The sequence below is a fragment of the Spermophilus citellus genome, assembly GCF_964194105.1.
Source record: "Spermophilus citellus genome assembly, chromosome: 2".
In the NCBI taxonomy this organism is placed as follows: Eukaryota; Metazoa; Chordata; class Mammalia; order Rodentia; family Sciuridae; genus Spermophilus; species Spermophilus citellus.
In genome coordinates, this window is record NC_138183.1 from 249,292,950 (window position 1) to 249,805,429 (window position 512,480).

At 55.8% G+C, this 512,480-nt stretch overlaps 24 protein-coding genes and 3 long non-coding RNA genes across 61 annotated transcripts; 21 read left to right on the forward strand and 6 right to left on the reverse strand.

Moving 5' to 3' along the window:
* The first annotated feature begins 6,186 nt into the window (after window positions 1-6,186).
* On the forward strand, window positions 6,187-9,073 carry COX8A (cytochrome c oxidase subunit 8A). The gene is made up of 2 exons (XM_081263301.1): window positions 6,187-6,382; window positions 8,755-9,073. Exons 1-2 carry the CDS (start codon window positions 6,269-6,271, stop codon window positions 8,848-8,850), a joined length of 210 nt encoding a protein of 69 aa, XP_081119427.1. The 5' UTR covers window positions 6,187-6,268; the 3' UTR covers window positions 8,851-9,073.
* Window positions 9,074-17,200: 8,127 nt separating this feature from the next.
* On the forward strand, window positions 17,201-26,077 carry OTUB1 (OTU deubiquitinase, ubiquitin aldehyde binding 1). The gene is made up of 7 exons (XM_081280801.1): window positions 17,201-17,483; window positions 19,333-19,394; window positions 19,645-19,743; window positions 24,205-24,323; window positions 24,544-24,628; window positions 24,740-24,934; window positions 25,059-26,077. Exons 1-7 carry the CDS (start codon window positions 17,426-17,428, stop codon window positions 25,254-25,256), a joined length of 816 nt encoding a protein of 271 aa, XP_081136927.1. The 5' UTR covers window positions 17,201-17,425; the 3' UTR covers window positions 25,257-26,077.
* A 145-nt stretch (window positions 26,078-26,222) lies between these two features.
* On the reverse strand, window positions 26,223-163,356 carry MACROD1 (mono-ADP ribosylhydrolase 1). 2 transcript variants are annotated; one of them, XM_081280800.1, is made up of 11 exons: window positions 162,956-163,354; window positions 153,541-153,642; window positions 152,815-152,931; window positions 39,115-39,144; window positions 28,078-28,194; window positions 27,434-27,555; window positions 27,298-27,328; window positions 27,079-27,152; window positions 26,686-26,767; window positions 26,545-26,580; window positions 26,223-26,392 (listed from the first exon to the last, which is right to left on the reverse strand). In XM_081280800.1, exons 1-10 carry the CDS (start codon window positions 163,248-163,250, stop codon window positions 26,576-26,578), a joined length of 975 nt encoding a protein of 324 aa, XP_081136926.1. In that variant the 5' UTR covers window positions 163,251-163,354; the 3' UTR covers window positions 26,223-26,392; window positions 26,545-26,575. The 2 variants fall into 2 exon arrangements, with proteins under 2 accessions (XP_081136926.1, XP_081136925.1); XM_081280799.1 differs by lacking the exon at window positions 26,545-26,580 and having other exon boundaries at window positions 162,956-163,356.
* LOC308642161 lies at window positions 31,699-39,108 on the reverse strand. The gene is made up of 2 exons (XR_014020489.1): window positions 31,966-39,108; window positions 31,699-31,927 (listed from the first exon to the last, which is right to left on the reverse strand). It is a non-coding gene; the product is annotated as an uncharacterized lncRNA (long non-coding RNA).
* On the forward strand, window positions 55,934-130,616 carry FLRT1 (fibronectin leucine rich transmembrane protein 1). 3 transcript variants are annotated; one of them, XM_081280796.1, is made up of 3 exons: window positions 55,934-56,872; window positions 112,703-113,655; window positions 123,466-130,616. In XM_081280796.1, exon 3 carries the CDS (start codon window positions 123,515-123,517, stop codon window positions 125,537-125,539), a length of 2,025 nt encoding a protein of 674 aa, XP_081136922.1. In that variant the 5' UTR covers window positions 55,934-56,872; window positions 112,703-113,655; window positions 123,466-123,514; the 3' UTR covers window positions 125,540-130,616. The 3 variants fall into 3 exon arrangements, with proteins under 3 accessions (XP_081136922.1, XP_081136924.1, XP_081136923.1); XM_081280798.1 differs by lacking the exon at window positions 112,703-113,655; XM_081280797.1 differs by lacking the exon at window positions 55,934-56,872 and having other exon boundaries at window positions 111,205-113,655.
* Window positions 163,357-176,843: 13,487 nt separating the features above from the next.
* Window positions 176,844-191,461, forward strand: STIP1 (stress induced phosphoprotein 1). The gene is made up of 14 exons (XM_081274394.1): window positions 176,844-176,994; window positions 181,865-182,074; window positions 182,708-182,849; window positions 183,223-183,364; window positions 184,245-184,413; window positions 185,807-185,933; window positions 186,023-186,125; window positions 186,532-186,652; window positions 187,872-187,968; window positions 188,085-188,209; window positions 190,050-190,086; window positions 190,238-190,341; window positions 190,523-190,695; window positions 191,006-191,461. The coding sequence occupies exons 1-14, from the start codon at window positions 176,986-176,988 to the stop codon at window positions 191,076-191,078; spliced, it is 1,632 nt and encodes a 543-aa protein (XP_081130520.1). The 5' UTR covers window positions 176,844-176,985; the 3' UTR covers window positions 191,079-191,461.
* A 1,749-nt stretch (window positions 191,462-193,210) lies between these two features.
* Window positions 193,211-206,967, forward strand: FERMT3 (FERM domain containing kindlin 3). Its single transcript, XM_081278677.1, has 15 exons — window positions 193,211-193,426; window positions 193,862-194,035; window positions 197,028-197,261; window positions 197,445-197,564; window positions 197,652-197,820; window positions 197,955-198,057; window positions 203,843-203,950; window positions 204,093-204,227; window positions 204,310-204,359; window positions 204,431-204,555; window positions 204,738-204,844; window positions 204,982-205,215; window positions 205,543-205,667; window positions 206,260-206,401; window positions 206,524-206,967. The coding sequence occupies exons 2-15, from the start codon at window positions 193,876-193,878 to the stop codon at window positions 206,701-206,703; spliced, it is 1,992 nt and encodes a 663-aa protein (XP_081134803.1). The 5' UTR covers window positions 193,211-193,426; window positions 193,862-193,875; the 3' UTR covers window positions 206,704-206,967.
* A 14-nt stretch (window positions 206,968-206,981) lies between these two features.
* TRPT1 (tRNA phosphotransferase 1) lies at window positions 206,982-209,194 on the reverse strand. The gene is made up of 8 exons (XM_081278691.1): window positions 209,056-209,194; window positions 208,809-208,892; window positions 208,525-208,606; window positions 207,962-208,131; window positions 207,697-207,871; window positions 207,457-207,513; window positions 207,264-207,374; window positions 206,982-207,138 (listed from the first exon to the last, which is right to left on the reverse strand). The coding sequence occupies exons 2-8, from the start codon at window positions 208,881-208,883 to the stop codon at window positions 207,098-207,100; spliced, it is 711 nt and encodes a 236-aa protein (XP_081134817.1). The 5' UTR covers window positions 208,884-208,892; window positions 209,056-209,194; the 3' UTR covers window positions 206,982-207,097.
* Window positions 209,195-209,272: 78 nt separating this feature from the next.
* NUDT22 (nudix hydrolase 22) lies at window positions 209,273-211,986 on the forward strand. 3 transcript variants are annotated; one of them, XM_081278679.1, is made up of 6 exons: window positions 209,273-209,331; window positions 209,696-210,191; window positions 210,654-210,752; window positions 211,205-211,302; window positions 211,440-211,533; window positions 211,813-211,986. In XM_081278679.1, the coding sequence occupies exons 2-6, from the start codon at window positions 209,712-209,714 to the stop codon at window positions 211,912-211,914; spliced, it is 873 nt and encodes a 290-aa protein (XP_081134805.1). In that variant the 5' UTR covers window positions 209,273-209,331; window positions 209,696-209,711; the 3' UTR covers window positions 211,915-211,986. The 3 variants fall into 3 exon arrangements, with proteins under 3 accessions (XP_081134805.1, XP_081134806.1, XP_081134807.1); XM_081278680.1 differs by having other exon boundaries at window positions 209,300-209,348; XM_081278681.1 differs by lacking the exon at window positions 209,273-209,331 and adding an exon at window positions 209,356-209,559.
* An 18-nt stretch (window positions 211,987-212,004) lies between these two features.
* DNAJC4 (DnaJ heat shock protein family (Hsp40) member C4) lies at window positions 212,005-215,651 on the forward strand. Of its 9 annotated transcripts, none has more exons than XM_081278682.1 (7): window positions 212,448-212,499; window positions 212,783-212,884; window positions 213,609-213,702; window positions 214,139-214,323; window positions 214,410-214,574; window positions 215,149-215,354; window positions 215,430-215,651. In XM_081278682.1, the coding sequence occupies exons 2-7, from the start codon at window positions 212,799-212,801 to the stop codon at window positions 215,552-215,554; spliced, it is 861 nt and encodes a 286-aa protein (XP_081134808.1). In that variant the 5' UTR covers window positions 212,448-212,499; window positions 212,783-212,798; the 3' UTR covers window positions 215,555-215,651. The 9 variants fall into 9 exon arrangements, with proteins under 9 accessions (XP_081134815.1, XP_081134808.1, XP_081134809.1 ...); XM_081278683.1 differs by having other exon boundaries at window positions 212,450-212,499; window positions 215,446-215,651; XM_081278688.1 differs by having other exon boundaries at window positions 212,454-212,499; window positions 215,268-215,354.
* Window positions 215,652-215,799: 148 nt separating this feature from the next.
* On the forward strand, window positions 215,800-219,322 carry VEGFB (vascular endothelial growth factor B). 4 transcript variants are annotated; one of them, XM_081278692.1, is made up of 7 exons: window positions 215,800-216,249; window positions 216,806-216,848; window positions 217,153-217,349; window positions 217,539-217,651; window positions 217,797-217,832; window positions 218,072-218,307; window positions 218,915-219,322. In XM_081278692.1, exons 1-6 carry the CDS (start codon window positions 216,190-216,192, stop codon window positions 218,283-218,285), a joined length of 663 nt encoding a protein of 220 aa, XP_081134818.1. In that variant the 5' UTR covers window positions 215,800-216,189; the 3' UTR covers window positions 218,286-218,307; window positions 218,915-219,322. The 4 variants fall into 4 exon arrangements, with proteins under 4 accessions (XP_081134818.1, XP_081134820.1, XP_081134819.1 ...); XM_081278694.1 differs by having other exon boundaries at window positions 218,173-218,307; XM_081278693.1 differs by having other exon boundaries at window positions 217,539-217,612.
* A 1,912-nt stretch (window positions 219,323-221,234) lies between these two features.
* FKBP2 (FKBP prolyl isomerase 2) lies at window positions 221,235-224,155 on the forward strand. Of its 5 annotated transcripts, XM_081264476.1 has the most exons (7): window positions 221,306-221,382; window positions 222,443-222,461; window positions 222,628-222,796; window positions 223,311-223,423; window positions 223,543-223,589; window positions 223,901-223,936; window positions 224,014-224,155. In XM_081264476.1, the coding sequence occupies exons 3-7, from the start codon at window positions 222,632-222,634 to the stop codon at window positions 224,073-224,075; spliced, it is 423 nt and encodes a 140-aa protein (XP_081120602.1). In that variant the 5' UTR covers window positions 221,306-221,382; window positions 222,443-222,461; window positions 222,628-222,631; the 3' UTR covers window positions 224,076-224,155. The 5 variants fall into 5 exon arrangements, with proteins under 5 accessions (XP_081120600.1, XP_081120602.1, XP_081120603.1 ...); XM_081264474.1 differs by lacking the exon at window positions 222,443-222,461 and having other exon boundaries at window positions 221,235-221,382; XM_081264477.1 differs by lacking the exons at window positions 221,306-221,382; window positions 222,443-222,461 and adding an exon at window positions 221,786-221,995.
* Window positions 224,156-224,653: 498 nt separating this feature from the next.
* PPP1R14B (protein phosphatase 1 regulatory inhibitor subunit 14B) lies at window positions 224,654-226,995 on the reverse strand. Of its 2 annotated transcripts, XM_081264462.1 has the most exons (4): window positions 226,527-226,995; window positions 225,328-225,411; window positions 225,018-225,050; window positions 224,654-224,927 (listed from the first exon to the last, which is right to left on the reverse strand). In XM_081264462.1, exons 1-4 carry the CDS (start codon window positions 226,782-226,784, stop codon window positions 224,859-224,861), a joined length of 444 nt encoding a protein of 147 aa, XP_081120588.1. In that variant the 5' UTR covers window positions 226,785-226,995; the 3' UTR covers window positions 224,654-224,858. The 2 variants fall into 2 exon arrangements, with proteins under 2 accessions (XP_081120588.1, XP_081120589.1); XM_081264463.1 differs by lacking the exon at window positions 224,654-224,927 and having other exon boundaries at window positions 225,017-225,147.
* Window positions 226,996-227,204: 209 nt separating this feature from the next.
* LOC308632424 lies at window positions 227,205-228,385 on the forward strand. Its single transcript, XR_014018528.1, has 2 exons — window positions 227,205-227,887; window positions 228,070-228,385. It is a non-coding gene; the product is annotated as an uncharacterized lncRNA (long non-coding RNA).
* A 3,330-nt stretch (window positions 228,386-231,715) lies between these two features.
* PLCB3 (phospholipase C beta 3) lies at window positions 231,716-248,327 on the forward strand. 4 transcript variants are annotated; one of them, XR_014020425.1, is made up of 32 exons: window positions 231,717-231,989; window positions 234,505-234,582; window positions 234,853-234,921; window positions 235,004-235,144; window positions 235,342-235,421; window positions 235,502-235,555; window positions 235,645-235,720; window positions 235,822-235,922; window positions 236,484-236,650; window positions 236,740-236,886; window positions 237,950-238,190; window positions 238,391-238,475; window positions 238,554-238,740; window positions 239,445-239,650; window positions 240,619-240,715; window positions 240,796-240,880; window positions 241,156-241,280; window positions 241,545-241,699; window positions 241,785-241,946; window positions 242,590-242,689; window positions 242,775-242,879; window positions 243,007-243,098; window positions 244,136-244,289; window positions 244,377-244,412; window positions 244,507-244,675; window positions 245,029-245,179; window positions 245,269-245,345; window positions 245,452-245,541; window positions 245,628-245,685; window positions 246,171-246,257; window positions 246,331-246,592; window positions 247,450-248,327. XR_014020425.1 is itself a non-coding variant. In XM_081279634.1 (32 exons), exons 1-31 carry the CDS (start codon window positions 231,891-231,893, stop codon window positions 246,532-246,534), a joined length of 3,678 nt encoding a protein of 1,225 aa, XP_081135760.1. In that variant the 5' UTR covers window positions 231,717-231,890; the 3' UTR covers window positions 246,535-246,550; window positions 247,450-248,327. The 4 variants fall into 4 exon arrangements, 3 of the variants coding, with proteins under 3 accessions (XP_081135761.1, XP_081135760.1, XP_081135759.1); XM_081279634.1 differs by having other exon boundaries at window positions 246,331-246,550; XM_081279635.1 differs by lacking the exon at window positions 247,450-248,327 and having other exon boundaries at window positions 231,716-231,989; window positions 244,507-244,701; window positions 245,013-245,179; window positions 246,331-246,910.
* Window positions 248,328-248,797: 470 nt separating this feature from the next.
* Window positions 248,798-257,728, reverse strand: BAD (BCL2 associated agonist of cell death; the record flags this gene model as incomplete). Of its 5 annotated transcripts, none has more annotated exons than XM_081279640.1 (5): window positions 248,798-249,239; window positions 249,907-250,097; window positions 253,411-253,473; window positions 256,941-257,144; window positions 257,533-257,728. In XM_081279640.1, 5 exons carry the CDS (start codon window positions 257,726-257,728, stop codon window positions 249,114-249,116), a joined length of 780 nt encoding a protein of 259 aa, XP_081135766.1. In that variant the 3' UTR covers window positions 248,798-249,113. The 5 variants fall into 5 exon arrangements, with proteins under 5 accessions (XP_081135766.1, XP_081135765.1, XP_081135768.1 ...); XM_081279639.1 differs by having other exon boundaries at window positions 253,387-253,473; XM_081279642.1 differs by lacking the exon at window positions 257,533-257,728 and adding an exon at window positions 257,431-257,510 and having other exon boundaries at window positions 253,387-253,473.
* Window positions 257,729-258,029: 301 nt separating this feature from the next.
* On the forward strand, window positions 258,030-262,004 carry GPR137 (G protein-coupled receptor 137). 3 transcript variants are annotated; one of them, XM_081279636.1, is made up of 8 exons: window positions 258,030-258,166; window positions 259,230-259,601; window positions 259,680-259,729; window positions 260,438-260,663; window positions 260,784-260,933; window positions 261,047-261,175; window positions 261,310-261,428; window positions 261,712-262,004. In XM_081279636.1, the coding sequence occupies exons 2-8, from the start codon at window positions 259,245-259,247 to the stop codon at window positions 261,869-261,871; spliced, it is 1,191 nt and encodes a 396-aa protein (XP_081135762.1). In that variant the 5' UTR covers window positions 258,030-258,166; window positions 259,230-259,244; the 3' UTR covers window positions 261,872-262,004. The 3 variants fall into 3 exon arrangements, with proteins under 3 accessions (XP_081135762.1, XP_081135763.1, XP_081135764.1); XM_081279638.1 differs by lacking the exon at window positions 258,030-258,166 and having other exon boundaries at window positions 259,152-259,601; XM_081279637.1 differs by lacking the exons at window positions 259,230-259,601; window positions 260,438-260,663 and having other exon boundaries at window positions 258,035-258,166.
* A 3,626-nt stretch (window positions 262,005-265,630) lies between these two features.
* Window positions 265,631-271,635, forward strand: KCNK4 (potassium two pore domain channel subfamily K member 4). The gene is made up of 6 exons (XM_081262923.1): window positions 265,631-265,834; window positions 268,661-268,784; window positions 268,912-269,072; window positions 269,245-269,431; window positions 270,031-270,170; window positions 271,102-271,635. The coding sequence occupies exons 1-6, from the start codon at window positions 265,646-265,648 to the stop codon at window positions 271,480-271,482; spliced, it is 1,182 nt and encodes a 393-aa protein (XP_081119049.1). The 5' UTR covers window positions 265,631-265,645; the 3' UTR covers window positions 271,483-271,635.
* Window positions 271,636-272,325: 690 nt separating this feature from the next.
* On the forward strand, window positions 272,326-275,964 carry CATSPERZ (catsper channel auxiliary subunit zeta; the record flags this gene model as incomplete). The annotated part of the gene is made up of 4 exons (XM_081280491.1): window positions 272,326-272,722; window positions 274,417-274,496; window positions 274,691-274,757; window positions 275,390-275,964. The coding sequence occupies 4 exons, from the start codon at window positions 272,326-272,328 to the stop codon at window positions 275,497-275,499; spliced, it is 654 nt and encodes a 217-aa protein (XP_081136617.1). The 3' UTR covers window positions 275,500-275,964.
* Window positions 275,965-276,341: 377 nt separating this feature from the next.
* ESRRA (estrogen related receptor alpha) lies at window positions 276,342-284,480 on the forward strand. The gene is made up of 7 exons (XM_081278678.1): window positions 276,342-276,547; window positions 277,935-278,271; window positions 281,720-281,836; window positions 281,979-282,107; window positions 282,485-282,652; window positions 282,748-283,017; window positions 283,448-284,480. Exons 2-7 carry the CDS (start codon window positions 277,947-277,949, stop codon window positions 283,705-283,707), a joined length of 1,269 nt encoding a protein of 422 aa, XP_081134804.1. The 5' UTR covers window positions 276,342-276,547; window positions 277,935-277,946; the 3' UTR covers window positions 283,708-284,480.
* On the reverse strand, window positions 283,713-285,424 carry TRMT112 (tRNA methyltransferase activator subunit 11-2). The gene is made up of 4 exons (XM_081278697.1): window positions 285,198-285,424; window positions 285,009-285,110; window positions 284,790-284,879; window positions 283,713-284,710 (listed from the first exon to the last, which is right to left on the reverse strand). Exons 1-4 carry the CDS (start codon window positions 285,273-285,275, stop codon window positions 284,603-284,605), a joined length of 378 nt encoding a protein of 125 aa, XP_081134823.1. The 5' UTR covers window positions 285,276-285,424; the 3' UTR covers window positions 283,713-284,602.
* A 381-nt stretch (window positions 285,425-285,805) lies between these two features.
* PRDX5 (peroxiredoxin 5) lies at window positions 285,806-288,793 on the forward strand. Its single transcript, XM_081278696.1, has 6 exons — window positions 285,806-286,133; window positions 287,428-287,562; window positions 288,017-288,148; window positions 288,228-288,266; window positions 288,392-288,453; window positions 288,562-288,793. Exons 1-6 carry the CDS (start codon window positions 285,960-285,962, stop codon window positions 288,665-288,667), a joined length of 648 nt encoding a protein of 215 aa, XP_081134822.1. The 5' UTR covers window positions 285,806-285,959; the 3' UTR covers window positions 288,668-288,793.
* A 13,647-nt stretch (window positions 288,794-302,440) lies between these two features.
* Window positions 302,441-315,964, forward strand: CCDC88B (coiled-coil domain containing 88B). 2 transcript variants are annotated; one of them, XM_081281094.1, is made up of 27 exons: window positions 302,441-302,538; window positions 302,814-302,968; window positions 303,141-303,252; window positions 303,335-303,404; window positions 303,482-303,540; window positions 303,628-303,711; window positions 303,803-303,946; window positions 304,142-304,287; window positions 304,441-304,522; window positions 304,645-304,803; window positions 305,343-305,489; window positions 305,661-305,769; window positions 305,935-306,071; window positions 306,148-307,302; window positions 310,318-310,445; window positions 310,534-310,651; window positions 310,961-311,056; window positions 311,128-311,268; window positions 311,741-311,997; window positions 312,332-312,475; window positions 312,615-312,801; window positions 312,914-313,059; window positions 313,252-313,350; window positions 313,539-313,705; window positions 314,201-314,407; window positions 314,536-314,604; window positions 315,764-315,964. In XM_081281094.1, exons 1-27 carry the CDS (start codon window positions 302,479-302,481, stop codon window positions 315,817-315,819), a joined length of 4,434 nt encoding a protein of 1,477 aa, XP_081137220.1. In that variant the 5' UTR covers window positions 302,441-302,478; the 3' UTR covers window positions 315,820-315,964. The 2 variants fall into 2 exon arrangements, with proteins under 2 accessions (XP_081137220.1, XP_081137221.1); XM_081281095.1 differs by lacking the exons at window positions 313,539-313,705; window positions 314,536-314,604; window positions 315,764-315,964 and having other exon boundaries at window positions 314,201-314,392.
* A 1,927-nt stretch (window positions 315,965-317,891) lies between these two features.
* Window positions 317,892-328,423, forward strand: RPS6KA4 (ribosomal protein S6 kinase A4). 2 transcript variants are annotated; one of them, XM_081279066.1, is made up of 17 exons: window positions 317,892-318,026; window positions 318,114-318,185; window positions 318,871-319,089; window positions 319,180-319,295; window positions 319,864-319,971; window positions 320,197-320,277; window positions 320,371-320,474; window positions 320,587-320,737; window positions 323,258-323,422; window positions 324,949-325,077; window positions 325,285-325,418; window positions 325,519-325,612; window positions 326,065-326,238; window positions 326,315-326,509; window positions 326,850-327,009; window positions 327,201-327,364; window positions 327,574-328,423. In XM_081279066.1, exons 1-17 carry the CDS (start codon window positions 317,972-317,974, stop codon window positions 327,766-327,768), a joined length of 2,316 nt encoding a protein of 771 aa, XP_081135192.1. In that variant the 5' UTR covers window positions 317,892-317,971; the 3' UTR covers window positions 327,769-328,423. The 2 variants fall into 2 exon arrangements, with proteins under 2 accessions (XP_081135192.1, XP_081135193.1); XM_081279067.1 differs by having other exon boundaries at window positions 317,912-318,026; window positions 318,114-318,139.
* A 47,428-nt stretch (window positions 328,424-375,851) lies between these two features.
* LOC308642649 lies at window positions 375,852-392,894 on the forward strand. 2 transcript variants are annotated; one of them, XR_014020598.1, is made up of 4 exons: window positions 375,852-376,397; window positions 384,602-384,790; window positions 392,083-392,230; window positions 392,578-392,894. It is a non-coding gene; the product is annotated as an uncharacterized lncRNA (long non-coding RNA). The 2 variants fall into 2 exon arrangements; XR_014020599.1 differs by lacking the exon at window positions 384,602-384,790.
* Window positions 392,895-467,409: 74,515 nt separating this feature from the next.
* On the forward strand, window positions 467,410-479,075 carry SLC22A11 (solute carrier family 22 member 11; the record flags this gene model as incomplete). Its single annotated transcript, XM_081269357.1, has 9 exons — window positions 467,410-467,802; window positions 468,688-468,791; window positions 471,271-471,425; window positions 471,504-471,672; window positions 473,098-473,221; window positions 475,002-475,117; window positions 476,883-477,097; window positions 478,160-478,268; window positions 478,868-479,075. The coding sequence occupies 9 exons, from the start codon at window positions 467,410-467,412 to the stop codon at window positions 479,073-479,075; spliced, it is 1,593 nt and encodes a 530-aa protein (XP_081125483.1).
* A 24,114-nt stretch (window positions 479,076-503,189) lies between these two features.
* Window positions 503,190-508,559, forward strand: SLC22A12 (solute carrier family 22 member 12; the record flags this gene model as incomplete). Of its 2 annotated transcripts, XM_081282230.1 has the most annotated exons (10): window positions 503,190-503,832; window positions 504,405-504,508; window positions 504,870-505,024; window positions 505,099-505,267; window positions 506,472-506,595; window positions 506,725-506,840; window positions 507,017-507,279; window positions 507,555-507,663; window positions 507,883-508,086; window positions 508,496-508,559. In XM_081282230.1, the coding sequence occupies exons 1-10, from the start codon at window positions 503,431-503,433 to the stop codon at window positions 508,557-508,559; spliced, it is 1,710 nt and encodes a 569-aa protein (XP_081138356.1). In that variant the 5' UTR covers window positions 503,190-503,430. The 2 variants fall into 2 exon arrangements, with proteins under 2 accessions (XP_081138356.1, XP_081138357.1); XM_081282231.1 differs by lacking the exon at window positions 508,496-508,559 and having other exon boundaries at window positions 507,065-507,279; window positions 507,883-508,090.
* Between the last annotated feature and the right edge of the window lie 3,921 nt (window positions 508,560-512,480).

The following is a 512,480-nucleotide window of genomic DNA, read 5'->3' on the forward strand; positions in this document are numbered from 1 at the left end:
CCCAGAGGATGGTTCCTGCTGGTGTCTGTCTTTGAGGTCCAAAGAAAGGTATTGTGACCCTTGGGAAGGGAGAGTGATTTGCTGGTCTAATGATATAACTTGACAAAATTCTGCCCCTGGCCACATAGTTTCTTTGTTACTTTAAGGAAGTCTCAATCCCAAGCAGAAGTTTCCTTCCTTCCTCCCTCCCTCCCTCCTTTTTTTTTTTTTTTTTTTTGAGTCAGGGTCTCACCTAAGTTGCCCAGTCTCACTAAATTGCCAAGGCTGGCCTTGAACTTGTGATGCTCATGCCTCAGCCTCCAAGTTGCAGGGATTGCAGACAGACACATGCCACTTTGCCCAGCTCAGTTTTCTTTAAGTGTCCATCCTCTGTTGCACAGTAGAGCCAAAGCTGGAAAGGCGTGGCCAAGGGCCTCCTCCTGCCCACCTCCCAGCACATTCTGTCCTAGCTGCGGCCTCAGCCTTAACTGCTCCAGCTTCTTCACTCAAGTAGTCCTAGCTGAACTGCCACACTGTTGGCAGGCAGAGAGAGCAAGGGCGCAAATTGTTAGTGGAACCTGTGTTGGCTTGAAAGGGACTAGATTTCCCCAGGTGGTTTCTGCTGCTAGGCCTTTTTTTTTTTTTGGTACTGGGGATTGAACCCATGTGCACTTAACCCCTGAGCCACATCCCCAGCCCCCCACTTGCTTTTTTGTTTCTTTTTACCTAATTGTTAATGGACCTTTATTTAATTAATTATTTATATGTGGTGCTGAGACTCGAACTCAGTACCTCACACATGCTTCAGTTCAAACTTAGGGGTGATTTTCGTTAGGTTCCTCTCTTCCCTAATATAGCAGTGGCAGGGATGCTGCCTGCTGCCTAGGATGAGGGTCTGGGGCAGGATGGTGTGCAGAGGAGGTCTTTGCAAGGGGAAGAAGTTGGCCCTGCTCAGTTGTCAGCTCCACCCTTGTGCTCCTGTGGAGCTCTTTGGAATGCCTTCCCTGCATTTTTGTTTTATGTGCACAACCACCTTGTGTCATAGGTGGTGCTGTTACTCAAAGATAAGTGAAAAGTGACTTTTCTGTAGTTCCAAAAGGAAGTGACAGAGCCATGATTTGAACCTAGGGTAGGAATGTTATCCCCATCTGAAGAAACCTGAAGCCAGGAGCAGCAACTTGACTCCAAAGCCCCTTCCCTCCCCACTGCCTTCCCACAGGGGCCATCCCAGGAGGCCCTTTATCTATGGTGCTGGTGGCCAGGCCTGAGATCTGGCAGTGCCAGGGTGGGTGGTGATACCCTGGACAGGATGTTGGTTTCTGTGAAGTCCATCTGTTTCTGGATTATGTCTCTGCTGGAGTGGACAAGGGGGAACCTGTAAACCTGTATTGGTACTTTGGGAGTTTCTGCTGTGTAGTTTTGTCTTTTTTCTTCTTTCTTTTTTTTTTTTTTTTTTTTGTACCAGGGATTGAACTCGGAGGCACATAACTACTGAGTCACTTCCCCAGCCTGTTATTTTGAGACAAGTCTTGCTAAGCTGCTTAGGACCCTGCTAAGTTACTGAGGCTGCCTTTGAACATGTGATCCTCCTGCCTCAGCCTCCCAAGTCACTGGTAATACAGGCGTGTGCCACTGTGCCTGGCTGCTGTGGAGTGTTGCATAAAAAGGAATATTTGCTATGAACCAATCATCAGGGAAGACAGCTGCTCCTGCTGGGGCTGAGGTCACACCACAGGGCAGAGCTTAGTGTAGGCCAAACCAAAGTTGGAGGGATGGGCTTACAAAGACCTGGAGCTGGCTGCAGGGGCCCTGAGCAGTTGTGTCCATTTCTCCATCTTGGACTGTTGCTCCAGGATCTGCATCTTTGTGGTTCTGCTCTGGCACAAGAGGACACTTGCAAAGTGGGCATGAGGGGTGACCTAGACACTGGGCCCCTATCTGGCTTCTCCCATCCTGCATCCCTTACCAGTGGTAACAAAGAAGTAGCAGCACTTCAGATCTTCATGAGATAGTGAGGTGTCCAGATGCTGGACTGAGGCAGTGCATAGCCCTTGTGGTGGGGCACCCTGTGAGTGGTGCTGTCCCCAAGCTGAGCATATGCCTGGTGCGTGGTTTCCACAGGGCCTTCAAACCTGGAAGTCAGGAGAGCACTTCCGGAATGATTCTGTGACCTCTACATTGGATTTGAGGGGTGGGAAAGGTGGGGTATGTGGATAGAGGGGCCTAGGGTCCCGAACTGGAGTGCTAAAGTACAAATCTTGAGGTCCCTCAGAGTCTGGCAGTGAGATTGGGTCTCAGGGAATAGTGAAAAGGAATGGAGGATCTGAGGAGAGGTTAGGGGTCCAGAGGCAGAGAGCACTGAGGATTGGACTTGGGAGTCCAGGCTGAGGGCTCGAAGCAGCAGAGTCTGGATGTACCATCACAGCAGGATAGGTGTATAGCTGGGGGCCAGAGCCATTGTCAAAGGTGAGTCTGGTGACATTGTACTCATCACAGGTGGCTTCTGGTTGTGGACTTAAAAGAGTGGAAGGAGTTAAGTACCTCTGGCTCCTGCAGATCCCCCAGTCCCAGGTGGCTGCCCCATAGTCTCCTGTGACTGCCAGACCCCTGGGGTGCCAGCACAGACATCTGAAGGGGGAGCAGCACCCACCTGCTCCTGTGTAGATACCCTCTTATTCCAACCCCAACAGCTGCACCTGGGCACACTGCTGGACACCTGGCGCCTGGTGACAGCTGTGCCCCGGGAAAGAACAAATACCCCTCCAAGACCTTGCATTTCTCTGCCTGCTCCAGTTTCTCAAAGCAGCCTTGTTCTTCCAGTGAGGCCAACCCCCCTTCCACTTTGTCCTGCTGAACCTAGCAGCCCCCCAGGATGGAAAGGGACATTCTCAAGGTCACCCAGAAAATCAATGTTAGACCTGAACCACCTCCATCTGGCTCCTCTTTCTCACCTTTGGGCACTGGGCACATCTGAGACTATACTGAGGTCTTCTGCTGCCACCCTACCCAGTGAGTCTGTTGTTCCCCCACAGGCACGTGGAGAGGCCTCAGCTGCCTTCAGTAAGAGCCTGAGGTTGAGCTCCCAGAGACTAGCCAGCTCTGTTTCTGCCCACCTCACCCTGCAGCCCTGTCTCTGGCTCATCCCAGGAAGCAGTGCCTGGCACCACTCACATGCTGGGGAGAGTCTAAGCTGGCCCAGTGGTCAGGTTCTTACCAGCTCCAGGCAAGATGCTCTGGAAGGTGGCAGGGGAGGAAAGCATAGACTTAAGCTGTGGGCCTTATAGGACTGGCTGTGGCCTTTCCTCTATCCTTACAGACTTTGTATTTGGATATGGTCCTGGAAGCTATTGGATTTTTCATGAACAGAGGGTGAGGAATGGGGTAAGGGGCATCTAGTGTTCCTCCAGCCTGTGTTTAGCCTGCAGGCTGGAAGCCAGCTGAGATGGGGCACCTGGTGTCTTCTCAGTTCATGTAGTGGCCATCAGGGACTGGGAAGCCAGAGTGTGAAGCTGATGTGAGGGCTAGGGACCAGCTTCCCTGCCCATCCCCAAGTTTAGGATTTGTTCCCAGTGTACCCTTCAAGTGCCCTTGGATCAGAGATGGGATCCTGAAACCTTTAGGTCTCACCCTTGGCAGAGAGAGACTCCTGGCAGTCTGTGTGTCGGGGGCAGTTCCAGGGTGTGGGTGGCATTCCTGTTCTTGCAGGTAGCACAGCAACTGCCCTGTATATTAGAAGGAATCTGCCTTGTGGAAGCCTGTCTCACCCTGTTGAGCCAACCTCCTTCATTGGACCATCGTGGACCACACCATCTATGTTTTATTACTGAGGCTGGCTTTGAACTTGCAATCCTCCTGCCTCAGCCTCCCAAGTTGCTGGATTTATAGGTGGCACCACTGCCCTGGATTTGTTGCTGTCTTGTCAAAGGACTGTCCTGTCCATGGTTTGAGTGAAGGTGGAATGCTGGGTGACAGGGAGGGAGCAGAAACATTGGTATTAGTTCAATAGACAGATCTAGGTGCAATCCCTGTCCTGGTACTAGTAGCTTCTCTTGCCTCCTTTCTGATGGGGGCTTTAAAAGTAGCCTTATCACAGGGACCAAAGGAAAACCCTGGGACAGAAAAGACATTCCTCTTTTTCAAAAAATACAGTTCTCCAAGGAACCCTTCCTAAAGTGTTTCTAGGCCCCTTGTCTAGCTGTGCTCTCATCTGGGAGTCATTCCTGTGTTTCACAGTGCCAGGCAAGCCTAGGAAGCAGTAGGAGAGTCCTTGCCCCTTCCTTTCCTCAGTGGGGCTCTTGCTTCTAGGGGTGGGAGAGGGGACTTTAGAAGCATCTGTCTAGGGGGCTTCTCCCCAGGGCCCCAGGCAAGGTAAGTGCAGGGGTAGGTAGCTGAGGGTGGGCCTGCTGGACATTAAAAATATTTTAAAGATGGGATAGATTAGGTAGGGGAAGGATGAAGAGGGGCCCAGCTTGGAGTCTGGGAACACATCCCTTTAGAGATAATTTAGGCACCGTTTACCTTCCAGGGCACTTCAGGTCCATTGTCTGGGGTTGAGGGACTGAGGTTTCTTTCAGAACTGTTTTCCAGTCTCTAGCCAGCTCATCCCCACCCCTTTCAGCAGCCTTTAATGCTATTGACATTGATGTCAAAATTGGAACTTTTGGAAACTTGCTCTTTGCAGCAGCTTGTGGGGTGGTTAAAATAATGGGTTTTGGAGCAGACAGCCCTGCCCTAGAATTCTGGCTCAGCAGTCTTGTAGCCACATCATCTTTTGTAGGTCACCCATCTCTCCAGGACTGTTTCCTTGTTTGTAAAAAAAAAAATTGAAACAGCTTCTTTGTGACACTGTTGTGAAGTTGGAATGAGAGTAGTTAAAGTCTGGCTCCACGTCCCCTTTCCTGCTTTGCTTCTACCTATTTGAATACCTGAGGTTCAGGAACACTGTCCAAATGTCTGATCTGTGCCAGCTCAGTAGGAGACAGGTGGGGGACTTCAGCTATGGGCCCTATAGGACTGGCTTGGATCAGAGATGGGATCCTGAAACCTTTCGGCCTCACCCTTGGCAGAGAGAGACTCCTGGCAGTCTGTGTGTCGGGGCAGCTCCAGGGTGTGGGTGGCCTTCCCATTCTTGCAGGCAGCACAGCAACTGCCCAGTATATTAGAAGGAATCTGCCTTGTGGAAGCCTGTGTTGAGATGGAGACCCATCCTGTGGCCAGTGCTATCACGACTGCTGCTGGGTGCAGAGAAGGGTCAGGCCTGGGATGGCCTGTGGCAGGACCACCTCAAAAATCACTTCCTAAAATATCATATTTTCACCACAGTGCTTACATATTTTCTCTTTAAGTGATTGTTTATTGTCTGTCTCTCTGTCGTCCAGAATGTCAGTTCTGCCATGAGACCTTGTCCACCTTGTTCACTACTGGTACCTAGAACACTTCCTGGCACACTTGGGCCTAATGAAAATTTGTTGAATGAAGTAAGTTTATCATTAAGAGAAGGCCAGAGAATAGGAGTTTTAAAATGTTCTAGGTAGAGCATAAAATGCAAAGAGGCAAAAGGCTTGGAGTGGTGGAGGGGAAACCCCCAAACAAGGAACACTGGGGGATGAGGTTGGAGAGTGACATCCAGGAATTAGGACTTGTTTAGAAAGCAATGGGGAGCCACTGAAAGTGTAGAGGTTCTTCAATATAAGTTTGGAAAACAAGGAAAGGAGGAAGGAACTAAGAGTAAAAGGAAGGAAATGAGGGAAAGAGGAAGGGGGATAGAGATGAATAGAGAAAAGATGGGAGGGAAGGAGGAATGGAAATTGGGCGCCAGTGCATGGAGACTGAAACTGAGTGGGTAAATGAATAAGTGAATTCAGTTACGAAGCTCGAGTTAGCAGTTCAGGCCAAAATTATGAAGGCATGGCGGACAGGAGAAGAGAGTGGAGAGATTTAGAAGTATGAATGGAGGGAGGAGTCAAGAATGTAGCATAGACTTCTCGCTTAAGTGATTGGGTAGCCCAAGATGTCACAGGGATAGCCCTCTCGGAGTGGGGGAATAACCAAAAGAACGCCCCTCTGCTTCGCCCGTCGGTGGTAGAGCGTCATCGATTGGCTATTTCGAGGAACGCGCCAAAAACTGCCAGTGACTGTAGGGCGGTGTATCCTCGCGTCACTTCCGAGATACTTCCGGGTCACCGTTTCCAGACCTTTTCAGTTCCGGAACTTCCTGCTGGCGCAGCCATTTTGACTTCCTGACCTTGGACTCCTGCTGCAGGTTGTCTGTAGTCTCATCCGTGTGGTCATGTCTGTCCTGACGCCGCTGCTGCTGAGGGGCCTGACAGGCCCGGCCCGGCGGCTTCTCGTGCCGCGCGCTCAGGTCCATTCCAAGCCGCCGCGGGAGCAGCTCGGGACCATGGTGAGGAGAGGGCTGGGAAGGGCGCAGGAGGCGCCGCGGGCCCCGCTGTGGGTTCGGGGCCTGCCGGTTCCGGCGCGCGGGACCCCGGGCGGCCCTGAGAGTGTCCTGCACCTCGCAGCCCGCAGCGTAGCAAGAAGCTGCTGTGCTGGTTGGGCCTGTCTAAAGGGCGCAAACGCGGGGACACCGCCCGGGTGCTCATCAGCATGGAGTCTTTCCCAAAGCCCTAGGATCTTGGGTCCGACCCTGTCAGTCCCAGCCCTGTCGCTCACTCGTTGTGCAGCTTCGAGCAAACTTCCTTAGCCCTCTCAGCCTGTTACTATGCATTCGTTCGGGAGGACTGTCAGCGGTATGGCTGCTACCGCCATTAAATGTTAGTTGCTGGGGAGGGAGGCAAGCAGGTCTTTGGGTTTCCAGAAATGTAGGATCGTTTTTTTTTTTTTTTTTAAAGAGAGAGTGAGAGAGGAGAGAGAGAGAATTTTTTTTTTAATATTTATTTTTTTAGTTCTCGGTGGACACAACGTCTTTGTTTGTATGTGGTGCTGAGGCTCGAACCCGGGCCGCACGCATGCCAGGCGAGTGCGCTACCGCTTGAGCCACATCCCCAGCCCCTAGGATCGTTTAACTCTTGATGACAGCTTCCACCTGTTTGGAGCTTTTGTACATCTGCTATAGTAGCAGAACTTGGACCTGGATTTAAGTCTTCAGAACCCAGGTTTGTGGACCTTGGGTTAGGAAAAGCAGAGAGCACTGCACCTCAGAAAATAATCATAATCAAGGCATGCGTTTAGCCCTAGCTACCGGAGAGGCTGAAGCAGGAGGGTTGATTAATTGGGCAATGTAGTGAAACCCTGCTCAAAAAGGGAAAAAAAATTTGACTGGGGGTATAACTCAGTGGTAGAGGATGTATTTTGCATGGTGAGGCCCTTGGGTTGATTTCTAGCACCTCAGAAACAAAAACAGTGATAGTCACTGGGACTGTCATTTGTTGAGTGTCTGCTGTGTGTTAGGCACCCTAAAACTCCTGTACTGGTTTCATTCATGCTTTCTAGTGACCCTGAAAAGAATAAATGATTGTCTCCATTTCTTGATTGAGGTACCAGAAACATAGGAGCAGGATGTTGAATTGTCAGAAGTCACACTTTAAGTGGCAAGGAGGGGATTTGAATTCAAGACTGACTCCAAATTATTCTGATCTTAACTGCTATGGAAAAGATGGTAGTAGCTGTATCTGGTATAGTAGCATATTACAGTATGCCTGTAATCCCAGCTACTCTGGAGGCTGGGTCAGGAGGATCACCCATTTCAAGTTTGAGGCCAGCCTCTACAATTTAGCAAGATCCTGTCTAAAAAATTAAAAAGACTGGGGATGTAGCTCAGTGCATGGTAGTTGCCTACTTGCCTAGCATGTACACACCCCAGGGTTTGATCCTTAGCATTGAAGACAAAAAAATAAGTCACTTATCCTTAATCTCAGAGACCCTGACAGGTCTTTGGGTTTCCAGAAATGTAGTATCCTACAGTCCTAGAGAGGTGGATGGGAAGAGTTTTTTTTTTTTTTCCCCCTTGTTCACAATACTGGGGGTTTAACCCATGGGCTCCCTACCACTGAGATACATCACCAGGGCCCCCCCCCCTTTTTTTTTTTTTTAAGACATGGCCTCCAACTTGTGACCCTCCTGCTCAGCTTCCCTAGTAGCTGGGATCACAGATGTGCGTCACCATCCCAGGTTAAGGGAGGGTTTTTGGCGGGGGGAGGCTATTGGGGATTGAACTCAGGGACACTCAACCCCTGAGCCACATCTCCAGCCCTATTTTGTATTTTATTTAGAGACAGGGTCTCACTGAGTTGCTTAGCACCTTGCTTTTACCAGAGCCAGCACTGAACTCTCGATCCTCTTGCCTCAGCCTCCCAAGCCGCTGGAAGGGAGGAGTTTTAAGACACGGAAGGTGCAGTTGTAGAATTAACCAAGTTCCCAGGTCCAGCAAACCAGCTTGAAAACAGGTTTAAATCCTCATGTTTGTCCCCCTCTGACTTATCATTGGGTGATAGATACTCCCTGGGTTCTAACACAGGCTGCTGCTCTTTCCAGTCCTTTGTCCCCATAGCTGTAATAGACTCCTTACATGAAGGCTTAGAGTAGCTTGGGTCTATGACGTCCTCTTTCCTGAGGCATGGGTTCCCTCCCTTCCTGATTAACCCAGAGCCCTACTGTGCTAAGCACCTGCTCTACCATGTGGGAAGGTTGGATCTCCTACCTGCCTCTGAGTCTTGGCTCCCTGAGGAGGCTGGCCACTGTCAGCACTGCTGGGACTTCAGAGTGCCTGGGGGGATCTTTACCCTTGGGGTCCTTCTTTTCTTGTGCTCTGTGTAGGATATCACCATTGGGCTCACCTCCTGCTTCCTGTGTTTCCTCCTGCCGGCCGGCTGGGTCCTGTCACACCTGGAAAGCTACAAGAAGCGGGAGTGAAGGGGTCTGTTCTCTCCCTCGCCCTGTGACCTGACCAACCCTGCCAGCCCATCCTGACCATGTCTGCATTCCTGGCTGGCTTCTCCTGGATCATGTCGTTCAATTCCAGTCACCTCTTCTGTAATCATGATTTCTCAGTATTTCCATGGTGACATCTGGGACCACTATATTGGCCCTGCCTGGTGGGGTTCCCCTTGTAACAATAAAATCTATTTAAACCTTGCTTCAGAAACTCATAGTGCCTTCTGCTTGGGCTCCTGCCTCCACTCTTGAGCTGAAGATGGTGCTGGGTGGGCACGGAGAGCAATGCCTGGCTGGCCACAGGTTCGGCACAGCTGACTGCCCCATGGTAACTTGTGTGTGCTTTGACCTAACTCCTTGTGTGCTTCTGCATTTATTTATGTATTTATCTATCTAATTACCTATCTATTTGCTTATTAATTAGATAATTACTGGGTATTAGACCCAGGAGTGCTTCACCACTATGCTACATCCCACCCTTATTTTTATTTTTAAGATAGTTTCTCTTTAAGTTGCCCAGCTGCCTCAGCTGCCCACAAAACAGGGGTTACAGGCTGGCACCACCACTGGAGTGATCCCTGCATTTAAGTTCTGCCTTTATTTTATATTTATATGGTGCTGAGGATCGAACCCAGTGCCTCATGCATTCCAGGTGAGCACTCTACCTCTGAGCCACAATCCCAGCCCGAATGGTCCTTCTTGCTCATCCCCTCCACCTCCCTTCGCTGTGTTAAACCCAGTGGCTGCCTGTGTGTGTCTGTCCCTTTGGGCTGCTTTGCAGCTGGAAACTTTAGGGGACCGACCTTCCCTGTTCTCTTTCAGTAGTCCATTTATTTTTTTGCAGGTGGTAGGTGTACTGGAGATTGAACTCATGGACACTCCACCACTGAGCCACATCCCTGGCCCTATTTTGTACTTTATTTAGAGACGGTCTCACTGAGTTGCTTAGCACCTTGCTTTTGCTCTGGTTGGCTTTGAACTCATCATCCTCCTGCCTCAGCCTCCCGAGCTGCTGGGATTACAAGTGTGTGCCACCATGCCCCACTTAGTGGTTCATTTCTTAAGTTCTTATTGCCCTTTCTTGGTGGAGGGTGAGGCGTTTGGCAGGTTTTGTTTTGTTGTTTTGTTTTTGCAGTGCTGGGGATGGAACCCAGGGCCTCACCCATGCAGGCATGCTCTCCACTGAGCTACATCCCCAGCCCTTGTGTTTTTTTATGTCAACTCAGGGCCCTTTTCCTTTTAACACTCTAAATGCTTATTGACTGGCCTTCCTTGTTGACTCTGCTGATTTTTGTTTCTCTATCCCTGACTTGCAGAATTTGCTGCTCCTCAGTGATTCTTTCCTGTGGTGTCTGGGGGTTCCTTAGCAGGGATGGTGCTTGTGAAATGTTGCATACTGCACTGGATTTTTATTTTTTTAGTTGATAGACCTTTATTTTATTTATACATGGTGTTGAGAATCAAACCCAGTGCCTCACATATACCAGGCAAGGGTGCTACTGCTCAGCCCCAGCCCCGGAATTTTTTTTGGCAGGTGGGTACTAGGATTAAACTCAGGGACACTCGACCACTGAACTACATCCCCACCCCTATTTTGCATTCTATTTAAAAACAGGGTCTCACTGAGTTGCTTAGCACCTCTTGCTGAGGCTGGCTTTGAACCCACAACCCTCCTGCTTCAGCTTCTTGAGCTGCTGGGATTAAGTTTGCTACCACACCCAGCTGCTTTGGAATCTTGACTGCCAGTGTCCGGAAGGAACAGGACCTCTGCCAGGCATGGAGGACCACATGGCTTTACATCTCCTTTGCAGCTTCTCTGCAGGGGTAATTTAGTTGATTTCTGAACAAATGCAGGTTTAGTATTTATTCCCTGTGGAGCGGGGGCTGCCAGGACTCCTGGCACTGGAAGTGAGAGCTGATGATCCCTTTGCTCTAGGCCCTGTGTGTCAGAAATTCTCATCTTCCCAGTGCCACTTCTGCAGGGCTCTTGTTTTCTGGTTTATGTCAACGAAACTGCAGGTGAGCCTGCTCTACCACCCTTTTCTGTCCCTGTCCTTTCCATGTGGTGTCCAGGAGTGGCTGTGGGACACAGGGCATAGGTACTATAACAAGTTCAGCTCTGGCCTGTTTCTGCTTCCCTGAGGGTAGGAAGGTGCTCCCTGCCTCCTGGATATCTATTTCCTTCCACACAAACAGGCCTGAGGCCGAAGGGCAGGGCTTGGAGAGCCATGGAGTAGTCAGTTACCCAGGAATGCTGGGTCAGGGGCTAGGGGGGCCAGGTTGGGATATTGGCCAGGGGAGGGGGAACCCTCAGCTTGGATCTAAAGGGCTGCCTTGAGCCAGGCTGGAGTGCTGAGCTAGGGGTTCCTACCTGCCACCTACAGGTCTCTTAATGTCACTGTCCCTGGGTAGAGTGGCCTTTTAGCTGTTTCCTTCCACACACCATGCGTCACATTGGAAGTCTTTCCTATTCACATTAGCTCCTGGTAGGGTGGGAGCTGAGTGCCCACTGGCAGCTCCCTGACTTCCTAGGGGAGGTGCCCAGCCCCCAGTGTAGGGGAGCTGAAGGGCCATTCTGACCAAGCCTCCACTTCTCTGAGGAGAGGACTGCATGCTGCCTGGCTTTAGGTTGGCCCAGGGTTGCTTTCCTCCAGCTGTGGCCAGATTATGCATTGGTCTCAGAGCCACAGGACACCACACACCAAGGAAGGGGCAAAAGAAGAGAGCCATCCTGAGTTTCTATGGTAACGCCACTACACTGCTAACGATCTGACTTAGGTGTCTCCTGCTTTTGTGTCCCTGGAACTCAAAAGGAGTAAGAACCAGATGCTGTGGTACATACCTGTAATCCCAGTGATTTGTGAGACTGAGCCAAGAGGATCCCACGTTTGAGGCCAGCCTCGGCAACTTGATAAGACCCTGCCTCAAACAATAAAGACCTGGGGGTACAGCTCAGTGGTAGGTCATCCCTGGGTTCAATCACTAGTACCCAAAAAGGAAAGAGGAGGAAGGTGGGTTATAGTTCCCTTGGTGGAACTATAACAGGGAGGACTCCATCCTAGGGGAACTCCTCCCACCCAAACTTCTTTTTTAAATTTTATTTTATTTTTGTAGTTGTAGATGGACAGCATGCCTTTTTTTTTTTTTTTTTTTTTTTTTTTAAAGAGAGAGTGAGAGAGGAGGGAGAGAGAGAGAGAGAGAGAGAGAGAGAGAATTTTTAATATTTATTTTTTAGTTCTCGGCGGACACAACATCTTTGTTGGTATGTGGTGCTGAGGATCGAACCCGGGCCGCACGCATGCCAGGCGAGCGCGCTACCGCTTGAGCCACATCCCCAGCCCCTTTATTTATTTTAAAGTGATGCTGAGGATCGAACCCAGTGCCTCACAGTGCTAGGCCAGTGCTCTGCCCTGGAGCCCCAGGCCTCCAAAGTTCTGTGTCTTGAGTCGCTGCTCACTGTGGGAAGCCAGTGGCTGTAGACAGGCCCTTCAGGCCCTGGTCTGGAAGGCCCATGGTGAGCCTGTGTTCTCCCCTGGGCCAGCTCTACCAGCATATGTGGACCTGGGGGTGAGTGATGATAGGTTTGAGGACAAGATGGAGGATTTAGAGGTCAGGTGACCTACTGTGCTTTAACCCTGTCCTCATTGGTCTTCTGTGGCCACCAGGCTGGAAATCTAGTCACTTTTCATTGATTTCTTATCCCCAACCAAAACAGGGGCCCCAGAGGAATACCTTATGAGGAAAGCAAGGCTTCATACTCTGAGTGGCATTTTGTGTCCCTGTCTGGATGTTTGCCTGGTGTGCACACTGTGGGAGGGAGACTGTGGTCACCATATAGTTGTCATGTCTGCAATCAGGGGCTGGGAGGTGGGAGACTCAGGTGTGAGGCCTGGCACAGCCATTTACAGATAGATGACCTTGGACCTGTCATCTAGTCTCTCTGACCTTTAGTTTTCAGGACTGCAAAGTGAAGATGTGGCAGACAGAATAATGTCCCAGCTCTACTTCCTGGAATTGGTGAATAGGTTATCTTACATGACAAATGTGATTTTGCTGCCAGCCTTAGTGGCCCACTCTTGTGATCCCAGGGACTCAGGAAGCTGAGGCAGGAGGATTGCAAGTTTGAGACTGGCTTTAGTAATTAAGTGAAGGCCTTAGCAACTTGGTGAGACCCTGTCTCAAAATAAAAAATAAAAGGGGCTGGGGATGTAGTTCAGTAGTAAAGCACCTTCAGGTTCACTCCCCAGTACCAAAAAAGGAAAAAAAAAAAGTGATTTTGGAGATGTGATTAAGGTTAAGGACCTTGATGGAGATTAACCTTGGATCATCTGAATAGGCTCAAGGTGATCACCAGTCCTGACCTGCAAAAGATCCTGCCTGACCTTACTGGTTGGAGAATGAAGGAAGTGGCCTCTAAGAACTGGGAACAGCCCTCAGTTTACAGCCAGCAAGAATATGGGGACCTCAGCCCCACAGCTCCGAGGAACTGAATTCTGCCAACCTGCAGGTGTAAGTAGTAGATTCTTCTTTAGAGGTTCTAGACAGAACAGCTTCCCTGCCTCTCGATTTGAGTTTGGTGAAATTTAGACTTCTGATTACCAGAACTATAAGATAATAAACTTGTGTCATTGTAAGCCACTGAGTTTGTGGTGATTTCTTACGGCAGCAATGAGGAAAGTGATAAATCTGCCCTCTGAAGGATCTGGGCTGATTACCTTCAGGGATAGAAAATGGACTGAATGCTATGCATTCACAGGAAGACCCAAGAAGGAATGTGGGGGTTTGAGTTGGGATTGGGAAGCTCTCCCTGTCACCTCTGCCCCTTGGCTTGCTTTCTGCCTCAGGTGACCTGCATTCCACTCAGCTGCTGCACCTCAAATACGAACCCTGCTCAGCCCCATCATCTTGGCCACTGCAGTGGTGACAGTCTCCCTAGACCATGATTTTAGGACCAGCTGTCTGTGGGCCACTGTAGGTCCATCAGTGGCCATTCTCGGTCCTCTGGGGACCTGACTTCCAAGTCCCCTGGGGAAAGACTGCCCGTTCTTTGTCTTTGGTCAAGGTTCTTGGTTGTCTGTGGCTTCCTGTGAGGACTGTGGCTATCAAGGATGCACATGGCATCCCTACCTTGGTCTACTCAGCATGGCCCCTGTCCTGTAAGGTGGAAGGGGGTTGGGTGTCTCTGAGTGAGCTGTTCTGTACACTTTCTCTGTAGCTGAGGTTTCATATTTCTTGGGTCCCAATGTGGAGCCTCCTCTCCCTGCATCTGACAGAATCCTGCAGACATGGATGTGGGGCTCATGGACTAATTCCAACCAGCAGCCTGAACGGCCATGGCCTTGTGCTGCCTATTTGGTTATAGGCCTTTGGCAGTCAGGGCCCATGGCACATGACCATTTGTGGTGGCATATTGGGAGGCAAACATCTGGGTCTTTTGCCAGGGACTCCTGGTATATCTGCAGGTGGGTTTAAGATGCTTCAGGATAAAGGGTCAAAATCCCAAAGTGGTGAAATTAACGGGGCAGATGGAATAGGGATAAGGGATCAGTTATTAACCACCAAATCAATGGGCATTGAAAAACCAGGTGTTGGAGCTGAGGATATGGCTTAGTGGTAGAGCGCTCGCCTAGCATGCATGAGGCACTTGATTCAATCCTCAGTACTACATAAAAATAAAGATGTGTCCATTTAAAAAACTAAAAAACAAGTATTAAAAAGAAAGAAAGAAAAAGCCAGGTGCTGCCAGGTGTGGTGGCTCACAACTGTAATCCCAGCAGCTCAGGAGGCTGAGGCAGGAAGATCAAAGCCAGCCTCAGCAATTTAGCAAGGCACTAAGCAACTCAGTGAGACCCTGTCTCTAAATTAAATACAAAAAAGGCTGGAGATGTGGCTCAGTGGTTGAGTGCCCCTGAGTTCAATCCCTGGTACCAAAAAAAAAAAAAAGCTAGGTGCTGTGGCTGGGCCTGTGAGCACAGCTAGTTGGGAGGCTGAGGCAGGAAGATTGAAAGTTTGAGGCCAGTCTGGGTAACACAGTGAGACCCTGCCAAGAAAGGAATAAAACAAAACAGAACAAATAACAGCTGGATAAAAATTGACCTGGAGGGGCTGAGGTTATGGCTCAGTGGTAGAGCGCTTGCCTAGCATGTGTGAGGCACTGGATTTGATTCTCAGCACCACATATAAATTAATAAATAAACAAAGGTCTATCAACATTTTTTTTTTTAAATTGACTTCCTGGAGCTGGATTAAGAGTCAAAGCTTCCCTTTGGCCATGTCCTTCCCATTCTATCTGACAAAATGGGGAGGGTTGAACACTAGAAGGAAGAGAGCACCCACAATTTGCAGCCACTGTGCACCCTGAGGGTGCAGGTCTATTCTTGTAAGCCCATGGCATTTATCTGGTATTGGCAGCTGGGGCTTAACCAGCACTGAACCATACAGGGAGAGCAGATGTTCCCTGTCCTGATTGTTAGGCCTCCTTTCACCCCCACCATGGGCTGCCTAGTCCAGGAAAGGGAGGCTGGTTTCAAGATTTTTACAAAGCTCGCCTGCTGTGGTGGTGTATACCTATAATTCCAGCTACTTTGGAGGATTCCAAGGTCAAGGCCAGCTTAGCGAGACTCTGTGTCAGAATAAAAATTTAAAACGGGCTGGGTATGTAGCTCAGTGATAGAGCACTTGCCTATGCAAGACCCTTGGTTCAATCTCCAGTAACACCCACAAATTGAATAGAAATCAGGTCTTTGTCATAGGCTGTCTTTGCCCATCACTTACTAATACACATTCTGTCCTACTCGCAGATCTCATTAACAGTTATGAATTTCATTGTTAAGTGGGGGGAAGGAATGAACAGTTTGATAGTTACAGGGTCCAAATATGGTGGACCTTTTGTTTTCTCAAGTTTGGAAGCAACCCAAAGACCCAATGACTCAATAAATGGTCATTTGTAATGGTGCTGGGCTACAGATTTGGTATTTGTAGTTATTGCTGTGAAAAAGCCAATGTTGGACTGTGTAGGAAACCCAGGCAGCAGCTGCACCTGCTCCAGTGCTGGCAGTAACTAATGATAACATTCGGACCTATTCCATGCCTGTCCTTTCATGAACCAAGGGATCTGATGTGGCTCAGGCATAGCTTTCTTGAGAGCTAAAGGACCACTGACATAAAAAGGGCCCTCCACAGTGAAGATGGGAACCAGAGCCCCAGACCAACCTCTTTTTTAAAAAAAATATTTATTTGGTTTTCAGTGGACCTTTATTTATTTATTTTTGTTTATATGCAGTGTTGAGACTCAAACCCAGTGCCTCACGCATGCTAGGCAAGCGCTTTACCACTGAGCCACAACTCCAGCCCCCACAGACTAATCTCTTAACTAATCTCTTAACAACATCATTGGAATCCATGACTTTGCCATTTAAATTCTAATTTAATAGTAATTTTTAAAAAATTTTTAAATAGTTCACAGGCAATTTTAAGAAAATGTGCAAAAGGATCCTGTGTACTGTTTACCTGGTTCTCCCCCACTGGTAGATAACATTAGAAAACTATGATAAAGCACACCCCAGGACATTGACTTTGACACAAAGTATGACACAGGTTCCTTTCCCTTTTGCAGACACATGCATTCCTCCATACCCCCTTGCAACCATTGTTTTCCTTTTCTATTAGGTCCTTGGTTTGTTTTATTTATAATTATTTTGCATTGCTAGGAAAGTGCTCCACCATTAAGCCACATCCCCAGTCTAACTTCTTGCTTTCACTTATTTTTTGAGATACTGGGAATTGAACCCAGGGGGCCCTCTACTACCGAACTGTATTCCCAGCCCTTTTTAAATTTTGAGACAGGACCTGGTTAAGTTGCTGAGGCTGGCCTCAAACTTGTGATCCTCCTGCTTCAGCATCCCAAATAATTGGAATTACAGACGCTGGAATAACTTTTTGCCTTTAAAATGACCCTGCTTTCTCCCGACCAGGATACGGAGATCAAAGTTAGGTTCCAGGCTTTTGCCTTGACACCAAAGGAGATGTTCTCTCTGTCGGAAGCAGGTCACCATGGCCGACTAAAGTACAGGCTCCGTGGGGAGGGGCAAGGTGCCACGAGGCCGGGGCCAAGGGGCGTCAAGGTGTTGGCACCACTTCCTGTCTCCTCGTGGGATGCTCCGCACTGCAGCTACAATCGCAGAAGCCCACAGCAGGAATGTTGCTTTCGGTGATTTTAATTTCATTGTCCTACTTATCTCAACTCAATCCGAGTTTCGAACTCCAGAAACAGAAAACAGAGTTGGCTCCAGAAAGCTCTTATCACCCCTGGGACCTTTAGGAAGCTGGGAATTTGGAACCAAGCAAGTGTGCAGGGTGGAGGCGCGGGCCGGGCGGACCCGACTCCCACAGGGACCTCGGCCCGCACGCCAGAAGCCGCTAGAGCCCTGGACGCCATCGGTTGACAACCGCAGCGAGGAGCTCGTTGCTAGGGGCGTTGCCGAGGAGGGGCCCACTTCCGGGGGGAGGACAACTGGTAACCCGGAAGCGGTCGGCAGTGCGGCGCTGTTTAAAGATGGCGGCGGAGGAACCTCAGCAGCAGAAGCAGGAGCCGCTGGGCAGCGACTCCGAAGGTACACACCGAGGGAGGGATGTCCATCACGGGCTAGCCGGGGGCGAGGCCCTGCCGACTGTTCCCAAGGAGGTCGAGGAAGCAAGGCGGCCGGGGGCGAAGCGCGCGGATGGCCCCTTCCTCCGCCTCCGCTGCCTCCCCTCCCCCTCACAATGGAAGGAGCCGACGCCGCGACCCCCGGCCGGGCGGGGCCTACCGAGGCCCGCGGCTCTTTTCCCTCGCGCACGCCTGGGGCGGGGCCTGCGCCGTCCCGCCCTCCGCCCAGCCCCTCGGCTCCCGGCACCGACTCCCGGGCCCGAGCCTCTGGGCCCCGAGCCTCTATGCCCGGGTCTTCGCAGTCGGCTCGAGGCCTAGGTCGGGGCCGAGTCTTCTGTCCTCTCTAGAGCAGCCCGCGTCTGGAGGCGCGTAGTGACGCGGGGCTGCAGACCACGAAGGACCCGGCTGGCCGTGCAGGCTGGCGCGGGGCTGCGAGTGTCTGCCCCTGGGGCTTCGGGCAGCTTTCTCCCTAGAGCCCCCTCTTCTGGCCTTTCGGACTTCTTCTGCCTGCGTAGGCATTGTTTTCTTAGACCCTGAAGGATTTAGAACTTTCCAAAAACAGCCACACCCTCTCCTTTTCTACCTAGAAGTTGGGCCCTTGTGGCCGAGTAGGTCACAAGGGTGTGTGGGGGACAGCTCTGCTCTGGGGCATGGGCCTGGCCCAGCTAAGAACCTGGGATGAGCTGGTCCAAAAGGATTGACCTTAAATGTCATTCAGCGCATACTCAAACCCCACCTGCACACTTGAGGAACTGAGAACTGGCAAACCCAGGCCCCCAGAAGGGCTTTGTTCAGGATCACCTATAGTCACATATATGTATAGATCACATAAGGCAGAGTCAAAACTAGAATTTGGGTCTCCTGGCCCCTTCCCAATGGCTACTTTGAGTGGGGTCCCCATAGTAGACCTGTTCAACCCTTGGATGACTCCACAGTACTCTTAGGTACCACCTGCTATGGTGAATACCATAATATTATATTTGGAGGAAGTTGGTAGTGTTAGCCCTATTTCACGGGTGAGTAAAGGGCTCAGTAGTGAACTGGTAGAGGAGAAATGTTGTGAACAGCTTAGACTAGAATCATAAATATGGATTTGACCACAGCTTTTTACTATTGGGCAGATTATTCACCTTTGCACAATTGTTTTGTTATTTGTAAAATGGGCACCCTTAAGGATACCTAGGCTAGCAGGAAGAGGAAGAGTGTGATAGGTAAAGAGCAGGCTCACAGAAAGCTCCCATCTAGCGCAGGACTCCACCTCATCTTACTTTCCCCAAGAGGCCTCTCCACGCACTCCCGGTCTGCTGGGAAGTGATGTTAGAAAGCAGGGAGGAAGCTGGTATCATCAGGAAGAGTGAATCTTGTGGGGAATGATTACTTTTCTCCCTTATTTTTATTCTAATTCTTTAGCAGTGCTGGGGATTGGATCCAGGACCTCACACATGCTAGGCAAATGCAAGCTCTATGCTCCCATCTTTTTTTTTTTTTGAGATAGGGTCTCATTATTTTGGCCAGGCTGGTCTCAAATTCCTGGGTTCAAGTGATCCTCCTGCTTCAGCCTCACCAGTAGCTGGAACCAAAGGTGTGTCCTATCATGCCTGGCTATCCTCTCAATTTAAAGACAAGGAAATGAAAGCCCAGAAGGGGAAGGACATTGCCAAGATTACACAGTGGGGTGGAGCAGGGCGTAAGACACTTGCTTCCAGATTTTAAACCTGCTTCTCTGCTCCTGGGCTGTGCTTGTTCCTGGCCCAGCAACCTGCAGCGGAGATGCCACGACCTATAGTAATCCTTTTTTTTTTCCCCTTTTCTAGGCGTTAACTGTCTGGCCTATGATGAAGCCATCATGGCGCAACAGGACCGAATTCAGCAAGAGGTGAGGGGCTAACGAGGGTGGGAGGGAGTGGCTGGTGACCCCATCATGTGGATGAATAGACTAGGCCTGAGGTCTGTTATCTATCTGTACTTCAGAATCCCATTCCTTTCTAGGCTATGCTGGATGCTTTTATGGGGGTTACTGTACCACTGGGTTATCAGCCTAGCTCCCCTTTTGTAGGTGTTCTGGTTGTTAGGCGTGGGTCACTGCATCTCCATGCCACAGCATGATGGGTTCCTGCCTTCTGCAGATTGCTGTGCAGAACCCTCTGGTGTCGGAGCGGCTGGAGCTCTCCGTCCTGTACAAGGAGTATGCTGAGGATGACAACATCTACCAACAGAAGATCAAGGTGGGAGCCTGGCTGGAGGGGGCAGGAGGGTGCCTGCTTCAGTCATGCTCCTTGCTCAGCCTGGTCTCTGAGAGGATAGGTTATTGAGGAACACCTGTCAGTGCTAGTGTGTGCATGCTCTGGACTCAAAAAGATATCTCTTCAAGTCCACACTGCCACTTGGCAGCTATCTCCTTGGCAGGTCCTCCATATCTTTGTACATGACTATCTTCATTTGTAAAATAGGGACAGTGAGGGCTGGCAAAGTGCTTCCTTTGCACGCACAAAGCTGTGGGTTCCATCCCCAGTTCCAAAAAAGAAAAGGAAAAAAAAATAGTGTGATAGTGAAAGCATCTACTTGTAGGGTGGTTTTGAGGTAGAGGGAGGTGTTGCTCTGTGGGGCCAAGTACAGGCTGGGCAGGAGCCAGCCATCTTCATGCCTACTGAGGGGCTGACCAGGCTGGTGCTGAGCAGGGCAGGAGGGCTGCATAGGGATGTGCCCCACTGCCCACCTCCTGGACATTTGTGGAGAGTGGGCAGTGGTAGAGAAGCAGGGCCCCAGGCTTCTACACAGGGCCCTGCAGCATCATTCAAAATAGGCAAGCTGCTTTACCACCCACCTTGGTTGAAGTGTGAGAGTGGGTGTGTAAACAGCATTTAGTAGGCTCAGCACAGAGTTAGTAAATGTTACTCTTCTCACGCTCCCCAAAGATCAGAGATGCTTAGACCCTTCCACCTGGAGAAGGCGCCTGCCAGAGGCCAGGCAGGTATGATTGAAGCTGGTGAACATTGAAGGCACCACGGTTCACAAGCTGCCAGACTGTGACAGGGAGTATTCGGACTGTCACTCCACTGTTGCCAGAGAAGCCAGAAATAATGAAATCTCCTGACTTCTAACAGTTGGCAGCTAATTCAGACTTTAAATGTGTGGGGCTGGGGTATTGCTCAGTGCTGGAGTATTTGCCTAGGGTGTGTATATATGTGAGGCCTTAGGTTATGTCCCTAGCACCAAAAAAAGTAGGTCAAATAACCTACCTGAGGGCCAGATCCATCTGTGTGTGGTCTGAGATCTGCTTAAACATTTTGCTCAGGGTGTCGTAGCTTCCCCAAGAGGCCCGTGGGGAGATGCAGGCATTGCCTTAGGAGGCCAGTACACCTGGGTTCTTCTTGTGACCTCTGCACTCCATCTGTGTGGCCTTGGGCAATGCACTAAACTTGGAGCTTCAATTATTTGCTTATCTCTGGCTGGAGGGAGATTCTGATCAGATGGTGGTCAAGTCGGTGCTACTGTTCAGTGAGGCTGGGAAGCAGTAGGCTCCTCCTCTCCTATGTCGTGGGTGAGTGGAGTGCTGTCCCCATTTCCTGGCCTACCTGCCATATTAGGCCACTATGGTAAGGACAGGATGGTCCTTGGATTCTTCGCACTGAGTCATTCAGCAAATGTTTTGAATGTCCAGAGCCAGCTATCCACAGGAATGCACCTTAACGTCCCATTCTGATACCCCATTCTGTGTGCTATGGCCAAGACCACCTTTTCTCCCTGGGCAGAGAGAGAGGGTGGTAACAGAAGTGCTCATGTGGACCTGGGTGCAGACTTGGTTCCTCTGCAGAATGGGCCTGTGGGAGGAGTCTAGGATGATGATCATGAGCACTCAGCAGAGGGCTTGGCACTGTGTGTGCGTGCAGGCAGGGGGTGCTTCAAGGAGGCTTTTGCAGTAAAACCTGCAGCAGGCCAGAGTGACTTAGACCCAGGTGGTCCGGGTAAGCAGTGACAGTGGTTGACTAGAGATGCAGTGAGGGAAGAACCTGAAGGATCTGCTGTAGGTGGAGATAGGTGAGGGAGAAGTGAGCAGAGCCACAAGGTTGAAGTGATTGAAGTCGGGGGGCCTAGGTGAGGAGCAGGTTGGTGTGAGGTTGAGACAGACTTGTTGGTTGATGCCAGTTAGACAATTCAGAGAGGTGTTGGGGAGCTGGGCACAGTGGCTCATGCCTGTAATCCCAATGACTTGGGAAGCTGAGGCAGGAGAATTGCAAGTTGGAGGCCAGCCTTGGCAACTTAGTGAGACCCTGTTCCAAAAATAAATAAATGAATGAATGAATGAGACAAAAAGGGCTGGGGACTGGGGTTGTGGCTCAGTGGTAGAGTGCATACCTAGCATGCATGAGGCACTGGGTTCAATCCTCAACACCATATAAAAATAAAAAGCACCCTGGTTCAATCCCCAGTACCAAAAAAAAAAAAGGCGGGGGGGAAGCCAGGGGCAGAAGTGGAGCTGGTGGGTAAAGATTGACATTTGGGACTGCTTGGATTGTCAGTACTGATGTCACCCAGCAAATGTAAAGAGTTGAAAGGTGGAAGCCATCCCAGGGCATCACCAGGCATTCCTGTGGCCCTTTTCTGGCAGGTGCCATGTGTGTCTTGAGGAAGGGCACTACAGGTTTGTTGGAAGCCCTGCCCTTCAGAGTGCAGAGGGATGAGGGGCGGCCTGCAGGGAGGAGAGGGTACAGCGTCCCCCAGCCAGGTAGGGGAAGTGCCCATGTGGAGGGCATGGTGTGGGAGTAGTGCTGGGAGAGGCCAGTCTGGAGAGGGCCAGATTTGATCCTCCAAAATAGGAGGGCTTTTGTGACATTGGCTGGAGCAAAGTCCTCTCACAGAAAGGTGAGCTGACTGAGCAGGAACAATGCTATGAGTAGTTTTGCTTCAGAGGAGCCAAGACAAGAGTGATGGCTGGAGAGCACTCTGAAGTCAAAAGAGATTTTGCTTTCTTTCTTTCTTTCTTTTTTTTTTTAAACAGCGATTGAACCCAGAGGTGCTCAACCATTGAGCCACATCCCCTGCCTGTTTTTATTTTTACTTTCGAGTCAGGGTCTTGCTAAATTGCTTAGAGCCTGGCTGTATTGCTGAGGCTGGTCATGAACTTGTGATCCTCCTGTCTGGGATTACAGACATACATTTTAGTTTTGTTTTTGGTACCAAGGATAGAACCTGGGGGCGGTTTAACCCCTGAGTCACATCTCCAGCCCATTTTATATTTTATTTAGAGATAGGGTCTTGCTAAGTTGCTTAGAGCCTCACTAAGTTGCTGAGGCTGGCTTTGAACTTGTGATCCTCCTGCCTTAGCCTCTTGAGCTGTTGGGATTATAGGAGTGTGCCCCTGTTCTCAGCTTGAGACTTTTCTTTTTTAAAGCAAGACATATCTAGATGTTTTCTGCTGATGGGTCTAAACTTGTTGGGAGAGATGATTTGATGCAGGAGGAGAGAGGACTTCCTGGAACAATGTCCTTGAGCACTAGAGAGGGAACAGGCTTGTGTGGAGTGGAGGGGCAGTTCAGGTAGCAGTTAGGACTGAGGGACAGATGGGAGAGATCAGGAGAGAAGGCAGTGGGTACACTGTGGTGGCTGAGGAGGTTCTCAGTTTAAAAGTGACTGAGGTGGGAGGAGAGAGTACTAAAGCAGGGGAGCAAGGCCTGTTGGTTAGGAAGCACTGGTAGCCACTGTGGTGGGGAAGTATAAGAGAAGTCTCTCTCCCTTTGGGGAGGAAAGTGGAAAAGTTGAATGGAAGCCAGTTGCCAAGGCTTGGGAGGCTGAGACAGGAGAATCGAGAGTTAAAAGCCAGCCTCAGCAATTTAGTGAGGCCCTAAGCAACTCAGCAAGACCCTGTCTCTAAATAAAATTCAAAAAAGGGCTGGGATGTGGCTCAGTGGTTGAGTGCCCCTGGATTCAATTCCCGTTGCCAAAAAAAAAAAGGCTGACTGGAGATGGTACCTGTGAGTAGGCAGGTAGAAGCTAGAAATAGACAAGGAAGGTTGTTTAAACCCCAGAGGACTGTGGAAAGGCTTAGGTGGGAAAACTGTTCTCAATTAGGCTGAGCTGGACTGTGCCTTGGGCCTTGGACACCTGGCTGGGGCGTGGTACTTGCCACTGCACCCCTGCCCTGATCTGCTTACCCTGAAGGTCTCTTGGATGAAAGACTGGAAAAAGTTGCATTATCAAAGACAGATTCACTCTCCTGCATGTTAATGTTTTAATTTTATCATCTGTGTGTGCCCGCATGTTGCTAGGGATGGAACCCAGGGCCTTGCATCTGCCAGGCAAGAGCTCTACCTCTGAGCTACACACAGTCCCTCTCCTTTTTTTATTTTTTTCCTTTCCTGGTGCTGGGGATCAAACCCAGGGTATCACAAATGCTAGGTAAGCACTGACCTTGTGCATTTTTATAAACAAACAATGCTGTAGCCCAGCTGTGTGGCCTGGCCAGTGGCTGGCAGCAGTTTTGGCCACCCAGGCAGCTAGTTTGTACATAAGAGCACAGGGCAGTCACTGGGCAGTGATTCCCTTCATCCATTCTGCAGTCTGGAGTGGCTTCTTGGAGCTTAGTTGCCACCTGCTGTGTTGTGACCTTTGTTGGGGCCATTTCTTGGGCTAGCCCTAGTCTGGGCAAATGTTGAGGGGTCAGGTGGGGGGGGGCTGCCTCTCTGCAGGACCTGCACAAAAAGTACTCATATATCCGGAAGACCAGGCCTGATGGCAACTGCTTCTATCGAGCTTTTGGATTCTCCCACTTGGAGGCACTGCTGGATGACAGCAAGGAATTGCAGCGGTGAGGAGGGTGGCGCGTGGGCACCAGAGGGCAAGGCTTGTGGGCACCTTCTTCCCTCCTGAGGGATAGGAGGATGGTTCCGCCTTAGACCAGGTGGTTGGCTGGACTCCTGCTGGGGGCTTCCCTTTGAGCTGGGGTGAGGGTGGCCTGTCTGAGCCTGGACAGTGCGGCCTGGGCCCCTGCTTTGCTGGCTGAGGAGCTCTTCCGCTCCTACCCACAGGTTCAAGGCTGTGTCTGCCAAGAGCAAAGAGGACTTGGTGTCACAGGGCTTCACTGAGTTCACAATTGAGGATTTCCACAATACGGTGAGCTCTGCACCTGTCTCAAGCTGAGCCAAGATGGAGGGTGGTTGGCCTGGTTGGGTGGGGTTGACCCCCTCCTCCCTCACCTTGCCCTTTTTCCCTCCATGGGGGCAGTTCATGGACCTGATCGAGCAGGTGGAGAAGCAGACCTCAGTAGCTGACCTCCTGGCCTCCTTCAACGACCAGAGCACCTCGGACTACCTTGTGGTCTACTTACGGCTGCTCACCTCAGGCTACCTGCAGCGGGAGAGCAAGTTCTTTGAGCACTTCATCGAGGGTGGGCGGACTGTCAAGGAGTTCTGTCAGCAGGTGCCAAGCCCCCTCCCACTGGGGACCATCCCTTGTCTGTTGCCCCAGGGGGTGGGAGTGCACTAGGGCCCTCGGGTCCTGGGGAAGGGTGCTGGGAAGGGCCTGACCAGTACCTGTGCTGCAGGAGGTGGAGCCCATGTGCAAGGAGAGTGACCACATCCACATCATCGCGCTGGCGCAGGCCCTTAGCGTGTCCATCCAGGTGGAGTACATGGACCGTGGTGAGGGTGGCACCACCAACCCGCACGTCTTCCCTGAGGGCTCTGAGCCCAAGGTCTACCTTCTCTACCGGCCTGGACACTACGATATCCTCTACAAATAGGGCTGGCTGGCCTGCCGCTGCCCTGCCTGCCTCCCCCTCTGCCAGGCGCTAGACATGTACAGAGGTTTTTTTTTGTGGTTGTAAATGGTCATATTTCACTCCCTCCCTTTTCCTGTCACACAACCTTCCACGTTTTATTAAAGGGGATGCTGGTGGTAAGCTGCGTGTGTGCGTGTCCCTGCTGCTGCCTGCCCACTGGCTGCTGTGTGTCTGGCTGCCCCGCTTCCCTCAGGTGGGTCCCCCAGTTTTCTACCTGTCCAACCCCAAGCTTTCTCACCAGGAGCAGTTTTGAGGGGGCTAGGCCTCCTGGGGGACCCTCCTGGTTGCTTGGAATTGTGTGCTCTCTTAGGCCTCCCCCTTCCCCCTTCCGCTTCCACACTTCCAGTTGTGGATGTTTCTCTGGGAGTTGCCTAGGTCTCTGGCTTCTTCCACCTTGCTGTCCTGGCCAGGGCCCCAGACCCCAGTCCTGTGCCCTCCACCAGGGATCTGCATGACTGGAGAGTCCTGGGCAGAGAGGGCTCACAGGATGGGACTGGCCCAGGCCAGGTGGCGGAGGGGGCACCAGCCTGCTGCGGGAGGAGTGGCCTTCAGTCCTCAGGTCTAGGCAGGGCTTGCCAGTTCCCCACTCTTCCCCGCCTCTAGGCCCCCTGCCTGCGCCTGCTTTGCACCCTCTTTGCACCCTCTTTGCTTGGGCCAGTGTCTGCATTGCCTGCCTTTTGCCTTTGCTTCTCTTCTTCACCCACCCCAGCACATGTGGGGTCTCAGCCCCAGGCTGTGAGCTCCTTGGGGGCAGGCCCTCAATAAATGTGAAGTGCTGCTGCTGCCTTCGCTGTCAGCCCGTGCCTCCACCACCCGCCTGGCTCACCAAGAGCTCTTGCCAGTCCCTATAAGCCAAAGCGCCTGACTGGGGCTCCATTTTGGGTTGGCTTCCCATGCTCCAGCCCCAGAACAGTCAGAGCTCAGACATTGGGAGCTGAAATAGTCATTTTATTAAGAGGCTCCTTAGGGGCAGGGAGGGGGAAGCGGGGTGGGGTGTGGAGCTGAAGGAAAGAACAGCTTGGCCTTGCCCAGGCCCAGACCGCAGGCTTCAGCTACCTCTCAGAGCTGGGAGCGAGGTCCTGCAGGCCTGGACAGGTCTAAAGGCAGAGGGGAGAGGTCAAGAAGCTGAGGCCTTCAATCGCCCTGGTTTCCCCTCCTCCCTACCTGGGGGTGAGCCCAGTAGAGGCTGAGCAGGTGTTAGTGATAGGTTAGTGTGTAGGGCAGCCTTAAGGGGCCAGGCCCTGCTTACCAGTCCTGCTCAGGCTGGGCTGCGGGGAGCCTCAGGCTGGAAGGCAGAGGACAGTGAGAGCCCAGCCCAGAGCCGAGAGGGGAGGGGCAGGGCTGGCCGTGGGGTGGGCGCCTTTGGTTTGGGGCAGCGCGGGGCACGTACCCACGGGGAAGTAGTGGGGCAGCAGCTGCCGGTAGATGTTCTCGTCCTTCTCAAGGAATACGCAGATGATCAGCCGATCCACCTGCGTCAAAGGGGTTGTTCAGCCTGTCTTATTGCTCGGCCCCCTATAGGTTTTTACCTGCCTTGCTCTGGGGGTGTCCCCTCCTCTGGTTCTGACTATGGAGCTCACACTAAGCCTTCTATAGAAAGGGCTTGGGGTTGTGCTCCCGCCACTCCCTTCTCGCTGCTACCCACGAAGAAACAGGCCTCAAAGAGGGCTGGCACGACCCGGTTGGCCCTACGCTCAGCACCCTTGCTCCAATGTGGGGCTGGTGAGCCGGGCGGTGTTGTGGGCAGCGCCCGCCATCTCACTCCACGGGGCCCAAGCCCCACCTTGTCTTTGTGCTGCTCCAGCCACTCGCGCAGTGCCGCCAGTACTACTTCGGCCGCCGCCTCATTGGGGTAGCCTGGGGGCGGGGCGGAGCGGGGCGGGGCAGGTGAGTCCAGGTTCTGGCCCGCCCCGCCCCCTGTGTCTAGGCCCGCCCACTCCCCGCCGCGCCCTGCGTGTGGGAGTCCACTTCCCACTCCCCTCTTCTTCCAGACCCCACTCACCAAACACGCCGGTGGAAATGCAAGGGAACGCCTGGGACGGGGGAGAGGGGATGGGGACATCATCACTCTGCACCCCACTTCCTGCCAGCCTCCTCCCGCGCGGGCCGCCCCCGTTCCGCCGCTTGGCGACCCTCACCACCGAGCGGAGCCGGTGCTCCAGCAGCAGATCGAGGCTACTCAGGTAGCAGCTGCGGAGCTCCTCAGCCTGGTTGGCGCTGGGCTCCCCGTGGGCAATGGGCCCCACCGTGTGGATGACGTCTGCAGGGGGCAACAGGGTCAGCCGGGCCGGGGTCTCCGCTCCGACCAGAGCTCGCGCATTCCCCCTGCCGGCCTGGGTTGCAGGGGGGCAGGAAACAGCCTTCTCCCCCCAAATTCTGAGACTCCCAGAGGACCCCACCCTGTGGGCACTTGGGTAGGGTCCGAGTCCACACGTGCGCGCTGACCTGCACGCCTATAGCTCAGTGGCCACAGGAAGCGTGTCGCGTTACGCTCATGTCTGTGTGGATGCCCACTGAGACCTGGGCGCCGAGTGGGGGAAGATGCCTCCCCCTCCCTTCAGGCCCCTGCTGTCTCCCAGCTCTTGCTGCCTGGGATGTTGGAGAAAGGGTCAGGCCCTGGCACTTGAGGTTAAGAAGTGCCCGGGATGTTGGAGAAAGGGTCAGGCCCTGGCACTTGAGGTTAAGAAGTGCCCCCTGCGGCTGGGAGACCGCACCCCCTCATGCTCACTTCCACACAGGTGCCCTGGCTGCGCCCCAAGGATGTGGCCTGTCAGGGACTCACACTTGGCGGGCAGTCGATAGCCACTGGTGATCTTGGCCTTGCCGGTATCGCAGTGCTGCAGGGTCCGGCACTCGTCGGTGAGCAGGGGTCCGGCGGCCCGGTGAATGCAACCGTCCACTGCGGGGGAGGAGGGAGTGAGCTGTGCAGCTCCCCGCGTCCCTGAGGCGGTCAGGCGTGGCTGACCCCTTTTACAGAGAAGGCTGAGGTCCGTCGCTGAATACTCCCTAGCCCAAGAATCCCTTCCCTCGGCTTTGCTAAGACTTCAGACACCGCGCCTTTCCCCGACAGCCTCTGTCCGCTCGCTTCGTCCCGCCGGGAGGTGTTAGTTTCACATCTGGGGAGACCCTGGTGTCCAGTGTGGTTGCAGCTGGGCTCAGCGGGAAGCGGCGCGGGGCGACCGGCAGGGGGCGCGCCCCGCCCACCCTGCTCTTCCGGCCGCGCCAGAGGGGCTTGGGCAGGCCGGGCCCCTCACAGCAGAGCCCCCGCTACCCCGAAGCTCGCACTTTCATGTCTGCCCTGCGCGGATCACCAACCTCCAACCAGTCGCCGCCACCGACAGGCCTAAACGTCGGGTCCTGCCTCAAAGTCCATCGCCCCAGGCGACGCCCCTCGGGGCTGTATCAAACTCTAGGGCCCACTTTACAAATGAAGAAACAGAGGCCATCTAATTACAAGTGGCAGGTCCTACCAGGGGCCTGAGCTTGGGTCCTTCTGCACCGCGCGGGGGTAAACCGGGTGGCGGCTTCCAAGCCACGTGCAGGTGTCTTAGAGCTTGCAACCCTCCTGCTGCCTAAAGAACCAGCAGCCATCAGCTTAATTGGGGCTTAATTGGGACCAGGCCAGGGATTGTTTATTCGAAGGTGGCTCCAGGGCCTTTGGAGCCACCCTGGGGACCCCAGCCCAGATAAACAACTCCGGAGCAGCCAGAGGCGGGGAGGAGTCCTCCAGCAGCCTACCCTGGTGAATTCCAGGCTGGCACCTCATGGCTGCCAGACTGTCGAGTCCCTTCCTTCTATATGGAAACCTTCTATCTGGAAATTATTAGGGCCAGTGAAACACCTTCAGGAAAAGAGAAGAATGTAACACATCTTTGCCGTCTGATTGCACCCCAGGCCTGGATCCGAAGCTCCTCCAACACCAGGCGCCTTATGCTCCCAGTGCCTGGCATCAAGAAATGACCATAATTTCCCCCATTTTACAGACACACAAACCAAGGCTACTTCCTCCTGTCTCCATCCCTCAAAGTCTTGGCACAGTTCCAGGGACACCAGCTGGACTAGACCCCTCTTTTTTCTGCTGTTTCTCTTGTGCCCTGTGGGGTCCAATTAAACCTAATTTTACAACCTCTCACAGAGCTGGCACCAGGTGATTTCCCAGAGGTGGGTGTGGGTGGGACAGGGGTTGAAGAACACTGGGAGTGGCTCAGGACTGGTCTTTCCAGCCCCTCCTCTCCTTTGGGGGAATAAAGACAGCAGCAGCCTCAGGCAGGAGGCAGTGAAACCCACCCAGGCCCTGGGAGCAGGTGCTGCAGAGCAGGGGCAGAGCAAGTCTGCTCTGGGTGAGAGCACATCATGGGCCACAGCAGGGGCCTGGGGGCTGGGCAGCCCGAGAGTTTAAATCCCCCCTCTGTGAGCCACAGCTGTGTGACCCAGGGCACATCACTCAGCCTGTCTGGGTCCAATAGCAGTACCCACTTCATGGAGGGTGTTGGAAGAATAGTTAATTCTTTTTTTTTTTTTTTCCCTACAGATTTTAGGATCAAATCCAGGGCCTTGTGCATGCTAGGCAAGCACTCTTCTGCTGAGCTACATCCAGAGCCCCAAGTGAGCTGATTCTTATAACATGCTTCAGCCAGGACTTGGCATAAGCAGAAGTGAGGTTGGCTGGCTCTTATTATGACAGTATGACAAATGTGGCATGTTCAGGGAATGTGTGTACACCAGAGGTAGGTGTGCACAGGTGACCCTGGAGTGTCGGGTCTTGACCAGCTCCAGTGGTCTCAGCCTCCTGGCACCCAGCTGCTAGTCTCCGGGGGCTAACTGCCCTGCAGGTGACCTTGGCTGGCTGTGGGAGCTGTGCGGAAGTGGAGCTCGGTGAGATCTGTGTCTCAGGGACTTAATGTTTCCTGCAGAAGTGGACAGGCCTGCAGCCAGGCCCTTGGGACTGACCTGGGGGCACAAGGCAGGAGGGAGAGGGTTGGAGGTGGTACTAGCAGAGGCTTTGGGCTGCAGTCCCTCCAGCAACTTCTAGAACGGAGCCAGGCACCCACAGGAGGGGTTCCCCTAAAGCAAAGATGGGAGACATACCACCTCTGCTCCACACCCCCAAGCAGGACAGAGCCCCGACTGAGCCACCTCTCCTGCCCAGCCCCTCCCTGTTCACCCAGCAGCCTTCCTGTTCTCCCACCCAAGTGCAGAGGGGAACCCAGCCCTCTTGTCTTTGGCCACAGGCCCCAAGGGCCCACTCCCCTCTACACTACCAGCAGCCCTAGGTTCTGGCCCCCAGGCCTCACCCTGGCTTTTACCTTGGTATTGGCTGAGACTTTCTGGGATCCTGTACAAGGGAGGTGTCCTTCCTTCCCGCCAGGCCAGCCCCTGAGCAACTGGGAAAGCCCTGGCCCCTGGGGCTGTCTGGTGGGAGGTGAGGTGTCCCTGATTCACTGGCCAACCAACCCTTCTGCTCTCAAGACCCCTGCCACCAAAAACCCCTCAAAACTTTCAGCTCAACCTTTCCTGGGGAGATTGTTGAGCCCACTTGGGGGGTGAGGACTTTCTTCAAGTATCTGTCCACCAGGTTTAGCTTTCCTCCAGTGGTGGCACCAACAGATGCCCCTGAGGCCTACTCTGCCCCTCCTGTTGGCCCCTCCTGCTGCCTCCACCCCTCTGCCCCCACCAGAGAGCCCCGGGCCTTCCACACACTAGGCAAGAGCCCTACCACTAAGCCACGCCCCATCCCCTATTTTATTTATTTTGACACAACCTCTCCCTAAGTTGCCCAGGCTGGCCTCCAGCTTGTGATTCTCCTGCCTCAGCCTCCGGAGTAGCTGGGCATATAGGCCCTGCCCTGGCTTCAGCTGGCTCCGTCCAGCCCCTCGCGGCCCAGGCCAGGCGCTGGCTGGTTTGAGCCTCCAGCTCCTTGGAAGGCACTGCCATCTTTTCTGATTTTGGTAGAAGACACTGAGGGCCAGAGAGAGACCTGGCACTGTCACAGCCAGAGGTTGGGTGGCTGTAATTTGGTATCCTACTTCCTCTAGGACCACTAGATGTCTGTCCCTCTTACCACTGGGCCCCCTGCCCTGGCTGGCTGGCCTGGCCTTGCCCCACTTCATTCTAGACCTTCGAGGTGGCCCTGCCCTCCTCTGCAGCCCCCGCCCAATCAAGGGACTTCTTTGGGGACCCTCACCTTTCTCCACTGCCCGACTTCCCCTGCATGGTTGCCCACCACCTCCATCCTACGGGCTCTCGGCCTCCAGGGCCCCCACTTGGCTCCCCATCCTTCCCCGCCAGGGGGGGGAGGGGCAGGGCGGGGCAGGCAGGCTCCAGAGGGGTCACTGCCAAGGCGCTGAGGATGAGTTGGCGGCTATTTAGGGTGCTGTAATATTCATGAAGGGAAGATTAGATATTTAAATTTATTCAGCAATAAATGTGTCTCAGTGGGGGAGCATTCCTCATGCTAAACAAACAAGCAAGTAGGGGCTAATTAATTATTTACAGGAACACAGGAGCCTGTGGCCTGGGGAATGGGGGGGACAGCCATACCCTGCCAACGGGCAGGACACCCTGGCCAGCCTCCACCGGCCATTCCGCCTTCACCACCCTGTGGATCTGGCCCCGGGTACCCCTTCAGGAGTCTTCTTCCCAGAAATCCTGCCACAAGATTGTCAATGACTTTAGGCAAGAACCTGGGCCTTGAGAGTCACGGGAAGCAGTGACATTCTGGGAGGTGGCTGAGGGACAAAGACTGAAGGCCAGAGGGGTGTAGCAACTTGCCCAGGGTCTCACAGTAAGAGGCAGAGCAAAAGCGAAGAGTAACCTCCATTTTACAGAAGTAGAGACAAAGGCTCAGAGGGGCAAAGCCACCTTCTCAGAGTCACATAGCAAAGCAGGGGTCCTAAGGCCTTTCCTGGGCTCTTGTGGGCCCACAGAACAGGAAAGACAGCAGAGAGGACAGGTCTTCAAGGTCAACAGGTCATGGCCTGCCTCCCCAGGGCCCAAGTCTCCCAGACTCTGCAATGAGCTCACTGGGGCCCAGTGGGGGCCCTGCTTCCAGTGACAGAGCAGCCCCAGCCCCGAGGGACTCATGGGCGGGGAGCCTCCCAGCGCTAGTCCCTCTCTGCTCTTCCACCTTCCCACTGGCCACGCCTCAGTTCCTAGTCTCCATAGCAAGGCCCTCCTCCCTGGCGGGGCACCCAGGAGGAGAGGCCTACAGTGCCTAGTACTTGGTCACAGAGGGTGAGACCGAGCCTCAGTCGCAGGCCTTAGGCAAGCATCTGCTGGCCCTCCAAGCCCTCAGGGCCTCCGAGACTCAGGAGCAGGCTGCACTGCGGGTGGAGAGATCCCTGGGAAAGCCCTGCGCAAGGCTCCTGGCTGGGCCTCTGCAGCCTGGGCCTGGCAGGAGGGGCTGCCGAGGTAGCGGCCTGGGCAGAGCCCAGGGAGGGGCACCTCCCAGCCCAGGAAGGCACGGAGGTCTGGGGCTGGGGGCCGCCTGGGGACCTGGGGCAGCACACACTGTGGCCCACCCACAGCTCCCGCAGCAGGTCTGAGCCTCCCTCTTGGACGAAGGAAACAGGGAACACCAGGCTGGAAGGGGCCAGGCCCCGCAGGGCAGATGGGAAATGGCCTCCCCAGGAGGGTACCCGAGGATCTGGGGCAGATGTCTGGGCTGTGACCTCTGTTCACTTCCTCGGGAGCAGGGACTGAGAGGATGCACTTGTCAGACCATCCTCTGGTCGCTCAGTCAGTCAACAAACCTGCACCGGCCCCAGCTCTGTGCTGGCAGGGGCTCGGTCCAGGGTGGGAGCAGGGCCCACTTCGCCAGGCCCCGCCCTCAAGGTGCCACCAGGGTGGGCGCCCCAGGGAAAAGATGGATGGACGACAGTTCCATGATGTGATCTGAAATTCATTACGGGGTGAGATCAGCTCCTTAAATGGGGATTTGAAAACATTAGGGCTTCATTATGTACACAACGACCGTGCTTCATTCATCATGCAAAAATCACTCCCGTTATTAAAAGTCCCCGTGGCAGCTGCATGCAGGGGCTGGGTGGCATCTCGCCTGCTGGGGACAGGGCACAAGCCCCATGGGCCTGCCTGGCCTACACTGTGGCCGTGGAGCAAGGGCCAGAGTCCCTGCTAGGGGAACGGTCCCCATCCCTTACCCAGGTGGGGGAGGGAGCACAGCTCCAGACACCCGGCGCCTCAGCTTCCTCATCTGCCAAACGGAGGTGCCAATAGCGTGTGCCCCTCAGCTCTGGGCGGAGGGCACAAGAGTGTGCGGAGAGGCCCGGCCGGGGCCTATGGTCCGTGCAGTGAGCGCTTAGGACGCGCAGTCACCCTTAGCACCGTCGTCAGCATGGGCTGCAGTCAGGCAGGTGCAGGAGGCTGCAGGCTGTCCCTGGGGAAGGGCACGTCAGCCCCCTGCTCAACAAAGCATGCCAGGCCTCCCCTGTGCCTGTGGCCACCCTGTGCAGGCCCAGTTCCAGGGAGGGGATGTCCAGCTGTGACGTCACCAGTACTGGGACGGGGGCAGGCACAGGAGGAAGCAAGGGGCAGAAAGGGGTGGAGAGAGGCTTTCAGCAGAGGCCTGAAACTGGGACTGAGGGACACAGGGAGGAGAGGTGGAGGCCCTTGGACCAGGGGCCCGAAGGAGAGGGCCCGGTCTGCACGTGAGAATTCTGGTAAAAACTCTAATGCAGTGGCCTTTTTTTTTTTTTTTTTTGGTACAAGGCATTGAACCCAGGGGTGCTTACACTGAGCCAGGTCCCCAGCCCTTTATTTATCTATTTATTTAATTTTGAGGCAAGGTCTTGCTAAGTGGCTTAGGACCTTACTGAGTTGCTGAGGCTGGCTTTGAACTCATGATCCTCCTGCCTCAACCTCTCAAGCCACTGAGATTACAAGCATGAGCCACAGCCGGCACAGTGGGCCCTTGTGGGGGAGGAGGGGGAGTTGCGAGGGCCTCTGGGCCTTCCCCTCTGTGCTGAACACAGCCACCCCTACCCTTCCCGGACAGTCGCAGCCTGCACTCCCACCAACCCGGCCAGGGGCTGGACTGGCTGGTGGAACCCTGGGCCACCTGCTTCTTCTGAGCCCAGCACAGCCAGGGAGGGTGCTGTGCACAGCCTGGTCTTGAGAGCACTAAGGTGGCCCACAGGGCCACACAGGCCGCATCATCTATCTCACTGAGCCAGGCTGCAGCTCATCAGCGCGGCCCAAGCTGAACCTCTTCCTGGAGGCCACAGGAAGCGATCGCAGCTCAGCAGCAGGGCAGGCAAGATAGTGCCAGCAGGGGTGGCGGGCTGTGTGACAGGCAGCCCTTGCTTGGGGTCTGAATGCTTAGACACCTCACTAATCCTGTCCATGAACAGAGAATGGGGGGGGATATGATAGGGAGAAAGAGGAGGAGCAAGAGAGGAGGAGAAACAGTTTGAGAGACAAATGGGAGCAACCAAGGCGAGGAAAGGCAGCAGAGAATACCTGAGGCGGACAGAGAAGAGCAATACAGAATGAGTGAAGCCATGCGGGGCACACGCCTGCATCCCAGTGGCTCAGGAGGCTGAGGCAGGAGGACCAGAAGTTTGAGACCAGCCTCAGCAACTTAGTGAGACCCTGTCCCAAAATAAAAAATTAGGGGACTGGGGTTGTGGCTCAATGGCAGAGTGCTCGCCTAGCATGCATGAGGCACTGGGTTTAATCCTCAGCACCACGTAAAAATAAATAAAGGTATTATGTTCATCTATAACTAAAAAAAAAAGGACTAAAGGCCTGGGGGTATAGCTCAGTGTGACAGAGAGAGAGGGAGAGGGAGCCAGAGAGGGCAGAGGGAAACCGTGCAGCCGTCCCCAGGTTGTGGGTATGAGGAGGGCAGAGGAGGGGGAGGGCTGGGCGGAGGGGGAGTGGGCAGGGCACCTGGGCACAGCCTGGCCAGAGGCAAATCTGTGCTGAGTACTGCCTGCCCTGTGCATGCCCGTAGGTGGCCCCACGGCAGGAGTCAGGTCGCTCCTGAACAACCGCACAGACAAACATCTCAACATCAAGGCCCTAGAACACCAGCCACAACAGGCACAGGTGACCATACCCCAGTGTCAAGGACAATGCCAGCAGGCCCCATTAAGTAGAGCTGAGGCTTGGCCAGACAGGCTACCCCAACACAGAGCAGGTGACAGCTGGACAAGATGGACAGCAGAGGGGTTCTCAGGCAGCAGCATGTGCAAAGGCCCAGTGCCAGCTGAAGGCTATGAGGGAGGCCCAGCCACCAGGCTTCTCCCAGGCGTGAGGACCCTGGGGCCAGGTTCACAGGACACACAGGGATGTGTGATGAGGGCCTAGGAGCCGGTGAGCACAGCCATTAGGCAGGGGCGTGGCAGGCTGGCTCTTGAAGGTGGGCGGGGTGGAGTCCCAGGCAGGGAATGTGGGTGTGGGGTACTGGTTCCGCCCAGCCTGCCTTGCCCTCCTGCCTGACCCTGCCCCACCCCCTGGAGTTGGCCTTTGGGGAGCTGGCCAGGCCCAAGCAGAGATGGCGACAGGCAGGCAGAGGAAGGTGGCCCTGAATTAATCTGTCACTAAAGCTTGGCCGTGGCAGGCGCAGTCATGATTTAGATGAATAATTGAAACGCTCCGATACATTTATTATCCCTTTAGTGCAAAAGTGGCAGAGAAAGACGAGGGGTAATTGAAAAAGAGCGCACAAATCTCCCCGAGAAAGCGGCTCCTTATCGCCAAGTAAACATTTCAGTCCTAATAAACAGGAGAGGCGCGCGTCAGGCCTGTCGATCCCACCCCGATCCAGGACCCGCCTCCCTCTCACAGTTCAACAGGAGAGAGTTTCAAAGTCTTTTATGGAGCCAATAAAAGGCTTTCCAGGAGGGAGGTGGGAGAGGGGTGGGCCTGAGGCCAGCAGCTCTGGGGGAGGCCGGGCTGCTCCTGCTGCAGGTGCCCCTCCTGCGGCTGGCCATCCTGCCACCCTTGCCGAGCTCCTATCGGCCCCTCAGAACCCAAGTCTAATGCCCCAGCTGCTGGGAAACCTCCTGTCACACCTGGTCTCTCGGAGGGCGGAGTCCCATGGCCTCCTCTCCCCCCACCCAGGCAGGGATGGGGAGTGGGGCGCTTCCCCCAGACTCACCGGGTGGGCCACGCCACCTAGCCCCGGCAGCCCTGGGGGCTCTCACCGAGTCAGGGAGGGCTGCAGCCCCTCCTTCAGCCGGAGCCACTGCAGGCTCGCAGCTCAGACGTCCGGCCACTGCACCCAAGCCCTCAGCGCAGGGCCTGGGCCCCCTTAGGAGCCCCAGCTGCCCGGCACCTGCTCAGCGAGGCAGCCACGGATGGCCAGCTGTCCCTCCCTTGGCAGGCAGGTGGCCCTGGAGGGCAGGTGCAGAGCAGGGCGGCTTTAGGGGCTCCATCTCCTGGAACCCTGACCTTGGGGAGGGGACACCCCTCAGGAGGAGCTTCATGCCCATGGGAATTCCAGGGTCTTTAGGCAGTTAGGTGGGGACGTGGCGGCCAAGGGTTGAGGCTGGGGACAGGGGTGGCAGCAGCCATGAGGCAGATCCGGGGGCAGGGGATGTCACAGGGACCTGTGCCTGGCTCCATTTTAGCCTGCAGCTGGGTAGGCCCCCACCCACTGAGGCCTTGTCCCCAGCACAGTCCCCTCCCCACCACCCCACCTTGTTCCCTTGTTCCCATCACATTAGCAGAGTGACAGCCCCAGCGAGCAGAACACTTGGCGGCTCCATAAATCTCTGCAGCGTTAAAAGGCTGGACTCAGGTCCCACTTCCTCGGGGCGCCCCATCCGTCAGGCAGTGGGTCGGCTCCAGCCTCCTCTCACCCCCAAGGCTGCAGGGGGAGCCAGAGCGGCTCCCGTGATGCCCCAGGCTGCCAGCGCAGGTGGCCCACGACTTCCCAGCGTGAGGTCACCACCCCTTGCTCTTCCTAAACCCACAGGTTCTCGCCCACCACCCTGGGTGCTGTCCCCGCTGTCCCTGCGGTTTATCCGCCATTCGATACACACGCTCTAGGCACCTACTATAGGGCCAGACCCAGCTCTGGTGATTCAGTCTTTCCTTCTGGGGACGGGTGACAAGGAGCCTCTGAACCGTGGCGTGTTGGAAGGAGCTACATGCTCCGGGAGAACCACACCAGAGCAGGGCGAGGGGCGGGGCAGCCGGGAAGCTGCAAAGTCAGCTGGGGGTCAGGTGGGCCGCACTGGGAGGGCGGGCATTGGCCACTTGGACCTCTGCAGGAAGAGCCTTGGGGCAGAAGGCCGGTGGGCGTGGCTGGAGCCCAGTGGGAGGGAGGGACTTGGGGGGACAGTCTGGAAGGTGATGGGGACCTTGCGGCACAAGGACCTAGGCCTTGGCTCTGATGGAGGTTCAGAGAGGAAGAGGAGCCGAGTTCAAACTGAGACGCCCCCCGGTGTTCTGACCCCACCTTCCCAAGTGGAGTGGCTGAACCCAGCTCCTTGCTGGCCTCTGAGGCTCCTGCGCCAGCCCTGGCCTCCCTGTCTCCGGGCCAGGCTCCAAGGACCCTGCTCCACGTCCTCCTTCCCGGTCTGCGCTGTTCCCTCTGCCTGGGACACCCCTCCGTCCTCTCTTCCTGGGGTGCGTTCCTACCTGCCTCTCGCTCAGTACCAGTGGCACCTCCTACAGAAGCCTTTCTGGTGCCCCAGCTGGGACAGGTGTCCCTGCCCAGCTCCTACGGCCCGTGCCTCCCCGAGACCGCCCTGGGTGGTGGGGGGCTCTGTCTCTGCCCTGTGAGCTCAGAGGGCAGGGACGGCCCATTGAGGTCCAGCAGTGACTGTCCTGGCACCCAGCTTGGGGCCTGCACACAGTGGGAACTCGGTCACCAGGCAGTGACTGAGGGGACACAGGAGAGGGTGCTGTGGGTGCAGCTCGGCAGGCGCCAATCAGCCACAGCCCCCAAGTCCTCCCAAAACAGGCTGAGAGGGGCCTCTGAGTGTGCGCCACATCCCCTCCCGGTAGCTGTGACCTCCACAGGGACAGCTAGAGGAGAAGTGGGGAGGGAGGGGACAGTCTCCAGCCACAGCAGCCCCCCCTCCTGGCTGGCCCCCCAGCTCTCAAGCTGTTCTTATTTATTCCTGACCTCCGCTGCCCCTTTTATTTTCCCCCTTTTAAAACCTGGCCTGGGCCCCGCCACCACTGCCGTAAACACAGCCCCCGGGATTTATCCGGCGTCGCATTAACCCCTGGCCCCCGGCTCACCAATCATCCTGCTGCCCGCTCAGACAGCGGCCGCAGGGCCAGCAGGGCCCACGCCGCTGAGGGGCTGTGGGGCCTGGTGGGCAGCTGATGGGAGGAAGCCACGGAGGCCACGGAGGCCCCCTTACCCCGTGCACCCACTGGCCTTGGCCCACATCCCTGGCCACCAGGCCCCCTGACCTCTGACCTCCTGCTGGCCACAGTCCCTGCTCCCTGATGGACATCAGTAACAGCGAGTGACCAGTGCCCTAGGGCCTCAGCTGTGGGCGGAGTGCCCCCGACTTCATGAGACCTTGTCCTGGCTGCAGAGCCACCTGGGTCACCAGCACAGGGCAGAGATGGTCACGTCGTCCTCATAGGTGGGGACCCGGGCCAGTGGGCACAGGGCTTCCTGAGGCCACATGGCAGAGGGGTGCAGCACTGGTCCGCCCTCATCACAGAGCAGGGGCCCGGGCTGGGAGACTGGGCTGTCCAGGGAGCCCAGTTGTGGTGGAACCGGGCCTCCAGCTTGCCTCGGTGACAGCAACCGGCCTGGCCGAGAAGCAGGGGCAAGGAGATGTCACCAGGCCACCCGTCCCCAGCCGAGAGAGGAAGGTCCACTCACCACCTCCACCTCCAAGCAGGGAGCTGTTGGCTGCAAGAGAGAGAGAGAGAGAGAGAGAGAGAGAGAGAGAGAGAGAGAGAGAAGGTCAGTGTAGAGCGGCTTGGGGACAGGGGGCTGTGGGGACAGGGAGGGGGTGGCCCATCAGAAGCCTGTGCCCTCAGGCTCTAGGCACAGGGCCTCCCAGCCCAAGGAGGGACCGATGATGGTGGACAGCAGAGGGGCCAGCAGTCCTCCCCCATGGAGGCTCCTAGTGGACCTGAGGTTAGTAGGGTGACAGCGATGGGGACACAGGTCCTGGCTCACCCTGAGCAGCTGCACATGGGTGCAAGTGACAAGTGCCCAGGGTCTTGCCAGGCACCATCCGTTCACCCCCAGTGTCTCCCGAGGCCCTTTGGAGGCTGGCCTGACGCAGGGTGGGGAGGACAGGGAAGCCCTGCTCCTGACCAGAGGGGCCACCAAGGGACACAGACTGGAAGCCACCAGGAGCAGCTGTGCCACTGCACGTGTGGTGGGTGCTGCCTAGGAGCCACCAGGACCGGCTAGGACCAGGGAGGGAGGAGCACCCATGTCCGCCTCGCCAGGTGGGATCAGGCGGGACCGCCCCCTCCTGGGGTTGGGGTGAATGTCGAGGGACGCGGAGCCCCCTGCCTGGATGAGAGCAGACCACCAGGCAGAGCAGGTCTGAAGGCCTCCACCTTCCAGAGCAGCCCGGTCCACCCGCCTCTGCTGGGCTGGCTGTCTCCTCCTGCCTCCACCAGGAGGCTGGCAGCCCCTCCTCCGGAGTGGCAGGGCTGGGCTGGTCAGCGCCCCCAGCCCGGCCTGGCCTCCCCCTCCTGGCCCCATAGAGTGCCTCTGTGCTAAGCAGGGGACGTGGTGCCAGGGAGCAGGTCCAGTGAGCAGGCCCCAGGTGGGGAGGCCAGCTGGGCCTCAGCCCCGGTATCAGGAGGCCTGGCTCCGGGTGGGGCCTGGTCCGTCCCCACCTCACCGCCAGGCCTGGGGGCACCCTTGTGTGAGGCTCCCCCGGCTCTGGCCCCAGGGCCGCGTGCGGAAGCGTGGACGCTGCTAAGTGGTGTCGGTGGCTCCGAGTGGCTGGTCTCCCAGACCTGACAGCTTTTCGCTTGGGGAATAATTAATTCCACAGCCTGAAACCCAGGGCTGCAAGACGCCACCTTACTGCGAGATTAATACAAGCAGCTAATTAAGATGGAGAGGCGAGGACGGCCCTGCGCTCCCACAACAGGAGCGGGCCGCGGGAAGGCAGGGGCCAGTCAGGCCAGAGTGGCCGCGGGGGCTGTGGGCAGGCCGTGGGAGGCTGGCTCCCGGGGCGCTGGAGTGGCCTGTGCCCCAGGAATGCACATCTCGGCCCCCCCCCTGCCGGGGAGAGCGTCTTTCCAGGTGCAGACTGAGTGTCTGGCACAGGTGACCCCATTTCCCATCACGGCTCGGCCACGGGCAGGGGCTGCTGTTCCCAATTTACAGAGAAGAAGACCAAGGCCCGGATCGGTCCCAGTGGCAGCAGCGGGGTCGGCGCTGGGTCTGACTGACTCTAAGCAGGCAGACCCCAAGGGGGACTGCCAGGGCGGACTGTCTCCACCCCTGCCAGGCCTAGGGCCTGCCTCTGCCAAGTCCTGTCCAACAAGCGGTGGGCCCTGCCACATGCAGCCTTGACCCTGCTCCTGCCCTAGCAGATCTGACCGCAGGGATGGGGGCGGGGCCGCTGGGCAGCTCTGCCCAGGAGCCAGCGCGGGAGGACAGTGCGGTTGGGGGCCCAGGTCCTGCTCTGGGCTCCCCCGGCCCTGGGGGCTGTGCCGGTGGCTGGCAGAAGCTGCCCTCCGTGGCCTCGCTCACCTCCCCCATCACCTCTCGCTCTTAATTAACACCGGCTGCAAACTAGCTGGCTCCTGCTCAAAGGGGACGCTGAGCCAGAGGGGTTGGCAGCCAGCCCTGAAGGGACAGGAGGGGGGTGCTGACCTGCTGTTCTGCAGGCCCCTGTCAGGGGATGGCCAGGCACCCCAGCCCCGCCTGGGTGGGCTCGGCCTATGGCAGCCAGCCGGTGACCTGCTGAGGCCGCCAGCCAGGGGCGGAGCAGGGAGAGGGCCTCTCCAGGGGAGGCCTCCACCAGGCGGTCGAGGCCAGGCCAGGTGGCCTTATTGGCCACGGGTGGGAAGGGGTAGGGAGGCCCAGCACTGGGGTCCCCGTGGCCATGGGCATCCTGGGGGCCAGTCTGTTGTGTCCATCCTGCCAACCTCAGATGGCCCCTGGGTGAGGGTTCTGGTGTCCTTGCCTGGTTCCCTGAGGCTCCGTTCTCCTCTCCCCAGGGACCTTCATGACCAGCCACCCGAGCCCCAGAAGGCTGTCCCCAGTCCCCAGGGGACCAGGCTGTCCAAGGGAAAAGGCCTGGAGGCTTCAGGAGGACAACTGAGAAGGGCACAGTGCCGACCCTCAGGAGGTGGTCCCTGGGTGTGGCTGCCACCCTGAAGCAGGGCAGCTCCAGGCTCTGCAGCTCCCGGACGCGGGCCTCTGGCTGCCCTTCCCGCCTCACCTGCCCCTGGGCCCCCTCTGCCCCCCCGGCTTTCCTCAGTTTGGAGGCTTTAATCACAGATGGACCTCCACCCTTTTTTCAAATGGGGAAACTGAGGCTCCGGGGTGACAGGGAAGGGGAGGAGGTGGGCTCCGCCCAGGAGGGCTGCCTGTCATGGCCCATTTTCTTAACCCTGCACACTTCCCATCTGAAAGGAGGCAGGGGACATGTGACCAGCCAGTCCACTCCAGGGCTCAGACCTGACCCCAGCAAACGGGTCTCTGTGTGTGTGTGGATCAAACCACGGCCTCATGCATGCTGGGAAAGGGCTCTACCACTGAGTTTTGCCCCTAACCCCCTTTTGATTTTTATCTTGAGATAGTCTCTTACTCGGTCGCAGAGGCTGGCCTCGAACTTGTGATCCTCCTCCCTTACAGGTGTGCACGGTCACACCCAGCAGTCACTTGAATTTTAAGATCCAAAACTGAAGAGTCAACTTGCAGAAATAGGTATTTGGTTTATAGTGTTCAAATCAGTGTTTTGATCAGAAATTCATATTCAGTAATAAGAATAAACAAAAATTAATTTGTGGGGTTTTTGTTTTGTTTGGTACTGGGGATCAAACCCAGTGACACTTAACCACTGAGTCACATTTTCTAGCCCTTTTTATTTTTTATTTTGAGACAGTCTTGCTAAGTTGCTGAACTTGCCATCTTCCTGCCTCAGCCTCCCTCCCACGAGGCTGGGATTACAGGCATGTGTCCCTGTGACAGGGCCACATTAGTTTTTAGCTCCTGCAGCACTAGCGGTTGGCTCTGCCCAGAACGCTCCAGTTCTGATCTGCAAGATATGTAACAACTGGCATATTCTAGAAGCAGAGTCCTTTGAAAATTATTTAGCAAGATGAACAGCCTACTCTCCAAATAAAGAAAGACTGAGCGTTGGGCATGCACCTGTGTTCCCAGCTACTTGGGAGGCTGAGGCAGGAGGATCACTTGAACCTAGGTGTTCCAAGGCCAATCTAGGCAACATAGTGAGACCCTATCTTCAAATATGAGCCCATGTGGTGGCACATGCCTGTAATCCCTGCAGCTCTGGAGGCTGAGGCAGGAGGATCACAAGTTCAAAGACAGACTCAGCAATGGCGGAGGTGCTGAGCAATGCAGTGATATCCTGTCTCTAAATGACAATGCAAAATAGGGCTGGGGATGAGGGTCCGTGGTCAAGCACCCCTGGGTTCAATCTTTGGTACAAAAAAAAAAAAATTCCAGGTAATTGGCTAATAACGACCAGGTGCTGAGAAAGAAAAACACCCATTTTGAGCCTTAAGGCGACCCCGGGGCAACCTGTTTCATATGTATTTTCATTAAAGACTGAAAAGGAATAAGCCCTCAGTCCTCAATTTTGTCCAGGAGCATAAATTTCTGAAGAGAAGCACTGCGTCTCGATCATCACAAACAACATGTTCAAATTTCTAACCGCCATTGGTATTTTTTCTGGCTGATAACTTGAAAATGCAATTCTCTGAGATCTCGGAAGTTACAAATACTGGACAGCAAATGCAAGCTGTCCCCAACACGGGGCACCCAGGGGGATAGATCCAGAATCCTGGGGGCTGCGGCTTGGGCTCGGTGGTAGAGCACTTGCCTGGCATGTGTGAGTACTGGGTTCGATTCTCAGCACCGAATATAAATAAATAAACAACTAAAAACAAAAAAGTCTAGAATCCTGATTAAGGACCAGACAGAAATGACCACTACCACCGCTCAACAGAGCTAAGGAACCCCTGGCCATGGCTACGGTCACTAGTGCACACTTGAGATTAGGCTGAAAGGACTAACCGGTCACCCTCTTCATGCCAGTTATACCTCTAATGAGTCCATGTGCTGAATGGCGACCACTCTGGTGCTGTGGACAGGTGGCCCCTCCTCAGCAGGTGGCTCCACGGCCCCCTCTTTCTTTCAGCCGGGGGTCTTTGGCCTCCGGGAGGGATGCAGTGGGCCTGGTGAGGCTGACTCGGGGCCCTGGGGAGGCTCAGGGCTTGCTCAGGTCCCCACCTGGCACCCCACCTTGAGGCTCTGGAGGTGCCCCACCATCCCCACAGGGTCGAGGTGGTCCCCTGCGTTGGATGTGACCCTGCCACACCTCCCTGGGCTCCATTAGCTGGCCCCGAGCCCAGTGCTGCCCCTGTGACGTTGACGTTCCTTGGATGCCAGTCATGGCTGCCACACATCCTCTCGGGCCCCTCCCGCCACCACCTGCTGCTCCTGCAGTGCCCTCCGCCAGCCCCCCTGCCCCTCTGCCCGCGCCATACCTTCCCAGGCCCAGGCCCAGGCCCCCGCTGCCCCCGGCCCAGGTGGCTGTCCCCAGCTCTGGTGGCTGTCCCCAGCTCTGGTGGCTGTCCCGGGGGTGGGCAGGGTGAAGTCTCCCCAGTTTGTGCCCCAGCTCCCGGCCTAGTTAGGACCTGGCAGGTGGCCACTGCCCAGTGCGGGGGAGACAGTTAGACCCAAATGCTTGGCCACTGTCACTAAAGGTCAGAGGAGGCCCGGGAACAAAGGCGACACAGGCCCCTACTTCACTCTCTACACGAAGCACTTTAATTGAGTGCCAGCTGTGTGCAGGGCTGGGCACAGACACGGGCAGCATAGCCCCTGGGCCTCGCAGCCTCAAGCCTGGCAGGAGGGAGGGGAAGGGACAGAGAGAGGTCTGAGACCCTGAGGCCTGGACTCGGGAGGCAGGGACAGGGGCCAGAGGAGCCTTGCTTTTAACAGAGAAAAAAAAAAAGTTTCTAGGTCAAAGAAAATATTTTAAAACACAAGATAAATATATTTGTTTTATACCAACAAAGGCACAAATTATCAGGGCTTTTTTTTGGATGGGGATAGCAGGAATTGAACTCAGGGGCACTCGGCCACTGAGCCACATCCCCAGCCCTATTTGGTATTTTATTTAATGACAGGGGCTCCCTGAGTTGCTTAGGGCCTCACATTGCTGAGGCTGGCTTTGAACTCTCGATCCTCCTGCCTCAGCCTCCGGAGTCGCTGAGATGACAGGCGTGTGCCACCGTGCCTGGTTTAAAGTGTTGTTTATTAACGGCTCTTTTTTATTTTCATTTTTTGGTGCTGGGGAGGGAACCCAGGGCCTTGTGCATGCGAGGCAGGCACTCTACCAGCTGAGCTATGTCCCCAGCCCCTTTAACAGCTCTTTAAGGGAGGAAGGGCCACGGAGGCACATGCTGGGCCTGGGCCCGTGAGTTCACCTGATGCCCACCCTGTCTGGGGGACACCCAGGGTGCTCAGCCACCGAGGGCAACCTGCTCCCCAGGAAAATCCCGACCACTCCGACTTCACCCCAGCTGCCCAGTTAAAACCGTCCTGGGCCTGGGGTGTGCGGGGCCCTGGGTTCCCCCCCAGCCCCACAATCAATCAATCAATAAATAAATCAATCAATAGGTTGATATTTAAAACAACAACAAAAGTCCTTGAGACCCTCAGTGGGAAGGGGTTTCCTGTTTTCTCTCAGGACAGTGGCCGCCAGCCTGCCCGGGCCTGTGGGTACCTCTGTCCCCTCCCCCGTCTGCCTGGCCTCCCTGACAGGGACTAAGTCCTCCAGGTGGTGGGGGGAGTGGGGGTGCCCGAGGGAAGGCCGTGGTGCAGTGACCCGAGGAAAGCGCTGAGCAGGTTCCCGGGCTGGGAGCGGCTGGGCGCCCAGCGGTGACCTTGCAGCAGGCCAGCCCCTCTGTGTGTCCCTGGAGGCTCCTTCCTCCTGGCCCTGCCTGTGGTTCCACACACCTCCCTGGCTGCCGGGACAGCTAGACAGGCGCTGGGGCTGCTGCCCTCGGTCCCCAGCCCCTGGCCTGGCCGCTTCCTCCCGTGCCCCTGGGAGCTCGGAGCTCAGCTCCTACCATTTGACAATGTGCACCCTGCCCCTGTGTGTTGGGGCACTGGGACACAGACGGCAAGGGCCTCCTGGTCTAGGAGGGGGACAAAGACAGCAAAATCAGTACAGCTGAAGCCAGTGTCACTAAGGCGAAGGCTGTGAAGGAGATGAGAGGAGGGGGCAGTGGGGCCAGTCCAGAGGGGTGAACAGGAGCCAGCCCGGAGGAGCATGCGCCAGGCTGACATGGCCGTGCAGAGGTCCTGAGGCAGGGCCCCCTGTGGCTGAGGCAGAGTGAGGGGAGAGGAGGGCTGCGGGGACAGGGGTGGCCCATGCCAGGGAGCCTTGGTGAGAGAGGGAAGGTGCTGGGGGGCCCCACTGCCCCTGACCCGCCCTGAGCCTGGCTCCCTTGAGTCCCGGACAGTCCTCCTGACAGCCAGGGAGGCGGCTATCCATCCCCTGCCTCCCGCAGCCCAGGTGGGACTGTGGTCCCCGAATCCCGTGGTTCCTGAGTCCCGTCCGTTTCACACAGGCTTCAGAGGAGGAGCAGTCCGCGGTGGAATCAACCGTGAGACGTGCTGAATTCTGAAGGTAAAACAAGAGACTTCGGAGGCCTCCCAGCTGTGAGGGCAGCTGCCGTGTTTGACAAGCCGAGTCCCCCAGGCTGAGGTCACTGTCCCTAACGGTGAGTGTGCTCACTCTCCTGGCTTGGGAGGGGACAGGGAGTGGAGGCCTCAGGGTACTCAGTGTGTCCCCAGTGAGCTTCATCATGGAGCCCCGAGGATCCTTTCGACACACCCCCACCTCATTCCCAGGGGCAGAAACTGAGGTCCATAGAGATGAAATGACCGTGGGCCTCCGGAGCAGCCAGTGCACCACGGCCTTGGCCCAGTGGCTCCACCTCCTAGGACCTTGGTGTCCTCTTCTGGGAATGGGGAGGTGGTTTAACTGAGGCCTTTCTGAGCCCCAGATGATAAAATTAAAATTGCCGTAAAACCGTCACAGCGGGGAGGGCCTGTCTCAGTGAGTTTTCTGTTGCTGTAACAAAGTACCCGAGCCAGGTGCGGTGACGCCCGCCTGTGGTCCTAGCAGCTCAGGAGGCTGAGGCTGGAGGATCACAAGTTCAAAGCCAGCCTCAGCAACTTACTGAGACCCTGTCTCTAAATAAAAAATAAAAAGAGCCGGGGATGTGACTCAGGGGTTAAGAGCCCCTGGGTTCAATCCCTGGTACAAAAAACAAAACCCAACAAGATGCCTGAGTCTAGGGAATTCATGAAGAATAGAGGTCCACTGGCTGTCAGTTCTGGAGGCTGGGAGGTCCAGGGCCAAGGCATGGGTACCGCGAGGAACCTTCATCTCCTCCCAAAGGCCTGCCTTGGAATACTACCCCCATGGGAATTAGTTTCCAGCACGTGAACTTTGGGGGGGCACACTGAAGTCACTGGGCCTGGCTGTGGCGGTGGCCAGGAAGCCCGAGGCGCAGGCAGGAGGAGACTGGGGGCGTGGGTGTGGTCACCAGCCTTTGGGGAGCCACGGGCGTGCAGGGCCATTTCACAGCCAGGGCTGGCCTGAGGCCACCCAGGCAGGGGACGCGGTGGGATCTGGACTCTGTGGGTCTGAGTCGGAGCTGGACTTCATCGGCCCTGGCTGGTTGCCCCCCAGAGCTCGGCCCCTGCCTCTCCTCTGAGGGCAGCTGGGGTCGCCGCCGGGCATCCCTTCCTGGACTCTGCTCTCCTTCCAGTGACCTCATTCCAGACCCTTCCCTTCCCTTGCACCTCCGTCACCCTCCCTCAGCTCTGGCCATCCTGAGGGCTCCCGCCACACAGCTGTCCCTGCAGAAGCTGCCCAGCCAGTCATTTAGCTCCAAGGAGGTGACTTGGCTGTGGTCTCCTGAGACAGGGACTCTCTGTCCCCTTCCTGCCTGGGTTCCTTGGGCTCTGCCCCTGAGGGCCCCCTGGAGACCCATCTCCTGGCTGGGACGCCCCGCGGGACCCCAAGCCCCCAGAGACCCAGAGATCCCCTGGACACGGCTCTCCGCCCGGCTCTGGGCACCTTCCACACACTGGCGTTTGGTTACACAAGAAATTCAGATTCATTGCCCCAAATTGGATAATACACATAAACAAACAGCGAGAGGAAAGTGAGTCACCCTGTCGCTCAGCAGGCAGCGCCCGCAGGCCTGTCACACTTCGTCCCGTAGGAACTCTTAACTTTCAACCAAACCAGAAACTGGCTACTGGGGCTTTGACCCAGCACGTCCCCTGTCCCCTGTGCCTGGCATTGGGCCAGAGGTGTGGGATGGACCAGGAGCCCGAGGAGGGGGTCCTGTTATTTTGGCCACTTGGTAGATAGGAGAGGTTCAGAGGTTCAGCATCCCTCCCACCAGTGGCTTGCTCACGGTCACCCAGCTGCCAAAGCTGAGGAGCTGGGCTGGGGTTAGGCACTGGCCTCCCAAGAGTCCAGAGCTCGGTGGGCCAGGTGCTGTGGGACCCCCGCTGCTGCTGGGCCTCCCCTCCCCCAGGAGCCAGGGCAGGCGCTCAGCATCCCGCCATTAGCATATCCATGAGCATCCCTGAAACCCAATTACCCAGAGGGCTTGGGCCCCAGCCAGCCGTCCTGCCATCTCTGCAGGAAGAGGGGCTGGGGCCCTGGCAGACTGCTGGGGAGAGTGCAGGTAGGGAACAAGGGGGCTGGGGAGGGCCTGCTGGTGGCTGTGGACCCCACCCCTGCCCAGCATTGGGCGGGCAGCCTCCTCTGCCCAGCTGCAGCGGGGTGGGTCCTACTTCCCCAAGGAGGCACCCTGGGTTCTGCTGCTCCCTCCAGCGTCCCCTCCCACCTGGCAGCCCCTCGGCGCCCCCCCAACTCCTGGGACCCTTTTCCACTTATTTCTTACATAGAAAAGTGCGTGTACGCACAGATGTGAGCGCTATGGTCTGCAGGTCCCCCCAGTTCATGTGCTGGAAGCTTAACCCCACATTTCACGGGTGGGTGGTGTGTGGAGGTGACCCTTTGGGAGCTGAGGAAGGCTCGGTGAGGTCATGAGGGTGCCCCCCCATGACACTGGTGGCCTTCTGCAAAGTGGGACCTGAGCTGGCCTGGTGCTCACGTGGTGTCCTGCGCCAGGCTGTGCTGCAGGAAGAAGGCCCTGACCAGACGCCCATGCCGCCGTCCTGGGCTTCAGAACCAGAACCGTGAAACCTTTATTCTTTGTCAGTCACCCCGGCTCAGGCATTCACTTAGAGCAAGGAAACGGCCAGCCTGAAGGCAAGCGGCAGGCAGCTGACCGCTCCTGCAGAGGCCCCACCCCTGATTTAGGCGAGTGCTTTCTTTAGAGGGCACTCACTACATGTGCCCTGTGACAACAGGTTACCTAGGTTGGTGTGTCCCTGAAAGGTACAGGCCCACGCCGCTCACCCACGCTGGAATGTCCCAGGGTGAGGCAGCCCCACACCCGGCCGTCCTTTCTCTCCCGATCCACGGGCAGGTGTGCCCAGCTTTGCCTCCCTCGGGCAACGGCGGTGTCATCTGTGCACGTCTGTGTGCACATGTGCCGGCGGCATTTCTCTGGGAGCAGGTTGCAGGGTTGTGGTATATGCACATCTTTACTAGTTATTGCCAAATTGCTCTCCAAAGTGGTTTGTTCAGATGATCGTTTTAAAATATAAATTAGATCATGTCACTTCCCTGATCAAAACTCTCAAATAGCTTCCTATTATACTTAGAACAAAATCCATATTCCCCTCCATGAATACCCGGCTGCATTCCAAGGTCTGCTCTCCCCTCCCCCACAACTTTCTGGCCTCCTTTCTTTTTGTTCAAATGGCCCTGGCTTTCTCATGCCCCAGGGCCTTTGTACATACTGTTTCCTCTGTCTCACACACTCTTCTTTTAGCTCTTTCCAAACTGGCTGCTTCTTATCTTTCAGGTCCCAGTGAAAATGTTATCTCCTCTAAGGAGCCTCCCCGGACCACCCAGTTGAAGGATCTGCCTATTTCTGCATCACTTCCTTTGGAGTCCACAGCACGGTTCTATAAAGACCTTTTACTCTTTGCTTGCTGGTTTATCATTAATTGGCCTGGTGGCCTATGGCAGGAGGGCCTCATCTGCCTCACTTCCTCCTGGATTCCAAAGGTCAGCATGGGCCTGGCACCCAAGGGCTATTCTTAGGACCACTTATTGGCTCAATAGACCTTGCTTCAGCCACCATGTCTGGAGCGGTGGATGACAATGTGCCTGGTGTGTGTGGGGGTGGGCTACGGGAGAGGGGACACAGCAGAGGGGAGTGCGCTGAGTTGAAGGTAGGGTCAGGCCCACGGCCCCTCCTGGAACCTTCCCCACAGCCATGGGGAATCATGGAAGGTGCTGGAGCCCGGAGCAGCGGGGTTGGGCTTGCATTTTAGACTCTTCAGAAGTGAGGGGGCAGTGAATTGCAGGAGGTGGTGGCTATGTACACAAAACACTGCCCCCGGCTCGGGTGGGAGGTGGACACCAGGAGGATCCTCCCTGGACCCCAGCAAGGCCCCCTCAACTGAACCCCCCCACCTTGTACAGCTGGGAACGCAGGCCCTAGGAGGAGAGCAACCCGAAGCAAGATGCTGAGGATCCTCAAGTGGGAGTCCTCCCTGCCCTAGAGGACTCAGGACAGCCATCTGACCCCTCCAGGGTCTTGTCCTATGGGGACAAGAGGGCAGCCCAGCGGGGTCCCTGCTCTGCCCACCGCAGGGACCCCCTGGCTCGGGTATCCCCTCCTCTCTGCCCTCCTGCCCTCCCAGCTTGGGCTCCACACGGGGGAAGGAGAGGGAGGAGGAGGCTGGCCGTGGCCGCCATTGGTATGCGAGGCCCAGCCTCGGCCCTCAGCGGCCCAACCTTCCTGCTCGGCTCTTTAAGAATCCCTCCTCGGAGCTGCCGCGTGGTGGTTGCCGGGCAACCACATCCCGCCCCGCCCCCACGGCTGGCGCTGGCTCCCCTTCCCTCCCCCTCCCCAGCTCCTCCCTCCCCGCCGGCCTCAGCGGCGCCCGGGCCTGGGCACCTGGGCCTGCAGGTGAGGGGCTGGGGGTGAGCCCGCCCAACCTAGCCCCGGAGCAGGCTCAGCACCCCCGGATCTGGAGAGGGGGACCCGGGCTTAGCACATCCTTGCTCATCACCCTGGAGCCCCCCAGGGGCAGGTGGAGACTGGGGGAGGGTTCCAGAAGATGATGTCTCTTTCTTCCCCAGAACTCTGGGAGGGGACCTGGGCTCAGAAGCCCAGTCCTGATTCCCATCCCCTCCCGGGGCTGGGTCTTGGGTGGTTTCTGCTGCCCTGCAGAGGTGGGGGGCCAGGGAGGCTGGGGGAGGCCCAGGAGGTGCCTGAGTCCCGGGCAGGTGAGGGGAGAGGGCTCTCTCTCTGCAGCCCCAGGCCGGGCTGGCTGAGCTGGGCCCTGGGACCCTGGCATGGCCTAGAGAGCCCCAGGGTCGTGGGGGAGACTGAGGCAGTAGCCATCTTGGACAGGGACAGGGACAGGATGGAGAGGGAGGAGATGAGGACCCTAGAGGCTCTGGGTCCCTGAAGAACCCCCCAGCCCCTAGCCTCACCCTCCGCTTCCCTCTGGCCATCATGGGGAGCTCCGGATCTTGGGCTGACCTCCCCCCCCCCCCCCCCCCGTCCTTCAGTTGCCCCACAGCCCGCCTGGCACTCCCTCTCCCTGGCCCTTGCTGTCCAGCTCCCATGCTGTCCCTCTCGTGGCTGGCCTTCGAGGCAGGATCCACATTTCATCCTGTGGAGGGTGTGTGAACGGGTGCCCCTGGCCAGTCAAGAAAGCCCAGGTCTCCACAGAAGCAAGTCCTCTGCTGGGGATAATGGCTGGGCATCTGGAAGGCGTGGGGACAGGCGTGGGGACAGGGGAGGTGGTATCACTGGTGGGAAGAAGAGGAGGCTCACAGGGGGAAGGAGGGGCCCATGAGAAAGGCTCGGGACCCACAGCCTCAGTCCTGCCGCCTGGAACCTCCTTCAGGTGGCAAGGTCCTGCCAGTCTGTCCCTCTCTGGAGTTCTCTCCCCACCACCCAGGGCACCTGTTGGTCTAGGTCTCTACCCCCACAAGCCGAGACCCCACCCTGCCCTCTCCCCAGGAGCTGTAAAGGGGTCTGGCCTCCCTCTGAGACCCTGGAACCATTATTCTAGGGTGGTTCCCAATTTTAGGAGTCATGGCTGGCCTTGGGACAGCTCTGTCACTGTGACTCGCCTCAGTGTTATAGTCATTCACTCAGTAATGCTGGGCTGTGCTTTCCCCACGTACAGGGCTCTGTGGCAGGTGCTGGGGACACAGAGGGACCAAAACAGATCCTGGCTGTGACTTCCCAGTGCTGGAGGTCAGGTGTAAGAGACGGGTGCTAACCAGACACACATCCAGGGTACAGACCCCCGCCCCCACCCCCACCCCCGCCATCCTAAGTCACGTGCTGTGGCATCCAGTGGCTGAAAAATGGAGTCCCACGAGTCATGGGAAGTCACAAATGAACTGAGAGCCACCACCGAGAAGCAGGGAGCAGAGAGAACAAGCTGAGGGCGTGGTGTGGGTGTTTGTCCTCCCAAATCCATGTTGGAATTTCATCCCCAAAGTCATATGTTGATGGCTTGGAGGGGGGTTTTGGGCAGGTAATTAGGGTCAGATGAGGTCATGAGGGTGGGACCCCCATGATGGCATTAGTGCCTCCTGCCTGTCTTCCTATGGTGTGCAGTCCTAGCCAGGTGGCACACATCTGGAATCCCAGGGACTTAGGAGGCTGAGGCAGGAGGATTGCAAGTTCAAAGCCAGCCTAGGCAACTTAGGGAGACCTTCAGTAACTTAGACTCTGTCTTAAAATAAAAAATAAATAATAAATAAAAAGGACTGGGATGTAGCTCAGTGGTAGAGCACTTGCCTAGCATGGGGGAGGCTCTGGATTCAGTCCCCAGTTTCTCTCTCTGTCTCAGTCTGTCCATCTCCCCCGGCCCCATGAAGAAGGCTCCTCAAAGATGGCCCCTACTGGATGCAGTCCCTCAACCTTGGGTCTCCAGAACCAAAAGCTGAATAAACTTCTAGTCTTTATAAATTATCTAGTCTGTGGCATTCAGTTATAGTAAAGAAAATGGACAAAGACAGAGACACAATCAGAAAGGTGGGATAAAGGAAGGTTCTTGGAAGACAGGATGACTGAGCTTTGGTCTAAGGGTGAACAGGAGTCGGTTAGGGGTGGAAAACCATGGAGAAGTGGGACCTGGTGTTGGGAGCAGGAGGGGCTCAGAGATATGACCTAGATTGTGGGGTGCTCCTACTCTGGCCTGCAGCTTCCCCAGGCCAGCGGCCAGTCTGATCCTCCCTTGGGAGCGGCCAGTCTGATCCACCCTGCTCCCAGTGCCTTCTTTGGGGGGTAGGTGACCTCATCACACTGGCCTTATTTCTTCTGTGCCTATTCCTTTGAGCACACGGTCTGAGAGCTTCCTCCTGGACTGGAGGCCTGGGTCCCTGACTGTCCCTGAAACTGCTCTGGGCCCAGCCTGCCACTCCTTAGAGGAGAACCAGTGTTCTCAGGGAGGAGCCCTGGCCCCTGCTATGTCCATAGGGCAGCTTAGTGCAGGGTGGTAGTGGTGGGGGCCGTGGAGTTGGAAGCTGGGTCCCAGAAGCACCTGGAAGTTTCCGCTGAGGGCCGAGGTGCACAGAGAGCCCCCATGGGGCCCGTGCTCCTGGATTCATGTAAACATCCCCGGTCTCACCTCGCAGCCAAGGACTGGTGAATCCAAGACTGAGACCCCCAAAACAGGAACAGGAAGTCTCTTCAGAGGCCCTCTGGCTCTAGGTGGGGCTGGGAGTCCTCCCCCTTCCCCAGGAAATGGCGCCATGGTGGGTGAGCATTGCTGTCTGTCTTGGTGTGGACCCTGACCTCTGCCCCAGGATGGCCTCGTGCCTGGGTGCCTGGATGCCCAGAACAGAGCCTGCCGGGAAGGGTCCCTGGTGAGGGTCCCTGCTGACCGTCCAATGCAGAAGTCCTGTCCCTCTGTTGAGTCTGGTCACCTGCTTTTCCCGGCCCAGAACAGGCTCAAGCAAGACCTAGAACAGCACAGCCGCGGTGGTCAGCGGTCTAAGAGTGGCGAGTCGGTTGCCACAGCGCTTCACAGTGCACGGAGCTTTCCTTGGGACCTCACCTGGGTCTTAGGACCTAGCCTGTCACTCCAGGCCTTGGAGTTCTGGGATGGCCACATTAGTGTAAGAAACAGGTGCAGGGAGGCTGGGGGAGTGCCCCGGGCAGCAGCTGGGAGCAGGGAAGGACAGCAGAGCCCAGAGGTGAGAGGGTGGCTGGGGAGGCAGGCACGGGGACTGCTGGCAGGACCAGGGTGACCTTGGCTGGCCAGTGGAGGGCCCCCTCACGGGGATGCTGGACACTGCCTGGGTTACGGTCACCCTGGGAGTTGGGGAGCTCGGGCTTGGCAAGCTCAAGGTTGAAGCCACAAATTGTGGTTGGGTGACGTACACTGGCCTCATTGCTGAAAGCGTCCCCACATGTGCCCAGCTTGCAGGACTAGCTGTGTCCTCCTGGGCCAGGGCAACCCTGCCTTCTCCACTGACCATCACTCATGGAGCCCACGCACCTGAGTGCCATCTTCTCCATCTCAGCTGACTGTCCCACTCCTGGGACTACCCTCCTTCTCTGGTACCTGCTCCTCCCCAGGCTGCCAAGGCCCTTCCCACCTGGCCCAGCTGACCTCTCCCCTCCGCCTCCCATCCCCCAGCTCCATCAAGAAGAGCTGATCAACGCCGGCTGGGCCTTTCCTTCTCTTGGCCCTGACCCTCTAATACCAAGAGCCAAAATCCCCGGGCAGCTGTCCCGGATGTCCCACCTGACTCGGGCCCTGTGTCTGGGGTCACCTGGTAATCCTGTCTCAGCAAGATCCTCTATGCTGTGCCTGTCTAGGTGCCTGGCACTCTGGAATTCCAGCTTTGCCAGGGCGAGGTCCAGCGGGTCCGGATTCAGCCTTGGTCCCTGGTGTCCTGACCAACACCCAGCACACCATGGACTTCCCGTCAATCTTCCCCGCACCATGTGTGGCCTGCAGGCATGGCTGGGCGGGCTGTGGTACATCAGCGGGTGGAATATCACACAGCCATTAAAACCACAATTATGAAGATGATATTTTGATATCTAAGTGCAACTCGTCAAACAGAGCTGTATCCAAACCATCCGCTCCACCTGGAGGCTCGGAGAGCCTGCTCCGAGCTGGCCCCGGGCTGGCCCCGGGCTGGGCGTGTCAGGGATGGAGAGAGGTTCAGTTTAGAAGAGGAGGAAGACACGCACATAAATCTGGAGCCACACACTAAGGGACTCGATGGAGGAATGACAGAGCCCCGGGGCCCCTCATCCATCTGGGGGCCTGGGCAGGCAGAACGGAAACCACTGCTCTGGAAAAATTATAGCCGTCCCTGCGTGGACCAGCCTGCAAGGGAGCAGAGGCACAGAGACTGTTGACGCCACAGGGCGGTGGCATTGTGGGTGATTTTTCCTTCCTTTATTGTTGGTATAATGCTGTTTGGGCAATAAATAAAAATTGGGAGAAAAAAATAGCTGTTTGGTGAATGGAGCAGAAAAGCAGGAGAAGGAAGAAAGGGAATTAGGGGGCAGGGAGTGGGGAGGGAGGAGTGGAGAGGAAAGGCAGGAAGGGAAAGGCGCTGCTCACAGCAGGTCAGAGGTGGCAGCCCTGGGCAAGGCCCCAGACTGCTCCCAGGTTGGGGGCAAGAGGGACAGCTTGGGGTCAAGAGGGAAGGACAGGAAAGCACAGGAGGAGGGGGAAAGAGGGGCTGGTGTCCCTATTGGTGACCTTCTCCCAGGGGGACCTGAAGGATGTACAGCGCAGGGGTGACTAGGCCCCTGGAACATCTGCACAGTCTGGAGTTGGGACAGTGGGGTGGGAGGTGTGGGAACAGGTTCAGAAAGGGGTCTCAGCCAGATTGTGGGGCCTGGGGCCCTGGTGTGGGGGGGTTCTGGGCAGAGGTACAGACTCACTCAGGGGAGTGAATAGGTAGGAACAACTGAGCTCTGCGACACAGTGACAAGGTCCTACCTGGGCAGGTGAGGCTGGGTGGACTGGAGAGCTCCTTAGTGTCCCAGAGAATGTCAAAGAGGGTGGGGACAGACTTTCTAGGCTAACCACCTCCTCCCATCACCCAGACCCCACACAGTGGAAGTAGACTTTTCTGAAAGGCAGGCAGAGGCTCAGCCACCTTCCCATTCAAGGTCTCCCCAACCCTCATAAAAACCTTTGCAAACAGGCCCTGAATGCTCCCATTTCACAATCAGGACACTGAGGTTGGAGAGGTTAATCAACTTGCCCAAGGTCACAGTCAGCTGGTGCAGGAAGGAATGGGCCTGGCATCTGACTGAGGCTGCCCACTTTGCCAGCTGGGTGGGGCACTTCTCAGAGAGAACCCAGGGGTTCAGAGCACAGGCAGGAAGGGGGAGCAGCAGGTGAAGGGGTTTGAATGGGGAAGGGGAACCAGACAGGGAGGAAGGGGTTACCTTGGCAGCAGAGTAGGCGGTGGGTACCTGTTTGTGAATGAATGCATGGGTGGACAGATGGATGAATGAATGAATGGATGAATGAGTGGGTGCAGAGGAGGGGTGCGGGAGGAGGCGGCGCAAGAACGAGAGAGAACCCCTCCTCTCCCCTGCCCCCCCTGCGCTGGAGGCTGGTTTTGGGCGCCTCCCTCCCCCCACTCCCTAAGGGGGCCTGCTTCCCATCCTGCCCCCCCCCCCGTCATTTTAGCGGAGGGTAGGAGGAGGGAGACGCGGAGGCCGCTTCTCTCCGGCAGTGCCAGAGTCCCCGCGCGGCGGCGCAGCCTCCCGCGCCGGGTCCCGCCGGCCAGTGCGCAGCGCGGCGCCCCCGCCCCCGCCGCCTCCTCCCCGCCCGCCGCCTCCCCTTCTCCCTCCCTCCCCGCTCCGCGCCTGCACGCACGGCCCCGCCGCCGCCGCCGCCGCCGCGAGGGGAGAGGCGGCCGCACAGCCCGGTTCCCCGCGCCCTGCTCGCCAACGCCGCCGCCGCCGCTTGTGCGGGCGCCGCTGCTGCCCTCGCCCAGCCGAGCGCACTCGCCCGGGCACACGCACCCCGCCGGGGGGCGCAACCCCGCGCACTCCTCCCGCGGCTCCGCCGGGCGCCCGAGCCGGGCAGATGCGCCGCCGCGCGCCCCCCGCCCCGGGCCCGCCACCGTGCTCCGCCGCGCTCTGGGGGCTCCCCTCCCGAGCTCCCCGGGCGCCCTCCGGCTCCGGTTCCCGCCCGCTTCTTGGAATAACCCCGGAGGCTCCAGCCGTCACCGCAAAGTTTCCCGAGGAGACCCGCCTCCCCGGCCGCTGCGCAGGTAAGGCTGGCTGCGCGGGGCGGGGGCCGGGGGCCGCGGGTCGGGACAAGGCGGACGGGGCGGGGGCCGCGGGTGCACCGAGGCGCAGCGGGATCGGGCTGCCGGGCTTTGCCCCGGCGCGGTGGGGGACGCGCAGTCTTTGGGATTTGGGGAGGGGGGCCCTGAGTCGAGAGCTACAGCCAAGCGCCGGTGGCGCTGGCCCCGCCGCGGGGAGGCGCGGGGTTCGCGGCCGGCGGCTCTGCTCCCCAGAGCAGCGGCTGGGAAGGGCGGGGGCTCGACTGGAGCCGGGGACCGAGCCCTTGCTGCGCCCCCGAGAGGCAGTTTGCCCGCGGGGGGCTCCAGGCTGGGCAGATCGGTCCCAGCTCCTGCCCCGCACCCGGGAATCGGAGGGTGAGGGGCGCGCGGCGAGGGCAGCGGGCCGGCCCGGGCGCCGCTCTCCCGTCCCCACCAGCCGCGTGAGTCACGGTTAGAGCGAGGTTTTATTTTTAAAACGACTTCAAGGGGGGTACTGGCAGCCTCCAACTTCCCTCCCAGTGCGCGCTGTGGACTGTCAGCCCGGAGCCGGTGGGGGACTGGGGCTGTACACCTGGCGGCTAGAACAGTGGGACTTAGGGGCTGGGGGCGCAGCGGGGTGCCTCTCCCCCCAAGCTCAAGACCAGGAGACGCACGCCCCTCGGCGCGGGGAGGAGAGGCCCATGGGTGGAAGGCTGGGGAGCGTTGTTGCCCAGCTGCAGGGAACCGTAGCTGATCAGAGCTCTCCAAGGAGGAGAAAGTTGTGAAGCGGCGACATCAGGGAGCTGCCCCAGGCTTCCCGGTGGCCCCCAGAGGGCTTCAAGGCTCTCTGGAGTGTGTGACTTTGAGAGAATACAGCCCAGCTGGGGTGTGCCAGGCCCCCGAGGCCCAAGACAGAGCTCTGATGTGAATAAATAAAGCCAAGGCAGAGGAGGTGGGGGACGACTGGGTCCAAACCTGCCCCACCTTGGCCCCTGCACCCTCAGGGAGGATGGAGACCAGCCCCACCCACATCCCCTCCCCAGGAGGCTTAGTGGGTGGGAGGAGGCTGCCTGCTGGACCCTGGATGCTAGTGGTAGAGGACTAGGAGCTGGGGCACCCTCTCCCTGCCCAGTGGCAGTGGGGGAGGCTGCCATGCTCAGGGGCTCCAGGCTCAGGTTTCTGGAGTTGAAAGCCAACTGCTTTCCTTCCTGCCAGCCTCAGGAGGAGAGCGCAAACATCACCTGTCAGCTGGTGCTGGCTCCGTGGGCGACTGTTCAGGGCTTCCTCAGAAGGTTTAAAATGGAAATGGCCCAAGCTGCCAGGGCCAGTGCCTGGGAGGGGATGCTGCCCAGCTGGGTTGGCACTGAGGGTCCTGGGAGGTCTGAGGGGGCAGGAACAGCTGAGGGGCTGTCACATCTGGCGGAAGGGTCAGCCAGCGCAGGTCTGAGAGCAAGCAGCTTGTATGTGCAGTGAATGGCGTGGAGAGGCTAGGTGTGCGCCCCACCCTGAGTTCCCACACGGAACCAATCACTCAAAAAATTCTCCCCCACAGAGCTGAGGACAGGAAGGCCAGGCCGCAGCCCGCGTGCCCAGGGCAGTGCGTCCTGGGCCGACTTCACCCAGACCTGGGTCTGTGTGTCCATGCTCCACCACCTACTGGTTCCAAGTCCCTCCACTTCTCTGTGCCTCAGTTTCCCTTGGCAAAACCGGGCTGCTTGCACGCCACCTGGGCCCCCAATGGGGGTGGGGACTGCTGTGTAAACTGCAGCTGCATTTGTTCCATTTCCTTAATGGTCCTGCTCTGGGGCCTGAGTCCGAGGGGTCCTCAAGGACTGAGGGGACCTGTAAAGACCTTGGAAGTTCGTGTGCTGTTGCTGGACTTCATTCAGTCTTACCCTGGTGCTACGCAGCAGTCCCTGCTGTGTCCCTGCTCCGGGGTCCTATGAGGCCTCCCAAGGAAGCCCCTGGGGGACCCGCCCAGCTTGTTTCCAAGGCCTTGGAGGGGAGGGGGTGTGGCCACCCTATGTGTCACCTGCTACCAAGGCTGCACAGAGGGGTGTTGGCCCAGAGGACTGTCATCCTCTGGGCCACCCAGGCCTGCAGCTTCCCCAAGGGCCACTGTGCCCCTGCCTCCGTGGGAGGACACGGCCATTGTCCTGCCCTCTGAGGAGGGGTGGGTGCCCTGGGCATGGGTGAGCAGGGAAGGACAGTGTACAGAAAACATGGGCAGATGGTGTGTGCACTCGGTTCAAAGTTAGCAAGAAAGGGACTGGAACCCCAGGTGGCCCTGGTATATATAGCAGGTGTCCAGGGACAGAGAGGCAGGCCTAGAGCTGGCTGACTGCCTGAAGAAGTCCAGTGTGGTGCTGTTGTCAAGAAGTGGCTACTCTGGTGCAGGGGGACAAGTCCCTGAGGCCAGCTGGGCACAGCCACCTCTGCAAGGTCAGGTGGGACTAGGCAGCGGGAGAGGCAGGGAGCATGGTGCTGGCAGGGCCTTGTGGCTGGGTGGGTCCTCTTGCCCCAGGATCTGAAAATGATGTCAATCAGTTGTCCTGACACTCTGGGACACTGCCCCAGGGAAGGATTTCTCTGCCTGGCTGGCCTTCAGCAAGTGCCCAGACCTCCCTGGGCCTCAGTTTTCTCATCTGTAAAGTGGGGCACAGGAGGTGACTCATACAAGGTGTCTAGTACAGAGTTCATGCTTAGCCATAGGGGTCCCCTGTGGTCCTCCCCTAGGTCCACTCTGGGCTTTCAGCTTTTCTAGGCCTTGGGCTAGTAAGGAGGACTGCGAGGCCCCTGCCCCAACTGTCAACACCTGTTCCCAGATGGGCTCTCACCCCTGCTGTCCCTAAGTGCAAGTGGGAGTGTCCAAGAGCAACAAGGGGGTGGTCTTCACTTTAGGCCCCTTGGGGACTGGAGTATGTGAGGGGTGTGGGCCAGAGCCTGTGTGTTCGCACACCAAAGAGCATGGCCCTGGCGGAGGGTCGGAGTGCCCCTGCAGGCAGTAATGGGGTGGGTAGGTGAGCCACCATCAGGGGACAGCACAGGGCGGGGGTGGGGAGCACTGGCTCAGGCCTCAGCCCTGGCTGCTGCCCTTGAGGCTCAACCCTGTGTATGTCTATGGTGGGGCGTCCCCTCCCCAGAACCTGGGCTCTTCCACCCTGACACAAAATTCAGACCCCAGCCAGGGCACACCATGGCTGCACTCTGTCCTCTGCTGTGGGGTGGTCACCCTAGGCAGGCTGAGGGAGGGGCAGGCAGGGAAAAGGACAGCGCCCCTGCGGTGTCCTCCTCACCCACAGCCGCCTGCAGTTCCCTAGCAGGAACCCGAGGGCCGCCCAGCCCAGGCCTGCGTGGGCCTGCATTTGCCTGTTTACTGCCGCCCGCCTGCGGCCCCCAGAGCCTGGCTGCTCCCTGGGGTCAGCAGTTCTGCCGATGATGTCAGGATTCCGGGGCCTCCACTTGCTTTGTGGAAGACATTTGCAGGACTCCCACGCGGGGCTGGTGTGGGCTGCCCCCACCCGGCACGGCACAGGCCAGTGGAGCCCGGAGAGGCTGCGGGCAGGCTGGGGCTGACACTGGAGGGCCCTGTCCCTCCAGCCTTCACCCTTCCCTCCTTTCCTGCCTGCCACTCATTCACTCTGATTATCAGCTCCTGCCAGGGGCCCGGCACAGCGGTGGGCTCTGGGACACAAAATCAGCCCCCAGGGAGCGTGCAGACAAGCGGGGGCCTGGGGGCTTCCTGGGGAAGAGGGTGCCTGAAGGTGAGCTGAGTTGGTGAGCAGGGACAGGCATGAGGGCATGGTGGACACAGGGACGGAGAGGCTGTGTGCAGACCTCTTGGTGGGCGTGGGGAGGGTCCTGGGCCTCTGGAGGCCCGTGGGGGCTGTTGGCAGCTGGTCACTGTCTCCCCAGGTTTCTGCTGGCCTGACCATCGCTATCTTGCAGGACACCCAGGCTGCCCACTCTGGCCCTGCCTCAAGCACCCTCTGTCTAGTCCTCCAGGGTGGGCTTCCCAGGCCCAGCAGATGGTCCCCTGCTCCTGAGAGCCGTGTGTTCACCTGCACACGAGTCTGTCCCACTGTGTGATGGTGGCCAGGAGCCCTTGGGGCACACTTTGATGAGAGCAGTGGTCCTGGTGTGGAGGGGGTGTTCCTGATGAAGGGGGTTCCTGAGACCCTCCCCCAGCTCTGAATGTTCCTGGTTTGGGGAAGGGTTGTTGGACGGAGAAGGAAGGCTGGGGTGCTGGCCGAGAGAAGGCAGAGAAGGCTGTCTCTGGAAGCCACCAGCGCCCGGCTGTACAAGCTCAGCTAACCACTAGGGGACACTGCCTCCCAGGCAGAGCACAGAACCCAGGCATCCAGCACCGGGCTCCAGGTGTGGCTGCTGTGCCCTGGGGGCGCCCGGGAGGCAGGCAGCTGTGCCCTGCTGGGAGGGCTTGATAGTGATTGAAGCCGGGACTGGGGGACTGGGGGACTGGGGGACCGTGCCTGGGTCGCGGAGCTGGCCCCGCCCCTCCTCCCACGTGGCTGAGAGAGCAGCTCCTGGTGGGGGTTTTCACTCCCTTTCCCTCCTTCTGCCTGAATTAATCGTTGGCACCAGATTACAACAGATTTAGCAAACTGTAAAAAAAAAAAAGAGAGAGAGAGAGAGGGAGAGAGGGAGTGCAAGCTAGAGAGAGGAAGACAGAAAAGGCAGGGGAGATGGCGTTTATCTACAGAGGCAAATTGCTCCTGGAGAACCTGTCCCCCGCCCCTCCGCTCCTCCACCCTTGGTGACGCCTGGGAAATGCTGCTCAAGAAAATGTCCTTAAGAATGCCGCTGGCGCCAGGGGCTTCTCCTGGGGGCCTGTGCCTAGGGCTGCCTGGTGGAGCTTCTGCCTGTGGGAGCCGGGAGGCTGCGGGTTGCGGGGAGCCTGGGTGTGGTGGGCAGGTGTGGATGGAGGACACCTGACCTGCTGGTTCCACAGGCAGTGGGCCTGGGGAGGGGGCGGGAGGTAGGGATGGCAGAGGGCAGGGTCTCCGTCAGTCATGGCTGCAGCCCTGGGCCCGGTGCTGGGCCTGGCAGATTGAATGAGCGCGTGGAGGAAGGAGTGACCACCTCAGGGGCTGGTGTGTGGCAGCAGAGGGCCCAGCCTGCCCATCGAAACCTCTGGGGATGGAATCTGCTGCCCTGAGCTGCCCCACCAGGGACATGCTGTCCCGGGCCCAGGATCCAATGTGGAGATCTGTCCAGTAGCTGCCTGGTGGCTTTTCTGGAATGACCCTGACTTACAATCCAGCTGGACCTGGGTTCAGAATCTGGCTGCTGGCAGGCGAGCATCCTTCCCCAGAGGCAGGGCGAGCTGCAGAGGCTCGTGGGAGTTTAGCCAAGCTCCTGAAGGTGCCTGGTCCAGTAAGGCACTGGATGGGGTTCGGCATGGCCCCTGCCCAGGGTGGGGGCTCCCTCCCTCCCTCCCTCCCTCCCTCACTGTTCTCTTCCGGACAGCAGCCCAGGTGGGCCAGGCCTGAAGGGAGGCAGGAGTATGTGATGCTCACACTTCTTAAACGCTGACACACGGGCTCACGCCTGAGGCCTCCTCCGTCGGCCCCTGGATCAGCACTAGGCTCTGGCACCGTGTGCCCACCCACCCCGCCTCCAGGAAGCAAGTGCCAAGAAGAGGCTGGAGCAGCCACCCCTACCCAGTCCCAGGACCTCTGCCCTCTGTCACCAACGTGCTCTTCCTGGGCCCCTCCCCAATCCCTGCTCCAACTAAGGAGGCCCCAAACAGCTGACCTCTGGCCCTGGGGAGGGGCAGTCAGCTGGGCGTTGGGCAGGGCCACCAGGCTAGCAGAGGCTGGTGAGCAGAGGGCTCTGAGGAGGGCCAGGGAGTCTCTTCCTGTTCCCCCCTGAGGCTGCACCCCCCCAAGACTGCACACCTGTTTCGGAGAGGCAGACCACACACTTCCCTCCCAGACCGGGTGAGGCACTCTGGCCTGTTTCCTTACCACTGCTGGATAGGGGTTGAGCCACAGGGCCCCTGAGGGCCCAGCAACGCCACCCATGGCTCTGGGACTCAGCCCTGAGACTTCCGGGGTTTGGGCTAGGGTGAGGGGCTGGCCAGTGCCATGCCCCAGCTGCCGGGCGCTGCCAGCCTCTTCCAGGTGTGTCTTCCCACAGAGAAGGGAGACCAAGCACAGAGTGGTGACAGGCTTGGTCCAAGGCCGTGTGGGAGCGAGTGCCAGGCAGCAGGGCTGTGGGACCAGAGTGCTGGGCTCGGGTTCAAATCCTGCCTCTGCTGCTAATCAGCTCAGTGCCCCGGGGCCTCACTTTGCCTCTCAGTGCCTCGGTCCCCACACCTGTGAAATGGGAAGACAGAGCGCTCTTCCCTGGGGGAGCAGGAAGACGGTGTGATGGAGTCCATGGAAGGGCTTGGTAGGGGCCGACAGCGACTGAACTCAGCAGCAGGACGGACCCGAAGGATGCAGTGCTGGGCCCTGACCGTGCCCACTCGGTGCACCACCACCCTGTGCATGTGGGTGGCTCATCTGGCAAGCTGAGGAGGGCCCTGCGGGTGGCAGGTGGAGTGGGCGGGGAGGGGTCTCTAAGCTGCTCCACTGTAATGTAATGTAATGGTTGGGTCTTTGGTGATCCTGGGATGGACTGGGCAGGAGGGAGCCACTGAGGGCGGGGAGAGAGCGAGAGCGAGAAGGGCAAGGGCCCAGCTTCGGGAAGTGAGAGTCCCCTGGGCGGAGTCTGGCGGAACCCCACTGGGTCTACTGGATACCTGCTATGGTGGCAGACCCCAGGTCCAAGCTGGAGCCAGGACCAGGGTGTCACCGGACCTCAGCCCTGTGAGGGCAGCAGGGAGGTCCTGACAGCTGCGGTCACCGGGGTCGACTGGGCCCGCCATGTGCTCTCTGGAGCTCTGAGCTGGGGACTCCACTGTGCGGAATCTGTGGGGCTTCACGACAACCCTGTTTCACAGAAGAGAAGACTGAGGCTCAGACCAACCACGTGATCACCCAAAGTCACAGAGCCAGGATGTGGCGTCCCAGAGCACAGCCCCTAAGCACACAGCAGAAGTGGAGAGTCCTGGTCACAGTGGTGGTGGCTGGCACCTGCCCTGCGCTCATTATGTGCCTGGCGGTAGGCGGTGACCCCAGTCAGCCTCTGAGGCAGGGACCAGCATTATCTGATTTTACTCCAGGACAACAATGTCCTGGGATAAATTGAGGCACAGAATGGTGAAGTGACCTGTCCAATGTCACACAGAAGAACGGACACCGCAGCCTCGTTCATTGCCTTGTACCTGGTCCCAGGCTGTGCAGATGGGACGCAGAGGCACAGAGATGCAGGTAGCTGCCCGCGGTCACTGGGGCCTGAGCTTTGGTCTTTCTCTTGGGGGGGTCTTGTGCCTCCTGGGGACCTGCCCGGGGCCACTGGGCTGTCTCATCTGGTCACCAAGCCTCACACCTCTCTGGCGCCCTGCTCCCTGGCGCCATTTCCTGAGGCCCCATTGTGTGCTGGGCATGGTGCTGCCATGTGGGGCAGCACCCGTGGTGGGGAGGTGGCCTCGCAGGAGAGGTGCCAGTGCAGCCAGGCGGGGGGCATTCTTCCTGGAGGGGACTAGCCTTGGCGGACCTGCGTCCAGGACAGTGGGTCTGGCCTGTCGGGCTGAGGCAGAGCGGCCTCGTTGGTGGCAGGTGGCGTGTGCTGAGCATGCTGGCCCCGTGACGTCAGCAGATGGCCCAGCTCCCGCTGCCCACTGGAGCCTGGGGAGGAGGCGGGCGGGTGGCGCGGGGCCTGTGGTCACGGAGCCATCTCCATTAGGGCCTGTGAGCGTGTGGCTGCAGCTGGAATCCTATTAAAAGCTTTTTCATTGTTCCCTGCGATGCGGGCTCCTCCGGGACCTGGGCATGTTGATAATTTATTTGTGGAAGGGAAGGGGTGAGGCGCGGAGGAGGGACAGCAGGGGTGCCCAGCCCGCCGGGGGGTGCAGCTGGAGAGGCCTGGCTGCGTGGACGCTGCGGTGGGGGGTCCACCGTCAGAGGCCCCTCAGCCCTGGGTGTGTGGGGACTCCAGGGAGCTTCGCTCAGCTGCCCGGGCTCAGCCGGCGCACACTGGGACAGAAGGGTGTTGCCCGGGCCTCTGGCTGCCCAGATTCTGTCTTCCACGTGGAAGCCCCACAGCAGGCAGGGGACAGGGGAGTCACTGGGTGACTGAGGTACACGCTCTGGAGGTTGCTCTAGGGCCTCCAGAGCAGAGTCAGGCAGAGAGCCCCAACCCTGCACCTGGCCAGCTGCTGGCTAGGCAAGTCCCTGCACCCAGAGAACAGGGGGGCGCCTTGCCTCTCTGGGGGACGGGAAGGCATTCTGCACTAACAATGATAATACGGCAGGGGCACGGCTGGCATCACCGAGCATTCGCCACGTGCCCGCATGGCTACGCATGTCACATGGAGTATCTCACTTAATGTTAGATAACATCTATGAAACTGAGACACAGAGGCCAAGGTCACACAGCACCTAATGGCTAGGAGGGATCTGAACCTCAGCTTCTCTTAGTGTGGCTACTGCCTCCGGTGGGGGCTCCCAGAGACCTGGGCCTCCCGAGCCGGGGTCCCCTGGAGTAGCCTCGCTACCCCTTCATCCCCAGGGCCCTGCTTCCAACATGAGGAAGCCCCGGGAGAGGGACAGGGCTCGCTTCCCGCAGAGCATTCAAGCGTCAAACTGGTTGTTAGTCTGGGATGTGGCTCAGGGACAGAAGGCTTGCCAAGGTAGGATCCAGGGTTCTAGTCCCGCCCTGCCAAACCAGACCAAACCGGACCAAACCAGACCAGACCAAACCAAACCAGAACAAACCAGACCCCAAATCCCAAACTCAGCTGTGGTGGCTCTGTGGGGCACTTGGGGCACGGGTGGCTGAGAACCAGACTCACAGAAGCAGCTGCACAGATGTGGGGTGCAGCCAGGCAGCTCTGGGTCCCTGAGGATCCCCTGTGCTGGGTGTCTCCAAGGGACAGTCCCAGGCCGTGCCAGGCTTGGGGCTGCCTGACTTCCAGGGATAGACAGGCTGGGGCAGGGGGTGGGGCCCGTGGCTGTTTCTGCCCCAGTCTCTTTCACACACCCTGACCCGCTGGCCCCAAGCCCAGCTTCAGGACCACGTGGACCACGTGGAAGCTTCCCCCTCCCCGTCCTCCTGCCCAGGCCCAGACGCGGCCACACATTTTGAGAAATTCTAAGTTAATCCAGCCCCTCCCTGACTCTGAGACCTTCCGTAGCTTCCTAGTCCCTGAAACTTCAAGTCCAAGGCCTTGGGCCTGGCATTTCAGACCTTCCCAGCCTTCTCGGGTGCCATTCCCCAGGTAGGAAGGCCAGCCTCGGGACCTCTGTGTGCGTCCCACAAGCCTTTCCTGGGAAGGAACCAGACTTCCTGCCCCCACCCTCCCAGCCCACTCCCTGCCCCACCTCCCCACCTGTGTGGCTCCTCCTTCCCTCCCGCAGCCTCCAATCTGAGATTCATCAATTCCTCCAAGCTCGAGCCTGGGGCGAGCTGATAAATTACTTTCTCCTACGCAGCCCGAGGAGTGGGTGGCCTCTGCCCATTTTATAAAGGAGGAACCTGAGACTCAGGGAGGTTGACACCTGGCCAAGGTCACCCAGCAATCAGAGGCAGAGCTGGGGACCGAGCCCCACCCTGTGTCACTTCACCCCAGCTGCTGTGGGGCGGTATGGGGGCAACTGTTCTGGTCCGCCCTTACCACTGCCTGGCAGCATGTGGGGTGCTAAATGTGGGCCTCATCCAATCTTTACCGTGGCCTGAGGTAGCTGGAGGCTCTTTTGGATGGGCCGTACTGGGGATTGAACTTGGGGTCCTTTACAACTACATCCCCAGCCCCTTTTATTTAGGCTCTTCTACCACCAAACTCTGCCCCCTGGCGTCCTCCCCCAGCGCTGCTTTTAGAGATGTTTTATCTTAAGTTGTCGAGGCTGACCTTGAATGTGCAATCCTCCTGCCTCGGCCTCCTAAGCTGCTGAGAGTACATGTGTGCACCACTGTGCCCACTTTATAGATGAGGAGACTGAAGCTAGGAGAGGCAGAGCCTCAGATGGGGCTTTCCCGTGCCCCTGTGCCAGGCCTGGAGCTGCCCAGCCATAGTGGGGACCCTGGCCCATCCTGCCTACCTGAGGCCCATTCTGACATCCTCAGAGGAGGATGAGGAGGCTGGTGAGGCAGCAAGCCCAGGAGCAGGGCTGGGCGTGGGCCCTGCCCCCATGCAGCTGCCTCCCTGGCCCAGTGGCCTCACAGACAGACGGGGCTTGTGAGAGCCGGGAGCCTCGGAGGAGAGCGCGGCTCCTGCCGGCAGCTGCTCAAAGGCCTCTTTGTGGCAAGAGGCTGGCCGTGGGCAGCTGCCCTGCCGGAGGCGCAGACAGCCCAGTCTTTGTGCCATCGTGCTGCCCCTGCCCTGACCTGGGGTCAGCAGGACAGAGGCCCTTGTCTGCAGGAGCCTGGGGGCGTCCTGCAAGGGGCTGCCCAGGACCCCTGATGCCCACCACAGATCTGTCACAGAGGGAGAGGCCGAGGAGGGCCACAGAAGCCAAGCAGGGCAGTCAGCGGCAACAGCAGCAATGATAACGGGAAGACAGGGCTGCTGGCCTGTGGGGAGCTCTTCCTGTGTCTGCTCAAGAGCAGGTCATGGGCTCTGACCCCTCAGCTCTGAGGAGTGTGTCGGCCCATTTTAGAGATGAGGAAATCGAGGCTCTGCAAGGACATCCACCCCCATCACATAACTCCCAGGGTTCAGCCAAGTCCCCCAGAGCCCATTCTTTTTTTTAAGAGCTGGGCACCAGGGCACATGCCTTTATTTCATTTATTTATTTTTATGAGGTGCTGAGGATCGAACCCAGTGCCTCACACCTGTGAGAGGAGCGCTCTGCCCCTGAGCCCAGCCCCAGCCCCCTCCAGAGCCCATTCTTAAGCACCAGAGCCACCCTGGTGCACAGAGCGAAAGCCGTCTCTGCCCTCTCCCCACAGAGTTCCCAGCCAGCTCACCGGACCCTCGCTGTAGTCCCATGGGAGGGGTCCCATCACCCCATGTTAAAGCCAAGGAAACTCAGAGGTCGGGCCGGGGTGCCCAGTGCCAGGTCCGAGTGGGTGATGGGCAAATTGTGCAGGGACCCTTTGTGAGGCGGGGCTCCTTGCCTGCACCGTGCAGCTGAGGTGGCATGTTCACCAGGGTAGGGGACAGCAGGGGAGAAGCGACGGAGCCCCAGGAGGAGATTTTGGGATTTGGAGGCCAAGGCACGCCCAAGGACTGTCCCACTCTTGGAAGGACCAACAGAAACCGTCGTCAGGGAAACTGGCACAGAGCAGGGGTGGGGAGGGACGGCCCACGGTCCCCACCTCTGGGCTGGCCTGGCAGGGACGGGGTGGTGATGGCGGCTAAGCTCTGGCTCTCCACCTGCCCGCCTCACTCCATCCCACGGCTGCCCAGGGGGAGGTACTGGAAGCGGAGGCCCCCTCCCCGGGCTGCACTGACCTCTGGCACGGGCGCCCTGATGACTTGGGGTGGGGGTGCATGCTGGAGAGGGACAGGGGCTGGGGCAGACAGCCGGCTTGGTGGCCTCCTGCCGGGCAGAGGGCGTGCTGTGGCCCAGCTGGCCTTCCATCCCAGCAGGATCAGTGTCCCCATCTGCGAAACGGGTGCTGAGCCTGTGTGGGTCCCCCAGGTGAAGCCCTGTCGGAAGACCCTGTTACACTGAGGCTGGGACCTTGCTGAGCTGCTTCCCTCCTGTCTCCTTGGCCTCCTCCCCGAAGTCCCTTGCTGTGCCCTGGGAAGGCTGTGCCCCAGACCAAGACCCACAGCCCTGGGGAGGAGGCCATGCCTCCCTCCAGCCCTGTGGCCTGGGAATGACTCACAGCCCGCCCGGTCTGGATGCTGGGCTGTGAATAAGTAATGCTATTGATATAATAATGAGCAACCTCCAAGATGAGGCCTGTCCTGTCTTCCCCCAGGTCCTCTCCAGAGGGCGGGGAGTCAGGCCCTTTTACCAGCAGAGCCAGGTGCAGGTCCCAGCCCCTCCTCAACCTGGCAGCCCTGTCCTCTGCTCCCTTCCTGGACACAGCCAAGGAGATGGGTGAGGGCCAACGATCCCACTTCCCACTGGAAGGACCAGAGACCTAGAGAGACTGAAGAGCGACTCCAGGACTCCCAGAGCTTCCCTGAGGCCCAGCCTCCACCCTGCACGCTTCCGTGTGCTGGGCTCCCCCTGGCTCAGTCCCTGAGGGCCTTGGCCTAGGGGCCCCGAGAGCCCAGGCTGACCGTCCTGAGACCTGTGATCTGAGTGGGGCCTCCTGCGCCACAACCTTGCCTCCTCCAAGCTCCAAGGCCTGGGCGTTACAGGCAGCTGAGCCGAGGCTCTTGGTGACTGTGTGGCGGCCCCGCCCTCCCCAGGACCTGTGCTGATTGAGTCTCCTGTCACAGGGCTGGACACCCTTGCTGGAGCCCCGCTCCCGGGCGGCAGAGCTGTTGGCCTAGCAAGCTCACAGCTGTTTTTTTTTTTTTTTTTAAATTTTTTTATTAGTTGCTCAAAACATTACAATGATCTTGACATATCATACATTTGATTCAAATGGGGTACATAATCTTATTTTGCCACGCGTACAGATTGCAGGATCACATTGGTTATACAGCCACGTTTATACACAGGGCCATACTAGTGTCTATTGTATTATGCTGCCCTTCCTCTCCCCATCTCCCCTCAAACTCACAGTTGTTTATGCAGAGATGAAATCTGTCCAGGTGGACAGACGGCCATGGGCCTCTTGCTGCAGTTCCACTGTGGGAGAGGGCTGAGGGTAGGTGACGCAGGTACAGGCCCAGATGGTGCCCTGAGCTCTTGCAGCAGCTAAAGTTGGCCAACTCCTTCCCTCACGGCAGGGTCCTGTCCATCAGATGGCCTGGGAGTGGGCTCGGACCCTCAGGGATGCCCCTGACTTCTGCACCCTGAACCCATGAACAGGTTCCTGAGGCATCTGTTCACCTCCATGGGTCTAGCTGGGGCCCCTTGGATATTGGGGCCACCTGTCCCATCCTGAGGTCCTGTCTTTCCTCTCTAGGGGCTGTAAGGGACACCTGAGTGGACATTTCAAGGCCACCTGGTCCCTGGGCACCGTGTGGCATGTTTACACCACCCCTGTTGGGTAAGCGCCTGTTCGAGTTGCGGCTGCTCACGCACCTGGCTGGTGTCTGGGGAGGCATCTGGGGGAGGAGGAGGGAGCAAATCCCTTGGAGAGGCCCCAGGGCAGCAGTTGGCTGCAGATAAGCCCCCCAGAGTGTCAGTTCTAAAGCACACACACTCAGTGCTGGGTCTCCCAGGGTGGTTGGGGGCTCAAATGAGCGTGGTCGGAAAGGAGCCCTTCTGAACTGGGCTGCTTTGTGCAAGGACCGGAGAGAACCGTTCCCTGAACTGTGGGGGGCTAGATGCTGCTGTGGACAGGCTTTCCTTAGGGGCTGGGGGTGTGCAGAGCCTCCACCCCTCCCCATGCCCCTGCTGCGCCAAGAAGGGTTCACCTGGGACTGGAACCTGGAGTACTGAGTAACAAGTACTTAGTACCAAGTACTGAGTGCACACAAGGGAGGGCCATGGCTCCGTCTACAGCTGGGACTGGAACCCCCTGTCCTGACTCCAGAGCTTCATGATCTCAGTGAGGCTGGTGGCCAAGGACCCTTTTCTCGGGGCCTGCAGTGCCTGTGCTGAGCCCTCTGTTGCTCGGCTCAGCTCCCACCGCTCGGGCAGAGGTGGCCAGCCCGGGTCTCCCTCTCACACTGTCCCTCCCTCCTGGCCTGTTGACCTTTACTGGCTGCCACCTGCCTGTGCTGGGGTGTGATCACAGCAGCCAGGCCGTGCGGTGTGCAGCAGAGTGTGACGAGGGGCTGCCCATCTCCCGCCAGCACACTGGCTGCCCGAGGGGTGTCTGAGCCCAGCCGGAGCGTCAGTGGTCATAGGCTGGCGCGGGCTGGGGGCCTGGGTCTCAGGTCAAACGTGGAGCTGAGGCCGAGCTCCGGCCTGGGGCGGGCATGCTGGGGGCTGGGGGGACGCTCTCCTAGTTCAGCTTCATGCTCATTAGGAGGGAGTTCTGCTGGCTTTGAGGTTACCCTTTTAATTAAGCCAATTAATTAGTGTCTTTAATGAAGCAGATTAACCAGGCCCGGCTCTGTAAATGGGGGGCTGTCACAGCTCACACTTGCCTGCAGGGCTGGGTTTGAAATGGCTGCTAGGCCAGGCCTCCCTCCAGGGTGCTATGGTACTGGATTGGGCCAGGGACATCTGTGTTGTGCCGTGGAGTGGGGCCAGGAACCCAGGCCTGGGTGGGGGAGGCAAGGTGGGTCTGAGGCTGCAGGGAGAGTCCCCGACCCAGACACCTGGGCAGGAACAGGCCAGGGCGGAGCAGGACGCAGGAGGAAGGTGGGGACCCTCGCCTGGGCTCCCTGGGCTCTTCAGCGTGTGGCCTGGGCCTGGGGTTGTCGGTCTCCTTCTCTTGCCCTCCCTCCCTGAGGCTGCTGGGACCTGGCAGCTTCTAGCCCTGGGGTGGGCAGAGCCTCTGGAGCCCCTCTCCTGCTCCCCCGCCCGCAGAGCGGGAAGGGGGTCTGCTCAAGGTCACCCAGGAGCTGTGGAAGGGCCGAGATGGGAGTCTTTGTCCCTGCGTTCCTCCCACGTCATCCTGCCCACCCACCTCTGCTGGCGCTCAGCTTCCCACGGCGGTTACTTGGTTATGGAGCGTTTCCTATGCGCCAGGCACCATGCCGAGCACTCCATGATCCTGAGATCTGCTGGATGCCACTCTCCAGCTTGGGAAGGGCTGGAGGGAAGGCCCTGGCCCCGGTGGCAGGAGGCAGCTGTCACCTGAGCCTGTGAATGGGAGGAGAAGCCAGCCCTAGGGCTCCCGAGTCCTCCCACGGAGCAGGAGAGGGGAGCCCCACTGTTAGCCAGGGGCAGCGGAAGGATGAGGAGCCACAGGAGGGGAAGGAGGCCCCCACCTCCCTGGAGACGTCTGTATGTCTCCCCCGGGAACGGAGGACAGATGGAAGCCTGCTCCAGGGTGGGCTAAGCCCTGGCAGAGGTAGTTGGCTCAAGCCATGACAGCAGAGATTTAGGTTAGACAGAGGAGGAACTGCCTGACAAAGGGGATTATTAAGTTTGCAGAGGCAGGAAGCGCCGCCTTCCCCCGGAGACTGTGCTCTGTGGTGGCGCGGTGACAGTGGGCCTTTGGAAAACACATGCTCTATAAATCCAGGGTGGCACCTCTAGTTAATATCAACCAAGTGGGCGCTGGGTCCGATGCCCTCGCAGCTTTCACCCCTTTCATCTCCTCTCTGCCTAGGGGCATCTGGCAGGGTGCAGGCTGGCAGCTGACCAACGGGCCTCGGGTTGGTCCAAGCCCCAGGGCAAGCCAGGGTTCCTGGGCCTCAGTCTTCTCATCTTTTAAAGGGGTAGAGAGCTTCCTGGGGAGAGAAGCGCGCCTCTCAGTGCTCAGAGAAGACAGGGACACCTTCCCTGCTACCAGATGGACGTACTTTCTTGTCCCTGTTCTGTCCCTCCACCTGGCCAGCCCCTCCCTGCCCCGTGGGCCCTTCCCTTGTCATTTATTCTCCATCTTCTTGAGTGTCCACCTCATCAGGTGGCAATCTCCAGCCAACTTTCAAGGGCCCTGTGGTGTCACTTGTGAATAATGACCCCTGAGCTGGGCAGTCGCTCACTGGTAGAGCAGGTGTTGAGCATGCGTGAGGCACCAACACCCCAAACCTCTGGGGCTCTCCTTTTGCCTTAGCTACCGTCCTCTCCTTCCACCCTGGCTCTGGATTTCTCAAGTGGCTTGTGACCCTCCTTCCGCAGCCCCCTGCACACGCCTCCCACTTCCACAGAACCTTCCTTGCCTCTCCCTGGAGACACCCCTTTCTCCCCGAGGCCTGCTCTACGTCCCCAGCCTGGTCCAGAAACTGGCCTTCCTCACTGCCAACCCATGGGTCCTGAGAGTGGCCTTCAGCCCTAATTGTCCCCAAACCCCTTGCACCCAGTGTAGAGGCTGCCCGAGAACAGGGACTCCTCTGGGGCGGGGGCAGGGGTGAGGGGCAGCCGTCCCTGCTGGCTTTGTCTCTGATATACCCTCAGAGGGACACTGCGGGGTGGGCAGGAGACAGCAATGGGAACAAACGCCATCATCACCTCGGAGACACCTCTTTAAAAACCAGCTGGAAGCAGCCGGGTTCCTGGGTGGGTGGCATTGCCCTTCATTAGCGGGAACCACAGGGACGGGCGCTTTGTACAGGCCAGGAGGAAGCTGGAGGGGGAGCAGCCTGTCCCCATCCTAGGGGGTCTTCCTGCCTCAGTAGAGCTAATAGCCAGAGGCACCTCCCCGTGTCCTTTCCCAGCACTGGGTACTAGGTGACATTTTCTGCCTGTCCGTTTCACTCCCCGAGACAGTGTGCTCCGGAGGCCGAGGCAGTGTGCTCCAGAGGCCGTAGCCTCACCACCTGTCCTGTGTCCCCAGGGCCTGGAGTGTTAAAGTGGTGACGTCTGAGAATGGCGGCTGGGTGGTGCTGGGCGGTGGGTGAGCCCAGTGACACTTGGCTACTCCTGGTGCCTTGCTTCCCTCTGCACAGAGAGGACCTGGTGAGGCTCAGCCTTCCCCTGAGTACAGTTCTTAACACCAGTGACTGCTGGGTTGTGCCCTGTCCCTCCAGGGCTGCTGGGGCAGGCAGGGTGGGGACAGAAGCCAACGGCTGTGTGCACAGGCTCTCTGGGATATGCCGTCAGGCCTCTGGGCCCGGCCTCCCGTCCACAGAAGGGGAGCACGAGTTGTCAGTGTGTCCCGGTTGTGGGAAGGCTGGCAGGGGACGTGTTAAGAGCAGAGAGAGAGAGAGGAGGGGATTCCGAGCCTGCTCCAGCCCCCACTAGCAAGATGGAGCTGCAGAGGGACCCGGCCTCCTCTGCTCCCGGTCCTCGGCTTCCTGGTGAAACCACCCGGGGAGGCGCTGCCTGTTTGGCTTTGGTGGAGGGGCTGTGCGGGGGAGCCAGGCCTCGGCATCAGTCTCAGGGTCCCTGCAGCCCTCTCCCCACTCCCTGCTCCCCACCCGCCAGGCTCTGCCTCAGTGCTGGGGGGACTCAGTGCTGGGGGGACGGGGCTCCCTCCTGTGGAAAGTCACATCCACGGGCCGAGCTGTCTGCAGGGAGGAGGCTGGTGAGGACGGGGAGCAGCTGCAGGAACAGGAGGCTGTGCGCGAGGGGGACAGACGGACAGAGAGACGGAGCCCAGATCTCCATCTGGAGGTGACAGCCTGGGGCCAGGTGGGTGGTCCACCCGACCCCCATCCAAACCCCACACAGAGGGGCGGGGCAAGGGTGGCCGGGCTGCCAGGGCTAGCTGTGATGAGGATGCGGGCCACCGGGTCCTGCCCACTAGCCGCACTCTCTGGGGACCGCCGAGAATCTGGTGGGGGTACTTCGCCAACCCAGGGGTCTCCACAATGTGGGGGTGGATAGCCTAAGCCCTGGTGAGAAATGAGGTGTCTGGTGGGTCCCACCCCTCAGAAGTTGTCCCCCACTGCTGTGGTCCCGGCCACACCCAGACTCCCGGCCCTGGATCAGGGCGGCCTCCACCCCAGGCGCACTGGCAGGCCTGAGCCCCCTCTCAGCCTCGCGTCCCCGACTGCCCACGGCCTGCCTGTGGCCTCTGCACCAGTGCCACCCATGGCTACCCTGCACCCCCCCCCAGGTGTCACTTAGTGAGTGCTCGGCTCTGGGCCACTCTGGGCCCCCAGCCAACGGCTAGTTTATACGGCTGGGGGAAGGTCTCGGGGCAGGCTCGGCGGAGGGCTGAACTTAAGGTGGGCACAGTCCACTGCCAGGGCCTCCCTGTACTGAGGCAGGCAGGAGAGACGGGGGTCCCTCTGCCCTGTGCACATGCAGCTCTTGCTCAGTGGGCCGCGTCACCGGTGGAGGTGGGATTAGAACGTCCTTGCAGTGCCAGGCTCATGCCAGCTCCGAGGACGGGCAGGAAGCAGACCCGTTCCTGCCCTCAGGATGCCCTGGCCAGGAAGGACACGGGGCCAGGAGACTCTCCAGAGCTCCCCAGAGATGAGGGAAGGACGGCATCCCGCGGCCAGCTGGCTGACTGCCCACAGGGACGTAACGCCCAGGGGCCTGTGACCCGGGAAAAGCAAGGTTGAGAGAGTGAGCTGAAGGCCTCTGTCCATAGACCTGAGGACCATCTTCCCACAGAGGCCCATGGCGAGGCCAGGAGCGGGGGTGGGCCTCCGTCAGGGCTCACTCTGCCCGGCTCTGCACAGGTTCCCAGCCCAGCCAACCCTCACAACCCACAGGCAGGCGGCAGCGCCCCCAGTTCACAGATGCAGAAACCGAGGCCGAACGGGGGAAGCTGCAGGGTTTGGTCTCAGGCGGGTCTGCCCCCAGAACCAGGTCTTTTGCCACCCCTGCCACCCCTGTGCGGTGGTTCCCAGAATAATGCTAACAGCTGCCTCCCTAGCTCCCACCTGGAGGGGTGGCCCGGCCCCACCCACAGCTCGCCCTCCTGGGACGGCCATCCCCTACCATCTGTGCGCCACGTAATACTGCACAGTGGAATCTTCTAACACAGGGCGGCGTCAAGTACGATCGCAAACCCTTTACCGTCCCGTTTTCCTAATATATGACACCCTTCCGCGGCCCCCAGCGACTGCAGGTCTGAGATAGAGGGTGGAGTGTCGTCCACCCACGAAGTTATTAATCCTCTCATGTGGCAGGTGGCTGGGGGGCAGAGCATCTGAGCAGGGAGCCTGCTCCTGCTGGTGGGTGAGCACCTGCACACCTGGGTGGGTCGGTGTCAGGCCAGGCCTTTCCCGGGCAGCAGCTGCTTCGTGCCTTCCGGAAGGGGCAACAGATGCCCCAGGCCTGGTAGATGAGGACACTGGGAAGGGCAGCAGAGGAGCTGGCAGCTGCCGGGTGCGGCAGGCATGGCCCTGTAATTGGGCGGCCTGTTCCCAGATAAGGCCCATGACACTGAACAGCTTCCCTCTCACGCCGACCACGGCGCTCATTTCCTGCTCCCCGGCCGCAGTGATGCCAATTACCTCGCCTTCTGCTCGCCAGCGGCGGCTGTTGGGGCGGCCAGATGATTCCTCTGTCATCAGCCTGGGCCTGGATCCTTTCTAGAGGGTGGGAGGGCCTGCAGAGGACAGCCTGCGGGTGTGGGCAGGACTGCCATGGGGGCACTCCCAACTTGCCTGGTCTCGGCCACCCAGGGCACAGCTGAGGTGGGGGTGACACATGGACCCAGGCCTCCCTGGGAAGGCCCGTTTTCTTGTCTGCCCCCACCAAAACCACAAACAGGGGCTTGGGCCTTGTGAGTGGGCTGAGGAGCTGGTGGGTGGGCATGGGAAAGGCCAGCAAAGCCCATCCACCCTGGGCTTCAGCCGCTCTCGGGCCTGGCCCCTTCCCCTGCCCGCCTCTCCTCTCCTCCCCCTGGTAGGGCTTTGGACCCAGCAGACCCGTCCTGCTTGTGAGGCCCTTGGGATCTACTGCCTGGTGTAAAGCCGGTGAAGGCAGTGACCTCAAAGCATGGGCGTGAGGACTGGCCAGATGAGATGTCTGGACATGGGGCTACCGCAGCAGAGAGGAGGCTCCTTCTACCTCAGAGCTCCACACTCAAATTCTGGTTGGTGGGTGGAATGAGGATGGGCACCCATTTTGTACTGGGGGAGTCTGAGCCTCACACATAGGTTTGATGGGTGCTGAAAGGACGGGACTGCCCCTGGCCCTTCTCCTCCTCTTCTGCCACCCCAGGGGACAGACTGGGGGGAAAGAGGGAAGGAACAGCCTGTGGGAAAGGGCCAAAGCCTGGCTCCAGACCCCACTCACTGATGGGGAGAATGGAGAGGCAGGTCAAGGTGTCATCCAGGCCACTGCGGAGGGGACACTGTGTGCCTATCTGGGGGGACACCTTGGCTATCTGTAGGGGTGGTGGGAGGAGTCACACCCAGGTGGGTGTCTGGATAGGAAGGGATGTGCTCATTGGTTTTGAGGGGCACCCGGGCCCTTCTACCAGCAGACCCTGAGCACCAGCGCTTCCCAGGCCATCCCTGCCACAGGCACTGCCACTCTTTTTTGGGGAGCAGGTGGCACTGTGACCAGGGAGGTGTCTGGGTCTCCTAAGGGTCTTGGGGAGCTGGGATAGTGATGGTTGGTGTTCCTCAAGCCCAGAGAGTGGCAGATCACCCAGCTACACCCCACCACTGAGTAAACCGAGACCTTCCTGTCAAGTCTGGATCTATTTCATCTCCAAGGGGATCACCCCAGATATTCATTTTGAGGATCCCAGGGGAGTTGACAAACCTCCCCCTCCACAGAAGCCCACTCCTGTGTGCTGCTTGGTTGCCATGGATTGCCAATATTGGAGGAATCTGGACTGCAGAGGTGCGGGGTGGTCAGTGGCCACGCTAGGGTGCAAGGGAAGGGGAATGTGGGGTTGAGGTGCCCTGGGCACCACAGGCAGAGAAGGGCGATTCGGGTGCCAGACCCCCTCCCTTGCTACAGTGGGGGAGGAGGGCGAACAACTCCCTAAGGGGCAACTAACAGACCAATTAAGCTGCCAATAAAAAATTTAATCAAGTAATAATGCACCTTACTTTGTTTAATTAGTGTTCTGTCAAGTGAATGAATATTTAAGGCACGGGCTGCAGTGCCAGCATCTGCCCAGTGGGCAGAGAGGCGGGGCCCACATTTCAATCGGCCTGACAGCTCCCCACGCGGGCATTGATCGCTGCCATCGCTACCTAGGAGGCCCCAAAGCGCCGGCCTGCGCAGCTCTTCATCCCCTTGTACGCGGGAGCTGGGGCTCTGGGTCCCTGTCCGGGTCTCAGTTTCTTTATCTGTAAAATGGGAGGCAGGCCTCCAGACGAAACCCAACATTTCTGCTAATCCTAGAAAGCCCTCTGATGGATTCTGTTTCTGGAACCCGAGACCCAGGCAGGTGCGGAAGGCATTTGGGATTCTGGGAGCCTGGTTTGTGCTCCCTGCATCCCCCACCTCATGGGGTGCTTGGGGTCTGGCAGCTCTGTGGCTGAAGGTCAGAGCTCTGTGTGCCTGGCAGCCGTACCTGGAGAAGACTCCAGCCCTTTAAGACCCTGAGAGGTGCCCCCCAACTACCCCCCCGCCCCGTGCAGCCCCAAGAGCCCCAGGTTGGGGACTGAAACGGAGTTCTCTGGGCTGCATGACTTGGGGCAAAGGGTGGCTAGCTTCACTTCCCTCCTCCTTTCATTCGTTCAGCACCCTGGGGGCTGGGCTCTGTATGGCGCCCAGCATCTTTCCCCGGAAAAAACGTGGAACTTCTGTTGCCTGCAAGACCCAGCTTTGGAGTCCTGCAGCGGCTCGGTGCCTCCTTTCGCCTGGCCTCGCTCCGCCAGCGCGAGGCTGTGGGCGGCGGCCGGAGCCCTAGAGTCCCGCCCCCGGGTTCGTTTGCATATTCACGACCTTGGCGGGCATGCGCACCTCGGCGGCGAGGCTCCCGGTCCGCCTGCGACGGGGCGGGCGGCGGGGCTCCCCTCCCCAACCCGCGACCCTCATCCGCGACCGCCGCCTCCCTTTTCTTCATGGAAAAGGCCTGGCGTCTCCCCCTACACCCAACCACCTGAGAGCCCCGCGCTGGAAGGACTTTGGTAATTATTTGTTTCAGTTGAGCTGTTTTCAGTCTAGGCTAGGCTGAGTCTTGTAATGAGTATGGATTTGCCAGTAAATAAGTCCCCCGCTTCTAACCCCTGTAATAAATGCATTTGGAGTAATCTGGCGATCACGCGGTGTAATTGCTGGCTGTCAGGGCAGATGGATGCTCCCCGCGCTGACTTTGCCGCCGTCCGCCCTTCCTTCACGCTGCGCCTCCGCCCCCTGCCCCCAGCCCCAGCCTGGAGGTGAGGGCCGTCTGCCAGGGGAGAGGAGTGGGCCTGGCCTGCTCGGACCCCAGTCCTACCCCCAGGACCTTGGGGCCCCTCCTGCACCCAGCGCGGCTTTCCAAGTGGCCTGCCTCCGACCCTGGCGCGCCGCTAGGCAGAACCTGAAGAACCTCCGTGGTCTACACTGCGCCACCGCCACCGGGGCCTTGTTCAAAAGGCAGGGTCCTGGCCGCCACCCGTTACTTGCTGGGTTGGACTGTCTGTAGCTGGGACTTAAAACGCTTCTCCATGCCCCAGGTTAGGCATAGAGGGCTTTTGGGGGGAGCATCAGATTCCAACTTTAATTTTCAGAAGAGTAAATGCTCCAGAACTTGGCTGTCTTCCCCCCACCCCCATTTCCACTGATTCCTTTTGGCTACTTTTTTTGGGGGGAGGGGTACTGGGGATTGAACTCAGGGGCACTAGACCGCTGTGGATACATCCACAGCCTTATTTTGTATTTTATTTAGAGACCAGGTCTCACTAAGTTGACTAGGGTCTCCTGTTTTGTTTGTTTTTCTGGGTGGTGCTGGTGATTGAACCCAGTACCTTGTGCATGCAAGGCAAGCACTCTACCAACTGAGCTATATCCCCAGCCCTTAATGCCTCTCTTGCTTTTGCTGAGGCTGGCTCTGAACTTGTGATCCTCCAGTCTTAGCTTCCTGAGCTGCTGGGATTACAAGCCTGCACCACCCCGCCCAGCTTGGCTATTTTTCCAAATAAATTCTGCTCTGTTCACGCCTCTGAGACTTGTCCAAGCCTCTGCCTTGTGGACTTTTGCCCCTTCTCTGCAGTGGAATGCCCACTTGTTGGCTCAAATGCCCCTCCTCCATGAAGCTTGCCTGGACTTCCTCAAGGTTTCCATGGTTGGACATTGCAGCTGACTTTTTACACAGAGGCCTGGTCCTGCCTCACTCTGAGCACAGCTCCTCCCCTTCACTCCTTTGCATGGCCCCTGTGCTTTGCACAGTGCTTGACGCACAGTAATCACTCAATAAACACAAGATGCATGAATCAGTGAGTGGTCAGTTCTGGCTGTCTCCCAGGGGAGCCCCAAATTGATGGGCTGGCTTGGGTTGGTTTAATCAAAGGTCCTCCTGAAGCTGGGGGTCTTATACCTGCCCATACGTGGGACCACCACTGGGTACTCTGGATGGGGGCATGCGATCAGGTACTAGAAGAACCATCCGAAGAACCATCCCATCTCTCGCATGGCTGTGGGACACAGCACGGATTTCAGCCTCCAGGCACAGCCTCCTCCTGACCTCTGGCACCCAGCTTGGGTGAGTGGGAGAATCTCCTCACTCTGGATCAGGGTCAGCTCTTCTGGTTGGTTCTAGGTGCTGGGGATGGAGTCATCAAGGAGCCTGCAATGTCCTGTGCCTCTGCTCTGCAGCGAGGCTTCCCCGGGAAACCAAAGGCTCTTTGTGCCACCCCTGCCTGCTGGGGCTCTGGATGGCAGGTGTGACTGGCTCAGGGATGTGCCCACACTCAGGAGGAGCCCCTCCACCCTGGCACCACCTCCAGGCCAGCCCTTCCTGGCCTGCTCTCTGCCTGGCTCTTCGGTGCTCTGGCCTGGTGTAGGACTGGGACACCATTTTTGGCTGTGACGGGTTAAGGGAGGTAACGTGAGGGGAAAGTACCTCTCTGTGCCTCGGTCTCCTCATCTGGACAGTGTGGAGCGTTACACTAGCACTCTCCCCCCCCCCCGGGGGGGGGGGTGGATACTGGCTAAATGAATTGACAGCTGGAGGATTCCTAGGGGCTTGCTGGGTGTAGGGAGGGACCACACAAAACCCAGCGGAGACCTGGTGCCACATGCCAGGGAAGCCCAAGGAGCGGAGGAGGCAGTGGAGGCCAACTTCTATAGTGACCTGAAGGATGGACAGGGGTTCATCAGGGTTGGGGCCCCAGCGCCCCAGGAAGCTCCATGCTGCCCTGCGTCCCTGCTCCTGGGAGCTCCCTTAGGAACAAAAGTGCCTCGGAGGAGTGAGGTTTGGGTGATGTGGGTGTCTGCTGGAGGGTGGCCGGGAACACACCAGCCTGTGCTAAAGCCGCCACTCCCCACGCGGGCAGCCACTGCTGGTCCTCGCCGGCTGACAGCCAGCAATCATGTCTAATAAACGCCCCAAATTAGACAGCCGAACATGAGCACCTTGGTCTAACAATGCAATTAGCACAGACAATGCCTCCCGCTGCCTCCCGGGCCCCAGAGAAGGTGTCGCAGGGTGGGGGACGAGCGGGGCCCTCCCCAGTGAGCTGTGGAGAGGTTTGAAAAGGAACCGGCGATAGACTAAGAGGTGACAATGAATCGCATCCGAGTGACGGGTGCTCTGGTTGTCAGGCAGCTGCGCGGGGAGGGAGCACATCTTCCCTGGATCTTTCCAGGCTGCCCGGCCGGCTTTGAACAGCAGCACCCACACAAACCCGAGGTCCCCTTCTCTCTGCGCTGTCTCTCCCGACCCGCCGTCTCCCCCGCCCCCCTGCATCCTCTCTCGTCTTCTGAGGACAGATGCAGGCTGGGTTTACATGAATAAAACATTAGCAAAGGGGGGAAAAATCCCAAACTGCACAGCCTGGGGTTGGGGACAGAAAGCAACCAAGCAACACTGCAGCCTCCTGGTGCAGCTCGGTGTGTGCTGGGGACGGAGGGGTGGCGTCTCATCCCAGGGAAGGCCCTGCTTACTGGGGCAGACCCTGTGGGACTCGGGCCTCCGATGAAAGGCTGAGCAGGGTCAGCGCTGGGGCTGGCACCAGCTCCTCTGGGCACCGGGGCGAGCAGCAGTCTATTTTCTTTGGGCCAGAAAGAAAGGGCCCCCTCCATCCTGGCTGGGCGGGCAGGGCGGGGTGCATGTGTGCGTGACGAGCCTCCTGGGAGCTGCCTGGTGGCTGACGGATCTGCTTCTCCTCTCTGGCCCTATTGAAACCCCAGAGTGTCCTGACAACATCAGGGCAGGATGCAGAGCACCGGGCCGCTGGCAAGGCATTAATGGCCCAGAGCGAGGGAGGGGTCTTTCTGTGAGTTGTCCCCACTCTTCCCTGCGGCCCCCAGCAGGCAGCCAGGCCTGGCAGAAGCCGGCAGAGGGGGGCTGCCAGCCAACCCTCAGGCACTCGGTGGCCAAGTCCTTGTTTCACCAGGACCTTGATCACTCATTCATTCCAAGAGTGCTTCCGGAGCCCACCCACGATGCCACAAGCAGGGTGCCAGGCAGGAGGGACACGGTGGTGACCCAGACAGACTGGGGTTCTTTCCCCATCCCCCAGCCCTGGAGCACAGCCTGGAGGGGAAACAGGCCATTCCTGGGGCAGTGGCGGATGATGCTGGGGACAAGAACAGTGATGAAGCAGCCTGGGGTAGGCTGGGCCCAGGATGGGCACCTGAGCCACCTGGGGGCGCGGGGAAGACTCCAGAGATGGGCCTGGAGAAGGGGAGGTGGCCGAGAGAGGGTGCAGGAAGATGACCTGGGGTCCAAGCAGCCCCCAGGGGAGTGCAGAGGTGAAGGACCAGGAAAGGGGAGAGGAGGGCAGAGGCTCTGGCAGGTGAGCAGGCCCCTTCCGCCAAGCTTGAAGGAGGCGGGGTTTTGTTCCAAGGGCAGCTGGCGCCTTGAAGGGTTGGTTCGTTGGTTGGTTTTGGTTTGGGTGCCCCTGAGCTCAGGTCTCTGCCTTGGAAGTTCTTAAGCCAGGTCCCGATATGGTCAGACTTACCACTTTCAAAGCCGTTCCCCTCTATAACAGCACTTCCCGAGGCCCTAGTGAGCCCTGGAAGGGACTGTGGTGGTTCTGGGTTACAGAAAGCTTAACAAATGAAAAATGAGTTGGCCAGGAGGGCACATGCCTGTAATCCCAGCAGCTAAGGAGGCTGAGACAGGAGGATCCCAAGTTTGAAGCCAGCCTCAGCAACTTAGCAAGGCCCTATTGAGACCTTGTCTCAAAATAAAAAATAAAAAAGGGCTAAGGGGGATGTGGCTCAGTGGTTAAGCACCCTGGGGTTCAATTCCTGGAACCAAGAAGAAAACCAAAAACAAGTCCATCCTGCAAGGACACAGGCCACAGCAAGAGCAGAGCACACTGAGGCTCCCAGGAAGGCTTCCCAGGGGAGGTGGCCTTGGGTGGGTCGTGATGGATGACCAGGAGCTAGCCAAGCGTTATAAAGTTGTATTTAAATAATCACTCTCCTGAGGGGCTGTGGCCTCCCAGGTGGGAACAGGATGGGAACCACCAGGTATGAGGCTTACTTACTCTGCCCAGGTGCCCTGAGCAGCCTGACCCACCGAATCCTAACACCGATCCTGTGAAGAACCCCATTTTACGGAGAGGCAACTTGAGGCACAGACTAGAGCAGATGGCCTGAGAGCCAGGACATACAGAGCCAGGTTTAGACCCAGGATGTGGCTCCAGAGCTCATGTCCCCAACCACTTCCCGGCCCTGTCCCCGGTGTGCTGGAGAGTCCCTCTCCTCCTTCACACCGATGGTTACTGCAAGATGGCATGAGGGGACCAGTGTCCCGGTCCACTTGCGCGGGCTGGGTGGCTTCCTTGGGATGGGAGGCCTGAAGGCCTAGTATGTGAGCTCCCGTTCTCCTCAGGCCAGGCTGGGGGGAGGCCGGCTCCCCCACCCTCAGGAACCCGCAGCTCCCAGGCAGCACAGAGCAGGGGATGGGGAGGGCGGAGAGGCCTCCCTGGGCGGCCCAGGCGGAGGGTGGGTGGCCTCATTTAGAGGGCGCAGCCTCCTCGCGCTCGCTGTCTCTCCCGAGGATGGTGAGGGGGAATCCATTATCGGGCAAAATAGCAGCTGCTGACGTGAAAATGAAATATAGATTCAATACCTGCGCCTTCCTGCTCACAAATCATGCCCCCGGCCCAGGTGATAGCCGGCACAGGCGCCCGGCTCAGATAACAGAAGGAGGGACAGTGGGGACAGAGGCAGGCCTTGCCACCCACCCCAGCTCCCCAGCAGTTCTCCTTGGAGCTCAGGACTCAGGCTCAGCCTCCCTGCGCTGGGGCCCTGGAGCAGGTGGGGTGCACAGGGGAGAGCGCCCTCAGCCCCTGCCGTCGGGGGGGGGGGGGGGCCTGGCAGGCTGCAGCCAGGCTTGTGATCTGGGGAAGGCCCCCAAGGCCGCTGGTTTCCCAGACTGCAGGCAGCTGTGCCACCCCATGTTCCCTCCAGCGCCGCGCCTGGGGGTCAGGGAGGAGCTGAGCCCCACTTCCTGCTCCTGAGCATTGGTGGCGGTTTGCTCGACTTTTTACCAGTGGGCTGGCGGGGAGCTCATCCCGTTATGATGCACTCAGGGACCCTGACGACTAATTTAATTTAAAACAGCCTTGCAATAAAAGCTCAGGACGGAAAACCGCCGAGTCTTGGGGGTTATTTAACAAATTGCCTCACAGATAAATACATGACAATGATTCTCAAACCGGAGTCGTGCGAAGTTGAAGTAAAATTAAGAAAGTCGAATCAAAATGTAAATTAATGGCGTTGAGAGACAGCGTTTGAATTGGCAGGAGTCACGCTTTGGGAGTGTTGGCAACGTTTTTGCCTTCTGTTCAGTGACGTGGCCCCTCGAGGCTGGGCCAGAAGTCCCTGCAGTCCCGGCAGCCGGCAGCTGGGGGGGTGAGGCTGTCCAGCCCCACCCAGCATCTGGTTGTCCCAGTGTCCCACCTTCTGGGTGCCTGGACCATCAGCCCCTGCAGGCCCAGGCCAGGGACCAACAAGACTGGCCGCTTCCCCTCCTCGGGCCCAGCTCCCGGCATGCCCACTGTACTTCTCTTGGTTGAAGTCAGCAAGGAACAAGGAGATTGGGCATGACAAGAGCTGGCACAGACTCGAGCCTGCCGCAAGCGCGAGGTCCTAGAACGACAAAGCTTAGCTCTCTTGCAGTGTGTACCTCTGGATGAACGTGCAATATTCCCTGCCCCTGCAAGCCCATTCGATTGACAAGTAGACTGAGGCCAGGTAGGCACAGGCAGGCACCGGCAGGACTCAGTGCACCCAGTGCTTCTTCCTGCTGCAGCCTGCACCACAGTCCTGACCTCACTTCTGAGGGCAGAGAAGCTGAGGGTGGGCTGGCTGCCAGCTTGGGTGCCCAGATAATGGGCTTAGAACCCATGGCACTCCTAAGGGCATGTCCACTCCTGCCCATTGTGGGCCTGTGCCCCCAGCAGCCTCCTACCTGGCCAAGATCAGCCTTGGGGCTTCCTTGGAGGATTTTAGAAGTGATGGGTGCCCATGTCCCCCTCCCCCAGGCTGGAGTGGGAGGGGGCTGACAGTCAGTCCTGGGCTCCTTATTTGGAGTGGACTTGCTGGATGAGCCCTGTGCTAATCAGCCTGGGAAGGGGAAGAGGGACACCAGGGCCTGTGCAGGGCGGCAGGGCCGGCGCTGGGGTAGGAGATGAAGCCCTGGAGGCTGGACCTGGGAGGCAGGTGGGGGTGAGGAACCACCCCTCCCCCAGCCTTCAATCCTGGCAGGGGGCAGAGCTGGACAGGGCTGGGCCAGCAGAGGGTGCGGTGGCTCTTCACCTGGAACCACAGTCCCATCTGACACCCTAGACAGCTCGGAACCTGGGGGGAAGGTGCTGCCAGGCCTGGATGAAGGGCGCTGTGTGTCTGCTTCCTGTCTACTCCTATACCAAGGAGTCGCAGGGAACCCTGGGGGACAAAGGAGCCAGGTCCCTCCCCAACCTGGCCTCAGAGACCTCCAGCGGGGCGTGGGGGTGACTCCACACCATCCCGGGTCCGAAGTTGCCAGCCCTGGGTAGGGGTAGGGGGAGCCCAGCCCCCAGAAGGCTCTCCCGCCCCCCAGGTGGGCCAGCGGTGGGGTCAGGGCCGCCGCCCTACGAGGCCTGACCCCGTCCTCGGCAGGCAGGCAGGCGGACCCCTTCCCGCCTCCCCGCGGGGCTCCAGACCCCAGGCGGAGGGGCGCGGTGCCACCGCCCCGCCCCGGCCTGGACAGCTGCGTCACTTAACATTTCACCGGGAAACCTCGGGAGCTGCAGGCGGCTGCGACGCAACAGGCTTCTTATTGACAGTCATTAAGTCTTTAGCAAACGGTTGAGGAGAAAAAATAACCCTGATGAGGATTTATCTCGAGCCCATCCCAGGCCTCCGCTGCAAAGGCGCGTGCCACCTACCCCCTCCCAGCCAGCCAGTGTCCCTCCGCAGGGGAGCCGAGCAGGGGAGCAGAGCAGGGGGCGGGGGCTGGGGGACCGGAGGGGGTTGGTGAGAGGCGACAGCAGGGACCTAGCCCCCACGCGCGTGCTCCCGCACCGCCTCCGTCCCCCGGCGGAGGGCGCTGTTACACCCCTTCCACAGAGGTGGAAACTGAGGCCTGGGGACCAGGTCTCCTGCTTAGTTAGGGTCACACAGCTGGTGGGTGACAGAGATGGGAACCCCTGATGCACCAAGCGGGGCATCTGACAGGGCTGATCAGAGCCCCGCAGTCCCCCAGGAGCCTAGGCCGACGCTGGGGAAGGTTCCCTGGGGCCCTCGGAGCTGCAGGGGGGACTCAGCCTCCTGGCTTTTCCAGCTTGTTTCTTCTGTAAAATGGAGCCCGCAACAGCTCCCCAGGAGGGAGGCGGGAGGGAGCGGAGGGAAGTGTTTGGAAAACTATAAAATGCCAAACAAACAGGAGGCTGGCGGGAAGCTTTCCCGACCCTCCCAGTAGGCAGGCTGGCGATGGGAAGGCAGGTCAGGTGGGATCCAGCCCCGCCCGCTGTCACCTCCACAGCGGAACTGACTGGGCTGTGCTGCACCGCTGGGGCCTCCCAGCTGATCGGGGCAGATTTAACAGGACTTTGAAAAATAAAAAAAGGTAAAACAGCAAAACCACTGCCCGCTCCTCCTGCTGCAATAAAAATGGATTTATTTGTTCGTGGAATGAAATTTAATAACTTTGGAGGGAGATGAGGCGTGAACAATAATAGTTTTTTTGCTCTTTCTCGTTTTGGAAGGGGGGAGAGCAGGATGAGGAGCAGGCAGAGGCCCCTCTGGGACACTGGGAAAGGGGATGCTCTGGGCACCAAGTCCTGGGGGTAAGCAGACAGAGGAGGGGCTGTCTCTGCTCCACACTCCCAGGAACAATCCGGATTCCAGGGGTCAGGCCTGCGCTCAGCTCTTAGCCAGGCCTCTCAGGGCCTTTGAACCTGCTGGGCCCTCCAGTGGGGGGCGCCTTTCTACCCTCCTCAAAATTCTCTTCATTCCTCGGAGGGATGACTCTACAAGACGTCCTCCAAGGCTCTCCTACCACCCTGTTGGAAGTGGCCTTCCCAGCCTCCTCAGAGCCTCCATTCCATCTGTCCCTCAGGGAAGCCACATCATTTTCCACCCAGTGCAGGGCTGTGTTTCGGGCTAGGATGCTCCCAGATTCCAGCTGGGATCCTGGTCCTGCTGGCTTCATATCTGGGGCCCAGCCCAGGGCAGCTCTCGGGCCATGCTTGTTGAATGAATGAGTGAAAGTCGAGGATGGAGACCCAGGGTCCACTTTTCCCCTAACCAGGTATGCCCAGGGCTAGGGCTGGACTGAGGCCAACAAGAGTGTCCCTTTGACTGGCACCCCAGGTGGTCATTGCTCCTGAACTGGCCTGGGGCTAACTTGGGGCCCCTCTTAGACCAGGGTGCTGCTCTAGGCAGGGTGACAGGCCTTAGTGCCCCACCCCAAGAAACTACTGCTCCTCCAGGTACAGGCGGCGTCTCCTTGCCTCTCTGGGTCTCGGTGTCCCCACCATGAAGTGGGCACCACTGAGCTTCCCAGTCTGGTGGTCATGGGGCCAGCCCTCTGTCCAGTAGGAGGCCCCAGGGCCAGGCATGGCTGGCGACTGGCCTACCCCCTCCTCCCCAGGGCTGTGGGGTGGGATGTGTCTCTGAGTGCCTGTGGGTTGGGAAGGAGCTGGTGGTGACAAGAGGCCTTGGAGGGGACCTCAAGGAGCCTGCCCCACCAAAATCTGCCCAGCGGAGATTCCAGGGCCCAGCTCTGCAGCCCAAGCAGCTGAGGGGACGTGGCCGGCTCCGGAGCTGCTTGGCAGGTCGATAGCAAAACAAACGCACTATTGACCGCGGCCTCGCACTAAATCCTCCCCGCAGACGCAATGATGTGAGCCCGGATCCATCGACTGCTGAACTCTCTCCCAGGGCAGCCGGGGAGGGAGCGAGTGGGAGCGGCTGCTGGACCTGGGGCAGTGGGGGTGCAGGGGGTTGCCTGCAGCCCTGGGGTGCAGGGTCGCCCTGCACCATCTCATAGGACTGGCGAGGGGGCGCCAACCCTGAGAGTCTGTGGGCGCACCGGGCCAGCCCTTTGGGGGCTGCCTCTGTGGAGGCAGGAATCCCAGGAGCTAAAATTAAGTCCAGCCAGATCCAGTCTTTTACAAAAAATAAAATAATTACATAACAGATAAATATCAAAAAAATGCGTGGGGCATCGTTCACTTCCGAAGCAAACAAACCAAACACCAGGTGAAGCTGCCCACGGACGGAGCCCGGGGCTCAGGGAGGGCAGCCTTCCTGCTGGGTGGCTCTGGGCCCCTTCTTCACTAGTAGCACTTGGTCCCCATGGCCATGCAGTGGGCACAAGGCGCCGAGTCCTGGTGCCATCCATGCTGAGGACGACATGAGTTAAGATCTGTGCGCTGGTGGGGATTGGGCGTCTGTTCATGGCTTCGCTGGCCGCGCTGCAGCCTGACCCCGGCTGTGGCTCCGCGGTGCTGAGCTGAGGGTCTGCCCCCCAAACACTCCCCTGCAACTTCAGTATGGGCGGGGGCGTAATTTTTCTCGAAAACGGGTCAGATTCTCAAAGTGACCTCCCCTAAGCGGATCTGCTCCGACGGCCCATTTCATGAAGGGTTCTGCGACCCTGACAGGCGTCGGGACTTACCCTGGCCAGCTTGGGCAGAGCCACAGGCCTGGCTCCCAATGGCTCAAAGCCTCTCGTCCCTGCTCCAGGACACCTGGCTCTGTCCAGGGAGCTGGAGAGAGCCAGTGACCCCCACTACAGGTTTCTGAGACACAGACCCCCTGCCTCAGTTTACCCCTCACCCAGCTGTCCGCTATTCACAGTTCCCGAGTGCCAATGGGAAACAGCTGTGATCCGTAAGCTGTCCCCCAGCGCTTGTCCTGTGGCCTCTGCAGACCCCCACGCCCACCCTCTCTCCTCTCCGAGGCAACCCAGGCCAGACTTGGGGTCCCAGAGTCCTGTCTTTGAGCCCCACTTGCCCCTTCTGATGTCCCTCTGGGCGAATGCGTGCCTGCCCAAAGCCTTGCTCTGGGCATCCCTGAGATGGACAGAACGAAACGAGGATTTTTGGAAGGATTAACTGAGGTCATATGTGGCACTTATTAATTAACTTATTAATTCAGAATTAGTGCCAGTCTCCTGCCGTGCCGAGGCCTCGCGCGCCCTGGCCCGGGAGAGCACATCTGCGCTGGGCGCGGAGCCTGTGGGTCTGGCGCGTCAGATGGTGTGTGAGTGTGCGCGTGGGTTCTCGCCTCCCAAACATACTCCTCGAGGAGAGGAAGCCAGGCCTTGGCAGGGTAAACACCGCAGCTTCCCACGGAAACCCGGCAGCCACCTCCAGCCCGTCGCGGGAGGGAGGCCATGCGGGCCCAGGTCCTTGCCGGACGCGAGTTGTGGCCTGGACCTGGGTCTGCCCAGCCGTGCTGGGCTCTGGGGTTGGAGGACAGGCTGGGCTCAGATGGGGCAGGCACCGAGGCCCTGGTCGTCAGGTGTGTCTGGGAAGCCCAGGTGCAAGGGAGAGGAGTCTGGTCACCCACCTGCATGCCCACCTGGGGTGGCCTGGGGATCCTGCCATGGGAATGAGGTGGTGGCCGTCCCCTCCCCTCTCTGGCCTTGCCTCCCTCCAAAGAAGAGTCACCTGGAAGGTAACAAGCACACAGAGGACCCGGCTCAGACAATAGTCTCCTTCTATAGTGGGGAAACTGAGGTAGAGAGTCAGGAAGGGCCCCCACAAGTCCAGCTTCTTTATCAGGATGGAGGCTCAGGGGGAGGCTCCTCTTCCTTCCCCACCTGCTGTGTTCCATGTTCCTCAAGGCCCCTGCTCTGGCCCCTGCCTAAAACCTCTGAGGCTCACAACGGGGTGTCCTGGGCCAGGCCTCAGTGGAGTGCCCCACCTGCAGAACAATCCTGGGAGGGAGGACCTGTTGTGTTATGGGTGAGGAAAAGAACTCAGAGAGGCCGAGTTTCTGTCCCAAGGTCACAGAGCAAGTAAGTGCTGGGGAAGCAATTCGCCCTCGGCTTCTGCGCTCCCTCCACCGCAGCGCCTCTTCAATGCTGAGCCCGGCTTTCCTCCAGAAGGTCTTTGCCTTCCCAGCACATCCTGGTCATCAGACCCTTCTGCCCCCACGACCAGATACTATCACGTTGCCCCGTGGGTCCCTGAACTGTTGGGGGCTGGGCTTCTTCTATCACCTACTTCATGTATCAACAAAGCTGGTGGGTTATCTGGCCTCTGCCTTCCTCTTGTTCCATCCCACCCTGACACAGGTCTGGAGGCTTCTGGGCCCCCATAGCAGCCCATCACAACCCCACTATCTCCAGGGCCCAGAGCAGTGCTTGGCACACCAGGGCCAGCCATCTGTACTAAACGAATGAATGATCGCATCTGTGCCGGGTCCCGAGCTGGTCCACGGCTCTACACCCCCAGCCAGGATCAGCTCTTGTCATCCTCACAACAGCCTCATCTGGTGGACAGCATTAGTACCCCCATTTTCCGGAGGAGAATGCAGAGGTACAGAGAGGAGGTGATGTAGCCCAAGGTCACACAGCCCAGGAAGAGGTCGCCCTCTCTGTCTTTAGGAGCTGGGGTCTGATCCAGGTGAGCCCTGGGATGACCTTAGAAAGTTCACGGCACCAAAGCAGAGGGTCTGCCTGCTGCCCAGGGGTTCGGAAAGACACCTCTGGACCTCGCCTGCTCCGGCAGCGGGACGGGTTGAAGCAGGGAAGTGGACGGACTTGCTCCAAGGAAGCAGGGTTGCCAGATTTACCAAATAAAAATACCAGATGCCCAATGAAAGCTGAATTTTAGCTAATTAACCAGTCATTTTTATAGCAGACAGAAATATACCTCATGCAATATTTGGGACATAAACTAAAAAATTATTTGTCATTTGTCTGAAATACAGTTCAGTGGACTCCCGCATTCACCCAGCAGCCCTGAAGGGAAGGAAGGGTACAAGGGCCCAGGAGGTGGGAGCCAGGCTGTGCTGAGACGAGAGCAGGAGCTCGCTGTTGGCAGAGGTCAGGTGGAATCTAGGTCAGGACACCTGTCCTGCCTCTCTGTGACCAGACCTGGTGCCACCCCTGCCCCCACCCTTCCTCTGCCTCAGGCATCGTCACCCCCTTCCCACGCTCCCCCACGGGCTGGTCACTTGGGGCTCAACTTCATCACGTGGAAGGGATCGGCTTGGAGTGAATCTTCACAGCTGGGTTATCACCTCCTAAAAATAAGGCCAAATGATGGATGGGGCTGTCGTCAGGCCCCGCAGCCAGGCGGAGTGCGTGGGAATGGCAGGGGTGGGTGGGTCACAGACCCCAATGCCCTCAACCTCGGGTGGCACTCCCACCCCCGGTTGGCTGACCCTCTCCCAAGGGCCAAGCAGCCGCTCTGTGCCGTGGTCTTCAGAGCTGGGGCTGAGCTTCCAGAGGAGCCTCCTGGGTGGACCCGGGACTCTTCCTCCTGCCAGGGGCCTTGCTGGGCAGCTGGGAACTCGGCAGCTGGGCAGGTCGGGTCACCGTCCTTCTGTGCATGGTCACCTGGGAGTGGTCAGCACTGCGGAGGGAGGCACTCCCAAGCCACCGCTGGACTGGGCTCCCGGCTGCCCAGGGCAAGGAGGCTGTTGGCTCCACACTTGGGCCGGGCTCTCCCTGCCACCTTGGGGAAGCTCAGGAGCCCGAGGCCTTCAGAATGGCAGCGACAGCTGTGCGTTCACCAGCTCTGGGGACTGTGGTCTGCATCCACGTGAGCCTGCGTGGCCCCTGCCCAGCCCGGACTCCCAGCCTTTTCCTCAGCTTGCGGCCAGGGCTCTCCCATGTCCCAGGCCTGGGCGTCGGGTGCTGGGGCAGTTCTGCAAACGCCCCTTTCATGGCCTTGCTGGGCATGTGCCTGCAGGGGGGCGCTGGGGACAGTGGCTCCTTCCTTTTCCCACCCCCACCCCCACGCCTGGCCTCTTCTATGCGGAGGCCCCCGCTTGCCTGCAGGCCTCCCCCCAGCCCGGGCCGTCTGCACCGCGGGCTCTGGAGGGCGAGACGGCTGCGGAATCACGACATTAAATGCAGCTGCACCGAAACACGGTCTCAATCCAATTACGCCAGGAAACAAGAGGAGCCGCTTAGGCTAATCTGGTTATTCCGGCCCGGCCTCCCCTCGAAGCCTCAGAGGGATGCCCAGGAGGGGAGCTGTCTGGGTGGGCAGCCGCCTGAGCTCAGCCCTGTCCCCAGGGGCCCCACGGGCGGCCACAGGACTGCCCGCCTCTCTCCCAAGGAGGTCACGCTCCTGCGGGCGGGGAGGCTGTCCTTCACGGTGCCCCAGCCCGTTTGAAGTCACCTGGCCTGTCGCAGGCAGGCCCCGCGCAAGGCGCCCAGGCTGGGCAGACAGGCCTATGGGGTCCCAAAGACCATTTCGGGGGATGGCTGCAGGGAGGGGGGCCCATCTGAGGTGACGTTGGGGCAGAGGCCAGCACAGGGACAAGGAACTGGCTGGGGGAGACTGTCCTGGCAGAGGGGAGAGCTGTGGAGAGCATGCGGCAGGTTCCAGAACACCCAGGCAAGCCCGCGTGTGGGGAGGGGCCGGAGGCTGGGGACCCCCGCAGAGAACCCGGGTTTGTTCTAAGGGCTGCTGTGGCATCTGGGTTCCCAGAGGCTCACTCTCCTTCAGCTGCCTGTGGACAGGTCAGGGGTAGAGGGGAAGCCATCGCTGTCTGCCAGGGAGTGCCCAGGGCACGGTGGGAGCTGCCCAGGGGAGGGCGGGGTCCGGGCCCATTGGCCCAGGGAGAAAGGCTCATTGAGAGTGCGGCTGACGGAAGGCGGGTCCAGGGCGCCCAGTAGCCGGGCAGCGCACATGGCTGGCCTGTCCCAGGACGCTGCAGTTCCAGGACAGACGGATTTGGAACAAGAGGTTATAGGAGGGAAGGGGACTATGGGGGAGTGAGCAGGGGACACTGGGTACTGGAGCCAGGATCAGAAGGACCAGCAAGAATCGGCCAGGCTAGCGGGGCTGCAGGGTTGGGCATGAGCACTGCCCAGGAAGGGGGCTGGGGGCGCAAAGACTGGGAGGAGAGAGACTGCAACCCGCTGGAACAGAGAGGGAGGGTCTGCACGAGAGGCCCTCAAAGCCATGGGAGCTGAACCCCCTGGAGGAAAGGAGAGGTGGAGTGGATGGGGCTAGGGACAGAGGGGACAGGAACATGGAGTAGTGGTGAGGAAGGAGAAGAGAGCACTTCCATCTGGAGGGGCAGCCAGGTCTGAGAACCACTTGGGCCTGGGAAAGAGCCAGTGGGAGCCAGTGAAAGTTCTTGAGTGAGGAGCAACAAGACAAAAGCTGTCTTCACTCATCAACGAGGGAGGCAGTGTTATTTCCTGGGAAGCCCTGAACTGACCTGAGTTCAAGTCTCAGTTGTGTTATCTGTTCATGTAAAACCGTGAGTGGGATCTGAGCCTAGGGTTGGCTTTCTAGTCCTCTCTTTCTCTTTGTTATCCCTGGTGCTGGGGACAGAACCGGGGCCTTGCACTCTACCACTGAGCTACACTCCCCGCCCAAGGGATCGTTTTTGTTTACAAGCCTGGTTCGAATTCACTTTTAAAAACTAAGATATATTCAGCCCTCGGTATCCAGGGGGAATTGGTTCCAGGGTCCCCCCCAGGACACCCAAATCCGCAGCTGCTCCAGTCCTTTGTATGAAATGGCGCTGTATTTGCATATAACCTGCGAGCATCCTCTAGTACGCTCTAAATCATCCCTAGATTACTTATAATTCCTAATACAATGTAAATGCTATGTAAATAGTTGTTACGCCGCGTTGTTCAGGGAATAATGACAAGAAAAAATATCCGTATGTGTTCAACACAGATACAATATTTTTTCCTTGAGTGTCTTCCACCCGGGGTCGGTTGGACCCTTGGAGACGGCTGCGGATATGGAGGGTCAGCTGCTCGCCCACCGTGAGGTTTGCCCCTTAGACATGCAGAGCGGAGTGGCTTCCCATGTACCCACAAGGTCGCGCCAACGTCTGTTCTAGAACACTCCCACCACCCCAAGAAGTCTCAGGCTTGTCATCTGCAAATTGGGGATAAAAATCAGCCCAAGGCTGGTGGTGCAGGCTGGGTGCGCAGCAGGCACGTGACAGGGGGCAGGTTCTCTAGCGGCGCCGAGCGTGGCCCTTTCCCATGTCGCTGTCCTCCTCTGTCCAGGGTGCTTCCTCCTCCGCGTGCACACACTGCACAGCCTGAGGACACCCTGAGCCAGCATGGGACAGCAGGAGAGGAGGTGGGAGGCGGGAGGTCCCCGCTGGCCCCCACGGTGGCTGTTAGAGCTCGCTGCTGCTCAGAGGGGACTGGAGCGGACCCTGGTGAGGACAGGACCCAGGGCAGGGGTCGAAGGTGCTGGGAGTGGGCCTCAGCAGGGGGTCACTGGGTGCCATTTCCGCACCGAGGACTTAGGTGAGGGGGAGACTTCAAGGGGCCCCTCAAGCCTCCTGAAGCCCCTACACTGTGGGAATTAAGTGACAAAGGCTGCCCGCTGAATCGTTCACTACTCCATGAGGACTGGTTGGGTTATCTGTCTGCCGGGCACACTCAGTGACGTCACTCGGGGTCCTGGGGCCTGCCCTGCCGAATGCCAGCAATGGCCCAGGACCGGCCTCCCTGGGGTCTGCCTGGCAGTGGGTTCTGCAGGTGTCGATGTAACTCTCCCACCTCATGACCCTGGTGCCCTCAGAGCTGGTGGCTGGGGGCCACAAAGGGGTGCCGGGGGAAAGTCTAGTTCTATTGTGGACAGTCTAGCATTCAGCTGGAGCCCCATAAATGCTTCTCCACTTGAACCCAGCAGGGAGGGGGGGTTGGAAGCCTGTTCCTCCCAGGAACACCCCAATCTCGGGACAGGGCTGTGCCCGTGAGCTGCTGGGCAGGCAGGGAGAAGTGTGGGGGACCCTCCTCCCCAGTCCACAGACACTGAGGCGGCAGTGCTGGGCGCTCGGTGCCAGAGCCAGGGCTGGACTCCTGGGGCTCGAAGCTCACTTCTACCTGCAGGGTTCTAAATGGCCATGTCGTCCCGAGAGCCGTGGCAATTAATCAGCCATTTAAGCAGTGTGTGAACTGTCCGGTGCGGGCTGGGGCCCAGGCCGTGGGTGAGGTCAGGGCGTGTCTGCCTCCAGGCCCCTTCTGGCTGCCAGGCCTGGAGCCCCAGCACGGAGGCAGGACCAGCAGCAGGCCACACACACCTGCTGGACACCCGCAGTCCCGCAGTGCTGGGCACCTGCTCAGCAGAGGGCGGCTGGGCCCTGGGTGGAAGGAGATCTGCCTCCTGCCCTGCTGAGCAGGGATGTGGGGAGGCCGTCAGCCAGAGGGAGGGAGCCCTAGGCACTGGCCTCTCCCGGAGCAGGCAGTGAGGGGTTTGGGGGCACTGGGGACTGGGTCACTGTCCGTGGGGGTAGGCCAGTACCATGAAAGTCGGAGCTCGGTGCTGAAGTGGGTTCAGATCTGGGTGAGGCTCAGGGATCCAGGGGCTGAGGACCTCTAGGTGCTGGCACCAGGTGAGAGGGAGGGGCTCCCAGCCTGGATGCCCAGGCTCTCGCCCTTCTCTCCCTCCCTGCAGGTTCCTGGGCCCCGCATGGAGAGGGTAGGGTGTCGGGATCACCCACAGCTCTCCCACTGAGAGGCATCTGGGGGGCCAGGTAAGACCCCGGAAGTCATGAGCCGCCTGCCCCCAGACCCACCCTTGGCTCTGGCTTTGCCACAACCTGGAAGGTACCAGGCACAGAGACGGGCAGGGCTGTGCCTGCTCCCGCAGCTGCCCCGACCTGTTCCTCTGCGTCTTCTCTCCTGGTCATATTAACCGCTTTCCGGCTGGCGACGGAACCTGTGGACTCGGGCATGCTAGGCGCCCGCTCCATCACTGAGCCACACCCCAGCCCTTCCTGTCCATCTCCCCTGGTCCCACTGAGCCCTGACAGCGGGCAGTATCACTCCCACTCCACAGGCGTGGACCCGAGCTCAGAGAGGGGCAGTGAGTCTTAGGGCAAAGGTGACTCCACGGCAGGATCTGAACCCAGCCCAGGAACTTCACGGCAGGGTCCCCGCCTCCCTCCTCTTGATCCGCTAGTATTATGTGGCATTTCTGTAAGCTGCCGCAAATCCTCAGCCAACGAGCTGGGAATAAATAAATAGGTTCATAAGTAAATAACGAGGGGCGGCCGCGAGCTTCTGACGGGGTCTGAGCTGGGACCTGGTGGGGGGAGTGGGGGCAGCACCGGTGCAGACTGGCACCTGGCCTTCTGCTAGTGGTGGGGCAGGGCCTGGTACCCCAACCCAACACCCAGCTGGGGCTGGGCACACAGGGAGGGTGCTGGGGGGCAGGGCATGGGTGTGGCCGGCTCTGCTGGCAGGGTGCCGACGGGGACCAGGAGCCTGCTCCCAACCATGTGGCCCCCCTCTTGGAGCTCAGACCCTGGTGCTGCTGTTACAGTGCAAATATGTGGACACATGAATCTCCACCCTCAGGGCACAGAATGGATCAGGACCAGCGCTGAGTCCCCAAGACGCTCACCTGGATGGGAGCAGCGCTGGGGACAGCAGGAGCAGTTTGAGGAGGGCTGAGTCCAGGCTCCCAGACAAGGAGTTCCCAAAGAGGGTCCTCAAGTTCTTTGGAGGTGACTAAAAGGTAAAAGAGACCCCCAAGAGGGCACTGAAGGACCCAGAGGATACCCTGTCCCCACTGGACACTTCTGCCCCGCCGTGTGGAGCGGGTGCGAGGTCATCACGGGGCAGAGCTGCAGGCCCTGCCTTCTCCGGGCTGGAGGGAGCCAGGTTCAGGGTCAACTTCTGCTGGCCCCTCAGGAAGCCAGGCCAGGGGTGAGGACGGGAAGGCAGCTGGCCGGTCCCCCTGCGACAGGCAGGTCATGGGTCTGTGCGTGGGGCAGGGGCGCCAGCGCCTTCCACAGCCCCGGGAGAAGCGCCCGCCCACCCTCCTCCCACCCTCCTCCCCAGGCCTGGGCAGAGGAGCCACTGGGACTCAGCCTCGAAGGTGACGCAGCTGTTTCTGGGCCTGGATCCCTGCCAGCTCAGCAGGAGCAGGAGTGTGAGAATGTGGGGCAGGTGCTCCTGTCGGGGGCAGAGCCCGGGTGGCACTGCCCACCCACGTGCACCTCCCACCCAGACCCTCCCCCGTAGGCAGGACAGAAGCACGGAAGACAGCGTGGAAGCCCCGAGCACAATGGGAGAGGTGCAGGCTCTCGTCCAGGGCTGACTGGGGCCATCCTTGCTAGAGGCCTGGGGCAGCTGAGTCTCAATTTCTGTACCTGTAAAATGGGTGGGAGGTGACCACTCTGGGAAACATCTAGAAGGATCCAGACAGCATACTTGGGCAGGGCTCACCCCTGGGGACAGGCACGCTGGGCCACTCTGTCCACCAGCCTGTGCTCTCAGCCCTGACTGGGCCCCGCCTTGTGCCGCAGGGACCCCAGCATCCCTCTCACCCACCTGCCCCAGGCTGGATGGGTCAGCAGCTGCTGGTCCAGGACCAAAGGTGAGGTGGCCTGGCAAGGCGGGAGCAGGACACAGGCTCACGGGGTCTGGGATGTGTGGGTCCAAGAGCCTCCGGGCCACAGTGCTGTGTGGGGACCAGGGCTGCCACTCACCCAGGGCTCTCTCTCTTTTTTGATTTTCTTTTTTGGTGCGGGGGGTTGAACCCGGGGCACTCCACCACTGAGCCACGTCCCCAGCCCTACTGTGTACCTTATTCAGAGACAGGGTCTCACTGAGATGCTTAAAGCCTCACTAAGTTCCTGAGACTGGCTTTGAACCCGCGATCCTCCTGCCTCAGCCTCCGGAGCCGCTGGGATGACAGGCGCCCGGCCAGGCATGTTCTCTCTATGTGATGATGGAGTCTCCTGAGAGCTGGGCTTACTCTTGTCCCCGTTTTACAGATGAGGACACTGTGGCTCTGAGAGGTTTGGTCACTTATCTGAGATCCCCAGCAGTCAGGCCCCGGAGTCTGGGGGGTCGGGGAATGGGGGTGCTGGTCAGAAGGCGGGGCACACCTTGGTGGCCGAGTAGGGGACCCTCCACACTGAGAGGGGCTGGCAGGCTCAGGGAGGCTCCCGGAGAGCAGAGTGGCTTCCTGGGCACCGCGGAGGCCACAGTGGAGGTGGTTCCCGCCCAAAGCTGATTCTGTCCTGTTCAATTTCAGACCAAAGTGCAAACAAGCTGCAGCCGCGTCCCAAATCAAATTGGTGCTGTGATTTCTCTGCGGACAGCGGGTGGCGGGCAGCCTTCCGGGGAGGAGGGGGAGGCTGGCATGGGGCACAAGCCGGCAGGGACGAGGCCATTTGTCTGGGGCAGCCAGCTTGGCTGGCCGGGATCTTCCACCCAAATTAAATTTTAACCCAGCTCATAAATCTTCCTCCAGGCCTGTCCCCCGCCAGGCCCACCGCTGGCAGCACTGTGGCCTGGCACGGACAGCTTTGTCCCCCCAACAGGCCTGCCTGTTGGGGAGTGGGGATAGTGGCGCACAGGCAGGCTCTGAGGCCTACAGGCTGCTGGTGGTCCCCGCAGAAGCTCTATTGTCCCCTGCGGCCCGTGGACCCAGGGGCTGCAGCTGAGCTCTGTGCCCACAGTCACGGCGTCTGCACTGCGTGGCACCGAGGTTCTCAGCGCTGCTTCCTGGGCCCCCCAGCAACACCCCTGAGGTCCCGGCCCAAGGTCCCCAGCTGAGCAGTGGGCACCGCCTTCCAGTCAGAAGCCAGGGAGAAAGGAGAGAGGTCCCAGGGCAGGAAGGGGTGCTTCCCAGGGGCCACTCCACCCCCACGGAGGCCAGGCGTCCCTCCCTGCCCCACAGAGTGAGTGGCAGGAGCCCCGGGGTGTTGGGGGAGGGGGCTGCTCTGCCACTGTCCCTCCCTGGAGCTCTGGGGCTGGGAGTGAGCTAAGTCTGCCCTGGGAGGCTGGACTGGGCAGGCCACCATGCTGGGGGGCCAGGACTCAGCAGGTGAGCCCCCAGGCCCTCCAGGCAGAGGGCTTCCTCTGTTTATTCGCTGTTATTCGGGTGTAAGGTGCCCACACCCAGCCCCAAGACTTACAGCCCCAGCTCAGAGAGCAAGACATTCCCTGTGGCCCTGCTTGGCCCGCCTCCCTCTCCACTGCCAGCTGTGTACTCTTCAGTCGGAGCTGCCTTCCCTCTCCCACCATGCCCCATGATCTCAGGATGGACAAAGTCCGGGCCCCTTCCCCACTGACCTGCCCTATGCTGGGCTTCCCACCACATACCCCAAAGGCAGCCTTCCTCCTGCCCTGGGCCTTTGCATGTGCCGCTGCTGCTGTTGGGGTGCTTTTCCTCTCCCTGCAGCCTCACTTTCCTCCTGACTCCCTTCCTGCCCTCAGTCACGCTGTATGTGTTCAGCCATGTTTAGGGAAGAGAGATGGGGGAGGGAGGAGGGAAGGAAGAAGATCACGGGGCACTGAGGTCGCAGGCTGGGCCAACAGGGCAGCCAGCGGACGGGAGTGGAAGCGGACCCACACTCCTTGGCCACCCTGTGAGGCCTGCAGCTGCAGCAGGGATGGCGGTAGCTGGAGCCCTGGGCCCTTCCAGCCATGGGAGCAGACCTGGTTTCTCTCCCAGGACGCGTGCGGAGGGCCACCAGAGAAGCCTTTCCATGAGGGCGATGACCCCTGGCCTGGCCCACAGCTCCTAACTCGGGTGTCCAGCGGCCCCAGACCCGCTCCCTGTCCCTCCACCAGCCCTGCCTGTGGGTCCCGGCAGCAGCCGTTTCCACATGTGGCCCTGTGGCTGCCGCGGAGATTACTCCCCAAAGGTGCGCCTCCTCCCGCGGGGGGGGTGCGGGGCACGGTTAGCACCACAGTAACCGCCGAGCTGTCATTCACCCACTTCCGCTCGCGGGCCACAAAAACATCACGGTAAATGGTGGCGCGGTGAAGGGTGGCCCCAGATATGCAGGTCTGGTGGAGATGCACCTGTGCACACCCATGGCCACACCTTCCTGGGGACACCCCTGCCCGCTCCTGGGGACGGGGCTTCCCTTCTGCCAAACCCCCCCAGCCCCACCAGCCTGGCCTGCAGCCCCTTCCACCTCTGATCAGCCCCCAAGAGCCCCCAAAGCCCACTCTCCTCAGGGCTCCTGGCAGGACAACAGGGTGGGTTCGGCTGACGAGGGACCCCTTGGGAGCTCCCACCAAGAAGGCCACTTTCCAGTTGGGTGTGGGGCACACACCTGTAATCCCAGTTCTCAGCACCCAGGAGGCTGAGGCGGGAGGATTGCAAGCTCAAGGCCAGCCTGGGCAACTTGAAGAGACCTTGTCTCAAATCCAAGAGGGCTGAGGACGTAGCTCTGTGGCAGAGCAAAGGAAGGAAGGGAGAGGGAGGAGGGCAGAGGCAGACAGCCCTGAGCCCCCTGGGTGGTGCTGGCCACACCTCCCACCACCAAGGCCCCGGCTGCAGCACCAGGTAGGGATCCAGGTCTCGGGGTGCGAGGTCAGCAGCACCTTCCAGGCTTCAAGGCCCACGGTGGACGCAGCTGGGGCTGGAGGTTAGGGCTGGACGCATGGCCCAGTCCGCCATCTCTGCAATGCCATGGTCCTTGGACCACTCTCCTGGGGTCTGTTTCAGAAGAGCAGGAAGCAGGTGGGCAAAGTCCTGGATCCCCCTTTCTGGGCAGGGGTGAGGCAGAGAGGCCTGGGTCATGGGGGAGGGGTATCCAGGCCTTGTGAGCTGAGGGGAGCTCCTCAGGCTGGCCCTGGGAAGGGTGAGGCCAGAGCCCAGGGGCCTGGCCCAGGTCACCCACAGTGTAGAAATTCCTGAGGAGGCGGAGGCCCTGCATGGGCCAGGGCAGGGGAGGCCAAATAGGAGGCTCGTGGTGCTGCCCCCCTGGCTGCCTGCTCTCCTGCCACCTCCCCTCCCTCCTCATAGGCACTTGACCCTCTTCCTGCCCCCACTGAGGGCACAGGGACTAAGTAAGTGCTCAGCAGAAATCAAGTTGAGCCACCTGAGGCCTCGGAGCAGCCTCATCCTCCAGGTGAACCCATGAAACCACTGCCTTCCTGGGGGAGGGCCAGCCACTAGGGAGCCGTAGCCTGGAGCTGGGAACTGCAGCTGCGTCAGAGGCTCAGCTACAGTCCAGGGCGGGTGACCAGCTGTCTGGTTTGCCCAGCGTCTGTGCCTGAATTAGAAACGTCCTGGTCAGACTGGAACTGGGGCAAAGTCTCCAACATCTCCCAGTCTCCTCCCGCATGCGTCCTGGAGGTGCTGCCGGCCTCCTGGAGCTGGGCTGGGGTCCTACCAGGTGTGGGCCCCGGGACAGGCCCTCCCAGGCTCCCTGAGGGTTCCCCGGCCTCCTCCCTGCCCCCCTCTCAAGTGCTGATTGCATGGTAGGGATCTTAGAAAACACTTGGAACCTGGGAGGATGTCCTCAGAACAAGTAAGTCCCCCCATCTGCAGCCCACCTGCTCCTGGAGCAGATGGGGTGACATCTGACAGAAGCTGGCCGGGGCCTGGCACAGAGTAGGGCCAGGTGAGGGAGGAAGAAAGAGGGGCCCTGCCAGGGCTGAGGAGAGAGACAAGGCCCCCACGCAGGTCTCTGTTGTAGATGGTCCTGCCACCAGGGAAAGAGCAAGGACCAGGACTCTGGACCCCACTCTGCCCTGTGTGACTTTGGGCAGGGCACTGAACCTCTCTGAGCCTCAGTTTGCCCCACTGTAGTGTCAGGGGGTTGAATCAAGTGGTATCGGAACAGTCCAGCAGTAGGACAGTGCCCAAGTGACAAATTAGAAGGGCAAGATGATGGCTGTGACTGGGACCCAACGGTCGTGCCATCCTGTACCGGAGCCTTCTAGAGGGAGGCCGGAGAAGTGAAGACATAGGGGCTGGAGACGCATCCCCTGGCACCTTCCCAAGCCCCAGCAGCCACGGCCTGGGGGTGGGTGCTGGGAAATGAAGCTGGTGCCTCAGCGCCAACCCCAGGCCAGGCGTGAGGGCCGGGCCTAGCCACCTCGGGAAGGATGGTGTGGTGTCTTCCCGACCAGGAGCCTAATAGCCAGAGTTATTCGTCGTGTTCCTTGTGGGAGGAAAGCCACAGACAAGGAAGTCCAGGTGGCAGGGCACAGTCACGGAGCCCCGAGCTTTATTTCCCCACTGGCTCCCTCCGCGGCTGGCTTCACTCCATGGTGACTTAGGATGCTGCTCCACAGGGAGAGGGAGGTGGGCTAATGGCCACCTTTGCTTACAGCCCTGGGCCGGCTCTGCAGCTCACAGGTGGCTGGGGCAGGACGGGATGCAGGGGGAGGATTTGGGAGAAGGGGACAGTGAGACCTGGGCAGGACCCACAGCCTTGGACCAGGGGCGTCCAGCAGTTGGAGCACTGGGCAGCCCAGGTTTCGTCCCTGGCCACCAAGACGACCTCTGCGGCAGAGGAGCCACCAGATAAAATGAGGGCAGGGGCTGCAGCAAGTCCCCACCAAGTCTCTCGGGGCTCGTCTCACATGGGGCTGGGCAGAAGCACAGCCTGCGATGGGCTTAGCGCTGGGGCTCAGGAAAAACCTCGGCAGGGCTGGGAGGCAGGGAGGCCTCGAGGCCAGGGAAAGGGCTGAGCCAGACATGCAGGCCAGGGGACTCTGGAAGAAACGGCAGCAGGGTAGCACCTGGGCCAGGGCTCAGGCTTCGGCTCTGGTCCCCCTGGTCAGGGACTGTGGGCCTGACCCATGGCAGGAGGAAAGGTGAGCTTCTGCCCTCACAGCTTTCAGGGCGGGGCCCGAGTCTCCAGCTGCGTGGCAGCGTTTACCCTGCCCTGGGGGCCGCCAGGGCTCATTTAGGTTTCGTAATTTACGTAGGGATTTCATCATGTTTCTTGTTCTGTCGAGTTTCCTGCCGTTACAATTTCATTCTTCCCTTTGGGGACTTAAGGATGTTAAACTGGGCTGCGGTGGGGGTGGCTTCTTGGTACCGGGGAGGAGCTTGGGGAGGAGGGGCCTTGGGGAGGAGGGGCCTGGAAGGAGGAGCCTGAGGAGGAGGAGCCTGCAGGAGAGGGGCCTGGGAGGAGGAGCCTGCAGGAGAGGGGCCTGGGAAGGAGGAGGAACCTTGGGGAAGGAGCCTGCAGGGGAGGGGCCTGGGAGGAGCCTATGGTGCCCTATAGCCAGGGCTTTGGCTGGGAGCTTTGGCTGGGAGCAAGAGGGGGTTGCCCGGGCACCTGGCAGAGGGAAGAGGCCTCCCTGGCACACTGCCCCCAAGGCTATAATAGTGGCTTATGGATGCACAGGAAACCCGGCTGGCCCGGTCCTCTGGTGCTCACATGGTACCACAGGCCTGGGATGCTGCTCCCATCCTGCCCCCATCACACAGATAAGGACACTGATGCCCAGAGACAGTAAGACACTTGCCCCATGTAACGAGCTGTTACTGATCTTCCTACAACGGCCCTCCTGATGGCAGGAGGCACCCCGGGAGGCAGCTGGGACCCGGAGTCATCGGAGCTTGTCCAGGGTTATCTAGTTGAGCCCTCCATCTGGCCGCACCTCCCTTGGACTGTGAAAAACACACTGGGGGCAGTGGGGTCACAGAGGTCCCCTCTGGGCATGCTCAGGCTGCAGCAGGGACACCGGGGCAGCTGTCCTACGGGACACCAGCTCCATGAGGGAGGGCCACGTGGTCTTACAGAGCTGGTGGAATCTCATTTGCAAACGGGAGGCAGGGGCTGGGGATGTGGCTCAAGCGGTAGCGCGCTCGCCTGGCATGCGTGCGGCCCGGGTTCGATTCTCAGCACCACATACCAACAAAGATGTTGTGTCCGCCGAGAACTAAAAAATAAATATTAAAAATTATAAAAAAAAAAAAAAAAAACGGGAGGCAGGAGGCAGGCTGACCCCCAGCTCTGTGTGCCAGCCGTGCTGGCGAGGGAACCAGCGCCACCACCTGTCTGGTGCTGTCCCAGCCTGCGTCAGGAGCAACATGTCCTGGGTGGCTGGTGTCCTGGCACAGTCTTCATCCAGCCCCCAGAGATGGCTCTGGAAAGAGGCTCCTTGAGGCTCTGCTCCAAGTAGTGCCCCCTGTTCTCATCTTTTCTTTCTGCCTGGCTCTTAAAAAAAAAAATTAAGCGCGGATGGTTTCATCTGGGGAGAATTAGTATTCCAGGCAGGGACCTGGGATGTGACGGGAATGTCAAGGCCGCAGCCACAGAGCTGGAGGGGAGGGAAGAGGGGCCCGGCCTGGCAGCTGAGTGGGGGCAGAGGGCGCTGATCCTGTCTGAGGAGGTATGGATGCCCTGAGGACCAGCTGCTTCAGCCTGCCAAGACTCCCTGGGGAGGTCAGACGGGTGTGGACAGAGGGTTTGCCACAGATCCAGGACAGGAGGAGGAGATGGTGCAACTCATTGCAGAGACCACGTCTGGCTTGGACCTGTGGCTTCCTGTGGCCCCAGCCCAGCTCATCACACCCCCACCCCCATGCGCATGCCTACTGTGTGCTGAGCAAAGGCCAGGAACCAGAAGAGGGCAGGGGCAGGCCTGTCCTCACCACGGCACGCCACCAACACAGCGCCCCTGTGTGACACACAGAGGTCACCAAAGACATGGGCATCGCACAGCACCTCCCAAAGATTGACAGGTGTCACAAAAAATAAAGCCAACTGGTAATGACTGAAGCCAACCAACTGAGATGGGCATCTTTGCCTGGGACTTCTCATAACCTTTAATTGCTAAGGTACCTTGGGGACCTACAGAGGGACCTGATTCTGCCACCTGAGTGTAGATCTTTTGTCCCTGGCCCCACAGGAAAGGTTGTTGTGGCCCTAAGGGCACATAGCAGAAACAAGAATGGGTTTGCCATCAGGCTCTGCACTGTGTGACCCTGGGCAGGCCCCTGAACATCTCTGTTCCCTTAGATGCAAAACTGAAATGGTCTTGGTGTAGCTGAGTCCTTTCCAGAACATCCTCCTGGCCCTTCTAGATGCTGGGCCCTGGAACATATCAGACGTTTTCCTCTGGACCCAGAGTACCAAGGACAGGGTCTGCCCTCTGTCCTGTGCTGGGCTGAATGTCTGTGGGCACTTCTCACCTGCATCTTGTGGAGCCCAGAACCCAACAGTGTTCCTGCTTGATGTGACCAGGGTGGAGGCAGGGAGGGGGCGGTATGGATATCACCTTCATTGTGTGGTCTATTCCTCCTTTAATGCAGTCTGTCCAGGAACGAGGGCCAGGTGTTCCTCTGTATCTGGAAGAGTCAGCCATCTTGCTCCACAGAGAAGGCCAGGCTGAGAGAGAGCAGAGTGCAGGGGGCCTCAGTGGCCCCATAAAGAAGCTGGGGGCAGAGGGGGTTCAGGGAAGTCTGCCTGGAGGAGGGGACAGTTGTCAGAGCCGAGTGGTAGGTGCCCGGAGTGAAGGTCTTTTTATTCAGGGCCCCATGCACTCGAGGCAAGTACTGTACCCCTGAGCCACATCCCTGGCTCTGAAGACCTCTGGGTTCCCCTGGTCCTACTGTCTAGTTACTCACATCCTGGGACAGAGCCCCCAGAAGCCACCCATGCAGAGACAGCATGGAGACAGGCTCAGGAAGGCCCCCTCACAGGCCTCCCAGTGCTGGGCCTCCTCTCCCAGGGGTCAGCTCGTCCTCTGCACCCCCCATCACAGTGTTGTGGGCTGCCCAGGGGGTCCACGGGAACGGAAGTCACAGCCAGGTCAGGCCCAGGAGGGGCTGCAGCCCAGTGCCCCCTCCCTGGCCTGCACCCTCCGAGGGCCTGCAGCAGCCGTCGGGATGGGGCAGGGCCGGGCCCTGGCACCGCAGGCTCGAAGGTGCCTCCTTAGCTGCTGCTTCAAAGAGGTTCATTATGAACAAAGCGACGGCGGATCTTTTCCCTCTTCCTTCTCTCCTTAAAGCAGGTGCCCAGCTGAAAGGGAAGCCACCATGAAAGGCCATAAGGAAACCCCAAGGAAAGGCCGTGCTGGGAAGACCGCAGCCCCCCACCCCCCACCCCTCCCCCAGGCTGGCTGGGTTATTTACTTAAAAACCCTCTCCTCCCCTCCCCCGCTCAGCCGGCCCCTGGGCTGGCTGTAAGTCCTTTTGAAGTGTTACAACCATTTTCTCCTCTTTCAATTAACAACAAGAAAAGGAACTAATAGCTTCCTGGGCTACTCGCTGTAAATATTAACACAGCCTGGCCCTCTGCTGCTCTCCAGGGTGAGGTGCGCTGTCGGGAAGGAGCGCGGGTGGGCGATTTCCAACACACAGGCGAAAATCCCCTGGCACCGGCTTCTGACGGTGCAGGGAAATGGGAGCGCTGGGGGGCGGGGAGCTGGGCGAGGGGCCTGTCCCCAGGGCTGGCACAGCAGTGCGGAGAGAAGCAGAGAAACGAGGCTGTGGGGGGACACTTCCGGAGGGAGAGGCAGCGCCCTCCATCTACACCTGGGTCGCCTGCACAGAGCCGGAGCGTGGCCCAGCTGTGGCTTTGAGTGTGGTTGGTGGCAGGCATCTGAGGACTGGCCGCTGAGGGGCAGGGTGCTGATGGTCCCCAGGGGCGCACACTGGGGCCCCCAGCACCAGCACAGAGCCCCTGGGGAGGCTGGAAGTCTGGGGTCGCAACCTGCTTTGGGGAATTGGAGGCTGGGGGGGCAGGGCTGGCAGAGAAAGGGAGCAGACACCCTATGCAGAGGCTGGGTTCCCTGATATCCCTTCAGCCTTCTCCAGGGAAGCCTCTGTGACTATGGCCTCCTCCCCGTGCCTGTCAGGCTTGAGACACATCCTGTGGTGGCCAGCTAAGTGCCCCCCAAACATCTGTTTGAGAGCAACAGCGCTCTACCTGCTGTGGCGCACACCTGTGGTCCCAGAGACTTTGGAGGCTAAGGTAGGAGGATTGCAAAATCAAGGCCAGCCTCAGAAACTTAGCAAGACCCTATCTCAAAAAAAAAAAAAAAAAAAAAAAAAAAAGGTCTGGATGTGGCTCAGTGGTAGAGTGCCCTGGGTTCAACCCTGGTACCAAGCAAAAGCTGCCACGTGTGGACAGCACAGGCCTGTCTCGCAGCCAGGGTGCCAGGGACCTGTGCAGGGGCCTCAGCCCAGGCAGCCAGAGGGGGCCAGGCCTGCCTCCTCTAAGGGGCCAGCTAAGGCCGCCACAGCAGGGCAGGGCAGGGCGGGCAGGTCACGAAGCCAGCAAGATTGCTGGCAGAAGCCGCCTACTTTACTGAAATCCAAAGTCCTGACCTTGGCTGGTGGCACCAGACACATCATCCCAGGCTCCCTCTAGGCTCCTTGCAGACCCTCCTGGTGAGGGAGGAGGATGAGCTGCCTCCCTCCCGGGAGCCCCAGGCAGAGGCCCAGGCCACCTTCTGGGCCTAGAGTTACTGAGGGCAAAGGAGCAGACCAGGGGAGGGCTACCGCGCCCCCCACCACGTGCACAGCCCCCTTGGGGTCTCCTCCTCCAGAGGCCTAGGACAGCTGCCTGTCCCTCCGTGAGCCTGGAGGAGTGCACACTGCCCTGGGCCAGCCCTACGCGGTGCCCACTCTCCTCTTGCCCCTGCTTGGAGGAGGTTTCAAAAGCAGGAGAGCCCTCGGGGCGGACGAAGCATCTCTGGGCAACTGCGCACCCTGCCCCCTGCCGCCCAGGGGTGACGTTCTAGATCCCCTGCATGGTGGGAGCAGCACCTGCAGACTTGGGGCCTCTGCTCCACCTGGAGCCTGGCAGAGGAGGACTCTGCGCCCAGCAATGCAGGGCCCCATGGGATGGGCAGTTGGCAGGTGGCCGCCTACCGTGCATCCCCATGTGACCTGGCCCAGCACTAGGGGACAGGAGTGAAGTCCCAGGCCAAGAAGGGAAGGAGGGACCAAGGAAGGAAAAGGAGGGAGACAGAAAGGTCCACTCAGTGGCGGAAGTCCCGTGTCATGTCCTTCAGAGCAGCCATGGCCCAGGAGAGGCCTAGGGGCCCCAGAGCTCTCATCTGTGCTGAGCCCTGCCCCATCGCCCATTTCCCCAGCATCTGTCTCTGAGGGTGGGCGCTGGCAAGGGTCCAGGCTGCTGGCTGGGCAGTGTGGGCTCCCATGGCCACCCACGGCCAGCTGCCACACTCGTCGGCACGCCCATCGCCCATTGTCCCTGGAAGTCTGGGTGTCGTCAGGAAACTGTCTAATTAGCAGAGTGGAGGTTCACACCGCCTAAGCAGCCTCTCGCCTCTGCCCCTCAGAGCTGCCCAGCCAGGCCCCGGGGGCCAGGGATGGAGGGGGCAGGGAGACTCAGCTCACAGGAGCCTCCTGCTGCCTGCCGCTGCTCCAAGTCCATGACCTGCTCAAGCTGCCCGGGGACTGTGGGCCACAGCTCAGGGCCAGGCTGGGAGCCCCACAGCCGGCCAACTCTCCACAATGCTCCCAGAGGCACTCAATTGCCCTCCAGTGAAAAGGATGGGGTCCACTTGGCCCGCAGGCCTGTCTTCAGGGAGAACTGCAGAAGCTCCCAAGTCACTCGAGAGGAGACAGTTCAGCCCTGCCTGGGCACCCTTGGCGGCTCCCCGCTCCCCTCAGTATGAAAACCAGGCCCCTCAGCACCACCTGCAAAGCTCCCCCAAAGCCAGGCTCCCCTCTCCCACTTCAGCTCAGTGATTTGGCTCTGGGCCCGTCCGCCTGCCCAACGTACCCCACCCCGCTTTGCACACGCTGTTCCCTTGGGCCTGAAATACTCTTCCCATCATTTCCCATCACGCTGACCTCGTTCCAGGAGCCATCCCAGTCCTGAATGCAGAAGCCTTCCCTGGCGTGCGGCCCCAGCCCCAGCCCCAGCCCTCTGCCCCTGCTGCCCTCCGGGGACAGGAGCATGACCGTGGCACTGGCATTAGGGAGGAGCAACCACTCTCGGTGATGGGGTGGAAAGAACAGGCCCTGTGGCTGGCTGTCCTGGAGGGGGGAGTCAGCAGCCACGGAACAAACTCTGGGTCTGATGACAAAGGGCCTTTTCATCTATAAAGGTCAGATTCGGATGCTGACCTCAGCCTGGAAGTCCAAATGAAAGCACACCGGGTCTCGCGGCTCGCTCCCGCGCCGACCTGCCAACGAGGATCTAAACTCTGCCCCCTTCAACTTGGGGCAGCTCTGCCCAGGGAGGGGCCGACACCTTGATCACTTCAAACGCCGCTCTGCTAGGTCACCCGCCACAAAGCCCCCCTGGGCGTCCAGCAGCACATCCCAGGCATCTGATTAATGACAAGCACAGATAAATCTGTCCCCAAGAGCTATAGGTGGAAACCAAACAGGAGGGCTAATTGCTAATCTAGGACTGGTATCAGGGAGCGGACTTGCTGGAGGCAGCCAGGAACTGTAAAGCTGAGGACCGTCTCCACTCTGGAGGGAAGCCCCAGCTGCCAAAGGTGGGCACAGCTCTGGAAGGAGGACGGGTGGCCAAGGGGGACACCTGGCCGTGTCTGTCCCACTTTGCGTTGCCACTGAGCTCATGTAAGTCTGAGGACCCCAGACCATGGCAACGTCTTCCCCAGGACGTCTCCTGGGACGTCCCCCACGGGCTGGGCAAGGTGGCGCCCTTGTGTGTCTCAGGCCAGCCTCCTGCAAGCGGGGGGCTTTCCCGTGAGGCTGCAGCCTCCTGGAGTACAGGGGCTCCTCTCGGGATCCCCAGGGTCTTGTACAGTGCCTGGAGCATGACTGGACTTGGCCTATTATTGCTAAGCGGATGGAGAGCTGGGTGGACGGGTGGAGGGACAGAGGAACGGAGGGAGGCAGAACTGGGGGCTGCCTGGGGTCCTCGGTTCCGTTAGCTCTGTCACCTGGGCCTGGAGCTGCAGGAGGGAGGGGCTGCTCTGGGAGTCTGGAGCACCAGCTTTTCTGCAGGTCGAGGTTGTGAAATCTGGGACATGTCCCTTTCCACCTTGTCAGCCTGCACCATGAGGTGGTCCTCCCTATTCTGCCAGCTGTGTTGGGCTGTCCCAGGCTCAGAGGAGATGGCAAAGCAGAAATTACTGGAACAGGGTAAGGTGCATGTTTCCCTGGTGGACTGTGGGAATGGACAGGCAGATCTGGCCAAAATGCAAAAGGAGGTGCAGATCTGCAGGACTGGGGGCTTGGGTGGCTTCTTTCCTTTTTTCTTTGAACCAGCAGGGCTTAGCCACTGAGCCACATCCTCAGCTTTTATTTGTATTTTATTTAGACAGGGTCTCGCGAGTTGCTTAGGGCCATGCTAACTGGCTGAGGCTGGCTTTGAACTCACGATCCTCCTGCCTCAGCCTCCCAAGCCACTGGAATCATAGGCATGCGCCACCTGGCCTGGTTTGCTCTTTCCTTTCAAATTTCTTTTAATGCAACTGTGATGTTGTTGTTAGTAACAAAATAAAACTGTGTAAGCATGTCAGAAAAAAAAAAAGGGGGGTGTTTTTCAGTGCAGAGACCTGGAGCCTGTGGGAGCAGAGAAGGCCCAGGTAAGAGGGGCTCCACAGAGCTGTCACCTCTCCAGAGTCTAAAGAGGCCCCCATTCCTGATCCCTTGGGACCCCATGGGTCCTTTTGTCCTTGGCTGACCCAATTGATCATGCGGCAAGTCTGCCCAGAGCCGTGAGCTTTGCCCGCTGTGGCTTTACCAACCCAGTTCGCCGTGGGTGCCAGGCTCTGGCCGAGGCGTCTGCCAGGCAGACACATTTACATATGTATTCCTGGGCCGCATTTGGTTCAGTGAATGCAGGTGGCCACTGATGATCATCATTATGCAGCCACACGTGGGGAGAGCCACAGCGCTGCCCAGAGCTCATGCTTCCCAACCACTGCCAGCCAGGCTCACCTGGAAAGCCCATGCACCCCCCACGCCCACATGGCCCCAATCACCCGTGGTGGGGACCCCCAGGAGCCCAGTATCTGCACACCAAGGTTCCCAGGAGGCTTGGGAGGATACGGGGGATGGGTGGGGGGCCAGCAGGGAAGGCTGACCAGGGTGTGCAAAGCTGGACAGGCCCACCGAGAGCCTGGCTCAGACCCTTGGTTTTCTAAATGAGGAAGCAGAATGAGAGTTTGCTGGGTGCACTTATTAAGCACCTTCTGTGTGCACGGTACGGAGCCAAGTGCTGGAAGATCCAGTCTTACATCCTCCCTTGAAGCCAGGGAGTTCACTTCCTGTGCTATGTCACTGCAATCATGCTTAGTGGGGCTGCGTGCCTGGAGAGAGAAGGTGGCGATATCGCTGAGAGGACACTCATGGGAGGGGAGCAGCAAAGGGATGGGCCTGTGTTAGGAGATGTCGACGGGTGGGCTGCGCAGGGCCAGGCCCTGGGAGGCCCTGGAGGACTTCCCAGTGTGCCTGTCCCCAGAGCCCTGGGTGGCGCCAAGGGAGAACATACCTGTGTATGAGCCGCCTCCTTCCTGGATTTGCAATCTCAAAGGCAGAGGGTGGTTTGTGTCCATCATGGAGAGGCGGCTGGAGCTCCTGGGCTCCCAGGACTCCATCTCCACATACTGAGGTCCAGTCGCCCCACCCCCACCCCAGCGACAAAACAATTTCCTGGCCTGGCCAAGGAGGCAGGTGACCTCATTGGACTCTTTCCACCTCTCGCTTTCACAGAGAAATTACAATTTATAATTGGATGAATCGCACCGGTGGGGACAGCATGAGGGCTCGTACTGCAGTCTCCTGCCCTCCCTGGGGCCCCAGCCACCTGCCCACCTCACCTGCAGTGCTGGCCAGGCCTGGCCACTCAGGATTCCCCCCACAAAGCCTGCTGGCCTCAGGCCTCCTGCCACCTGTCCCCAGAAGCCCAGCCTTACCTTGGCAGCCCCCTCGCCCTGACACGCGTTCTTGCCCCATGTTCCCGGCCGGCCGTGTACTCATGAGCAGACACCTGGGGTGTAGTGCCTGGGTGCCTGGTTTTTGTTTGTAACAATGAGCATTTCTCAAATCAGCCACCTCTGGCCCCAAAAAGAAAAGCCCCCAGAGGCAGCTGAGCCCCTCTGGATCTGTTATACCAGCACTTCTGCTCTCAGATGTGTCATGAAAGCCCTTTTCCAAAGCGGGGCCCCATGGGGAACCGGACACCGAGGCCCAGGCCTTTCACACACCATGCTAATGAGGGGTGGTGTGGGGGGGCTCTGGTTTTGTTTTAGGATTCCCAAGAACAGCCTGCCCTGACCCCTGGTCTCTGCAAAAGGGCAGAGCAGTGGAGTTGTGCAGGACTGACCCCACCTAAGAGATGGCGTGGCCTCACACCAGCAGCCAGGGACACCAAGACCTACTTCCCAGATCCCCGGTGATCCTACTTCCCAGTCGGAAAAGCAGCTTGTTCTGGAAGCCTGGGCTGTAGTGGTCCAGTTGGAGCCTTTGAATGACATTTACCAAGAGGGGCAGGTGCTGGGGAAACAGCCAGCCCTGGGCTGGGCGGGTGACCCTGCTCTTCCCATTCCTTCTGCCCCAGGGAAAAGGAAACCAGGTAGCTCTAAGGAAGGGCCCTGGGCCTGGCCAGCTGCTCCTTATCTGGGTTTTGAAAGAGATGGGAGATGCGGAACAGTGATCCCAGTAGGTCCCTGGTTCCTAGGGAAGTGACATTCAAGAAAACAGGCTCTGGGCTGGGGGTGTTGCTCAGAGGGAAACTGTTTGCCAGGCCCTGGGTCTGCAGCCCAGGCTGCCCCCGCCCTGCAAGTGGTACCCCCCCGGCCTGTCTCCTTGGGCCTGATGGCTTGTGTTGTTTTTGGCAGGTGAGGAGGCAGGGAGTCGGTGAGAAGGACTCTTCTTTGGAAGACAAGACCAGGGAGTGAAGCTGGAATAGTGCCCCCCCCCCCCCCCCCCCCCGCAAGCAAGAGAAGCTTCTTCACAAACAGGGGCAGCCAAGCGAGACCGAGCCCCCCCGCAGCCCAGAGCATCTTTCCAAGCAGGGCCCGTGGGGCCTGACAGCTCAGGGGCCCAGTCAGCGGCTCAGGCCCGTGAACGTCTGAACTCCTCGGCGGGGGGCGGCCCCTCCCTCCCCTGGAGGCCAGCCTGAGTGGCAGGAATCCCGATTCTTTGGAGAGCGGCTTCCTCTCAGCTCTGTCACGCAAGAACGCTCTCTGCACCAACCCATTCTGCCAAGTGACTTAAAGGGATTTAAAAAAGAAAAAAAATGTGGTAAAGAAAAAGGGGGTAAAAGCCACGCAGCCGCCTTTCAGAGGAGGTGGCCGCCTGCAGACAAAGGGCAAAAGTTGAAAGAGGGCCGTGGAAGTGACAGGCAGCCAGGCTGCTCCCCAGATGGGTGCCGGTTGGTAGGGCATGCCCCGGGAGCAGGGGGTCAGAACGCCCGCAGGCCCCACCCGGGAGCCCCCTAGGCCGCGGGGCTGCCCCTGTGCACTCCAAACGCACGACCCTTGCTGCAGGAGGAGCCAGCGGCGCCCCAGGTCGAGGACCACAAGGATGCTGCCTGGGACCCGCAGCCTTGCCTGAACTGGGCAGGGGAGCCCAGAAGTCAGAGGCACAGGGTCCCTCTCTGCGTCTCCACGTGCCGCAGCAGCGCTGCCCACCACCCAGGTCTGCAGGCTATAACCGGAGTGGGCTTGGCCTGTCGGGGCCCTGGGGCAGGAATGTGAGAGCAGCCCGCTGCCCAGCCCGCAACGTTGGCAGGAGCCCCTGGAGCAAGACCCCAGTCGCACCACAGGCTCCAGTGACAGCCGTGAAGGAGGTAAGACTGAGGGAGGTGGAGGTGGAAGGGCCCAGGGTGGCCCTCAGAGGTGCCCAAGGGCTCCTCATGCCCAGAGAGGGCACAAGACAGCTGGGCCCCCTCCTCTAAAGGCCCCCGTCCTGACCAGGCCACACAGGGCATCTCAGCAGAGCACCCGGGTCTGGAGCTCCATTGCCACCTGCCACAATTTTACAAAATATGGGGCTTCTGCTTGCTCAGGCAGGAAAGATGTGCTACCTCGTCGCAGGGAGGCCTTGTCGTGGGTTAGGGAAGGAGCTTTGAGGACCAAGGCCACTGGCCTTGGCACCTGTTACCCTTGAACTGGAGGATGACCACAAGACCTGTCCCTCTGGGCCTGCCCCTGCTCTGACTGGACAGACCCAGCGTGGACCGATCCAGAGCTGTCACCCGGCTTCTATTAGCCGGACATCATCTGCTCTGACTTCCAGTGCTGGCCCTTGGTTGGTGAGAGGAGCAAGCTGAGGCCCAGAGACAAGCAGTGAGTGCCCCAGGGTCACACAGAAGGTTCTGAGCGCTCCCTCTTTAGATCTGAAGTGGCCTGGGCGGGGCCTGCTCCTCCTCCGGCTCCCAGAGGCAGGAGGGAGGGCCACGCCTCCACAAACACACATCCCAGGCAACCTCAAGCAGCAGCGCCCTGGGCAGGGCAGGGAAGCCCCAATTCATTACCAAGATGGAAAATGACACTTCCCTGTGCTCTGCCCCAGGAGAGGGGCTGATTTATGACTGCGCCAGGGCCTGGGACATCCGTCAGCACGGCGCGGCGCACGCCGGCTGCGGGGGCATTAATAGCCGTGTTATTAGCCACCGGCGTGAAGGATGCCCTGCGGATGGGCTATTTGCTGTTATTTATTATGAAGGCGCGCCAGCCCGGCAGGCAGCAGGGCCGTGGCAGTGAGCCCCAGCGCGCCCCTGTCCCCGTCCACCTCCCCACCCCACATCCCTTCCGCTGGCCCAGCACTGGTCCCTACCCTCTCAGGGGCAATTCCCGCTGGGGAGGCTGAGCCAGAAGGGGATAGCTGCTGTCCCCAGGCCTGCTGCCCAAGTACTGATGGTGAAGCTGCTGGCCGGCTCGGAAGCTTCCCTGCTCCAGCGGCAGAGGCACAAAAAGGACCAGAATGGGCTGAGGGGCTGGACACACCTGGGCTGGGCCCTGGCCCTCAGGTGTGAGCCGTGTGACCTCAGGCAGGTCCCTTCTCCCCTGTGTGTTTAAGGGACTGAGACCCTGAGGGGCAGTGGCCAGCTGGGAAAGGACACTGCCAACACTACCCCACCTGAGTCCACAGGGTAAAAGGTATCTCCTGACCTGCTCGAGGTGGGAAACAGCCCCACGAGACCATCTTGAGTTGGGACGCTCCCACCATCACCCTTCCTGGGCCAAACCCCCGGGAAAGGATTTGACTTGGCACCTGTTACCCTTGCCAAGGCTGGAGGTGGCCACCGGGGAGGGCTGACTTCTGTGCTGGGCCTGTCCCTCCCACACTCTGGGCCTCAGTCTTTCCTCATCTGTAGAACACAGACTACCTCTGAGTCCTTTTTGCCCCCAGATTCCGCGCTCCTGGGGCTAGGGTCCCCCGTCGTGTGCATCTGTGGGTGGGCAGGAAGGGGAAGAGGCCTTCAAGCTGGGAAGGTGGGCCCAGGTCAGATGCCTGAGACACCCCTGTAGCCAGCCACCTGTGGTGGTGAGCACATCTTCAAGTGTTTGCTCCCTGCAGAGCCAAGCCCGGGGAAGGTAGGTGCAAAGGTGCTGGGCGGTGATTCTAGGGAGGCCCAGGCTGGTGCTGGGCTCTTCATGGCCTACTGCACAATTCAGACTAAGCCCTGTGCCTGTCTGGGTGGCTGTGACAAGGGTCACGGTGACTTCCCGGGGTAGATCTGAGGACGATGCCTCCCTCTTTCGTCCCCTCTACCCAGTCAGTCCCGGGTTCTAGGTGCTAGGGCCTCGATCATTGATTCAGGGGATGTTTCAGGGCCCCTTCATGCCAGGGAGGAGCCAGACGATCCACTGGGGACAAAGAAACTGGTGGTAAATAAACAGGGGGGTCTTGTTAGGAGCAGGACAGTAGTCCTGCCTGTCAGGGACACCCATGGCTCCTGAGAGGCCCCAGCTCCCAGGGATCCTCTGACTCCGGATCAGGAAGCCTAGTCACCAGCGGTGTTTCCTGCCCACGAGCTTCTCTGGTTCCCTTGCTGTGGCCCTGGATCCTGCGGGTGGCAGAGGAGCCAACAACACAGACCCTCTGGCAACCCCACCCTGGTCTTGGCACTGCCCTACCTTCCTTCTACCTAGCCCCCCACAAAATAAATGCCCATGGACTCTCCTCCCGCTGACCCTCCACTGGGCTTTCCTTCTGCTTCCCAGGGGGGTGAGTCTCAGTGTAGGCAGGCCAGCGTCAGGTGGGAGCGCCTGATTAAATGATGCTGAGGCAGAAACAAAGTTACTCATGTCTCCTTTCATCGCCACTACCCCTTCCGGCCGAATAGCTGAATATGGAACAGTCTCATCAATATAATTAACCTCCTAAGACACAACGTTAAAGTCTGGTTTTTTGAAGCCATCCGTGTTCTCTGAGGCCCAGGAAGCCCTCCTCTGGGCACCGGCTCCACCCCGATGGCCCAGGCGGGCTAGGATACAGGCTGCGCATATCTAGTGGATTTGCATACCTGTCTGCAATTACCGCCAACATAACAGCTGATGCATAATGCATGCAGCTGAAAATTAGAAAAATAATTAACTTTAGGTTTTAAAAGGATCCCCACCCCCACCCCACCGCATCCCCAATGTTGGGTGGCACTACTGGACAGGCGCCGGAAGTGAAGTTGGGGCGATGGGTGAAGCTGGCTAGCACCTGCAGGTGACAGAGTTAGAAGGTCCTTGAGGGTCTCACACCTGGCCCACTGTCATGAGGGAATGCCACTATGGGCCTGTGGGCCCTGGGCCTGATGAGGACCTGGGAAAGCCCCTCTAACAGTCTCGCTCCCCTGCCTGGCCCGCTAGCACCTGCACCTGGGGAGGTGCCACCACCTAAATGCCACCACCTAGGGCTGGTGACTGTGGCTCCCTCACTCTGGACACACTCTGCCAGGCGCTGGAGTCACCTTATTTTATGCTCTCAAGAGCCTGGGGAAGTTGATCATTTATGGTCCCATTGTACAGAGGACCTGAGATTGGAGGCCACCTCTCAGCAGGCCCAGCAGCTGCACAGATCCCTGGCTGGCCGCCAGGCTACTCACCTTCCTAGGAGAGGGCCTTCCTGGGAGGGTAGGGAGGGGACGCCCCCCAGGCCGCCCTGAGCACCAGGCTGCTGCAGGCCTCTTCCCTCCGTCTAGCTGACAGCTGAGCCCCCAGGACAGCTGCTGGCGGGGAGAGGGCCCTGGGGTCTGAGCAGTCCAGGCCAACGCCAGGCCATGTGGGCACACCGCCAAGGGCTGGCCAGTAAGTTGGCAGACGGGCCAGCGGAAGGAGTGGGGTGGCGAGAGGTGGCCTCCAACCTCCTCTCCGCAGCTTCAAAGCCTCACAGTCATGAGTACGTGTTTATTTTCCTACCAAAATGTTAAGGGGGCCGGATGCTCGCCCTCTCTTACTGCCCCCCTCTGAGGCCCCCGACCCTGGCTTCCCAGGACAGCCTGCTGGCCCCCCCTGCTCAGCAGCGGCCCCAGAGGGTCTTCTGCACCCTGAGCGCAGCTGCAGGAGCTGCGAAGGTCACTGGAGAGAGGAGAGGACCCTCAGGGTTTAATGGGGGGGGCACCACGTCACAGAGGTAGGTGAGAGTGCTGTGGGTTCAGGAGGGGCCCCGACATTTGAGGCAGCATGCTCAGGGAAGGCTGAGGCCTGAAGGGAGGGAGGGCAGGAGTTGGCCATGTGGAGAGGGAAAGAGGAGCACTGCCCAGGCCAGGTGTATAGGGAACTTAAGGCACCAAGGGAGGCCCCCGCATGGGGGGCACTATGGAGAAGGAGGGCCACATGTCAGATGCCACCCCAGTGTCTGGAACACGTAGGCTTCTCAGCTTGCCCTGAGCTGCTCTGAGCCCCTCTCCGATCTGTCTGCAGGACCATGTGTGGGGAAAGGCCTGGCAGAGGCCAGCCCAGGCTCCTGGCTCTGGAGTGGACTCAGGCCTCTGGGTTGGGCTCCCCTGACCAGGGCGTCCACCCGCGACACCCCCAGCATGGGGAGCCCCAGGCATTATTGGCAAGAAGTGAGCGCCCAGCGCCTCCTGTGCCCAGGCCACCAGCTGCCTCAGGGGCTGGGCATCTCCCCACTCTGCTCCTGCCCTGGCCTCCTTCTGAGGAAAAGGCATGTGGGAGCTGCCCGGAGCCCGGCTCAGAGGAGGCCCTGGGCTCTTCCTGGGGGCAGAAGCTCCCCTTCCAAACCAGTCAGGGCCTGGGCCTCGTGCACCACCTAACACCCCACCATCACCACCCTCCCAGGAAAATGGGTGCCTCCACAACATGGCACCAGTGAGGCCCGGAGAGCGGGGGCGGGGACGCCACCTGTGGACCCGGCTCCTAGGACCTCCTGCTCTTTTCTAGTTCCCACGTCTCCTTCCTGGGGCCAGTGAACCTAGAATTCCATGTTTCCTCTGGGGACGAGCATCAGGAGGTCCCCAGATGAGCTGCCTTCACTGGTAAACAAGGAGAGCTGGGACCGGCAGCTGGGACCCTGGCTCCGGCCCAGCCTGGCTTCCTGCAGGAGTGCGCTGCTGTCCCCCCAGGCCAGCAGAGTAGGTGTCCTGGGGGCTCACCCCCACTCCCTGGGGCCTCTGCCAGTCCCGGCTTGGCAGGATTTGGGGAAGACGACAGAGCAGGAGCCTGGAAGCCAGGGGTGACAACTGGGCACCCATCCAGTTGGTGGACAGTGACAGGTGCTGTCAGACCCTGCTGCTCCAGGCAGGGGGTACAGGAGCCGAGCGGGCCAGCCACAGCCCACAGAGCTTCATGGGGGGGCAGTGGAGTCAAGGCCTGGGGCAGAGTGAGGTGGCCTGTGGGGACAAGGGGAAGGGTAATGATGGCCCAGGAGCAGAAACAGCATGTGCAAAGGGCCCAGGGACACTGCTGGAGACAGTGTGGCATGTCAGAATTCCAGGGGTTCCAAGAAAAGAGCTGAGCCATGGGCCGCAGGTCCCTCCCCACCCTGGGCCTAGGCAGCCTCCCACAGGGGCTGGGGCCACACGGGAGGGCCTGGTGCTGCAGGGACCAGCTGCTGGCTTTGTGTGGCCCAGGCTTGGGGTCACTGTTTCCAACTCAGTGGGGGAGGGTACTGCCAATGGGGAGCATGCCCATTGCCAAGTAGGAGCAGGTCAGTGAAGAAGGGGCCACACAGATGAGCCTCATGTGCCACGAGCAGGTAGGGGGCAGCCAGAGAACCAGAGCAGCTTTTAATCTAGGCATCAAGGACACACAGGCTGCATTACAAGGAGCTTCTGGGAGTATCAACTCATCGTCCTCTCATTTGTAAGTTTCCGACGTATAGATGAGGAAACTGCAGCTCAGAGAGTGCAAGCAAGGTGCGCAAAACCACACAGCCTGGTAAGTGGCAGAGGCAGGATTTGAACCCAGAATTGTCTGTCCTGGAAAGTGGTGGGAGCCAGCAACAGATAGAGCATCAAGAATGAAGTGCAGCCCCCCTCAGCCAAGGGGGACCTCCAGCCTAAGTCATCTGCGGCTCCCCTCCTCCACCACCAGTGGCACACAGCTGTCAGTCACACGGCTGGCAGGTCATAACTCACTCCTCAGTGGAGTCTGCGGGATCTGCATGATGATGACAGGTGATCCCGTAAAAGATGGGCCATTTACCAGGTTTAATTTGATGGCCACATCAACTACCACACACACAACAAGAAGCAGTCGCCCGGGCAGTTAAGGGCTCCTTGGCGAGGTGCCACCTGCTGAAGCCCTCCCCTCCCCGGGCTCCCCTGTTCCTGGAGCCCCAGGGCTCACTCTCCAGGCTGGCCCTGGGGACGGGGGCGGCAGGGGAGACTCTGGCCAAGATGGATGAGCCGGCAGACAGAGGAGCGGAAAGGCCTTGGGTCCCTGCCTCCCGCGCGTCCCGGTTATCCATCACGCATCTCTGAAAGGTGCAATTTAGACTCTATTATGACTCCGGGGCCTCTGGAGGCCCCAGACCGTGGCCACGAGCTGAGCAGGTGCCAGGAACAGATGTCCATGCCAGAGAATGTGGGCTGGTCTTGGCCTTGGCCTTAACAAGTCTGCCCCGCCACGGCCAAGGGCAGAAGCCACGGGGTCCCTCGCGCCAGACTCAGCAGTGACAGACCAGGGAGGGTGTGTGTCCTCGGGCCAGGTGCAGGGGCTTGGGCAGCAGTGCTCAGACTTGATCCCAGAGACCAGGATAGGTGGCCTTGGAGCGGGTCTGGGTCTTCCTGGCTCCAGGTCCCACTGCCCGCCCGACTTCCCTGCTGATAAGCCCCTGGGACAGGTTCCACGCCCCTCATGGTCCTGGCTCTTTACCCAAAGGGGAGCTGGCAGCCTGGGTGGGCTGTGACCCTGGACAGGCCCCTTAGCTCAGAGCCTCAGCCTGGTCCCTTGCAAAACAGAACCAAGGACCTGTGTGAAGGTAAGGGTCAGGCAAGGTACCCCCCTGGGCCTTTGCACCTGTCATCTGGGAAGACGGAGCAGGCAAGGCCTGGCCTGAGGGTTCACCCATCCCTGTGCCCTGAAGGCTGGCTTGCCCGGGCCACATGCCATCTTCTGCTTCAAGACTGTCCTCTGCCGTGACCTGGTGGGTGCCCTTCTAGTCCCAGAGGCAATGAGAGGTGAGGGCTGGGTGCCCACGTGTCCATCTGCTCTGCTTACACCACAGGCCGAGCCGGCAGGAGGCACCGCAGAGCCCTCAGCTCCAGCCCCCCTCGCCACCACTGTGCCCAGGGCAGGCGGGGACTCGTCCCCAGCAGAGCACTCTGGTCAAGCCATGAGGTCCCACAGTGAGAGGGGCCTGGGGTGGAGGCCAGGGACAGGGTCAAGTCTCGCATGCCTCAATTTCCTCGTCTACACAATGGGCCCAGGGGACACAGCAGCGAAGAAGGCACAAAGTTGCTGGGTTGTGCCACTTGCCTCCTAGACGAGGACCTTTTTTTTTTTTTTTTTTTTTTTTTTGTACCAGGGATTGAACTCAGGGTCACTCGACTGCTGAGTCACATCCCCAGCCCTTTTTTATTTTTTTATTTTGAGACAGGGTCTTGCTAAGTTGTTTAGGGCCTTGCCAAGTTGCTGAGGCTGGCTTTGAACTTGTGATCCTCCTGCCTCAGCCTCATGAGCTGCTGGCATTGCATGTGCACCACCACACCAGGCTCCCGTGGGGTCTTAGAGGGCTTTTGGGGGGGGTGACATGAGGACTTTTCCAGGTGACTCTGGGTGCCCAGGAGGGCAGAAGGGGCTGGAGAACAGGGGGCAAGGCTCTGGATCAGAGGGAGTTAGGCGAAGGAGGGGGTCAGAGACCGGCTTGGGAGTCAGGGCCTCCTGGGTCACCAAGGAAACAGACAACAGAGACGTTGGTAGCTTTCCACACCACACAGAGCAGGGAGCTCAGGGGAGGGGGGGCTGGGCTCTGTGTTCGGGAAGCCAAGGCCAATCCCCAGTCTCCAGAGATGTGAGCAGGGGCCACTGGGGTCCTGGCTGCCTGGCCTGGGCTGGGGCTTCTTCGTCCTCCAGCTCTGGGGCAGGCCCTGCACCCTGCATGCCCCTCCCTTGCCCTCAGTTGCTTCCAGACAGGACCTGAACTGGGTCCGCCTCATGGTCAAAGCTCTATGCCACCAAGGCCCTAAGAGGGGCCCATGCATACGCCAGGGCCAGGCGGGAGCTCTGCTGGGCTGGCCAAGCAGAAGTCCATGTGGATACCAGAGGAGCCTAAGAGTGCAAGGACAACTCAGGGCCTGCTCCCTCCCATCCTGGGTGGTCACTAATGCCAAGCCACACAGGGCCACAGGGCCACAGGGCCACAGGACCTGCCTTTAACACCACAGTTTGGTCAGGGGCATGAAAACACTAAGTGCCCACAGCACACCACACTCGGAGCTGCGAGCCCGGCAGTGAGGGGCTTCGGCCTGTGACCCAGAGAGCCGGGCCTCCCCTTCACGTCTCAATCGGCCTTGAGAAAGTTGACATCTGTAAACTTTGGCTTTCTCACCTGTTAAATGTGAATAAGAAGGGCACGGGGGCCGGGATGTGGCTCACCGTGGCAGAACACCTGCCTAGCATGGGCAAGGTCCTGGGTTCGATTCCCAGTATTGACAGAAAAAAAAAAAGGAACACTGATTTCACATTTGCTGGGAGAATTAAATGACTTAAAAATTCAGAAAGATCTAAGTAAAGTCTGTATTATAGTGTGAGCTACTGTGCCCACAGAATGGGGTCCCAAGGAGCTGGCACATGGTAGATGCTCAGTAAGGTGTGATGGATGGATGGATAGAGGCATGGACGATGGATCAGTGGGCAAGTGGATGGGTGGACAGAGAGTGGGTGGATATAGTGGATTGCAGGATGCATGGAAGGACTGGCAGATGGAAGCATGGACAAGAGGGTGGATGGAGCAGAGGACGCTCTCGCTGGGGTACTTGGAGGACTTAGCAGAACTGGGTCCTGAAAGGTGAAGACGAATTTGCAGGGTGGAGAGAGTAGCTGGCCAGGAACAGACAGGGTTGGCCTGGTAGGGGGACAAGACACTCAGTCACTGTGGCACGAGCAAGGTGCTGGCTCTCCACCCTCCGGGCGGCCCTCCCAGGCTGGAGCCTTGGCTCAGGCCTGAGAAGCCATCATGTCCCACCATGGAAAGTCTCATGACCCCGGAGTTTCCCAGTAGACCTTTGCCAGCTGTACAGAGAGACGCCTACCCTCCTGAGTCGGAAAGATAATTTCTCTTTAATTGATTTTTTTACCACTATGAACAGTAAAATAATATGAGAAAAATCTGTGCCGCAATTTTTCCATTTGTGAAAACTGAGATTACACCTTGCTGACAATTCCCTCAGCGTGCAGACGCCACCTCCCCGCTTATTTGTCTCATTTCTGTAAATGCAAGAAAGCCGATATAGAGAGAGAGAGATCTAGATAGGCACAGACACTTTTTTTTTCTTTTCGGAAGAGCTGAAAGTTTGAGGATGGGGAAGGGCAAGGTGTGGAATGAGTTCCCACTCAGCCCAGAAGGCGGGGCCCGGGAAGGCGCCTCTGTAACGAGTGATTTCTGTAAATACACAGGAAAGCCGTTCTGCTGACACCTCCTCCTCCTGTCTATAAAGTGTACGAGCGACAAGCAGGAGAAGGTGTTCTGCCACCAGACAATGAAGCTCGGTGCTCGCCACCCACCAGTGACACAGCTGCCAGGTCCCAGCGACACCCCCTGCGAGCTCCGAGGCCTTTCAAAAGCTTTCCCTTCAGACCCTGGGCGCTCTCCGTTCCAGGGGGAAACGCGGCTCCAAGTCCACACAGCATGCCCGAGTCCACCCCTCCACACTGACCGGCACCTTTTAGCAGGGTCCATAAAAGTGGCTTAGCGAGAGGCCCGGCTGCAGCCTGGTGGCTGGGACTAACCTCCCCCCAGCCTCCCGGTGACACCCAGGAGCAGAAAGCACCAGTTTAGCTCCTGGAAGGGGATGTGGCGTTAGCCGACATTACTGAGCCCAGCCTCGGCCAGAGAGCCCACCTGGGTCTTAAGCCTGGTGTGGCGCTGCGGGATGAACTGCGATGACCCCTGGGCAGCAGGCGGCTGGGCACACCACTCCTTTCTCAGGCTGCTGTCATTGTCTTGTGTCCTCCTGTCACCTGTCTTGTGCTCTCTGCAGGTGTTGAGGCTCCAGGTGAGGTGGGGCCCGGCTCCCCCAGCCGTCCACCATGGTGGTGGCATACCCTGCTGCCACCGCCACCACCACACCTGCCACCACCGTCACGGCCACGGTTGTGATGACTACGGCCACCATGGACCTGCGGGACTGGCTGTTCCTCTGCTACGGGCTGATCGCCTTCCTGACGGAGGTCATCGACAGCACCACCTGTCCCTCCGTGTGCCGCTGTGACAATGGCTTCATCTACTGCAACGACCGGGGGCTCACCTCCATCCCCGCGGACATCCCCGACGACGCCACCACCCTGTACCTGCAGAACAACCAGATCAACAACGCGGGCATCCCCCAGGACCTCAAGACCAAGGCCAACGTGCAGGTCATCTACCTGTACGAGAACGACCTGGACGAGTTCCCCATCAACCTGCCCCGGTCCCTGCGCGAGCTGCACCTGCAGGACAACAACGTGCGCACCATCGCCCGCGACTCCCTGGCCCGCATCCCGCTGCTGGAGAAGCTGCACCTGGACGACAACTCCGTGTCCACTGTCAGCATCGAGGAGGACGCGTTTGCCGACAGCAAACAGCTCAAGCTGCTCTTCCTGAGCCGGAACCACCTGAGCAGCATCCCCTCGGGGCTGCCCCACACGCTGGAGGAGCTGCGGCTGGACGACAACCGCATCTCCACCATCCCACTGCACGCCTTCAAGGGCCTCAACAGCCTGCGGCGCCTGGTGCTGGACGGCAACCTGCTGGCCAACCAGCGCATCGCCGACGACACCTTCAGCCGCCTGCAGAACCTCACGGAGCTCTCGCTGGTGCGCAACTCCCTGGCCGCCCCGCCCCTCAACCTGCCCAGCGCCCACCTGCAGAAGCTCTACCTGCAGGACAATGCCATCAGCCACATCCCCTACAACACGCTGGCCAAGATGCGCGAGCTGGAGCGGCTGGACCTGTCCAACAACAACCTCACCACGCTGCCCCGCGGCCTGTTCGACGACCTGGGGAACCTGGCACAGCTGCTGCTCCGGAACAACCCCTGGTTCTGCGGCTGCAACCTCATGTGGCTGCGGGATTGGGTGAAGGCACGGGCCGCCGTGGTCAACGTGCGGGGCCTCATGTGCCAGGGCCCCGAGAAGGTCCGAGGCATGGCCATCAAGGACATCACCAGCGAGATGGACGAGTGCTTTGAGACAGGGTCACAGAGTGGGGCGGCCAACGCGGCGGCCAAGACCACGGCCAGCAACCACGCCTCCGCCACCACGCCCCAGGGCTCGCTCTTCACCCTCAAGGCCAAGAGGCCTGGGCTGCGCCTCCCTGATTCCAACATCGACTACCCCATGGCCACGGGTGACGGTGCCAAGACCCTGGTCATCCAGGTGAAGCCCCTGACAGCTGACTCCATCCGCATCACGTGGAAGGCCACGCTCCCTGCCTCCTCCTTCCGGCTCAGTTGGCTGCGCTTGGGCCACAGCCCGGCCGTAGGCTCCATCACAGAGACCCTGGTGCAGGGGGACAAGACCGAGTACCTGCTGACAGCCCTGGAGCCTAAGTCCACCTACATCATCTGCATGGTCACCATGGAGACCGGCAATACCTACGCGGCCGACGAGACGCCGGTGTGTGCCAAGGCAGAGACAGCCGACAGCTACGGCCCCACCACCACGCTCAACCAGGAGCAGAACGCCGGCCCCGTGGCAGGCCTGCCCCTGGCCGGCATCATCGGTGGGGCCGTGGCTCTCGTCTTCCTCTTCCTGGTCCTGGGGGCCATCTGCTGGTACGTGCACCGGGCTGGTGAGCTGCTGACTCGGGACAGGGCCTACCACCGAGGCAGCCGCAAGAAGGACGACTATATGGAGTCGGGGACCAAGAAGGACAACTCCATTCTGGAAATCCGTGGCCCGGGGCTGCAAATGCTGCCCATCAACCCTTACCGTGCCAAAGAGGAGTATGTGGTCCACACCATCTTCCCCTCCAACGGCAGCAGCCTCTGCAAGGGCACGCACACCATCGGCTACGGCACCACGCGGGGCTACCGGGAAGGTGGCATCCCCGACATAGACTACTCCTACACCTGAGGCCGGCTCCCCCAGCCCCAGCCCAGCCCCGTCCCCCAGGCCGACCCGGGGTGGTGATAGGCTCCGCCCAGCCCGCTGCAACCCAAGAAAGCAAGGAAGAGGAGGTCCATGACGACCGTCCAGCAGAAGGTCAAGTTTGGGGAGGGTCATCGATTTTGTAGAACACGACAGTGAAAAAAAAAATTTTTTTTTTCTCTAAACGAATAGAAGGCAGGAGAGGATTCCGCGTTGCTGGAGAGTGACTTACACCGCGTCGTGCCAGTTGGGGAAGGGAAGGCTAAAGAGATAACTGCAGAAAGGGTTGGGCTGGGGATTTTTTTTTCCTGAAGTGGGAAGATACTACCTGTGCAACGTCTGTGGACACCTCGCGCTCTGTTCAGGGCCGTCACAAAAGAACCGTCAGGGAGAAACAGCTGATCTGAAGCCCGCATGCAGCGTTTCTACTGCCAGCCCCTGGCTGGCCACGATGTGATGGAAGGATTTCGGGACCCCCACAAAGGAGATGGGGGAAGAAGAGATCTTTCGCTACGGAGATATTGTCCTGAAACCTCTTCCCATGCCATTTCCCTTACAGATTTGCAGAAATACGGCATCTTCCACTGCGTTCTTGGAACAATTAATGTAGTCGATTAAAAAAAAAAAATCCAGCTTTTTTTTTTTCCCCTGCTGAATGTTCTTCAGCTCCGTGCAGCATACTCCGTAGACGCCCTGACGGAAGCTGTAGCTTTCCCTGCCACCTGGAGGTGCGTCTGTCTGCCCGTCTATCTGTGTCGCGTCTCTCAGTCCAGATGGGTAGACAGAGCTGCATAGACTGTCCTTAAAGTCCTTCTTGGGTCAGTTCTTACCATTTCCTGAGACAATAGAATTCCAAAAATGTTGCTTTCTCCTAGAAATCATTGAGTAAGTAAAACTACGTGTTGGGGATGGGAGTAGGTGGAGGGAGGCGCCTCAGCCTGGGTGGCGGGTATTGCTGTTTCCAGAGGCGGAGGCGTGTGTCCCAGCGGGGTGGGTGAGGGAGGAGCTGGGCTCGGGGGCCTGTATTTCCATTCCATCTCAGTGTGGCCAGAGCTGGGCCACGCTCCTTCCTGATACAGAGAAAAGCCTTCTCATCTCCCCTCTTTCTCCCGCAATAGATGTAGTCACCTCAATAGCGTTTCCTATGTGCTTCCTCCTGGGGCAGGTCATTAGTGCAGGGACTGATAGCTAATATAAAATCAGCTGATTGGATCTATTGGTTTCCACGGTTGCACAAACAAAGCCCAGAAAAAGAACATTTTCAGAAAATCACTGGGAGACATCAGCCTCCACACCTGGGGCTCTGTTCTCGGGAATGAGAGACCAGATCTCTTTTTAAAAATGCCAGCCTCCAAAAAGGCTCTGACGGGGCCCTCAGAAGAGCTGGGATTTCATTTCCTCCCTCTGGAAGGGACGCTGCCATCATTTATCGGCTGACAGTGTTCCGAGGTCAACACAACCATGAAGCGCGGGCAGCGGCCCTGGAGAGGAGAGAAGCGCAGCCCCGGTTCTGAGGCCTGCTGCTTCCCGTGCTCGGAAGCACGGGTCACTGTTGGTCAAAGCGCCACTTGCCCTGCACCAGGAAAAAGGGACATCAGAGAAGAGATGCTGGCTTGAGGGCAGGAGGATGAGAGGCTTTGGCTCCTGGCAGTGGCACCTTCAAAGGCCTCTGCCACTTTGACCAAAGCAAAAGCAGGAAGAAGAGTCCAGCAGCATTCAGAGGGCTGCCCACGACGTGCCGGGTGCTGTCCGCTCGCTGGACATCAAAAGAGCTGAGCAGCTCTTCAGCGAAGAGGTGGGGCTGAAAGAAGTGGACCCAGCCGCTGCTCCAGGGAAGGAGAATGGGGCCCAGGCTCCCGTTGCTGTCCAAGCCGTCGCCCACCAACCAGGGACCGGATCCTCCAGCCCCAGGGAGTGCCCAGGGCATGGCAGGGTTCGTTTAAGGGAGACCATTTTTGTTCCCTTTTCCTGCCTGAATCCTTTCCCACACAAGGAGGTAGGAGAGAAGCTTCCTGAGCCTTAATTTCAGGTCTGTATGCACATCAGTCCCCCCGCCCCCCCCCCCCCCGCATCCAGCTGCCCCAGACGCAGGCCTGGCAGTGGCACCTGCCAGGAGGAGCCAGAGGGGACCCCCGCAACACAAATGGGAGCTCACAGGAGGGCCAGGTACATGGCACTAGCCAGGGAGATGAAGTCACAGGGCTCTGTATTTCTGAAGCAATGCATCTTCCAGGGTCCCAGGAAAGGGTCTCGGGCCCTTTTGGCCTCCCCACGGCAGGTCCCCAAGTCACCCCTCCTGCATCTGTGAGATGGCAGTGTCAGCATGCTCTGTTCCTAGCTCACCTGGTCTCCCATCTCTTTTCCCTGCCCCAGGGAAGGCCAGGTAATCCCCCTTGATGGCCAGGAAGCCATTGAGGGGTGGCAGGTGGCCCCGCCTCTTAGAGCTACTGAGAAGGCCCTGCTTGGCAGGGAAGGAGCCCAGGGCCCAAGTGCCGGAGAGCAGCAGGTGGGTGGCAAAGCTCCCTCCCTTCCCACAGAGCAGGCTCAGGCCTGCCAGAGCCCTGCCGACTGCCCGGGCAGAGCACCCAGCCCGAGGACCACGTGGGTCTGCTCCCCTGGCTGTCACACCAGGCTGGAGAGACCAGAGTCTGCCTGACCGGCCCCCACAGGAGGAGAGGCACCCCCCACCCCCCACAGGGTACTAATGCTGGTGAAGGTGGAGACCACCCAGCCAGGGCCCTGGGCCCCCTCTAAGATCCTTTCTTGTCCTTTCTGTCCCTGACCTTCACAGTGTCCTTTCTAAGGGCAAGCCACAAAGTGTCTGCTTTGCCAGGGCCCCCAAGCCAGAGAGGGTGGCTGAAGCCAAGTCCCCTTTGGAGTCCCGTCCCCGCCTGGCCAACCCTTGTAAGAGGGAGGAGGGGCCTGGTGCCCAGCTCCCCGCTCCCAAGTGTGCGGTGACGACACCCCGAGGGCCCACGAAGACCTCCCTGCCGCGGGCTGCTACATGCCCACCACCACCCTGAGCCGCGGCCTCCACCAGCCAGAACCACCTCCCTGGCCCCAGCATGGACCAGTGTATGTTGTGGCATTTAGACAGGTTTCAGGTTTAAAGAAGAGCAGCCCCGACACATCTTTGGTTAAGTGGTTTACCCTTCGTAGTAATCAGATGTAGCGATTGGGATCTCTTTTCTATTACATGGCAATTTTCCTTTAAATTTCCCCTAAAAAAAAAAAAAAAAACTGGAAAGAACAGGCGAGGAAGGAGGGAAGGCAGCAGGCCGCGTGTCATTTGCATTTTGCGAATGAGGCCTCTTGTAAGCTCAGCTCAGGAGCGGGGCCCAACGTATGGAATGCTTAAGAGATTACTAAGAATAAAATCTATTAATTAGTCATACTCAATTCTGCAGACATGATGTGCATCAAAAGCTCCCTTTCTTCCCTCCCCGCTTCCCCCTTGCCTCGGAAGCCTGTCTTCACTAAGTGGGCTCTGCTTCCTGGCCGGCCTCCACGGTCGCCCTTCCTGCCTCTCCCACCAGGGACGGGAGGCTGGGGTTGAGGGCAGAAGCCGGGCGCTGCTCCTTCCTTGCTCTGGGCAATGTTGGCAGGGAAGGTGACCCTCACTGGAACACGGCAGGGACTAGGAAGGGCCCAGCCCTCCTTGCCCAAGCCCACACTGCCCTGCAAGCCGCTCTCCCACCCTCCCCAGGCCCTGAGTCCCTCCACCTTCCCCAGGGGCCCAGGAAGGAGGGAGATGGTGCAATGGGGCAAGGTCTAGCTCAGGAAAGCAGGGTGCTCCATGGCCAAGTGGGGCCCCTCCCATCCACTGATTCTGGAAGATTCTAGTTGGCCCAAGGCAGGTAGGAGAATCCCTGCAGGGTCGAGGGGTGAGTCTGAGCCTGCAGCAGGGGGTGATGGGCAGCGCTTCCAGGACTGGGGGGCCAGCTGGAGCCCCTCCCCCAGAGCCAGCACTGAGGAGGGGACAGAGCAGGAGCTGGACGCCCTCAGGACAGCATCCCACCCTGGCCAACAGCAGCTCAAGCCCCAAAGCCAGCCCACTCCAGAAATCTGCTTCCTGCGGAACGTGCCAGGAGGATGGGGCTTCTGAGCCTCTCGCTTATGAAAAATACAACAAGGAAAATTGGAGGCAGCAGGTGGGGAGCTGAGGGGAGCGGGAAGCGGGCTCCGCGGGACGCAGTGGCCGCGCCCCAGGACCAGACCCCAGGGTCAGGGCCAGGGCGTACCAGGGTCCGCAGGGCGTCCCACGCACCGTTTCCCCTGTTCATCCTGAAATCAGTGCAGGTGAAGGCAGCTGGCGTGGGCTGGCGGGGCGCCAGGGCCAGCACTAACAAGCAGTCCTCGGGCTTCCAGAATGCAGAACGAGGAGGCATTTTTTTTTCTTAAGGAGGGATAAAAAGGCTCAAAAATGCAAATCATTACCGTTTACAACCAAGCGAGTCTGCTAAATTGATTAGGAGAGATTAAACTCCTTGGAGGTGAAGGGAAAGGGGGATTTTTTGTGGTTTATGGACCTGTCCCAAGGGGCAGTCCACACAGCAGGGATTTTTCTGGGCCTGGCTGCAGGGACAGGGGCTCGTCTGCTCCTTCCGGGCAACTTGGAGAGCTGGGGGTCTCTGAGGGCTGACACAGTGTCCTTCAGAAGCTGTCCCTGCCCCCAGCCTGAGACCCTGGCCCTGCTCTCCAGACACATCTGTCTTCAGGGCAACGAGCCCTGCCGTGGAGTAGCGGCTGGTGCTATGGCTTCGTAGGACTGCTGTTCTGGGACCTGCTCCCTGGGCCCAGGGAAAGGGGGAGCCCAACCACTAGGGAAAACCGAAGGCAGGGAAGACAGACTCTGGCCCAACAAAGGAATCAGGCAGTGAGCTTCCCATCACTAGGAGCATTCAAGCTCTAGATGGGGACAGGCAGACACTCTCCTGTGAGAGCCCGGTTGGGCTGACAACAAGACCCTGGTTCCAGCCTTGACCTATCAGGAGAAGCACAGACACAGGCCACTGCTTCCCCAGCAGGAAGTGAGGACGAGGGCTGACAGGGGCCACCTCCAGGGCCTGTTCTCTCAAGCCTGAGCCTCCCCACAGCCACCGCCTGCACTCGCACTCGGGAGGTTGCTGGCTGATCCATCCGTCACGGCCAGTTGACGGCGCCTGGGGCACTGTTCACTCAGTGTTTTTAAGCATTTACGATTCTTTTGAAATGTTCCAAGTAGTTGCCTGAAATATCTACATTGGCTTCTTTTTAAAAAAAAACTGACAAAAAGATCCCTTTCGCTCTCCACCCCCTTCCTGCCCGGCCCCCTTCTGGTCTGTGCTCCCCGCCAGCCTTGGCATTTTTAATATATGGTTTTTCTCTAGTTTGGGAAATTCTGTTATTCCTGGGGTCGGACCCACTTTTTCACCATAAGGGAGGTTCACAGGTGTGCCCAAGACCCCTGCCACCATGGGGGAGGATCCCCACCTCTTCTCTTCTGCCCTGGAGACGTCATGGCCAGGGCAGTTCTCGGCCCTGGGGCGGCTCCAGCTTCTGGAAGCTGAAGTGAAGTTTCATCCCTGAAGTGCCCAGCTTCAGAGTGGGCACTCTGAGGGCAGTGTGCAGATGAATGGGCTGGCCAGCCCCACTTCCTCCAAGGCCAGACCCCGAGGCAATGTAGCCACTGGAGCGGGCCCGGTTGGCACTGCGCCCTGGCCCCTGACCTCCCCCACTCCCACCCAGGGGGTCCTTGCAGGAAGGTCTTTGCTCCCCGGCCTCAATCCCTACAGTTCCCACTGGGATGGCCAATGGGTGAGAGACCAGGTCCCCTTGCTCCCCGGCAGGGTCTGAGTGCAAGCCCCTTGCCCTCAGGAGCTCACAGAGGCCACGCAGGGCCTGGCACATGGGAGCAGCGGAAATCCTTTCTTCCCAGCAACTGAACGCTCCTGCTCCTGCAGGCTCCTCTCACGTCCTCCTCCCGCCTGCCCCCTTGGCTCCGCACGCGAGGCCTGAGTGTCGGCCACCAACAGGCTCCTCTTGTCCTACACCTGCTGCTCTGGTGGCCTGGCATGGAGAGTGGCTCATCCGGGCACTTCTCTTGGAAGCAGCTCGCCCCACTCTGCCGCGGATCTTGCGCATCTCCAGGCTGAGCCTGAGCCCGAGGAGGAGCCGTGGATTCGTGAGGTCCAGCAAGGCTTCAGCCTCGTGGGTGACTCAGGTTCTCTTCTCCAAGTCTTGCCCTGCCTGGAGGCAGTACAGCAGCAGAGGGCCCGCCACCCCGGCCAAGAACCCGCACCCTGCAGCCCGCCTGGAGGAACCCGTCAGACCCAGACAGGACATGACCGACAATCAAAGCCACGGTGGACCTGGGGTGCCCGGCTCATCTCCCCAGAGCCAGGGGTTCTGGGTAGCTCCCACCTGCCCAGATGGAAGACGTGCTGGCATGTTCCAGACCACCCCTCACAACTAGTCCCTTTCTCCAAAGGTTCTGGGCCCCCAGGGGGAAGTCACACACACACACACACACACACACACACACACACAACCCTGAAAGTAGCCTTAGATATTCCCCCACAACCCAGCACAGCCGCCTGCCAGCAGCCTCGGCGGAGAAGCCCACAGGGCATCCCGGGCAGGTTCAAGGGCACAGATGGGGACCCTGCTGTCTTCCAGCTCCTAAAAGAGGCTGAGAACTGTGGGGAGGCCTGGGCACTGGATCCTTGTCATCTGAGAGAGAGAGAGAGAGAGAGAGAGAGAGAGAGAGAGAGAGAAGTAGGGAGAGATGATGTTGAATGCCGGGAGGTAGCGGGCTGTGGTCACAGGCTCTCGGGAGACAGTGGTTTCTGTGATTCTGCTTGTTGGAGCCACCAGGCAGGTGTGAGCAGGGAGGCCAAAGGACCCCAACCCCCACGCAGCTGCAGAGTGAGTGTTTACCAGCCACCCTCAGCACCTCCTTGCCTGATGTACTTGCTGGGTATGAGAAGCCTCCTGAGTGTGCCAGGGTAAGCCCTTCCCTGAGGTCTGAAGGGGAGAAAGGGCCCGGGAGGGTCGCCAGACCCTGCTGAACAGGACAGGCCCCCTGCTACAGAAGGTGGGCTGCTGGCACGGGGCACGGCTGGACAGACTGGTCCCTCCCAAGTCTGGGCTGGGGCCTCTTCTGTCGTCCCAGGGTCCCTGCACCAGCGGCCCCGGCCTCCCCGACCCCTGGCCTTCCTACCTGTAGGACCAGCCCCACGGCCCCCTGGCTGCACGCTCCTTCTCTTTTTTCTCTTTCTCTGAAGGGCAAAGCGCTCTCGGGGGTCTGAGCGATGGCACCACCCCCGCTGCTGCCTGCTGCCGTCCGACCCGGCTGGCTGACAAGGCCTGGCTCCTCAAGGCCCAGCCGTGCCTGGCCTGGTGCCCGCCTGCCTCACTCCCAACCTCACCACCAGACAGGGGTTTCCAGAAAACCGCCACCCACCCACCACCGCGACAACACAACCAAAGTGCACTGCGAACAGCCCTTGGGCCTCCTTCCTGTAGGTGCCTTGAACTTCAATGTTGAGATGAATGTGATTTAACTACTTGGTCCTATTTTCTGTTTGTCTGTTTTCATATAAGATGCCCAGGTCCACCTCCTTGTCCTTTCTTGAAATAAATAGAAAGATTTAACTTTTACAGTCACCACGGTTGCTCACTCTCGGTTCCACAGCCCGGTGCGCCCGGGGCCGGGGGTCTGTGATGCACGTGGTCTCAGCGGTCCACGGCCCTCCCCAGGCCGCGCCCTGGGGTCAGTTCTGCTGCCAGGGGTCACCTGGCACAGAGGGGTCCACCAAGCAGGAGGGAGATGCTGGGGTTACTCAGTTCCCTGGAAATATGGGAATCAAACTAAGGTTCTGCTGCAGGAAGACAGAAAATGGGACTGTGGAGCCCGGCTGTACCCTGGGAGGCCGGGTGACACCAGAAGTGTCTTAAAGCAGCCATGCAGGGTGGACTGACAGCTAGACGCAGACTCGGGGAGGGTCTCCATGTGGAGATGTATTAATCAAAGCTGTGGATTATCCCCTAAGAGGCTCTAGCCACCGTGTGGGCACCCAGATAAGAGAGCCATCTAGGCATTTGGGGACACGTGCAATAAGCTGCCCCAGTGAACACCAGCCTGGGTTCATCCCCCCAGATGCCCTTGCCCCCCGGAGGTGTCCGCTGCACTCAACTCTTGTAGTCTTATCTGTGTATCTCACACCTGAAAGGTTGGGGGGGGGAGATTGTTATTCATGAGAACAAGAACAGTTTCTGCGAAATTTAACATAAAATAAAAACCCATTACCTCTGCCTTAGATCTGGTCTCTGTCTGGACAGGGGTTAATGAGTGTCTTCCTCCTGTTCCCAAGAAGCTGTGATTTCTCCATGTGCGTGGTGGGTGGGTGGCCCCAGCTCTCTGGCCCCACAGATGTTCTCAATCCCCCCCCACTCCCGTCCAGTCGCGCTGGGGGCCGGAGCCAACCAGGGGAGGCCACTGCAGAGAGCAGCAGGCAAGGGGACTTCCGGGGAAGGGCACACCAGCTTCTCCCTAGGAGAGGCTCAGTGGCCGCTCAGGACCGCCATCCTGCTTCCCCACCTGAGGCACGTTCCCTGGGGCTGCCAAGGGATTGTTCTAAAACATGGCCAGAAGAGAGTCACTGAGGACCTGCTGTGTTCTGGGGCTGGGATGAGGCATCACCCCTGCCTCACGGAAGGGCAGGTGGGACCACCCTGGCGGGCAGGGGCTTCTCTGGGGAGTCAGGGTGGCATTGAAAATGTCTCCAAGGATGCGGAGGACGGGAGAGCAACGGAGAAGACCAGCTCAGTGCCTGGGCAGGGCAGGAGGGTGCGTCCAATCTCCTCCTTCTGGAAGGCTCTGACCCTGCCCAGCCACCCCTTTGGCCAGTGGCAGCCCCCCTCCTGGCAGATGTGTGAGGACAACTTTCCAAGTACCACTGCCCTTGGCCATCCCAGGGTCTCCATAACTGCTTCAATTTTACCCCCACCCCCACCCCAGGGATGGTCCGGCCCCCTCCCGTTGTGGCAGCAGTGCCACAACCCAGGGGGCACCTGAGGAGCTCCCCAAGCCAGAGCAGAAGGGCTGTGTTCCCAAACTGTGTTCCTCAGTCCCTAGAGCTGACAGAGGTTCTGTCTAGAAAGGGTTCGCCATCATCAGCCTTTGGAAACCACTGGGTCGTGTCCCCGCGCTCCTGCATGCGGGCCCTGGAGTCCCTCAGAACTGGACTGGACCCACCATTCCACCTGTTCCTCACCCTCCCGGGCCTGTTTCCCCGTCTGTCAGGGTGTGCTTGGTAACAGCTGTCCCCACCGCTGTCAGGGGGCTGAGGGGGATTCCTCAGCCCTAGGAGCCCACACCTGAGGGCTCAGAGGCCGCCCCGGCTGTCCTCTGCAGATCTCCACGCACCAACCCTGCGCTGTCTGCAGGCTCTGTGAGACGCTGGACGACAGTTCCTGAGCGCAGGCCCCGCTCCAGGGTTTAGGGAGCATTTGGGGCCCCCAGACAGAGCCTGGAGCCAAGCAGTGCCCCTCACAGAGGGCACCGAGTGCCCCAGGGGCTGGCACAGGGGGGCAGCATCTGAACAGGATGAGGGCTACTCCCCAAACACCCCGCCACGGCCCAGGTCCAGGCTGGCCTGAGCCTGAGGCTCTGGGAGGACTGGGGGTGGGGTGGGGTGGGGTGGGAGCGGACATCTCAGGTTTTAGTGCCTGCCTTCTGGACACCCAAAGGTAACCAGCCTGTTCTGAAGAGGAGTTGGGGGTCTGAGAGGCACTGGGACCCCTGTGCTCACAGGAGAGCAAGCAGAGCTGGCCCTCTCCAGTGAGCACAGGGGATGGGAGATGGACATGAATGCTGGGGCAGTGCAGGGGACTCACTGGCCCTGGAGACCCCCAACCTTGTCTATAGGCGGATGCCAGGAGAGGCCCCTCCAGCCCGGCAGCTTCAGGACCTGCCCTGCCCAAAGAAGTCTCAGCTTTGCTTATTGCTGAAGTTAAGGGCAGGGGTGGGTAAGACCTCCAATGGCTGCCCCACAGCCACGGGGCACCCCAAGGCCCAGGGCTGTTGCTTCCTGTGTCCAACTCCACGGGTTCCACCAAGAGGCCCAGTTCTAAAGAGGGCCCTCGAGGCTGTCCTCCTGCCCCTGAGCCCTGCTCCTACCTGGCTACCACTGGGTTCCAAAAGCTTCCCTTCTCCTGTCCCCCCTTCCCAGGAGGGGTCTCTGGCTTCACCACGCATCCTGGAGATGAGGTGTCCAAGCCCGGGAAGGGTCTGACACCCAGAGCCACAGCCCCGCACCCAAGTTCTAAGGCTGATTCTTGGCATTCTGCTTAGGAAGGTCCTAGCTGCACCGAGGCCACCCAGCCAGCCCCCCAACTCTGACTCAGGAGGTCTGGGTGGCGTTGGCCTCTCCACTTTCAGGTACCCCAAATAAAGCCTGCTCCCCAAGCCGGCATGGCGGCCACCTCCACACACATCATCTTCCAGGGCTGACACGGCCACCTCCCTGCTGGCCTCCACGTCCAGCCTCTCTGAAGGACCCTCTCCTCCTGCGGCAAAGTAAACAGGCTCTCTCGAGTGCTAACTGACAGCACGGATGAGATCCTGCTCCCCCCTCGGAGATTTACAGGGGAAGTGAAATCTTATTTGCACTGCTGCCAAGCCTGGGACGCAATGAAATTACGCCTCGAGAAGAGACCCTGCCGGCTCCTCGCGGAAGCGGCTGCACAGGAGACGGCTTATTAAAAGCCACAGTGGCCACATTTCAACCTGTTTCAGGTGTTAAGTAATTTACTGCCACCCAGAATTCAGTGGCAGGTTTTCATCATTTTTATTTCCATGATGCAGACAAGTACCGGGGGAGCCGCTGCAAGGAGAACTGCAGGTCCACATGCCCCCTGCCCGGGCACTGCCAGGGAAACGGGTGAGGGCAGGGCCACGGCAGCAGCAGACACCATGACCCTCCCCAGGGTTATACCAGGCTTGGTCAAAGCTCAGAGTGACGGGAAGGGCAGACCCTAAGACATGCAGCCTGCCCACATTTGGAGGCAAAGATCATCAGGATATTTTCTTCTTTTTGTACCGAGGATTGAACTCAGGGGCACTCGACCACTGAGCCTCAGCCCCAGCCCTATTTTGTATCTTATGTAGAGACAGGGTCTCACTGAGTTGCTGAGCGCCTCCCTATGTTGCTGAGGCTGGCTGTGAACTCGTGATCCTCCTGCCTCAGCCTTCTGAGCCACTGGAATTACGGGCATGGGCCACAATGCCTGGCCTTGGGACATTTTCTGAAGGCGGCAAGAAGGTGAGCTCTGTGAGGAAAGTACCTGGCCACCAGCCACAGGGTCAATGTAGGGGCTGGGGAGGAGTTCTACATGCCCAAGACCCTGGTCTAATCCCCAGCACCCCAAAGTCAAGTCTTTATTGAACAACTGCTCTATGCCAAGCGCTACTCAGACAGGGGACACAGCAGCCCAGGGGACTCCTAGGACCCCAAACCCATGGAGCACAGGTTCCACCAGTGAGTGTAGAACAAATATTCCTGATTGGTGAAAGAAAATGTCCTAGAGGTGGAGGACCCTGGAGCGGAGGGGCACGGAGTGAGAGCCCAGCTTCACCAAGCATCTGTGGCCTGCCAGTCATCTCGGTGGCCCTGGGCATGCCAAGCCTTGGGGTTCAGGACCCCACCCCACTTCACTGCTCTGGAGAATGCCGGGTCCTTCCCCTGCTGCGCCGTAACTGTGGGGAAGCACGGCCTCCTGTTCTCAGAGAGCAGGGAACAAGGGACCCCGGAGTCTGGGGCGCTGGGTGGGCAGCAGCGCGAGTCCTCCCGGAGCCCCAGCCCTTTCTCAGCGGTGCAGGCGGAAAGCTGTTGGATGCCTGCTGGCTTAGGGGGATTAAGACTATTACGAGGCTCGGGGCTCATCCGACGCCCTTTCCAACACCCCCTTTCCCCACCTGTTTCCAGAGACTCCAGGAAGACCAAGGGGAATCTTCAAAGTTCAGGCTGAGCCAAGAGCAGAAATTCTTTAATTAGCTTTCTCTTGGATCGGGGCCCTGGTGAATGGATTAGTCATGGAGCGGGCAGGAGGACGGGATCCGAGTCCTCTTTAAAGCTGAGATTACAAGCCTGGGGTGAAGGACTGCAGGGCAGTCTCCAGGGAGGGACTGTCCCCCACGCAGGCCCTCCCCAGCCAGAGGCTGCTGGGTGTTTGGCAGATGGAAGCCGCCACCAGGAAGATTCAGAGATGTGCTCTATGGAGACCACGATCTTCAGGAAGCTGGCGCGGAGAGACACTTGGCACGGCCCAGGCTATGCGCCTGGTCTCCTAATGAATGTGCTTCTCCCCCGTGTGACCACTCAGATCTGTAACTTCATAATTAGGGGGGATTTCCTAAAGGGGTACCCATCTGTGAGAGGCAAGGCAGCGTGACCCACGGTGCCAGGTGCCAGGCATCTGTCACATGACCTGTCCTCACGACAGGCTGGCACAGGCAGGGATTCGACCCAGGGGTGCTTAACGGCTGAGCCACATCCCCAGGCCCTTTTTTATGGTTCATTTAGAGACAGGGTCTCAACTTGTTGCTTAGAGCCTTGCTAAGTTGCTCAGTCTGGCCTTGAACTCGTGGTCCTCCTGCCTCAGCCTCCCGAGTTGCTGGAATTAGAGGCCTGTGCCACCACGTCCTGCGCTTATTCCCATTTTAAAGGGTGCAAACCAAGGCCCACACCTAGGACCTAAGCAGCTTGCCCAACGCTGCAGCGTCAAGAGGTTGGCGCTGGGGCTGGGGGTGTGGCTCAGTGGTACAGTGCTTACCTAGCACGGGTGAGGCACCGGGTTTGATTCTCAGCACCACATACAAACAAATAAAAGTTCATCAACTAATAAAAATATTTAGAGGGGCTGGGGATATAGCTCAGTTGGTAAAGTGCTCGCCTCACATGCACAAGGCCCTGGGTTCAATCCCCAGCACCACAAAAAATATATATACATTAAAAAAAGAAAGAGGTTGGCGCTGGAACCTGGCTGTCCAGGCTCCTCCCCTTGCCCTGCAGGAAGCCTTCCTGCTAATCACTTACTGCGGGACTGTACCCTGTTGTCCCCACAGAGGGTGAGCCCTAGTTAGTGGCTTTGGGAATGGGTTTGATCATTCCATATTTCTGAATGCAGGAAGGAAGGTGGCCCTACCTCTGTCTGGGGGCCTATAAGGAGAGATGCAGCAAGGGCCAGGGTGGGCCTCAAGGGAAGGAGGACGCGGATGGGAGGAGCCAAGGGAGGAGGCTGCCAGGACCCCAGGAGCTAAGCTCCCCGCCCGCCTGCTCTCCTGCTGACTGGTTCCCACTTGGGTGGGTGGGCCGAGGATGATTCAAGGACTCAGAGACCCAGATTCCCCAGGACCGCAGCCATGTGAAGTGTTCCTCGCGCTCTCCCCTTGAGCTCCGCATCAAAGGCAGCTCCGCTGTGGTTGGGCCACTCTGGGCTCTGCAGATAAGGGAGTCTGGACGAGCTGGCAGAGAGGAACAGCCCTGCCGTAGGCCCATATCCTCCCTCCCCAGCGTCTGAAGTGCTCCACCGGGCTCCCTGACCCTGACGCCCTGATGGGTCCACTTCCAGGGCTGGACCACTGCTCGCGACCGTGTAGCACACCAGGGCGCCCGGCCATCTCCCCTGCTCCCCTTCGAAGCAGCAGCACCTGTGGGATGAGGGGACACCCAAGAGGGACACCGCAGCCAGCTCCAGACAGGTTCCTGGAGACGGCTTCTCAGCCAGGACCTAGAGGGCGGCGAGAGCTGGCCACGGAGGCTGGAGGTGGGCATCACCCCTGAAACCTGTGGAAGTGAGCAAGAATGTGCAGTTTGAGACGTGGCCGGAATGGGGGGGGAGGAAGGGAAGGCGCCAGAAAAGGCAGGAGGGGCACCGAGGCCAGATGGTGTGAGTGGGACACGCAGAGGGTGAGGTCACAGCCAAGGTGACGCCGTCCCCCAATCGAGGACCAGAGGCGTGTTTGCAGAAGCCATAAGAGCCAGAGCCACCCAACTCCAGGGTCTCATTTCCATCTGTTGTCCCCGAGCACGGCAATGTCCCAGCCATGCAGTGGCACAGCAGAAGGAGGAAGCAGCACTCCTCTCCCTTGAAAGCCAGGCCCCAAAGGAGCCCAGCCACAGCCAGGGGAGCGAGTGGACCCCAGAGCAAGGGAGCGGGGCGGTGGTGACCTGGAGCTCAACCTGCTGGAGCATCTGTGGTGGTGGCCCGTGCAGTGGGGGAAGCGAAGGCGGCAGAGGGGACAGGAAAGGCCCTCCTGCCAGCAGAGAGGACTTCTATGTGCTATCTTAGAGCGAGCACTTGGGAGCACCTCCATGTGCCCGTTTGGTGGGTGCCACTGGGCAGGAACCCCCAAGAAGGGACCCAACCCCCCCTGCCCCCCACCTGCCCCATGGACACCCCCAGTGCCCGCTCCTGGCGGGTGAAGAATGATGGCCCTTACTTAATTAGCCTCTTCCTGACGCGGGGAGCTCTGCTCCCTGTGCTTATTTACTGGCCATTAGTTTTCCTCCTACCGGGAACTGCCCGTCCAGATCTTTCACCCATTTTTCTTATTGATTTGTAGGAGCTCTTCGCATATTCAGAGGGGAGGAGAGAAGCAGCCTTCTCCTGGGGGCCTTGGGGCCTCCCTGGAGGGTCCTGGGTCCCAGGAAAAGGAGGAAGATGCGTGCAGGTGTCTGGATGCCCCTGCCCCATCTGTACCCTCCTGGCTCCCCACGGGCCAACTGGGCCAGAAGACGGAGCCCCTCCTGTAGGGGGAGCCCCGGCCAGGCCTGCATCCGCCCAGCGGAACCCAGCGGGGCCTGTTTTCACTCACGCTGAGAAGTCTACACTGCCAGTGGCTGGCGGGGCACCCAGGATGGCACCCAAGGGGAGCTGGTTGGCACGACAGGCATCGAGGAGGATGGAAAGACTTCCACCGTACCAACCAGTCCGGTGGGGACCACCCAACAAGAGGCACCGGTCCCCAAGGCCTCAGGCCAAGGCTCCACCACAATCCCGCCCCTGCCTCCGTCCTGGCACATCTTTTCCTTGTCCCCAGCCCCAGTTATGATGGTTCCTAAGGAGTGACCTTGGCCTGGGGGTGTCACACGGGAGCCCTGCCCCCTGCCCTCAGCCTAACGACCTTTCAAGGCCCAAATCATCCCTGAGTTTATCTCCTCGCCAGCATGTTCCACATTTCAGTGGACAAACAACACAGACCATAAAACTGATTTCCAAAGCCCATAAAAGCAATAACATTTAGGGAGACAGGGAAAATACAGCCCCTCCTCTTCCAGAGTAATGGCCACCACAAGTCCTCGGGAGGCCCTTTCTGAAGCTGGGGGTGGCTCGCAGGGCTGGCCTGCAGACTTCCCTACACCAGGTGGTAAATGACCGCTCAGCACCTGTTCCCAGGGCCCACGGCAGCCAGAAGACTGCAAACTGCCTGCTTAGCCCTTCCCTGCTCCCCTGTCCCCGGCTCTATGGCTCCTCGGGAGGAAAGGGGCCGCTGGCAACCCTGGGCCACCCCTTGGACCACCTCCACTAAGCTCTCTGCAGGACACCTGGGGCAGCCTCCAGGACCAGGCCACAGACCACGGCCTTGGTGCTGGCCAAGGTCACCTCTGCTGCAGCGGGAGCAGGAGGCCACCCAGGCTGAGGGCGGCCCAGTGGGTGTCCTGGGCAGCCAAGCTCTCGTCTTGCTCCCGCCACGCTCCGGTGATGACCGCCAAAGCAGTCACCGTGACCTCTTAATGGCAGGAGGGGGATGGGGCCTTTGTAGGGATCTGGAAAGCTTAGCTGTCTCCAAACCCCCCATCCTGGGCTGTGACCCAGCCACTAACCAGGAGGACACCAGAGAGGTTCCCTCAAGGCCCACTCCTCCTGAGCATCACAGGAAGTTCCCAGGAAACAGTGGAAAGACTGGATCCCAGACACGTCACTGCAGGTCCCTACGCCACAGCCTCCCAACAGGGACAGCAGAAGGAACAGCAACCACCTCCAGGTCACCACGCTGGTTGTCCCAGGCTCAGAAGTGTCCAGACATGTGGCCAGGGCCCACGGCAGCCAGAAAGACAGCAAGGACACTTCCCACAGCTGCAGGACAGGGGCTGGGCTCCACCTGAGGACAGGGCACAAAAGACAGGCCATGCCAGGGGGGAGCGCCCACCTGGAGGCAGGGGGATGGACCAAAAGGCCCCAAGAGGCCCTTCAGGGAAAAGATGCAACAAAATCAGAAGTTATCTGGGACTAAAAACCCTGCCGAAGGACAGATCTAGACTAGGGAGGACTAGGGAGTGCCGCAGACCAGGGGGGACACACAGATGGCTTCTAGGGGCCCATGCCCAAAAGTCACTCCCCTCCCCCTCTGCAATCAAAACACCCTATGACATGGCCTCGGCGGGAGCTCAGCCTCTTGCTCAGCTGCAGGGAGGTGGAGAGAAGCCAGGGGAAGGGGCTTCCACCCAGATGCCCCGGGAGCAGGATGGGGAGCGGGTGCCAACCTGGAGCAGTGGGCAGGGCCCGAGGCTGGCGTTGGCTGGGGAGCCCCGTGGGCTGGAATTTATGCAGCTGCCTGTGACTCCTAAGGCGAGACGAATCTCCAGGCCGCTTTTCTCAGCAGGAACAAGTCTTTCCCTCAAATCGATGGTGACACATTTTTAAACTCTGATATTAAGGAGGGAAAGATTTTGCCGGCCCCCCTGGGGGCAGCCCTTATTAGTCATGGGCTCATCTGAGAGAAGCCGCAGCCGCAGGCCCCATGGGCCTGCGCAGGACAAGAGGCCCAGAGGCCAGGCTGCGCCACCAGACCAGACAGTGGACACCACACAGCAGCACGCGACAGGGCAGAAGGGCCTCGGGGCTGGAGCGAAGCCACATGGGAGGGAGGGGGGGGTCTCTGGAGAAGATGACAGTGGGTTCCATCCCTAGCAACACACACACGCAGAAGGAGAGTGAAGAAAAAGGTACAGGGTAGAACGAGAAAGAAGCATTAATATTAATATAAAATTTAAATCGGCTTCCAAGTTTGGAGTTACGAAACCAAAATTCCTGTTTTGTGGGGTGTTTTTTTTTTTCTTTTTTGGTATCAGAGACTAAACCATGCTAGGCAAGCGCTCTGCCACTGAGCTACAACCACAGCCCCCCTTTTCTTTATTTGTGAGACAGAGTCTTGCTAGAACTTGCAATCTTCCTGTCTCAGTCTCCCCAGGGCCTCGGATTACCAGCTTGTGCCATTGGGCCCAGCTGTTTCCCTTTTTATAATGGCTGCTAGGAAGCTCAAAGCTGCATCTCATATTCAGTTGGAATAAACTTGCTCAGTCTGTTTATAATTACAACTAAATATATATATATATATATATATATATATATATATATATATATATATATTTGTAATTGGACACAATAACTGGCACTTTATTTATTCACTTTTATTTGGTGGTAAGGATGAAACCCAGGGCCTCACACATGCTAGGCAAGCACTCTACTGCTAAGTCACAACCCTAGCTCCTTTTTCAGATTTTTTTTTAAGACAGAGTCTTACCACACTATCCAGGCTGGTCTCAAACTCGAGTAATCCTCCTGCCTCAGCCTCCCTGGTGTCTAGGACAGTAAAAGCAGACACCATCATGCTCAGACTCACTCTAGTTTTGAAGTGTCATCTGGGCTGGAGCCAGGGTAGGGTGCCAGAAACCAAGCAGCCCCAAGCAGCTCCCAGGAGCATAGACTACAAGGCAGGCATGAGCCATGGTCCCTGGGTAGACCAGACGCCAGCTTCAAGCAGCAGGCTGTAGGGCTGAGAGAAGGTCAAGACCAGGAACCAGGCAAGAGGAGGTTGGAAAGGCTGAAGGGCTGCAGTTATGGCCAAGAGCATAGGGCACATTCTAAAGAGATGCTCCATCAGGTGTGGTAGCACAGGCCTGAGAGGCTGAGGCAGGAGGATCTCAAGTTCAAGACCAGCTTCAGCAACTTAGCGAGACCCCCATCTGAAAATCAAAAATAAAAGGACTGGGGATGTGGCTGAGAGGTAGAACACCCCTGGGTTTAATCCCCAGCACCAAAAATGTGAGTCAATCAATAAATGCCTAAGTCAGAGCCCTCTGTATGGCTTGGTTGCTGTTCTGCCACCGAGCTGCATCCCAGCCTGGTCTGGTTCTTTTTGTTCCTGTTTAAGGGTTGGTTCTTGGTTCTATTGTACTTATTTTTCAGTGGGAACCAGTAGGTTAAACATTGTTTTTAAATCAATGGCAGCTCACACGCCCACTTCCTCGGTAATGGCAGTCACCATTTATTGAGCTCCAACCACCTGTCAGGCGTCCCAGGCACCGCCTACAGCCTGTCAGCACCTCGGGGAGGGCTCACTCGGAGGCTCACAGAGGAGGAAACTGAGGCTCAGGAGGAAGGCTCTCCTGCCCAAGGTCACAAGGGCTCGCAGTGGCCAGGGCAGGACTTGAACCCAGCTGAGTCCTGCCTGACCCTGACAGGCCACCCTCCCACCCCAGAGCCTCGGGTCCCAGAAGCCCTCCCTGGCACCAGGGTGGCTCCCGCCTCTTTATTAAGAAGAGAACAGGCTGAGTCCAGGTCACCGACAGGGAGGTGGCCAGCTGACCCGCAGAATTCTCTCCCAGGGCCCGGCCAGGCCCCCTCCCAGCCAAATGCCCGTCTGAGCCTGGGGTGGGGGGAGGCTGCCTCCCGCTGCCGCCGCAGGATTTAGCTCCTGTGACAATCCTCGCCGCCAAGCTCCCGCAGCAAATGTCAATTCTGGGCCATTTGCTTCGTAGGTTTTCATGTTCCTGCTTCTCCTCCACATCCGCAGCAAGGTGGCTCTTGCTCTTCAAAAGGGACGTGGCGTTTGATGGTGTTTCAGCCGAACGTGAAATACAGCCAGGCGGCAATACTAACAGCCCGGCCGCCGCGGGGACGCCGCGGGGACGGCTGGCAGCGGGGCCACGTGCGCCGCGCTCCTTCTCCGGGCGATTGCAGTGTCCAGAGGGGGAGGAGGGGCGGAGGGACAGGACGGCTGCAGGGGCCACCTGTTGCTGCTGGGAGGGGGCGTCCTGCCGCGGGCTGGCCTGGCTGCGGGGGAAGGACCGCCCCCGCCGTCTCCGCCCCCGCGGCCCCACTCCGCGCCCTGCTGGCCTCCGCCCGCGGCCTCCGCCTGGATATAAATAGCAGGGCCTCTCCCTGCCGGCCAGCGACAGAGCAGCAGAACCCGCAGGCCGTGTCCACCCCAGGGTCCCCAAACCTAGCGAGTCTGTAGCCCCTGCCCGCTCTGGCTGTTCCGAGGACACACAGCGCAGGCACCTGGGGGATCGCCGCAGGGACCAGACCCAGCGTCAGCAGGCTGGCAGGTGGACCCGGGAAGACAGGACTTGTGCAAGTTGGGGACAGAACCGGATTTTAGCTCTATTCTGTCTCATGAGCAGCCACAGCCCAGGCCACCTGAGGCCTGCAAGGATGGCGCCCACCAAACAACTCCAGGGGTGGGTCCTCCCTTGGGCACTCTTGTCTCTATTTTACAGAGAAGAAAGATGAGGCTCAGAGAGTTCAGTGACTTGACCAAGGTCACACAGCTAGTACACAGTGAAGCTAGGACTTGTACCCAAGTCTCCAAGTCCAAATTACAAGGTGTCCCACTACGGAGACCCAACAGACCGCATGGGAGGTGAGGAGCCAGGGGCTGGATCCCCTGAATCAGCTTGTGCTGTGTCCCTGAGGCCAGCCCAGGACTCACCCAGGAAGCGGGATCAGGGTCTGGAGTGTGCAAGAGCCCACCCTAGGGGTCTGGCGGGAAGATTCAGTTCAACCCATCTACCAATGTCCCTGCACACAGCCCGGGGCGAGGGTCCCTGGCTGCCACCTGCGGCTGTGGCCAGACCTCTTCATCTAGGGACAGGGTGCCCATCTCTTCAACAGGAAGGCAAGCCACAGCCTCGTGGGAGTCCTGAGGCCGCCGGGCAGCCCCGTGCCCAGCTCTGCGGGTCCCTCCAGGAGAGCGGGTCCCTCCAGGAGAGCAGGACAAGGCTGCAGCGCCAGCCCTTCTCATGCTTGGCCGATTTAATGGTCCCCATTAATTTCAAAACACATACATCCCCCGGCTCAGGCCTGCTCAGCTCAGTGCTCGGACAGCACATCAGGGACACGGGCAGGCGTAGCACAGGTGCGGGCGCTGAGGCCAGGTGGCCTCAAGGACAGGGGTGGGGGGAGCTAGACAGAACGCCTTGGGGGCCTCAGCTCATGTAGGAGCAGGCGGCCACTCCATGGTGGGATGAGCCCCGGACATGCATTCTGACACGAGTGACCATGACGAGGAGAAAAGGGACAGAGAGTGGCCTAGAGCCGAGAGTCAAGAGTCTGGAGAGATGGGGCTGGGGATGTGGCTCAAGCGGTAGCGCGCTCACCTGGCATGCGTGGGGCCCGGGTTCGATCCTCAGCACCACATACAAAAACAAAGATGTTGTGTCCGCCAAGAACTAAAAAATAAATATTAAAACTCTCTCTCTCTCTCTAAAGGAAAAAAAAAAGACCCCTTTTCCAAAAAAGACCACATGTGCTTTAAAAAAAAAAAAAACAATCTTTAAAAAAAAAAAGAGTCTGGAGAGTCTGGGCTCAGGCTCTGCTGTGCCTGCTGTGTGACCCTGCGCAGGTCATGTCCCTCTCTGGGCTTCAGTTCCTGTCTTTCTCCCCAGGCCTGTAGGTGCCGTGAAGGCAGGCGCTGCGTCTTACTAAACCTCGCACCCACAGAGGCCCACAGAGATCCAGGATCCACGGGAGGGCCCTTAAATGTCTGCCACCATCCTCATTTGTGAATCAGTTAGTACCCTCTGGCCAGCGGGGTGGACAGAGGGCTGAGCAGAAGCAGAAAGGGGTCCCACAGCAGGTCACTGGTTCTCATAGTCCTTGTGCCACCTGACCCAACTCCCAGAAGCATTTACTCAGTCATTCAACAAAACATGTACTGAAATCCAGGACAGGGTTCCCGGGTCCAGGACTCGAGTCCCTCTCCCATTCCCTGGGGGCAGCAGGAGGCTCTGGCCAACGCACAGGAGGCATGGCGGAAGACCTTGGGGTGCAAGGACCTTCAGGGTCCTTCCAAGTCCCGCCCACCGGACAAGGCTCGGCTCACTGGACCAGGCCCTGCAAGCCCAGGAGGGCATCTCAATAATTCAGGAGATCCATCATTTATGAATTTATGTAACCACGGTCGACCTTGCGGAGTGAGCCGCCCGCCGCCCGCAGCGGTGCAAGCGAGGTCCTGGCAGTACCTGGATGTCCAGGGCTTTTTAATGTGGGGAGGGGGGCCACCTGGACCCCAGGCCTCCCAACTGCCTCCCCATCCTCTCTGCCCCTTGCTCCCAGACTGGACCTGGGTGGGGGCTGCTGTAAAAGCAGAGCCGGCCGCTCCCCGCTAAAGCCCCAGATCCAAGACCAGTGCTGTGACCCTGCAGGGGATCTCAGTCTCCTAGTCTGCAAAATGGGGGGCATGTTCGTCCCAGCCTCAAGAATAGGCCATGTGGGCAATGGAGGGCAATCGCTGCACAGAGACACTCAGAGACAGGCAGGTGACAGGCAGCCCAGCCCTGCGGGTCCATGGTACACACCAGGATGGGGACTTGGAACACAGGACAACTGGGCGGCTGGAGCCCACCATGAGGCCTCATGGGGCAACGAGCCCCAACATGCCCCAGATGTTAGTTTAGTTCTCATGACAAACATCAGCCCCCCTCACCTTCCCAGCTGAGGTCAGGAAGGACACGCCCACTCTGGGAAGCAAACTTCCAGCCAGAAAACCAGCTCCTGTGGCTTCTGGGATCTGGAAAGTCTTCATCCAGCTCTGCCACCATTTAGCTGTGTAACCTTGGGCAAGTTGCTTCCCATCTCTGAGCCTCAGTTTCCTGGCTGCTACAGGACAGGGAGTGAACGCAGCCGAGGCCTGGGGGAGATCTTCCCCCAACTTCTGGGCTCCTGTCCTCACTCTCACGCACTCCTAGGCTGGAGCCCAAGGGAAATGCCCACAGCACCACTGACCAAGTGCCCCCAACTCAAGACCTGGCCACAGCACAGGCCGAACCCCTCAGAGCTGGCCCACAGCACCCCACCCACCTACCCTGGCCAGTGCTCTCCCTCTCTCCCCTGGAATGGCCTTGCCAGTGTTCCTCTCAGCCTGCACTCCAACTCAAGTGCCCTCTCCTCCAGGCAGCCTTCAGGATTGCCTTCAGGATTGTCCACGCAGGCAGGGCTGCTGCCTGCCCTCCGTCCCCCCACTGGGGTTGGGATTAGGGATTGAGTGTGTTTGAGGCCCAGGCGCCCCATGGTGCCCAGCAGGCCCACCATGGAGACTTGCTGGATGAATGGACAAAGGCCACCACTCACAATTCTGGCTGTCACCTGCCCAGGTGGGGCATGTCATGGCTCTCCCCATGCTCCTCAGCTTGAATACCCACATGGGGTGACCCTGCCCACCCCTCAAAGACGGTGGCCTTACTCCACCTGCTGAGGACCTGCCTGGCGGTCCCCCCTCTGTGCTTGGTGTCCCTGGAGAAGGCAGCCAGGGCCCAGCAGGATCAGGAGCTGCTAGCACCGCCCCGTCGCTGCCGGCCACGCGCCTGCCACTCTGGCCTGTGCCGCCCTCGCTTGCTGCGGGAGGGTTCCGCTGCCTCGCGGCCGGCAAGCCTCAGCAAACACATTTAAATCTGAAGTGACAGATAAAGCGATTTACGGCGACAGTTTAGCGTCAGATCACTTCCCACCAGGCAGTCGCGTCCCTGCGGCCCCCCTGCCTGCCAGTCCATCAAGGCGGTCTCTAAATCACCGCTCCAGCAGCAGCGGCCAGGGGACAGCTGGGAGCAGGGGCGGGGCCGCTTGGTGGCCACTCGGTGGTCCCGCCCTCCTGACGCGAGGGCTCCCCCCCTCCCCCCCCTCCGGGCAGCAGGGGGATAAGCCAGGGCTTGGAGAGCCAGGGCCGGATGAGGGCTGCAGGTCTGCAGGAGACTGGGCCGGCGGCGGCCGAGCGCCACTCGGATAAACGGCTTATCCGTCCCCCTGTGAGGCCACTCATCGCTGTGAGACGCAGCTTCCCACTGGATCTTCGCAGCCAGCCCGGTGCCCAAACCCCACAAAGACCTCCCCGACCCGCCTCGCCTCCGGCCACCTCCTTAAGAATTAATTGGTCCCTGCAGCAGCACTCGGCACTTGATTCAGACCTCCCTCCCAGGCTTTTTCACATTATCTTCTACTTAGTTGCTCTGGCCCGACTGCCCCAGTATTAATCTACCCGGGCTCCCAGGCTGGGCCCACACGTCATCCTCCCACCCACCCTGGCGTGGGGCTGGCAGGGTGCCATTCTTTTTTTTTTTTTTTTGTACCGCAGATTGAACCCAGGGGCACTTAACCACTGAGCCACATCCCCAGCGCCTATATTTTTTTTATTTTGAAACAGGGACTCACTGAGTTGTTTAGGGCCTCACTAGGCTGCTGAGGCTGGTTGAACCTGTGATCCTCCTGCCTCAGCCTCCCAAGCTGCCGGGATTACAGGCACACTGTGCCCAGCTGGACGCCATTCTTCAGATGAGGCTCTGAGGGGCAGGGGCCAGCAGGAGAGCTGGGGTTCCAGCCCACCCGGGCCTCTGCACGGACAGCACTCTGGCACTCTCAGTGACGGCACTGGGCTGGGACTGCTTTGAAGGGGAAGACCCCTGTGTCTTTACACAAAGCATCACTTTCATCTCCGAGTTGCCCATTGTGTCCCCAAGGCCCAAACTGGAGAGCCAGACCCCTGGGTTGACCAAGAATGGGGGTCTGTGTGCCCCAGACATTTCCTGCCTGGGCCTTAGCTGTCTGTCAGGAACAGGGGCCTGGCACAGGCCTGGGAGGCAGAGGCTCCAGGCGTGGAGACAGCTGGGCCAAGGTCATGCCCCTAGGGCCAAAACAGACACTGATACTCGGGCGCCATGGGCTCCCAGGATGCAGACCCCCAGACCTGAGCTCCCCTAGGGCACAGTGCTGGGGTCACAGGCCAAGCTGGAGAAGCAGGCAGATGAGAACGGGGTGGGTGAGGGCCTCCCTGCTTATCTTGCCAGCATGGCAGCCCAATTTAATTAAGATGGATGTGGCATGCCCCCATGGGCAGGAGCCGTGGCAGGCACAGATGGCAGGAGCCTGAGACTCTCCCAGGCACTGCCCTAGCAAGTGGCCTTGGCCACCAGCCCGTGGGGAGGGCAGAGGTGTGACTGTTGCACAGACTTGGAAGGTCTGTCCCCAAGTATGCTCCTGCAACCTCAAGCCCTGCCACCCACCAGATACCCCACTCTGTTCTCTGCCCCCTCACCCCTACTGCGTACTAGCGCTCTCTCTCATGTACAAACCCCCCATCCACCATCATGCCCCCCACAGCAGCACACATACCAATAAAGTGGGGTGAAAACCAGTGCTGGGCTTGGGATGCCAGGTGGCCAGTGGAAACAGTCCCCTTTCCAAAGTCTGCAGGGGGCCTATGGGTGGAGCCTCTATCCCCCTCCCCCCCTGAAGTGGGAGGGGCACAGTGTCCCCTCTGCAAGCCCCCTGGGCCCTAGACAGAGGGAGAAGCCCACAGCCTGGGAGTCCCCATCCCCCTTTCCCTCGCAGCGCCCCATGCCTCCCCTACAGGGTCCCCGAGCCAGACCCAGCCAGTGACACCCCTCCCCATCTGGTAGCAGGGACAAAGAGAGACCCCTCCGCACAAAATCCAGAAGCTCTATCCAGATCTCCAGGCCCAGCCAGCCCACACCCACACCATCCCGGGGGCCACCGACACCCGCAGGGCCAGCACTGCCCATGGCTTCAAAAATAAAGATTTAAAAATTCCCACCCGAGATAATCGCTGTCTCCTTTTGCCTATTGTGGTGGCTCCGCGGTCGGCGCTGAGAAGCAATTATTCACGGCTAATGATTGTAATCAAGTCAAATAGAATTTAATGGACACGTATTCTCTTCCTGCTTGAAACTTTACATATGAATTAAGCACATATGGGTTTCACCAGGCACAGACGCAGATTTATGCAGCCCCGAAAAGCCCCGCGTTGCCGACGACTTTTATTCCGCTAATAAACAGGCTGATTTATGGGCTTGGCCGGAGCCGCGAGCTCTGCTGCCCCCTGGCGGGCGGCACGCCGGGCGGAGCCACAGCGCCAGGACCCGGAGACTGAGGACCCCCCCCCCTCCCCGCAGGTCTGACCAGGGCCGCGGCTGCCAGGACACCCCACACCCAGGCTCTGGAGGGGAACCCATGTCCAAGGCCTGCTTCAGCCAGTCCCCGTGGTTCCAGGACAAGTTGTAGGTCCTCTTGGCTGAGACTAGAAAAAGGAGATCCCAGGAAAACAGGCCAACAGGGTGGGGTAAACTGAGGCAAGCAGAGGGAGATGGAAGCCCATCACCTGCCGGGGAGGGAGGCAGTGCAAAGTGCCTGGCATCCTAGGGACAGGGATGGTGCTCAGGATGATGCCAAGGGCCTCGATGGAGCAGTGTGAGCTGGCACACACCACACACCCACGGCATGGGTGCCCCCCTACCATCCCCTTGTGCAGGAGAGGAAACGGCCAGGCAGCTACGACCCTCGCCCCAGCCCCGGGCAGCGAGATGCAGCCAGCGGCGGATGCTTCTCATGAGCAGCTGACAAGCTGCTGCACCTAGCCTGGCCAGTCACAGGGCACTTAGGAAGGGCCATTAATCATGCCTGTAGCCTCCAGAGCCCCCAGCCCGCTCCATCTGCATCTTGCTGATACCCGCCAGGGTCCTCCTCCATGGTCCACGACACAGCCGTCCACTGGTGGGCTGGGAAGGAGCTCATGAGAGTGTCTCCCTCTGGTCACCACAACTCAGCAGGAAAAGGACCAGAGGGCCCCTCCTGCACCCTCGCCAATGACTGGGCAGCCCCCATGACCTTCATGATCACCCCCAGGGTCAGCCCAGCCCCTCCCGGCACAAGACCTTGCTCTTCTTCCCTGGGCCTCCAGGACATTTGCCAACCCAGAAGTGGCTGTCTGAGTTCTGTCTGCCTAAACAGACTCACAGTCCTTGCTGCCACCCACCAAGGGCAAGTGGCCCGAGGGAGATACACCAAAACCACCAGCAGTAACAAAGACCTCCCAGCTCTCCCCACCAGCCACTCCGAGTGGGAACTCCTGCCTGTGTGTGACTTGTCACCTGTGCACCCACCAGGCCATGTGCAGGGACAGAGCAGTTCCACAGACCCCATAGGGGGACAGCTGAGCAATGCCACTGCCGGAAACACTGCAGACCAGACAGGGAGGCCGGGGACACAATGAGCAGCCCCCTCTGCCTGGATCCTGCAAGCCCCGTCACCTAAGGAGGAATGGGACCACTCCACGCAACCCACTGGCCCCCTCTCTGGCACTAAGGTCAAGCCCAGCGGTGAGAGGGAGGAGATTCCAGAACCTAGACCTGCATGGGTGGGGCAAGGGTCTTCACGACTTGGAGCCCAAACCAAGAAGGCCTGCCCTGGTGTCACCAGCCTCTAAGAGGTGCCCTCCTCTGATGCCGGGTGCGGCGTCTGCTAAGAGAGGGAGCAGGTGTCCAGCGCTGGGGTGCAGCACACCTGCCCCGGAAAGCACCCCGCGCACCTGTGGGGCTTGGCCTGCCCTTGGTGCCCCACTCCTGAGCACCCGGGTCCTTTCCCAGAGCCTTCGACTCAGCCAGACGGTAGGGCCGGGCAGAGGAGCGGCACCTTCCTCCCTCCCGCCTCCCACCTCTGTATCATCACAATAAACTGCCACGCCAGCAAGAGGCAAGGGACACCAGGAAGCCAGCAGCTCGCGTTTCCAAGCACTGGAGGGCTGCCAGGGGCCGCGGGAGGCCTCTCCACCCGCTCCCAGCTCCCTCACCTGCCCGGCCACGCAGAGGAGGGGGCGGCTGCAGCCCCCACCCGGGACGACCGGCTGGGCCTCGGCCTTCCTGGCAGGGCTGCCCGGCACCGTTCCAGCCTGGCTCTCTCCCTTCGCCAGCCGCTAATGGCTTTCGGAGCTGCGAGGCGGCCCAGCGAGCGAGGCGCCCCCGACACAGCGGGTCAGGGTTTCAAGGGAAGAGGAGCCCAAGTGGCCGACGCGCTGCGCTCCGGCGGCGCCAGCAGCCCTCCTCGCCCCATCCAGAGCCTCTGTGGAGCCAGGTGGCGCCCACCCGCGTCCAGCCCAGCAGACCAGAGCCAAGGCTATGCAGCCACCAGGTCTCTGACCAGTCACTCACCGGCGTTGACGATGGCATCCACCTCCAGCTTGGTGATGTCACCACGGAACAGGGAGATCTTCTCATTGAGCTGCTTGTCCTTCTTGAACTTGGGCTCCTCCACCTTTGCCGCCACCCCTGGAATAGGTAGGAGCCACAGGGGTCACAGGGAGGCCCCCCCTGCAGAGCAACCAAGGCAGGGCCCACAGGTCAGGTGCAGCCCCACTGTGGCAGTTTGCAGCATGGTGACCACTGATGCTGGCGATGACATCCCACCCTGAGTGAGGATGCAACACAAGGTCTTGTGGCCTCTCATGACACCGTGAGCAGGTACATCGTGCCGCCCACCCCCACTTCACAGATGTGGAAACTGAGGTGTAGGTGGGATAAGTGACCTGTCCCAGGTTACCGGTTACCAGGCCAGCATTCGCAGAGTCCGAGAGCTCACCAGCCCACCCCCCCCACGGCAAGCAAGCTTCAAACCTGGCTCCCGACAGCCAAGTAATCAGGGGCAGGTGGCTTATATGGCCTGGGGCTGGCTTCCCAGTGGTGTCGTGGGAATAAAAACTAAACTGGTCTCAGGCTGTGTAATCATTAAGTGAGGTGACACCCACGGGCAGAGTCCCACACACAGGGAGCCTCCACCGGTCCATGCCATCGGCTGCTTCTCATCTGCATGACTCTCCCAGGCCACACGCCGGAAGGGGCCACAGCAAAGGGCACCGGGCCAGCCGTGGCAGGGCCTACCTTTTGCCGTCTCCTTCCACGTCGGGATCTTCTTCAGCCTGATGAAGTCTCTGCAGAAGTAATGTTCCTCCCTCTGCTTGTCACTCAGGCCCTTCAGGAAGGCTGCAGGGGCGGGGTGGGCAGGGAGGAGAGTCAGGGGGGCAGTCCAGGGCACTCTCACCCTCCAGGCTGTCCTTCCCGCAGCCAGTGGGGAGGGCACATCCTAGGGGTGAGTGTCCGAGAGTCCCCAGAACATCCTGCCCCAATCTCTTAGTTCCAAGTGGGAAACTGAGGCAGGGGAGGCTGAGGGACTGTTCGGACACCTTGGACCTCAGTTCAGAATTCAGTGTGGCCACTTTCTAGCCGTGTCCCCATCTCTGCAGGTCCCTCATTTCCTCATTTGCAGATGAGGATTAAAACTTCCCTAGCAGAATAATTGCCACCTCACACGTAAGCCAGGAGGTGGGCACCCTCTGTTACCTTACCAAGGTCACCTCAACATCATGACTTGGGAATGGCAGGAGAACTGTCCTCGAAGTGCCACAGAACCAAGCAGATCTGGCACCTGTTGTCCACATCCCCCCGGCACTGACTGAGGGCACCCCACGGATTTTTGCCCATTCTACAGATTAGGACACTGGGCCTAGGGAGTTGGGAGGCCACCCCTGGTCACATAGCTAGTGAGTGGGGGCCAGGGCCCCACCTACTCAGGGATTCCGGGTCAGCGGGGTGGGTCCCCTGCTGCAGCCCCGCCTCCTGGGCTGGGCCATCCCTGTGGCCACACCAGGCAGAAAACCCAGAGCCCAGCTCCCGGGCTTCTCTGCGGGGCAGCGCTGGTCCCTGCTCGCAGCTCACGGGCTCCTCCTGCCGGCCGCAGGACGCCTGCACACCCAGGCTCGGCCCAGCCCGGCCTCCTGATGGAGCAGCCCCTCTGCCTGCCTGCGGGGGTGGGGGTGGGGGTGGAATCACAACTCCCGGCAAAAGACCACATCAAGGAAGTCAAAAAGCATCAGAAAATAGGTAGGAGGGGGCAGCAATTAGACGAGGTGCTGAAAGAGGGATGGTAGCCTCCTGGAAGCTTCCATGGAAATGGCGGGGTGCAGGTGTTCAACAGATAGGCGGGTCCCCCAGGGAATGCCCTCTCACTGCCAAGGCCATCTAGTCCATCCATCCAAGCCTCTGTCTGTCTCCTCATCCGCCCACTGGTGGCTCTGGTGACAACACCCCCAGGATGCCAAGAGCGTGGCCTGACATAAGTCACAGAGAGGCTGGGTTCTGAGTCTGCTCACAGCTGTGGTGGGATTGCTGTTCAGGCCAGCAGAACCCCCACACTGCCTACCGGTGGCCCATGCCAGAGCCACACTTTCTGGCAGCCACTTCCCGGCCCCTTCCACAAGCATTTATTGGGCACCTACAACATCAGATTGGGCCCTGGGGATATGCAAAATGTGGCAGAAGTGACCCTGTAGATCTAAAATCCAGCCAGGGACACTGAGGCTGAGGCAATCAAGCAACTCAAACTCAGATGTGCTGCAAAGGGATGGGCAGGAGAGGGGGTAACAGAACCCTGGGGCCTGGGGAACATGGAGGAGAAGGAGGGGCAGGCATGAAGGATGATCAGCTGCAGAGCCCCCAAGGCTTATTAAGGTCTGACCCCATCCCAGCGATGCCATGACAGACTGCAAAGTGTGCCCCCAATTTAGGGGGATTACTTACTCCCCAGTAATCCCCAGGACCTTGTGCACGCTAGGCCAGTGCTCTACCACTGTGCCCCAGCCCCAGCCCCCTCTTCATTCTTTCTAAGGGGACAGAAAGGCCCCTCCATCTCAGCTTCCCTCACACTCATCCTCCTGCACCCTATTCTCAAAGGACTGCCCTCCCCCCCGGGCACACATGGCAGCAGACTGAGAAGCCTCCAGGGCTCCCACTTGCCCCTTTCTTAGTGTGGGAGGCGACTGAGGCTGAAGGAGCTCAAGCAACCCTCTGGGCTTGAAGCCTCCAATGCCCTCTTCTCTAAAACAAGGTGTGGCACGGTGGAGCACACCTGCAGCCCAGGAACTCGGGAGGCTGAGCAGCACAATCGCTGGAGTCTGGTAGTTTGAGAGCAGCTGGGCAACAAGGCAAGACTATAAACAAACAAAGGAACCCCCCCGGGGGGGGGGGGTCTGGAAAGTCGCCTCTAGCATCCAATGAGAAGTGGGCTGGGCTAGCCCAGGACCCAGTGAAAGGCGGGTCTGCTGGCAGGTGGCACCACTGAGGGCAAGGAAGGTCCTAGAGGAGAGGCTGGCCTTGAGCCAGGCTCTGTCCCTCGCTGGCAGTTTGAATGCAGATCAGTTAATAAATATTTATTGAGCATCCGGCGGCCCAGGGGCGCAAGGCAAGGTGAGGTTCAGAGTCTGACTGAGAAAAAGGGGAGAACAGGGAACCTTCTGGAAGGAAGTGATCCAGCTTCTCTGCTCCGTCCCCAGGAGCTGCAGATCACTGGAGGAAAGCCTCACCTCCAAGCAGAAGGTCCTGCAAATTCCTGACCTCCCCCGCAGCACCTTCTGCCCAGACCTCCAGCTGCTTTCCCCAGCCAGCTCCCCTACTCCTGCTCCAGCCACAGAAAATAGGCGGCCATCAGATGCCGCCTTGGCCCCACCAAGCTGGAACCACCACCTGCCAGCACCTCGTCCTCCCTCCCTCGGGTCAACAGGCATGAAGGTCCTTCCTCCCAGCTGCCTTCCAGCCCTCGCAGCTCCCCTGGGCCCTCCCACACTCCCCGAAGCCCACCCAGGGGGGTCCCCATCAGGATGAAGGTCAGGCTGGGGAGGAGCTGGGAGGTAGAGCACTTGCCTAGCATGCACAGGACCCTGGGTGCATTCCTAGCACAGGGAAAATTTTAAAAGATCAACGTCCGGGCCGGGGTTGAGGCTCAGTGGAGGAGCACTTGCCTAGCATGTGTGAGGCCCTGGGGTCGATCCTCAGCACCACATAAAAAATAAAAAAATAAAGTTCCATCAACAACTAAAAAATATATTCAAAGAAAGATCAAGGTCAAGGTCACCTGCCACATGTCCTCCTATGGACAGAAAATCTCCCCTTTGCCTCCCCTCCTCTTTCAACCTGCACCTCCCTAGGCCCCCACATTATCTCCATGGATCCAGCCCCTCTTCCCACACCTCCAGCCCCTCCTGACTCCTGGGCCCTCCCCAGGCCCTGGCTGCTCTCACCCCTTAAAGTCACATCGGCAAAGCAGAACTCTACTCCTTCCCCAAACCCGTGCTTTCTCACAGCTCTCCTTTCCCGCTTCCTTCCTTGGGCCCAAAGGTCTTTCCCTCCCCTTTCTCTTACCCCAGATCCCATCCAGCTATGAGCCTGTTAGATTTATCCCCTTGACGCCCCTGGGGCCGACCCCACCACCACACCCTGGCTCCATCCCCAGCTGGTCCACATCATCCCCTCACTTTTTTTCTGGTACCAGGGTTTGAACTCAGGGGTGCTTGACTTCTGAGCCACATCCCCAGCTCTTTTTATATTTTACTTTGAGACAGGGTCTCGCTAAGTTGCTTAGGCCTCACTAAATTGCTGAGGCTGGCTTTGAACTCACAATCCTCCTGCCTCAGCCTCCTGAGCCGCTGGGATTACAGGTATGTGCCACCATGCCCAGCCCACATCACCCCTTATCCCATTCCTGGTTCAGCTGCCCAGGGAGCCTAGGAACATAAGCCAGATCCCGTCCCTCCTCTGTAAAACTCAGCTCAAACACCAGTGCCCCAGGGACAGCTCCCCCCATCTCCCACCAGATCACTCACCACTCAGAATAACCAAATGGTTCCCTGTCTCAGGGCCTTTGCCCCCTGCCTGGGATGCTGCTCTTCCTTTGAAGTCCCTTCCCCACCACCCTTCCTCTCCCTTCCCTGCTTCCTAGACAGATTTGCCTTTGTTTTCACTTATTTCTGACTTTGACCTTGGTCACCGCCTTGTTTTACAGAAGAGGCAACAGGACCTGCCTCTGGTCACACAAGTGAAAGGAACTTGAGACAGGGCTGTCCTCCCCATTAACAGAAGCCTGGTCTAAGTGACACAAAGCCGCAAGACCTCCTCTCCCTACCAAAGTCCCAAAGATGCCACTTCTTCCCGGAGACAGACCCCTGGCTCTGCCACCAGCCAGCTGGGTGCCAACCTTGGGGACATCTGTCATCCTGTGCCAGTCTCAGGCCCCCGCATGCATACCTCAAAAGGCCCGAAGCACTGGGCTGGGCACTTGCCCCTCACATCTAGAATATTCCACCTCCCGTCAGAAGGACAGATGCAGATGTAAAGCACAAGTGAGTTTTATTTTTTTTTTAAATAAAAGATGTAAAACATGCATTTTCATTTTCCTTCATTTTTGAAGAGGCGAGAGTATTTCACAGCTCACTGAGACAGGTGTTGTAAAAAGATGTTCGCAGTAAATTTTGATGGGGGGGCTGACCCCAGACAAGGCTCCCCGCGGCTGGCGGGAGGAAAGGAGGGCAGGCCGGGGCAGCTCCGCCGGGCCATAAAGCGCGCTGGGAAAGCGAGAAGTCAATGATGTGTTTTAAGAAGTGTCTTTATGGCTCTCCCTGGGACGGGGCGGGCCTTCTAGAGGAGGCCAGGCGGGGAGGGCTGATAACGCCCGGTGCCCATGACAAGGTGGCGGTTAGACTCGGTGGCAGGGGCATTAATCACCTGTGCCCGAGGTCCCCCAGGAGCAGGGCTTGTCAAAGCCTGTAACAGGAGTGATGGGGACAGGGCACAGGGCTCCTCAGAGCTTTCCTACTTGCCTCCTCCCACACGGGGACATGCCAAGCTGCATCTGGGCAGATGGAAGATCACCCCCCATTCCCAGGTGTGCCTGGAGCATTTGCCGGTTCAGCGGCCACATCAGACACATGATCACTGCGGATGAGCTCCTGCGGGACCTGAATTAGCCCTGGCCCCTGCCCGCGGGATCTGCAGCTAGAGAACAGGAGCCCTCGCTTGAGCCACCTGGGGCGGGGGGCAAGTGAGGCTCAGAACGTACAAGGACAGGGTCTGCAGGAGCCAGTGTCACAGTGCCCAAAATGGACCTGAGCGACCGGGGTCACGGGACCCTCTGCAGGCCATCACCGCTGATGTGATCTCCATCCCATCTCACAGACAGGGAAACCGAGGCTCAGGAGGGGGGGCAGCAGCTCTGGGCCCACCCAGGTCCAGTGACACCCATGCTCCTTCCCTTTAGCACACAGCTCTGCCCCCACTTACAGGTCAGCACGAGAAGACAAGACCAGGCCCCTCCCGCAGTGACACGGCAGGCCTCAGGTGTCCCCAAGAGTTCCGCCTTAAGGCCCCTCACACCCAGCCACCTTTCCACATGGCTCTCTGCACGGTCTCATGGTGGAAAGGCACCAGGGGGAATAACGTGGCACTCCAGGACTGAGACGACCGAATCAGAGAAATGAATGTCTGGGCAGTGAGATCGGACACTGCCAAAGTATGGAAAAAAGATCGAATGCCTCCCAGCCAGCAAGACCTGCCTGAGGGTCTTTACTGATCCGAAAAATGGGCGATGAATGTGGAGGTGAACAAACCGGGCCGTGTGCAGGGGCACCCTGGGCCCAGGCCCAGAGCACGCACTCCACACGGCACGGACTGAAATACTGAGCAGCCAACCAGGTGAGGAGATTCTCAGTGGGCGGTGGGTCCCCTCCCAAGAAGGAAGCTGGCCATCCTATCCTGGGACTAGCTTCTAAAACCATTCCACCCACCCCTGGGTGAGAACATGCGCTGCTGAGCAGGCCTAAGGCTACCATCTGGCTTCCGCGTGGCTTTTCCACAGGGGGAGGCACCCCTGCCCCAGCACATGAGGGTTTCAGCCCATTGCCTTCTGTTTCCCCACCCATGAACTGCACATCTTCCTCTGACCTACACATCAGTCTCTTGTGAGTTTGGTTACTGCCAATCTTAGAGAAAGAATCATATCAGGCAAGCTGACAAGCATTTGGAGGCCTATCTAGCTATATTCTTGAGAGAAATGAGAGCACATGTCCATCAAAGATATATGCAAAAATGTTCAGAGCAAGTTTTATTCACAAGAAATGCCCATCAAGAGAAAAACAGGTAAACCATGGTACATCCTTAGGATGGAATATTAGACAGTAGTAAAAAAGACAACCACACACTGTTGCTTCACCCGATGATGTTCACAGATCACACAGACATGGAGTAAAAGGAGCTGGCCATGCTGTTTCCACAGAGCTCAAGAAGACGTAAAACAGACAGTGAGAAGAGTGACGGCCTCCCAGGGTTTCTCAGGGGTAGTGGGAGTGCGCTGGCCACCAGCCGGAGGAGCACCATACAAGGATGCATAGCCTGCCAGGAGCTGTGTGCTCCTTGCACTCTGCTGTGGGACTGACCTCAGCTCCAGATGCAGTTTGAATATAATGAAAACAACTGTAGGACATTGAAGACCATGGGCAGACTCCAGTTAGGGGCAGTCTAGCTGGGGCAGCTCTGCTGACCTCTAGCAGGACACTCTTCTGTTCAGAAGGCAGAGCCTGGGCTGGCTCGGGGTAGAGCTCTCCCCCAGCACAGGCAAGGCCTGGGCCCTGATTTCCCTCCCTGGAGAGTGGCCAGGCTCCCGGACTCAACTCTGGATCCTAGAACAAAGTGGGAAGAGGCCGTGTGGGACTCTGACAACTAGGCCACCAAAAGGGACTGCAGCTCCCATTTTGGTCTCCTCTGTCCCCTATGCTTTGGGGGAGGCCAGGACACTCAAGAGCCCTATGGGGAGGTCCCCAGGATGAAGAACTGAGGCTCTAGCCCACCACTGTCATCGGGATCACTCCTCCAGCCCTAATTGGACCCCCACCAACTTTAAGGAAGACCCTGAGCCACAAACACCCAGCTTGGGTACTCCCAATCCTGGCTCTCAGAGACTCTGAGTTAATACGCGTTTGCTGTCTTGTCACAAAAGTTTGGATCACTTTATTTATTTATTTATTTATTTATTTTGCAGTACTGGGGACTGAACCCAGGGTCTCCCACACGCTAGGCAATGTTCTACCACAGAGCCCCAGCCCCAGCCCCTTTTTTAATATTTTATTTAGAGACAGGGTCTTAGCTGGCTTTGAACTCTTGATCCTCCTGCCTCAGCCTCCCGAGCTACTGGTTCCCAGGTGTTTGCCACTGCCTGGGGTGATTCCTATGCAGAAATAGAGGCCCAAACACCAAGAGCTTTGCACCTCACCCACGAGCCACTGACACCTTGGTGGAGACACCTACCTGCGTGCTGCTGTGGGTGGGCTTCTGGGGTGGGGGTTAGGGTTAGAGGCAGGAGACCCCCAGGTCCTTTAAGCCTGACCAGCTGTCACTCAACAATGGCTCACTTAGTTCAGGCCACCTTCCCTGAGAAGCCCCCCTGCCCCCCCAGCTCAGTGGGCCCCTCTAGCTTCTTCCTGGCACTGACAAGACCTGACACTGTCTCTCCTGTATGAGCTCCGTGAGGGCAGGCCCGTGGCTGTGCCACTCACCACTAAATCTCTGGCACTGTGGGGCTACCTGCCACATAGAAGATGCTCAGTAGCAATCTGCCAAAAGAATGGCTGGAGGGCTGGGGATGTGGCTCAAGCGGTAGCGCGCTCGCCTGGCATGCGTGCGGCCCGGGTTCGATCCTCAGCACCACATACCAACAAAGATGTTGTGTCCGCCGAGAACTAAAAAATAAATATTAAAATTCTCTCTCTCTCACTCTATCTTTAAAAAAAAAAAATTCTCTCTCTCTCTCCTCTCTCACTCTCTCTTTAAAAAAAAAAAAAAAGAATGGCTGGAAATCCCAACTCCAAGCAGAGGAAAGAGCCCTCGGACGCCACAGCAGCCTGGGCACCTCTGGCTCCACCAGCTTCCACAAGTCCAGCTGTTTTCTTTTTCTTTCTTTTTTTTTAAAGAGAGAGTGAGAGAGAATTTTTTAATATTTATTTTTAGTTCTCGGCGGACACAACATCTTAGTTTGTATGTGGTGCTGAGGCTCGAACCCGGGCCGCACGCATGCCAGGCGAGCGCGCTACCGCTTGAGCCACATCCCCAGCCCCAAGTCCAGCTGTTTTCAAGGGTACCAAGGAATGGGGGGCTGGGAGGAAAAGGACCTGGGTCCTAAGAGCCGCTGCAGACTCCAGAACAAGACCCCAGAACAAGTGCAAGGGACTACTTGTCTCCCCAGTTCTTTCCCACCACCCTGGCTTGCGCCTCTCTGACAAAGAGTGGCTCCCTGAGAGGACAGTGACTCCCCTGCCAGGTGTCTCTGACACCCCTACTCCTGCCCTAAGGGGTGGTTAAGACAAGGGCTGACAGTGTGACAGCCTCTCGTTTTCCCAGCGAGTACAGCAGGTGTTTCAGGATCCAGGGTATACAACACAATCCAAATGACAGCAATAAATCATTTTGATTTCTACTGCTACTGTCGCCAGCCCCAAGATAGCCACCTTCCTTTTACTTCCAGGCCCAGGCCAGCTTGCTCTGCCCCATGGACACACCCACCAGCAGCCCAGCCAATGAGGCGCCTTTCTTGCTCTTCTGAAAGAGGACCCGGCCAGGAGTCGTCACTAGAGCCCAGGGGGCAGGCCCTGAAGGGCAGGGGCAGCTGGACAGTCCAACAGGGCTATTTGGAGCTCTAGTCCCCTTCCCAGTCCAGGGATTCATGGCCCCTCCATAAATTGTGGCAGGTACAGAGGGGGAGGAGTAGTTTGATTCTTGGCGGCGACAGAAGGAAGGTGTCAAAGGTTCTCACAAGCAACGTCCCATCTCCCTCTGCTCCCCAGCCCCCTAACCTCCTTGCCCCCAGGAACGCGGCACAAACAGATGCAAGTGGCCAGAAGCCAACAATGAGGACAAAAGAGTACCAGACCGTACCCAGGAAAGACCTAAGCCGGGCGGTGCTAAGAGCAGGGCAGTCCTGCCTAGGGAGGTCACTCTATGGGGCTATCTGACCCCCTAGATGGACGGCCTGCCCCAGAGCTATTTCCACTTGGTCTCAAATGCCACTACTTGAGAACCAAACTACAAGTATGGGGAGGTCAGTATCCTAACTTCAGCTCAACGAAAATCGCGGAGTGACCTTGGGGAAGTGGGTTCTGGCCCTGGGCCTCAGTTTCCCTCCTGCACAATGGACTAAAGTGGTAGGTACCAGATGATTCCTGGGAGTACCCAGCGACCCATTCCAGAGGTTTGGCAGCGGTCTTCACACTGCCCCTGACAGGAGACTCGACCTGGTCTGGTGTGAACCTGAGCGTGCGGCAGGGCACCGCGCAGGGGGCGTGGCTGGAGTGGGGGAGGTGTCCGACTCAGGGCAGACCCGGCCTCAAGTTCCCCAGGTCTCCCGGTGGAAGGGGCTGCTCGGGGGTGCTGACCAATCGGGAGACCCACGTGGGCCACCCTCGCCCCTCGCGCTTCCACTTACATTTTGCCTCCTTCCAGTCGGTGGAGGTGCTCAGGTCCACCTTCGCCGCCATGGCCAAGGGGGCCCAGGTGCGCACCCCGGGTCTCCGCCCCACCGCCGCCGCCCCCCAAGCCCCAACTCCCGCCGAGGTCCGCGCGCGGGGGCCGTGAGCGCCCAGGGACGCCGGAGGGCCGCACGCACTGCTGCGGGTCCGCGTGGGACCCGAGGGGCCGGGCCGGGGGCGCGAGGCGACCAGCAGCTGCCCCGCCGCGCGCAGCTGTGCCAGGCGGCGGGACACTCGGCTTAGCAGAGACATGAGCAGGCGGCGCGGGGCAGTTGCCCGCCCACTTGGACTCTATTTAAGGTGCTCAAGAGAGTCTCTCCCTATTTACTCCGGGACCGGGTGGCGCGTGCCAGCCCGTGGCGACCTGCTTCGAGCTGGCGGGCGGAGCGGCCAGAAAACCCGGGCGCGCCGCTGGGCACCCTGGAACTTGTAGTCCGGCCCGCCGGCGGGGCCCACGCACTCGTGTACACACGTGCGAGCCCAGCCCGGCCGCCGCCGCCGCCCCCGCCCCCGCGCGAGAGCCCCGCCCCCAGCAGTCTGGGTCTGCGGTCCCTCGACGGCGGGCGCCTGCTGCAGCCCTCCCCGCTTCTGCGCCCCTGGCCCCTCCGCGGATCGGGGGCCCCCGGCGCTCCGAACGCAACTCAGGAAGCAGGCGCCGCGCCCTCGGTGCAGATGGAGAGACCCGGACTTTTCTCTCCACCGTCACCCCGGCGCCGCCTCCACGTCCCATGCAGCTCCCCATCTCCTCCCAGACCCCAGGAGAGGCTAGTTCTAGCCGGCGGGCGCCGGTGAGCAGAAGACAGATGCCCAACCGGTATTCCGGGTGTGGCGACTTTCCCAGGCCGCTGAACCTCTGCCTTCTAAAAAGCCCCAGGGGTGGAGGCCAGCTGGAACCCGAATTTAGAGCAACTGGGGACGTAGGGACCTAGTGGAATCTGAAGGCAGAGATTTGGGTGCCCTGTGGCTTTCTCGGGTGGAAGAATTAGGTCGATTTTTACCTTTATATTTTCCCTAACTTTTTACAGTCATTAGGACAGATAGATTTTTAATTGAAATATTTTAATATTTTCCTATACTATTAAGATCATTTTTATAATAATGGGTAGATTTCGGGACTCGGGGTGCAGCCCAGTGGTGGAGGCTTAGGTAGGAGGCACAGGCCCTGATAGATTGATCCCTAACATGAGGTGGGGGTGGGGAGATGAGGTGGGAATTTCAGTGCCTGGGAGTTAGAAGCCAGGATTCCAGAGAAGGTTCCCATATAGCTGCTTTGCGTCCTAGGATACACTGGCCTCTTGAGGCCCCAGCTTCTGGAGCTGTACATTAGGGATGAGTCGGTGCCTCAGGAATGAGATCTGGCCGGTTGCGAACCTGCCCCTGCAGCAATAGCCCTGGCCATCTGTGAGGGTGGCTGATCTGCCCTGTGGGTGCTGGTGGCACCCCCACTGTGACCATGGCCTTGCACTTCAGACAGTAAATCAGCTGGAGGGTGGGCCAGCCCAAACCCTGACAGTGACACGTCCTGGTAGAGAGGATAATGGGGCCAATCAGAAGCCAGGGGCCAAGAACTAACTCCCCCAACCCCACTTGGACCCAGATCTGATTGGTCCCCATCTGATAAGTCTTCTTTGCAGATGTCACTGATTCACAAAACAGGGGGCTGACCCCCTGAGTTCAGACCTATTGGTACTGTAACATTACCACAAATTACCTAGTAGCTTAAAGGACACCAATTTATCTCATCTCTAGGTTTCATAAGACAGAAATCTGAACACAAGTTGCTGACATCGAGGGATCCTCAGGGCCACATTCCTCCCCAGAAGCTGCAGGGGAGGAGCTGTTCCTTTTCCCACTTCCAGAAACCACCCACATTCCTTGGCTGGTGGTCCCTTCCTCCAGCTTCGAAGCCAGCAGTGCAACATCTCTCTTCCAACTTCTGTGGTGGCCTTTCCTCTGGCTCCCATTTCCCTGTTTCAAGGACCTCTGGGTTTATCTGGGGCCCGATGGATAACCCATGATAACCTCACTACTTACGGTCAATGGACTTGCTACCTAATTCCCTCCTTGCCGGGCAACATTTTCATAGGCTCCAGGTTTAGGATGTGGACGTGTTTGGAAGGCCTTTCTTCTGCCGTTTCTCTCCTTGCTAGCAAGGTCTGGGGACATGGATGCTAGGAAAGGCAGGGATCCCAGCCAAAGAAAGTTTGGTGCCCAATCAGGAGATCGCCTCTCACCTGGGCCTGAAAACCTTGCATGCACTGGCACCTCCTCCAGCGGGATGCCCTCTGTGTAGCAGCCCCTTCTCTATGTTTATGCTGGGACTCCGCTCTGTTCTCAAGTGGTAGCTGGGATTGTGAAGGTCCCAACCAACAGCCCTGCGTGGCTTGGTCTGTCAGGGCCTGGGTCATGATTCTAACTGGGCTAGGCTCTCTTCCTAGAATTTGATCTGGGCCTTTTGGGAAAAGTGAAATTTTGCCAGGTACCAAAGGTACGCGTTGAGGGCACTGCAGGCAGCGGGACCCCCCAGAAGCAAAGGCATTGGAAGTCTCTGGAATGCTGAATCCTCCCCGTGGAGCTGTGGCATATCAACTGATGATTTTTAATGTTGGAGAAGACTTTCATGCAGAGAAAGGCTACCTACTGCTGCTAGTGTTTAAATTAATACTGTATTTATTAAACATATAAATTAAAAATTTTTCTTAAACATCCAAGTGCAACTTGCAAATCTAGTTTTCTATTTATAAATCTACAATTTTCATAAAAATAAGAATGATTACTTTCACTATTCTTTGATTAATATTTAATTAACTCATAAGTTTAACAGATTAAATTCCTCTTAAAATGAATGCCAGTTATAAACTTAGGTAATTAAATTCCCTAATAGATTTTAAACTACATTTCACAGAGTGGAAATACATCAGTGGGTCCTCAAACACCTTATACTCCAACAGAAGCGATTACACATCTAACAAGCACAAATTTTTCCTGATCATTTAAGCAACTCTTGTACACTGATAGACTAGACTCTAAAATGTGGTGGTGGGTTGTCATATGGCACACATCTGTAATCCCAGCTATTCAGGAGGCCAAGGCAGGAGGATTATAAGTTCAAGACCAGCCTGGGCAACTTAGCAAGACCCTTTCTCAAAGAAAAATATATAAAAGTCTGGGGATGGAACTCAGTAGTAGGGTTCTTGCCTAGGCAAGTGAGTGGCCCTGAGTTTGATCCCCAGCACTACAAAACAAATGGGAAAAAAATATGATGAATCAATTCTTATAAATCCTCAAACACTATTTCTGAATTTAGGTCCTCTTATACTGTGTACTTATTTATTGCTTCATAATAAACCAAAAAAATTTCCTGGTTTAAAATAACAACCATGGGCTGAGATTGTGGCTCAGTGGTAGAGCGCTCGCCTAGCAAGGGCAGGACCCGGGTTCGATCCTCAGCACCACATAAAAATAAAGGCATTGTATTGTGTCCATTTACACCTAAAAATATAATAAATGTTTTAAAAAATAAAATAACAACCATTCTAAGCAATCTAGGCTGGTATGAGCTGGATGGTTCATCACCTGGTGTCACCTTGGTCACCCCTGCACCTGCAGCCTACAGTCATCTTGCAGTCTCATGGGGGCATCCAAGATGGCCTCACTCATGCAGCGGGCAGTTGGCACTAGCTGACACCTGAGTCTCTCGGTTCTGTTCCACATGGCCTCTCATCTGTTGGGGACCACATCCAATGAGGCTTTCCTGGTACTGGTCCACCTGCAATTGAAAACCAGACAGGACCCAGGGGAATGTGTCCACACTAACTCCTCCTGCTGGGGTACGAGGCATCACTGTGCCCTGAATCGGTCACCTGTCAGCCCACCCCATTTTAGCCCGGCTGTCTTTCTGCCTTTTATTACTTCATCTAGTGGATGAGCTTCCTTGCCTCCAGAGCTTCCAGCTATAAACTAGGGGCCAGGACAGCAGGACACCCCTCCTCCATCTGACTCCCCCAGGGTGGGTCTGAGGATCATTTCAGGTGCCTGGGAAAGGCCTTATGATCCAGACAGGGTCAGGCAGGTCCAGGATGCTCTTAACCCATAGCGCCTTCCCCAGAGAGGCCTGGGTAGGCCAGAGCCGGAAGTTCCCGGAGCTGGCTGAGTGGCTGAGGGAGGCTGTCACTGCCCTTGGACTTCAGAGAGGGCCTGGGAAGGAGCTGGATGCTCAGGGGACATTTGGCTTGAAGTGCATGAAAACCTTTAAAGTAATAATTTATTGTAATGAAATTAAGCAATGTAGAAATAGAATAAAAACATAGAATAACAAAGAAATAAAATAAAAAGTGAGGGCCAGGGCCATAGCCCAGAGGTAGAACATTTGCTTTGCACGTGTGAGACCCTGGGTTCCATCCCTAGCACCACCAGGAAAAAAAGAAAGAGAGAGAGATGATCCAGTTGAAATGAAGCCCAATGATAGTAACTAAAATGCTTTCCCACTCTCTGGGCCATTCTAGCAAATGATTGAACCCAAGGGAGGGGTCATGGGAACCCTCCATGTACAATGAGCGGGTCAGAAGTACGAGGGGTCCAGGACTTGCTACTAGTGATGAGGGTGAGTCCTAATGCAGTCCAGCAGTGGGAGCTGTTTTGTTTTGTTTTGGTTTTTGGTCCGGAGGATTGAACCTTGGGGCACTTAACCACTGAACACTTCCTTAGCCCTTTTTTATACTTTGTTAGAGGCAGGGTCTTGCTGAGTTGTTTAGGGCCTCGCTGAGATGCTGAAGCTGGCTTTGAGCTCAGGATCCTTCTGTGTCAGCCTCTGGGATGACAGGTGTGTGCCACCGTACCCGTCCTGATCCGTGTTTTTACAAGAGGAAAGTTGGCCAGGCACGGTGGCCACATCTGTCATCCCAGCTACTCAGGAGATTGATGGGAGGATCACAAGTTCAAGGCCAGCCTGAGTAACTTCTGGAGACCCTGTCTCAGTATTAAAAAGGCTGGGGATGTAGCTCAGTGGTAGAGTGCCCCTGGCTTCAATCCCCAGTATCACAGAAAGAAGGAAAAAAAAGAGAGAGAGAGAGATGAGAGGAGAAAAAGAAAGTTGGGCATACAAAGAGACCCCAGGAATCCTAGGGCACAGAGAAAAAACCACTCAAGGACACAGCAAGAAGGCAGACCTCTGTAAGTCGAGGAGAGAGGCCTGGGAAGAAGCCACAGCTGCTGATGCCTTGATCTTGAACTTCTAGCTTCCAGAACTGGGAGAAAATCCTTTCTGTTTTGAAGCCCCTGGGTCCGTGGTCCTTTGTTACGGCAGCCCTGGCAGACGCGTCCCCATTCCGGAGCCACAGAGGTACTTACTTTAGCCGTTGGCTGTGTACCCTTCTAGACTTTTTTCCATGCATATATAATAAAACATGGAGATTTACATGCATAATTTTTTGTGTCCAAAAATAGGATTTGGCCATACACAGTGTTCCTCAGCTACTATGATCTGTTTTTGATTCACAGCACTTCTGACACCAATTGGGTGTCAGAATCTGACCCATTCTCCAAAACCAACTGGGTGTCCTACAATTCAAATGCATCCTGACACTAGCTACCTGGAACAAACCCATCCTGACACTAAGATACCTGGAAGTAACATCAGATCCCACAAGTTAAGGGCTCCATCACGGTGAGGTGGCCCCCACATCAGCTGCTAGCAGCAAGTCTAGGACGGGACCTCATGCACTTCTGACCAACTGGGTATAGATGGGGAAATTCCCATGATCCCCTCCTTAGGGTCAGCAATTTGCTAGAAAAGTCTACAAAACTAGCTGGGTGTGGTGGCACAAGCTTGTAATTCTAGTGACTTGGGAGGCTGAGGCAGGAATATCCCAGTTTCAAGGTCAGCCTGGACTATTTAGTGAGACCAAGTCTCAAAATAAAAATTAAAGGCTAGGGGCTGGGCACAGTGGTACACCATGTCTTTAATCCCTGGGCTCCGGAGGCTGAGGCAGGAGGATCACAAGTTCAAAGCCAGCCTCAGCAATGGTGAGGCACTAAGCAACTCAGTGAGACCCTGTCTCTAAGTGAAATACAGAATAGGGCTGAGGATGTGGCTCAGTGGTTGAGTGCCCCTGAGTTCAATCTCCGGTACAAAACAAAAAATTTAAAGCTAAGGATGGGTCTGAGTGGGAGAGTGCTTGCCTATCATGTGGACTGGATTCCCTGGACTCCATCCCCAGGACCCGCCACACACACACACACACACACACACACACACACACACATACACACAAACAGATGCTGGGAAGGAGACAGCAGGGTTGGGACATTGGGATCTGGGAGACTGAATCATTCGACCTAGAAAAGAAGGAGCAGAATGTGGATGCAGAAGTCCAGAGGGAAGGTCAACTCTCTAGGAGAGGCTGAGGGAACCGGTGGGGGAGTGGAGGGCGGTCACTTCATTCGCTCACTCAGCAAACGTTTCTTAGGCACTGACCAGAAGCCTCATGTTGGGCTTGTGAAAATAAGAGAAAATTATCAAGTAACAAACGTCAAAAGAGCCTTTTGGGAAAAGTCAAGAAGCCATTAGGAAATTTCCGCTGCTGACAGAAATATGAACTTTGGTCATCTCCACCCTTTGACCTTGGAACCACCTCAGTAGGGTGGAAATTACCCTGTGCCCAGAGGTTATGGACTCTTGGACCTTTATTTTGTTTGCAGTGCTACCACTGAACTACATCCCCAGCCCTTCTATTTATTTTGAGACAGTCTCCATAAGTTGCCCAGGCTGGCCCCAAACTTGCAATTCTCCTGTGTCAGCCCCCTGGGTGCCCAGATTAGAGGCGTGTGCTGCTGCTGGTGTGGCAACTCCTGTTTACGCACATTTCTGTTCTGTTTATGCGTTCTTTATCTTCTGTGGGTCACGGTCACACAGCCCTGTTCCTGCTCAGTCTATAAGCTCCCTCTCTTCCTGCCTTTTAGGAACACGGAGTCACAGCTGTCTGAACTCCTGTCTCCTGAGTTGTAATTCCTGAGATCCCCAAATAAAGTTGCTCCCCCCGCACCCCCCCTTTTTTTTTTTTTTTGGTTCTGGAGATGGAACCCATGGCCTTGCTAACCCAGCCCTAGTTTAATAAGTTGCCTTTTATTTTTTTTTTTTAAGAGATGGGGTTCTAATTGTGTTGCCCAGGCTGGCCTTGAACTCCTGGGCTCAATTCCTGCCTCAGCCTCCCAAGCAATGGCCCATAGGCATGAGCCACTCCTCGTTTTATTTTATTTTATTGTTATTTGATTTTATTTGGCACTGGGGATTGAACCCAGGGATGCTCTACCACTGAGCTAAAGCCCAGATCTTTTTTATTTTATTTTTTTATTTTGAGACAGGGTCTCACTAACTTGCCCATTCTGGTCTCAAATTTGCCATCCTCCTGCCTCAGCTTCCTGAGTCACTGGGATTACAGATGTGCACCACCATGCCTGACTAGTTCTAGAGTTAGCCATACTTCACTCCATAAAGCAGAATAAGTGGTTCAGTGAGCCAGGCAGGAGGGATCCTTTTTATAGACACAAAAGGGCTGAAGAGAGGAGAGACAAAAACACTCAAAGGGGCTGGTCATTGCAGTGACCTTCCTAGCAACGTGGAGACGGGAGAGAGAATAATAGAAAAATTAGTTCAGATTACATCAATTTATCTTTTGTGTATAAGGATTATGTCAAGGGAAACATTATTATGCCGGTTGAAACCTGTCTTTCTGGGAATTTGTTCTCTCTCTAATCCTGATTTCTTGGAAGGTCAGATAAACAGCTTAGTTGCAGTTTGGTGACCTGGAACTTTAGCCCGAGTGACTCCATTTTAATTTTTAGTCTGCTCTGCTGGGGCCCAGTGCAGGAGCTTAGTTCAAAACAATGCCTCCTACAATTTTTATTTAATTGAATGAAACATGGTTCCTGCCCTCACAGAACCAGCATCTAGTGTGGGAGACCCAGGTAAATATTCACACATCCAGGTCACTTCAGAGCAGGAAAAATCAGAATGGCTGAAGCATACGGAAGCAGAGAGAAGGGGGTGTCCCCAAGAGGGAGGCAGACCCACATGCCACCTGGGACTGGGATTGGATGCTGAGTTCACTGGGGTTGCAGGGAGGGAGCAGAGAAGCTGGTTTAGGCGGTGCCTCTGACTGCTGGGTGGGAATGGACTTTGAGGAAGACTGGCACTGGTAGCATTAGAGATCAGTAGGAGGCACAGCTGGACAGTGGGGGATGGAGCCCGCAAGGGGGCATGGGAACATCTAAGTATAGAAAAAAGCCCTTGGAGGTGACTTTGCTGGTTGTCTGCTCCTGTGGGACAGCCCTCCACTACCTTGCTGTCTCGCTGTCATGGAGGGAATAGTAGCCATGTAGTTGTGCTTTGTTATTTGGGTTTGGTCAGGGTTCAGCTAGGTGACTCTTCAGCTTCCTGTGACCTCTGCAAGGGTCACTCAGTGCGATTCACTCGAGGTCAGGCTGAGCTGGGTGTCTAAGGAACTTGCATCCTGGGCTGGGATGGCAGGAACCCTGGCTCTCTACGTGGAACATCCTGATGGCCGCAGTGCAGTCAAGAGTGAGTGCCCCAGGGCTGGGGATGTGGCTCAAGCGGTAGTGGTAGCGCGCTCGCCTGGCATGCGTGTGGCCAGGGTTCGATCCTCAGCACTACATACAAAGATGTTGTGTCCGCCAAAAATAAAAAAAATATAAATTAAAATTCTCTCTCTCTCTTAAAAAAAAAAAAAGAGTGAGTGTCCCAAAGTGGGCATGGTGGCGCACACCTGTGACCCCAGTGATTCAGGAGGCTGAGGCAGGAGAAGGGCAAGTTTGAGGCCAGCCTGAGCAACTCAGCAAGACTGGGTCTGAAAATAAAAAGGGCTCAGTAGTGTCACTGGGTTCAATCCCCAGGACCAAAAAAAAAAAAGAAAAGAAAAGAAAGGTGACTTTTTTACATTTCTGAATCCTATTAACATTTGGGACCAAAAAATTGTAGGGAGCCCTCCTGGGCTATGTGCTGCATCCTTGGTCACTAGCTCAGACACATACCACCAACCAGAAGTGTCTCCATGTTGGGTATGTTACATGCCTGCGGTCCCAGCTCCTCAGGAAGCTGAGGCAGGAGGATCGCTTGAACCCAAGAGTTGGAGACCAGCCTAGGTGACATACAAGATCTATCCCCCCAAAAAAATAACATAAAAAGATAAATGAACAGCAATGTCTCCAGACAGTGCCAAGAGTCAGCTAAGCCCATAACTGTCCTGCTTAAGAACCGCCACCGGGGGCTGGGGATGTGGCTCAAGCAGTAGCGCACTCGCCTGGCATGTGTGCGGCCCGGGTTCGATCCTCAGCACCACATACCAACAAAGATGTTGTGTCCGCCGAGAACTAAAAAATAAATATTAAAAAATTCTCTCTCTCTCTCTCTCTCTCTCTCTCTCTCTCTCTCTCTCTCTCTCCCCACTCTCTTAAAAAAAAAAAAAAAAGAACCGCCACCTTGGGATCCCCCTACTGTGACTCTAGGCCTCCAACCTGCATCAGGAAACTTCACATCAAAAAACTGGGGTTGCATCCCCAAACAGGTGGCCCCAAGTTGGAAGATCCCTAGCCCCATGAGGGGTTCTAGTCCCCCATCTATCAGGGCTGATGTAGAGGCCCCCAGTAGACTTGCCTCAGTGGTACCTTGAAGGACAGAAGCTCCTCTCCTACCCCTCATCCACTCCCAACCTCACACAGGACATGACCTGGGTGCCGAGGCGAGGGGGCCCTTGCAGAGTATCTGACAAAGCTTTTCCTCTGACTCTGGCCACCAGCTCAGGAAGCCAACACTCTTTGCTCCTTCCCAGTCAGAGGTCGGGTGGCTGATGGGGAACAGAGGGGTTTGGACGTGCTGACAGAATTTGCTGGGAGGATGTGGGTGTGAATGAGGAGAGTCACACATGCCTTCGTGGTTTTCGGACGGAAGCACCAGAAGGCCAGGGTGCCATCATGAGGGGGAGTCAAGGGAAGAACAGGTCGGGAGAGTGTATTGGGAACCAAATTTGAACAAGTGGAGAAGTCCACTTGTCATCCCAGGGTCGATGCCAAGCTGGAGAGACAAGCCTGGAACTTGGGAGCGTGCTCCAGGCTGAAGCTAGAATTATGGGAGTCATCAGAGACGGTATTTATAGCCACGAGACTGGCGGAGATCACCCAGGGACGGAGTGTGGAGAGTGAGGTCCTGGACGGGGCTCTGGTGCTGTCTGATTAATAATAATCAGATAATAATTACCATCACTTTAGTCCTTGGAGTATCTGGCATGGTGCCTGGCCCTCTGTACAAATTCACTGCATTGAATAGAACTTTTTCCCCATACTTTATCCGCCACCACCCCCAACTTTCCCCACTAATCAGAACTCAGTCTTAGCAAAGACCTGGGATGTGGGGCCCAGAGGCACAGCTTGGGAGGCTGAGGCAGGAGGATCATGAGTTCAAAGCCAACCTCAGTAATTTAGTGAGATCCTAAGCAATTTAGCAAGACCCTGTCTCAAAATTTAAAGAAACATGGGGTTGTGGCTCAGTGGTAGAGTGCTCGCCTACATGCACAAGGCACCAGGTTCGATCTTCAGCACCACATAAAAATATTGTGTCCACCTACAGCTTAAGAATAAATATTTTAAAAAAGATATTGTGTCCACCTACAACTAATAAATATTTAAAATATAAATGTATGTTCAATTAAAAAATTTAAAGAAATATAAAAAGGTCTGGGGATGTGGCTCCGTGGTTAAGAGCCCCTGGGTTCAATCCCTGGTACCAAAAAAGAAAAAAAAAAAGGACCTGGGAGATAGGATCACTCAGTTAAGTGGGAAACGAAACGTAAGTATTCTCTAGACTTGGACAGTTACCCCAGAATGAAATCTTGTTCTCACAGGGAAGCCCGGGTTATCTGAAATTCCCACTCCAGCAACAAAAGTTATCCCAGAATCCCAAGCTGCAACCATCCCTCACCCCCATGCCCCAGTATGCTGAATTTCAACTATTTTACTTATTCTGATAAGAGAATTTTAAAACTGGGAATTTGCTCTGCAGGAAAGTGGTCACACTGGTTAACCCTTTCAGTCTCTCACCCGCTTCAGGAACTATGGTCTCAAGCTGACTCCAAATGCAGCCCTCGACCTTTCCACACCCTGATGAGCAGAGGCACTGAAATAGCAGCATGAGTCACTCAGGGACTGTCATGTGACGCACAGGCCAGGATGCCTTCTGCAGTAAAACTCCCGTGTTCCAGAGACCTGGGCTAAGGAAAGGGGACACTGGCCATCCCATGTGGCTGCCTCTTGGGAGGGCTCCAAGTTCAACAAGAGGTTAGGAAAAGCCTGAGTAGGTGGAAATTATAAGAGCTCACATTTTTTAGTGTTCCAAAGTAAATTTTTTTAAAAATTTTTTTTGAAAGAGAGAGAGAGAGAGAGAGAATTTTTTAAAAATATTTTTTTATTTTTTTTAGTTATTGGCGGACACAACATCCTTGTTTGTATGTGGTGCTGAGGATCGAACCCGGGCCGCACGCATGCCAGGCGAGCGCACTACCGCTTGAGCCACATCTCCAGCCCCCCCAAAGTAAATTTATCATGATAGTGAAGGAGCTTAAGTTTCAGGGTACCCCAGTTTCCCACCTTCTAAAGCCCCACATCTCCTTTTTTTTAATATTTATTTATTTTTTTTAGTTTTAAGTGGACACAATATCTTTATTTTACATTTATGTGGTGCTGAGAATCAGACTCAGTGCCTCAAGCATTCTAGGTGAGCACTCCACCACTGAGCCACAACCCCAGCCGCCCCCCCCTCCACATCTCCTTTTTTAGTTCTAAGTTTCCTTTTCACAAAAGAAGCTTGTTTTCTTTCTTTTTTCCACCCCACCACCTTGTACTGGGTATTGAACCAAATGGTGCCTTACCACTGAGCTACATCCCCAGTCCTTTTCATTTTTTTGTGAGACACAGGGTTGGGCTAAGTTGTCCAGGCTGGCCTCAAACCTGCTGAGGCTGGCCTTAAATTCTTTGATTCCCCTGCCTGAGTCTCTGGAGTCACTGGAATTACAAGCATGCACCACAGCGACCCAAAAGCGATTTTTGCATTTTCACTCGCACTGTTTTTACCCAGTGCTTACAATTACCTTCAACACCTAATAGGGTGTTTGATACTATTTGATGAATTAATGAATGCCTACTATGTGCCAGGTACTGTGCAACACATTAGGAACCCCAAATTAAAGGAAAACAGACACAAGCCCCTCACTGACCTGACTGCAGTGCTGATAACAAACTCATTTAATTTGCACAGCCCACAGTGCTATAAAAGAGGTAAACACTGGACAGACGTTAGTGTGCTTGAAGGGCACCAGCTGTCAAGGAACTCTGATAGCCAGGCAGCCTGAGAGATGGGCAGTTACTCCAGCAGAGGGACAGAATGAAGAAGTCTGCCTAGTTCAAGAACAGAGACTCGGCTGTGGCTGGAGTCTGTACTGGAGAGGACAGAGAAAGACGGTGGGAAAAGCAGGCCTGCTTAGTGGGTCCTAAATCCCATCCCAAGGCCTCGAAGAGTTTTGAGGGAAGATTACTGCGTATGAGATCTGCTGTCGTTTTGGTTGCTGAGAATAGAAGAAACACAGCGGGATGAGGACCAAGTATTGACAAACGGGGACCCTTTAAACCCTGGGGAGAGATGGCACTACCCACAGTGGGTAGGAGGAGGACACAGCAGGGCCCAAGACTCTCATCCAACTCCCCGACCCCAAAATCAGGAGGCTGCTTTGCTCCAATAACCACAGCACACCTTGGCAGCAAAAGCAGCGTCCTAATCAGCAGATCCATCCCTTCACACCCCAGGCTCTTGCGTGTCTTGCCTTGCTTCCACATTTGGGGCTGGGGCTTAAGGCCCTACCAGGCCGCCCTGACCCACAGGTGAAGTAAGTAGCTCATTCAACCGTTTCCTTGTCCCCTTTCAGTCTGTGATTCCCGCGGGCTAACACTGCCAGCAGACTCCCCCTCGCTCCTCCGTTACCAAACCCTGCACCCGCGGCGGCCACCCAGAGGACCAGCCGCGCCGCGGGGAGAGCCTGGGCCTGTCCCCAAGCCCAGCACCTTCACTGCCTCGCGGCCTTTTTTTTTTTTGAACATTCAACCCAACAGCTGGGATGCAGGGAAGGGCCCGAGGTCTCGGGGCGCTGGGCAGCGCAGGCACCCATCGGCCAGGGCCAAGCTCTCCCAAACCAGCCGCTACGGTCATCCTGAAGGCTGGGACCCCAAGCCCGACGCACGGGGGCGAAGGGGATCTGTCGGTCAAATTCTCGGCGGAGTGAGGCAGGAAGCTGGCCTAGAGGCTGGTCCCGCGGCCGCGCGAGTCACAGCGACAGTGCTCATGGCCTCAGACTCCAGTCAACCACCGGCCAGGCTAAAGCAGGCCCTCTGCAGGGCAGCAATTTAAACCTATCAGCGCAAAGAGTTGACAACTCCCCACCCAACTGAAGTTTTTTTTTTTATTCTGAAGACGGTCGCGTCATGGAGTCCTGCAGCCCAATGAGAGAGGTGGAAACTTCCAGAAAGAACAGGACCAATGGGCGCGGCCACTTCGTCCGCGATTGACGGACTAAACCGTCAATCCGTGTCGCAGAAGTCCGCCCCTCCCTCCATTCGTCGAGCCTGCGATGGGCGGGGCTTTGGGGGAGAGCCCAATCCCAACGTGCGGAGGAGGCAGGGTCGAAGCTATTACTCTCCAATGTCCAACGAGAGGGAAGCAAAGATGATGGGCTGGACTCCAAGCCAATAGTAGAGTAGTACAGACAACCTCCTAGAGGAGCTCGACCAGTGAGTAGGCGAGGAGGGGGCGGGCGCCGGAGTCCCGGCAGCTTCTAGTAGGTTCCAGAAGGCGGCGCGTGCGGTTGCGAACGCGGAGCGGACGGGAACGCGGAGCGGTCGGATTCGATTCAACGGGGTTCCGGGCCAGGCTATGGAGCAGGTGAAGGGGGAGGGGCGGGCTGAGGCCCCGGTGCCTTTCGGGGTCCGACCGAGGCCAAGCCGCGGCGAAGGGGCGGGGTGAGGCGGGCGCCGGGCCCGGGGCGTGCAGCTGCGGCGGGAGGCGAGGGCGTGAGGGCCGTAGTCGCGGCCGCAGGGCGGGAGGGAGTCTGCAGCGCGGCTCGACCAGGGAAGCGACCATCGCCTCCTGGCTCGGCGCGGACGGCCGGAGGAGGCCGGGGTTCGGCGGGAGGCGGGCCCGCGGCGGGAAAAGGGGCCGCGGCCGAGCCCCGGGGGCCTCCAGAGAGGTGGCTGCAGGCTAAGCAGGGGGATGGCGCCGGCCTCACTGGAAGGCTGGAGGTCGGCGAGGGGCCTTAGTTGACACCGGGGAGGTCTCGATCTTGGAGGCCAGAGCCTGCCCATGGAGGAGCCACCCAGCACTTGGCCACGATGAAGTTGGAAAATCCAGGGAGCGGGAAGCGCAGTACCCTGGGAGTAGCCGGGGCACTCCGGAGCCTGGGACCCAGTTGGGGAAATGGTCCTTTTGTGCATCTTGGAAGGTCAGGGTAGAAAAGTTGAGTAGACTTTGCCTGATGCAGGGGGTGGCGGTGTTGCAAAGTCCTTGGGAGAAATTCTGTCTCTACCTGTGTTTTACATATGTATGCACAGCCCCTCCCCCTCTTTTTTGTCTGTGTGACTGTAGGGTGACTGAGGACTGACACCTCTGGAAAGTCGGTTTCTGATTACACAGAAATTAGTAGCTATAGACCTAGTGAGCGAACAGAAGTTAACTTGCTTCTGCGCAGCATTTGGGGGGCCGAGTTGAAGCTGCTGCTCTTGCTTTCTGTAACTTGGTTAGGTCCACCGTGACTTACAGCTGAGAGGTCTGGAGAGTTTTTTTTTGCATAGGAAACCGTTTTTGAGCTGTAGTGATTTATCTGGAAAAAGTCAGAACAGCTCACTCTTTTTGCAAAAAAGCTACAAAACTGAATCTTTAGTATGGTATAGCTGCAGCTCCTGTAGTGAAAGCTGAAGCTTCCTTGTTAAGTTAATAAGTGGAAATTTAGAGAATAATAAACTTTTTATCCTTTCATAATCAAAAGGGTTTGTGGTGTGTGACAAGAATAAGAAAGGCAGTTGCTCTTAACAAAATATTTTGGTTAGGGGTTTGGTGGATTGAACCCAGGGCCTTGAGCATGCAGTGTGTGTGCTCTGTCACTGAGCTGCATCCTAAACCCAAAATAGTTTTCTTAAAAAAAACACCAGCATTGTAGAAGGATACATAGGCACAGGTAGGCTGTGATTGACTAAACTCAGAGCTGCAAACTTACATGAGGAATACACAAATGACTCTCCTTCCCCCCCCCCCAAATAAGCATCTGCATTTACAGTTTATTAATTTGTTTATTTTTAGGAGATGAGGGTCACACTGTGTTGCAAAGCTGGGCCCACATTCGCATGCTCTGGAGAACCTCATGCCTCTCGGCCTCCCCAGTAGCTGGGACCACAGTGCACACTACCACACAGGCTTGTTTTCATTTTAATCTGTGAGAACCATGTTTCAATTTTGGGAAATATTCAAGAAGGACAATTTTTCCTGCCTCAGCCTCCTGAGTCGCTGGGATTATAGGCGTGCTCCACAATCCCTGGCTCGCTCACTCTTCCTTTTTTTCCTTTTTGTGGTACTGGGGATCTCTTGTGTAACCTCAAACTTGCAATCCTTCTGCCTCTGGTCTCCTGAATAACAGGCATTTGGTACCGCACCCAGCTGAAAAGTATTTTTCATGTCTAGTTCTGACCTGCAATGGGAAAGGAAATCAGTTTTGTAGGTCACAGCCAGCGTTGTTTGGTTTTTTTTGGCTCTGAGGTTTGAACCCAGGTCCTTGAGCATGCAAAACACATGTACATTCTACCACTAACCTATCTATACTCTCAGCCCCTGTATAACATGTGTAATAAAACAGTATTATGTACACTGTGCTGGTATTTTCTGTTTTACTTGCTCTTTTAAAATGCTAGTCAAGAGCCCGGCATGGTGGAGCATACCTGTAATTCCAGCAACTCAGGAAACTAAAGCAGGAGGATGGCAAGTTTGAGGCTAGGTTCACCACGGAGTGAGGCCCTGTTCAAAATAAAAAAGGAGCTAGGAGTATAGCTTAGTGGAAGAGCACCCCAGCACCAAAAATACAAAATGTTGGTCATGACCTACAAAACTGATTTCCTGTCCCACTGAAGGTCAGTATTGGGTTTGAAAAATGCTCCTCTGGAAGGTAGGCAAGAACTTCACAAAGCTGTTCCTTAGCTGACTCTCTCCCTGCCCCAATTTTTTAAATTATAAGGATCTCACTTAAGTTGCTGAGGCTGGTTTTGAACTTGGTATTCTCCTGCTTCAGCCTACCAAGTTGCGATTATAGGCCTGTGCCACTATGCCAGTTCTCAGTTGCCTCTTCACACCAGTTGAGTGGAGCTTTTGAAGTTTCAGCTTCATACCTCAATCCTGGACTCTGCGACTTTCATCCCTTGTTTGCTAAATTTTGGTAGTTTTCCTCTGCCTTTTCCCTCTTTACCCTTATGTTTTGTATTTTGATTTTTTGTTGTTGTTGTTGTTTTGTTTTGCTTTTGCAATGTTGGTAATCACACTCATGGACCCATGCTAGCCAAGCAAGAACTGTACCACTAAACCACATCCCTAGCACTTTGCCCTTGCTCCTTTAAGATCTCTTGGGACAGGGCCAGGCATGGTAGCATGGGCACACACCTGTAATCCTGGTCACTTGGCAAGATGAGGCAGGATTGCAAGTTCAGGGCCAGCCTGGGACACTTACTGGACATCCTGTCTCAAAAGTGCTGGGGATGTAGCTCAGTGGTGGAATACCCTGGATTCCTAGTTTGAATCCCCACTACTGGGGCTGGGGAGAGGTTCCCATGGATGAAAGTTCCTGATTGATGTGCATCAAGATTTCAAAGTCTGGGGCTGGGGATGTGGCTCAAGCGGTAGCGCGCTCGCCTGGCACGCGTGCGGCCCGGGTTCGATCCTCAGCACCACATACAAACAAAGATGTTGTATCCGCTGAAAACTGAAAAAAAATATATTAAAAAATTCTCTCTCTCTCTCTCTCTCTCTCTCTCTCTGTTTAAAAAAAAAAATTTAAAAAAAGATTTCAAAGTCATTTAACAGAATTCTTTAGGGGATGGATGGGTTACTGAGGCCACTTTACCACTGAGCCACATCCCCCAGCCCTTTTTATTTTTTTGAGATAGGGTTTTGCTAAGTTGCTATGGCTGGCGGGTACTTGAAATCTTCCTGCCTCAATATCCCAAGCTGCTGGGATTACAGATGTATACCACCATGACTGGCCAGAATTCATTTATTCTTAATATTAATACACTGGGTCCTGGGTGTATAAAGACTGCCTTATTAGCTCAAATGATCTGGAATCCCACGGATTATGTTTGTACTTTGGAGGGTGCTATGAATATATGGTGGGTCATCTGACCTTTTATAGGATCATTCTCCTCTTAAAAACCCTTTCATTAAGACCCTGTTAGGGGCTGGGGATGTGGCTCAAGCAGTAGTGTGTTCGCCTGGCATGCGTGCGGCCCGTGTTCGAGCCTCAGCACCACATACAAACAAAGATGTTGAGTCTGCCGAAAACTAAAAATTAAATAAATAAATAGTTAAAAAAAAAAAAAAAAGACCCTGTTAGGCCAGGGCCTCCTTCCTTCACTTTTTAATCACCTTGGTGTGTTCTATCTTGCATTCTGATTCTGAATATTTGGGAGGATAGGGAATTTACTTTCTATAGCCTCTTTGGGTTATAGTAATATTCAAGCCTTTGGAGGACCAGCTTACTCATTTAGGATCAGAATTAATCTACCATGTGGTGACATTTTACCACATGGATAAATGGAGATGGTAGCTGAGCCATGAGAATTTGTACACACAGAGATTGAACCCAGAGGGACTTAACCACTGACCCACATCACTAGCACTTTTTTCTTTTTGATTTTTTAATTTTGAGACAGGGTCTCACTAAGATGCTTAGGGCCTCAGCCTCCCAAGTCCCTGGGATTATAGACTTGCACCACTGCACTAGCTCATGAGGAGCATCTTGGGGGAGGGGGCAGGTACTGGGGATTAAACTCAGGGCCACTCAACCACTGAGCCACTTCCCCAGCCCAGTTTTGTATTTTATTTAGAGACAGGGTCTCACTGAGTTGCTTAGCACCTCACTTTTGCTGAGGCTGGCTTTGAGCTTTTGATCCTCCTGCCTCAGCCTCCAAGCTGCTGGGATTACAGGCACCTGGCTCTGAGGAGCATCTTGATGCTCTAGAGGAAAGGAAACCTTGCCATCCTAAAGCCTGTGGTGTGCATGAATCTACATTCCTTCCTGATCATCTCTCCCTGTGGGGAGTGCCACTGCCTATGCTCAGTTTATCCTTTGGATTCTTTGGGAATCTGTGACAAATGAATTGGCGTGTGTTGGTTGGTTGGTTTTTGGTGATGCTGGGGATTAAACCCAATCCCTTGGGCAACTGCTCTGCCACTGAGCCACATCCCTAGCCTTCAGGTTTACTTTTCCAGTGTAGGAACATGTGGGTAAGATCTGGAGGGTTCTGACAGCTCTGAGTGAAAGGGGGACTAGGGTTCTTACCAGTCTGCACAAGAGCCACTGGAGAGCAGAGATGGGTTTCTTGTGCCTTGCTGCTCCCCACCCACCCACTGCTGGCTCCCGAAGGTGTGGAAAATGAGTGATCACATCTAATCTATAAAGTAATCTGTGTACTGGTAACTGGGGGAAAATGTCATCTAAAAACTTGGAGACAGATTAAGCGTACTGTGGAGAGAAACTATAGGCTTCCTTTCTCCTCAGGTGAATGAGCTAAAGGAGAAGGGCAACAAGGCCCTGAGTGCTGGAAACATTGACGACGCACTCCAGTGCTACTCTGAAGCAATTAAGTTAGATCCCCAGAACCATGTGCTCTACAGCAATCGATCTGCAGCCTATGCCAAGAAAGGGGACTACCAGAGGGCCTATGAGGATGGCTGCAAAACCGTTGACCTGAAGCCTGACTGGGGCAAGGTAAGCCTGGGGGAGTTGGGACTCTAGCTCTTTCCCAGAATTGGCTTTTGGTACTCAGTCTGGTCTGCAGTACTTATTGGCAGGTCCTCCTGCTTGGCCTAGTTGCCTGTCCCAGAAAAGTGATGTTTGTTACCCACCTAGCCCCTCTCTGCGTGAGTATGCCCCTGAAAGTAATACCATATTTCACCAAATTTAAGTTCACATCAGTTGTGAGCTTTGTTGTATTGCTGAGAATGAAAAGGATGTCCCCCAAAACTGAGAGCACCTGCTCATCAGATGGATCCAGGTGGGGAGGGTGAGTGTTGATATTGGGCATGAAAATTCTTTTTTTATTATTATTATTATTTATTTTTAGTTTTTAGGTGGACACAATATCTTTATTTTTATGTGGTGTTGAGGATCGAACCCAGTGCCTCGCGCATGCCAGGCGGGCACACTACCACTTGAGCCACATCCCCAGCCCATGAAAATTCTTAAAGATCAGTTGTTGTTGTTGTTGTATTGCCCTTTTTTCCTTAATGGCATTCATGTGGATATCTTTTGGTTCATAAAATGCAGAATAGGTTTTTTGAGTTGGTTTGGATTTATGCTGTTCTTTTTAAAAATTTTTGCATCCTTTTTCTTGGGTTTAAGGGTTATTCACGAAAAGCAGCAGCTCTTGAATTCTTAAACCGATTTGAAGAAGCCAAGCGAACGTATGAGGAAGGTTTAAAACACGAAGCCAATAACCCTCAGCTCAAAGAGGGTTTACAGAATATGGAGGCCCGGTTGGCAGGTAGGTACCACTGTATATTTTTTAAATGGGATTGATCATGAGGGCACAGTAATTAAAGTGAACAGATTTCATAGTGATGCACTGTTAGATTTGTTGTGCTGGGACCAAAATGCCTCACCAGAACAACTTAGGAGGGAAAATTTATTTTGCCTCCTGCTCTCAGAGGTTCAGTCCATGGTGCACTGACTACATTGCTGTAGGTTCAAGATGGGGCGGAAGAGCTCCATGCATGGCAGCCGGGTTTGGGCGAGAGAGCCAAGGGGAAGAACAGTCCTTCCAGGACATATATATGTGTGTCCCCAGCATTAACACAGGCGCTTTTGGGGACACCTCATATCCAACCATAATGTGTACTCTTCCTTTATTCAATCAGAGAGGAAATTCATGAACCCTTTCAACATGCCTAATCTTTATCAGAAGTTGGAGAGTGATCCCAGGACAAGGGCACTGCTTAGTGATCCTACCTACCGGGAACTGATAGAGCAACTACGAAACAAACCGTCAGACTTGGCCATGTAAGCAGAGGCAGCACATCAAGTCTAGAAGGGAATGATGGCAGAGGGTTCCCTGGTCCAGACTGCAGAGTTTCTGCGTTTGCTTTTTCTCTTCTGAGTGGCAGGGGTTTGTTTATTTGTGTATATGTAAGAGAGGGTTCAGAGGAGCACTATTACAGTCATCTCAATCTTGCTTTGAATCTGTATGGTCTCTTTCTTGCTCCTAGATTTTTTCAATTAAATTTTTTTTTTTTTTAATTTAAATTTCCCCCCCCCCAAATTTTTTTTCCCTTTGGCAGTGCTAGGGATCAAACCCATGGCCTTGTGCATGTTAGGCAAGCACTGCTCCACCACTGAGCGACACCCCCGGTCCTCCCCTGGATTCTGACCTAGTACCAATCCCACCCTTTCCAAAAACAGTCCTGCTGTCCCTGTTGAAAACCCTCTCATCAGGGTTGAGAGGAGCACCTGGTTTGAAGATCGCTTATAGATCTTGTACTGAAATCTGTCAGTGTCTGAACCCCTGGCCCACGAGGTCAGATAGTGAGTTTCTTTTTTTGTTTGTGCTGGGGATGGAACCCACGGCCTTGTGCATGCTCATGCAAGGCAAGCACTCTACCAACTGAGCCTTATCCCCAGCCTGATAGTGAGTTCTGTCTACAGTAACTCATTTCTCTTGTCTGCGCTGACCTCAAGTAACACTTCTGATTTTTGCAACTTCATTTTAGAGTTTTGAAGGGTTAAGTATTTTCCCTTTATGACTTGTGAGTAGAGTAGAATCCAGCCATCCATTGATGGGTGAGAAGCTTTAGTATACAGGAACCTGTTCGTAATGGGGGTTTAGGGACAGTCATGGAGAGAAATAATGGCTATTTTTCTTCTTTTAAAAAATCAATACTAGGAAACTCCAAGATCCCCGAATCATAACCACTCTCAGTGTCCTCATTGGGGTTGATCTGGGCAGCATGGATGAGGAAGAAGAGGCTGCAACACCCCCGCCTCCGCCTCCCCCCAAAAAGGAAACCAAGCCAGAGCCAATGGAAGAAGATCTCCCAGAGAATAAGAAGCAGGTCTCATTTTTCTTTTTTCCTCACTGTCATGCATTTATAAACAAACAAATCACCTAGAAGCATGTACGCTAAATGGCAACAATGACAAAGGATAGCTCTAATTTTTTTGAGAGCTTGGTATGTGCTAAGTTTATTATTGGTAGCTACTCAAGAGGCTGAGAAAGGAGAAACACTTGAGCCTGAGAGTTTGAGGACCACCTGGGCAACATAGCAAGGCATTGTCTCAAATAAAAGGAAAAGTTGCATATAAAAACACAGCAGCCTGGCTTGGTGTTTACACTACCTGTGTATCCCAGGCATGGGTTTACACACCTGTAATCGCCGTGGCTCAGGAAGCTGAGGCAGGAGGATCACGAGTTCAAAGCCAGCCTCAGCGAGGTGCTAAGCAACTCAGTGAGACTCTATCTCTGAATAAGATACAAAATAGGGCTGGGAATGTGGTTCAGTGATCAAGTGCCCCTGAGTTCAGTCTTTGGTCACACACACACACACACACACACACACACACACACACACACACACAAAGGCAAAGACAAAAGATGAGCTTCACAAGAGATTTCCTAGTAATCGTGTATTTTGAAGCATCTTGGTGTGGCATGTCCCCTGTAGTTAACACAGCTGCCACACACTGCTGCCATCTGAAGAACTGGGCAAAACAGGACAGTAAAGTTGAGAATCCAAGTCCCTGGCATGGTCCAGAAGAATGCTGTCTACATCAGTCCTTAGGCTTGCTGTCTCCTGGTTGGAAATAGTTTGTGATTAAAAGTTTGTCCACTTAGCAACACTCTTTGAGCAGGAGGCATGTGTCTGAACAATTTTATTTCCCTTCTCGTAATGGCAGATTGTTGCCAAATTTAGCACCTTTAAATGGGTAAGTGTTGGTTGCTCACAGTGTCTCAGCTGGAAAAGTGCCCTCAGTGTGGGTGGTAGTAAGCTGTGCTGAAGTCTCCTCCTGCCTCCCTGGCCCCTTCCCCTGGTCCTTTCAACACCACCCCTCTGCTGACAGCTATGACCTGGAAACAGCCAAGTGGCAGGAACCAGCCTTATGGCTATCTCTCAGCAAAACATGGCACAAAATTTTACTGTCTTTGCCATTGCTTTGAGTTGAGGGAATTTCCTCTATCTTGAAGCCCTCTCCTTTCTGAAAGAGTCAGGAGAGTAGGTGGAAAATGCAGAGTGTCGAGGGAAGCAAAGATAAATTTTAATCTTTGGTAAATATGTGATTACATACCTGTAGCCATTTGAAGACAAGGCCTTTGTTATGGAGAACTCAGTTCCTTAGACGTGTTGCTTATACATGCCATCTCAGTACCCATGGCAGATGATAGACTCGCCCTTTGGTCTTCTGAGTTGTATTGGCTCAGCACTTACTTCTCCCAAACCCCCCATCTAGGCACTGAAAGAAAAAGAACTGGGGAATGATGCCTACAAGAAGAAAGACTTTGACTCAGCCCTGAAGCACTACGACAAGGCCAAGGAGCTGGACCCCACCAACATGACTTACATAACCAATCAAGCAGGTGAGGCCCAGAAGCCAGGGCAAGAGAGTTTGTGGGCTTTTTTCAGGGAAGAGGCAAGGACTGACTCTTTTCACCACCCTGCTTGGCAGCGGTATACTTTGAAAAGGGCGACTACAATAAATGCCGGGAGCTTTGTGAGAAGGCCATCGAGGTGGGGAGAGAGAACCGAGAAGACTATCGACAGATTGCCAAGTATGCTTGACCTTCTGGAGCACCTCAAGTAGTGTGAAGGGTTTGCTGTCCAGGCTTAAATGTCCTCGCATGGGAGGAGGGTTGCTGGCCCTGAATGTATCACGTTAAGAAGGGGTTGGAGGGTCTGGGGATGCTTGCCTCGCATGCCCAGGTCCTAAGTTCGATCCTCAGCATCACATAAAAATAAAGAAAGGTATTGTGTCTATCTACAACTAAAAATACTTTTTAAAGGGGGCGTGGGCTGAAAAGGTGGTCACAGGATCCAGGACAAGGTGTTGCAAGGGCACAGTGCCAAGGCAGTAATGTAGGTCTTTTTCCTAGTTGTAAGCGTATTTTCCCTGCAGGGGCTCACCTCATCTCTGGCTCTGCTCTCAGCAGATACTTTTCTCTCTTTCATCTTAACTAGAGCTTATGCTCGAATTGGTAACTCCTACTTCAAAGAGGAAGCGTACAAGGACGCTATCCATTTCTACAACAAGTCACTGGCAGAGCACCGAACCCCAGATGTGCTCAAGAAATGCCAGCAGGTGAGTTGGAAAGGAATGGTGATTGTTGTGTTTGTTGTGTGGGGGATGGAACCCAGGGTCTTGTACAAGTTAATCCTCTACCACTGAGCTGCACCCCCCAGCCCTGTGGATTTTCTTAACAGTTGAGTATCGGGGGCTGGGAATGTGGCTCAAGTGGTAGCGCGCTCGCCTGGCATGCGTGCGGCCTGGGTTCGATCCTCAGCACCACATACAAACAAAGATGTTGTGTCTGCCAAATACTAAAAAATAAAATAAAATATTAAAAAAATTCTCTCTCCCTCTCTCTCTCTCTCTCTCTCTCATTCTTTAAAAAAAAAAAAAAACAGTTGAGTATCATTGCTATCACCTTAAATGTTTTTAAGTAGCAGCAACTCTGGTCATTTTACATGATACTGGCCTTTTCACTTAACATTGACATCCTGTAAGTTTGAGGCCAACGTCAATAGTTTAGTGAGACCTTCAGTAATTTAGCTCAAGGCCCTGTCTCAAATTTTTAAAAAAGGGTTGGGGATGTAGCTCAGTGGTAAAGCCCCCCTGGGTTCAATCCCCAGGACATCCCCCCACCAAAAAAAATATCCTCGCATGGGAGGAGGGTTGGAGGGTCTGAGGATATATAGCAAACATTTGAGGGTCAGTGGAATAACTGTTATGGTTTTTATTGTAATTTGACAATCTATATTGACACTATTTGTCATAATTAACATAAGAGGGTAGTTTTATTCACAAAAAGATTGGTCAGGCCAGGTCTGAGGGCATATGCCTGTAGTCCTAGCTGCTTAGAAGTAGAGACAGGAGGATGACTTGAACCCGGGAGTTCAAGGCCAGCCTGAGCAACATAGCAAAACCCCAACTCAAAAAAAAAAAAAATGCTGTTCAGGTATTTTATCATTATCATATCATATCATTATCATTTTCTTGTTGGGCATATTTTTTTAATGACGTGTACATCAGTACCATTCATGGTTTTATCGTGTGCCTTAATAATGAGAAATGTAAGATATTTCTTAGGGTGCTGGGAATTGAGCCCAGGGCCTCAAGCATGCTAAACCCACACACTACTGCTGAGCTACATCCCCAGCCCAGGATTGTAAAGTTCCTAAAACAAAAATTAAATGTTACCAGCAGAACTCTAAAAATTAAAATCCCAAACACTTAGCCTAGTGTTTAGATGGTCATGGGAGTTTGAGTTACTATTCATTCCAAGGATCTTTTTTCTTAGGCAGAGAAAATCCTGAAGGAGCAAGAGCGACTGGCCTACATCAACCCCGACCTGGCATTGGAGGAGAAGAACAAGGGCAATGAGTGTTTTCAGAAAGGTACCCACACAGTGTTCGTGGTGGATGACGTCGGGGGTGTCCTGCTCCTGACTCGGGAACCTAGAGGCAGAGGGTGGCTTACTGCTTGTTTCAAAAAGTCTATTTTCCTTATCCAGGGGACTATCCCCAGGCCATGAAGCACTATACAGAAGCCATTAAACGGAATCCACGAGATGCCAAACTGTACAGTAATCGAGCTGCCTGCTACACCAAACTCCTGGAGTTTCAGCTGGCACTCAAGGTGGGTCTGAGAGGCAGGCTGCTGCTCCTGTGAACCTTTGCAGGAGGAATGGGATCCATCTCCTTGTTTCCTTCCATCAACAGGTTGATGTTTTTTGATTCCAGATTTTCGGTGGCAGTACTTATGGGTATAAATCCTGGGGCCTGTGTTTGCCCAGTACTGGCACTTGGTGTTAGTGGGTGGGAGTACTTGAGAGGGTGTTCTCACCACCTTCCTTGAGAACCCTGGTACTTGTTGCTTTCCATTATCCATCACTGTGTGTGTGTCTATGTGTGTCTCGGGGTGCTGGAAATCATACCCTGAACCTTGCACATACTAAGCAAGTGCTCTGCTGCTGAGTTATAAAAAGGGCCCCAGCCCCTTTTAACCAGCTCAGGTGCACAGGTCAGCAGCATGAAGCTCATTCCCAGGGCATTTTCATCCCCTAAGCTGAAATTTCCCCTGGTCACCACGGTTCTTTTTAATATTCATCATGACTACTTTAGACACCTATCAGTGGATCACACATGGTTTGTCCTTTTGTAACTGGCTTCTTCCACTTAGCACAGTGTCCTCTGGGTTCATTTGTTGAGCACCGTGTTGTTTTCCACCTGGCTGTGCCCTCTTTCCCTCAATTTTTTGATGTTCAGTTTAGCTGTAGGTAGGTCTGCAGTTGTCAGTCATGTCAAGTGTGTTCTCTTTGACGCTGGAGAAGTTTTTCTATGTCATTCTGACTGCGAGTCACTCTGTTTTTGTTTTTTCGTTTTGAGATAGGGTCTCACTAAATTTCCCAGGGTGGCCTTGTATCTGGGGTCCCCCTGTGTACCTGGGATTACAGACATGTGGCACCACACCTGGCATAATTTTTTATTTTGAACATGTTTAAACAGAAGAATACAAAGTGAATGTTTCATGTATTCTCCATCTAAATATTGTCACTTGCCCAACCATTTGTGAAAAAGAATGAGGCCAGGCATGGTGGCACATACCAATATTCCCAGCTGATCAAGAGACTGAGGTTGGGGCTGCAGTCGTGGCTCAGTGGTTGAGTTCTTGCCTAGCATGTGTGAGGCACTGGGTTCGATTCTCAGCACCACATAAAAATACATAAAGGCTTTGTGTCCATCTACACCAGAAAATATTTAAAAAGATACTGAGGCTGGAGGTCATTTGAACCCAGTAGAGATCCAGACAGCCAAGACTAGGGTACTAGCCCTGTGCTCGAATGTTCATACATCCTGCTTTCTTGCCCGTCAAAAAATATGTCTTTGGGCTGGGGATGTGGCTTAAGCGGTAATGTGCTCGCCTGGTGTGCGTGGGACGCTGGGTTCGATCCTCAGCACCACATAAAAATAAAATAAAGATATTGTGTCCACCAAAAACTAAAAAAAAAAAAAAAATCTCTCTCAAAAAAAAAAAATGTCTTTGTGGGCTGGGACTGGGGCTCAGCGGTGGAGCACTCACCTGGTACATTCGAGGTGCTGGGTTTGATCCTCAGCACCATATAAAGATAATAAAATAAAGGCATGTGTCCAACTACAACTAAAAAAATTTTTTAAATATACGTCTTTGAGTTTTGAACAGGTATCAAGTCTCAGCACTTAAAGGGGTTGTTATATTCTTTATAGAACTAGGTCAGATACCTTGTGTAGAGTCCAGCCGTCATTTTGTGTGGGCTGGTGATCTGGAGTGGTCTCTCCTGGTGGTGTCGCCCCGCTTTCTCCTGTCCTGCTTCACCTCTTAAGTAACCCAGGGGCCAGGACAAGCAGGAATGGCAGGGGCAAAAGCCACGCACGGCCTCTGATCGCTGGCCTGAGTGAGCCATGAGAGAAAGCCTAATCCCTCTACTGCTTCTTTCTAGGATTGTGAGGAATGTATCCAGCTGGAGCCAACTTTCAGTAAGTGCTTTTCTCCTCTTCTCCTCTCCCCGGGTTTGATCAAAAGACTGAGGAGAAAGAAAGGGCAAGGGCTTTGGGCCCGTAGCATTTTGCATCATGCGAGGGGAGTCTGTGTGGGGGAGGTCGCGCCTCACCTCTTGTTTGTCTGTAGTCAAGGGTTACACACGGAAAGCAGCTGCCCTGGAAGCCATGAAGGACTACACAAAAGCCATGGATGTGTACCAGAAGGCACTGGAACTGGACTCCAGCTGTAAGGTGGGCTGCCGCTGGCCATTAGTGATCCCTGTCTGTGCTTTGGGTCTTTTCTGTTTGCTCACTGGCTCTGGCCTCAGGTTCTCCTCCCCTGTCCCTCCTCAGTGATCTCTGGTGTCTTGGACCTGTCATAGCGGGTAGCCAGGTAATGGCGATGCCCTCCCCTTTGTCTTCTGGAATACAGGAGGCAGCAGATGGTCATCAGCGCTGTATGGTAGCTCAGTACAATCGGCACGACAGCCCCGAGGATGTGAAGCGACGGGCCATGGCCGATCCTGAGGTACAGCAGATAATGAGTGACCCAGCCATGCGGCTCATCCTGGAACAGATGCAGAAGGACCCCCAGGCACTCAGCGAGTAAGCCAAACTGCGGAAATGGCTGGCCCTGCAGGATGTGCATGGGCATGGCGTGGTCTGTGTAGGAGGAATTGTCCTCAGAATTACTGGAGAGGGTGGCAAGGTAAAGGAGGGGCCTAGTCTGCCCGTCGTCCTGATGGCTCAAGCAGTCGATTGGAAAGATCAGTTAACCTGGAGAAAGGTCCTGGCTTAGAGCCGTCCAGATGCACAGTGGGCCCTCTCCTGGCTGTGAATTAGAGCTTGCTCTGAGAGTGAGGAAACCTTTTCAGGGTCAAGAATCACTTCAAGCCACTTTCTTTTTCCTCTTTAGACACTTAAAGAATCCCGTAATAGCGCAGAAGATCCAGAAGCTCATGGATGTGGGTCTGATTGCAATTCGGTGATGACTTGCTCATCTCTTCCCTTCACCCTCGTGGAAAGACGAGCTGGGATGGCAGCAAGCAGCATGGTGCAGGGGGAGAGGGAGGAAGACAGCCCATCTTTATATTTATACCTGCCTACGTGGAAGACACAGACTCATACAGCCGCTGCCTTGGGCCCTCTGAGCACTCGCATGGTCTCTCACTGCTGTCCTTGGGTTCCGTGTCTCCTTCCCCTGCCCCCTCAGTCGCTGTCTCAGCTGCTCCCCATAGTTAGTTATTTTTTATTTGGGGCAGTGGGCATATATGGGGAGGGGAGGGTGTTCTTCCCAACCTGGGGCCCCAGCTGTCTTCACATTGTTAACTCCACGCCTTCTTCAATAAAACAAGCCAATCAGGTGTGGTGACATGTTGCTGTGGCCTTGAATGTCCCCCCCCCCCAAAAAAAAAAAAAAAAGGACTTTCTCTCCTTTCTCTCATGGGTGACCCTGGACTGGTGGAGGTTTGCAGTGACCAGGCTGGAAACCTGAGCCTGGCCTTTTCTGATGGACCAGCTTTGGGCTGGGTGTGAGCTCCACTCAGTTCCACAAGGTGGCCGCTAGGTGGTGCTGTTGCTCAACAACTGAAGGTGGCCTGCTGACTCCTGCCGGACTAAAGTGGCACTAGGTTTAGGTCACCTTTGGAATGATCCCTGTGCTGTGAATTCTCCATTCTTATCTCACAATCAAAAACCAACAACAGTTCTAGAGAACTGTCCAACCCAGAACCACATGGACCATGAGATGCTCTGACCCATAGAGAGCAGCTACTGTCAGCTGTTCCATTAGGTGCAGAAGCTGGTCAGTTTTCAAGAGCTTGCTCCTGGCATCCGGGAGCTTACAACTAAACTATACTTCATGTTTACAGCAAACTCCTAAAGCCCTCTTCCTGGCTGAGGAGGCCTTTGGCCGCTGTATACTTCCTCATTTGCTCCAAGAGTAGCTTCCTGGGCTAGCAAGACGCTGAGGCCAGCAGCAGGCTGTACTTCCTGCTCCCCTGGGTTTGCATGAGCTGCTCTTCCTCTGGGAATCCCCAGCTGTGCCTCTGAGGGAGGTCCACTGATGTCATTTGGGCTCCCACCTACAGGCCCGAGTAAGGCCACACCGCCGCCTCCTCAAGCTTAGGTCCTTGTGCCAGAGGAGTGGGCGAAAGTTAGGCCACAGATTCTCGGAGGTGACACCTGAGGAGTGATTATCTGGTTTCCTTGGGGAGCACACTGCAAGTGGCCATATCACACAAAGCTGAGATGATGGCCCAGGGAGGTTGTAAAAGGAAGAAAATTTCCAGTACTGGAGGTAGAACACAGGGTTTCCTCCTCCACTACGCTGCTGCCCTAGCTTTTTTTTTTTTTTTAAGATTGTACTTGTAGATGGAGAGCATGCCTTTATTTTTATGTGGTGCTAAGGATCAAAGCCAGTGCCTCACATGCTAGGCATGTGCTCTGCCACGGAGCTACAGCACCCCCACCCCCTTTGAGCCAGTCTTGCTTAATTGCCCAGGCTGGCCTCGAAGTTGAGATCTTCCTGCCTCAGCCTTCTGAGTCTTTTTTTTTTTTAATATTTATTTTTTAGTTCTCGGCGGACACAACATCTTTGTTGGTATGTGGTGCTGAGGATCGAACCCGGCCGCACGCATGCCAGGCGAGCGCGCTACCGCTTGAGCCACATCCCCAGCCCCAGCCTTCTGAGTCTTGATTATAGGCATGTACCACCATGCTTGGCTCAGAACAATTGCAGTTTACTGTTCACCTGGGCAGTTCACCTGACAGTTTGGGGAATAGAGGTTGTTCAGAAGTAGAGAACAGCACCACACTTTCCTTCAGAGGTCTTGGCTGATCAGGCTGCTCAGGCTGAGCAGACTGACCTGCTGAATTTCTAAAGGCCCTGGGTCCAAGCCTTTCGCCTCCACAGCTCTCCCATTGGCAACCCAGGGATGTGGCTGGAGGGTGGAACCTCATGCCAGCTGGAGAGGAGCTGAGCTTCACGTAGAGGAGGCCAGCCCTCAGCACCACACCCATCAGGGGCTCCTCCAGTCTAAACCAAGTTTCCCTCCAAACGAAGGGAGACTGTCTGTGGCTTAGGGTCCACGGGCCTTCCCCTTGCTTCCTGTGCGCACTGGGGACAAAGACGGGCCTCACTGGAGCCCTCTGCACTGCCAGTGTGCTTCCTGCACCCAGGGCCAGCCCGCCCTGGGGAGGGGCCAGGCCCGCCCTGCTGTGATAGGTGACAAAGGCTGCCCTCTGAAGGAAGCTCCCAAGACCCAGAGAAGGAGCCTCCAGGCCAGGGGTGGCCAGCGCTCCGCCTGCCCCTGCAGCCCAGCCTTCCTCAGGCCAGGTAAGTTCTGGATGCCTATCACCATCTCTCTGCCGCTGTCCCCGCCACCCTCCTACAGCCCCACCAGCCCACTCCACCCACGCTGCAGCCGCCTGGGTTTGGGCCTGAGCTGTGGGGAGGAGAGCCGTCCTGGGGGCCCAGCCCTGGCATCAAGTAGGATGGCCTTGGGTGAGACCCTCCCTACCAGACCTCAGTCTACCCATCTGTAAGCTGGGTTGGGGCTGGACAGTATGGTCTCCAGGAGTCCCTTCCATTCAAGCCCCTGTGACAGTTTCTGAAGTCGGCTGGATCATGGTGGGGCTCCGCATCCTGCTGCTACCAGGGCATGCTATTCTATGGGCTTGCTCCTCGCCTGTCACCCACCCAAGTCACCACAGGGTTTCTGCTTAGACACAGGCTGAGCGCCGCCGGCCTTGCCTCCTTCACCCTCTGCAGAAGCAGCGGCAGCCATGGCGGGGATGAAGACAGCCACCGGGGACTACATTGACTCCTCCTGGGAGCTGCGGGTATTTGTGGGTGAGGAGGATCCCGAGGCTGAGTCCGTCACCCTCCGGGTCACAGGAGAGTCACACATCGGAGGGGTGCTCCTGAAGATTGTGGAGGAGATCAGTGAGTGCCACACAGCCCCTCCTGCCGACTCAGCACATGGGTGACAGCAAGGGTGTCTCTGGGCACTTCCGGGCTGTCCCTGCTGCGCAGCTCCCGATAACCATGTCACGGTGACTCAGGCACCAGCTTAATCGTGTTTGGTTCCAAAAAAGACATTTCACCAACTTCCCCTCTCCCCCATCCTGGCTCCTTTCCTCCCACTCCAGCGGGCTCTGCCGAGTGCCCGGAGTGCCCCACTCATCCACTCTTAGGGGCGGACGGCAGGCCTTGCCTGGGCCCAGGACGAAGTCACAGTCTGAGGTCTGAGGGAAGGCCAGGGCTCCTGGCACCCAGGGGACCTGCCCAAACACTCCCATCCCCAGCAGAGCCCTTAGCAGGCTGGTGGCTGGATGGGAAGACCCAGCCTGGGTGGCTGGATGGGAAGGCCCTGCCCCCACAGGAAGTTACGGCAGCTTGTGGTTTCAGTCTGGAGAGATGCAGGGCCGTGACATGGGGGCTTCTCCCTGTCCTTCCCTGCCAGGGTCTGGGGCTACCCTTTCGTGGAAGGACAGCAGGACACTCTGATAGTCAGAGCAGGAAGTCCGGCCAAAAAGAGTCCAGCCAGGACAGGCGCCTGGGGCGGGGCAGGGACCCAGAGGCTCCCTAAAGCCTGGCCTACGGGCAGCCCTGGAGGGGTTGGAGCACATCAGAGGGGTGCTCCTGAAGATTGTGCACAGGAGAGGCCCCGGGATTGCCTGGCCACTGGGCTGAGGCAGGGGGCGAAGCTTCCAGGGGCCCCAGAGAGCCTGAGAGCACAAGTGGGGACTGAGGTCCCCTGGGAGACTGGGTGTCAGACAGAGGCTGAGGAAGGCCAGCCAGGACAGAGGGGGTGAGGGCCAGTTTGTGGGAACAGCAGGAGGCCCAACAGATCTGCTACTGCTGGGCAGCCCCAGGCAAGTCCTATAGCTCTTGTCCCAGCGCTGGGGACACTGTCCCACCCACTCCACTCCCAGTCACCCCTAAGTATGATGCACAGGAGAGCCACCTCCAGCCCAGTGGGAGACTTCCCAGGGAAAGCCACTTCAGACAAGTCCTGAGAGGTGGCCACAGTGGGGGAAGCTGGACAATGAATCAGGTGCTCTGAGTCAGGGCCTGCGGGCTGGTGAGGACTCCTGGAGCATGACATGACCTGACACCAGGCGGGTGGCCCCGCGGTGGTAGTCCCAGAGTCCCGGAGGCTCCTCAAGGGGCCTGGGCCCCACCCTGGAGGTGAAGCGCAGCCACCCAGCATTTTCCACGGGAGACCGCACACTAAGGAGGACCTTGCTCAAAGCCCTTTGGCAGCTGGTGGGGCAGGGAGACTCCAGGGGGCCCTAAGTTGTCCCAGCAGGAGGTGACGAGGCCTGTAGGAAGGCATGGTAGATGGCGAGAAGGTAGGGTGGGAGCTGAGGCCGACGTCAGCGGCTAAAGGTAAAAAGCATGATGCTTGGGCCTCTGGGAGAGTCTCGTCACCAAGCACCCGGATTGGCATAGAAGAGCTGGTGAGGAGGGGCATCTCAGTCCAGTGCAAGGTTAAGCCCTCTACCTCAAAATCTGGGACTAGGAGTCACTGCATTTATAGCCCCAATGTTGGGCACGTGGCCAGGTAAATAGAGGTGTGTAAAATGAAGGAAGCCACTGGACATGTCCCTTTGCTGGTGGCATGTGAGTTTCTGGCCTGAGGTTAAGGACAGAGTCTGGAGGGGGCATCCATGCCACTGGAACTCCCAGCCATGGAACAGGAGAGGCCTCAGGAAGAGGGCCTGGCTGAGGAGGGAGGAGGTCCCTGGCTCTGGGGGAAGGACGGGGTGGGGTCAGGCGAGCACAGGAGGAGAAGGAGATGGTGTCATAGAGTGAGGACACGGACGGGAGGGCCAAGGCCAGAGGGTTGACCAGGTGGACAGAGAAGCTTCTCCTGGGTTGGCAAGACTAGGGGGGCAGAAGGTGGGAAGTAGGTGTGAGTGGAAGGTGGGGACAGGTGGCCATAGGAGGAGGACCTGGGAGAATCCGAGAGGGGCTTTGCAAGCTTGAGGGGACCGAGCACCCAGAGCAGCTTTTCGTCACGCTTTGTTTCTGTGCTGGTCTCTCAGTGGATGGACAGAGTCCTGTGCCATCCATTTCTATGTCCCCAGTTCCTGGCTGAACGATGAGTGACGTAGTCATAGTTCACTTCTGTATGGTCACGTGCCTGCATAAGTATGTCACAGACACTCTGCTCCTACCGTGGGGCTGGCACTGGTCCTGGTTCATGAGTCGGGGCGACTATTACATTTTACAAACAGAAAACCTGAGGTCTAGAGAGGTTAAGTGCCTCGCCCAAGGTCACGCAGCTAGTAACCAGGACATGTGTACAGAGTGCCTGCTGCTCCATGCCATGCAAATCCCAGCCCCCAAGGACATATAGACATGGTCTCTGCCTCTCCATCTCCTGGAATGAAAGCGAGAGGCCATTAGAGAAGCAATTCCACCAGGCACAGTGCACACACCTGTGATCCCAGCGACTCAGGAGGCTGAGGCAGAAGGATTGAAAGTTCAAGGCCAGCCTCGGCAGTTTAGCAAGACTCTAAGCAACTCATTGAGATCTTGCCTCTAAATGAAATATAAAAAGGGGCTGGAGATGTGGCTCAGTGGTTAGGCACCTCTGGATTCAATTCCTGGTACACAAACAAACAAACAAACAAAAAACTAGGCAATTAAGCCAGGAATTACTGGAGCCCACCTCTGGGGAGCATGAGGTTGGGCCACGACGATTGGGGCACCCTGACTTGGGACTGAGGGACTTCCCTGGGAAGTGATATAATGACAGACCCCCAAAAGGACCAGCAGGGGTCATCTAGCACACAGCCATACAGGTGTCACCTTGCAGATAGACCCCAGGCCTCTAGATCCTGGGTTGTGCACAGTGTTAGGGACAGAAGCCAGAAGGCTGGGACGGACCCTCCAAGACCCCTGTGCGCCCCCACGGCCCCCACAGATCGCAAGCAGGACTGGTCGGACCACGCCATCTGGTGGGAGCAGAAGAGACGATGGCTGCTGCAGACCCACTGGACGCTGGACAAGTACGGGATCTTGGCCGACGCCCGCCTCTTCTTCGGACCACAGCATCGGCCAGTCATCCTGCGGCTGCCCAACCGGCGGGCACTGCGCCTGCACGCCAGCTTCTCGAAGCCTCTCTTCCAGACGGTGGCTGCCATCTGCCGCCTCCTCAGTGAGTGGCGCAGGCTGGTCATTGGGCCTTTCTGCAAAGACTCCACAAGAGGCAGTGTCCCTCCCTCCCCAGGCTAACCTGTCCTTGCTGCCCCGTTCCCACCCTCTCCACAGGCCCCCCAGTGTCCAGGAGTGGGGTGGGGCCCACAGGCAGGGCTGGTTGCTGAGGTCCAGGTCCCCACAGGCATCCGGCACCCTGAGGAGCTGTCTCTGCTGCGGGCTCCGGAGAAGAAGGAGAAGAAGAAGAAGGAGAAGGGGCTGGAAGAAGAGGTGTTCGACTTGACCAAGGTCGTCCTGGCTGGGGGTGAGCAAGGGCCGGGGACGGGCTGGGGCAGGGCAGCCCATGAGGCCCGCACCAGGGACAGGCCTGGCTGAGCCCAGCTGCCCCCAGGTGTGGCGCCGACGCTGTTCCGGGGGATGCCCGCGCACTTCTCCGACAGCGAACAGACCGAGGCCTGCTACCGCATGCTGAGCCGGCCCCAGCCGCCCCCCGACCCGTTGCTGCTCCAGCGCCTGCCGAGGCCCAGCTCCCTGTCGGACAAGACGCAGCTCCACGGCAGGTGAGCCCTGCTGCCCCACGGCCACCGGCCTGGTGGCCAGCCCTGCTTGCCCCTGTTCCCCGGCCTCTGCCCCCTGAGCTTGCCCTGCGCCCAGCCCCTGCCCTGCCGCAGCCCTGACCCCGCCTGTTTGCCAGGTGGCTGGACTCCTCGCGGTGCCTCATGCAGCAGGGCATCTCGGCTGGGGACACGCTCTGGCTGCGCTTCAAGTACTACAGTTTCTTCGACCTGGATCCCAAGGTGGGCTGGGGACAGGAAGGAACAAGGGCTGGGTCTATTAGATGGGGGACCTCAGCTCAGGGTTCTGGGCTCTGGGATGTTAGTGACCTGGAGGGGCCACTCCATCTGCCCATTGGCCCGTCTTGGCTGGACCTGGGGCTGGGCCTAGTGGCTGGACACAAGGAGGTCTCAGTGCCAGCTTCTCAAGGAGCCACGGGAGCTCAGGACCCAAGACCAGTGCAGGCAGTGCTGGGCTCCCCTGGGAGAGGCCCTGGCCTCTGGAGTGGGGGGAGTGTTGCAGTCCCCCCAAGAGTGCTGTCCACATCTTTCTCTGCCTCCTGACCCCATCAGCAACCCAAGTACCCTGTGCGTCTGTCTCCACGGTGACCCAGGCCCCGCAGGCTCTTCTTCTGACCTATGACCCACTTCTCTGCCGCTCTTCCCGGCTGGACTTGTAAACCTACTTGTCTACAACTCTTCAATTCCTAGCACTACAAGAAAAAGGGAGGAAGTGCAAACAATCAGAGACCTTGAGATCTTGGTGCCTGGATACCCTCTAACCAGCTTCCCCCACTGTAACACCAAAACAGAATTTCTTTTTTTCTTTTTGGCACTCCTCTGCCTCAGGCTCTCACGTGGCTGGGATTGTAGGCGTGCGTCACGCACCAGCTTTGGGGGTATTTTCTGTTGTTTCCATTTGCTAATCTTTTCTTTGGCCATGTGTCATCTGCCATTAATCTCATGCCTAGGAGTTGAATTTTGACTTTTACAATGTCTCTGACTCTCCTCAGTGCTCACCCTTTCTCCAGTCCTCTTGAAGACACAGGTTGTGTTGGCAACGACTTCGTCCGTGTTTGGTTTGCTGACTCTGGCGTCTGTGTTGCGCCGGGGTCTATTTGTATTGACATTTTATCTCCTTGTTTGAGTTGCGTTTTTCTGTTGGGAATCGAAACCAGGGCCTCCTTCATGCTAGGAAGTGCTCTCCCACTGAGTTTATTCCCCAGTCTTTTCTTTCCTATTTTTTATTTTGAGGCAGGATCTTGCTAAATTGCTGAGGTTGGCCTCAAACTTGCAATCCTCCTGCCTCAGCCTCCTGAGTAGCCAGGATAAGACGACCATAGCTGGCTTATGCCTGATAATGTTTGGTGCCAAACATTGAAAATATCATGCTGAGCCTAGTGGTGTGCACCTGTAGTCCCAGCAACTTGGGAGGCTGAGGCAGGAGGGTGACAAGTTTGAGGACAGCCTGAGCAATGTAACAAGACCATGTCTCAAAAAACAAAAAGGACTGGGAGTGTGGCTCAGTGGCAGAGCCCTGGCCTGGGCCCTAGGTTCAATTTCCAGGAGGGAGGGAGGGAGAGAGGGGAAAGAAAGAAAAAAGGAAGGAAGGAAGGAGAAAAGTTGAAAGCTTATGTTCTTGGGCTGCTTTCCTTTGGTAGTCCTTTGAATATTTTAAAATCTTTGTTGGAGGTCTGGGAGGATAGCTCAGTGATAGAGCCTAGCCTAGCATTCGTGAGATCCTGGGCTAGACCCCAGCATGCCAATCAAAGTGTGTTTGGGGATGAGGTTAAGATGCTTGGAAACCAGTGCCTGCCAAGACTTGTGTTTAGCCTTAATTAGGTAGGACCAGAGCCCCCTCTAATCTAGAGCAAATTTACCTGGCAGCTCAGGGGACTCCGCCTGGGCACTTGAGCTGGTGCATCGTGCACTGAGAGGTTCTCTGCTCAAGCTGCAGGGTGTGCACCCGTCTGCTATGTGGGCTCAGGCGGCAGTGACATTCCACCATCCTTCCCGCTGATCTCCCTTGGCCTGAGGAAGGGTCCTTGTACCTTGACTTGTACCCAGCTACACTGAAGAGGACCTTTCCTGACCTCAGGGCGTTCTCTCTGCGAGCTGCCTCCCCTCCGCGCCTCTGTGTGAGCATTCCAGCCTTCCAGGGACCCCGGTTTTCCACTACCTCCCTGCCGGCTGGAGGACATGCCGGGCTTCATGTGGGTCCCTCTCTCCACACGGCTGCAGCTGGGGGACTCCCTAGGTGTGCTGGGACAATCTGTCAGATCACCTCCCCTGCTTCTGTCCTCGCGGGGAAGGCCGTCCTGGGCCATCTGCTGTCCAATGTCTAAAAACCATTTGGTGTTCATTGTTCTTCTTGGTTTTTACATTAAAATTTATTTTTAGTCAAACTTCTATAGGATGGCTTAGAGAGTTAAGTAGGGGCTGGGGCTCAGTGGCAGAGCGCTCGGCTAGCATGCATGAGGCACTGGGTTCGATCCTCAGCACCACAGAAATGTAAAATAAGGATATTGTGTCCACCTAAAACTAAAAAATACATAGAAAAAAAAAAGAATTAAGTAGACCTAGTAATCACAACAACAAAGCAACTCCCTGTCCTATTTATCCTAGATTTCTGGTCTCTAGGGACAAGGATTGGATTTTAACTCTGTAGCTTTTTATTCTAGTGTTCACTTTTTTTTTTTTTTTTGTACCAGGGATTGAACCCAGAGGTGCTTAACCACTGAGTCACATCCCCAGCCCTGTTTTGTTTTTATTTTGAGACAGGGTCTCACTGAGTTGGTTAGGGCCTTGGATAAGTTGCTGAGGGTGGCTTTGAGCTCGAGATCTTCCTGCCTCAGCCTCCCAAGTCACTGGGAGCACAGTTGTGCACCACCATGCCCGGCTCCTAGCATTCACTTCTTTATGACCTCCTATTTATTTAATAATTTATTTTCTATTAATTTATTAATTTCTTTTCTTTATTTTATTAATATTTGAGACAGGGTCTCTCTAAGTTTCCCAGGCTGGCTGGCCTTGAACTTGCTACTTTGCTTCAGCCTCCCGAGTAGCTGGAACCACAGGCATGTGCGACGGCACCCAGATTCCTACGTCTTGATTTTGCAAATCCACATGCGATCTGTTGACTGGTCACAGGTGAAGACTTAGCTGTCTTCCACCCTCTCCTGCTCCGACAGGGCACGCGCATTCCCTCGTTTCTTTCTAATGAAGTGGTGCTTATAGTCTTTGTTTAAAACAACATGGCTGGGGCTGTAATAGCAGCACATGTAAACAGTGAATAGCTGTTTGAGATCATGGGATAGCTGTGTTCATATTTCCTTTCACAGTCAATTGTTTTGGAGTTCATTGTCGTGCTCTCTTTAACCCATGTGTATGTGTGTGTGTGTGCGTTTTTGGGGGGGGCGCTGGGTATTGACTCCAACCCCAGGGCTTTGTGCAGGCCAAGTACATGCTGTACTGCTCACATTCTAAATGGTCTTCTTCCCCCCACACTGGGGATTGAACCCCAGGGCAATGCTGGTGCTCTACCACTGAGCTACACCCCCAGCCTTTTTATTTTTTTTGTTTCGAGGCAGGCTACTGAGGCTGGCCTCAGACTTTCAATCCTTCTGCCTCAGCCTTCCAAGTTATTGGGATTACTTGGCAAGTGCCACAGTGTCCAGCTAATGGTTTCTTTTTTTTTTTTAACTTTATTTATGTATTTATTTATATGCGGTGCTGAAGCTCGAACTCAGCGCCTCGCACATGCTAGGCAAGCGCTCTACCACTGAGCCACAACCCCAGCCCCTACTGGTTTTTGATAAATAACGGTTCTTAGCTTTTTTTTTTTTTTTTTAATTAGTCATTGATCGGGGCTGGGGATGTGGCTCAAGCAGTAGCGCGCTCGCCTGGCATGCGTGCGGCCCGGGTTCGATCCTCAGCACCACATACCAACAAAGATGTTGTGTCCGCCGAGAACTAAAAAATAAATATTAAAAAGTTCTCTCTCTCTCTCTCTCTCTCTCTCTCTCTCTCACTCTCTCTCTTTAAAAAAAAATTAGTCATTGATCTGAGGAGTGCTTTACCACTGAGCTACACCCCCAGTCCTTTTTATTTTTTATTTTTATACAGGGTCTTGTTAAGTTGCTGAGGCTGGCCTTGACCTGGGGATCCTCCTGCCTCAGCCTTCTGAATTGCTGGGATTACAGATGTGCACCACCATGCCTGGTTCTTATTTTGTTTTTAAAAACAGGGTCTCACTGTGTTGCCCAGCCTGGTCTCAGACTCCTGGGCTCAAGTGATTCTCCTGCCTCAGCTTCCCAAGCACTGGGACTACAAGTGGGTGCACCACACTCTTATCTTTCATATTTAGATCTGTAATCTACCTGGAATTGATATTTAGATGTGGTGTGAGATAAGGGTCCAAATGCTTTTTTTTTTTTTTTAACATATGAGCATCACTTGGCCTAGTGCCACTTAATGACAAGAGTGTCATCTCCTTAGTGAACTGCAGGGCCACCCTTGCCCTAAGTTAGGTGAACATGTATGTTCGAGTCTAACTTTTGTCAGTTCTATTGGTCAATTTGTTTCTCTTTACCAATGCAGCACAATCTTAATCACTGTAATTTTAGATTCCTGGTCTTGTGTTATGAGTGTCTGTGGTATTTATCTGTATAAGGATTTTCATAAGTATTTTTCTTTTGCTCCCTACCTGGTCTTTATTTCCTCCCAGCCTTCCCCCCACCCCACCCCCGTTCTTCTTGGTGTCTGTTTTCAGGCCAGTTGCTTTCCTTAAAGGTGGGCAACATAAGCCAGGCATGGTGGCACATGCTTGTAATCCCAGTGACTTGGGAGGCTGAGGCAGAAGGATCAAAAAGTTCAAAGCCAGCCTTAGCAACTTAGCAAGGCCCTAAGCAACTTAGTGAGAATCTGTCTCAAAATAAACAAAAAGGGCTGGAGATATGGCTCAGAGGTTAAGGAACCTGCGTTCAATCCCCTATACCAAAAAAAAAAAAAAAAAGCCAGTTGGGAGCCCTGCATCTGTGCGTAGTAGCATGTGTGAGGACCAGTGTCTTTTTGGTGGCTTCCTGGGATGATGGAGTGGGGCTGCTGCTCTGAAGTTTTCCCCTTTGGCCTGTTTCCTCTTTTGGTTGGGGATGGAAAGTTCACGGCTGTCTTGGGTGGTGAGTGGGGAAGGGTAGGCCAACTTCCTTCCAACTCATCACCCTGCAGAGCCTCTGCGTGCTATCCCCTGGCTGCAGGGAGCTGGGTGGGACCTGCTCCCTGGAGCTCCCCACCCCAGTCCCTCCTGGCCTTTCCCCCAGAGGATCCGAGTGGGAGCCTATCCTTGGTCCTGCTGTGTGGCGCCATGTCTTAGCCAGATCTGGGTACTTCCTGCCATTTCTTGCTATTCTCTAGTGGCCTCACTGAAGAGCAGGAGAGGAGAAAGGGTGTGAAGGCCCAGGGTCTCTCCTGTGCCCCAGTCCCCCTTCCAGATTTCGTTGACATTTCCCACCTGCTCCTGTCCCCTCTCTTGTCCTTTTGGGTGTGCCTTTCTTGGCGTCAGTTTTGAGAGCATCAGAAGGCACCTCTGTGGGTAACTGGGACCTGTTTACGCCTTGGCCTCCCGCTTCCCTCCCAAGGGCGTCCTCTTCCGTCACCGTCACCCTTCTCTCCAGTGGCCCAGGGTCCCCCTCATCAGGTCCCCTCCCAGGGAAGCCTTTCCCTTCTCTCCTCACCATGGGAGTCAGTGGCCCTGAGCTGGGTGGGGAGCTGCTGGAGGCAGCCCTCTCCCACCACTTTCTCTGCTCCTGGACCGGCCTCCTCCCTTCCCTGCCTCAGCTGTGCGCTGGCACAGGGTGAGCCTCACTGCGGCAGAGACCTGTGGCACTGCCTGGGCAGCACCAGCATGGCGGGCTGGCAGGGTGGGTTTGCAGTCAGCTACCCATGTCAGGCACAGTGGGGAGGGCAGGGCCACAGGCCTTTGGGACAGCGGGCATCTGACTCGCCCAGCCTCCCCTCCTTCCCTGTGCAGGCCGACCCGGTGCGGCTGACCCAGCTGTACGAGCAGGCTCGCTGGGACCTGCTGCTGGAGGAGATCGACTGCACCGAGGAGGAGATGATGGTGTTTGCAGCCCTGCAGGTGCCTGGGAACCTCAGGGCGGGCAGGGTGCAGGCCAGTCCCCAGGCAGGAAAGGCCTCCTAGCATGGGGCCCACCTACCAGGAAGCCCAGGCCGGGCACTGCTGGCAGCTGGACTCAGGTCCTCCTCACCTGTGCCCCCAGTACCACATCAACAAGCTGTCCCAGAGTGGGGAGGTGGGCGAACTGCCCAGTGCAGACCAGGGGCTGGATGACCTGGACGCAGCCCTGAGCAACCTGGAGGTGAAGCTGGAGGGCTCGGCGCCCGCGGACGTGCTGGTAAGGAGGGGCTAGGGCTTGGGCCGGGGTCAGGGACAAGGGCTGGGAGCCGGGGATCCCCTCTGACTCCTGACCTCCCCAGGACAGCCTCACCACAATCCCAGAACTCAAGGATTATCTCCGAATCTTCCGGTAAGTCAGGAGCCACAAGGAGAGGGAGCTGGGGGGGAGGCTGCCCTCACAAACCGCCCGCACACCCTCAGGCCCCGGAAGCTGACCCTGAAGGGCTACCGCCAGCACTGGGTGGTGTTTAAGGAGACCACGCTGTCCTACTACAAGAGCCAGGATGAGGCCCCGGGGGACCCCATTCAGCAGCTCAACCTCAAGGGTGAGGGGGCTGGTGCAGGGGCGGGAGGGTCCACCCGCAGGCTGAGCATCAGTCCCTCCTGGACACCAGCGAAGGTGCCCTCTGCCCTGTGGTGGCCGTAGAGGGCAACCTTTCCACACGGGGACCTCTCGGGCAGGCCTCTTGTCCCAGACGTCCCAGCCTACCCTTTCTTCTCCCTGCAGGCTGTGAGGTGGTCCCCGACGTCAATGTCTCAGGTCAGAAGTTCTGTATCAAACTCCTAGTGCCCTCCCCTGAGGGCATGAGTGAGATCTACCTACGGTGCCAGGATGTGAGTGGGGCTGAAGCTGGAGGGGGCTGGGACCAGGGACCGGGCAGGGGCTTTGGCTGGCACTGAAGTGGCATTCAGGACAGGTAGATGTCCAGAGCTTCACTGGCCCCTATCATTCCCCATCCTCCTCGTTCCAGGAGCAGCAGTATGCCCACTGGATGGCCGGCTGCCGACTGGCCTCCAAGGGCCGCACCATGGCGGACAGCAGCTACGCCAGCGAGGTGCAGGCCATCCTGGCCTTCCTCAGCCTGCAGCGGGCAGGCGGCGGGGGCTCGGGCAACCAGCCCCAGGGGCCCGACGCCTCTGCCGAGGGCCTCAACCCCTATGGACTTGTTGCTCCCCGCTTCCAGCGAAAGTTCAAGGCCAAGCAGGTGCCGGGGAAGGAGGGTGGGAATGAAGTTCACCTGGCCACCTGACCTCCGGGAGGCCTCCTCAAGAAAGCCACACACACACTGCTCCTCTCCCGCTGTGTCCCCAGAAGCCCTTTGGGAAGGGTTACAGTCCTGTTGTCAGTGTCCTCCTCCAGGCTTGTTCAGCCCATATGTGCTGAGTGGTGAGACACAGCACTTTGGTGGCCCCACAATAGACACTGTCCCTTCTCAGGCTCAGCATTCGGTCTCCCTGACAGGCAGGTAGGGGTTTCCGGGACTTTAGAGCAGGGAAACCCTTCCTGGTCCCTCACCAGTATGACCCCACAGCTCACCCCGAGGATCCTGGAGGCCCACCAGAACGTGGCCCAGCTCTCGCTGACCGAGGCCCTGCTGCGCTTCATCCAGGCCTGGCAGTCCCTGCCTGATTTTGGCATCTCCTACGTGTTGGTTAGGTAGGCTCTGTCACCTATGTCCTCACCTGCTGCCTGCTGCTGCTTGTGCTAGCCCAAGTGGGTCCCAGTCACCTTCCCCTGTTCTGTGGGTAGACCTGATTGGAGGGATTGCGTCCCCTCCCCCACTGTGTACACTGGCAAATACAACGGACAGAGCTCAGGCCAAGAGAGCCGGACCCAGTGTCTGCCCCAGCTCCGCCACAGCCCTGTTCCCCCGCTGGGCCTTGGTCAGCTGTCCTGCAGGACAAGGCTGACACTGGGTGTGTCTCAGGAACTTGGCCCCTTGATTCTTCATTTCCCAAACGTGCAAAGATATAAGCGAGACAATGAATGACGGTGACAATGACACGACAAAATAAGATTTAAAGGCAACGGCTACTTGCCTGGTGCTCTAAGTGCTGTTTCTGTGACTCTGTCCCCCACCTTCCCGGTGAGGAGCTGGAGGCACAGACCCAAATGACTTTCAGGTGGCCAAGCTGGCGGGCCAGAGCTGGGATGTAAACTCGGCAGTCTTCCTCTGGTGTGCTGTCTGGGTGGCCTCTGGGCTGTGCAGGGGGGAGTCCTTGCTCACACCCTCTCCCCCTGGGGTCAGGTTCAAGGGCAGCAGGAGAGATGAGATCCTGGGCATTGCCAACAACCGACTGATCCGAATTGACCTGGCCGTGGGCGATGTGGTCAAGACCTGGCGCTTCAGCAACATGCGCCAGTGGAATGTCAACTGGGACATCCAGCAGGTAGGCTCAGAGTGAGCGTAGGGACAGGGGACAAGCACTGCACCAAACCTGATCAGGACAGAGCAGGGGCTGTCTCCATTATCCCACCTACCCACTGACCCCTCTGACTACCTGCCCTGCAGGTGGCCATCGAGTTTGACGAGCACATCAACGTTGCCTTCAGCTGTGTGTCCGCCAGCTGCCGCATTGTACATGAGTACATTGGGGGCTACATTTTCCTGTCGACTCGTGAGCGGGCGCGTGGGGAGGAGCTGGACGAGGACCTCTTCCTGCAGCTCACGGGGGGCCATGAGGCCTTCTAAGGACAGCCTGACTGCCCCTGCTCTTCTCACCACCTGCCACAGCCACTCCCAGGCCACACCCACAGGGACTCGTCCCACACCCTCTCCAGGCACACACCAAGCTGGGTATGTTCACCTGCTATCACGGTAGACCAGAGCCCTGGCTGGGCCCTCACCCAGGCAAGGGATGGTGGGCCTGACCCATAGTACCTTCCCTTGTCCAAGTGGCCTAGGCCAACAACCTTGACCTATCTGAGTCCCTGAGCACATGAGGAAGACCAGATATAGCTAAAAGACACAGAATCTTGGTTTCAAACTAGAGTTTCTTGATACTTTTTTAGAGTTTTTTAAATAAATAAATATTTTATTGTTGGATCATCCTCCTTCCTCTCAGGCTGTGCTTGGGGCCACTCTGCTACTTTGTCTCTTTATCACCAGCCAAGGAGAGAGGCTTTCCTGCAATAGAGAGCAGCGATGCTTAGAGAAAGGGGAGATTGAAGTCGGTCTGGGTTCGGGGGCTGGGAAAGGGGTACAGGCAAAGGGCACAGCTCCAGCATATTGGTGGAGGAGGCAGTTCTCACGGGTGGGGCGCAGCTGTAGGGCCTCCTTGAAGTACTTGGGAAGTAGGAAGCCATCAGCATTCCCTGGAGTCAAGATCACCCCATTAGCAGAGCGGAAGAAGGAGATTCCATCTGGTGGCAGAACCAGAGATGTGACCCATGTTTTACCTCTCAAAGAAAGGCCTAGGGTAGTCCCTGCTGCTTCTGTACTCACCTGACAGGGCCAGGGGTCCATTGATGAACACAGCCACTTCACAATTTGGGCGCATGCCTATAGGGTCAATTGGGGCTGGGACAACAAATCTGGACAGACTGATGTCCTATGATGAGGGGTGGGAAGGGGTTCTGTTCCATGCAAGGGAGAGGGCAGCCTTGGACAAGGGAAGCTGTGAACTTGAAGGGGACCTAGAAGAACAGAGTGGGTAGGAACAGGTAGGTGGAGGGGGGCACTGACCACTGATGACGCCAGGGTCTCCAGGCAGTCCTGGAGCCAAGTGGATGTGTGTCCTTCCCTGGCATGACAGACCCTTAAGCAGGATGGATGGCCAGTGCTTCCAGAATGTACCATGTACTAGTACCAGAGGCAGAGCTTGTGGCGTCTCCAGAGGCATCAGCTCCAACTCGGGTACCTGGGATGTGTGGTTGAATGGGCAGCAGTGAGATCCTTTTCATTGACAGGGGTCCCATCTGGCTCTCCCACCTGTCCCCTTGACACCCACCTGCAGGGAGTGGCCCTGGTTGGCTCGGATGAGGGGGCCAGTGCTGGGATTTCCTGGCCGCAGAGTGAAGCGCTGCTTCTTGTTGGTGTTCACCACACGCTGCACATCTTCAGTGGAGAAGCTGTGGAACTGGGGCAGCTGCAGAAGGGTGCCCAGGGGTACAAAGCCATCTGAGGGCAGAGAGGTGCTCAGGAGCTGCCCTTGCCCTGGCCAGGGCCACAGTTAACAGGGGGAGCCACGGGAATTTAGACCAGAGGCTGGGCCTAGAGGTCACATGACCTCTAGAAAGTCTCTCTTTTCTAGGTTTCTGATTCTTTTACCTTGAGGGGATAGGTGCCCACTCTTGGGATAGGTGTTTATTAAGCCACTTGGCTGGATGGGATGTACTCAGGCTTGGCTCAGACAAGGGCTCCTTTCCCAGGGGACAAGATACCAGACTCCACTCTGGCCTTCTTGCACATAGGAAGGATGTGCCTCCTGCACCTTCCCCTGGGGCTGTGGTGCCTCCCACTGCTCCCTGGGCTCCAGCCACTCCTCCCCTAACTTTTAAGACCCTCACTTACCAGCCCCCATGGGAAGGCCCAGCTTCAGGGCCCCGTGGCGCAAGGCGTATGACAGAGCCTTGGACAGTTGCACATCTGGGTCCTGAAAGAGCCCAATGGTGGTCTGGATCTCAGTAGCGACCCCGCCCTGCAGCCCACTCTGAACCCTGAACAACCTGCGGCAGAGGAACACCAAAGGGAGCGGAGTCCCTTTGGTGTCTGGGATTCATCAGTCCCCCCAACACCCCACCAGGGGTCAGAGTCCTTTCCCCCGTCCTCCCACTGGAGGGCGGGGAGGGGCGCACCTGCTCCCGGGGTCTGTGAGCCTTTCTACCCGTGGGCCTTGCTGCTTCCTGCCTCCTTCCTCCGGAGGAGTTCATGGTCAGAAACTGTGGGGGAACAGTGACATGTGGAGCTGCTTTAAGCACCCTCCCATGTCCCCTCTCTGCCCAGAAAGTCACAAAGGCTCCCGGCGGGAGAGCTGCGAGGCGCTTCCCAGCATCAAACCCCCCGGTGCACACGGGGAGCTGGGGCCAGGCTGGCGAGACTTGCCCACGGTCACACTGCAGCCCCGGGGCCCAGGCCCATCGCTGGCCCGTCGCTGTGCGGGCAAGGCGGCCGGGGAGGAGGGGCGGGTGTGGAGATTCCGGGAATGGTCGTGCGCACCGGAGCCTCGGACGCGCTCACCCTCAGCGGCCGGCGACCGGCGGCCGGCTGCGGACCTCACGGGCCAGGACGCCAGGACCCGCCAATGAGAAGCCTTGGAATAAAGGGGCGGGCACTTCCGCTTCGGGGGAAAGGGGCGGAGCCTGCGGGCCCAGCCGGCCGGTAAGTTACTAGCGCTGGTGAGGCTGGAGGTTCCGGACTTGGGAGGGATCCTCGCGCGTCAGGGGTTGGAGGCAGGCCCTCTGGGATTGGGGACTTGAGCCTTGGGGGACCCAGAACCTTTGGGTGATAGAGATGCCCAAGAGTCTTAGGGATTTCTGGCAGCAGGAGACGTGGGCACCCAGCGGGCTCAGGACTCTTGCCCGGATGATAGGACTCCAGCTACCCAAGGCAAGGCCAGGGAGGTTCAGCGAGGTTGGTGGTATCCCAAGAAGATATGTGTCCGAGGAGGCCAGATGCTTGGGCCAGGGATCCCACCCTGCCTCCATCCCACGGGTGACAGGCCTACCTGTGTCCTCCCCCATAGCTGCCCTGTCCAGGCCATGGATCCTGAGGTATCCCTGCTGCTTCAGTGCCCTCCTGGGGGGCTGCCCCAGGACCATGTAGGAGTGGAGCTGAGCCCAGCCCATGACCGTCGCCCACTACCAGGAGGGGACAAGACCATCGCTGCCATCTGGGAAGCCCGGCTACAGGCCCAACCCTGGCTCTTCAATGCCCCCAAGTTCCGCCTGCATTCAGCTACACTGGCATCCACTGACTCTCCTGGTCCACAGCTGCTTCTGCGCCTGGGCCTTACTTCCTACCAAGATTTCCTGGGCACCAATTGGGCCAGCTCAGCCTCCTGGCTGCAACAGCAGGGAGCCATGGATTGGGGTGACAAGCAGGCCTATCTGGCAGACCCACTGGGGGTGGGTGCCGCACTAATCACAGCTGATGACTTCCTTGTCTTCCTGCGGCGCTCTTGGCAGGTGGCCGAGGCCCCTGGGATGGTGGATGTCCCTGGTGGGCACCCTGAGCCTCAGGTGAGGTGCCAGGCTGGGTACAAATGCAAAAAGTCCCAGACAGCTCAGGGGAGCTGGAGTGCTAAGCCTTTCCTTCTGTTTTCTTCATACCTTAAAGGGAAAATTGGCCTAGTGTTTAACTGAGTCACCCCTGCTGCAGCACCTTCTCAGAGGGCTCCCCCAGGAGTAACTATCCACCTCTGTTGCCCACAACCCTCTCACATTCCCAATCTGCAACAGACCTGTGGGGAGGCCAGGAAACATGGGGGGTGGGGAGAATGGGCAGAGGAAGATGCTTCACCCAACCCAACCCCCTGTGTGACCTATTCCTAAATTGGACCTCTGGTTGTCCATCTGGAAAACGAAGGGCCTGGGAATCACTAAGACTCTTACACTGTGTCCACCCAGGCCTTCGGGGCCAGCAAGTGGGAAGACAGGGTGGGAAGAGGATGAAGAGCAGAGGCTGAGCCTGACTTCTCACAGGCTCTGTGCCCTGGTGACAGCCCCCAGCACAAGGACCTCCCGGGGGAACTAGTGGTACGTGAGCTCTTCTCCAGTGTCCTACAAGAGATCTGTGATGAGGTGAGTGAGGAGTGTTGCCCCTTCCTTCATGATGACATGAAGGAAGTGGGTAGAAACTGCTAGAATTCCATAGGTCTGGGTTGGAGGGAAGGTCTGCTGGTATTGAGGGAGCTGGGCATCATCAAAATGGAATTCTAGTTGTTAGTTCCCTAGGCCTCAAGTTCTTCCTCTTTCCAGTGGAAACAATTTTGTTGATTCAAAAAGGAGTAAATGGGAGTCTCAGTTACTAAATTCACTTCCCTTGAGTGAAGAGATTTCCCTAGGTAATCTGTTCAATCTCTTTGCTTCTGATTTTCCCATCTGTAAAATTAGCAGCAAGATCTAATATTCTGTGATCCAGGACACTTGTTCTATGAACCATAAAATATTGTACAAGGGTAACAGGCAGTTCTCTATGGAGAGGGGCAAGGATATGGACAGTGGACATTGACAGGTGGGACCCCCTGCCCCAGGTGAATCTGCCGCTGCTCACCCTGAGCCAACCCCTGCTGTTGGGCATTGCCCGAAATGAGACCAGCGCCGGCCGTGCCAGTGCCGAGTTCTATGTCCAGTGAGTGGGCTCTGGGACACAGGATCTTGAATCCTGGGGAAGATGGGTGGAAAGCATTGGGGATGTGACAGTTGGGGTTCCATAGGGATTCTGCAGGACTGAGCTGCTCCCCAAACTATCCTCATGTCCTTGCCCAGGTGCAGCCTGACTTCTGAGGAGGTGAGGAACTACTATCTGAGTGGGGGACCTGAGGCCCACGAGTCTACAGGAATCATCTTTGTGGAGACACAGGTGCGGGGTAACTTTCTGCATCTTGCTTGGACTATAGGGTTAGCGCCTGCAAAGAAATCTGGTGATGCATGTCTGGTGGGTGGGACTGGCTGGTACAGGAGACTCCCGGGTTTATTCCAAAGTCACAAAAAGAGACTCTCCTACCAAAGGGAAAGGCCCAGGGACATGTTAAGTCCTCTTAACATGTCTCCCTATAAAGTGCTGTGCAGAGGGCTCTGAGGCTCAACACCAACAGGAGACCAAGGGCTAGATGTATGGGTCTCACTGTCTTCCCCACAGAGAGTGCAGAGATTGCAGGAGACGGAGATGTGGGCTGAGCTCTGCCCCTCGGCCAAAGGCGCCATCTTCCTCTACAACCGAGTTCGGGGAAGTCCCACCTGAGTCAATGTAGAGTCCCAGCCCTGGGGGACTGTCATCACAGCTCTGAAGACAATAAAGAACTTTATTATTGGATTCCATTGGCATTCGCTGTTTCCATGACAGAGGGTTCGCTGGGAGAGCCCTGGGTGGGTGAGACCGAACGCGTCACAGAAAAGGAAAAAACAAAAACAAACACAAAAACACATCAGCTCGGCCTCAGTTTTTTCCCCCTGCAAGGGGGGATGAGAGACGTGCCTCCCATACCAAGACAACGCGGGGTGGAAGCACCTCTGTAAACGTGCCTCGCAGCTGAGCAGACCAAAGCCATCTCCGCGGCACCGAAGGGCTGCGGCTGGGCCAAAAGGCTCGTTGAGGGTCGGGCTCAGCCCCTCCTGCCGCCCGGGACTGGAGGCCCGCGCATTTCGGCAGCTCCGGGGACCTCTGCTAAGCGGCACGGGCTGCAGAAAGCCGGTCTAGGGGCCGGGGGCGGGGTTTAGCCACATACTCGCACCTTCCGTTGAAGTGGGCGTGGTCTAAGTCTAAGCCAATGAGAGCTCGGGGGCGGGACCCGCGGAGGCGCAGGAAATGGCGGCGACTGCGGAGTTCGTAAGTGGAGTGAGGGCGGGACTTGGTTGTGGTTCCTCCCTCAACCTCCTTCAATCACTCGGGGTGGTTCCTGTAAGCCATAGCCTGGAAAGACCTGGAGGCAGGGCCGGGTCCAGACATGGGGGACTGACCCTGAGGTAGGAGGCCGCCCCCGGGCCTGCCTCGATCTTCTTTTGCAAGAACCCCCTGGCCAGGCTCCTTCGCTCTGCCCCAGCCGCGAAGAGTTTGATATCTGATCGGATCTGGTCTCAATGCACCCCTCTTGCTGGTCTCCTTTCCCCAGCTGTCCGCCAGCCGCCATGCTGCCCCTGTTTCCCCTGCGCCTCTGCCGGCTGTGGCCCCGCAGCCCTCCCACCCGGCTCCTCGCAGCGGCCTCTGGGCAGCGGTGAGTTGGGCTCCTGGGGCCCCCGGTTGTTCAGCGGGTTTCTATTGAGGGCCTGCCCAGCTTAGGCGCTTCTTTGCTTGCTGAGATAGGTACCTTGCAGTCTTGTCTTAACCCTCACTTTCATGCTGAGGACATTGAGAATCTCATCTGAGACTGAGATGACCCTCAAGGTCATCAGCGAGTTAAATGGGAGATCAGAAATTTGAGCCCAACAAAACCCCAATACTCTTTCCATAACTCAACTGGTAGTCAAGCATAACTCACAGAAGTGGGGAAGTTGGGTACAAAGATGCAGATTCCTGGGCCCTGTTTTGGAGGTTCCATCCTGGAGGAATGAGATGGGTCTTCAGAAGCACCTTTGTCGTTTTTTGAGAGGGGGTCATCCTATGTTGCTCAGACTGGCCTTTAACTCCTGGGCTCCAGTGATCCTCTTGCCTCATGTTTCTAACTGGGATGGCAGGCATGTGCCACCATGCCCAGCTTGGGAATCTGTTTTAAATAAACGTTCAAAGTGTTTGTGATGCAAGGATCTGAGGACTACACTTAGAATCCTGATTCAGACCATCCCTGAAACACTCCGAAAAGGAAAGATGGTCTGAGGACAGAACTGTCTTGGGAACTTCCTGAGCTCTCTTCAGCTCCTTCCTAGTGACTGAGTTGAAGGGTGTGGTCCAGGGAGGCTGGGATGGCAAGGCAGGGTACCAGTTTGGGCCTCTATCCACAGGTCTGGCCCCAGGAATTATTATGAACTATTGGGCGTGCATCCTGGTGCCAGCGCTGAAGAAGTTAAACGAGCTTTCTTTACCAAGTCCAAAGAGGTACTAGTGCTCCCAAGGCGGGGAGAGAGGAAGTGGAAGTCTGAGCCAAATAGGGGGTCACCCAACTTCCTAAGAGTAGGCCTGTGTCTCTGACTGGAACCCCATTCCTTCAGCCTGCCTGGAGGGTGGGTGCTATACTCAAGGATCTGCCCAGGTAGGAGGCAAAGCTGGGGGCACAAGACATCAATGTGCCTGATGAGCTTACTATCTGCTCTTGAGAAACCTGCACCAGGGTATTTGGAAAGGAGGATGGCAGGTGTAGAGGGCTTAAATGAGGAAAGAGGGCTGGAGTCTGGGCTTCTTGACTTTTTGGCCTTCTGGAGGGTTATTACAAAAGAGGGTCCCTGGGATTGATGTGAGCCCTTGTGGATTATCAGGATGGGAAGTGGGAAGGGTCACAGAAAGGGAGATAAGGGGAGTCCTGCCTTACCTCTAGCTGCATCCTGACCGAGACCCTGGGAACCCGGCCCTGCACAGCCGTTTTGTGGAGCTGAATGAGGCATATCGTGTGCTCAGCCGTGAGCAGACCCGCCGTAGCTATGACCACCAGCTCCGTTCAGCTAGCCCCCCCAAATCTCCAGGGACCACAGCCCATCCCAAGTCTGCCCAACAAACACAGAGGTACAGGGGTCCTGCCCCTGCTTGCCCACACTCCCAAGTCTCCTGGAAAGCCTTATCTTCACATTGTCCCTTCCTTTGTCTTCCAGCAGCTCCTGGGAACCTCCCAATGCACAATACTGGGCCCAGTTTCATGATGTAAGGCCACAGGGGCCCCAGACGAGGCAGCAGCAGTATAAACACAATCAGCGGGTCCTGGGGTACTGCCTCCTGCTCATGCTAGCTGGCATGGGCCTGCACTATGCTGCTTTCAGGTGCATCCTTGTCCTCCCCAGGGTGATGGGCAGAGGGTAGGAGGGTGGTGAAGCCACTCTGGTTAGCGAGCCAGCTACTGCACCCTATGTCCTGTGTGCTTGTCTCCCACACTAAGCATTTCATGAAATCAGTCTTTGGAGCCTTCCCTTACTTCATAAAGGCAGCACTGCATGACAGGCTAATGCTGTCATTTTCAGTTTTTCATAATTTGAATATAAATCTTTGATGCTGGCTGCCAGGAGGGCTGGAGCCAACCAAAATCAGGCATGAGAAGCAAATGCTTTGTAACAGCCTCACCAGCGACTGTCTTCATTTGGCAGCTGTCGTCTCCCTTCCACTCTCTCATGCATGCCTTGACGTGGATTTTTTCTATTAAAAAGATGCCTTAAGGCCCCCTGTCCACCTCCAGCAGCCTGCCTAGTTCACAGGAGGAGTTGAACCTTTCTAGGCTCCTGGGAAGAGCCTCCCTGTGTTCAGAGCTGCTTCACCACTTTCAGCAGGACAGAGACTTGGGTGCCATTGCATCCTGGATGGGCCTCTGCCACTCTGTGCCCCTCTCCCCACCTATCACAGGCACTGTTGGGGCAAGGTTCCTACAGATGTAAAACAGAGAGAGATCCTGGAACAGGGTGGAGGAGGCTTCAGGAACTGCAGGAACTGGAGTATCAGGGTTAACACCAAAGGTCTTGCAGGAAGTTGGAGCAGATACACCGGAGCTTCATGGATGAGAAGGATCGGATCATCACAGCCATCTACAACGACACGCGGGCCAGGGCCAGGTCTGTCCCTGCTCTATCCTGCCTCTGTTTCCTGTCCTTATACTACTGTCCTGGATCCCTGACCCTATTTCTCAGGTGCTCTCTCCTTCAGGGCCAACAGAGCTAGGCTCCAGCAGGAGCGCCGGCAAAGGCAGCAGCAGCCGCTACCCTCTGGGCATCCCCAAGGTCCAGGGATTGTGCCTCCCAGCACCAGCCCCTGAGGGGCTCACCTAGATGGGACCTGTACTGTATTCCCTCCTTGCGCCCTGCCCCAAACTCCGCACTCCCCACGACGCGTGCAATAAAGTGATTCTTAGAGCTCCTGTCCCGCTCGCTCCTTCAAGCCCAGCGCCCCCCGCCCGGGCCTCGCGCTGGAGCAGCGCCCCGCCCAGTGGGTTCTGGCTGCGGCGGCGACCAGGGAGGCCGGCCCCCTGGGCGGCACGTCCCCTTTCCCCTGAAGCGGCGGGAGGGGGTGTGTGGAGGGGGCGGGCCCCGCCGGCGCCTCGCCCCCCCCGCCCCCGCCCCACGGCCCGGTGGGGAGCGCGTGTCTGGGTCACATGAGCCGCCCGCCCGCGAGCCCGGGCTCGGCCCCCCGCCGCCCCCGCCGCGCCCGCCGCCGCCGCCCGCCGCCGCCACCGGCCGCCCGCCCGCCCGGCTCCTCCGGCCGCCGCCGCTGCGCTGCGCTGCGCTGCCTGCGCCCAGGGCTCGGGAGGGGGCCGCGGAGGAGCCGCCCCCCGCGCCCGGCCCCCGCCCGCCGCGCCCGGGCCCGCGCCATGGGGCTCTGGCTGCCGCCGCCCCCTGCGCCGCCGGGCTAGGGCAATGCGGGCGCCCCCGGCGCGTGGCCCCCGCGGGCACCATGCGCCCCCTGCTCCGCCGCCTGCTGTTCGCCGTGCTCCTGCAGCTGGCCCCAGCCCAGGTACGTGCGTCCCCAATATCCCGCCTGCCCGCCGTGCCCTCTCAAGGTTGGCGGAAGTGGAGAGGCGCCGAGCGGCCTCTGCCGAGGGGATCAGCAGGTTAGGCCTCCAACTTGAGCAACGTGGGGACCCCCGGCGGCCCAAGCATCCACCAGGAGATACCCCTCCTCCAAGGCCCGCCAGTCCAGTTCTGGAGCCACTCCTCCACCCCATCCCCTGGGTGCTGTGGGGGGCGGAGTTGCTTCAGTGCCCACAAGACCTGGTTCGGCGCCCACTGTACCCGCTCCTGACCTGCAACACCGGAGCAAACCTGGCTCCAAGGCTTGGAGGAGATTTGATGGCACCGGTAGAGCGCATCTGGCGGGTCTTGGGCCAGGGCAGGCCCAGGTGGCCAGGAGACAACAGGTAAAGCTAGAGTGGAGGCCCTAGGAACGAGGAATCAGAAAGATGTCAGTGAGTCCGTGAAGCCTCCTGACTCAAGGGCAGAGCCCCAGGGATAGTCACAGGACTACTTTCTCCTGGAGGGCACCTTGGGTCCAGGTCTTTTCTTCCCCACAGGCCCCTGTCTCCCAGCCTGATGTCCCTGGCCACCAGAAGAAAGGTAATTGTTACAATAATTTCACACAAGCCAGTTCTAAGGAGTTGTCACTGCACTGATTCTGGGCTCCTGGTGTCTATCATCATGTGAAATCAAAACTCCCCTGTACGATGCAAACTATCCCGTTTCACAGAGGAGGACACTGAGGCAGAGGGGTTACTTGACAATCATGGGCGGGAAGACAGGTTAAGAGGGCAGAGGGGGTTTGCTAGTGGAAGGTGGCTGTGACGTGGGAACTGGGGAAACAGCTGCTGGGAGCAGCTGCAGGAAACCCAGTGGGGATTAACCCTTGTGGGTCTGCCCGCAGTGGTGTCATGGATAGACGTGTATGCTCGTGCCACCTGCCAGCCTCGGGAGGTGGTAGTGCCCCTGACTGTGGAGCTCATGGGTACTGTGGCCAAACAACTGGTGCCTAGCTGTGTGACTGTGCAGCGCTGTGGTGGCTGCTGCCCTGACGATGGCCTGGAGTGCGTGCCCACCGGGCAGCACCAAGTCCGAATGCAGGTACCAGGGCAAATGGGGCAAGCAAGTTGGGGGGACACTGGTACTCTGGGAGCTGAGCCAGCCCAGAGACTGGAGGACAGGAGGCTGGGGGTTGGTGGCCAGGCCCTGGCTGTTGGATGAGCTCTTCTCTCTCCAGCCCCTTTCCTGTCCCCCTCCCTGCTGTGTCTCCTATTCTTCTCCTGAGCACAGATCCTCATGATCCGGTATCCAAGCAGTCAGCTGGGGGAGATGTCCCTGGAAGAACACAGCCAATGTGAATGCAGGTGCCAGCCAGGCCCAACTTCTGAACTTGCAGAGTCCAGGCATGGGGGTGTCGGGCGTGATGGTACACCATGGTGGGGACTGGGTTTCTAAGAGTGGAGCCTAAGATAGACCTGGGATCTTGGGCAAGAGAGCAGGATGCATGAATTTTCTGACCCTGTTCCTCTTTGTGCCTTCTCTTTTCAGACCAAAAAAAAGGGAGAGTGCTGTGAAGCCAGACAGGTGAGTCCCTTTGGGCTCCTGCGGAGCTGGGGTAGGAGCTCAGGCCGGGCACTCAGAATATAATATGTGGGTGGCCAGGGAGTGCAAGAGCCAGTCAGGAAGCTGTGGTCCCCTCTTCTTCCTCCCACTTGGTTCCCCTGTCCATTTTCTTCTGCTCCTTGAATCTGTGCCTTCTCTCCAACCCCAAGTCCTGGGAAGACTCTTCCTTCCCGCCCCAGACATGTCGCTTCTCCTCCTAGGGCTGCCACTCCCCACCACCGTCCCCAGCCCCGCTCTCTTCAGGGCTGGGACTCTGCTCCTGGAGCACCCTCCCCAGCTGACATCACCCATCCCACTCCAGCCCCAGGACCCCCTGCCCACGCTGCACCCAGCGCCGCCAGCGCCCTGACCCACGGACCTGCCGCTGCCGCTGCCGACGCCGCAGCTTCCTCCGTTGCCAAGGGCGGGGCTTAGAGCTCAACCCACACACCTGCAGGTGAGGGTTTGTGGGGTGGCACTTGATTGGGAAGGCATCGAGCCCACATCCTGGAGCAGGTCCAGGGCGAGCCTGCCAGTGGGAGAAGGCCAGGGAAAGGGAAGCTGTTGAGCGTGTTGAACAAACATTTACCAAATGTCTGCTGGCACTGGGATGAGCAGGAACACAGCTCGAGTCAGAGTCGGAACTCATACAGGGGAAAGGTGGTGCCAGCAGAGAATTCTAAGGGTGGCAGTGGGGCACCTGACATATCTGAGGTGTTAGTCAACTCCTGGAGGAGGTGACATTTACCTAGAATGGAAATGAGGAGGACAGTGGCAGAGGTCTGGGCCTTCCTAGAAGCCTATACCACAGACATTTTCCCCATTATATGGGTGCTGAGCAAACGGGATATATTGGAACCCCTTCTTCACCTTTGTCCGCGGTGTCTCCCACCACCCATGTTCCACACTAAGGTCATGGGATGACATAGGCCAGGCTGGGGGTAGGGGGATTCCTTGGAGATTCAGAGGAGAATGAGGTTCACAGGAGGTCACAAGGGAGTTCATCAGGAGGAGCGGGGGCTGCATTCCAGCCCTCACAACCGATCTGTTCCTTCCATCTTCAGGTGCCGGAAGCTGCGAAGGTGACACATTACCTTTCAGACTCAGTGGGCCACTTGCTTCACAGGCCACACCCCAGTGGGAGAAGAGAAGAGCCTGGGGAGAATAGCCCAGCCCCAAGTCCTGGAATCTGCTTTAGGACCTGGGCTTCTCAGAGGGCTTTCCTGCCATCGTTTGTCTCCCGAGGCTGCCATCTAACAAAGTTGATGAGGAGACTTGGCAGCAGCAAGAGGGGTCACATGCCAGCTTGGGGGGATGGGGTGTTGTCTCAGTTTTTAACTAACTTGTGCAACTGAGTGTCTTACACCTGGCTCCTGCCTCCCCTAAGAAGACCCCAACCTCTGCAAATAATGGGCTTTGATACAAAAACTGTGACCCCCCCACACCCTGATAAAAGAGATGGAAGGAGCTATCCCTGCCTGTGTCACTGTTTGTCACTGTCCAGACTGGCTGGTTGGGATAGGAGTATCTGTATTACTCACTGCCTGCAAGACCTGGAGCTCGTCTTGTGTCGTGCAGATGGAGGCAGTAGGGCCCGAGCCCCCACAGCAGATCCCAGACAGCCAGAACCATGGATTCAGCACATTTCTTGTCCCCTGCTTATTACAAGGGTTCTGTCTTCTATGGTTAATGAACTTGAAGTTGGACCCAGATCTGCTGAGTGACCTTGGCTCCCTCTGCCCATTTTTTTCTGAGTCTTAGTTTCCCCATGGACACATGGAGGGAACAGTGGATTTCTGTGTTTGGGGCCCCCTAGACTCCAGTCAAAGTCTGAGTCTTGTGTTCACCTGATCATTTTCCTGTTAGGCTCTAAGGCTACTATCTGTCCTGTCCTTCACTTACTTCTGCCTAAAAGGAAAGTACCAAAGGTTTGTGGCTGGTGGGCTCCTCTCAACTCAACCCACACTGTCTTCTCCACCTTCACCTCCTTGGCACCTTGGTGCTCCCTCATCTGTGGCTACATGAGACTCCTGATTTGTCTGAATCAAGCTCAGCACCCACTTTTCTTCCTGTAGCCTTCAGTGCCCAGGGCTGGGTGGCAAGGCAATGGACCCAAAGTCGTGTTGGGTACCAATGTTTTGGCCTGCTAAGGCACGACATCCAGAGGCAGAGTTAACCCAAAGCAGGTAGGTATTGGGTCAGAGGGTGTACTCATGGTCTTAGTGGGCCCAAGGAAGAAGTGGGTTAAACTGTAAGAAAGTTCCTGGGGCTAGGGATGTGGCTTAAGCAGTAGCGTGCTCGCCTGGCATGCGTGCGGCCCGGGTTCGATTCTCAGCACCACATACAAACAAAGATGTTGTGTCCGCCGAAAACTAAGAAAAATAAATAAAAATTCTCTCTCTCTTAAAAAAAAAAAGAAGAAAGAAAGTTCCTGAATGTGATTACTGCTTATAAATCATTTCATTAGCTGTGAGGTCAGTTATGCCATTGGCCAGTTTGAGTGGGATACATGAGGATTAAGGCCCTAGAGCTACCACTTCTGGGTCCATTTAGTCCCACTAGACATGGATGATGCTGCGCTTCACCTCCTGGCTTACTCAATTCTTGAGGTCTGTGGCATGATGTTTTTTTTCAACTGAAGAAATGGACTCAGGCAAATTGGCCTGGAAATTAGGCCTTAAGTGTCTCCCTAACACCTAACACTGCACCTAGGTTTAGCTGCTTCTCAGCTACAGGTTGATTACTTGTTGATTCCATCAGTTGGGCTCTAGTGGGTGATGGGGTCCCTGAAAATTAACTTGTCCTGTAGGAATAGGCCCAGCCAGACTATTGCAGTCATGACCCGGTGCTCGCTCGGTGTGCACAGGCAGGTGGGCACGGATGCTGTAGGAGAGGGGAGGGGAGGAGCCTTCACGAACTCAGGGCCTGGCGCTGCACATCGCACATTGTCCCAGTCCTGCACAGGCCCGTGGGGTGGGTGTCATTAAGCCCATCTACCAGGCGAAGGAAACCGCTCCAGGTCACACAGCCACAACCAATGGCAGATCTGGACTTCACACCCGAGTGTTACTCCGAAGCCCAGTTCTTCCCACAGGAGTGTACGAAGAGGCCAGTGGCAAGCAGGATTGCTGTGGAAGAGGCCAGGGACTGCCTCTTCCAACCCATGACTGCTTGACTGTAACGTCACTCTGACCCTTTATTTTTTTTAATAATTTCTTTTTTATTTTTTCTTTTTTCACATACATGACAGTAGATGTATTTTGACATATACATGCATGGAAAATGTCACTCTGACCCTTTTAGAAATCATTTTGACCGAAACTAACGGACTACAACTCCACCGGAAGTGGCGTGTAAGTCACGTGGCGATGCGGGAGGCAGAGCCAGGGGAGAAGCGGCGCTAGGGGGTGTGGCAGCGGGTTTCGTATGGTCCAATAAGGGAGGGCGGCGTGGCCTGGCCTGCAGCGACAAGGACGCGCCTGCGCAGAGGAGGCAGCACGACCGGGGTTGACTCCGGGGGCGCGGTGAGGAGGTGAGCGGGGGCCACAGCCCGGGCTGGGGGGAACCGGGGTGCAGGAGGGCAGGCTGGATCAGGCCGGGCAGAAGCGGGCCGGGGCTCCGCGTGTCAGCGAGGGATAGGTGACGAGGAAACGGGCTGGGGTCGGAGCTGTCTGGAGATGCCGCAGGGGGAGGGTTCTCACGCCGCACGGGGCGGAGCCCTGGAGCTCCGGGCGGGACGTGGAATAGAAACGGGTGGGCCTTCCGAGCGGGTGCGGGTGGAAGGCGGAGCTCGGGGACAGGGGGTAGAGCTAGGACGGCTGGGGGGCGGAGCCTATCCCTTGGAGGAGGAGCTGGAACAGGTGGAAGGCGGAGCCTCGGGTTCGGAGACCGAGGGGGACGGAACCCAGGCACTGGGGGCGGGGCCTCAGCCGGTGAGTGGCGTGGCTCCGGTTCAGGAAAAGGGGTCTAGTTCGGCTGAGGGCGGAGCTTCAGGGCCGGGGGCGGAACTGCACTCTCTAAAGGGCGGAGCCAAGGAGCCAAGCGAAGGGCTAAACCCGAGTAATGGCCCGGGGCGTCCACGCGGGGGCGGTCTCCGTGGTGGCCGAGCCTGGGGACGCGGTAGGCCGAGAACTCCCCCGGGAGAGGTGGTATGGGTGGAGCGGGCTCGGCGGCCAGCCGACACCGGGCCAGTCTGGGTGCCTCGGAGGCCCCCCAGGGCGCAGAGCTGGGGTGGAGCCTCCGGAGGAGGCACAGGGCCAGGTTGGGGGGTACCTCCGGAGGACCGGGCCTCCCCGGAGCCACCGAGTGGGGATGTGTGGGTGCCTCGGGGCCGACCCCCTGCAGCGGCCTCAGAGGTGTGGGTGTGCTGGGCAGGGGGCAGCTGGGTGTGGCGTGAGTGGGGCCGCCCGGTCGGGGCAACTGCTGTGCAGTCAGATAGGGTCTGGACTTTGCGTAAAGGGACGGGTGGGAACTGAAGAGCAGAGGTGGGGACCGCGAGGGAGGGAAGGTCTGGGGGTGAGCAAAGGGGCGGGGCCCTGGCTGCTGTGGCCTCCCCTGACCCCCTCCCCTCGCTTCTGGGGTCCTCATCCAAGCCCCCTTCTCACTGGACTGGTAAGTGTGGCCGCGGAGCTTTGGGGGAGAGGGTGGTGACCCGGGACAGGGGAGTCCCCAGGGGCAGGCAAGGTTTCGCTGGGGGTGGAATCCATTCGGTATCTGATGGTGCTCCATGCCCTCCCCACCCTCTTCCCGGTCTGTCGGTCGGGGTCTGTGCCCGCAGAGACATGAGGCTGAGCTGGATCCTGACAGTGCTGCCCGTCTGCCTGAGTGCCCTGGCCATGGCCACGAGGGCCGAGGGCAAACGGAAGCTGCAGATCGGGGTCAAGAAGCGGGTGGACCACTGTCCCATCAAGTCGCGCAAGGGAGACGTCTTGCACATGCACTACACGGTGGGTGAGGGGCGGAGCTCCTAGGAGTGGGTGGGGCTTCTGGGGACCTGAAAGAACATGAGTCTGGTTTTTTCCCCAACCAGGTGGGTGACATAGGGCAAGTCCCTTCTCACCTATAAGTACATTTTCATAGTTCTTTCTCATCCTTCACTGTTTGCTGCCCCGCTGGACACCAGAAGGATTTTTTTTTTTTGTATTGGGGACTGTATCTAGGGGCACTAAACCACACCCCCAGCCCTTCAGCGCCACTAGTTGCTTAGGGCCTTGCTAAATTGCTGAGGCTGGCCTTGAAATTGTCATCCTCCTGCCTTAGATTCTTGAGTTGCTGGGATTACAGACCCACACCACCATACCTGGCCACCAGCAGATTTTTTAGAATGAACTGTGAGCAACACCGGGCTCTGTGCCCTTAAGGTCTATGGCCACAGTGCTATGGGGGCAGGCCTGATGAAGGGCAGCTGAGGAGGGGGATCAGGAGTGGTTTCTACTCACAAGTCTTCCCATGGTTCCACAGGGAAAGCTGGAAGATGGGACGGAGTTTGACAGCAGCCTGCCCCAGAACCAGCCCTTTGTCTTCTCCCTTGGCACAGGCCAGGTCATCAAGGGCTGGGACCAGGGGCTGCTGGGGTGAGTCTGGGGTTGGAGGGCTGGGGTGTGCATGGCCGTGACCTAGGAGGTGAGCTGTGGGAGGCAAGCCCCACCGGGAGCCTGGGCATTGCCCTGGTTGAGCATGTGTTCTCCTGCAGGATGTGTGAGGGGGAAAAGCGGAAGCTAGTGATCCCATCTGAGCTGGGTAAGAGTCCCTGTGGGTTTTTTTTTGGGAAGGGTGAAGGTAGCTTCAGCCTCACTGATCCCCACCCTATCCATTCACTACAGCACATGCCTCCTTCCAGTCTTGCTGTGTCCAGCAATGAAGACAGGGCAAGGCTTGGGCGTTTAGCTATAGTGCCCATCCTCTGTCCTCTAGCAGGCCTGTGGTATCCCTTCCTGTCTTCATCTCACCCTCCATTTCTGGCCTTGCTGCTGCAGGACCATTCCTCTTTGCCTGAGTTATTAGAAGAGAACGTGGCACAGCTCACTTTGTTTCTTGTGTGTTTTTGACAGGGTATGGAGAACGGGGAGCTCCCCCAAAGATCCCAGGTAATAACCCTTCCTACCACCCCACCCACCCTCTCCCTGGAGCCCAGATTCAAATTTAACCCTACTTCTCCCTCCAGGTGGCGCAACCCTGGTGTTCGAGGTGGAACTGCTTAAGATTGAACGACGTTCAGAACTGTAGCCAGCTGCCATGGAGGGGCAGGGGGTGGGGGGCCATCAGGGACCAAACTTTAAAAAACAAAAAAATCCTTAAAAGCTCAAGGAGTGAACCTGTGTTTCTTTGTGGGCTCTGAGAGATTAAGACGTAGCTTCAGGGCTGGGGCATGCTCAGTGGTAGAGTGCTCGCTTAGCATGCTCCAGTCCCCCTCTGGCTTCACAAAACAAAACAAAAAAAAATACCATAGTTCAGCCTCTCCCTTTTCCGGTATCTCCCTACCCTGCTCTCCTTTCCTGACTGCAGAACCTTGGAGGTCTAGGCTCAGTGGCATGGTGACCTTGCCCAGGGGAAATAGTGTTCACATCCGTCACCAGCAACTCTGCTTCCCCAGCTCCTTTGAGTGCCTGGTCTGGGAGCCAGCACAGGTATATTGCCATGGCTACATGGCCCTTAGGAAGACCTGTGGTCACCTGGGGAGAAGCTGAGCTGGCAGCAATTGTAGATCAAAGTGTACCCCCTAAAACACCAGCCAAGCCTATTAGCTGCTCCAAAGGATCCTAGCTTTATTAAAGGGCCCGCGCCGCAGTCAATATAAAAACACAAAAAGTCCCATCAGTTTAATAACAATAAAAAACCCCAAAAATGGAAAACTGAGGGGGCAAGGGAAGAGGCCCCTAAGCCAGGGGCATGGGGAACCCTGCTCATGGCACCAGGCCTGGCCACAGGGTCCTCTGATATTGCTGTTGCTACGAGGTCGGGGACAGCGATTGTCCTGTGGGAGCCACCATTCACCTGGGTCAGGGACCCTTATTTCTTCTGGGGTGTGCTCAGCTTCTGCATGCCCCGGATCTTGTCCAGCAGGCCAGAGATGAAGGCCTAGACAGGAGGGGGTGGCATTAGAGATACTAGACCCCCCAAGGTGACAGGAGCTGGGTCTCCATCCCACCCTCTGGGAAAACCACTTACCTCAGTGGGTTTGTAACAGTCAACCAGCAGCTCCTAGTGGGTGGGGTGAAGGAGGGGTAAGTACACTGTGAGTTCTCAGGGATGGGGGTCTAGAGTTCCCCTATACCCACTTCCAGGGAACAAGGGCCAACTGGAGGCAGAAATGTCACAGTTAGGCAAGTACCATCAAACCCATTTTTCAGAGGCAGAAACTGAGACCTGAGGTAACAGCTAAATGACTCAGACCAGAGAAGGCCTGGCTCGAGGGCCTCGCCTTCCCAAGGGGCAGTGCCTCCAGGCAGCCCTCTACCTGCTGCCCAACCCCCCTCACCTTGACCCTGGCAGCCCGGGTATCATCGGTCTCCATGTCCAGGAGCTCATCCACGTCAATCTCCAGCTCTGGGATCTCTTCTTCCTGGGGTGGCAGTGGGTGGGGGGGGGGGGGGAGAGGGCGAGACAAGGGCCTGAGTCGAGGAGTGAGAGGGGTTTGGAGTTGAGGTCCCTGCCTACCTCAGCACCAGCCCTGCCTTTGCCCAGCAGACAGGGCAGCTGCTCTGAGAAGGAAAACAGATCAGGCCTGTGCCAAGGCAAATTGCCCAATGGGGGGAGCTTCCTGTCCCTGCCAGTGGGCACCGGGGGTGCCAGACAAGGCCAGACAGCCAGGGCTGGGGACCTTGGGCTGGGAACCTGGCAGATGTGTCTCCTGGACTTCCGGGCCCCCCATCTCAACAGAGCACTGGTGGAACCAGCTGTCCCAGTTCATCACAACCCCTCCCCTCCCCCAAACACCTGTCATAGCTTCCTGGGAGTGAGGAGGAAGTAAAGGGTGAGGGGTCAGTGGGAAGAACCCATGCCTGAAAAAGTGGAAACAAAGAGCCCATGCTTTGGGGAGGGAGGGGGCGCCCACCACCCCTCCCCCCCAGGAAGCAGCTATCCCCTTCAGAGCCAGCTGCATTCCAGGGCTAGGCTAGGGTAGGGTAGGCAGCATCGGGCAAGCCCACTCCTCCACCCTGCCCCGGGGGGGCCTGAGTCACCATCTGAGCAAACAGGGAGTCATGGGGTGGAGAACCAGAGACCCGAGACCAGAGATGGAGCTAACTTGCCCGTACACCAAGACAGGGCTCCAAGCTCGCCCATTAAAACAAGCAGACCCTTTAGAGTACCCTCACCAGTCAGACCAGCGCCTTTTAGCAAGTCTAAGCTAAGTCGGTGGGTTAGATCTCCTTCCACTACCAGCCCAGGCTCGCCCCTGTCCTGCCCCATGCCAGGCTATCCCTCGAGGTTTCTGGAGGACATCACGCTTGACCTGGGGAGTGGCACGAAGGAGGCCGGGTCTGAGGCAGCGGAGAAGGCTGGAACGACTTAGGTCAGACAAGAAAGAGCATACACTGGGGGCGGGGAGTGCGGAGAAGGGTGCGCGCGGAAGCGAAGCGCCCATTGACTCCGGTGACAGGCGGACTCACGGTGGGGTTGCCTGGCAGACGACTCGGGGACTGATCTTAGGGTGTCGGCGCGGGGTGGGGAACACACCTGGCAGTCGTAGAGGCGCGTGAGCTGTTCCAAGATCCACTCCTCTAGGTTGAGACGCTTCCGTAGCTCCTTGCGGTCGTACTTGACGGTGACCTTTCCTTGGCGTCTCACTGGGCCCTCGTCGTCCGCACCGCCCGGGCCCTCTCCTGCCGCCCCAGGGGGGCTCTGAAAGTACACGCGGGGCCCAGGGCCACCACCGCCCGGCCCAGGGGCCGGGGCCGCCAACGCCGCGCCCCCCGCGGGGCCGCTGTCCGCCATGGCGGCCGCCGGGGCCACGTGCGCGCCGCGGGCCCCTCCCTGCGCCGCCGCCTCCTGGACGCCCGCCGGCTGGCTCCGGGCCGCTGGCTCAGGTTAGCTCGCAGGCTCGGTTCCGCGCGGCTCCGCGGCGAGGGCGGCGGAGGGGGCGCCCGGGGGCAGCTGCAGCATGCGGAGCCCCCGGGCCAGGCCTGGCCGCGCCCCGCCCCCTCCCGCCGATCCGCCCGCCCTTTGTCCCCCGCGGCCGCCGCCCGAGCCGCCGCCGCCGCCGAAGCCGCTTTCTCTGTCTAGCTCTCTTCCTCCGCCCCCCAGCCACACCCCCTTAAAGGGCCAGCCCCGCTTTGGGCCCTCACCCCCACCCCGCCTCCGGGTAGCGGGTAGAGGAGGGTCCAGTCCGCGGAGGTCTGGGCCTCGTTGTTCGCACGCCCCTAATTTAACCTCCTAGCCCCAAACCCAGGCTTATACTAAGCGTCTGATACCAGGACTTGCGCACCCGCCAGATCTCTAGCCCTCATTGGATCCGGTCTTATTCTGTCCTCATTGAGACAGAATGGGGGGCGGGGGCGGGCGCACAGAGGCATGGAGGGGAGAGGGTCCTGGGAGTAGGGCGTGGGTCCGTGAGGAGTCACGGGAGACCCAGGGGTCTGGGTCCTTCAACCCCTTGGCCTGCAAGGGACGAGCGGGCTCCTCTGAGCGGACCGACACGTGGACCGGGTTCCCAGGAATGGAGAAGTGGAAAAGGCGGGCAGGAGCTGCCCAGGTGCCAAGACGTCCTACTTGGCGGGGGTCCCACGCCTCCAGTGGAGGCGGCTCTGGTTGGGGTGGACAGAGCCGGCCCTCTGGCTAGAAGGGCCCGACCCAAGGCAGCCACCGCCCACCGGCCGAGATGGCGGCGGACGGGGATTGTGGGAAATGTAGTTCGCCGTCGGCCCCTAGAGACCGTCCCGCCCCTGGGGCGCAGCCGGGCCGGGAGGCGCAAACTTGTTTGGGCGCCCTCCTAGGGCCAGCCGCCGCCCTCCCTGCCCCGCAACCTGAGCGCTTACAAAGGAGGAAACTCCAGAGCCTAGAACTGGCACATGGGGGAGCCAGGACTCAAAATAATAAAGGTAATAGTAACAGCTGACCCCTAAGGAGCGTTTATTGGGACCCTCACCCAGTGGTTCTACCGTGAGGGTAGCTCCCTCACACCTCTCTTAAGCAGGCTGAGCATCCCGTTCCCTCAATGTTTGATTCTCTGTATCTTCAAACTGACTCATTCATTCGTTCGTTCATTGTCTCCCACTTCTAGAATACGGGTGGAGAGCTGTGCTGGCCTTGTTGCTGATGCCCCGATAGAGTCTGCTTCTCTGCAAACCCACTGTATTAGAAAGTTACCTGGTTCCTGCAGAACCCCAGTGCCTAGAATTATCAGACGCTTAGCAGGCAGCTCCACACTGTTGGGTGAACAAATGACTGAGTTAAAGAATGAGTGACCTGGGCTGGAGTTGTGGCTCAGTGGTGCAGTGCTTGCCTAGTGTGTGTGAGGCACTGGGTTTGATTCTCAGCACGGTGTATAAATGAATGAATAAAATAAAGGTACATCAACATCTAAAAAAAATTTTAAAAGAATGTGTGACTTCCTCAGAAGGTTGTGAATATTAAATAGGAGTGTGGCAAGTTCAATTTTTTAAAATATCGTCCTTATTTATTTATTTTTAATGTGATGCTGAGGCTCGAACCCAGGGCCTCGCAGGTGCTAGGTGAGCGCTCTACAGCTGAGCCACAACCCCAGCCCAGGCAAGTTCAATTTTGATACTAGAGGCTAATGAACTCACACGGCTAGATAGAGGGGGAGCTGAGATTTTGAGCTGTGTGCCTCCCACTCCTACAGTCCCCAGTCAGCCGGCTTACCAGTTCCACACAGGGTCTCAGGATCCCAGATGTAGTAAGTCCCAGCCCCTCACAGACACTTTTTCTTCCCATGCAGGATATAGCCCTCTACACTGGTAGGGTTTAGAGAGGGGTGGGATTGGCTCAAGGCCACACAGCAGGTGCTGAGCCAATCTTGAACCCAGGACTTCAAGTTCATCCTTTACTCTGTAATTGGGAAAAGAGACAAAGAGAAGACACAGGTGGGGTCTCTTGTTGAGGAAAGGGGGGTGGAGCTTAGTCCAAGGGAAGGGTAGAGTGAGGGAACCTGGCTCCCCAGCTCATCCCCTGGCCTTAGACTCCTTCAGCCAGCCTGCAGGAGCAAGGCTGACCCTTGCTCTTGCAGATTAGGCAGGACCCACCCATCTAGAGCCTGGCCTCTGGCTGCAGGCCTGCTTGAGGGTCATTTTACCCAAGTCCAAATTCCCCACCATGCCCCACCTCACCCTATCAGGGCAGGCCAGCTTTCTGAACCCCAGTATTGATTCAGAATTTATGGTGCTCCTGGATTAGAGAGGGGACATACTTGAATGGATTTTAGTACCCAACAGCTATTGTGGGAGTAGTGCCTACAGATCTCAGTGTCCCCAAGTTGCTGATTATGAATACTGGTCTTGTCCCTCTTCCCCTCAGGGTTGGTGTAAAGGTTTCCAGTCAAGTTCAAATGTTGGATCCCCCTTTAAGGGTTCTCTCCAGCATACCCTCTCTGCCTTTCCTTCTGGTCACCATCTGTACCACTCTGAGAACACACCCAGATTCCTCGGGTTGACTTTCCTGTCTGTCTGTCCCTTCCCATGGCTACCCACCCAGAGAACAGAATGGGCATGCTGACCTGCGCCTTCTGGAAGCCAAGCTGCCCTGCACTGCCTGGGTTTGGACGTGGAGGACTAGGTTCAGATCCTGGCCAGGGGCAAGTCACTTACCTGTTCCGAGCCTCCTCCTGGAGGCTGACCACCCTCACCTTCTTGTGCTGGAGCCCAGAGCTCAGTGTTCCTGTGCCGATCTAGCCATTGCTCCTCTGACAGAGTCCTCCTGGGACTGGGGTGTGCTTCTGCTCCTGTTCCTTCTAGCCTCAGACCGCAGCCCCACCCCTCCCAAGGTTCTGGCCCCCTCCCACCAGAGTTCAGCTAAGGCTGCCCATGGTCCCTTTCCGAAGCAGAGGCCCTGGGGAGGGTCCTGAGGGCCAAGCCCGCTCCCTTAATCGAGGGTAGAGGCCGGAAGGACTGCATTCTTTCCACCATTACTGCTTGCCGAGAAACCCCATTACCATTACCAGTGCTGGAAGAAAGTGTCAGAGGAGGAAGAAGCCTTCTAATGGGGGGGTTGCCTTGGTCTCAGGGGACAGGGGTGGGTGGAGAAGAGGCCCAGGCCCTGCAAGCAGGCTCCCATTCTGTTTTCCAAGGAGCTGTTGTGTGCTGCTTCTATGAAGTATCCCTGCCTAAGGCCTACGCCTCAGCTGGGTCCCTGACTCCATCCCTGCTAGCCCTGTCCTGGAACTGACCCATGCCCTTTCCTTGCACTGGTCCCTAGATCCCTACAGCCTTCCCCTTCTCCTGCCAAACTACCTTAGGGGGTGGGGCATCTCCCACCTTTGCTTACTTCAGCTTCCAACAACCCTTAGCTTCTGAACAGTGAAACTGGGTTCTGCTGCTAGAAAGCACTGGATGTGAACTCAGGCCTGTGGAGCAGAGGCCAGCCTCCACCCTGCTTGGCTTTGTTCTCCAAGTGAGGTCTGGTGGGCACTGGGTCTGGGAGAAGTATGCTTTGCAGCTCTGATGAGAGAAGAGTAAGATCACTGGTTGTCTCCCTTTGTCTCCTCAAGGGCAGGGAGTGGGGACAGGAAATCAGAGGGCTGATATCCTCCTACGAAACTGTGTGACCTTGGGCAAGTCCCTTTCCCTCTCTGGGCCTCAAGTGGTGATAATAATCACACCCCACAGAACCAAAGCTAAAGACAAGGAGATTCACTAGGTTGACGGCCAACAAGATGGGGATTTGGAAGAAGGCCAGTGCTGGTTAGGGCTCCCCCCGGAGGATCTGAGAGCCTGGGGCAAAGGGGCCTGCAGGGCAGCTCCTCCCTGACTGACCCCTCCTCCAGGAGAACCAGCTCAATCGCTTTCTGGGTTTCTAGGTGACTTGGCTGGCCCCTCTGGATGAGTTCTACTTTAAACCTGCTGCTGCTGCTGCCGCTGCCTCTATATTGGGGGGGCTCCCACAGGGGCCCTGAGGCAGGAGCCCCCCCAACCAAGCCCTGCGGGAGGGGCTGCAGCCCCCACCCATCCCAGTGCCCATGCGCGATAACCCCTCCTCCCATCACTGGAACACAGATTTCAGGGCACCTGCTGCGGGCCAGGCACTGCAGAGCCCCTCTGCAACCTCCTTCTTAGGGACACCCAGGAGGCTCTGGCCCTCTAGGCAAACCTTCAGTTTTCAGCAAAGAGGCCCACAGAGGCGGACTGCAATCATAGGGTCGGCAGCACAGGAAGGGACTGTTCCAGGGCTCGCTCTGGAAGGCCAGGATGCTTAGGTCCTTGAAGGAGGTGTCAGGCGCCTGGTCTCCCAGGGCTAGGGGCGGGGGAGGGGCGCCTGCCGGCGGGAGGCCCATTAGCTAGCTAAGTGCTCCCAGGGAGAGGGACCGCCTGCAGCAGAAGGGGATAAGGCGACGTACGGGCACATGTGTGTGTGTGTTTGTGTGTGTGTGTGTAGTGGCTTTTCCTGCACTCAGCTCTAAGTGCAGCCGCCTGCACCCTCCTCTGGGAACCCCAGGCAGGCTGACCCTGGTAGACGCCTTCTACACCCAGTCCAGCTAGCTGAACCCCCAACAGCTCCGAGGACCCAATCGTCCTCCAGTCCCCGCCTGGCACCCGGAAAAATGAGTCTTACTGAGCCACAAAGCCCGGCACTGGTGCAGTAAGCCCCATCCACCTCTGGCTGCAGTCGCCGCCCCCGCCGCCAGGGGGAGCCGACGCGGGGCGGGCGGGCCCGACGCACCGGGTGGGAGGGGGCGACGCGCCGGGGCGGGGCGGGCCGGGGGCGGGGCCGGGGCGCCGAGTCTCTGGTCCGTCCGGGACAGACTGGCGGGCAGGCGGTCGCTGACGCCGCGGGGCTGGAGCGGGCCGCGCGGGAGCGTGCGGAGGGAGCAGCTGCGCCGTCGGTCCCCGTCGGTGCTCCGTGGGTCTCCGAGCCGCCCTTGGTTCGGCCATGGCGGGCGCCAGGCCCGGCGTCCACGCGCTACAGCTGGAGCCGCCCACTGTGGTGGAGACCCTGCGGCGCGGGAGTAAGTTCATCAAATGGGACGAGGTAAGTGCCGCGGTCCCCTGCTCAGCCCAGATCCGGGGACTCCTTCACTCAGGCTCAGGCAGATGCCGGGGACCCTCAGTCCAGCTTCGCCTGACCACTTTGCCTTCTCTCCCAGCCTGTCTGGACTCCGGAAACTTGAGTCCCCAGGCGTCCCGATATTGAAGACTTTGTCCCCCCAACCCTGTCCCTTGGGTCTGGTAAATTGTCTCCTCTCCTTGGCGCGGAGACTTTGAACCCCAATAAATCCCGCCCCGCTTTCATTCGCCCTTCCCACCCCTCCCTGCCAGACTAATTCTGGTTCCCCTATCCTGGCCTGGTCCCCAGACCCCTGCGCGGCCCTGGACTCCCGGCCGGCTCAGGGCATCCTATCCTGGGTGCGTACCCCTGGGACTTCCCGCTTCCCGGTGCGGTGGCCTGAGTAAGCCTCTTCATTCATCACTTCTTCACCCTCTCTGCTAGCACCCCTCCGCCCTGCTTCTGGATCCCAGCCCAGCTCCCTGGTCAGGTGGGAGCATCAAGTCACCCCCTAGTGGAGAATTTGCCCCCTAAGTTCCTCCACCCTGGGAACTTTACTCCCCACTCCTTAGTCTTGGGACTTTGAACCCCAATAAATTCCGGCCCCCCTTTCAGTATTCCTGCCCCTGGTGCTTTCCAGATGTCCAGGCCCCCACCTGCGGCTCCCCATCGGGGTTCTGCGCCCCACCTACAGTTTTCATAGTGCCCCCTCCTCTGCCCCCTGGGCCCCTCCTTCCCCAAGGCCTCCACGGGCGGCCAAGAGAGCTTCCTCGCTGTTCTTCCCAGTGAGGCCACAGGCCTGGAAGACTCTGGGCTCCTTTCCGGCTGGGTGGGGCGGGAAGGCGTGGGAGCTGGGGCGAGGGGAGGATTGGGGGCGTGGCCTGAGCGGCAGGTGTGCTGGTGTGGGGGTGCCTGGTCTCCCCCTTGGCCTGGGAGACCCCCCTCCCCCTAGGCCAGCCTGAAGGGAAAAGTTTCTTCTTTTCCTTCCAGTGTGATAAACCCAAATAAGGAAGTGGGAACAGGGAGAGGGCCCTGGGGGTGCGGTGGGGTTGCTGACAGGGCTTGGAGCTGGAGAGTAGGGGACCTGGGACATGTCTACACCCCAGACTCCTGGGGAGGGTCCCAGAGAGGCCCTTGGAGCAGTACTCCCCTCTCCTCACACTACTGGGAGTCGCAGCCCCAGGGCAGTGTTGGGAATTCCCGAGAGAGGTTGACCTGGGTGTCACCACACTGGGATGAAAGGACCATGCATCCCAAAGATTTGGGGCCTCTGTCCCTGTGTCCCCAGATCAGCTGCTGTCCTTTTTCATCAAAGCCTGCCATGGGTGGGGCTGGCGCAATTCCCATTATACAGAAGGGGAAACAGAGGTCTGGACAGTAGAGGACTAGCCAGGCCCCACTGTGGGTTGTGGCTATGGTTAGGAGCTGGGAGCAGGGGACCTGGAACCCAGCTTCCCAGGTCAGTGGGCCCTGGAACTTCACTGCCGGCAAATCCTGGCTCCTCTTTGTGACCTTGAGCAAAGCCTTAGCCTCCCTGTGCCTCAGTTTCCTCATGTGTAAAATGGGGATGACAACAGTGTGTCCTCACAGGGTGGTCAGGGGCTGAGTGGGCTTGGAGTCATTGTGTGCACCCAGTGGAGCAGCCAGAATGTGGGCCACCTTGTCTTCTCCGAGGGGATTGTCCATCAGACTGCAGTTCAGATGGGGTGGGAATCCTCTAGCTGCAGAGGAGTTTTTCCTGTGGCCACCTGGCCCCTCCACCCTGGCTGATTCTAAGCCCTTGATGACACCCCCTGGCTGCTGGTCCTGAGTCACATGAGGTGGCGCTGGTAGTGTGCCAAGGACTGGGTCCTCCTCAGAAAATGGGACTGATGCACTCGCTCTTCCATGTCCCCTGGCTAGTCCTGCAGGGGGGACTCGTGTTTTTGTAAGAAGGGGACAAATCTGAAGGCTGTGAGGATTTCCTGTAAGGTTCAGGGTGGCACATGCTGGACTTTGAGACACAGTGAGGGGTGGCAGGCCAGGCATCATGGGTCCCCAAGGGATGCAGGGGAGCCACAGGGTCAGACTGCTGAGTCCCCAGCTCTCCTCCCATCAACATTTCATAGTAGATTCAACTGGGGGGCAAGGCCCCCTGTCCTGGAGCTGTGGCCTTCTAGGGAAGCCAGTCCCAGGGCGGGGTCGGAGAGGCCTCCCAGCAAGTGGGTGGGATCCCATGGGTAGAGAAAGAAGGAACGATGAGGCAGGAGCCGGACAAGGAGGAAAGGGCAGCTAGTGGCCCATGTGACTGGGTCTTAGGGAAGGGAAGCGAGGCTGGGAGGGGCACGGGAGCCAAAACACTGACCGTCACACTGAGGACCTTGGCCTTGTTTTAGGGGCTGTAGCAGCCACGGAGGACCTGAGGGCTTCAAGGTTTCCTCTTAGCTCACTGGCAGAAAGCCGGGTGGACAGCTCCCTCAGACCTTACTCCCTGATCCCTGTTGTTCTGTGCTGTGCCTAGGAAGCCTCCAGTCGTAACCTGGTGACCCTGCGGGTGGACCCCAATGGCTTCTTCTTATACTGGACAGGACCCAACATGGTGAGGGCAGATGCCGTTCCAGCTCATTCAGGCCTAGGTCTCTGTGGAGACCCCAGCCCTGCACGACCTGCAGATCTGCCGCCCTGGGGGCTGGGACCAGCTGCTGGCTGACCCCTCTCAAACAGCCATCCACACAGGAAGTGCTAGGGGTCCGGGCTGAGACTGGGGCTGCTGCTGGTGGCCACTCCCCAGCCTGGGTGGGGAGCTTGGGGGCCCCTGCTCTCTTGTCCTGCAGCTTCTCAGACCCACCCTGGCATCTGGTTTCCCCAGGAGGTGGACACACTGGATATCAGTTCCATCAGGGACACGCGGACAGGCCGTTATGCCCGCCTACCCAAGGTGAGTACCAGGGCCCAGGACCAAGGGAAGGAGGCCTAGGGGAATGGGATTGCCCTTCTCACCCTCAGCTCTCATTACTCAGGACCCCAAGATCCGGGAAGTGTTGGGCTTTGGGGGTCCTGATGCTCGACTGGAGGAGAAGCTGATGACGGTGGTGGCCGGCCCAGACCCAGTAAACACCACATTCTTGAACTTCATGGCTGTACAGGATGACACAGTCAAGGTGGGCTGGGGCCCAGGAAGCCCCCGGAAGACCCTGCTCATTCGCTGAGTTGCTTGTCACTTAGGGTCGCTGCTGCATTCTGCACTGTTTTCTGATCTGTGCATCAGATCCCGCTCTGGGCGTGGACTGTGGCTGGGCCCGCCTCTCTGTCCCTGCTGCTCACCTCCTCCCACTCCCACTGTATGCCAACCCCCCAGGTCTGGTCGGAGGAGCTGTTCAAGCTGGCTATGAATATCCTGGCTCAAAACGCCTCCCGGAACACCTTCCTGCGGAAAGCGTGAGTCCCAGCTGCCCTGGGGGACATCGGGGATTCCGATGGCCTTTCACAGGGTGTGACCCCTGCCCCTACCTCCCCAGATACACGAAGCTGAAGCTGCAGGTGAACCAGGATGGGCGGATCCCTGTTAAGAAGTGAGCACCCCTTACCCCTCAGCATCTCTCCTGTCCTGACCTTGGTGACCTTTGCCCCCACTGACCCTGAACCCTCCCGTGTGCATCAGCATCCTGAAGATGTTCTCTGCGGACAAGAAGCGGGTGGAGACGGCACTGGAGTCCTGTGGCCTCAATTTCAACCGGGTATGTGGAGAGGGGGCAGGAACGGGCGGGGTGTTGCTTGGGTCCCCACTGTTTTGGAGCTAGCTGCCCCTGGGCTCTCACCTCACACTGCTTGCCCCCAGAGTGAGTCCATCCGGCCCGATGAGTTTTCCTTGGAAATCTTCGAGCGATTTCTGAATAAGTTGTGTCTGCGGCCGGACATTGACAAGATCCTGCTGGAGATGTGAGCGGGGCTGGACCCTTCTCCCCACCCCTGAGCTCCCATGTCTGGCCTCTGCATAGTGTACCTCTAGCCCAGTGAGGAGAGGGTGGTGCTGGTGGACTAGGCCTCAGAGTCCAGGGTGAGGGGGGCAACCTGCGTGCGCCTCACTGAATCTCAGTGTCCACAGCTGTTACGGGTGGCTGAGTGACAACCCTTTGCCAGGGCTGGTTTCATCTCATCCACTCTGCAGATGAGAACCAAATGGCCCAGGTGTGTTGTGGGACCTGTCAGCCCACACAGCAAGTGGGCTGAGATTAGCTCCAGGCTCTGGAAGTACAGGGTAGTGAGCTGGATACAGAGCAGCTCCCAGTGCCCTTAAAAATGCCAGTGCTAGCTCGTCCTCTGCCTGGATGGCACTGAGCGTGGATGGGGTCCAAAGGGGTCAGCCACTTGCCCAGTGACCCAGTCTGTGGGTACTTGAGCCAGGCGCAGGCCTTCCAACTCCCTCTCCCAGGGTGAGGGCCTGGTGTGGGGGTGTTGTTGCGACTCCAGCCCAATCCGGCTTCTGCCCACCCTCTCCAGAGGTGCCAAGGGCAAGCCATACCTGACGCTGGAGCAGCTCATGGACTTCATCAACCAGAAGCAGAGGGACCCGAGACTCAATGAAGTACTGTACCCTCCCCTGCGTCCCTCCCAGGCCCGGCTGCTCATCGAGAAGTATGAGCCTAACCAGCAGTTCCTGGAGCGCGGTGGGTGGCCTCTGGCGAGAGGCAGGGGACGGTGGTGGTGGAGGGTGAGGGCGCTGCTGACCTGCCCCCGCCCCCACCCCCACCCCCAGACCAGATGTCCATGGAAGGCTTCAGCCGCTACCTGGGAGGGGAGGAGAATGGCATCTTGCCACTGGAAGCCCTGGACCTAAGCGCGGACATGACCCAACCACTGAGCTCCTACTTCATCAACTCCTCACACAACACATACCTCACAGGTGAGATACCTCACAGGTGAGCAGCGGGAGCAGGGAGCAGGCAGCCAGCTGCAAGCAGTGGGGAGTGGGAGCCCAAGCAGGGAGCAGAGAGCAGGGAGCAGGGAGCCAGGAGCCAGGAGCAGGGAGCAGGGAGCAGAGAGCAGGGAGCCAGGAGCAGGGCGCAGGGAGCCAGGAGCAGGGCGCAGGGAGTGGGGCTCCTGGCCCTCCGCCCTCCACCCTCTGCCCTGCACCTCCTCCCTCCTTGAAGTGCAGTTCTTTCAACTCATCAGCCACCAGCCCATCAGCCATCAGCTAGGTGGAAGGAAGAGAGCAGACAGCCCTCTGCCCCACTTGAGGACAGGAAGCTTCCTGGGGAGGGGCTGAGGCCGCCCAGCTGTGAGGAACAGCCTCTGCGAGACCACTAGGTGGTTAAGAAGAGGAGGGGGCTGGTGGAGTTGGTGTCAGGGCGCTTGCCTGGCATGCGAGGGGGCCCTGGCTTCTGTCCCCAGCACTGCCAGAGAAAGAAGAAGCCAGAAGGAGGCCAGGGAGGGGAAGGTGTGGGCCGGGGCTGGTGCAGGGTGAGGGGCTGGGGAGGGTTTGGGAGGCAGGCGGCGGGAGGGGATGTGAGTGGTGTGCTGTCAGAAGGCTGAGCCAGGTGCTCTGTGGAGACCGGGCTGGAGGCAGGGAGGGCCTGCGGTCCCCTAGGCAGGAGGTGGGGCTGCGGGGACGAGGCTCTGGGGAGCTAGGTGGTTTGGGAATGGCCGCTGTGGTTCAGGCTGGTGGGGCGTGTGAGGGGTGAGGGTCCATCTCAGAGGGGGTGAGCCCTTGAATGGGGACCAACCTGGCCACAAGCCCTGGTGGGTGCCTGCTCTGCCCACTTGGGTGGGCGCCAGGGGCAGGGGTGCAGGAGGTGCTGCTGGCTCCACAGTGACTTGAGAAATGAGCAGGGGCTCTGCAGAGTGTCCTAGGGCTGCACCATGCTGCTCCGGGAGCCTCTGTGTCCCTGGCACAGCTGGCTCAGTGTGGAGTGGGGTGGTGAGGAGCCAGACTGGCAGGCAGCTGAGTGACACAGCCTCACCCCCAGCGGGACAGCTGGCCGGAACCTCGTCGGTGGAGATGTACCGCCAGGCGCTGCTGTGGGGCTGCCGCTGTGTGGAGCTGGACGTGTGGAAGGGGCGGCCTCCCGAGGAGGAGCCCTTCATCACCCACGGTTTCACCATGACCACCGAGGTGCCGCTGCGGGATGTGCTAGAGGCCATCGCCGAAACCGCCTTCAAGACCTCCCCCTACCCCGTCATCCTGTCCTTCGAGAACCACGTGGACTCGTGAGTGGGCCCCTGACCCAGGACCCCCCGGGAATCTCTAACATGGAGACCTCTGATGGGGACCCCTGGTGGAACCAGAGACGGCCCTCCCACTGTGCTCTGGTGACCTCTGACCTGAGGACTTGTACGTTCTCTGTTGGCCTCTGTCCTGCCTTGCTGAAGCTCCCCAAGGCACCTCTGACCTCTGACCTTGCCAACAGGGCCAAGCAGCAGGCCAAGATGGCCGAGTACTGCCGCTCCATCTTTGGGGACGCGCTGCTCATTGACCCTCTGGACAAGTACCCGGTATGGCGGCTGGAGCTGAGGCGGGGTGCGGGGCGGGGAGGGTGCCTCAGCAGACCCTGACCTATCCATCCCCTCCAGCTGGCGCCGGGCGTGCCCCTGCCCAGCCCCCAGGACCTGATGGGCCGCATCCTGGTGAAGAACAAGAAGAGGCACCGGCCCAGCACCAGCGTCCCTGACAGCGCCGCGCGCAAGCGCCCCCTAGAACAGAGCAACTCCGCCCTGAGCGAGAGCTCTGCCACCACGGAGCCCTCGTCCCCCCAGCTCGGTACGCGGCTCAGCCTTGACCCTGCCTGACCCTAACCTCCTCCTTCTGAACCCTCATGGTACCCTAGACCCCCGAGCCCTTCCTCGCATGCCACTGAGCCTGGCCCAGTCCAACCTCCTGGTGACCAGCCTGCACCAAGGTCCGCTGGCTTGGGACCCTCATCCTGACCCCGGCACATCTGGCTGTGGCCAGCTGGATTTGGCTGTAGCCAACTCCTGACCCCTCAGCCTTAACCCCCACAGAGCAGACTAGGGCTCTTAGTTCTGACCTCTGGCCCTCAGGCCCCTGGCCCCTGTCCTATGACCACCCGACTCTGCCCACCCAGTTGGGTGTAAATTCAGTTAACCTTTAGCCTGTCGTCACTGGGGTCCCTCTTCATCTGAGCCCCACCCTGGGTCTGGCTCTGCCTGATCCTGACCCGCCACTCACCTTGTCACCTTTTCCCCTGCTGTAAGGCTGTTGTGCCCAGACTCTGGCTTCCCACCCCCCACCCATCCTGTCCACCTCCTGCTCTGTACACTCCAGACTTCACCTTGACCTCTGACCCCTCTGGCTCTAATACCATGGAAGCCTGCCCCTGCCCTTTCCCCAGGTCACACTGTCCTAAGAGTGCCATACACTGGTCACAGCCCTCGAGTTTCCTGAGCATCAGTGTGTGGTTCTGCCCTTTGACCTCTGGACCCTTGTGGCCTTGCCTTCTGCAGGGTCCCCCAGCTCGGACAGCTGCCCAGGCCTGAGTAACGGGGAGGAGGTGGGGCTGGAGAAGCCCAGCCTGGAGCCCCAGAAGTCTCTGGGTGAGGAGGTCCCGAACCGGGGCCCTGATGTCCTGGGGTCTGCTGACCGTGAGGATGAGGAGGAAGATGAAGAAGAGGAGGAATCTACAGACCCCAAAAAGCCCACCACAGATGAGGTCAGGCCCACAGGCGGACGGGAGCGGAGGTTATACATATTCCCTTCTCAGATTTGCCAAGTGCCCACCATGTGCCAGCGTGTTGGTGGGTGCAGGGTACTCCTGTGTGAACACCCTAGTGAGTGTGTGTGCACGCGTGTGCTCTTCATTCAGGCAAAATAACAGTGCATGCACGGTTATTCTCATAAGCCAGGCATGGTAGTGCATGCCTGCAATCCCAGCAGCTTCAGAGGCTGAGGCAGGAGGATCACAAATTTGAGGCCAGTCTGGGCAATTTAGCAAGGCCCTGTCTCAAAATAGAAAATAAAAAGAACTGGGAGTATAACTCTGTTAGAATGCCCCTGAGTTCCATTCTAAATGTCCCTCAAAAATGAGCAGCATATCCCCATTCCCAGTTTCCCCCAGGAAGGGGTGAGATGCGGTCGGTGTGGGATTGTGGGGAAGGGGAGTCTGACCTGGGGCGGGAGGTTGGGGTGGGCAGACCTCAGGATGTGGGAACAGTACATGCAAAGCCCTGGGCTGGGCTTTAGTTCAGGAGAGGCCAGTGCAGGGTGAGAAAGTGTCATGAGGAGCATGAGCAGTGGAGGTGAGAGTCAGTCTGGCTGCTGGGGAGATCATATTGGAGAGGGGCCCAGAGTGGGGGTGGTGTGGGCAGAGCTGTCTGTTTGCGAGGTAGTGTTGGAAAGTGCCTAGGAATGGAGATTGGTGGTTCACATGCTCAACTGAGGGGTTCCAGCTTCTGGGGGTCAGGAGAAGAGGAGGAATGGGGGACTGTTGTGGAAAGGGATCCCAGGCATGGTGCCCAGGCCTGGAAGAGGCCCTAGGCTGTCAGAAGACGTGGCCGGGGTGGGGGCATTATGGCCCTTGGGAAAGCTGTTTGCAAGGCAGCAGTGGGGGTGGGGTCAGCGCCTCCTTCTTGGGAGGCAAGCGAGGGACTTGCACTGTTGATTGGGGCTTGGGGTTTGCAGGGCACAGCCAGCAGTGAGGTCAATGCCACCGAGGAGATGTCGACGCTGGTCAACTATATCGAGCCTGTCAAGTTCAAGTCCTTTGAGGCTGCTCGAAGTGAGTGGGGCTGCTGGTGGGTAGGGGCTGTTCCCACCAGGCCCCGCCAGGCCTGACACCCTCCCTCTGCCAACCCCCAGAAAGGAACAAGTGCTTCGAGATGTCCTCCTTTGTGGAGACCAAGGCCATGGAGCAGCTGACCAAGAGCCCCATGGAGTTCGTGGAGTATCCTCCGGGGCCTTGTGGTGGGCCAGGGTGATGCTCCCAGCTACTCTGCCTAAGCCCCACCCAGGGTCCTGGCCCAGCAGCACCTGGGCTGGGCGGGTCTGGACCATCTGGAGGCCTGGCTAGGCTGAGCAGCGGAGGCCAGAAGGGTAGCATGAGCCCACCTCCGCCAGGGTTGGGTGGGGGACTTGCAGGAGTGCAGGCTCAGGGCAGGAGGGGGAGGCTGACGGGGGTTGGGCACCAGTACCCGCTGCGTCCCTGACCGCCAACCTCAGATACAACAAGCAGCAGCTCAGCCGCATCTACCCCAAGGGCACCCGCGTGGACTCCTCCAACTACATGCCCCAGCTCTTCTGGAACGTGGGCTGCCAGCTCGTCGCTCTCAACTTTCAGACCCTGGGTGAGCCCTGCCCTGCCTTGACCCTATACCATGGTGCCCCAGGGCCAGGCACATCTTGCCTGAAAGGACTGCTTACACTGTCTAACCCCAACCCAGACCTTGTCTGACCCTAGATCCCTTTCTGTCTGAATTTGGACCCTGTGATACCGTTTGATCCCACCCCTGGCCCTGGCCCTTGGACTTCACTTACTCCCAATGACCATTGTCCTGCCTGACTCCTGACCTCATTCAGCCTGCTGACTGACCGCTGTCCATGTCACCCAGATGTGCCAATGCAGCTCAATGCAGGTGTATTTGAATACAATGGGCGCAGCGGGTACCTGCTCAAGCCTGAGTTTATGCGGCGGCCGGACAAGTCCTTTGACCCCTTCACTGAGGTCATCGTGGATGGCATTGTGGCCAATGCCTTGCGGGTCAAGGTGGGGCAGCAGAGGGCTTGGGCCATGGGTGTTGAGGGGCAGGATGCTCAGCCACCGCCTCACCCTCTTGGCCCACCCACCCCAGGTGATCTCGGGGCAGTTCCTCTCTGACAGGAAGGTGGGCATCTACGTGGAGGTGGATATGTTTGGTCTCCCCGTTGACACACGGCGCAAGTACCGCACAAGGACATCTCAGGGGAACTCGTTCAACCCCGTGTGGGATGAGGAGCCCTTTGACTTCCCCAAGGTGAGCAAGCCTGACCCACCCTGGCTCCAGCAGCTCGGGCCAGACCCGCCTGGCTGGGGGAGGGGGGTTAGGGTAGGAAGGGGAGGGTTAGGGTTATTTCCGTCACTGGAGCAGGACCAGGGTCACAGGTGGCCAGTGAGGGTTGGAACATGGGGGAGGGGGTCCTGAGACCTCCCAGGCCCTGCATGTCCAGAATCAGGCTTGGGTCTTCTGCCTACCTCTTGGTGACAGAAAGAAACAGAAAGGTGAGACAGAGAGCAAGGACCAGCAGGAGGTCCCACAGCCTGCCCAAGGTGGGAAGCTCTTGCTCAGGACCCACCCCGCTCAGTCCCCCGATCTCCACGTTCTCACAGGATCTGGGGAAGGCAGAGACAGGCAGACTCCATGCTGGACTGGAGCTCACTGTAGTTCTGGGTGGTTGATGACCTGGCCTGTCCTGCGGTGGCCTGAGGGGGTCTGTCTGCCTGTACTCTTGGTTCAGGGCCCTGAGGGTCCAGTCATCCATTGGGCCAGGCCATGGAGATGTGCGGTCAGGTTGGTCAGCTTGTATCGGGACCTGCTCTGGGCGTCAGGCCTTAGTGACTGGTGTGGTTGCCCTGTGGCTCGGGCTCTGCCCCATGGCTCAGCCAAGTCTGTCCCTCAGGTGGTGCTGCCCACACTGGCGTCACTTCGCATTGCTGCCTTTGAGGAGGGTGGCAGATTCGTGGGGCACCGGATTCTGCCTGTCTCTGCCATCCGCTCAGGTGAGCTGTGGTGGGTTTGGGCAGGACGGGGGCAGTATGTGGGGGACCTGCCCAGACCCCGTTGACTCGCCCTTCTGTCCCCCAGGATACCACTATGTCTGCCTGCGGAACGAGGCCAACCAGCCACTGTGCCTGCCAGCCCTGCTCATCTACACGGAGGCCTCTGACTACATCCCTGATGACCACCAGGGTGAGCTGGGGGCAGAGGGGCAGCGTGGAGTGGGGACGACAGCCCTGAGGGCAGGTTCCCACCCTGCTGTGACCAGAGCTGGTGGGTGGGTGTGACCATCTGAGAGCCTCGCCTTCTGCCTCCCCAGACTATGCAGAGGCTCTGATCAACCCCATTAAGCATGTCAGCCTGATGGACCAGCGGGCCAAGCAGCTGGCCGCTCTCATTGGGGAGAGCGAGGTGAGCCTGCTGGTGGTGGGAGCAGGCTGGGAGGTGGGCAGGGCTCAGGCTCCCCTTGACCCTGGGACCAATGCACACAGTTGCTGTGGGTGTGGTTGTGGGTGCAGGTGGGCTGGCTATGGCTGACCTCTGGGCATGGCCCTGCTGGAGCGGTCCCTGCAGCCCCCAGCTCTCCACTGTGTTTTTTTCTGGTGCTGGGGATGGAACCCAGGGCAAGCGCTCGGCCACAAAGTAGTACCCCATGCCCAGTGGTGGGATCTTAGGAGACAGAAACATCCGAGAGGCCTTTGAATCAGATTGGACTAGAAATTCTCCCGTTCTCAGTGACCCAGGAGGCTAAGGCAGGAGGATCACAAGTTTGAGGCCAGCCTCAGCAATCTAATGAGACCCAGTCCCAAAAAATAAAAAAGTCTGGGGACGTAGCTTAATGGTAAATCACATCTGTGCAAAAAAAAAAAAAGGGTTCCTGGCTAATTCACCAGGGAAGTTTTGAGGCCACAGAGCCCTTAAGAACATGGGGCCTGTGAGCATGGAGGAGGCGGTGGCTTCTCTGAGGAGGGGTCGGGTGCAGAGGTTTAGCCGCATGCCCAGAGCCATTCCCCAGGGACCTTCGGCGGTGGGAAGAGATGACTGCAATTAGGCCTTGGCAGAGCTGTTAGCAGGAGAGACTGGTGCCCGCTCTGCGGTCATTTCCTTCGTTGATTTAATCAGGAGCTGAGCAGTGAGGGCGAGGGACTGGGCCAGGGTGGAGGGATCCAGAGAGCAAGGATTCTTGGAGCTGGGCCAGGCCTTTCCAGAACCATCTGGGAGTTCCTGAGCACAGGCAAGGGGCTGGGCACCTCCCAGTCTTACGCCCTAGGGTGACAGGGGCTTGGAGGGGTTTGCTTGGTCCACTTTATTCTCATCGGCAAACAGACCAGAAGTTGAGCAGCCAGAAGGGCTGGGAGCTGGCACGGTGGGGGGCCTGGAGACTGAGCATGGAAGGGCTTGGAGAGAACAGCCTTTCTGGAAACAGTGTCCTCTTCCTCCACCCCCAGGCTCAGACTGGCCCAGAGACATGCCAGGAGACCCAGTCTCAGCAGCCAGGGGCCCAGCCATCCTCAAACCCCACACCCAGCCCACTGGAGACTCCCCCTCGCTGGACCCCGGGCCCTGCCACCTCCCCCACCAGCACCTCCCTCAGCAGCCCAGGTAAGGGGCAACCCGGGCCAGGGGTGAGCTGAGGGCGAGGCCCCGCCACCCTTCCTGCAGCCTCTCACGGAGGCCTCTCCTCTCCAGGGCAGCGGGACGATCTCATTGCCAGCATCCTCTCAGGTAGGGAGGAGCGCCTTGGGTGCGGGGCCACCTGGAGGGCACCTGCCCAGCCCAGCCCCTCCACCACCCTGCCCACTTGCACTCTGGTTCCCAGAGGTGGCCCCCACTCCGCTGGAGGAGCTCCGAGGCCACAAGGCTCTGGTGAAGCTCCGGAGCCGGCAGGAGCGGGACCTGCGGGAGCTGCACAAGAAGCATCAGCGCAAGGCCGTGGCCCTCACCCGCCGCCTGCTCGATGCTCTGGCCCAGGCCCGGGCTGAAAGCAGGTGCCAGCACCCACCTGATCCCATGAGTCTCCCACAGACTCTGCCACCCGAGCCGTGCCCCCTGGCAGGAGAGTCAGGCCGTGTGTGCACATGGTTTCCATGGTGGGTGGGCGTGCGGAGCGAGGGGCCCCGACCCCACAGGAGTGTTTGGTGTATGACAGGACCCGAAGCTTCCCACACCAGGCCCAGATTCCTTCTCCTGGGGGTGACGTCTCTGTTGATGTCCCCCTGAGGAGTATTTGCCACATACCACTCCTCCTGGGTGGTGTCTGCTGTTGCTGCTGCCACATGCGCTGTCCCCACTGCCCTCCCGTGTGGTGGACTCAGCATCACCCAGAAGGTTCTCCCTACAGGGGTGGGGCCGCCGACGTGGAGGATATGAAGGAGGAGGAGGAGGCCAAGAGGTATCGAGAGTTCCAGAACAGACAGGTGCAAAGCTTGCTGGAGCTGAGGGAGGCCCAGGCAGACATAGAGGCTGAGCGGAGGCTAGAGCACCTGAGACAGGTGAGGGGACATGTGGTGGCCAGGGAGAGCCTGCCTCTTAGGTTAACCTGGTGTTGGCCTGTGGCACTCATTGGCTGCTGTGTCCCCAGGCTCAGCAGCGGCTCAGGGAGATCCTCCTGGATGTGCACACAACTCAGTTCAAAAGGCTGAAGGAGATGAACGAGAGGTAAGGCGGAGACCCTCGTGTGGGTGTGGCAGGGACTTCTGGCCCAGATGAGGACCGGACCAGGACCCTGCCACCGACCTTCCCCTTCCACTACCGGCTTCTCCAGGGAGAAGAAGGAGCTGCAGAAGATCCTGGACAGGAAGCGCCACAACAGCATCTCTGAGGCCAAGACAAGAGAGAAACATAAGAAAGAAGTGTAAGAGTGCTGGGGCCAGGAGTCGGGTGCCCGGGCAGTTAGCACAGTGCTCAGGCCCTGAGCCCATCCCGCCTCCCTCCTCGCAGGGAACTGACGGAGATTAACCGTAGGCACATCACTGAGTCCGTCAACTCCATCCGTCGGGTGAGTGCCACTCTAGCCTCACCCTAATCCTTCATTCATCAGAAATCCCTCTCCTAGCCGGGCGCCGTGGCGCTGGAGTGCATGTTATCCCAGCGCCTCAGGAGACTGAGGCAGGAGGATCAGGAATTCAAAGCCAGTCTCAGCAACTTAGAGAGGTTCCAAGCAACTGAGTGAGATGAAAAAATAAAAAGGACTGGGGATGTGGCTCAGTGGTTAAGTGTCCCTAGGTTCAATCCCCGGTACCAAAAGAAAAAAAGAAGCCCATCTCCTTGGTGTCTGGCCTGATGGCACGCTGCCCTCCAAAAGCTGATAGGACCTTCCTCCAGGGTCCCAACAGCCCCCTGGTGCCTGCTTCATATCCAGGGACAACTGTCTGCACCAGTGCCCAGTGGCTTTGGAGCCCCCTGTAGGTCATGCCCAGCCTGAGCCCCAGGACCCTGACCTCCCTCAGGGTCCCTCAGCTGAGCCCTTGCCCACCCTCACAGCTGGAGGAGGCCCAGAAGCAGCGACATGACCGCCTAGTGGCTGGGCAGCAGCAGGTGCTACAGCAACTGGCAGAAGAGGAGCCCAAGGTAAGGCCCTAAAGGAAGCTGGTGGGCAGATGCTTGGTGGCCTGGCCTCCCTGTGACACCCGTCTTCCTGTAGTTGCTGGCCCAGCTGACCCAGGAGTGTCAGGAGCAGCGGGCGAGGCTGCCTCAGGAGATCCGACGGAACCTGCTGGGAGAGACACCAGAGGGGCTAAGGGACGGGCCCCTGGTGGCCTGTGCCAGCAATGGCCATGCACCCGGGAGCAGTGGGCACCTGTCTGGTGTTGACTGGGAGAGCCAGGAGGAGAACACGCAGCTCTGACCTGGCCGTGCAAGAGGTGGCCACAGGGCCAGGGTGGGCTCTGGGCAGAGGGCAGGAGGTGAAGACACTAATGCTTTTTTTTTTTTTTTTTAACTTTTTATCTTTAGAAATTATATTTTTTTAAACCTGGGGCAGGTGCCCCACGCTAACTCCTTTCATCTTCCTGGGGCCCCATTAACCCCCAGCCCCTCCTTCCTAACCTCAGGCCTAGGGAAGGGGCTGGGCTGGGCCGGGCCTTGCCCCCATGACACCCACACCCAGATGGGCGGGCGTCCTTCCCTCACTTCCCAGGGACCACACGGAGCTCTGGGAAGCAGGGGTCACAATCTCTATGCTTTGGGGATTTTTTTACATGAATAAAAGTGGATTTCAGGGAGCCCGTGTGCGGCGTGGTCGAGGACTCCAGGCCCGGGGTCCAGCTCTGCCCTTCCCTTGGGTCCCAGCTTTCCTCTTCTATAGGTGTCCGTGGGGTCAAGGTCAGGCCCCTGTCAAAAGCTGGTGGGCTTGAACTTGGCTGCTTTGCAGTGACCTTCCTCAATGCCACAGGAGGCTCTGATTTCCCCCAGACCTTCCTGTCTCTGTGCCCTGTGACCCCTGGGCTTGTGTCCTGGCTCTCCCTGTCCTCCCTTCTCAGAGGTACAGGCTCCTTCAGGAAGCCTTCCCTGCCCCCTTCCTGTTGCCTGATATGATCCAAGCTCCCACCACCTTCTACTGAGCGGCTCTGGGGTCCCACGCAGGCAGTTGAGGGGGTGGTGGTGGATAGCCTGGTGAAACTGGGCTTTCATAAGTAAGCCAGTCAGGGGCCTGTCTCTGACCCCTGGACATGGGAAACTGACAGTCCCAGACATTGTAGGGACTGGGACAACATGTGACCCCCCTCATCCCTGTGAGGAAGATGTTCTGCCTGTTTTACAGATGAAGAAACTGAGGCCCTGAGCGGAAGCCAGGTGGTGCCAGGCCACAACTAAGTGGAGATGTCCTGACCTGGAGGCAGGGAGGGCCCAGACCCTCTGTGGCAGACTGTCTTCGGCTAGCCTGGAAGACCTGCTCCATGCCTCTGACCACCGAGGAGCAGCAAAGACCCCACAGCGAGGGTGTGAGGGCCTGGCCTGGCGGGCTACAAAGCAAGGCCAGGCTGGCACCTCTTCAAGGCCTCTCCCAGCTTCCTGGCGCTTCCCGGGCTGGCTGCTCCCTCCTCCAGAGGAAGGCAGCCTCTTATCTGGGCTTATCTCCTGCCAATTGAGTGTTTTCTTTGCTTTGTTTTTGCTGCAGCCTCCTGCAAACAGATGGGGTGGGGAGGCCAGAGAAACCAGGCAGCCGAAGTAGGGCCTCCCCAGGGCTGGGACCTGTGCCCTGGGCCCTTCCTCAGGGTGGATACCATTGCCTAAGTGGCCCTCCTCCTGCTGTCAGACCTTGTCCTGTCCCCCAGTCTGCCAGTTCTCCTGTATGCCCATCCTGGCGCCACAGCAGTCAGCCTGCTCCCTTTCCCCCAACGGGCTGGCCGGCCTTTACTTACCCAAACACTCCACGTGGGTCCTGAGTCCTCAAAACTACCCTGTGTGCTACTGAGCCCCTCAGAAGCCTGGCCTCTACTGCTACCCAAGCTTTCCTGGGTCCCCTCATCCTCTTCTCTGCAATGACAGTTCCAACTTCAGCCCACCCCCTCCTGGCAGACCTCCCTGACTGTCCTGCCAGAGGAGGCTGACCCCTCTCTGGTTCTGGAAGCCAGGCTGTGGAGTTCATTTGTGTACCCAGCACAAAGCACTGGCCTGGACTACAGGGGCGCCAATAAATCTTTTGGAACAGAGCCCTGAGACCTGCGCCAGGTCCCCATGCGAAGCTTCTTGGTTCCCTAGTGATTGCGCCGCCCCTGCCCTGAGCACTCTGCCAGGTCCCCAAGCAACGCTGGCCTTAGGCCGGCCACACAGTAGCTGCTCCAAAGTACTGACCCAAATAGGAACAAATGACCCCTCTCTGGGGAGCCACGGCATGGTTTACAGAGCGCGGAATTCCAGTAGCAGCCGAGCCTTGGTTCCCAATTACCATACTAGAGATAAGCGCCTGGCAGTCTTTGGGGCCCAGTCGCGTCGCCCCACCCCAAGGTGGATCTACTTACTGCCTTGACCCTTTCCCCGTATTTGTCCCTGGATGTCACCCAAACGAGCCTGTTTCCTGCATGTGTAAGCTGGGGGCATTTTTTTAAACGTCAATGATAGAACCATCCTGGTCCAACCCCAAACGACGTACAGAGGCGACGCGGCGGCACAGGTGTGACTTTTATTAGCATGTAGGTCGCTGGGCCCACAGCTTCCCGGCGGAGGAGAGGGCCTTGGCGAAGAAATAAGGGTTAAATCCCGGCTCGCAGCTTGGGCGGGGCCGCCCAGCGCCCGAGGGCGGGGCGGCCAGCCGTGGGCGGAAAACCTTCAAAACTTGCGTGGACCTACCCTCTGCGCTCCCACGCGCCTCCCAGCCAAGGGACAGAAGGGTCCCCTCTGCACAGGCCTGCGGAGACTTCCGCCCACACCCAAGATGGTAGCCAACGGCGACAGGAACCGGTGGAGTTCGGGATGTGGGGACGGTCACTGGGAGGGGGCGGAGCCTCGCCTCCCCAAGTTCCGATCCCACCAGGACTGGATGAAGCGCGTCCAGCTGGAGCTCTGCCGCATCTGCGACGCTGTGCCCGCGCTCCTCGGGCGAGGAAGTCCCTTGGGGTGGGAGGAGGAAAAGGGTTAAGTTAATCGGCTTACCCAGGCGGACCGAATCAAGTACCTCCATTTCCGGAACCCAGTGTAGAGGAGATCCGGGGAGATGTAAAAGACCACGGCCTCCAGCATGTCCTGTACCGAATGGTTAGGGAGCCAGCCACAGAGGACGCTTAGGCCCTCAGGAATGGAGACTGGTTAGAGCCAGAGCTGGGGACTGGGAAAATGCCTAGGGATCTAAGTGGAAGAGCCAAATATCTAGCACCTAGAAGATGGGACCGCAATTCAAGAATTGACATGTCCCCACCCAATGGCGCACGCCTCTAATCCCAGAGAGGAATTACAGGGAGGCTAAGGCAGAGGATTGAAAGTTGGAGACCAGCCTCAGCCATTTAGCCAGATAGTGTCTCAAAAAACGGGGGGCACTGGGGATGTGGCTTGATGGTCAAGGGTCCCTGGATTCAATTCCCAGTACCCCTCCCCCCCCAAATTGAAGAAATCCCAAGAGCCCTGACACCCGAAAGAGGCGGTCCAATGATTTAGGACGCGGAAGGAACTTGCGGGTAGGAGGCGGTCCGGGACTACTACAAGTCCCAGCATGCCTTGAGACATGGAAGGGGGCAGGCGGTTCGAACTACAGGGCAACGCATGCCGCAGGGCCAGCGCTCACCTTAAAGGAGCCCTCGAATTCGTCGCTCATCCTCCGGAGCTCGCGGCCGTAGCGCTGTGCAGCCCAGAGATTGGGGGGCGCCGAGCGCGAGCGGCCGCGGAAGGGGCTGGGCTCCTCTTCCATCCCTTCATCCAAATCGGTATCTGCGGAGTACGAGCTGTGGCGACTCCGGGTCTCCGTAGCCCCAGCGCCTGCAGAAGGGTTAGCGGGTTGGGGCGAGGTAAATCTCTGCTCCTCTGCGTCCCCCTAGCTGCGAAACCCTCCTGTGTAAATGGAAGGAAGCTCGGGGGCTTTTGTGGGAAATGAGTTAAGGCCTCACTAAACCCGCACATCTTTGCTAAGTGCCAATAAGGGTCGAGGCCTTTTAGCCCATTAAATAAATGATTTTACACTGTGCTTGGAACTAAAGAGGCAGTGGTTGTAATTACTAGGATTAGGGAGGCGTCCTGCACAAGATCTGCAGGGGTCTCCAGAGGATGAGAACCTGGCAGCAACACTGATGCATCCTTCATCACATCTGCTTTGAAGAAAATGTCCAGAACTGTTGACTTTTCCTTTTTCTGTTTTGGTACTGGGGATTGAACTCAGGGAGGGACACTCGACTACTGAGCCGTATCCCCAGCCCTATTTGGTAGTTTATGTAGAGACAGGGCCTCACTGAGTTGCTTAGCATCTCGCCATTGAGGCTGGTTTAGAACTCCAGATCCTCCTGCTTCAGCCTCCCAAGCCTCTGGGGTTACAGGCATGCACCATTATGCTGGGCTGTTTGTTGACTTTTTTGATGTGACTTTTATGGAACACTTACTATGCATTAATTCCCTCCTTATCTTCCTAACCACCCTGAGAGTTGAGTACTACCACTGTCCCCGCTTTACGGATGAGATGACTGAGGCTTAGAGAAGACTTATAAGCCCTGAGGCTCGAAGTCCCTAGGTTTGATAGAATCCAGGGTCCACTGGGATGGACCTCATTCCTTGTCCAACCATCTTTAACTCTGAAACAACTTCCTCACCTTCACGAGGGCCTAATCCTAGCCTTTACTCCCAGCAGGTGTAAAAGAGTCACACCTAATAAGGAGTGTGGAGATGCTCTGTGAATGGCCAGCACTGTAGGTCAGTATATTCAGAAGGATCTCTGTAGTGAGGTCTGATCTGGGTACCGTGTGCCACTCTTGACTCCTGCCAACTATACCTTTGCTGCTCACACCAAGACCTAGGAATACTTCCAGGAGCAGAAAACCCAGAGCTAAGACAGCCTGGGGCATACACTTGGCATTCACAGACAAGGATGTCAGTCAGGAAGTCTTTGGAGGAGGGAAGATTTAGGCCAGGTGTGGAAGCTGGGGTGTATCAAACAGAACATCTCCTCTCTCCAGACAGAACCCCCCCCCACTTAGAAGAGGGTGGGAACCAAAAAGGCCCACCCTGAGGTCAGGCAAGGGTACCTCAAACCCTCAGAAGAGCCAGATGGAAGTAGCTAAATCAGGAATCAACTGGGATGAGGCTGGAGTGCCAGGAACAGAAAAACTCCTGATAAAAAATGGGCCTCTCCGGGGCTTGAGTTGTGGCTCAGCTGTAGAAGTGCTTGCCTCGCATGTGGAAGGCACTTGGTTCGATCCTCAGCACCTCATAAAAATAAAATAAAGGTATTGTGGGCTGGGGATGTGGCTCAAGTGGTAGCGCGCTCGCCTGCCATGCGTGCGGCCCGGGTTCGATTCTCAGCACCACATACAAAGATGTGTCCGCTGATAACTAAAAAAATATTAAAATTCTCTCTCTTTCTCTCTTACTCTCTCTTAAAAAAAGGAAAAAAAAAAGAAGGAAAAAAAAGGTATTGTGTATCTATAACTAAAAAAAAAAAAAAAAAAATTCTTAAAAAATGGGCCTGCCTGCTTTTCATTTCTATGGGACGTGGGCAGTGGAGCAGGGATCAGTAATTCTGTGGGTTCAGCCAGGACATGTTACTGCTCCGGGACCTTGAGCCCGTTGGGGTCTTGGTGTATTTCTCTGTGAAATGGGGGCAGTCCCTGTCTCCCAGGACCACTGGGAGAACACAGGAGAGCATCCCACCCTGTCTTTGCACAGTGAGGCAGACACCAAATCCTCCCTATCTTACAGATGAGGAAATAGAGGCACTGAGAGGTTAGGAACTTTCCTGAGTCACAGTGGCACACCCTGCCTGCCACCAAATGTCCAGGCAATGTCAGCTTCTGAGAACTCAATATTTGACATGTGCAAGTCACCTGAGTGATGACTTTCCAATGAGTAGTGCTAACATTATCACTCTCCCAGGAATTAAGACAAGCAGAAGAGGCCTGGAGGATAGCTCAGCGGTAGACCACTCACCTAGCACGCTGGAGGCCCTGGGCTGGATCCCCAGCACCACAAACACAACAAAAAACAAGCATAAGGGGCTGGGGTTGTAGCTCAGTTGGTAGAGTGCTTGCCTCACATGCACAAGGCCCTGGGTTCAATCCCCAGCCCAAAATAAATAAATAAAAGCATAAGAACACAAGCTAGGACAGATTGGATGTTTCCAATGTATGAATTCATTTAGTCCTCATCCTGTGCTAACAGGAAATTTCCTCACAGTCACCATTTTACAGAGGAGGAAACTAAAGCAGGACAGGGTAATTTGCCCAAGATCATATAGCAAGTGGCAGGGATGAAGCCAAGTGTGGTGGTGCAGGCCTGTAATCCCAGCCACTCCAGGAGGCTGAGACAGGAGAATTGCAAATCTGAGGCCATCCTCAGCAACTTAACATGGCCCTATGGCCTTAGCCAGACCCTTTCTCAAAATAAAACAAAAAATGGATTGGGGATATGGCTGAGTGGTTAAGTGCCCCTGGGTTCAATCCCAGGTACCAAAACAAACAAAAACAGCTCAAAGCCTGTACTATGGGATGGAAGATTCTCAGCAAAGCCATGAATTTGGCAATATCAAGCCATGCCATCATCAAAATGATGCCCATTTGCATAAAATGAATTATTATTTTGTAGTACTGGGGATCAAATCCAGGGGTGTTCTACCACTGAGCTATATCCCCAGACTTTTTTTTTTTTTTGTACTGAGGATTGAACCCAGAGCACTTAACCATTGAGCTACATTCCCAGCCCTTTTAAGTCTTTGAGACAGAGTCTCACTAAGTTGTTTAGGGTCTTGCTAAATTGCTGAGGCTGGCCTCAAACTTGTGATCCTCTGCCTCAGCCTCCTGAGGAGGTGGGATAATAGGTATGCCTCACCATACTTAGTTGGGAAAACCAAAAGTATCTGTTTACTGGGGCAGGGGGGCGGATCCAGAAGATTTTCTGTGAACTCCCTAGGGAAAGAGGTCAGGTGTGCCTAAGCCAATTTCCCCTCTAGGGGAAGGGAGTGCTAGAGCCTGGGTGGATACCCAGTCCTGCCCACTCAGGCCAACCACCTGGAGTTTAGCCTGAGGCGGGATAGGGTGTGGGAGGGGACTGTGGCCTGGCAACTCACCTCCAGCTGTAAGCTCTGACTTACCCCCCAGGTTTCTGGGCAGCAGGTGGGGCCCAATACTTCCACCTTCCCTCGGCCACAGGCTCCCTCATAAAAACAGAGCAGTTCAGGCACTTAGAAGCTGTGATGCTTCCCACTAGGCAGGGCCAGGCCTAGATCCCATCTTTAGGATGCTAGGCCTTGCAAGCCCTACTACCCTGCCCTAGGAGGCAGAGGTTGCGGCCCCAGTGCTCTGTCCCACCCTGACCAGTGGCCTCACAAGCCATCAGCATCCTGTAGCCCCTGTGGGCTTAGACAGCAGGCCCCCACCCTGTCAGAGGGGATGAAATCAGAAAGCTCTAAGATGGGGGATGGTTAATATTTTCTGTCAAGAGCTAGGAAGCAAATAGTTCAGGTTTGGTGGCCACAGTCTCTGGGACAATTATTCAACTTTACGCTCACAGCTTGGAAGAAGCCACAGCCATATGGAGCTGACGGTACATTGCGGTGTTCCACTACAGCTTTATTCGGGACACTGAAAACTGAATTCTATGTAATTTCCCTTGTTAAAAATACTGTTCTCTGGATTTTTGTCCACTATTTTAAAAAGTGAAAAATCGCTTGATGCAGTGCCACAAGCTGTAATCCTGGCAATTGAGAGGCTGAGGGGAGGATAGTAAGGTCCAAGCCAGCCTCAGTCACATTTAGCAAGATTCGTTCTCAAAATAAATACCCAGCTACTTGGGAGGCTGAGGTATGAGGACCATTTGAGCCCTGGACATTCCCAGGTGCCCCAGGCCCAGCAACTGCACCTCCAGCTTTAAGCTCTTCTCGGCCCATTCTTAGATACAGAGATTTACCAGAGGCTGTGGTCTGCCAGCCCCTGTTGTAAGCCCAACTTTAGCCCAACTTCAGCCATCTTCGCTTTAAACCTCCAGTGGGTCCTATTGAAGGTTTTTATTGAAGCCCATGGAGACACAGGACCGCAAGTGCTTCTGCACCTTCCCCTCCGCACTGTTGGTAAGCAGGCATCAGGTCCTTCCTGCAAGGGAGGCCACCTGAACTCCCATTTAACAATCCAGCAGGGCTGGGGATGTGGCTCAAGCGGTAGCGCGCTCGCCTGGCATGCGTGCGGCCCGGGTTCGATTCTCAGCACCACATACAAACAAAGATGTTGTGTCTGCCAATAACTAAAAAATAAATATTAAAATTCTAAAAAAAAAAAAAAATCCAGCAGGAGCCCAATGGCAGGAAATAGAAGGGCAAAGAGATCCAATGTGAGCTGCCCTGCCCAAGTAGAAGGTTCCAGGCCACACAGTACAGGCAGGCCACTGGTCCTTGTGATCTTTTTTTGGAAATCACTTGCTTTTAAGACACTGATTATTAAATCAAACTGAAACATTTAAACTGGGTGTGGTGTCACTAGCCTGCAATCCCAGCTCCTCAGAAGGCTGAGGCAGGAGGATCAAAAGTTCAAGGCCAGGGCTGGGCTATGGCTCAGTAGTAGAGGGCTCACCTACCACGTGTGAGGCACTAGGTTGGATCCTCAGCACCACATAAAAATACATTGTATGCACCTATAACTAAAAAATGAGTATTACAAAAAATAAAGAATAAAATAAGTAAAATATAGGGGGCTGGAACTCTAGCTCAGTGGTAGAGCACTTTCCTAGCATGTATAAGTCACTGAGTTCAATTCTCAGCAAGGCATATAAATAAAGAACAATAAAGGGGGCTGGGGATGTGGCTCAAGCGGTAGCGCGCTCGCCTGGCATGCGTGCGGCTCAGGTTCGATCCTCAGCACCACATACAAACAAAGATGTTGTGTCCGCCGATAACTAAAAAATAAATATTAAAAAAAAAAAAAAGAACAATAAAGACTCATTGACAACTAAAAAAATATTATAGCTGAGCGTGGTGGCACACACCTTTAATCCCAGCAATTTTGAGAGGCTGAGGCAGGATGATCCCAAGTTCAGGCCAGCTTGTCTCAAAATAAAAAAATAAGAAGAGCTGGGGATATAACTCAATGGCAAAGTGTCCTTGGGCTCAATCCCAGCACCAACAGAATTTTTAAAAAGCTGTGTGCCAGCCTGTCAAAGCAGCAGCTTGGGAGGCTGAGGCAGGAGGATCAAGAGTTCAAAGCCAGCCTCAGCAAAATCAAGGCCCTAAGCAACTCAGTGAGACCCTGTCTCTAAATAAAATATAAAATAGGGCTGGGGATGTGGCTCAGTGGTCAAGTGCCCCTGAGTTCAATCCCTATTACCAAAAAAAAAAAAAAAAAAAAAAAAAAAATTTTTTTTTACTCAAAGTCCCCACAGACTGAGTGGGGCCTCAACTACCCTTCCCCACCTCCCTCCCCTGGGAGGCACACTAGCTTGAGGCAGTCTTGGCACCTGGGCCTCCCCATCTGCTCTTCCCTGTATCTGGAAAGGTCTTCCCACAGACATCGGAATGGCTCACCCATAGCCTCTTCCAGCCAGGCCTCCATGTGGCTTCTTCCCAAGAACCACCCCAGTGACTCTGCCAGCCCCCAGGACTGTGCTTCTCTGTACTCTCTTTTGGGCTCCGACCCAGCACACACCATCTTCTAATGCATTCCGTGTTTCCAGCCTATCTCCCCCACCTCAGTAGAATGTGTAAGCTCCACGGGGCAATTACTGCTTCCCGCTCACTAAGGCACCCCAGCAGCCAGCCCGCATGTGGCACATATTAAGTTCTTACCATGCAGCAGAAGTGAGGGCTGAGGATGGGGAGGGACAGCCAGGTAAGGGTAGAGAAGGAGTGGGGTGTGATCAGAAAAGCAGCAAGCTGGAGATGTGGACGTTAAAGCAAGTGTGGGAGGCAGAGCAGGAGCCACAAATGGGGAGGGGGTTGTTCAACTTCAGAGGGCCATGACCTGACTTGGCTTTCACAAGACCTCTCTGCTCCAGGTGCCAGCCCAGTGCCAGGCACCAGGGAGATGCAGGCTACTGAGAAATGTCCAGGCCCTCCTGTGCCCATCCTTCCATATGACCCCAGTGTTTCCCAACTCCCACACCAGTCACAGAGCCTGGGAGGGCTGTCTTCCACTTGGGGATCAACTGCCCTTCCCTGGTACAAGGGCAGCTCCCTATGGGTGAACATCAGGGTGGAAAAGCACACACCTACCTGGTGGAAGGCTCTATCCCAGGGAAAGGTGGCACCCTGTGGCAGGCATCAAGCAGTCTTCCAACCCACCTCCTATTTAGGTAATACCAAGCACGAGTGACCTTAGGAGAGTCACTTCCCTTTCTGGATCACTGCCTGCCTTTCACCGATTTCTGTTCCTGGTCCCGTAACAACAGATGCCCTTTTTGAGCATTTACTATGCACCATCTCTATAATCAATGCCTTCTGCACATTCCTGCCAATTAACTCAATAGTACTACAAAGTGGTGGTGATTGTTTGGCTTGCAGAAGAGGAAACCGAGGCTCAGAGAAGTTAGGAACTCCCCTCAAAGCTTTCAGTGAGTGTGGGTGCAGCTGAAGTATAGGGAGTGACTGGGCTGAAGGCAAAGTGGATAGGCAGGTGGTGTCAGTGGTGGGGAACATACCTCCATGGTTGCTGCTGCTGGTTGTCTGCCGCTGCTGGTGACCCGTGTCCCTGGGGAGGCCTGGAGCCAAGCCGCAACCTGGTGGTTGATTCTTGTAGGGGCCTGGCCAGTCCCCTGCGGGGCTGGGGCCCAGGCCCCCTTCTGCGAAGCTGGAGTCTTCCTGCTCACTGGGCTCAAACTCTGGGATCTGGAACATGCTCTGGGCTGCGAGGACAAGATGACAGGTAGTCAGGGTGCAAAACTGGGGAAACGGCAGCGGTGGGAGACAAGGGACAGGTGTCCCTTTCTCCCTCTAATACCTTAGCTCATTTAGGCCCGCCGGTCCTTCCAGGCCCTCATCTATCTACTGCATCTGGTCGGGCAGGGAGCTCAGGGAGTTGCCCAGGACCTAAATCTCCCCTCGGGGCCCAGGTGCTCGGGAGCAGCCCCAAACCCCTACCTAGGCCCCGCCCCTCCCCGCCCTGCCGGTGGTTTGGCGCACAGGTCTCACCCCAAGCCCGTTCTCAAGGCCCCTGACCCGGGCCCGCCGCCTCCCTCTAAGTACTGAAAGTGCCCGGCCCAGGTTTCCTGGGTAACGGGAACTGTCACCGACCTGGTCCAATCAGCTCTCGGAATGAATCGCGGGTTGGCCCGGAGGCGGGGCTACTCCAGGCCGGGTGCCACCCTCGCCGCTGACCTGCGGGTCCTACCGCCTTCCTCCCCGGTCCCTCCTTCCTCTCCGGTCGCCCTGACTTCCTCGCGCCTGGAGCGTGCGTGGAAGCGATGAGGGCTTTTTCTGGGATCCCCATTTGGAACCTGGAGGCCTGCTTCTGCGGACGAATCCTTCAGCTCCTCAGGGCCTTAATTTCCCCAGTGTAAAATGGAGATAATGACACCTCCCTCGGGGGCCGGTGAAAATTTTGTAAACAGAGTGGTGATTACTGTGGATGAAAGCACTTTGTAAAGCCGTAATTGACGCTCAGCCGTCGGATGCAATTATTGCTGCTGTTATTGCTTCGCCTGGACCGGGTGATCGGTCGGGAAGTCCCACTCTCTCCTCCTCGCGCTGCCCGCATCTGGGACCCCTCCCAGCGCCATCTCGTGAGCACTTAAGATAAGAGAGGGCGCCTCCTCTCTGGCAGGATGAATGCCCGGGCGCGGGAGAAGCGACGGGGGCCCCTGTGAGAGCGAGCCGTGGGGCTCTCGGAGCTCTGCGGCTGGCAGACAGCGTGCAGGAGGCCGGCCAGGTGAGCGGGCCGGTGCCCGGGGCTTGCGGGCCCGCCGGGGGCGTCCGGAGTCCGCGGGTCGGGGCTCAGGGGGCGGGGCCGGGGCCATCTTGGCTATGGGCGGAAGTTTCCTTCAGAGACTCAGTGAGGGGAAGTGGTTGTCGCCCCCACCCGGGCGGCGTGGTCCTAGTTTGAGGATAGGGAATTTAAGCGTGGGAACGGGCGGTGTTCCAAAGAAGCAAGGGCCGGCAGCCCAAGGCACGGCCCATCCTGGCGCACGTTGGGTGCGGCGGTGCCTCGGCGTCTCAGCCGCTTGCCGGCTCCCGTAACCCCGGGCACCCGTTGGTGGCGCAGCCCGCGCCGATTCTCGAAAGGTTCCACGCCGGGCGGGGCGCCGGGCTGCGGAGCCAGGGCCGGCCTCTGCGCAATTTGCGTAGCGAACGATGCCCGCGCAGGCGCAGGAGGGGGCGGAGCAGCGGGAGCCGGGGAGCTGGAGCCCCGGGTCCCGGCGACCGGAGTCCGCTCCCCCAGCCGCGGCCTGAGGATTGGGCATCGGTCTTTCCTGTCCTCCGCGGCTGGAGGGTGGAGGCGGTGGGCGGGGGAGAACGGCTGGATTCTCAAGGACCGACAAAGAAGCCCCCATACGGATTATTGGAGGAGAGAGAGCCCCCAAGCTTGGGGAGGGGGAGAGCCGGGCGTTGGGCGCCCCCGCAGCGATCACTGCCCTAAGCTGACCGGTATCGGCCGGCTCTCCCCCTCCTGCCAGGCCGACTTGAGCGACCAGAGCCAGGGACTCCTCTCCTTCAGCCTCTGCATCCCCGCATCCCCCTGGCTCTGAGGCCAGCCCAGGGAGAGACACCCCAACCCCCCACCTCCTTTGCCCAGGAGAGGACTGCCCTTCTACATCCCAGAGCCAGGGGCCCAGGTTGCCTGTGTCTCCCAAGGCAAGGGTCTTTCTGTTGAGGAGGAAGGCCCTGGCCAGCCACAACTTCTATCCTTCTGAGTTCCCATCTCTGTCACTGCACCCTCCCTATTTATTTCCCTGCCCCCTTGCCAGTCCTCCATCTCTTTCTCTGGGATTCAGGCCTCCTTCCCTGACATGGAGAGTAACCTGTCTGGCCTGGTGCCTGCTGCCGGGCTGGTTCCTGCCCTGCCGCCTACTGTGACCCTGGGGCTGACCGCGGCCTACACTACCCTGTATGCCCTGCTCTTCTTCTCTGTCTATGCCCAGCTCTGGCTGGTGCTTCTGTATGGGCACAAGCGTCTCAGCTATCAGACGGTGTTCCTGGCACTCTGTCTTCTCTGGGCCGCCCTGCGTACTACCCTCTTCTCCTTCTACTTCCGTGACACTCCCCGAGCCAATCGCCTGGGGCCCTTGCCCTTTTGGCTTCTCTACTGCTGTCCTGTCTGCCTGCAGTTCTTCACACTGACGCTCATGAACCTCTACTTTGCCCAGGTAATTGTGGTAAGGGGTGGGGGATGAGGGGAGCAAGTCTCAAGAGCCCAAAGGAGTGATGGGCATCTCTGCTCTCAGGTGGTGTTCAAGGCCAAGGCGAAGCGTCGGCCAGAGATGAGCCGAGGCTTGTAAGTATTGGGGCACTGGTGGGCTCAGCCCCAGGTCAGGGGCAGGGAGAAGCCTACTTTTCAGGGCTTAGGCAAGAACAACACAGGGAATGTTTGTGAAAGAGCTTGGAAAAGCTAAAGCACCTGGCACAGATGGCTCAGCAGAGGCTTGCATACGTGAGGGTCGACAGTAATAGAAACAGTTGTATACTGTGAGGGGAAAGGACACCAGTGTCATCCATGGTGGAGAAAGAGCTGGAGGCTCCAACCCATGGAAATCACAAAGCCCAGGTGCACTTCTGGGTGACCTTGGGCTGCAGTACCCCTGTCACTGCACATTGTCTTCCAGATCATAAAGAACTTTCACAAACATCTTTCTTTTAACAACTTACCTAAGAAGTTCTTATCTTTATTTGCAACTTGAGGAAACTGAGGCCCAGCCAGATAAAGGAGCGTGTTCAAGGTCACAGAGCTGGCAGGAAGCAGAGCCAGAGCTCAGATCTAGACTTCTGACTTCCAATCTGGTGTTTCTTTGCAAGATGCCACAGCTATCCCTCACCTTCTGACCTCTTTGGGCCTCAGTTTCCCAATCTGTAAAACTGGAAGAGCAGGTTTCAGCCTGGATGATCTGAATTCTGACAGACACTGGGGTCTCCTGAGGGCGGTAGTGTGGTTGGTGAATGCCAAGGGCAGTCCATGGTCTGAGGCTGACTGTGCTGTGGGCTGCAGGCTGGCCGTCCGAGGGGCTTTCGTGGGGGCCTCGCTGCTCTTTCTGTTGGTGAACGTGCTGTGTGCAGTGCTGTCCCGCCGGCGCCGGGCACAGCCCTGGGCCCTACTGCTGGTGCGTGTCCTGGTGAGCGACTCCCTCTTTGTCATCTGCGCCCTCTCTCTTGCTGCCTGCCTCTGCCTGGTTGCCCGGCGGGCCCCTTCCACTAGCATCTACCTGGAGGCCAAGGTAGGGCCACAAGTCCTGTTGCACAGGTATCCTTGGGGATCTTTGGGCAGTGGTCATCAGGGTACAGAGGAAGTTGGGAGCCTCCTCTCCCTGAGGATCCTCTGTTGTCATCCGTGCCAGGGGACCAGTGTGTGCCAGGCGGCTGCAATGGGTGGCGCCATGGTCCTGCTGTATGCCAGCCGGGCCTGCTACAATCTGGCAGCCCTGGCCTTGGCGCCCCGGAGCCAGCTGGATGCCTTCGATTACGACTGGTACAATGTTTCTGATCAGGTGAGTATTAGGCCGTTTACCAGCTGTGGCACCTGCTCTCAAGCTGGCCTTGCTCTGTCATGGTGCTACTCGAGTGGGATTGCAGACTGGCACAAGCTCCTGCCTTCCCACAGGCGGATCTGGTAAATGACCTGGGGAACAAGGGCTACCTGGTGTTTGGTCTCATCCTCTTCGTGTGGGAGCTCCTGCCCACCACCCTGCTAGTGGGCTTCTTCCGTGTGCATCGGCCCCCGCAGGACCTGGTGAGGATCTCCATTCCCCTCGATGGGGCTAGTGGAAAAGAATGGACCCTGGGAATCCTGGGCAGGGGTCCGGGGACACCTGTGGGGGATAGGAGAAAGCACTGACGACAGTGACATCCCCCCCACACACACAGAGCACCAGCCGCATCCTCAATGGGCAGGTCTTTGGCTCCCGTTCCTACTTCTTCGACCGAGCTGGGCACTGTGAGGACGAGGCCTGCTCCTGGGAGCATAGCCGGGGGGAGAGCACCAGGTAGGAGTCCTTCCTGGCTCCTGGCCTGCTCCATCAGCGGTAGGATTGGAGAGCCATGTCCCCCCAGCCCCCACCTCACACCTAGCCGTTGTTTCCCCATCTGTTTTAGGTGAGGCCCCCTCTGGGTTCCTAGTGCTAAGTCCTCCACCTCCGTCCCTGGATGCAGTTTACCCTGGACCCAGGGGGGCTGGGTTGTAGGGATTCTGAGCCTCTCTTCCCTGCCATTCTCATGAATGTGGCTCTGGTCACTGCTCTGGGACTGACCCTGCTTCTCTGCCTGCAGCATGTCGGGCAGCCTAGGCTCTGGCAGCTGGTACGGCGCCATCGGGCGTGAGCCAGGCTGGTGTGGGGGCAGCCAGACGAGGACCACTCCTCTGCTCTTCTCCCAGGTGCCAGGACCAGGCGGCCATCACCACAGTCTCTACTCGACCCCACAGACGTGACCCACCTTGTGCTCCCCCCCAGAGCACTCAGACCCCAGTCCCCCTCACCCCAGGCCCCTGTGCCACGTTTATCTGCCGCTTCTTGCCCAGAATCCTGGGGGCCATGACAGCCACCCACTCTGGCCGGCTCCTTGCTGCTCCTGTTGTAGTGAGCTAGTGCCGTTGCCCCTAGGATGGGAGGGCACGGCCCTAGCTGCCAGATGCCTACAGCGCCCTGGCATGACCTGCCACCTCCGCTTCCACACTGGAGCCAGCTACCTCTCCTGTGCCTGCCACTCAATAAAGTGTCTGTTGCCCCTCTTCCTTTCACCTGTTGCATCTATGTTTTGGGTTGTTCTCACCTTTGCCTGTGTGGTCACAAGCTGATCAGACTCTGGCCCTTAAAGTGGGCTGCTGGGCTAGACAGGGCTATTCACGTCACCAAGGCTGGAGGGCACAGAGAGGGAGGGATCTGCAGCCATCAAGGGGAGGCTGCACATGCTTTGGTTCTAGAAGCTCTTCTGGGGTAGGTTCCTCCCGTTCCTAACAATTTCTTCTCTTTTGTAATATCTTCCTCAAGATTCCCCCACCCCCGTGGTTCTGAGAATTGAACCCAGGGGTGCTCTACCACAGAACTACATCTCCATCCCTTTTTATTTTATTTTGAGATAGGGTTTTGTTAAGTTGCCCAGTCTGGTCTTGAACTTGTGATCCTCCTGCCTCGGCCTTCTAGGTAGCTGGGATTACAGGCATGTCTTACTTTTTTTTTTTTTTCCTTTTTTAAAATGGGCTCTCACTGTATTGTCCAGTCTGGCTCTGAACTCCTGGACTCAAGCAATTCTCTGGCCTCAGCCTCATCGCAGGTAGCTGAGACTACCGGTGTTGTGTGCCACCATGCCCAGCCCACAACATCTCCCTGGGGCTGGGGCTGTAGTTCAGTGGAAGAGCACTGGCCTAGCATGCACAAGACCCTGGGTTCAGTCCCCTGCACTGCCCTCTCCCAAATCGCATATTTTATGAAGCTGAAGCCTTCCATCTTTTGGTCAGGAACTAAAGCCCTTCTCCTGAGCTCCAGTGCACTGTGGTTATGTGACTGGTGCATCAAAGTGATGGGATTTGTGGAGGCCTGGTTGGTTTCTCTCTCACCACTCCTAACCTAGCCTTCAGGTGCCAGGGCTCAACGAGGACTGACAGAGAAGGTGTTGATGTGGGATAGAACAGTATCTGGCTCCCAATGAGGTGTGGGTTTGCCAACATGGGTGGGCTGCCTGGAGGATCCCCTTCTCTGGCTGCCCTAATAGCATAATCCCTGCTCTGTTCCTGCCTCCCTGGCAGATCTGTCCGGTAGCTGGGAGTTATTAGAGGTCTGATTCTTGAGGGTTCCAGCTCCTGAGAATCCCCAGGGTCTAGCACTAGCTTGCCTTGAAACCTTGTGCTTAGGGTTGTTCTGGGGGCCAGGCCTGCAGGGCCCCTGCAGAGCTCCTCTGAGAACCAGAGAATTAGATGGAAGTTGGACAATCACTTTGCATTGAAAGGAAAGTTACTGACATTTCTAGGACACTTGATTGGGGGGCCAGGCTCTGTTTTGAGCATTTATAAACGCTGACCTCTCCAATGCCCTGAACAGCACCTGAAGTGATAATTAATTATCCTTTTTCTGAAAGTGTGAACAGGGACACTCCAGAGAGCTTGCTAACCTATCCAAGGCCCTACCAGTAGGGGGCAGTGGGCCTTAAAGCCCAGGTCTAAAATCTCTCACCATGAGGGCAGAGGACCCCAGGAGGCAAGAGGAGGGTCTTGGGTGAGCCCAGAGGTTGTAAAGAAGTGGGTGAGAGCAGGGTGAGGGAAGGTTCAAGACCCCCCAGCCTTGGCTGTTCAGACAGATGGAAGATAATACTGGCACCTGCAGCTTAGGCCCCTGGGGCTGACTCCTGGGCATGGCCTTGGAAACCAAGGGCTGGGGAGAGGAGAAGAGGAGTAGGAGAATGCCCACTCCAGTGACTTCTCAGCTGGGGCCCAACCCCCATCATTGGCCAAATTCAGGTGGCCTCATGGCCAAATCCACTGAGCTCAAGGGACAGGCTGTCCCCAGGGATATAGACCAGGGCCCTTCCCAATCCTGTAATGGGCTTGGAGGACGCCAGGAGATTAGCGTGGTTCCTGTGGGCCAACTGATGCCCAGGCCAGGGCGGCCACTGGCCACACTGGGCTCTTGTCTGAGATTAGAGGGTTGGACCCAGAGCGACCCTTCTCAGGCTTTTCTGCCATCCACTGTCGCCGGCTAGCGAAGATCTGGGAGCCAGGCGGCCGCAGGTACAGGGCTTAGTGCGAGAGTGGTGGCGGGGAGCGCCGGTGGCTAGGGCGCGGCACTGAAGAGAGGAGCGGCGCTGGAGGGGTTAAAAGCGGGAGGAGGGGGCTTCAGGCGGGGAGGGAGGGGGTCCCAGCCCGGGCGGCCGCCCGCTCCGCCCCTGCTGCCGCCGCCGCCTCCGCGGCCCAGCCGGCACCGGCGAGGCGGCGCGGGAGCCCCGGCCGCAGCCGTAGCGGGGCCGACAGTAAGTGCGGGGCGGGCGCAGGGATGCAGGGAGGATTCCTGGGGATCGGTGCCCGGAGGGGGCGCGTGACAGGCCCGCTGGACGCCCACCTCCGGCGGGTGGACACCTCTGGGAGGGGTGCTTCCGCGTGTCGCGCCGCCCGTCACGCTCCGAGGCGTCGGCGGGAGGACGCGGGGGAGGCGGTGGGAGCAAGCTGCGGGAGTGCAGCGTGTGGGGTGGAGGGCGCTGCGCGGTGGCCCTGGTCGGTGTGTGTGCGCACGTGTGCGTGGACCTTCTGGGGTACCGAGGCACGGCGAGCTCTCCCATGGGAGTTCAGTGTGCCCAGGGTCGACGGGAGTGTGCCCGCGGAGTACTGCGTGCAGCCTGGGCAGTGCGGCGGGCTGGAGCCGCAGGGTGAAGCGTGGGCGCGCGGGTCTTTGTGCCCGCGTGTGGTGGAGCATGTCAGGGCGAGTGTGTGCGTGTGTGTGGGCGCCGCCTCCTGCTGTCCCGGGAGCTGTCAGCTGTCCGGGGGCTGCTGCATCGGTCAGGCCCTTCCCGCCCCGCGCCTGGTCCCTTCCAGGAACCCTCCCTCTCCTGGCTCTCAGCCTCTCCATGCGCTGCGGCTGGGACCCGCCCCTGGGTTCCTCGAAAGTCCGGAGGGGTGCTGGAGGGGACCCTAGAGGCTCCCTGCCTGGCCCGTCGCAGCTACCCTGGGAGCCAAGAGAGGCGGGAAAAGAGGGAGGCGCCGCGAAGATGCTGCCGCAGCCACAACGGGCGAGCAGTGCATGGACCGTCCGCGTCCCCGCCCTGCGCACCCAGCCTCGCCTCCCCCTCTGCCTTCCTGGGAAAGCCGGTTCCCTACGCCCCCGCCCCAGGCCTTCGGCATTCCTCATCACCCAGCCTCTCCCGAGGCAGGCTGTCTCTCCTACCTTCTCCCTTCCTGATGCCCTCCTTTTCTCACACCCTGGAGCCCCTGGACAGGGGCTGAGGGCCAGGCAGTGGAGGTAAGAGCGAGGGTGGAGGTGGGAGGGCTGGGTGTTCCTTCCTACTAGTCGGATTTGAGGGGGTACAGCCATGTATAGAAAAGCTGGAGGTTTTGAGGACCTTGGGTATGCAGAGGATCAAGAAGGAGGGTGTGGGTTATCAGGCCAGTTTATTGACCCTGGCATCCCTGGTTCTGCCCGCAGTGACCGCCGCTCCCCAGGAGCCCTCTGCCCCACCTCCTCAGGCGGGCAGCGGAGCTGGCACTGCCCCTGGGCGTGCCATGCGCAGCACCACACTACTGGCACTGCTGGCGTTGGTCCTGCTCTACTTGGTGTCGGGTGCCCTGGTGTTCCGGGCCCTGGAGCAGCCGCACGAGCAGCAGGCCCAGAGGGACCTGGGGGAGGTCCGAGAGAAGTTCCTGAGGGCCCATCCATGTGTGAATGAGCGGGAGCTGGGGGACTTCATCAAGGTGCGTGCGTGGGGGGCCAGGGCCCCTTCAACAGACCCCCACTAGGTCCCTGTGCTGGGGTGCTGCTTCCAGATGCGTACCCCTAAAGACTGGGTACAGCTGGGGTGGGGGGTGCTTGGCAGAGACTGGGATCCAGATCTCGGTTTTCAATATGGCGGCCACCGGGTCCTTTGTTTTGCTGGCGGTGCCTGGCACCTTGCTGTGCTCCTGGAATGTCATTCTTGAGTGTTTGTGGGTAATTGAATGAAGGAAAAATGAATGAATAAATGGTTGGAGCACATGGGATGTTACTTTTGCTCTGGTCAATTCATCCCATTAGGTTGCCAGTTAAAATCCAACAGGCCCAGTTCCACGTGAATTTCAGCTAAACAACCAATGCCATTTTAATATAAGTATGTCCCATGTAATATTTTTACTTCCTAAAGCTGGCAACCCTCCTCCACTGGCTTCTATCCATTTTTGGAGTCACAGATGCCTTAGAGAAGCCCAAGAACACTGTGAACACTTCTCTCCATCCCCCAAGTGTGCATAGAAGCATGCACCGATGATTCTGGAGTATTCCTGTTCTGGCACTGGGGAGAGGGGTTAGGGACCCCTTCCCCCAAGACACAGGCTTACCATAGCAGACAAGTGGGTAGGGCCAGAGCTCAGCTTCCCTGAGGCACTTTTGGTCAACCTCCATCCTTAAGGAGAGCTCTGAGCTTCAGCTTTCTGGGTTCAGTTGAGGAGCTCCTCTCCTTTCTCTGATTTCTGAGTCACTGTCATATGACAATCTATGATTTAACTTTAATAAATTAATAATTATTACTTTACTGATGAGCACCCCTGTTCCCTGCCTGTTCTTTGTTGAGGGAGGGGCTTGTGTTGGGGAGCCTCAGCAGTCCAGCACATTCCCAAAGTAGCAGGAACCAGGGTAGAGATGAGGTGGGGAGGGGCCAGCCAGGACCCAGGTGGCCTGACATGCCTTTGACACTTCCAGAAAGCAGGACAAGGCTGAGAGGCCTGGGCGGCAGAGAGTGTGTCTGGCCAGACCACAGGGCAGAGGGAGGGAGGGAATCTGACCTATTTTATTTGCACAATGGAACTGCTTTTTTCCTGGATAAGAAAGAAGAAAAGGAGGGGCAGGACCTAGAAGGGAGGGTGGTGGCAACTGCTTTACTTCTTTTCCACCATAAGAGTTAACTCTCTGAATTAGTCAGTTGTGCAGCAATTGGACACCTACTGTGTGCTAGCATGGGTTGTGTTCGGCAGGAGAGTGGATCTGGGGGTGGAGCATATGCAGACTCTGCCTTGGAAAAGGCCACATCTAGGTGAGGAGAGAGGTCCAAGGACAGACCGGTCACTGTACAGTGCATGGAAATGGAGCTTCCTCTCCTTTTTTAAGCACTCATTCTGGGCTGGGTGCAAGGGGGTGAGAAGAGAGATTCAGGGGCCTTGGGGATAGCTGGCACATGAACAGAGCCAGGTGAGAGGGATAGAGTTTAGGGACTGGGGACAAATCACTCCCAGTTGAACAGCATGGGCAAGGGCGTGGAAGCTGGAAAGCTCTGGAGTGTTTTGCAGAACCTGAAGTTAGCAGATGCCTAGTCATTTGAAGTAGAAATTAGAACACAGGATGACGAAGGACTTTTTCCCCCTAAGTGGTTAATTTATTGGAAAAGTGTTGCAAAATAAAAGTTAAATCACTTTTAATTAGTATTTTACCTCTTGCTTTTATTTTAAAATCATCATTAAAGGAAATGGAATAATTTTACAGAATCTGGGGAGAAGGCTGCTGTAATGTGGGGTGACAAATCAGAGTCCCAGGAGAGAAGACTGGGGAAAGAGGGTGATTGGGACCAGCTTGAAAAGGGGTTTGTGTGCTGATCTGGAGAGTCTAGGCTCTATTCTAACAGAAGCTGTTACTTTAGTAAGATGAATTTGGAAGGGGTCTTGCTAATGAGAACTGTAGTCAGGGAGAAAAGAGATGGCATATGCCAGACACTGCCCTTGTGCTCCTTGGGGAAGGTCCCTCTGCACAGCTACCTCCTTATGCTCTGACCTCCCATCATCTAGGGCAAGCACTCTCAGAACACAGACCCTGTCCAGCGAATCTGCAGGCTAGCAAGGGGGGCAGACAAATGGACACTTCATTCATTCTCTAATGTTTATTGAGCACCTAGTATATAACTTCAGTGTGGTGTGCATGTGTGAACATCCTAATATTGGAAGCAAAATTTGCCAGTATAAGAACATTTTTGGAGGGAAAGTCCCTAACTTTCTTTAATTATCTAAGCCAAGGGACTCAAACTGAGTCTCCACAGGGGCAGTGGGAGTGGTGGGGTCTGTGGAAATCTGGAAATCACAGGATGAGATTGCCACGTGGGAAGTTATCCAACAAATACACCAGGCTTACTCTGTTCTAAGTGCTTTAACTCTTGAGGACAAATCTGTAAGGTTGGTACTGTAATCATCACCAGTTGATAGATGCAGAAATGGAGGCACAGAGAGTCAACTTGCCCAAGGTTGCACAGCACCAAGATTTGAACCCAGGGAGTCTGGTCCCAGGGTTTCTATTCCTGACTGTAAAATTAGCAATCTATTGTGTGAAACTAGGGGTCTGGTGACTTGAATGTTCCTGAAACATTGTGGAGGTCCCACAGACTTGCCTGCAGGTGGATTAGCTACCCAATTTGCATCCTTGGCTGTAAGGGACCATATTCAAGGAGATGAGAGGGAAGGGGAGAGGCGTGGTGGGGGATACCACCCTAGAGGCTGGTGGTGCAGGGAATTGGCCCAGATAGGAAGGAAGGACTGAGGTTCCTCCTTCTGTGCCTTGTCCTGCAGGATGTGGCTAATGCCCTGGGAGGGGGTGCAGACCCAGACACCAACTCGACCAGTAACAGCAGCCACTCAGCATGGAACCTGGGCAGCGCCTTCTTTTTCTCGGGGACCATCATCACCACCATCGGTGGGGGAGGAGATGCAGCATGTGGAGGGGGGCAGGGGCAAGGAATTTCCTTATGGGGGAAGATGCAGGGAGAGGCAGAGGGTGCCGCCGACAGCGCCTAGACTCCTTGCACCACCTCTCTGCCCAGGCTACGGCAATGCAGCCCTGCGCACAGATGCTGGGCGCCTCTTCTGCATCTTCTATGCGCTGGTGGGGATCCCGTTGTTTGGGATCTTGCTGGCAGGGGTCGGGGATCGACTGGGCTCCTCCTTGCGCCATGGCATCGGTCACATCGAAGCAATCTTCCTGGTGAGCTACTCCACATCCTTCCTACCCTCATGCTGAGCTGGGATTGCCTTCCTTAGGTACCTGCCCGGGAGCACACACCCTCAGATGGCACAAGCTCCTGGGGCTGGGGCGGGGGGATGGGTGTAGAGGTTGTTGGTGTCTCTGTGGTCCTGCCTACCGCCCCTCCCTGCAGAAGTGGCATGTGCCACCAGAGCTGGTGCGAGTGCTCTCTGCGATGCTCTTCCTGCTGATCGGCTGCCTGCTCTTTGTCCTCACGCCCACATTCGTGTTCTGCTATATGGAGGACTGGAGCAAGCTGGAGGCCATCTACTTTGTCATAGTGACGCTCACCACTGTGGGCTTCGGTGATTATGTGGCCGGTGAGGCTGCCTTTCTTTTTTTTTTTTTAATAGTTTTTATTTGTTGATGGACCTTTATTTTATTTATTTGTATGTGGTGCTGAAAAATTGAACTCAGTGCCTCACGCATGCTAGGCAAGCGCACTACCTCTGAGCCACAACCCCAGCCTGAGGCTGCCTTTCCCTATCCACTTTCTTCTTGTCAAAGAGCTCTGCACTCTCCCCTCTCTGAATTCCAGGAGGCACGTTTGCTTCTACTCCTAAATCCATGAGGAATGCACCATCACAGTCTTCCACTCATGCGACACATTAACATGCACATTGACATCCCTGCATGTGTGGGTCCCATGTATCCTCATACATGCAAATAGTGCACCTCGCCCACATCATGTTCTTGAATGAGATCAGCCCTGCTTGCATGCTGTTACCTTGCATGCCTTCAGCTTGTACACGCTGATCTTTCTGCACACAGTCACACACTCTAGCAGATCCCCTTTCTCCTAGGAGGGCGTGCTCTCTCAAGGAGCTTCGAACCCAGGCATTGAAGCCCAGCAGTGAACCTGGGCTCACAGGCTTGCCCCCAAATCAACTTCTTTCCTTCTTCCCTGGGGCTATTCCAGGCGCTGACCCCAGACAGGACTCTCCAGCCTACCAGCCGCTGGTGTGGTTCTGGATCTTGCTCGGCCTGGCCTACTTTGCCTCGGTGCTCACCACCATCGGAAACTGGTTGCGAGTGGTGTCCCGCCGCACTCGGGCAGAGGTACGAGCTCTTGGGTTGGTGTAGCACTAGTGTGCATTGTACTCCAGTAGCTCCTTGGCCAGTCTCTCTCCCTTCTAGAGTGTGGTTTCTTCACACTAGGTCTTTCAGGCACAGATTGAGACCCCATATGTGTCCTGCTGGAAGCAGAGCGGCAAACTCAGATTTGAGTTTACTAGCTCTCTGCCCTCATGGAAAGGGTTGGCAGATTTCTGCAAATAAACATGGAGAAAGTCATGGGTTTTAAGGAGGCTATTGAGAAGGCTGAGGCAGGAGGATGGCAAGTTGGAAACTAGCCTGGACGATTTAGCCAAGACCTTGTCCCAAAATGAAATAAGAAAGGCTGGGGAGTACCTCAGTGGTAGAGCACTTCCCTAGCACATGTGAGGACTTGGCATTTGTACAGTAACAAAATTTTACTATATGTCTAAAAAATTGCAAGAGATATACTATTCTAAAAATTTATTTGCTATTTATCTAAAATATACATTTAGGGGGCTGGGGTTGTGACTCAGGGGTAGAGCACTTGCCTAGCTTCCGTGAGGCACTGGATTCGATCCTCAGCACCACATAAAGATAAATAAATAAAGATATTGTGTCCATCTACAACTGAACACACACACACACACACACACACACACATTTAACTTGTGTTTTGCAACCCTACTGAGAGCAACCAGCAGGACAGTGGTGCAAAGCTCTCCCAGTACTGGAGGGGATTCTGAAATAAACATGGGGTTTTCTAAAAGGTGATTCGGGGCTGTGCCAGAGGGGAGAGCATGAAGCCTAGGCGAGGAGCCTGATCCTCCACCTGCTGAGTCTGGAGGACCGGGCAAAAGGAATCCTGATGGCTGGTTGGAGAAGGGACAGGCTCCCCGGGTTGTAGAGCAGGTCAAGGACCCCTGGTCGAGGATTACTTTTCCTCCCCGCGCAGATGGGTGGCCTCACGGCGCAGGCTGCCAGCTGGACTGGCACAGTGACTGCGCGGGTGACCCAGCGAGCCGGGCCCACTGCACCACTGCAAGAGAAGGAGCCGCCACTCCTGCCCCCACCGCCCTGTCCAGCGCAGCCAGTCCTCAAACCTCAATCCCCTTCACCTCCAGAGAAGGTCCAAACGCCTTCCCCGCCGACAGCCTCCGCCCTGGACTACCCCAGCGAGAATCTGGCCTTCATCGACGAGTCCTCGGACACGCAGAGCGAGCGCGGCTGCGCGCTTCCTCGAGCGCCGCGGGGTCGTCGCCGCCCCAACCCACCCAGGAAGCCAGCGCGACCCCGGGGGCCCGGACGTCCCCGAGACAAAGCCGTGCCAGTATAGGGGCAGGATCCCTGGCCTCTCAAAGGACTTTGTTCCTGCTGTGTCCCCGGCATGCTTGGCTTGTTTGACCAAAGAGCCCTCTTTCAATGGGACTGAAGCCTGGGAGGAGGCTACCGGTTGCCAGCGACCTCTCGCCCGGGCCCCTTCCTCACCTCCATCCATTTCCAGACCCCCAAGCCTTTTCTGTCTCGCTGCTCTGGCCGGGTCTGTCCCTCACAACACCTCACGACTGTGCCTCAAAGCCTGCATCAATAAACATCAGTCTGCACCGCCGCGGGGCGTGCGCTCGGGCATGCGGGTGGGTGTGGCAGTGCTTTCCTCGGGCCACCGTGGGGCACGTCTGCCCTCCCGTGGACCCGGGCTGAGGACCCCGGGCCATCACTTCGGACAAATTGGGTTGCACTTAGGCTCCAGTCCTTCCTGGAGGAGACCGGGTAGGGTCCGGCGTGGGAACCCACCGAGACCAGCTGGAGTCTCCAACCTCAGCACCTGGAAGAGGGGTGGGTGGGGAGGGATGGGAGAGCGGTGGGGCATCTGGTGTGGAGGGCTGTGGTCTGAAGTCTCCGGCACGAGACCCGCTATTCCGGAAGGACACGCTGCCCCTCCCCCCTCCTGGAGCGTGACCCCCTCCTCCCCTCCCTGAGGCCAGTGGCGACAGTGTCCGTTAGGGCTGAACCATGGAGGAAAGGCCTTTAAAAGTAAGAACTCTTCCCGGACCCCTACCCGTCAGCCCCCCAAGTTCACCCTAGGTCCCATCCAGGCCCCTGGTGTCACTCTCAGCCCAGGCTCCGAGCTGCTCCCACCCATCCCCAGATCCCACAGACTCCCAACCGGGTCCACTCAATGTCCCCGCCCCAGCCTGCCCTCCCTCCCCGCCCCGGCTCCCCGCCACCCTTGGCGTCCCTCGTGTATGGCCCACAGGCGTCGTCCAAGTCTTCACAACGTCGCGGCTCCGAGAAGCTGAGCCCTCACCCCGACATTCGGAATATGTGGACCATGGCCTCGCTGTCCGAGACACAAATGAACGTGCCGCTGTCCCAGGTCTGCAACAAATACTACGAGGAGGTCACAGTCCCGGGCGACAAAACTCGCCGGCGGGCCAGCTTGAAGGGCCGCTGGAAGGACGATGGAGAGTCCCTTTCTCTGAGGGACAAGGTCAGCTTCAAGACAGAGAATATGGAATTGAGCTCCAGAAGCTCCCAGCAAAACCATGTGGATGAGAATACCAATTCCGAGTTAGGTCAGTGTGGCCTCGCTAGGTTGTGGGTGCCCCCAGGGCAGGAACTGGCCAAGGCCCCAATTTCCCTTGCTATAAAATGGGGGTGGGGGGCTGGGGATGTGGCTCAAGCGGTAGCGCGCTCGCCCGGCGTGTGTGCGGCCCAGGTTCGATCCTCAGCACCACATACCAACAAAGATGTTGTGTCCGCCGAGAACTAAAAAATAAATTAAAAAAAAAAAAAAAATGGGGGTGGGGGTAAGCTGAGAGGATCCAACTTTCCAGGATTGCCTGGGAGGGGCGCCAGGACGACTTTAAATCAACCAAACATTCCTGGAGCGCCCCCTACCGGGAAGGCATCTTACCAAACGCAGCTCTAGAGACTGCACCAAAAAGTTCAAAGTCAGACTTGTACCATCTTTTAAAATTTTTTTTTTGGTACTGAGGATCCAACCCAAGACTTTCAAGCATTCTGGGCAAGCACTCTGCCACCAAATACATCACTACCTCCCCTCCAACCCCCAACCCTCACCCCTGCCCCAAGGCACTAGGAATTGAACTCTAGCGCTCTACCACCCAACTACATCCTTAGCCCTTTTTATTTTGAGACAGGATCTCCCTAAGTTGCCCAGTTTGGCCTCGAACTTACTAACCTTGAGCCTCAGCCTTCCCATAGCTGGAATTACAGGTGTGCATCACTCTGTCTGGGCATTGGTTACAATTTTAAGCATCTAGCACATGCCAGATACTATTTGGGATTTGCCTCTCACCTCTGCACTTTACCCTTTCTACTTTTTTTTTTCTTTTTTTTTTAATATTTATTTATTTTTTTTAGTTCTCGGCGGACACAACATCTTTGTTGGTATGTGGTGCTGAGGATCGAACCCGGGCCGCACGCATGCCAGGCGAGAGCGCTACCGCTTGAGCCACATCCCCAGCCCCACCCTTTCTACTTTGATCATGGAATTAGAACCAAGAATATAACATAAGAATTAATACATACTGAGTCCTGGCTCTGTGCCAAACACAGGACTTTGCTTGTATTGTCACCTTTAAACTTCATGATCTCCATAGGGGCTTGCTTTATATATTTATTTCAGTATTGGGGATTGAACCCAGGGTGCTGTATAACTGAGCTACACCTCCAGTCCCTTTTTTTTTTTTTTTTTTTTTTTTTTTTTACTTTGAGACAGGGTCTCACTAAATTGCCAAGGCTGGCCTCAAACTTGCCATCCTTCTGCCTCAGCCTCCTGAGTCACTGGTGTTACAAGTGAGTGCCACCATGTTGGGCTAAAAACCACTCTTTTTCATCATCTTTTTTTTTAGTTGTGGACCTTGATTTTATTTATTTAAATGTGATACTGAGACTGGAACCCAATGCCTCACACATGCTAGGCAAGCACTCAACCACTGAGCCATAACCCCCGCTCCTGCAGTCTACTCTTATGACACTATTTTACAGATGAAGAAAATGAGGCCCAGAAAGTTTAGTCACTGGCTTTAAGTCTCACAGAGTGGGGCAGTAAGAATGAAACCCATGTGGGTGGGATTCTTAAAGCCTAGGATATAACCATTGTCCCATACTATCTCCAATTAATGTAGCCCATGGAGCTGGTCTTTGAGCCCCACTTCCTCTCACCACATGCCTACCCATACATCTCTGCTCCAGGGAAACCCAGGAGTCTGTGGATAATTGACCCTCTTTTTTCTTTTCCCAGAAAGCTCTTCCTCAGTATCAGTGACCAATTTCTCGAAGTACATGCCCCATCGAGCCTACTGGGCAGAGCAACAGAACAGGGTTGGAGGGGCCCAGGGAAAGGGGTAGGGGGTGTTACGGGGTGGAGGATGGATAAGTTGAGGGCTGCAGCAGTGAAAGGGTGGGGGTGGCTGGCAGGTTGGTCAGGGGTCTTGGGGCTGCAGGGATGGGGAGCATTTCAGCTGTGGGCAGAACTGGGGTCCTCAGAATGCCTGAGCCTATCACTGCTTTTCCAGCTTCCGCTGCCCCTGATGGAACTCATGGAGAATGAAGCTCTGGAAATCCTCACCAAAGCCCTCAAGAGTGAGCTCCCCTCCCCTGACGACTTCCAGACACACACACACACACACACACACACACACACACACACACAAGATCCTGGTGGATTTTACAGGGTTTAGGTCTGTAGGAGTGGGGTTCCAGGATGTGTATATGCTGGCAGATCCTCTTAGCACTCAAAAATACTCGAAGGGCCCTTCAAAAGTTAAAAGTTGAGAAACCAGACACAAGAATACCCAAGGAGGAGGGCATGGGGTGACCATTTAATGGAGCCCTCTTTTTAGCTAGTCCGGTTTTCCAAGGTGGTTTCTCTATCTGGCCAAGAGAATGACAGCTTTTCTGTGACTCTGGCTCCCTGCCAGGTGGGGGAGCTGTGAGAACTCAGTGGTTTATTTGGGTAAACTTCTCCTGTTTATGATATGAACGTGCAGCTGGAAGAAGGGTCAAGACGTTTAATTACAGTAGGCGGTCCAGGTGTCCACCAAGCTGCAGGCTCCCATCTCTCTGGTTCTGGCCTGCAGCTAATTCTCCAGCCTTAACACTCAGTACCGGGGAGATCCAAAGTTCCCAGTTCCTCGAATCACACATGAGGCGCCTGCTAGTGGGGGGGCCTTGCTGGAGCTCATAGAACTGAGCCAGTTCTGCCCTCCTCCAAGGCTACCGGTCCGTGATCGGCAGGGACCATTTCATGACTAAAGAGCTGCAGCGATACGTCGAGGGGCTCAGGAGGCACAGGAATAAGAGGCTGTACTGCACTTTTCAGTGAACTCCCGACTCCAGCAGCCGCCTGACTCTAACCCTTGCCCTGCCCTGTCCTGTCCCCAGACCCAACCCCATCCGTGTGGAATTTTAGCCCTAGAGAAATTAAAAGAGTCTATACGTGCTTTGTGAGTCAGTGCGTGGCTTCCCGCGTGAGGCGGACGCACGTGGCCCCGCCCTTCCCCGTGACCTTCATTCGGTCACCGCAGTGACCTTGAGTTTTCTCTGTCCGGGTCTTAACGGCCCTGCCTTCCAGGGACTCGTAGTCCAGGGATACTTGCATGTTTAAGGTCAGCTTCTCCCACCCTGGGTTCCGCAGCTTTATGGGGATAGTGAGTCTGCGGTTCAAGGGCCCAGCAGGCGTTATCTTGGGGGAAGGGGAAAAAGAAAAGGGCAGCGCCCCCGTCGCTGTTCTAGGTTCCACCCCTCATGCATATGCAGATACCCCAACCTCTCCGTTCGTCCCGCCTTCTCATTTTCATAAGGATTTCGTCTCCCACGGCAGCTGCGGCCACTGATCAACCTCGCCCACTCCTTCCGCGCAAAGCGCGCCCCGCCTCCTTCGTTACGAAAGGGCGCTCCAGGCCCACCCCCACCGGGCTCTAATCCCTGGAGTTCCTCCGCATCTCTGGCCCCGCCCTCTAGGCGGCCGCGTAGGCATGTGCGCCGCTGAGGTTCGGTGGTGGGGCCAGACCTCTGTGAAGGCCCGCCTACTGGCTCCGCCAGCTCCGCCCCCGACCCCTCCCGGTACGCAGGCGCTGCCCGCCTCACTTGTCTTATTAGCATAGGGCGCCGGGCCCCGCCCCCTGTTTTGCATGCGCACGGCCGGCCCCGCCCCCGCTGTCAGCTGGAGGAAGCCGAGTAGGAAGCGGCCGCGATGTCCTTTTGTGTCCTACAAGCAGCCAGCGGCGCCGCCGAGTGAGGGGACGCGGCGCGGCGGGGCGGCGCGGCCCGAGAAGGAGGCGGAGGAGTGGCCGCCCGCGGCCCCCGGCTCACCCCGGCGTTCCGGGCCTCTCGGCCCCCATGCCTGCCCGCCCGCCCTGCCGGAGCCCCAGGTCCGGGGGCGAAGGGGAGCGCTGTGGCGGGGGTGGGCGGGCGGGGCGCGGGGGCCATGTGCGAGCGCGGCAGGGAGGCGGGCGGGGGGCGGGCTCCGGCGGGTGCCGGCTCCGGTGCCGGCCCTGTTCACGACCGGAACCTGGTCGAGAGCTAGACTGGGGTCAGGGTCTGATGGGATCCGGCGTTCGGGTCCTGGTGGGCTCTTTTGGGTCAGGGTCTGTCTCTGATTTGGGCTGCTGGTCCTGGGCCCGGTCAGTCTTGGGCCTCAGATCCAGCCCCAGGGCAGGGTTCAGTCCGGCACTTGGAGAATGCCGAAGTCCCTGGGGCGGGCTGAGTGGAAGATGGGGAGGGTTCTCTGTCACAGAAGGGGCTCTGAAGACCACGTGGGGGCGCTCGAAGGGGCCTAGGGCCACCCTCTTCTCTGGGTCAAAGGTCATCGCACCGGCGGGGGAGAACTTCTTCCTCCTCGGCTCTCCTCATTTACTTCCTGATAACCTGATAGAGGTTCCCCGCGGGCGGAGGGGGAGGGGAGACTAGCAACTTTAGGCAACTTCCCTTAGGTGTGCGCAGGTTTACGGGGGGCGGGGCGGCCCGAAAGGTGGTGGACTCTGCGGCAGCTGGAGTGTGAGAGTGAGTGTGCAGGCCTAGGGTGCAAGGGGGTGGAGCCGCGCGCGACTGTGAGCCTGGGACTGGGCATGCTGGGGCAGGAAGGGGGCGGTGTGTCAGGGGTGTTCTTTCTCACAAATCTGTACCTGCGTGTGTGATTGTGAGGACCTGGTGTGTGTCTGTGTGATATCGGGCTTGAGTGTGAGTTTGTGTAGTGTGTCCTTTGGGAAGAGTGTGAGACAAGTGTGAGAATGAGTGAGGGCTGGGGTTTGGAAAGGGCCAACAGAGAAAGCATGTGTGGACATGTGGTGACACCTGAGCACCCAGGTGAGAGTGTGAACATATATCCACGCCTTTGGGCTTGTGTGCCTCAGTGTGCTCTCTCGAAGAGAGGACAGCCGTATGAGGGGAGACCTCTGAGGTCCCGCTAATATCTGGAGAAAAGAATGGAGGTGTCCCTCTTCTGGCTGTGGATTCCAAGGGGGGTTGACAGTTGCCTGGGGACGGAGGTTCCTCTGCCCCCTGATTAGGGTGGGAGTAGAGCTTTCCAAGCCTCTTCCAGGTTCCCAAGAGGGTGCCTGCTGTCAGTTACTGGTCCTGGAGGCTCTGGAGACTCCGTTCCCATGGCAACAGCTGGGGGGGGGCTTTTCGTGTGTAACCCTTCCTTGGACTCTGCCCTCCTCCCTCCCCAGGACGAGCCTGGAAGTCTGGCCCAGGCCCAGGGTTAGGCAACGCATGTGGCAGGGTGCCTCTCTGTGACCTGACGGTCTCTCACTGCAGGTGACCAGCGCCATGTCCAGCCAGGTGGTGGGCATTGAGCCTCTCTACATCAAGGCAGAGCCAGCCAGTCCTGACAGTCCAAAGGGTTCTTCGGAGACTGAGACTGAACCCCCCGTGACCCTGGCTCCTGGTCCAGCTCCTGCCCGCTGCCTCCCCGGGCACAAGGAGGAGGAGGATGGGGAGGGGGCTGGGCCTGGTGAGCAGGGCAGTGGGAAGCTGGTGCTCAGCTCCCTGCCCAAACGCCTCTGTCTGGTCTGTGGGGATGTGGCCTCCGGCTACCACTACGGTGTGGCATCCTGTGAGGCCTGCAAAGCTTTCTTCAAGAGGACCATCCAGGGTGAGCCCCCATCCCACTTCTGCATGCTTTTGCCCTTTGCCCTGGCCTGGCACCTCCCAATTGGTACACGGCTAGGTGCAGTAGGTCCTGAGACTGCCAGACGCTGTGAAGTTGGCATCTGGCAGGGTTCCTCTTAGAAATGAAATAAAGGCAGTAGCATGTGTGGCGTACTGGAATGGGAACACGACCTAGGTTTCTGAGTGCTGTAGGCCCAGCACCTTCAACAGTGGCTCTGAAAAATTCCAAGGCAGACTCTGCCTATTCTGAAACTTTGTTCTTTTTTTTTTTTAAAGAGAGAGTGAGAGAGGAGAGAGAGAGAGAGAATTTTTAATATTTATTTTTTTAGTTCTCGGCGGACACAACATCTTTGTTGGTATGTGGTGCTGAGGATCGAACCCGGGCCGCACGCATGCCAGGCGAGCGCGCTACCGCTTGAGCCACATCCCCAGCCCTGAAACTTTGTTCTTGACTTGGTTTCTGCTTCAGGTAGCTGCTACCCAGCAGAGAACATGGCCCCCTTTTCTCAGTTTTTATTTTAGCTCCTGACTTAAAAGATTGTTAGGGAGTGTGGGGTGTGGCTCAGAGGTAGAACACTTGCTTAGCAAGTGAGAGGCACTGGCTTTCATTCCCAGTACTGAGGGTTGTGTGTGTGGAGAAATATATATATATATATATATATATATATATATATAAAATCACCACATAAACATGATTAGGCATTTAAAAATCACTGGTTTGGGGGGACATGGTGGCACATGCCTGTAATCCCAGTTACTCAGGAGGCTGAGGCAGGAGGATCATAAGTTTGAGGCCAACCTCTGCAACTTAGTGAGACTCTGTCTCAAAATAAAAATTTGGAAGTACTGGGAATATAGCATACAAAAATTCAGAGGGATGGTAGTATAGCTCAGTGGTAGAATACTTGCCAAGTATGTGCAGGGACCTGGGTTCAAGCCCCAGACAGGTGGGAACTCCAGGGAGTAGGATGCTGATGTAAACATTACCTGGGATGAATGGGCCTGCTAGTTAAGTTGCTATGTGATTTATGTGATAATTGGTTACTTTGGGGCTGTACCAGGCACCCTGCCCTTTTGCTCTTTTTTTCAGCTCCCAACCAACCCTATGAGGTGTCAGTGTTGTCATAGTTGAGGCCTACAGAGATTTTTTTTTTTAAAATGTATTTAGTTGGACACAGACCTTCATTAATTTTTATGGGGTGCTGAGGATCGAATCCAGTGCCTCACATTGTGCTAGGCAAGCGCTCTGCCACTGAGCCCTAGCCCCAGCCCAACCCTACAGAGATTTTTGAAGCTTTGTTCAAGTCTTACAAGTAGAAAATGGCAGAACTAGGATTTGATGTGGGTCCTGAGCTGGCTCTCAAATGCCAGACTGCTGTTCTACTTATTAGTAATAACTGGACTTTGGACCACTGATTGTGATATGCCAGTGAGTCTGAACATGGCTAAAACATGTTGGCCATAAAACTCCGGGCTCCCTGCTGACTCTGAGGACCAGCAAGGCTGCAGACCTAGGTCTAGGTGTCACCTTGGAATCTTTCATCCTGACTGTGGACACATATTTATTGTTAGCTATCGATTATAGTCACTTACTGAGCACTTAAGTGCCGTGAATTATGCTAAATATTTTACATGGATTATCTTTTTAATTCTTACAACCTGCCTTTACAACAAGTATGATTTTTTTTTTTTCCATTTGGTGCTGGGGGATGGAACCCAGGGTCTCGTATATGCTAAGCATGTGCACTTAGTACTGAGCTACACCCCCCAACCCCAAGTATGAGGTTTTTTTCATGCCAATTTGATGGCTGGGAACTTGAATTGAGAGTTCCAGGTGTAGATCTGGGACTTGCCCAAGGTCACACAGTTGGTAAGGGGTAGTGTTGGGCTAGACCAAGGTAGCCCCCAGAACACTTTGCTCTTCACAAACCAGTGTTCCAGGTCCTGGGACTGAGGCAGAAACAATGAATTGAAACAATAAATTGCCCAGAACTGCCCTGTTACACTGTGACACGTGTTGGAAGGCCAGGAACAGGATGTGGACGGGAGGCCTGGTCTGAGTCTGGGGCTCCAGAGGGCCTCCCTGAGGACAGGTCCTGAGCCAGGTGAAGCCCTAGCAGGGCTAATGTACTAATGGCCTGTTGGCTGGTTAGTGGTGGCCCTGCAAGACTGGGAGAGCGACAAGCTGTCGGCATCTTCAGTGTTAGTAGCACTGGGGACATTCGAGGCCCTAGTGGAACTGACACTGAAGTGAGAGAGAGGTAATAAATAAATAGGTTGCTCTGTAGCATCTGAGGTGGCCCCAAGAGCTGAGAGGAATCTTTACAGCAGGGCTCAGGCTGGAAGTGCCTGCAGAGGTGGGATTTGGTATTGTCACAAGTGGCCAGGGAAGGCCTTCCTGAGGTGACAGGGAGGAGGTAGGGGAGGCTGTGTGCCATTAGGACCAGAGCTTGAGGCAATCCCTGTGAAGGCCACAGGTTCACTTGGGCTTTCACTCAAGGAAGTCATTGGGTTTGAGCAGAGGAGGGACAGGAGCTGACACAGGTCTAACAGGATCCCTTAGGCATCGAGCAGGAGGCCAGTGAGATGAGGGGACAGTGACTGGTGTCAAGGGTGGAAAAACAGTAGCTGAGGGCAGGAGTTTGATTCTGGATGGGTAAGGTCAGGCCCCCCGCAGGATTTGCCAGTAGTTTGGACGTGGGTGCAAGGGAGTTGAGGGTGCTGCCCAGCCTTCTGCCTGAGCAACCGGATGAATGCAGTTGCAGGCTTGGGAGTCCGGGGGCCATTTGGGACATGTTAGGGTTGAGAAGCCTCCTAGACATGCAGGATGTCAGGGGGCCGCTGGATATGAGTCTAGAGCTCAGGGCAGGTGTAAGCCCCAAGACGAGAGTGGGTGGTAAGTGAGGCTGAGGAAGGCCAGCCCTGGGCTGTTCAGTGGAAGGAGCTCGGGGAGATTCACAGAAACCACAAAGCAGCCAGAGAGGTGGGAAGCAGAGGAGCGGGTGGAGTCCTAGAAGCAAAAGCAGAGTGTTCGAGAGTTTCTAGCACCGAGACCCAGTCGTGCTGTTAGATGCTCCTCTTAGGCAAGTAAGATGAGGATTGAGAACTGACCAATGAATTGAGCACCCTAAAGGTTATAGTGGACCTTGATGGGCCCAGATGAAGGCAGTGTGGCCCAGAGGTGTGACCTGACCAGGGGCTTGGGTCAGAGTGGCAGCCTGATTGCCTGTGCCCAGCCCCTCCATTGCCCAAGCAGGGACCCCACCCAGTGGCAGTTTCCTGCCCTGCCCTGCTCATGGCCTCCTGCTCTCCCCTTTCCTCCCCGTACCCCCAGACCTGTGCTTGCCCTGGGTGAGTGAGGGCTCTCCTGGCCGCTGGGCCCACTCCTGGCCCTGGGAGGCCGCCACTGGAGCCCTGCCTCTTCCTGGCAGGAAGCATCGAGTACAGCTGTCCAGCTTCCAACGAGTGTGAGATCACCAAGCGGAGACGCAAGGCCTGCCAGGCCTGCCGCTTCACCAAGTGCCTGCGGGTGGGCATGCTCAAGGAGGGTGAGCGTTGGGCAGGGGCCTGGGCTGGGGATTGGGGCTGGGGGCAAGGCCTGGGAAGTTCGAGTGAATGGGCTGGGGAGGACAGCTCTGCAGGGCAAACCTGCCTCAGCCCCATCACCGCAACCCTGTCCTACAATTCAAGGGGTGCGCCTGGACCGTGTCCGAGGTGGACGACAGAAATACAAGCGACGGCCAGAGGTGGACCCGCTGCCCTTCCCAGGCTCCTTCCCTGCTGGCCCTCTGGCAGTGACTGGAGGCCCCCGGAAGACAGGTGAGGGCACGGTGGAGCCCTAGGGCTCCGGGGCAAGTTGCCCCTAAGGGCCTGTCAGCATCATTACAGACACTGGACCCGGATTCCACTTTCACTCACTTATTCATTTCCCCAAGGAATATTTGTAAAGTAACTTTTCATGTGTGGAGAACCAAGTAATGTAGCTGGGTCCAGGGAGAGGTTTAATCTTAGTCTGTTCAAGACCGAGCCGCCTGGGGAGGTGGTGAGCATGCTTCCCTGGAGAGAGCTATCTCCCTTCTGGCTAGTGGCTCTCAAGGAAGGCCACAGGGGGACTACCTAGGAAGATGCAATCGCAAGGGGCCTCTAAGGCCTGCTGGATGGGAGTGCTCCTGACAGCCCTCCACCTGTCACTGCAGCCCCGGTGAATGCACTAGTATCTCACCTGCTGGTGGTAGAGCCTGAGAAGCTGTATGCCATGCCTGACCCAGCGGGCCCTGACGGACACCTCCCAGCTGTGGCTACCCTCTGCGACCTCTTTGACCGAGAGATTGTGGTCACTATCAGCTGGGCCAAGAGCATCCCAGGTAAAGGGCCCAGGAGACCTGGGACTCCCCTGAGGCCAGGCCATGTTTGGCTGGGGTCACTCGCTCAGCCAGGCCTGCTCTCCACTGCCCCCCAGGCTTCTCATCACTATCGCTGTCTGACCAGATGTCAGTACTGCAGAGTGTATGGATGGAGGTGCTGGTGCTGGGTGTGGCCCAGCGCTCACTACCACTGCAGGATGAACTGGCCTTTGCTGAGGACTTGGTCCTGGATGAAGAGGGAGCCCGGGCTGCTGGCCTGGGAGAGCTGGGGGCAGCCCTGCTGCAACTGGTGCGGCGGCTACAGGCCCTGCGGCTGGAACGAGAAGAGTATGTCCTGCTGAAGGCCTTGGCCCTTGCCAATTCGGGTGAGTCCAGAGCAGGCATCCAACAGGAATCTCCAGGAGGCCCTCCAACGGTTAACTCCATGATGGTGGCACAGTCCCATTTTGCAGATAAGGAAAACTGAGGCTTAGGGAAGATCAATGACTTATTCAAAGTCACAAAGCAACCCAAGGGCAGGCCCTGAACTGCACACAGGATTTTGAGCCCTAGTGCCGTGCTAACCTGGAAAGGTAAACAGTTTAGTGGGAGGGAAGGTGGGGAGGATAAGAGGTGGCCATAGTTGAGGGAGAAAGGGTGGCTATTGGGTAGGAGCAGTGAGTGGTGCCCCTTAGTCAGCCAATCAGCTAATCCATTTGGCCCCTCCTTAGGCCTATCCAGCAGTGCCCCAGCAGATGTGGGTTCCGCCTTTTCCAGAGGCAGCCCAGGCCAATAGCCCTCTCCCCCTCCTTGTAGACTCAGTGCACATCGAGGATGCTGAGGCTGTGGAACAGCTGCGAGAAGCCCTGCATGAGGCCCTGCTGGAGTATGAAGCAGGCCGGGCCGGCCCCGGAGGAGGTGCTGAGAGGCGGCGGGCAGGCAGACTGCTGCTCACCCTACCACTCCTCCGCCAGACAGCGGGCAAAGTGCTGGCCCATTTCTATGGGGTGAAGCTGGAGGGCAAGGTGCCCATGCACAAGTTGTTCTTGGAGATGCTCGAGGCCATGATGGACTGAGGCATGGGGTGGGAAGGGTGGGGGTGCTGGCAGGAACTGCCCAGCATGGGGTCAGCCCCAAGGGGGCAGAGCTGGGGTCTGGGCAGTGCCACAGCCTGCTGGCAGGGCCAGGGCAATGCTATCAGTCCCTGGGAGCAGGCCCCATGCCCTCCTCTCCCCCTCTTAAGGGGGTGTCAAGCTGGGAATGTGAATGCCCAGAGTCTGGGCACAGCGCTGTCCCTTGCAAGCCATAATGTGCCCCCAAGAGTGTAGGGGGCCTTGCGGAAGCCATAGGGGGCTGCAGGGGATGTGGGAGGCAGAAGCCTGATCTCAGGGAGGGAAGGGGATGGAGGCCACAGTCTCCCAATGGGTGATGCTTTTGCTGCTGCTTAATCCGATCCCCTCTCCAGACTAGAGGGGTATTTGGAGAGCAAAGGCCCCTGCCCCCTTCGCTCCTCCTTATTTGCATTGGGCATTAATGCCCCCCCTTGAAGCAATAACTCCAAGCAGGCTCCAGCCCCTGGACCCTGGGGTGGCCAGGGCCCCCCATCAGCTCCCACCCAGCCTCCTCAGGGGGTGGGGAGAGCACTGCCTCTATGCCCTGCAGAGCAATAACACTATATTTATTTTTGGGTTTGGCCAGGGAGGCGCAGGGACATGGGGCAAGCCAGGGCCCAGAGCCTTTGGCTGTACAGAGACTCTATTTTAATGTATATTTGCTGCAAAGAGAAACCGCTTTTGGTTTTGAACCTTTAATGAGAAAAAAAAAAAAAGATATACTATGGAGCTCAAAACCACTGTGGTCAGTGTGTCATTGGGTCAAGGGCTGGGACTACACACTGTAGAACTAGCAAACAGAATATATGTTAACAAAAATATACACGGTCACAAAATGTAAAACTGGTGCTGGACACGGTTAAGTCTCGGTTTCCTCATCATTCAGCAGCATGTTGGGGATCCCGCGGCTGATGGGGAACACACGTCCTGACTCCGGGCATTGCAGGGTGCCCTCCAGCACGTCCACCTGTGGAAGGGTGGGAGAGGGCTCAGCACTGGCAGCCTCAAGGGCGGGGCGGGAACAGAAGGCGAGGGTCGCTTCTCACCTCCAGCAACACGTGATGCATCTTTCTCAGAAATGTCTCGTCGTTCATGTAGCCCTCAGTAGGCTCTTTTGGCACCTCCACCAGGTGTAACTGCGGGCAAGAAGCCTTAATCATCCCTGGGCATGAAACCCTCCCCACGCCCGGCCAAACGCAGGGCTGCCGGGGGCCGCGGTAAGCCGCCCCCCTTCCAAGGCAGGGACCACGGGGACAGGTGCTCACGGTGTCAGCCGCCTCCAGAAGCGCCGCCCACTCCACCTTGGGTATCATCCGCGCCACGAAGTCTGGGTTGAACTCCACGGGATTGATTCGGACTTCGGTGGCCTGCGGGGCGGGGAGGTCTAATGAGGCCGGGGCCGAACCCGAGTTTCTCTATCCCGCCGGAAGAGGGGCGAGACCCCGGGCTCGTACCTGGAGGCGCAGGGGGAAGCCACGAGGCCCCACCCCCCGCACATGTGAACTCAGTAGATTGTGGGTGAGCAGCTTCATGTTTCCACAAGGGATCCTCCGCTCCGGAACCGGAAAGAGGCCACTCGGAGCTCACGTAACTTCCGGGGTCGCCGGGTCTTTGGTACTATTGGACGGCCCGAGGAGCGGAAGTGACGAACTTGCTGAAACTTTTCGTGCTTCCAGGAGCAGAGGTACTTGAAAAATCTGGTCCGGTCACGCGCTGCTACCGGAAGCGTCTCGGCGGGAAGTTGCTGCGACGCACAGCAAACTCCACTAGCCACAAATCATATGTAACATGCAAACCATATGGAAAGCAGCTGCAGCGCAGAGGCTCTCGTTGAATGTAACATAAACATGTTTTAGGCCTCCACAGGCCCCTGATACTATCATTTCCTGCACCTTGCTTTCGGGTAAGGAACGGACACACTGCATCAGTAAATCAGGTCCATTAAAACAGCAGTAGCTCTTCCTTGCATGCAAATTAGCTGCGCGAACGATGAGTGCTCCGCCCCACTTACACTGCGTCATGGCCCAGCCCCTGACGCACGCGAGCCCAGAGTCCTGGAGCGCCTTTCCTCGCGCCGGCGCCCATGCCTGCGCTGCAGGGGCGGCCGCCGGGGCGGGGCGCCTGAGGCACCGCCTCCAGGAGGGTCCCGGGGTGGCGCAGGCTCCAGGCCCCGCCTGGGCAGGTGGGCGGGGCGGCTGTAGGGTCTTAGGGCGGGCATGGGGCTGGCGAGCCTGGGCGTGCTGCGACGCCGAGCCTGCTTGGTAGTCACCAGCGCGGCTGTTGCAGAGTCCGCGGCAGCTACAGCAAGACGGCGGCTGGAAGGAGGAGGTTGGGCGCGTGGAGGGGTCTGCAGTTTCAGCAGCACCGCCGCAGCCATGGCCCCGATCAAGGTGACCGTTGGCCCTTTTCCCCGTCCCTAAGCCCGATCCCAGTCCCCCTTGTCTGGGGTGACCGTGTCTCTTGCCCTTCGTACCCCCCTCCTCCGCCGTCCTCGGGGACCCTCCTGCGATCTATTCCTTTCATCCCCCCAGCAAGACCCCTCGGCTCCCCCTCACTTAGGGGCCTCGACCCTAATCCCCTGAGACATTCCCCGAGGCCCTCGAGCCCTCCCCTTGTAATCCTCCACAGCCACCGTGCGACACCCAGTGACAGGTCCCGATCGTTTTCAGGGGATTGAATACCATGGCATCTCTCACATTCTTCCATCTTCGCGGCTGGGCCCCTTTTAAGCTTCTAAGTGTCCTTCACTTCCCCTGCCCCACACTTTTGTGAGAGTGCTGGGCACCCCTTCACCCCATCTTCTGAAATAACTGTGGTCCCTCGGAGCCCAGCCATGTCTCCTCGATTCCCCCTCCCCCTCTCCATGTCTGATTCCGACCCTTCACTGTCTTTCACTCATCTTCTGGAACCAACCCAGCTCCTCTGACCTATCCCCTCTGTCTGACCTCTGCTGAGACCCTCTCCATCTTCTACTTTTTTTTTTTTTTTAAGAGAGAGAGAGAGAGAATTTTTTAATATTTACTTTTAGTTTTCGGCGGACACAACATCTTTGTTGGTATGTGGTGCTGAGGATCGAACCCGGGCCGCACGCATGCCAGGCGAGCGCGCTACCGCTTGAGCCACATCCCCAGCCCCCCCCATCTTCTACTTCATCCTACTTCAACCTCTGGGGTCCTCAGACTCCCCAACTTCTGAATCTTGCCTTTGCCTCCTCTGGCTCCAGGAATCCCTCACCCACCCCCACGTGGAGAACCCCACCCTTCCTCTTCTCTATCCCCATGGGTGCGTGTGGGGGGCCTGGATATCTTCCCCAACTCTTCCACCCCTCGTCATCTGAGTGACCAGGCCTTCTCCCTCCCGCTTATCAGGACTTCCTCCTCATCCTCAAATGTACCTCTCTGCCCCCTCCCCCACTGTATTCCAGCTGCTCATTTTCACAATATTGCAACATTTGGAAAGAACTTTATTTCCTTTGTTGTCACCAAAGGCCAATAAGCAGAGCAAGGCCACCTGGAAAGCAGGAGGATGTTGGGTAACTAGGTGGTATGGGGGAGGGGATCTGGAGTGCCTCCTGGTTTTCTGAACTAGCTGATTGCCAGCAGCAATCGCACTCTGCATTCCCTTTGGTTCTGGTTTGCTGCACCCCCCCCACCTCCCCTTTGACCTCAAAGTCCTTTTATCCAGGTGGGAGATGCTCTCCCCTCCGTGGAGGTGTTTGAAGGGGAGCCTGGGAACAAGGTGAACCTGGCGGAGCTGTTCAAGGGCAAGAAGGGTGTACTTTTCGGAGTCCCTGGGGCGTTTACCCCTGGCTGTTCTAAGGTGAGACCCTCCCCTTCCTGGGGTCTGGGAGTGGGATCTTTTGAATTGTTCTGAAGTTTTGTGTGTTGCCCCAGGGCATTTTGCTACAAGAGTCTGTAAATGATGCCACAACTAAAAGGGCTTTTCAGTGTCCCGAAAGTACTAGCCTCCAGAGGTAGGAGGAAGGGGCTGCACTTAATCCAACACCTCTTACCTCGCCTGCTGCTGCGTGACAGGCACTGCACAAGATATTTGGGACTCAGGCAAATAATCCTGCCCATGGGAAGTTCAAGGTCTTGACCACAGGACATTTAAGTCTGAGCTTCCTAGTGGTGAAGTCAAAAAGAGAGTTGTTCACACGGCTGTCCTTGCCTGATCCAAGACACTGGATCAGGGAGGGGCGAAGCCTGGAGGTGAGGGTGGGCTGAGGCCCCACAATGTGATCCCTTGGCTGACCCTTTGTTTCCCCTCCTAGACCCACCTGCCCGGTTTTGTGGAGCAGACTGGGGCTTTAAAGGCCAAGGGGGTGCAGGTGGTGGCATGTCTAACTGTGAACGATGTGTTTGTGACTGGAGAGTGGGGACGAGCCCACAATGCAGAAGGCAAGGTAAGATGTGGAGCTGGCAGGGGTATGGGCCAGGCCCTAGGAGGTTTTTCTTGTGACCTTTACTCTCCTGTCCCTTCAGGTTCGGCTCCTGGCTGACCCGACTGGGGCCTTTGGGAAGGTGAGTCTGCCCCCCTGCTCCAGGGAAGTTCCTGTGGAGAGCCTAGAAGGCAGAACCTGAGGTGTGGGGAGCAGCCCTTGGCCTGTTCTGGGGGTTCCTGATGCATTTCTTGTCTTTTCTCTTAGGAGACAGATTTATTACTAGATGATTCATTGGTGCGCCTTTTTGGGAATCGCCGGCTCAAGAGGTAAAAGGGGGAGAGTTCTGCAGGGGCCTTCCCTGGAGCCCTGGCTCTTTGCTCCCTCCGGTCTCCAGGCCTGGGCTGATGCAGCTGCTTGGCCCCTCTTTTCCTCAGGTTCTCCATGGTGATAGAGGATGGCAGAGTGAAGGCCCTTAATGTGGAACCCGATGGCACAGGCCTGACCTGCAGCTTGGCCCCCAACATCCTCTCGCAGCTTTGAGGCCCTAGCCTGGACACACTCCCTCTGCCCTCTCCTGGCTCACCTGCCCATCTCTACCCCAGTTGGGGCCACCCTGCTGGAACCTTGGCCAGATTTCCGCCATTAAACTCTCCTGGCTCAAGTGTGTCTCCTTGGTGTGCAGACACTGATTTGCTGAGGGTGGGGCTCATTCCTTAGTCATAGTTGAGCTGAGGCTGTGAGGACAGGGCTGAAGGCCTCTTTATTTGCTTGTTTTCTAATTTTATTTGCTGAGTTCTGGGGTGGAATCCAGGGCCTTCCACATGCTTGGCAAATGCCGTACCTCTGAGCTCCATGCCAGCCCCTGGGAATGCCCCCTGAACCTTCCTCCTGGAAGCTGAGAAAGAGCCAGTGTCTAGGGCGGGAGAGGCACCGAGGGAGAGTCCCCAGCAGATGCGAGCTTGGCGCATACCCTGACCAACCTGTGTGTGTGTGTGCATGTGCGTGTGCGCGTGCTGGGTGTTGGTCAATTTAATTTATTCCAGAAACCCCAGTGTTGGAACCTTGGCTCTAGGCTTCTACATCAGGGTGACTTCAGCCCCTTCTCAAGCACCAGGACCAGGAAGGGCCCCTTCAGTGCACACCGCTGTCAGCCAGGAGGGCTCCCTGGGCGAGGAGGCTGTAGGTGGAGCCTGACCAGGGGTGGGTGGGCAAGAGCCAGGGGCCCCAGCAGCGTTTGGGCCTGGGGCCATTGTGGGCCCTGCCTTTGGGTCTGAACATTGCCCTGAGCCTCATAGGGGAGTCTGGATTTGAGCAGGCTGGCCATGTGCTCTTGTCGCCTGCAGTGAGCTCTGCCTAGTCCATGGCTCTAGAGCAGGCCATAATCAGGGAGGCCAGGGAGGGTCAGGGAAGGACGTCTTAGAGGAAATAACCCTTGTGGTGGCAGAAATGGCAAAGAGCCTGGGATAGAGTGGAGGGTGGGACAGCTCTAGGCTGTGTAGTACCCAGCAGCAAAGTGGGTGGGGTTGCTGGGAGTGGCTGGCCTTGGGATCTAGGAAGCTGGTAGCAGCCTGTCCCTGACCTGTGGGCACCTGGGGCCATTGGAAGTTTATGAATAGCCCTGGGGGTGGGGGTGGCACCAGCAGGGCCTTGAAGGGAAGGCTCCACAGTCTGTGACATGGCTCAGGGAGGAGGACTCCTGTGTGTTGGGGCCATGGCAGCAGTAGGAAGGGCTGGTGGCAGTGGTGGGGTCTGTGGGTGGGGCTCTCAGTCAGAGGACACCAGCCACCTTGCGTGGGCCCCAGTGCTCAGCCTCCTGAGCGCCCAGCACTCCCTCCTTGGTCCCTGTGGTTCTTGCCCAAAACTCCACCTCGCCTTCCTCTTGTCAAATTCTGGGCCCCAGTACCTGGGGGATTCAGGGACACCTGAAGTCACTTAGCCAGGGCAGTGTCCTCCATGGGTGAGACTCCGCAGTCAGTCCCAGTGGGCTTCCTTAAACACAGGTTGGGACAAAGCTGGCTCCCTTCTAACAACCTGCATGACCTAGGGACCCCTCATGGACTTCACCCCCCACCCCAAGACTGGCCAGATGCCTGAAGGGAGGGGGTGACAGCCCCAGATAGTGAATGGCTGAGCTCCCTGAGTGAGCCAAACCAGAAGGCATTACCAAGGACGTGCGAAGGTCACGGCAGGCGCTTCAATATTTTCCATGGCCCTTAGATGCTGGGGCCTGAACCCAGAGTCACTTTGCCACCAAGCCATATCCCCAACCCTTTTTATTTTTTATTTTGAGACAGAATCTTGCTGAGGTGCCATAGCCAGCCTTAAACTTGAGTTCTTCCTGCCTCAGCCTCCGAGGCGCTGGGGGTACACGCGTGTGCCACCGTGGTCTCTGACGCCATGTCCCTTAATCTTTTTTGGTGCAAAAGAGGGAACTGAGGCTTAGGGCCTCCTGCAAGCCTCGGTGTCTGCAGCACTAGGTGGGGTGGTGAGAGAGCCCACCCTCAGCTGGGCGTCCTTTTCCTCTTCTGAGGCTTCATGGCATCTGGCAGCTCCTGCCACCAGGGGAAGCCCAATCTCCATTTCTGTCATTCTAGCCACCTCTGTTTCCTCTACTCTTGGGCTTTTTATCTGAGCTGGTTGGGGCCCAGCAAGGCCTCAGGGGAAGGTTCTCTCTAGAGTCTTGCCACTGGGTGGCCCCTAGGGACAATGTGGTGGGAACTGGGTAGCATTGGCTGCTAAATGTTGTCACTTAGCTTCCTGGGATGCGGGGTGACTGGTGGAGACGTCTTCAGTTCTGGAGATTGGGCCCTTGAGGGCCTGAGATTAAACAGCACCTGGCAAGAGGATCCTGCAGTGAGCTGGGGATGTGGCTCAGGCCGTAGCATGCTCGCCTGGCATGCATGTGGCCCGGGTTCGATCCTCAGCACCACATACAAACAAAGATGTTGTGTCCGCCAGAAACTAAATATTAAAAAATTCTCTCTCTCTCTCTCTTTCTATCTTCGGGACAGAAAGGCCTGAAGCAGAGAGGAGGGGTGGGTGTGGCCTTCCCCAACTTTTGATGGCCAAAGGGCCAACTTTAAAACAACAACAAAAAGAAAAAACCAGCCAGGCAAGGTGCCACATGCCTGAAATTCCAGTGACTGGGGAGGCTGAGGCAGGAGGATCACAAGTCTGAGGCCAGTCTCAGCAATTTAGCAAGGCCCTAAGCAACTCAGTGAGACTCTGTCTCAAAATTTAAAAAAAAGGACTAGGGTATAGCTCAATGGTAGAGTGCCCTGAGCTGGATCCCTAGTACCAAAAATAAGAAAGTAAACAAGTGAACAAAATAACCTGAAACCTCCATCAGTATGTGCCGTCAACTTGGCTCCTGCTGCTGCAACAGGATGGCTGAGGCTGGGTGATTTATAAGAAATGGAAGTTTATTTCTTACAGTTCTGGAATTTGGGGAATCCAAGGTCAAGAGGCTATATCTGGGGAGGGCCTTTAGCTGAAAACTGGAATATTCAATCAGTACAGTTGAGATTTCTCTCATGACCTTTGTTTTTTGATTATCAACTCATTAGCCTTAAAACCAAACTTTTTAGTTACCATTATCCCATCACTTTAAGCTGACTTAGGTATAATATTCCTGCTTACATGTATCAAAACTCCTCTGAACGGTGATTTGCAGGTTGCAAAAGAGGATTTTTAGCTGGGCGCTGTGGCGTACTCCTGTAATCCCAGTGGCTCAGGAGGCTGAGGCGGGAGGATCGCAAGTTCAAAGCCAGCCTCTGCAATGGCGAGGCACTAAGCAACTCAGTGAGAACCTGTCTCTAAATAAAATACAAAATATGGCTGGGGATGTGACTCAGTGGTTGAGTGTCTCCCCCTCCCCAGTTCAATCTCCAATACCAAAAAAAAAAAAAAAAAAAGAGGATCTCTCTTTTTTTTTTTTGCACCTGTCTATAAATCTTTGTCCACAAGTTAAACAAAAACACAAAAAAGTGCTACATATTTTGTTTTTTGATCCCAGTTCCTGGCTTCTCCCTCCCCACCCAAGGCAGCCACAGAAGGAATTTCTCTTCCCTACAGTAGGTCATAGAAATTCTGATCTTCGTGCCTTTCTGTCTTGGAGCGGGCCATAAAGAAATTCTCTGGGGCTGGGGTTGTGGCTCAGTGGCAGAGCGCTCGCCTCACACGTGCGAGGCGCTGAGTTTGATCCTTGGCACCACATAAAAATAAAATAAAGGTATTGTGTCCAACTACAACTAAAAAAAAAAATAAATAAAATTTAAAAAGTGTGAAGAAGAAATTCTCTGATTTACCCTTGTCCCATAGTAGGTCATAAGACCCTCCTCGTCCCAGAGGGGTCTGGCCCGTATCCTGGAGGGACGCAGCACACAGATGCTAAGAATCTGGACAGACAGACCTTGCTGGGCTCCTGGCCCAGGCTACTAGCATTAGACCCTTCCCTTTCTTTCTTTTTTTTTTTTTTTATATTTATTTTTTAGTTCTCGGCGGACACAACATCTTTGTTGGTATGTGGTGCTGAGGATCGAACCCGGGCCGCACGCATGCCAGGCGAGCGCGCTACCGCTTGAGCCACATCCCCAGCCCCAGACCCTTCCCTTTCTGTTCAGTCACACCCTCCCGCTGCTGTGCTGCTTCAGCCGTGCCTGTGCAGTGGGGTCTCCGTGAACCCCTGTTCCCATGGGCTTTGGAAGAGCAGGAGCAGGGTTTCCGAGCTTCCAAGAATGTGGAGGTTCCTGTAGGTTGAGATGCCCAGAGGCCATGGAGGCTCCAGGCCCCTCTTCTCATGCCTTGCGCCCTGCATATCTTCATCTTCTCCTTTAGAATATTCTTGTTTTTCTTCTTTTTTTCTTGTCTTGCTGGGCCCTGTGCATACTAGGTAAGTGCTCCACCACTGAGCTACATCTCCAGCCCAGTAATATTCTTTATTAAACCAGTAAGCAGGGGCTGGGGCTCAGTGGTATAGCGCTTGCCTGCATTTGTGAGGCACTGGGTTCGATCCTTAGTACCACGTAAAAAAATAAACAAAATAAAGACATGCTGTCCATCCACAATTACAAAAAAGAAAAAGAAAAGAAACCAGTAACCTTAAGGGTTACCTGAGTTCTGTGAGCCACTTGAGCAAATTAATTGAACCCAAGAAGGAGAGTGGTGGGGTCCCCAGTTTATGCCCAGTCGGGCAGAAACAGGTTAAAGGGCTGGGCTTGCAGCTGGCCTCTGAATTGGGCAGCCAGGGCGCTGGCCAGCCTGTGGAGTCAAAGCTGAATTGGATTAGAGGACCCCCTGCTGATGTCTGCTGCTGAAGCATGGGTCACTTGCCAGTGGGGAAACCCACTCCCCCAGATTTGGTGTCAAACATCTGTGTTGACTTTAGTGGTCTGACAGCAGGGGAGAACAGGACACTTGGGTTGTTTCCCCAACACACAAGGAGAGAGAAACAACAGTAGCTCATAATAAAACAGGAGGATTATAACAATGTACCGTACAGTAACAAAGTGGCCAGCCTCACTGCTCTTGCACTTTATGAAGTAAACTAAGGAAGGACTATTAGAACACAAGCCCGTGAGGCTATGATAGTTCATCTGAGAACCAAGACAGCAACTTAGTTACCAACAGAGGGCAGCTTGTACAATGTGGACATGCTAGGCGGGGTGGAGCAGGACCAGATTCACCATGCTCCTCAGAATGGCACCCAGCTTAAAACGTGAATGGTTAATTTCTGGAATTTTCCATTTACTATTTTCGGACCATGGTTAACCGCTCACAGCTGAAGCTGTAGAAAGGGAGACCTTGGGTACGGGGCCTACAGGGTGTCTCTTCCACTTACATCTCATTGGACGTGACTTAGTCACATGGTAGCTGCCCGGTGACACCAGCTTTATTCCTGGGAGACTTGTGTTTAACTGGGGGGGGGGGGGGCCTCCGGGGGGGCTCAGTTACTAGGCAGAGAGGGAGGAAAGATATTGGGTGAACAATGAGCAGTGTGGGCACTGGGGTCACCTCTGAGAAGAGGGACCTTTGGGGACTCCATGGCCTCCCGTGAGTCACTTCCCTGCTTTCCCATGGGCTTTGCAAGAGGCATGTCCTGAGCTGTTCCGACTTCTCTATGGCCTCCTTCTCTCCCCAGGATGCTGCTTCTGCAGGTCTCTGTCTCCATCCCCTTCAACTTTGGCCTCCACAGTCACCCTGACTCCCCAGGTGGGTCCTCGCATCTCCTAGACAGTAGTCACCTCCTACATGGGACCCCCCCAGCCTCCTCTGTCCAAGCCCTGCTAATCTTCAAGCCCCTGAGTCGCCCTGTTTGGTGAGGACAGCAGCCCTCATTTCTGGTTCCTGCTCTCCATTAGTCCATGTGGGGACTGGGCCACACAGCTCAACTTTATTAAAGATGGAGTTCTCAAATTAACATATAATTCATGTTTCATAAAATTCACCCTTTAAGGGTATGTACAGTTCAAGCCGGTGCCGTGGCCCACGCCTGTAATCCCAGCGGCTCGGGAGGCTGAGGCAGGAGGATTGTACGTTCAAAGCCAGCCTCAGCAACTTAGCAAGGCGCTGAGCAACTGAGCAAGACCTGTCTCAGAATAAAAATAGAAAGAGCTGGGGATGTGGCTCAGTGGTTAAGCACCCCTGGTAACAAAAAAAAAAAAAAAAAAAAAAGTACGGTTCAGTGGTTTGTATTTTTTATTTATTTTTGGTATCTAGGATCAAACCCAGGGGTGCTTAACCACTTAACCACTGAGCGACATCCCCAGCCCTATTTTGTATTTTATTTAGAGACAGGGTCTTACTGAGTTGCTTAGCGCCTCACTTTTGCTAAGGCTAGCTTTGAACTCATGATCCTCCTGTCTGGGCCTCCTCAGCTGTTGGGATTACAGTCTTGTGCCCTGCGCCTGGCTTTTCTTATTCTTTTTGTACTGGGAATTGATTCCAAGGGTACATCCCCAGCTCTTTTTTTTTTTTTACTTTGAGACAGGATCTCACTAAGTTACTTAGGGCCTTACTAAGTTGCTGAGGGTGGCTTTGAACTTGGGATCCTCCTGCCTCAGCCTCCAAACTGCTAGGATTACAGGTGTGTCCTGCTGGTTTTTAGTATATTCGCCAAGCTGTGCAACCATCAGCATACAAATCCATACAAAGATGGATTTTTAGTCTCAGTGACTTCTCCCAAGATGAAGCTGCCTTTTTTCTGAGTATTGCAAAAAAATTGCAATCCTTACATGGTTATGAGAGGCATGATCAGATGTCTGGGGGTTGTACTCTCTCACCACCGTCACAGTCACACTGCTGAGTCATCTGGGTGCCCGGCACTATGCTGGGCTCTAGGGTCATACGGTGTGTCCTCCAGGCCTGGAATCTGCAGTGCCATATGGGAAGGGTGTTCTAGGTGGTGGGAACAGCCTAGGCCAAGGCCTAAAGGGGAGGAGGGTGAGGGAGGTCTGGACTGAGCCTCAGCGAGAACAGAAATGGGATCTTGCCCACGATCTTGCCCTGGTTCAGCTGGATCCTCTTGGTGACAAGGGTGTCTCCAGTATTTAGCGGGAGGCAACTTCAGACACATTATTTGTTTCCTTTTGGGCTCCTTCCTCAGGGCGTGTTCCCAAATGCCAGTGTTGGGTCCAAGGGGTTGGGCCATTTTATTGGTTTCTGGAAACTCTGAGGCCACCTTAAGGTCCACTGTGATGTGTGCTGGGTTCTCTCCCCACAGAATGCCATCGCCCTTGACCATCTGGATTTATTTTTCCTAGCTTAATGGACACTTAATGGTAACTGGGAGCAGAATTTAATGCGCATATCTTTAATTAGGAGGGTGGCTGACAGCCTCAGGGCTTGACCCTGGGTTTTGCCTGGATGGCCCGAGGGGCTGGGCCCCAGGCTTGGCCTCTCACACTCAGTGCCGGCAGTGGAGCTGGCTTGGGGACATGGGGAGCCCTCCGAGCCCCCCCCCCCCGTCCCCCCCGTCCCCTCCCCCCTCCGTCCTCCCCCCTCCCCCCGCATCCTCCCCCGCCCCCAGGACTTGGTTTTACCCGCTGCTGCCCTACTTACCCCTACCCCTCTGAACTTCACTTTCTTGTTTTGTTTTGCGCACAGGGTGTCACTGTGTTGCTCAGGCTGGTCTTGAATTCCTGGGCTCAGCTCTCGCCAGCTCAGCCTCTCAACTAGCTCAGTACAGGCCTGAGCCCTTGTCCTGAGCCTTGCTTTTTGTGTGTGTGTGTGTGTGTCCTGAGGGCTGAACCCAGGAGAGTTTTGCCAGCTCCAGCCCCACCCACTTTTTTTTTTTTTTAAGACAGGGTCTTGGGGCTGGGGTTGTGGCTCAGCTGTAGAGTGCTCGCTCGCCTAGCATGTTCGAGGTCCTGGGTTCGATCCTCAGCACCACATAAAAATGAATAAATGTATTTGTGTACAAATAAAAAATAAATATTAAAAAGAAAAGACGGGGGTCTTGCCAAGTTGCCCCCGTTGGCCTTGAACTTGCCATCCTCCTGTCCCCGACTCAAGTCACTGGGATGACAGGCGTGCGCCACTGACCCAGCTGAGCCTCACTGTTTTTTGTTTTTTAAGTGACTGCAATAGGAATAGGAATTCACTTGTTCAGAAGTATTAATTTGGCCGCCTTCTGTCTCTTGGCTTCGTACTTTCTGGCTCTGCAGCCTTAAGCAAATGGTTCAGCCCCTCTGTGCATTATTTTCTTCATAGTTGAGTGGGACCAACAGTAGCGCCTGTGTTCTGTGTTTGTGGAGGGAATGAAGGTACCAATACAGGTGCGTGCTTGGAGCTAACCCGGCACGGACGAGTGGTCAGCAAATGTCTGCACATTCTTGGTGACCATGCCATGCAGGCACTGTGGGCATGAGGGACCCCAGGTTAGCTTACCCCCCAGTGGGGAGTAGGTGAAGCAAACATGGAAGCTGAGGGCCATGACCCAAGGGAGCCGGTGTGGAGTCTTTTGTGAGAAAGGGCCTGAGCAAGATCAGCAGGTGGGATGGTGGCCTGGAGGGTGGGGGAGACCAGGAACCAGCAGGGAGTGGGGAGAGGAGGGAGGAGGTGAGCTGGGCCCCTCTCTCTAGGGTGTCCCACGAACGTGGGGCCGGGGAGAGCAGGAAGGCAGACACTTGCCTGCCAGGCGGAGCTAGCTGTGGCAGGGGGCAGGGCCGGGCTGCACCTTGTGCTCTTCAGCTGCTGGGGTCCTGGCCCTCCTGGCCGCACTCTGGCACTGGGCACCTGGGAGGAACTGGGCAGAAGGCCCAGGCCCCACCCTTCCTGCCTCTGGCTTCGCATGGCCTTCCGCTGGGCAGCCTGTCTGCACCCTTTGCCATGCCACACAGGGGTGGGGAAGTGACCTCTCTCCGAGACCTGTGAAAGGCGGGAGTCCCCACCCCAGGGAACCAGGTGCCCAGCGGGCCCTGGAGGCTACTTTGCTTTAGTTTTTGAACCTGGGCCCTGAACCATCTGGTTAGAGAGCTGGGTGCCAGGCTGGGCCCTGGAGCCGCAAGAGAGCCCTGGTCAGCCCTGGCCTCTGGCTAGACCTGCCCCCATCTACCCGGAAGCCAGGGCCCTCCTGCTTCTGGTCTTTGGGGTTGGACCAGGCTATCTAGAAAACTGAAAGAGACCTGGGAGACAGACTGCCCTGAGGGGAAGAAGCTGAGCCCCGAGAGGGGAGGCCACAGTGCTGACTCTGTCCGTCTGTCTGTCTGTTGTCCTCTGCTTGTTGCCCTCCTCCTGGTTCCCATGTTCACAGCTGTGTGCACAGAGCCCTCTTAAAAACGGCCAGAAACACACCATATATCCACATACTGAAACATCCCATGGTGCCTCATTTTTGCATGATTCTTTTTGGTAGTGGAGTTTGAACCCGGAGGCTCTTTACCACTGAGACATGCCCAGACTTTTTAAATATTTGAGACAGGGTCTTGCTAAGTTGCCCAGCCTGGCCTTGAACTTGTGATCCTTATGCTTTATCCTGCCAAGTCTCTGGGACTACAGGCGTGTGCCACAGTGCCAGCTAATTTGTATACTTTTAATGGTCAATTAAAAAATAAATTTAATGGGGCTTGGGGTGTAGTTCAGTGGCAGAGTGTGAGGCCCTGGGTTCCAACCCCAGCACCACAAGAAAAGAAAAAAGGAGAGAGAGATTGCAAAACTCATTATGAAGAGAGGAAGGCGTGCACCACGTATGTGGTCACAACCACTTCTTGCCAGCTCACTGTGTCCACAGGAAGGACATAGAAAATGCTACCAGTGGTGGCCTCTGGCTGGGGAGTGGGGGTGATGAGTTTTGAGTTTTTCTTTATACTTTTTTTTTTGGTGTACTAGAAATGGAACCCTGGGGCACTGAACCACTGAGCCACATCTCAGCCTTTTTTTTTTTTTTTTGTATTTTATTTAGTGTCAGGGTCTCACTGAGTTGCTTAGGGCCTTGATAAATTGCTGAGGCTGGCTTTGAACTCACAATCCTCCTGTATCAGCCTCCTGACTGCACCCAGCTCTGTATCTTTTTTTTTTTTTTTTTTTTTTTTGCAGTGCAGGCGATGGAACCCAGGGTCTCCTGTGCATGAGGCAAGTGCTCTACCACTGAGCCACACCCCCAGCTCCCTCAGGCACTCCTGACAGTTTTATTTAATAATTTTTTTTAAAATCTGGGGTCTCACTATGTTGCCCAGGCTGGCCTTGAACTCATGAACTCAAGGGATTCTCCTCCTGCTGCCTCTTGAGAAGCTGGGACTACAGGTGCGCACTGTCACTCTCAGCTTCTTTATATGTATACACACACACATATATATGGTACTGGGGATGGATCCCGGGTGCTTAATCACTGAGCCACATTCCCAGCCCCTCCCTCCCTCCCTCCCTCCCTCCCTCCCTCCCTCCCTCCCTCCCTCCCTCTCTCCTCTCTCTCTCTCTCTCTCTCTCTCTCTCTCTCCCTTCCTTCCTTCCTTCCTTCCTTCTTTCTTTCTTTCTTTCTTTCTTTCTTTCTTTCTTTCTTTCTTTCTTTCTTTCTTTCTTTTTTCCTTTTGAGATAGGATCTCACTAAGTTGCTGAGGCTGGTCTCAAACTTGCAATCCTCCTGCCTCAGCCTTCTGAGTCACTGGGATTACAGGTGTGCACCACCGTGTCTGGTCAACTTAACATGTTTTGATCAAGTGCACTTATCTGAAAATGTTTGAAGGAAAAATTTGGCCCAAGTCGGGAACCTCTGAGTGGCCAACAGGTAACTGAAGCTCAGAGAATCCCAGGATCCCAGTACGAGCTGACCAGGGCACCCCCAGCTTCCCCCTCTCCCCTCAGTTGCCTGCTGCCTGAGTCAGCCAAGTCAGAGATGCAGCCGGGCTGGTGTGGAGGGGCGGAGGGGCGGAGGTGAGAGCCATCTGCACCATGGCCCTGCCTCTGAGGCTCTGGGAAGCACATGACTCAGAGAGACTGAGCAAGGCGGGGAGCCTCCCTCTGCCGCAGGAGGTAAGCCCCAGTCGTCTCACCTGGTGGCCCTGGAGACCTGCTGGGCTGACACATCAAGGGAGCTCCTAAGGAATTCCTGGGGGGAGCCCTTGGGGGATGCAAATTGGAATGAGATTCACAGAGGGTCAAATCTGGCTGGACGCCTGTAATCCCAGTGGCTGGCGAGGCTGAGGCAGGAGGATGTCAACTTGGGGGCCAGCCTCAACAACTTAGCGAGGCCCTAAGTAACTCAGCGAGACCTTGTCTCAAAATAAAAAATAGAAAGCACTGGAAATGTGGCTCAATGGTAAAGCACCTCAGATTTCAATTCCCAGGACCAATCAAACCAAACTCCCTGGGCTGGGGCCGGGGCTCAGTGGTAGAGCACTTGCCTAGCAGGTGTGAGGCCCTGGGTTTGATCTTAAGCACCACATAAAAATAAATAAAATAAAGGTATTGTGGTATTGTGTCCGTCAACAACTTAAAATAAATTTTAAAAACTCCGCAAACCTAATGGTAATGACCAATCAGGGACCATTTAGTGGATGGTTGTCCTGGGTACCAGCTCCTAGAGTCCTTGAAACTTCCTGAGAAGTTCATCCCCATTTCCAGGTTCATATACAAGGTTCACCAGAGGTGCTTCTCTTCTAATGGGTGAACTCCTGTTGCCCTGTCTACCCAGTTCACCTGGGCCACTGTGCCCCTTACTCTTTGCACCCTGGCCCCACAATCTCCTCTCAGCTGGTTCTGCCACTTAATAGCAGTGTGTCCTTAGGCAAGTTTCTTAACCTCTCTGTGCCTTGGTGTCTTCCTCTGTAAAGTGGAAATAACCTGAAGTCCTCATTTCAAAGACTACTCCAGAGCAAATAAATTAATGAGTGTAAATAATTATAATCATGTCTGGCTTGTGGTAGGCCTGTGCTTGATATAGTTACTATTATAATCACCCCATATTTTACCAACTCTAAGGTGTCATCAATTGTAAAATATGTCACCGATGAAAAAAAGGATGCTGCCAGTTAACCGAGTCACCTGTCTCTTTCATCACTTGAATTTTTATTTTATATTTCCCGTAAGATCTCTGTTTGACTTCGATGTACATTCTCATCATATATAATAATGATGCACACATAAAAAGGATAACAGAATTAAAATAAATTGGTTACTACTGTGTTCCCTGTGGCTTCGCATTTAGAGTGCAGCTCTGCAAATCACTTCTGGCATAAGAGTCATTGCGCTGGTGCATTTCCAGGCCACCTCCTCCTCTGAGCCCTCGAGGAGGCTGGAGGGAACAGCCCTCCTTCAGACAACCCAGCAAACACCCGCAGGTGGCCAGGGACCCGCAGCCAGCTTTACAATCCTACACACTTTTGCCTGGGCTGCCCAGAGCCAGCCCTTCCCCTGCCTGCTCCCCCCCATTTGGATGCCAGGATAAGGCAGCACAGAGCCTCCCGGGGTCTCTTCAAGCTGCTGACACCCGCTCTCCAGCATTTCATGTGGGGTTTTGGAAGTGTGGGCATGTGCCGTTAATGACAGCAGCTTCAGGACAGCGGCCAGTCAGCCAGCCAGCCAGCCACCGTACCAGACTTCAGAGCCATCACCTGGGAAGAGGAGAATGTCTTGGAGTCCACAGGACCCTCCCAGTGGCCCCGCCTCCTGGCTGCCTCACAGTCCTGGTCCACTGTGTTCCAGCTGCTGGAACCCCCTTCCTCCCCACCACTTTGCCCACTTCACCCAGTTATGCCAATCTCAAGCCTCTCCTGGGATGCCTTCCCCGACCACACCACCAGGGTCATGTCCACTCTGCTTCAAAGCCCCTAGTATGGCTGCAGTGTTACTTTTTTGAGTGGCAGCTGGGTCCCCATTGTCCTGTTCATCCCCTGGAACTGGGACTGTGTGGCTCCTTGCATCCCAGCAGCCAACACAGTGTCCAGCATGGAGAGAGGGAGGGGAAGAATGACCAGAGGCCACACAGTGAGCAGTGGGGGAACTGGAATGTCCTCTTAGCCTCTTTATCTCGGAGACACATGCCACTGATCCCAGTGCGGTGTGGCCTGTCCAACCTGCTTGCTCTCTAGATGGGAAACAGGCCTGGTCGGTTGCAGTCATTTGCCACAGCTCTGTCTCAGTCCAGTGTATACAGCATGGGGGTGGGGCAGGGTCAAGAAAAGAAGGACTGGGGATGTGGCTCAAGCGGTAGCACGCTCGCCTGGCATGCGTGCGGCCCGGGTTCGATCCTCAGCACCACATACCAACAAAGATGTTGTGTCCGCCCAAAACTAAAAAAATAAATAAATATTAAAATTCTCTCTCTCTTTCTCTCTCTCCCTCTCTCACGCTCTCTAAAAAAAAAAGAATATAGCCTTTCTTAAAAAAAAATAAAGAGATGCCCACTCCCATCCGGAGTTCAGAGGAGGCTTTTTTTGGGAGGGATGGGGTCTGAACCAGGCTGTAGCATTTGGCAGATGATCTGGGTAAAGTTGAGGAACATCAGGAGGGGAAGAAGTAGGTCCTAGTGAACGAGTCTTGGCATATCAGAGGACACCAAGGCAAAGCCCAGAGTCCCTTTATGACCCTGGAGGGTGCCGGACTAAGGTTACCTCTCTGGAGAAATTAGGCCCAGAGATGCAGAGGACTCCATCACCGGCCAGGAGCCAGGAGCACTGTGGACCTTCCCCTGGCTAACCTTGGGGTCAGCCCTGGCTGAGTCGCTGGGAGGAGGCTAGTGGCCTGTGCGGTGTGGGGGGAAGTATAGCAGGACTCCAGGGGCTCCTGGCTGTCTGAACCCGGAAGGAGGAAGCTGCACAGGGTGTCTGTGGCCTGGCCTGGGATCCCCTGGTCGGGGACTTCCTCTTCCTCTCAGGGCAGGTGTAGCTGCCACAGCAGGAGGGCTCCCTGACCCCGGCATGGAGGGGGGCAAGGGGCCCAGACTCAGAGACTTCCTGAATGGGAGTTTGGCCACCTGGGTGAGGGGCAGGTGGGAGCGGGGCTAGGGAGGGGAAGTGAGAGCCGCCGGCAGGCACTGGGGCTGCACCGAAGCGTGTGGCTGCTGCGGTCGAGTGAAGTCCAGGGGGCCGGTCTCTGGAACCGGGTCTAAAACGCGCTGACTGGAGGATTGGGAGGATAGAACATCGAGGAGGAGGGGTCCTGGGGCTCTTTGGGGGCAGGTTAGAGGGGTCCAGGATTCACTCTGCTGCTGGGGGTCTCCTGCCAGTCCTTCTGACTCCTCTGTTTCCCACAGGCCCTGGGACTAGCAGGGCTGGTGGGGGAGGTGGAGGAGCCAGTCGGGGAGGAGGAGGAGGCAGAGGAGGAGGAGGAAAGAGGGTCCCTTTGCCCAGAGAAGAGGTTCCTGCGGCTCAGCGATGGGGCTCTGCTCCTCCGGGTGCTGGGCATCATGTAAGGGCCATCAGGGACTGGTGGCAGCCACCAAGGGATCTGCAGGGAGGGGGCCGGCTGGGCTGGTGGGAGGACCCTGAGGATGATAGGTGGAGCCTGCTCCTGGGAAGGTGGGTCCCTAAGCCCACCTCCCGGCTATCCCACCTCCCGGCATTGCCACCTGTGTCCACAGTTCCCCTAGTTCCCAAGGGGGACCTCGAATGGTCAGGGGCCACGAAGGACCCGCGGCCTGGAGAGTATGGAACCTGAACCACCTGTGGGTCCGACTGAGGGACTTCTACCAGGTGAGGGGTCGGAAAGGAAGGCGGAGCCGGGAGGGGGGTGCCCTGTGGGAAGGTGCCTCTCATATCCCTGTCCCCACTCCAGGAGGAGCTGCAGCTGCTGATCCTGTCGCCACCCCCAGACCTCCAGACATTGGGGTTTGACCCCTTCTCAGGTGCTCTCTCCCCCCATGCCCCCTGCCTCTACCCCGACTCTGCACCTCCCCTAATCCTCGTCCCTTGTGCCCTGCAGAGGAGGCGGTGGAGGAGCTGCAAGGCCTCCTTCGGCTGTTGTTGGGGGCGTCAGTGCAGGTGAGGAGGGGCGGGAAGGGCAAGGTGGAGCTTTGGCGCCGAGGAGGGAGACCCTGCATCGGCCAACCCGCTGCGTTGTCTGCGCAGTGTGACCACCGGGAGCTCTTCATCCGCCACATCCAGGGCCTCAGCCTCGAGGTCCAGAGCGAGCTGGCCGCCGCCATCCAGGAGGTACCGGGGCAGGTCGACAGGCTGGGACTGACACCCGGGACATCCTCGCCACCCTCCTTCTTCTGCTGAACCACCCTCTATGCGCCCCTAGGTGACCCAACCTGGGGCCGGTGTAGTGCTTGCGCTGTCTGGGCCTGAGCCTGGGGAGCTGGCGCCTTCGGAGTTGGAGATGCTGTCCAGGAGCCTGATGGGGGCCCTGTCCAGGCTGGCCCGGGAGCGTGACCTGGGGGCCCAGGTAGGGGGCAGCAGGAGCTCCGTGGACACAGCTGTGTAAGGGGAGTGGGTTTGGGGGCCCAGGTTTGGGGGTAGGGCCTGGGGTCCTTGGTTATTACAGTGTCACAGCTGGACTCATCTTGTGGTGGTGGCTGGGAACAGATGTGGGGAGGCATGAGATGGTTATTCCTGACCCTTAACCCTTGACCTCCTACAGAGGCTGGCAGAACTGCTGCTGGAGCGGGAGCGGGCCCCCTTGCTGCCTGAAGCTCCTACAAAGGCTCCTGTGGAGGGTTCCTCGCACCATCTGGCGCTGCAACTGGCCAATGCCAAGGCCCAGCTGCGGCGCCTGCGGCAAGAGCTGTGCGTGCCGGCAGGCTGGGGAGGGACCAGAGAGGAGGGGTCCCGCTGAGGCCTGGATGGGGTCGCAGCTCCGCTGGGGATGGGAGGGGCCGGGGCTGGGGACCGGCTGGGCGTTGCGGTTCTCAGATGCCCTCCATCGCCCCATGCTTTCAGGGAGGAGAAGGCCGAAGTGCTGCTAGACTCCCAGGAGGAGGTGCAGGGCTTGGAGGCCGAAATTCGAAGGCTCCGCCAGGAGGTGCGCTCCCAGGCTCCCCTCCAGTCCAGTCCCATGGCCTCTCCAGCCCCGCTCATTCACGTCCCTAGTCCCTCTCTCTGGTCCGCGCCTGGCTGGTCCCAGCTCCGCACCGTCTGGCCCAGGCCCAGGCGCTGTCGGCACAGGCCAAGCGGGCCGAGCTGTACCGCGAGGAGGCAGAGGCGCTGCGGGAGCGGGTGGCCCGCCTGCCCCGCCTGCAGGAGGAGCTGCGGCGCTGCCGGGAACGATTGCGGGCGGCCGAGGCCTGCAGGGGCCAGTTGGAGGTGAGGAGCGGGGCGGGGCCCGCCGGGGGCGGAGTCTGGGGGTGGGGCGAGATTGGGCGGGGGGGGGGGAAGAGGGGCGGGCTTTATTGCGATTGGGGGTGTGTGACCATCACAGCGAGGGGCGGTGGGTGAGGACACCGGCAGGGGGTGGTCTGGGGCAAGCCCTCTTGAAGATGAGCCAACGGAGGGGAGAGATGGGGGCTGTGTAAGGGTAGGAGGTCCTGAGACGAAGGTGGGGACAGGGGTAGGGGGGTGGGTCTGGAATGAGACCCTGGCGAGTTGGGGGGACTGAAGAGTAGGACCCGGAAAGATGATGAATGGCGGTTCTAGGGGCAAGTTACTGGGCCTGCACCAATGGGCCTGGCCGTGTGCTTGGGAACAGTGCCTGGGGAGACCTTGGAGGGAGTTGGACCGACAGGGACGCGAGGCAAGGGAGGGTCCCAGGGTCTATGGTGAGCCCAGGGGAAAGGGGTTGGGATCCTCCAGGTCCCGAGTGCATGGGGCTGCATCCCACCATTGACTTCCGTGTCCCCTACCAGGAGGCACGGGTGCTCTCAGGGGCCCTGGAGGCTTCCAAGGTTCTGCTGGAAGAACACCTGGAGGCCGCCAAAGACCGCTGTGCCCGGTTGCACCACACCCAACGGGAGAATCTGCTGCTGCACACCCGGCTGGGCGAGGCCCTGTCGGTGAGGTTGCCTGAATGATCCCTGCTGGGTTGACCTGTTGCTCTTCTCCCTGTGACCGCAGGATCCCTGTGACCCCTACTCTTGGTGCACCCGCTAGCAATGCTGCAGCCCCCACACTGGGTCTGTCCATGGTGGGGGAGGCTGGTCTGACTCTGCCCCCTCCACCCCTAGGAGGTGGACTCCTTGCGACATCAGGTGGACCAGCTGGCAGAGGAGAATGTGGAACTGGAGCTGGAGCTTCAGAGGAAGCTGGAACCAATCCCCGGGTCCCCTGTGGAAGGTGAGGGGTGCCACGAAGTGAGGGATGGGGGGGCTGCCTGTGTTTTCTGCAGCTGTAATGGGAGGGGTTCTGCCTTTATCCCCCTCTTTCCTCCAGGTCTTTGTGGGGTTTGTGTGAGGAGCTGGGGAATGTGGGTGGAGTCCTGACTTTGCCCCACCCTCCCAGCACCCCTGCAAGGAGCTGCCCCTTCCCTGCAAGATGAGATGAGGGAGGTTGAGGCTGGTCAGCTGCGGACCCTCCAGAGGGAGAATCAGGAGCTTCGAGGCTTGCTTCAGGTGCTGCAGGGACACCTAGGTGGCCAGGTGAGTCCCCCCCACCGTCCTAGCTGGCCCCACCCTGTCCTCCTTGGGGCTGGCTGACTCTCTCATATGCTCTCAGCGCCCCCTGCTGGAGGATCAGAGCCAGGACCCTGTGCTTCCTGTGCTGGATGCAGCTCCCAGGACTCCCTTGGCCTCAGACCACAGCTCCCAGGGTTTGGTTTGCCAGGTCAGGCATCAAGGTCCCCAGTTGGCTCCCCTGACATCGGACTCAGCTTTCAAAGGGTCAGCTGAGTGTCTCCAGGCATCAGATTCAGACCTAGAAGTGACAGAGAGGCCCCTCCATGTGGCTGCCACGGCCCCCCAGACCTCCGATGTGTCTGCCCAAGAATCAGACCCTACTGTGGAGACACGGGGGTCCTTGGAGAAAGATGACCCTGGAGTCTGTCTCCGGAGTCCCATCTCTGTGGTCCCTCCTCAGGAACCAGAGATCAAACTTGACACGCAGCAGTTGCTGGAAGGAGAGACTGGGGGGAGAGGGGCTCCCCAGGGCGGGTCGGGGGCTGAGGCCCAGGATCTGCAACAGGAGGGCCCTGAACAGAAGCGGGAATCCTCAGAGCTCAACCTCTGTGTGCTGCTAGAGGAGCAGGAGACCCTGGGCAAGGGGTTGGACCTATCCAAGCCACAAACAGTGGATGGAGAGCATGAACAGAGGCTGGAGAGAACAGTCAGGGAACTGGCTCCTCAAAAACCAATGCAGAAGTTGGAAGGAGCTCTTGATGTCCAGCCCTGGGAGGGACTGATCCCAGGGGAGGTCCTGGCCAGTAGTATCCCAGAGCAGGAGGCCTTCGGGGAGGAGGTGATGCGGCTGAGGACAGAGGTTGTGGCCCTTAGGGCTGAGCTGGAGGCCCAGGCCCGAAGGCTGGAGGCCCGAGTCTTGGAGGCTGCCCAGATTTCTGAGGAGCTGGCCCAAGCACGGAGGGCAGAGGCTGAGGCCCACCGGGAGGCAGAGGCCCAAGCCCAGGAGCAAGCCCGGCTGCGGGAGGCAGTGGAGGCATCTGGCCAGGAGCTGGAGGCTGCGTTGAGGGAGCGGGAGGCTCTGGCGGAAGCGCTGGCGGCCATAGGCCGAGAGCGGAGGCAGTGGGAGCGCGAGGGACCCAGGCTGCGGGCCAGGGCTGAGGCTGCTGAAGAGCGCGTGCAGGTGCTGGAGAGCCAGGGCCGCGGCTACCTGGAGGACGTCGAGAGGGAGCGTCGGGAGAAGCACGCCCTCAGTGAGGTACGTCCGTCAGGGCTCACGGCCCGGGTATAAAAACGGGCTCCAGGCTGGTTGCTGGGGTTTGGGTTATAGATTTCACTGAGTGCCCAGCACCAAACTGGGGCCTGAGACAGAAAGGCCAGGTCCACCCCCGCCCCCCTCCCAGGACACAGTTGGAGGCTGTGCCAATGATGGGGTGGGTGCAGGAGGGGTGAGTCTCTGGGTACCATCACTGTGCTTGGGCTACAGCAGTTTTCTCACCTCCACACCAGTGCCTCCTCCTGTAACAGGGGGGTCTAGTCCTTGTTGTCTCAGCACATCTTTGAAAGGCTGAGATATGGTGTAGAGACCCAGTTCCTGCTGGGTCAAGGCATGTTGAAAGTGACCAAGAAATGGTTATTCAGCTGGGCATGGTGGGCACGCCTGTTATTCCAGTGACTCAGGAGGCTGAGGCAGGAGGATTGCAAGTTTGAGGCCAGCCTCAGAAACTTAGCAAGGCCCTGTCTCAAAATAAAAACTAAAAAGAAGCTGGGGATGTAGCTCAGTGACAAAGCATCCCTGGCTTCAGTCCCCAGTACAAAAAAAAAAGAATCTTCAGGGAGGAACTGTCAAGATAGATTGTATTAGACGGGGAAGGACAGAACTTTTTATTTTATTTTATTTTTTTGGTACTGGGGATTGAATTCAGGGGATTGCTACCATTAAGTTATAACCCTTTTTAATTTTTTTGAGAGAGGGTCTTGCTAAATTGCTTAGTCCATCCTTGAACTTGTGGTCCTCTGCCTCAGCCTTTGAATCACTGAGGTTACAAAGGTGCATGACTTTAGAGCCTTCAGGATGCTCAGGGGCCCTCAAGGAGCAGGGGCCTGGGGTCAGCTTGGAAGGTGTTGCTACTCCATCCTCAGCAGGGAAAACCGCTCAAGGGTGAGAGTGTGGGGTTCTGTTTGAGGAGGGTCACCTCAGTTGGTCTGGGCCATCCGGAGGCAGTAGCAGGGTTGCAGGTGGCTGGCATAGGGACAGGGACAGAGGAGAGAGAAGGCCTGGAAAAAGTTGCATTTGTTCGTTTATACATGTTTTAGCAGCCTCTCTGTGGTGCCAGACCGTACCGGGTGTGGGCACACAGTGGTGACCGGGCAGCTGGCATGGCTATGTTTACATGCCAGGTGGCAGAGCCATGGAGTCCAGCCCGCAGCCGGGACTCGGGAGGGCCACATCCGGGAAGGCTTCCTGGAGGAGGAGGGCGAAGGGCAGGCCCAGTTGTGGGAGGGGGGAAGGCGGGTGGAGAGGTGAGGTGGAGAGTGGCTGAGCAGGGTCATGCTGGTTGGGGTTTAGGTTCTTTCCCAGCTAAGGAAGAAGTTGGCATTTTCCCCTCCAGGGAGTGGGCAGCCACTGGAGGTGTAAGATGGGCAAAATGGTCAGTCCCCATTGAGAGGCAGTTCAGGGAAAGAGGGCACCACAAGGCCATGGGGAGGGCGGTTGGGCCCATAGGTGCCCGCGCTGGGGGCGCTCGGGTGAGGAATTGGGAGTTCTGCCGTGAAGAGCGTCCAGTCCGTTCTGCCGCACAGACGGGGACCTGAGATCCAGAGAGGAGGAGTCATTGCTCATATCCTTCTGGGTGACCGTTGGGTGGACTGGAGTTCCGGCTTATGCAGGGCAGGTGCTCCCTGAGGGGTGTTTGGAATGGGAGGATGGGTGTGGAGAGGCTGTCTCTGGAGTGGACTCTGTGGGGTGTCACCAAGAGATTCTGTCAGGCCACAGGAACTGCATTATATCCACAAATCCCTGCTTTTCAGCTGTGTGGCTTGGGGCAGGGTACTTTGCCTCTCTGAGCCTTTGTTTCTTCACTTGTAAAACTGGAATAAAACTTTACCGGACATGCAGGATCTTATAATGGACCAAGAGCTTGGGGTAGAGCCTGGTCCCCACTGTGTGCTTCATCAGGAGAGGAAGAGGGAGCCCATAGTGGGGCAGGGAGGGTGGGGTAAGCCTGGTGGGCTGAGAGTGCTGGCTCGGAGGACTTAGAGGGTGGAAGCCGCTGGGCACAGGGAATTTTGTGATTTCCTGGTTGGAGCAGTTCCTGGTGCTACCTGGGTGTGGCCCAGGAGGAGCCGGCTGGCTGGGGAAGGCAGGGGACCAGGGCCCTCTGGGGTGTAGAAGCCTCTCAGGCTGGGGCCGGGGCTGAGGCTATGGGCCTTGGTCACATCCCCTCTCTCCCCAGCCAGCAGTACTTGGGCCCTGGAGGTCACTGGTGGCTGGCCAGGCAGCAGTGCCTTGTGGGACATGTAGTTTTTTTTAGAAAGAGGCCATGGCCACAGATGAAGGGAAGTGCAGTGCCCCCGTCTGGGGCCTGGGTGGGTTGTTAGGCCAGGACCAGCAGCAGAGGCTTGCAGGGTTGGTTTCTAGCAGCAGCAGGTTGTAGCAGGTGACCCGTCAGTGTTGACTCTTGCCTGCCTGTCCCCCCATGTGTCATAATGGTTTGGCCGACATCCCTCTGGGGCCCACAGGCCAGAAGAGGCCTCCCACCCTCTCCCCCTGAAATGGTGCGGCCCAACCGCCAAAGATCACAGGCCCTGACCCACCCTTGAGGCCACCACTGTGATTAGGCCTGGGAACCCCCAAGTTCTCGTCCTGCCAGCCCTCTGTGGCCATCCCCCTGTGGTGGAAGGTGTGCTCCAGGCCTGTGCTGAGTCCCTGTTGCCTTCACATGGCTGGTGTGAGGCTGCGCGGGGCACATGCCCCTCTCCCTGTGTACATGAGAAAGAACTACGGGCTGCGAGAGGTGAAGACTTTGCGCAGCTCGCGTCTCCCTCTCCGGGCGAGCCACCCCCAGCTCCTTCATGTGCACCCTACAGGCCGCCAGACTTGGCTCCTATTTTACAGATGGGGGAGCAGAGACCCAAAGGGTTGGGGACATCTGCCCCGAGTGGCAGAGCAAGGGCAGAAAGCAGCCCTCCCGCTCCCATGCCTCACCCCGGCCCTCCTCTGCCCTGGGTCAGGCCCCACGCCTCCGCCCCCTGAGCCTTCCCCTGCCCTCAGGAGCTGGAGAAGGCCATGATGCGGGGCCGCGAGCTGGGGGCCCGGCTGGAGCACCTGCAGCAGGACCTGGAGCGGGCAGCGCTGGAGCGCCAGGAGTTTCTTCAGGAACAGGAGAACCAGCAGCAGAGGTGGGGGTGGTGCCTGGGGATAGGAGGGCAGGCAGGGGCATGGGGAAGGGCAAAGCCACGGGCTGGGTTCCAAGGCCTCTCCTGCCAGGTACCGGGGCCTGGAGCAGCGGCTGGAAGCTGAGCTGCAGGCGGCGGCCACCAGCAAGGAGGAAGCATTGATGGAGCTCAAGAACCGGACGCTGCAGCTGGAAGAGGAGCTGTTCCGGGTGAGGCCAGGCCCGGGGATCGGGCCTTGCCAGCTGTCATCCAGGGCTGCTGCCCCTGGCCTTCCCTGGCTTCTTGGCAAGCAGCACTGGACTGGGGGTCAGGCGGCTGTGAGGCCTTTTTGGGGCCTGTCTCCCCTGTTCCTCAAGTGGATGGAACCCCTGTTTGAAATGGCTGCTGTGCTTGTCTGGCCTGGGCTCCGCCACCTTCCAGTGAGCCCAGTTAGTGCCATCACAGCGAGTCAATGATCGTCCCTGTGCCATCCCCATGTGGCCACTGCCACTTGCATGACCGTCCCCACTGCCTTACAGCTGCGCCAGGACTCTGGGGGTCTGGAGAAGGAGGAGCATGCTGAGCTTCCGATCACAAGGACACACAGCGGGCGGCTCATCGAGGTGGAGCGCAGCGTGAGTGTGGGTCTTAGGGTGCGGGTGGGGGGTCAGCTCTGTGGCCACCTCTAACTTTCCTTTTGGGGCAGAACGCAACACTGGTGGCAGAGAAGGTGGCTCTGCAGGGGCACCTCCAGCACCTGGAGAGGCAGCTGGGAAGTCTGCAGGGCCAGGCCCAGGAGCTGCTGCTGCAGAGTCAGAGGGCCCAGGAGCACAGCAACCGCCTGCAGGTGGGCGCGGCCTGGTTGACCCCGGCTCCCGCCCTTTGGTATTATTTTATGCCCCTTTCCCTCTCCACTCCCCCAGGGAACTAGCTGGCTGCCATTCCCTAGTTCGTTTATGCCTACATTGCCCTGTTCTGCACTCTTCCCCGTCCCAGTCCCCAGCCCCGACAGCTGCACCCGTTTCACCCTGTCGTTTCCCATCTCTACCCTCTCCTCTGCAGCCAGCCCTTATCCTCACTCCTTCCCCTGTGGCCTACGCTGGCCCCCCTCTATCCCATCTCTGCCTGGGCCTCTTGCCCTCCCCTGCACAATCTGGCGCCACCCAGTCCCCAGGATGCCTCTGTCCTCTTCTGGCCCATTAACCTCTTCAGTTGGCCTTCAGCTGTCCCCGCCCCAGTCCTCTGCCCTTGGCCCCTTTCCTGTACCCCCTACTAGGCCTGGGGTTCCACCACAAGGCTCCTTCCTTCCTTGGTCCTAGGCCGAGAAGTCAATGCTGGCAATGCAGGGCCAAGAGCTGCACAGGAAGCTGGGGGTGCTGGAGGAAGAGGTGCGGGAGGCGCGGCGGTCCCAGGAAGAGACCCGCGGGCAGCAGCAGGCTCTGCTGCGGGACCATGAGGCGCTGGCAGAGCTGCAGCGGCGACAGGAGACAGAGCTGGAGGGATTGCTGGCACGGCACCGAGACCTCAAGGCCAACATGCGGGCGCTGGAGCTGGCCCACCGGGAGCTACAGGGCCGGTGCGCACCCCCGAGGACGTGGCTCCTCCCTCCAGCTCCCCCCCCCTTACCCAGAGCAGGTTCCTGGCAAGTCTGACCCACCAGCAAGCCACACCTGTACCCCACCTTGTCCTCTGATGTCCTTAGCTGCTGCTGTGCCCTCTTGGGGGCATGGGCTTCCCACATGGCTGGGCTCCTCTGCCGGGAGTGGTGGCACCCCCAAATGGCATTGTGCCCTGTGGCTTTATCTGGTTACCAATGCTTAGGAGACGACAGACCCCAGGTCAAGACAAGTCAGCACCCACTTGCCATGGCCCCAGGGCTCCACAGTCCTCTCAGTCCCTTGTCCATTCAGGCATGAACAACTGCAGGCCCAGAGGGCCAATGTGGAGGCTCAGGAGGTGGCCCTGCAGGTGGAGCGTGACCGCCTCATGCAGGATGGCCATCGACAGCGGGGCCTGGAGGAAGAGCTGCGGAGGCTGCAGAGTGAGCATGAGAGGTACCAGCCCACGCGGGCTCAGGGTTCCCCTCTGTGAAGTGGTCCCCGGTGTGGTGTTCACTGTCCTTGTGGGCCTGCTTTGCCTCTTCCCAGCCTGGACCCTCTGGCCCTTGGAAAGCAGCTCTCTTTGCCTCCAAAGAGCCCAGATGCTGCTGGCAGAGGTGTCCCGGGAGCGAGGGGAGCTGCAGGGCGAGCGTGGGGAGCTGCGGGGTCGTCTGGCCCGGCTGGAGCTGGAGCGGGCGCAGCTGGAGATGCAGAGCCAGCAGCTTCGCGAGTCCAACCAGCAGCTGGACCTGAGCGCCTGCCGGCTGACCACGCAGTGTGAGGTGTGGTGGGTGGTGGCAGCGGCCCTGGGTGGCCGGCCTGCAGGGTGGCTGGGAGGGCCCACCAGGCTGCCCTGCACCACAGTCATTCCTGACCAGTGCCACCACCTGCCAGCTGCTGACCGAGCTCCGGAGTGCCCAGGAAGAGGAGAACCGGCAGCTGCTGGCCGAGGTGCAGGCCCTGAGCCGGGAGAACAGGGAGCTCCTGGAGCGCAGCCTGGAGAGCAGGGACCACCTGCACCGCGAGCAGCGGGAGTACCTGTGAGCAGGCGCTGGCGGCACGCGGCACTCCTGGGGGGCTTCATGGGGAGCCCGGGAGGTCCCAGGAAAAGCGCCAGACCCAGAGCCCAGGCTTAGTCTCACCAGCACACTTGCACATGGGCACCTTCTACTGCGCTTAGCTCCTCCCTGGGCCTTCCAGGGCCTCATCCCCCCGCCCCCCACTCCTCCCAGGGACCAGCTTAATGCCCTGCGCCGGGAGAAGCAGAAGCTGGTGGAGAAGATCATGGACCAGTACCGCGTGCTAGAGCCTGGGCCCCTGCCCCGGACCAAGTGAGGCCCCCTCGCCTCCCTGGGGCTGGGATCCTGCCACCTGGGCCCCTGCCTGCCCTGTCCTCCAACCCCTGGCCCAGCTCAGGGGCAGGCCCTAGTGAGGGTTAGCCTGGCCTTTGCCATCCCTGACCACCCGCCTTCCCTCCTGCCTCCCGTCCTTACGCCCTCTTGTGCCCTCTTGCCCCCAGGAAGGGCAGCTGGCTGGCAGACAAGGTGAAGAGGCTGATGCGGCCCCGGAGGGAGGGGGTCCCCCATGGGGGGCCACGCCTGGGGGCCGATGGGGCTGGCAGCACCGAGAGCCTGGGGGGCCCCCCGGAGACGGAGCTCCCCGAGGCCAGGGAGGCGGATGGGACAGGTGGGTCTGGGGGCCAGGTGACCAGGAGGTCCCTACCCCATGTCCCCCTAATGGCGCCTGCCTTACTGCCTGCCTGTACCCATGTCCCCGCTGGCCTTCCCTGCTGCCCACCCCCACCTGTCCAGATGCTTCCAGCCACTTTTTGTCCTGGGCTCTCGGGGTTCCTCTTGCTGGCCCTTCCTCCTGTCTGCTGTCACCCACCCAGTCCTACCCCATCCTAGGACCTTGCGGTGGCAGGGTCTTTTTAGAGAGAGGTCATTTATCCTAGATAGCAGATGAGGACACCGAGGCCCAGGGAGGGAGGTCCCTTGCCCAAGGTGAGGCAGCGAGTCAGCTCCAAGCCAGCACGGGGCCTCCTGCGGCCACCTTGTCCGCCTGTCCCCTGCTCTGCGCTGTCGCCTGTCTCCCTGGTCCTGGGCAGCCTCACCCACGGCTGCCTCTGCGTGCCCGGCACCCCTGCACTTCCCTGACACCTCCCTGCTGTGCCTTTCACAGGGTCCCCTTCACCGGCACCCATGCGCCGGGCCCAGAGCTCCCTCTGCCTGCGTGAGGAGACCCTGGCAGGGGGACAGCGGCGGAAACTCAGCTCGCGGTTCCCTGTGGGGCGAAGCTCCGAGTCATTCAGCCCAGGGGACACCCCCCGGGAGCGATTCCGCCAGCGCCGTCCAGGCCCCCTGGGAGCACCCAGTGCCCGTGGCAAAGGTGAGGGGAAAGATCCTTGTCCCTGTGAGCCCCCAACTCCCTGTGTGCCCACCGCCTTGGCAGAGGGGACTTCTTTCCTGTCCTCTGTCTTGGCCCCATGGGCGCAGCGGCTGCCTTGTGTCCCCCAGGACCTGTCGTGGAATGGGATGGTCCCAATAAGACACTCCAGGAACATGAAGCTGACGCCAGCCGAGAGGGTAAGTGGGGTCTGGGGAAGGATTGGGGGTCTGTCTCGCTGGGGCCCCTGGGAGATGGACTTCATTCATTCATTTTCTTATCTGACAAGGATCCATTACAAAGTGCCAGGAGGTGTGCTACTGCGGATATAGTAAGGGACTTTCTGGTGTAGGAAGGCAGACAGAAACAAGATGCATGAAAATGGTTATCAGCCAGGTGCGGTGGCGCACGCCTATGATCCTAGTGGCTCGGGAGGATGGGGCAGCCAAGTTCAAAGCCAGCCTCAACAATGGAGAGGTGCTAAGCAGCTCAGTGAGACCCTGTCTCTAAATAAAACACAAAATAGGGCTGGGGATGTGGCTCAGTGGTCGAGTGTCCCTGAGTTATTCCCCGGCACTCCCCGCCAATCTGCCCCGAAAAAAATCATTATCTACAACAGTCCTGCCCAATGGAAGGATAGGAGCCACATGAGCAGTTTTTACTTTTCTAATAGCTTCATCACCTGTAAAAAGAGACAGGTAAAATGAATTTTAATAACATTATCTTGGGGGCTGGGGATGTGGCTCAAGTGGTGCGCGCTCGCCTAGCATGCGTGAGGCACTGAGTTCGACTCTCAGCACCACATAAATGTGAAATAAAGATGCTGCGTCCACCTAAAAACAGAAGAGGTAAATATTATAAAAAAATAACATTATCTTATTTAACTCAATATGCCTGAATGTTGCCATTTCAACATGTAGTCCTATAGAAGGTCACCATGAGACATTGACATTATTTCTTCCTCCCGAGTCTTTGAAGTCCAGTGGGTATGTCCCTTGGATGCACATGGAGTTCAGCCCCAGCCCCTCAGACCATGTCGCCCCAGAATGTCGAGGTGACAATGCTCAGGGAAGGAAGTGGGGCATGGGAGAAATGGGGGGTGCGAGAGGCCACGTGTGGCTTCCATGAGGAATGCAGTGGCCTCGGAGAGGAGAGGTTGGAGCAGACTTGGAGGTGACAGTGTGCTTGGGGACTAGCAAGAGTACAGCTTGAAGGAAGGCCTGGCCTGTTCCAGGGCTGGCTAGTGCCGCCTGTCTGGAGGAGACCGAGGGTGGGCAGAAGGTGTGGGGCCCCTGTGGTCCCCTGGAGTCTGGGCATCCTCCCGAGGGAGGCAGGCCTGAGCTGAGCATTTTCTTCCAGGCCTTGAGGAACCGGAGCCGGAGAAACATCCCCTCACCCCTTCCCTCAGCCAGTGACAACTCAGGGACAGTCAGCTCTCGAGACCGTTCTACTCGCCGCTGGAGTGTCAGTGGGGTTCCCGGACCGTCCCAGAGCTCTGGGAGCCAGGGCACCCCAGGGCAGTCTTTGCACAAAGAGGCCTGGGTCCCTGAATTCCCCACGGCCTGCCCTGGAGCCCCTAGATGGGGTTGGGACAAGCTGGTGGGTATTGGGGACGGCCCACGAGTGGCCCCTAGTGCGGCCCTGCGGTCATCACTGAGGAGGCGGTCTCTGGGGGATCCCTCAGCTGAAGGAGACTCTCAGGAGTGGGCAAGAGAACCCCCTGCCAGGTCCAGACGGGGAGCCAAGGCCCACTCCCTGGGGACCGTGACCTGGGCTGATCTCTGAGCCTGGGTTGGGGGGACATGAGAATAAAGCTGGGCTGTGACCATCCGAGTCTGTGCTGTCTGTTGGCTGCATCCACGAGCTGGAGGTTCCGGGAACACCTTTAGGTCCAGTCCTTCTGGTTGGTGGGGATCTGTGGCCGCATGGCCCTGGGTGGACAGGGCAGCAAAGGGCACTGGGATGTAGCCAGTCAGGCTAGCCAAAGCCTGGAAGTGCCGATGGGTGTGAAGGGGGGGGGGGTGCTGGGCGGCCAGCTGCAGCTGGGGCCTGGGCCCAGGTTCTGGGCCGCAGGGTAGTGTGCTCCCTGTGGCCCTGCCCGCCCTCCCCAGGGCACCCTCCTCTCCCCTCATGTCTTCTGGCCCCCTCATCTTTCCCCCACCCCTTTGGGGTTGAGGCCTCTCTTGGGTAGCTCACAGCTCACTAGGTGGAGTGTCATCTATAACCAGGAGTTGCTACAGTGGTGGGAGGGACACTGGGACTCTGATCAGGACCTCCAGGATGACACCTGAGAAGGAGGCAATTAGGCTGGTGACAGGATGTGAGTCAGTGTACCTGGAGCCACCCGCGGGAAGGCAGGGCTGCTGGGGGCTGACCTGAGGCAGGCTGAAATTGCGGGCAGGTTTAGCTGGGAGGTGTGGCTCCTCCCTCCTCTCCACAGGAGGGTGGAGTCAGGGCAGGCCCGCCCTCCAGTGGACAGAAGAGCTGAGGGACCCCTCCTGGAGGTCTTAGGGTTGGGGGGCTCTTGTGGCTGCCCAGCCCTGCTTGGTGGTCTCTGGAGGCCGGGCCAGCCAGGGGCTCTGGGCCTGATGGGAGAGGGGACTTCCCCTGTGTGGCTTTGGTATTCCTTTTCTTATTTTGCGGTGCTGGGGACTGAACCCAGGGCTCTGCATGTCAGGTGAGTGCTGGCCAGTGAGTCATGCCCCAGCCAGGTATTCCTTCCTGAGGCCCAGTTCCAACACTCTCTTAGCCTTCCTGGCATCCAGAGCCAGAGGACCCCTGGAGGGACAGGAGCTGTCTGAGGCTGTGCAGGCAGCAGCTGGCCTCGGCCTGCTTGTCTCTCAGGTAAACAGTCAAGGAGTGACCAAAAGGGAAGCTTCTGAGCGCATCCTTGCAGGCCTGTAACCCTAGCCACCCAGAAGGCTGAGGCAGGAGGGTGGCAAGTTCAAGTCCACCCTGGGAAAATGAGTGAAACTGTCTCAAGATAAAAAATATAAAGAGGGTGGGAGATGTAGTTCAGTGGCTGAGTTTCCTGGGGTTCAATCCCCAGCACGGAGAGAAAAAAAGGGTGAGGAGGTGGTGGTTTAACCCCTGTTAAGTGGCTCACTCTTACTGGGTATGGAGAGAATTGAACAGAGTGGCTCCTCTGCCCTTGGGGCTGGCTGGTGGAAGGCAGGTTGTGTGGGCACCCCTCCCCAGGGCTCTGGACACCACTGGCTGCAAGGGGCATCCTGAATGAGCACCTGGCTTGGGGGCCAGGCCCCAGCAGCCACACTGGGCTATTTCAGTTCCCCGGGACAGGTCGAGTGGGGCTCAAGAGCGCGCAGCCCCGGCGCCTGCCCCAGGCTGGGGACACAGGGCCACCTCCGCTGGCTGCCCACCCGCAGCCCTGCGCTGTCACGTTCCAGCCGCCTGACTTAGGCCGAGCGGGGCGGGGAGCCGGGAGGCGGTGCCGGCGCCCGCTCGGCCCCGGAGGCGGCACCAGGAAGCGCCCGCCCCGGCGGGAGCCGCCATGTAACCGGCGCCGCCCGGAGCCCAAGCCGCGCGGGCCCCAGCGACCCGCCCGCCATGGGGGACGAGGATGAGGACGAGGGCTGCGCGGTAGAACTGCAGATCATCGAAGGTGGGTGCGGGGCCTGGTGGTGGCTGCCCTGGGCAGGCGATGAGGGGCCAGGGGCTAGCTGGGCTCATTCGCCCCCTGTGCCCGCAGCCAACCTGACCGGACACGAGGAGAAGGTGAGCGTGGAGAACTTCGAGCTGCTCAAGGTGCTGGGCACGGGAGGTGAGGACCCTGGCCACCGTGCAGGTGCCCCAGGCATAGTGCCTTGTGCCTCCAGCCTGCACTCCCGCCTGGGCCTGGGCCAGGCCACCGGGAAGGCCCCCCACCCTTTCCTGGCACAGCTCTCCCTGCCAGCCCCACCCTACAGTGCCAGGGTTTCATGCCCACTTCTAGGGAGCTCCACGTTGACATCATTACTCCTTGCAAGATCCTGCGTGTGCATGCCCCCTGCTGCCACTCGCCAGCCTCCCTGGGATCATGCACCCATCCCAAGTGATTTGCACAGCTCCTCCCCTCTGTGACAGCACCGGCCCATATTTTGCAAACTCCTTATCTTGGTGTGCACATCCCTCCCTCCTCTGGCCAGGAGTGCACCTCTGCTGCCCTTCCTCCATTTGCATCCCTTCCCATCCCTCTGAGCTTGGCAGGTTTGCATGTGCCCCACCCCACCCCCAGCCCCTGGAGTTGCTCTTGCCCCAGGCTGGTTTGCATGTCCCTTCTCTGGTGTAGCTGAGCACCCTCCGGAGATGTGCACACCTTTTCCTTAGAAGGCTCTGCCAGCATCTGGCACACATGCCTCTCACCCGCAGCGTGCACACCCTTCTGGGTTGGCATCACCCCCATTCCCACCAGTCTGCACCGCCCTCCCACTCACAGCCCACCCTCCACCCACTCGCTGCTCCCACAGCCTACGGGAAGGTGTTCCTGGTGCGAAAGGCGGGCGGGCACGACGCGGGGAAGCTGTATGCCATGAAGGTGCTGCGGAAGGCGGCGCTGGTACAGCGCGCCAAGACGCAGGAGCACACGCGCACCGAGCGCTCTGTGTTGGAGCTGGTGCGCCAGGCGCCCTTCCTGGTCACGCTGCACTACGCCTTCCAAACCGATGCCAAGCTGCACCTCATTCTGGGTGAGGGCACGGCCACATGCCAACTTGGGGGAATGGGGGCCGGTGAGGCCACCTGAGGGGGCCGAGTCTAACCACCAAGTGCACCTTCAGACTACGTGAGTGGCGGTGAGATGTTCACCCACCTCTACCAGCGCCAGTACTTCAAGGAGGCCGAGGTGCGCGTGTATGGGGGTGAGATCGTGCTGGCTTTGGAACACCTGCACAAGGTGGGTGAGAACCCAGCTTCCTGGCTGCTGCCATAGGAACTGGATCTGGTTGAATGAGGGGCCTCCAAAGAGGCAGTCTCATTTCATACCCTGGGCTTCCGGGGGGTGGGGTGGTGGCCTTGGTGGGGACCAGAGCCGCTTCCCCAGGCCTCCTGGCAGGAAGCCTCAGTGCTGCTTGGTGGGGTCCCCTCCCCTGGTGCCTCCTGGAAGGGGCTTTCCTCTCACCAGGAACTCCGGGCTGCCTTCAAGAACTTCCTCAAACGGAGACTTTTGACTTGTCTCCTGAGGCCTGGGCTCTTCACACAGCCTCCTTTCTTGGGGACCTCAGAGCCTGTCCTGCGCCCCCTCACTCCTTGATTTCCTTTGATCTTCAGTGGTTTCTTTTTAATCTAATGGTGCAGCTGCACCCTGGGCCCATTCTTGCCCTAGAGATGCCTTGGCAGGTGGATGATCTTCTCTGGGGCTCTCCTTACTCTGAGCAAGGGACCTGGTGCAGAGACCAGACCAGCGGTAGGAGCTGGGGAGGGTCTTGTGGAGGGAGCCTTAGTTCCCGTCTTGCTCCCGCCAGCTGGGCATCATCTACCGAGACCTGAAGCTGGAGAATGTGCTGCTGGATTCCGAGGGCCACATCGTCCTCACGGACTTCGGCCTGAGCAAAGAGTTCCTGACGGAAGAGGTGAGCGGGGTGTAGTCTCCGCTGAGCTTCCCTCATTCAGGCCTTTCCCTGCCCGTCTCTTCCTGTTCCCTGTCTGCATTCTGGGGGTGCAGAGTCAACAGATCCAGGAGTTTCCCCCATTTCACCCTCGACCTTGCAAGTTGAGCAAGTCCTGCTCTGAGCCTTGGAGGCCACTGGGGTGCGAGAGAGGAGTGGATGAACGAATGGGTCCTCTTGATCTTCTAGAAAGAGCGGACCTTCTCCTTCTGTGGCACCATTGAATACATGGCCCCGGAGATCATTCGTAGCAAGACGGGGCATGGCAAGGTTGGTTGGTGGGGAGGCTGGGGTGGTAGTGGCGGGGCGTGAGGTGGGAGCCCATAGGCCCTCACCACCCTCACCCCTGCCCCGCCTCGGCAGGCGGTGGACTGGTGGAGCCTGGGCATCCTGCTCTTCGAGCTGCTGACGGGTGCCTCGCCCTTCACATTGGAGGGCGAGAGGAACACGCAGGCCGAGGTGTCCCGGTGAGTGGGCTGGTGGCGGGGGGGGGGGGGGGCGGCCGAGGGGCTGCAGGGCCTGCCTGGGCTGGGCTGTGGGGGGGGCTCGCTGCCCCTGACGCCCCACCCATCCTCCCAGACGGATCCTGAAGTGCTCCCCTCCCTTCCCCCCCCGGATTGGGCCCGTGGCGCAGGACCTGCTGCAGCGGCTGCTGTGCAAGGACCCTAAGAAGCGATTGGGTGCGGGTCCCCAGGGGGCACAGGAGGTCAAGAACCATCCCTTCTTCCAGGTGAGGCTTCTGACCCTGTACATTCCCAGGTCAGGCTGCTGCTCTGGATGGGGGGACACTGGAGGGACAGTCTGAGCCGGGCCAGATCTACTTTATCCAGAAACCCTCAGATGGACAAGGCCGGTGTGCATGTTAGGGGCTGGGCTCACGCCGTTTCCACAGAAGCTGGGCAGGTGTGTTCCAGGAGGGAGGAACACCAGGCTCATCACAGTCGCACCTGGGAATGGACTGGCCAGTGCTTTCAGAGGACAGAGCCACAGAAGGCTGGTGTCCTGCCCAAGATGGCACGGGAATGGTGGGGAGTTGGGAGCAGATCCCTGCTGTGGATGGGTCTCTTATGGCTCACACGGGCACTGCAAGTGACACTCATGGCTGACAGCATCCACACAGGTGTTCTGCTCTTTGTTGCTGCTGGTCCTTGTGCCTGTATCTCAGGTGGACCGTGGATCAGGCCACGTGGGCTTTTGTTCCCTTGTCAAGAGCACATGCATGTTAGAGAGTGGCACACAGTGAACTCTGCCTCGTGAGACCTGGTTGACTCAGGCACTGCACGTGGCCCTGGCGTCACCTGCCAGAACCCTGTGACGGTGAACACCCATTGCAGGGCGGCCCTTTGCTGACATGGTTTCATGTTACTTTTGGAACCCTCTGAGGGTCCCCATCTTTCCACATGCAGAAGCTGAGGTTCAGAGAAGTTCAGTCATTTGCCCAGTGCCACCAAACCAGGCAGTGATGGAGCCAGATTCAAACCCAGGGCCAGTGGCCCTGAATGCCCGTGTCTCGGCTGCCACAGTCTTCTTTTACATGTGGGATCCGATTTGCCACTTATCTGACGTGGTCACAGGGCCACCCACTATGGACCCTCACTGTGGCCAGGGACTCTGCCACCCATACTGTGAATGCTGACCCTGGACCTTCCTAGCCATGCCAGCCTAGAAGGCGGCCCTGAGATGCTCGGAGGTGAAGTTCGGGGGTGGGGGTGGGGAAGAGGAGGTGACAGCAGGGTCGGTTTCCTTCAGTGAACTCTTCCAGCCCTGTGGCAAGAGGATTGCCAGCTTGAAGCTGGCCGAGGAAACTCAGCAAGACCCTGTCTCAAAATAAAATAAAAAGGGCTGGGGACGTACTTCAGTGGAAGAGCATTCCTGGGTTCAATCCCCAGTGCTTCAAAGAAGAAGAAGAAGGTCATAAATTCCTGAAGCTGGCTGGTGCCTGATGGGTCTGGGAGCGGCTGACTAGCCAAGCTGCAGACGCCCCCCAGGTCTTCGGGCCCAAAGCTTGGAAGGAGGGCTCCCTTCCTTCTGCCCTCTGCACAGTCTTTCTGGTGGCAGCAGTGCTCAGCTCCCTGATGGCAGAATGGGGGCCTTCAAGCCTCTTGTCTGCAATTGATCAAAGTCCAACTCAGAATGGTGGCGTCCACTGGGACAGAATTGGCTGCTAGCACCAGAGATCAGGATGGACAGTGACCTAAAAAGTCAGTGCTTTCTTTAGCTTTGTTCTCACACGAAAGAAGTGCAGAGGTTGGCAGGCCACGGGTGTGTGGTGTCTCCATGGTGCCAAGGTGTCTTCAGGAATCTAAGCTCTTCTCGTCTCTTCTTTTGGTTCTCTTATTCTTAGCATGTAGCCTCCAACCTGAGGGTTGCTTCGTGGCCCAGGCTGGCTGCTGAAGCTCTTGAACCCAGGGATGCTGTACCACTGAGCTGCACCCTCAGCCCTTTTTATTTTTATTTATTTATTTTTGAGACAGGGTCTTGCTAAGTTAAACTCGTGAAGTTGCTGAGGCTGGGCTTGAACTTGTGATCCTCTTGTCTCAGCCTCCCAAACCGCTGGGCTTATCGGTGTGCACCACCATGCCTGGTTCCCCTTTCCTTCCTGAGGATCTTTCCCTGCACTCCTACCTGGCAATTTTTGCTTATAAGTTTTTGGGCATCCCTAACATCAAGAGAGGGTGAAATATTGTATTTTAGTTCTGTACATTTTCTCCTGGAGTAAAATTGTGACTTCAGTGCTAAGAAAGACAGGGAGAGTAGATATTGGACAGGCAATTAACAGATTCCTCCACATTAGCTTACACACCAAAGGGCATATTTATACTCCAATGAGTGAAAAGTCCAAAGAAAAGTGGTCTGGCTTCAGGCAAGGCTGGTTACAGGTGCTGAAACTTCCTGGTTCTGCTTTTCTGCATGGGGACTTCATCATTAAGCCTCAGGAGGGTCCTGGTCCTCAGCAGTTCCAGACCCACCTCCTCCCAGTAGGATAGATTTACTTATTTGTCATGACAACTCTGTTACAAGCTCCAGAACCGGTGAAGTGTGATGGAGGGCGGTTCTCGGAGGGGAATAGGGGCTCTGTTACCAGAGGGAGGGAGGTGGGAGCTGGGAGGTAGGTAGAACAGCTGCCCGTCCCAGAGGCCAGGTAGGCCCTTGCCTTGTTGGGGAGCTGCCCATGGGGGTGACTCCAGTGAAGTGGGGTCTCCAGTACCTGCCCTTGGACCCCTAATCTCTGATGATTCCTTTTCCCCAGGGTCTAGACTGGGCTGCTCTGGCTGCCAGGAAGATCCAGGCCCCATTCCGGCCCCAGATCCGCTCAGAGCTGGATGTGGGCAACTTTGCTGAGGAATTTACTCGGCTGGAGCCTGTCTACTCACCCGCTGGCAGCCCCCCGGCTGGGGACCCTCGAATCTTTCAGGTGAGAACTCCTGGATCCACAGACTCAGAAGAGGAGGGAGCTTCGGTCTGCCCCTGCCCTGGCCGGCTGTGGGCACCACACAGGCCCCGGGTCCCGGTCAGGACGCAGCCTCTCCTCCAGGCCTCCCCACTTACAGATGCCTGGGGCTGTTGGTTATGGAGACAGTGCAGCAGGGTACGTGTTTGATGGCTCATGGTTTAAACTTTGTGTTAATTTCCCGTCTAGTCCATCATCCCCTCGTTATAAAAAAATACTGTTTTTGAATTACTCACGTGCTTATGTGGGCATCCAGGAGGTGCCACATTTATCCCGTGGCTCTGCAGGCCCCTGTCACTGTGCAGCTTGCTCTTCACTAGCACCCCCCCCTGATGCGTTGGGGGCACCACTCAAGTGCCCAGAGGCTCCAGGATGCACCTCTGTGTCTTTGTGCACGCTGTTCCCTCTACCTTCAGTGTCCTGCCACAGTAGTCCCCTGGCAAGCCCCCATTCACCGGCTCCTCCTCGACCACTCACCAGGCCCCTAGGGTCACCCTTTCCCTGTGCACCAGCCCTCTGCAGATGGCACCTTCTACTGGGCAGTTTGACCTGTTGTATCCCGACTGGTCCAGATGCCCCCAAGAGGTGGGACTGTGTGTTCAGTCCTTGTGTCCCTAGGCCCAGCTCTGATGCCCGGCCTGTAAGATGGTCCATACGTAGTCAATAAGAATAGACCAGTATCAAGGATGGATGGGTCAGTCCCTGTATGAAACTCCAGAATTGACAACTCTGCTCCAACGCCCCTCACTGCACTGTCCCAGTCTGATGAGAAAGTTGGTTTTTGTTAATCATTGGTTAATTTCCATTCATTTATGTAACAATTAAGAAGTGTGTATTGAATACCTGCAGCGTGCCAGGCACTCATCTGGGCACCCGGGATGTATCAGTGAACCTAACAGAGGGAAGTCCTGTCTCTGAGCAGCTTGCATTATAGTGCACAGTGGGGCTAGGTTTTCAGGGGAGAGCAGCACACAAAGTTACCCTTGGAACTCTCTGGAATTGCTGGCACATGGGGCCCCAGGAAAGCCAAAGAATTAACTCTGGCTTCTCTCCGCACGTCCTCAGTGGCTCCACCTTGCCAAGGGGGCCAAATTCTGGTTTGAAAGGGAAGGATTTTTTTCCCCCTCAGTAGCGTTGACTTCTCATGAACCGAGTGTGTATGATGTCAGGCCACAGTGCTTTCATGCTTTTGCCTGTCATTTTCTTGGTCACTAGCATGTGCCAGGTACTTTGGGAGGGACCTCATTGTGTTGAGGAAGGTGGGGTCAGAGACTGGTGGGGGACTGACAGGGCCCCAAGCCATTATGAAGCCAGGTGGAACAGAATGTGTCCACCATCCCCTCTGCACCAGGATGCAATGGGGACGTCCCCCACAGTCCCTTTGCCCAGGTCTTCCTTCTGCCTCCCCCACCCTCTGGCGTAGGCTTTCCAGTGTTCCTCACCCGCACCCCTGACCCCCATGCCTATGTGCCCTTGACCGCACCTTGCAGGGATACTCTTTCGTGGCGCCATCCATCCTGTTTGATCACAACAATGCTGTGATGATTGACGCGCTGGAAGCTCCCAGCGCTGGAGACCGGCCTGGCCGGGCAGCGGTGGCCAGGAGTGCCATGATGCAGGTGGGCTGGGCTGGGCTGGGGAAATACTAACTTTGGGTGTGAGGGGTCTGGGCTGCGGAATGGGGTCTGGGCTGCGGAGTACGGCCTGGGTGCACCAGGCGTCCCCAGTGTCTTTGATGAGGTCCTGAGCCTTTTTGAGGTGGGTCGTGGTGTGGTGTGGCCATGGGTCTCCAGGGTGGGCCTCTGATGCGCCCCCTTTGCCTCCAGGACTCGTCATTCTTCCAGCAGTATGAGCTGGACCTTCGGGAGCCGGCTCTGGGTCAGGGCAGCTTCTCTGTGTGTCGTCGCTGCCGCCAGCGCCAGAGCGGTCAGGAGTTTGCAGTCAAGATCCTCAGTCGCAGGTGGGAGCGACCCCCAGCCAATTGGCCTGGGTGGCGGGGCTGGCAGAGGGCCACTCTAATCCCAGAGAGCCACTCTAATCGCGCCTGCTCCATTCCCCAGGCTTGAGGCGAACACGCAGCGCGAAGTGGCCGCCCTGAGGCTGTGCCAGTCGCACCCCAACGTGGTGAATCTGCATGAGGTTCATCACGACCAGGTGACTGCTTCCAAGCTGAGGTGGACTGCAGGGACGCCAAGAAGAGATCAGGAGGAGGGGCCTGAGGGCCATGGGCGGGGCGTAGGATCGGATGTGGTGTCCTTGGGGTCCTGAGGGGACCCAGGAGGCCGAGAGGTGGGATTTGAGGGCAGTAGTCCCGAGGACTGTAGGGCGGGCCGGAGGATGGCCTAGGAGATGGACTTTGCGGAGGGCGTGTAAGGTGTTAGGATTTACGGGGGCGGGGCTTTAAAGTGGCCAAAGAAGCGGGTCCTGGGAGGGATAGAATCCGAGGACTGGAGGTGAGGCCTCTGCGTGGCTCTTGCGGGTGGTATTAAGGTCAGGGCTGGAACCTGAGGGGTCGGAGGACTGGGGACGGGCCTGGCCGCTGTGTGCGGCTGGCTGGGTTCCGTCAGTGGAGGCGTGGTGACCGTGGCCCTCCGCGCCACCCGCAGCTGCACACATACCTGGTCCTGGAGCTGCTGCGGGGCGGGGAGCTGCTGGAGCACATCCGCAAGAAGCGGCACTTCAGCGAGTCGGAGGCGAGCCAGATCCTGCGCAGCCTCGTGTCAGCCGTGAGCTTCATGCACGAGGAGGCGGGCGTGGTGCACCGCGACCTCAAGCCCGAGGTGGGCGAGGGACCTCGGCGCTGGGCAGGGGTGGGCGCGCGAGGCCGCCTCTGACCGCGGGCCGCTGTCCCTATAGAACATCCTGTACGCGGATGACACGCCCGGGGCGCCGGTGAAGATCATCGACTTCGGGTTCGCGAGACTGCGGCCACAGAGCCCCGCCGGGCCCATGCAGACGCCCTGCTTCACGCTGCAGTATGCGGCCCCCGAGCTGCTGGCGCAGCAAGGTTACGACGAGTCCTGCGACCTTTGGAGCCTGGGCGTCATTCTGGTAGGAGTCGTGGTCCCCAAGAAGGTTTCAGGTTGGCCCAAGCCTGGGTTGGAGGTCTTCCTGATTGGGGAGTAACACGAGGCGGGGGACCAGGTCGTTTTAGTGGGGATGGCTGGTTTGCATCTAAGACTGAGATCGGGGGTCTTCCTAAATACAGGGCGTCGCTGTGATGTTGGGGTTGAGGCATCCGTGTACTAGGGGTAGAAATCAGGGTTCATCATGCTAGGGTCTCAGGAGTCACCCCAGGGTAGAGGCGAATGGTTCTGTGGGTGGGCTTAGGGGTCAGCCTGGGCCCTGCAGCCTGTAAGGTCTCACTCTACCCCCGCCCACCTTCTCCTAGTACATGATGCTGTCGGGGCAGGTGCCCTTCCAGGGGGCCTCAGGCCAGGGCGGGCAGAGCCAGGCAGCCGAAATCATGTGCAAGATCCGCGAGGGACGCTTCTCCCTTGACGGGGAGGCCTGGCAGGGCGTGTCAGAGGAAGCCAAGGAGCTGGTCCGAGGTGCGGAGCTGGAGGTCGCAATCCATGGTTGGGGACGGGGAGGTCATACGGTTACTTATTCTGGGGCAGCCATGGTCACTGGGTCCGGTGTCCTCGTTGGGGGATGGATAAGGAGGAGAGTGGGGCTGTTTGGATCTCTGGGTGCAGCCTCCACATGACCCCTTTTTCACACTTCCCTGTCCCTCCTCCAGGGCTGCTGACTGTGGACCCCGCCAAGCGGCTGAAGCTCGAGGGGCTGCGGGGTAGCTCTTGGTTGCAGGACGGCAGCGCGCGCTCCTCGCCCCCACTGCGGACGCCGGACGTGCTGGAGTCCTCTGGGCCAGCGGTGCGCTCGGGGCTCAACGCCACCTTCATGGTAAGGGCGGGGCCGGCGGGGTGGGCGGAGCCTCGATCTGGGTTGGGGGGAGGCGGCGGAGCCCGAGCCTGGAAAGGCCGGGTCAACCAAGCCTGGCCTCGGGTCCTTTGGGGTCCTCACCTTTGGGAGGCTGGGGTGAGGGCCTGCAGGTCAAGACCTGGTAGGGGGAGGGCCAGCTGGGATCGGGCCTCACCCTGCCTTCCCACCAGGCGTTCAATCGCGGCAAGCGGGAGGGCTTCTTCCTGAAGAGCGTGGAGAACGCGCCGCTCGCCAAGCGGCGCAAGCAGAAGCTGCGGAGCGCAGCCGCCTCCCGCCGCGGCTCCCCCGCGCCTGCCGCCCCGGGCCGGGCCCCTGCCGCCAAGGGAGCCTCCCGCCGAGCCAACGGCCCCCTGCCCCCCTCCTAGCCCCGCACCACTGTGACCCCTTCCCCGGAGGAGCTGGGACCTGGCTTCTGCCGGCAGCTCCACCCCGTCCCCGGGAATCGCCCCTTCCTCACTCTCCCGCACCCCACTCCCAGACAGAGCAGAAGTATTTTTATAAGCAGAGAATTTTTTATGTCTTACCAGATAGAGTTAGGGATACAGGGAAGGAGGGGCTGCCGGGAGTGCGTGTCGCCGCCCTCTCCCAGACACTGTCTCACCTGGCGGAAGGTCCCGCCCAGGGGCTGCTCCTACACGCTGGGTTGTCACCGGCGAGAAACTGGGACCCCTCCCTGTTCTCCCTTGAGGCGTGGCTTCTGGGAGGGGACACTCCTCAAGCTGTCACTTTATGGACTGTCTGTGCAATTATGTCCACCAAAGACCTGTGTTGGGGGGATTGAGGGAGAGACCCTGGGGCCCCCTGAAGTATTTCTGCCTCACTTCACCTGCTTCTCCCCTATTGGGGCTAAGGAAGGAGGTAGGCGACCCTTAGAGGGGAGGCCCCTTTCTCACCCACCCTTTCCCCTTTGGCACAGCTGCTCCTGGCCGAGGGTGGGGCCGTGTGGGCTGGGCATCCACCGTCACTGCCTCAGCCCATCCAGGCTGTGCCTTTGACTTTAAAATAAAAGTCCACCCAGTGCTGTGTGTGGCACCTGTGCCTGTGTTTGTTCCTGGGACAGGGTGTAGGACCTGGGGGTGGGTGGGAGGGACAGGTAGATCTTATGAACAGCAACACCGACTTTCATCTTGGGTACCTGTACAGCTCTGCCAGGTATTTAGGATTCTCTTGGTTGTAGGTAATAGAAAACCGAACCTAAACTTGCTTAAGCAGCACACAGGCATTCTTAGGCTCTTTTAACTGTAACTTCAGGTGAGGCCTGATCCAGAATAAAAAACGTGATCAGGACTCTCTTTCCCAGTCCCACCTCTTCATTCTGCGTCCTTGGCGATGCTCTGGACTGAAGGACTCTCCTTGTGGCCCTTCGAGGGGTGCCAGGTGCTCCAGAGTCTGTGATTGGAAAGCAGACTTTGCCTAGATCGCCTGTCTCTATCTCCGGATTTCAGGGCTTGGATTCCCCGAGGAAGTTTCAACCTGGGCTCTGATTGGCTCTCCTTTAGGTCACGTGCCTACCGTGAGCCAATCACTTTGGCCAGAGATGCCATGTGCTAATTGGCTGTTAGAGCTGGATGGTGGCCTTCCCCTTGAGAAGCTGACTGAATGGGTGGGCTGAGGGGAGGTCGGTTGAGCCAGGCTGGCCACTGTGGATCTCACAGTGACCACAGCGTCAAAACATGGTTCCCTCTCAGGGAGTGTCTGGAACTCCTTGCTGGGTGACCCTTGCTGGCCCTTGTGGCCCCAGGGCAATGGTGGCCTGAGCACCTTTGCTGGTGTCCCAGGTCAGGGTCTTTTGTCCATATAATGTGGCTGTCCTGCCGGCCCGCACCCCAGGGCCTGCCTGGATAGCACCCCAGTTTGTCTCCCCGTGGCTCCTCCCCACTTAGCGACCTCCTGGGACCATTTCATGGGGGAGCTTCCTCTTTGGGCCTGAGATTTGCTGCTTGGACAAAAAGGTACCTGGAGACTTGAGGATCTGAGCTGGGCCCCCAGAGGTGCCAAAGTCAGGGCAAAGCCAGGGGGACCTCGGGAGCAACCGCTGCTGGCTGGTGGGCAGGTGGTGCCCTGTGGAAGTGGATCCGTTGGGGGTCGCGGGGTACCCAGCCAAGTCCCATCCTGTCGATCTGAGAAGGCAGGGAGGGACCCGGGACAAGGCTTCCAGGAGGAGGGGAGGGGAGACATCTCGAATTCTGACTCCTGAGTTACGGCACTCCTGAGTGCCACAGGAGCAGGTCACCTCATAGCCCTGGGCCTCCCCATCTGTCATCGGGAGGAACTCCAGTACTAACAGCTGTGAGTGCAGGCGCTCAGCACCAAGAGGGCGCGTTGGGATTTAGGGAGTCTTGCGATGCGCAGAAGCCCCCCCTCGCACTGTACAGGGCAGTCGCATTTAAGGGCACGAAAACGTCCTATGTCCTCCCACTCGCTCACGAGCACCAGGTGTTCTTTGCCTGTTGGAAGAGTAGAGCCGAGTCTCTCACCTGCAACTTCTTCACCTCTCACCCCCTGTCGTTCACAGCCACTCTGTGAAAGGGGACCTCAGCTTCATTCGAAGGTGAAGTAACTGTGAAGTGGCCCTGAGGAGGGAGCTTGCTAAGATGGCAGAGCAGGACTCCAAGGGACGAGTCAGCCTTGACTGAACCTTGCCTTTACCCCCTGTGGCTGGGATCCTGCAGATGGGTGTGTTGGGCTCCAGGCTGGCCAGGGTGTGAACCTGGAGGGCTCGGGGTGGGCACAGGCCGGGAGGTGGAGGCAGAGGCCAGCGATCATGCTCCCCTCTTCCTTCCGCCCTCCTCCTCTCCCACTTTTGCTGGGAATGGAACCTCGCGTTCCCTCGGCCAGTGCTCCACACCCAGCCGGGACTCCGGCTTCTCCTCGACTTGGGCTTCTGACCAGCCCAGCCTTACCGAAGAGTTGGGCGAACTCACCTCCTGCATTGGGCCCTGATTTCTCCTCTTGCTCCCTTAAGATGCCGATCGATGTCCTGAGAAAGACCTGGAGCCCCGTAACCCTCCGGCTCCCTTTGAGCCATGTTAACTAATTATGGCTAGAACCCAAGTCAGGGGCCCGGGGTTTAGACGGTGCCTTGGGGCAGCCACTGTTTAATCCAGGGCAAGGTCTTCTCCTCGTGTTCTGAGGGGCTCTAAATAAGAATATTCTGCACTAATGAAGGACTTGCAGACAGGCCTGTACCAGGCAGCAGAGGCTTGTGTTTCGGGGGTAGGCAGTGTGTGGTTTACGATAAGGGCATGCACAGGGAAGTCTGGGTGGCTTTTATTGATCAACCACAAGGGCTGGCAGCCCGGGCAGCCTTCCTGTGTGATCTAATCAGCAGACTCACGCTGCACCAGAGACGGGCCCTCTGCTTTCCAGCGGGCCACAGTCCCCACTCCTCCCTATTGCTCACACTGGCGCCGTCCTTCATGGATCTCCCTCATGCCTCCAGCTATTTGAGTTTGTGACTCTGCTGCACAGAAATGGAAGTTGTAAGGTATCAAAGATGCCCTGAAATGTTTTTCTTTTGTTTCAAAAGGTAAATTTAATTAATTAATTAATTTTTGTGGTGCTGGAGATTGAACCCAGGGCCTTTTTTTTTTTTAAAAGAGAGAGTGAGAGAGGGAGAGAGAGAGAGAGAGAGAGAGAGAGAGAGAGAGAGAGAGAGAATTTTTAATATTTATTTTTCAGTTCTCGGCGGACACAACATCTTTGTATGTGGTGCTGAGGATCGAACCCGGGCCGCACGAATGCCAGGCGAGCGCGCTACCGCTTGAGCCACATCCCCAGCCCCAGGGCCTTTTTTTTTTTTTTAATATATATATATATATTTTTTTTTTTAAAGAGAGAGTGAGAGACAGTGAGAGAGAGAGAGAATTTTAATATTTATTTTTTAGTTCTCGGCGGACACAACATCTTTGTTGGTATGTGGTGTTGAGGATCGAACCCAGGCGGCATGCATGCCAGACAAGCACGCTACCACTTGAGCCACATCCCCAGCCCCAGAAACCAGGGCCTTGTGCATGGAGGCAAGCACTCTAGCAACTGAGCTATATCCCCAGCCCACAAAATGTAAATTTAATTTATATCCGTGAAAAGAAAAGAAGTTGATGTGATTCGAAATCCAAAGGGCACACAAAGAATGCACAGAGAAAAACTGCCCAGTGTCCTGACCCTCAGCCACCAGTTCCCTGTTCCTAGAAGCAGCTAATGCCAGCAGTCCTGTGTGGCCTTGCAGTGTAGTCCAACAGGGACTGGGACGTGACTCAGTGGAAGAGCCCTCGTCTGGCCTAGGGGACACCTTGAGTTCCATCTCCAGACACACACACACACACACACACACACTCACACCCCACACGTTAATTGAACCTTAATTGACTGATTTTGTATTTGTCAGAAAAATACAAAAGAGAGGAAAATGAAAAATCATCTGGCTTTCTCCCCATAGATAATCTTTGTCCCTTGACATTTTGATGTATGCACTTTCAGATTTCTCTTTATCAATACAGATTTTAATTGAAATGGCATCAATAGGTGGAGTCTCCTAGCCTGTCTCAAACTCAGCAATCGACTGTGATTATCTTTCTATGTCAATGATGATATTTTGCAGTTTTTTCGTAGCCATCCCGGATCTGTGTACGGAACGCCATGATTCATTTCTGTGGTGTCTGTCTGCGGCTCGGCGGACCCCCTCCATTCCTGGCTCTTCTCCCTGGTGCTGCAGCGAGCATCCTTGGATCCGCCTCTTTACTCACCTGTCCAAATATTTCCTCAGGACACATTTCCTGGAAGTGGAATTAATGGGCTAGAGGATATGCCCATGCGTGCAGCTTTGGAGGGCTTTGGATGAATTAGCTCCAAGTGTCTTCAGAAAAACCCTGCCATTTTCTGTGACTTGCAGTAACATGGGCGAGGTCCAAGGAGCGCTGTCTCCTTTAAAGTGAGATGGTGCCTCTGCCCGGCCGGGCTGAGGGTGCCCTGTGCTCTTCCTCTGGCCACTCTCCGGGAGGTTGCTGTGCCCAGGAGCCCTCCCTGCCCTGGTGTGGCTGGGCCCCGGTGTGTGGGGGGGCCGTGGCCATGAGAGGGGAATGGTAAGAGCGGGGACCTACAAGTTTGAGGCCAGCCTCAGCAACTTAGGGAGACCCTGTCTTAAAACGAAATAAAAAGGGCTGGGGTGTAGCTTGGTGGTAGAGCACCCCTGGGTTCTATTTCAGCACCCCCCAAAAAAAAATCCAAACGTAGAGTATGTGCACTTGTGAGTGTGTAAGAGGGTGCGTGCGTGGGTGGTTGTGGGTGCCCCCCTCCCCCACAAGGGAGTGCAGTGCCCCCGAAGCTTTGCAGCAAACCCTTTATTCTCGGGGCTCCTTCCCCTGCCCCAGCCCCAGCCCCAGGCTGGGCTGGGGGTCGTGGGATTCAGACCCCCGCCAGGACAGTGACACTGCACCCAAGGGGGTGGGCCTGGGGCTGCAGGGGTGGGCGTGGGCAGGCAGCCTCTGACTGTGGCTGAGGTGAGGACAAGGGCGGGTGGGGAAGCCATCTCCTGAGAGGGGAGAAGGGGCTGCTGGGAGGGGGCAGCGGGCCTGGGGGGGCAGGAGTGGCCGAGGCTGCCTGTAGGTCCTGGGTCAGCCGGGAGCCCCTGGCCTGCTTGTGGGGCCAACCCCTCCTCCCTGAAGCCCCAGCGGCTGGAGCGCATCTTCCAGGAGGGACCTGGGCTGGCCTGAGCTGGCCAGGGCAGAAGCCCACCCTGCCTGCCCCTCCATCGAGGCAGGACCCTGCAGGACAGAGCCCGGGGACTGGGAGGCCCCAGCCCTGCCCCAGCCTTCAAGCTATCTGCTCGCTTGGGGCAGAGGACACGGGCGGGACCCCAGGGTCCCCTTCTTGAGAGGCCCCAGGCCCCTGTTGCTCCCTGGGCTCTGGTCCTTGCCGCGGCAGGCTGCTGTGACCGGCTCCCCGTCTGGGTGGCAGGTGGAGACAGGGAAGGGGATGCGAGGGGCAAAACCCGGTCAATGGCCCAGAGAGTGGTCAGGCGCACGTGGGCGTGAAGGCCATTGTGGGGGGTTCCTCCCAGCCTCTGGGAGCTCCTCTCAGAAGAGGGTCCTTATGGGGGGGCTGGTCACAGTGTGGGGGGGGTAGGAGGGAGACGCTGGGCAGGGCCAGGCTGCGGGGAGGGAGGGGCCTGGGGTGGCGGCAGGCAGAGGGACAGGTGGGTCCAGTGGTACTCCCAGGGCCACCTGGCATTGCCATCCAGTGGGGATGGGACGAGGGAGGGCGTGGGGACATTCTGGACGTGGTGTACGTTGCTGCTGCCTGTGTCACTGGCCAGACTCGTCATCCGCCCCTCCCCCTCTGACTGAGAGGGGCCGCTGGGACCCTGGAGGACTGTCCATGCTGGTCCTCCCTGCTGGGCACATCAGGTGGCCCTGCACCACGCCCCGCCCCTTGGGAGCCAGAGAGTCAAAACGGAGCACAGGCCACGCCTTCCCCGGCCACCGAGGCCCTCCCAGCTCCTCACTGTGTCCAGCCCCCTGTTCCGAGTCCTCAAACGCAAGGTGCTGGCTCTGCACACCTGGTCCCTGAGCGGGGCACGCAGCTCCTTCTCTGGGCCAGGCTGCTGCTGGGCCTTCTTCAGGCTCCGCTGGGAGCGGCTTCTCCAGACACTTCCCGGATCCGGAGAGCAGCCCAGGAGACCCTGGGCTCGGGCAGCAGGGCAGGTCCCACCCAAGCAGCCGTCCCGGGTTGTGGTCTTGTGTGGTGGTCAGTTTCTTCCTCCTCCAGGCTGTGAGCGTGGGGGAGGGGCAGGACTGTCCACATCACTCACCACGTCCCTGGGTGCCACGTCACACCTGGTCTGTGGCAGGTGCTCAGTGAATGTTTGATGAGTGAATGAATGAGCACATCTGTGGGTCGGGCATCCCTAGCGACTCCTCAGTAGAGTTTTAAAAATCCCACTTAAGCCCCCTTCCCAGGGTAGACCCTGATGGCAACAGCGGACCCCAACAATAGGTGCTCAGGGTGGACCCACCCAGTGGATGGGGCCTGACCCCAAGCTGCCCAGCGGGTCTCGTCTGTATGAATGCTGTTACTATCACTGAAACACTGACACCTGCATGCTGTGTGACCTTGGGCAAGCCACACACTCTCTCTGGCTCCCTTCTTTATCTTAGATCTGGTTCTACAGAGTCCTTGTGCTCTGAGGAGGTCTCTCTGGACAGGGAATGGGATCAGATGGTCCCTCTCCTCCAGGTCTCTGCTTTTACCTCCTGTACTGGGACTGAATGCAAGATTCCCCCTGAGAAAGGGCTCTCTGCCGAAGAGGATGTGAGTTCCAGAGCTCAGCAGAGCTTGGCTCCACCAGTGCTCAGCTGGGCAACCTTGGGCAAGTTCTGAACCTCTCTGTGCCTCAGGAAACTTCTCTGCCTGCCTCGTGGGTTGTGGTGAGGATAAGATGGGGTGATAGATGCCGAGCGTGGGGGACACTACCCCGAGGCTCCTTGCCTCTGACTGTCTTTGGGGCTTGGAGACCGTGGCACTCCCTGGGTGGCCACCAGGGGAACTGAGTCCCCGGTGGGCTCCTGGGTTCCCACTGAGTCAGAATTTTTGGGGATGGGATCCATGAATCTGCCTTTTTTTTGAGGCCTGGGGACTGAGCCCAGGGCCCTGTGCCTCGGAGCCACGTCCCCAGCCTTTTGTAATTTTTCAGATGGGGCCTCACCAAGCGGCTTAGGGTCTTGCTAGGTGGCTCAAACGTGCCATCCTCCTGCCTCAGCCTCCCAAGTCACAGGGAGTACATGATCTCCTTACTCCTTCCCGCCAGGGAGAGCGGCACCCAGAGGGGAGGGTCTTCCCGGAGCCGCCGCAGCCAGAGCCACCCAGAGCAGCCAGAGCCACCAAGGCATCCGCCTGGGCTCCCCCCCAGGGCCACACTCACCGTGTGGGATTGTCCAGACAAGGAGGCGGTTTTACCCCAGGAGCCTGAGAGGTCAGTGCTGTGGGGGCAGGGCTGAGGGGGGAAGGCTGTCTGCTACCCCTCACCCGGGGCCTCTGTGTCTTCAGAGGTCCCTGCAGGCTCTGGGCAGGCTCTGGGCAGGGAGGGAGGCGGGGACGACCCAGGAGCAGGGAGGCAGGCCCCTGGCCCCGGCTGGCAGCTCAGTCCAGGGAAAGTGCCGTGGAGCCTGGAGGGAGGGAGCACTGTCCGGATGGCCCCTCGGTCCCAGCAAGGACAGCGGGGTGCTGAGCCCGCGGATGGGCCTCGCTGTGCGCGGGCTGGGTGCCAGGGGACCCAAGTGCACACTGTCACCACCGCCACCGTGTCAGACAGATCAAGGTGACCCTGACGGTTGGCATGGCCGTGCTAGAGGGCAGGCGTCAGGCCCAGCCCGCGGGCGTTGCTATGGGTTGTCCTTGTTTCACGGGTGGAAGATGAGGCCCGCAGAGGTGGGTGGTCCCAGGTCACAGAAGGCCCTGGACCCGGCCTCCCCACGCTGTGACCTGACGTCCTGCTGCCCCCAGCCCCCTGCCTGCCCGGGGCTCCTCCCCCAGGTGTGGGCCTGGGCCTCACCCCGACTCCAGAGCCTGAGGCGCCTCGAATGGAGCCTCTCCAGGGGGGGACATCAGGCCCTCTGATGGCGCTGTCTTCAGATCAGCTGCCCTGTCCCTCATCCTAGCCCAGCTTTCCATTCAGGTCAACAACTGGGGACCGGGATGTGAAGGCTGTTCTGGAAAAACTAGAAGTAAATCGTTTTGAGGGGAAACAACACACAGATGGGCCAGGAGGGGCAAGCTCCGGAAGGCATACCAGACCCTGCGGTCTCAGGGGACCACCAGCCGAGCATCACTCAGTTGCGGTTTTAATGCCTCCATCAAAGGATGAAATTGAAACCGATTTAATTTGAAGATAGTAATTGGTTCTTTCTTTCCCTTTCCTTTCCCCTCCTTCCCTCCCTCCCTCCCTCCCCCTAACTCTCTTCCTTCTTTCCCTCCTTTGTCTCTCTCTCTCTCCCCCTCCCCCCTTTCCTTTCTTTCAACTAAGCCCAGGGATGCTTCACCCCCCGAGCTAGTTCCCTGGCCCTTTTTATTTTGAGACAGGTCTTGCTAAATTGCTGAGGCTGACCTCGAACTTGTGATCCTCCTGTCTTAGCCTCCCGAGTAGCTGGGATTATAGGCTGCGCGTCTGAGCCCAGCTGAATCGTTTACTTTGTTTTTATTCTCCAATCGGCCGACCCTTCATAACAGAGCTAGTGTGTCAGTGAGCTGAGCAGAAGAGTCTGGCTTTACCAACAGAAAAGGACTAAAGGAAATACAAAGGGGGAAAGCAGGGGCTATCAGAGAAGACTGGCTGAGGTGAATGTCACAAGATGGTGCCAAACTTCAGGTACAAAGTGGGCCAAGGACACCTGAGACTTGGCCACCATCACTGTTCCTGAACTTCTACTATTCCAACCCTTTGGCCCTGACAAGGACCCAGGAGAGGAGGTGGCTTGAAGTTCTAATCTCATTCAGCTCTCAAGAAGGTGTGGCCAAGGCTGCGGTGTGGGAAGCCATTCTAACACGTGATTGGGTGACTCCCGTTAAGGGCCTGAGGCGCTTTGGCTCTGTCGAAGCTTTCCCGGCCCTTTCCTGATGAGAGAGCCCATCCGTGTGGGGGTGTGCCTGACCACTGACCCCAGGGGCCCAATCACTGACCCTGACCTTGGAGTGCAGTCCCCCCTCAATCTTCATTGGATGGAATTCTCCCCTGAATCTCTTGTTCCCCAATAAAGGGCTACTCCCAGGCGTGTTCAAACTCTCTCTCTCTCCTGCTAGCCCTGAGTAATCCTCGCTGCCCTGCTGGGCGGCTAGAGGTGGGAACCAGAGAGGGGAGCCGTCTCGGACCTAGCAATATAAATAAGGTACTGTCTGTGTGTTTTATTTTGATCTCTTCTAACTAACTTTATGCCTAGCACCTCATTAATGAAACCACTGCGCAGGCCGCGTGGTAGAATTGGCGCCCACGAGGGGGGCATTCTAGATTAGTTAGATTGAGTGGGAGTGTGCTATAAAGATAAGGAAAAAAATAAAGATAAAGGAAGATAAGGAATAAAAATAAAGACAAAGGAAGAGGTGACAATTGGGTCACAAAAGTACCTGGAGATATTGAAGGAAAGAGACGTTAAATTACTTAAAATGGGAAATTCACCTTCTATGGATAAGGAAATGTATCTGACTATTTTAGACAGGATAATTAATCAGAAAGGAAAACAGATAAAGAAAACTCAGTTATTACAATTTTTAAAGATTGTAGGTGAATATTGTCCTTGGTTTTGTGAACAGGAATCTCCAAATTTACTTACTTGGGAGAAATTAGGAAGGAAGTTACAGAGAGTCTGTCTTTCTAATGAACTACCTGGAGGCATAGAAAATATACAGAAAACTTGGGCAGCTCTAGAAATTTGTCTTTTTGAATATATGGGCCAGAGTTCGTGGCCCCCTGAGGAACTTTTAAAAGGCATTCAACGAGCTGTTAAGTCTATTCAAATGGAGAATCAGCCTGAGGCTAAGTTAATTCCCTTTCCCTTAAGCCCTTTAAAAACAAAGGCACTAGGGGCCAAGCCAAAGGTTAAAAATGTGAACCTAAACTCGCAAGATCAGGCTAGCCCACAGGCGGATTGTACAGAGCAGCATCATAGAGGAGAAACCTCCCAAATCCTAGAGAGCCCTCCGGAAGAGGTAGATGATCTTGCTAGAAAGGAAAATACGGAAGAGACTCCTAAAGGGGCTCAGGGTTCTTCTCAACCACGTGGTTTAGAAACCCAAATTCAAAATGGCGATAGTGCAGAGTCTGACCGCGGCTCACAGTCTGAGGAAGAGGAATCAGATGTTGAAATTCAGGACTTAGAGAGAAATTTTAATAGGCTGTGTTTAACACCGCCTGCCCAAGCTATTCGAATTCGGCCGGTACCTGCTAGAAGGACCAAATTTAACAGGTATGCTGGATTAAAAATGACTTTTCTTACCCCAGCCCAGCAAAGTATTAAGAAGGCTCAAGAAATGGGAGAGGATACTACTGGTTTTCACCTCTTTTCAGTTTTTGAGCAAACTAATGAGCAAGATCAGAGAGTTAGAGTTCATGCTGTAATCCCATTTAAGACTATTAAAGAATTAAAAAGTGCATGTGAGACGTATGGTCCAAATTCGCCTTTTGTACAGAGCCTGATAGAAAATATTTGCTCACAACCCCTTCCTCCTAGTGATTGGATTTCTTTAGCCAGATTTTGTCTGAGCGGGAGATGTTACGTTTGTGGAAAAAATAATCATTTTGCGCGCAAGTGTCGCATGCGCGGTTTTAAGTTCAGAGCTCCATTTACTAACGATAATAGATATTGCAGGACTCAGCGCCACGCAGTAGATTCAGATGGCGCGGATGAGCCCGCCTTCTTGTCATCATTTCCGCCTAGCCGGAACACAAACTTCCGGTCGGCCCACCCCCGGGACGAAAATGAGGAAGTAGGTGGTCACGCAATGTGACGTCATCGCGCCGACATGGGGGCCGCCATCTTTAATTTTACCGGAGCGGAACAAACAGTTTCCGTACAAACCCCTAATGATTTTCAAGGCTTTTAAGAGAGATTAATTGGCTAAAGCCACCCTTAAAACTAACTACTTCTGAGTTAAGTCCTTTATTTCAGATATTACAAGGAAATCCTTCTCCAACCTCTCCACGGCAGCTAACCTTGGAGGCCAAAACAGCCTTAAGAAAAGTTGAAATTGCAATTAAAAATGCACAGCTTACTAGGATAGATCCTAAAGAAATAGTGTATTTATTAATATTTCCAACTGAGCATACCCCAACAGGAGCCATATGGCAAAGATTAGGAGTTATTGAGTGGATTTATTTATCCCACTTCCCTCAAAAAACATTAATTCCTTTTCATGATTCTATAGCTCAATTAGTAATTAAAGGTAGAACTAGGATTTTACAATTAATTGGATCTGAGCCTGATATCATAATTATTCCATTTTCTGTTCAACAGACTAATTGGCTTTTTCAAACTTCTAGCTCATGGCAGATAGATAGCCATTATCCTCGTGATAAGATTGTACAATTTGCATCATTAACGTCACTTATTTTTCCAAAGATTGTACATGCTTATCCAATAGAGGAAGCTTTATCGGTGTTCATGGATGCTTCAAACTCCGGTAAGGCAGGTTTCTTCAGCCGTGTTCACACAGAGGTAATACAAACTTCTTATACTTCTGCCCAAAGAGCAGAGCTTCAAGCTCTGATCTGTGCCTTAGATTACTTTTCAAATGAGCCTATTAATATTTATTCTGACAGCTTATATGCAGTCGGAGTTACCAAAAATATTGAAACCTCAGTTATTGGGTTTACTTCATCACAGGAGTTATTTGAATTATTTCATAATTTACAAAAGACAGTGCTAATGCGAAAGTACCCATGTTTCATAGGACACATACGTGCCCATACTAATCTTCCTGGACCTCTAGTTTCAGGTAATGACAAAATTGATAAGTTAGTAGCTTTTTGTCAACAGATGTCTTTGTATGACTGTGCACTAGCTTCCCATTCCTTGCATCATCAAAATGCTTCTAGCTTACGTAAAAAATTTAGTATTACCAGAGAACAAGCTTGTCAGATTGTAAGCCAATGCCCTAAGTGTGTTATTCACACTCCATCTCTGCCATCAGGGGTAAATCCCCGTGGATTAAAACCAAATTAAATATGGCAAATGGATGTAACTCATTCCTCAATTTGGTAAGCAATGTTACGTGCATGTCATAGTGGACACTTATTCTAGATTTATTTTTGCCACAGCACGTACTAAGGAAAATACTCAACATGTAATTTCTCATTGCTTAGCAGCTTTTTCCGTTTTAGGGTGCCCTATGCAGATCAAAACAGATAATGCTCCAGCTTATGTAAGCTCTTCTTTTCAACAATTTTGCCAAGAGTTTAAAATTAATCATAAAACAGGAATTCCTTATAACCCCCAAGGTCAAGCCATTGTGGAACGAGCTCATTTATCTATTAAGCTTCAATTACAAAAATTAAAAGGGGGGAATAGGATTGTGACTCCCCAAAATAGCCTTAATCATGCCTTGTTTGTTTTAAATTTTTTAAACTGTGACGCAGAAGGTCACACTGCTGCTGAGAGGCAAATGTCTCCCTCAGTGACAGGCCCCTTAGGCAGAGTTCTGTGGAAAGATTTACAAACTGGTCAGTGGAAGGGTCCGGACCCGGTAATAACATGGGGCCGAGGTCATGCTTGTATCTTCCCAGAAGGTGCTTTCCATCCTATTTGGGTGCCTGAATGTGCTATCAGACATGGAGGAGATAGAACCCAGACTCAAGCGACTGAGGATCGACCTGGAGGAGCTACTACCCAGAAGGAGGAGATATCGGAAAAAGATGAAGAAAGACCAGATTGAACCAGCCGAAAAGCTGATTTCATGAAAAGATGTGAAGAAGCTAACAACCCAGGCTTCCCAAATACTTCGACGCCTAGGAAAGAGCAGGACCCCAGTCTTGATGGTAACAACAGTAATTGCCCTACTGGCTGTCAGGTAAAAGGGAATCAAGTAGACACTTATTGGACATATTTCCCAGATCCACCCCTGGTACACCCAGCTGTGTGGACTGGAGAATCTATTCCAGTATTTACTAATGACTCATTCATGATGGGAGGATTTACAGATACTCATATTACTCCCAATCATGTGACTAGATTTAATTATTCTGGCTACAGTGCCCAATTACCTTTGTGTTGGTCACATGATAAACATGCTGGCTGTCTGAAAGTATCATTTGAAGAAAAGACAGCGATCGGTAAACCTAGACTGACAAATAATTCTATTTATGGAGACTTAAAACCTAATACTAGATCAGTAATTAAGATGGGACTTTCCCATAACAAGCCAGTCATTTCTGCAAAACCTCCACCGGTACCCCACTGTCCAAATAGTTCTATAATTGAGATTGGCACCTTTCCTAGATGGATGGATTGTGTAAATACCTTTCCTGTACAACATAAGGTGTCTAAAGATAGTAGGTATATTTTAGACTGGTCTCCAAAAATTGATAAGAGACAATTACGAAGAAATTCTGCTATGACACCTGCAGGATTTGTTAGTAATATTTTGACTTATAGTGAAGGAGGTGTTCAAAGAGATATTTGGCGTTTAATTGCTGCCTCAGAGTATTTACATTTTATAGATAAACCTTTACCAAAATTTGTCGGTAAGAACTGTAAAGAGGGATCTTGCTATGGCTTAAGAGCCTGTGTCCAATCTCCTTATGTTTTAATTATTGGAAATGTAAAAGTTAAATGGATAGATGACAGATGTGCTGTTACTTGTAATAAATGTAACCTAACCAATTGTATTACCAGGTATAATGGAGGAAAAGGAGTGCTGATACTTCATCAGCCCTCTTTCGTTTTATTACCTGCTAATATTTCAGAGCCACGGTATGCTGATGCTGGTTTACAAGTCTTGCAGCAAATTCATGCCCAGCTAACAAGACCTAAGAGTGCTATTGGAGTCATAATTGTTGGTGTTTTAGCGCTGGTCTCATTTATTGCCTCAACTGTCTCTGCATCTCTGACATTGTCTCAAAATATTCAGCATGCAAAATTTCTTAATAATTTAGCTCAAAATACTTCCAAGGCTCTGCGTAATCAAGTAAATATTGATAAAAAAATTGAGACTAAATTAAACGCCTTAGAGGCGACTATCATAGACATAGGTAATGAACTTTCAGCCTTAAAATTTAAGGAAAGGCTTAAATGCCATGCTAATTATAAGTATGTATGTGTTACAGCTGCCAAGTACAATGCTTCTCTCTGGGATTGGGAGAAGGTTAAAAACCATTTATTAGGTATTTGGCAAAATAGTAATAATAGCTTGGATATTCTGGAATTTCATCACCATATCCAAGACATTCAAAATAATAGAGCTGATTTTTCAGATCCTTCTTCTTTGGCTAACCAAATATTGAAGGAGTTAAATGGATTCAACCCTGGAAATATTCTTAAACACTCCGCTTGGTACATTATTGGATTATTCTCTTTGCTGTTAATTCTCTTTTGTATTGTAACTATAGGATGGCGAGTCTTCCAATCAAGAATCCAGGGACTCCAGAGAGTGAACCGCCACCTCATTGTTAAGAAAAGAAAGGGGGGATATGTGGGAAGCCATTCTAACACGTGATTGGGTGACTCCCGTTAAGGGCCTGAGGCGCTTTGGCTGTGTCGAAGCTTTCCCGACCCTTTCCTGATGAGAGAGCCCATCCGTGTGGGGGTGTGCCTGACCACTGACCCCGGGGACCCAATCACTGACCCTGACCTTGGAGTGCAGCCCCCCCTCAACCTTCATTGGATGGAATTCTCCCCTGAATCTCTTGTTCCCCAATAAAGGGCTACTCCCAGGCGTGTTCGCTCTCTCTCTCTCCTGCTAGCCCTGAGTAATCCTCGCTGCCCTGCTGGGCGGCTAGAGGTGGGAACCAGAGAGGGGAGCCGTCTCGGACCTAGCAATATAAATAAGGTAACTGGTCTGTGTGTTTTATTTCGATCTCTTCTAACTAACTTTATGCCTAGAACCTCATTAATGAAACCATTGTGCAGACCGCGTGGTAGACTGCGGCCCCACCCGGTCTCCCTGAGCAACAGAAAACCTATAGAGCTGGGTGTGTCAATGAGCTTTTCATAACACCACATTCCCTGGTTTCTCAGAAAGAGGCCAATGAGATGTGAGCAAAAGTTACCGGGTGGTGTTTCTGGGAAAGCTCTTCAAAGAAGGCTGACTCAGCTGGAAGGCATGTCTTTTTCTGCCCTTGTTCCTTCTTACTCCCTGCTGCCTGGAACATGGATGCGATGTCCGGAGCTACAGTAGCTATTTTGGGAAGATGAGGTGACCTCAAGGATGGAATCTTCATGTCAATGATGATGAGGAACAAGAAAGAAGGAGCTTGGCTCACTGATGGCCATGCAGCTGCTGTATTAATCCCCATTGGTTACCCCTAGACTTCCTTTTTACATGAGATAAAAACTTAGCCTCCATTGGGTTCCAGCCACTTATTTTGCTTCTCTATAACTTGTGTAATTTTTAAGTGATGGCAAAGGGTTTTAAGTCCTGGGATGCCTCATTTCTTATCTCTATTGATGAATAAGAAGTTTGATAAGGAGGAAGCCTGTGTCCCTGAAGTGCCTGCTGGGAGGAGAGCTTGCTTGCCCTGGCTCCAAAACTCACGTGGAACTTAATTGCTATTGTCACAGAACAGAGGTGGGGCCTTGGGAGGTGACCAGGTTGCTGGGCGAGGTGGCCGTAAAGCCCAGACTGGGAGGCTGAGGTGGGAGGAAGGCAAGTTCAAACCCAGCCTCAGCAACTCAGTGAGTCCCTAAAGCAACTCAGCAAGACCCTGACTCAAATAAAAAATAAGAAAAAGGGCTGAGGACGCGGGCTGGCCATCTTGAGAGTGGGTGTGCTGTGAGCTCAGCCCCCTCCTGTCCTCTTTCTGCCTCCATGTGATGCCCCCACCTGGTGAGGATGCCGCAGGGAGGCCCTCGCAGGACCTGGCGCCCCACCCTGGGATTTCCCAGCATCCAGAACTGTAAGGAAGAACTCTTTGTCCTCTGTGAGCCCCGGGCTCAGGTATTCTGTTACAGCAGCAGAAAGTGGACTCTGACGCCGCTCTTTAGGGCAGGGGCCTGGTGTGGGCTCAGTCCCATTTGCGGGAAGGGACGCCCATGCGGGTTTCTCCTCCTAGGCCGGGTGCAGAGGTGCCCAGGGAGGAGGAGAGGAGGCGAGGGTGGCCGAGAGGGTGCTGCGGAGGGAGGCTGGGGCCTGTCCTGCGGAGCTGTTTCTAGGAGGGGTGGTGAGCCTCTGGGCTCGGGCAGTGGCCCTCCCAGGCCTGGGTGACAGTGGACAGTGCAGCCATGGGAGGACGCAGAGCCTTGTGCTTCTGCCCCAGCCCAGCCTCACCTGGACCTTCCAGGGCCTGCGACCCAAGGCTGCTGTCCCGAGGGTGGCCCAGCAGAGGCTGCAGGGAGGCGCGGCCAGGCGGAGACGCTGGACCTGTACTGAGCACCGTGAGCCGCTCCAGAGGGTCCCCAGGGTCCCTGGGTGCTGGTGCAGGGCTGGCTGGTGTGTGCGGCCGGGTGCCAGAAGCTTGGCTGTGTAGCTGGAGCCCTCATCTGCGCCCTGATGGCCAAATAGGACATGCAGGTTACCCGGGAGCTGGCATCGGATGAGCTTAATTAACATCGTAAATCCCCAGCCCTCCCCCTGCAGAGAGCCACCCATGGAGCGCTGCACTCAGCAACTGCTCCATAAACAACCCCAAGTTCAAGTTCATGGCCCTCAATGCTGCGTCTTGTAGCTCACTCTGCATTTTCTCAGCCTGTTCTACGTTTGCTTATTGAATCAGCAATCTGGCCGGGTGCATCTAAAGGCAAGTACAGCCAACTTCCTCCCTCCCTCCTCCCTCCTCCCTCCTCCCTCCTTCCTTCCCCCTCCTCCTTCCCCCCCTCCTCCCTCCTCCCTCCTCCCTCCTTCCTTCCCCCTCCTCCTTCCCCCCCTCCTTCCTCCCTCCCTCTCTCCCTCCTCCCTCCTCCCTCCTCCCCTCCCCCTCCTCCTTCCCCCCCTCCTTCCTCCCTCCCTCTCTCCCTCCCTCCTCCTTCCCTCCCTCCCTCCCTCCCTCCCTCTTTCCTTCCTTCCTTCTTTTGTAAAAAAGCAAAGCTTCTCCCTCAGTTTCACAGCTCTCTGGACCACCATCTTCCAAGGGACCGAGTTCTCAGAAATATCCCTTTGCCAAACCAATGGTCACAATCCAGATGTGACACCTGCCTTGGGGATCAGAAGGGGGACGGGAGGCTCCTCTGCAATTGCAAAGAGCCGTCTGGGGCGTGAGGCAGAGAGATCTCAACCCTCGTTCACAGCGGAGACTCTGAGGTGGCCTGGGACGGTGACAAGCAGTGGTGCATGATCCAGGGTCTCTGTCAGCACCCACCGCTCTGCAGCCATCAGCCCTGAGGGAGGATGGCTCCTGTTGAGCCCACATATTTGAAGGTTGGTGTTAGGCTGGTGTTAGCCTGGCTCAGGGCCCAGGGCTTTGATCTGGGAAGAGGGTTGGCAGAGCAGCCTCCAAATCCTCCCATTTACATTTGCTTAAAAACTCCAGATTTTCTTGTAATATCCACTGTTTCTCCAGCACATTCTTGGTCACTCCTGGGTCAAATTTGTGAATGTATGGAATACTGGGGGACACGCTCACTCTTCTCTGCTGGCCGCAGACACCGATGCACATGGCCTTGGAAACAGGTGGCAGCTACCTGTGACCCTGAGGGAATGTCCCTTGGGGTCCAGCTGAATCTGTGGATGACAGAGAGGAAAGAAATCAAGTTCTGAAGATGCAGCAGAGCTGCTGGATTCAACCAAACCTGAAGTCCTCCCTGTGGCTGGACTTTCCTGAATCCAGGCAGCACCTCCCTTCACCATCTCGTTCCCTGTACCTCGTCATTCTTCAGATGTGACAACAGGTCAGGGGGAGATACCAGGACCTCTTTGCAGCTTCTGAGGGGCCGTGAGAGCCAGGGCAAGAATGGGAAGGCATATTTGGCTCAGCAGAGGCAGCCGAGGACCCTACGGCTCTGGGCCCTGGTGGCCTCAATGGAGACACAGGGTAACAAAAAGAGGGTCCCCAGGAGGAGGCAGTGGCTTGGCCACGCACAGCCCAGGCCTGAATCTTGCCACTGTTTCCCCAGGAGGGAGGCCCGTGCGGTGTGCGGACCCCCAGGGGGCAGGACAGGCAGCCACCGCCCCCGCCAGATGGTGAGGCCATTACCCACGAGGTGGGGCCTCTGTGTGCAGCTGGAAGGTCACAGGGACCCCTCGGCGAGCACGTCACATTCCTGAGTTTCCAAGATGGCCACAGCTGTGCTGTCAAAACACGGTGTCACCCGCTGCGCTGCCTCCCGGACAATCACGAAGCCCTTGGAGCGTCCAAGTCCCCCAGGAGCCCTGCAGGGCTACACCCACTGGGTACCGGTCCCCAGACTGCCTGCGAGCACCTGTGGAATGTCCCCGAACCTGGCTGGGGACCTGCTGTGGCTGTGGCTGGCCCTGAGCTGGACATTCTTGGGGAACAGCCCCCCTGTCAAGGAGGCGACCCCCAAGCTGAAGGCCGATTGGATTCCCTCAGAGAATCCACAGCAGCCACGGGTCCCGGGCAGCATCTCCTGAATCGGGAGGCCAGCCACCGAGTGCTCAGAGTGGATAGGGGCCCAAGGAGGAGCCAGGGGTTGAGGACCTGGTGTCCACATGCTGGCGGGAGCACCTGGCAGGTATCGTCCTCTTTAAGCCTTAAAGGGGCCCTCTCTGGCGGGTCCCACTGGAGTGCCACTTGGAGCAGAGACAACCGAGGACCAGGCAGGCCACAGCGGAGGCTCAAGCCAACGTTGGGTGGACCCCGGAGCCTTTGCCTAGCCCCATCCTGAGCCACTCAGACCTGGGCTGGCCCCCTGGCTCCTCAGTCTGACATTTTATTTTTAAATTGCACAGATTGATGGAGTGTAATGTGCTGTTTTGAGACATTTAGACACGATGGAATTATCAAATCACGGTAATTAACAGATCCATCACCTCGAGCCTTTATTGTTTCTGTGTGGTGCAACATTCAAAATCCTCTTTCCCCACGCACAGCGCGAGCACCTGTACCTAGACCCGGCGGCTCAGGAGGCTGAGGCAGGAGGGTCTCTGGAGCCCAGGTTCCAGGGCAGCCTGCGTAACCAGGGAGACCCCGGCGTGTAGGAGTGAGATCACGTTGCCTTTCCGTGTCTGGCTTATTTCACGAAACACGACGTGCTCCAGGTTTATCCACGTCGCAGGGGACGTGGGGATTTCCTTCATGTCAGCCTGTCCCTTTACAGCACAGCTCTGCCTCTTAGGGTCTCTCCCCGGGAGGGACACTCTTGGGCCGTGACCCTCCCCTCCTGGGTGGTCTCTGCACCTCACTGAATGATGGACAACCTCGTCCCAGGTCTAGGTCCTGATTTCTTTTCTGGGGAGGGTCCTGAGCGTGGCCTCCAGGTGGCTGGGCACCACTGGGGACCAGGGAGGCCCATCCTCCAAAGACCCCGTCTCTCGATTTCACTGCAGGGTGGGACCTGCTGAGGTTTGAAGGTGGTCCCCCAGATACCATGTTTTGGGGATTTAGTCCCCAAATTCATTTGTTGATGGTACTTGGAGGTGGGGCAAATGATGGAATCAGAGGAGGTCATGGGGGCGGACGCTGGGATGGTGGGAAGTCGGACTTGAGACTCTGAAAACAAAGGGTTTGTTGAGTTGTGCAGATGCCAGCCCAGAGGTGCAGGGCCGGTCCAGGGGCAAACTCCTTAGACCACCAGCAGCGTGGACAGATGGCGGGTGGAAAAGTGTCCTGCAGCCCTGAGGGGCCGGCACTCTTTTCTGATAAAATTCTGGAGAGGAAGCATGAATCATGTACGCTGAACCTGCCTTGCTGTGGGCGGGGCGGGGCAGCAGCAGTGGGCCAAGCCCTGGGTGGGAGGCTGGTCCTCAGAGAAGGTTTTACTCCTCGGTTGGTTGGTTCACAAGCAGGACCCATGGGGAAGGGGATGCAGAGCAGGGCTTTTCTTTGTTGATTCAGCTTGGAGCTGGGGGTTGAAAGGCCTCCCCTCTTCCCTCTGTTCTGTGACTTAATTTAGGACATCTCAGAATCCTCTGTCAGTGGCACTGGTGGCTTTATAAGAAGAGGAAGAGAAACCCCAGCTAGCCCGCTGCCTTTGTCCCGCCATGTGACGCTCCGTCGTGTCAGGATGCAAGGAGGCCCCAGATGTTCCGGGCTTCCCAGCCTCTAGACCCAAGAGCCAGATAAAGAGTGTTCTTTATGAATCATAGCCTCAAGTACTTTGTCACAGCAACACAAAATGGACCGGGCCAGACCCTCTGGGTCACCTCCTCCTGGATGATTTCTGCTTCCAAAGAACCTGTCATTCATCCAACCCGGGGCCTGGGGGGAGGTGGACCTGGGGGAAGGTGGACCCGGACCCTATAATCCCAGCTGCTCGGGAGGCTGAGGCAGGAGGATCCCAAATTCAAGGCCAGCCTGGGCAACTTTGCAAGACCCTGTCTCAAAATAAAATAAAAAGGGCTGGGGATGTGACTCCGTGGTAGGGCGCCCCTGGGTTCAGTCCCTGGGATCACCATCCTGCCCAGGAAGGTCCTTTAGCAACTGGCTTCTCTGACTTACGGGATGTCTTCAGATCAGCGCCTGTCGACTCTTCACTCCTGTGGGTGGTGGAAGAACATTCCAGTTTAATTGATCTGTCAACAGTCCACCAACTTCGGGCAGTCTCCTACTTTTTGGTTCATTACTAATAATGTCGCTAGGAATATTCATGCACAAGTCTTTGTGTGGATGAGGGCTGTCGTTTCTCGTGGGTGTATACCAAGGAGTGGAACCGCTGGGTCACATGGTCAGGGTCCCACAGGGTCTGTCAGGACTGCGGGTGTGGCTCAGTGGTGAAGCACTTGCCCAGTGTGTTCGAGGCCCTGGGTTCCATCCCCAGCACTCAAGAAACAAAACAAACAAACAAACAAACAAACAGTCCCAGTGTTTTCCACAGTGGCTGTACCATTTTGCATTTCCTTGAGCAATGAGGGACAGTTTCAATTTCTCTGCATCCTGGCTGACACGTGTCCTGTTGGTGTGGGTGGCACTTCACTGTGGTCTTGGTGAGCATGAGCAGGTGAGCCCTCCCTGATGGCCCGGGAAGTTGAGCTTCCTTTCATATGCAGATTAGCCACGGGTACATTTTCTCTGGAGAAAGGCGATGGTCCAGCAGAGCGCCCAGAGGGGTTTAAAGGCTGAGAACCGCATCATTAGAACCCGCAGCACACAACAAACCAACGGGCCAGTGTGAATCAGAACCTCCGTTATCAAAGCCCCCAAATCCAGCCCCTCTCCCCTCCTGGAGCAAGTCCCTGATGAACCAGCATATGGAACCTCCCACTGCAGTGTCCCCCGTGCCTGGCCCTCCCCAAGGGCCCTGGGGGAGTTGGGCTTCACTGGGAGGTGGCCCTGGACACAGTCTTTCCCATTTTCAGAGTTAACTTGGTTCAGTTCTAGGTTCCTGATTAGTCCTCCTGTCCCAAATGGTCACAGTCCCTGGGACAGGTGGGACATCCCAGCGCCAGCCCCACACCCACAAATAGAACAGGCAGACACACCAAGCTGGGCTGGATGCGAGGTGTCCCCAGAAGCTCGCGTGTGAGACCATGCGAGACGGTTCAGGGGGAAACGACTGGGCTGTGAGGATCTTAACCCAACCAGTGCATTAATCACCGGAGCGGTCAGCTGACAGGTAACTGGGGGCAGGTGGGGTGTGGCTGCAGGAGGTGGGCACTGGGGCGGGGCTCCGGGGTATGTATTTGTATCTGGCCAGTGGAGTCTCTCTGCTTCCTGATCAGCATGTGAGCTGCCTCCCGCTGCCACACTCTTCCGCCATGATGTCAGCCTTACCTGGAGCCCCGAGGAAGGGAGCCTGCTGTCTGTGGACCGAGACCTCTGAAACCGTGAGCCCCCACATAAACTTTTCCGCCTCTACAATTGTTCTGGGTGGGTCTTTTAGTTGCAGCCCAGAAAAAGCCAAGACACCCAGCAATGTGTGTTCCAGAATCCAGTCCAGCACGCGCTGTGGTGGTCAGCGGTGGCCCAGGGACAGGCGCTGGCTGGAGGAGGACAGAGCACATGAGGGGCAGGGGGCCCTGAGAGCCCGTGAGCCCCCGTGAGCACCCTCCACTGGGGGAGATGCCACGGCCACCCAGGCTCACCGCCTCCTCTCAGAGCGACTCTGGAGATGTCTGTCTGCGTGACAAAGTTGTGCCTGATCCAACGCAGCTGTGGACGCTCCCCACGCCCGTGTCCCCAGAGGCCCGGGCCACTCTCTCTCCACCGGGTTTGGGCTTTCCTGGGGGGACTGGCGTCATCTGTCATTTCCGCGGCTCTGCCCCTGCGGCAGTGTGTCAGGTTGGTGTGCTCAGGTCCACCCTGACTCCTCCCCCGCTGAGGCCCTCACAAATACCCTGCTGCTCAGCGCGCTCCAGGGTCAAGCCAAGGACGTGTCTCAGCTTCACTGGGGACTGAGAATCCCTGGGAAGATGCCCCTCGGTGCCTTGATGACTTGACTCAGGGCCAGCGTGGGGCAGGGCCGAGCGTCCATGTCTGAACCAAGGCCCCAGATGATTAGAACAAGGAGACTGAGAACTTGGGCTCTTCCACCAGCCCCTCGGTTTCTTGAGATGGGCCTTGAACTCTTGTGCTAAAGCGATCCTCCTGCCCCAGCCTCGGGGCAGCTGGGACTAGAGGAGGCTCCACTGCGCTGGCCAGTTAGAAGTTTAACCTAAAAGCCCTGTTGTTCTCTCTTCCCTTTGTAGAAACCACAGTTAAAGTAAGACTCTGGTGCTCCAGGGAGAAAGGGCGTTTGGGCCTGTGGCCAGCCCCCCTGGGAGGTACAGGGGGGACTCTCCAGCCTGTGAGGGTAGGAGGAGCCCTGAGCTTCCTGGCCTGGGAGAACTCGGGTCCCGGCACACCCTGGAGGCCGCTGCAGGGGAGGCGATTCCCAGCCCTGCCCCGAGCTGATGCTGGTCGGCCTGGGCTGTGGGAGGAGGCCCTGGTTGCTGTGACCGCTGTCCAGTGGTGGCTGCAACTGCAGCTGTGGCTCCAGGTGTCCAGTCGGCTCAGGAGCAAGGGTGCCCGTCTGCCACCTGCCCCTTGCCCTGACCCAGCCCCGTCACAGACTTACCCCTGGGCCACCAACTGTCCTGCTTTCTGTCCCTGTAGTGGTGGCAGAGGCCTTGATCTCTAAACTGAGAACAGCCTCGGGTCCTACCTGGGTGTCCTTCCACACGTGGACCCTGCCTTGGTTGAAGGTCTGTCCTAACTCGAGCTGAAGATTATTTGCCACCGTAAGGGTCTTGGGAGGCGTGACCTGGTCACGGGGGAAGCAGTTCGTCCCCTCTCGCTCTCCCTCTGACCTGCCATGTGACGCCTTCTGTCGTGGATGACCGGGCAGGAGTGCCCTTCTCGGGTGTCAGCATCGTGCTCCTGGACTTCCCAGGCTCCGGAGCTGCGAGGAGGTGCATTTCTGCTCTTTTTGAATTTCCTGGTCTGCGTATTCTGTGACAGTGACAAAAAAGGGGCTAACAGGCCCGACAAGCAAGATGCAACAGGTGCTTTCAGATGCATCACTAGGACAGATACCAACAGGATGGGGGACGCCCGTCAGAGTCCAAGGATCTGCCACCTCAGTCTAGGGTCCCCTCCCAGGCGAAAGAGATGTGGTTGCACCCCACACCACCTACCGTCAAAAGGAGGGAGGTTTCGCACCCCGCATCTGTGTTCCTCCAACCACTGACGGAGTCACCCCTAAGGTGCCTGTTTTGCGTGGGACCAGATCAAGAGCAGGTTCTGCAGGGGCGCAGGCCGTGTGCCCTCGCAGTCCCCATAGGTTCCTGGGGCTTCTGCTGCGCAGCTGCTGGGCTGGAGAGCGCCTCCGAGCCCTTCCTGGAACTCCGAGCCTCCTTTAGATAAACTGCCCTGGCGGAGACTCACCCTGGACATCAAGTGCCTATGTGTCTGAGCTTCCGCCTCACACGGAGTTCCCAGGAAGAGACTTGGGGTGGAGGTTCGTGGGCAGGAGGCTTCCTGGGAAATGGAAGTGGGAGACACAGGGAGACGTCACATCTCCCTCTAGTTGCAGTAGAAGGAAGGGCCAGCCATTGCCGTGGGCACTCTGCACCTGGGTCCACCCTTCAGCCACATCCCGAGTGTGGACCAACTGGGGGGTGTAGGCTTCCTCTGGGCGGGGTTACTCTGTGGGTGGGGCAGCTCTGTGCCTCAGAGGCCAGGCCCCGAGGCGGCTCAGCTGTGTTGTCCTCCTGGGTCACCTCGGCATCCTGTGGCGCATCCATCAGACACCGGGTGTTTTGAGACCACGGAGGCCAGTGTGTGCGCAGTGACCTATCACGTGGGAATCGCTCAGGCTTCAGTTGCAGGGGTAGATGGCTCAGGCCCAAGAACGCTGTCTGCGGCCCCCTCTGATCCTCTCCTAGGGCAGGAGGAACGTTGGATTTGGGAGAAACCAGGTTGGGCCTGGTTTCCAGATGATTCTTGTGTGGACTTGGTGCCGACCGGAGGTGGATGTCTGTAGCTTTACTGTCTCAGTTGGGCTCAGCCTGAAAGACTTTAGCAAAGGGCAGGTCGGTGCTCAGGCAGAGCTCAGGGGTCCCACTTGGTTTGGAGGCCAGATCCGTGGACCTACAGTAGCTCATGCAGTGGCTAAAGGTTTAGCTCCAGGGCTGGCAAACCATGGCGCCCAGGCCGAACCTGGCCACGGTCTGATTCTGTAGGTGGAAGGTTTTGTTGGGGGCTGGAATGTAACTCAGGGGTAGAGTGTGGGTCTGGCAGGCAAAGGCCCTGGGTTCCATCCCCGGCTGCAGCTGCAGGACAACAAACCAAACCAAACCAGCACCAAACCCCACCTCTCGTTGGCACCCGGCCGTGCCCATCTGTTTGCAGCCGAGTTGCAGTTTTGATGGAGAACTCAGGCCCACGAGGCCGAAATATTGGTAAGTGTGCAGGGAGGGCTGGCCAGCCGGCCGTGTAGCCGAGGGTCAGGGGTTTGGAAGGGGCAGGGCTGGGCGAGGGGCGAGGGATCAGGGGCCGGGGCTCCCAGCGCGGGGGGCCTTGGAAGGATCGCTGCCAGGAGGCTCTTGCGGGTGAGGACACAGCTGAGGAAGAGGGGGGAGCCCAGCGCTGCGGTGAGTCCACGTCCAAGGTGCTGAGGTGGCAGAGCCGGAGACTGCCCAGGGCTCTTCGGCCAACACTCCTGAGCTGACCTGGATAACGCCACTGCTGGGAGGAGCAGAGACCAACGCGGAGCCCAGGACAGCACCGCCTGGGGACCAGGGTCCATCTCCTGCACTCCTTCCTCAGGGGAGAGACCAGGACTCGGAGGCTTCTTCCAGCACATTCTCTGTAGACTTTGAGTACCTTCGTCATTGTCACCAACATTAATTCTTGAAAAAAATATATTTTTAGGGGCACTAAGGGTTGAACCCAGGGGTCCTCTACTAATGCATTGCATCCCTCAGTCCTTCATATTTTATCTTGAGACTGGGTCTTGCTAAGTTGCCAAGGCTGGCCTCCAATTTGTGATCCTCCTGACTCGGCCTCCTGGGTGGCTGGGATTAGAGGCATGCCACCATCAAGCCTGGTTAACAGAACAGACTTTTAAATTAAATTTAATTAATTAATTTTTAAATTTTGCAGTGCTGGGGCTTCACCCAGGCCTTGCTTGTGCTAGACAAGCCTTCCACCACTAAGCTACAGCCTCAGCCCCGCCGACAACATTACTTCTGATCTAATAATTCACTCTCTTTCTCCTCCTCGGTCTCTTTCTCTGCACAGCGATTATTTATGAGGCAGGAGAAAGGGCCCATCCCTTGAGAAATCTACCCCGACAGCACCTTGATCTTGAACCCCTGGTTTCCGGAACTGCGAGATGATAAATCTCACTGTCACCCGGTCTGCTGCATTTTGTTAGGGCAGCCCAGGTGGAATGACGCGGGTGAGCGTCTTCCTTGGTGTCAAGGATGGTTCATCCTGTGATGCACAGACAGAGGTATTTTATTGTATTATTCTTTTGTGGTGCTGGGGACGGAACGCAGGGCCTTGTGCATGCCGAGCACACACTCTACCACTGAGCCGAACCCCGGCCCTCTGAGTTATTTTTGTTGTACAGAAGTTCAGAAATGTATGCAGAAGGGCGTGGATGAATGCCAAGCACCAGAGGTGTGGATTAGGGACTCTCAGCGCCAAGCCCCCCTCCATCCAGCGTTGGGAGGCCGGAGCTGGGATTCCATACACCCTGATTCTGCTTTTGCCCGCTGTCTCCCTGCTGGGCTCTGACAACAGGGGACACCAGAGGGAGCCACACAGGCCTGGAGGAGGGAGGGCCTTGATGTTTCCTGTCTGCCTCCTGTGGACCAGCAGGGCTGCTGTACCACCAGCAGCTCTGTCCTCCCAGCTTGGCTGGGTTCAGTTTCTGTTTTTAAGCAGGTAGAGCACCTCCCTCATGTTCTCTGAGACACATCAGCACCTGCTGGTGGCCCTGCTCCTTAGAGCTCTGCATTCCAAGCTTCCGGGTTTCAGTTATCTAGCCCCCAACCTCAGGGGGGGGTGCCATTTCCTGAGGGGCCACCTCCCTGATGCCTGAGTCTTCCTTTCTCTTCTTCAGTGTGATGCTTTGGTCCATTTTCCATTATTATAATGAAATACCTGAGGTTCAATAACTTATAGAGGAGAGAGGTTTATCTACTTATTTATTTTGAGATGGGGTCTCCCTGTGTAATCTGGGCTGGCCTTGACTTTTGATCCTCCTGCCTCAGCCTCCCAAGGCTGGCACAAAAGAGGTTCATTTGGCTCATGGTTCTGGAGGTCCAAGGTCTCGGGTTTTATCTGGTGAGCTCCCTCCTGGCTGAGGCCCATGGTGGTGTACGGCATCCCATGGAAAGGTGGGGGCACCTGTGTGTGTGTCTTCTGGTCTCTCTCTTCTCACAGAGCCACCACTACTCAACCACAGGGCTCTGCTCCGATGACCTTATGTAATCTTCGTCACCTCCCCATGGCCTCATCTCTGAACACCATAGTTGAATTAAGTTCCACTTTCCTAAGGCCTTACAACGGAGACTGAACCTGGGGACACATTGAAACCCTATTTTAACCATCGCAAATGCCTAGTTCATTTTTACTTTTTTAAAGATAGAGTCACAAGTCTGGCCTTGAACTTGTGATCCTCCTGCCTCGGCCTCCTGAGGCGCTGGGATCGCAGACGTGTGCCACTGCACTGGGCTGATTCTTTATATTAAGTTTCCTCTGTTGAGATAACGTGTGGCTGCCGTCTCCCTTTGGGACCGTAGCTGCTCAGGCCTGGAATGCCGCAGATTCCGCCCTGTGATTCTCCATGGCGACACACAGGAAGTCACCAGGGTCTGATTTTGCCAGCACCTCACCAGTCCTGACCCATCCGTTTTTCCGCTCCTCTCCGATCCCGGCTCCAACGATGGTCTGACTCCTTGCCTCAGGGTTTGGACCACACCTGTCACCCATTAAGGTCTCAGGGTCACTGGTGAAGCTCAGGGTCCAGACTTCTTTCTGTGGGTACTTCCTGCCTCAGAAGATGTGGCAACATGTTGTTACCTCTTGCGGGTGGCTCCTTGAAGGGGGGCTCCTCACCGCAGCTTCACGGAGAGTGGCCTGAGATAGTCACCTGCCCTGGACTCTCCTGGCCTGGCCAATCCAGTTGACTCCCCATGGGTCCTGATCTCCAAGTCCCCTCCCCTCCCCAGTGACGATTGAGAAGCCCTCTCCTTCTAGTCCCGGGGGCCCGACCTGTAGGAGGCGGGAGTAGAAGCCCTTCTTTGCCCTTCTATCTGCCTCCCTGGCCTCGAAGGCTCACCCGTTCTCCTAAGGAATCCAGCTCTTCCTCTCGGTGGGCTGCGGGCCTTCCTTAATCTTTCTTTCACTTTCTCTCAGCTTCTGTTAGACCTATTTTTGACCCTGAGTCTGTCAGCATGGCGAGTGGCTGGGGACGGAGTCTGGCAGGAGCACTTTAACGTCTTGGTCTTAGTTTTGGGGTCCACAATAATTTCACTGTTGTCTTTCGGGGACCAGGAGAAGACAAGACGGTGCTTGAGATGGACCCTAGAGCCAGACGGCCTGGGTTTTAACTACCGGCCCTTCTGCCCACTGTGACTTTGGGCACACTCTGTTGCTCACCAGGCCGGGTCCTCATCCGTGGAGTGCAGATGACGAGCCACCCCACCGCAGCGGCATCCTGGGAGCACTCAGTCCAAGGAAGCACCCGCATGCATGACTTGTGACTGCTCTGTCCTTCACCCCAAGAACAGGGCTCCGTCCCGGAGGAGGCCCATCAGGCCCACATCTGGCTCTTCAGATGACAGTAGATCTCCTGGGGATCATGTCCATACTGCTGAGGCCCCGTTGGAGGCCTCTCCCTCCACCCACGGGCACCAGCCCTAAAGTGGGGAGAGAGGCCCCTCAGGGATCCAGCTGCAGAGGGTGACCCCAGGGCCAGTTCTCGCCAGCTGAGAGCCAGCACAGGGTTTGTGGGCTGCACGATCCACCCAGGTGGCCTCGGTGTGAGGCAGCGGCAGCCTGGAAGGAAGCCCGGCTGTGCCCACCTTCCTGAGAGAAGAGAGTTCCAGAACAGCACCTTCCAGAGGGGTTTTCAAGAATGATATCTGACCTTGCATAGCTGCACTTACACAGAAGGGCCCCTGGGCAGGAGAGGGTCAGCCAGCAGGCCCCGGGGCCCAAGCTGCACGTTCCAAAGAGGACCACCCTTGCCTGGCTCCTTAGAGATAAGTGCTGAGCCTTGGAGTACCCTGGCCGCCAGATACCCCTCCTCCCTCCTCCCTCCTCCCTCCTCCCTCCTCCCTCCTTCCTCCCTCCTTCCCTCCTTCCTCCCTCCCTCCCTTCCTCCTTCCTTCCTCCCTTCCTCCCTCCTCCCTCCCTCCTCCCTCCCTCCCTCCTCCCTCCCTCCCTCCTCCCTCCCTCCTTCCTCCCTCCCTCCCTTCCTCCTTCCTTCCTCCCTTCCTCCCTCCTCCCTCCCTCCTCCCTTCCTCCCTCCCTTCCTCCTTCCTCCCTTCCTCCCTCCTCCCTCCTCCCTCCTCCCTCCTCCCTTCCTCTCTCCTCCCTCCTCCCTCCCTCCTTCCCTCCTCCCTCCCTCCCTCCCTTCCTCCTTCCTTCCTCCCTCCCTCCCTCCCTCCTCCCTCCTCCCTCCTCCCTCCCTCCCTCCTCCCTCCTCCCTCCTTCTTCCCTCCCTCCTTCCCTCTCTCCCTCCTCCCTTCCTCCCTCCTCCCTCCTCTCTCCTTCCTCCCTTCCTCCCTCCCTCCCTTCCTCCTTCTTTCTTTGCTGGAGGCAAACCCAGGGCCTTGTGCATGCTGGGCAGCTACTCTACCACTGACCTCCACCCCTGGCCCAGTGAGGTGACTTACTCTTGTTCTCCTGGTCCCTGGAGTGTGCTCTCTCCATTTGGCCACCGTGGGGGCTAGAGGCAGAATAGTAAAGGTCTGCCACGTGGGCGCCACGTAACTAACCCCCTCTAAAGCCCTGGACACTCGGGCTCTGGTGGGCAGGTGTCCATGATAGGCAGTGCTTTGCACGGTTATCACACTACCCTGTCCCCCTGAAATTCATATGTTGAGATGCCGACCCCCAGTGTGATGGTGTTTGAAGATGGGTCCCTGGGAGGTGGTCAGGGCGTGGGATGGAGCCCTTGTGATGAAGCCCTTCTTAGGAAGACAGGGAGCAAGCTTTGTTCGTCTCTGATCCCTGAAGGTGAAGACAGCAAGAAGACAGCCATGTGCAAACAGGGGAGCGGGCCTTCCCGAGAACCCAGCCAGGCCGGCACCTTGACCAGGGCCTTCAGCCTCCAGGGCTATGGGAAATCCGTGTTTGTTGTTTAGCCACCGGGCTGAGGAGTTTTTGTGATAGAATCCAAACTGACCAGGACACACATGCTCTCTTTAAAAATTTGTTCTTTCTAGATATCAATGACAGTAGAGTGCATTCGGACATATTATTCATACATGGAGTATAACTTATTCCAATCAGGATTCCATTCATGTGGTCATACACGGTGTGAGTTTTACTGGTTGTGTGTTCATATAGGAACTTAGGAGACTTGGGTCTGAGTCATTCCACTGTCTTTTGTGTTCCTGTCCCCCCTTCCTTCCTTTCATCCCCCTTTGGCTAATCCACTGAATTCCTATTCTTCCCTCCGTGCTGCTTATTGTGAGTCAGCGTCCACATACCAGAGAGAACATGTTTTTTGGGGATTGGCTTCTTTCACTTAGCATGATAGTCTCCAGTTCTCCCACTCACCAGCAAATTCCCTAGTTCCATTCTTCTTTATGGCTGGGTAATATTCCACTGTGTAGATGTACCAAGTTTTCTTTATCCATTCATCTGTTGAAGGGCACCTAGGTTGGTTCCATAGCTTAGTTATTGTGAATTGAGCGGCTGTGAACATTGATGTGGCTGTGTCACTGTAGGACACATACGTTCTTGCTGGGAAAATTACACATGGTCTGTGGGGTGCTGAGGGGAGGGACAGGGGGAGTCTGCACCCAGGCTCTTCGCTGGGCTTGGCCTGGGTGCCTTTTTTCCTTGTTGATTTAAACCTGCATCTTTTTCTGTAATAAAACGTGAGTTCAGCGGCTGTTCTGAGGTCTGTGATCCTCCTAGTGAATCATCAACGCCAAGGGTATTCCTGGGACCTCCAGGCTCAGGTCCCCCAGTCCTTTTTTGCTGTTCACCTGTAACCTGCCCCCCAGCTCTGTGACAGAGCCCAGGGTGTCTCTCAGAAATCCACCCCATGACCAAGGTTTATGCGTGGCTGGTCAGCACCCACATGAGCCCCAGGGTGAGGGCCTCCTGCCCTGGGCCCCGTTCTGCCTGGGCCCTGGTGACGGGAGCACACGATGCGGCACCCAGGGTGCAGGGTCAGACCTCAGCCGTGAACCTTCACACTTGCATCCTCTTTCTGAAGAGCTGCCAGCCTCATGTTGAATTAGGCTCAGGCACCACAAAACCTTGCTCCCCTGGCCTTTGGAGGGGGATGCTCCAGAGAGGAGCCCATGGCTTTGGGGTAAACCCTGTCCCTGCCCAAGGCTGAAGTCAGCCTGTGGTTTGGTGGTCGAGACTTGCCTAGCACGTGCAAGGCCCTGGGTTCAGTCCTCATCGCCTCAGAAAGAAGAAAAAATAAAAATTCGTGCTTGCTGAGTCAGTTGAGAAACTAAGAGAGAGAAGGAACAGAAGTGGAAATCAACAGGTTCCAGGGCCGCCTGGGCCTACGGCTGCACAAAGCCCTCCCTGGAGATCAGCTGTCACCTGGCCAAGCCGGAACCCCACCCTGGCTCCGGGTCCTGTCTGTGCCTGTGTGGTTTGGACTCCCGGCCGAGTCTTGGCTTGTCCTAGGTGACTCTTGGATTCCCCCGTGAGCGGTGTTTTATTCCTTTCCTCTAAATCCTTCCCCATTCCTCCTGAGTGCTGCTGACCCGCCCTTCAGTCCCCGCAGGCCTGCAGTGAAAGCCGCTCACACCCGCGGCTCTGCGGAGCCCTGGCACAGCGGCCCTTTTGTGGAGTATTCAGACCCCCCAATGCCAGGTCCTTGCCAGGGTCCTCAAAGGGCTTCTCAGCCACTGCCCCAGGAGCCAGGGAGGACAGAGGACCACTCAGCATTGTCCCCCACGCCCACCTGGGCCAGCCCCAGGACCTAAATGAGGGTTGCAGCTAAGGGGAAGCTGGGTCTCGCAGCCTGAGCATCAGACTCACCAGCAGGTCCAGGGCTCCAGCGGCCACTCCTGTGCACAGGCAGCCAGGGCGCAGGCGCAGCAGGCACTGGACATTCAGGGCAACCTGGCCCCCAGGGAGCCACCCTGCAGCCAGACTCCTCTGTTTGCCAAAGGAAGGGCACGAACACCAGTCCGCGGGGACAGGGACGCCCCCAGACCTCAGGGGAGGGGCGGGGATCCTCTCAACTATGGCCGAGGCATTTGTGGGGAAAAGTCTCCCCTTCCCCATTGAGAGTGCTCTCCGCCTGCCTGTCTGTCTTCCTGTCTGCCTATCCGTCTGCCTGTCTGCCTGTCTGTCTGCTTGCCTGCCTGCCTGTCCATCTGCCTGTCCATCTGTCTGTCCACCTGCCTGCCTGCCTGCCTGTCTGCCTGTCTGTCTGCATGCCTGCCTGACTGCCTGTCTGTCTGCATGCCTGCCTGTCTGCCTGTCTGTCTGCATGCCTGCCTGTCCACCTGTCTGCCTGCCTGTCTGCCTGTCTGTCTGCATGCCTGCCTGTCCACCTGTCTGCCTGCCTGTCTGCCTGCCTGCCTGTCCACCTGTCTGCCTGCCTGTCTGTCTGTCCTATTCCTTTGCCTCCGGTCCCCCTGCCTAGAGGCTCCTTCCTCCAGCTCTGGCCTGTCAACTCCTGCTAGCCCTCAGGGGTCTGAGAGGGAGGCCTGTCCTCTGAAGCCTGCCCATCCGACCCGCAGACCCCTGCGCCTTGCCCTCCTGTGGCCCCCTCTCTGTGGCTCCCCTTCCTCTCTTCCCCCTCTTTATTTATGGTGTCTTCCTGTGTTTTCATAGGTCCTTGTGGAGCCCCCTTAGGTCCCATCTGGAATGACCTGGGAGGGGCCGGATGCTCTTGAGAGTTGGACAGTGACATTGCAGCCACTCGGACTGGCAGAGCCGGTGAGCAGCTCTCCCAGCCACAGGCACCAGGGCTGCTGCCGGTTAGGGGAGGGGGTGGGCCAGCCGCCTGAGAAACACGGGCTCCTAAAGCTGCCACTGGGAAAAGCTGTCCACAAAGATGTCTCCCGGGGGAGGCGCACGGTGACCGTGAGGCAGATGGACACTAGCCCGGTCCCCGTGAGCAGCACAGTGCGCCTGGGAGCAAGCTCTGGCCACCGAGGTCCTGGTCCTGGCTCAGGCCCTGCCTACCGCAGGATGACGCTGCCCCGGGAGCCCTGCCCCCTCTGCAGGCTGTGCCACACAGGCTGGGAACAGATGGGACTGTCACAGCTTGGTCCCCAAGCCTGTGTTGAGAATTGACTGGGAGTTCTCTGTGCTGGGCACCGTCCCACACGTCAAGGACGGCAGGGAAAGGCTCCTAAGTCCTCTGGGGAGGTGAGGGTGGGGAGGAGCAGGGGGCAGCCGCCAGGGGCTGGGAACAGGGAGGGGACTTACTGGGGGACATGGGGAGCCGAGGGGGAGGAGCTGGGGTCTGCTGTCTATTTATTGAGATGAAATTCACATACCATCAGCTAAACCCTTTAGAAGTGGAGCACTGGGTGTGTTTGGTGCAATGACAGCCTTCAGGGGTCACCCCCAACCACTGCCATTACCCCGAGGACACCCAGACTCACCCAGCAGTCACTTCCTCCCCCGCCAGCCCCTGGGGCCTCCAGTCTCCCTGTCTCTGTGATGTACCTGTCTGACCTTCCGCATGACCTGCTCCCCACCCTGAGCGGACGTCCTCGGGGGTCACCCACATAGAGTGTGTGTTGCAATTTCCTTCAGGACCCTGAATTTCCTTCCAGACACTGTGTGTGTCCAGGTGCAGATGGACGTTCGGGTCTCTTCTGTCTCTGGACAGTGGTGGACGGTGCTGCTAAGGACGCTCAGGTACACGTTTTTGTCTGGACCCTGGTTTCAGCTTTGGGGTGTGTCCCCCCAGGAGTGGAAGTGCAGGGTCCCAGGGGAGCCCTAGGCTGTTTCCGAGGAGCCGTCATCCACAGTGGCAGCGCCATCTTGGTTCCCACTTCTCCGGGCCTCACCGACACTTGTTATTGTTTTATTTTTCAAATAACAGCCATCTAGTGGGAGTGAGGTGGCATCTCACTGGGGTGTAGATTCCCATTTCCCTAGTGACTCGTGGTGCCGAGCATCGTTTCATGTCCTTCGGTCATTGAGGGAGCCGAGGTACTTGACCTGAGCCGAGGATGGGGTTGTCAGTCAGCGAGCCCGGAACGGGGACAGGAGAGGGCTCTGTTTGGCATGTGACGTTAGATGTCCCTCAGTGGAGAGGTCGAGTGGCAGTTGGCTGATTAGGGGTTCGGCAGGTGGCGTGGACTAGAGGGATCAATAGGTGTGATCTGGGGGTGACTTGATGAACCTGGGGGTGGAGTCACCCCCAAAGTGAGAGCCAGGGAATTACCACAAGGGAGCACCTCCAACTGCAAGGTCAGGGGAGCCATCAGGGGCACCTATGCGGGGGACATGGTGCTCAGTGTCCTCGAGAAGGACAGCGAGACAAAGGGGTGTTCTCCCAGTCTGTCCGCAGCGAGGAGGTGGACGTTGGGGTGCATATGAGGACGTAAGGAATTCGGTTCGGGGCCACGGCCCGTTTCCTTCTGTGTTTTGGGAAACAACTTGGATGCCTCTCTCATCGCCTAGGAGTGCACAAGGCCCCAGCTGGGCTCAGTCGCTGTGGGCGGGGCTGAGGCAGCCCTGGTGACCAAGGCTGAGAGGGAGGTGCAGAGGGAGGCAGGGTTTGGGGTGCCTGGAGAAGGCTCCAGGTGGTGGAGGAGGAAGGGGGTGCTGGGCCTGAGGCCTGTTTGCTGGGCAGTGAGCCCGCCCCCTGGAGGTCAGCCCGAGGTCTGCAGGGACACAGGGCACCGCCGCGGTACATTGGGAAACCACCGCTATGACGTCCATTCTGGAAGACGGGGTACTCGTCTGCCTGACTCAGGCTTTCTAAGGGGGGCTCCCTGGGGAACCCCGATGTATTTTCAGGGTGCACAAGTTCTTTACAAGATTTCTTGTGTTTGAGGGGTTTATACTCTTTTCTGGCCCTCCTGGATGGCCACAGGTGGTTTCGGGGTCACACAGGCTTGTGTGGGTGACGACACTGGTTTACTAAATGTCACAGCGCACAGGCAGACTCGTCCGGGCCACGGTTCCAGTGGAGAACCGCAGTGGAACGACCAACAGACCCACTGTGCCTTTGCCGAGCAACCAACCGGCCGTTGAGTTTCAGCAAAATAAAGCTCACCCTCCTGTTCACTTCATGCTGCGTGAGCTTTACGGCCGTGGGTTTTGCCCGTGTTTGATTTGTGTATTTGTTTTGGTTTATGGTTCTGTAAGAACGACAAACATGGCTTTTGTGTTTGTCCATATTTAAGTAAATTAGAAAAGTAATTTATTCAACAAATGTTGCTGGGAAACTGGATGTGCACATGGAAAAGCATGAAACCGAACCTTTACCTTCCACCCAGAAGTCAACTCAAAACGGATCAAAGACCTTAACATAGAGCTGGAACGGCAAGACTCTGAGAAGAGAATGTAGGAGGAGAGCCTCGTGACGTTGGATTCGGTGACGACTTCTTGGACATGACGTCAGAAGCACAGGCACAAATGGAGGCTGCGGGCAGGGTTCCATGGTAGATCGTGTGCTTGGCGTGTGGGAGGCCCTGGGTTTGAGCCTTACCTATCCCCCAGGAAAGGACTACTTCACAATTAAATTTATTTATTTATTGGCACCAGCCAGGGATTGAGCCCAGGCCACTTCCCCACTGAGCCACATCCCCAGTCATTTTTATTTTTTATTTTGAGACAGGGTCTTGCTAAATTACTTAGGGCCTCGCTAAGTTGTTGAGGCTGGCCTTGAACTTGCCATCCTCCTGCCTCAGCCTTCTGAGTTGCTGGGATTATTGGCGCGCCTCAGTAGCCTGGCGATATGAATGTACTTAAAATGGTTAAAGTTGTCAATCTTATTTATATTTTATCAGAATAAAATAATTTCTAAAGGTAATTTGAGCTGGGTGCAGTGACACATGCCTATAATCCCAGGAGGCTTCTCTGCAGCATCACCAACACTTGTTATTGTTTCTTTTTTCAAATAACAGCCATCTAGCAGGAGTGAGGTGGCATCTCACTGGGGTGTAGATTCCCATTCCCTAGTGACTTGTGGTGCCAAGCATCTTCTAGTGTCCTTTGGTCATTTAGTGAGCTCAGAGCCAGCCTCCGCAATGGAGAGGTGCTAAGCAACTCAATGAGACCCTGTCTCTAAATAAAATATAAAATAGGGCTGGGGATGTGGCTCAGTGGCTGAGTGCCCCCGAGTTCAATTCCTGCTATCACGCCCCCCCCAAAAAAAGGTAATTTGAATCAATCCTGGAGAGAGAATCTGTTGGTCTATCAAGGATTCCAGATTCACCAGGGGGCTCTGGTCTCGGCCAGGGTGTCTGGCCACGGCTGGTCTGTCTGGCCACCAGCAGTGTTGGGCGAGGACTTGCTGCTCCGGGGTCTCCTGTCCTCAGGGGGACGTGCTCCACTAGGCCTCCCTGGGGAAGTCCTGGGACTCTTCTCCGTCCTCTCCTTGGAGGCCCAGGGGACTCAGGTGATTGCTGAGACTGGAGGACGTCTCCGGAGCAGGGTCCCCAGCTACTTGTGTCTGTCCCTCAAGGGCCGTCCCTTCTTCAGGCTTCACCTCTCCTCTCCCCATGGGGCTGCCCCTCCTTGGTGGCCCGCAGTTGTCCAGCCCGCTGCCTGGACCTTACTCACAAGTTCAGGTTGGTGTTGGTGGGGGGAATGGCAGGAGCTCTCCAGCTGGCCTCTGCCAGCAACAAAGCCAGCTCCAGAGTCCATCCTGGTCCACACACACGCCCATCAGTCACAGGCCTGGCTCCTAGCACGCCGTCCCAAGGGCACCCAGCCTGTGCCAGCCCAGACCAGGGCGGGTGGGCCAGACCTGGGCCAGGGGGGCTCTGGGAGGGCAGTGAGGAGCAGCCTGTTGTAGGGAAGGCCTCCCCGAGGTGGGGGTGGAGGCTCTCAGGTGCCCCTCTTCCCAGGCCGGCTCCTCCGCACCCCAGGCTCATCCCCTGTCTACCTGGGACCTCGTCCACTCCCATCTCCCGACTGTGGCGTCTCATGGTCTTTCCCTTCCTCTGGTTCTTCTCTGATTTATAAGAAACACCAAAACCAAAACCATCTGCTGTTTGAGTGCTTGTGTGTGTGTGTGTGTGTGTGTGTGTGTGTGTGTGTGTTGAACCCAGGGGTGCTCTACCGCTGAGCTACACCTCTAGTCTTTTTTATGTTTTATTGTGAGACAGGGTCTCACTAAGTTACCCAGGTTGGCCTTGATCTGAAAATCCTCCTGCCTCAGCCTCCCAAGCAGCTGGGATCACTGCTGTGCACCGCCGGGCCCGGCCGATTTGAGTCCTAGTTGATAAGGTTGGAATCTGGCAGGTGAGGATCCCGTCCTGTACAGTGGGCACATGAGTGCCTCTCTTGCAGAGTGAGAGGCTGGTGCCACACGGCACTCAGCCTTCAAGCATCCCTTGCGTCTTGACTCTGCCCGATGACCCGGCCTTTCCCTTCATCTCTAATTTGTACCTTTGAATCTGGTGGAGTCGGCAACCACGTCACCAAGCTCTAAGACCACAGGTTGAGAAGTTTAATTAGGCTCTGAGGAGGTTAGAAGCCCGTCCTGAGGGGCAAGTTCCCAAGCTTCAGAGCATGGAGTTATGATGTCTTTTTGGTCCCCAGAGACATTCTTCTCCAGTGACGTGCGGGAGGTTGCCGTGTTCAGCTGTGAGGACGCTGGAGAGTGGGGTTCCCTTGGCTTCAGGGAGCTGTGGAGCACCCAGATTTGGGAGTGAAAAGGCCGCTGTGCCCTGGGCTGCTCCCTCGCTGTGTAGAACCCCAAGAGTCACGTTTTGAGGGTACAGTGTGATCGCACCGGTCAGCCTTTGCTGGGGTAGCTGATGAGAAACCGCCAACAGCTACCGAACGAGTGTGGGAAACTTCTGTTCCTGGAAGGGGTAGCAGCAGAACAGCAGAGTTGATGTCGCTCTGCTCACGTTTTACTTGTCCAAGAAAGTCACGGGACCAAGACGTCCTCAGTAGGGCGGGGAGATAGAATGCTCCCACAGGAGGGTGGTGGCTGGAGCTGGCAGAGTACACGCTTCGTGATCATGACTAAGTGAACTCCCTGAGCCCGGGAGGGTGGAGGCAAAAGACGGAAGCACGTTTGTACTCGTCATCTGTTGCTGCATTAAAATTAAAACGGGGGTGGCTTACAGCAGTGACCAGCACTTATCTCATCGTTTCTGTGGGTCACGGATCCAGGAGTTCCTTCAGCGGGTGCCTCAGATTTGAAGTTTCTCATGAGCCAAGATTTGGCAGGACTGCAGTCACTTGTGGGCTGGACAGGGCTAGGGCAGGCTGTCAGCAGGAAGCCCGAGCGCCTCCCGAGGGCACTTGGGTAAGTTTCCCACGTGCAGCTCTTTCAGAATGACTTCTTTGTATCTAAGACACGTGCATTAAGGACCCAGTTACCAGTCCCTCCAGGCACCCCCAACATACCATGGTGTGCAAGACATACAATCACCATTATCGACACTCCCACTCCAAGAAAGGAGGTACCCAGAAGTCACTGTTTCATAGCAGTTCATTGTGACTTAAGGGCTAGAACTAATTTCTATGGTTCTTGGCTCTGTCCTGTGAACTGCTGGTTTGCCCTTCTGAGTCACTTATCCTACCCCATGAAAGGTAGCTTATTTTAGTTACTGATGGATTTTCTCAGCTTTCTTCTTCCTGTAGAAGTTTGAGGGTTCAAAAGTGTATTTATTTATTTATTTTGGTATTGTCTCTGCCCCTTTCAGTCCACACTAGCAGCATTTCTACTGGTACAATTCTTACAAAATTTTTTTGGGGTCTCCTATGAATTTTATTGATGCTGGCTTCTTTAAGACAAATCTCTTTGAGATAAACCCTTCTCTGCCTTGTATTCTGCAGTCACTGCCGAGGGATAATATCTTTAAACTTCTTAGAAGCTCTATGAAGTCACTGAGTGATTTTCTGAAGCACCCTTTATGTTTTCTGGGGCTGTTATTGTCCTGGGTTCGATCTTTTCCCAGAAATGATTTCTTAACTTTAGCATCATTTAACATGGAGAGAAGATGGGGCTTTTCAGAACCAGGAAGACCTTGCTCTTTTATGTTCAACAGCCCTTCCTTCAGCGCATCTCTCTCCTAACTCATTTTGCTAAAACAGACAAGAAGAATCCAGGTGAGGTGACTTACCTCCCTCTGCTCGACTTTCTGGCTCCATAACAGGATTCCCCCCCACCCCCCAGTTTCCAGTGCCCTCCGCCCCCATTTTCCTCTGAGTCCTCCCCGAATCGCCCGTCTTCAACTAACAATCCAAGGTCCTGGAGATACAGATACCGAAATTGCTGTCAAGTGGCTCATTTGTGACTCGGTTTCTCTCGCTTGTCCAATATGCAAACGTGTTTCCTCCCCAGGGCATCGGGCGTGACTTTCCATCTGTCTGCAGTGTCTTCCAGGTCTCTTCCTGACTCACTCTCTTCTTCAGGTCATCACGTAAATGTCACCTTGTCAGAAAGGCCACCTGGGATATTCAGCCTAAGAGAGGATCCCCCGTGTTCCTGTGCACCCTTCCCTTGTTTAATGACCCTTGGTGGTATTTTCGTCACCTGAGATCACACTGTGCGTCTGTTTGTTTATTATTGTCACCCCTAACAGAAAGCAAGCTCACGAGGGCAGAGGTCTTGTCAGCTGATTCACTGCTGAAATCCGACTTTCTGGGGGAGTTCCTGCTGTGGCAGTTGTCAATCACGGTGCTGAACTTAATGATTTAGGGACCCTCTGAGGAGGCACCTGGGCGGGTAGAGGGGACACACCTGGGAGGAAGCCAGTTCTCTTGAGGCCGGTCTGAGGAAGAGGCTGCCAGAGATGACGGGCAGCAGGGAGCGACGGCAGGTCCTGAATGGACAGCAGGGCTCGGGCTCCGCAAAGGGCCTTTCCGGTCAAGTTTGGCCTCTGTTTTCCCAGAAGAGGTAGAACTTTGGGTGGGGCAGGAACTCTGAGCCTTTTTCCAGAGAGGGGTGAAAAGAGGGTACTTCCTTTTTCATAATACCCCACGGGTGCCCACTCCATCCCTGGCTTGGCCTGAACAGGGTCTGATCAGAGCTTGAAGAGTTCCGAGGTCACAAATGGACTCCACGCTCCCAATTCTCCAGGGTCAGGGACATGGGATGGGGCCGCAGCCCACGGCTTGTGTGGAAATATGTGAATGGAAGTGGATGTGGCTGAAGTTTCCAGAGTGTGTGTGGGGAGGGGTGGGTCCGGGCGAGGGCAGAGGCCTCAGAGCACCACCTTAGCTGGGCGTGGGGGCGCAACCTGTGAGGTGGAGGCAGGAGGATAGCGAGTTCAAGCCCCGCCTGGGAAACTTAGCAAGACCCTGACTCAACATAAAAAATTAAAAGGGCTGAGGATGTGGCTCAGTGGTTGAGTTTCCCCAGCACCATGAAAAAAAAAAAAGGCGGACCGACCTTGTTAGACATTCAGCTCTGCCAAACGGGAGGCTATTTATAGTCTTTAATTATTTCACCCACTGTGAAGATTTCCACACCTCGTGGTGGCCATATTAATATGTTTGACTTCAGGCTGCTGCCCCGGGCCCACCATGGCGTCGCACCACACCGTGTATGGAGAGGGAAGCCCACTCCCTTTCTAGAATTTGAGGACATTGGATTTCTGAAGTAAATCTGGCCCCAGGTTGCTGGAGACGGTCTGCAGATTTATAAAAGCACTAACCTTTTAGGATTGCTATAGGACTACAAGAAAGATATATATGTGTGCTGTGCACACAGTAGGTGCTCCATAACTGCAACCTGTTACTCTTTATTGACATGTGGGTTCTGTTCCCTGCTTTCCTTCCTTCCTTCTTGAGTCTGGTTTTGAACTTTTTTTTTTTTTTAATATTTTTAGTTGTCAGTGGACCTTTATTTTGTTTATTTATATGTGATGGTGAGAATCGAACCCAGGGCCTCACACACACGCACGCTAGGCAAGTGCTCTGCCACCGAGCCCCAGCCCCAGCCCTGGCTTTGAACTTTTGATCCTCCTGCCTTAGCCTCCAGAATTGCTGGGGCGTGCCATGCCCAGCTCACTAAGTGATTTTGGGGTGTTAAAGCATCTTAGTGTTTCTGGAGCAAATCCTGCTTGGTCTTTACATGCTGCTGGATTCAGTTTATTAGTATTTTCTGGAGGACTTTTGCATCTGTATTCATAAGAGATACTGGTTCGTAGTTTTTTTTTTTTTTCTTGTTTGTTTTTGGTACTAGAGGAGGTACCCAAGAGGGCTTTGCCACATCTCAGCCCCTTTTATTTTTTATTTTGAGACAAGGGTCTCCCTGAGATGCTTAGAGCCTCACTAAGTTGCTGAGGCTGTCCTCGAATTTCCATCCTCCTGCCTCAGCCTCCGTGTTGCTGGCATGAAGGTGTGCCCCACTATGCCTGTTGGTAGTTTCAGTTTTCTTGTGTTGATTTTGCTTTTGGTATCAGAGAAATCCTGACTTCATAGAATGAATTGCCAGGTGTCTTTTCTATACTTTGGAAGAATCTGTGGAGCACAGAGCCTCCTTCTCCTTCTTGATTCCTGTGAGGGTTAGATGCTGGACACCCGGGAGGCCTGGACAGGCGCCTGGCTGGGAAGGTACGGGACACCCGTGAGTGCCGCCCCTCCTCCGTCTCCCTTCAGCTCTAACTTTGTTCTCACCTTGGGCCAGGTGTTCTCAACTGGGGATGGTTTTACTCACTCGGTGAGATTCGGCCATGTCTGCAGACATTTTTGATTGTCACAAATTTGAGGATGTCACTGGTGACCAGTGGACAGAGTCCTGGATATTGCAAAACATCCCCAAATGCACAGCAATGGGTCACCTGGCCCCACACCTGAGAGCCAAAGTCTCTGGATCTGGCTGGACTTGGCCACTGCGAAAGGAACAGAAAGCACAGGTAGGCAGGAGGTCGGCGGAGAAGCCGCTAGAATGGCTGGAGTCTCCTCTAGGCCTGCCACGCCGAAGGACTCCCCCAGGAAAGAACATGTTTTAAGAACTGAGGTTAGTGCTGAGAGCGGCGCTACTCACAAAATCCCAGCTGAGGCAGGAGGATCCCAAGTTCAAAGCCAGCCTCAGAAACTTAGTGCAACCCTGTCTCAAAACGAAAAATAAAAAGGGCTGGGGATGTGGCTCAATGGTTAAGTGTCCCTGGGTTCAATCCTGGTACCAGGAAAAAAAAAATAAAAATAAAAAGACCTAAGAATGTTAAGTTGCAATATCCTGGTCTCTGTCCCCTGGTCACCAGCTACTCAGGAGGCTGAGGCAGGAGTATTTCTTGGGCCTACGGGTTTGAGACCAGTCTGGGCAATATGGCAAGACCCCATCTCCAAACCCAACCCAACCAAACTAACAAACATAAAAAAATAAGAAAAAAAAATTAAGAAATCAAACCCTAGGAAAAATATTCTGGCGCCTTTGAGTCTTGATCTCAGTACCACACATGGGTTGTGCGACTCAATATGTTTAGTGCCACTTCATAGCATAATAGATCTTGGCTGGTCTGTGGATGTGTCTCGCCTTCCTCCCCGAAGAGAGACCAGTGTGCAGGGTCCCTAGAGGGGGGGCCTAGGCAGGGGAGGGTGGGGCAGAGCATCTGATTTATTGCAGATGGGACCTACCAAAAGTCATTTTCTACGTCCCTATGTTGTCCCCCAGCCAGAAGGTAGACAGGTGTACTAGGATCCTACAGACTTGTTCGTCAAGGGAAAGAAGGGACGCAGGTTGGCTTTGGTGGCCCCCCTGGGCTGCGTACGCTGAGTACCTGGGGGTTCTGTAGAGTTCTTTGGGGTCCGAGAACATCTCAGGAGGGACATGTGGCCTTCCCAGATGAACACAGCCAAGTGCTTGTCCCACACTGAACCCATGTGACTTTATAAAGCTCAATCTCATGGGCTCGGGTGAGCCTTGGGGCTCAGATGGCGTCTCCAGGGTGGACACTGGCCTGGCCTGGATGCTCCTTGAAATGGGACTGACGTAAGATTTGGACCTGCTGGACACTCCTGCACCCCGAGGTGCTGCCGACTAGCGCGCTGGGTGAACCGGCGCCCAGTTTCCTCCCACCTCGGAGGTAGGGGCCTTGGCTCAGGTCTGGTCCCTCTGTTCCCGGCTCATAGACGAGGCCAGGAAGCTGGGACTTCCCTGGGGCTGCTGCTGCGGCTCCCAGACCAGGGAACTGCCCTCTTCACGCCTTTTCTCCCGGGGGGTCTGCGTCAGCCCATCTGAGATCCACTGGGGCTGCCGGCTCCCATCTGCTCAGGCCCTGGGTCCCCCACGGCTGCTTAGCCCTGGCTGACTGGAGGCGTGGAAGGCCCCTGGGGAGACACAGGACTCTGGCTTCATCAAAGGTGACCTTGCAGGGCTGCGTTTGTTCCTGACGATGGCTGGGCAGCTGAGCGTCACTGTGACAAATGAGTCCACCATGAGGCCACGCTGCCAGGAGCGGTTGGGGGGAGAAGGCTCCCCGGTAAAGTCCCCTCCTGGTTTCCACCCACCCGGGCAGAGGGGAGCACCACGGAGCCGCGTCCCACCCCCACCCAGATTCGAGAACCAGCAGGATCTTGCCCCCCTGGCTCCATCCCCGTCCCCCCATTTCTATTTTTCTTTCTGTTGAATTATTCCAGGTTCAGCTCATGGGACTCCCCCTCTCTGTATTTCTCTCCCTCTCACAAAGAGCCTTCGTCTCGCATCAACTCCAGCCACATCGCCCCTAAGGAAATGGATGCTGACTGATGGGAGTGTCTCGGGCCGGTCCGCAATCCCGCTCCCTGTTGATCTCAGAAGTGTCTCTTTAAACTGCAGTTGGGTTGCTGGAGTCTGGAGCCAGAAAAGCCTGGTTGCTCCTCCCCTAGGAGCTTTCCAGTCTGGGCTCCCTCTCTACACTGGATGCCGTGAACCTTGGGTTGGCGCCTCTGTTTGCCTCCTCGCACTCTCACCCACTCCTCTCCCTGATGCTTTTTTGTGAGTGGACGTTAGCATTGCGCAACGGTTTGGGTTTCGAATGTCTCCCAAAGGCCCAAGGGTTAAAGACACATGGGGACAATGGGACCTGGCCCCTTCCTCTTTCTCTTTCACCTTCCAGCCACGAGGGAGAGTTTTTGCTCCAGCAGTGTGCTCTTGCCATGATGCTGTTGCCCAAACCAACAGGGACAACTGTTCATTGATCAAAATCTCCAAAACTCTGAGTCAAAGGAAACCTTTTCTCTTTATACGTTGATTGTCTCAGGTATTTGTTATAGTAACAGAAAGCCAATGCACACACGTTAGATGTTCAGTTAGAATTAGGTTCAACTTTTCATGAGAACACTCGGTGGATGGTGCTGAGTGCAGGAAACTGCACCCAATAAGGAGGCACATGTGGTCACCTTGTCTTTCATTGAGTGATGCTAAAATGGTTTTGTGGGTTTGACCCCTTTCACGGTAAAATTCCTTACTTGGTAACTAATCTCCAAAGATGGCCGCCCTGGAAGCTGGGCTGGCTCTCTGACTTGCTTTGGACCATGAGAACATGGTGGGAGTGACTCTGTGATCTCCAAGACTGTGTCATAAGAAGCCTGTGGCTTCCCCCTTTGCCTTTTGGAACTTTACTCTGGGTGGAGTCAGCTGCATGTAAGGACCGCCGGGAGGCCTCCATGCTATGAGGAAGCTCAAGCTGCCACACGTGGATGTGACACCAGGAGAGGTGCTGAGATGCCGGCCTGGGCCCACTGTCCCTGCCATCTCAGGCGAGGCAGGAGCCTGGAGAGTGATGGTGCCACCAAGGCTATCCCTCCTGCAGGGGGGACTGCAAGCCCAGCTGCCATCTGACCCCACCTGTAAGAGAGAGCCCAGTGAGATCTGCAGGCTGAGCCCAGCCAACTCTGAACAAGGGAGAGAACACAAAATCATTGTCTGGTCACCACATTCGGGGGGGGGGGGGCTTGCTACTAACTGGACATGCATCAACTTTTCCTCTAAATGTTTCAACCATTGACTGCACCAATTATGTATCACAGGTGCGGTGGCTTCTAATCCTGCCTCCCCCCACCCCCACTTCTTCCCAGGCATCCTTTCCCTCCTGGTCACTCTGAAATATGGTCTCTGCAGGAAAGGGACACTGCGGGCTTCTTTCCTTCTCATTGATGCGCCCCCACCCCCCACCCCCGTTTAAAGCAGTGACCTGGCCCTTCTTGATCTGCATCCCGGGTCCAGATCTAGGTGAGAGAGGGAGATGGAGGCTGAGAAGACGCCGGGCGAGGTGAGCCAGGAACTCGGTTTCCTAGGAAACAGAGCAGTCACCAGGCCCTCTGAGGATCTTTGTCCCGCTAAAAGCCAGATGCTGTCACCTTCTAAGCCAGCTCGAATGATCTGGGCCAGCAGGGGAGACAAGGCTTGGGAGCCCGTGGGGTGGCGGTCCCTCCTCCCTGGGCCCCTTCCTTTCTCTCAGGCCCTGTCAGCCTCCCTTCTCCTCGAATCTCCTAGAATCACCTCGTTCTGGGAAAAGAGAGGCACACAGAATTTTCTTCCCAGGAGCTCTAAGGGACAGGGCATCTGCTGTGGTTTGGATGTGCCATCCCAGTTCATGTCGGGATCTGATCATCCCTGGGACAGTGTTAAGAGGCGGGGCCTCTGAGAGGTGATCAGGTCATAAATGGATTACTGCTGCGATCGTGGGCGTTCCTGATAAAGGTGAGGGGTCTGGACGGGTTTTCCTCTCGGTCTTGTCCGCCTTTTGCCCACCTGTCCTGTTGTGATGCAGCACCAGACGTGGCCCCTTGATCTTGGCCTTCCCAGCCTCTAGAGCCATTAGCCAAATAAGCTTCTATTGTTTATCATTTACCCAGTCTGGGGTATTGCGTTATAGTTGCAGAAAACGGACTGAGACGACATCTTTGCTTGGAGTTCTGTCCTGGGCCTCCATCTGTGACAATGTCAAGGTTGAGGTACTGGGATGGAGGGGTGGCATCTCCGAGTCCTGAAGAAGGAAATGACTGTGTGTCTAGTGATCAGAGGTGACCCTGGAGCTCCGATGTCTGCAGTGCAGGATCTTCGTGGGGGCCGTTGAGAGCCAGCAAGGAAGGAACACTTATCTGGGTGTGTATGGTACAGATTCAGAAATGGGGCCCAGCAGGCTGAAGTCACTTGTCCAAGGTCACCCAAGGCACCCCCTGCTCTCCACTTGTAGGATGGGATTCAGGCCTGTCCTGGCCACGTCTGTTCCCGCTGCGATGGACATAACCTTTTTTATTCTCGACCTCTCCAACCGTGACCCACCATTGACTCCATTGGACCCCTGGGTGGGAGGGCCAGTGGAACAGGCATTCCTGTGCTCTGCTGGGCTGGGCGGCCTTAGGTGGATTGGTCTGACATAATGCAGGCTCAGGTAGGTGCTGGTGCAGTAACGGCCCAGGTGGTGGGGTAGTGCTGGGTCTTCACGTTTCCCCTGGTGTAGGACAGGTCTCATTAGTTCTAGATGAGTGTCTGATGGAATCCTCAAAGGACTCATGTAGGAAATGCCCCTGAACACCATGTGCCCTCATCAGAAGAAATGGCGGAACACACGGGAACATGTGTACGGTGTTGCCTGAGCAAACAACCCCGCGGGGGGGGGGGGCATCTTTACCCCTGGCAATGTCTGAACCCTCTTTAGAAGGCAATGGGTCAGTGCGGTGTGGCCTGGGAGTTCTAGTCTGTGTGTGGCCTGGTTAGCATTAGGCGGGGTCTTTTCTGGTGGACAAGGGGTGGACAAGGTGGACAAGGGGTCCTGGGCCTGCCTAGTGCCCTCTTCCCTTGGAAGATCTACCTGGTTGGTCCTGCTAGTTCCCCACCTTCCCTGCTCCCTTCTCCTTTACAGGTGGACGACTGTCTTCTGGTGCCCAGAAATTTCTGACTTCACTGTTTTTCTTCTGGGGACGCACAGTCTGAGTGTGGCCGAGCAGTCCTATGGGACCACCTTTGTGTCTTAGCGTCTCTGCATGGAGCTCCTGGGGGGACTGGTGGGGAGCCTCCTGGGGCTGGCTGGTGGGGTGCCTCTGGGGGGGCTGTTGGGGAGCCTCCTGGGGGGGCTGATGGGGAGCCTCCTGGGGGGGCTGTTGGGGAGCCTCCTGGGGTGGGCAGGGTTCGGAGGGGCAGGAATATGAGGCCTCACCCCAGGCGGAGCCTCCTGGAGGCTGGAGGCTGCTCTGTCTGAAGTGTGAGCTCAGGCAAGTCACCGGCCTGTGTGAGTTCGCTTTGTCATGTGTAGAAAGGGGACAGGAATTCCTACTTAGGATGCTGACAGATCGTTTATTTTCCTGAACTTAAATTGCTGTTCAGTTAAATCCGACTCTAGGGAGGGGGCACTGATCCCAGTCATCCGGGGGCTCTCCTCCCAAGTCCACGGCCCCAGGCCCAGCTCCCAGCTTTGGGACCATTCTAGACCATTCCCTGGTCTACGTGGTCTCCATGGAGATGCCCTTTGCCGTGCAGTTTCCTGGCTCCCAAGGGGGCCGAGTCCCGCCTCTTTAGAGATGCCATGGCTGGCTGCTTCTTTGGGTTCGGTGGGTCAGGGACTTTGGGACCTCATTCCCCAGAGGCCCTAGGGACGCTGCCCGTCTCTGGCTCTGGGGACCTTTCCTTTCCTGTTGCGGAGCTTTGCCCTCTCCTCTCTCCTCCAGGACTCCAGCCGTCTCCCCACGCCTTTAGGTGTTTTTTTTTTTTTTTTTTTTAATGTTTTTTTAGTTGTTCATGGACACGGGACCTTTATTTTATTTTATTGTTACTGGTGCTGGGGATCGAACCGGGTCCCTCACGCCTGCCAGGCAAGTGCTCTCCCCCTGAGCCCCAGTCCCCCGCCCCAACTCCTTTGGGTTTTGACAGGAAGAGAGAAGCTCCAGGGAAACATCAGCCCAATCGCAGCTGTCCCCAAGGGCGCTGGCTTCCTTCCTGGACCCAGGAGGAAGCTCTTCTGACCTTCATTGGTGGCCGGGGGAGCTGTCTGGCTCCCGGTGCTCCGCGCTGGTGGCTGCACACCTCAGCTCCAAGGGAGCCAGGCTCAGGTCAGGCCTGGGGAGGGAGGTCCAGGGCCCTTTCCTGCCACTTTTGATGTGCTGTTTCCTGCACCAGACACAAGCCTCCGTCACAGCCTGCGGGACTGTAGAGCTGCCCTGGGGCCACCTCCGGCTCCCAGCCTCCCTGCCAGCAGCCTCGGAGCTGCCCTCTTCCTGCCGCAGGCTGGAGGCCCTTCCTGACCGCCTCCCCTGAACCCACCGAGGTCTGGGAACTTTCGCCTGGGATTTCATTTCGTCTCCCAGTAGGCTCAAATGACAGGGACCCTCGTGACACCCATTTCACAGGACAGAAAGCCGAGGCTCAGGTCCGGGCTCACATTGCAGGTCACATGGCTGGTTTCTGACCCTAAGTCGGGACTGACGTTCTGGTCTTGGAGCCTCAGGTCAGGACCTTTCCCAGCTGGTGGGGAACCTGACCTTGGCTGGCGGATGAAGACCTTGGATTCTACTTTGATCACAGAGGTAACAGCTAGTTAAATCGGAGGTTTTAGAAAACGGAGAAGAAGAAAAACATGAAAGTCACCGTCTCCCCATCCAGAGATGGAACGTGGGTATTCTTAGCTGGTGGCTCTAGCAAGACACATTTCCGGGCCCCACCCCCAGAGTGTCTGAGTCAGCAGGTTGGGGGAGGCTAACATTTACATTTCTCATGCATTTCTGGGGTGATGCTGCTGCTGCTGCTGCTGGTTTGAGGACCCCACTTTGGGACCACTGCTTAGGTCAGGGTCCTCAGCCCCCGCACTGCTGAGGTTGGGGCCAGGGGAGAGTCTGGTGTGGGGCTGTCCCGTGCCACAGAGGGTGTTCAACAGCACCCCTGATCTGCTGGGTGTCCACGGCTCGCTCCTCCTCAGATGCAACAACCAAAAATGTCTCCAGACGTTTCCAAATGTCCCTCGGGGGAGAGGACTGTCTCCAGAAAGTTCCCCTGCTCTTCTTGTCTTCTATGTCCCTTGACATTCTCACAGAGAGGACCCCCCCCTCGCCATTCATGCACCTATTTCCGTTTCCTCAAGAAGAATGTCAATCCACGCAGGTTTCTAACTTGCTCTTTCCCACCTGACAGCACATAGCCAATTAACTGGGCAATTAGCTCTGCTGGCAGCAAAAAGAAGCAGGCTTCCTGCACAGATGATGCGGGAAGCGTGTCTCAGTGCCCACCGCGTGGCTCTGGGCCGGGTGCGGGTGGCGGAGGCGGCCTGTCAAAGCCATGGGCCTCAGCGCAGGTGCGGGAACTCCCACTTGGGCGCCAGTGGCCTGTCTTATGAAGCTGTCTGTCTCCCCAAAGCTGCAGGCTCAGCTTGTCAGGAAAATGAGAAGTGTGGCAGGGTGCTCAGGAACAGGGGGTGGGTCTTGGCCTCCTGCTCCAAGGGACCCAGAGATGGACCGGGGGACCCAGGGCTTGTGCAGACTGGGGAGTGAAGTTCCTGTCTGTCCCCCTTTGCCTGCGATGGCACCAGGCACGGCTCTTGGCACCAAGCTGAGCCGAAGGCCTGTGGACTGGTCACTGGGACTTGTAATGAGATGTGGGATTTTGCTGCCCCTGATGTCCCCTGAGGTCCTCCTGGCTGCCAGGCTCAGGGCTCATTTCTCCCAGAGCAGCCAAGAGCCATGGCTACTCACCCTCCAGGTGGGACCTGCTCTTAGGGTCACATGGGCCCTGGGATTGTTGCTGGAAGCCGTAGGACACTGGCTGGGCAGGGCCATTGGGAAGGGAGCTCCAGGAGGGTGCAGGGGCCCCACGCCCCTCCATGGCTGCCTTCCCATGGCTCCTCCTCCCATTCCTGCCGGGCAGTGGCCAAAGGGTCTGTGGCATTGACGGGCTCAGGGCTGGGCCCTGATTGGTCTCAACATCCAGGTCTTCCCCCTTCATTCCCTGGGGATTTTTCCAGCATGGAGAAGGTGCTCCTCGAGGTTTGCTGGAGCGGGCTCCAGAGTCCCCTGTGTGCATCTTTCTCCAGCTGAGCATGTGGGAGCCTGGAACCAGCCACCAGGCTGACTGGCAGCTGGTGTGGGATATCAGGGAATCTACACCACAGGGATGGGCAGATGCTGCACATCAGGGCTTTTCTCCCGCCAGGGTGCTGGCTCTCCAGAGCACCACTGTCTCCTCCCACTAACCACGACTGGGAGCCTGACAGTCCAGCTGCTGCAGGCCACCCTGTGACCATAGAGGGCTGAGAGGCGGATGAAGTCAATGTCTTGCAAGACAGAGCAGGGAGATAGAAATAGCGGGGCTTTTGGTGACATTGATTACGGCGCACCTCTGGGCTTTTTGATTGCATTTTTCCATTTTTTGAGAGTATCCTAAATGATACAACTTGGCAACCAGTGTGGGATATCAGAGGCCAATACAAAAGTGGGTGGGACCTTCCATTCTCCTGCTACTGTGGAGCAATGGGGGCTTGTATTTGTCCACATGGATCTCTCCCTCCTCTGAATGGCTATTGTGCTCCTCATGTGGTGCTGACACATTCTTGAGAGGTAGGATGTATCAGTCAGCTATTGCCCAATGGTGCTGTGTAACAAATTATCTCACAACTCAGTGACTTAGAAGAATAATGATATATTCTATGATTTTGTGGCTTGGTTGGGGCTCAGTTGATCCAGGCAGGGCTGCAGGCTGCAGTGGGCTTGGGCTGCTTTGTCTTTCACTGCAAGTCTGTGGCAGGGGCAGCTCAGCTCCATGTGTCTCTCACCCTCCTTGGACAAGTGGGTGAATTGAGACCCATTTCTCTTACAGCAATGATAGAGACACCAGTGAGTGAGGGGGAGGCGTGAGGCTTCTTGGGACTCAGTAAGTAGCCATTGGCTGGGTACCATGGGCCAAAGCCAATCCCATGGGCAACTTCAGAGTCAAGAGCAGGAAGTGACCCTTCACCTGCAAGGAGGCAGTAGCAAGGGAGTGGATGCAGCAAGGGATGGAGAACTGGCTGATGCACATCCCCTGTTGACTGGCACAGTCTGTTCTGGGCCAGTGCCTCTCTGCAGTGGCTGGCTCACAGGGCAGGACCTTTCTTAATGATCCTGGCACTCTGCAGAAAGCTGACACTGGTCAGGGGTCCAAGCAGCCCTAGTATAGTGTATTAGCCAGGGTTAGGGCTGGCGTTTCCGTGTAGAGGGGTGGGGAGAGGAGAGGACACATTAAGGCAGTGCAGTGCATGCAGTAGGTGCCTACTCAGTGCTCAATAAAGGAACTTATATTGTGTCTTCTGTCCAAGATTGTGGGAAGGAAATTTTCCCTGGCAAGGAGAAGCCTGGGGGTGGAGGCCTGGGGGCTTTGACACCCCATCTTTTAGGGAAGTGCTGGTTACCCAAGAGACTGCAGGTCCTGTCCAAAAGAGCTGGTAACAAAATGGGTCTATCAGTGGCCTCAAAATGTATTTCTTCAGTTTTCTTTCTCCTAGAGCAAGTTCATCCGTTTTTAGCATTTGTTTCCATTTTGTTTTAGATACATCTATTTTAAAAAGATATTTTTTAGTTGTTAATGGACCTTTTATGTATTTATTAATTTATATGTGTTGCTGAGACTCGAACCCAGTGCCTCCCACATGCTAGGCAAACGCTCCACCACTGAGCCACAACCCCAGCCCTAGAAACATCTATTTTTAATAAATAGTAAGGATGAAAACTTTTACTCGGGGCTGGGGTTGTGGCTCAAGCAGTAGCGCACTCGCCTGGCCTGCGTGCAGCCCGGGTTCGATCCTCAGCACCACATACCAACAAAGATGTTGTGTGTCCGCTGAAAACTAAAAAATAAATATTAAAATTCTCTCTCTCTCTCTCTCTCTCTCAAAAAAAAAAAAGATTAAAAAAAAAAAAGAAAACTTTTACTGGGGTAGCAAAGATCCAGGATAGTATGCAAATCACACTAATCCACAGTGGGCAGCTTGGATGAACACTTGGGCCAACGCAACCCACACCTGGGCCAAGACAGGGCACCTTGTGTCCCCACGGAGGCCCTTGGGAACTTGTATTCTTTTTTTTTTTTTTTTAGAACTGATATACATTTTTAAATAACTTCATTTTACTTATTTATTTTATGTGGTGTTGAGGATCGAACCCAGTGCCTCACGTGTGCTAGGTGGGCACTGTACCCCTGAGCCACCACCCCAGCCCCTATTCTTACTCCTATTGTCACTGTTGGTTCTTAGACGTCATGTGCATTAAATCCCATCACATGCGCTCTTTCAGGTCTGGAGTTTGTTCTCCTGTGTGTCTGTGAGCTTCATCCATATCTCGTGTGTAACAGTCATTTTGATTTTATTCCTTGACTCTGTGGTGCTGTGGGACAATTTCTTGGTTCTATAGTCATCCATTACATGAGAAGACCATCATTTATCTGCTCTACTGTTGATGGACATGGGGTTGTTTCTAGTTTGGGGCTATATTGAATAGTGCTGCCATGAATGTTCTCAAGTGTGTTTTTCTGGTGGAGATACACATTCGTTTTGCTTGGGTATTTACCTAGGAGTGGAATGACTGGATCGTAGGGTGGATATTATTTAGCTCTAATGGCTAGAGGGGGCCAAATGGCTTTCCAGAGTCATTACATATGATGGGATTCTCTCTCTCTCCCCTCTGCCCTTCCTCTCTTTCTTTTTTCCCCTTCTCTCTCACTCAATTGAAACTTCAAAAATAATAGGGGAATTCACATTTTTTGGGGGGTGTACTGGGGATTGAACTCAGTGGCACTAGACTGGCATATCCCCAGGCCCTATTTTGGTTTTATTTAGAGACATGGTCTTGCTGAGTTGCTTAGTGCCTCACTTGTGCCGTCTGTGGTGCTGGGGATTGAACCCAGGGTTGTGCATGCAAGGCCAGCACTCTACCCACTAAGCTATATCCCCAGCCCCTGAGGCTGGCTTTGAACTGGCGATCCTCCTGCTTCAGCCTCCTGAGCCTCTGGGATTACAGGCATGGGCCACCACTCCCAGCAGCTCATTCCCATTTATTGTGACAAATGATGTATTTGTTTTTCTCCTTTCCATCTTATTTACGTTTACTTTGTATTGATTACGGTTCATTTGCAAGTAACAGAACCCAGGTTTAATCAGAGAGAAATTTATACAAGAAGTTCAGTGCCTACAAAATTGTCAGAGAAGCTGGGGGAGCAGGTTTGGGCTGAGCTTTTGGGAGTGACTGTCCAAGCCACCCCACGGAGCTGACCCAAAAGGGAGCCACTATTTCTAGCACAACCAGGAAGTGGAGGACTCAGCTGCCACCTACCCCAGCTACTGGCCCAGGGCCACACCATCCCTGCTAGACACAGGGGTCAGTGTAGCTGCCCTGGCCAGGGGCTCCAGGACTGCATGTCCCAGTCATGGTTTGACCAGTGAAGGATGCTGAACGTTGGCCTCTGAACCTTATTGAAGCCTTTGATTCTCTCTTGCCATATCCAAGTTAAATATTAAAAAGTATTCCACCCCCAGGTCTTACTTTCTGCTTCACCTCCCCAAGAAGAGAAGTCCAGACACTTTGACTTCCCCTTTGTTGCTGGGGTGCCCCTCCCCGACAACCCCTGAGGCTCGCAGATGTAGTCAGAGCTGTTAGTTTCAGTCTCTGGATCTGATGGTAGAGTCTGAAGAATCCCTCCTAATTACACCGCATTCCTCGTGCGCGGTATTCTCCATTACAATGCAGCTGTAAATGAGCTTTGTCACCGCTGTAACTTCTCCTCTTCGCTGTCTTCTGTTCTTCGGAGACTTCTGTTCCAATTTGATCTTCAACTTGCAAGAGCGTTTTCTGGTCTGTTTCCCTCAGTTCCTCTTCTCGCTCCGCTGCCTTCTCTCCAGTCTGCAAATTGGTTTCCTCCCTTCTCACTTCCAGGGATGCAAATGAGAAGCTGCCCATATTGTGGCAGGGAGCTTTCTGGAAGCTCCCACGGCTTGGTCTTCCTCCTGGAGGACCACTGGGCAGGGCAGGCGGCCGGAGGCTGGCAGTGTCCGAGTCTCAACTCCCCCGGCCGAGCCCTCTCAGGCCCGGATCCACATCTCTCTGCTACTCTAGTATTTCTTAAATGACCGCTTCTCCTTTAGGAAAGCGACTGCCCAGAGTGCAGGGCCCTAGGATGGGTCCCCAGCCCTTTATCTTTTCAGGGGACCTTCCCTCCTTCCTGGTGTTTTGCTCTTCACTCTGAGCCCACTCTTCCCTGTGACCTTCCAGAATGCAGCCTTCCTTCTCAGAGTGTCTTTCCTTTTTCTCATGGGCTCGATGGAATTTTGAATTCTGGAAATTTGGTCTCTGTGTTTGAGTTTTTGCAAGTCTTCTTTTTGTGTGTCGCAGGTGTCCCCTGCAGGGGACAGGCCCTGTGTCATACAGGCCTCTTCCCTTCACCCTGAAAGCAGAGGTGGCCCTGGTCCCCCTGGGCTGCTGCTCTTCTTTGTCTTCCCGGAGGAAGTCGGTGTCAGATTGCTTCCGCCTGCAGGGGACAGAAGACAAAGGCTAATGGCAGCCCACCTGGCCAGACTGGGACCCTCAGGAGGGTCTCAGGAGGGCAATTTGTACTCCCAGGTTTAACAGGAAGCAGAAAAACAGCAGAAATGCCATCCAGACTCCAGAGAGGGTCTGACCCCCAGTACCCATCAGATGTGGCCACTTTGCTTGGTGGTCAAAGGAGCAACGAAAAGTAATTTTGCTAACAGAACATAACCCAATCGAGGAGTGTGTCCTCTGTGTGGGACGAATAGACCAGAGGGGCTTTCTGGCAAGGCCGTGCCCAGTGGTCACTAAATTTGGCTCATTTTCTTTCCGGCACATAGCTGGACTACATTTCCCAGCTTCCCCTGCAGCTGGTGGGCCTCCTGACCATGTGACCTGATTTGTCCAATCAGGTGAGAGTAGAAAATCAATGCCTTTTACCTGACTCTCCTGTGTCTGGTAATCTGGGGTACCGTGTGAGGATGGCAGAGCTCCGTGATGGAAGGGAGGCACTGTCTGCAAGAGAAATAATATGTTGGACTCCCAAGAAAAAGAGATAAAGTTGTATTAGGCTATAGAGATTTGGGCATGTTTGTTACAGCAGCTAGCCTATGCTAACACAGAAGTCCTTCCCAGGAATTGCCTGGTTGTCCTGTTCACAGCTCATTTATTTAATTGCACGGTTTCCCCTGAGTACTTTGCAGGTAGGAATGATATCCAGAAATTGTCAGCATTCTGCTAGCAAGGAAGAAGGCAGGAGTTGAGCTGGGGTGGGCGACCACCAGCAGCTATTCTATTAGTGGGAAAGTTTATATATTTATTGGCTAATTCCACCTGCTCCCTTGGTTGCTTTTGTGTTCTTGGTTATCGGTCATGTTTTTCATCTTTTGTTTAATGACTTATAAGGTCTTCTAATGTGTTGGGGATTGTAAAGTACAGCTGCCGTTATTGTCGTCTACCCAGCACCTGAATCCCCTTCCTGTTTGAGGCATAGTGGAAAATGTTAGGAGGTGGCTTTCCCAGCCTCCCTTGCAGCAAGGGTGCAGGCCCTCAAATGAGGTACGCCAATGAGCAGAGCCAGCGGGGACTGGCAGCCCTTCTGGAAAGCACGGAAGCCACAGTAGGCAATGGAGGCGCGGGTGGGGTCTTTTCTGGACCAGATGAGGCACAGTTGCTGTCGCTGTCTGGGAGATCTACAGGGGTTCTGCAGCCCTTCCTGAAAGCTGGCTGGTACTCGATATCAATCTCTTTTCTGCTTAACCCATTATGTTCCATCATCCTACATATAGGACACCTTTAAAAGCCTATAGGACACCTGTAAAATTTCTCAATTTAAGTTTTTATAGGTATCCTACATATAGGACAGTAGGTGGGGGGTTAAATCCACTAAGGTCAGTTTCTGTTCTCTTGCTTGCAGTACAAAGTCTACTGTTAACTTTTTGTGTCATCTGTTACAAATCAGTTTTTCTTTCAACCTCTCTTTCTATATATAGCAACTTTCCTACAGAGAAGTTTTAGATTCTCATGTGGCCAAATAGATCAACTGTTCTGTTATATCTGACGTTCGGGTCATGTTCAGAAAGGCCTTCTATAATCCAGGATTATAAGAATGTACTGCTGTATATTAAATTAAACATTTTAAAGTTATTACTTGATTTAAATATTTATACTTAAATATCCTATTTATACATATACAATCATCCCTGTCTATCTGTGGGGGAGTGATGGAGGGTATCTGCAGGAGGAGGGGTACAGAGACCCAAATCCACAGCTTTTTAAGTCCGTTATATAAAATGTCACGGTATTTGCACAAAAATTAGCACATTCTCTTGTATAGTTAAAAAGCAGCTCTAGGCTTGGTGTAGTGGCACATGCCTGTAATCCCAGTGGCTCAAGAGGCTGAGGTGGGAGGATTGCGAGTTCAAAGCCAGCCTCAGCAAAAGCGAGGCCCTAAGCAACTCAGTGAGACCCTGTCTCTAAATAAAATACAAATTAGGGCTGGGGATGTGGCTCTAGGATTGAGTGCCCCTGCATTCCATCCCTGGTGCCCCCCTACCAAATCAGCTCTAGGTTCCTAATAATGCCTAGTATAATGTAAATAGTTGTTATACTGTTGTGAGAAAAAGTCTGATTATGTTCAAGTCAGATGCACCTGGGACAACAGGTTGCACCACAGCGTCCAGCTTAATGTCAGCTCTTTACAGAAGATGCCTGCTGATCCCTGCTCTCCATCCAACCACCAATTACAGGAAATACAGGGGACAGAGGAGCACGTCCAACAATATCAAGGGGATGCAGCCAGCAAAATCCAGACTGCAGGAAAGTAGGGAGCAGACCAGCTGTCTCCTTGACACATAATCTGCAACAACCAAGAAAAAAAACCGAGGGGAACTACACACAACAAAAGAGCTGGCAGTGACAGGTGACAGAAGTAGATGGTAAGAAAATAAAACCTCCTTTTCTCTGGTAACCAGTAAAGAGGTGCCTGAAACTCCAAACCAGCAACGAACAGTGTAAACCATTTCATTTAAAAATGAAAAAAAAATAAAAATAAAAAAAGAGGGAACATCTATTAAAAAGGTCATAGTGGCAGTGTTTGGATTTTTAAACTGCGTACAGTCCGCCCTCTGTGTCCACGGGTTCTGCACCCAGGCATTCTACCAACCACAGATCAAAAATGTTCAGAAAAGCTGGGCGTGGCCATGCGGCAGTCATCCCAGCTACTCAGGAAGCTGAGGCAGGAGGATGGCAAGTCTGAGGCCAGCTGGGCAACTTAGTGAAACCTGGTGTCAAAATAAAACATTAAAAGGGCTGAGATTGTAGCTCAGTGCAGAGCTCCCCTGGATTCCATCTCAGTACTGAACAAAGGAAAAAAAAGTTCAAAAGTATATTGCCTTGCGCGGTGGCCCCTGAGCTGCATCCTGCTGTGTTGGAATGGCTCTTCAGGAGCAATGCTGTGCTCTTCCATTTGGAGGCACTTCATGCCCAGTCTTTCTTGATTGCATTTTAACTTAAAAAGGCACAAAAGAGGTCAAAATCGAAAGAGCCGTTCACTCCTGGTCCCACCACATTTTGGGGAAGTGTGTGAACTGGGAAGTGAGAACCAGCTGGGTGCAGCTTCCTGCAGACGTGTTCTGGGAATATGCTGTAAGAGCTGGCGCCCACTAACCCCCCTCACAGCCTGAAGGTCAGAGGGTGGGTCGCTGGCCCCCCCGGCCCCTAGGGAGGCAGGCACACCTCCTTCCCTCTCTGAAATTTTCCTTACCCCTTTTCTTGGAGTAACGTAGACACCAGACTCAAATGGATTTTCAGTGACTGTTTCTTAGAAGGTACAGGAACTTGCCCCTAAGAGTCAGGACGGTGGAGAGATGGGACATCATGCATCCCCAGTGACCCCACCGGCCTCTCACGGCGGGCAGAGGCAGGCTTGGGAGAGACCCCAGGCGGCTCCCTGGAGCACCCCGGCCTCTCCGCCTTCCCAGTTCTCCTTTCATGTCCTTTGCTGCCCTGTACCTTGATTGTACCGTGCCCAGTCCTCGCTTGTCATGCATCCTGCAGGACCAGCTGTCAGGCCCTCTAGACCCTTCCAGCGGCTTGCCCGGCGCCCGCTAGATGGCGTTGTCCGCGCTCTGTTCCTCCCTCCTGGCTGGGGCGGGGCCGGAGCTGTACTGCGCGGGGCGGAGCCGACCGAGGGCCACCGCGCTGGGCCCAGGAGGGCGTGGGAGCCGAGATCAGACGCGTCTTGTGCGCCTCAGACTCCACTGCCTGCTGTTTGACCGAGTCTTTAAGGAAGCGGGTGCCCCCAGCCCCACATCCCCACGAGGAGGCTTGTAAACCGGGTCATCAGGACCAGGCACGGGGCTCCTAGACGACCACCCACCTCTACCCTATCAGGGACGCCAGAGGTGGCACTGGGATTTGCAGGATTCTCTTCAGGGGGAGGTGGAGGTGTCTGCGGTGCCCCCACCCTTTTGATGTCAAGATAATGGAGAGGCATCTACCGAGCTGCTCCGAGAGCTTGATTTTTGTCTCTGTAGCTTGGGGGACGCGCTGGATGGTGACTGACACGCACCAGAGACAGTGGAATGGTGATTGATTAGTGGATCAGCCCGAGGTAGCAGAGGAGACGGCTGTGGTTCGGGACAGACGTGCCTTGTCTGGCAGCTGTTGTCACCGTCCTCACCACATCCCCCTTGCTGGCATCCTGTCCCCCCCTCTGGAGAATTGCCTGAAGGTGACAGAGCTGCAATGTCTTGCTAATTTGGGGGGACAACCCATAGCCCATGCTACAAAAGGTTTCCTCCTCACCTCCAGACAGGTGAATCTAGGGTATGTTGAGGCCCCAGAGCTTCTGTGGGTCTAGCCAGGGCTGCACTTACCCTGAGACCACCTCCTTACTGTCTCTGTCCATTTTCTGTTGCTAATAATTCAGTTCCCCAGACTTGGCAAGCCATAGAGAAAAGGGTTTTTTTTTGGCTCATGGTTCTGGTCCAAGGTCAAGGGGCCTCATCTGATGATGGCCTTTTTGCTGGCAAAGTCCTGAAGTGGACAGAGCATCACATAGCAAGACCTGGGGAGTGTTGGAGAGCTAAAAGCCAAACTGGCTTTTATAGCAGATTCACTCTTGAGATAACCCATTAACCCATGAGTCCATTAATCACACGAAGGGATTAATTCTCACCTCTTAAGGGTCCCACCTCTTAATAGTTCATAATGGGGATTAAATTTCAGCATGAGTTCTGGAAGGGGCAAGCCATGTATCAATCATAGTATTTCCTGAACCCTCTCCTTTCCCTGCCCTGGTCCGTGGCCCCTCCCTTGTCAGGACCACACCCCCTCTAGTAAGTCCTTATTGCTTCCTGACCACCTGAGGGGGGAGCACAGAGCAGTCCCAGGAAGCTGACCCAAGGCTGAGATTCTGAGTTGCTGGCTGGCGGCTGGTGATGAGGAACCTATTGCTGGCAGTTCCTGGCATGAGATGGCAGAGCAGCTGCTTGGACCTGCCCCTCTGGAGACAGGGTTGAGGTGGACAGGGGTTCCGTGGCTCATGCGACATCCCTGTGTTTGAGTGCTGTTGGGGAAACCAGTTATAAAGGCAGCAGAATGGGAAGGTCGTTGCTGAACACCACTGTTGCTTTGAAGGGAGAAAATGACAAGTTCAAGGTCACAGATCAGCAACTTAAAGCAACATCAGGATTCCTTGGCAGCTTTTAAGGAAGTCCTTCTTTTCTGTAGCCAGGGGGCAGATGATTGAAGACTACGTGTAGGACTTGCCTGTACAAGACACAGCATTTCAGCAAAGATTGAATTCCCAGCCTTGGGAAGTGTACTGGATTAGTGGGTTTTCTGTTACCATAATGAAATACCTGAAGCATGTTAACTTTCTCTATTAGGAAAAGAGTTCCGGTTGGCTGGGGAGAGAGCTCAGTGGTAAAGTACTTGCTAGCATGCACGTGGCCCTGGGTTCAATCCCCATCACACATTAAACAACAACAACAACAACAACAACAACAAAGAGTTCTGGAGGCTGAGAGTCCAAAGATCATGGCGTGGGCTCTGGTAGGCGCCCCCTTGGCCGGGTCACCTCCTGGTGGAAGGCAGTGGCAGGATCATGCATGGGAGCAACTGATCACATCCCGCACGGAGGCCAGCGAGCTGGGTGGGCTCAGGCTATTAGAACCCTTCTTGAAAATTACCAAGGAGCAGCCTGGGTGGAAGAGTTCCTGCCTGGTGTGAATGAGGCCCTGGGTTTGATTCCCAGCATTCCAAAAGATAAATAAAATAAATAAAAATAAAAATGAATCCCTTCTGAAGGCATGTCCCAGTGACTTAAGGACTTCCCACTAGACCCCACCTCTAAACAGTCCCACCACCTCTCTCGTCACCACTCTGGGGACCATTCAGGTGCCCCAGTGGAATGGATGGTCTCTCGCCCTGACACAGGAAACTAGGGGGGAGGATTAAACCATAGTCAATTAGTAGCATCTCCCCCCACCCCAGAATCAGGGTCTAGATGGGGAAGGGCTAGATGGGGGAGGGTGGGACCCTTGAGACCTGAGATAGAGGTATCTGGAAAGATGCTTTTGGGGACCTTGAACCCCCAGACTCTAGCCACTGGTTTGCAGGGGTGATCCTCTCCCCTCTGTTGAGAGAGCCCCTCCCCCATCTTGCTTAAAGACTGCAAAGCTTTAAATAAGCAAGGTGCCTTTTAAGACAAGGCTTCCCCTCTTAGAATCTGTCCCTTTCTCCCCTCTTGGCTGCCAGACTCAAAGCCAGGACCCCCTCTCAGCAGGACCTGACCAGGGATGTACTTTGTGCTAAGGGATGAGAGGAGCCCAGTGTCAAAGGAGCTGCAGGGCGGGCCAGCAGGGGCTGGTGGGGACCCGGAGTCTATTCCCAGGCATGCAGCCGAAGGTTTCGGATCCAGGGAGGCTGATACGGAGCTGCATGTGGAGAATTTGTCAGGGTGGAAAGACTCAGATTTGACACCTGAAAATACCCCAGGGAGATGGTTCCGCTACATTGCTGGAGGGTTCTTGGAAGCTTGGAAAAAGTGCCAGTGTGCTGTCTATGAAGTGGACAGGTCAGCAAGGCTGGGGGAAGGTACTCAGGGTCTCAGAGAAGTAGGTTAGCCAGGGTGCATCTTTGCTTATAGGTAGGCCTCCACTCCCAGGAACTGAGGCCTTTCCGCATGAGGGCTGAACTCTGGGGGACCCTTCAGCGTGGTTCAGGAGCCCAGGGTGGCTGTCTTGGGTGGGCAGGGCCTGGCAGAGGGAGGATGGGGAGGGTGGGATCCTTGACACCCCACCGTGCTATAGAACTGAGCTCTCTCATAGCCAGGGTATGACAGGTGCCATGGCTTGTTCCCTCCAGACTCACGCTGAAATCTCATCCCCGTCATGAGCTGTTAGGAAGTGCGACCCTTAAGAGGTGAGCAGAGCTCTGCCCTCACGAGTGGATTAATCCCTTCATGTGGGTTAATGGGTTACCTCCAGGGTGGGTCGGCTGGGGCTGGGGATGTAGCTCAGTGGCCGAGTGCGTGGCCAGCGTGAGTGAGCTCTGGGTTTGATCCCTGGTCCAGAAAAATCAGAAACAAAACAGGAGTGGGCACCACGGCACACACCTGTAATCTCTGACTGGGAGGCTGAGGCCAGCCTCAGCAGCTTAGTGAGAGTCTGTCTTAGAATTAAAAAAAAAAAAAAAAAAAAAAAAGAAGAAGCCTGGGATGCAGCTCAGGGGCAAAGCTCCTGGGTTCAATCCCCAAACTCCTCCTCCCCCGAAAGTGGTTCTGCTCTCAGCCAGTTGGTTAGGTGCCTCTTACACTGCATCTCCCTGTTTCTCGCCATGTGATGCCCTCCGCTGCCTTGGGACTTACCAGAAGGCCATCCCCAGCTGTGGCCCCTTTACCCCTGGACCATGACCCTAAGCCACAACAGACCTCTTTTCTCTGAGGCTGACCCAGCTGCGGATCTGTGTCATCAGCAACCAAAAACAGACGGAGACTGTTTTTGGAGTGGAGTGCTCTGGAGTGGACAGTGAGCTGGGGACTGCAGGCAGGGGTCACCACATGTACAGCCCCATGGCCGTGGCTGACAGGACGTGGCAGCTCCCAGGCCAAGGTCATGGACAGTGGTCAGGAATGGATAGCAGGAAGCCAACGTCAGCTGCCCCAACGGAATGGATGATCTCTCGCCTGGTTTCCAAACTGGAGCCTGACCTCAACCTCAGCACCCGCCCGCTGAACAAGGGCTGGTCCTTCCTGAGAGGGACCACATGGGTTTCCTGGGGCGCCACGCAAAGGGCCACAGGTGGGGTGGCCTACGCAGGAATTCACTGCCTCACGGCCCTGGAGGCCAGACGTCCAAAATTAAGGTGTCCCCAGGGTGGCTCCTGAGGACAGTGAGGAAGATCGGATCCAGGCTCCCGCGCAGCTGCTGGAACTTGCCTGGGATCTGTGGTGACCCTTGATCCCTGGAGGCATCGCCTTGACCTCCGCCTTCATCTTCTCCCACGTTCACCCTGTGAGCTTGCCCAAATGTCCTCTTTGTATCAGGGCACAGTCGGGTTGGACTAGAGCCCACCCTCAGGACCTCATTGCAGCTCTATCATCTCCAAAGACCGTAGTCCCAAAGAAGGTGGCATTCACAGGTACAGGGGGAGGGGGGAGGTTCTCAACAACTTCTGGGGACACACAATTCAACCCAGAACAGGGAGCCTCGGCTACTGGTTCTCGTCACCCACAGCAGCAAAAGGTGTGTGTGGGTTCAGGTCCCCGGGAAAGTGGGCAGGTGGAGTCAGGAGGGATTTGTAGGGGTTACACCTGGGAAAGATAAAGGGGAGAAGGATCAGGAGGGGGGTGGCGAAGATTCCAGGCCTGAAGCGGGTCTGCCCTCTGCAAAAGGAGAGTGGGAAGGAAGGAGGGTGGGTAGGAAACGCCTTCCCGGGGCGCGGCTTCGGGAGTCTTGGGCAGCCTGGCAGGCGGGGGGTAGGGGGCTCTAGAGCAAAGACGGTCCACCAGAGGAGTCCCACGCTGGGAAGGAAATGTGGCCGTCCCTGCTGTGTGTGGTCACTGGAGCTGCTCAGGAGGTCCAGCCTTGGCTCAACACTGGCCCACCCTGGAGGCTGTCCACCCACTGCCCCTTGGCAGGCGCTCTCTGGAAGGGGGAGCTGAGTGGCAGGTCTCCAAAGCTGCCACATGGCTTCACCCAGATCTTTTGAGGCCCTTGGTGACAGAGGCCACATTGACACCGATACCCAGGCCCCGGGGCCATTCTGTTACAGTGGAATGAGGATGTATGGGGACCGGATCATCAATGGAGTCCTGGCCTAGATCTGCCCTCCAATAGGACTGTTGTGTCCAGGGCCTTGCTGGCTGTCCTTCTACCAGTTCCTGAGGACGCAGGCGGAACCAGGTGCTTGGCACTCAGTAGGACTTTGTGTCAGTTCCTTGACATGCGCGCAGTCAGAGCGAAGGCCAGTGGAAGACCCTGAAACTGTCATCTTGCCTCCATCCTCCTCCCCGCTGTCCTGACTCCACTAAGAGGGTCAGTCAAACTCAGTGTTGATAAAGACAAGGAAACTGTGGCGTTTGCTGGTGAATGGATGGAACTGGAGACCATTGTGCTAAGTGAAATAAGCCAGTCCCAAACCCAAAGGCTGAGTGTTCTCTCTGATGTGTGGGTGCTGACGCCCAAAAAGGGGGGGAGCAGAAGTCCACTGGATGAGATGAAGGGCATGAAGGAAGGGAGAGGGGACGGGAGTGGGAAAGACAGTAGAAGGAGTCGGACATCACTTTCCTGGGCTCGTAGATGAGTCCACCACCAGGGACACACTCCACATCATGTCCACCACAGAACGGGAGCCCTACTCCGTGTGTGTAGAGTGTGTCCGAATACAGCCTGCTGTCATGTCATCTAAAAAGAAAACCCGTGTTGAATTTCTGGAGCAGTGACAGTCTAGTGTCACCTGCAGAGACTTGGGGATGCCGGGGTCAAGTCCTTTACCATCGCTGTACTGACCTCACTGGTCTGACTCCTGCGGAAGCCATGTGGGTCATGGCAGATGACAGGGGACACCGCGAACTCAACCAAGGAGCCCCAGGTGTGGCTTCTGGGAAGGGGAGGGTGTCCGGGCCAGAGCTGGTTAGCCTCTCTGCTGGCCCTTGGCCTGGCCACATGCAATTCCTGGCCTTCCCTCGGGGCTGGGCTGATTTTGTTGCTTTCTAAAGCAGAATAATCCAAAGTACAATCCAGCCCATCGGGTCAGTCCAGTTCCCCGCACTGGCCGGCTCTGGCCGCAGCCTCGCAGTACAGACCCCTGGAGCAGGAAGGAGCAGGCACATGGGAGCTTCCGGAGACCCTGTGGCCCAGAAGGGGGAGGTAAGGGAAAGGCTCAGCAGCTGCCCACTGGGGTTTTCTTGAAGGGTCCAGTGGCCTGGCACATCCGACCCTCCCCTCCAGCATAAGGGTGGGCCGCACCCCTCCTCCCTTCTCCCACAGCGACAGGGGGGTGTGGCCCACCACTTCTGAGGGGCGGGTGTCTTTGGGGGAGCAGTAGCGCTCTCTGCACCTGGGACCCGCTTTGGCCCACTCACTGGGCAGGACAGAAGGCCGCTCGTGTGGAGCCGCAGTCACGTAAGTGACAGCTTGGGACACGTGACCGGCCAGGCCCGATGGTGCTGGGGGTTCCTGTAGCTGAAAGGTCACCATGTGGTGTCTTTGGCAAGCGCCAACAGGAAAGCCACCAGGCAGAGTCCGAGGGTGCTGGAGCAAGGCCATGCCATCTGCAGCAGAGGACTCCTGACCGGCCCAGGGGACACCGAGTGGCCAAGTGGCCACAACTTCACATCATGAACCGATAAGCTACCCACCAAATCACAGGACCGGGCTCTCGTCACAAGACGGAACCAGCACATCAGGGACGGCCCCAGAGGTCCAGGGCGCGAGCCAGAGGCCTGAACAGATAAGGGCCACTGTCACGCGGGGGCCTCTCCTCAGCTCCCCCCACCGTGGGGTTTCCCTGTGACCAGCTGACAGCGTTGGTGCCTCCCTCCGGTCGCCTTGGTAAGCTGCTGGGAGCTGAAATGAATTTGCTGGGGCATCGTGGGGGGTCCTAAAAGCCGTGGGCGGAGCTTTGGGTGGGACACCAGCCATCTGCTCTGTGAGGAGAGAGAACTGACCTGAGTCAGGATACACAGTGCTCGCGGCTCTGTCCGTCCGTCAGTCCAGAAAGGGCACGACTGGGGGCTTGGGAACAAGGAGGCCCGGGAAGGGCACTGGCCCATCGGGAGGACCCGAGCCTGACATCTCTGCATCTCGTGTCCACACCAGAGAGCGTCCAGGACAGAAGAGACATCACACAACCAGGTGGACGAGATGACCTGGGCAGCGGGTTCAGGGTGGAACAGGGTGGCACTCACTGGGCAGAGAGGGCGGCTTCTCATGGGCCCAGGAGCTGCTTCTGCCCACCGAGGCCGACATAGTTACTGCCACCTCCGAAAGCCCGACCTGTGTGCAGCCGGGAACCTCCCTGACCTTCCCTGGCAATGCCCAGCCCCGAGTTGACCGCCAGCCCTCGCTAGTGAGTGGATGGCCCACAGCCCTTCCTTCCAGGACGGCGACCCAGCAGACCCGCGGGACATCTGAGAGGACATCACCTCTGGCCCCGGGGATCCTGGGGAGGGAGGAGTGGCTGTGGACAAGGACCGTGGAATCCCCGGTCCAACTGCAGACTTGCCCTGTGGGGACAGGCCCCTCCACCTGCCGCTGTCCCTGGGAGACACTGCTCTGGAAGCCAAGCAGTCGCATGGTGCCACGCCCCATGCCCACCCCTCCAGCCACACCCACCACCTCAGGCCACCCAGTTAATCCCATCAGGGCATGGATTCAGGGTGGGCTCCAGCCTCTCACTACCCAGTCACTCCTCCTCTGAACCCTCCTGCCTCGTCTCACAGGTGAGCTTTGGGGGACACCTCACATCCAAACCGTGACAGGAGCAGCTCCACTCGCAGTTTCTGAGGACCATGTGGGGAAGCCTGCCTCCTGTCCCCACACCTTTAGTCTTTGGGGTGCCTCCCAAGTGGACCTGGCTTCCATTGGAACACAGGAAGAGTCCCCCTGGACGTAAAGCTACGGTTGGCCATTCAGGCCATTTTTAGATGTACAGCTCAGTGGCTGAAATCATTCACATTGTTGTGCAGCCATCACCACTGACCATCTCCAGAACTCTTCCACCTTCCCACACTGAGACTCTGTCCCCCTAGAACACTGTTACCAGTCACCTTCCCCCAACCTGACAACCACTGTTCTACTTTCTGTTTCTCTGGATCTGACTGCTCTCGGAATCCTGGTAAGTAGAATCATAGGATATTGGTCCTTCGGTGACTGGCTTACTCCACATCTTCAAGGTTCACCTCTGTTGGAGCACGTGTCAGAATTTCCTTTTTTTCAGGGCCTAATAATATTCCGCCACCTGCACATACCACATCCAGTCCTGGGCTGAATACGACGACTTTACTTATTTAAAATTTTTTTCTGAGACACATTTATGTTTCCTTTTCAATTCTTCTAGTTACTGACAATGCAGAAAACACACCGGGTGACTATATACTCACGCTGTTATTTTTGTAGGGCACGTTTTTAAAAGTGAGATGGCTGGGTCACAGGATATAAGCATTTCAATGTTTAAGATATTCCAGATTCTTCTTCTGAAAGGTCATACTGACTCCTGTTTGCAGTGAAGGGGTTTGAGTGTGGGTGCGTTTCTCTCCACACCAAGCTTCCACCTTCTAAAATTCTGCTGAGCTGGGGGTAAAATATGATAATGGCACTGTTTTCATCTGCATTTTCTCCGGCGTTATCGAGGCACAGCCCATGTCTGTGTGTCTTGGTCATGTATATTTTTTATTTTTGTGGGGTTCTTATTTTGATCTTTTGTCCATTTCCCAGGCTTGTCTTATTCTTTCTAGGATGTTCCCACATTTCCCCACCTTTTTTGATTGGTGCATTCTAGTCGCACATAATGAGGGCTCTGTGGCTGCACATTGGAACACGCCCAGCACGCAGCAGTGCAGCTTGGCCGGAACCACCCCACCCCCAAGATGCATCTCTCTGATGTTCATGAGGTCCTTTCTTTTCCTTTCTCCTCTCCAGCTTCTGCATGTGAGAGAAAACATGCCACCCTTGACCTTCGAGTTTGACTGATTTCACTTAATGAAATGGTCTTCAGCTCCATCCGTTTTCCGGATGTTGATGTTGGTGGACCTTTATTTTATTCATTTATTTCTATTCGGTGCTGAGAATCGACCCAGGGCCTCACACAGGCTAGGCCAGCGCTCTGCCCCTGAGCCCCAGCTCCAGCATTTCTTGTCATTTGTGTCCTTGATGGCTGTCATTCTGAACGACACGGGATGAAATCTCAGGTGGTTCTGATTTGCTAATGAGGTTGAACCTTCTTTTTTGGATATTTGTTGGCCATTTGTTCTTCCTTTGGGAGGCGTTTCGATCATTTGCTCTCTGCTCATCTTTGAGCTCTTTATGTGTTCTAGGTACTAATCCCCTGCAGAAGAGTAGCTCGCAGGGATTCCCTCCCCTTCTGCGGCCTCTCTTCCCATTCCTAATGGTTTCCTTCGTTGTGCAGAAGCTCTTTGATTCAACGCCCTCCGATTACTGACTCTTGGCGTTATTTCCGTGCGCTCCCCGCCCTCCATCACGGTCCCTGACTCCATCCAGGGTCTTTTCCTAATCTGCCATTTGCTTCCTCACTTTGCGCGTCTTCAGTTGAGCAGAGAAATCGCACCTAGCAGCAGTCGCGGTGACCCATCTGTCGCTTATGATGTGCCTTTCACATCTCATTTAAGACGCTCTTTCCCACACCTATCACCAATGGTTGGGTCTCTTATATTTCCTGCTTATACACGTTTCAAAGTTTTGCTTTACATTTGGGGACGTCTGTGTATTTTTATTCTGGTGTGTTATCTTAGGTTTGGTTTTCCCAGGGACAGGTCCTGAGACAAGGATTTGGGGGCAGGAGTAGGGGAGGGAAGGAGGTCCAAGGGCGTGTTGGTAAGCAAGTGCTACCATGTGTAAGTGGGACTCCGCCCGCCCAAGACCCTGGAGAGATGGTACAGAACACGCCCCACCCTGTGTCAGGGCCAGGAAGTGACAACTCTCCCTCCTGGACATCCTCCTGGGGCAGGGACCCTGGCTCTTCCAGCTGTTGTTCCTGCAGGGCAAGTGCAGCCCTTGGGACTCAGGGGTCACAGGTATGCTCAGAGGACACCTTTGTGTGCTGGGTTGGGGTGGGAAGAGGGAGGGGTCAGGCACCCGGTGTCCACTGCTCTGTGGGACCTACACTTACCGTGTTCCAGACGGACACCCAGTTGTCCCAGCACGGTTTGTTTTATCCATCCATTTTTGAGTTTCTTAAATAAAATTCCTGGGTCCATATTCTGGGCGTATTACCGGCCCTTGTAATGTTCTCACATTGTTCTAATTATTACAGCCGTAGAAGTCTTGGTTTCTGGTAGAGAAAATCTCTGCCCTTACTCTGACTTGCTCTTCTTTGAAATTGCCCTGGCTGTTCTTAGCACTTTGTTTTTGCATTTTAGGATCTTATTGTTCCCCGAAAGGCTCCATTTGTACTATGAATTGAATTGCATTAACTTTATAGATTAATTTAGGAAGGGTCGTTACGTGTTTATGATGTTGAGCTTTTCTATTCATGAACATGCTATATATCTTTATTTTATTCATGTGTTTTGTGCTCTGCGGTAGTGTTTTATAACTTCCTCCATAAAGGTCTTGTACGTCTTATTTTCTCTTTTAATTTCAGTCCCTAATGTTTTTTGTTTTTTTTTTTTGTTTTTTTTTTTTTTTACTGCAAATGGAAGCAGTTCCTTCGCAATGTTATTCTTTCTCGTTGGTTATTGTTGGGCATAGGAATATTATTGGTCATTTACAATACACATGGATCTCCAGCCACCCAGTTGGAACTTTATTACTTTTCAAAGTTCATAGATGCTCCTGATTTTTCTAGGTAGACAATCATATCATCAGCAAAGAATCACAACGTGTTGGCTCTTTCTTTTCTATAATTGTGCTGTTTATTTCTTTTTCTTGTCTTACTGAGTAGGCTATGACCTCTAGCACAATGTCAAACAGAGGAGTGGCTGCTGGCTCCTTACTTTCCCTGAATTAAAATGCTAATGTTTTTTAATGTTTTAGCACTAGGCATGCATGCTATCAGTTTTTGATAGTTATCTTTGATGAAGCAAGAGAATTCCTTTCTATTTTTAGTTTGTGTCATGGATAAGTATGGAATTTTATTACATGTCTTTCTGCATCCACAGAGGTGGTGACATTTCTCTTCTTAATTCTATCTAAATATTTTTTAACTAACTGTTTCATGCCTGGGGTGATATCAACCTGGCCATGGAGTGTATATTCTTAAAATGCACACGGAATTTGTTTAGCTTATCTCTTAGGATTTCTACATCCATGTTTAAAAGTGGGACTGTTTAATGATCTTGTTTTCTTGTGAAGTCCTTGCTCAACTGGGATATGAGCAATGCTATCTTCCTAAAAGAAGCAAAATCTGCCCTTTTAAAAAATTATTTTAAGACTTCATATGCAGTTTTATCTGAGGTTTAATATTTAATATTAAAGTCTTCTCCAACGGTTTTAAACATCCCTGCTGCATCAACAGTTACATTGTCCCTGTTCCTAATGTTTAAGCCTTCATCCTTTGCGTTGATTGAACTTTCTAGAAGTTTATTTTATTGGTCTTTTCATGCATGCGAGGCAACCCCTCTACCAGCTGAGCTACATCCCCAGCCCTCAGCCTTCATTTTTAGACACGTACTTCTCAGTATCTTGTCATTTAGTTGTAGGTTCCTGTTTTAGTCAGCCTTTTTGCTGCTGTGAGGGAAGGACCCGACCAGCACAGTTATGGAGGAGGAAGAGTTTACTGGAGGTCTTAGTCCACAGAGGCCGGCTCCATTCCTGGGGCTCAGGTGAGGCGGATCACCAGGGTGGGAGAGGGTGGCAGAGGGAAGCAGCTCCAGGAAGCAGAGAGACCCCACTCCCCAGGTGCAAATATATACCCAAAGCCACGCCCCAATCCCCCCCAGCCACGCCCCCACCTCAGTTACCACTCAGTTCATCCCTGTCAGGGGATCAGATCGCTGATGGGTCCAGGTTCAGAGGTCCCGTCATTTCTGCTCTGAACCTTCTTGCACTGTCTCACACGAGGGCTTTTGGGGGACACCTCACATCCTAATCATAATGGTTCCTTTATAATCTATAGTTATCTATGTCCAATTTCCTACTTCTAAATAAGTGAGGTAAAATTATTTTCTAATGGAGGATCTACAGTTTATCTGTATTGTGCTGAGAGACTGTGAACCATCAAATACAGATTCTTTTGACCTTTTTAGGAGTTCCTCTGTGACCTTGCAGATGCTCAGTTTATACATATTCTGTGTGTGCTGGAAAATGCCGAGTGCTGTCTATTTGTTGGATATGAGGTTCTACATAAAGTAAATTAATCTTTGTGAATTATGCTGTTCAGGTAGTGTCCTCCTCCATGGTTTTTCTATTTCTTCTTGCATATGGGTCAGGTTTTTTTTTTTTTGTTACTTTTTTTTTAGTTGTAAATGGACACAATAATTATATTTTACGGGGTGTTGAGGATTGAACCTAGGGCCTCACACGTGCAAGGCAAGCACTCTACCACTGAGCTACAGCCCCAGCCCTATGAGTCAGTTTTTGCTTTATGTATATTGAAGTTATTGTCAACTTCGGGACTTTGAGGATGGTACCCTTTATCATTATGTTGTATATTTATTTATACCTAAAAATGCATCCTGCCATAAATTCTCATTTCAGTATATTGCCAGGTCAGCTCTCTCTTGGTCAGCATTTGCCTGGTGCACAGGGCTTCTGGTTGCCAGGCAGGACTAGTTTTCCCAAAATTGTATTTGTAGTGAAAATGCATTGGCTAAAGTCTACATTAAACATCTTTTTTTTTTTTTTTTTGCAGAGTGTGGTCCCACAACTAGATGTTAACCCATGAGATGTGACAAGAAGGCTGCTGGAAGCAAGTCAACCCAGATTGGACAGCACCCTTCATTTTGTTTCCTTTAATTCCTTCTGATAACTGGGATTTTGATTGGATAGCTGGAAATTCAGCAGCCACCTTGGTACAAGAGGTTGCTTTGAGAATACTATGAGGTACTGGAAGAAGAATCCTGTGCTGAATCTGGGTTCATAATGGAACTGTCTTACCTATTCTGGATGGCCTTTCATGCACACCTTTTTATGTAGGAAAGAAATGCTAAGATGCTTTTTTTCCCCTAATTTATTTATTTATTTTTATACGGTGCTGAGGATTGAACCCAGTGCCTCATGGTGTGAGGCAAGTGCTCTACCTTTGAGCTACGACCCCAGCCCCAAGATGCTTTTTTTTTTTTTTTTAACTTTCTTATGTATTCACACTAATTCCGACAAACATCAGGTATATCCTTATTTTTGAGACTTTCTGCCCTAGGGGTATCTGTTCACATATTTTGGATACAAATCCTTTGCTCAGTCGCACATATACTCAAAATTGGAAAATATGCAAATTTCTGAATATTCTACAAATATTTTATGAGTATCTAGCACTGTGCCCAGGACATAGTAGGCAGTCTTTAAATATCGGTTGAATGATGAATGAACAAATAGGCTGCAAATATTTTCTCCCATCTATTGTTTTGCGTTGTAACTAATTGTAATACCTTTGCTGTACTGAAGTTAAAAAAGCCTTTTATGTGGTTAAATATGTTGGCCTTCACCTGTTTGGCCTCTGGGTCTGCTTGCCCCGACTTCTAAGTTCATCGTCCTGTGTTTTATGCCACAGTTACCTACGTGCATAAGTGGAACACAGAGGCTGACTTGATTAGGACGTTTTGTGTATGATGTGAGGTCGGCACCGAGCTTTGTTTCCTTCCAAATGGGTAGCAGGTTACACCACAAGCCCACAAATCAAGAGGACACCGTAAGTGAAACCAGCCAGGCCTCCAGTGTTGGTTGGGGGCAGTGAGGACCACTTCTGCGCAGATGCTGTCCGCTCAGCACCCCCTGCAGGACGCTGTTCACCTGGTCAGTCAGGGCTGCTCTGCGATGGGGACCATTCACAGGCGCCACAGAATCCCCACCTCCTGCGCCCACACCAAGAGAGCCACCCACTACCCCGTCTCCAGCCTCTTTGGCACCAAAACCCCAGTCTTGATCCTGCCTAATCCTTGACCGTGGTGGTGCAGTGAGAAACGTGGGTTGTCCTTTCAAAAGGACACATTGAAGTCTTCAGTCCTAGTACCTGTGAATGTGACCTTATTTGGCTCCAGCCCCCATGGACACTAAGATCCACAGATGCGCCAGTCTCTGGATCAAAAGGTGTAGTATTTGCACACACCCCGGGCACACACCCTGGGCACACCCTCTCGTACACTTTATCTCTAGGCGACTTAAAATACCCAATATAATGTAAGTGCTACGTACGTGGTTGTTACACTGTTGTTTGGTGAATAATAATGAGAAAAAAATCTGCGGACGTTCAGCACAGATGTAGTATTTTTTCAAACACATTTGATCTGCGGTTGAACTGGTAGATGTGGAACTCATGGACACAGAGGGCCGACTGCCGAGGCTCTGCAGGTGTAGGGCAGGTGAGTCAGGATCATGGGCGGGCAGGGGGTGGGGGCTGGTCCAATATAACTTTGTCCTCATGAAAAGAGGACATTTGGACGGAGATGTGAAGGGATCATGTCAGGAGAAGGTGAAGGCAGGGATCTGGGTGATGACATCTACACTCCCAGAAATTCAGAGATGCCAGCGAATCACCAGCAACCAGGAGAGAGGCCTGGAGCAGGCCCCCACCCCCCATCCTCAGAAGGAACCAACTCTGCCTTCACCTTGATTCTAACCTCTGGCCTCCAGCTGGGGAGACGTCCATTTCCGTTATTTTAGCTGGATGCAGTGGGGCAGGCACGTTTGTAATCCCAGCGACTCAGGAGGCTGAGGAAGAGGACAGCAGGTTCAAAGCCAGCCTCAGCAACTTAGCAAAGCCCTAAGCACCTCAGGGAGACCCTGTTTCAAAATATAAAATAAAAAGGGCTGGGGAAGTGTGGTTCAATGGTTAAGCACCCATGGGTTCAATCCCTGGTACCAAGCAAAAAAATCCGCTTATTTTAAGCCGCTCAGTCTCTGGTAGTTGCTATGGCAGCCTCAGGAAACAAATGCATCCATCTATCACCGCCATAATTCTTCCCTCAGGCCCACCACTCACCCTGTCTCCTCCCCGGCTCCTCCATCTTGTATCAATTTTTCCTTTGCATGAAGGACGACAAACCAAGGTCCACTAAGTATGGTCTAAGCGTGGGCCAGCAGCTGCGGGGGTCTGACCTGTGCCCGTCGGGTTGGTGCAGGTGTGGACAACGCTCAGCTAAAGGCTGACAGTCAAGAGCCCAAGGCTGGGGACAGGGTCTGGATCCTCTTCTGTCCTGTGCTAAATGTGGGATCTCCGTCTTCAGGTGTGTGTAACTGAGGGTTCTGGGTCAGTTCAGAATAGGAAGTGTAGCATTATTGATTCTCCCCTTCTTCACATTAAAAAATTTCCCTTAGATCATAAATGCATGTAGGCAATAGGAAAATAATATTCATTTTTTGAAAACCAGAAATGCTCTAAGGAGTCAGCTAATGCATAGCTGAGTTGGAAGATAAATTCTGCTTTCCCTGAACGAGTAGGACCTCGAGGAATGGAGAGAGGCTGAAGTCTTCAATCCTGTCATGCTCCAGGACATGACTTCCGAACTCAGTTCCCACAGTATTTGTTGAGAGAGAGAAATGGAAGGGAAAGGGTTGGTCCCCCTCCTCCAAAATAATTTATCTTTATTATGTTTCTGTGATTTTATCAAAATATATGCTTATTGTAAAAATATAAAACATTACAGAAAAATATTAAGAAGAAAGTAAAAATCCTGTAAAACTCGTCACCTTGGTGTTGCCACCATTAATGGCTTGGAGCACATCCTTTCATGCATTTCTCTATGCATCTATTTGTCCCCAAAACACCATTTTGCACACATTGGATCGTAGTAAATACATTTTAAAAGTTTTTATACCTGTTATATAGAAAAGTTCAAGAAAAACACCTGAATCCATAATGACCTGGTCATTGTTAACATTTTGATACATTTTCTTAGACCTTTTTTCTTCATGTATATTTTCAGACTTGTACAGATAGAGTGATGAAAGTATGTATTCTTTACATGTGGGTCTGTTGCCGAGTGCTTATTTTCTCTTACCCATCTACCATGAACATTTGCCATGTGGATAATTGTTTCCACAGTATGGTTCTGTAATGGTCAAAATTATTCTATCATATGATTTTCCTCAATCAGTCCCCGTTGGACTTTTCTCCCCCTACATTAAACAGTACTGGGAGCATCTTTTTCCATCATGATAGCTCACTTGCCTGTTGGTCGTCCAAAGGTGAAATTGTTGAGTCCAAGGCTGCCGCAGTCTTGGCTGGGCACAGAATCACGAGCCACCACACAGCTTTGTAGATTCAAACAGCAATTCTTTATTCCCGAACTCACACCGGCCTCCACACACGTTCTGGGGCAATCCCAGTTCTCCTCCCGCACAATTCACCTCCTCCACGAGGCTTTTCTCCCAAAATGCTCCCTGAATCTCACGAGAGCTCAAAGGGAGCTCAGGTAGCAGGAACGCCCTATTTCCAGCAGCAATAATCCTCAACATCGAACTTCCCTAAAACCCAAGGTCTTAAACTGGGAACGCCCTTAACCCAAGGAGCGGGATACTTCCTCAAACTGTAGGATACACCCTAATCCTGGATCCACCCTCGTCCTTGAGTAGGGTCATCTTTCTCAAACACACATGCAAGGTCACAGCAAATTTAACATGGGGTACGCTGGCAAGGAAATCGATGCGTCATTCCTACTTGGTAATGGCCCTCAGCACAAGGCATTTTTTTTAGGATTTTGATACAAATAGCCTCTGAGAGATCATATCCGTGTGCGCTCCCCCTACCTGAGCCTCACTGGCTTGAGGGCTTCATTTCACACCAGCAGCAGATGGTGCGACAGGGCCCGACCCCAGCCTTCCACCAGCCCCAGCCTGTGACTTGGGCACATCTACTTTCTTCCTGAATCCTGGGGACTGAGTGCTTGGTGACTTACAAAGGACTGTCACGTCCATAAGGTCAACGAGCCTCAACATTGACCCTGTGCGGTCAAGAGGGAAGGGACCCATCCCTAGGCATAGGGGAGACCTGGGCTCATGGAAGGTCAAAAGACTTGGTCAGTGATGGAGGGTTCTGGTCACTTCTGGCGACTGCAGCAAACCCCAGCCTGGGGGCTCACTTAGCAGGTGGTCTTGTTCCCCCAGCTCTGGAGGCCGGAAGTCTCGGTCTGCAGGGGACTTGATTTCATTGGTGGCCTCTCTCTGGCTTGCAGATGGCCGCCTTCTCACCACGCACGGTCATTCTCTGGTCCCTCCATGGTGCCTCTGTGGGTTCACAGCTCCTCTTCTTATGAGAACCCATCAGATTGGATTAGGGCTCACTCTAATGACCTCATTGGACTTGATCACCTCTCTAATGGCCTTGTCTCCCCAAACACAGTCACATTCTGAGAAGCTGGGAGTCGGGGCTTCGACATATGGATATCTGGAGGGACATAATTCAGCCCCAAAATGCATTAACAGAAGAAATGAGAAAACCCACATTTCTCAAGTTCCGACCTCTCCTGAGAGCCAGGACTGGGGCAGGGTCTGGGGAACTGAATAGAAACACAGTGTCCCGAGGCATCTCACACCAGGATGCCCAGAGAGTCATCAAGAATGCAGGCTGTGACTCTGTCAATGCGTTTGGGAAGGGCAGAAGACGGCACCGGGTCGTCTCTCCTCAGTCCCGCTGTTTGGGGAAGGTAGGGGGACTTTCCTTGGACCACTTTTTATCAGAGATTCACGTGGGGAACCTTTTGGTTCATAGGTTCCACAAACTTTCCAGAGTGATTCCAGTACCCGGGTGCTAGAAGTGCCTTTCCTACAAAGTGTTATCCATGAGCTGTGGGAGGAACCATGGAACCCCAGAGGAGGGCCCAGAGGTGTGTGGAGGTCTTGGTCTGAACTTGTATGAGCCTTGTCTACAACGTGAGGACGGCCCGGGCAGCCTCCGAGAGATGGGGAAAGTTCTTTCTGGCTGTAAATCAAAAGCATGGTGGGGCTGGGGGCGCAGCTTCGCGGTGGAGCATGTGGCCAGCGTGCACAAGGCCCCAGGTTCCATGCAAAGGGAGAGAAAAAGACATTATTAACTTTAATAATAAAAATAAAACAGGAAAGAAATAGACATTGAATCTTAATCGTTGGGCTGGGGCTGGGGCTCAGCGGTGGAGCGCTTGCCTTGCGAGTATGAGGCCCTGGGTTCGATCCTCAGCACCATATAAAGAAAAATAAATAAAATAAAGGTGCCGTGTCCATCTACAACTAAAAATATTTAAAAAAATCTTAATCGTTGATATCTCTGAAGGACTTCTATGTGATGATGAGAGTCAAATCCATCTTCATGTGCTCTGGGCACTAATCATGTGACGCGAAGGCTTCAGACTCGGGGTCTGTGCACAGGCTGGCGGAGCTGTGTCCAGGACTCTAACGAGCTGCGCTGAGCCGCTGCCTGTGAGGCTCCCGGCCATGGCTGACATTGGCGAGCTGGATCTAGGGTTTCCCGGGGAACCTGGGTCCACAGAGGGAGTGGGAGGCGCGTCCCACCTGGCTGAGCACCTCAGGCGGGCCACGTGGGGAAGGGTGAGTGAGTGGAAAAAATCCAGAGACCTGGGGAAGGAGATCATGGTGCTGGGGACGCCAAGAGGGACATTTCCCTGGAGTGGCACCAGCTTTGTGGCTGGCGAGATTTTAATTAGATCCAGAGGCTTTGGTTTAAGCCTCGGGAACTTAGATTTGTACCAGCCAATGGATTGCATTGAACTGTGGACAGCGTCGTGGGACATTTGGGACTGGCCCTCAGGACAGCCAAGGCCCCGGCCACAGCGTCTCACAGTCTTGATGCAGGTGGTGATGAGCCCCCGAGGGGCCAGGCCACTCGGGAGAGTGTGGCTGCAGGGGTTGGCTTTGCATCTAGCCTGCCGTGCCAGGCTCTGGCCCCGCAACCACGGTCATGGGCACGGGCGAGGATCCCCCCTGCAGAGCGGCCTCAGAGGTAGTGAGGGTGGGGTGAGCCCCTCGGGCTGGCAGGGTTGCAGAACAAGCCGCCTGGATGGCGTCACCAAGCAGCTTTCCTTCTGTGTCCCCCGTAGTCCCATTTGAATTTATTGAGTGAGTGTCCTTATTTCCCAGGGCTGCTGTAATGAAGTGTCACCACCTAGGTGGCTTAAACATCACTATTTATACTCTCACAGTCCCAAAGGCAGACGTCTGAAACCAGTGTCAACAGGTCTCCCTCTGAAGGCTCCAGGAGAATCTGGCTTCACCTGTCCCAGCTTTGGGTGGTGGCTGGAAACCCTGGGTATTCGTTGGCTTTAGACGTTGCTCCATCTCTGCCTGCTTTGTCAGCCCCCGTTTCCATCTCTCTGCCCTCCTATCATCTTCCGTCTTTACGTGTGTCTGTGTCTAAATCTCTCTTCTCATATGAGGACACCAGTTGTGTTGGACAGCTCTCCATTACCATAACAAAATACCTGAGGCAACTTATAATGAAAAAAGGTTTATTTGGGCCCATAGTTTGGGGGGTTTCAGTCTATGTTCGAGTGACCTCATTGCCTGAGGGGAGGCAGCTTGTGATAAGAACAGAACCGTTCACGTCACAGCCAAGAAGCCAGGAAGAGATTGAGGAGGGGTTGGGGGCCCACATTCCCTCCCATAAAGATTCCATCCCTCCCTTTAATACCACCCCAGGGGCCAAGACTTTAACCCCTGGGCCTTTGAGGGCACTCTCCAAACCATGGCCCCGATGGTTGGAGGCAGGGCCCACCCTAACCCACAGTGACTTCCCTTGGGGGACACAGGAGGAGGAGCCATCAGGGTCCAGGAAGACAGCTCTGGGCTTTGGGGTTTGCCTGGTTTTAAAGCTGTCACTTCCTCTCATGGGCGTTAAGCAACGTGTGTGCTCGTCCTCCTCAGCCCCCAGCAGTCCCCCACGGCCCCCGCCTGCCTGGCTGTTTGTCCTTCTGGGCGCCCTCTGGACTCCACCTGCTCTCGGGCAGCCATGCCCTCACCTCCCTGCACCTGAGCAAACTCTGAGCCACAGGCTGGACCCTGCCTGATGAGGGGTGTGGCTTAGAGGTGGAGGTGGGACTTCAGGGAAACTCTTGACAGGAGCTAGAGGAGATGTGAGAGGTGAGACGGAGCCATCAGGGAGGCCGCCTGGAGGACTCGGAGGTTGAACCGACCTTGGAGGTTGCATGGGGTTAGAGAGGAAGGAGATGTTCAGAGAAAGTCCAGGTGGAGAGGAGTGAGGGGTTCACAATGTTGGGAGAGGCCATAAAAGGAAAACCAAGAACTTCAGGGCTTATCCTGCAGGGAGGGAGGGACCTGGCAGGTTTGAAACCCACGGAGCCGCCATCTTGTTTTTCCACACCCAGAGCAGCCTCTGGGGCCAAGAACCATCCTTCCTCATTAGATCTTGGCTTTCTCCTGTTCTTTCCTCTGCTCTTTGGAGTGGTGTCCTGGTGTCTTAGGTCAGATTCCCTAGAAAGGGATCATGAGACGGGGCTTGTTGAGCAGTGGCTTACAGGAGAGGGCTCTCAGGTGAAGGAAAGAGGAGGAGCCTTAGGCGGTAGGGAAGAAGCTCAGCAATGGCGTGGTTCGGCTGCCCCGCGGGCCTCAGCCTGATCCCATGGGTGTTCTGGACTGTGAAGGGTGGAACGTGCCCTGCTTCACAGTTAGGCCAGGAGGTGGAGTTGTTCCTCATACCAGTGTCCCAGGATTCAGGCTGTCACCTGGGGATGCTGTGACCCCCAGGCAGAGGAGGGTCTTCTTGGCAGACTGCAGTTCTCTCCACATAAGAGACTCTGGGCGAGGTGCCAGCAGTTTCTGCACCTGGCTTCTTCATGTCCTCTCTGGTTCTCTCAGTGAGGGGACACAGGGTCCCCTCCTCAGCCCCCTCCTCATCACTCAGCTCCTCCGCTCTCCAGTCCAACCTCCTCCACAGGCTGTTCACTAACCCCAGCTCCTCCCTTAACAAATCTTAGAGAGGTTATTAATAGTAACTATTCCTGCTGATGTGTGTTTGAGATCATTTGTGCGACCATAAAATATACTCCAGGTTATAAAAAACAGATATTCTCACAGCTCTGTAGGCTGAGAAGTGTGAGATCCATGTGTCACAGGTGGGTGTTGGGTAAAGGCTACTCTCTGCTGACAAAATGGTGCCTTGTGACAGCCTCCTCTGGAGGGGGGCGGTGAATGCCACGTCCTCTGTGGTGGCCAGGCAAGAGAAAGGACTCCCTCCATGAAAGCCTTATGTAAGGGCACCACATTCAATTCATGAGGGTTTTGCCTGCATATCCTCTGATATCAGTCCTTTATTCATTACCACAACAAATACTCAAGGCAGGGTAACTTTATAAAGAAAAAAAGGTTCATTTTGGTTCATGGCTCTTGTCCAAGGTAGAGGACCCACATATTGGTGGAGTCCCATGATAGCAGAGGATACCACATGGCAAGAGACAGAGGGCATGTGTGTCTCCTCTGGTTTCACTCTCCTTATAAAGTCACTGTCCTTATTTAGTTCTAAGCAGCTCCCAAAGGTCCCACCTCTGAACACTACAGTCAAATCACGTTTTCTTCCTCTCAATGCCTCTCAACAGGGACGAGACTTCAACACACGAACTCTGGTGGATCTGGACCGTGTTTGCAACCCATCCAAGTTCCAGACTCTCACTTTGGAGTTGATGAATGTGAGCACCAGACAGGCACTGTGCCTGGGCTTATCGTAGAAGAAATGGTTAGTACGTAAGGTCTTATAAAACAAACTTTGGAGAGATCTTATTTGGGATGGCATTAAACCTAAGCTCCATCTGAGTAGAAAAATCATCTGAATGATATTGAATTTTCTGATTCTATGAACATGGTATGTCTCTCCACTTGATTTAGCTTTTCTTTAATTTCTTTCAAAGTGCTGTGAAGTTTTCAGTGGATAGGTCTTGACGTATTTTAAAACTTTATCGCTAAGTACTTCACATTACTGATGCCAAGATACATGTATTTTAATTGTGCAGGTCAATGGGTTTTGACCAACATATGCCTGTGACATCCTTCCCTTGACCAATAGTCCCCTGGTCCCCATTAATCCACGTTTTCTATCACTATACTTTAGTTTTTTCCCCTTTAATTTAATATAAATGTAAACATACTTTATGCAGTTGTTTGTATTTGCTTAGCGTAAAACCTGTAAAATTTACCTCTACTTTGACTATTAGGAATAAAATTACTAAGTACATCTGAGTATGTATTTTTTGTGTAGACACGGCATCTCATTTCTCTTGGGTAAATGGAATTGCTGGGTCATATGGGTAAGTATGTTTCATTTTATGAGGAAATGCCCAATTACTTTCCAAAGTGGCTGCAGAATTGTGCATTTACTCCAGAAATGGATGAGAGTTCCAGTTGCTTCTCATCTTCAGCAACACTTGGACTTGTCAGCCTTTTAAGTTTTAACCATTCTAGCAGTGTGCCATGATACCTCAGTGGCGTTTAAATTTAAATCTCTCTGATGTTAATGATGCAGTTATTGGCCATTTGTAGTATATCTTCTTTTTGTGAAATATGTTTGAATATAGCCTCTATTTCTAAAAAGTCAATTGTCTCCATAATGATTTGTAAGTTTTTTATGTATTCTAGATATTTTAACAGATACATGCATTGTGTATATTTTTTTTTCCTGGCCCATGACTTACATTTTTTATTTTCTTAACAGACTCTTTTGAAGAGTGGAAAATTAAAACTTCCTCAAAGTTAAATTTATCAAATTTCTATTGGCTCATAGTTTTGATTTTTTTAAGAAATATTTGTTTTCTCCAGAGTTGTGAAGATTTTCTGCTACTTCCTTTTGGAAGTTATTAGTTTCAAATTTTATGGTCTGCAATTTGCTTCAAATTCATTTTTGTGTACAGTATGAGAAAAAGAGTAATTTCCATATGGATATATAATTGTTCCAGTACTTTACAGAATATTCTCTCATTGTTTAATTATTTTGGCATCTTAACAAAAGCACCAACTGACCATGTATGTATGGTCATGTTTCTGGCTTCTCTATTCTGTGCCATCACGCTAATATCACCTGTCAATCACTGTAGTTTATGGCATGTCTTATCATTAAAATCTTATGTTAGGGGCTGGGGATGTGGCTCAAGCGGTAGCTCGCTCGCCTGGCATGCATGCGGCCCGGGTTCGATCCTCAGCACCACATACCAACAAAGATGTTGTGTCCGCCGAGAACTAAAAAATAAATATAAAAAGAAATCTTATGTTAATGACAAAATTTAATTATTATGCATTTTCAAATTTATCCTTTTTCAAAATTGTTTTTGCTATTCTAGGACCTTTGTGTCTCCATACACATTTTAGAATCACCTTATAAACATTTACAAGAGAGTCTGCTAGTCTTCTGATTGGAATTGTATTAAACTTAAGCTCAATATGAGTACAATAATCATCTTAACAATATTGAATTTCCAATCCATGAACATGGTATACCTATTTATTTTGCCCTTCTTTAATTTCTTTCAGAAGGGCTTTGCAGTCTTTAGTGTACAGGTCCTGACATTTAAAAAAAAAAAAAAATATATATATATATATATATACACACTTGTAGATGGACACAATATCTTTATTTTATTTATTTATTTTATGTGGTGCCAGGGATCAGACCCAGTGCCTCATGCATGCTAGGCAAGCCCTCTACCATTGAGCCACAACCCCAGCCACTGACATTTTTTTAACTTTATCCCTAGGTATTTCACACTCTCAATGCCATTGTAAATTTGCATTTCCAATTTATTATTGCTAGAATAGAGATATGCAATTGAGATATGCTAATATCCTGAACTCTCACTAAATTAACTTCTTAGCAAAACAGCTAAATCCTATGTTCACCCTTGGACACATGGAGTCACACACAGCACCCCAGGCAGAATTGCATATTTCAAGATTGAATGTTTCAAGATCCCTCCAGAGCCATTCTGTCTCACTGTACTCACAAGAAAAACAAAGGCAAACAGGCATGAAGGGCCAGGAGTGGGGTGTGGCAAAAGAGGCCCATATGGTATAAAATTTAAGGAAGTCCTTGCTCTCTGTGCCACGCAAGTGCAGGGCAGGACTTCAAAGGAAAAGGAGGAGGTGGAGGAGGAGGAGGAGGAGGAGGAGGAGGAGGAGGAGACTGAGCGCCTCCTTAAATCCTGCATCCTGCTCTCACATCATCATCATGAAACGTAAATGGAATTCTTTCTAAGGTTTTGGAAGACCCTCTTTTTCATACACACATTTGATTTTAACTAGAAGATCTAACTGAATTTACAGAAAGCAAACAAAACAATTCAAGTTTGATTCCGATTCTTTGCTTTTAAATCTGGTGTGTGCTTACAGACGCCTGTGGCACATCAAGGTCATGCTTGTGGCCAGACCAGATCCAGCAGGCAGATGCAACTCGATGATGAGTTCTAGGAATGTAGCTGTCAATCAAAGTGCAGGAGAACTGTGCACTGTTTTGGGGGGACATCTCTATGAATTACTCGCCATGGAAGGCACAAAAGAAACTCTGGCTCGATATGAGAAATAGGCAGAGCTCTTTGGCCAACAGCTGTGCCCCACTGAGTGTCCTGTGGAACACTGGAAACGTGGCTACGTTGCAGGAGAGTTTCTCACCCAGAAACGGTGACACCTGTGATTTTGGCCCTGCCACAAAATTCCAGTCATTGCAACAACCAGACATCTCCTACAAATTCCCAAATGCCACTGTTGAGGATCACTACTTTAAAAGGGTCATTGGGCCTGGGGGCAAGAGTTTCAGACTAGCATGGACCCTGTCCTCCTACCCGCTTCCTCGGTTCCCTGTACCACCTCCCAGGGAGCCTTTCTAGGTCCGCTCTCCCACGATGCCCGCCCCTCCCCTGCTGCCATGTCCAATGAGAGACACAAAATTAAAATGAAAAGCAAAACCAACCTTTTCTTTGACCGTCCTCTCTGCTCCCAACCCAATTTCACAGCCAAGGTCCTCAGAAGAGCCCCCCACCCCCTCTCCTTGGGCACCCCGCATCCACGCTTCCATCTCAGAAGTGGTTCAACAGAAAAGAACGCAGAGGGTCCCACCACACACGTGGCCGCCGACGAGTCCCCGTCCCTCCTGGCAGCTGACCCTGCTGTCCTGTCCTGTCCTGGCTGCACATTTGCAGCCCCACGTCAGGATGGGGGGTGCAGGTCCTTCCTGTGCTTATCGTTTCATTGGTGTCTGTCACCGCCCCACATTGGGAAGGCCCCGTCCCTGTCCCCGCCTCCCTTAGGGACCACTGTGCTCTCCTCTCTGCCAAGGCTGCTTACGAGGCTCCATAAATATGGGTTGCGAAAGAACAAAGCAGAAATAGATCCCGGATTCTCAGGATTCAGAAAGCACCAGACCAAGGCCGGGGTCTCCATGGCCCTCACACTCTGATCACTCTGGGGGGTGCAGTGTCACAGAGGCAGGGCTGGGGCCCCATGCCCCTGGGTCTTGCTGGAACCGGGGGGGCCCCCCAGAGAGTTTGGGGCATGGTTTCTCATTGGTGAATGCACATGCCTGAGGCCCAACCTGACCCCTAACTGGTGATAAACAGTTCCTTAAACATCCACCACAGTCTGTTACTTCTCTTAATTTTCTTTTCGTCCTTTAGTCTGATTATCTTTGTAATGAAACACTCCTCGGAGGAAATGTGGGCAGTTCAGAGGAATGAAGGGAAGGGGAATCCCAACCATGATCCCACATTCAGGAAGGTCCCTTGGCTCGAGGCAGTTTCTCCAAGGAGGTGGGGAAAGGCACCCTCATCCATCGCTGGTGGGACTGCCAAGTGGTGCAACCACTCTGGAAAGCAGGATGGAGACTCCCCAGAAAACTCGGAATGGAATCCCCATCTGTCCCAGCCAGTACCCCACCAGCGTGGTTTCCTGCCCAGGTGATGAGCCACCTGGGAAAAAGAAAGTCTGAAGTAATTAGTAAAGAAATAAGAGATAGAGCCAGAAATGAGGTCCAAATAGGGGAGCTCCTGGTAGGTCCTCAATCCACCTGGGAGCTGGAACCAACAACTAGAAATTGGCTCTGGTCCTTTATTTAAGGGGGCATGCATTAAAGGCGGGGGTAAAGTTAAAGGAGGAGTCTTGCTTCTCCGTGGGGCAGGGGACTTGCTGCAAACAGATTGATTGGCATCTTGGCAAGCCACACCCATCTCTGAGAGGCTGTGTGGCTGTGTGGCTCCAACAGGTCACCCATCTCTGGTGCTGTGCTGAACCTGACAGAGCTGGGTAGGGAGTGACATGTAGTAGGAGGGCCGCAGGGAGTCCCAGATACCAGACTTTCCTACCTAATGGCTTCCATGCTGATTTGGTTTATGCACATTTCACAATGGCTTCTGGTACCCAGTTATCTCACTCCTCACCATATACCCAAAGTTCTTAAAATTAGCACACTACAGTGACACTGCCACATCTGTGTTCATAGCAGCTCAATTCACAATAGCTAAGCTATGGAACCAACCTAGGTGCCTTTCATCAGATGAATGGCGGAAGAAAACATACACAAGGGAATATTACTCAGCTGTAAAGAAGAATGGAATTACGGCATTTGCTGGTAAGTGGGTGGAACTGGAGACTATCATGCTAAGTGAAATAAGCCAATCCCCCAAAACCAAAGGCTGAATGTTCTCTCTGATATGTGGATGATAACACACAATAAGAGAGGAGGGGAGGGAAGAATAGAAGTCCACTGGATTAGACAAAGGGTAACGAAGGAAGAGAGAGGGGATGAGAAGAGGAAAGACAGTAGAATGAATCGGACATCATTTTCATATATGAACACAGGACAGTGTGACTCCACACCATGTACAACCACATGATGGGAAGTCATGCTCCATGCATGTGTGATGTGTCAAAATGCACTCTACTGTCAGGTACAACTCACAAAACAACCAAAAGACAGTTTCTCCTTGCTGGCTTTGTTTATTGTCTCTAGTCACCAAAATCCTCCGCGCCAGGTCCTCTCAAGGAAGGCAAAGTGAGGGGAGGACCTCGCACTTCCTGGATCCTGCGGTGCCCTTGGGTGCAAGGAGGTCCTCGCGGGTCCTGGGGCCCAGCATCTTCCTTTTTGCGCTGATTTGCACAAAGCTTGCAGCTGGTCCTGCTTTGAGGCATTAGCAGAGGGATCCCAGGAGGAAGGGTGTTTAGAAGATTCTGGGCCACAGACACCCTCAGACAGCAGTGATGGGGAGCCTGGGTGGGGGTGGGGAGGGATGGGGCCTGGCAGGTGGGCTCAGGGACCCGTGGCTGCCGGTGACTGGGGACCAACATGCCTGGTCTCTCTCTTGGACGCAGGCTCCAGAGGCGAACTTTGGTCTCTTTTTATTGCTTTTCTCATTAGAGAGAAAACTGAAGGGTGAAGACCCAGGACTGAAGATCAGTCGGGTGCAGACATCCTCTTTTCAGAGGAGAGGAAAATTGTGTTCCCGGTGTTCCGCCACGGCCCTGCCAAGGCGGCACGAGTCCAGGGCAAGCCTGCTCCCGAGAGGGGCCCACTGCCACAGGCCCGGCAGCCCCTTCCTCACGGCCAACGGCGGCGGCCAGAAGCTCCAAGGTGCGAACAGACGGCAGGTGTTGGGGGCACGGAGAACCCAAGTTGCAGGTAAGGCTGATCATCACCGTTTGCAGAGTCTGGAGTTGCAAATTGGCCTACTCGCTAAAATTTATTTGTCAACCCCCAGTTGAGGCCCAGAGCGCTTTGGGGGTCATTTGCGGACATGCGCAGAGCAGCAGAGCCCTGGGCCCTGAAATGCACTTTCCCAGCGGAGGGGAGCGGGGCGCTGTTTGCTGGCTTTGGCCCTGGGATTGTAAACTCATGTCCTTCCCAAGGCGATTCTGTGCTGCCTGTTTTGCACTTGGAGCCTCCACGGGGTGACTTTTTGTTTCAATGGTTCCCACTTCAGCACTGAAGTGCCCTCGAGTGTCCCCAAGAGCGAGGAGGACGGACGTGCTGTGCTTCTTGCAGAACACCTGGGTCCCACAGGCTTTGTTCAGCGAGGGTCCTCAGTGGCCCTTGTGGGTTGGAGGATAATGAATCCAGGGAAATTTCAAATACAATATTTTAAAACAGGAACGCACCGAAGAGAAGGTGAAGTACTGACGGGTTGACGAGACATTGTGACCATCGCTGCCGAGTCTGGTGGGTACCCCGCGTTCCCCGCTAAGTCAGCTGAGTGGTGACTTCTGGGAACATCTCTTCTGCGAAGGACAGGACGTGAGTCAGCTGCCACCTGAGAGTCCAAACGTTTCTTTGTCTTGTGAGTACATAGACAGGGTCTCCATCTTGTGGATGAGAAACCAACTCGGAGAGATTAAGCCACGCGGTGGGCTGGATGTCGGGGTGCCCCGCCCCGCCCCTCCCCAGCCAGATTTGTGTGTTGAAGCCCTAAATTTTTGACCCCATAGGCCGCGCCACACTTGTCAAATAGTTCCACCAAAGCATCCTCCAGGCAGGGGAGAGTGATGGGAATCCCTGGGGTACAGAGAAGGATGGACATGAGCCACACAAGTGTCAAACTTATTGACAATCTCCCAATGTGCCTTAAAAAGTCTTGCACATAATTCAGTCTCCTCCGCAGACTGTCATCTTTTGTTTTGCCATAAAAACACTACACTAAATCACTAGTTGAATTTTTAAATTCCAACAACTGGAGGCTCTGATGTCCTTCCTACACATTCCTTGAGGGAGGGGGCTGGGTGCCTAGCTCTTCCCCTGGGATCAGCAGAGTAGAGGGTCTCAGGACAGGGCAGGACAAACAGACTCACAAATACATGTTATGACGCGTTGCCAGAAGCCAGGGTGGGGCAGGGGACGGGCCTGAGGAACTCATGCTGGCACCTCTGGCCCGGTCCCCAGGGAAAGTACAGTTTGGAAGATTCTGTAACCCTCAGTCTCTGGGACGTGCCGGCGCCTTTGCCCTGATTGACCACGTGGGGGCGCCCCTCACGCACGGGACCACATTCCCAGTGGGTTTTACCCAGGTGGTCGGTTTCCAGGGTTGGGGACCAGGAGGGTAGTTTTCGTCCTCCTCTGCCGGCCTCGTTCTGACAGGTTACTGGACATATCGAAAGCCATGTTGTGGACAAAGGACAAATACCTCTGGAGAGCTGTGCTTTTTTCATAAATTAGCCTTGATCTCTGATTGTTTAATCTCTGATTAACTTTGTAGGGTCTGCCCAGGGCATTGCACTCCTTTGAAAACACACACACACACACATACACACACACACACACACACACACACACACACACACAAACACCATGCTCAGATTGCTTGGCCAAGGCCCTGGTCTCTGTTCCTATGATTCTGCTGCCCCACGTGTCCCATGTCTATCTACCGTCATTTGTATTCCTCTTAGTGACAGCCTATGTGACATTTGTGGCTCTGAGGGTCTCATCTGCAGGGTTTGGTTGAAAACTACAGATTTGGGATCCCACCTGAGCCCCATGGAATCTGATTCTCCAGGCAGTGTCCTTTACCAATGGCGGCACCATCCTTCTGTGAGCCATCCTGTGGCTCAGCCACTCCACCACCATCCAGGGACTGACTTGCTTGATTGTGGCTCAGAAAACCACTGTGTCCCTCCTCCATCCCCCTGCTTCCTCCAGGCTAGTAGTATTTTAGAAGATGCCCTGGGATGGTGTGGCCCACCGTGTGGCTTCTCTGTACCTGGGGTGGAGGCAGACACCTGAGGAGGAGCCACAGCCCTGGCAGATTGGCTGCTCACTTCTCCTCCCTAAATGTCACTCACCACGGTCATGTCCCCACTTACTTTCTTATGACACAAGGTATCCCCCGCGAGCTCTTGTGAGTTAATGCAGGAATATCGAGAGGTGAAATACTGGCCGCGGAGAGCTGAACTCCCTCAGTCCATCCCAGTGTGAATGGACCTGGGTGGTGGCTGTGGGCAGGTGGGGCGTGGCTGGAGGAGTGGGGGCACTGGGCTGTGCCCTGGAAAGGTTCATCTCTGCTTCCTGGGCACCATGCACTGAGAAGTGCCCCTCCATCACGACCATCTTCTACCTCACCTTGGGCCCAGGGCAATGGAGGCAGCCCACCATGGATGGAGCCTCTGCAGCCCTGAGCCCAAATACATTTTTCCTTCTCTAAGTTGTTCTTGTCAGGTGTTTTGGTCACAACCTTGAAAAGCTAACACAGTGATTTTGTTTTTCTTTCCCCAATTTTTTAAATGATGAACACAAAGCATTAGTGTTTTTTTAAATTCTTCATATTTTACTTTAATAGCAAAAACATTTTAAAGTGAGTGAAATTTCTTCTGAATGTTGTTTTTTGAAGATATATATATATATATGTATCTTCAAACTATATATATATATATATGGTTGGAATGTCCCCATTTTCAATGTTTTGAAGACAGCACGTCATGCCCTTCAGCAGATGAATGGATAAAGGAAATGTGGTACATATATACAATAGAATATTACTTAGTCATGAAGAAGAATGAAATTATGGGATTTGCTGGTAAATGGATGGAACTGGAGATTATTATGCTAAGTAAAATAAGCCAATCCCCCAAAACCAAAGGCTGAATGTTCTCTCTGATATGTGACTGCTAACATACCATCAGGGGTGGGAGGGAAGAATAGAAGTTCATTGGATTAGACAGAGAGGAATGAAGGGAAGGGAGGGGGACTGGTGGGAAGAGGAAAGACAGTAGAATGAATCAGACATGACTTTCCATTGTTCCTATGTGAGTACATGCCCAGTGGAACGCCACGTCATGTATAATCACAAGGATGGAAAGGTCTACTCCACGTGTGTACAATATGTCAAAATACACTCGGCTGTCATGCATACCTAAAAAGAATTTAAAAAGACAGCATGTCATTGGTTTTTAAATTCCCTCTTTGAGCTATGCTTAAGCTAGGAGTGTCTGCTAATTTCAAAATCATAAACACTTTTTTGGTCATCTCTATTAAATCTAATTGTTTTGGATTATGTTGAGAGGAAATGGTCTGTAAAACTCCTATTTTAAAATATTATCAGATTTTCTTTGTGGCTGAGCACAGGAACACATTCCACGGGCGTGAGAATGATGAGCGTCTTTATCCAGGTGACACGTGGACCCGTTTCTGTTAAACATGGACACGTTAATTGCACCGTGTTGTGTGTGCAGGTTGAGGGGCCCTCACGGGAAATGCTGGGAACCAGAAACCGTCTCACATGTCAGACTGTGGGATATTCGCCTATGCCTAACGAGCTGTCGTGAGGAGGGGACCCAGGTCTAAGCCTGGAACTCACGTAGGCTCCACGTGTATACCTCATACACACATCCTGAGGGTCATTTCCCACAGTAGTTAAAATGACTCTTTGTGTGAAGCCAAGTTCCGTGCTGTGGAAGTTTCTAGTTGAGGCGTCATGTCAGCCCTCAAAGAGGTTTGGATGGGGGAGAGCTCCAATCTGGGGTCATTTCCGCCACCCTGGACTCGTGTGTGTGTGTGTGTGTGTGTGTGTGTGTGTGTGTGTGTGTGGTGCTGGGGATGGAACCCAGGGCCTGGTGCCTGCCAGGCAGATTCTCTGCCCCTGAGCCTCACCCTCAGCTCCCTATCTTTTTTAACTTCTAAAATTAGACATTATTATTCTGTTTCATGGTCAATGTCGAGTTTTGCCCACATTTTTTTTTTTTACCAATTTCTTTGCTCATCATTTCTTCTGAATTTTTGGTGTTACAGTTAATTTTGAAATGATTTCATACTTACAGAAAATTGTAAGAGGAGTACCGATTGCTTCTCTCTCTCCTCTCTCTCTCTTTTTCCTTCTAAAGCATTTGGGAATAAATTACCAGTCTGATGCCTCATTATCTCAAATAATTTGGGGTGTATTTCCCACAAACAAGGATGTTATCCTGCAGAACCACAGTGCAACATCAAAATCAGGAAATTAACACTTGTACGTTGCTATCGCTGGTCCACAGAAACCCTGTTCATGTTTTGGCAATTTCCCAATCATGCGCCTTACAGCTTTGGGATTTAGTCCAGGATCACCAGTCATAGATTGTTGCCACAGCTCCTTAGCCTCCTTCAGTCTATGACAGTTTGTCCGTCTTCCTTTGATTTCTTCAGCCTTGAAGTTTTCAGAATCCAGATGAGTTATTTTGTAGGATGTTCTTGGAGGAGGTTTTTCTGGTGTGTTCTTCGATTAGACGTGGGTTTTGTGTTTGGGGTGGGATGTCCAGCAGTAGTACTGGGTTCTCATGGCCCCCGGTCAGGGAGAGCAACCCCCACATCTATCCCAGGGCTGGCGTTGTGATGCTGTGTTTGATGACGACCTTGGTCCTTGGTTAAGGCAGTATCTGCCAGACTTCTCCACCAGACAGGCATTCTTCCCTGCTTTATATTATTAAGTGTTTTCGGGGGAAGACTTTGAGACCATGTAAATAATCTTGTTTGTTCAAACTTTTACCACTGGTTTTAGGAATTATTTTCCAGAGACATCCTGGTTCCTTTCAGGGGAGAGTGGTGTTAGAAACCAAGATCTGGGTGGTAAGTGTGCTCATCGTATTGGGGTGTTTGTTATTGCACTTTTCAGTGGATGAAGCTACAGATTAGCTGTGTGTATCCACACAGTTATAGCTGTGCATTTCTGTATCTGTCCACAACTATTGAAAAACAGTAGTTTATTCCCCCAATTAAAATCTAGCATAAGGTTTATCCCGATTTTCTTCCTTTCTATATTTATACCTCCTTAGATAGTGATAAAAATGGCTTTTGTTACTCTTAGAATTTTACTTATGTGATCTATTTCATCCAGATAATCAATCTACGATTGTGTTGCTACATGGGCCCCACGGACTCAGAGCCACTGTCCTGAGGGGTTTTTCCCACTAAGAAGAGGCAGCTAAAGAGATGGGCCTTAGGGCTGGGGCTGGGGCTCAGTGGTAGAGCACTTGCCTAGCAAGTGTGAGGCACTGGGTTCCATCCTCAGCACCACATAGACAAATAAATAAATAAATAAGATAAAGATACTGTGTCCACCTACAACTAAATAAAATATATTTTTAAAATTTTTTATTAGTTGCTCAAAACATTACAATGATCTTGACATATCATATATTTGATTCAAACGGGGTGCGTGATCTTATTTTTCCTGTACAGATTGCAGGATCACATTGGTTATACAGCCACATTTATACATAGGGCCATACTAGTGACTATTTTATTCTGCTACCCTTCCTATCCCCCCTCCCCACTCCTCCCCTCCCATCACCTCTTTCTACCCAATCTACTGTGACACGTTTCTCTCTCTCTCTTTTTTCTTCCCCCTCACACCATCTTATATGTAATTTTGCATAACAATGAGGGTCTCCTACCATCTTCCGTGCAATTCCCCCCTCTCTCCCATTCCCACGCACCTCTCGTCCCTATTTAATGGTAATCTTCTTCTCATGCTCTTCCTCCCTGCTCTGTTTTGAGTCCCCCCCCCTTATATCAAAGAAGACATTCTGCATTTGATTTTTAGGGATTGGCTAGCTTCACTTAGCATAATCTGCTCTAATGCCATCCATTTCCCTGCAAATGGCATGATTTTGTTATTTTTTAGTGCTGAGTAATATTCCATTGTGTATAAATGCCACATTTTTTTTATCCATTCATCTATTGAAGGGCATAAATAAAATATTTTTTAAAAAGAGATGGGCCTTGTATTTCATCACCTCTTCAGGTTATGGGGACAGAAGTCAGGGAGTGAGAACCTATAAATCCCATTCCACTTTGGGTTGGGACTTTTTTGGTTAGAGACTTCTGGACAGCCCAGAAAACCTCAAGCTCTGAATTTTTTAGAAGATATTCTTAGTTGTAGACGAACACAATATCTTTATTTGTTATTTATTTTTTATGCAGTGCTGAGAATCAAACCCAGTGCTTCACACATGCCAGGCAAGTGCTCCACCACTGAGCCCCAGCCCCAGCCCCAGCCCCAGCTCTGAACTCCTGTAGGTAATTCCAGATCAATATTTTCCTTAGATATCTGAAAAAAGCAAAATAAAATGGAAAAAAAAAACCTCATTAAAGAAGAATTACATCATTTCAGTTCTCAACAATTTCAAAAATATGATGTCAACTGCACGCTCAAAAAAAATGAGACCCGTGAAGGTCCACGATGCTTCTGAGCAAGAGCCAGTACAGTCAGTTACAGAGGGACACGGGACACAGGGGGCCATAAGCCAGGGAGGTCTGTGAACGAGTGATGCTCTTTCTGCTGAAGGGTTCACAGGCTGTGATTGAATTGGGGCAAAAAAGGGGCATCAGCATCAAAACCCATGCAGCAGGCTTGACAGAGAACCAAGTGTGCGAGCCTGTGTGTGAGTGTGTGCATGTGTGTGTGCACAGGGGTGTCTGCAGTGCCTGGACTCAGGCCTCACACCTGCTGGGCAAGTGCTTTACCCCTGAGCCGCATCCCCAGCCCAGCAATGAACTAAACTTAGAAATTCAATGCAATTCCTAATTCCTAAAGTGGGAATTCGGTTATTAGCTTCTTGTTCATAGCTTTGGAGGTAATCAGTGACCTCACATACTTCACAGAGTGTGAAGCATCAAAAAATTGAAAAAACGGAGAAGTGGCCAGGCACATGACGGTGTCCCGAGAAGACACTCTGTCACAGCCTCGGAAAGGGAGGCTCAGGAGCAGGTGCAACGTCAGGAGGGATCATGCTGAGATTTTTCTGGATTTGACAGTGAACCTAGATTCGAGAGGCCCCCAGATGCCAAGCAGGACAAAGAAAGGGCAGGAGGAAGTGCCCTGAGAAGCCACTGCCAAGTGCCTCCACGGCGGCCCTGGCCCGGCTGCCTCCTCCGCCTGGGCCCACGCGGGTGCAGGAAACCCAGTCCCTATCTCAGGCAGCCCAACCCCAGTCACCACCCCCAAACCAGCTTGGCGTCTTCATTTTGAAGGTGAGATTCCATGGCTCTTCACTGCACACAGTCCTGGGCTTGTCTAAAAGAACCAGATTTCAGGAAAAAAATGGGACGGGTCCAGAGGAAAGGCAGTCACCCTGCTGGTGACATAATGTGCACTGTGGGACGGGGACCAGGGGAGGGACTCAGCCTGGAAAGGTGAGTGGGACCAGGAGAAGGCCTGGGGATGGGCCTGGGGACCAGACGGGGGAGTCCACCAAGCCTGAGCTGACTCAGCACTGTGGCCACCAGGCCCCGTTCGGTGACAAAGATTCTGTTCATCCTCTTCACTGTCTCAAAATGAAGTCCAGAGGAGTGTTTTCAAACCTCTCTCTATTGCCGCAGTCTTGGCTGGGCACAGAATCACGAGCCACCACACACCTTGTAGATTCAAACAGCAATTCTTTATTCCTGAACTCACACAGGCCTCCACACACACGTTCTGGGGAAATCCCAGTTCTGCCGCACAATTCACACCCCAAATGACTTTCTCAATTCCACGAGAACTCAACGGGAACTCAGGCAGCAGGATACGCCCTATTCCCAGCAGCAATAACCTTAAACCTGGAACTGCCTTAAACCCAGATTGTCCTAAACCGTGAACGCCCTAAACCCAAATTATCCTAAACCGGGATACTTCCTAAAACCTGCAGGATACACCCTAAACCTGGATCCACCCTCGTCCTTGAGCAGGGTCACCTTTCTCAAACACACACGCAATGTCACAGCGAATGTCCGAGGCAAGTCCATTTCCACGAGTCCTTCCTCTAAGCAACATGGGGTACACTGGCAAGGAAATTTCGATGCGTCATTCCTACTTGGCAATGGCCCTCAGCACTCTATATAATTGCTGACAGTAATAAGGGAGAAATAAAAGACTTTTCTTTTTTGGTGTTGGGGAACTGACCCGGGCCTGGGTCTGCTCAGTACACACTCCCACGACGCTCCGGCCCTGACCAAGAAAGAGTTAAAAGAAAACATTCAGTATTTCATTAGAGAAATGCTCAGGCACACTCCACTGGAAGACCTGGGCTTCTGAATGAGAGACTATTCAGAAATTGGTAAAAATAATCAGAATTTATTTTAAAAGTTCACTCTCATTTTACAAGATGGCTGCAACACTGGAAAAAATTCAGTGTTTGCTACAAATATTAATAAAAATGTAAAATTATCATGACGATTAGGTTTGGGGTGCCCCATGACTACGCACAGGTTCTTAAAATTTAACTTGGAATTATTAGATGGTCCCGTTTTACACACTAGTAATCATGGAATGGTTTAAAGCCCAGCACGGTGGGCAGGCGGCTGGTCCTTGGCTGTGCAGGACCATCTTGTGCAAATAGGACACGGCAGGCCTCCCACGCCCCTCGGTGGATGCCAGGAGTACCCCCCCCCCCAGGCCTTGGTACACGCACAGATACCTCTGGAAGCTTCCAGATCCGATTCTATTTCTGTCCCTTTTGAAAACTCCTCGTGTCGGGTATTGGCCGGGGCTGCGTTGCCCACGGCCTCTGGCCTTGCCGCCCCATGGGCTCTAGAGAGCGGTGCCTCCGTACAGAGGCGTGTGGTGGGGTGCACGGTCGAACAACAGCCATCATCATCTTTTCTTCAAATAGGACCCTGGCGATGGCTTTGGCTGCACTCAGAAAGAGGGACCTTGGTCCTCCCCCGTGAGGCAGACCGGGAAGGGCCTGATCACAGCAGAAGAGTGGCCTGCTCACCCGTCCCGGGTGCGATGGGCTTTGGTCCTTGTTCATAAAACACACCCGTGACGAGTGTCCACCTGGGCCCTGGGCATCCCACGGGGAGCCGATGAGGGGGCGATGCAGGGGTCATTTGGAGTTAAGAAGGGAAGGCCATGGGGCAGCCACCCCGGGCCCCACTCTCCTCTCAGGGGGATTTCTCAGGCGTGGGAGTGGGGGCCGAGGGCTCTGGGGGTCCCTGCTGTACTCCCCCTGGGGACTGATATTGACACTGTCCTCAGGGAAAGAAAAGGACACTCGGCCTTTTGCAAAGCTCTGCTGCGGAGCTCGCCCGGCCTGTGTGAGGCCCTGGGTTCCATCCACACACACACACAGGTTTTTCACAATGTTTTGCAACGTAGACTTTAAAAACCAGTTTAAAAATTCCTTTTAAAGAAAAAAAAAATTGAAAGTCTGTAGAAAGCAAAAAGAGTTTGTGACCATCTCATCATCTGCCTGACACTGCAGTGTAGACTCCGTGACGTCATCTCCCTTCACTCCCACCACATCACCACCTCCCACCAGTCTCCTTGCTGTTTGTTGGCCACACTCCCACCTCAGGACCTTTGCACTGGCTTCCCTGTCCCTGGAAGGAATTTGTGTAGACACGTGCGGCTTACTCCTTTTCCTCTCGGTCTTCACTCACACACAACCTTCTTGAGGAGCAAGAGTAACTCTCCTGCTTACAAGGGCACCAGTCCTCCCTGGGCTTTACCTATTTTGTCTTCGTTCTGGAGCATTCCCTGCCTTCTAACTTACGGGGCAATTACTTGCTGATTGCATTTATGGCTTGTTGCCCGCCCCCCTCGGGAGGCTGTAAGTCCCACTAGCGACCCTCAGTGGGTGCTCCTGGTCTAGAACAGTGAATTAAATGAACAAAGAGTGGCTCATAGTGGCTACTGTTTATTGAGAACTTAACTTGTGTCAAGCGCCGTTCTAAGTACATTCTCCCAACAACCCTTAAGGAAAGTTTTATTATCATTTATTTTTTAGTTGTAGTTGGACACAATCCCTTCATTTTATTTACTTGTATGTGGTGCCAAGAATCAAACCCAGGGCCTCGCATGTGCTAGGCGAGTGCTCTACTGCTGAGCCACAACCCCAGCCCCTAAGAAAGTTTAAATAAACCCCTTTTACAAATGAAGAACCCTGGGCACAGAGAGGCTAAGCAACTTACCTAAGACCATTCAGTAAAGTGTCAGTGCCAGGGTTTGAACCCAAGCAGAGTGCCGCCAGAGCCCACGGTATCAACCATGATGCCGTGTTTGCCTCTCGTGAGATGTAAAGAGGGGGGACCTTACAAGGTGGGCCGGGCTCTGCCCTCAAGAGTGGATCAATCCACCCACAGGACTGACGGATTAACGAGTTAACGGGTTATCTCAAAATAACTATTTAAAAAGCCACTCTGGCTGGGTCTCGCGCACCCTGTCTCTGGCCCGTGAGGCCCTGGGCACCTCAGGACTGCCAGCAAGACCGCTACCGCCAGAGGCGGCCCCTCAGCATGGGCCCAGCACCGCGCCGGCCCAGCCTCCAGGCTGTCATTCACAGCAGAAATGGGCTGTGTGACCCTGCCTCTCTGGAGGCCTCTCTTTACCCTGCAGGGTGGTGACAGACGGGGTGTGGATGTGGGTGAGGGTGCCCTGCAGCTCAGGGGCTCCTGGGCCTTCCCACCACCCTCGGCAGGGTCTCCGGAGAACAGAACCAGAGGTCAGACGACATCCACGGTGGATGAGGTGTGGATGAGGTGGTGGGGCTTTATCAGGGACCTTGGCTCACAAGGTCGTGGAGGCTGGGAGTCCTCGGGTGAGCCTTTTGCAGGGGGACCAGGACAGCTCGGCCTCCCTCCCTGGTGTCTGATGGCGCAGCCCGCTGGCTCTGCCTGCCCTGGAGCTGGCTCCTTGGTCCCCGTGCCCCTGCCCATCTGTCCAGCTCTGTCTCACGCTCACGTCCCTGCCCTGGGCAGAGCTGACTGTTGGCTCTCCTGAGCTGGCTGTGCCATTCTGCCCCCGGCCACTCCAGTGCCTCGTGGCCTGGTTGGCAGGATTGCGCTGTCCCCTGTGGGCACCAGCATCACCCTGGCGTCCTGGCACACAGCCCTCCTCCTGGAGGTACCCGTTTTCTCCTCTGTGTCCCCTGGGGGCTCTGTGAGTCCCTGACACATTCTGCCCTTTTCCCCAACCTGCTTTATGTCCCTCCTCAAGGGCAGTGGCTTGGCCAAGTCCACCTCCCCACTCCCTGCAGCAGGGCTCAGCCCGGCCAGGCACAGGTCAGTGCGAGGGAGCCTCTCAGACCCCTCAGAAAGGGACAGCAGTTTGTCACCTGGGCCCCCACGGCTCTCCTTGGCCCCCGGACAGCTCCTGCGAGGCCACGTTCTTCTGTTTTTTGAGCGTTTCACCGGGGTCGTTCTGGAAACTTCAGCAAACATTCCCGGAAGTATCCCTTTCCCACTGAGTCCACCGCCCGGGGGAGACTCTACTCACTCTGCCTTTCGCATTCGGGTTGGTTTTGGGGACTTACACACAAGGTGGAGCTGACTGTCCCCACTGCACCGGGCCGCAGCAGCTCGGGGACACAGGCTCCTTCTCATCGCCCTGGGCCACCGTCACCGCCCAGCTCCAGAGCTCCCTCGGGCTGCCTGGTCTTCCCCGGGGAAACTGTCCCCGCTGAGCACCCTGCCGCCTGCCCCCGCCCCACAGCAGGCTCTCCTCTGCCTCCTGAGTGACCCCTCCTGGGGTGGGTCCGTGGAGTCATGGACAGGCTGTGGCCCGGAGAGCCAGGGCACTTAGGTGAGCCACCTGTCCCTTGGTGTCCGAGTCTGGCTCCTTCTCCGAGCTCGGAGTCTCGGGGTCCACCCCGTGGAAGGCTGAGGGCACCCCGTGTCCAGCTGTCTCCTTTCTTGCCATGAGTTTGTGTGTGTGACTCCTTCGCTGCGGGCTTGGTGGACAGGCTGGCCCGGGCCTGGCGGGCGCCCCAGGGCTGCGCTCCGTCCGCCCCAGCCGCCACCTGGCGCACCCTCTGACCTGAGCCCCGCTGCCAGCCCAGCCACCATCCCCATCGCTCTGGCCCTTTCCCCTCAGGGTCCGCGAGAGGTCACTAGGGCCGGTCCGCAGCCCAGAGCTCACGGCCTTCCCGCCCTGCGCCCTGCGCCCTGCGCCCTGCGCCCTGCGCCCTGCGCCCTGCGCCCTGCGCCCTGCGCCCTGCGCCCTGCGCCCTGCGCCCTGCGCCCTGCGCCCTGCGCCCTGCGCCCTGCGCCCTGCGCCCTGCGCCCTGCGCCCTGCGCCCTGCGCCCTGCGCCCCACCCGGATCCCGCTCTTGCTCCGCCTCCCCGAGCAGCCCCGCGTAGGCAGGGCCCGGGGCACCCAGACTTTCTTGGTGACCACGGTTCTCAGTCTGCGGGCCTCGCTGTTCCTGAATGAAACCAAACTCAGGTTCGTTTCCCCGCGACCCCACCCGGGCGCACCGCCCCTTCACCCTCCACAGGCGCCGGGCTTCCACCCTGGGGTGCCACTTGGAAAGGAGCCCCAAACAGCTCCCTGCTGCCCCCGACCTAGGCAGCCAGCAGTCACGATCCTCCTGGAGCTCCAGGTGCCCTCCACCTGCCACCCCTCCTCCCCGAGGGGTTTGCTCTCCACCTCAAGGTCACCATCTCAGGACAGCAACTTCCATTACGCACGGATTTCCTAGTAAACCCGCGCGGTATTGCCGCGTACGTTTTCAACTTTTATAGAAAAGTCATCATTCTATACACTGAGCTGCGTTCTTTCTTTTTAACATTTATTTTTTAGTTGTAGATGGACACAATATACACAATATTGCTTTATTTTATTTATTTATATGTGGTGCTGGGGATCGGACCCAGTGCCTCACACATGCTAGGCTAGTGCTCTTCCTCAGAGCCACAACCCCATCCCTGAGCTGTGTTCTCTTTCCACTAACTTTATGTTTTTGCGATTTATCCGTGTTGAAACACGTAGCTCTCGTTCATTCATTTTACCTGGCTGCATAGTTCTCCATGGTTTGATGCATTATGCATCTATTCTGCCATTATGGACATTCAGTTTCCAGTTGTTTTACTAACACATAACAGAATGTGTGTGTGTGTGTGTGTGTGTGTGTGTGTGTGTGTCTATCTGAAGGAGACAGACAAAGGGAGGGGACTGAGGGACAATGATACGTACATCTGTTTTACCAGATGTGGCCAAACTGTTCTCTAGGCTGAGCTACCAATTTGCACCCCACCAGTCGGTTACCAGGCTTCATCCTGAGGCAAAGGAGCTGATCCTCGATTCACTCCTACCCTGGACACCCTCTTGTTCCCTTGCTCAGGAACTGCGTCCTCTGAGGGTGTCTTGTGTTCACAGGAAAGTGCTTTCCTGGGGCTTCTTGCAACCCTGGGTTAAATGGTTCAGCCGGGGTGTTTCTGGAGGGGCCCCCTGTTTCTGTTGCAGGAGCCCAAGGGCCACACACTAGTCGGCAGAGGAACCTGGCTGCCCATTGGGTGGCCTTGGCTTTGGAGAATCTTCTCCGGCCCCGGTGGGGTCCCCATGGCTCCCTCGGGTGTGTGTGATGATCCCCTCCCCGTCCCGGGAGTGAGACCCTGCGGAGACTCAGCCCTGCCTTCACTTTGACCCGCGGTTTTGGCCTCCAGCGGGTTCCAGGCAAGATCATTCCATCAATTCCCTGGAAGTCGGCTCAGCAGATTTATAGGCATCAAACCAAAAAAAAAAAAAAAAAAATTTGCTTGATAACATGCCTGCGGAGTGTTTTTGTGCCCGTGTGCTCCAACAATGCAAAGTGTTCCAGCAAAGAGGAGGCAAATTTCTTTGAAATTAGGCTATTCAAAGTGACTACTCAACTCAGGGCTTTTGATATTGCTTTAAGGAATCTGTTTTGCCCATAAAATCATGTCTGTGCTGTGCTCGCCATTCAGCTGACATCTATTCCAATTTTCGAATAGCAACTTCTTCCACTTTACCTTCTGTAATTCAAAAGAGGAATCCTTAAGTCTTTGGAAAATTGTTTTTGTAATATTCTAAAGTGAAAATACTTGCAAATGCGTACGTTTTAGAACAAGCATAAACGTTAAAATCGGGACTAAAGTCACCTTTTATGTGCGAACTTGCCTGCCCCGTGAATCACGGACTGTTCTTTCCCCTCGATTCTTTTCGCAGGTCTCAATGGCCCTGTGTTTGCATGAGATTGGAATCGCGGGTGGGGGGCTGAGACGGGCTCAGATAAAAGCCGTTCCCTGTGCTGCGTGTCCTGTGAGTACTTGTCTCTGTGGCTGCTGCGGCCCAGGCCTCGCCAGCCTGTGGGAAATAATCTGGTGATCCCCGTGATGGTTCTTGTCCCCACTCCTATTTGGGGTCTCAGGTCCCTGCTAAGTTCTCTTGATCTCTCCCCCAGTGTCTCTCCTGGGCTCATGCCCAAGTGGCCTGCAGCTGGCACCTCTGAGCACCCTGATCTCAGCACCTGCCTCGGCCGGATGTGGCGCTCTCTTCCCTGGGCCAGCCCCTGGCTCTGCCTGAGGATTCCAGGTGACAGGCTGGGGAGAAGGCCTGGGGCCAAGGTCTCTGCTGTCAGGCCACGACCTCGAGCCCTTCAAGGGCAGCTCTTCAGGGTCTCCTCCCTGGGCCGGGACCTCGGGTTCCTGCTGCCTGCGGGGCCCTCATCGCCCTCTGGACCTCCGGCCAGCCGGCTTCTGGGCCTCCTTATCGTTGCCAGAATCTCACCATCTCAGCTGCAGTCGCTGTGCTTGGAAGACAAAGTTTCCTTGCGGCCAGAGACACACAGCCCCTCATTCAGTGTCTCCCTGAGTGTGGGGCATCTTGAGCCCTTCCCTGGAGCATCGCCCTGACGCTGCCCGATGTGGGGTGCAGCTGAGCACAGGACGAGGGGAGATGGGACCATCAGAGGTCAGGAGGGGTGAGAACTCTGTGTCTTCAGACTCCTACGGCCTTGGTTCTCCAACCGGGGAAGGAGTGGGTGTCACGAGTTGACCCAAGGGACACCTCCCGCTCTTTAAGGTATTAGAGATAGAATTAAACCTTGCTCATTATTAATCAGCATTTAAAAATTGGATACACCTCTGAGGCACCACTCTTGTTGGTGACCTCATTTGGAATCCTCATCCATTCTCAGCCCTTCTTCTTTGCTCATAGAAGCGTTTGTGGCTATGAATTTTCCTACACTTGTTTTTTTGGCTGCATCCCACACATTTTGATAGGTAGTATTTCACCCCTATTCAGTTCTATGTACTTTATATTTTTTTATATATATACTTGTTTTTAGTTGTTCATTTTATTTATTGTAGGTGGTGAGAAGAATTGAATCCAGTGCCTCACACATGCTAGGCAAGTGCTCCACCACTGAGCCATAACTCCAGCCTCTGTATGTACTTTTAAATTTTTCAATTGATTCATGGATGATTTAGGTAATGCATTCAAAAAGTTTCAAACTCAAAAAGCATAAACTGTCTACAAGGAAAACTATTCCTTCTACCTCTGCCTAGTAGCCAGCCACCCACAGACAACTAATATCATTCATTATAGTTTTCATATATAGTTTATGTGTACATATATTGAGAGAGAGAGAGAGAGAGAGAGAGAGAGAGAGAGAGAGAGAGAGAGAGAATATCTTAAATGTCCCCAAAGACTTATGTGTTAAGGGCTTAATTCCCCCAGGTTGGCGTTATTGGGAGGTAATAAAAAACTTTAAGAGGTGAGACCTAGTGAGCGTTCTTCTGACCAGTGGGGAGATGCCTTTGGAGGGGCTGATGGGCACCGGGTCCTCCTTTTCCTCTCTTTTTCACATCCCAGGCATGAGGAAAACAGTGTGTTCTGACACATGCTCCCACCCCTGATGCACTGCCTTGCCACAGGCTCAAAGCCACGGAGTCAAGTGCTCATGGATCGAAGTCTCCGAATATGTGTGCCGATGTAAACCTTTCCTCCTTATAAGTTGATTATCTTGGGTATTTTGTTATAGTAACAGACACCTAACTAACACAGGGGTATAAACATATTGTGTGTGTATGCAAAGTAGGCAGATGTGCCCCTCCTCCTTCCTAGGAAAATCCTGTTCCTTTAGTTGTGAAATGTGTTTTAGTTTGTTCTCAGTAGAGATCCTTCCACACCATTACATAAAGAGCTTCCTCGTTTGTTTTAACAGCGGCAGCCCAAGGCCTTCCCCCGGGGCTGTGCCAGCCGGAACCCCCAGCAGCATGTTGGGAGGGCCCCCGTTCTGCACAAAGCGTGTCTTATCAAATTTTGGTTCTTTGTTGATCTAATAGTGAATAATGATCCATTTTAGTTTTCACTGATATTTATCTTATTGCGAATGAAGTTCAACCTCTTTCACGTTTTGAAGTAATTTTATACAGATGTGGCTTCTGATCGCTGTTCTCCAATAGCAGGAGGAATGACCGCTTCTGGGTCGGGGCTGGGGAAAATCTAAGATGAGCTTGGAACATCCTGTAGGGTCGGGGGAAGGAATTGCTGAAACCAAGACAAAACCAACCCACAATGAGGTCACAGGTCACAGGTCATAGGTCACTGGTCACAGGAGCCAAGGCAAACGCTCCCGATGGCCTGACTGGAGCATCCCGAGCAGGAAGACAATGTAGGATGGCCTAAGCCCAACCCGGGAAATGCGCCCACGGAAGTCCCCGGGTCGCAGGTAAACAATTGCATAAATAAGCAAGCGGAGGAGCCGAGACAGAAGATCCCAGATACACGTGGATGTCCTTCCCTCCAGAGAGAGGCTCAGTCCCCCCCAAGGTCGGCTGGACTTGGAGACCCCGAGACACAGGGTGGGAGGGAAACAGTGACTGACACTCTTTGCAAACCCAGAGATAGCGCCTGGCCCCTGCGGGACTCCACAGTCCCTGACATGAGGAGGGGCTGTCACGCCACTGGCTTTTCCCCAATCCTGGTCTAATTGTGAAAAATAATCAAATCCCAAACTGAGGGCATTCTATAAATATCCAACAACTACTCTTCAAAGTCGTCGAGCTCCCTCAAAGACAGGCACAGTGGTGCACGCCTGTAACCCAGCGACTCGGGAGGCTGAGGCAGGAGGATCACAAATTCGAGGCCAGTGTGGGCAACTTAGAAAGACCCTCTCTCAAAATACGAAGTAACAAAGGGCTGGGGTGCAGCTCAGTGGTAAAGCACCACAAAATAATAATGACGATGACGATGGTGAAGAAGAGCCATCAAGACTGATGAACAAGGAAAGGTGGAGAAACCACTGCAGGCGGAGGAAACTAAAGAGACGTGGATACACTGTGGCACCCTGGACTGCATTCCAGAACAGACAAAGACACTGTGAGGGAAACTGGAAAAATAGGAACAGAGGGTACAGTCAATAGTAAGGCACTCGGAGATTCCTCAGAAAACTTGGAATGGAACCACCATTTGACCCAGTTACCCCTCTCCTCGGCATATACCCCCGAAGGACTTAAAATCAGCGTGCTTTACAGTGATGTGGCCACATCAATGTGGATAGCAGCTCAATTCACAATAACTAATCTATGGAACCAACCTAGGTGTCCTTCAAGCGATGAATAGATAAAGAACATGTGGTACATATACACAATGGAATATTATTCAGCCATAAAGAAGAATGAATCATGGCATTTTCTAGTAAATGGATGGACTAGGGACTATCATGCTAAGTGAAATAAGCAATCCTAAAAAACCAAAGGCCAAAGGTTGTCTCTGATAGGTGGATGCTGACTCACAATGAGTAGGGGGAGGGAAGAATAGAAGTTCACCGTATTAGACAAAGGGGAATGAAGGCCAGGGAGGGGGGATGGAAACAGGAAAGACAGTAGAATGAACTGGACATCACTTTCCTATGTTCACATATGAACACAGGACCAGCGTAACCCCACATCATGTACAACCACAAAAATGGGAAGTTATACTCCAGGTTTGTATGAAATGTCAGAACACATTCTACTATCATGTGAAACTAAAGAGAACAAATAAAAAAATTAAAAATAGTAAAGTACTGATGTTAGTGTCTTAGTTTTGACAAATCGACTATAACTAAGAAAGATCTTAGCATTAGTCCTAAGTAGGAGAAGGGTATCCAAGAGCTCTCTGTACCATCATTTCAACTTTTCTATAAATCTAGAATTATTCTAAAGCAAAATTTCATTTTTAAATAGTTATTTGTATTTCTTTCATTATAAAATATTTTAATCATTTCCTTTGTCCATGTTTTCTTTAAATTTTTTTAGTTGTACATGGACACAATACCTTTATTTTATTTATGTTTATGTGGTGCTGTGGATTGAACTCAGTACCTCACCTGTGCTAGGCAAGTGCGCTACCACTGAGCCCCAGCCCCAGCCCCTGTCCATGTTTTCTTATTGGTCTCTTTCTTATTTATTTATAGAATCTCTTTACATATTGGACTTTGACTATAATATAAATTACATATATTTGTTTTTCCTTAAAGTTATCTTTCCCACCTGAACATTTTAAATTTATATAGTCAGATTTATTCACTTTTTGTTTGACTTTATATTATAATTGGAAAAGTCTCTCTCCCCTTCAGTCTTATAAAATAATTCACTCATGGTTTACTCAGGTGCTCTTAAGTACTTTCTTTTCCAACATAGTCTATATGTTACAAATTATAGATTATAAATTCTTAGAAATTTATTAATTTATAAAGCTGAATCAGTTAAAGTACAATCAAGAAATAGAAATCACCCAAGTTGTTTGAACTGACTTTAATATCAATAATGAGGGTCTGAGAGTGTAGCTCAGTGGGATAGCACTTGCCTATCATGTGTGAGGCCCTGGGTTCAATCCCCATTACCACAATCTATCAATCAATATATGTGTATATAGTTGTTAACTAGGTGACTCTAATTGCAAAATGAAAAATTTATAATATTAGAGGATCAGCAGCTGTGACCCTCAGGGTTGAGGGAACAAAGGGAAATTACTAAATTTTAGTAACTTAGAGGAAGAGTTCCCTGGCCTTAGGACTTGAGAAGGGAATACATTTTGCAATTAATCTTTTGTCACAGCAGCTCGGCCTTTAATAATACGGTGTCAGTCTTCCATTTCACCAATTCTCTTCTCAACTCTGTCTAGTATGTTCTTCACCCTATTCATCGAACCTTTAACTTTAATAATATGTAACACTTTCATTTCTGGGAATTCTATCCGATTTTAAAAACTGCCTTCTTATCTTTGAAGTCTCATCTCTTGCTCACATTTTCAATTCCCTCTTTTAGTTCATACATATATTTAAGTTGTAGATGGAACAATACCTTTATTTTATTCTTATGTGGTGTTGAGGCTCGAACCCAGTGCCACACATGTGCTGAGGGAGCACTCTACCCCTGAGCCGCACCCCGCCCCTCTTGTGGTTCTATAAGCAGGTGTAAATACGGTCGGTTTAAAGTGCTGTATTCACCAATTCCAGCGACTGAAGTCTTTGGGCTTTGTTTTGGATCAGTGTATCCTAGAAGCTGACCCCAGTGCAAGTTCGTTGGTGAGAGCTGATCATCTGGATCATTTCTGGAAGCAATACCAGGGGAATGGAGAAGTTCAGACAGGACAGAAGAGGAACAGTCCGTGGTTGCTTCCGGAGCCGTGGAACCCAGTCCCCAGGTGCTCTGGAGAGAATCTAAGGCTGCTCCCGTCCAGGGGAAAGGAAGCGGGAGGCATCTTCTGGCCGACTCCCTTTCTCATTGGCTGGACCATGTTCCCGGGGTGTTCATGTCCAGCCCTTCCAGCCCCCTCCCTGTGAGCAGAGGCCACCAGCAGATCCAGGGAGGGCCAGGTCGAGGGGCCCTGGGGGCAGTGAGTTCAGGCACCACCCAGGCCCACTTCTGCCCCTGCCTCCTGCTTCCGGGCAGTGGCCTGTCACAAGTCCTAAAAAATAACCCGCAACATGGTGAGGGGGACAAAGTGCAGTCTCTGCTGCCTCGGAGGGTCCCAGGGCCATAGCTGACACCCACCTCTCTGTCCTCCACCGGCCCTTCTAGATCCCCCTCGTCTTGGCCCGCATTTCTGCTGAGGGTGGTGACCTTCCTGGTGGACCGACAGGCTGTCCCTCCTGAGGCTCTGAGCCCTCGTGAGCCCAGGGTTGATGCAAATGCCCGGTCGGCCATTCCCACACCCGGCGCCTCTGGGCGCCACCCGAGTCCTTGGGTTTCCAAGTTCCTCTCTGCCCCTGCTCTGGCCTTTGGTCCAGAGCATAGATCACGTCTTGAAACTCTGGGTCCCAACACCTCAGAGCATCTTCCCCAAAGTGGCACCTCAGGTGTCACTTTAAGAGTGCATCCCAACATTCCGCTGTACGCGGAGTTGCTGGCGGGCCCTCTGGCCCTGCCCACTGTCCCACCTCAGGCCCCGGTGCTAGCAGAGGCGCATGTCAAGAGAAGCACCCTACTTGCTGCTCTATTAGTCCATTTTCTGTTGCTATAACAAACTCTCAGAGACTGAGTACTTTATAAAGGAGAGAGGTTGGTTAGCTCACGGTTTGGGAGGCTGAAAATGCGTGACTGGACTGTCCCACCGGCTCAGGCTCTGGTGAGGGCCCCTGGGCTGGGTCACAGCGTGGTGGAGGAGCGGAAAGATGTGTGAATGGCCAAGTGCCAGGGGTGGCCTGCTTTGTCACCACCTGCTCTCAGGAGTGCTCAGCCACTCTGCAGGACCAGCATTAATCCCGTCAAAAAGCAGCTCCCCTCAGCACCCACCCTCCTCCCTCCGGGCCCTGCCTCCCAAGGGTTCCACCCCCTCCACACGGAGGTCCAAGCTCCCCACACTCGAGTCTGAGGGGCGCTCACACCTTGCCAAGCGCCTCCTCCCTTCTCGTGCTCCCCCATATGTCACCCCCCGACTTTTCCAGGCCACTTTTCTGCTCCTTCTTCTTTCTGGGTCCCTCACCATCCAGCCTGACCATCTACCCCTGCCAGGGTCTGTGCATGTCCCCCTGAGCGGATGACCAGGTGCGAGGCTGGTGTCAGATCAGGCGAGGCGGGCAGCCACCAAAGGAGGCAGATTTGAAAGGGCCGCTGAAAAGGCTTTATTGAGATGTCACTCCCGGGTGGAACTCGATCAGACCCACAGAGGGGACAGGAGAAGAAACCGTGGGGAAGCTCGACCGGACTGGACTTTTATGGGGCTTACAGCGGGAAGGGAAGGGCTTGGGACAGGAAAAGGTATTTTTAGGGTCCCTTGCCCCCTTGGAGTTGGTCAGGGGAGTTGGCTGAACTCCAGGATTGGCCAGCGGGTCCTGCTGATTGACAGGCGTTAGTCAGGAGATCTGGCTGATTGACAGGCATTTCTGCCGGCATCTGATTGATGTTCTTTTCCCACGCGGGCTGCTTGGTTCTAAGTCGCCACCAAGTCGCAGCCACCGACCAAACATTCCAGCCTTTTTGGTGATATAGGGCGTCGAATTTCATCTGGCTATTTCCTGCTTGTTTAGGAGCGTCATGGGGGGGAGTGGCTCGGGTGTAGGTGGGGAGGCGACTGTAGGGGTGTAGGAGCATCTGGTTGTAGGTCACTCTGGCAATTTCACTCACGCGCTTTCAAGCGAACCTGAGGAGGCAGGGAGCAATCATTAATAGAAGTCCTATTAATAGGAGTGAGAATGGGAGTCAGTCACACAATGGGGGTTGAGTTTAGCCAGCTTGGCCAGGGGTCATTTGATGGTTGCTGTTTAAGCCTTTCACCCAAACGACGGACGGTGTCAACATTCTCTTGGACCAATCCAGTTTCGTTGATATGGTAGCAGCATTCTTCTTTCAGGAACAGACAGGTTCCTCCTTTATTTGCTGGAGCTTGCTGACTGGACCCAGGCCTCAGCGCTGTCCAGTGGCTGGAGGGCGGCAGCTGTCCCTTTTTATTCGCCCCGATTCATCCAGCCAACCCTGCCTGAGTGGCGCCCGGAGGTTCCCCTCCTGCTGTTGTCTGACTGGACAGTGGCTGAGAGGTGGCCGTGAGCCAGAGAGCTGTGGGGTCTGGGTCACCTGTCAGGCATGTCCCATTCTCATCAGTGGGTGGTTCCTGTGATGCCAAACCTCCCCATCTCATGGCCTCCTGTCCACCCCAAGGTCAGGCTCTCAGCCTGTCTCAGTGCCCAGTGGCTCTCCATGAGCCGCTTTTCAAAGGGTTGATGACTCTCTGCTGCAGGTGGGGAGCCCGACTGTGCAGCGCACGCTGTCGATCTCCTGCCCGGGATTTCCAAAGACTCCCCACGGCGGCCTTCTGCACCACAGCGGACCCACATCACTGGACGCAGATGGCACAGTCCAGGGGCAGAGTTACTGGGTCTGGCACCTGAACCCCCTCGAGAGGAGTCCTCGCCGAGGCCCAACAAAAGTGGCACTGTCCCCGTATCCTGACAAATGGTTTGGAGCAGTGCTTCCTGGTGTCTGTCATGGGTCATCTCCAAAGTCCAAAGAGGCAGATCAAGCACTGTGCCTTTTCCTGGTGGCCAAAGACGCTGGATAAAGCGACTCCGCACGGAGGTCTTCCAAGGGACCCAGGAGACGTCCCACTTCCTGCTCATCAGGTGTCAGTCTGCTGCTCTACGGAGTGTCCGTGATGAAGGTCCCTGCAAATGCAAACTGCTGTCTATCTTAGGTAGCTGCAGGTCACTTCCGATACGTCTTCCTCTCGGGGCTTGCACAGGGCATGCTCACCCAATCTACAGCTTCGTACCAAATCCCAGAGGCTGTGTTGATCTGCTCCACTGCAGAGAGAATTGCATGTCACGACGGCAGCTTGGGGCTACCATTGGGTTACGTTCACCATGATCCATCCCCATCGGCTATGGTTCAGGTAGTTTTGTGAGGGCCCCAGGGGTGCATCACAGAGGGCTACGGGGACCTCCTTCCCTGCCTTCTGTAAGTGATCAAAGGGGACGCTAGCTCTGACTGACAGCCTTTGTGCTGGTTTTCCATCTTGTAAGCGTGTCCACCCTCAGTACTCACTCAAGGACAGAAGAAATGTCCCCAGGACGTTTCTCCAGGCTCGCTGACTTCCTGTGGATGGATTTGGGCTGGACTTCACTTCTCTCTTGAATTCTGTGAACCCCCTTCTGACGGGGGGAGTCAGGAATTTTGGGGGTCTCCTGGTATCGGTGTCAGCTCTGACCTGTTCCCAGCACTCCTGAGAGTCCTGGGTATTCCCCTTCCCCTGCATCAGAGCTGTCGGATAAATGACCGCAAGGAAGGACCAAGACCATCCTGGACCAAAGGATCATGACTTTCAAGGTCCTTCTCCACCTGGACCTTTCTCCCCTCCAGTCCACGGGCTCTGGGCCTGAAAACCAGCTCAGGCCTAGAAGTTGGGGGAGAGACCGCGATTTCTCCGTTGAAGGCTGACCTCAGCCCTGAGCCTACTCGCCCTCTTGTCCTTCTTTGGTTTCATGAGTCCTTATCCTGGAGGCTGCCCAGCTACGTTGCCTCCGGAAAGACCACGGTGTCCAGGCTCCTGGGACCCTTCCAGCCTCTCCTCGTCTTGAGGAAGTGTGTGCCCCTGGTCTCCATGGTTTGGAACCCTGTGGCCCCTCTGGCTCCTCCATCCGTGGAGTCTGTCCTGCAGATGAGGGTCATAGCCGAGCTTTTCAGTGACCCCGGGGCTCCTTCCCAGGTGTATTTCTTACAACCTAGTGAGCAGGGTCCTCTGGGGCTCGCTGGGGACACAGCATGGGGGAGTTCTCCAATCCTTGCTGATAAATTCATTCCACCATGTGCCCACTGCTGAGCCTTTGACTCCTTCCCTAATAACCTGCCAAAGTAATTCTAATGCTACAGGTTGACCCGGTTAGTCTCCCCACATTCCTGCAGGAGTTAAATCTCTAGGCCTTAAGTCAATAGTTCTAAAAAGGTGGGAACATGATCAACCATGGTGTTCAGAGGTGGTGGGGTCTTTGGAAGGTGACTGGATTAGATTAGGTCTTTAAGGTTCAGCCCCATGACTCAATCCTGGTGGTTTTATAAGGACAGGGAGACAGACCACAGCTTGACAGAGACTCTCAGACACAGGCAAACACACTGCACCCTGTCCCTTGCCACACAAAGCTCCATGCTGCTTTAGAACACTGCCAGCGAGAAGGCCATCACCAAAGGACAAGAAAATGGGACACCCTTGCTCTATCTTGCTTTTGAGCCTCTAGAACCATGAGCCAAAATAAACCTCTTTTCTTTATAAAGCTAGCCAGTCTCAAGTATTGTGTTATAGTAATGGGAGGCTGACTAGTACATCTGGCACCACTCCCTCATTTGCTGTAGGCCATTGGCGCAGCCCTCAAGATGGTGGCCCAGCCATGTGTTAGGGACAGCTCAAGGTGCCCCTACCCTGGTGAGAAACCCTGGAGGGTGCTCCAGATCAGTTAACTCTCCCCCATCCAGCCAGTATTCTACTTTTCAACCTACCGTGGAGTGCAGTGCCGAGTGGTCTCGGTGCCGACTCCCCACTTTCCTGTGGGCTCCGGACCTGGCTCCCACTTCCCATCGCAGCTCTTGAAACCAAAGGGCATGGTTTCCGCCTCTCTTCGTGTCTGCTCAGATCCTTCCCTTTTCTGTTCCCTGAAATACTTTCACTTCCTTACAAGCCCAGCCGGACATTCAGAAGAAAGTTTCTGGATTCTGTCTGCGTTTTGATTTATGTGTTTGCTTATTGGTTTTATTTTGCCGTGCTGGGAGGGGACCCAGGGCCTCAGCATGCTGGGCAAACCCTCAGCACCGCGCTCGCCCGGCCGCTGCGCCTGCGTGGCTGTGCCCCGTGCCTTCTGTTGTAGCTGTGGTTGATTCCAGCCTTGATGCTGCACAGGGCAGAACTCCTCGGGGTTTTCTTTGTTTCTATCATAAAAAATAATTTGCAGCAGCAGAGCAAATAAAACAGTGGTTTATTCTAGCACATTTCAAACAATTAAATGGCTTCTCTCCTCTCCCCACACCCAGAGCCTTAGAGGGTTATTTTGTGACTTTGGAGTCGTATGTAAATACCTGTAGGGGTCATAGTTATGTGGGGTGAAAATCCACTGTGACTTGGGGGATCTACTGCGTCCACCCACCAACACAGTCTGCTTTCCATTTGTGCCTTATCTTGATTTATTGCTTCTGTGTATGGGTATTTTTGTGTTTTCCCCTTAGACTTTTCTATGGTTCAATATTCATGCACTCTGTTGTGGGGCATGGTGTGAGGTAGTGATCTAACTTTCCTCTCCCACATGGCTAGTGAATAGTCCTGGTGCTGTTTTTAAAGACACATCTGCTCTTGCTCACTGAGTGTGATGCACCCATTAGTTCTGGGTAGATGGTTCCATTCCTTTAATCTATGCATGGAATCAGTGGGAGTGTGTTTGGCTGCAAGTAACAGGAAAACAAAAAACCAAAAAAACGAAAACCTTGCTTTAGACAGATGGGGGCTCCTTTTTCATGTGTAACTATTAGTCCAAAATGGATGTTTCTGGGGTTGGCTCAGTTACCTAACTGGGCCACCAGGGACCAGAAATCTTCTCTCTTTCCATTCATCCTCTTAACCATGTCTGTCACCTCCTGGGCACAAGATGGCCAACACAGCACAAGGCTTCATCTCTGCTCTTGGAACAAAAAAAGAATAAAGGGCCCCTTGGTGGCCACCAGCACCTTTTATTCAGGAAGCACAAGGTTTCTCAAAACTCCAAGACTCTTGCTTCCGCCTTATTGGGCAGCCCTGAGTCATGTTCTGCTGCTTCCAGTTGCAAGAGAAGATGGGAAATTGAGTAAGCAGATTGTCCTACGTGACTTAGAACAACCCCCAATTGCTTTGGGCTGGGTATAAAAGTGGGGGCTCCAGTTGCCCACGTAGACCAGCGTCAGGGGCTTGGCTACTGTGGCACAGTGGCCTCCTGAGAATATTGCCAGGGACCCTTGTGCAGGGAAAATTTTAAAAAATACAATAGCCAGAGCTCCTGGGGGTGGCCGAGTGTTCCAGCTCAGGCGGTGGAAGGTGTGATACACTCACCCTTCCCAGCAGGACTGGCTGATTCATTTAAGCCACATCCCACACCTGACCCCACAGAAAGAACCCAGCCGGTGGGCGGAGTGTGAGGGTTTGGGGTACGATTCTCACCGATGGGTGGCAACCAGCTGCTTCTCTCCCTCTGGTGTATTTATTTCCTTCTCTGCTTGTAACAAATCACCACAAACAAAAACAGTGGCTTTCATGCAACACAGATTTATCTGACAGTTCTGGAGGTCAGAGGTCAAGCGAGGATCTCACGGGGTTACAGTTAGAGCGCCACCAGGCTGGTTCTTTGGAGGCACCTGGTAGATTGTCCAGGTCTTCCAGTCTCCAGAGGCTGCCCCTCCGGCTCCGCAGTCAGCCTGTGGCATCTCCCCACCTCCCTCTGCCTCTGCTGCGTTATCACCCAGGACACGCCATGACATCAGCACCCTCCATCACCCAGACTCACCTCCCATCTCAAAATCCTCCTTTGGTCACATTGGCAAAGTCCCTTTTGCACAGAGGATGAGATGTACAGTTTCTGGGCATGAGGACCAAGCGTTTCTCCTCGTCACCAATGACGGGCAGCCGCTGGTTCTCCAGGAAGGAGAATAGGCTCTGGGTGCAGGGCAGAGCTGGGAACCTTCCAGAAGATCCTGGGGCCCAGGGTTCAGCTGTCACTTCAGCTGTGCTGAGAACTGGGTCTGCAGGGCCCAGAGATGTGTCCCACGGGCCCTGGTCTGGAAGTCCTGGCCGACCAGACCCCGGGGCTCTCTCTTTCTCTCCACTCCCTGCACAGACATGGTGGGGTGGGAGGACCAGCCCGAGGACACAGCCCACGGGTTCCCTGCACTTGAAGCAGGAGACCAGGCCGACTGCCTGGGGGGCGGGGGCTCAGAGCGCGCTGCAGCAAGGGGCAGGGGGCGCCTGGGGGGAGCGGTACAGACCCCAGGGGTTCCTCTGGGTCTGGGGGTACGACGTGGGTGAAACCTCACTGCAGGGAAGGCCTGCACTTTGAGCCCTTCGTGATGCGAGTTACATTCAACAAAGAAAGAAGTGGGGGAGTCAGGCCACACTGTCCTTTGGAGAGGCGTCTCTCAGCAAGGCACTGCCCCTTCCCTTCCCGTCCCTGCCCCGTCCCTTGGGCAGAAGCTGCATTTGCCTCAGAAGGATGAGGGGCCACAGACTGGGGGGTCTCCATCTGGGATGGGGGGAAGGACAGCCTAAGAGAGGCGAGAGGAACCCCCTCATAGGGTCGTGGGGACAAAGAGGCAAGGCAGCCTCCCTTCAGATATTCCACATGGATAATAAAGAGCTCCACGGGCCTTGGTCCCTGGCTCCTGGGAGGGTCAGGCTGAATCTCTGTAACTCCCCGTAATGAGGGTCTTCGTTGTACAGGAGCCCCCCACACCCCCACAACACCTGAGCTCGTGGTAATGAGGTGACTCGAGGTGGAATCCTAGAGGCTTCCAATGGGGGCTGGCCAGGCCACTGAAGTCAACCCTGGGAGGAGAGCTTGGGCCTTTGAGCCCTACCGAGAGGGGGCGGCTGGAGGTGGAGTTCCAGTTCCGTCGCTGGCCCATGGTTCAAGCCTCCGTCATGAAGTCCCGGGGAGAACAAGGGCGCGCAGGAAGGTGGGGTGCCCTGACTCCAGGGGAGCCGGCCTGGACAGTCTGTTCTGGACCCCCCAGACCTCGCCCTTTGTGTTTCCTCATTGCCTTTGTGTCCTTTATAGTAAGACTGGAGTCATAAACAGAGCACCGCCCAAGTGGTCAGAGTCCAAATGGAATTACTTGTTGTGTCTCATTGTGACAAAATGGTATCAGGAGGCCCTGAAGGGGGAGCCGGTGAGTATCTGCCTGATAACAGGAACGCAAGAGGCCGTCTACCCACAACCTTGCAGAAAGACCACCACAGCCTTGCACAAAAGCATATTTCCATGAGGACAATTGCTGAGCAATTGCCCATGTGACCTTGGGTTGGCAAAACCCTTCCTATTGATCCTTGCAGCCAAGGATAATGGTTTCAAAACAACTTCTGCAACCTTCCTCGTTTTATCTGTGAAAGCCCTTGACGTCCTTTGCCTCTGTGACATGCGTATTTCAAATTGCAACCCTTGTCACCCCACCTAAAATCATTTTGGAAGAGCCTCTCTTCATGTCATTAATTTAGGTTGATAACACTTTCCTGGGTTCTGTGAATTGTTTTAGCAAATTACCAAACCTGAGGGGGGAATCATAGGAACCCCAAAACTCGTAGCCAGTCATTTGGAAGTGCAGGTGGCCCGAGGACCCTCTGAGTTGGCAGTCGGCGAGGGTAGTGGGGGTGATAATGTCTAGAAGCACGAGACCTGTGGAGCCTGGCAGTAATGCCAGGTGGCCGTGTTAGAGACGATTTGCCATCTTCCAGTTGGGTTTGAAACAGAATATTAAGAAACCTCATCCCGCTGAGCAGAGATGTGTTCGAGAAGGGAATCCCAGATCTGTTTGAGAAACCATCTGAAACCCAGAGAAATTTAGACTTGAGTATAGCAATGATGAAGTAGATCAAAATCATCGCATGTTAACTTTTGCACTAAGTTCAGAAATATACATTTCGGGCATTTTAGGAACGTTCAGAGTTTAAGAGAGTTCGGCATATTTGAGTGTTCATGGTGTTTGTGATTCTGATTTTAAATAGGCTCTTGAGTCACTGATTTCAACCTGTGATTGCGAGTCGAAACCTTACTCAGTTGCTAAACTGTTTTTGAATATTTAAATATCACCATAATTGTACGTTTAATGTATCTGATTTATAAGAATCAGGTAAGGACTTGGGAATTTGTTAGTCAGATAATTGAAAAACTTAGAAAACTGAATATAATAAATTTTGATTGCCGCTTAAAATGTTTAAGGGAGTTTAATTAACTAAGTAGGTAAATGGTACAAACATTAATCAAAGTTCTCCTTATACATGATTGTTAAAATTTGCTGGATCTATTCATAGAATATGTTGCATTTGAACACTCCAGAAATGGGAAAGGGGAAAACCAAGAGCTTCACCACGGTGGGTGCAAAGTCTCAGTTCCACAAGACAAATAAGTTCTAGAGATCTGCCGTTCACCGCTGCGCCCACCGCTGAGAATATCATACTGTACACTCAAAGTTTTGCTAAGAGGGCTGGAGGATGGCTGAGCCGTAGAGAGCTTGTGTGAAGCCCTGGGCTCCATCCTCAGTATAGAAAAACATTTTTTTTTTGTTGTTGTTAAAAGGGCAGATCTCATGTGAAGTGTAATTACCACCAAAACAAAGTAGTGGGGGGTGGGGAATCAAGGAAGAACTAGGTCTTTAAAACTCTTTCCCTGCTTAAAAGCTGCCCTCAAGAACACCCAAATAATCCTTGGAGTGGGACCAGAGGAGGTGGATGAGGTTGACTCCTCTCCGGCCCCATCTGGGAAGACTCTTGCTCTCCTGATTCATCAGGGGCCCGGCCTGAGTGTCCAGGATGAGGAGCTGCCCCAGGCCCTGACCTCAGCTGGTAGGAGGTTTGCAGGCTGCTGGGTGTTGGAGGGGTGCATAGCCCGTGGTCCCAGGTGACATGGTCAGGTCCACTGCTGGCCTCGTGTCTGCTCCCAGGGTTACTCCAATGCCATTTCTGTGCAGCTACTGCTGACGAAGCTTCCCGGTGGCAGTGGCCATGGCTAGCAGGGACCTCTGTGAGTGTGCAGGTGGCACAGGCCTGAGTGGGGCTGCCTGTTTATTTTCCTACCTCTCCCAGTGCCACCCTGCTCTGCAGGCTTCCTGCAGTGGTAAAGTGGATTGTAAACCAGACCAGGCCAACACGGTCACCTCATCAACTGTCACTGCCAGTGGGCCTCATGGTAGTGGGGTCTGGGGCTACTGCACCTCAGACTCAGCTATTAGACGGGACATTGCGCCCTATATCTCGCCATCTCCACCTCACTTTCTTCCTGTACCCTTGGCTGGTGTGGTCTGCATTCCCACGTGGCTCAGCCACACCTGGTGTCAGGCTGGGGGACACAGTCACACACTGTACAACCCCACAGGTCAAGTGGATTCATGGAAACCAGGTGTGTCACACATCTGCACCCCAACCAGTGTTCTGGGGCCCCTGCAAGGCAATCTATTAGGTATAGGAAGAAATATCAAAACTCCCCTTCATATTTATTTTAACTCATTCTTTTACATTTCCAGCTCTTGAAAATATATATATATATATGTGTGTGTGTGTGTGTGTGTGTGTGTGTGTGTGTATTTTAGTATCCAAGGGGTTTTAGTTCCAGGATCCCCCTCAGATTCCCAAATCCCAGAATGTTTAAGTCCCTTATATAAAATGACGTAGTATTCTATATGTATGATAAAAATTATGATGCATTCCGATGTCATGTATTTAAAAAATGAAAGCAATTAAAAAAATAAAATAAAATGGTGTAGTATTTGCATATAACCTATGCACATCCTACCATATATATATAAAAATCATCTTTAGACGAGTTATAATACCTAATACAATGTAAACTCTATGTAAGTAACTGCCATACCGTATTGTTAAGAAAAGAATGATGAGGAAAATTATCAGCACATGCCCAAAACACAAGCAATGTTTTTCTGGATATTTTCAGTCTGCAGCGATCCAATCTGTGGACCTGTGGATACAGAGGCCGACTATTCCAGTGGGTCAATGTATATGTTTATCCATCACTAGACAAAATGGTGGTGGTAATGCTTTAAAATCTTTATTTATAAAGACACTGCACCGAGAAGGTTTTTCCATCATTAATCTAACGGACAAGCAGTTATTGATCCTGGGCTGTGAGCAGAGGGCAGCCTAGGGCAGCGTTGGACCGCGTGGAATTTCTTAAGAGGGAGAAGACGGGTCGGCTCTCAGAGAGGGTGGAAGAGCTGGCTCCCGGTGACAAGCTGGGAGAGCAGTCCTACCCGTGTCACAGACGAGAATATAAAAAGCAATGTGCAACCCAACCAGAAAGTGACCCACCGTCTAACTGGGGGTGCGGGCAGCTGAGACCACCGAGAGGAGCTGCAAACGGCTGTCAGGGACCCTCGGGAGAGCCGCGTGTGAACCGCTCGCTGGAACCTGGACCCGCTGGACCCGCGGGGTTGGCCCAAACCCAGGGGCACTTTGTTGATGAGGGGGAGGGGCCAGCGAGAGCGCGGGCTTCGAATCACCATCCTCCGCCACAGGCTGCGGCAGCTGGGAATCCACCCACGGTGACACTCACCTGCAGAAATAAGTCACTCACATCCCTAGGGTGGACGTTAGTAGAAACGGCCAGGGGCTAGGATTACAGTAAAAAATCGGAAGAAAAAGACGATCCATGTGCATAGATAGAGAAAGCCTGGGAGGGTGGGTGCAGGGGGTGGGGGGACCAGATATACTGAAAGCCAGGCTGGGCTCCAGAGAGGCTGCTCCAGTCCTCAAGGAATAACATTCTGCTCTCCAGCCTCAGTTTCCTTGCTGGGGACAAACCCCACCCACCCCTCAGACCCCCAGGTTGCTGGCTGTCACTGGGCGGAGACCCAGGGGACCTCACAGTAGCCAGCTCACAGGGGTCTCAATTTCCAGGAGCTCAGACTGAGACTTCAGAGAAGGCAAAGCGTGTCACACTGGCTAGTGGGGTCCACTCGGGCTGCCTCCTGCCAGAGCTGAGCCAGGCTCCCTCCCACATGAACGGTGAAGCCGGAAGCCAGCGTGCAGGCTGGCTCAGCCCTGAGCCCACCTCACGGGTCCCCCAGCGCGCTCCACTCCTGAGAGACCGACCTACTGCCTCACAGGCTCTGTCCCCACGGGCTGGTGCTTGCTGCCCTTCATCTGTCCTCCTGGAGCCTCGGTAACAAAGTGCATGGCCCACCAGGGCTTGGTGGCAACCTCGGGCTCCGGTGCCACCATGGACGGCAACAGGGGAGGACAGAGGGCTGGCACACGGTCCCAGAGGAGAGAAACGCTGAATTGCCCTCCTCAAAAAAGGAAGAAACTCACCGATCCCCAGGGGACTAAACGCTGGTCACCCCCAGGTGGCCTGGTGCCCCAACTCAGCAAAAAGCCAGGAAGGTGGACCAAAGGAGGCTCATCTACAAAGAACTTGGGAGCCCACTTCTGTTACCGCGTAGTTTTTCCCTCCTCGGAGCCGCGAGCAGGCAGGGAGACTGGAACCCAGTGTCTCTGGCTCCGGGAGACGTCGGGAGTTCCAACTTGCCCCATGGGGACAGAGGGCCCCAGGTTAATTCACAAATGGACCAAACGGTCACGGAGACTGAGCCCCAGCCATGGTCTGAAGTTATTCTCTGCCTTGGGGGGACGGGTGTGGTAGGATTTTGAAACTCAGCAAATGAAGCTGGACACTGTCACCCCGAGAGTGTCCCCAGGGAGAGAGTAGGCTGCCGCAGATCCTCGGGAAGTGGGGGTGCTTTGTGACTCACCTGCTGTCTACTGGCCTCCTCGCACTCCCGCACCCCCTACCTCTCCACCCTGTGGATGATGGAGTTGGTTGCCTGTCACAGGCAGGGCAGAGGGTGGGGACAAAGTGAAGGACAGAAAGGGAGCTGCAGAGATGCTGGCCACAGAGGTGCAGTGGGTGCAGGAATCAAGCTGTGGGTTCCTGGGAAGGGCACCCTGGTGCGTCTGTTATTTACCTTCTGGGGACTTTGTCATTTATCAACAAACATTGATTGAGTCTTTTACAAGATTTTTGGGTTTTTGATACCGGGGATTGAACTCAGGGGCACTTGACTTCTGAGCCACATCCCCAACTCTATTTTGTATTTTATTTAGAGACAGAGTTGCTTAGGTGCTAGGAGCCACAAGCAAATAATATGATGCATGGCACTTTCGGTTGTAAGGTGAAGCCAGCTAGCCTTGAGATGATATGATTATGTTAAGATTTACATTCATATGGAAATTGGACTCCTGCTGTTCACCTTGGCCTGCTACGGGACTCATGTTACGGGACTCCTGGAGAGTTCCCATTGGTTGGGGAAGGATAGTAGGAGGGAATTCCGGGGGAGGTCAGGGCCCCCCCCCTTCCGGTAGATGCGCCCGTGGGTGGACCGGTTTTGGCTTGCCGGTGGGTAGGGAGTATTGGCGGCTTTTTCAAAAATAAAGTTTTTTTTTTTATCTTTTTTTTTTAATTTTTTATTGGTTGTTCACAACATTACAAAGCTCTTGACATATCATATTTCATACATTAGATTGAAGTGGGTTATGAACCCCCAATTTTACCCCAAATGCAGATTGCAGAATCACGTCGGTTACACATCCACAATTTTACATAATGCCCTATTAGTAATTGTTGTATTCTGCTACCTTTCCTATCCCCTACTATCCCCCCTCCCCTCCCCTCCCAACTTCTCTCCTGCTTGAGTGGCTCGTGATTCTGTGCCCAGCCAGGCTGAGGCACTTAGGACCCCGATTTTGCTGAGGCTGGCTTTGAACTCACCACCCTCCTGCCTCAGCCTCCCAAGCTGCTGGGATTACAGGTGTGCACCACATAAAATTTGGTAAAATATAATCCTGCTTCAAAGACCAATGCCCATCCCTAGCTCCACCACATACATACTTGCACACACACACACACACACACACATACACACACACACACACGTGCACACACCTTATGCAGGTGGCCAGATAGAATTACATTGATTGAAACTAAGGAAAGGGACTGGGATTGTGGCTTAGTGGCAGAGCGCTTGCCTAGCATGCTTGAGGCACTGAGTTCGATCCTCAGCACCACATAAACATAAAATAAAGATATCGTGTCCACTAAAAAATAAATAAAAAAGAAACTAAGGAAAGTATCAAGTTGCCCTTGAAACTTAGAAGCCAGAATAAGACAAAGAGTGAGCAAAGGTGACAGTCTATCAAGGCAAACGGATTTTATAATTTCCTGCAAAATCAACCTTTTGCAGCTTGTGATTTTTCCCCCCAGCTATTTTGGGTGCTCTGCGGAGTAGAGCTGAGAAAGTGTGATGTGTTGTCTGGGGTGGGGCACCAGGGCGGACAGATTCTGGGGCCGAGGACCCTGGGAACTGAGACTCAGGAGGAGTGAGGGAAGCAGGTGGGCAGGGAGCAGCGGGAACCGAATGCATCTGCAAGTGACGCCTCATTCCATCCCAAGGCAGCTCCGAGCTGGGGTGGCCTGGGAGCTGCCTTGAATCAGGGGCTCTGCAGCTGGGGAACGAGCATCTGGGCTCTGAAGGAAGCGTGGGGGTTCCACACATCTGCCCCAGTGCTCCCTATACCCCAGACCTGTGCACCCACTCCTCCTCTGCAGAAGGGTTTGAGTTGGCAGCTGACTCCTGCCACCTGCTTCCCCCACGGGTACTACAGTGCCACCAGCAGGAGGAGAGTGTCCTGCCCACAGAGTTGACCAGGCCACGTGCACCACTTCTACAGCTTGTCCTTCATCTGGGGTGTTCTGGGATTCGGGGTGGTATAAGCCAGGAGAGAGGGGCCTTCTATCCCCCACCTGCCCCTGGGATCCTGCCAATCAAAACCAGGCTTTGATTATCAGGCTTTGCATATTATTCCTGATAAAAATTCTCAGAAAACTAAAGATAGAAGGAAACATCTTTATCTTGCTAAAGAGCCTCCACAGTAAACATCACACTTAATGATGCTGACTGAATGCTTTGCCCTTAAGACAGGGAACAGGCAAGGGTGTCCCATTCTTCCCCCCTCTTTCAACTGGACTGGAGGCACTAGCCAGTGCAATAAGGCAAGAAAAGGAAAGAAGATTGAGAAGAAACAAAACTGTCTCTACCTCCAAAGGGATTGACTCCAAAGAAAATGCCAAGAATCGACAAAAACAAACAAACCAAACAACCCTTTGGAACAAATAAGTGAGTTTAGCAAGGTCACAGATATCAGGTTGACATATAAAGGTCAACTGCATTTCTAAAGTAGCAATAAACAATTGGGAACTGGAAGAAAAAAATTCAAGTACCATTAACAATAACTCCAAAACATAAAATACTTGGATATAAATGTAACAAAATCCATGCTGGTTAGATATAAAAATGCAGGTGAAATAAATCAAAAGACCTAAATAAATGAACAAAAATACTGCTTAAGGTATGGGGACTCAATGCAGTTTCCCCAAACCTGGCCCTTACGAACTTAGCCAATCTGGCACCTTCCTGAGCCACAGTGGCCAAGGAAAAGAAGTTCAGGGAAGGGCTGGGGTTGCGGCTCAGCAGTAGAGTGCTGGCTTAGCATGTGTGAGGCACTGGGTTAGAGTCTCAGGACTGTATATAAATAAGTAAAATCAAGGTCCATTGACAACTAAAAATTTATTAAAAACAAAAAAAAAAATAAAGAAGTTCAGGGAGTACTCTTTGCTGGGGGAGTCCATGGTGAGTTAAAAGTTTCTTTTTAAAAGTTTCCTTGGGGCTGGGGATGTGGCTCAAGTGGTAGCCTGCTCGCCAGGCATACACAGGGTGCTGGGTTCGATCCTCAGCACCACATAAAAAATAAAATAAAATAAAGATGTTGTGTCCACCAAAAACTAAAAAATAAATATTAAAAAATTCTCTCTCTCTTAAAAAAAAAGTTTCCTTCAACTCCTACTCACAGGGAACCACTGCTAGGAGGCAAGACCCGAGGTCCCATCTGGGTTCAGATCCTGGCTCCAAATTTATTGGCTGAGGGACTCAAGAGTTCGAGTTCCGTTTGCGTTCCCCCTCCCCCTCCCCCTCCCCCTCCCCCTCCTCCTCCTCCTCCTTCTTCTTCTCTCTCTCTCCCTCCCTCCCTCCCTCCCGTGTCCCTCTCTTTTGGTACTGGGGATTGAACCCAAGGATGCTTAACCACTGAGTCACATCCCCAGCCCTTTTTAATTTTTGTTTTGAAGCAGGATCTCACTAAGTCGCTTAGGGGCTCTCTAGGTTGCTGAGACCCATCTCCAACTTGCCATCCTCCTGCCTCAGCCTCCCCAGGGTCCGGGGTTACAGGCCTGCGCCACTGTGCCCAGCCTTCGTTTCATTTCTGCCCTTTCTGAGCCTTCATTTTCTCGTGTGTAAAAGAAGATTAATTTGGTGTTGCACATGAAGTACTCACCATGTGAAAAAAGCCCAAATAGAAGTTATCTTTATTTATAAAGTTCTTGCCACATACAAGACGTTCGTAGTTATTTTTACTATTGTAAAAATAAGCAAAGACCACCAAAAGTCTGTTTATTCAGTCTGCTCTGGCGGGGGAGTGGCCACTCTCACTGGGCTTGGCAGTGACTCAGAGGCAGGCCTGGGGGAGAAGCTCCGCAGTGAGGGGGACGGCTCCCACCCTGAAGGGGGCGGGCTAGCGGGAAGCGGGGACCTCGCCTGATTGGTTGGGGAGCAGGTGTGGCTCTCTCGTGGGTCCTACACTGGGGGCAAGAATTAGGGAAGCTGGCAGTTCCTGGTCACGTCCTGGTTGTCTGGTGCTGGCCGCCGCAGGGCTCTGGTCGCTGCAGGCTGAGCAGTTCTGTTGTCCTCTGCGGTGCTGCCTTTGTCCTTGCCACTCTTACAGTCCACACAGCCCCGGGCTTGCCTTGCACGCGGGTCCTCCCCTTCTGCCGGGGGCGTGGTGCTGAGGCGCTCCAGGGGTGTCCCCAGGCAGCCCCCCGCACTGGGCCGGCCTTTCTCCGCACCGCGGGCTCAGCGTCCCCGCCCGCGTCCCCGCCGGGCACTGCAGATCGCGCGGACGGCGTGCACCTGAGGCGGGCGCAGCTCGGGGGCGTGGCCACACGTCGCCGCGGCCGCTGCGGCCACCCGGTGCCTGGCGGCGAGCTACTGCTGCTCTCCGGGCTCAGCCCCTCGTCCTCTGAGAGCTGCTCTCCGTTTCGCAGGACCCTGGAGTCCCGTCGGGGTTCAGTCGTGGCTGCCCGGGTTGAGGGCGGTGTCCTGCTGACTCTCCAATCCCGCGCACCGACCCACCGGTCCCTCCGCACGGTGGGGCAGGACGGGTAGTGAGGCGACCAGGGCTGGCGCGGCGAGGAATCTCCAGGAGGCCCTGGGCATCTGAGCACCCAGGGGGTCCCCTACCTAGCGCAGCGCGTGGGGCGTCAGGAGGAGGAGGGCGGGGCGGAGCCGGTCACCTGCAGGGTCCCCGCGGGACTGCATCCCCAGGGGTTCAGGGCCAGCGCCACTCTTACCAAAGTCCTCCACCTGGACCGCAGCCCGGGAGCCCTCCTCCGCCCAAGGCAGCGGGGGCGGAACCTGCCTCCCGCAGAGGACCCCAAATTAGACAAGCCAGCGGGTGACAGGAGGCTCCCCACCTCTCCCTGCCTGGCCTGGGGTATGGGGTGGGACAGGGACGATTCTCAGAGGTGTCAAAGGGGTTAAATGTGCCTTCACACGCCAAAGTTGATTCCCGTTTCCATCCTTTGCCACCCCCCTGGCTGGGTCCAGCAGGACTACCTCCTGACCTTCCAGTGTCCTGTTCTTCAAAACCAAGGGAAAGAGGCCGGGGGTGGAGCCCAGTGGCAGAGCCGAGCTTTGCGCGTGTGGAGGCCCTGGCTTCATCCCCAGAACTGCAAGACCAAAGAACAGCTGTCCCCCAGAGCCCTTGGCAGGCGGGGGCTCCCACATGTCCAGTCCTGTTCCCACAGGCTGAGGTGGGTTTTTATTTTTAAATTGGTTTTAGTCTCCTTCTATTGGTGGTGGAGGATATTGGTTTTACAGTTTCCGTAGATTGTTGTTATCAACATTCTAGGGAAGGTTTTTATATAGAAGTCAGTTGACTGGAAGAAAGCCAGGGATTAAGGATGGTACTAGTGGCCTGAAGAGATGAGGGAAGTCAGCCTGGCAGGTGAAGGACAGAAATTTTCAGAGCGTGGCTCTGAGATGAGGCCTCAGCTCTCTGCTGGGCCAGGTGCTCACGACCTTGTTACCATATCTTGCTCCTGAGCTTCTCTGTCACCTTGAACCCAGGCCTAGAGAATTTGGGAAACCCCTAGTGTATATTCATCTGCATACTATGAGATCAGCCCAGTAGCCCCATTTCATAGGTTAGGAAACTGAGGCACCGTGAGCCTAACTGCTCCGGGGTCACCCACACAGTAAGTGGCAGAGCCAGGGCTACCTGGCTTTGACTTGTGCCATGAGCTCCCACCAGCGCTAGGCTTTAGGCTGCCTGGCTCAGCAGTGCGATGTCAACATGGCAGTATTTTGCTCCCAGGTCGCCTTTCCAAAGCACATCTCAGAGCAGAGATGCAGGCCTCTCTCCAGGCCCTCACCTGCCTGTGGCTGGCTGCCTCGGAGCCACAGAGGGCGGCAGGTGGCTGTGGGAAGGCTCCTGCTCTGTGGGGACTGGGGCAGAGACCCTCATATTCAGGGAAGCTGGTAACACAGAGTGTGGCCGTCATTGTCCCTCCAGTTAGGGAGTGTGGCCACGGGGTGGGAAGTGAACAGAGCCAGGCTCCCCAGCATGGGGGCTCCTGGAGAATGCGCCCACTCCCCCTGCGGAATGGTGGTGGGGGAGAGGCCTGCTTCCCTCCCTCCCAGCACTGCCAGCCTGGGCTCTTCTCCCTGGCACTGAGGGTCTCCATGCCTCACACCACCCAGGATGCAGAGGACGGAGAGCAGAGTCCAGGGGGAGAAAGGGATGCCATACACAGGGACAAGGTCCAGAGGGCTCCTGGTGACCCCAGAGAAAGCACAGAGGTGCTGAAGTCCCCTGGGGTGAAAAGTCCTGTCCCCAGCTCCTGAGATGCTTGGAGGCCTTGCTGCCCCTGGACTCCAGGTCCAGGTCTGCCTGGTACGTGGGCAGCAGGAGGCCCCTGGCAGACCGCCAGAAGGAGGGGACAGGCCAGGGCGAGGAGCTGCAGGGTCAGGGGCTCCAGGCCACCGCAGGTCATCCCATGCATGGTGGGATCCACCTGGCTTTGCCTGGCTGGCTGGACCCTCAGAGCCTGGCTGTGTCCAGCCCCTTGAGAAGAGCCTGTTTTCCGCCCTGAACATTCTAGAGGCAGCAGGAGGCCAGGGTGTAGGACCCTTCAAGAGAGGAGAATCGCCAAGTAAGCCCTGCTTTTGTTCTCCTGGGGACCTCGTGGGTCTGAAATTCAAATCCCCCCACCTCCAGGAGACCCTCCCGTTCCATGTCCCTGAGGGTGGCTCTGAAGATGGACCTTGGCCTGTGTCCCCAGTCCCCATCCCAAGGCCACACCTCCAGAAGGGCCCAACAGTCCCCCAGCCCATTCCCTTTATCCACCAGGCCCTCCCTGCCCACAAGTTGTCCCTGGTCCTGGCTAGTGGCCTTGGGGGCTGAGGACCTGTGATGTGCTGAAAAGAAATCAGCTTATGGATGAGTGAGACTCTGATAAAATGTGAAATATCTAGTGTGTCAGGCAGCTTCCTGCAGGCACTGGTGACACTGTAGCCCTGTCAGTGTCACCCAGACAGGGTGTGACAAGCCCAGGGCCCCAGGCACCAACCTGATGTACCTCTCAGGAGCCAAGCAGACAGCAAGGCCCTGGCCCAGGGAGGTGGCGCTGGTGCAGGGCTGGAGGCTTCTTCCACGGGGTGGTGCCCAGGCCTGGCTGGCGGCTGCCCACCTTCAGGTCCCAGGGCCCTCATCCCAGCACTCATGATACTCCCGAATCCTGGACCCTCAGCACCACGCCTGGCCAGACTTGTCAGATGCGCACACGTGGAGGAGTCTTACCGCAGTTCGCTCATTGTGCTTTGCAGACACGGCGTTTTTTTTTTTTTTTTTTGTTTTGTTTTTTTCTTACAAATTGAAGCTTTGTGGCAATTCCGCATCAAGCCGATCTGCGAGCGCCATTTTTCCAACAGCTCAGATGATCATTAGCATTTTTTAGCAATTCAGTGTTTTTTAATTAAGGTCTGCACATTTCTAGAGACATGATGCTATTGCACACTTAAGAGACCACAGCCGAGGAGAAACACAGCTTCCACATGCACCGCTCAGAGACTCCCTCTTCTCTTTGCTGTAGCGGCCTGGAAAGGAGCCGTCGGGTCCCCGAGGTCTGCCTGTGTGTCAGTTGCTGTCCTAAGCGCTTTCCTTAAGTCTTCGTCTTGGAAACAACCTACAATAGAGAAAACACCCTCGTTTGTTTTACATGGAATGACGTGAAGTACAGAGAAACACGTGCCTGGTGACGGTGACCAGGGTCTAGCCGGGCAGCCTAGCTCCACAGTTGCCATTCTGAGCCCCATGCTGTGCTGCGCTCTGTGGTTGACTGTTCTCTGGTCTGTTCCCCACTAGACTATGTGAGGTCAGGTCCTCGATAAAGGCTGCCGATTGAGATCATGAATGGGTGATGAAAGAAGGCTGACGTGGGGACTGGGGCTGTGGCTCAGGGGTAGAGCCCTTGCCTAGCATGTGTGAGGCAGTGGATTCGATCCTCAGCGCCACGTATCAATAAAAAAAAAAAAGTCCACTGACAACTAAATATATATGTACACACACACACACACACACACACACACACACACACATAAAAAGAAGGCCAACATCACACTTAAATTGCCAGAGTCATGATGGACACTTAACATACAAACCTGCCTGTGTTCAAGGAGCCCAGACATGTCCCCGGGCATGCGTCAACTCTCCACCAGCCCTGCTCGGCCATGACTGGGACCTTGCGATGCAACATCTCAGTCTTCTTCCACCTAAGAGAGGTTTTCTCTTCTTGTTCTTCCTGTCATTCCAATCCCATGTCCGGTGCCTTCTCTGACTTAGATGTGGAGAACCCTCTATCCAACGTCCACGTCGTGCAGCTCTGGGTTGAAGTTTGATAGGCCCTTGGCGCTGTGCTGAGAGCCTTCTTTGTCTTGAACACCCAGGACACTGGACCACCTCGTTATTCAACCCACAGATTGAAGGCTTCAGGTTTTGTCGGTCGTGTTTGCAATTTTAAATGGCAGGAGTCTGTTATTTAAAATCTAGATGCCCTATTGGATTTCCCTGGAAATGTAAACTACAGTTATTTGACCTTTTCCTCCGGCTTACTGTGTCACCCCCTGAGCGGTTCTTGTGCTGTTGGAGTGGGGGGGTCTCTCCTTCACTGCCCTGGAGCTCCTCATGGGGGGCGGGTGTTTTCTGGTTGTCCATACATGTTTGAAGATGAAGGAGGTGAACAAAATGTTCAATTTCTGGAATGTTCCTCAGGCCCAACGTCATGAGTGGCGGCTCTGGCTGGGAGAGCCCTGGTTAGGGTAATTGAGGGAAGAGGCCTGTGGCCAGGAGGAATCTGTGGGTCTGATTTTCTGAGTAAAAGGTTCCACTTCCCTGTGGGACCCTTAAAATACCCAGGGCACTGTCTGAGCCTTTGTTTGATTGTTGCTAAACCAGGATGGCACAGACTGGGTAATTTTTGAAGAAGGGGAACTTATTCTTAACAGTTTGGAGGCCAAGAAGTCCAGTAGCAAGGTGCCGGCCTCTGGCGAGGGCCTCCTGTCCGCCTGGGGACATGGCGGGGACACCCTGTGGGGAGCAGGCTGCGGCTCCACTCGGGGACCTCTGCCTCTTCCTATAAAGCCGAATGCCCTCAGGGGCCCCACCCTGATGACCTCATCTTACCCTGATTATCTTCCCAAAGCCCCAGTCTCCATGTGAACTTGGGGATCACGTGCCAACACCTAAACTCTGGAGAACACCTCCCACCGTGGCAGGTGCTGCCTGGTTCCCTGGCCCCAGCACCCAGCTGGGAAAGTCCGCTTAGTGACTCTAGAGCATTACACTGGCCTTGGACCTCGACCTCTGGGCACACCCGGGCTTCAGAGCTAAGCGTGGGGACACAGCTGACCAGCACAAGCCCCTTCCAGGAGTCACCCCTATGCCTGTGGCCTGCGCCCCCCCCCAGCCTCTCCCTGGGCTCCCTTCTCCCAGGAAAGGCTGTGGCTTTTGAGCTCACTTTCCCCCTCTTGCATGGAGCGTGGGCCTTCGGGTCTGGGGCTTTCGCTGTCCCTGTGACCTCTGGTCTTTGCGTCTTGTGAATTTTCTTTGCCTGGTTTGCCTTTTCTCAGCTTTCCTTCACTGAGTTGAGTGTCCACGTGAATTCCTCCCTCGGTCCACGTGGATTTGGGGAGGGAGGAGAGAGAAATGAGAACTTGAGCACCAAGCCCACCCCATGCCCCGGAGAAACCAGGGAGCAAACCTCAGGAGACCCAGCAGCTTCCCACCAGGGCCCCATTGCCTAGGGCTCAGGAAGGGAAGGGGCTGGGGCTGGGTTTACCCGAACAGTCCTCTGCTCATCGGCCTGTGGGCCTGGACAGGGACACCCCGCTCCGGGATGTCAGGGCTGACGGCGAGGGCCTGGCTCAGGTGGGGACCTGGCTCAGGTGAGGGCCTGGCTCAGGTGGGGGCCTGGCTCAGGTGGGGCCTGGCTCACGTGGGGGCCTGGCTCAGGTGGGGGTCTGGCTCAGGTGGGGGCCTGGCTCACGTGGGGGCCTGGCTCAGGTGGGGGCCTGGCTCAGGTGGGGCCTGGCTCAGGTGAGGGCCTGGCTCAGGTGAGGGCCTGGCTCAGGTGGGGGCCTGGCTCAGGAGGGGGCCTGGCTCAGGTGGGGCCTGGCTCAGGTGAGGGCCTGGCTCAGGTGGGGGTCTGGCTCAGGTGGGGGCCTGGCTCAGGTGGGGGCCTGGCTCAGGTGGGGGCCTGGCTCAGGTGGGGCCTGGCTCAGGTGAGGGCCTGGCTCAGGTGAGGGCCTGGCTCAGGTGGGGGCCTGGCTCAGGTGAGGGCCTGGCTCAGGTGGGGGCCTGGCTCAGGTGGGGGCCTGGCTCAGGTGGGGGCCTGGCTCAGGTGAGGGCCTGGCTCAGGTGGGGCCTGGCTCAGGTGGGGGCCTGGCTCAGGTGAGGGCCTGGCTCAGGTGGGGCCTGGCTCAGGTGGGGGCCTGGCTCAGGTGAGGGCCTGGCTCAGGTGGGGCCTGGCTCAGGTGAGGTCAGGAGCAGCCCATTTGTCCCAGACTTGGGAGTTCGTAATGGGGTCCGTTACATGCAGCGTACACAGTGGATTCCCTGGAACCTCATCGGTCTCCGGTGCCAGATGAGTCAGCAGTGTTCACCACCCTGTGACTGGCTCCCGCAGGTCCTTTTCGGGTTGAGGTAAGGGCTCCTAGACAGCTAGAGCGTCACACGGTACTGGCTATGACATTGGCCAGGGGCCAGGGCGGATGTGGGCTGACCTAGAGACCAAGATGGAAAAATCCTCCCCATCCAGGGAGTTCTCAGGGCCCGGGCCAAGAAAACAGCGTGAGGTGGCCAAGAGGTGGGGACCTGGTTAACGGCTTACAGGTTAATCCAACATGTGACCAGGACAAGCTTACTCCAGAGGGACTGGAGGTCAGGTTCTGCCCCCTCACCAGAGAGAGGCTGTGAAGTCCTGAGATTCTGAATCATCATCGAGGCCTCCAGGAGAGTCGTACCCCATAAAAACCTGCTCTGGAGAGAGTTCCCCTGGGGATAATTCCCGTAATTTGAATCTTTAAAATGGATTGGTCCCAAAGTCTCCTGGCCATCCCCACTGTCTGCCCAGTGCTGACCTGATTCAGGGCCTCCCAAAGCCTTAGTGGAGTCCATCCCAGTGCCGCCCTTCATCCTGAGAGTCCCCGGGTGCTCAGACCCCCTTCTCCCATGCCTCCTGGCCCAGCCTCAGGACTTTTGCACATGCTGTTCATCTGCCTGGAACACCACCCGCATGTCCCCTCCCGGCTATCACATCTGTGCCCTCTCAATTCCTCCCTGAGCCCCCAGTAATGCCTCCCACCTTTGTCCCCTGTATGCTGGGTCCAGCTGATGGCGTACCGTCAGAGCGTGGTGTGATGACTTCACATCATGGTACCCGCTGGCAAACCTCCTTGCCCATTCACCTTGGGTGCCCCGTGCCCCGCATGGGGCTGGCTCCACGTGTCCGTGGAGGATTCCCAGCTCTGGGAGCCGCTCTTGGTAAGTGGTGGAAACTCGTGAGAAAACAAGTTCAAGAAGTAAGTGGAATGGAAACGTCTGGTTGTGTCCTGGGGCTGCTGGGACAGATGCCCACCCCCACCCGGGGGCTCACAGCCGCAGACCCCTGGAGGCCCCAAGTCCAAGTCCAAGGAGTGGCGGAGACACACTCCGTCCCCAGGCTCCAGGAGCTGCCTTCCTGCTTCCGGAGGCATGGATCCCGGGGTCTCTTGGCAGGTGGCTGCGTCTGTCCGACCTCGGGCTCCGGTCACCGTCTCCCTTGTCTCCCTTGCTCCGCTGTGAGTCTCTGATGGGGACACGCATCATGGGATCTTTCCAGGAGGACCCAGGATGAGCTCCACTTGAGACCGTCAACTGCATCTGCAGGGACCCTTTTACAAATAAGGTCCCTGTCACAGGGTCTGGGCAGGGATCATCTGGGGGCCACCATTCAGCAGGCACCAGGGGTGACCCAGTGCCCTGAACTATGGGGTCATCCTCTGGTGACCACAGGCAGCATCGAGAGAACTGGACTCCAGGGTTGGCACCTGGATTGGGTCCTTGTTCTATCACCCGCCCCCACCCCATCCCCAGGGCAGGCACTTCCCCCTCTCAGCCTCTTCCATCTGCAGCAAGATGGGGGGGTGGGGGGGACACCTCTCAGGACCCTTTTGTCTACATCTCCAACCTGGGGTCCCTTGAGTTTATTGGTGCACACAAAGGGGACCCCAGAGGCCGCAGACACCTGGAGGGAGCTGAGTGTCAGTCCCACTTCCTGGGTCTTGGTCACCGCCCCGTTGTGTCACCTTTCAGATTTAGAGAGCCATTTAACACCTCTGGGCATCAATGTCCCCTCAGTGGCTGGCCCACCTCCACGGTCATCCCCAGCAGGTCCCGGTCACGCTGATGATCAGCCCTGGGCTGGTGTGCGGTACTAGGGGCCACTATGAACCAGCAGTCACCCCTACAAAGAAGGGCCTTAGACTGGGGTCCCCAAAGCCTGTGAAACAAAGATTTGAAGGACATAGTTTCTTTTGGAGGTAATCCCAGGAGGCTCTGGGGGATGGGGGACAGGGAAGGGAAGGGAGCCCCATCGTGGGCAACCGGGGCCGAGGGAGCCGGGGAGTTAATCCACCAGGTCCTCTGTCATTGGTTAGATGCCTCTTTGGGGGCATTAAGGCCACAACATTTTAGTCGACTCCAAGTCCCTTGGAGCTTCTGCAGCAGAGGAAGCCCTGGGTGCCCGCCGCGGGCTGAAGGAGGCCTCAGCCAGAAGGCTCCTGCCCCCCCACCCCAGATGCAGGGAAATCAACCAAAGTGGGCCAGCGCGGGACGAGCCGCAGGGCTGGCAGGACACCGCTGTGGCTGCTCAGAAGTCACCCGTGTGCAGACGCTGCGGCTCTTACATCTGGTCAAAGCTCAGAGGGGCTCGCAACAACAAGAACAAACCCTGCCCGGCAGGTGTGCCCGCTCAGGCCCAGGTATGGCATCAGACTTCCTGAACAGCAGCTCAGCCCTCCCCTGCCACCCCTCCTCCCTAGTCCCCAAGGTCCTGAGGCCTTGGTTCTCAGCCTCCTTCCACATCAAGGACCAGGCCAGCTGGACTCCACCACAGTGGACCACATAACAGGGTGCAGGAAGGAGAAGGAGAAGCCCTGCCTCACCTTGGCTGAGCAGAAGACGCAGCGGCTCCTCAAGGCGGGGAGTGCAACTCTGAAATCCCAACCTGATAAGAGCTGGGCCCGTGGGGCAGGCCTGGAATCCCTGAGCTGGGAGGCTGAGGCAGGAGGATGGCGGGTTCAAGGCCAGCTTCCCCAAAGCTGGACCCTAAGCAACTCAGGGAGACCCTGTCTCTAAATACAATGCAAAATAGGGCTGGGGATGTGGCTCAGTGGTCAGTGCCCCTGAGGTCAATCCCCGGGACCCCCTGATGCCCCCCAAAAAACTGTTAACAATTTTGCCAAGAAAGGAACAAAGGAAACTGCGGTCCATTCTTAGATGTGGACATTAATGATCCAAAGATCCATGAAAACCTCTAAACCAAGCATGAGGGACCAGGTTCCAGCCCACAGCTGGCCTCGGGGTCGGTCCTGGAATGAAAGTCGGCTCCACCAGGAAATCCGCCCAGAAAATCTGTCATATCCATAGGAGGAAAGTCACTCGGCAACTTTGCAGGTGCGAAAAGGCAGGTGAGAAATTCGACAACTATTGTTGATTAAAGAAAAACAAACCATGAAAGAATTCCCTCATCGCCTGAGGAGGAGGAGAAGGCCCTTTAATTATGACTGGAGATCCAAAGGCCAAAATGGAAGAAGCTGATAAATTCAATTACAAAAGAATTCCACCTGCCAAAGACTAACAATAACAACAACACGACATCAAAGACAAATTGGAAACAGACATTTAAAACTTATGTCACAGGCAAAGAACCAACCTCCCCAATCTATAAAGGGCTTGTCACAAGCGAAAAATAGGCAAAAAATGTGAAAAAAAGTGGTTCATAGGCAAAGAAACACAAATGCACCTTAAATATGTTAAAAGATGCCCCACTCTGAAGAAAGAGGCAAAAATAAGCTACACTGAAGTATTTCTTTTTGGCACTGGGGATTGAACCCAGAGGGCTTAACCACTGTGCCACACCCCAGCTCTTTTAAAAATATTTTATTTAGAGACAGGGTCTCACTAAGTTGCTCAGGGCCTCACTAAATTGCTGAGGCTGGCCTCAAATTGGTGATCCTCCTGCCTCAGCCTCCCAAGCTGCTGGGATTACAGGCATGTGCCACCATGCCCCGCTCTGGGGTGTCATGTTTTAACTGTGATATCAGGGAAACCCCTCAAGTGTGGTAACAGTGGTCATTGGTAGGGAGCAGGGGACAGTATTAAAGGACATGTCCCTGGGGAGCCTTCCAGGGTACGAGCTCCCTTCTGGAACTTTATCCTACAGAGGTACCAGCATACATTTGAAATGGCGTTGAGTGCAAAGTTACTCGTTTGCCCCTCCTTGTACAATAAGCCTTTTAACACAGTCCAAGTGGCCGCCAATAGGAGACCCATTAAGTAACGCAGCTGTAACATACAGAGGGGGTGCTCTGGGTCAGCACCTAGGAGACTGCGTGGGAAGCACATGCAGAGTGGAAAACCCCCTTTTGTGTAAAAAGAAGTAAAATGAGAACACGAATCGACCCTTGGGCGTAGTTTTGGAAAGAAACTCTGAAGGGACGCACAGAACTAAGAATGGCCACCTGGGGGTTGGTGTGCCAAGTGGGGACAGTTTGGCTGCTAGAGTGGACAGACTTTTCATTGAACACCTTTTTTTCTGTTTTGGTCTGTGTGAATTTACTCTCTATTCAGTACTTTGAAAAGTTTAGCCTGTGTTTGAAAATTCATTAAGATTGTTCTGGAAGAATATGCCTGCCAGGTGGCAAGGCCGGGTGCAGTTGGGAAAGGGGTTTTACTCGTCGTTTTACACACTTCCGGAGCATCGGGTTGTTGCTGTGCGCGTACGACTTCTTAATCAAAATAACTAATTATAATGATTATGTGAACATATTTCTGAATACTTTTTTTTTAAGTGTTTACATGGGTCCCTCCGGGGAGTGGGACAGTTGGGGTCAGGGCAGAAGAAAGGAGGCTTCCTCTCTTCTAGAGCTGAGTTTGTGGTTTCTCCTCTGTCCATGCTGGGGCAGGAGAGGGCTGGGGCTGGGTGACGCAGGAAGAAGGCAGGGCCTTGGCCTCTGGTCACTGGGAAAACCTCAGAGCGGTGGCCCTCAGGTGGGGGCAGAGGACTGAAGAGGGAATACCCGAGCTTGCCCTTATGGTGGCCCTTCAGTAGCTCCCCACCCAGGGGCTGCAGCCTGCTTTCTAGACATGAAGGTGATCTGACATTTTAGGGCCACTGTTTCTTTGATTTTCTGATGGATCATTGGGCACCTTCACACGGCCCTTGGAACTCGAGCCCCAGAGAGCCACAGTGTGCACCCAGGGAGGAGCCTCCCTGCTGACCAGTCCAGGTTCTTCAGGGCTGTAGGGAGTGGCCGCCTAGGGCTCCTGGGACTCCAGTTGGATCTGAAACATTGTAGCTTCGACTGGGAAAGAAAAAAAAGGAAGAACAACCCGTCAATTGCAATGGAACTGGTGCTGGTGGGGGTGGCGGGATGGTGATGGTGACGATGATGGTGATGATTGTGGTGCTGGTGGTGCTGGTGGTGATGGTATCGATGATGGTGATGGTGGTGATGGTGATAGTGAGGTTGGGGTGATGATGATAATGGTGATGGTAGTGGTGATGAAGATGGTGGTGATAGTGATGGTGGTGGTGATGATGGTGATGATGGTGATGATGGTAATGGTGGTGATGATGGTAGTAGATGGTGGTGATGAAGATGATGGTGGTAGTGATGGTGGTGGTGATGGTGAAGATGGGGATGGTGTTGATGATGATGATGATGATGGTGATGGTGATGGTGAGGATAGTGATGGTGGTGGTGATGGTGAGGATGATGATGATGGTATGGTGATGATGGTGGTGATGGTGATGATGGTGGTGGTGATGAAGATGGTGAGGATGGGGTGATGATGATAGTGGTGATGGTGGTGATGATGGTGGTGATGATGATACTGGTTATGGTGGTGATGGTGATAGTGATGATGGTGATGGTGATGATGGTGATGATGGTGGTGATGGTGATGATGGTGGTGATGGTGATGATGGTGGTGATAGTGATGATGGTGATGGTGATGATGGTGATGATGGTGGTGATGGTGATGATGGTGATGATGATGCTGATGGTGATGATGGTGGTGATGGTGATGATGGTGGTGATGGTAATGATGGTGGTGATGGTGGTGGTGAAGGTGGTGGTGATGAAGATGGTGATGATGGTGGTGATTGTAATGGTGAGGATGATGATGCTGATGGTGATGATGGTGGTGATGGTGATGATGGTGGTGATGGTGATGATGGTGGTGATGGTGGTGGTGAAGGTGGTGGTGATGAAGATGGTGATGATGGTGGTGATTGTAATGGTGAGGATGATGATGGTGATGGTGATGATGGTGATGATGGTGATGATGGTGGTGATGGTGATGATGGTGATGATGGTGGTGATGGTGATGATGCTGATGGTGATGATGGTGGTGATGGTGATGATGGTGGTGATGGTGGTGGTGATGAAGATGGTGATGGTGATAGTGATGATGATGGTGTGGTGATGATGATGATGTGGTGATAATGGTGGTGATGGTGATGATGGTGGTGATGGTGGTGGTGAAGGTGGTGGTGATGAAAATGGTGATGATGGTGGTGATTGTAATGGTGAGGATGATGATGGTGATGGTGATGATGGTGATGATGGTGATGATGGTGGTGATGGTGATGATGGTGGTGATGGTGATGATGCTGATGGTGATGATGGTGGTGATGGTGATGATGGTGGTGATGGTGGTGATGGTGATGATGGTGGTGATGGTGGTGATGGTGGTGGTGATGAAGATGGTGATGGTGATAGTGATGATGATGGTGTGGTGATGATGATGGTGTGGTGATGATGATGATGTGGTGATAATGGTGGTGATGGTGATGATGGTGGTGATGGTAGTGGTGAAGGTGGTGGTGATGAAGATGGTGATGATGGTGGTGATTGTAATGGTGAGGATGATGATGGTGATGGTGATGATGGTGATGATGGTGATGATGGTGGTGATGGTGATGATGATGCTGATGGTGATGATGGTGGTGATGGTGGTGATGGTGGTGATGGTGATGATGGTGGTGATGGTGGTGGTGATGAAGATGGTGATGGTGATAGTGATGATGATGGTGTGGTGATGATGATGGTGTGGTGATGATGATGATGTGGTGATAATGGTGGTGATGGTGATGATGGTGGTGATGGTGATGGTGAAGGTGGTGGTGATGAAGATGGTGATGATGGTGGTGATTGTAATGGTGAGGATGATGATGGTGATGGTGATGATGGTGATGATGGTGGTGATGGTGATGATGATGCTGATGGTGATGATGGTGGTGATGGTGATGATGGTGGTGATGGTGATGATGGTGGTGATGGTGGTGGTGATGAAGATGGTGATGGTGATAGTGATGATGATGGTGTGGTGATGATGATGGTGTGGTGATGATGATGATGTGGTGATAATGGTGGTGATGGTGATGATGGTGGTGATGGTGGTGGTGAAGGTGGTGGTGATGAAGATGGTGATGATGGTGGTGATTGTAATGGTGAGGATGATGATGGTGATGGTGATGATGGTGATGATGGTGATGATGGTGGTGATGGTGATGATGGTGGTGATGGTGGTGGTGAAGGTGGTGGTGATGAAGATGGTGATGATGGTGGTGATTGTAATGGTGAGGATGATGATGGTGATGGTGATGATGGTGATGATGGTGTTGGTAATGGTGGGAATGGTGAGATGTGATGGTGATGATGGTGATGGTGATGTAGGCATCATGACTAATTTTTTTCTCTTTTTGTACCAAGGATTGAACTCAGGGGCTCTTAACAACTGAATCACATCCCCAGCCCTTTCTTTATATTTTGAGACAGGGCCTCACTGGGTTGCCTACAGTCTCACTAAATTTCTGAGGTTGGCTTCAAATTTGTGATCCTCCTGCCTCAGCCTCCTGGGCCTCTAGAATTACAGGTGTGTGCCACCCCTCCTGGCTCATAACTAATATTTACTGTGAGTCTCATTCATTTTCTTTTTAATCTTACCAGGTGAAGCAGAGGCCTCGTTGGGCGCCAATTCTACCACGCGGCCTGCGCAATGGTTTCATTAATGAGGTTCTAGGCATAAAGTTAGCTAGATGAGATCGAAATAAAACACACAGACTCAGTTACCTTATTTCTATTGCTAGGTCCAAGATGGCTCCCCTCTCTGGTTCCCTCCTCTAGCCGCCCAGCAGGGCAGCGAGGATTACTCAGGGCTAGCAGGAGAGAGAGAGAGTGAACACGCTGGGGAGTAGCCTTTTATTGGGGAACAAGAGATTCAGGGGAGAATTCCATCCAACGAAGGTTGAGGGGGGCTGCACTCCAAGGTCAGGGTCAGTGATTGGGTCCCCGGGGTCAGTGGTCAGGCACACCCCCACACGGATGGGCTCTCTCATCATGAAAGGGCCGGGAATTTCGACACAGCCCCTTAACGGGAGCCACCCAATCACGTGTCAGAATGGCTTCCCACAGGCCTCCATCTTGAGACAAGGACGGGAAGTGAACTGCCTCAGGCCCTTTGGCAGCCAGCCTGGGTTTGGGTTTATTTGAAGGAGCCCTTAGATAGGAAAGTCAACCCCAGTGGCAATTCTGGTTCTGAGTGACAGGGGCTCACTTTACCCAAATTAATCTAATGAGACTTAGTAATCTAATGGGGGGCTTAGTGACTGTAATCTGAGGCTACCCACCTTCTTCCCCAAGCCTGCTCCTCCCCCAAGGGGTGTACCCCTGGAGGATGTGCCCCACAGGCAGGATGAGCCCATTCTTACAAGTGTTGCAGTTCCAGGTGGGACCACCAGGTGGCGGAGCAGCTGCACCAAGCCCTGCCCCCAGCAGTCCCAGGGACCGGAAAAAAAAAAAAAATTAAAAATTAAAAATTCCTTGGCCTGGAAGAGGAAAGTCAGTTGGAGATTCCGGGAGCCTTCTGGCAAATCCGGGAGGATTGACCTTCTGCTGTAAGCAAAGCCTAGGGTGTCCGTGACTGGCAAAGGGCAGGAAAGAAGAAAAAATGCTAAAAGCATATGGAAGAGGAAGGAGAAAGGGAAATGGATTCCTGACTCCAGGAGCCCCCGGGGCCAGAGATTCTGGAAGTGAGGCCCACCTCTCAGGCCGCTCAATCCCTGGGGCTTATTTTTAAATGGAACTGGGCCCAGCCTCACCCGTGCATTTTCGGCTGTGGTTCGGGCTACGAGCTCAGGTGTGCAAACCCGGGCACAGCCCCCCTCCATTGCAGGAAGTCGGAAGGCAGAGAGGCGTCTCCAGGTTGCATCCAGGTCCAACTTCTCCAGCGAGGACGGAGTTTGCCCCACGCAGGGCTGAAGTGCAGGTGTTTGCACGGGAGGCCTGGCCTTTGGATGGCCAAGGCTGTGGCTAGGCCCAATTAGCTCCGCTCCTGTGACCTCCTGTGCTTTCGTGTGACTTGGTTCCCTCTCCCTCTGCTATTTTAAAATTCAGAATGAGTTCCAGCCCAGAGAGGCAGAGTAAGGAAGGAACCTGGCTTTGAAATTCAGGCCCTGGCTTCCTGGCTGGCCGCCATCTTGGCCGAGTTCCCCAGGCCCTCTGGGGAGGTTCTCAGAAGTCCAGGGTCTAGACACCCACCCACACCTCACCCACACTTTCAGCACTCCTCAGACCTCTCCGGAACTGGCTCAGCTGCCTTCCTCTCACACTCTGGGAGGTGACGGGGGCTGGCCCTAATTTTGACCCAAATCCTGTGTTCCAACCCACAGCTGGGATTTGTCGTTTGACAGGCTGGAGGGCACCCAGGGGCTGTCCGGGGGCATCAGAGAGAGTTTGGGCTTTGGTGAATGTTTTGAATTTGGACTCTGCTGGGTGACACTGGGCCAGTTGCCTGTCTTCTCTGGGACTCAGTTTCCTTATTTGAGGGAATTAGCACCATTTCTCTCCTGGGCCATCATAAGGAGTGACTGAGGGCCGTAGGCAGGAGCATGCAGCCTGCCTTGGGCTGTCACTAAGAGGCACAGCCAGGTGGGGCGTTGGTGTAGGGCTGGCTTCACCCTCCTGGAAGCTAGCTTTGGACAACAGGCCACTTCCTCCCCGTGTGCTTGCTCAGCTCTGGCCCACAGGGGGCTGCCAAGAGATGCCAGGAAATGGTAGGTACGGTCCCCACCAGGGGGGACCTGCAGTCTAACTGCAGCAATCTGGAACCTCAGAATAGAAGCTTCCCCAAATAGCCCGTCTGTGAGCTGGTCTCCCGGTACCACCTGGTAGGAGGTGCACACGGAGAGGAAGAGGGCCAGGCTGGAGCCCTCCCGCCAGCTGGGTGGCCAACCCTGTGCCCACTGCCTCCTGCCCAGTGCAGGAAGCCCGTTCCTGGGCTCTCAGTTGGCTTTAGCCCCTGAACTGATGTGGGGACGGGTTCAGGTCAGGTCAGTGATTTCCCGACTGGGAGGCCACACCGAGAAAGCCGGGAAGGGTCAGGACGAGAGAATGAGCTCATCCGACCAGCGGGCACGCTGCACCCTGCTCGTCACACCCGAGCCTGGAGCCCACGCTGAGGTGAAACTTTAACCAACCCTGTGAGGCAGCAGTCTGGAGAGGTTCCCTCTCAACTGTCATTCAGTAACACCACAGCCGTGCGTCTTTTTAAAGAAATTATTTTTATTAACCCACTTGACTTTTCCCTCTTGGTGCCCGAGAACCCAGAAGGCGGCTCAGCCCTCCCGGAGCCCAACTTGTTGGGCAGCTGGAGCAGACTGGGGAACTGGGGGTGCTCCCTGCTGATGTCCCCTCCGGGGAGTGTTGAGACAACCGAGAGGTCACTGCTGGGAACAGGATAGGGAGGAATTCCCTCAAAGCCGTTGCAGGACCTCTCCGGACTGGCTCAGCTAGTTACAGGACTACTGTCCCTCCCCAGCCTGGTCAGGGCGAGGGACCTGGATCTTGCATATGCAACTGGTCCCAAGCAGCAGGTCAGGCCCTCACCTGCCCACTGACCACCAGGGCCGGCTCTGCCATGGCATTTGAACAGCTCCTGGAGGGGACCGGGGGCATGGGCCTCTTCCAGGCCCTGCAGGTCTTGACCCTGCTCCTCCCTGCCATCTGGATGCCTTCCCAGCTGCTGATGGAGAACTTCTCCGCTGCCGTCCCGGACCACCGCTGCTGGGCCCGCGTCCCGGACAACGGCTCCGAGACCCCCACCAACCTCTCCCTTGAAGCCCTCCTGGCTGTCTCCATCCCACAGGGCCCCGACCAGCAACCACACCAGTGTCTCCGCTTCCGCCAGCCACAGTGGCAGCTCCTGGACCCCAACGCCACGGCCACCAACTGGAGCCAGGCCGCCACAGAGCCGTGTGTGGACGGCTGGGTCTATGACCACAGCACCTTCACCTCCACCATTGTGACCAAGGTAAGGGACTCTCCACATCAGCCTGCTCGGCTCGGCTCCCTTGACAGCCACCCACCCACAGCTGAGGACCCAGTGGCCTGTGTCTCTGATGATACAGGACGTGATACTCTTTCATGTTAAAGAGTCACTCGGTGATATTTGTTAAAGTGCCCCAAGGAAGACTTTACCCAGGACATTGTGATAGGGTCAGAGATTGGGCTCAGTCCAAATATAAATGGGCAATGTGTAGGCGAGGAACTGGGGGGGACCAGTGGCTGAGGGGGGTTGTGGCTAAACCGACCTTGCAGGATTCCTGCCAAGTCAGGCCAGGCCGTCAGACGGCACTGGAGGGGGCGGGGGAGGCTGAAGAACCGCCAGATACTCAGAGTGGGATGTTCTTGCTAAACTCACTTTAGCGGGTTCTTTGCTAAAATCAGATTGTACAGGAAGTTCCCAGGTGGGCCTAGGAGAAGGTTCAGGAAAATGACCAAGGTTTGGCCAAGCGAAGAATTTTTATCTCTCCATACGTACTTCCTGGCTGCCTGTGTTGACCCCCGTCTGGACCTGGGCTGGGTCACTGATGGATGAGGAGGCCCCTAGGGGTGTCCCGTCGGGTTTCAACCAGGAACATGGGCAGAGCAGACCCTCCCCCTGCAGCTTTTAGGTGGCAGTCACTGTTTCCAATGCGTGTCTCTGGTCCCAACTTCCCCTAGGTCGTGGGGGGAGGGTCCTATGATGGCCTCTACCTGGCAAACAAAGCTGTGAGGACCATGCCGCTGTGCAGCTGGGTGACCCTGGAGCATTGAGGTCACTGCCAGCAGACCCGTCTCCCACACCGTGGCCTGCCACCAGGAGCTAGGGACCCATGGTGGGTGGCTGACCAGGTGCCTCCTCCTCTTCTTCCAGTGGGACCTGGTGTGCAGCTCCCGGCACCTGAAGCCCATGGGCCAGTCCGTCTACATGGCCGGGATCCTGGTGGGCTTCTTCATCTGGGGCCTCCTTTCCCACCGGTGAGTCTCTCCTCCCCTCTGGCCTCCCTCAAATCAGAATCACAGAGGCCAGAGGCACAGAGGTACCAGAGGAGAGTCCCTGTTCCCTAGGAGATGGAGCCCCTAGATCTGCCCTGTGTCCTGAGCTGCAGGGACAGAGACTCCCGAGAACCTGACATCTGAGCCCCCATGCTGTTAGCCTGGACGGTGGGACTCGACCCTCGGCCGCGGCACCCAGCTGCCCCGAGCAGCTACTGTGAGCCGGGGCTGTGCGCCCTGCCCTCGGGAGCCAACGGCCTCCTGAGAGAAACAGGCTCCTCGTTTTCTGAACTCCGGGCTCATGACGTGCGGTGGAACAGAAATATGGGCAGGGCCCACGGGGACAGGATGGGGTGGACTCAGATGGGGGGTGGAGGGGTTTCCAGAGGAAGCAGCATCGAGCAGAGGCCCGCAGGGCAGCCTGACAGAGAGGAAGAAGCCAGAGGGCGTCAGTTGTGTCCAGGGCTGCATTGCCTAGTGGTCAGGGCCATGTCCTGTGTCACACAGGCCTGGAGAGGTGGACCAAGGCCAGAGCCGGGGGACCTGCAGGCCTGGTTGGGCTGTTCTCCTGTCTCTGAAGTGGCCAGATCCTGCCCCTCACCCCCCCCAACGGCATTGTCTTGCACGTCCTGAGATGGGGTGTCCCCTCAGCCCTCCTCTCTCAGGCAACACGGGGACAGTTCTGGGCCCACATGCTCCTGGCTCCTGTGAGTGGGAGGCCAGCTCTGCCTGGGGGTCCCTGTCCCTCACAGCTGCTCGTCACCCCCGCCCCTCCAGGTCTCCTCCTCTGCCTCCTCAGTGCCTCCCCTGCCTGGCCAAGGTAAGGGACTCCCCACATCAGCCTGCTCGGCTCGGCTCCCTTGACAGCCACCCACCCATAGCTGAGGACCCAGTGGCCTGTGTCTCTGATGATACAGGACGTGATACTCTTTCATGTTAAAGAGTTACTCGGTGATATTTGTTAAAGTGCCCCTTAGACCTTGGCCAGGCTCCCCAGAGCGAACCCTCTCCCATGTCCCACTGCCCCACCCTCAGGTCAGCAGCCACAGGCCTGCTGCCCGCGGCCTCTCCCCTCCCCCACCAAGCGGCCCTCACCTCCCCACCAGCCTCTCCTCTGCCCCTTTGTCCTCCGGTCCTAAGGCCTCCCCTGGACATGTCACATGGGCCAAGCACCTGCCAGGCACAGGGACACCCTTGGTCTCAGGAGAAATGGGTGGGGAAGGGGGCGGGGAGGGGAGCCCCCAGCTTGTCCAGGACACAGGTGAGTAAGTCAGTCACCACGGAAAGGTATCGCAGCTACCGAGCAGACAGGAAAGAGCTGGCCAGGACAGGGCAGATCTGCAGACGGACTGGAGCCTCCTCTGACCAGGTCACGTTTACGCTCAGACCTGAGGCTGAGAGGAAAGCTCTCCTGGATGAACCTTCCTTCTCTAAGCTTCCAGAACATCCACACTCCTGGTTTGCCACCCGCCTACCAGGGAGCTCAGCCTGTCCCTGCCCATCCATCCCTCCCCAGGTGGACAGCAAGGCTAGTCCAGCCACTTCCACTGCGCCCTCTGGGCTAGGCGCCTACTGCTGACCATACCTAATTGGCCCTCGATCTAGAGGTCTAGGAGGCAGCACAAAAGCTCAGGCACTATCCCCCCCAACACCCCAACCCACCAAGGCGCCATCCTGTCCCCAGGGAGCCCAGCAGACTTGTCATTACTGTGCTGTATGGTCCTGGGCACGGCAGGACCCAGGCAGCCTGCATATGGTCCAGGTTCCACACTCAGGGGCTCCATCCCAGGACTCGTTGCTGTGTCCTGGGGGCCATCTATACTGGAAGCCAGGCTGGGATTGATCTGTGGGTCCCCTGGTCTGGGCCTGGTGTTCACACTCCTGGGCGCTGTCCAGACAGGCAAGGCCAAGGTCTGCCTCCAGCTCCACCTGCTCAGTGTGCACTGTGATTGCACCGAATGAGTCGCATCTGGGGCTGGGCTGGCCTAGAGGACACGGTGAGCCCAGGCACCAGGATGGGGGTCGGCCTGGTCTCTTGGGACTTCCTGTCCCCGTGGGCAGGTGAGGACCGGGCTGGCTTACCTAGGGCCATGTGCACTTGGCCTCCTTGCTCCACAGCCCCCTTGCTCGGGGTTTTGATTTTCACAGCAAGCCCATGAGGCATGTCATTATGAACATCCCAGTGTGTGCCCAGGTCACCCAGGAAGGGCAGCGCTGGACTCAAAGCCAGGCGCATCTGACACCAAAGCCCACGTTCTTGACCACGGGCCACACTGCCCCTGAGGGCACAGCACCTGGCGTATGGAGACCAGTGCTCCGTGCGCACTCCCAGCAGCTCCAGAAGCTTCCAGAGGCTTTGCACCAGTTTCCTTGTCCTCAGGGGGGGGGGGGGGGGGCTCAAAGGCAAGCGCTTGCCACGCGTCCTCGTCCTCCAGGCCCTGCTTGCTTGTCTCCCCAACAGGTTCGGGCGGAAGCCGATGCTGAGCTGGTGCTGTCTGCAGGTGGCCGTGACCAGCACCGGCACCGTCTTCTCCCCGAATTTCTTCGTCTACTGCAGCCTCAGGTTCCTGAGTGCTTTCGGGCTAGCGGGCATCATCCTGACTTTGTCAACGCTGAGTGAGTCCCTTGGGGGTGCCCCTGCCCTGGGGGAGGGGGAGGGCACACCCTCACCTGTGCGTCTGCATCGCCTTCCAGTGGTGGAGTGGACCACGACCCACAAGAGGGCTGTTTCCATGACGATACTGGGATGCACCTTCAGCACGGGCCAGATGGCCCTGGCCGGCCTGGCCTTCGCCCTGCGGGACTGGAGGGACCTCCAGCTGGCCGTGTCCGTGCCCTTCTTTGCCATCTCCCTGATATCCTGGTCAGTGCAGGGTGGGGTGTCCTCCTGAGGGGGACCCGGGGTGGCAGGAAGTCCCTTCCACCTACTCCACTGCCCTGGCTAGCTGCGGTCCTGACCTGTGGGGAGCCCTAGATGACGATGACATGAGCTGGGCCCTCCCTGCTCGCCAGGCAGTTTCCGGTGACATTTCAAAAAAGACAAATAATGTTTCTACCTTTTTTTGGAAAATGGGAAGATCTGGGGCCACCGGCCCGGATTCCCGCCAGAGTCCCAGAGCAGCCTTTGCCTCTGGGCTGGGCTTCGGGTGGCGTGACTTCCCTTGGCTCACACCCGTCCCCCACACCAGGTCGGTCCTTCCAATCACTTGGCATCAAGTCATGAGGACCGACGTTGGCTAGGAAAACACATCACTGTCACTGTGCTTCTTGGTGCTGCAGAAATTCCTGAGGTCTGGGAACACCTGCTTGTGTGGGGACTGGGGGAAGGGACACAGGAGAACAAATACAAATTAGTGTCACCATAAGTTCTCTTGAGAGGGAGCCCGGCAGAGCTGGGCACTGATGAGCCTGCTGTGGGCGGGTAGAGGATGACATTCGCCCTCAAATATTTACTGAGCTCCTGCTCCAGGCCAGACATCAGACCAAAACAGACAAAAAGTCACCACTGTCATGGAGTTTGTATTCTGTAAACAGGATTGACAGGAAGGAAGGCGGCCATCCCATAACTGTACAGATTAGGTCACCTTCGTCACGTGGGGCCAGTGCCTACCTGGTGTGGCTCACAACACCAGGGGCGTATCAACACGTCTTCTAATAAGGATGATGAAGTTATTGGTCTGGTTTCAGAAGAGGAACTGAGGCCCAGAGGTCATTTGTTCAAGGTCACCCAGTCAATGAGTACCAGAGACCGGATCAGAACCCTGGCAAGCTGCCTCTTGAAACCGCGGTGTCAGACTCCTCCGGAAGTCCTTCTCAGCTTCCCTGCACCTGAGCCCTGGTGCACGGGGCAAATCACTAGGGAAATGCTTCTCCCAGCCCGTTTGTCCCTGAGGTTGGGGAAGGGCAGTCACTCAGTTCTGCCTGGGGATGTTTTAAATGAGCCTTAAACAAAAATGAGCTCAGTACCACGTGGCCATTCTATTAGAGAAGTGGCCCCCAAATCACTGGACAGGTGGCCACCTCTGGGTACATCCCCTGCCCAGGTATCCTGGCCAGACGCACAGCTCAAGTGGGAAGGTTCTTGGCAACTGAGGGTGGCCAGGCACTAGGACCCAATTCTGAGCCTCCTGGCCTGGCACTGGAAGCACCCAAGAGGAAAAACCTGTCTGTCTTTGGTACCATCCAGCTGGAGGCCCTGCCACCCACTGCCCCTCCCCCCATGACCCAGAGAGTCCCAGTGGGAACAGGGACAGTCAAGTCCCGACCAAAGCACCTGCTTCCTCAACAGGTGGCTGCCAGAGTCTGCCCGGTGGCTGATTATCAGGGGCAAACCAGAACAAGCGCTTCAGGAACTCAAGAAGGTGGCCAGGATAAACAGCCATAAGGAGGCCAAAAAGACGCTGACCATAGAGGTGAGATGCTGCTGTTTGTGACCCACAGTGTGAAACTTGACCTGGGAAAGGACATCCACTGAGGTGTCCCCCTGTGTTATCAGCACCATCCCACTACCATTTCCCAACGCCTCCACCTACTCCACCAACAGCACAGCCGTCAGCATCTCTACAAACACCGATCTTGACACTGTCATCATCCCCATCTCCACAGCCATGCAAACACCATTACCACCATCACCGTCACCGTCACCACCGTCACCATGAATATCACCACCATGGCCATCATCACCACTGTCACCACCACCATCACCACCATCACCATCACCACCACCACCACCATTATCATCATCACTACCATCATCACCACCATCACCACCATCACCACCATCACCATCATCACCACCATCCCCATCATCACCACCATCACCACCATCACCACTATCACCATCATCACCACCACCACCATTATCATCATCACTACCACCATCACCACCATCACCACCATCACCACCATCACCACCATCACCACTATCACCATCATCACTACCACCACCATTATCATCATCACTACCACCATCACCACCATCACCACCATCACCCTCATCACCACCATCACCATCACCACCAACATCACCACCACCACTATCACCATCATCACCACCACCACCATTATCATCATCACTACCACCATCACCACCATCACCACCATCACCATCATCACCATCACCACCAGCACCATCACCACCAACATCACCACCACCACTATCACCATCATCACCACCACCACCATTATCATCATCACTACCACCATCACCACCATCACCACCATCACCACCATCACCATCACCACCAGCACCATCACCACCAGCACCATCACCACCAACATCACCACCACCAACATCACCATCACCAGTATCACCACCATCCCCACTGTCACCACCATCATCACCACCATCCCCACTGTCACCACCATTACAATCACTACATCACCATTGTCACCATCATCACCATCACCATCATCACCAACATCACCACCACAATCATCACCACCAGCACCATCACCACCATCATCACTACCATCACCATCACCATTGTCACCACCATCACCATCACCACCACCATCATCACCACCATCACCACTGTCACCACCATCACCACTGTCACCACCACCACCATCACCTTCACCACTGTCATCACTATCCTCACCACCAAAAACAAAACACCCTCATTATCACCTGCACCACCCACCGCCAGCCCGCATGTGCTGCACACCTGCCTCCTGGCACTTCTTAGTGTATTTGGGGAACAGGTTGTGCTTATTTAAAGGTAGCTCTTTCCAGAAAGCAGGTGTCAGATGGGGACATGCTGCGGAGACTAGAGGAACCCTGAGCTCTTGGGGGTGGGAGGACCGAGCAGGCTTCCAAGGAGGAAGTCATGGTGGGGCTGAGATGAACACAGGGTGGGCAGGACCAGAGGCACAGGAGGACAGGGTGGACACTCAGGGAGCACTGAGGAGTGGCTTGCTGTAGCTACCCTGGAGCCAGCCAGGGGACGGAGATGGACAGGGGAGCATGCCAGCCTGGGCAACAGGTCCCTCCTCCACTCAGGCAAGGTGGCCTTGGGAAACGTCAGGGGTCCAGAGGGAAAATTCTCTGCCTCATGGCACCCCAGCACTGGGCACACCAGTGTCCAGAAGCCAAGACCATCTGCCCACCCCTCCCCACACCTGGACACCACTCCAGGCGTGAGGCAGGCAGGGCCATTGTCCCAACATCACTGTGCCCTGTTCTCCCTGGAGGTGCTGATGTCCAGCATGGAAGAAGAGATGGCCTCTGCAGAGGACCATGGGTCAGTGCTGGACCTCTTCCGGGTGCCAATGCTCCGCTGGAGGACCTGTGCCATGCTGATGGTGAAGTACGCTGTCCTGGTCCCTTCTCCCAGAGACAGGACTGGGACATGGGCCAGTGTCCAGGCAACACAGTGTCCTCAGGCCTCACAGGAGTGCCCAGGAGGCCAGAGGCCTGGCAGGCAGAGAGGGTGGAAGGGACCCAGAGGCTGGTTTGGGTTTGGCCAGCTGTGGAGCCAGCACTGGTCAGGCTGCAGCCAGGGACCATCCAAGGCTGCTGTGGGCCTTGGAGACTTAACCCAGCAGCTGCACCCCACCCCGGAGGGCAACTGGGCTGGGCATCGCCTCTCCCCTCAGGGCACCCCATTCCACAGAGGGGGAAAGTGGAGGCCAGCGGGCTCAGTAACCCACCCAAGATGATGGAGCTGGCGCTAGAACCCAAACTGAGCGGCCTTCCCGCTCATGGGCTCTGTCACCACTAGGCCCCACTCCCAGGGCCACCTGGGACCTGCAAAAGCCCCTTAAATTCCATTGAAGTGACGTCCAACAGCTTATGAAGAATGAAGATCAGGTTGATTAGAATTTTATCTTGAAATAAGACTGAAGATAGGGAAAAAGTTTATTTTGTGCTGTATATAACTACATACGGGCTATTCCAGCAAATATTCGCCACCTCGGACAAAGAATAGGATAAAATGCTTTTTAAACTCTTTTATTTTTAGCCTATTTTTTTCTGATACATTAGGAGGAGGCCAACATCCAGGGCCACTCCCCCCCCCACCCACCCCCCCCACTCAAAAAACCTTCCAGGCTCCCTCCTTTCCGGCCAGTTTCCTCCGTTATGCAGACAGAGGCTGCGAGCCGAGACCCTCTTGGGTTTCAGCTGATAACCCAGCTGTTACCGAGGAAGGTTCCGGATCCCTGAGTGTCCTGGCCACTTTGGGCCCCATTCATGCTGGCCTCAAGTGACACTTGCATAGAAACCCTGAGCTCTGCCGGCTTCGGGTCGCAGTAGTCGTGGCCAGAAGGCAGGGCTGAGGGCAGCGGCCATCCTAAGAGGATGGGGACACATTTTAAAAGGGGCGGGATTAATTTCACCTCACCGTGGGGCTGAGTGTAAATCTAACTCCCACCTCCGGAGGGTGGAAACCCAGGTTCTGTGGTTCAGATGCCTGGGGGCTCCAGGGCTGGGGCTGCCCCCAGGAGCCCACCGGAGAGGAGGGAGGCAGGCAGGGGTCTAGGAGCTGGGGGCTGGGTGGCTCTTCCAGCCTCTGGGGCTCTTGTGGGCTGTGGCCACCAGCTGAGGACAGCACTCCCGAGGGCTGGGAAACGGGCCCTCTGCCCTGAAGGAGCCTCGGCTGCAGAGTCCCCTGGGGACCCACCGGGTGAGTGTCCTGTCTTTCAAGACTTCAAGGATGTAGCATCTGGAGACCCGTCTGTGTGACTGGCTTCTAGAAACCAAGCCAGAGGGCTGGGGGTCACTGAAGGGGCAGCACAGCTTGACCCATGGAGACCCCTGAGACTGGCCTTGGGACCAACCAAGACAGCGTTAGGTCATCCAGCTGGTCAGTGGCCACGGAGCCCCAGAGGCACCACCCCAGCCCATTGCCACCCTGCCCGGGTGTGGACTGGAGGCTGTGGCCTCCCCGCCTCTTTCTGGGGCGAGCCTGGCCCTGGGAGACACGTCCTGCACTGGACAAGCTTTTCGCGCTCTGGCCATGGCAAGCTCTGACGGGCAGACCTCGTGGGTGATGGGAGGTGACTCGGGGGCTGGGGTCCCTCTCCTCTGGGGTGGGGTCCCGGGCCGGGACCCACCTCTGGCTCTGCCCGCAGCTTCTCCCTGCTGTTCTCCTACTACGGGCTGGTCCTGGACCTGCAGAGCCTGGGCAGGGACATCTTCCTCCTGCAGGCCCTCTTCGGAGCTGTGGACTTCCTGGGCCGGGCCACCACCATCCTCTCGCTCAGGTTCTTTGGCCGCCGCATAACGCTGGCGGGGTCCCAGGCCCTGGCCGGCGTCTCCATCCTGGCCAACATGCTGGTGCCACAAGGTGAGGCCCAGGGACCCGCTTCCCTGCCCACCCCACCGCACTGGCCATCTGGCCTCCTCCCCTCCCCCAGCCCCAGGGAGGAGCGTGTTTGTGGCCACAGTCACTGTCCGCCAGCTCTGACGGTCACACTCGCCGCCTTTGTTGCCCTGGCTCAGGAATCCAGTGCCCCCAGCCAGCCCTGCCCCTGAGGTTCAGAGAGGCCAAGCTGGTGCCCAAGGTCACTCAGCTAGCGAGACAGACGGGGGTGGGTAGAGATGTTGCTCACACTGAGGCGGAGAGAGCACCGAGCACAGTGAGTGTGTGCGTTGTGCGAGCCATGTGCGTGCGTGTGCGTGTGCGTGTGTGTGCACATGCATTTCTTCTCTCTCATTAAACAGCACGTCAGGCGTGTGCAGGGATCTGGGGAGACTGCCAAGGGCCCCGTCTTCCTTTCTTCTTTCTGAATGAGGCTGTGAAGCCCCAGAACCGGGAGGGAGGCAGAGGACGCCCGCGGCAGCCAGGAGGGTCTGATGGAGGAGGAGGGAGACGGTGTCCCACCCCCCCCCCACCCCGCAGGCCACAGCAGGAACCCGAGCGCCCAGTGACACACTGCACTGAGAACACCTCCAAAGACTAAGCCTTTCCGTGGGGATCTCACCCGACAGTTTAGAAGATTTTCCTATTTCTTTCCTTAGGTGCTGGGGATCAAACCCAGGGCCTCCCCCATGCTAGTGCAGCGCTCTGCCACAGAGCCACACCCCAGCCCTCAAGGCCCTTTGTGACCAGGGGTGGGAGGGGAAGTCGAGACCCTTGGCAGAGTGAGCCAGACCGGGACCTTCTTGCCAGGCCCGTGCCACCGCCCCCCCACCCCCGGTGCCTGCAGACAGGCCAAGGCAGTGAGATGGCTTCTGGGGCCCAGCCCACGGCCAGGCTACCTCATTCTGCACTGTCCCCACCTGGCTCTGGTGGCTGGCCCTGCATCAGCCCTGCCGGGGGGCTGGCAGGAGAACGCGGCCCCCTGCTCCCGCCAGCAGCTCTCCGGGTGCCCCTCGTGCAGACCCACTGCCCCCTTTCTCTGTGCAGACCTGCAGACCCTGCGCGTGGCCTTCGCTGTGCTGGGGAAAGGATGCTTTGGGATGAGCCTGACCTGCCTCACCGTCTACAGGACGGAGCTCTTCCCAACCCCGCTGCGGTAGGCTGGGCGTGCCTGGAAGGGCCGTCAGGGTTAGGGCAGGGCGAGAGAGGAACCCCAGGCGGGGCCCTGGGAGGGACCTCGGGATCCACAGCCAGGGCGGGGAAGGACCTCCCAGCACAGGCCGACTGGGGCCTCCTGCCTGGGGCTTGCCATCCTCGGGTCCCTTTGCAGACCAAGGCTGCAGGACCGGCCTCTGGAGCCTGCACCAGCCCACGGCTGACAGTTGGGTAGACTGAGGCTCGGGGTGACAGACTCGCCTGGCAGAGGGCGGGAGCAGCTCGTGGGGCCACTTGTGGTGCCCCGTTCTCCCGTCTGCCCGTCCCCTCCTGAGCTTGTTTTGGATGAATATTTACTGAGTTTGTGGCTGTCGTGGGGAAACCTGAACTCAGTGACCTCCCAGGAGCGCTGAGGTGAGCCCTGGTCACCTAAAGAAATGACACACCCTGAAGAGTCCTCCTAAAGGACCAGGTGGGAAAATCCAGGTGGCCCGTGGAGGAGGCAGCATTTGTGGGCGGCCTTGGGGAAGGCCACTCTGCAGCCCTTCCCGGCACCCCGCTGCTGCAGTGGCAGCCGTGACGTGGCCCCCTTCCCCACAGGATGACCGCGGATGGCTTCCTGCAGTCGGTAGGCCGCCTGGGAGCTATGATGGGGCCCCTGGTCAGGATGGCCCACCAGGCGCTGCCCCTGCTGCCCGCCCTCTCCTACGGCGGCATCCCCATCGTGTCCAGCCTGCTTCTGTTCTCCCTCCCGGAGACCCAGGGACTGCCCCTCCCCGACACCATCCAGGACCTGGAGAGTCAGTGAGTGCCCCGCGGATGGAGCCGAGCTGGGGTTCAGCTCCACAGCCACCCTGCAGGGACGATGACAGGCTGCTCCGCTGATGGGCAGAAAGGCAGGTGGGAGGGATGAAGTGACGAGCCCAGGGTCCTGGCCCTGCAGCTGCACCTTAGGCAGGAAAAGGTGATGGCTAGGGACAGGCCCAGCCGCCAGCCAGCCTGGGGTGAGCGCCCAAGCAGGTTCCAGAACCTCTCACCAAAACCCACCCGAGAAGGTCCACAGTGTCTTCCCTGGTCCTGGTCTCCTGTTCCCACCAAGGCCAGGCCAGAGGGACGCACTGTGAGTGCTTTCCACGCCCCCACCCCCGAGAATAGAAGGAGGGGACATTCCCCGCTCTGTCTTGTAGCCAGAATCACCTCCGTTTGTGAAGTGGCCTTTGACAAGGAAACAAAAAACTCCCCCAGCCTCGCTCCCTCCAGCACCAAGTTCAGCCCCAGCTCCCTGCGTCTCAAGGGGCATCTTCCCAGAGCCACAGACGCCCCCCCACCCCCACCCCCAGGGCCTGCCAGAAGCCAGGTGGAGGTGCCGCAGCTCACCCCGCGGAAGCAGGGCCTTGACTTATTCTTTGACTTACTTCGCCAATGGCCCTTGCCTACTGTTTCAGCACTGTCCTGGGTTGGGGGACACAGCACAGGAAAAGCCCTAAAGTCGCAGGCTCCCCTTCCCTAACCCAGCCCCAGCTCTGCCCTCCCTGATGCAGCTGCTTCACCCCCACTCTCCTCTCTGGACTATTCTAGGGCATCAGCTGTGGCCAGAGGCGACCAGCAAGAAGTGGTCACTCTAGAAAGCACCTGGCTCTAGAAATCTGCCGTGTGGAGCCCTTTGGTAAAAAACTTTGGGGGACAGAGTTGCCTCTTCTCCCATCCGAGGGTGGAAGCCAGGTGGTCTTGCCCAGCCTGGCTGCCTCGGTCAGCTCCATGGACGCCGCGGGTTCTCTCCCTTCCCTGCCATGCCCACACCTTCACACGCCTACTCAGCCACCCCGACTGGAGACGGGCCACCCTCACCCCCACCACTTACAGAGCCCTCATCTGTGAAGGGGGAATGATTTGGGGGCCTCCCTCCCAGCATGGGCCGGAGCTGGCTAAATGAGCCTGCTAGAGGAGGTGCCAGGGACAGGTGCGCAGGTCGCGTCCTGCACCAGCACCCAGCCAAGAGGCAGGTGGGGTCTGAAATCCAGCCCGGCCACCCTGGACCAGCCGCCTGCCACACAGGGGCTGTGCCACTCTGAATAAGGAACTGTTTACCCATCCATCGGGGATCACAGGGGTGGCCAAACACGGGTCAGTTGGATTGACAGCACTTTATCAGTCACGCGCCTTCACAGTCCAGGGAAGACGACTCCATACAGCACACAGAGGTCCTGCACCAAGGACAGCCGGGACTGTGGGAGGCCGGCATGGTCGTGCGGAGAGGGTGGGATGCTCCTGGTTCCTATAGGTGGGTGTGATTGGCCTGTTTGCTGGTGGGCAGGGAACGGAACCCCCACTGGGATAGAGATGACAGGAACAGTACTCGGTGCCCGCATAAGGAGGGACCTCTCTCATATGCGACGCACACAGACCAATCAGTTTTACCTCCTCGCACTCCAAATCCATCTACTTTTCCTTCTCTGTGGCGACCACCTTGATCCATGCCTCCATCGCCTCTGGTCCCTGACATCCGCACCATCCTCATACGCAGCCTCAATGCTTATTTAGAAACACAGTTCAAACCCCCTCTCTGCTTAGAACCCTCCAGTGACTCAGAATGCAGGTCACACGTCTCCCCACCCCCACCCCGCAACAGGACCCTCCCTGGGCAGCCCCTGAAGGTCCCCAACATGATCTCACACACAGTATAATTTAAAGACTTTAAATTAGATGAAAGATGTTTTGGGACCAGAAAGTCTCTTCAAACTATGTAACACAATTCTAAATAATCCATGAGTCAAAGAAGAAAGCACAAGTTTTAAGAAACTAGAAAAAGGAAAAAAAAGTTGATTCAACCTAAATTAAGCAGAAGAAACAAAATAACAAATAGGAGAAATCAGAGAAATAGAAAAATAATAAAGTCAATGAAACCTAAAGTTGGCTCTTTGAGAAAATCAATAAAATGTTTAAACTTCTAGCTATGCTCATCAGGAAAGAGATAGGAAAGATGTCTACTACTAACAAAAGGGAAAGCAAATCCTACAGACTTGAAAATGATAATCACAGACTATTATTACCCTACATACATGTAAGATTGTACCACTGGTGGGACTCTGCACCGAGTTCAGCCAGAGGAAGAAGTTGAGCTCCATTTGTATACAATGTGTCAACATGCATTCTACTGTCATGAACAACTAATTACAATGAATTTATTTTATTTTTGCCGCAGTCTTGGCTGGGCACAGAATCACGAGCCACCACACACCTTGTAGATTCAAACAGCAATTCTTTATTCCCGAACTCACACCGGCCTCTACACACACTTTCTGGGGAAATCCAAGTTCTGCCGCACAATTCATGCCCCAAATGACTTTCTCAATTCCACGAGAACTCAACGGGAACTCAGGCAGCAGGATACGCCCTATTCCCAGCAGCAATAACCTTAAACCTGGAACTGCCTTAAACCCAGATTGTCTTAAACCGGGAACGCCCTAAACCCAAATTATCCTAAACCGGGATACTTCCTAAAACCTGCAGGATACACCCTAAACCTGGATCCACCCTCGTCCTTGAGCAGGGTCACCTTTCTCAAACACACATGCAATGTCACAGCGAATTTCCAAGGCAAGTCCATTTAACATGGGGTACGCTGGCAAGGAAATTTCGATGCGTCATTTCTACTTGGTAATGGCCCTCAGCATCTCCCCCCTTCTGATTAATTAAACAACAAGCAATGTGGCTTAAGGACCGTGCCTGGTAGGTTGTCCAATTCAACATATGGTTCTTACCCGTCATGGGAAAAACTGACCTCTAGGCGTCAGCCTCCTGTCTTAGGTTGATACCACTGCAATCGGATCAACCCGTCACTGACTACCGGTCCAGCATTCAGCCATACTTGTGGATAGGCCTATGCACCAGTGGGGGGCTGAGGTTCTTGCCTCACCTCTGTTGGCCCCCAAATTTAGCCTTGGTGCCAGTGGGGGGGGTGAGGTTCTTTGCCTCACCTCTGTTGGCCCCTAAATTTTAGACCATCACTAGTAGAAGGGAGGAGGATACAGAAATGCCACGACACCAAGCCAATTGACGGCTCCTTTGGAAAAATTGCGTCACTGGTGACACCATCAGCAAAGATATGCCAGCATTACCACAATTAACATGGGGTGTGCTGGCAAGGAAATTGCATCACTGGTGACACCATCAGCAAAGATATGCCAGCAGTACCACAATTCGCTGCACCAGACGATAGTTCACAATGCATGCAACTGATATATAGTCCAGGCAAGTTCTGCAGGCAGTTCAAAGTGGAAGAGTCTATCAATATGTCCATTTCCTCCCTAAGTAAATCGAGTCCTTGATTGAGCATTACTTGTTGAGTTATATTCATTGATGCATCAGTTTATACAGTCTACTGTGATAGCTATCATAGAAGCTGTAGTTTGGTTTTATCTTAGTCTTCACCGGCACTGGGATGGAGATGGGAATTCTGACAATGATGCTAAAGAGACATTATCCTGAACAGAATTATTAAATATAATGAAAAGGAAAGGTGAAAGTAAACAAACAGATCTGTTAACCTCCTTTAAAAACAATCCTTAACAGCTGTTTACCTAAATTAAATTAAACCATTTAAATCACGTGAATAAAAAAAATTCGGATCCATTATTTCATGAGCGCTCCTCATATAAGAAATATGGACATACACACATACAGACATACAACACAAAACACAAGAGTGCACACAAATGTACAACACATAAGACAATAAAGGCCTTGTAGCTATACCTAGGTGAAATCTCCATTGCAATGTTTAAAAACTCCACAGTCAAAAAATAAAACCGATCAGAAAAACATTAACCTAGGTTTGTATGAGCTCAAAAATAAAATAGAACTTTATGATGTGGGAAAAATGCAATAATAAAATAGATATTGAAAAAAGCATCCTGGTTAATCACTGTCGCAGATGTAAGAATAGCCAAGCTGGAGCTCTGGATATCAGCTGTTATGGATTTGAGTCAAATCATCTTCTTTTTAGTCTGTAGAAATTGCTTTGGTTAGTCTCTAGAATCCAAATCGGCTGCTGTTCTCCCTGTGGAAACACACAAACAGAACCCCGACTCCAGACAATCACTGGATCAGGACCTTTCCATTGTCCTGTTAGAATATCTTTCCAAAGTACCTTAGGCTTATGTACATTTTTTGGATACATATGTCTTTCCACAGCACTAAGTCCTGATGAATCCAAATTTAAAAAGTTTAGAGTAAAAGGGGTTATTTTAAGTTTATCTTTGGGGGATATATACCCCTTTCCAATTCCCTCTTTTTGCTTTAATAAGTATGTTTTAATAGTTTGATGAGCTCTTTCAACTATGCCTTGTCCCTGTGGATTGTATGGGATTCCTGTTATATGAGTAATACCAAATGATGAGCAAAATTGTTTAAAAGAGGTAGAAGTATAACCAGGACCATTATCTGTTTTTAACTGTTTAGGAACGCCCACAGTGGCAAAATTTTGTAAGCAATGAGCTTTAACATCTTTAGTTTTTTCTCCAGCATGAAGGGAGCCCATCAAAAATCTGGAAGAAGTATCAACTGTAACATGTAAATATTTTAATTTTCCAAATTCTGGCAAGTGTGTGACGTCCATCTGCCAAATATGGTTAGGTATCAGTCCTCTAGGATTGACTCCAAGATTAACTTGTGGTAAAAATGTCACACAATTTTGACATTGTTTTATTATATGTCTGGCTTTTTCCTTAGTTATTTTAAAACGCTTTTGTAAAGTATTAGCATTAACATGAAACCTTTTATGAAAATTTGTAGCTTCTTCTAGTGTAGAGAAAATATGTATGTCATGTGTAGTTTTATCTGCTAAATCATTGCCCAAACTAAGGGCTCCAGGCAATCCTGTATGTGCCCTAATATGTCCTATAAAGAATGTATCTTTTCTGTCCCAGATTAGACTTTGTATAGTAGAAAACAAAGAGAAAACGGTAGAGGAAGGGGAAATCCTACCAGCATCTTCAAGGGATATAATAGCATTAACTATATATTGACTATCAGAAAATAAATTAAATACAGAATCTTTGAACATCACAAAAGCTTGTAAAACTGCATTAAGCTCTACCTTTTGAGCTGATTGTTTGGGTACTAAAAATGTAAAAGTTTGATCAGGGGTAACTACTGCTGCTGTTCCATTATTAGACCCATCAGTGAATATATTTGGAGCATTCATGATAGGTGTTTTTCTTGTCATTTTAGGAAAAACTACAGGATGCTTAGACCAAAAAGACAACAAAGGATTCAATGGTAAGTGATTATCAAATGAAACATTAGATTTACACATGATTATTGCCCAAGTATTTAACTCATTAGCTAACTCATCAATTTGATCCATAGTATATGGAGTAATAATTTTATTGGGAGAAATTCCGAACACTCCCTTTGCTGCTCTTATTCCTTTGAGTATTAATTGTCCTACAGCCTCAGGATACCTAGTAAGAATAGTGTTAGGAGAATATAAATGTATCCACAATAATGGACGTTCTTGCCAAAATACTCCCGTAGGAATATTTTTTGTTGGTAGTACAATAAATAATAAAGGCAAACTTATATCAATTCTATCTAGATGCATATTTTCCATATATGTTTCAATAATTTTTAATGCCTTTCTAGCTTTAGGAGTTAACATTCGGGGTGAATTTGGATCTGATGGACCTTTTAGAATATCAAATAAAGGTCCCAACTCTCCTGTTGGTATGCCTAGATAAGGCCTTATCCAATTTATGTCTCCCAATAACTTTTGAAAGTCGTTAAGTGATTTGAGTTGATCTACTCATATTTGAATTTTTGGTGGACAGACCATGGTTGAGGATAATAGAACTCCTAAATAATTAATTGGAAAATTTAATTGTACTTTATCTATTCCTATCTCTAGATTATAATTTTTTAACAGGTTTGTAAGTGTGGCATAACATTCCAGCAATGTGTTTTTATCTTTATGTGCTAATAATACATCATCCATATAGTGAAATATTTTTAGTTCATGATTTTGATTTCTAAGTGGCTGGATTGCTTTATTAACATAGATTTGACACATAGTTGGGCTGTTAGCCATCCCTTGAGGATTACTTTCCATTCATATCTCTGATCAGGACCTTCATGATTTAATGCAGGGATAGTAAATGAAAAATGTGGACTATCCGGGCTGGGGATGTGGCTCAAGCGGTAGCGCGCTCGCCTGGCATGCGTGCGGCCCGGGTTCGATCCTCAGCACCACATACCAACAAAGATGTTGTGTCCGCCGAGAACTAAAAAAATAAATATTTAAAAAATTCTCTCTCTCTCTCTCTCTCTCTCTCTCTCTCTCTCTCTCTCTCTCCCTCCTCTCTCACTCTCTCTTTAAAAAAAAATGTGGACTATCCTTGGGATGAATTGGAATCGAAAAAAAAACAATCTTTAATATCTATAGCTAAAACATGCCAGGTTTTTGGTAAAGCAGACAATTGAGGAATCCCTGATTGAGCAGGTCCCATAATAACCATCTCATTATTAATGGCTCTTAAATCTTGCAATAACCTCCATTTACCAGATTTCTTTTTGATGACAAAAATGGGAGTATTATGGGGAGATACGGAAGATAAATGTCCTTCCGCTAATTGTTGTTTGACCAGATCATGGGCTACTTGTATCTTTTCTTTAGTCAGGGGCCACTGAGGAACCCACACTGGTCTTTCTGATTTCCAAGTAATTTTGATTGTCTCAGTGGCCCTTTCTGAAAATCCAACCCATGTCTGTCTGTTCCTTGATCTATTTGAATTGGTGCTGCTATACCTTGTTCTTGTTTTCCTAATCTTTTTTCTTTCCTAACACCTTGTCTAGTCCTAGTAGTGGGCGTATTAGGATTGATGTTATTTGTTAACATCAAACCTAGTTGATCTAGGACATCTCATCCCCATAAATTTACAGGAAGATGATCCAATACATATGGTTGTATAGTTCCTTCACATCCTTCAGGATCCTTCCACTCTAATACCATTGCACTTCTATGGGGATTAGTCACCACTCCTAGGCCTCGAAGCGTTTGAGTGGCTTGTTGTAATGGCCAATGTTTTGGCCATTCTTGACGAGATATGATGCTAAGGTCAGCACCTGTATCCAGTAGCCCATTAAATTCATGTCCTTGAATATTTAGTTTTAGTATGGGGCGAGAATCTAAATTTAAAGACAGCATAGCCCAATCTACACCTGTGGAGCCTAATTTCCTGGAACCTCTTTCTACATTATGACTAGAGAACTTATCATGTAGGCTTGGTATTATTAACAACTGTGCTATTCTATCTCCAGGTGAAATTACTGATATACCTCTTGGAGAACTAGCTATAATTTTTATTTCACCTACATAACCGGGATCAATTACCCCAGGACTTATCAAAAGTCCTTTTAGAGTAGAAGAGCTGTGTCCCAATAATAAGCCTACTGTTCCTTGAGTAAGAGGTTCTTTTACTCCTGTGGGAATGATTTGAACTCCCATCTCTGGAGTTAGTACTGCTCTGGCAGAGGCGCAGATGTCCAACCCTGCGCTACCTCTAGTTTGTCTGATGAGGGATTTAATGGATAATGTGTCCTGGGCACTACCTTGATGGTGCTGCTGGGTTCCTCCATTGCCCCGTATATTTGTGGTTGTGGGCCCCGGAGCATTGGGCCCCCAGTCTGTTTTTTGGCAATGAAGCCTGATGCCTTTCTCCACGACATCGTGGGTAAACACTTGGTCCTTGTCCATTTTTTGATAATGGAATACCCTCTATGGTGGTTTGAGAACGGCATTCATTAGCCCAATGTCTCCCTCTATGGCATCATGGGCAAATACCCGGTATTCTATTCCTTTGATTTCTAGTTTTGTTAAACCCCCCTCCTACAGGGCAACTGTTTGTTCTGTTTGTTCTGTTTGTACTGTTTGTTCACAATTACAGCATGTTTTTGGCCTGGCATCTAAAGCCTGTTGTACTGCAGCTGCCAAGACTTGCCCTTGTTCATTAATGTCTCTACATAATTTAATATATGTGTTTAAATCTTCATGTTTCCATGGTCTAATAACCTCTCTGCAGCAATGATTTGCTTGATCATAAGCCAGTTGTTTTATTAATGGCATTGCTTGATCTGTATCCCCCAAAATTTTGGTAGCTGTTTGAATAAGCCTATCTACAAAGTCAGCGTAAGGTTCATTATCTCCTTGTATTACCTTAGATAGCTGACCTTGTAAATCTCCATGTCCTTGTAAAGTCTTCCATGCTCTAACTGCGTCTGCAGCAATTTGTGCATATATAGCAGGATCATATTCAATTTGTTGCCGTTGACCCTCATAAGGTCCTTTTCCTAACAACATATCTAGATTTCTTTGAGGGTAACCGGCTGCTGCATTTCGCCTAGCTGTCTCCGTGCAAAATTCCTCATTGGCAACTTTCCATAACAAATATTGTCCTCCATTTAGCACAGATTTACACATCTACCCCAATCTGCTGGCGTCATGTCCAAGTTAGTAATGGACTTGACCATGCTTACCGTGAAGGGAGCTTGGGGACCATAGGTTGTTACAGCCTCCTTTAACTGCTTCACTGTTTTAAAATCTAAAGCACGGTGAATTCGCTGCCCTCCTACCTGCTCAAGTACGGGCTATGCTAATCTTTGAGGTCCTGTCTCAGGATCCCACTTATCAACTATGGGGTTTGAGGGCCACTCAGCTGTCTCCATCGGTGAGGCTGTTGGTTGAATTATGCCCTCTGGTAATAAAATGGAGTTAGTAACAGCCTCTTGTTGTGGCCTTTTTCCTAATAACCCCTTTTCCTTTAAATTTTCTTCCTCTGTCTGACTAGCTCGAGAGACCTTCTCTTTTGCTTGATCTAAAATGTCTTTCTCCATGGTCTGAACCTCTAACAATTTACTTAACACCTTTTCGGTTTCTTTTTTACTAATTTCTAATCTACTATAAAGATAACGCAACCCAATAAGATAACACAAAACAAAACCGAAACTGAATGAAACAAAAACTGAATAAAAAATCGTTGTATCAAATTTCTCTTCCTCAGGGCGGACAAACCTCAAACCTTGAGCCAACCATTTTTCCCAGTTTGCCTGAGAAATTTCTAGGGATAGGCAGCTTGAAACAAAAACGAAATAAATCAAAATAAGAACACATTGTTTTTTGAAATGGTCACCCATTCTCTCGCCTTCCCTCAGGGGCGAGCAATTTCACTTACCTCCAAGCTTTAGACGTTCTGCGTACGGACCACCAAATGCCGCAGTCTTGGCTGGGCACAGAATCACGAGCCACCACACACCTTGTAGATTCAAACAGCAATTCTTTATTCCTGAACTCACACCGGCCTCTACACACGTTCTGGGGAAATCCAAGTTCTGCCGCACAATTCATGTCCCAAATTACTTTCTCAATTCCACGAGAACTCAACGGGAACTCAGGCAGCAGGATATGCCCTATTCCCAGCAGCAATAACCTTAAACCTGGAACTGCCTTAAACCCAGATTGTCTTAAACCGGGAACGCCCTAAACCCAAATTATCCTAAACCAGGATACTTCCTAAAACCTGCAGGATACACCCTAAACCTGGATCCACCCTCGTCCTTGAGCAGGGTCACCTTCTCAAACACACATGCAATGTCACAGCGAATTTCCAAGGCAAGTCCATTTAACATGGGGTACGCTGGCAAGGAAATTTCGATGCGTCATTCCTATTTGGCAATGGCCCTCAGCATATTTTATTTTTATTTTTTTGGTATTGGGGATTGAACTCAGGGCCTTTTGCATGCAAGTTGATTTTAAAAACAAAGAGAGACTATTATGGGAAATATTCTACCAATAGATTCAACCACTTAAGTGAAACTAACAGATTTCTTGAAAGACTCACCCCCAAAGCTCACTCCAGAGGAATATGTAACCTTGTTACCCCTGAATATATTAAAGAAATTATATTTATGATTAAAACCTTCTCATGGAGAAAACTCTTGTCCTGGATGTTTTCCCTAGTGAATTCTGTCAAACATTTCAGCAAAAAATAATAGTCACTTGGGGGCTGGGTTGTAGCTCAGTGGCAGGGTGCTTGCCTAGCACGTGTGAGACACTGGGTTTGATTCTCAGCACCACATAAAAATAAATAAAATAAAATAAAGACATGGTGTCCATCTACATCTATAAGAACATTTAAAAAAATAATAATAGTAACCCGACACAAATTCTTCCAGAAAATTGAAAAAGAGGTTACGCTTCCCAACTCATTCCATTAGCCTTGTATCACCCTAATGCTAAAACCAGAAAAAGACAAGAAAACTGCGAACCAATATCGTCCATGGACACAGACACAGTCATCCCTTCCTCCCTCCCCCACCCCCGCCCTCTCTCTCTCTCTCTCTCTCTCTCTCTTTCTTTCTTTCTTTTTCCAGTTCTGGGATGAAAGGACCTCACTCGGGCAGGGCAAGCACTCTACCCCAGAGCCTCGCCTCCAGCCCAAGACACACAATGGCTTGACAGTGAGCAAGTTGGCTCCAATAACATACTGCAAAAAAGGACATTATGGCCACGTGGACTTTACTCCAGGAATGCAAAGTGGGTTTAACGTTTGAAAATCAAGGTTAACAAATTAAATTCTAACAAACTTTTTAGGTTCAATAGATGCAGTAATAATATTTGACAAAATTCAAAATCCATTCCTGATACACAACACTCAGCAAATAGGCATGAGAGGGAACTTCCTCACCCTTAGAAAGGACATCTGTGGCCCTAAGGAAGGCACTCTGCTGCCCTAGAGGTAACACCACTTTTTTTTTGTAATACTGGGCATTGAACCCAGGGCTTCCTATGTGCCAGGCAAGTGCTCTGCCACTGAGCTACATCCCAGTGCCCACATTTTCTGGGGGACAGTGTCTCACTAAGCTGCACAGGCTGGCCTTGAACTTGCCATCCTCCTGTCTCAGCCTCACAAGTAGCTGGAATTCCAGGCACACGCCACCATACCCAGCTGGTAACCTCATATTTCTTTCCATGAGACTGAATGTGCGATCAGGAACGAGGCTAGGAGGTCCCCACTCACCACCTCTGCTCAACACTGGCCTAGTGAAAGCAGCAAGGCAAGAAATGGAAATAAAAGGCATACAAATCCGGTAGGAGACAAAACTGTCCTTATTTGCAGGTGACATAGTTGTCTAGCAGGGACTAAAAATCTCAGTGTGATCAAAATGTCGATTCTCCAAAATTTACAGATAGAAATCCCAACCAAATTGACAGCAGACTATTTTGTTTATATCGACAGGCACATTCTAACATTTATATGTAAATGCAAAGAACCTAGATTATCCCAAAGTAATGAAAAAGAAAGAAAGGGCTGTGGATATACCTCAGTGATGGAGCTCACCTAGCGAGGGTGAGGCCCTGGGTCGGATCCTCAGCACCAGAAAGGTTTATTCATGTGACAGAGACCAGAAGCAGAGTCATGCATATATGGTGAACTGACTTTCCAATTGTGTCCAAATCAATTAAATGAGGAAAGGATAATCTTTTCAACAAATGATTCTCAAACACTGGGAGGCCACATAGGTAAAGGGGGGAGGGAGGGGGGACTCGGCACTAATGCACACCATATCAAAAAATTAACCCTATCATAGACTTAAGTATAAATATTAAAATCATAAAAATTTTTAGAAGAAAACTGGAGAAAATCTTAGCAAACTTGGGTTTGGCCAACATTCTTAAATACAACACAAAAAATATGAAAGGAAAAAAATGATCCATGGAAATCCAATAAAAGTAAAAACTCGGCTTTTCGAAAGACATTGTTTCAAAAATAAAATGGCAGGCCACAAGCTGGGGGACACATCCGAACGCTCTGTGACAAAGGACTTCTGTTCAAGAAGCCGGAGGAGCACTTCCAACTCAACAACAAAACCATCCCATTTTTATAACATGCAAAAGCCTCGGGCAGATGCCTCCCAAAGAGGATGTATGGGCGCCCACCAATAGGCACAGGAAAAGACGCGACAGCGCTAGGAAAATGCAAATCCAACCGCAGCGAACACGGGCTTGCACCCACCCACTGGCAAAAAATGGAAAGACGGAGAATTGGAGAAAACGTGGAACAACTGTGGCCCCGTGAAGTAGAATGGCCACTTGGATAAAAAGAGAGGCCATTTCTGAAAAGGTTCGACCTCCAGGGCTGTGGCTGGGTGGAAGGGGGCTCGCCTCACCTGCGTGAGGCCCTGGTTCCATTCCCAGCACAGCAAGAAAACTAAGATTTAACATCCACCAGCAGAGGACCCGGTCATTCCCATTCCTGAATATTTACGAGGATAAACTGAGCTTGGCCCAAGCAACAATTTGTATTGAATGTTCATAGCAACTTTATTTGCAATGACCGAGACCTGGAAGCAACAGGTATCCATCAACAGGTGACTAGAGAAACAAAGGCGGACACATCCACACGGTGGGATTCTATGCATATGTTTTTATGCTCACATAAAATAGGATGAAACAAAGACTGATCTTCAGTGATCAGTGTTAGATGCATGTTTAGTGTTTGGTGATCCATCAGTGTTTGCCAGGATTAGGGGAGGGGAAAGACAAACGGCCCAGGGAGCTGGACTGCGGAGGGAGATGTCTGTGGCTTTGCTCGTGGAGGTGGCTTCGCAGGTGTACACAGGTGTCACATGTATGGTTGATCATACTTGAGAAATTTATCCATGGGCTGGGGTTGTGGATCAGAGGTAGCACACTCGCCTAGCATGCATGAGGCACTGGGTTTGATCCTCAGCACCTCATAAAGTAAAATAAAGATATTGTGCTCACCTATAACTAAAAAATAAATTTAAAAAAAAAAGAAATTTTTTTTAAAAATATGTTTTTGGTGCTGGGAGTGGAACCCACGGCATTACGCATGCTGGGCAGGTGCTCGACCTCTGAGCCGCACCCCCAGCTCTGTGTGGGTATTTTTTCCAGCCACATCTGGCTGTGGAGGAACAGGCGTGGGATTCAGGATGCCCACAGTGATGACACTAATTAAGGTCCCCAAGAGGCTCGGCAGACACTGTCCTAGTATTGCTGTTGGTACCCTTCGGTATTCATGCAGTGGAGCCTGAACCTCTGGATGTGATGACGGCCACCTACTGACCTTCCCCAAAGCCCTGGAGAAAACCGTTGCAGAAACCCAAACGGAGGGTCTTTCACTCCATCCTGAGCACTGTTCTTCTTTTTTTTTTTTTTTTTTTTTAAAGAGAGAGTGAGAGAGGAGAGAGAGAGAGAGAGAGAGAGAGAGAGAGAGAGAGAGAGAGAGAGAGAGAGAGAATTTTTAATATTTATTTTTTAGTTCTCGGCGGACACAACATCTTTGTTGGTATGTGGTGCTGAGGATCGAACCCGGGCCGCACGCATGCCAGTCGAGCGCGCCACCGCCTGAGCCACATCCCCAGCCCTGAGCACTGTTCTTCAAAACTGCCAAGGTCAGGATAAACAAGAGAAGATGGAGTAACTGCCACGGCCCAGAGAAGGAGACACAGTGGGGCAGGAGGGTCCAGCAAGGGAGCCAGGGAATTAGTGGCAAAGGACCAAGTCTGGTGTCCAACAGCAGCACTGCCGCAGGGTGGCAGTGCCAGGATCGGCCTGCAGGGGCAGTGTGGAGCTCAGCCCCTGCAGCAGAGGCAATGGCCACTGTGGTCCAGCCCACTGTTGCCATGGAGCTTGTGAGCCCGGGGACTTTTAAGTCAAAGGAGATGTGATTTTTATGTGAACTGTCCCAATGTTCAAGGTCAGCTGGACTGTAAATCCCAGCCTCTGGACCACATCAAATATGTCTGGAGGCTCCAAGCCGTGCTTCTCTCCAGCAGAGCCACATGAGGACACTCCGGCCAGAGCAGCTGGCCAGCCCCCAGCTGCTTCCTTCCCAGGACCCCTCCAGCAGGCTCCCAGGGTCAGGGACATCTCTGCAGCAGCAGGGCCTCCCTGCACCAGCTGTGACCCAGCAGCCCCTCAGCTGCCTCCCTGGGCGTCAGCCTCCTCAAGGCCCAGGCTGAACCTGACCTTCCCCCAGACTCTAGGCCATTCCATCTGGGTCAGTGGCCTCGATTAAAGGTGGAGGCTAGGGGTTGTCCTGAGCCCTCCCTTTCTCACGCCTGGGATGACTCTAATTAAGGTCACCAAGTCCCCCTGCTTCCCATCCCACCTTGGGTTCAATCCCAAATGCTCAAGAGACCCCTCAGGGCCTGAGGGACCAGCGTCCACCCCTGCCAGCTTCGTCCTTGCTCACTGGACTCACAGTGTCATGGCCCCCACCACTGCAGGGTCCTTGCACACAGTGTCCCCTGTGGGGCTGCTCTTCCTTCAATGCTCCGCTCTTCCCCAGCCTCCGGTGTGAGCTGTGAGCCCTCGCCCCTTCCCCAGCCAGGCCTTCCAGGCCATCGGCCCTCCCGTCTCTGCTGGTGACTCCTGAACCCAGGGTTGCTCTACCTGAGCTACATCCCCCAGCCCATTTTGTTGGTTTGTTTTGAGATAGGGTCTGGCTAAGTTGCTGAGGCTGGCCTCGAGCTTGAGTTCCTTCCGTCTCAGCCTCCCGAGCCACCAGGATTACAGGCGCGCGCCACCACGCCCCGTCCCAAGCCTCCGTCTCCTCAAGTTAGCAGTCAGCCTGTGGTGCCCCCCACTCCACCCCAACGTGCAGGCAGGACGCTTGGTCTTGTCCTTCACCACGTCCCAGACTGGCTTGAGGTCTTCTTGGTGACTGCTGGATGAAGAGTGCAGAGGCCAAGTGAGCCTGCCAGCCCCTCCGCCCCCATCTCAAAACCAAGTGTCCTCAAAACCAAGGGTGTGGGTGAATGGTGCCCGCGCACCTGGGGCCCCCAGTGTGTGCGTGTGTGCTTGTGTGTCCCTGTAGACGAAGGCCAGGGACTGACCTTCACAGACCAGGCCAGGAGAGAGACATAGGAAGAGACTGAGGCTGAGAGGGACCCCCGCAGGGACAGGAACCACCAGGAGCAAGAAGCTCACTCTGTGCCCCAAACCCTCCTGGGTTCTGCTCAGCAGCACTGACCGGGCTGAGCCCATCGCAGGATGCCCTCAGGGCCCACCCTCCTGACATCTGCGACCCAGGTGTTCTTTGTTGAAAATAAGAAAAACAAGAGATCTTCCTAAACCACCGAGCCCGCAGGAGCCATATGTGAAAGGATGAGTCACATTTCGACCCAGATTTACACCATCTCACTCTGTGGCGCACGGTCTGGGGCCTCGTCTTCCAAACACAGATCTGACCCCGGGCCAAACCTGGCTCCCTTCTGAGGTTCAGCCTCAGGGGGCTCTTGTGTGCGGTTCCCCTGGGCCTCCTTAACCAAAATCATTTAAAATAATGGAATAAAAATAGCAACGTGTCCACAGCCTTCACTGTGGTCGGAGACTGTTGTTGTAAGTTATTATTATGTTATCTACCTGTGCTCATTTCGTCCTCACAAGAACATGATGAGATCAGAACTATTATCATCCCCAAGAGAGGAAACTGAGACAGACAGGTTCAGCAACTTTCCCAAGGCCACACAGCCTGGGCAGGGCAGGGATTCAAATTCAAGCAGCCTGACACCAGCCTGTGTGTGTGTGGGGGATAACCACTGGACCACACTGCCTCTCACTTCAGGAGAATTTGTGGGGCGTGTTAAAGGCGAGGCCAGCACGGGTTACTGTGATCTCAGGGTGGCTTCTCCATCCACAGAAGCAGAGAACGCTCCTGCTCACACTGTTTGCACACGCTGCCAGCCAAATCCTGCCACCAGGTTTTCCGGTGAGATGAGAGGGTTTCTGCCAAAATCCACATCACGCGTCCCCCCCGCCAGCGAGGCTTGTCCTCAAATCCACTTCACAACGCTCCGCTCCTCCGAACAACAGCCCCAAGAATACGGCTGACGGGCCCAGGAGGGAGGCCGGGATTCCGCCTGGCCAGCGGCTCCCGCGCCCCGCCAAGGCTGGGAAGCGGCCCAGCGGGTGGGGGCAGAATTTGCGCCCTGCCCTGTTCAAATGTGCCAGCAGGTCGCTGCGGGCTGTGGGCAGGACCCTCTGCAGAACACAGGGCGGCGCGAAGTTCAACCTGTTTGAGCGACTCCCGCCGGTCCTGCGGCTGGTTAACATCTCTCGGTTGAATTTTAACATGAAGGATCTTTTTGACACAGCAAGGAGAGCGAAGTCCCTTTGGAGCAGGGAGGCCAGACTGGCAGGAGCCGCGGGGCACATGAAAGGGAAGGCAGCAGAGCCAGCCGCCGGGCCCTCTCCTTGACCTATTTCCAGCGGATTTGCTCAACAGACCGTTAGAGCAGGCCACCCCGGCAGGGGCTCTGGGGACACGGGGAGAGGGTCTCCAGGTCCATGGCAGCACACACAGGGGGCCAATTAAAGCCACGAGTAGAAGACAGTCACCACCAACCCCAAGCACCCACCCGCTGGTACCAAGCCAGGTGCCTATGCCACCCTCCACACCCAACAGCCCCTGAGAAGGCGCCAGGCACACAGGTGGCCGGCCACCCCTGCTCCCAGGAGCCACCGGAGGAAAACGCATTTGGATTCCAGCAGGGTCCCAGCCATGCTGCAGAACGGGAAGAAGCGTCCTGGCGACCCAGTGTCCCCTCGGGGCCAGGCAGGGGCAGCACACGGGCCACAAGTGGTGGAGAAGTCAGCTGGGGGAGGAGGCTGCGTCTGTCTGGGAAAACCTGTCACTGGTCCAGAGGGAGGAGGGCCAAGCTGGTGGCCTGGGGGCACAGGCGTCAAGGGTTCCGTGGCAGTGACCCACCCGGGGCTCCCTCTAGGGAGATGGGATGGGCCTTAGGGCCCAGGAGAGAGGACATGAGGGCCCCACCGAGGAGGGGGATTTGGTGCTGAAGCAGGGACCCTGTCTGTGGCTTCGGTGGCTCCCCACACTCTCAGTCCCATGAGCCTCCAGTCAAATTCGTTAGTTAAGGACTCAGACCCTCGGGCGGGACGGGGGCTGGGTCCCCATTCTGCCACCGGGGACTGGGAGACCTGGCCTCACCACTCTGCGACGCCATTTCTGCCTCTGTAAAAGGGGGGTCTAAGAAGCCAGGCGTGAGGCACAACTGCAATCCCAGCACCTCGGGAGGCTGAGGCAGGAGGATCGCAAAGAGCAAGACCTGTCTCAAAATTTAAAATTTAAAAAAGAAGAAGAAGAAAGGCGGGGGTGTAACTCAGTGGTAGAGCACCCCCGGGTTCAATCCCCAGTACCACGGAAAAAGAGAGGGTCCCACCCCTCAGAGCCGCAGGAGAAGCCTCGCATGGCCTCTCCTGGGAGGCTGGAGACAGGATGCGCCTTCACGTCCTGAAGACAAATTGCAAAGGGGGTGCGCGTGTCCCTTTCACACGTGAGGAGCTCAGTGGGCACCATGGGGCTGGTGCTGACCGCCACCCTGCACCTGCCTGGCCCTGGCCCTGCACCTGGCCTTGTTGGGGACTCGGGGCTCTAGAAGGCCTGCAACTGCGACCTGACTCCTGTCACCTGGCTCAAGGTGGGACTGGCAAGAGGTCCTCCAGTACAGGAGAGGGTGGGACAGCCACCTGCTGGAGCCAGGGACAGGGACACATGGCATGTCCGGGAAAAATCGACGCTCCGTGGGACAGAGCCCGGGCAGCAAAAGGAACCAAGAGCTTTCCCGGGAGCCCTTGGCCTCTCTGGACCTAGGGAGCCGCCTACGGCTCCCAGCAAGGACCTCAGGCCCCCAGCTGGCAGAGTCCTTCTCAGGGAGGTTGGGGGGGGGGGGCGGAGAGGAGGCTCCGACCTCACATGGAGGATTTCCGTAGGTCTAGGGAGCCTGGAGGGCACGGAGCCCGGGCAAGCGCCCCTGGACGAACTCAGGCTGGTGGCCACCTCCTCCAGCAGCCTGCCCGGATTGGCCCAGGCCGCCTCCAGGCTTTGCTGAGTCACTGGCAGTCAGCACCCCTCCTGCCCTTTCTCCCGTCTGGCTTAGGACCAGAGGCAGCTGCTGTCACCACAGGACATTGGGGACTTGGAGGAATCACAAAAATCCTGCTGCACTCTCCAGGAAGATGTCCCCGGGGCACACTCGGGAATGAAAAAGAAGGTCCACAAGGAGTTGCCTGAGCCTGTTCTCAGAAAGCCGGCCCTGGTGGTGGCAACCACACCCCAGCTCCCAGGCCAGCTCTGGGCCTCTCAGCATGGCTGTCTCCTCCACCCACGTTGCTCCAGGGCCTCCCCGGTCCTCGACCTCCCTTCCGTCCCCCGCGGGGTCCTTGGCACACACTATTACCACGCGATCCCAAACCCCAAAGAAAACTCCGGGTCTTTGAAGCAAAGACAAAGATTTCTTCTGGCCAGGGCCGGGGAGCCAGAAGCAGGCAGTTCTGAAGCCGGAGACACTGAGCGCCGGGGAGGGGCCACCTAAAAACAGAAAAGCCACAGAGAAGGGGGGGCGGGGGAGGCAGGTACAGTCCCAAGACCCATTCCATAAAGTGCCACCAAGTTCTCAGAACAGGTGCCTCCCGTAGCCACTCAGGAAGGAAGCTGGCACCAGCCCCCGTGGTTTAAAGCCCGAGGTCAGGGCGCAGGCGGTCAGCGGTCAGCTTCCACGGGAGTGGGCTCCGGCAGAGAGGGGCCAGTGGTGCGCAGGGCGGGACGTCCGCGCAGAATGGGACCAACACGATTTCACTTTCAAATCAGCCATCGCCACACGACAGACAAGAATTTCAGCTGGGGCCAGTAGAGACCCGGAGGAGGGTTTATCTAGAAGTAGAAGCTCACTCAAGGGAGAATGGGGGCATCTGCAGTGAGCTGGTTTGGGGGTTCCTGGCTCTTCTTTTAAAGGAAACCTGGAGAGAGGCGGGCATGGGAAGGTGGCAGGACCCCGAGATGGGTCCCGGTGGTCTGGTCAGTCTTGGGAGCCTCCATTACCTATCACGGGTAGCCAGCACCTCGCCAGGGATTGTCGCCTGCTCACGGGGATAAGCCTCCTGAGAAATGAAAGTCTAGAATGATCAGTGAAGAGCAAAAGACAGTGAGTCAGAAAGAGTTTTAAAGATGGAGCCCTGATGGGTCCAGTCCACAGGAGCTGGAGCTGGACAGCTAGAAAAATGGCTCCCGGGGCCACTTACGGGGGAACATCAAAGGCAGGGGGAAGGCAGTCAGCAGGTTGGTTGGCATCTGGGCAGGTCACACCCGCCTCAGAGGGGCTGTGTGTCTGGGTGGTTGTAGCAGGTCACCCCATCTCCGGTGCTGTTCGGGACCAGCAGAGCCGAATAGGGCTCACAATGTGTGTGGGCGGTCAACCAGAGGAAATGTCCACTGCAGGATTCCTGACTCCAGATTAACCTGTCACTAGGCTGCGACGCGCAATATCATCCACACACAGTCCCCGGGTGGTTCTCGACCATCGCCCGATCCGTACACAGTGCTGGGAAGGCCCCTACACTACAGAGTCCTCAAGATTGTCATCTGTCTTTGCTTAATCTGCTTACTGGGGGTCACTGACAGTGTACAGGTAAATTTACAGATTTCCCAGGAATTTGGGAGTATCAGGCCTGGAGGAGAAGCAGGCTTAGGAGCAACAGACCTAGGAAAGTATGCAGAACTTCGGAATTATTATTATTATTTGTACAGGGGATTGAACCCAGGAGTGCTTAATCCCTGAACCACATCCCCAGCCCTTTCTTTTATATTTTATATAGACAGGGTCTCGCTAAGTTGCTTGGGGCCTTGCTAAGTTGCTGAAGCTGGCTTTGAACTCGCAATCCTCCTGCCTCAGCCTCCCAAGCGGCTGGGATTACCAGTGTGCACCACAAGCAAGCCCTGGAGAGGCTCTGTCCACCTGCACACTTGCTCCAGAGTCTGCAGCTGTGGCCGGGAGGCATCGGCCCAGCCAGGAACCACCTCCTCGCAGTCTGCCTTGGGACAGCTCTTACCAGTGACGGGAACCTGACTAGCGTGCACCACTTCCGGGCTAGGACGGTCCAAGTGTGGGTGACTAGCTGTCCTCCCTTCTCCTCCATGGCTGGATACACAGGAGCACCACAGACGGGAAGAGCCTGTCCCGGAAACCTCATGGAAGAAAGCTGCCCACTGAGCAGCAATACACATTGATTTACACCATCAAGAGCTAAACTTCTAGGCTGGGCACATAGCTCAGTTGGTAGAGGGCTACCTCGCGTGCACAAGACCCTGGGTTCACTTCCAAGCACCAAAAAAAAAAAAAAAAAAAAACACTAAACGTCTAGCTGCTCACAGTGGAGCACAGTGAGCTCAGCTCAGGACACTGAGGCAGGAGGACCTCAAGTTTGAGGCCAGCACAGGCCACTTAGCATGATCCTGTCTCAAAATAAAAAAAAAAGGACTTGGGGGTGGCGGTGGGGGGCTGGGGTTGTGGCTCAGTGGTGGAGCACTTGCCTAGTATGCATGAGGCACTGGGTTCGATCCTCAGCACCACATAAATGTAAAATAAAGACATTGTGTCCACCTAAAACTTTAGAATAATTTTTTTTAAAAAATGACTGGGATATAATTCAATGGTAGAGTGCCCCTGGATTCGATCCACAAAAATAACATTAATAAAATAAATAAACCTCTATGATATCTGAGCCGTTATATATTTGGGGGTTGCTTGTTATAGCAGCTAGTATCAGTCTGCTCCATTCAAACCACTTCCCCGTTTCCCAGCTTCTCTTTATACAAAGTTTCTTAATGTGTTTCTGCATTCACTGATCCTGCTTCCTCTCCTCCAGTCCTCAAGGTGGGGATTTCACTCCTAGTCCACAGCAAACCCTCAAGCCATGGTCACTGGAGAAGTCCATGCTGCCGCTCCCCGGCGGGTCCTCGTCTCCCCAACCCCGAGACTTGACCTTGTGGATGACCCGGTCAAACGCTCTCCATCCAGCTCCAAGCTCCTGGAACCCGGCTGTCCTGGTTTTCCACACCACACTGGTTTTGCCTTCTACACACACGCGTGCGCGCACACACACACACACACACCTCTCTCTCTCTCTCTCTCTCTCTCTCTCTCTCTCTCTCTCTCTCTCTCTCTCTCTGGCCCCGCCTCTCTTATTGACCTCTCAAAACCAGAGAATGGAAGGCTCAGCCTCAAACCACCCCTCCTGGCTATGAAAGGTCACTCCCAAAGTGGACTCATCCAGTCCTGTGACCTGAAATGCCTTTCATGCCCTAGTAATTCCCAGTCACTCCGTGACACCCCGCCCGCATGGCTCACAGCATCCCAACCCAGCATTTCCTTCCCGGGGCTAGTGCGGACCTGAGCCCCTTACCAATACTGCTGGCCTGCCTGACCCCACAGCTCCTGGGGCCCCTCCCCCACACTGCCCCTTCCTTCATGGAAACCAGGGGTCTTTTAATACATATATCAGAGCTGTAGGAGCTGTGGGTTCTGATCCTGCAGCTGGTCGCCCCCAACTCCTCCCATTCTCTGCTCACTCCCCCCTGACCACACTGACTCCCTTACTACCCCTTGAGTGTCCAAGAACATTCGTACCCCAGGGCCTTTGCCCAGGCTCACCCTCTGCCTTGAGTGTTCTCCAGTTGTGTGTCTTGTCTCTCACCTACTCAGGTTTCTTCCAATATCACCCCCAGAGAGAGGTCTCCCCTGATGGCACTGCTTAAAGTAGCCCCCTAAACTCTTTTTTTTAAAAATATTTTTAGTTGTGGATGGACACAATGCCTTCATTTTGTTTATTTAGTTTTATGTGGTGCTGGGGATCGAAACCAGAGTCTCACTCATGCTAGGCAAGCGCTCTACCACTGAGCCCCAGCCCCAGCCTGCCCCCTTCACTCTTTACCCTTTATGTGCCCTAGTAGCTCTCCATGGCATACTCACTACTTTTCGTTTATTTCTTGGCCAGCTTCCCCTTCCCCACAGAGATGAGAGGAAGGCAGGGAATGACCTCCTGGGTTCCCTGCTGTATCCCCAGGGCTTCCTGCAGAAGCTGGCACTTCGTCAACATGCTGTGAAATCTACTCTGTGAATGGGTCCCCATAGCAACCAGAAAAGCACATTCCCAATCCTCTTGGAGAGTGAGGAAATGAGTGTGCCCATGAAACAAGAAGTGGAAATTAGGAAACAAGAACAGGCAGAACCAAGATAAGGGCAGAGTCAGAATAGGAAGAACCAAATAGGGATTCTGAAATGAAAATTACAAATTCTGAATATAAAACGACCATGATTGGAGAAATAAAAATCTTAATAGGAGGTTTAAAAAGCAAAATGAATTCAACTAAAGAGCAAGTTGGGAAGCTGGATCCTGAAACTGAGTAGCCCTTACAAGGAGGATATTGGTTCCAATGGATCCTGGATTACATTGGGATTATGTAATTCAAGCATTTGCTCATTAATCAATTTGCTCATTTAATTCATGCTTCAGTGCTAACTATGTGCCAAGAGATGGGATGAGCAGTGAACAAAATAGCCATTATCTGCACCTTCAAGGAGCTTCCATTCAAATGGTAGGAAGCTAAACAGAAACAAATAAATGAGTAACGTGTACTGTGACCCATGGTGGTAAGTATAACGGAGATAAAAGATGTAAGAAATGAAACTGGGGGTGCCAAGGATGGGGTCAGACGAAGTTTAGTCGGGGAGTTCAGAAAAGTCCATGCTGAGAACAAGCCTTCCTAACACAGACTTGAAGGAATCCTCAGGATTCCACGGGAATCTCTGGGAGAAGAGGGGCCCAGGCAAGAGGAACAGCAGGTGCAAAGGCCCTGAGGCAAACATGCATGTGGCACAAAGTACAGCAAGGAGGTCGTTGGAGCTGATGTGTGGAGAGCAAGGACCAGAGATGAGCTTGGAGAGGCAATGGCTAGCCCAACGGTGTCACTGTAAAGATTGGCTTTTACTCTGAGAGAGGTGAGGAGATGCGGCCACGTTTTGAGCACAACCGTGATGTGGCCTGACTGGAGTGAACCAGAACCCCTGTTCTTCAGTTGGAGAATATTCTATAAAGGCTCAAAGGTGGAAGCAAGGAGTCTATGGGGAGGCCACTGCACTGACCCAGGAGCTTCACCTCGACAGGCCAAGATGGTCGCAGTGGAGGGGCTGTGCATGTCCTGGATGCTTTTTCTTTTGTACCGGGGATTGAGCCCAGGGGCACTTAACCACTGAGCCACATTCCAGCCATTTTTTGGTATTTAATTTTGAGACAGGGTCTTGCTAGGTTGCCTAGGGCCTCGCTAAGTTGCTGAGGCTGGCTTTGAACTCGCCATCCTCCTGCCTCAGCCTCCCAAGCTGCTGGGATCCCAGGCGAGCGTCACTGCACCTGGCCCCCGGACAAGTTTTGAAGGTGAACTGGCAGGATTCCCCTGGTGACCCCCTGGTGTCGTCCTGAGCAGCTGGAAGGATGGAGCCTCTAAAAGCTGAGACAGGGAAGCTGCCGGTGAGGCACATGTGGGGACCTCAGCCTCGACCCTGCAAAGGTGGCTGTGCACACTCTGAGCTCCGGGCGTCTGGTAAACTCGGAAAGCCCCACTGTGGCTCAGGAGAGGGTAGTGGCAGAGGGGATGCAGGCATCCGTGATGGCAGCCCACAGGCTAGGAGGCGTGGGGACACGTGGTCCCCAAGCCCACGCCGCTGGAGGCTCCAAGAACAGGGGAATCCTGGGGCCACCCTGTGAGGCAGGCAGGGGCCCTGGGGGGTGGCACGCAGCCACGGGTGCAGAGCCCGGGTTCCCTGAGGCAGAGGGAGGCCGGCCCTGCCGATCCCCTGCCCTGCGCCTCCCTCAGGGCCGGGTTAAACTTTGTCTGGGATGATTGCTAAACGCTCTGCCATAAGCGGCCCCTGGTCACACTTTAATTCCAGCGTGGATGGCTTCAGTCTCCAAGTCCCACTTTCCAAAGTCAGCTTTTTCCAGAGGCCCAGGGGCAGCAGTGGCTCCAAGGGACACGTGGGTGGCCTCAGGGTCACAGCATGTGGCTCCAAGGCTCGGTGGGAGCCACCCCAAGTGACAGCCAGTGAGCGGATGCCAAGGAGCCCCAGGCCCAGCTCTGCAAAGCCGGTGGCCCCTGACATGCTCCCAGCTGCCCGGCTGGGGACGCTGGAGGGGTCGCTGCTGTGGGAAGCGCAGGCCTGTGGCTCGTGGCCCCGGGCCCTGGACCAGCTTCTGTGAAGCGGGCGCCTCCCTGGGCCCCCCGGCCGGCGCCATGGCATTTCCGGAACTCCTAGACCAAGTAGGTGGCATGGGCAGGTTCCAGATCCTCCAGCTGATGGCCCTGGTGGTCCCCATCATCCTGCTCACCATGCAGAACATGGCCGAGAACTTCTCGGCCGCCGTGCCCAGCCACCGCTGCTGGGTGCCCCTCCTGGACAACGCCACCAGCCAGGCCGGCATCGCAGGGGCCCTGAGTCCTGAGGCCCTCCTGGCTGTCTCCATCCCACGGGGCCCCAACCAGCAGCCACACCAGTGTCTCCGCTTCCGCCAGCCTCAGTGGCAGCTCCTGGACCCCAACGCCACGGCCACCAACTGGAGCCAGGCCGCCACAGAGCCGTGTGTGGACGGCTGGGTCTATGACCGCAGCAGCTTCACCTCCACCACCGTGACCCAGGTAAGGGGCCACACCTGGCTCCTGGGGGTCAAAGCCACAGATCAGTAGTTGGACTCAAGACGGTCCAGTCCTAGGAAGGGCCACCTCCCCAGGCCTCCCTGGCTCTGAGGTCAGCTCTCAGCTGGGCCTCTGCCACACAGCCCTGCCGGGGACGGGGACCTCCCAGTGTGTCTGCTGACACTTGGCTGTCAGTCATGGGGTGCTTAGTGACCATTTGCTGGGTTCCTCCAGGACAAAGCACACGGGGCAAGCCCAGGTGCCTTCTCATAAGGGACATGAGACAAATCTGGGCCAGTGGAGAGGGACAGCTGGTCCCAGCAAGCAGGAAGGGGCATTTCCGTGAAGAAGAGGAGGAATGTGGCTTCTGGGCAGGGCAGGGGCAATAGGGAGCCACTGAGGGCTTGGTGGGGTGGCAGTGCACTCCTCAGGAGACCAAGCCACACCTGCGGTGCCCTCGCAGAACCCGGGGGCCCTGCTCCACGCCCCCAGAGGTGGCCCCCTCCGTAGGAGCCACCCACTAGCTCCTCGGGCCCCACCCTCCTGGGCTCACCCCTCCCCCGCTCTCCCGCCAGTGGGACCTGGTGTGTGACTCCCAGTTTCTGAAGCCCATGGCCCAGTCCATCTACCTGGCGGGGGTCCTGGTGGGAGCTGCGGTGTGTGGCCACGCCTCGGACAGGTGAGCCCCCTGGTCCTGGTGGGTCCCTTTTCCATGTCACCAGAGCAAGTCTGGTCACTCCTCGGGCCACAGGGTCACTCGCCTTGCTCTGGGGGCTGTAGAGTGTCATTGTGGCTCGTCACTCTGCGGAAACCTGCGCGGCCACACTAGCCTTGGGTGCCTGCCTGGAGGGCCTCTGGTGATGGGCAGCCCTTCCCCACTGAGCACGCCTTCCGCTGACCTCCAGGGCTCCCTGACTCTCCCGAGGTCTGACCCAGGGCAGCTTCCTCCGCTCGGTGGGCACAGGGTGGGCTCCACAGGTCCAGATCCAAGTGACCCCACCACAGGCCCTGGATCCGCCACCCTGGTGTGTGTGCCGCAGGTTCGGGCGCAAGAGGGTGCTGACGTGGAACTACCTGCAGACAGCCGTGTCGGGGACGGTGGCTGCCTTCGCCCCCACCTTCCCCCTGTACTGCCTGTTCCGCTTCCTGGTGGCCTTCGCCGTGGCGGGCATCATGATGAACTCGGGCAGTCTCCGTAGGTCCCCCAACCTGGGGCCATGCAGGGTAGGCTGTGACGGGCCTGGGGCTGACCCACGCCGTCTCCCGCAGTGATGGAGTGGACATCGGCGCGGGCCCGCCCCTTGGTGATGACCTTGAACTCCATTGGCTTCAGCTTTGGCCAGATGCTGATGGCCGCGGTGGCCTATGGTGTGCGTGACTGGTGGCTGCTGCAGCTGGCCATCTCCGTGCCCTTCATCCTCAGCTTTGTGTACTCATGGTGGGTGCCGCACCCTCTCCCCTCCTGGAAGAGACTGCTCTTGCGGCGCCCAGTGTAGGAGAGTCTCCGTTCCCTGGGGACAGAAGGCTGTCAGTGCGGGAGGCCAGGGTCACTTGGGCTGGAGGGAGCCTGCACACCACAAGCCTGTGACGCAAACCCTCTCCAACCTGGGGTTCGCTCGCCCAGGATCACGTCCCGAGGCCTCCAGGAGCCCCATACTCACTGTCTGTGGCCTAGGTGTTGCTACTTGGCCACCCCAAAGCACACAGTGGGTACGGCCCAGGCCTCCCCCTCGAGGGTCTCAGCCAGCATCTCCAACCCCTCCAAGTGCTGCAGACCTCAAACTTGCCCCACCCCAGCTTCGGCCTCAGCTCCAGGCGCCTGTGACACCTCCCTACCAACACCTGGTCTCCCCACGTTGGGGACAGTCCCCCACCTGATGCTGGAGTCCGAAGGCCACACACCTCTCCCTTCCTCCCTGTACCCAAATCTGACAAGCCACTGGGGCTTGTCGACTGTAGTCTGTACCCCCAGCCTCCTTCTGTCCCCTGTTCTGCAAATCCCAGACAAGCTCAGGACCCAGGTGGGTGTGAGGCAGGTGGCTCCCCACAGGACAGCTCACCTGGCTCAGGGACCTGGGCCTTCGGGAGGCTCCGTGGGGAGTGGTGGGCCGGCAACACAGTGCAGGCTGGGGCAGGCGGCCATGGCGACAGCCAGACGTGAGGGGTCCAGAGGGGATGACGGGGGCTGGCCAGCGGGTGACATCACAGACCTGCTCTTGGCCCGCGCCTGGGGAGGAAGGTGAGACTTTGGCAACAAGAAGGATGAACAGGGGGCTACGTGACACCAGGGGCTCTGGAGCGGGAGACCCACTCTGTGGACCTGCAGTCCCTGGGGCCTGGGTGCAGCCCAGCCTGGCTCCTGAAGGAGGTAGGGGAGGGCTGTGGGGCAGGAGGAGGTGGGAAGGAACCAGGGTCACCCACCGGCAGCAGCTGGTCCAGGGACAGAGGGTGGGCCCCAACCCCAGCCCAGGGAGGAGGGAGGCGGGGGGCCACCTGCTGAACCTTGCTGTCCCCTGCAGCACAGACCCCACAGCTCTGAGCCTGAAGCTGTGGTGCCAGGGAGGCCCCTTCCAGCTGAGAGACAGGGGACAGTGAGGAGGGGGAGGGGCAGGCAGTGACCCCCACACACCCCTGCACTCCAGGTGGCTGCCCGAATCCGCGAGATGGCTCCTCATCACGGGCAAGCTGGACTGGGGCCTGCAGGAGCTGCAGAGGGTGGCCGCCATCAACGGCAAGAGGGCAGCAGGGGACACACTGACCATGGAGGTGAGGACCTGGCCTCAGTCCCTCTCCCTGCCCCAGCCAGGAGGCCAAGCACGGGCCAGCTCCCGGTGAGGGTATCCGGGAGAAGGGCTGCAGGTGTCCCAGCACCGACACCTCTGCCCCCCGCTCCAGGTCGTGCTCTCAGCCTTGCAGGAGGAGGTGAGCAGGGGCCAGGACCCCGTCAGCCTGGGCACCCTGTTCTGCACACCCGGGCTGCGCCTCCGGACCTGGGTCTCCCTGACGATCTGGTAGGTGCCTTTGACCCCACCCCACCAGGCCGGCCTCAGCTGCTGGCTGCCAGGGGAGCCCGGAGTCAGGGCTCGAGCCGGCAAGTGGCCAAGGGCCCTGCGGGCTCTCCTGTCTGGCCACTGGCCTGAGAATGCCCCCAGGAGGTGCTGCAACCCGGTCACCTGCCCCTCTGTAGTCATGCTCCCGACAGGATGCGCCCAGCTCACCTGCCCACTGCCCCCAGGTTCGCCTTTGCCTTCACCTTCTACGGCCTGGCCCTGAACCTGCAGGCCCTGGGCAGCAACATCTTCCTGCTCCAGCTGCTCATCGGGGCCGTGGACCTCCCGGCCAAGATGGGCACACTGCTGCTGCTGAGCCGCCTGGGCCGCCGCCCGCTGCAGGCCGGCTCCCTGGTGCTGTCGGGGCTCTGCGTCCTGGCCAACACCCTGGTGCCCCACGGTGAGCAGGCACAGCCCGGCTGACCCCCCAGGGAGGCAGGACCATGGGGCCAGAGCCAGGAACAGGGGCCCTCGGCCCCTTCCTCCGAAGGCTAGGACCAGAGCAGCAGCCCCCTGAGGAGGCTGCTGGGGATCGAGGGCCTGGCTGGGCCGGAGCAGCAGAAGCAGCAGTGGAGTCCAGGGGACAGGGATGGGACAAATGAGGACTCAGGGATGAGTTTCAGCAGGAAAGAACTAGGCCTGCCGCCCATCCTGCTAACCTGTCTGTGTCCACAGAGATGGGGGCCCTGCGCTCAGCCCTGGCTGTGCTGGGGCTGGGGGCGCTAGGGGCCAGCTTCACCTGCGTGAGCATCTTCCTTAGTGAACTCTTCCCCACGGTGCTCAGGTGAGGCCCCGGAGAGGGTGCCCTAGGCTGGGAGGGAAGTGGGGTGGCCGCCACGGACCCAGATGCTCCTGCCACGTGACTCCCTTCCATGTGGTCTCGGGCTGTCCAGGCAAGTCCTGGCCCAGCCTGAGCCCCTGGGCCACGTGGGGCTGGGCTGGGGCAGAAGGTCAAAGCTGCCTGAGGATATGACGGCCACTCACAGGAGCATCTGCCCTGCAGGATGACAGCGGTGGGCCTGGGCCAGATGGCCGCCCGTGGGGGAGCCATCCTGGGACCCCTGGTCCTGCTGCTGGGCATCTATGCCCCCTCACTGCCCCTGCTGGTTCACGGGACCGTGCCATTGTTGAGTGGCCTGGCTGCACTCCTGCTGCCCGAAACCCAGAACTTGCCGCTGCCCGACACCATCCATGATATACAGAACCAGTGAGTGGCCCAGCCCTGGGACACCCTCCCTTTCTTCTTTCTCTTCTTCCAGAGAACCCCAGAACAGGGGCACTCACCCTCGTCACTGAACAGAGGAGAAGTAGAGACCCAGAGAGATAGAGGGTTGGCCCAGAGTCACACAGCACAGCTTTGGGGGAGTGGAGGCAGCCAGGGCTGGGTCTGCCCCTGACTGTAAGGCTTTAGCCTCTGCCCTGCATTTCACCACAGGAGGTGTAAATGGCCCAGCTGTCCCCAGGCCACCCCCAAGAGAGGCCAAGGAGAAGGGGGGGGTGGCCTTGTCAGGGGGATATCCAGAGGTGTGCTGAGGTCCTCACAACCCTCTGATGGCTGCCCTCCAGCCCCCAGTGAGGTGCTGAGTGACACACCCCTCCGCCTCCTTCCCGAACAGGGCAGTAAAGAAAGCAAGACACAGCCCTCCCAGGTGTGTGGTCCTCAAGGCCACCCAGCTCTAGCTCCTGGGACGCCTGCAATGCACCATCAGAGGAGGCTTCTCGTGTCCTCCGGAGGTGGCAGAAGAGGACCAGGCCTCCATTTCCAGAGTGCAGAGGACGGTCTCCCTCCCTGTCAGGAGCCCCTCCCACACAGAAGGGGCAAAGGGCAGCTGGGTTGGCAGGAGGCCCTCCACCCATCCTATCACCCGACCTCCCGCTGGCTGCACAGGCGAGAGGCCAGGGCCAGCGACACCCTGATGCTCGCCACCCCTCTTGTCCACCTGCCCCAGGGGTCAAAGGTGACCATCATCTCCCCTGAATTGGGGCAAGCCATGGAGTCCGAGTTCCCCGGCTTCACCCTGGTGCCCTTGGGAGCCTGGCCTGGCCCGCCCAGCCCCTCCCCGTGCCTCACCACACTCCAGCCACATGCCAGGCTTTCTGCTCTGCTGCAGTCCCCTCCCTACCTTCACACCTGAAATCCTCTTGGCCTCCCAGGGCCAGGACAGGGCCCTCCTTCCGGGGGCACAGCACTAGCCAACAGCACTAGTGACACCCTGGCCCATGGTCACATCCACACACCCAGCTCCTCCCACCAACCAACAGACGAGCTCAGGTGGTCCCACCGAGAGCTGGTCAGGGGGACAGTGGCGTGAGGGATTGAATAAAGAGTGAAAAAAGGAACAAATGAACGGCTGCCCTCCTGACTCCTGGGATGAGCCCCCAGGGTCTACCTGCCTGGGGGAGGGGGCAGGAGAAGCCTGGGGAGGGGGCAGGAGAGGTCTGGGGGCTCCTCGCCGGTCTGCCGGGCCCAGGCACTGCCGTGCCCAGCCCTCGCCATGGGTCGTGCTGGGCCTCTCGGCTCCATCTCCTTTCATCATCTTCTGAACTCCGTGAGGAAAAGCTGCCCCATTTTACAGATGGAATTACTGAGGCAGGTAGGAATTGGTTGCCCGTGCCCTACGGACAGGAGGAGGCAGAAGCAGGACTCAGCCCCGGTCTGTAGGTCTCCAAGCCCAACTGTGGCGCTAGTGACCCTGCCTCACTATCTAGGCCTGCAGAGACACTTCTCGAGGGCAGCAGCAGGGCCTCGTCATCCCTCCCAGGATCACCTGGACCCCACAGGGTCCTCTGGCTGCAGGTGTGTGGCTGCAGGCAGAGGTCATGCGCTGCCCAGCACGATCCCCACCAGACAGGACCCCCAGCTACACCACCAGGGGACGTGCTGAGACAGTCTCTGAGTCCACCTGTGCCTGTGTGACCAGTCCTAACATCTGTGTGCACACGCACGTACACACACACACACACCTCTATGCACACACACACATGTGCACACACAGAAAGGTCAATGGGAAAACGAAGCAGCCTCTGGCCGCCGGGAGATGGAATCCGGCCTGGCCTGGTCTTGACAGTGTGACCCCTGGGCATCTGAGGCTCATGCCCTTTGGCCATCCTCCCTTGACTACCCCACAGTCAAGATCCCCAGGGCAAAAGCGCAGAAGTAGGGGTCCCTCCACACACTGGGGGGCCGGCCTGGCTTTATCTCTTTCCCCCCTCTGAGAGCCAGCGCCTTTCTTAGGCTTGCTCAGCATTCTTGGGGCCCCAGGGTGCCCATAAATTTCTGGGGGGCAGAACCCAGTGAGGAGGTGGCTCCCCCTCTCCCCAGTATGTCCCTCCTGCTCACCCCTCAGGTCAGAGCTGTCCCTCCATCCACAGAGTGGCCACACTCCTGATCTTTCCAGGTGGTCACAGCTGCCAGACCCCGGGGTCCTCCCTTTACTAAACCCACAGGACTGTAGCTGGGGACCCAGGGCCCTGCCACTCTGGGGAGCCAGCAGCAGCACTGGTCAAGTGGGTGTCCTGCCCAGGAGGAGGCCTACACCCCCTGGGGGCTGCCCACCCAACGGCAGGCCTCCACTTGGGACATACCCTCTTTTTAAAGCTCACCCTGGGGGCTCCTAACCTCCAAATCCACTGGGGCACCCCACAGAGCAGGGCAAGGGAACTGAATGTGGGAAAGGGGCCCCCGATCACCCCAGCGTCTTGTCTCATGGCAGCAGGGGCCTCACGCAGCAGGGACTGAGGAAAGGACTGAGGACCCCCTTTATCCATTCTCCTGGCCCCAACCAGACCTGTAGCTCCTCCAGGAAGCCTCATGGAGGGCAGGGCTGGGCATGGGCTCCATACCCACCTCCAGGAAAGGGGCTTCCTCCCAAACCACTGGCACTAGGGTCCTCCCTGGGGGCATGGGTGGCTGGGTAGGTCTTCCAGGTCAAAGGGCATCAGCCAGACTTCCCCAGGAGCCTCTTCCGCAAGCCCCTGTCCTTGGTACCCACAAGGTGGCATCTCCTGATACATCCCTGCAAGGATCCCGCCGAGGAGCCAAGCTGTGTGGCTTTTCTGCCCCCAGATGCTGTTTGGGCCTCTCGTGGGGTCCCTGCCAGGCAAGCCAGGTCCCAAGGAGCGCAGTTAAGGTTCAAGTGCCACAGTCACCATCTGATGCACAGGACAAAGACACTGAGACTTTGGTGACTGTCCTATGAGTTGAAGGTCAAGTCCAGTGAGTTGAATCTTTCCTCTTACAATGAAGCCCCTTAGTGACAGGAGCTCTTCAGCTTCTTCTGCAGAAAGGGAAAGACGGTCCCCAGTCACATGGCAACCGGCAGGACTAGGGCCATCCTTCCCTGGACTACCCCCACCTCATCAGGGCCGTTCTAAAAACTCCTGGAATAGGACGATTCCTTCCCTTCTCATTACCAAGGAACTCTTGCCGGCCTGATCGATTTATTTTTTACTAGCGCCAACAAGGACAGCAGGACCTAAGAGAGCCTTGCCCCTGAGCAGGGCACAGCGGCACAGGTGGTCCCACCGAGAGCTGGTCAGGGGGACAGTGGCGTGAGGGATTGAATAAAGAGTGAAAAAAGGAACAAATGAACGGCTGCCCTCCTGACTCCTGGGATGAGCCCCCAGGGTCTACCTGCCTCAGGGGTGAGCCATGGCCAGCAGAGGGACAGGATGTCCTGGCAGGACTGCCCACATCAGGGCCACCCCCAGACTCCCTGACCTCAGCATGTGACCTCAGGCTACAGGACTGTGGTGGGGGGGGGGATGGGGGCTGCAGGCTCACCCCAAGGCGGCTGGTTCAGGAGGGAGAGGCAAGTCCTTGGAAATCCACACCTGGGGTCGCTGGGGACCCCTCCCTTGATAGAACTTTGGATGAGGACTCTCAAAAGGTCTGGGGGGCATCAAGCTGGGGGAGGTCCCAAGGCAAGCTCCCTCCAGGATGAAGGGGGAGATGACAGTGGGCAAGCTGGGCTTCTGAAGCCAGTTGGAGCCACTTGGGCAGCATCTGCCACCACCCCCCCAGGGACATTCCCCTGCCCAGTGGGCTCCCAGGTGCCCAGGCCTAAAGCTGGCCAGACTTTTGGACTGGAAATGCCTGGAGTCTGAGCTGGCCCCCAGCCAGGGCCGCCTGCTGCAGATCCACAGTGATGGACGACATAGAGCCAAGAGCCCGGGAAGCAGAGCCAGGACAGGGACAAGATCTACCACGCAGAAGGCGCAGAAGGAGCCAACTGAGGGAGGAGCTGAGTGGCAGAAGCATGGCTGAGTCACATCTCGTGTGTCAAGTGGTGTGACCACCGCCACCCCCGCCCCCAGGATCCAGGCCCACTCACCCTCTCCTCCTGGACGCCACACATGTGGGTCCTAGTGGAATCCGAGTCTCCTGCGTCTGTTTCTTGCCCCTGAGAGGCTTAACATAGACCCACCCCTAGCATGGCCTTGCTTCTGGTCTCCATGAAGGATACTCTCCCTGACTGCAGGAGGCTCTGCTTCCACCTCCGGCCCAGGAGCTGCCCAGTAGGCCAGGTGGACTTGGAGGCAGGAGTCCCTAGTCCCAAGGGGCCCAGGGGAAGAAGCAGAGACCACAGGAGGCAGGGTTGG

What these genes read in the sequence shown, in the direction of transcription:
- MACROD1 (XM_081280799.1), bottom strand. Translation starts at nt 163,250, where the DNA reads ATGTCTCTGCTAAGCCGAGTGTCCCGCCGCCTGGCACAGCTGCGCGCG. An exon ending in GGATGCCATCGTCAACGCCG is followed by an intron (nt 39,145 to 152,814) that starts GTGAGTGACTGG and finishes TCTCTCTTGCAG; the next exon opens with CCAACAGCTCCCTGCTTGGA. An exon ending in CATTTCCACCGGCGTGTTTG is followed by an intron (nt 27,153 to 27,297) that starts GTGAGTGGGGTC and finishes CCCCGCCCCCAG; the next exon opens with GCTACCCCAATGAGGCGGCG.
- NUDT22 (XM_081278679.1), top strand. Translation starts at nt 209,712, where the DNA reads ATGGATCCTGAGGTATCCCTGCTGCTTCAGTGCCCTCCTGGGGGGCTG. An exon ending in TACAAGAGATCTGTGATGAG is followed by an intron (nt 210,753 to 211,204) that starts GTGAGTGAGGAG and finishes CCCCTGCCCCAG; the next exon opens with GTGAATCTGCCGCTGCTCAC. An exon ending in AGTGCCGAGTTCTATGTCCA is followed by an intron (nt 211,303 to 211,439) that starts GTGAGTGGGCTC and finishes GTCCTTGCCCAG; the next exon opens with GTGCAGCCTGACTTCTGAGG.
- ESRRA (XM_081278678.1), top strand. Translation starts at nt 277,947, where the DNA reads ATGTCCAGCCAGGTGGTGGGCATTGAGCCTCTCTACATCAAGGCAGAG. An exon ending in GGTGGGCATGCTCAAGGAGG is followed by an intron (nt 281,837 to 281,978) that starts GTGAGCGTTGGG and finishes CTACAATTCAAG; the next exon opens with GGGTGCGCCTGGACCGTGTC. An exon ending in CTGGGCCAAGAGCATCCCAG is followed by an intron (nt 282,653 to 282,747) that starts GTAAAGGGCCCA and finishes ACTGCCCCCCAG; the next exon opens with GCTTCTCATCACTATCGCTG.
- VEGFB (XM_081278692.1), top strand. Translation starts at nt 216,190, where the DNA reads ATGCGCCCCCTGCTCCGCCGCCTGCTGTTCGCCGTGCTCCTGCAGCTG. An exon ending in CCCTGGCCACCAGAAGAAAG is followed by an intron (nt 216,849 to 217,152) that starts GTAATTGTTACA and finishes GTCTGCCCGCAG; the next exon opens with TGGTGTCATGGATAGACGTG. An exon ending in AGTGCTGTGAAGCCAGACAG is followed by an intron (nt 217,833 to 218,071) that starts GTGAGTCCCTTT and finishes TTCTCCTCCTAG; the next exon opens with GGCTGCCACTCCCCACCACC.
- RPS6KA4 (XM_081279066.1), top strand. Translation starts at nt 317,972, where the DNA reads ATGGGGGACGAGGATGAGGACGAGGGCTGCGCGGTAGAACTGCAGATC. An exon ending in CAAGCTGCACCTCATTCTGG is followed by an intron (nt 319,090 to 319,179) that starts GTGAGGGCACGG and finishes GTGCACCTTCAG; the next exon opens with ACTACGTGAGTGGCGGTGAG. An exon ending in GTCAAGATCCTCAGTCGCAG is followed by an intron (nt 325,419 to 325,518) that starts GTGGGAGCGACC and finishes TCCATTCCCCAG; the next exon opens with GCTTGAGGCGAACACGCAGC.
- PRDX5 (XM_081278696.1), top strand. Translation starts at nt 285,960, where the DNA reads ATGGGGCTGGCGAGCCTGGGCGTGCTGCGACGCCGAGCCTGCTTGGTA. An exon ending in CAGCCATGGCCCCGATCAAG is followed by an intron (nt 286,134 to 287,427) that starts GTGACCGTTGGC and finishes CCTTTTATCCAG; the next exon opens with GTGGGAGATGCTCTCCCCTC. An exon ending in TTACCCCTGGCTGTTCTAAG is followed by an intron (nt 287,563 to 288,016) that starts GTGAGACCCTCC and finishes TTCCCCTCCTAG; the next exon opens with ACCCACCTGCCCGGTTTTGT.
- FLRT1 (XM_081280796.1), top strand. Translation starts at nt 123,515, where the DNA reads ATGGTGGTGGCATACCCTGCTGCCACCGCCACCACCACACCTGCCACC.
- KCNK4 (XM_081262923.1), top strand. Translation starts at nt 265,646, where the DNA reads ATGCGCAGCACCACACTACTGGCACTGCTGGCGTTGGTCCTGCTCTAC. An exon ending in ACATCGAAGCAATCTTCCTG is followed by an intron (nt 269,073 to 269,244) that starts GTGAGCTACTCC and finishes CCCTCCCTGCAG; the next exon opens with AAGTGGCATGTGCCACCAGA. An exon ending in CCCGCCGCACTCGGGCAGAG is followed by an intron (nt 270,171 to 271,101) that starts GTACGAGCTCTT and finishes CTCCCCGCGCAG; the next exon opens with ATGGGTGGCCTCACGGCGCA.
- STIP1 (XM_081274394.1), top strand. An exon ending in AAACCGTCAGACTTGGCCAT is followed by an intron (nt 183,365 to 184,244) that starts GTAAGCAGAGGC and finishes AATCAATACTAG; the next exon opens with GAAACTCCAAGATCCCCGAA. An exon ending in TTACATAACCAATCAAGCAG is followed by an intron (nt 185,934 to 186,022) that starts GTGAGGCCCAGA and finishes CCTGCTTGGCAG; the next exon opens with CGGTATACTTTGAAAAGGGC.
- PLCB3 (XM_081279635.1), top strand. Translation starts at nt 231,891, where the DNA reads ATGGCGGGCGCCAGGCCCGGCGTCCACGCGCTACAGCTGGAGCCGCCC. An exon ending in CATCCCTGATGACCACCAGG is followed by an intron (nt 242,880 to 243,006) that starts GTGAGCTGGGGG and finishes CTGCCTCCCCAG; the next exon opens with ACTATGCAGAGGCTCTGATC. An exon ending in GCACCCACCTGATCCCATGA is followed by an intron (nt 244,702 to 245,012) that starts GTCTCCCACAGA and finishes AGCATCACCCAG; the next exon opens with AAGGTTCTCCCTACAGGGGT.
- DNAJC4 (XM_081278684.1), top strand. Translation starts at nt 212,751, where the DNA reads ATGCACCCCTCTTGCTGGTCTCCTTTCCCCAGCTGTCCGCCAGCCGCC. An exon ending in TCTGCCCAACAAACACAGAG is followed by an intron (nt 214,324 to 214,409) that starts GTACAGGGGTCC and finishes TTTGTCTTCCAG; the next exon opens with CAGCTCCTGGGAACCTCCCA. An exon ending in CTGCACTATGCTGCTTTCAG is followed by an intron (nt 214,575 to 215,148) that starts GTGCATCCTTGT and finishes CACCTATCACAG; the next exon opens with GCACTGTTGGGGCAAGGTTC.
- CCDC88B (XM_081281094.1), top strand. Translation starts at nt 302,479, where the DNA reads ATGGAGGGGGGCAAGGGGCCCAGACTCAGAGACTTCCTGAATGGGAGT. An exon ending in CCTGCAGGGGCCAGTTGGAG is followed by an intron (nt 304,804 to 305,342) that starts GTGAGGAGCGGG and finishes GTCCCCTACCAG; the next exon opens with GAGGCACGGGTGCTCTCAGG. An exon ending in ACCCAGTGCCCGTGGCAAAG is followed by an intron (nt 314,408 to 314,535) that starts GTGAGGGGAAAG and finishes TGTGTCCCCCAG; the next exon opens with GACCTGTCGTGGAATGGGAT.
- GPR137 (XM_081279636.1), top strand. Translation starts at nt 259,245, where the DNA reads ATGGAGAGTAACCTGTCTGGCCTGGTGCCTGCTGCCGGGCTGGTTCCT. An exon ending in GCATCTACCTGGAGGCCAAG is followed by an intron (nt 260,664 to 260,783) that starts GTAGGGCCACAA and finishes CATCCGTGCCAG; the next exon opens with GGGACCAGTGTGTGCCAGGC. An exon ending in AGCCGGGGGGAGAGCACCAG is followed by an intron (nt 261,429 to 261,711) that starts GTAGGAGTCCTT and finishes CTCTGCCTGCAG; the next exon opens with CATGTCGGGCAGCCTAGGCT.
- FERMT3 (XM_081278677.1), top strand. Translation starts at nt 193,876, where the DNA reads ATGGCGGGGATGAAGACAGCCACCGGGGACTACATTGACTCCTCCTGG. An exon ending in AAGACGCAGCTCCACGGCAG is followed by an intron (nt 197,821 to 197,954) that starts GTGAGCCCTGCT and finishes CCTGTTTGCCAG; the next exon opens with GTGGCTGGACTCCTCGCGGT. An exon ending in TCAGCAGCTCAACCTCAAGG is followed by an intron (nt 204,556 to 204,737) that starts GTGAGGGGGCTG and finishes TTCTCCCTGCAG; the next exon opens with GCTGTGAGGTGGTCCCCGAC.
- TRPT1 (XM_081278691.1), bottom strand. Translation starts at nt 208,883, where the DNA reads ATGAACTCCTCCGGAGGAAGGAGGCAGGAAGCAGCAAGGCCCACGGGT. An exon ending in CTCACAGACCCCGGGAGCAG is followed by an intron (nt 208,607 to 208,808) that starts GTGCGCCCCTCC and finishes GGGCTCTTTCAG; the next exon opens with GACCCAGATGTGCAACTGTC. An exon ending in TGGACCCCTGGCCCTGTCAG is followed by an intron (nt 207,375 to 207,456) that starts GTGAGTACAGAA and finishes TTCTGCCACCAG; the next exon opens with ATGGAATCTCCTTCTTCCGC.
- FKBP2 (XM_081264477.1), top strand. Translation starts at nt 221,913, where the DNA reads ATGGCCCGGGGCGTCCACGCGGGGGCGGTCTCCGTGGTGGCCGAGCCT. An exon ending in CGAGAACTCCCCCGGGAGAG is followed by an intron (nt 221,996 to 222,627) that starts GTGGTATGGGTG and finishes CTGTGCCCGCAG; the next exon opens with AGACATGAGGCTGAGCTGGA. An exon ending in TCTTGCACATGCACTACACG is followed by an intron (nt 222,797 to 223,310) that starts GTGGGTGAGGGG and finishes ATGGTTCCACAG; the next exon opens with GGAAAGCTGGAAGATGGGAC.
- PPP1R14B (XM_081264462.1), bottom strand. Translation starts at nt 226,784, where the DNA reads ATGGCGGACAGCGGCCCCGCGGGGGGCGCGGCGTTGGCGGCCCCGGCC. An exon ending in CGCGCCTCTACGACTGCCAG is followed by an intron (nt 225,412 to 226,526) that starts GTGTGTTCCCCA and finishes CTGCCACCCCAG; the next exon opens with GAAGAAGAGATCCCAGAGCT. An exon ending in ACTGTTACAAACCCACTGAG is followed by an intron (nt 224,928 to 225,017) that starts GTAAGTGGTTTT and finishes CCTCCTGTCTAG; the next exon opens with GCCTTCATCTCTGGCCTGCT.
- COX8A (XM_081263301.1), top strand. Translation starts at nt 6,269, where the DNA reads ATGTCTGTCCTGACGCCGCTGCTGCTGAGGGGCCTGACAGGCCCGGCC. An exon ending in GGGAGCAGCTCGGGACCATG is followed by an intron (nt 6,383 to 8,754) that starts GTGAGGAGAGGG and finishes TGCTCTGTGTAG; the next exon opens with GATATCACCATTGGGCTCAC.
- OTUB1 (XM_081280801.1), top strand. Translation starts at nt 17,426, where the DNA reads ATGGCGGCGGAGGAACCTCAGCAGCAGAAGCAGGAGCCGCTGGGCAGC. An exon ending in GCTGGGCAGCGACTCCGAAG is followed by an intron (nt 17,484 to 19,332) that starts GTACACACCGAG and finishes CCCCTTTTCTAG; the next exon opens with GCGTTAACTGTCTGGCCTAT. An exon ending in TCTACCAACAGAAGATCAAG is followed by an intron (nt 19,744 to 24,204) that starts GTGGGAGCCTGG and finishes GCCTCTCTGCAG; the next exon opens with GACCTGCACAAAAAGTACTC.
- TRMT112 (XM_081278697.1), bottom strand. Translation starts at nt 285,275, where the DNA reads ATGAAGCTGCTCACCCACAATCTACTGAGTTCACATGTGCGGGGGGTG. An exon ending in TTCTGGAGGCGGCTGACACC is followed by an intron (nt 284,880 to 285,008) that starts GTGAGCACCTGT and finishes TCTTGCCCGCAG; the next exon opens with TTACACCTGGTGGAGGTGCC. An exon ending in TGCATCACGTGTTGCTGGAG is followed by an intron (nt 284,711 to 284,789) that starts GTGAGAAGCGAC and finishes ACCCTTCCACAG; the next exon opens with GTGGACGTGCTGGAGGGCAC.